Source organism: Tyto alba, unplaced genomic scaffold (genome assembly GCF_018691265.1).
Source record: "Tyto alba isolate M040663 unplaced genomic scaffold, T.alba_DEE_v4.0 Super-Scaffold_2, whole genome shotgun sequence".
NCBI classification, from domain to species: Eukaryota; Metazoa; Chordata; class Aves; order Strigiformes; family Tytonidae; genus Tyto; species Tyto alba.
This window is the reverse complement of record NW_024881282.1, coordinates 87512995-88089710: the sequence shown is the minus strand read 5'-3', so window position 1 is coordinate 88089710 and position 576716 is coordinate 87512995. Positions and strand designations below refer to the sequence as shown.

Sequence of the window (576716 nt, the reverse complement as noted above, 5' to 3'; positions counted from 1 at the left end):
CAAAGGTACTGTGCCCTTCCAGAGTTAGCTCGGCAGCAAAATGGTCAGCGCAATGCAAACTTGTGTTCACCAGCCAAGGAACTAGATCAGCATCTTCCCCTCCCTGAGGAAGAAGGGGACATCCTAAACATGGTGTGAGGAGGACCCGGGTCTTCAAGTCATTGCAAAAAAAGCCAGGCAGGTTCCCAGAGAGCATGGGGCACTGAGCCAGGGCTCCTCTGCAAGAATGTCAGCTCCATGTGAACAAAGACACTCGGTAATTAGAGAGGTAATTAGTTTGGTAATTACTAAAGTAATTAGTTTGATTCTCTCTCAAGCCAGTAACTGCTGGGAAAAGAACACTCAGCCATGGTGCTGGAGGGAGCACCTTGAATTGCAGTGCTGCAGCAACCCCCCTGCCAGGTTAACCCTTCTCCCTCCTGTTTGGGAAGCAGCATCTGACATTGCTAAGAATGGGATGATTTGGAGGAAAAACAACCCTAAAAGGTCTCCTTGGCAGAGGTCTTGTGCCCCAAAACTTTTGAGCCACCTTCCAATGACGTCCAAAAGCACTTGTGCCATAGTCAGGGGAGGACCTAAGGCAGCAGATAGCCCAGCAGTTATGTGGTATTCATTACAAAGATTTTACACACCGTTAAGACTGCTGGGGGCACCGTTTGGGTGAGCATTTAGAAGTGTCCCCATGGCATCGCTGCTTCTGGGAGATGAGGGTTGTTCCACCACTCGAAGATTTAGATTAGAAGTATTAGATGCTGGACATCCCTTCACCCTTGGGCTGCCTTGCTGGTTTAATGGAGGCATTTCTACCAGCTTGGGGTGCAAGTCGGCAACCAGAGGTGAGTTTTTTCTGCTCAGCTGTTATACGAAACCACAGTTATTTTCTGACCACTCTACCAGGAAAACCATCCATTGGAAAGACCCACGGGTGGACGGGGGCAGAGCAGCTGTCCCCGTTATCCCAAAGTGAGGGCTGACACCCAGATCAAACTGCAAGTGCTCGCTTGGGAGGTGACGTTGGAGCTGCAAGAGGCAGATCAAATTCCCAAGCAAACTGCAAGCTATGCAGGTTCTTCTTCATCTGTTCTTTATATAGAAATAGCAGGGATAGAAGGGACTGGGCGAATGTTGGAGTCCACTTCACTATTCCATAGAACCTGATATCAAGAAATTCTCACCTTCCTCCAAACAGGTCATCTCCTTGCAAAGTTGTTGAGAGGTTTATTTGATTGTGGTATAAGGGTTTAGTTCTGCAAAGGGTTTAGTGAGTGAAGTGTAGCGTGGGCAAGGAGATGAGGTACAGAAGACCCATTAATGGACAAGAACTATTTTTGCTAGATTGCCCATGAGAATTTATTGGATCTCTCCCCTGTTTCTTATGTCAGATACTGAGGACTTTTTTCCCCTCTCAATTTTAATACTATTAACATTCGAGCTGTTTTGAAAAGGTCAAAGTCAGCTCGAATGTCTTCTAATCTGACTCTTCTTAAAAACAAGCAAACAAAAAATCTATATTCTACCATAGCTGCCTTTAAATAGCAGAGTCTGATGCTTTATAAAGGAGGTATTTGCAGAGGTGAGTGAGGTCTGACTATAGCAAGCAAGTGCTTATATGTAGGGAAAGGTCTTGCGTTCTCTTTGATTTTGTTTAAGGTTCCTGCTCCTGGAATCAAGTGAACAAATGAAAATCTCTGCTTTTGCCTGAAAAAATTAGCTTTGCAGGGAGAATTCTGTGAACAGGATCCAAATACAGCTCCAGGAGCACAGAAAAGGCAAAGGAACGGAATATGTATGTATTAGTGGTTTTACACCTTAGAAGCTGATCCTGTTGCTGTTATTAGGACTAATGTGAAGTGCTGGAGAAACACTGAGCCTGAGACACACGAGCTGAGACCAGAGCAGATAGATGGTAACACACTGACTTAGTAGGCAAAATCCTTCTTTTTTTAGCGCCAAATAAGAAGGAAATCTCCCAGCTCCTGTTCTTTGGTCCCAATTTACCATCTCGGAGGAGCAGCGAGGGAGTGCCACAGCAAACCTGTGCCTGTGCTATTTGTTCTTGCAGGTTTGGGGGAAAGCTGCGGAAGAGAGGAGGCGGGGGAAGAGGCAGGGTGTCAACAGCAAGAGAATATTAAATAGCCTCCAGTAAAACAAGAGATGGTTGAGAATCCACTTCAAGCTCTCAAGAATGGGTAATGTGCGGCTGCTGCTAATGTTACGGTAAGCGGCGCGCGTTCTGGGATCTGCCTATCGACCCAAGCCCGCTGCCTTTGTGGCACGGAGTCTAGCAAAATCATTCACTCAGTGCACCGTGTTTTCCTTGAATGGAGAGTGCACCCATTAGGGAGCCTGTAAAACAGCGTCATTATGAATCACTATCAAGTCTCGCCTTGTTGGTTTGGTTTTGTTGGTTTTTTGTTTTGTTTTGTTTTGTTTTTTTTTCCTTTAAATGGAAGCTTTTTAATCTGACGTCGTGGCACTTTCGGGTGTTAAGAATGAAGCTGATTGATGCTGCTGCAGCTTGGTCTGCTGTTACCAAGAAACCAAATATCATAATAAACCCATGTGTATCAAACCTTGGTGACTCAGGGTTCCCTGGAGAGACAGTGCTTCATGCTATATTGCACCTCCTGCTACCTGGGGTCAGCCTTTTGGGGCTAATGGTCTTTCATGTCTTTTTCCTTATGCTGTCCAGCTAAGTTTGAGGTTCCTACAGCTCCAAGAAGACCCCATGCACAAGCTGAGATGGTGGGTCTCAATGCAAGGTGTCGTGGTTTGAGCTCAGAGGGAAACAGAGCACCACACAGCCGCTCACTCCTCCCTTCCCTCCTAACAATGAGAAAGGACAAATGAGCCAGGCTTGGGATTTGAGATAGGACCGGGAGGGGCAGATCACCCACTATGGTCACAGGCAAAAGGCAGACTCGTTAGGGGAAGTAAAAAAAGAACATACATTTATTATAGACACTAACAACACGTAACAGAGTAGGACAGTGAGAAGCATTGCCACATCTTGAGAACACCTTCCCCCCACCCCTCCCTTCTTCCCAGGCTCAGCTCTGCTCCCGATATCTCTACCTCCTCCCCCAGTGGCACAGGGGCAGGGAATGGGGGGTGCAGTCAGCGCTGCCACTTCCCTTTATCTTCGGTGGGGGGAGTGTCCGGAACTTGTTCCCCCTGCTCCATCGTGGTCCCCCTCTCACAGGAGACAGTCCTCCACAAACTTTCTCCGACATGAGTCCCTCCCACGGGCCGCAGCGTTCCCCACACTGCTCCGTCATGGGTCACCAACTTCCTCCGACTTGATTCCCTCCCACAGGCTGCAGCCCTTCCTGAGCTGCTCCGGCGTGGGACTCCCCCGCATGCTGCAATCCTCCCAGCACTGAATTACAGCAGCGGGGCTGCCTTTTCCCATGAGACCCCGGCCTTCTTTGGGCACAGAACCTTGATTATGCAGGCAGAAGCCACAGGCCATAAATCAATGTCTGCTCCACCGTAGATCTCCATGGGTGGCAGGGGGGGGCCGCCCTGCTGTCTCCCCACAGGATACAGGGGGGTCTCTGCTCTGGAACACCTCCCCCCTCCTTTCTTCCTCCATTCCTCCACTGACCTTGGTGTTCATGCAGCTGCAGCAACTCCTCCTCACAAGTCCCACTGCTCGTCACCACATCCCTTCTTAAATATGTTATCGCAGAGGCGCAGCTGATTGGCTCAGTTTTGGGGCAGAGGTGGAGCTGACTTGGAGCCGGAGAAGCTTTAAGAAGCTTCTCACAGGGGGCCACCCCTATGGCCCCCTCCCTTGCTACCAAAAAACCCCACCACTCACTCAAACCCAGGACACAAGGAATCCAGAAGATGGTCTCACTCATCTTGCTTCCCCAGGAGACCATGAGTTGAACCAACCAGCTGAACCATTTTGGTCCGTGCAAAGGCTGCCAAGTGCTCCATGAGGGTCACTGAAGCACCAGGCTATGTGGTTTCTATTTTGGGTATTACATTCAGCTTTTTCATGCCCCCATTTCCCCAGGCTGATGGAAACAACTGTGTTAGGCTGGAAAATGCTCTGTAGGCATTGGAGGAGAGAATGGGCATGCAATTTTTAATTTGCCCAAGAATGGGCACTCTATGTGTGTGTAAGTTACTCTTCTGTTTTTTTGAATCTTGCTTTGAGCAAGCTGAACTAAGGAATTGTGTTTGTTCTGCCCGGGTGGCACGAGGTGTGTGGTCACTGTCTCCTCTCTGAGACCCCCGTGGTTCACTGGAAAGCTGAAGTGGCTCAGCAGCTCTGCTCCTGAGCTCGACAGGTGTGAAATAGCAGCACCCCAATAATCACTTTCCCCAGTTTGGTGTAAAAATGTCAAAATATAAAAATTTCTGTTTTCATTGCTGTCCCAGATGCCCTGTGGGATCCTGTGCTACTTGCTTGGATCTCATCCTGTAATAATGCAGTGCAGCTACTCAAGACTACGAGGTGCTGAGGGCAGGCAATGGGGTCTCCCAAAGGGTCCCAAAAGTTGCCTGTGGGAAGTTCATGTCCATCAAACAGAGCCAAGCTTTTATTAGAAGTGATTAACGGGGTTGGGTTGCGGGGTTTGTTTGCCCTCCCCTTTTTTTTTTTTTTTTTTTTTTTTTTAAATTTTTTTGAGAGTGATGTACAATGTGGCAAGCTTTGACATCCAAGTTAAAAACAAGCAGCAGAAACACCAAACTGATATTCTGCCCCTGGAATCATCTTCAGCCCCTCCGTGCTCTTCTCCTGAATTTCACCCCTTGACTCTGCCTCCGGTTCTTAGGCGATCCCTTCCCCCAGACAGAAGTTACTCACCACTTGATTTACGGGATTACAGAGACATTCATTTTGCCGAGGTCCATCTCAGCTGTCCCTGGGGAGGCTCATTTCCTCCCCACCACAGAAGAGGAGGGGGGAGGAGAAGGGGTCTGGACTCCAAGGCAGGCTCTGAGTGGGCTTCTTCATTTTTAAATCGGGTTTCTGCTCAGAGGTTAATCATTTCAGCTCCGATCCTCCTTAAAAGTGGTGATTAATCCCCTGCACATACAGTAGGCGCATGTACAAAAAAAAATACCAACATGGCACTGGGCATTCTTTCCCCCAGTAATGGGAGCTATTCATAACCCAGCATCCTTTAAAGATTCCAGTTACTGTGCAGAAGACAGCATTGTTCATAAAAACAATTTGAAGGTGTTTTGTTCCCTAGTTTCTGGTGGGGAGAAAGTCTTCGGAGAAAAGTAATTGTTGGCTTAAAACTTCAGCCTGTATTCAGCAGCAATCCATCACCTCCATGTGTGTTTTGAAGCTAGGGTTACTCAATATTCAGGCTGGGAATACTCAGTAGAAAAGAACGGACTAGGGGCAGCATGAAATATTGCCGGCGAAATTCTCTCTAATCTGCTTTCATTTCATGCCCTTCTCTTTGCTGAGGAACTCAGTGGAAGGAAAATGAACAATTTATTTATTTTTTTTTTTTAATTTTCCTATTTTAGGAAAAGCAGCAGGAATGTGGTGAGGTGGGGACCAGCAGTCCAGCTCCCCGGTGACCCTCCCCGGGATGCTAAAATGTCCCCCATCCCTGCAGAGTGTTTGTGATTCTGCCACAAGGTCCGAAATGGCCTCAGTGTTACCGCAGGAAGCATCAGAGGAGCAGGGTTTGAGGGGAAAGAGTTCTTCACCCCCAGCCTTCTGGTAAAATATCATTTTTGTGCTCTGCCTGTAGGGCCACTGCTAAGGGCCAACCCTGACACACTTGGGAGATCGAGGCTCATTAGCCAGGTGCATAATTACAAGCTCTGTTGGTCTCAGCTGCCCTGTCCAAGGGCTTTCCCAGCTCTGTGTCCTGGCTGTCCAGGACTCTTCGGTTTGTACAGAGGTTTCTGGAGGCATTTGCAAAATCTGGGTTTGCCACTGCAGCGAACACGTTGCAGAGAACAGTACCTGCATGGGAAGAGGGATGTGGCAGGAAGAGGTGAAGGTCAGATCCTAGAATTGTGTCCCTAATCTTAACTCTTTTTTTTTTTTTTTTTTATCCACAACCTAAAAAAAAAAAAAAAAAAAAAAAAAAAAACCAAACACAAAACACTATAAACCATGATATTTTGCCACCTTGCAATTCGTCACGCTTTTGCTATGTGAAAGAATGAGTGTGCAGGACCAGGGATGAGGGCTCTGCAGCACCTTGCAGGTAGGAGCTGGCACTGGTGCAGGCAGCCCCTGTAGCTCTCCCTTCACCGACCCACAGAACCTTTCCCTTTGTTTCTCTGCTGCTCAAACTGGAGGAGACCTGCAATCCTTCTGGTCTGATCCCTTACTGATGGTCCCTCCTGGGACCCCTTCTGATCCTTGGCTCATCTGGGCAATGTTGGGTATCTAAAATTGTTGCATCTACGAGCTTCTAGCCCAAGGAAGCTCATCTCTCTCTCTTTCTCTTGGTGATGAAAGGGTGTTTTATCCCGAGGGTGCTTCAGCACAGCTATTGGATTTATATGAACTGCTTCCAAATGAACTCCCCTTCCCATTGATCTTGGAGGGAGCATGAACAATCTCTCAGGCAAGGAGCTGAGGTCAAGTGAATCCCACCTAATGGCAAAACCTATTTCAGAAGAAGCAGTAACACAGTCCTAGGAGGTCCAGAAGGGACCTCAGCAATCTTCAAAATCAGTCGTCCTGTGCTGGACCATTCCTGAAAGAATGGAGTCATCATCCTGTTCGCAGATGGTGGAGGTTGAGCAGCAGACCTATTCTCAGTACAGTACTCTGTCCCAGAAACTGATTTTATAACTTTTTTTTTTTTTTTTTTTTTTTATAACTTCCTTTTTTTGTTTGTTTGTTTTAACAATTCCTGATCAACCTCTTTCAACCTCTTTTCTCTTGGCTGTTCCTGCTGCAGGTTGTCAAAGTGAAGATCATTTTCCATCCTGGAGCTAAGCCTCCCAGACCCTAAAACCCATGGATAGCACAGTCATCCCCTTCTTGCAGGAGCAAAGATCCAGACATATCCAGGCCCAGATCCTCAGAAGTGCTTTGGGTACCTCTGTGCCACTGAAATCAATGGGCGTTTGATGCGTCATTACCTTTGTGGATGGGGATCGGACAAATTCCTGATGCAATTAATGGGCATCTTGCTATTTGTGCTTCCACAGCAGCAGCACAAGAAGCAAGAGCACAAGCCAGGCATCCCAATTCATAGCCCTCTGCAGGGGCTGCATGATGTTCTTCCTGCTGGTAATGAAATTAAAAAAAAAAAAAACAACAAAACTCTTTATTTTTCTGACATAAAGTATGTATTTGGTAACAGGTCTGCAGCTCTGGCATTACTCGTTGAAGCTGATCTTTGCCCTTGTGCACGTTTGAATTTTGCTGTAATAGACAGGGCAGAGCTGGGTGGTGGAGAAGAAGAGGTTTGGCAAAGGGTAAAAACCTTGCAGACAGCATTTTTGTTGCTGAAAAACTTCACTGGGGGTTCGGTGCACGGCTGGTGGCCATGGGCTGGAAAATAAAGTGCCTGTGCTGCCCATAGTCTGTCAAGGGTTACCCCCCTGACCTATTCTGTGGGCACCAGGGCCAATTAAGGTCTGGATGTGATGTCTGGCTAATCTTTTACTATGTTTAGACCTGCTTCAAGTCTCTTGTTTGCTGGTGGCTGTCTTCAGCCGCTTCCTCCACTTGACCTTTGCAGGTGTGGGCAAGCAAGACTCATCACGGGGTTCTAGCAGGATGGGGCAAGGCTGGGAAACAGAGGCTGGAGTCCTTGGGCTTCCTCTGTCCCCATGTCATCCTTCTGATGGGTGTGTTGTTTTATCAAGGCCATAAAAAATGACTGTTTAGGGAACAAAAAGCCCATCAGACCCCATCTGAGTCAGGCCACACACTCCCAACAGGAACCACGGTCCCCAACCGAGGAAGTCAGAGCAGAGATATTTCCAGCCTAAACCCTGAGCACACTCACCCCTGCTAAATAGACCTAGTCTGTAGTTTCAGATGACCATCAGCACCCTCAGCAAGCGTAAACAGAAACGTGGCTGACAACAGCTTTGTCCCCACCTCTAGGAAATCTCCCGTTAAAACAGACTTGGAAAGAAGCCAGCTGAAAGTAAAATGCTAAAGAAGGAAACACAAAAGATTGCTGGTACTTAATATAAATTTACGTCATAAAGGCCATTTCAGGCTCCAGCATCTCAGAGACTTGCCTTCATTTGGGACCGACTTCTAGTTTCATGTTAATTTGCTGTAGTTACAGCTACCTAAGTGGATGTGCCATGCCAAGCCTTTCACTTCTTGATGATAATTTTTAAAAGCTATAATTGATCCATTTGGTTTGAAAGCTTGCTGCAGCTCAAGGAAGCTGGGGAGATGTCTGCTCTGCAGCACAGACAGGATATAAGTGTTTTTTAAAACAATTTTGACCTTTCCTAGCCACAGTGTGAGGATAGCACGGGCAAATCTCATGCCATTTTGGCTCTGAAGTTTCACATTATCTGAAAGTTGAGGACCGATGGTTTGTTCCTGGAGTTACAGCTGCTGTTCAGCAAAGGAACACACATGCACGGGCACACACAGGTGTACCTATCTCTCCTTTAATTCTACCTCTTTCTTGTTTGCCATTTTCCATCCCATGGGGGAAAAACAAACTAGTTCCTCACTAAGGGAAAAGGCATATTTATTTTTATGCAAAGAAAGTCTGAAATCTGTTTCTGTGTATCCTTACCTGTTTTTTTGGTTGTTTTGTTGGGGTTTTTTGTTGGTTTTTTTTTTTTTTTGTTTTTTTTTTTTTTTTTTTTGGTTTGGTTTTTTTTTTTTATGAGCTCGGGATCTGGAGAGACATGGAGATAAATGTCTTGCTGGCTGGAAGAGGAGTATTCAAACTCTTTCAAAGTGTGTGTTTGAAGGGATGGAAAGGGAGTTGGAGGAAGAAACAACATTGGCTCAAGGGCTTCCAGCTACAGGTGATAGGGAGGGGTGGTACAACATAAACTAAGTTACCCTGATGTTTTCTTTTCCTGGATTTGTCTCTGTGTCTCCACCATCTCTCAAAATCCTGGTGTGACCACAGCAACTGACAGGTGATGGCACCTTGGAGTTACTGAGCAATCTTCCCTCAAAACAAACAGGTTTATACTGCCTATTGTAAGGATAAACACCAAATAAGAGTGTTTCTCCTGGATAAAGAAGTCCTCTGAGTCTCCTGCCACATTAGCAGAAGGGCCAGGTTCAGTGTGTGTCAAAGCAGGAAGGTTTTCAACTGTGGGATGATGGAGCAGGAATGGTCAGTGGCTGGACAACGGCCTCTGTCACCTTCACCTCACTCACGCTTTATGGTGGAAAAAGAAGTGGGAGAAAGGGAGAATTTGGTGGGCTTATATGTATTTTGCAGTAGCGGCGTTCTATTTCCATCTCCAAAGAAGGTCCTCGCACCATGGCCAGGAAGGGATTGATGAGGACTGTAACCAGCTCTTCACCTCACTGATCTGCCAAGGTGAATGGACCCTCTGTAGCTCCCGGGGTCAGGAGAAGATGCCCGTCGGAGGGAGTTTCCAGGCTCTGCTGTGTGCAGCGCTACCCTCATTTATGCAGCCAGACTTGGCTAAAACCAAATCCCACCTCTCCACCCCGTGCAACAGGGAGATTTCAAAAATCTTCATGTTCAGTGTGACAAGGGAAAGCAGGGGAGGTAAAAGCCATGCAAGCTGAAGGGTTGTATTGCCACAAGATCTGTCCTGGGCTCTTTGCTGATGGGAGGTGTGAGGTCCTGATCCTTTCTCCTGGTGCCATCTGTAGCCATTGGAGCTGTAACCACCTCTGTGAGCATCCCAGGGACCAAATCCACAGCTTCCCCATGAGAACTGCTGATCCACAGCTGCTGGGACAGAGACAGCCCAGCAGAGACACCTGGCCCTGGCAACCCACCCCTTTTCCTCCTTATTTTGTCTCAAATCCAGAAATGAGAAGCTTGACGCATTTGATAAGACTTGAATTTGATAAAATTGGTTTGCCCCCAGTGTCACATTTTGCAGATGACTGATCGAAATGCAGAAGGAGCCATCCCATTGCTCTGCTTTGCTTCTTCCTCTCCTGACAGCTTAGGTACTTCACTCTTTGCTGGTAAATGATGACGATGATGGGACACATCCTTACGGCTGCTGGGAAATACATATGCCCACTTATGGGTCCACATACATCCATGCTGTCCCAGAGGAGACTGCTGGTTCCTCTCTTCTTGCCGGCTGAGCAGGGATTGGCATCATAGGCTGCTGCAATCCGAGCTAGATAATTGATCAATAATCTGTGGCATAAAGCTGGCCTGTAAATCTGAGTTATAGGGTGGATCACAGCGCAGGGTGATTGAATGGGTTGTCACTTGGGGCATTATAACTGTTTATGTCTGGTAGTATCTTGTAGAATAAAAATAAAATCTGACATATCCTGAATTATCATTTGATAGAGAACAGGACTCTTGGCTGGATGCAGTCTGGTATGCAGTGATGTCCACATCGTTACTATTTGCCATAATTAGATCCCTTGTTGGCAGTCTCAAAAAAGAGGCTGAGCATTGAATTCGCTTTTGGATACTTGACTACCCTTTTGCCTTAAGCAACAGAATCAAGACATGCAGCCAAGGATGTTTCCAGTGCAGGCAGAAAATTACCTTTTGGTGATCTTAATTCAAAACCTCTCACCAGGATTAAATAGCAACAACGAAAGTTTTGCTCAGCTCTTTGTAATGAAAAGGAATGAACAAAGCAGCATTTCTTACACCCCCACAAATTGTTTATTGGATTAGATTGATGCTTCTGGGAACAACCTGTTTGCATATGAGCTAAATTCTAGTCTTGCTAAACATCTTCATTAATTAACTCCATCTGGCTTGCCTGCTTTTAGATATAAAAGATATATTGCTTTGATCATTTGCTGTTTACATATTTCTTGCAGTTTGCTAAAACACAGCAGCAAACACACAATAAATACTGTGCAGAACAAAACAAACAAAAAACCTGAAACATGTTGAAAAGACTGCTGAACACCTACAAAATGTGAATCCTATACAAATGTGAGCTCAGTTTCCTTTGGGGACTACTGAGTATCAATCTAAAACCATGTGCACGTTTTAAGGTGGGCTTTACTACCTCCAAGCATTTCTCCAGAATCTCCAAGAGACAACGGTGTTGCCCCAAGACGCCTTTCCCTGCAGACCCTACCTTACAAAAACTTATATCATCTGGTTGAGGTGGTGGAGGAGAGGGAGACTGTGAACATGGGATCTGAATGCTTGGTCCATCCATCCTTCACCACCTTCCTGAGAGGCAGAAGATGGGGATTTGTACTGCTCCCTCTGAACAACCTTTGGGTTTTGGTTTGTTTTGTTTTTTGTTTTTTTGTGCCCAGGCCGGTGTTGGCTCAAGCATGAGGTGGACAGAAGAGACCAGATGTCCTCAGAAGGACATCGTGATAGGCAAATGCAGGAGGACAGCTGATACTAGTATGCATGATGCAATGCTAAGCAGGATATCTTGTCTGGATATTTTGACCGAACTGCTTGCCTCGCCTTCACCCACCTCTGGCTGACCTCAGCCAGCAGGTCTCCCGGTTGTGTGTCTCCAGAAGCAGATACTCCATGATGGGTAACTCCAGAGTAAGTGACCAAAGGGAGTTTTTTCCTGACCTTTTGAGTTGTCAGCATCCCCAGCTGATGCCCTTCCACCTCTTGTCTCCCAGGATGCCCTCGCAGGCTCTTCAGAGGCCTTCCTGCTTAGTTCCAGGGCTGACACAGGGATCAGCCTGCAGTTCCCCATGGCTGAGGGGTGCAGAGACTGATCCCATCCTGCTTGTAGAGCTCTGAGGGCCAGGGCCACCGCTTCTCCACCGCTCCTGCCCCATGCCCTCCCCAAGGACTGGTCCTCTCCTGGGTTTCTGTGGCCACCGAATAACTTGAGCATCCTCGGCCAGCTGGGATGCTGGGGAAGGGGTTTCCATGGTGACAGGCAGCACATTGAAAAATCTCTCAGCACTCTTTTCCCCAGTCTGGCCAGCTTGGATGACAGGAAGAGATACGAGAGCCAGGATATCCCCCTAGCCTCCCCACACACATGCCCCATCATCCATCACAATGTGGGCTGCCAGACAGCTGTCCTCCTCAGACATGTCCCGTGGTCCTATGACATCCTGCTTCCCTGGGAATCCTTGTACCAAAATCCCCTGCTTGCCTGCTTACTGCTTTGCTTTCCAAGCTCCAGCTTGCTCCCCCTGGGCCACTCTCATGCCTGATATGGGCACAACCCCCTGGGCTCATGGTCTCCTCCACCCCACGGCCATGGGCAGCATGCACATGCGGCCGCTTGCTTTCTCTCTGTTCTCCTCTCCCCGTTGAACCTTCTCATCCCTTTGTGTGTTGTGCATGTCCTGCAGGCAAACACAGCTCACAGGAGCTTTTTGAGTCTGGCGGTTGAGAGAGGTGCAGCGAGGCCACTGTCAGATGCAGGTACGAGGCTGCGTGTTGTACCACCCGGTACCTTTGGTCCAGCAGAATGTGTGGTGACATGGAGGATGGTGGCCAACCACAGACATGACATGGCATCACACTGAGCTCTTCCCACTGTGCTTTTCCCTTTCTCCAGCCCCTGTGTGTCCACTTTCCATGAGAACCATCATGCCCTCTGCTATTCCAGCCCATGAAGGGACCTTCTTTTTCCTCCCAACACTACAAAGAGACTACAAATGGTATGTAAAAACACATCAGGCACTGAAGTTTGGTGTGCAGTTGAGGAGGATTTGTTACAGCTCTTCCAAAACTGTCCTGTGGGTGAGCAAGGCTTTGTCCTCAGCCAGGATCTGTGCAACCACCAGCTGATTGCTGCTCAGAGCAGTAGGATGGCACTCAAGGGGCCACGCTCCTGTCAGCTGCTAGAGCTCAGGGTGCAAAGCCTGGGTGTCTGCTTTCCATACAGAAAGCAGCGTTCCTCCTTCAACCCTCTCTGCCCACTTCTCCTTTTGTTATAAATGCAGTTGGATGATTTCCACCCTTGGTGATGCCCTGGTGGGAGGCAAATTCTACAGTGAGGTGGCATTTTCAAAGGAGAGGTTGCAGAAGAGCCCAGGGCTGTTTGGCTGTGTTATTGTCATAAGCAACATGGGACAGAGGTCATTCACCAGCCCTGAGACACAGCATGGCGTAGTTGTGTTCCCATGCTTAACTTTTCTTGTTCTCCAAAACAGGGCGACCAAGCCTACTCTATGTTCTGGGAAGGGTCTTTTGGCCTATGTAGACCTCCAAGGTCTGGCCAGTGTCTGGGAGGCTGCTCATCGTGGTCTGACTATGACAGATAGCCCGCCAGTAGCTTAAAAGTATGCGTAATTGTGTGCTGGAGTTTGATCCCGTGCCCTGACCTTGTCTAGTTTGCTATAATAGATGTAGCTTTGTATGTCTGCTCCTGCCAGGGTGGCGGTGGGTTGCAGTGGTGAATGACAATAGGGGTTGGATTGACCTAAGGACATATCTGTTCACAGCTGCTGGGCTCTCCCCAGCAGTGAATCCTCGTGTGTGTTCTTATTAAAAAGGCAAACATTTATTCTAGTCATTCCCTAAGTATTCTGGAGGGGCGAAAAGGATTTAAGACTTAAAGCTATATATAAAACGTGATATTGGAGTCTCCTACAATGAAGGTGTGGAGCAAGGGAAGTCTGGGGTTATAGAGATCAGGGGATCAGGACTGAGACTTTGAGGTGGGGTGGGCAGCATGGGGTGCTCAGGGAGCGTTTTGAGATAGCAGAACCTGGTAGCTGGCGTGCACTGGTTTTCATCTCCTTCCTAATTGGCTCTGTGTGGGTGGAAAGGGAATATCAGCAGATGAGCCTAGGCATGGTAGGGGGAGATACTGCATGTTTGTGAGAGAATGACATGGAATCAAATCACCATTTTTACATATTTCAATGCTTCCTGCAATTTCAAACAGTCTGGTAACAAAATAGTGTTTTCTTTGCATCCAGAGCTGCTGGGCATTAACTCGGAATGCCTGGGACATGAGTGCATTTTCTGCAGAGGAAGAAGCACTGCCAGTCCAGGCTGGGCATGGAGAACCCTTGGCCTGGGAGCCTGGTAAGGGAGAGGCTTCAGGAGCTGTCGCAGAAAAGGCTTTGGACTTTGGGGATGAAGACCCTGTGTGCTTCCAGATAGGCCCAGAAAGGATGCCTCATCCTTTCCCACCCTGGGGCAGGATAAACTCCACATTACCCTTTCCTGACAGATGTTTGGCCACTGCACAAACTCTCATTTTGCCCATTAAAAAGGCATTACTTGTGATCATTGAAGCATCTCTGGTCATGCCTTTGTGGTTAGCACCACATGGGCTGGCACAAAACATGCTCCCTGTGTCCAAGAGTGTTCTTGATGAGGCCATCTTCCAAACCTTGTTTTCACATCAGCATTAGTTAAAAAATCCTGCACTAACCCCCACATGAATTGGACATAAAGGGCAGTTCCTTGAATTAGACTCAGCACAGATGGATGGCCTCCCATCAGGACATGTGTCTCTGTGGTCTTGGAGAAGAAGTCCAGAAGAAGAGCTGCAACCCCTGATGGAGACTCAGTTTCTGTCCTTGCCCTTTTTTAGGAAAAGGTCATGGTTTATCCCTTCTGTTTGAGGAGGAAAGGAAATGAATGCAACTGCGCCATGGTCGCACAGGCATCATCAGGAAGAGATTCACAACTTGTCACCTTCATCCCAAACCGGCTTACCTCCTTCTCTCCCCTGGTGCCCTGAACACCCCCAGCCCCCATTGCCAACCTGCACTGTGGAGATGACAACTCTCCCTTTCCTCCCTGCCTGGCAAGGGAGTTAATTACTTAATGTTTGCACAGCACTTTGAACTTGTAACCTGTTGTAGAAGTGCTAAGTATTAATTGACGGGTCTCAGGGCACCCTGGGTGGATAGAGAGATGAGTGAGGGACAGACAGCCCCTCCTCCTATTTCTATTTGCAGATGCTCTCCCTGACACCTGCCATCCCGCTAAAAGGAATGGCTGATACTGTCTTTGATACCACTTCGTTGCTCCTGGCCCAGGACCTTGCAGCTGCTTGGACTTGAAGGTGAATCAGTGGTGGGTTCCCTCCCCAACAGCAGAGGAGAAGGGAGAGCTTGCAATAACACAGTCTTGGCTGTGATATGTGTGGTCCACTGCAGAGTAATGTCTTCAAAATTTCTCTGAGCTCTACAAGCTACAGACGGTGACAGCAGGGAGCCAGTGCTCCCCATAACATGTCTCCTGGTCCTTGTGGGGAGCATGGGAGTGCCCGTGGGGATAATTTCAAGTTTTTTCCTTTTGCTGGTTTTCACAGGCATTTGAAAGGCTCCTGCTCCAGCCCCTCTGTGCCCCACGAGCTTGGGAAATGACCTGAAAGTGCTGCAGGATTAGAAATGAGTTTGTGGTTTTAAATCTGAGTTTAACTCTGAGCTCCTCCCAGTCTTCTCATGTGACTCCGGTGAGCCTTGGGGATTCTGGGAGCCTGTTTCTTACTGTTTTCAGTGGATCTCTGCATTAGTTTCTCTGGCCAAGATTCAGAGCAGCTAAACTGGGAGCTGGAGGCTGGTTCGGGTGCCTTTCTCTCCAACATAACCCAAATCCAAATGTGCACTTCTACATTATTCTGGGCAAAGACAGGTTGAAACCATGATGAAGTGTGAGGAATTTAAAAGTACCCACTGGGATCTGCAGGCAGTTTGGAATAAGTGTTCTTTGAGAGGTCAAATGCCTTCTGCAAGGTGGGAGAGTCTCACTAGAGGACTCATGTATTGGTTCATAGGGAGATGTTTTGTAGGGTTTAGTACCTCCTCCTTAAATCTCTTTTTTATAAATTTATTCCTTGTACATAGGCTCTTCAAAATGCTTAGAGTTGTCTGATAGCCATGCTCTTAATAAGCTTAATAAACTGGTGCAACATTTGTTTCTTAGGATGGATTATTTGTGATTTTGCAGTAAGAAAAGGATGGATAAGCCTGGATGAACTAGCAGACTGTAAAACATCCTTGTGCTTCAGACAGCTAGGCTGGGGAGCAGACAGCCACCTCCCTCTACTGACGAAGTGTCCAGTATCAGGTAAAACTGAACAACCAGCCTGCGTCAAATCCAGCTAATGCTTAATTTGTATGCTGAAAAAAAACCCCAAATGATGCTAATCACTGAACAGAACGACTTGGAAAAGAATCAATGTTAATAAACCTAGAACTGTCACCTTAATAGTCACACATGCACTTCAGTGCCTTTCACCTCCTTAATAAAGCAGTGACACAGAGAGATGGACAGAAGGTCCCTGCGAGTCTCTTCTGGACCCCATCAGAGCTAGGAAGAAGGCGAGGATATAAGATTACCTGTGGGCAGGCTTATTACCAGTTCGCCATCCCCATCTATAAGGGAATATTTGGAGGCTGGGGGTGCCTGATTGATCATGGCCGTAGAAATGCCCCATTTCCTTCTCCAGTGTAACGAGCTTTGCCAGAACTAGATCTCAGGGAACATGCTGGGACAAGAGCCCACATAGCAGCTGTGAGCAGAGCTTGTGTCAGTCAGATTTTGGTGTAACCTTTTGCTGTTTCATCTCTTCTGTAGCATAGTTTTCATCCTTTTTTTTTTTTTTTTTTTGATCAAATGCTCAGATGTTTGCTTCAGTAGTCTAACCCCAACTTGCTCTTCCTCCTCAAAGCTCAGCCATGGGGTAGTATTTATCTCTTCAGTGTCCCTTCCTTAAAGTGGGCTAAAATCCTTTCTTTTAAGGTGCGTTGGGAAAGTTTGTGTGTCCCAGTGATGGTGCCAAAGGCAGCTGGGAAGTATTTGCCTCTTAGGGAAGGGAGAGGGACCTTGTGTCCTGTTACATGTACATCCCAGTTTGTATTAATCCAACTACTGCCATTGATAAAAAGCACTGCCAGTGTTTGGACTCAAATGGACGTGTGTCTGAGTGTGATAGATGTGTTGATTTTTTCTTTCTTTCTGGAGTTCAAACACTTTGCATTGATTTGTGTCTTCGTTTGTATATTGTATGAGCAGCTCAGACTGAAGGCAGCCTCTGCCTGTCGTTCATCAAAACCTCCAAGTGCTTTGTCTTCATTTCGACTTGGCTGCTCCTTCGCGGGCTTGTGGCCGGGCTTCTGCCAGACGGCGGTGGGGCTGAATCTGCTGCTGGGAAACTTCACCGCAGGCTCACAAAACCGGGACAAAATAACATTAAAACAAACCCTCTGCTTACTGTGCTGACTGTTGAGCACGGCTCATCGTCTGGGGGTCCGGGAGTGCTCATCTCCCGTGGAGGGTGGTGGGTGAACTCCCTTGGGTTTGGGATGGCCCAATGCATCCGTGTTCAGATGAGTCCTTCGCATCCTAAACGTGGGAGGGATTGATCTCTTCCCTCTTAAGTTCTCTGTGTTGCTGCAGCTTGTGATCCCTGTTTGTCCCCATCTCCATTAAACACAAATAAAGCAGGGTGAGCATCAGTGTTTGCCCTGAAGGCACCTCTAATAACATCCTGAAAGTACCAGCTACTGGGGTGGGAACTTGTCTGGGCAAACAAGCCCATACTCACCTTCATCGCTGACACCTGGTCTTTGAGGAATACAGCAGTTTTCTTCTATAAGACTAGTTTTATTTTGTTCTCTCTTCACAAACAAAATGGATAAGGAGAACCTGGAGCACCTGGCTCTCATTGGATGTGAGTTTTTTTCTGTCCCAGCAACTTTCTGGGTTACGCAGCTATTTCAATCTAACAAAATACCCTGTTGCTCCAGAAACTGCAGATGTTGTCTGTTCTCTCTTCTTAGGTAGAAGGCGCACAGTGTCCATCATGTGTCCCACAACCTCTGAAGACCCTTTTTTCAGCCTAGGAGATCCATACCCAACGCTGCCTGTATGTGAGGTAGGGATTCTGTTGCCTTCTGCATCCATTACACATAAATCAGGCTTCATACTCAGCCCTGACACATTTCTCAACATCCCCCAGCAGTTGCTGTATACAAGAAGAGGTGCCTGGTACAGGAATACAGTAGAACAAAGTCCCCTGAAGAGTCCCTGCAGCCAAGATGGCTCCCAGAGCAGCCTGGCAGGAGCAGGACTCTTGATCCCACCACAGCCCAATGATGCTGCATTGAAAATTCGTACTGGGAACCAAATCTTGATGCAGCCACGTCAGAGAGTGTGTGTGCCTGTGCTTGGACATCTCTCCACCACACAGCACCAGTCCTCATCAAACACAGTAAGTGCTATTCAGATACCGTCACTCATCTGTGGACAAAAGCCTGCAGACCTCTTGCTGGTGCTATTCACTCTGGATCCAGTCAAGAGTGGTTTGTACAGAGGCACTAATTGCTCCCAGAGTTGGTGGCGATGAGAGAAGAGCAGTTAGCCAGGGAGGCTGGTTCTCCTTCCCCCACCGCGATGCACTGAGGCTCTGTGTGATCTGTGCTAATGTAGCAGTGTTGCTCTGGAGACAGAAGACACTTGTTGTAAAAGCCTGTAACATGAAAAAGATCTCCAGTGAGAAATACCTCAAAAATCCCCTGTTTGGAGGCACTAAGATAAGCCTTCCCCAGTCGGGCTAATACGACACCTCGTCCTTGGTCACAAGGCAGTCCAAGCCCTGGTCTTGAAAGCACCTACCCAGAGATGGTGCGGCTTTATATAACATTAACACCACCGGTTTCTAGGAAAACAAATTACATGGGGCACTGGGGTGATGGACAATCCTCTCAGGCTGAAGCTGGCAACATCTTGGGGCTGTCTGCCTTGGTCTGTGCTCTGCTAATGCTTGGAAGTTGTCTGCAGGGTGGGTGATGTGAGCTGGCACGCTGGCAAGGCCATAACCAGCCCAAGCTAAACAAAAGGTCAGATCTGTGACCTGAGGTCTGAGGATCTCAGAGCTGAGTTACTGGAGGGAGAATCAATCCTCCCATTATAATGATAATTTTGAGCTCTTTCCCTCCTACTGCCTAGGAAGCTTTATTATGAGTATTGATTAGGCTTTATTCATTAAGTAGCAGTGGTGGGAGAAGAAAAAGTCAAAAAAACCTCTACTGCAAGAAACTCACAGTCAAAGCACCCAGGGGTCTGCCCTTATGTTGATGGGCTCCAAGCCATGACCTTTGGGGAGACACTGGTGAGGGTGGGAGGTGAAGGACCCCAGCTCAGCTGTATCGCATCCTGCTTCTGCTCAGGGTGTGGTTTTAATTATCCTTGCTTGAAATAATTCTGCTGCTCGCTGGGTTTTGTTGATGTTGGGGGTTTGTTTGGTTTTGCGCTATTTTAAGGTGAAATACTTTGATGGTTGAGGGGTTTTCCAGATTAAAGTATCTCTTTTTTTTTTTTTTTTTTTTTTTTTTTATATATATATAATTTCAAGGGATGTGTTTGAAGCTTTAGAGGGGTTGGGAGTTACATAACAGCATTTGATTTTGTTTTTAGAGCAAGGGGCTAAGCTCTTTAAAGCCTTCATGGTCTTAAAAGACATATCTTCAAGCATCCTTGCCTGCTTTCTCATGCCACCCATCCCCAGGGTAACACCGCCTTTTAAACCCCAGCAGCGTGATGCAGCAGCTGGTGTTTTCAACCTTGACCATGTTGTGAGCAGTGTGTCCTGGGGCTCGCCTGCTCGCAGACACCCCCCTTTCCTCACCCCACAGATTAGGGACCCGAGCTTGCACAGCCCTGCGCTCACCATTGCACCGATCGGCCCTGTGTAGCTTAGCAACAGGAAAATCCTTGTTTTCCAACATTTATGCTCCACGGAGGAGATGGGGATGGCTCAGCATCCCACGGAGTAGTTGGGGGATGGCTCAGCAACCCCCTGACTTCAGTGAAGCTCCATCAAGTGCGTGGGTGCTGAGCTGCCCTGGCTGTGGCTGCTCCCCTGGAAATTTTGGGGTTTGCTGGGTGGATTGCAGCCAGCAAAGCAAATTCCGGTCTTTCCATCCCAAGCAATACTATTCTGGGGACAAAAAGCCCGGGTAAGCCAATAGCCACAGGCAAGTGTGCAGGTAGATGCTCATTATGCAGTACATGCAGGGAAATCCCAGGTTCAGCTTCCTGGGATACCAGGGAGGGTTCTTCCAGCACAAGGAGGAGAAAAAAAAAAAAAAAATAAAAATCCCAGAACCCTGGGGGGAAACAAGATCCGACCTATTTTTATCTCATGAACTGACTACAGATGAGTACTCGATTCCCCAGAGAAAAGCAAATTCTCCAGGCCGAATGCAACACGTCACGTGAGGAAGGATGTGGTTTTCCATTCTGAATTGTAAAACTTGCACATCCCTCTCCGTCTGCATGCAGCTGACTTGGTGGTTGCAAAGATATGTATCTTTGAAATTCAGACCCAGGGCCAAACGGAGTGGACATGGACTGCCTTAGCCTGGCTTTAAATTGTCCTGAATATCTGGGTGGGCAAGCTCAGTGCACAGTGCTTGTATGCGGCATTGGGCAGTGAGCTAATGGCCATAAATGAATATAAAATGAGAATGCTTTCATAATGGAACACAGTGATGGCACAGAATAAGAAAGTAGAAAGTGTCTGTTAAAAGCATGTCGTTCATCTGGAGTAACATCAGGGTAATCAATGCTCATGCATCAGGGTCTCATCTAATTACAGAGGCCAGGAGGAAATTGTCCTTTTGGGCCATGCATTGCAGCCCTGGTTGATTTTTTTTTCTTAAACTTTTGAAGCAGCATCAGCCCCAGCCTTGTCTGGGCGAGTGCTGCAGATGGAGGGGTTGGTGCTCAGCTCCCTAACTTGCCTCAGTGTTGACGCAGATCCACCGAGCCCTTGGTGAGGACCTGATCGGGCCCATCCTCATCAGTTTCTCTGGACCTCTAGGGTCAGAGCAGATCTCTTATTCTGGAAGCAAACTCATCCTCTCACTGGCTAGAAGAAGATCCCGTTATGATAAGCCTTGAACTTGCATCTTCCCAGCCCCACTTTAGCCAGCGTTCCTCCTCCTGGCCCTGAGGACAACCCGGGTGATGGCAGGCATCTCTACTCCCCTGTGTGGGCTACGAGCAAGCGGGTTCTGCTCGGTGATGGGTGAGCAAGCACTCCTGATGCAGTGTTTCCCATTATCACGTCAATACACTGCATTATAAATTGCACTCACAGTGCCGTGACAGCGGCCGCAATCATCTCTCACAGCTCTGCCCACGCTCAAGCCAGGACTTGCTTTTGCCTTGAAAAAGTCTGCCTTTGGCTTTGTGGGAACCTGAGAGGCTGAAATTTTCCCTCGGGTTCCTTTACTCAGGCAGGATCGGGGAAGTAGCAAAAATGGTGCAGAGACCAGTTTTTTTCCACCACTGCCCTGCAGCTCAGCCTCTCCTCCTCTCCCATGTGCCTGTAAGTCCACCCCGATGTCTGCTACACCCCTACATCTACAATACTTCAGTGCTGTTGGGCATTTTCTGCAACAAGGATTTGAGCGAGTGGCTCAATCCGAGTTTTATTTAGCCACAGGCTTAAATTTTTGAGAGCTGTTTTATCCTCACAAGGACTGTACTCTGACCTCTAATGATCCTCCTAATGATATGGGAGAAAAGGAAGGATGACAAGTTGCTGAGGTTTAGTCCATATTTTAGAGGTTTGGGGGATTCCTGAGGCGGAAGAGAGTGAGTGAGAAGGAATGTGGATTTCCTTTGTTTTTTACTTTGTCTATTTATTAAGCTTTTTTTTTTTTTTTTTTTTTTTCATTAAAATCAAACAAACGAGAGGTACCAGCATGCATCTCAAGTACTGAAGTGCTCTATGCCAGGAAATGACAAAGATATTTATTACTTGCCTGAGTACCCAAGTTTTTTAAGCACACAGAGATTTCCTGGGCACATATAAAAGCAAAATAACTCAAAGGAGTTGTAGGAAGGGCAAAGATGAAGAGGAGAGGCAGGGAGGAGGGTATGAATTTCTTTCATGCCTTTCATCTGGGTCTTACAAGGGTTCTTTGGTCAACCAGAAATTACCCTGTGTGGCTTGCCTGAATGTGCACCTTCCTTTAAAAACCAGGTCCCCTAGTCAAGTTGACACCTTTTGGGAGGGTTTTCTGACACAGCAGACCCCTCTTGCAACCCACAGCACTCCAGTTGGCCGTCCACTTTAATGTGCCTCTCACCACTGTTTGATGGGCGCAACAAACTCCAGCCTGCTGCAGACCTCCAGGATCATGCTTTGATACTAGAGCAGGAGTGTGGAATAAAAGGGCACGGCCAAAACATACGTACAAACACAGCTCTCTGGAGGCTGCTTTTGTAACCATCACTTGGGCTGGAGGGACCACAGATTTAATTTAATGTAGATTTTTTGTGGTGGTCGGTGCACCCTAATATTGTTCTTTCTGTTCCTCTGTAAGACATGGCCAAAGGTGCAGGGACATCTCTTTAATCACTTTATTCCACTGTGGGTGAGGCATTTACTGTTAATTCTTTATCCCATCCGTTCTTCATTACACCCAGATTAACTCTGGTGGGTCATTAGGAAATCACAGCAAAACAAGAGATCTGGAATGGGAGGCATTCTGACTGTGAGCATTTCCTGGCTAAACTCTGGAGTCAGGAGATGATGGTTTTGAATGCTCATTTATTGGCAGCACTTCCTAATGTGTGTTGCAGTTTGGCAGGTATAAACACTAGGATTTGTAATCACTGGATATATAAGCACTGTATCTCATACATTATTAACATATCTAATCTTTTTTTTTTCTTTCTTTTTTTTTTTTTTTCCTTTTTCTTCACATGCCACTTTTTCCAAGCCTGAGGATCCCATAAGTGGAGGAGAAGGTTAGTATTGGGGCTGGCAAAATAAAGAGGTCAAGGTGAGACGGCCTAGGTGGTTAATGGAGATTAGATCTTCCGGGAACTACCTGTAGACTACACTTAAAAATGAGTATGGGTGAAAAAATATTACTATTACAGGTGTTTCCTCTGTATTTGCTTTCTGATGTCTTATATCCATCTGGTGGCTTCAGTCACCGTAACACTTTTGTGCTTTTTCCTCAGATTTGAAAATCTAAACTCGAGTAGATCAATTGACAGCTGAAGTTGTTCAAGGAAGATACCTGGTGTTCTTTGTCCACCACCATTTTAATTTAATTAATTAATTTAGAAAACTAGATCTGATTATCTTGGGGCATGTAGCAATTATTTGCAAGTTCTTTTTCATTAAACCAAACTCAAAGTCTTTAATCACTTTTTTTTTTTTTTTCTTTTTTCTTTTTATAAATGGAATATCAGACTGTGACCATGAGCAAGATGAAAAGCAGCACATGGGAAGATGGGACCAGAAATAACTAATTGCCCTCCAGTTAAAGTATTCAGCAGGAATGTGCCTAGCCCTTGATAATTGGCTATTCTTGAGTGAATATAGCTTTGGATGCTGAACGCAAAGATATGAAAGTTCCTGCTGAAAGTTTCATCAAAACCTTCCTGTGAAAACTGTTTATTTTGAAATATTAGCATTTTGCAATGAATAACAATGTCACTGAATAAGTCCTATTGGAATATTTGCAATGAAGTCCCCTGAGCCTGTGCATTAATCCAGGTAGCATGTTCATTTTTATCAGGTTTATTTTTCCCTAGAGGCTGAGCCAAAGAGCTTCCAATTTACCCAGGTCATTAGTGATTTATATGATAATTGGATCTAAGTTGATTTTAACTATTTGCTTTAAATCTCTGGGGGTTTGTATTCTTAGGCATTTTAATGCCATTGGAAATTTCACTGATTAAGCAAAGCCAAGTATATGTACTTAATTAGTCCTGAAACCAATTAGTCCTTTGTCAGTCAAATTAATCTTGTATCTGGACCTTTAAATGAGTTCTAATAATTTGGGCATTGACCTTTGTGGGCTTGAGAGTGGAGTCAAGCCATTGCCTACATCCACCCAGGCTGGCAGTGTGATCAGCTGTGTCCTCCCTGGTTCTTTCTGCCACTAAATGGTCTAAAATACAGTTGTGGGTGGTCATCTCAATGGAAAGGTAGATATGGAGCTGATGATGAAGCCCCAGGCAAGCCTTGGTCTCTTGAAGGCAGGAAGGCAATAATCACAGTAAACCACACCATAGTGTCTCCCGGCCCTAATGTCAATGTCCAAGAGGGTCTTTCTAGTGCTAGGACAGACTGACAGCACCCATGGGTTGCCTGTGGTTGTCTGACTGATGCCTGGATGTAGGAAATGAGATGTTTTTTTCATGCATGATGCAAGTTAATACCTTTTTCCAGTATTCTGCATTAGGTTTTGGATGAATAACCCTCCCATCCCTGCAGGACCTCCTAGGATGGTGATGAATCACAGCAACAGCCCTACCTTCCTGCTGGAGGTGACGGGTGCCTTTAATCACAGGACCCAGAAGGACACTGGCATGGTGAGCATCACACATGCGCTAATAATACACTATTATTTTCCTGAATTTGGTGGGATCCATTTTTGCCCACATCAGGATTTTGAATGCAACACCCTAACTACCAGAAAAGGTGGTCTGTGGACCTAGAGACTGTGTCTCTAGATTGGGTTGAGCAGTCTGAAGCTTGAGAACTGCGAAAATTTTGGATCTTTTCTTTGCACTTTTGCTTTGAGAGGTATTTTTTCCTTCCTAGTTCTCCGTTTCAAATTTCTTTCCTGGCTGTGCCTTTAGTATGTTTTAGCTTGTTGATGGTGACATCTGTACCACTTGAGTTGGAGGTGGGCTTCCTATTGTTTCTTCTGGACCTTTAAGGTATGCTGAGAGCAAACCTAGTAACTCTGACTCTGCTCTGTATCATTTTGATAAAAATGCCAGAAAAGATTCCCAACATTTTTCTTCAATCATTCTTTCCTTCCCTGACAGTAATTTGCAATCCTGTCCTGATATGTGTTTTCACCCTTTCTTACCCTGATGCATTGGGGGGGTTGCTGTCCCTATTCTCATGAAAGGCCTCCAGCTGATCATTGCAGAAAGCTACAGCAGTGGAGCCCCCCAGGAGTTACTTATGACACCCCCATGACAGCAGAGGAATGTCCCCTTCTGGCTGGGACACATTTCGATTGACTTTCTTGCCATTTGAATGAGGCTGCAGGTATTTTACGAGATAATTTGCAAACTCTGTTCATTGATAATATGCTGAAAAAACAATCTCCACCCTTGTGAAGGTGAAAAACATTGTAGGGAGTAGGACTAATAAATCTCTGTAGGTAGTGGGCTTGGAGCTGGTATCTGGAGTGATATTATTTGTGTCTTGCTTGAGGGTCCACACAGACTTTTTGGGTGGAGGTTTCACACCAGTGTATTGCCTGATGCTCACTGTCACAAACCAAGCCCAAAATGGGGTCATTTTTTGTGATTCATGAACTGGAGAGTTCAATGTTGTCATGGCTCTAGGGACCAGAAATGTTCCCATCCAGCCCTGCTCTATCATGAGTAAACTGTATGAGTTTCCCATCATACAGTTATGCCAGATTTTTCTTCTAAAGGTATTGAATCCCTCTTTTCCCCCCCAATTTAATGGACTATTTAACTTGACCCTGTGCCAGGAGACACAATTAGTAGTACTGGAAACAATGACTGCAATGGTAAAGCAGCACCTTGACTTTCTGTAATAGAGGGTTCCTGCAGAAATTGAGACAAAGAGAGGAATCCAGGTCCCTGAGACAGCCAAGACCTGGAGAGTGCAGGAGTTGGAGAGGATGTGGGACTTGATATCTCTTTAGAAATCAACTAAATCTCCTTCTTAATCCTCAAATGAGAGGAAAGGGGACAGGGAAAGAAGGAGACCAGCTGGAGGGTGGGAGGCAGACAGAAGATGGCCAGAGGTGGTGGCAGGATTAAGGTGTGCAGGAGCAATAGGTGGAGGGACATCAGTAAGACCAATGTCCCCAGAGATGAGGAGGAAGGTGCGGATGTGGTGTCTGGATTTAACCTGTGAGGAGGAGGCTGTGCTGTGGAGACCTGTGGTGTGATGATGAAGAAGATATAGCAGTAAAACTGCACAGTTCCTCTCGTTTCCTCCCAATCCCTGGCCACCTGAGATTCTGGAAAGTCCAGAATGGGATTTTATGCTTAAACTCAGCAATACAGGCTCCAGACAAATTGCATCCTCCACCCTTTGATCCTCCTACTGCTCCGAGCACTTCCAGTTGATATCCACAGCAGCTGGGTATGACCCTGCACAACCCAGGAATAGACAAAGTCATTTTGCCAAGGGTCGGGGAGGAAGTCTGTAATGGAGCCAAGAATAGAGCCCTGCTCCGTTCAGCTCCCGGTCGTGTGCCGCCTCCCTTCTCCTATTCTTCCTCCCGGCAAGCAACAAGACAAATAGCCGGACACATCAAATCTGCTGAGATCAGGAGGCGAGTCAAAGGTCAGTACTTGGGCACAAAGATGCTTCTATTTACAAGGCACTCGTCTGGGCTGCCGCTGAGCATAGAAGTTGGTTTCGCCCTACAGATGAGGTCTGGGGTGGGAGGTTGTGGTGGCACGATGATTAGCTGCTTTGGGGAAAAGAAACTTAGAGAGATAGGAACATGCAAAGATGAACGGCGGGAGATGAAGCGAGTTACAGCTCTACTGACGGGGAAGCACATCCCTGCCGTGCTCTCCAGGAGAAGTGGTGGGCGGCTCAAGTCTCCCTTCTAACCCTGACTCTTGGTGTAACCTTGCACCACCTGAGTGACGCGGGTGTCACAGTGGCCGTGCACCTCCACAACCTGAGATTTCACCCCTGTTGATCTCGACACCCATGATTGCCATCATTTTCAGGAGGGGGCTTGCAGGGCTTTGCCATGTTGCAGCCTCATGGAGGAACTCCACAGTCTGGTTGTCCTCTGGTCCAGCGCTACTGTCCACCCTCACCCTTCCTCAGTAACTGGGGGTCTTTCTCTTTGAGGAGAGGCACAGGATTGTCCTTCTGACCAGAGAACATTTTAGAGGGTCCCTTGCATTTAGTATAATCATTTTTAGAAGATAAAGAGGAGAGCAGCCTGGTGTAGATCCACCAGAGAGAAAGGTAGGGAGGGCAGACAGGGGAAGGAAACAGAACTACTCTGTTGGCTTTGACTTTTAACTCAGGTTCTGTCTCTGTAGCATCTCTTTAGTTAGCCCATGCCCTGTTGAAGCACTGCTTACTGGCCTTTACACTGCTTTTTCACCATCTTGGTGAGCTACTTCCATAAAGGGCTGTGTGGGGGTCCTTGGAGGTCAGATTTACAGGCCTTTACCGAGGAACTACCTTTATCAGTGTGGCTTTTTGAGCCCCTCAGCACCATTTACTCACCATCTAGAGAATGACCCAGAGCTCCAAATCATGCCCTGAGACTTTAGCATTTGTTGCCTGCATAGGCTTAGCTTGCTTTTAACCACTGATGGGCTTTAAAACAAATATGTATTAATGAATGGCCCTTCTTATTCCTCCCCTGATCACCATCCCCACTGCACAGGACAGAGGAACATGGACCTTGCTTTCCTTTCGTTCCTGCAGCCTCATGGCCCTCCCAGACCTAATCCCACATCGTTCTGGTCATTGTCTCATCCTGCACAATGCTGTGAACCCTATACTAGAGGACAGATCTGATCGGGATTTTCTGTAACTAAATGATGACACCTTCCCACTTCGGAAAAACCTTTTGGAGGGTTGACACCAGCAGAAAAACATCTCAGTTTGTACCCAGGTGGGGTGATGGAGGAGCGTGGACCAGCTGGCCGAAGAGCCAGCTGCACTATCCACAACAGCTACAGGTGGGAGCGTGTGTTGGATGTACACTCACAGACTGTGCCTGTTGTCAGTCAGCATGCAAGGAGATAAATGATGAAATTCAGCCTGCAAATACGCTACCCAGCACGCAGCCTCTTGTCCTCCATCCAGCTGGAGAGGAGCCGTCTGCGGAGAGCTTGGGTTTAATTCACTCCTGTGTCTGGATGTATCGTCCACTCCCACATGTTGGTTGTCATTACAAGCCTTCTTCTGCGATGTCTGAGAGCTGACGTTTATTATACATAGGAAACTATAAGATGAAATCTATATCTGTAGCTTCAGTGAAGGATAATTCACAAGGGCTTGCCTGGTGGAGCCGGGAGCTAATGCTGTTAAAATGCGACTCTTCCTGCAAAAAGCAACCCTTTAATGTCTCTCAAATGCAGCTTATACAACAACCACACCACTTACATCCTCTCCAAAGATCCGGACTCTGCTAAATGGATTAACTACTTAGTGAACTCTCCCAATGTGGTGTCCAAGCTCCGACCTTATAATGGACCAATTAAAAGGTCATCATTACTTATGGTTGCAGTTTCCTTACGTTAGAGCTTGCACACTGTCATCTGGCACTGCAGGCCACCGAAGGCAAATATTGACATTTTAATGTGTAAATAATAGAGCAATAAATTAATCTTTTGGATTCCTCTCTTTGCTTTCTGGAAGGCACTGAAGGGTTAATATGAGAGATGCTTGCAAAGCTGGGAAGCACAAGCAGCAATAAAACCTTGTTGTCAAGGCTTTATCACTAACGAAACTCTTTCCATGGGGAGAGGTGCCTTATCACCTGGTCTGGCACTGAGCAGAGCCAGGCTGGATTCACACCAGGCAGCTCCTGCACCCACCAAGCTGGTGCCACCCTTTGGCTTGCCAGCTAGAAAAGTTATTTCACGTGGTTCCTGAGTAGCACGAAGCAAACCAGCCACCATCAAGCTTTATTCTCAGAGATTATTACACTCTGGTCCTGACCCATCTCTCAACAGGAAGGTTACCAATTCCTTGCACGTGTGGTACCCCTCAATCCATGGTTAGATCTTGATGTCTACTGGCAGGAGAGCTCAAGGCATTCTGCTGCGTTACAGCTCTTTATACCAAGCCACCCAGATGGCTGATTTCAGGGATGCCTGTTTTCCTCCAGGCTCTTTAAAGAAACTCTGCTGAGGATGAGAGATTAAACCTTTCCTGTCTTTGGAGGACTTTCTTATTCCCTTTTTTCTTTTTTTTTTTTTTTTTTTTTTTTTTTTTAATTATTTCTTTGCCAAGCAGTGGGAGGGGTTAATTCCTAGCAGAAACATTGCAATCCTTCTGCGGTCACCTGCCTGTCTGGTCCCTAACCTTGAATGATGCACCCTGGCATCCCAAGGGGCTGCCTCTGATTGATTGATCCCTATCTAAGTTGGCGGATGAGGGAGAATATTTACTACGCAGCGGAGAGCCCTTCAGAAAGATGTTTTATTAAGGCTGCTCACAAAACAGGAAATGCAATAAAGCACCAGGAGACAAATGAAGAGAGGTAAATATAACATCCTGCCTATCGGGCCAGCCTAACAGCTATAATATACCGGCCTGCACACTCACATAGGTCACTCTTTGGCCATCACCTGACGAAAGGAATAGCTTCTGTTTTCCAGCTGATGTATTGACCCAATAAAAGGTATTATTACATTGCCTATCACTGCTGACTACAGGAGAGTGTTTTGAAGAGAGTGATGGCTCCCTTTGGAGAGTCACAGAGCAGGAATAAGCGTGTATGGATGAGAGCATGTCAGCGAGAGAGAGATTCCTCCGTCTGGAGGGAGCAGGGCTCTCCAACGATGTTCGACTGGGTTGCTTTTATTCTAGTGTAACAGGAGCAGCTCCTCTTTTCTCGGGTGGATTTTGGAGAAAGGGGAATGGAGTTTTTGCCTTTTTAGCTGAGGTGCAGTCTGTTAACAGCAGAGCAAGTTTAGATCCCAAGGATGGACGTTCACCGCTCCTGAGTGTTTGTTTCAGCGAGGCAGCTCTGAGTCTGTTTTTATCAGCAAATTTACTCCTGCAGATGGTGCGGGGCGAGCCACTGGGTCAGAAACGTGCTTGTTGCCAACCACAGGCACGCACGTGTGCACACTCACACACTCACACACACATCCTCCCGCTCACCTTCCCCTCCAGCGTACGCTTCATCCATAGCAATGTGGAAGCAGGGGATTTCAGAGATCCTGGGTTTTGCAGTTTGTTTGATCCCGTGGCTTTGTATGTGAAATGCATGAGCAGCCCAGACCCCTGCACAGCTCCTCTCTTTCCCCTTGGGTACTCTGAGCACAGGGGTACAGCCTCAGCGGCCCCATCATTCCTTTCCCCCTGGTCCTGCAACTCTCAGTGTAGCAGCCTGGTATTTATGGACTGGAAAGCGATTTCACCTCCTACCCGATATATGAAGTGGTGGTTAAGACCTTTTCTCAAGTGATGGGGGAGACAGCAATGTCACAGGTGGGATGTACCACACACGTTGTCCCATCTGCAGGGCACAGGGCTCTGGGGTTTGGGGCAGTGGGTGCTTTCCCACATGGTTTCTGGATTGCTGGTCAACAGGATCACCTCTGTACCATCAATATAGGGACCCAAGCGTCCCAAATGCCTCTCTGCTGCACAGCCTCACTTCTGGAGTTCATTACCTGGAATTATGCATAATGAGGTCCCGGTCGATGTAAAAGCACAGAGGTACTTCTGCTCTTGACAGCATAATCCTTCCCGCCTCCTCTCCTGCCACAGGGCCTGCACGACACGCTTCAAGGCATGACCCAAGGGGATTAGCTGGACGTGGCTTTGTTCCCTCCGCTGGAGGTGTATGGATTACATGGAGGGGCGCGTGGCTGATTAGTCGGTGCTGATTATCTCATTCACAAAAATGTTCCTTTTGAAACTTCAAATGGTGCCTCTGAGCTTTGTGATGCAAGGAAGAGTCACAGGGAGACAGAGAGGGATGCTAAGCAATTCAATTCAGAGCTTTTGTGGCCAAATGCACTGGAAATGCTATGGTAATTATAATGCTTGCTGCACATTTCCAGTGCTTTGTGCCTGCAAGGCTTGAAAACACCCCTCCGCCTCCCCTTTTATTATGTTTTATTTTTTACAAGGATTTATATTATATATATATTTTATATACATGCAGACGCATGCACACTGAAAGGAGCTAATAGCAGTTTTAAATTCCAAATGGATTTTTCCTTCCCATAAATCATGGAGTAAATTTGCTATAACAGCCTGAAACAACCTCCCCCTGCTCACCCCATGACGATGCTGGATGGAGGGAGAAGCGGGCCAGGGTGTATGGCTCACACCGCTCAGCCAGGACTCTACCATCAACCACTGTGCCCCAAAAATATTTGCATCAGAGGTCAGAGCTGGTTCAGCAGCAGCCTGAGGTAGTTCCAGTCAAGATGCTGACTGTAACTCAGGGGTAAATCAAAGAAGAAAAGTAGAGAAGCTGGAAGGGAGGGAGCATTAATGGAAGAGTTTCCACTGTTTGAGTTCTGGATGAAGGCTCCTGGTTGTCTTTAGTTACCTGTAACATGTGTTGCTGGATATAAAAGCAAGTGCCAAGTGCGTGTTACAAATGCATGGCCTGTGCTTGGGGCCCAATGCCCTCTCAACACATGCGATCATGATGAGCTCTCCATTTCCTTCCTTCCCCTCCTTTTTTTTCAGTCTCATCCATTCTCACCTCATGCTGTCTGTCCAGCTCTGTCCCTTCTTTTTCCATGAAAGCTAGGAAGAGGCAGAGCAGCACCCCCTCACTCAGTGCTGGTCTAGGGTATCTTAGTACCAGGGCTGGGGCACAAGACAAGCCAGAGAAGAGCCATCCCCTGCCAACTTCTTTGTCCTGCAGTGAAACCAACCTCTTGCTTCTCACATCTCTGGCCTGCAAGAGCCAAGCTCTGCTTCACCAGTGTCCAACCAGCCTCTTCTTTGCCTGGGAGTCCTCCAGCATTTCCCTCTTAGGATGCAGCTCACAAGGAACTATTAGAGGCTTTTTGGGTTTTACCAAATAAGGTCTCTAACTCTTCCCTCCATGCATCCAATTCGGAAGGATGGAAAGTAGCTGGAGCACCAGGATATTCATCAAGCTTCTTTCTGACCATGTTAGGGTGAGTTATATATCTTAAGGACATGGCTACATACTGGGTGCTGGTATATCTAAGCTAAATTTCTGGAGTCCTTGGAGGCACAGGGACATGCATGTTTGCCAGATGGGGTGAGGACGGCTGAGCAATGCAACCGTCATAGTTTTGATGCTGTGGACCATCAGAAGGGAGTCTCCATTTGTTCAAGTAGTCAGTGACTTTCCACAAGAGCAAAAAGTTCTGAGGTTTGTTTCCATGCCCACACAGCCTCATGAGTATTCATGAGGGCATCTGGGCTCTTCTGGATAGCTACAGATGATTAGCTAGAAATGAAGGATTCATATCCTACACCCAGACCCCTGGAACAGTTCGGGCTTGAAGGTTTTCTTTCTGTTTTGTTTTTCTCCTCATCTCTTTGCTCTGAGTCGGTTCATGTGGTTTTGTTCTTTGCTTGCTGGTCTGACTTTGCAATCAATTAATGACTTTGACCTGGGCCAGCTGGCGCAGAGCCCATGGCCTCAGCAGCAAGCGGTTGGAGTGGCTGGACACCAAGAAGAAAACCTCTGCAGCCAGAGCAGTTTACATGTGTTGGAGAAACGTGGGCAGGGAGAAACCAAGAGGAGCCTTGCACTCTGCTCCACTCATCCTCTGCTGCCTCTCCTCTCTACAAAATCCTCCATTGCCCAAATTCCCCTGCAGGCAGAGAGGACAAAGATGACATGAAAGACAGAGCTGTGAAACAGTAAAACTATGATAACAGGCCGAAGCTAATTCGGCAGTTCAAGGGGTACAACTGGGAAGCTTCCAGGACATCACAGAAGTTGCTGCCAGCAACTCCATGGTTGCTCTGCAGAAAGAGCAAGATATTGATCAGCTCTGGGCTGGCACCAGCAGTGTCTGTAAGAAAGGTTCTGAACCAGGGATCTTTCCTAGTGAGGAAGCACTGTGGAAATGACAGGGAAGAGTTGGGAGGATGCGCTTGGCTGGAAATGAGTCACAAGTCAGTTATGCTTGGGAGGGAGGGTTTGTCAAGTACCCCATCAAACATCCCGGCAAAGGGGATGGTATTGGGTGTCAAGAACTCAGAACTATTTCTGTCCATCTCTGGTTCATGTGGTCAAAATTGAGAGCCATACTCTTGTGTAGACACTGCCCTGCTAAACAGACTATTGGGCTGGGAGGAACAGGAGGGACTTGGGAAACTGGAGTTCAACTTTTGGTTTACTCACAGTTTTCTTATGTCACTTTGAGCAAGGGGTGTAGAGACAGGGGCTAGAATTGACATGGAAAACTCTTATATACTATTTTGATGGCTACATGGGGTAGAAATTGGTAGAAACCAAACTGAAACGCACCACTATGCTGCAGAGCATTGGAGCACTTTCAGGTAGAAATGGGATGGATGACCATGCCATTATTTTCAGCCTGCTTGCTGCTGCTGGGTTTGCTGGAGGGCCACCTGCAACATCTTCTGGCATGGTGTGCAATGAGCAGTGCTGGCTGCAGGTGAGAGAAGCAGTGTGGGAGGGCTTGGTGCTATGGGAAGTCCCCAAGCTTTGCTGTCCTGGCCATCCAGTGACGGCCGCATTGTCAGCTCTCTGCTCTCAGACCACACGGAACCAACACATCATCATGGTGATGCTGGAGCAGGCATCTTTCTAACAGTGAAAGGTCCCAACAGCACGTGGTTATTAAAGATCCCATGCTACCATCAAAAGGTACCTTTAAGCTTTAGTGTTGGCTCCCCCTTTCCTTTCCAGATTTTTTTTTTTTTTTCTTAGAGGAAAACCCCCCATCTCCTCTAAAGTATCACTTAGATCTGGCATTTGCTCTTAAACTTCTGTCACATTATACCTCCAAGGAAGCCATTTCAATAATGACATATCAGTGTCCATAAGTACTCTAAAGTGTTTTAAAACCCAGCCCTAAGTACTTGATTTACCTTAAATCACCCCATGCATGCCCCCAACAGATGATTAGAGATCCTTGTCTTTCCCTTCTAGTTCCCCAACAATTACAATTGTCCCGTACTTTTTGCCCATAACGCCCAGCATGATTAAAAAGCCCTTTTTTTTTTTTTTTTTTTTTTTTTGTAGTGGCTTGATGATTTATAGACAATGAGATTTTATCAGTAGAGCACCACATTAAGAAAGTGCTTGTTAATTATCTGCTGGTTAATATGATAATTTAGCAAAAAAACAACACCTATTAAGAGCTTCTCATTAGGTGAAATGCTTCTCATTTTTAACACACAAAGTGTCCAAGTTAATGAGGTTCACCTTCGATTTGTAGCTTGCTCAGAGATTAAAAGCTGCCTCCATTTATAACTCTTCACATCGCTCCATTTGTAAAAGCTGACACAAGCCAAGCTTGAATACCTGACTGCTGCACTGTCTCTTCAAAGACGAGACGACAAAAACCCATCTCCCTTCATGAAAGCCTTTCCAGCCCAACGCACCTCTCGTCAGTCCCCTGCTGTTTCTATTTTTGTGGAGTTGGAGCTACTGAGGTGGAAGTTACACAGAACCAGAAGCAAACCAGATGCCCACGGTGTTAGGGACAATTTGAGGACTACTCTGCCAGCTCTGTGTCACCGAGACCAACCTCTGATCTCACCGACATCAGTGCAAACCTGACTAAGTCCACTGAAACTGGTTGGAGTACATCACTTCCAGAAAAATCAAACTTTGGCTACGTGTATTGGAATTCCTTCCATTCATTCTCTATTTGAGAAAAAACTATTTTTGGGGCTAAACCTCATATATGCAACAGCTTGGGGCAGTTTTACCTTAGGGACTCTGGTGGGGAGGGGGTTGTTTGGAAGGAGGGGTCTTGCATTCTGAGAAACTGGCAACTTCACAAGATGCCTTGTGTGAGTGTTGTATATTTGCAAATCTCAAGCTTTGCAGAATATGTGGAGGTGCATCTTCATGCTTTTCTTCCCTTTCTGGGCACTTTCTCCTGGATAAGGCCATGTGTCTGTGCTGATGCTTTTTTTTTTTTCCTGCAGGACAACATAGTTTTCATGGAGAGCCTGACCTTTACAGGCTGGGGTAGGAGGCAGCTACTACCCTTCAGAAGTAATTTTGCAATTCAGAGGTACATCTTATTCACTTTGTCCAGCTGGAGAATGATCTAAAACACCAGTAAATACTCTTAAATTCCACCACCATTTCTTCCTTTCTCATTTTGGAGCAGATAGCAAATTCCATCTGCATACTAAAAGCAAGCATCATCCAGTGTTTGCATATGAACAAACATTAGAAATGTTTGGGGACAATATTTGTGATCAAACTTTTCCCCAAATTAAGATTTCCTGTTGCTAAGGATTTTTCCCCTTAGCTTTTCTTCCAAACTTTGGTACCCACAATGACTATTCAGGCTGACTTTGTATAAACCAAGCAATGAAAAGAAATTCCTTCATCTTCCCCATTTACACCCTTCCTTTTCATCCTTCAGTTATTCAACCCTTGCCTCTATCCAAACAGATCAGCCAGTTTAATTTCATAGTGGCCCATGGATTAAAGATTGTATCAAGCCTGTGAAATGACTGTGATAATCAGATTGTGAGGGCCCACGTTTATCTCACTTGGCAAGTAGCAGCTTAGATAAGCTCCATGCTGAAGAGAAGGGCTCTTTTTGTTGTTTGGTTTGTTGTTTTGTTTTGGTTTGGTTTGTTTTTTTTTTTTTTTTCTATCAGTCTTGCAAACTCATCCTGAAATCCGAGACGCGAGTTGGGTTCTCTCTGTCTTACAACACGTCACTAGTAATAAAGGCTCAGCAGCCCAAATGAAGAACTTCTTGACAGCTCTGTAAAATATACTGTCTTCAGATTATGCCTTTGGGGACCCGTCTCCCACCTCACTGCTGTCAAGAGGCTGGTGAATGTGTAGCTGCCTGGAAATGAGTCAACAATTTGAGCGGGCAACTGGAAGGACTAAAACCCAGAGCATGCTGTATTTGATTAATGCCAAGGCGATGAGAAGGAAAAGAAAGAAGAACTTCCTTTTGTCACTGCTGTTAACAAATCTGTCTCTGAATACAGACAGCAGCTGCAGCATGCAGGAAGAGGGCACTTTATGCATTGCCCTTTTTTAGGACAGATCACTTTAAACACTTTAGTCACGCTGCTTTAATCATCTTCTGCAAAGCCTGAGTAATCACAGTCTTCTCACGCAACCCTTGTAAGCAAGACCCTCTAGGCTGCACGGTCATGTAAATAAATAATTACATCAAAAATTCTACATTAAAAGGACATTAAGGCTACAAAGACGAGCTCTCAAAAGTTGGGAAAGGGCAGGATGTTGGTTGCTGGTGCCCACGTGGGTACATGCATTAGAATAAAGGCTCTAATTGCACAACAGTAGGGGACAGGAGGCTATCATCTAGGCTGCCTCTCATGAGATGCTCCCATGGCCTGGCTGATCACCTTTCTCATACATCTGGCTGGTCACACACTTGGTACTTGTTTCTTTGGCATTACATTATATTGAGCATACTAACGAATGCAGTTAAATAGTTATGTTTTAGACAAAGCCTGTGAAGTCCTTCAGAGAGAGCAGAAAATGTGGTTTGCAGTTATCCCACCTGCAAATCAAAGCAGGTTTTGCAACAGTTCGTGAGGCTCTGACATTTTTGAAATAGGGCAATGAATGGAGACATCTATACCTTACAGATGAGATGTGGGCAAGACTATTTATTGCTTTGTTGCAAGAGGACATACTTACAGTCAGGAACCTTCTGAGAAGAGGTGGAAGAGCCCCTAGAGATGAGTTTCTGCCCATGGCTGGTGAGCCTTTCCAAGGGAAACTCCTGGATTACTTCTCTGCTAAAGCCACAGCTCAAGAAGATCACCTTGAGCATCCTCATCTAAATTCAAAGCCAGATCTAACCTTGAAGTCGGCCTTGCTTTGAGTGGGGAACTGGACCAGAGACCTCCATAAGTCCCTTCCAGCCCAAGTTATTCTGTGATTCTGTACAGTTTCCTGTTGACGCTGTTGAATTTTTGGCTAACACTTTAAGCTTTACCAAATCTCCAGTTTCCATGACTTATTAAGGGAAGTAAAACTCTCATAAAGACCCCGTTTTTCTTAAATGGATTCTGTCTCTGCTTCAGAGGTGATGTGAAGGCTGCAGTTTGCAGCAGGGCTCTGCTACACAGCAGTGGCACCAGGTGGAAGCAATGAAATGGGTGAGATACTGAAGGGGAGAAAAGCCAATGCCGAGGTTTAGGCAAGGAAAAGTGGAGCTGGTTTGAAATTTCATCCCAAAGTATTTTCCTGATGGAAAAGCATGATTGAGCAGGAAGGCTTATGATGATTAGGGTAGGGTTTTAAGTGACAGCTGAATCTGGGACTCATTTGAAGATAGGAAAACCCAGAAGTTCAAAGGTGTGTGATTATCCCATTAGTCTGCCTTTTATTTTGTGAATATTTCAGCTGTTTATCTTTTGCTAAAACCTGGAACAACTTCAGGAGAGCTTGATTCTGCTTGATTCAGGGCAGAGACTGAAGCTTGGCCTAAGCTCATTCCAGAAATACAACCTAACCATGACTCTACTTTTTTGTTTTGCCCCCTCATCCATTGCAAAAGATCTCAGATTCATTGAAATATTTTTAAAATGTAAACTTGATTATTCATATCTCCTCATTCAAAAGAGAATTTTTGTTTTGTGGCCAGCCCTGGATCAGCCCTGACTCTACCACAAAAGTCCCTTCGTCATGCACACACAGAAAGTAATTGAGACTAAAATCTTCTTTGTTGACCATTCACTGAAACCAAGCAGCCTACTTTGTAAAACTGTTGAATAGTTAAAATTGAAACTAAAATGAATGGCACCTTAGAGATCTAACAAAGAAAGCTCTAAAAAGGGCTAACCTTTTGAAAAAAATGGGTCACAGCAAGCTCAAATCAAACAGTCATAATGGATATATGTTTTTTATCTCTGTGTCTCAGCTCCTAGCATTTACTGTGAGAATCATACTACAGCTTCATCTCAGGAGAGTATTTTGAAAGTAAATTCATTCATACGAGTGAAACTTCTGGCATGGGGGATCAACAGAGAAAAGAATTTGAAATTTATAATGCTGCCTTTTGAGCAAGGCTCATACACTGTGCAGAAAAATAAGGGATGGAGTTATCTACTGAATGACAGGGAGAAACCTGGTGCCTGACTCAATAAGCACGTTGTATCCTGTGAGCCAAGTTCTAGAGACAAAACCCATGCAACCATGTAATTAAGATTATAATATAATGAGTATATATGAAAGGGGTTGAATTAAAGTATGTACACTGGCAATTTTGGCATTTGCTAGCTTTGATTTTAAAACTCCAGTGTTCTTTTGTCTCAGGGTTATAAATAACTTCCTCTTTTTTTCTTTCCTCATAAAAAATGAGGAAAAAGGCTACATTTCAGTGAATTCTTCCTTCTTGCCCACTCTGTTGTTTGTCACTAGGATTCATCTCAGATTCATCCTGCAGAGCTGCTTTGCTTGTGCTAAACCTGATGGGATGCAGTGTGCTCTGTGTTGATCAGCATGCGAGGAGTATAAAAATCTCATTTATGACTGCTGACAGCAGAGAAAGTGTGATTTGGGAGCATCAGGCTGTGTCTGTGCTGGCAAACTAACATGGGTCAGGACTTGGTCTGGCAGCACCAATGCGTGGCCATCTAAGCTATGATTCCTGGTGTGGTTTTGGTCCAAGTCACTACTACAGTTCAAAAATGATGCCTTGTCATGGTTTGGGTTGCAGCAAATGTCTGTCCTATCACTCCAGATACTCCCAACCAACATCTGCTTGTGTCAAGGACTTCTATCTCCGTCCTTTTTTGTTCTTTTGCTCTTGCTGGTGAAAGGGCTGGAAGGAATGTCCTCTAATGAGCACTAAGGACTTCGGGCTTGTCTAGTTTGGAGAAAAAGAGGCTGAGGAGTTATCTCACGGCTCTGGGCAGCTTCCTGAGAAGGGGAAACGGGGAAGGAGGTGCTGAGCTCTTCTCCTTGGGATCCAGTGATAGGATGTGTGGGAATGGTTCAAAGCTGCACCAGGGGAAGTTTAGACTGGATACTAGGAAGCATTTTTTTACTGAGAGGATGGTCAAGCACTGGAACAGGCTTCTCAGGGGGGTGGTTGATGCCCCAAGTCTGTCAGTGTTTAAAAGGCATTTGGACACTGTCCTTAACATGCTTTAACTTTTGATCAGCCCTGAATTGGTCAGGCAGTTGGACTAGATGTTTATTGTAAGTCCCTTCCAGCTGAAATTCTATTCTATTCTATTCTATTCTATTCTATTCTATTCTATTCTATTCTATTCTATTCTATTCTATTCTATTCTATTCTATTCTATTCTATTCTATTCTATTCTATTCTATTCTATTCTATTCTATTCTATTCTATTCTTCAGTCATTGCCTGGGAAGCCAAAAGAGGCCCTAATGTGTTCATAGAGAAAAGTTTCATTGCTCCAAGTTCTTGTCCTAAATAAGAGGGGATTGGCGCAAGGGAAGTCCCAGGTTGCTCTTGCTGTGGTGGGCTAGCAAATCTTTAATTGTCTCTGGTTTTACACAGCTGCTTTCCCAGCTGGCTGAGGAGAAGCATGGTCAGTGCAAACAATGGCTCAGGGGATGTAGTGACCATGTACTAACAAGCCTTTCCTGAGTAATTGGAAAGCTGAAGTTTTCAGAGGTTTTTTAACTTAACAAATACATGACACCCAAGGGAGTGGGAAAAGCAATTCCCCAGACATCAATATGACTCCATCTCTCTTTTTGCATGTCAAATCCCTATTCCAAAGCAGGGAAGAGGCAGCACTGCTCCTCCTAGAAAGCTGCAAGAATCTTTTTTAATGGTTTGTTCGATGCATTTTGACTTGGAATGCATTGCATTCATTCCTTATTGAAACTTGAGTTTCCTCCCCTCCTCCCAGCTTCCACCTCCTCTGGCAAATAATAACACAAACAACTAACTAACCAGCCTGCAGCAGACACCCGGCTTGGGAAGCATCAGCTGGGCCAATTAAACTTTGGCAAAGTAATAAAGATCAGAAAACGGGGTGTGAGCAGCCCGAGTTGCCTGACAGCTTTAAGTAGCAGCTGAGAATGATGCTTGGCATCAGGAGAAATTGAAGCAAATGAGTCTCCTTCTAACCACCTTATCAGTCATTAGCTGAGACCGCTGTTGCTTTCACCTGCTTCTCCTGTTGACCTCCTGGGAAGGCCTGACCCTGAGACATTATATTACATCACTATACAATGACGATAAATGTTGATTCTGTCAGTTAAGTCTAGATCTTGCTCCTTTGTGTTACTAATTCAGCATCATTTAAAATGCGCTTAGCTTAGAGACTGCTCTTACCCCCATGCATCACTTCACACTTAGGCACATTAAATTTCACATTCTACTTCTGTGTCTATTCACCTTCTCTATTAAGATCATCCTGCAAAATTGTTACATCCTTCTGAGTCCTAACCACTGGCCCTATTTCATTATCTCCAGCAAATTTAATGATCTTCTATGTCTGAATCATTAACAAAAAACATTGCAGGGTATCAGCCCAAATGAAGATCCTTGTGAGATTTGATTCTTTTCTATCTCTGCAGAGCATGCTTGATTCCAAATGACCTTTGTATAAGATCAGATCCAAACAATTATGAAGGAAAAAAAAAAATAGTCATGCCTGTATGACTTTCTATATAGATGGACAGTGCTGCACAAAAGCCTCTTCCCTTGTTGGCCAAAAGGGATGCTCTTATCACAGGATGTTGCAGCCATGAGGGGTTATTTCAACTGTGAGCTTTTATCTAGCAATGACATGCGGTTTTGGCCACAACTGTACATGGTGTTGGGCTGGTATGAGGTGTTATGGTTTCTGTTTATGGGTCCCAAATGAGGTCAGAAGTATTGTTTTAACCCCTATAAATCCAGACTGAGTGATCGTCCCAGGGACATTCCTGATCCCACTTTATTTGATGAGAAAAGTTGTCAGACCAGTGCCTTGCTTTAAATTAACCCAATTTTGCCAAGGCTTGAGCTAAATGTGTGACATGCTGGTGCCTTCTTGTTATGTATCTGCAAGATGTCTGCATTGCAGGTCAGTAACTGGGAAAGTGGTGGCACATATTCTGGGTGGAGAGCACTATTCTCTGCAATGATCTTCAAATAAGAGTAATTTTCTCTTGTGCAACTACTGCCAAAGGACTGCAGTGCCAGTATTGGTAATCTGGCAGAGTATTAACCTGTATGACTTTGACAAACCAGAATGATTCAAGAAAGAGCAGTGAGAGGGTCAAGGAGCAGACGTGCAGTTTCTCTAGGCAATGATATATAGGAGCACATCCTAAGAGACTAAAGATCTCTGAAGTGTGTAAAAACCAGAGAGTGAGTGAAAACTATGGTGTGCAGTAAACTGCATTATGACTAGGACAGAATAGTACTTCAGGCTAAATATCAGAAATATCAGTTCCTCACGATCAGGGTGCAGGACAGTCTGCAAGAAAAATGATAGACACTCCAGCACTTGGAGTATTTAAACTTATTACTAATGGGACAGTCCCAGCATGCTGTAGCCATCCTGCCTCTGGCTGGAGACCATGGTGTTATTCTCAGCCCTGAAACTAATTTCCAGTATGATTTTGAAAAGTCAGCTCACCTCCCTGTGCCCCTTGTTCCCTTCACACATTGTCTTGACTATTTGAATTTTAAGCTCTGCAGAGCAGAGATGATCTGCTTAATCGTGTTGTGTCTAGCATAAGAAGCCCTTGATTTTTGGCACTACTGAAATAAAAACTGTATTTTTAAAGATGCTCTGTGGAGCAGACCTGCCACAGGGAGACAGACTGCCTGAGAGGAGAGCTGATTTTATGAATACAGTATAAAGTTTGCCCTTGGGATCCTTCTGTCTGTTGTTGCTAATGATCAGTGATTTTCCTGTTCATCCGGTATCGAAAGCAACAGGGAAAAGCAGCGAAGGACCCAGCTGCATTATGAATGAGATGAACATGCAGCTGGGATTGAGATGGGTTGCCCCGTGTCACTAAGATGTCACCCTCTCTGCTCGCCCACCCCGGGAAGTCGGATCGGTCACTGCTCCCACGGCAGCTGTCCCTTCTTACTAATTGGCTCTGTAGGTGTTGTAGCTGTTTGCTGGCTTGAATACTGAATGTGCAGACCCTGGGTCCTCCTCCGATGGCAGACCCTCTGGGAGGGGAGGTGAATCAGGGCTGGAAGAAAGGCTGCCCATCATCAGAAGGAGCAAAGGCAGCCTCAAGGCTTGGTCTGACTGCAGGGAAAGGCGTGTTTGTGGAGGTTTGAAGCTTCATTATTGATCAGCGCCTAAAAGGATCTAAGAAACAAAGGCTTCCTCCTCTTTAAAGTTCACTTGCAGAAAATGGTATCACTTGTTCCTTGGGAGTCTGCTTCCTAGGGAAAGGTTGATGTTCTGCATGTTCCCACTTTGCACAGACCATACGAGGGTGGGAACAACACTTTGTAGAGTGGAGGAGGAAGCACTTGAAAAGGAGAAAGATTTCTCTCTTCAGACCCTTTCTCCACCTGAATTGAGAGGGAGGGCCAGGGCTGGTCTGAGAGCGAGAGATTATTTCTGTCTAATCAACTCCACTGAGCATCTGCCACAGAAATCCTCCATGGTGGCGAAGGCTTCCTTCACAGATACTCCCTATTGGTAAGTCACTTGGCCAAGTTGTGTTTAGTTTCTTTGATGGTAAATCATCATTCTTTTGCCAGGTTGCTATCAAATTCTGCATTTGATGTAGAAGTAAAGTTGCAATCGCAAATACTGCAGTGGGAAGAGGACACCTCATTTTCCTCTTTGTTATGATGTGAGTTATTGGAAGCCGGGTTATCTCTCCTCCAAACAGGAGACAGTGTTGGAGGTCTGCAAATCCTGAGTGTGGCTACTCAAAGGGCAAGCAGAGGTGTGGTTAGAGTTTGACGGAGGGTAACCAAACTGCGGAGATATGCACCAAAATCAAGGAGCAGGGAAGGAGAAGTTGGCATCAGGCACCAGTTCAAGGAAGAGTCTGGGAAAGCAGCAGGCAAAGCTGAATCCTTGGTCATGGACAGAGACTAGGGAGCAGAAGAAGGATGGATCAGTAAACAAGGGTTATGGACTGGGGTAAGTTCAGAGCAAGGATTCAAGATACAGGACAGGATTTCAAAGCTGTCCCCTACATCACAGAGATGTTTTTCACATCATGCTTGGTGGCTGGCTGCTGAATATAAATCTGGTGGGGTCTGGTTTGTGTTTAGCAGTCAAGCAGCGGCTGTCTGCCTGTAAAAAGACTTGTCCCCATATTTCAGTTTCTCGTCATATTATCTGAACACCAATCAAGTATCCAGTGTGATGTGGGACCGATCCTGCCCTAGAAAGCTATCACTACAGTTGTTTCTCTGCCGTGCACCATAGCTGCTCACAGCTTGGCAGAGATGAAATTCCAAACCTTTCTACCCCAAAGCTCTGCAGTTTGGGCTATAGGAAGGCTTGTTTGTTGATTGCTATATGGGCTGTGATAAAGTTGCATCATTGCACAGTTTGGATTCCATCTCCTAGTGGGGTTTTAGTGTGTATTTTTCAGAGCTGGTTTGTAACAGTGTTGTGGTCATTTCATTTGTTGATAATTTTTTATAATTCACTGTGCCTCTGCTGAGCCTCTCTAAGATTTCTGTGTGGTTTAAGAGAGGATTTTTCTCCATACCAACCCCTTGTCCCCTTCTGCCACTGATCCTGGGGTTTCCCTCAATGGATTTAATAAAAATGCTCTTCAGGCTTTTTATCAACTGTGAAAAATGAGCCTGCCTGCCTTGCTGCAGCTCTGCAAACTTTCCAGATGATTTTGTGACACTGCAACCAATTCTGTTCTAAAGCCCTGTGATGTTGGAAGAGCAGCTTTGAATTCACTGCATGCTGAGAGCAAACAGAGGACGGAGTGAAAGTTCCCATGTAGATCCTCATAATTGCACCGAGGATGCACAAATAAAATGCAAGCGTGGCATTGCGACAAGCTGGCTGGAGCAGATGGAGTCCCCCTTGGCTTCTGCTGGACTGAACTGAAACTGCTCCAATGTGCTCTGCGTGCCCTATACCAGTGACTTCTGATGGATTTTTCCTTTAGCCCAGATAATAGGTCCATAATTCTGTGTCTGAGCTCCAGCTCGAGGGAACAGTATAGGGTGAGCTGTGGATTTGCTGTTTTTTTTCCCCTAAATGGATCCTGTTCCAGAATTTGCCTTTGCAGTGCACAAGTTTCCTGATAGCTGTAGAAAGGGATTTGACGATGTGGCTCCTCTAACTTGAAGCCTAGTTGAAGGCTTGGTCCCATAAAGAATACTGGAAAAGCCAGTTCCTTTGTAGACTTTGTCCATTGTCTTGCGGAGATGCCCTTTGTGTAGACAGAGGTGCTCAGTTGCACAAGGGCTAGCAGGCATGGCCTTTTGGGTGAGATGGCAGCCTGGAGAAGGGATGGTTGGCATGCCCACCTTACCCCCATCTAGACCTTTACAAGATTTCAGTTCTCTGTCAGTGTCCTGTAACTCAACTAAACTGGTTTTACATCCAGCACGTTGTCTCTGCCATAGTGTGTCAAGCAGGATGGTGATGCTTGGGGTCTCTCTGCCCTATTTGTCATCAAATCTCTGTAGGATCTCAGGAAAGTCAGCAAATCTAACCAACCTGGTGGTCCTTGCATTAGGGTTGGCATGAAGGGAAGGACTCAGGACTGATTCGAGGAACTTTCAGCCCTCGAGACATAACTATAGCTGCAGCAGTCTTGCATGCTCGTAGGCTGGTTGCCAGGGGAGGAACATGAAACACCCACTGAACAGCAGGTTACACCGAGTCGAGGAATGGGAGTGCTGGATTGCAAGACTTGATCGAGAGCCAAACCCGTTTCCTCTTACCAGGTCTCCAGTCCTGTGCAGCTCCGGCTGTGACAGTGATGTGCAGTCATGTCCACTGAATCCTCTCCGCTGATGACAGCCGCTCAGTGGCACGTCTCACCCCGAGCTGAACTGAGTTAACAATCTGTTCCCAGTAAGCCAAGATGTGCCTGCTTATTTACCAGACTTCAAGCCTCTGGCAAGCTGCCTGCTCAACATGTAGATGGGATCTATATTAACTCCATCATCACCATCGGCGGGACGCACAAGTAGTGCTAAGAAATGCCCTTGGTCCTCCTGTCACACTCTATGTCTCTGGTTCCTCCTAAATGCCTGAGATTTGTTCTGGAGGGTTGAAAAGTAATTTGTGGCTGTGGACTGGGGACAGAAAATATTGTTTGTCCAGAGTTTCCTCAAATGAAGGCCAAATCCACGTTATGATGTTCAAGAAAGACTTAGGTACCAGCTGCAGTACACAGCAGGCTTCCCCATAGTGATTGGCAGCTCCGATCACATGCTGCACAGGACCACCACATCTAGATTACCAGTAGTTGAAGAAGGGAAGTAGGCTTCATTCCCAGAGTATGTGCACGAAAGGGGTTGCTCACACAGACCTGCCCACCTCTCTATGTTGACAGTAGGAGATGATGATCTGACAGCCTTGGATAGCAGAAAGTCAGAATCACTCTTCTCTTGAACTAAAACACCATGATACAGCCCTAAGTGAAATCCACACACAAGGGTAGGTGGCTTAAATATAGTCTGACACGTCCATCACCTGGTTCCCTGTTGCAGTGTGGTCCCCACAACTGGGTGGTTGTCTCCAGACCTACCAAGGCAATGAATGGCAGGACCTCTGCACCTCCCGGATTAGAGGAACAAAGTTATTTCACACTTCGGTTGTTCCATCTTCCGAGGTGACTCCATATTCCAATCCCTCCTCATTCATAATTTCCTCTCTCTAAACTCGTTCTTCTACAATGTAAAGAAAATTTATTATTGCATCTGAATTTCAGGCTGTGTCTGTTTGATTCTTTCTCCTTGAATTTGAGATATCTTCTGCCTGTCCTGTGTTTCCATTCATGCAGGCTTTCTCCCTATATCTCCTTCTCCTCCACTCTCTCCAGGTCACCTCTATCCTACCTATGACTGAAGGATTTAGCCTAAGGTCTTCCCCTAAAGATAATGGTGAAGGAGTCATGTTTTTGTTAATACAAACCAAGGACTTTTACAGCAGAGTGCCTTGTTTACTCTCCTTAAATTGAACCCAGCTCCTAAGCAAATCAGTGTGGGCAACATTAGCATGGCAACACTGGCCCCAAGGACCATGGAAATCCCACCCAGTCCGATATGAAATGGCCTAGCAGGAGAATGCAATGGATATATCTCAGTAAACCAGACCAAGGTCTTTGGTCATGAGAACTGATGGCCCAGCACAGATCACATCCACATACCTAAACTGTGTTCTTCTGCAAAACAGGATGGCTTCATCCGAACAGTCTGCTGGAGACATCCTTTGGCATGAACTTTCCTCCAAAATGAGCCTGGGTGTTGTCCTCACACAAAGGACATCTTTCATTCTCTTGTAGCTTGCGTCTAGTATCTAAGCTTGAGGTTTCTGAAAGTACTGGACCAGCTGTGAAGGACAGAGTCTTGAACTTCAGCCCTGTGCTCTTTGGATGGGAAGATTAACCGTGATTTGAATTACCCAGTCGTTCTTTGCTCCTGGGAAAGTCACTCAGGCAAATGGTCGCTTCTCTCCCTTTTTTACAGCAGCAGTGACCTGAACTGCTTGTGAACAGCACTTTTCCTGTCCCTCTGGGCTGGGAACTCAGGAGCAGTGGCAGCAGGGTGTTAAACCGCTTGCAAATAACAATTCCTCCCCAAGAGCCCAAGCCTGGGACAAGCATCGAGTGAAACTGTAATTAATGCAGGTCCACATCTCTTGACTCCATGCTCTGCAACAGCATGTTGCAGACACTTATTCTTCTCCAGAGTAGGCAGTTACTTATTTGAAGATGGATCATATACATTTGTGTATATACATACATATATTTTTTAGATACATAGATTATATATACTTTTAAATATAGAAATATATTTTTACATATATATATATATTTAATCTTTTCTGCTCTTTAAGGCTATGAACCAATGTATGAATGTCTCTCTTTTGGGTTCTGACCATATTAAGGTTTTGGTAGAAGCTTCTAAGAATTTATCTTTCCTTTTTAAGTCTATACAGACAATGTCTTATGTAGATACTTTAGCACTTCCCTGGTCAAAAGTGAATTTAGCAATCCTAATGTAAAAGTAAAGCCAAAAGTGGATCTTCTTTGATGGCTCATCCCTGACAAATCAAATGGAAGTGTACCTGGCATTCCTATTATGTGCAAATATTTCTCGTTTTTCTGTCTGAGAAATAAGTGTATTATTATGTAAAATCCACTTGAGACTAACAGCAGACCCTCCCAATGATCTGGGTGATTACTTTCCAGAGGGGAGCAGTGTTTTGTATGTGTATATCTACCAGATGAAGCTGGTTACAGCCCTCCTTCATTATAGGATCAAACCTGCTCTTCTCTGGCATGAGCTTCTTATTCCTCTGAGCACTCTGAATTTGTCTTTCATCTCATCTGTGCTTTCAAGAACTAAGACTAATGCTGTTCTTAGGCTTATGAAGCTCTGTCCATACAGCAAAGCACTAGCTAAAAGAGTGTGGATTTGCTGTATGACATACAGGTGAAACCTATGCATGTGCCTAAGACAATGACTGTCTGCAGTGCACCCCTGAAGTGTGTTCATCCACAGAGGCAGAGATCTGGGTAGGAAATGAAGAAATATCCCACTAAAAGCTGCAATATGAATTTGGACAGTAGAATACGTAGTGATTGCTTGAATAGGAGTCTGTCCAGCCTGGTACCCATACTTTTGCCATCCCCTTTAGTGTTCATAGAATCATAGAATCGTTTAGGTTGGAAAAGACCTATAAGATCATCGAGTCCAACCATAACACTGCCAAGTCCACCGCTAAACGATGTCCCTAAGCACCATGTCTACATGTCTTTTAAATACCTCCAGGGATGGTGAGTCCACCACTTCCCTGGGCAGCCTGTTCCAGTACTTGATAACCCCTTCAGTGAAGACATTTTTCCTCATACCCAATCTAAACCTCCCCTGGTGCAATTTGAGGCCATTTTCTCTTTCCCTACTGTCTGTTACCTGGGAGAAGAGACCGACCCCCCCTCGCTCCAACCTCCTCTCAGGTAGTTGTAGAGCGATCAGGGCTCCCCTCAGCCTCCTTTTCTCCAGGCTGAACCCCCCCAGTTCCCTCAGCCGCTCCTCACAAGACTTGTGCTCCAGACCCTTCCCCAGCTCCGTTGCCTTCTCTGGACTCGCTCCAGCACCTCAATGTCCTTCTGGTAGTGAGGGGTCCAAAACAGAACCCAGTGCTGTTCAGCTGAAGGATGACCATGTAGCAAATAGATGGGGCAACACCTGATCTCATCTGGATGATGGTCCTAGACTGGCAAGCCTACGGAGTTGAGCATCAGCAGGACTGAACATCTCTGGCTTCACCGTGTGCTAGATGGATACAGGCCAGCTCCCACAAGCTGGTGGCCATTGGGGCATCGCTGTGCTGAGCTGGTGTGACTTACCTTCCTCATACAGCTCTTATGATAGTGGAGCCAGAAAAGGTTTGTTTCTGGCCTTCTAGGGAGAGGGGTGCTGGATCTCAGGCCTGTCTGCCTCCATCTGCGTCCTTGGAGGCTGAGCACTACCTATGGAAAGACAACGCAAAGAAAGGAGAAGGGGATGCTTCTTATAATGGAAGCTCTTCTCCCCTCCCCCTGGAAGAGCAACTATTTCCAGTAAGTGATCAGGAAGACTAACCCCTGTCACCAGAGAGTATTTAGAAGTAATTGAATCACTGGATTAGCTAATGCAGCATCCATTAGGAGTCCATGCCGTTCCCAGAGGACTCTGCAGCCGTAAAGGAGTGCAAGGAAGCCCTGAGTATTTCATGAATGTACATAAACCTCCTGCTTCCAGGCTATAACTTGCTTCCTGGGTGACATCATGAAGGTGCTGTTGGCCCTCCTCCATTTCCCTTCGCACAAGGTCTGAGGTTGTCCAGATGGCCCTGAAAGGTAAAAAGAAGCCAAAGCAGTTGCTCACTCCAGCTACAGCTGATGTGGGGGTAGGGGAAATGACAGCAGAGCTCCCAACTTGGCTCCTTTCTGGGTTGAGAAGAGCAGTTGGAGTCTGCAGAAGCACTTGGGCATATCTGGGCTGGGGAGGCTTGCGCGGGGAGAAGCAGCCGGCACCAGACTTGGCCCGGGGCATGGCGCGCCTGGCAGATGGCAGGAAGGAGTGGGTGTGCAATGTGATGAAAGATTTAAACACAGAAGGCCAAGTCCTCAGCCAGGGGAAATGCAGCTTGCCGAGGATCCACTGACAGCTATTTCCATTCGGTGGCCGAAGCTTGTGCTAGCCACAGTGTTATTTCAGCTGGATTCTGGCACTAAATCCCTGGTGGGGATTTTCTGTGTTTTGAGATGGTTCTCTCCCTTAAGGAGCAGCACCACCCTCCAGATGCTACAAACTTAGTCTGTGCTTTGAGTTCTGGTGGAGAAAAAAGGAGGAGCCGGCTTGGGTGATGGAGCAGATATTTGAGCATTGTAGGTGGGTCTGAGGCTTCACCTTCTTCCAGACAGGTCCACTTGGTTCAGAGTGGGTAAAATTACTTTAAAAAGTATAGATTTCATGCCAAGACCATGCTTTCCAAAAAGAGAAGTGCAAGTCTGGCTACGAGAAGCTTAAATCTCAGCAAAACAATACATGGGACTGCTAATCCTAGTTCACTTACACAAGCTGCTCTATCCTTTCTTCCACTTTGAAGTGTTCTTGTTTAACAAGTGAAGTAGATAAAAGTTTGCATGACCAAGTCTTTTCCAAACTGAGAGCTGGTGAGCTGTTTGTCACTCTCTCTCCCATGGTGACCAGTTCACACATGTAACGATGTGTTGCCCTGTGTTGCTGTGGGTAGAGGAGGCCCTATGGCAATCTAAATATAGATGCACATAAGGAAACAAATGCTACCCTTGTAAATTTTGCCATCAGCAGCTGTAGTGGGACATACTATTGCTTAGCAGGAGATTAGTTTTGTAGGTTCTGTGTGTCTGAAGGGAGAATCATCTATTGTTTGCCACTTAAGATTTATTGCATCTCTGTTTAGACTGAATAATTTATCCTGAATGAGCCCTGAAACCCTTTGCCAGTTAAAGGGAGAAAAACACTCCCCAGAAAAAAGCTTCACCCTAATAGGAAAAAAGCAGCAGGCGACAGACAGAGTGGAGGGGGTAGGTGATGGGTGGCGGCTGGTTGCACTGTTGGAGACCTCAGTGGTTATGTATCTTTTGTCATTACTTTATAATGATGAACTCCATCGTTAGAAGCCATTCATTACCGCTTAGCCTGTGTGATCTGATGCTGATTTGATAGGATCCAATTTAGCATTTTACTTTGGGCTCCATTCCATAGCCATTTGGGTTTGGATGTAAAAGGCAGTTTGATGCCGCCTTGATAGTGTTTTAAACTGCCATAAAAAATACTGGCGCAGCAGTTCAATAGTCATCTGACTAGGGGTGACATCGTGGGCTTGCTCATTGAGGCAGATGCTTTTCTTTGTCCTAAAACTCAGACTCAAAGTGGGTGGGGGATAGCCTGTACCCATGTTTGGATCATTTATATGGTGAAGTTCTTGGGCATGCAGTGCAAAGAAGAGGGTGGCCCTGCATGGGCCCCTGGGGCTCACCCAAAATGGAGGAAACTTCAGAGGCAAAACAGCAGGAGACTGTTCACCACTGAGATGTGTGTATGAGCATAGTTTCTAGTTTCATCTCAGTTTAAGACAAGAGTGGTCTGAAGTTTCCTATGTTTTTTTGAAAACAAAATTACAGGTTCAAACCCCATCTCAATTGTTTCCCGTTCCTTGGTGACTCTTGAGATCAAGCTGTTTCCATAGTTGAATCACTGGGGCTGGGTGTATGTATTTTGAATAGAGCAAGACTTGCCCTAAACCCCATCATCAAACTAATTTCCCCCCCCCCCCCCCCCCTTTTTCCCCCCCCCCTTTGATATCTGACTTTAATGTTGCTTTTGAACTTTCTGATTCTTGAATCAAATTAAGCAAAGTACTCCTGCTTCCATCTAAGTGGAAATGAGAATAGGAAAGATTCTCATATGAACTCAGAGCCATCAGACACATGGACTCAAATATTTGAGGGCAGCTTTTATTTAGATCACCCCTTGAACCTCCTCTGGGTTACCTTAATCCAAAAGTGGTGTCTAGAGATGACTGAGCTTTCTATATGTGTCCTGCCCAAGACACTCACTCAATTTGAACAATTTTAACTTCTTCCAAGAAGGACACTTAATTTCATTAAGCCAATGCCATCAGTCTCTTCCAGATTTTCTAGGCTGATGTGAATCAGAGTTAGAATAAGATATGTCTACCTTGAAGCTACCTACCCACCACATATGTCATCCCACTGAAGAGGTGCAGCCATGATGGAAAGAAGAATGGGTCTTGAATGGACAAGTTGGGGAATGGATCATTCTATAATTGCCTGTTTTTATATACTTTCTAGGTATCTGCAGCTGGCTATTATTGGAAGCAAGTTAGTGGACTGGAAGGGGGACATATAGACTGACCAGCTGCAGCCAGGTTTATTATATGTTATTCTGAGGGATAATATGAGGAGGTGTGGGTGAGGAAAACCAGTTTGGGGCTTTCCATCTCCCTCTCTGTTGTTGTAAGCTGATTTGTGGTCTTATATGGGACCAGACTGGAATCAGACATGCTCTGCATAGAGGTATGGGTAGGGGTATGCTTTCCCATCCCCTTCCAAATGCAGCATGCAGGACCCATGAACAGTATGATGGGTCTACCAGCATCATGTGCAATAGAATACAGATGAAGCTGCTAGTTTGGTCTCTTCTTTCGCAGTAACCATAGTAAGTGTCTGCTATGTAATTAAAGGCATGACCAAGAGGTAAGAATGAAAACTAATGAGTGCATCATTGTTGTACAGATTAGAGGGGTGAGCTCACCTCAGACCTGGAATTAAAGCAATTGCATCAAAGGAAATAGATGGCCCAAGGTACCAAGGGCTTGCAGAGAGAGACAGAAAGACCTATTAGATCACCTCATGGCCAGTACAAGATTGTTTCTGTACTTGCTGGGTCCAACCCAGTCTCAAAGAATTCTAGTGACCAGGATATTTATCCACCCTTTTGTGAGAGTGATTCACAGTTTCTGCCAAGAAATATGTCAGTATGAAGCTCTTATTTTCCTATATTTAGTTCCATCCAAACACAATCTTCAGAGCTATTCTCATTAGACTTTGTGGCTCCTTGGTGTTCAATACTCAAAATATTTGTGAATGTGCTTTGATATCCACTAATATTTTTCCTGTAAGCATGTCCTACAAGTTCCTTTGGCTTGACCATGATTAGTAAGGGAACACCAAAGGTTTTCACCTCCAGGTCACTGGCTCACAAGTTCATCCAGACTAGACCAATGGCCAGCTGAAAGATATTACCATTTGACAGCTATTGGATGTGTTACATGGCAGGGGCTGCTGTCCAGGTCAGACAGTCATTTGTCCAAGGCAGACCAGATCTCATTTAACTGCTTGAGCAGAGATAAACAGAAATGACAGAATAAAAAGAGGAGAAATTGCACCACTGAAATTATCTAGTATCTTTTCTGTCATTCAATGATGGGTTCCCAAGTTTGCTTCATAAGAACTAGCTTTAAAGAGTTAAAGACAGTAATAAAAAGTTTGGTGTTTTTTTATTATTTTCTTTTAGGGGGATACCATTACAATTATAACCAGATGAAGTTTCTATCTCTACCTCTTTAGATGTTTTGGGGAGTTCAATGAAATTATTAATTTGGGGAGAGAAAATCTGGAAAATAAAAAACATTGATTCCACTGTACCATCCTCTTTCTGGTGGCTAAAGAGATTTTCTCCATTTTTTCTAGATGTTCTTGTTAGTTTTCATCTTCCTCTATCATCATAATCTCCCTGAAAAAAGTTGGTGGTACATGGTTAGAGATTTATTCCAGGAAGGAAATCTCATACAGTGGTAGAATGGGGCTTAAAGCAAGTGAGCAATATTCCCATCCAAATATTTCAGGTTTGGGGCACTGAGCTGTTGGTTTTGGTGTTGAAGATACTGTTAGAATAACAATGTAGTTTGGAAAAAAAAAAAAAAAAAAAAAAAAAAGATTTATTTGCGAAATAATTTGTGGTGGAAAACTTTCAATTATTCATAAATTCTCCACTGAAAAAGAAAATGCGTCATGCAACAGTTATATCACCAAGGACCTCATCAGAAGAGGCTGGAAGGGATAGGTAGGGCTCAGAAGATGACAGCACAAGGGCTGAGTATGCCATAGGTACCTGTAGCACTTTGACCAAGTTATGGTACAAAATTTCCAAATAACTCAGTTTTTCAGAAGTGTCTGACCCTTGGGAACTCCCAGATTTTCAGACCAGCTCAGTATCCAGCCTGCTGAGCTGTTCTGAAAATTGGGCTTCCTTTGCAAAGCCTCTTTAGAAAATCTAGTGAGTCTCTTCCCAGATAGTGTGATATGTTCTTATGTCAACAGCTTACTTGGGAAATGTGGTAGCACAAATTTAATACACAGACACAAGAGAGCACGGTGGGAGGAACATGGTCCATGTAGTCCAATGCTCTACAGGCACAAAGGTGATACTCCAGAGATATAAGTTGATTCAGGACTTAAGTTTTTGCTATTTTTTGTTTCTACTTGAGCACAGCTTTTGTATGAAACTGTAAGGATGTGGTTATGACATGTAACACACCAAATGTGGAAGGCCCCTCCATCAAGTACACTGTGGATGAGCTTATGACCAAGAACTGCCAGCCTCCAGACATACCCTATCTTCAGAATGGCACATTATTTTTGTTCTCAAACATTGTCTGCTTTATTTACTTTATGCATGTTTCGGACATGTACAGCAGCATGCACTATAGAGTCTGCATCAAAGCTGAAAGCAATAGGGTCACTTGCAATACAAAGAAAAACCCGTGTGAAGACACAGACTCCAGTTGGGGATAACAAAGCATTGTGCTGGGGATGGAAGGAATGGTTGTGGTCTCTTGAAGGCCAACTCATAGCTATTTTGGTGTCAGAATGGCATCTTGTTGGAGTGCTTCAAAGTTGAGACATCACGGCTGTATCTTGGGGCAACTGAGAGCATTTTGAAGGGCTAAAATGGCTATTTGTGGAGTGAAATGGCTGTCACCAGGGAAGACTATTTTGCAAACAAAGCTGTTAGGGGCCAAAATCAAACCCTGCAGTGTTGAGCGAGAACACTGAAGATTATTTTGAATTTTACTTATCAATTTTACTGAGTGTTTAACCATTTGAGAAGAGGCTTTTTCTTTATCATCCAAACTATCTTCCAGCTTCTGCAGGCTCTGAGTTCCTGGGAATATCAACACAGGTGTTAACTAAAGCAGTGCATCCGCTGCTGGAATTTGCTGAAGAGATTTGTCCAGCAAAACAGTCCTGTTCCAGCCCAGGCATATAACTGAATGGGCAAAAATGGGGAAGAAAAGATTCTTTCTGTTTGTTCAGCAGGGGATTTCTGTTTAATGAGCAGTTGTTTTCAAAACCAAACACTGCTGCCATGAGCCAAGGTCCAGGAACATAAATATCTGGGCCCTCTTCCAGAGCCATGGCTGAGCTCCAAACTGTTCGTGAGGAAGTAGGAGGTGGGAAAATGGTTCCCGATGCTCTGCAGTTGGCAGGACTGGTGTTTGCAGCAGCACGGTGACAGTATTTGTCTTCTCTGGCCCTGGGTGTAGGATTGGAACAGGCTGCCCAGGGAAGAGATGAAATCACCATCCCTGGAGGTGTTTACAAGACGTGCAGACGTGGCACTTAGGGACATGGTTTAGTGATGGACGTGGCAGTGTTAGGTTTATGGTTGGACTCAATGATCTTAAAGGTCTTTTCTAACCCAAATGACTCTGTGATTCTATGACTGGGGTTGCTTTGTAAAAAGCTTCAGTTATTCCTGTGTGATGGAGCTCCTACACTGGCCATCCAAAAGCAGACCAGAGCATCTTACATTCCAAGGAGAGGAACAGGTGCAAAGACTCCAGAGAGTTTTGGTTGAGTTCTTACATAAAGCCAGGAGTAGTTTCTGATGGCTGTAGTTTTCCTGATACAAATGGAGGCTCCTGCAGGCTGCGCAGTTTGGGAAATCTGATCTTCTCACTTGGATGCCTAGTCAGGAATTTTAGAGTTTTTTCCATAGGAGGATCTTGGATTTGTTGCTGTTACTGTTTTTGGGGAAAAAAAAAAAAAAAAACAACAAAAAAAACAAAAAAACAAAAAAAAAAAAAAAAAGGAAAAAAAGAAAAAAATTGTAATGAGAAAAAAAGAAAAAAGAAAAAAAGAAAAAAGGAAAAGAAAAAGAAAAAGAAAAAAGGAAAAAGGAAAAAAAAATAAAAAGAAAAAAAAACAAGGGTGGGGATTCTCTGAAAGTGTACATTTTTCATCAGAAAACAGTTTAATTTTCTTAAAAACTGAGAAATACCCTGTTTCCAAGTGTGTGGTTTCTAAACAGAACCTCAACATGTTTTACAGGAGTGACAGATAAACAAATAAAATTGTTTTGCAGCTAGCTCAGGAGCCGGGTTCTTTGGGAAATCTAGCCGTAAGCAAGTGGTCAGGTTAAAAAAGACTAGAGTGGTGCCACGATTGACATCTATACTTTCTTAGCTGCTGCTGAGTTTTGTAAACAAAAGACTCTCCACTCATAGTTTTTCAGCTTCTGTCATGCTTTACATGCTTGTGTAACAGCAAAAATGAAGTGACTCCGCTGAAGTATTATAAAATCTCTGTATCTGAATATCTTCAGGGTCTTACTCCATTTCACATCAAATCCTCATGCCTTTTCTTTTCTCTGTGCTTATTCCAACAGTCCAGGCATCAACTTTCTCACTTATGCCATTCTGGATTAGCACAACTGACTTGAGCATCCATCACTTTGGGAGGACTGGTATATTGTTTCCTTTTCCAGATCTTTTCATAGGAAAAAATATACTTTTCCCTTACTGTCTATTCTCTGTTGTTGGTTTTGTTGCTGTCTGCTGTCTCGTACAGTATTTTTGTACCTTTGCTCTGGGCAGATGTTGTTGCTTTTCTCTACATTATAATAACAATTTGAGGACCCAGCTGAAATCAAAGTCCAGTTGAGATGGGAACTGCTGGGGACCCCAGTGAGAGACATCTCTACCTGGAAAACATCAGAGCATGTAAAGACTAGAAGAGGTTACAGTGAACAAGTGTGTTAATTTGGATTATGCATAAGAACTGAATGAAGCTGTGAGAGAACTGACCTTCCATAGTACACCTTGTATTGTGTATATGGTGCTCTGCCTTTACCTCTGGAAAACACATCATGACACTGCTGGCGTGGAAGTCCCTGCCCACCTAAACTGGTATCATATTTTTGTCTTTGCAAAATCCAAGCTGCAAAAATTCCATCACAGTCAAGTTGACAAAACAACAGCACAAACACTTGCAGCACATAAAACAGCTAGAATCAGAATGAGAATTACTATCAGCAACAAGAAGATTCATCATCTAGGAAGCGGTTGATTATTTTTTTCTCCTTCTATCCATTGGAAACTTGATATATATGGCTTCAGGAGCTGATGTTCTAAGCGTGTGTGGCTTTGTTGTTTTTTTTTTTTTTTTTTTTTGCTGTTTTTTTTTTTGTTTGTTTGTTTGTTTGTTTGCAATTTCTCTGAAAGGCTTGAAGAATGTCAAGTTTCCATCAATTTACAAAGGAGGAGACTTCCTGTGATGGATTCAGATTTGGATGCCATGGTAGCCATTGTCCCAGGAGACTGGAAAACACGACTATAAGAGATGTAGGTTGACAAGTACTTTTTTAATCTTACTGTATCTTTTCCCTATTAATAAATAAACAAACTGAAATCTTGAGAGTAACACTGATGAGAGAAGGTAGTTTAATAATACAAATATGTAATTTTTTTTCTTTGTAGCATAGAGACAAGTCCAATGGGTAGGGAGTGAGGGCATCTCAAGCCTAACATTTCAGGTGACTTTGGGTGAATCTCTGTCATTTTCTTCCTTTTTCTGTTTAGAATATTCATTATTCAAAGCTGGGGATGCATCCTTCTGTCAGATATGCACCTTGGCTCCAAACCAGCTTCATGTTGGGAGGAAGTTCAGATTTCCTTCATTCCTTCTCCAGCACCTCATCCTGGTCCCAGTGGGAAGAAGGTCTGGCTGTGCTGGCCACAAGACAACAGTGATGAAGCCTGAGAGGTCTTTTGGTATCAATAGTAAAGGTGCAGGACTTGGGGTGTCTTTTTATCCCAGTTGGAAAAAGGCAACTGAAGCATCAGTTGTGTTGGCTGACCTTTTCCAGTCCGGTTACCTGAAGATTTTATCATGGCTAATGGAAGCGCAGCAAGCAAGCGTATTATTTGGGGAAAAAATTTCTAGTGGCTGACCCAAGGTTACTCAGAAAATCAGTAGCAGAGGCAGTGACGAAACCGAAGTTCAGATAAACTCTTTTATGACATGCTCATCTCAACCACACTTCGGAGCTGCATTTGTTCAGCCAGGCTGAGATTTCAAATAGGTGAGGAAGAAGATGAGGAACCACCATAAATAATGCTAACAAGGGGCCAGCCGGGCAAACAGCCATGTTGAAAACTATTTATAGGACAAATGAAGGTGGGAGAAAGAGTAGGGAAGCTGCAATTGTCTACTCTCTGTTTTCCCCAGCTTTATTTTTTTTGAATCTCAGCTAGAAGGAGAGGATTGAAGACAGAGAAATTTGCTTTGGATTGACTGACAGTTTATTTATATTAAAATAAAAAATCTGTTCTGTTTTTTTTTTTTTTGTTTTTGTTTTTTGTTTTTTTTTTTCCTCCAGATGAATATTAAAAGGTGGCATAACTGACAAACCAGCCCACTACAACTTCGCCTCCTGTTTGGAGCTAAAATGGAACAAATTTAAGTAATTTCTTACTGTGGGCATAAAAGGGACTGTGGGCCTGTAATCACTGCCGGTGGGTTTGACTCAGCCATCCATAAACTACAATATCGACTCATTTATTCCTTTTCATTCAGTTGCCTACAAATTGTTTCAAACAAGCTCCATGGCTGCTGGGGAAGGAGAAACTCTTCCTGCTTGTCATTAAAGTGGACAGGAGTGAGGAGGGAACAAGAGGTCCTTTCCTTCCTTCCTTTCCTTCCTTTCCTTCCTTTCCTTCCTTTCCTTCCTTTCCTTCCTTTCCTTCCTTTCCTTCCTTTCCTTCCTTTCCTTCCTTTCCTTCCTTTCCTTCCTTTCCTTCCTTTCCTTCCCTTCCTTCCCTTCCTTCCCTTCCTTCCTTCCTTCCTTCCTTCCTTCCTTCCTTCCTTCCTTCCTTCCTTCCTTCCTTCCTTCCTTCCTTCCTTCCTTCCTTCCTTCCTTCCTTCCTTCCTTCCTTCCTTCCTTCCTTCCTTCCTTCCTTCCTTCCTTCCTTCCTTCCTTCCTTCCTTCCTTCCTTCCTTCCTTCCTTCCTTCCTTCCTTCCTTCCTTCCTTCCTTCCTTCCTTCCTTCCTTCCTTCCTTCCTTCCTTCCTTCCTTCCTTCCTTCCTTCCTTCCTTCCTTCCTTCCTTCCTTCCTTCCTTCCTTCCTTCCTTCCTTCCTTCCTTCCTTCCTTCCTTCCTTCCTTCCTTCCTTCCTTCCTTCCTTCCTTCCTTCCTTCCTTCCTTCCTTCCTTCCTTCCTTCCTTCCTTCCTTCCTTCCTTCCTTCCTTCCTTCCTTCCTTCCTTCCTTCCTTCCTTCCTTCCTTCCTTCCTTCCTTCCTTCCTTCCTTCCTTCCTTCCGTCCTTCCGTCCTTCCGTCCTTCCTTGTTATTAATCCCTCTCCACATAAGCTGACATAAGGATAAACATCTTGAGAAGTTTTCTGAGTTGCAGGCTGGTGCTCTGGACACAAACAGCCCAGAAACTGGGCTCCCCCACTGTACATCTTTGCTGGCCCTCCTTTCCCAGTATTCACTTTGCTAAGAGCAGACAGCAGAACTGGGTTGTAAAACGTCTTCTTCATGCTCCTGCTCGATCACATGGACCCACCGAAGATGGGAATGGTAGTTGCATGCAGGGAGGCTTTGCAAAACAACCCCCTCATTTTCTCCAGCACTTTCAGGGCTCCAGCGAGTGAAGCAGCTAGAGCAGAAAATACTGCATTGCACCAAAGGCACAGAGACAGGGAGAGAGAAATCCCACAGTCTGACAGGCAAAGGCTGTGACTGTCCCACTCCTGACAGGCTGCTGTGCGATGCAGTGGAGGAAGGCGGAAAGGATGCACGATGCTCAGAAAAGCACCGCTCCAGCCCTGTGAGTGTTTATTGTGGTGCGTTTTGTGATGAGCCACCCTGAAAGCTTCTGTCTCGGCTCAGGCAACTTTGGCATCTGCAAACAGGGAAGGAAACATTTCCAGCTTGCTGCCTGGAAATGGAAACTGCGATATTGGCTCAGCAGAGGGAAAGGGTCAGTGGAGACAATGACAGCCCATTTTCTACAAGCAGTTTCCCTGCTGAGCTTTCCTGTTTCTGTCCTCTTGTCTCTGAGGGTTTTGTGTGGCCATGAGACCCCTTTGCTCTCTGCCCTTGGCACCCTGCAATGAGCTGGGCCAGTCACAGCCCCTCCATCCACCACCACAGAAAGTCTCTTTAAATAGGGATGCCAGTATCTAACCCAAAGTCAGGGCACTGAGGTAGTAGCAAGCACAGTCAGCTGAGGCTGATTGCCATCAGCCTTAACCAGCAATCTCAGACTGGGTCTGGTGCTACGTTCACATCATCCTTACTGAAACTGGGGTGAGCTACTTCTGGCACAGTGATAGCTGAATGCTGGAGGAGGAGCAGAGAAGGCTGCTGCCCATCCTAATTGACTTGGTCATGAACTCAGTCTCTAGAACTGACCCTAGGAAACCTGCAAAGCCAGGTCAGGAGTGCTTCCTAGCTGCAAGTACAGGGAAAAAAAAAAAAAAAAAAAAAGTATACAAAAGTGTAATGCTCTTATATTATTAGTGATCAAGCTGATAACTGACAGCTACAGCTTAACTGTTTTTCTGAAGTTTTTTTTGTTTTTTTTTTTTTTTTTGTTTTTTTTTTTTTTTTTTTCAAAATAAGCCATGCAGCCAATGATTCAATCTCCCAGCCTGGTCTCCTGGCACTGTGTCCCTTATGTTGGTGCATGAACATACATGAGCCTCCCCCGTCTCATACCAGTCCCTTCTACAGAGCAAGGTTTCAACAAAACCTAGCAAGCTCTACCTTTTTGCAGGAAAGGCTGCTGTGATCGGGCTCTTTCACAGTTGGCAGAGCATGATGAGAAATCCTGATTTCATTTTATATATGTGGAAAACCAGCAAAGGCACATTGGTGCCCATGGAAGTGAAGGTCATGTATGAAGTCACTGTCGGGTCTTCTGTCTAGGGTCAGCTGGCTGTTCCCTCTCTAATAGAAGACCATCCTGGTCTTATTAAAATCAGCTATCATTGTCACTGGTAGACAAGTCAGGTCTCATATTTGGACTAGTGATTCAAACTGCAGATGGTTAAATCTGGGGGTTGTATTTTTTCCTCCTCTTGACTCCATGGTTTACAGTGGAGGTGAGTCACTGAATAGCCCTTGACTGGTGATGCTCCGTCACTGGTGGTACCAAAGCAAGGCACCTAGGGTAAGCTATCTGAACATGACCCCTTGTCTTACACAGGTGCTTAGTATCCTTTCATACTAAGGGTAGTCAATAAGGTTTGTCTCAAAAGTAGTTTGAATATTCAGTCACTCTCCAGCTAGGAAATGGAGGCAAGAAGGAAGGTTAGAGATAGAAAAAGACAAACTAACAGAAAAAAAAAAAACCTCATGAATTTAAGCTGTGAGAGGCAATAATATCTCCTGCAGAGACAGTAAACAGAGATGAGCTGTTTCCAACGAGTACTCAGTAACAGATCCTTGAATCAGTGAAAGCATGGAGTAAGGAGGAGGGGGGAGGCAGGAGTACAAAATGTGTCTTATTAACAGAGAAAATTAAGTGAACCTTTTTCTTCTTACCTTCTTCATTGTCATTGTTCCTCTGAAAATCAAAATCCCATAATATTGTGTGTCTCAGGACAGACAAATCACAGTGCCAGCGGAAAATAGGTGGGACACACATACATACACACACACACACACACACATTCAAAACCTCCTTGTGTATGGATTCCGGAGGTAAGCAGCAAGGGGTCAATCCTGCATGTGTATGGGAGGGCACCAAATTCATGGTACTCTGGATGAGTGTTGAGTGTGTGCGCAACTGGCAGGCCTTAGCCAAAGTGCTCAGCTCCCCAAGAAAGTGGGAGTAGAGAGGGAGCAGTGTAATAGAGTGGTCACAACATACGAGAAAACCATATCATCTGGTGGCTGCCCACTGACTTTGGAGAAATGCTGGAGGAGCCCAGACAAAAGGCAGGAGATCTTCCCAGTTAAACCTGTAAGGTCATGATTCAGAAGACCATTCTTGCTCTGTGCAAACTTTTTTGAGACACTCTCAGTCATACTTTGAAATTTCCTTCTGATTTCCCTTTGAAAACCAGGGAGCCAATCCTCTCCTTCTTCATGTAGGGATCAGAGGCATTTGTCCTTAATGTGTTGCAAAACCTCCAGTTGAAACACAGTAGACAAACCTTGAAAAGGGTCAGACCTTATAGATGGTGGTACACATGGAAGAATCAAATGTAGACTGGAGTACAGACTGGAAATCAACTTTTGAAGGTATTTGGAGGACTTAATATTTAGGTGGCCTATAGGAAACACTTCAGAAGGATATGAGATCCAGAAGGTTAGTCTTGTGCTTCTTGTAGCTCAATCTCCTTTAACGTACATCAAATTGGTTCTGTGAAAAGGAAATACCCCAAAATCTCCAGTTATTTTTCATAATTGGACAACTCTTCTGTCAAGAAAAGGTCAAAGCCTGAAGATAGGATGTATTATATTGTCCTGCTTAGCAGAGTAATAAATTTCCACTACTCCTCCTCTGAGTGGAGACTTCACATTACAATCAGTAGTGGGCTTCTCTTTTAGTGTTGTTGGTACATTTCTACTTTATCGATCATCATATCATCATCCTGATACCTCTATTCCACATTATTTCTAGAGTGGGATTTTTTGAGATGTCATGGCTTAGGACTCCCTTTTCACAAGACATGACTCTAATGTTAATTTTTGGGGTCTTCTGATGAGATGATGCAGATATTGCATTAGAGCTAATCATCCTCCTTTCTCTTTCTAATCAGTGAAGAAGGACTAGCTTTTCCAGGGTTCATGTTGACTGATCTGATTACCATCTGTATTTTAAGATAAGTTGCATTTACTTGTGGTTATTTGTCTTGAGGGAGCACCAGGTGTACAGTTTGGATGTGGCTGGTGGGATGGAAACTCACCCGTAGCATCTATGGATTGAAACACAGCAACAGACAAGGCCCTGTGTCAATGGTGACATGAAACTTGCTCAGCCATTGAGGAGGTAGATACTGTGTGGGGAAACTCTCAGCTGCTCCTAGGCTTGTCTGAGGGCAGACAATGATAACGGGTTAATATGGAGATACTCTCGCGTGTGCATGTTGTTAATTGTGAATGTCTGGCCAGAGACTCAAAGGTTCAAACCTCACTGTTAGCAGAAGGGATGGGTCAGCAGTGCTGCAATGTCCTTGCTCTTTCTTGCAGACCCCAGAGATTTCTGCTTCCAGCGTAGGAAGCACCAGGTTCAAATCACTCCATCAGCCAGACAAGGGGCAATTATATTTGAAAGGCAAGTGTCAGGTACCAGTAGCTTCCCCACATTTTCTGCTGCCTTCCCTTATGGCCCATTATTATCCATACTGTGTTATCCATCTTCTACAAACTTACCCGGGCTGGGACCTTGTTCGTCTGTGTCAGTGCCTCTGGATAAATCAGCCAGAGGTGTCCAACCTTTCCAGCCTGAGGGCTGAGCACACTTTTTCACAAAGGCCACAGGGTCATCATCGATGCTGTAACTAAGCCAAGGCTCCACCAGCTGAGCTCCAGCCCTTCCTTCCCTGAGGTCTGTGTGCCCCACTGGGAGAGGTGACAGCCAAAGCTGCCCCTCTCCTAGTCACGTCACGGCAGGCTACCTGCAGAGGCATGGCTCAGGATTCCTCCCAGGATACATGAGGACAAGCTCCCCTTTCCCCCTGCCCCAGTGTGGGATGCTGAGGCTCAAGTCTAGGCTCTGACATCTGCAGTGCCCATAAATCAGATCAATGTCATTAAGGGTGTGAGCGGACATGCCTTGTGTAGCTCACTCTCTGCTCTTCCAAGGCCACCCTCTCCTTCCTGAGTTGTTTAGAGCAGCTGAGCTGGAGGAGAGGGAGGTAGAAGTTTGGAGTCAGATGTGAGAAGGAAAACGCCTGCCAGCATCGGCAGTGCTGCTCGCTGAAGCTGAGAGTGTCTGAGCATCCGTCAGCATCTGAGCAACGTATCTGACGCACCGTGCACCGCGCGGGCGGACCCTGCCCTGCATGTTCAGCGGGTTGGACCGTGCATACCCAGGGATCAGTGGTGAGAGGTTTCTAGATGCTGAGAAGTTTTCTCCGTATCTGCTGAGCTGCTCTGGACTTGGCTACCGTGCATTTACAGGCATGGTGTTGCTGTGCTCACTGCTGTTTACAACCGCTCTGTGTGAGTTCACCCTGCTTTCCTGCAGGAATTAGTTGCCTTGGTAGTGAGTAAAGGAAACTCAATTTTTTTTTAAAGAGAGAGGAATGTGAATGTGTGATGCAGTTACCATAAACCAGCCTTTAACTGACTCCCACTCAAATACATTCATTGAACAGGCACTGTTCTCAGCTCCTTTTTTGCACCTTTCTCCCTACCCCCAATTCGCCACCAGCCCTTAAATCCCACGCCTGCAGTTTTCCACACAGCCAGAGGACAGATGTGTTTATTTGCATGGTGCCAGGCTGTGATTCCCGATTCTCTTGCTGACTTTTTGAAGCACTGGGCAAGTTATTCACCCAACACCCTGTATGTCAAGTCCTGCCTCTGTAAAACAAGCAAGGAATGATGCTGGGAAAATAAATATGGCACTGGCTGGCTGTACATAAAAATAGCAGTGATGGTGGGGAAATTTCAGCACCAAGCTGTGTGCTTGTTTTGCTAAAGACTTGCAATGAATTGTGCTTATTTCATTCAGATTCTGTGAAGCTTTGTGGGAAATCATCCCGGGGCTATCGTCATCCATCCTGGACTTTAGAAAGGCATCAAGTTACTCTGCTTTATACCAGCTGAGGAAATACTCCCCTGTTAAAACATATTTTCTCTCTTTCATAAGCTACCCAGAGCTAGGACAACACAGGATATTCCCATCCTATGGACAGAGACTACTATTATCTAGAGTCTTTGTACACCATTCATTTGAGAGCTATAATTGCAATCACTGGTCCCCTCTGCTCTGCAGAGGAAACCTGGCTTTCACGTTTCTCTCCCAGTACAGTGAAAAATGAAAGGACAGGAGGTGGAGGGTGGATGAAGGATTGGCTTTAGGACCTGAAATAGCCTTGAAAACTGGGCAAGAAAAAAATCGGAGCTAAGCCTGCCAGGGGAAGGAGGGGGATGGCTGCGGCTGACTTCTGTCACCCCGATGCCTCTTGACATTATTTAAGAGGCGACCGAGGTAAAGCCTCAGATGCATATGAATGCTCTTGCATATATACATGTTCCCCCTGGCCTTGTTTCTGACCACCACTATAAACAAGATTTTCTCCCCCGTTTCTCCCATTCATCTGAAAAGAGCAGTCTAAGCCAGACCTAAATCAAGTTGCTCTCTGGGTGCTTAGGGGGACATGGGTGCTTTCTCAGCAGGATAGGGATGGAAGGGATTCTCTCCTGAGGGCTTTTCCTGGCCTCATCAGCAATACCACAGGCATTGCTTGCAGGTTTTGGAGGAGGATATTGCATAGTCAGGGCAGAACCCTTTTTCTTGCTGTCACCATTAGTTTTTATAACCTCTCTGGGACTTCAGGAGCTGATCTGGGAGTAAAAGAATAAGGGAGGGCAGCTGTCTCCACCTTAGGAAGGAAGGTAAGATATTGCTCCATCAAAATCTTGATTTTTCAAGTAGGAACAATTTTTAAAATCTGCTAAATAACCTCGGTTGAAAATAAATGTTAAATAGTCAATCCCCCTTCCAAAAAAGCACCCACAACCCCCAGAAGGTTCTCTTTTGCCCAGATATTTCAGTGACATGGTTTTTGATGTGGTCCCACAAGAAACTCTCTTGGCTCACTTTGTGGATGTGAGAAGAAGGAGCTGGACAGTGAGGCAGAGGTTTCCTAAACTGACTTTCTGGCAGGAAAAGAGATTCTGTGAAACTACCCTGTAAGCAAGATACACAAACCAAGAGATGCCATAGGGGTAGGTGAGGAGTCCCGTGGATCTGGGATGCTAAGCTTGAGTACAGGAAAACCCTGGAAAACTGTAATCTTGAAGCCTTTCATTGCAAGGAAACGCTTTGCATGAAATGTAACTTTGCCTTGTGCTTCAAAAGCATCCTCAACATTTGTGCATGTGAAGTGTTTCTTCAAAAGATTAAAAAAAAAAAATGATCTTCATCCCAAAGCAAGGTACTTCTCTAGGGTGCCCACAGACAATATCAGGTCTGCTGGGCACCAAATAGTGAGGAAGAGGTGGCTGGTGCTGCCCAAAAACTGCCCTCATGGGACAGTTCCCCTTGGGGAACTAGGCCCATCTGTGAAGTAGCCATCATTTGGGATGGTGCCATTAGAGATCATAAATAAAATGGGACATGTGGACCTCTAGGGAAATAAGCCCTGGTTCTGAGCACAATGCAAAAAGACAGCCGCTTTCCTTTTATTTATAACAATGCTGTGTGCCCATCTGACCTCTGCTCACACATGCATACACATGCTGATGCATGTACACTCTTTCAGGGCAGGTTTTTCACCTCAAGCAATGGGAAATATACATCAAGTTCAAAGCAGCAAGAACCAAGTCCTTTTTTTTTTGTTTGTTTTTTTTCTTGAGAAATCACCAACCTCAAGACATTTCAGATCTTACATATATATGGAGAGGTGTGGATCCACCCCTTTTCTCCAAAACTGGAAGTGTAAGTAGTATATCCAAGTATCTTTTGTAAGCAAAAGAGAATAACCCTCCTCACTTGGGTATTTCCTCTAAGCAATTCCTTCAGAGAATCCAGGAAATCTGTTTTACAATCTACCAAAATCTGCAGGCAGCACAAGAGCAAATTCATCTCCTTTTATGTTTTCTCACAATGAACTGTAGACTTTCATTCCCAGCACTGCCAAGAGTTGTTGCAGCAACATCACAGTCTGTCTGTCTGTCTTAATCAGCGCAGTTCCATTATTTCACATTCTCTTTCTGCTCTGCTTTTTTTGTGCCTTTAACATTTCAGTATTGATATTTCCTTTCCACTTTTAGGTGGGATGATACTATAGCTGGTAACTGCTACCTTAGCCAAGCTTACGGCCCATAGCAATAGATCCAGCAGGCTCCTGCTGTCACTCTCTCTGCTGTCTTCTCTATTTAATTTTCCATATTTTCCATTCCCTGAGGAAGATTTTATTCCTCCCCTCCTCCTCAGCCCCAGCCCAAGCAGAATGGGCAGCATCTTTTTGCACTTCACTAAAGCAGTTGCTAGATGACCACCAAAATGCTGGTATAAACCGTTCCCTGGTGTCAGTGCCCCATCATTGAAAGAGTGAGATCCAAAGTGAAAGTCATCACACCACCACACTGAGATTATCCCCCTGCACTCCCTCCATGCACCACTGAGAGCCTTTCAGACATGAATTGCCTCATCTGTGCTTGGACAGACGAACTTCATGCTGTGAGTGCCTACTTCTGTCCTTTGGCTGTGAAGGTAGTCAGGAAGGATTTGGTCAGCTAGAAATGCCTCCATGGTTGATCCTTGAGCATAGGTGGGATAGACCTCAGGTTGCTTTCAGTGCCATGTGGGAATGCATCTTTCTGTCGGAAAACTGCCCTGGGTAAGCAACTGCTTAGTGCTGGTGTCTACCTTAGGTATCAGCTCTAGCTCTTTACACTGGCTGTCTGTAGAGCCAAGGTCAGAAGTCTCTGGTGGAGATGCCAGGTTGGTTACATCATCTAAATCAGGCATTTCTACAGATGCTTAAATGCAACCTTGCAACACCTTGTGAGACCATAGCCTGAAGAAAAACAGCAGCATTGATAACCACATCTTCCCTCCCATTGCCAAGGCATTTCCTCCCTGGAAGGACAGTATGGAAACAGAAGAGTTGGAATATGGAGCTGCAAAGACATAGCTGAAGGGTGTCCACCTGGTCACGGCAGGACTTCCTGGTCTCACTTGTCCCTCCTCTTCATTGGAGGCTCTTCATTACCGCATTTCTCATGATCCTGCACAGACTGTTTGTACTGTCATGGGGGTGTAGTGCCCAGGAGTTTGGGGGCTGCATGGACAGGGAGAGCGGCTGATCTTGGAGTCTGTCTGGGACCATGTACAGAATAAGTTCAAGAAGAGACTTGGAAGGATTTGTTTGGTCAAAGGACCCACTTAAGGAGCCAAAGAAATACTTTTATATATAAAAGTGCTGCAGCCCAAAGACTTGGGAGCATAAACTTTGCCTCTATCACTAAATAAATAAGTAAATAGATACGCCTTTCCTTCTGTTTGGACTAGAGCTGTTTGTGAGAAAGTGAAATAAAATAGAGAACATATATGTAACGCTTCTCATCAAATACAGGCCATCTAAAGGTTGGGTGTCCAGGCCGAGCAAACCTTAGGTCTCTCTCCAGAAAAGAAAAGTTTTATTACAGCCTAAGGTTAACATCTGTGATGAAATACTTCCTGGAGATGTCATTTTCTTTCCTTCCTCTAGCTGAGAAATCAAATGGAGTTTTTATTCTTATAAAACTGGGTGTTTCTGAGTATAAAATCCTTTCAGTCTTCTTCTGGGAGCTCCCAGTGAAGGTTGTCTCAAAGCCATGGCTGATTCAGAGTCCTGTGATAACCTCCGGTGTCAGACAATATCAACCAGCTTGGATATCAGCCTGACCCCTGAGGACCTACCCAGAACCCAAAGAGGATTCCCACAACCCATGTGCCTCAGGCTGTTGAGACACTGAGAGCGGTTAGATTAAAACTTGATATTCCTTTCAGCGTAATTATGCTGGTGGGGAAAAGCATCACACAGGCTGAAGAAGCAGACTGCAGAAAAGCTTGATGAAAGAAAGTCTCAGGGCTCCTTGCTGAGCGAGAGCTTGTGCTCAGAGCAAGGGAACCCTCTCCGGTAGTTTGATTACTTTTGTAATCAGCAAAATAAGTTGAAGGAATTGTATTTCTTTAGCCAAGAAAAGAAAAGCCAAATGGAGGTAGAGTAATAGTCTTCCAGGAGACTAAAGATACTTGAAAAAGTGATGAGCAATTCTTCCAGTCCGCTAGGAGAAAAATAAGAAGAAATGAGCTTAATTTTCAGCAAAGAAGATTTAGTTTGGGTACTAAGGGAGACTAAAAGTCATGTTCACAACAAAATGCTAAAATGGCTTAACAAAGGAGGCTATAAAATCTCCTTGATTAGGGATTTTTGCAAATACTTTGGACAAACTTCCGTTGAGCATGATCTAGGTGTTCCTGATTCAGCTTTGGTCCAAAGGACTCAAATGTATTTCACTCATTCTGTGTCTTGATACATTCCTTGCAGAGAAAGATGATTACCTTAAAAAAAGTACTGATTCCACAGTTTACTTCTCTTCTTAGTATGAGTCTTGGTGTTTTTGGCTAGCTGCTCGCAAGATATAACAGTAAAACACTTAATTCTCCCTTAGTGCAATTTATCATCTCTGCACATCCAGACTGCAGGATGGTAAGACTGACTTTAGGCTGAAATCCCCCAGTCTAGTGCTATACTCTGATTCTATCTATATCTCTCTATATGTTATCTTCTATGGGCAAACTCAGGGTTATTCTTTGCACTTGTCTTTACTGGAGTAGTCTGAGTTGCTCTCCAAAGGCACTACCAATTTCTGCTGGGAAAGACTGTCAGATTTAGAAGGAATTCAGTCCACCTTAATGTGCCCTTAAGTGCAAATAGTCTCCAAAGGGTAAAACTGGACTAGTCCTGCATGGGCTGACTTGATGGCAAAAGGTTCTGGAGTCTGCTACCAACCTTGTGCCTCCCACTTCCATAAACATGTGTCTTTTTAATGACTTGGCTAGAGATGCTGCCTGCGAGGCAGCCTTGGGAATTCTTCCCTTTTTGAAAGGCCAGGTTAGGAAGATAAAGATATTCAATGATCAGTACATGCTAATGCTAGGCTATCATGTTACTGACAGTTGTCAGGTTACTTCCCTTTAGACTAGTTGTATCTGGTGTTTCTGTACAGTGCATTATAGGCTAATTAATGCTGTTAATGATAATGGTTCTACTGCAAGAAGCCCGGAGTATTATCTCTATCTATCTTCTTGTCACCTTCCTTTTATCAAACCATTAAAGGAAAGCAGGCTATCTAATGGGCCTATCATCCCCCAGCACACTAATTCACTTACATCCATATGGAAATAGAAAGCACTCTACAGATGTAGGATGGATGCTTGCACTAATTGTGGAGACTACGCGTTGGTCTTCTGACTTTCATTGCATGCCTTTCCCTTGCACTTTGAGCCATGATCCAACTCTTCTCAAAGTTGGAGGGCAATTTATCATCTGCAATGCACATCTTCGGCAGTTCAGATTTCAATCTGTCATCTTTAATATCAGTTGGAGACACATATATTGTACATTCTTCTAAACCACAAATCAGCAAAGCTGCTCCTTCTTTTTTCAATCTACCATGAAGCAATTATAGTGGTTGGAGACCATTCGTATTACTGGCACTGCAAAGAGGGTAAGTGATATTTCATTTGAGGAAACTAATATTCAGTTGAGATGTTCTTTCCAGGTCAGTCACTACCCCCAAGTGAGAGAGCAGGAAATTCTCGACATTGGATTCCTGACAAAAGGAAAAGGGGTCCTTTGTGTTTCTGTGGTGGTGGAAAGAGACACAGACACCTTTCCCAGGGGAGAAATGATCACAGAAACAGAAATCCATTGGACAGATAAAAGAAAACTATCCTTATGCTCAAAAGCAGCATAAATAGAAGCTGGGGAGGTCTGAGGCACATGCTGCAGAAAGAGCCCCTTTCTGATATGTGTCTCTTCTCTGACAAAACAGCTTAATATTTTTCTCAAATGTAGGGTTGAAAGCTGACTTTGTAAAGGAAGTGTTTAAATAGAAAGAGTTTGAAGAAGATGTAGGGATAATCTTCAGGGATCAGACATTATAGCAAGAAACTTTGGAGAACATAGGTACAATCCAGCCATTAATCTTACCATTGCCAAAGCTAAGTGCAAAAAGAAAACAGTTCATGATTTGAAAAGCAGTGACATCTGAGGTCCTTCTACAGCCCTCTAGTTTCACACCCTTGAGGGCTCATGTGTCCTCACTTTGCTTCTTAGTGACAACTGCATGGCGTTTGCTTTTAAACATACAATCCTTCCAGTGGTTCAAGACACCGCTAGACATTGTGAAGCTGGCAGTAAAATCACAAACGCTGGCAGAGGAAGAGACTAGTGTCTTCCACCAGTTCTCTGAAAACTGCAAGCTGTTATTTTTTGTCGTAGGTGGGTATGTTTTTGTTTTTTGTTTTTTGGTTTTTTTTTTTTTTTTCCATACTTTTACACCTGGGGAGCTGTGATTCCTGTGGATTTCCTTCTGTCTCCCATGCAGACGAGAGCCAAGTCTCATCTGTATGCAACATAGAAGACTCACTTTATGCAACAGCAGTGAAAGACAGATGCACAACCCTGGTTCTCATCAGCTGAGGACAGGGAGTCAGGAACAGCAAAGTGCTGTGAGATGTGAATCAACAGTATAAAATAAAATAAAAAAAAAAATCTAATTAAAGTTAGTCATTGGGAAGACATGCAGTGCACTGAGGCATCCTCTTTGGATGTCGTTTTCCCAGTTATATACTGAGGGTAGTTCAAACCCATCTTGTGGAGGAGCTGTAAAAGTCCCAAAGCTTTCCCATGGCACTGTGCAGGGACTGCAGAGTTACAGCAAATTAAGAAGATGCTTCTCCTTTGGCAGCATGACTCCTTGACTTGCCTTTTCCCTGTACCACCAGACTCAGCAGCAAGAAAAACAGCGTATACTTTTTCCCTGAGACACCAACTTCATAGGAAATTCATGGGGTTTTTTGTTTGTTTGTTTGTTTGTTTTTCCCCTTATCCAGCTATCAACTTATGCACCATAGAAAAAAAAAAAAAAAAAAAGGAATTTCCCAAAGAATTGCTTAGACCTGGTCAAACAAATAACATCAAAACTTGTCCAAAGACGAATGGACCAAGAAAAGCTCAAAGAGAGTGTGTTCCTGCTGTCTCTAAAATACCCAGCTTACACGGTGACCCAATCTGAATCCTTCACCTGTCACAGAGATCCCAACCACTGATTATTTTTTGGAAAATTCTGAGTGAGGTGTAACTGTGGTGATACCCATCAGATCCCAAAGTAACACTCCTCTTCAAGTAGCAAATCCCTGTTGAAATGTGTCTTACCTAAAGTCCTGATACCTGCTGTAACTCAGAGACAGAAGGAAAATATGCTAAAAACCTACAGATAGCCTGAAAAACTTGCAGAGATCTCAAGTTTTTCAAAGCTAGGCTATGTTTGAGTATGATTCAAGTCTAGTGCAAACAGCCTGGATGGCAGAGAGGAGGACATGTCTGGTAGGTGACTGCAGACCTGAAGCTGTGGGTCTGATTCAGACTCTGGTTGCTTCCGCAGTTACTTTGGATGTGCACAGATGTAAATGTGCTCCTATCTAGCCCTGTGGTTGAAAAGCTGCGATGCTGGTGTCCTACATACACTGAGGATGTGAGAAATTGTTCTCATTAGTGAGCAGTTGTAAGACTATAGAAATAAAAAATATAAATCTGCACAGAACTTCCTACCCCTGAGGCTTTGAAAGTGCCAGACAAATGGTTCAGCTTCTTTCTAGATCTAGTTTTGGACAGCTGTAAATCGTCTTGAGTAATATTTAATCTTCATTTCAGTCAGAACCCCCCTGATCAGGCCACGAGTTTTGATGCAATCTGATTGAAGTGTGCCCATGAAATGATATGAAACATAAACACTAGGGATGGCAAAAATCATCTGAACATGCCTAGTCATCTATTTACATCTGAAAACATCCCTGGAGATAAAGTCTGATTTTGTTCCACAAATGAGGAATAATGAGAAAGAGAGCACTGGCCAATGGCTGCCATTTTTGCAAACACCATCCACGGTCTTGACATTTGTCCCCATTTACTTCACGGAAGTTGTTTTTGTTTTTTTTTTTTTTTTTCAGACCTCATACAGCAGATCACTCTATTAACTCACGCTTTACTTTTTTTCTTGCTGGCATTCTTGTTACAGGTTTTTCCTGTGGGAGAAATGACCTGGTCCAAAGGCTGTTGAAAACAACAGAAACCTCTGATTGGAGATCTCCAGCAGACTTTGAGGTCATGCTGGTGGGAAAGGGATTGATGTCAGTACTCAACATTTAATTAATTTTAAAAATAATAATAATAATAGTCATCGTGTCTGGTTATGATTACAGCTCCTTGCTTGATTATTGCATATATCCAGATGTGCTCCTAAATAATCCATGCAATCTTCTCTCAATGACTGCTACCTGCTCGTCACCCTCTTCTCCCCTCCAGCTATCTGCTTATTTGTTTTCCCTGCTATGTTGCACATTTTGAGATGTACTTGCATTGCAAGCAAGAGACATTATTGCAACATGTGTGGGAATACCTGAGCTGGCCTTCCACTAGCTTTCTTGGTAGCATCACTGTCCTGGGTGTGGATGCACAGAACAGAAAGGGGTCCAGTGTCCTGTGAACCAGCAGTGCTTGTCACTCCTTTTTTTCATCTTTATAACCATTTTATCCATTAAATAACCTGTGCAATCTTATGTCTCTGCTTTTAATAGCTGTGATGTTTTAAATTAGTCCCAGCTTACTCCTGGACAAGTTAGGAGGTGTCTTGTTATCCAAGCAAGTACCTTGATAAGTGACCTATGGCATATCCCTTGCTCACAATACCATCCAACAACAGGACACTGTACCCCTTGGCTCTCTTGGATAAGGTGGATATGTAGCATATGGTTCAGAAAACTCTAGAACAATGGTGTTGTAAACTTGATGGTGTATCTACCTACAACCCTGAACACAAACTGTAAAAATTAATATTATTTGCGTATTTGTTCAGCGTTCTACAAATCCATAGTAACATGTTTTCTGTATCAAAGTTCTTTAAATGAAAACCTTGAGGCTTCTCAGAAGAACCTTGATAGTCTTTAGGGACTGAAGAAATGGTTGGAGGCATGAGGTAGGACCAGAAGGGAGCAGAAGGCATCACAGGAATTACTCAGTAAAAGAACGAGGGAAAGATTTGAGGAGAGGTGAGCTCAGAGGAAGGACAGAAAGGTGGAAGAATCCTCTTTACTAAAAACACAAAGCTGTGTTGTTAACATATTTTGAAACGTATTTTCACGTGAAACAAAATGAAAAATGTTTCTTTGATGGTCTCATTGCTTTGTCTTTATGAACATGCTGGATCTGATTCTCATTTGTACAAAGGTCTCATTACATCATTCACCCTGAACAAAGTTATTTCATGGTTTATTCACCTTCCCTTGAAGTACTCCCAAGCAGTCTTTCATAGAAAAATCAAGTCAATCTCTCCAGTTTCTCCACATTTTAAATTTCCCCTTTCACTCTCAAAAAACCTCTCCAAGTTAATTCATTGGGGGGAAAAAAAAAAAAAAAAAAAAAAAAAAAAAAAAGGAAAAGAACTATTTTAATGGAAAAAAATAAGAAAAAGAACTATTTTAATGGAACATTAAATTATGATTTAAACCCACAAGAGCCAGAAAATGCAGAGTTAAAGCTCCCAAAGCCTGATGTTATATTCTCAAGTAATGAAAGGCCCTATGTCCTAGCATAATGATTTGGAGAAGGGGTCAAAATTACAGTGGTCCAGGGAGCTTTAACTCTTCAGACTTGAATTACAACCTGATCCTTCTGCTAATGCACTTCTCCCTCACTTTCCAACACATTTTAAGCATTGTAAAGAGAAAATGATCCCAATCTCTAATACTCTAAATATATTTTATGTGCTAAATACTACTCTGTTTAATACCACACTTTGCTAATATCATAAATTAGGTTTGATGGTCCAATTTGTGAAAAAATATCCCAGAAAAACACTTTGAGTGGGCTTTCTCCATTCATCTGAAACTGATATAAACAGGTATATGGAGAAAGGGAGAAGGAGACAGGCTTTAATGAAGGGTGTGGAAGGTCTTAAACCATGTCTGGATGCTTCCAGAAGATTAGAGAAATTAGATTTCAAAAGGAAAAAGAGACTGGGCATAAACTGGGATCAGGAAGAGCAGACCACATGCTTGTGGGTATTTCGGTCTGTATGATGTTAAAGGTGTCTTGTAGGGTGATACGAAGTCCTTTCTCCTATCATCTGATGCACATTTTTTCCTTTCTTTTTCTAAGATGAGCCTCCACCAGATAAAATGCTCTTTAGGCTTTCACTTCTGCCATTTTCCAGGGTCCCATCAAGCCCCAGAAAGCTCCAGTGATTCCCCGCAGATGCTGTGGGATGCTGTGAATTGGTGCAGGAACCTTGTGGGATTAGGTGAGATGCAGAAACCAGCAGCACTGGTTGGTCATCGCGGCTGTACAGTATCTGTGAAGGATGTTCATGTAAGTCATAGAAGAGTTGAGCTGTTGGATGAAATCCTTGCTCTGGAGAAGAGTGGAGGTTCTGGCAGTCACTTTAGTGAGACCTACCCATGTATGCACACACCCCCCACCCTTTTCCTAGGTCTATTCCCAAACCTGCAACTGATGCCATGTAGCCTGAGAAATGTTATGTCTTTTTCTCCATCCATGAAACAGAGCAAAAACTATTCCCCCACCCTCTCTGATGTGCTTCGAGATCCCTCCCAACCCCAAACTACTGGTCCTGCTTGCAGAGAGGTCCTGACTCATGGGGGCTCTGGAGACTGCAGATGATTGAGCTCGTTGAGCTGAGCTCCCAAGGGACACTGAAGTCATGAGGTTTCCCTCTAGCCCCAGTATCACCTGTATCGAGGTCCGTGTTCAAGCGCTTTGTGTTACAAAGAGAAATAAAACATGTAAGCTATGGTTTCCATCCAAGGTTCCTGAACTGGTGACCCCATGTCATTGGTGGCATTGCTGTGTTACTTGGCACATGCTGGTGCATGACTGCAGCGATTGCTGTGATGAGCTGCTTGTGACCCTGATGCTTTAGGTGCTGGACTGACACAAAGGATGTCTAGCTTCTTGGTGGACATAGAGCTTGTCCTCTGTCTTGTACAAGGGGAAGTGTGGGACAAAATGCATGGTCTGGAGCTGGGAGAAACATGTCTCATGTCTGGCCCATGAAGGCTGAAGGCAACAATGACATTGATGGGGACATTGCTGACTGGGGTGGGTCCTCCCACTGCAGGACCATTAGGACAACCCTTTGTGAAGATGGAAAAGCATAGGTTGGACTGATGCTGGGTGTGGGGAAACCTGTATTGCTGCTTAATCACAACTGTGCTGGGCCTCAGTTTTCTCATCAAAGTAAAGGAGGAGGAAAAATATTAATTATCTTCCTGTCTCTGGGAGTGATGCTACCATTAAACAGCTCTTCATGGGGGGAGTGAATTTCTCTGGCTTTCATTTTAATGGAAGGAACCCTGTGAGTGCAAGAATGGTGATTTTCAGGACATGATTTAGTGATGGACTGGGTACCATTAGGTTAACATTTGGACTTGATGATCTTAAAGGTCTTTTTCAACCTAAAAGATTCTATGATTCTATATCTGTTTTGGGAAGGCCCTTCCAGGGGAAGCACTGGTGCTACCTATTCAGGGATAAAGGGCTTTGGAGTGGTGTTGGCCAGAGACACCAGAAAGGCACAGCAACCACCTCCAGCTTTCCTAGGCACTGAGGAAAAAAGCACAGTACAAATGGAAAGAGCAGAACGACATGGGGCAGTATCACAGTGTAAGCAGTGTTACCTCCCAAATACAAGCTTTTCCTCTCCATCTTGACCCACAAAGCAGTTGTGATTTATTGATTTAGGCCAGTATACATTTATCTAGCAAAAAAATCCCAGAATGGACAATACATACGTATAGTCTTTGGAGTCGCTGGAAGCCTTTTGACCTATCAAAAATCTGTGAAATCAGAATTAACCTATCTGGGCTGCTCATTTAAAACCTCTGACCAATCCCATGCAGCACTGTAATAGTTGTATTGACCTTCGGCCAAGCACAATCTTACATGCTGCTTCTGCGTCCCACTGTGACACTTGTTGACTGGCCCCATGATGTGAAAATATCTGTGTGCCTGCCTCTCTCCCCTGTAAGAAAAGAGCTTGAATTACAGTACTGAGAAGGCAATGATCTTCATGAATTAATCCACCAACACATCACACAAATTTAGCCGTGTCCATAAAATTGGATTTCCTGATAGCTGGGGGGATTTGCACTGCGCTCAGCCCTGACTCAGGTATTACAGGCATTCAGCTGTGCAAACAGCAGACATGACGGCATGGAGCTGCCTGCAGAAAAAACTCAAAGAAGCCTTAAGTGCTGTGTACTTAGTACACAGCCCTTAAGTACAGCCCTGGTTAGTGACACTGGCCAGGCTTGCAGCAAGGGAAAGGGCCATAGGCCAAAAGCACAGCAAAATCTGTGCTAGAGAAAAGTTTGCATATTCCTGACTTGTTTTGAGTCACAAAAGGAATTTAAGAAGGTTTACACCCCTTTCCACTTCTTTATCATATTGAAAAATAATCTGAGAGGGTCTTTTTCAGCTTCCCCCTCCCCGCCCCCCACCTGCTTTTTACCTTAGAAATATTGAAAATATGAAGAAGCAGCAATGTGAAGATAGAGGGAGGGGGTCTCAGTTGTGAACTGGAGCATTTCTTGTCCTTCATCCAAGACAGTAGTAAGTCAGTAACAACACTCCTTCTTCTTACCTTGTTCTTGAGAATTCAAGCTGAAGTGAAGATAAAAATAAAACAAATGCCAACTGGAAGCTGAATTATAATTCCTGTCCCCTTCTCAGTTATTTGCTGTCCATCTCTTTTGACATCCTGGCCCTTCTAGCCACAGATTTGTCAGATGGCTTAAAAAAAAAAAAACAAAACAAAGCATAAAAACAGTGGAAGTACTTCCCGAGGACAGTGTTTCTATAGTGCTATCCATCTTACCAGCACTTTGCAGCTATTAACTAATTGAGCTTCTAAATAATGCCATGAGGTGGGGAAGCTGCCTGTGTTTGTACAGATGGGCAAACAGAGGTGTGTGGGGAGGAGGATGAATTTACCAACCCTAACCCTATGGGTGGGATTCAGCCAACTACAATATAGGTTCCTCTGCAAGAGCTGGTGGCTGAAGTCCCGAAAGTCTACAGAAGGATTTGTCTTCCCCTAAAACACGTGTCTAGGTTTGGCTTGTAAAATGTCTCAAATTTAGACAGTCAGAGTTAAGAGAGGTGAATACAACTTCAAGTGGTTTCTACAGGGCTGCAAATCAAGTTGCTGTTGTAGGCAAGGATGGGCTGTAGCAAGCCAGAAGCCTGGGCATTGCAAAGGTAGTTTCTCTTATTTCCTTGCAAATCTTGCTCAGTTTGGGTCTTAGAGACAGAAATGAGATCCTGATAATGCAATGTAACTACTGTAAAGAAAGGATGACTGAGAGTAGATGCAGTAGACATCTATAAAACCATAAGTGACACTGAGGAATGAAAAGACAAAGCTCTTTCACCACCTCTTCTGATACAGTAACACGGAGGCATCAACTCCATCAGTCAGACAGCACTTTACAGAAAGCAAGCTGAAAATAGAACACAAGGACATCCTTCAGGTAGTGAGTTGTTCTGCTGGATGCCTTCTCATGGCAGACGCTTACACAAGTTCAAAAAACTATTGGAGAAATTCCTGAAAGAAAACCAAAAATTCTGAATGCCTTCTAAATATAGAGGTCCCTTTCCCGGGCATCTGCAGTGGGGCCCTTGCTGGACAGGATACGGTCATGGTGATTCTGGGATTTAGGCAATGGCAGATGCTGGTAACATCATCGATCCATCGATCCATCAATCCGTCCGTCCATCCATCCATCCAACCATCCATCCATCCATCCATCTGTTCATCTATCCGTCCATCCATCCAGGACTTCTGGTGCTTTCAGATCCCATCTGCGGCTGGTGACCAATTCTCAAACCCACTATGAGACACTCCAGTGGCACCAGGGACACGTCTGAGCTGCATGTGTCCAACACAAAGACTCTCTGCAGGAGATGCTCTGCTGGCTAGCAGTGGGGGAAAGGGCCGGTCTTCACACTCCTGATCTTGCAGGAATGGGTTAACCTCACAGGCAGGCTGTGGGCATGCATGTGTGAGGGAAGATTGCAAAAACCACTTCCCAAAATGCACCTGTTATATGATTAAAAAAAAAAAAAACCAAAAACAAACTGCAATGGCCTGGCAGCTTTTGCAGCCACTAAACTTGCTTGTTATTTAGGTTTAATAGAAGAGGCAGAGGTGGGTATCAAACCACAGAGAATGGATTTGGGCTCAGTCCCATCCATGAACCACTGAGTGTGACAATCTGCCAGCAAGCCAAGCCCTTAGACTTAAATGTGCTAGCTGGAGAGACCTGTCATGAAAGGAGAACAGAAAGAGCAGTATGTGAGTCACCTCTGCCATTTAAGGCTGAGCACCCCTTAAAATGCCTCATTGATGCAGAGGCAGGAATATACTAGGATTTCTCTCTTTTGTATATACCAGGATTTCTCTCTTTCACTATTGCAGACTATACATTAGCAAACACAAATCACACCCTGCCAAACTTCAACTGAACACTATCTTTATTTCTCAATGCACAGTTTTATGCAGCGTCAGGCACCGATTTGCCAAATGGATTAAGGCCGCTTCAACATCTACTCTGCATTAACAGCTTCTCCTGTGTCCCCGCTCACACTCCCTCATCATGATGTTGGCAGCTCTTGAGTTCCAGTTGCTGCATTTTGCTGTCACGTCCCTGCAGCTCCTGCAAAACCACAGAGCGAAGCAGCAGTGCAGCATGGCCTTCGGGGATGTGTGTTTGCTCTGCTGTATCTCCTTCCCTCTTATCTTTGCAGCCTCTTGCAAGAGGGCAGCCTGCATTGTGTGACTGGGATAGGAGGAGAGAGGAGAAGGATGCGGTCCCCAAGTGCTCCTGGTTTGTTATTTTGGGTTTGCTTTGTTTTGTTTTGTTTATTTTATTTTATTTTTTTTTATTGGAAGTATTTCTAAAGACCCTATTCTTTGGGTAATTACTTTACACGCTGTTAATTCCTACTGCAGATTCCCTTTGTTCCTTCCTGGGTACCTGGGCATCAGAAAGGACTAGAGGAGTCCAACAACCCTCTAAGCAGATGAAAATGTGCTATTTATGCTCCATTTCCATGGGACCAAACCCCCAGATGGTTCATTATATTTTGAGTTCACATCAGATGGTGCCTTTTGTCGAAGGTCTGAGTTGCACCCCTCGGCCCAAGACCCTTCTTTCTGCCATCATTGGACACATCCCGAGACAGGAGATGATAGGAGTGGTGGGCTGTGATTGCAGCTTGTGGTGACATGAGGAACTGGTCTCAGAGCAGAGCAGGGAGCTGGCTCGTTCCAGGCTTTCCTTTGAAATGATACCTGGGGGGGGAACTGCAGCTTCCGCAAAGCTGAAACTGCCAGAGATAATTTTTGCTTTTAATCTTGTCCACATTTCACTTCACACCATCCCATCAAGCATTGCCAGGATGAGGGCTGCCATTGTGCCCCAGAGGAATATCTCCTGGGGCTGTAGGGAGGGAAGGATGCTTCACACCTCCCTTCTTTGAGCTGGGCCCTTGTGTCCGGTGGCACGGTGATCTCCCATCTGCCCAAGCTGCTGGGGACACGGCAGGAGCAGTGTGACTACAGACTGCCTGAGCAGAGGTGAAAATGGAGCTGCAGAATATGCTCTTAGCCATGCATGCCTCCAGCTATTTCAGGTTTTGAAGGAAAAGACCAAGGCTCTGACCCTACTAAAGAGCTAGAGCGTTACATGAAATAAATAATAATAATAGCAGAGTTATTCTGGTGTGACATGTGCCCTTTTGTATCTGATTAATGCTTACCCAGGACACACAGCCTGGGGAAGCTGCGTGTGAGGTTGCACACCCCTCCCTGCACTCCTGGAGCAGACAATCCACTCTAGCATCGCTCTCACGGTTACCATGATACTGTTATTGTTGCCTGCTTCTTCCCTCTCTGTCCCCATTGACTTTAGGCAGATTAGAGCAGAGGGATGATGGATGGCTGGATTAGAATCTGCATACCTACTTCAGGTTTATAAAGCAGTATTTTTCTGTCCTATTTGGATGCATTTCTCCCATTGTGAACACAAAGCAGAGAATAACAGGGAACTATTGTTGCAGAGCAGTGACTCTGGTTTATACGTACATGCAGCATGAATCCATTCATGGCATTCAAAAAAAAAAAAAAAAAAACCAACAAAAAAACCCCACAACAAACCAGTAAGCTGACAAATATAATTACAGCAAGCCAGCTGCAAGGTGAAATGGAATAACCGTGTGCTTCACCATTCAAGGTTCAGTGAAGGTCCCAGGCAGGGAAAAAGGAAAGATTGCTGTTGGCCTTTAAGGAGAGCTACCACTTCTCTGCTCAGAGGCTGAGTCCCCCATAATCCAATTTCACATCCTGCCTTTGAAATGTTATTGGATCTTCCTGGAATTGACAAATGTTGAAACTCCCGGAGGGGGAACAGCATGAACTAGCCAGAAGCCCAGGTCTCCTATTTGTATTTACAAGGCTAGAGTACACAGGTGAGCCCTTGAGCAAAGTTTGCAACTAAAACTGTCCACTCTGGGGCTGGAGTTGCTGTTGGGGTGTTCTATTGTGCTGCTGAGTTTCAAACAGAGCTCTTGGCTTCAGCATGGAGGTCTTCAGGAATCATTTGCTATCTATATGTCCCCCAATGGCTGGAAGAGCTCATATGGACACCATGCAGTGTGACTCTTCTGCCTCCATGGTCTCCTTGTTGCCTGCATACCAGCAGCCTCTGTAGGCAAACCTGGTGGTGACCATTGCACCCACAGGAGTGTGATCAACATTATGGCAGCATTTGGGTTTGTGAGGTTGTGCGTGGGGTAACTGGGACACTTCTGCTGCAGCTGGAACAGCAGCACTGTCTGAAAGCAGGTCTGGTTTGGATGGCCAGGAGGCCTCCATAGATGTAGCAACCATGCTCTTGATCCCTAGCACAGTTTCCTCACTGACCTTCTCCTTTGTCTTCCTCCTGCTTCTCCAGTCACCGCTGGAGAAATCACGTCCCTGGGGCAAAAACCGTGTGGATGCTTAAGGGCACAAAGTGGTGGAGTCCTGACGTGATGCTGATGGTGAGTTCCTAGGCTGGGTGGTTCACTCAAGTATCCAGGGGGTGCTGATGTGGGTCTGGGCCTCCCTTTCTTCCACAGGACTTCACTGCACTTATGTGGAAGCGTTACAACTTAACGTTGGCAACATCAACAGTAAATTGCATTCAGGGATCCTCCTCCCACACCACTAAGGGCCTTCAGGGGGTCTCACATTGCTCTCGGGGACAACGCTATTTCCAGGGCATGGCCTGGGTGATATGCAGAAAGCTGGAAGATCATTTATACAGTGCAAATAATTAAGAGTTATGTTTAACCACAGAGCAGTGATTTCTACCATCCGTGCGTGTGCTGAGGATAGCATTGCCACAGAAGGAGGAGGATGGTTGGGCGACACACCAGAGTCGCTTCTTGCCACTGTCCTGCTGCTCGGTGTGGGAACTGACCTGGTCATCCCAACCCACACTGGAGCTGGATCTATTGTCATTTTGGGACACAGAGCCCAGGGGGAAAACGTGAAGTGGAAAGAAGTCCTCAATTGGCACATATGATTCTATGTTTTGGGGGGTCAGGAGGCATCAGCTGTGCTGGAGCTTTATAAAACTCTTGGTCGGGGCTGAAACTACAGGCAAGCAGCTCCGCCTTGCAGCTCGCTGCACCGCGACGTGCCCACCCTTTGGTCCAGCGTGAGTTACAGCACCTATAAACTGCTTATTTTATTGCTGAGGCTAATGAGCCCTGGGGTCTCTAGGTAGAGCCTTGTAATTACACGGCTTCTTGGGATGCTGATTTAGGGGTTGCACGGAGTCTCTCCTCTTGCCAGCCACTGCCTTAGTGCCTTTGCCGATGAAGGCTGACCAAACCACCCAGGTGGGCTTTCAGTACCAGGAGATCTTACCAATCTCTCCACTCAACCCAAAAATAAAAAATCGCAAGTGACCAGAAAGACCTATCTGAACCATCAGAGACATGCTAGGAACTTGTTGGAGCGGCCGGTCCTTCCAGCACTGTTGTCACAGCAGAGAGGCAAGGGGATGAATATTTCTGAATTCGCAGCTGTTGTAGCAACAGGATTTGGGTGGGGAGAATTGATTTGGAAATACTACAGTGACTTCTTTTACAAATATAGGCCCAGGATTTCCAGGGAAGGGGCTGTATTAGGAAAGATCTGGCACACCCTAAATAATAATCATTATTATTAGTATAATTATATTAATTACTGTAATTACAAGAAGGGCAAGACACTACAGGAATCATAGATGAGTAGGGTGCTATACAGATGCCAAGCGTTACCAGGTTTTCCCTTTCTCTCTGCAGTCTAAAGGCAGCTGCATTGCTTGCAAAGCAGGAGGAAACAGCTCCAGAAATACACACACACCACACGCACATGCTGCTTCTGTACGTGTGTGTCAAGATCAGAGTGTCAGGTAGAAAATGCTGCCAGAGCCTGGTAGGCAAAAATTGACAAGGGAATCCAGTGTTATCTGGAACTGCTCTCTCCAGAGAGGCTGAAAATCTTTGATAGGTTCACTCCAGGGGAAATAACTTCGGAGGATAAGAGGCACTGATGTGCGCTGAGCAAAAGGCAACCCGTGTGCATGCCGGCACAGCAGCGGGTTGGAGCTGACATGCATTCTTTCCCTTCTCTCTTTTTTCCTCTACTCCCTTTCCCTGTATTTTTTCTCCTTTTAAAATTTTGTTATTATTATTATTATTTTTCAAAGCAGACCCAGGTCTCCCAGCGATGGTGAATGTTATAAAGAATCGAGTTGCACGGGTGCCTCCATGGAGTGGGGGAAGTGAAGAGCAGGAGACGGAGGGAAGAAGGGAGGGGGAATGTCAATAGGCAAATCTGAAAAGCAAACCTGGGGAATGACTGTGTATCTAGTGTGTGCGTGTGTGATGGTGGAGCCTCCAACAGAGCAGAGGAAATATTTTCAAAAATGTTCCCATGTTTGGGAAGGAGGAAAAGGTGGACCCTCTTTTGTCAGGAAAATCTGCAGCAATATTCTAGTCCTTTTTGTAATTCAGTGGTCTGTCCTTGTATCTCCGGGAGTCAGATGCTGTTCCTGGCACGGCACAGCCCACACCACCCTGGGAGGGTTTGCAGCCTCTTTTATGCTTTCCAACTTCATCGCTGCTGCATAACCCAAACCCAAGAGGGTTTAACTCCTCTACCATACCACAGCCCCAAATTCTGGTCCCAAATTCTGGCACAATGCATTAAAGCCAGGGTTTGGAGCAGGACTCTTCCCAGGTCAGAGAATTTCACTGTGGTCAGGGGCTTGTGCTGCTTTGAGGTTGGTGGGGAGCACGTTGCTGAGATGCAGTTCTCCCCTGAATGCTTTTATTCTGTTACACCAGCTGTTTAGGGAAGCTGGCAGTTGTTTGTGGGTTATTTTGAGTGGGACTTTTCTCAGCTAACTGCAGCTTGCTGAGAGGTAGGCGGTTATGTCTGAGCTGCTTTATCGCCACGACTTTGCTTTACGGTTGGGAAAGAGAGATGGTTCCTTCTAGAGCACAATTCATCTCTCCCAGCTGGTCTGAATTGCACCCGAGAAGTTCTTCTTTCTCTCCATCGACTATAAAAGGCGTCTAGACAACACGCTTAGATTTATGCATCCGAACTGATGACACATAAAGTTAGATGGATGAAACCCGGCCAGGCATCATTCTCTCCCTTTCACAGTATGAGGGGTTTTTTCATCCTGCTTCAGTTTTTTTACTCCTGTCAGGCAGAAAGGACTAGAGAAAACGATGCCATGGGGATGCAAACACTTGGGGGAATTACAAGCCCTTTGGATGGAGAGGTGGGTAGGTACAGGATGGTCTCTAAATGCTCCTATAGGCATCCAGAGCAGCTGTGAAATGACTGCAAGCCTTTCATTTTGTATGAACCCACACAACCCTGAACCCACAAATGGACAAACAAATAAAATGGGGGAAAAACAAAGCAACACTTGAATGCTACCTTTATTTTCAAATTCTTTTGTAACACCATGACATAAGCAGCTCCAGGAGGGGATTATTAATATTTTTTCATGGTCCTTGGTTAAAAAAGGTGGAGAAAGATCTGTGTAGGGCTCTCTGGCAGCTTGTCATGGGGCAGCAGGTGGAGAGATGCAATTGCTGTATTCACCTCCCTATCAGAGCTGCTGCAAAACGTTGGGAACTGCTCTTTGCCTGTGGACTTTTAGGCAATAACTGATCACCTCATGGGAACGTATCCCTCCCCGGCTGCCTATAGACCAGGGTTGGTGCAGATGGGTGCTGGGCCATGGTGAGCAGCACCAAGCCCCTTTGGGGGTGTTGATACCTCCCTATTTTAATGGAGGGATTACTGCCCGGGGACTCTTCCCCAGGGTGTAGCAAGGTGATGACTGTGCCTTTGTTTTTTCAAGCTGACCAGGGTCACGCTTGCTCTGTGAGCAGGTAGGAGATGCCAAACGCTGTTTGGATAACTTCTTCAGAAAATAACCCTCCTTTCTCCACATACTTTCTGAACCACCACCCCTAATAGAGTGAGCTGAGAAGTGTGAAGGGTGCAGAGCTTTTTGTGGGAATGCAATGAACTCAAAGCAATGTGTGAGCATTACAGCCTCTCCTCATTCTGGCCAACACCCTAATCCCTCTCAGCTGCAGGCATTTCACCCCCTCACCGCCTTATCTACCCTCTCTCAGTAGACCTGCCCTGAAAGACAAGGCGGACTTGTTTAAATCCCTGATTTGAATGCAATTAACATTATCCATGGATGTCCAGATAGAATATTTTTCTAATCAAGGTGAGCAGCCTTACCTAGCTGGGCATGTATGAGTGCAGGAAGAGAGAATGGCCTTTCTTTTTTAAGCTTTCCTTTTCTTAAAAGTATCGATATATATAAAGGTATATAAAGAGATGAAAGAGAAGACATAGTTGTGATCAATGTATACCAGGCTGGTTTTGGTTATTTCTAGTTCTTGGTGAGTCTGAGAAGAATGAGTGTTGGTGAAATCCACCCCTATCAATAGTTCTTTACTTTTTGTTTTATTTATTTCAGCCATGGGGCTTAAAAAAAATAGTTTTTTTCCTGTGATCAGTCCTGACAGTATATCTGCAATTCCATGTGGGGAGTCCTCAGAGCAGGTGGGAATTTCTGCTGTTGAAGTGGACTCTGCAGATGTACATCACTGTTGTGGATAGCATGGCCAGCCTCAGGAGACCCAGCCCCAAAGGACAAAGGTTCAGTCAGAGCAGAAACCTATGACCTGTCTGAAATAATGAATAGGTCATGACTGTCAAAAGTCTGAAATAAGCTGTAGGGGTGGGTGGACATAACAGGAGATAGCATGCAGTAACCTGTACCAAGGCAAAAACTTATCCTTGGAGAGACTGGGAAGAGCACAATCCAAAACAAGGTGGCCTGGGGTTTGGTTCTATCTTTTGTTGTTGGGGTTTTTTTTGCTTGTTTGTTCTATATATGTTTGTTTTGTTTTGTTTTGTTTTGTTTTGTTTTGTTTTTTTTAATTGAATGTGTTTGCATAATGTCATTAATATATTATCTGGCAGTGAGTTATTAGCTTCACTACACCACTAGCTTGGCACAGGCAAGCAGCACATGCAGGGAATGGAAAAGAGCACAAGAGAAAAGGAAGCACAGTCTTCCCTTGGGTCCAGATCCTCTCAAATGAAAGACAGCAGAGATCGACCCTGGTTATCTTCACCTCCCAGGGGGAGCTGAGAGAGATTCACCCAGGGAGGAGAAGACACTATTGTCATGGGGTTTCTGGTGTAGTATAAGGCAGGTATTTTGGTTCACAACAGGCTAAAATACAAGAAAAGACCATTTCCAGACCCAAGGGTCTCTGCTTTTTCAGTTCCCTGTTTTCTTGCAAGTACCAATTCCCAGGCAGAGTAAAAGGGCCGTTAGCTTAATTTCTGTCATGTGTTCCCAAGTCTATGCAGCATACCCAGCCAGAACCTGGCTAAATCAGTTCCCCTGTTCTCTCTGTGTATAAAACTCCAGTTTTGCCAAAGATTTCCTGTTTTTACCAACACCAGAAGGCTAAAGAAGGCAAACCATTGCTATTATTCGTCATATTGCAGTAAATTTTACTTGTGCTGAGCAGAATTGCCACTCCATCCTTCTGGGAGGTGTGCAAACACGACTGTCCTCCCTGCTCTCCAACAGTAATGCACAAAACCTGTAAATTGATCTGCAGAGAGACTGCAATGGAAGATGTGGGAGGATTTGTTCTTCCAGTTGACATAAACCAGTGTTTTAACCACAAGGCCATCTATCTTTTCTGTGCTTCTTCCAGTCTCCTAGGATCTAGAATGATTACTCAGAGTCAGTGGGGTTGATTTATCCCTGTGAAGCTCTCATAAGGATAATGACTGCTGTATTTAAGGCCAGTTGAATGACCACAGAGAAACTCTGCTAAATGTCCCATCAACATTTTCCTGTCCTGGGTAAGTACAATAAACATCTTCACTGGGATCATAAAGGGAATTATGAGCTTTAACAACTGGGATGAGTATCCAAAATAGCTGCCTGTTTTTAGAAATTACCACTGATTTCAGTTATAGCGTAGCTTTGACTTTACTGGAGCAGGATCTCCTGTTCCTCTAAGTCACTCTGTTACTGTTCATGAGATCTCCACAGAGCAAAAACCTTATTGCAAGAATCTGTTAATTTGGCTAATCTATCAGCAGCATCTCTCCAGGAATGGTGCTCTCCTCATGTCAGAGTGGTGGGGCTCCCCAGCAGGAGATAAGGGGCATTTTCTGCTTGGCCAAGAGATAGTACCAGCCCTGTAACATGTGCAGATATATCTCTATTTCCTCAGAACGGATAAATTGCTGGGATGTGAGTTTGTTGCTCTGGGATATGAGGAGCTGGGAAGTAAGTCTGCTGCTCCAGGGTGCGAGATGCTCAGGCAGACCTGTGGGTTGCAGGTAATACAGTTCTTTTTGGCAAAGTGCCTTCAGCCTCAGAATTTGCAGGGAAGTCATCTGAAAGTGCATGAAGTGTGCTTGGTTCAAGAGCCAGCTTGGAAGTCATGTTGCTATCCCGGGAGATGTCTTCCAGATTTAGAAATAAATAAATAAATTATAAAAATCCTGCCTTGGGTTTGGAAAACTATCAAAACCTCAAATATCTTGCTGGATTGACTTCTTAAAATAGTGTGGGTTGGGTTATGTGAACCATTTCCTTCCAGCTATCACAGAAGGAGGCAGGTTGGAGGTGGAAATGTCTTTCCCAATGTCACCCAGCAAACTTGTAGCTTCTGATTTCTTTTGGTACCAAGAACACTGGTGGTCCTGGATTCTACTTTCATGTTCAGGAAGCCACATTTCTTCTCTGGTTGAGGGAAAGCAGACTATATGCAGGCAAGCTTTTAGCCTGATATCAGCTTCCACCTGGAAGATGTGGATTTGCTTCAGAAAAAGAGTCAGGCAACGGTTATTTAGAAGCAAACAATTCCCAGTGAAGGATTGCACTGGCCTTACAAACTGTGCAAGTGAACTTGTGGGCTCCTTCCCTCCCTCAATGGAATTAACTCCATGCAATGCTTTGCAATCTTTTTCTTGTGGTCTGCATTTATACATATTTTAGTACATAAACATACATTAAATGTTGCCTTTGAAATTATTTCCTGCCTGTATTTGAAACTCCACATCATCCCAGGGCAGTGACTGGATGAAAAATAATTGAAACCATTAAGATCAGATTTTCTTTCAAAGAAAAAAAGAAAAAGTCATTGCTGGAATCTGTCTTTTTCGAATTACACAGTCCCTGGGATGCCTTCGCCACTGGTGTGTTTTAATGCTGTAACAAAATTACAATCCATTGAGGTTTTCCAATGAGTTGTAATATTACATTTCTGACCACGCAGGGCCACAGACACCCGGCAACACTTGACTTGCTGGCTTCAGCTCCAAGCAGGGACTTACATCCACAGGCTGCTTTTGGACATCAATTATGCTCCTACATTTCCATTAGAATTGCAATTGGATCTGGGACTCTTTCTCTCTGGTTTCCATCTTCCCCAAGAGTAGCAATTATATCCCCTTGCTGTTCCTGATTTAACATGAAAAAGGTAGCTTCAAGTTGGCACTGGATAGAGTGAGGGTTGCGTACTGATACTGAATAAATTTTGGCTAAGTTAGGTGATTTCTCTTCCCTTTTTAAACAACTTTATGAATCACCTGCCCAAGTCTGCATGAGTTTTAATGTTTGTGTCAATATTTTCTATGGGTGGAACAGGTGTGATTGAAGATGGGACTTTAAAAAATAAATCAATATTCCAGGCTCATCGCAGATGTGCATGTTCCCAAATATCATATTGTAATTACTAATTATCTCTGCTGGGGAGGTGAATTCACCTGTACTAGCTTAGAAAACATTTATACTGAGGTAAATATCACATTTTTAGGAAGAGTTAATTGTGCAAACATGGCTTTTCTTTCCTTACTCATTTTGCCCCTGAAAAATAGTGGTAAAATAGGATTGCAAAACTAAAAATGCTGAACTTAGCACTGGCTAACACTTTGGTTACACCCACGCATGGGATACTACAGCATTGCTAGCAACTCTGGAACCTCCTCTCCAGACCTATCCCTTGGGCAACTCTTCAGAAAGGAGTCCGTGTCCCCATTGACGTGCATTTCTAGGACTCCTACCAGCATTTTGTCCACAGTGGAAGACCTGGTGATCATTTTCTACCAAACCTTTCACCTCCAGCCATGCCAGAAATTCCCCCACTCAGCCATGTAAGTGATCTCTTCCCTACAGCTCATTCCCAATACTGCAGTTCAGTTTAATTACAGATGTTTCTGCTCCTTGTGAGCATGGATCCTAATTAGATGTAAGTGGCAAAGAAAGAAAATGTATGAGCCAGTGTGAGCTGCTGCTCACAGAAATATAGCCTGGAATAAAAGAAATTGGGGTCATCACCTGACTACACTTCTTTAATGCTAGCTGTTGATTAGCTTATGTTTACCTGAGTGGCTACAACTCCTGTCTTCACAGGAGGTTTGCAACTCCTCATCAACAATAGGCAGCAGCAAGTGCCAGGCAGAGGGCATTGCCTGATATATTTATCAATTTACAGGTTTTAATTGTCTGGAGGAGCTTCAAGACTCTTGATATTGGGAGAAATATTGATGATTATAACATGCTCCTGTATTACTACAACCCTATGGGGGGAAACTGAGGCGTGACCGGGGTGAAGCAGTAATAAGAGAAGACCCTTAATCAAGCAAATGTGTGTTTTGGGTATTGTGTATGGTCCCCAGAATGATGGTGAGATGGTTTTGCTGCTCAGCTCAATCTAATTCCTTCATAAGGGTAATGCAGAAATATCTTTTACCTCTTGCAGTCACATAACCTGGTGGACATTTCAGATTTGTATTTTGTCACATTTTTGCAGAATCTGCTCACGATCTTGTTTCCCCCTGAATATTGCTTCTGCTGCTACACTGGAGTAAGACACAGGGCTATGTCTAGGCTCCTTTGGCAGGTCACTTCAGAAGACCATGGTTGCAGAATGACATATGAGTAAAAATCATCCTTGGTGACCTATGAAGGACATCTTTGCTCTCTTCACTTGAATGGACCATGAGCAAAGAGAAGCTCCTTTTCTATGAATGCATAATCTGAGGTATGGCACTGCAGAATATGCTTTGATGATAAACTTTGGTTCCCTCCAGCAAAGCAGAAACCAGCTGTGCTGTTACACTGCTTGAAAGCAAGGGCTGTGGAACCCCTTACTAAGAACAGTGGAAACACAAGAAGTTTGTGATGGCTTAGGGACAAGCTAGAACATTCCAGGCTGGATGAGTAGACAACTGGATGGGTAAATGGCTGGTTGGATGGCTGGACTCTGAGGGCAATGGTCAAAGGGTTGCACTCTGTCTGGAGGATGGTGGCCAGCAGAGTACCAGGGATCCATCCTGTTTAACATCTTTATCAATGAGCTGTCGGAGAGTTCATCAAGTCACGGGGAGACGGGAGCCGTGCCTACACCACAGAGTGAGCCCTGGTGCAGAAAGTCCTCAGGGGGCTCTGTCTAAGCTGGCATGTCTTCCAGCTGGTTCCGAGAAACCTAGGTTAGAAGGGATCTCTGGAGGCTTCTAGTCCAACCCCTGTTCAAAGCAGGGAGAACTCCAAAGTTAGATCAGGTTGCTCAAGATCTTGTCCAGTCAAGTGTTGAAATATTCGAGTGATGGACATTCAATAACCTTTGGGCACCTGCCTCATGCTCAGTCACTCTGTGAAGCATTTTCTTCCTTACACACAACTGGGAATTTCCTTGTTGCATTTGTGATCGTTGCCTCTCGTTCTTTCCATGAAAAGACCGGTTCTGTTTTCCCTGCAACCCCCCTTTGTGTAGGGGGAGTTGGGAATTGGTTGTGTCATTTGTCTTCTCTTCTTACAGCAGAAAAAATGCAGCTCTCCAACTCTCCTGGTACATTGTGTGCTCCAGTCCTCCACAATTTTGGTAGCCCTCCATTAGACTTGCTCCATTTATTTGAGCTTTCTATTGTGTTGGGGGATTCAAAGCTGGGTACAGTGCTCCAGATGTCATGTCAGAGTGCTCAGTAGAGGGAATAACCACTTTTCTTGACCAGCTGGCAATGCTCTTGCTAATGAAGCCCAGAATGTTCTTAGCTCAACAGCTGAAGGGCACACAGCTAATGTAAGTTCAACTTGTTGTCCATAAGAAGCCAGATCTTTTTTCTGCAGAGCCCCAGCCAGCCACTTCCCAGTGTGTCATGGTAGAAAAGGTTGTCCCAGATTCAGAATTTTGCATTTGACTTTGTTGAACTTCATGAGCTTCCTGTAGGCCTATTCCTTCATCCTGTCAAGGTCCCTTTAAATGACAGCCGTGCCCTTCAATTTGTGCCACTAGTTTGATGTCACCTACAAATTTGTGATGTTGTTTTCTGTCCTCTTGTCCAGGCCACTGATGGACACAATATTGGCCCCTGAGGAATGCTGTATGTAACTAGCCACCAATCAGTCTTAATCATTGAGCCCAAAGGCTCAGTGAGTTTTTCAGCCACTTTCAGGTAGATCACTCATCCCTTCCACATCTCCCGCGTTTCTCTATGGAGAGGCTGTAGGAAATCCCCCTAAAGACCTTACTAAAGCAAGGAAAACGACATGCCTTGCTCTCCCCTTGTCCACAGAACCAATCAACCCACCACAGAAAGCGATCGCGTTAGTCAGGCATGGCTTGTCCTTGGTAAATCTGTGCTAAATATTCCCAACCACCTCCTTGTTCTATGCCTGGAGAAAAGGCTTCCTACTGTAGTCATCCTGGAGCTGCTCAAGGTCTAGAACTGATCATTAGCAGTGTATCACCACCAGTAGACATGAGGTTGTGGAAGAAAGAACCAATGCAGCTGTAATGGAGCTACTTCATTCAGGACTTCTGTCAGGTGTGGGTGACACTCAAGAGATAGATATCTCTTAGCAGTGCTGGCATCTGAACCCACTTCTCCAGGCCTTGATTCAATGGGCACCATTGGGCAATGATTATGACTTTCAACAAAGTCAACAAGACTCTAAGGAGATGAGAATCCACCTGAGAAGAACGGTTTGCAAGAGGAAAGCTTTGATGAGAAACAGTGAGCCCAACTAACAAAGAATTAATTGCTACTAGCACACAAAAAAAAACCCAAACAAACTAAAAAAGTCTGATGATTCCTGTAGCTGAGGTTTGTGTACTGTCGCAAGCTCAAGATAAGAATCAATGTTGCATACAGACATGGATGTTGTGTGGGTTTCTATCTATGCAATAATCATAAGTTTAAAAAATTTATTGATTTTATAATTAAGGAACTCTGCAATACATAAAGTTAAAAGCCATGCAAACATATACACAGAGACCACATAAAGATAAACAAACATTTAGATTTAACACAGCATAAGTGCAATAATCACCCATAAATGTAGTAATCACCAACTGTTTAATATAGATCAGTAGCAAACAAAAGAATAGATGGAATGGAAATTATTATTTGTACTAGAGGAGCTGCAGAGGCCACAACCAAGATCACATCTCTCTTATGCCAGGCAGCACCCACATACATAATGAGAGGCAGCCCTTGATGCAAACAGCTCTAAAACTAAGTCCAAACTTGGGAAGAGAAGTAGTAGAAGTAGAGATACGCTCCCATCTCAAGGTCAGCATCCTGTCAGGGAAAAGCTGAGCCTTCCTGGTGTCCAGATCCATCTCTACCACACGTCGTATGAATGAGATTTAGACTGGCAGTTGTTTTTTTTCAGGCATATAATAAAATTGTCAGGAAAAATAATGCAATTTATTCCTGAGCAGTTTTGGCAATTGTAGAAGTACTTTTTCAGCCTGTGACCGTGGGAGGCGTGAGTTCATGGACTGCCCAGGCTCAGGGACATCAACGTGTGTGAGATACTCTCTGTCTTCCCTTCAATGCTTTTCTGCTCTTTAGAAATCACAAAATGTTCACTGAGCAGGAACTGTGAACAAGGTGTCCCAGCAAGAAGCTCACAGAGTCATTTTTCTTCTACTACATCAGTCACAGAGTAGGATCAATCTCATTTAACTGGAGATGTTTATATTTAATATACTCACCTCAGAGCCTCCTTTGATGCTGAGCAGAAAAAGAAATAAAAATAGACATTTTTAGTCTTTTGGGGAATATTCAGACATCATATTCAAGATAAGATAATATCTTATCCAAGGCATGACAGCCCTGAGTGTGGGCTGAGGGGTATCTGGGTGCTGCCTGAACTGGGTGCCAGGGATGACCATCCGTAGGTGTCTCAAACCCTCTCTCTTCCCCAGCCACAGCAGGGGTTTGGAGATCCCTCTCCCACCTGCCAGGGGAGCATCACAGGGGGCTGCAGGAAGGGTGAAGAGTAGGACAGACTTGGCCTTGGCCACCATCCTCTTCATTTGACCTTTCTTTCTGCTGCGTGGTACATTTTCTCTGCAAGATGCTGCCTGTTGCATCTTTAGCATGATCCTCTGATGAGTCTTTCATGGTTTATCAAGCTCCTTGAAAATGATGGAGGATAATTTATCACCTTAAATTACTGCAGGATCTTAAAGCCATAAGAAAAAGCTGTATTTTATTTCTCCTGTTGCCCATCCTCTCTACCACTGCTCTAGAGAGGGTTGTAATCCTAGGACATGCAGAATATGTTGAGTTTCATGTTGTCTAATTCCCCCAACCATAGACAGATTTTTCAGAAATAGAGACAACTCCTGTAGCCTTTTAATTAAATGTTAAAAGCCCTTGATTAAAGAACCATAAATCACCGAGAGGCCTTTAAATTTCTATAATGTCTTATGGCCTGACATATACCATTTGCAATTGCATGCTCATTTGCCTGAAGTGGTAAGAGACAGGTACCTCCAAATATTGGCCGTCAGCCGTTGATCTCCTACGAGGTAAAGGATAATAGGGAAGGAGTGAAAGTAATACTTAAATCAGGCTAATAAAAATGTACTGGCAGTACTGGCTTGTGGCCTGGAGGAAATGGTATTTCTTTTGCTGTCCTGGTACAGCAAGCGTAGTGTGGGGAAAGCGGTACAGATTAATATCTATTTTTAGCTGTATGGCTTTATCCTGATCCATTCTATGACTCCTGTGGTGGGTGAAGGCAGGGCTGTGGTGTCTGCAGGACTGATGATGCTGCCCCCAGCCCTGTATGGTCCAGACCTGCTGCCCTCGAGAAAATCCTCATTGAATTCACCCAGCTGTGATGCAGCAGTGAGCTCCTGTACCAAAGGGTTTCCAGCCTTGGGAAGCACCGCGGACCCTGGGCTGGAGCAGAGCGTGGATGCCGAGCATCCAGGGTAGGTCCACATTCAACGAGGAACACACCTGAGGTTCCCCATGGCCGTGCCTCTTTTAACAAAAGACCATCTGATGCTCTTGAATCTCCTCTGTTGATTTAGCCTGCCATGAGTCTATTCCTGACATTCTGGGATACAGGTGGGAGATGGGCAAACGTACACACATCTTCTCTGGGCATGAAGATGATACATCCAGGATGTGGTCCTACAATGTGCATGCATCATATCTCGCCTGTGCAAGAACACTGGGTCAGGGATGTGCCAGGAGAATGTTTGCAAAATATAACTCTGTTTTGAAAACCCCTCAAACCCCCTCATGCCTGGTCTATCAGAGCGTGCAACGCTGCTCTTTGCACCAGTCGAATGGATGAAGCAGGGCTTACCTCTTTTGCTGATCCTGTGCTGCAGGTGAATTTAATACAATGTCTCAAAATGTGGCAAGGAATTTAATTATTTGGAAATGATGTGAAGGAAGGGAGGGTCAAACCTACTGGATAATTTATTCATTACTAATATTTCCAACGGCTGTAATTGAGGTGCTCTTTTAATTGTCCAAGTCACTCCAAAAAGCAGCTTTTCTAATAATGGCTTCGAAAGCAACTGTCATTCAGCTGTGTAAACCTCTATCAAAGTTGGCTTTTGACTGGCTGATGGTATCACCCACTGCCTTGACTTTATTTTAGCTTATTAAAATTGATCCTAAATAAACCTGATATGCCCCAAATTATTTTCCTTAAATTAATTTGAATGCAATTTGTTCTCAGCTAGATTTGCTGCCATGTTGAATCTCGCAATGCAAACACAAGTTTGTTGGGTCATTCTAATTAATTTGATTTTCTATCTCAGCCCTCCTACCCATCACCAGCACTAAATGGAATTATTTAGAAATAACAGAGATAATGCTGGCAAAATAATATGCTGTGACAAGACCAAGCTTTGCTTCTTTAGGAGAAAAAAAAAAAAAAAAATACACAACATGTTGAGGTGGTTTATCTTTGATTAAATGCTTCTGCATTGCCTTGGCATTTATCTTTCAGAGACAGGTCCAGATCAGACAAAATGCATCACTCCATTAACATTATCTCTCTGTACATTAGAGTGGGGCTCCCCAGATAATAAAGGGTTACAACATGCATGGCCAGCTTACACCTCCATCAGCTTTTATTTCTTCAGTGGGGATTTGCACAAAAGGTGTTAGGAGGCGGGGAGGGAGGGGGGAGGGATGCTGCTGCCAAGTTGTTTGGGTGAGAAGTCAAATGGCTTCAAAGAGACAGAGTGGAGCTATTTAATTCAAAGGCCTGAATGGAGACATAGGTGCCAGGAGCTGTACAAAATGACCCAGGTTTAAAGAGATAATGTTGGGTCATTTTATTCAAAGGCCTTGACTGAAGTGCCGAGCAATTTCACAACGCGAGATAGCCCCTGCATCCAGAGAGCTTTGTCGGGGGGGGGGGAAAGAGAAATAGGAAAGAAGTAGGTGTTGCAGATGATCCAAAATATAAGAGGAATTTGGGATGAACAGACTCCCAAAAGGAACATGTGATGGTTTGGGAGGGTGGTGGAAGGTAACCAAAATAATTGGGGTGAAGGAAAGATCAGTTGTGCCCCTTTTTGCTGTACCTGAATGAAGGAGATATTTCAATGAAGTTGGGAAGTAGAGAAAGCAGAGAGGTGGAGATCTCAGCATGATTCAGAAACAAAATAAATACTGGTGATGGGAACATCCCTAGGAGTAACATGGGAAGTATGAGGGTGTTCCCCTATAGAGGAGAAACCTCTTGTCCCAGATTTTGCTTATGCGAGTGTGGGTGGTGGCTCCGAGCATCCTCACCAGCTAAGGTCAAAGGCTGAATTTCAGTCTTCACAGACCATTATCCTGATCTGCTTGGCGATTTGTATGCAGTCAGAGATGGAAGGAGATCCCAAAATTTCATTTTAGAAGGAAAAAAATTAGGATTTGTATTACTGAAGTGTTACACCATCAGTTTACAGCACTGCAAAGGGGTCACAGCTCCTCAAACCTGCCTTCCAGCACAGTCCATTTGCACCACAGATTAATCCAGTCAGCACAGGAAAACAAGAAAGCAAATCAATGCTGGTTTGTATAGGTCCTACCCGTAAACAAAGTGGAGAAGGCAGTTGACCTGTTTTTGTACATGCATATATATATATTTTTTTTTTTTTTTGAACCTTTTAAGAAGGGCTGGTTGAATAAGTCCCGCTTCAGCGTTACGGAGAGGACGTGCTCTTGTGAATATGGGAGCACTTTAAGCGGTGCTTTATAGAGGGCCTAGCAGCATCATTCTCTCTGTAAACCCAGGGTACTGGACTGACCATGTCCTGACTATTTAACAAGTGATATCATTCATCAGGGAAAAGGCTTTCGTTTCCCCTTCCTGTTTCTCTTTCTTCAGTCACTCTGCTCCACTCCCCCCCGTTTTCTGTCATTTCTCCTTCTGTTCTTCCTTTCTGATACCATGGTGATGAAGCTGACATATAAGAATAGCTATTCTTCACTGGGGTTCCCGCAACATCCCAAGATGAGCTTATGCTTCTCCCCCTCTCTGTCTCCCACGTTCACTAAGTGGGTAACTCTGTGTGCTGCCAACCCTACATGCTAAAAAATATGGGCTAGCCTTCCCCCTTCTCCCTCCCTTCTATTTCCCTGCAATTGGTTTAAGAATCATGAGTTGCAACACAAAAAAAAATCATAAATGTTGGGCTTGGTTTGCTTCTTTTTCTGTGTTTTAGCCTTGTGTTCTAACAAAACAAAACCTTTGTCACTGTGCTACCTACTAGTGCCCACCGCTGATCTGGAACAGTTTCAGCCACGTTTGATGGGCAACGAGATGATCTCGTTCCTAAAAGTTTTGCAGAAGTAGGTGGCTGGGTAAATGTTCTCTGAGTGAGGAAAATGCCAAAGCTACGTAGGAAAGAGGCTTTATAAATACCTCCAATTCAGAAGTAGCCACAATTAACATCCACAATTAGCTGAGAGGTTTGGTAGGCTGTAAAGTATATAAAGTGTGTATATATATATATATATTCCTTTTCCTACTATCTGAGGGAGGCAAAATTCCTGAAACACCCTTCCAGATTTATTGCCAATTGCAAGGGTTGGGCAGTTCTGGGTCTTCCTGGGAAAATCCCTGCAGGTCCAGCCTGGCTCCTATCCTCTCTCCTGCATCTGTGGTACCCACTGGAGCATCACCCAGGAGCTGCATCACGGAAGCAAGTCTGACCCGAACTCTCAGATCCTAAATTAAAACCCTAATCTCTGGATTAGGCCCTTCCCTTTTTCAGGCTGTCCTATTTTCCTCTGGATTCCTTCTGATTTGAGCATTGCTTCTCCTTAGCTGAATCCAGGAGCCTCTTTCAGTGCTGTGTGTGTTCAGTGTTGGCACCCAGCCTTTCCCCCTCTCCTTCCAGACAATCTCTAGCTCCTCCTGCATGTCCCTGGCCTGCTTTCCTCTGACTCTCTACCCATTTCTCCATCTCATCCCTCCACCTCCAAAACATCCCTGCTCCATACCTCCCCCCCCCAACGCTCTACAGCCCTCCTGAGCAGGGACCAATTGTTCTTCCCACTTGCATTGTCCTCTGAAATGAAAAACAAAACAAAACAAAACAAAACAAAACAAAACAAAACAAAACAAAACAAAACAGTGGATTTGTCTGACTTCTTCTGGTTGCATCTTATCGCTCCACCTGCCTGCTTCCATATTATTCCCTTTTGCTCATCTCCTGTGGTTTGAAGTAGCCCCTCTCAGGCGTCCCCTCATTTAATTCGACAGCCCCAGCCTGTGTTTTATACTCTCCTTATCATTATGGCCTGACTGCTCCCCTGGCTCTCATTTCACCCTGCCTCCGTCCATCTGCCCCTCTTCTGCGGCCGTCCCCCTTCTGTTTTGTTTGGACAAATGATAGCCTGGGTGTGACCAGCGGCGATAATGGTTGACAAATATTTGAAGGGAGAAGGAGAAGAATTGTTCATTGGGGAGTTTCAAGGAGGAGGGCAGGGGGTGAGTGGAGGGGTGGCTCCTGGGTTGGCGGGGGGGAGTCTGGGATGGGGAGGGTGGATGGGTTGGGAATATGTGCAAATGATGCTGTCGGCCTGAGTACATCATAAATCCATCCTCTGGGTGGACAGGGGATGTAGAATGAACATCTCTCTCACCTCTGAGTCTGCTTGGAAGGACAGGATCTACTTGGTAAGGCGGAGATGGGGAGGGATGAACTGGAGCAGGGGGACAGAGGAGAGGGAATGGGAAGGAAGCAAGGGTATTGGAATTACAACAAAGGGGAAATTGGGGCTGAATAACTCTGTAAAGCTTCCTGTAACTCAACTGGGGTTGGTGACTTGGTGTTTGAATCTAGATGCTGACTGGAGCATATATCAATGGGAAAGACCCCTGGCAATAAAGCCAGGGGAGGGGACAGTCAGACTCTGCAGGTCTGTGGCTCCTGCCAGCTGCTGGGTTTGTTCCCTGGGACAATGTGAAAAGAGATTTTGCTTCCCTAAAAAAGCATCCAAACAAGTCTTAAAGGAATGAAGGCAAGCCTCACCTCTGGTTGACACTGCATCGTAGCTGCTAAAGGGCTAGGAGAAGGGGGAGATGATAGCTAACTGGTACAAATGTTATTTAATAAATGTCCTACTAAGAAATCTGCCAAAAAAAAAAAAAAAAAAAAAGTAGACCTGCAAGGACTGACAGGGAAGTTAGGGGAGTTGCCAGAAGCTGTGCAGCAAATCAGTGGCAGAGGAGAAGGGGCACCTTGCACAGCTCTGCTCCATGCCAGGATGCCCTGAGGTTCTCAGATAAACCAATGTGCAAACCCTCAAGACTCCAAAGACATGCTGGACAAACTACAAATGGAGGATGGCCTGGACAGATCCTCTCAAGGGCTTTTTCTCCACCCATCATTAGAAATTGTTTGCAAAGTGGCTCCAACCAAAGGGGAAAGGAGTGGCTGGTGACCAAGCGAGACAATCTTGCTCTTCCCTGAAAACTTCTTCTCTTGCAGTTTTTTTCGGTAGCACTTTTGTCTCATTTTCTATCAGCGTGACCCTTCCCTGAAGCTGGTAAACCTGCCAAAAAGCTGATAACACAACAACCCTGGCAGCCAGCACCCAGACCAAAAACTGCCCTTAGGGGCAGAGCCCATCCTGTCCCTCCCCGGGGTGTCGGGAGTGACAACGCAGAGCCCTGGACCAGCTTTAAAACAGATCACAGTGACTTTTTCCACCCTCCAGAAGCCTGATAAAGACATCCTTTGTCAGCTGCGGGACAGTGACAGCTACCCAGGAGAGGCATATTTCCTTTCGGGTGTCAACAGAGCGGGGCAAATTTGGTTAAACCTCCAACACCTGAAAGACGGGAGGGCAAGGTGAAAAAGAAACCCGGAGGAACGAGTTCATAACCTAGCAGCCCCTCTCCCCGGGATATTTTTTTTTTTTTTTTTTTTTTTAAGACTTCACCCAGTTTTAGGGATTTCCAGAGCTGCCACCAAGCGCGGTCGCTGCAGGTGGCGCTGCAATGTAGGTTTTTAGCGATGCTTCTACTTGGCGCAACCCGGGAGCTATAACAAGCAGCTCCGGCTTTTAGCAACTTAAACAATACCTTGTTGGTTTAACAAACTTGTAAAATGGTGAGGGGAAAAGAAAACAAAAAACCCCCACCCAACTTCTTACAGTAACCTTTTTTTTTTTTTTTTTTTTTCCCCTCTTTTTTATTTTTGTTGTTGTTGTTGCTCCCCTGCTTTGTGTAGCTGAGTGGGAACGCGTACAGATGTACATCCTCGGAAAAAACAGGTGTTTTCTCTTCTTCGGGTGTTGTTGGAAGTGATCCCTGCGTGTAGCTCGGGTAACAAGGCACGGAAGGAAAGGATGCGTGTGCTGTTTGTCTCCGTCCCGCTCGCCGGTGGAGGAGGAACCGCAGAGGGCTGCCAGCGGTGCTGTGGGCATCCAGGACTTTATGAGCAATGGGGGTAGAAAGGGGGTGTTTTGGGGCAGCAGCGGGGGGGAAATCAGGCAGGGGAGGTCGTTTGGGTGGAGGCAGCGTGATGATTTTCCCTCTTCCCAGAGGATGTTGAGGGCAGCTTCGGTGATGTTTGGCGCTGAGCCCCGGCGGGTTTTCCCCCGGGAGCGGGACAGTGGGGGTGCCCAGCGCCTCTCTGGAGGGATCCCATGATCTCTGCTGTCGCCGTGGCCGGGGGGCAAAATAGCCACTTGATGACAAAAGGGTGAGCCTGAGCCCTCCTTGTCCTTGGGCCCTTTGACTGCAGCTATTCACAGGTCAGGGGAGGTCATTTGGGTTTTCCAGCCCTAACCCTTATCCGCCCCCGCTGCCTAGTTCATGAAAAGGCCTATAAATAAAATCTCATTTGTCACTCACTCCTTTATGAACCCACACAGCACAGTGATATATTGACTCACGCCATTGTCTTAAGTAGCAGAAAGAATTCATATTAATTTCGTCCTCCCCACTAGACAGTTGAAAGTAATCTCCACGTACTCAGATTATCCCTTTTTAGCAGAACAGCCCGGTTTTAAATGCAAGACCAAATTTCCCAGAGATTTTCATATGTTTTATTAAATGGAGCTGCAAGACAGACTGGACATTAAATAATACTGTACTGCTCACAACAGCAGTGATATTTAGAGGTTACTAACCTGCCATTGTATCTCTCAGATTTCCGTCTCTCCCTTCCGTTGTCATTTTGCTGTGTTATTACTCTTCAGGCTTCACATAGTATTCATTTCTCTGAATGAAAACAAATGACTCCTTGCAAGAGGCAGGAGATAAAGAATAATAAATACATTTTATGCACCACCTTAAAAAAAAAGGGCTCTGAATCCCCATCCATCCATCAGGAAATGTAAACCAGAGCTGAGGCAAAACACACACGCGCACACAGGCACGCATTAGGGAGATAAAACTTGTTTTAAGGAAAACATGATATTGTTTAAAAATAAATATCTTGGAGGATGCAAATAGACAGCCCCCAGCCCCCGTGTTTTGTGGCATAAATTTAAGGTAATTAAAAATACAAAGCTTGGATTAAGCTTGGTTTTCTGTGAATGACAGAGGCTGTGGGGAGGAGGGATGTCCTGCTGGGCTGGGTGCTGTGCAGTGTATATCCCGAGAGGCAATCCCTGCCTCTGATCATGGCTATTGCTCACCGCCAGCGGTGGGACCCCCTTTATCAGCCGCCCCCCCCGCTCCCCGCATCCCTGCCGGATACCTTCATCTTGTATAGTGTGTGTGGGGGGGAAGCTGGAGGATAACTCCCAGGGTTTTCCCCTCCCTGCCCTGATGTGAGCATGGCCAACACCCCTGAAAGCAGAGGAGATCTCCCCAGTTTCTCCCCCTTTTCCCCAGACCTCAGGGAGGTGCCCATCCCCTCTGCGTCGGGGCTCCGCCATCCCTACGGGGAGGCAGCCCTGTTGCTACGTGTCACTATCAGCCCCCCGAGAGCATCGCTTTCCTTCCCGCCCTCGGCCCCCCCCTGCTCCGCGTTCAGCCCGAGCAGAGCCCAGGTATTATCTGCAGAGAGGAGGTCAGGTCTCTGCCCGGGGTGGGGGGAATGAACTTGCAGCGTGGGGTCTGCTCCGTGGGGCAGCTCGGCCGGCCAGGCCGGCAGCCTGCTGCCCACCAAACTCAAGCACTAAGCACTAATAGCTTTTAAAAAAATACTATTATTCCTGCGGCTGCCAGGAATTAAATGAAGAGCCGGAGAGCAGAGCAGCTTGCAGCCGCTCTCTAGGATTACTGCTCACCCAAGCTGAGAGATTGATCTTCCTCTGAGCCTCCCTACGCCCTCTCTGATCCGCTCCCCTCCTCATTTTGTCCTAGCCGGAGGAGAGCGGCGGGACACACGCTGGAAAGGAAAAGGAGAGGAAGATGCCAGCCGTGATGCCGAGAAAGGCTTTTATGGGGAAGTGATGGAGGGAGCTAGCAAAATGAATTTGATTCCTTGAGGGTTGTTGTGGCTTTTTATTTTTTTTTCCCAATTTTTTTTTTTTTTTTTTTTTTTTTGGGGGGGGGGTGGGTAGCGACATTTCCCAATTAGCCCAATCAGGCTGGAGATCCTAGGTGTCAGTAGTGAGTAGGAGCGAGGGAAGGCACCCGGAGGAGAAATCAAGGCAGCCGGAGTTGCAGCCGTGGGAAGCGGCGGCAGCTCCGGGCGCGCTCGGAGGAGGCGGCCCCGGCCCCGTTCCCCTTCCCATCCCCATCTCCCTCCCCTACAAACTTTAGGACGACGAAAAGCGGCTTGGGGATCCCCCTCCAGAGACAACCTTCGCCCCTCCGCCTTCTCCCCTCTCCTAGAGGTGGGTGGGCTGGGAAAGGAGGAGCAACTGGCCACTCTGTCTGAAAAAAAAAAAAAAAAAAAACAAAAAAAAACCCAAAAAACAGAAAGCGAAAAAGAACAGAAAGGGTTTTTTTATTATCGGTTTTATTTTTTTTTAATTACTATTATTATTATTATCATCATCCCTCCCTGGCGTGCTGGGCTCGCGTTGCCACCACACTTCCACACCTCTCCGGCTTATTTTTTTTTTTTATTTTTTTTTTTTTTCTTTTGGGGGGGTGAGCGAGGTTGGCGGGGGAAGAGGGGTGTGCTGCCTGTGCGTGTGTCTCTGTTTGCAGAAGAGCCCCTGGGTGTCAAAGCCCGCTCCGCAGCCACCATTGGAGAGGAGGGTGAGGGAGGAAGGGCTGGCGAGACAGCCGCAGTGCGAGCCCGGCGCGGAGCCGGGCGCGGAGCCGGGCGCGGAGCCGGGCATGGCCCCGTAGCGCATCCCCTGCCTGCACCCCGCCTGCCAGCTCTGCTGCCTGTCTCCCCCCCTCCTTGCTGATTTAGAGGCGGGGGGGGGGAAGGGCTGGGGGAGGGAGGAAGGGAGGGAAGGGGTGATTTGGGGGGGGGGGGGGGGAGTGAAAGCTGGAGCTGCGTTACCCCCCCTCTTTCCCCCCCCCCCCTTCCCCCCCCCCCCCCAGCTCTGGGCGAGCCAGACACGGTTTGCCCAGTGCAGAGAGAGGGGCTCCGTGTTCCGCCTCCGTGGAGTATTTGGGATTGGAGAGAGAGAGACACACACACGCACACACACAGAGACCATCTGCAGTGTCAATGCGGCGCCTGCTCTGAAGACTGAAGTGGGGGGAAAGGAGAGGAAGGAGGAGGAAAAAAATAAAAAATTAAAAAAAAAAAAATCTATAATACCAAAACCCACCCAAAGCAAGCGAGGAACCTTCCCAGGTAAGGAACCCCCCCGCCCCGCCCGGGCTGGCGGGAGGATGCTCCGGAGGATGCCCCGGGAGGGCCGGCGGGGCTGCGGCGGTACCTGCCCTCCACACCTGGCAGGAGTAAGGGGAGCGGGTGGGGGGGTTTTGGGTGGTGCCCCCCCCCCCCCCCCCCCACTTCTCCCCACCGTGGGGAGGGGGTCGGGGGGTGGCGGGCAGGTCCCCCCACGGGCTGAGCTGGGCACGGCCCCTCCGCCCCGCCCGGAACGGCTTGGGAGGGTGCCGGGGGGGGGGGGTGGTGGTGGTGTCGCAGCGGGGACCCCCGGCATCCCCTACTCCTCCCCATCCCCAGCACGGAGGGGACGCGGTGCCCGGTGTGTGTGTGTGTGTCGTGTCCCCCCCCCTCCCCGTGTCCCCCATGGCTTTTTCCCCTTGCACAAGGCTCAACTTTTCTCCGCGGAGGTAGCGGCTCCAGCGTCGCAGCCTGTCCCTCATCACTCTCGACCATCCCCGGTTGCGGATTTTCCTCCCCTCGCGGAGGGGGGTATTTTCCCTCCCTCGGTGCCCCGGAGCTTTTCCCGAGCGAGGGGCTGGAGGCATTTGCAAACTTTTCCTGCTCCCGACGAGGTTGCAGCTGGACGGGGCTGGAGGCAGAGCCCTTTTCCCGGGGCTCCCGGGAGACGGGTGGATGGGGACAGGGGCCACCCCCGGTGGGGAACACCTAGGAGAGAAGGGGGGGACTTCCCCCCACCGTTGTTTCCCTTCCTTCAAGGTGCTGGAGAGTTTGACTGCCTAAATCCCGGCTGCGGAGTCAGCGCTGAATAAACCTCCCTCCCTCCGTGCATGTGTGTGCTGCAACAGAAACCTGCGTATCGATGCTCCTCGTTTATCAGACATATGCCCTTAAATTATGTAGACAGGGAGAAGTGATCTAAACACCGAGCCGCACATGGTTTTGGTGGAAATATAATACTCCGGCAGCAGATGAGTTCCTCCCAGATAAACAAACCCAGTTGCTCAGCCCCAGCAGGGCTAAGTGCTGTTTGGGTTTGTAGTGGCTGCATGTGGCTGCTACATACCCAGCCCAGAGGAAACCCTCCTCCTGGGGCCCCATCTGCTCCCCGTACCGGGAAGGGGATGCAGCGTTTGCCGTGTCGGATTCGGGTGTAGGATCTTCAGGACTCGCCTTCGTGGAAGGGACCAGGTGGAAAACGTGTGGCCGCTCTCTTCTCCCGTAAAACTTCCACCCCGCGTCTGCTCCGCTTTGCTTCCCAGCTCTGCCGCCGGGCAGCCGTGCCAAAGAGCTGGCTGGAAACGCACCTGATTTATTTTTTTTTTTTTTTTCATGGCTTCTCTCCACCGCCGGGATGCGATGCCTGGGATGCGAGGTTTTAGGGAGGGCAAAGGGGGGGGGGGGGGGTGGTGTCTGAAGCTTTCCTGGTCGTGGGGGTGAGCGGTGCAGAGACAGGAGGTTTGGACCAGGACCCCTGGGACTGCCAGGGGATGCTCTTATTCCGGGGGAACAATGACAGTGTCAGGGGATTTTTATAGCCGATGCAACCACTCTCAGCCTTCTAGGGACTTATTTTGAGCGTGCACCAGCCCTGCACAAATATTCTCGAAGACATAAAGCGTGATAACTTATTTTCTTTATTCGTCCTCTGTTTCACCTGCGTCTTGTTTATAGTAGCTTGTTAATTCTGTGAGCGAGTAGGACCAGTGGAGCAGGGGGTTGCTTTGCCTTCTCCATCTCTGTGATTTTAATTACAGCGTGTGCCTCCCAGTGTGAGATTAGGTGCTTCCTTCCCCTGGCTAAGACACTGTTAAGGTCTCAGGGATGCGAGCAGCGTTTTGCTCGTGGTTTAATTGCCTCGGGAAGTGTGTGTTTGCTTGTTTGTGTGCGGGACCCTTCCCTAGAGCTGGGTTTCAAGCAGTGCAACAGATGTGTGTCTGCTTTTCGTGTGCAGCCAGGTTTAAACATGCAGCCCCAGCCCCGTCATGAAAGCCTGGGATTTTCTTCCCTCCTCTGCCCAGACCCATCCTCCATGGGGGTGTCTCCTTTCCGAAAGGACCAGTCCAAGGCTCTTCCTTTCTGTCCCATCTTAAATGCGCGGCGCTTGGCGGTATCAATAAGATGCAAAATAAATGACAGCCACATGATCTAAGTGTTGTTTATGTCCAAGACGGGTGTTTTAAAATACAAGCTGATGATCAATCACGGTGCTGTTGGGAAGCTTTTGCTTGATGATCGTAACTGCCTTGTAGGCGCTGAAGACTGGTGTTAAATCTGTTCAGCGCGCAATCCGGCACCTGGCTGAGCAGAGGGATGGGTGCTATTGCAAATCCTTGGAGAGATGCTGAACTTCTCCACAGGGAGAGGAAATATTCGATCCTTTCCTCATGCATTCACCTGCCAGCAAGCCTCTCTGCACCCACAGCGAGCCTGGTGCTAGACAGCCTGTAGATGTGGCGAAGCAAAGGGCTCAGCACAGGCATGAGAGCGACTGAGATCTGCCGCTGGGGAGGCAGAAACCACCTTTGGTAGCCAGATCCTGGGGGGCAGTGGGTTGCCGGAGCCGGTTTTGTGTTGACTCCTCTGTTCTTGCAGGGTGAGGAGGGGAGAAAGGATGCTGGAGCCCCTTTTGTGTTGCATCTTTTTCCTTTTACTGAATTGCTTTGTCTCTGTCTCCCAATTTCCTCGATGTTGAGTGATTTGCAATAAGACCTACCTCCTTCCCGGAGCACCAGGGTTTGATTTGCGCGCTCACGTGCCCCACGGTGAAAAGCCTTGCAAGGTCTTATGATACTTGAGTATGCTGAGGGTTAGTGCTGTGTAGGAATTAATTTCTTGATTGGAAGGGAACTCTGAAAAGCTTCTGGAAAATCTGAGAATGATGCTGGCACGGTAGGCTCATGCTCCGTGTTGGGACCCTACATGGGGGGGGTGTTAGGGGTAGGGCTTTTGAGTTTTGGAGTTAGCAGTGCCCAAGTTTGTGGCTTGGCATTGCCTGCAGAGGTTTTTGAACAAAATAACATGCTGTCTTGGGAATTATTTGGTTCTTCTTGATTTTTTATTCACAATATCCCTTTAAAGTGAGGTCTCACATAGCTGAGACTGAGACCTAACATCACGCCTTTGCAGCCACGGTGCTGGGACTCAGAAGTTATGTCCTGCCCAAGAACCTCCCTCCCCTGCTAGGGATGCAATTTGGATTATGACTGTTTCCCATAACAAAGCCCTCAAACCACTTGGTACTCAAATAAAAAGCCCTTTCTGGTCCCCACCAGTGTGACGAAAGGCTTCAGAAGGCTCTTTCTTACCCTTTCCTTCTTGCTTGCAAGACTCAGTTAATGGACACCGACCACTCCAGGCGCCCAAGGCAACAAGACTTCCCGTCTGTGCAGAGAGTCTGGGCACCCCACTGACTTACTGCAGGATATCAGCGATGACTGTGCTTCCTTGCATGACTGTCTTGGGGTGAAAAGCACTTTATATCCCTTAGATTTGAGCTCTCAAGGAGCCTGTGATGGAAAATACAGAAATAAATACATAGGGTTCTCCAGATGTTTTTCACTCAGACTCTGAAGTCTTTTCAAACAATGAGAAAGTATTCCCATTCCCCTGGTGCGAATTGGGAAACTGAGGCACGGAGAGGCAAAACACTCAGTCCGCATTTATTGATGGGAATCCTCATGCACTGCCATGAAATACAAACTGAACCCCAGATGGTACTGCGAGATGAGAGCGGTAGGTGGTCCCCTGCCCTTGAACCTGTGCCTCAACAGCCAAGAGCAGAGTTTAGTCAGAGCAAGACACTTTCAAGATTGAATTTTTTCCAGTTAAAATAACAGATGGATGCTTTAAAATGAGAAAATATCCTCTTGGGTTAGTGCGTTGGCCAGGGGCAGCTGTGGTCTCCTGAACATTGGTTCCCGTATCTTTACAGTTGGGTACAAAATGCATTTAATTACCTTTGGGAATGGAGAGATCATTGCAAAAATGAGATGTGTTGAGATGCCAACAGTCTGTGTGGTGATATTCTGGAACTGGCATTCCTCTTTGGGTTTTTTATTTTTCTTGACTCATCCTACTGGAATTGTTTGGTTTTCTTTGTTCTTCATCGGTACATGCGCTTTGCTAGGTTTGCCTCATCCTTGCTTGGTTGCATCTCCTCAGGTGCTGAGCAGGCATCCAGGAAGAAGGTGCCAAGCCTCTTCCCTTCATCCCCTGCATCGGCAGCCAGTAGTGTGGCATCTCTCCTGCAACCCTTTCCTTTGAAAAAAAAAAAAACACTCTCTCTGAGCCCTTAGAGATGCTCTGATGGCTTCGAAGGGGCACCCTTTGGTTTGGAAACCAAATGGTCGTTTCATTTTAGACAATTCTCGTTCCTGCAGCTCAGTTCTCCAGCTAATGTGAACCTTCCCGGAGACATGTGCTCTTCAAAGGTGATTCCTGAAGCCATGGAGGAAGCCAACTCTTTCCTGAAGTGTAATGTTCCCGGTGGTTTTTATCTCAGATACTAATGTTTGTAGAAGACATCAAGTCCTCAGAGGTGGAGGAGAACCTGAAGACACGAGCAGGAGCAGTGTTGGGGTTCAAACCTCCATCCCCACTGTCCTGCCTATCAGCAGGTGACTTCGACCTTACTTGGCGGGGATTTCACTAGGAAGAGAAGGTTCACTTGCAGACTCTGTGACTTGCTTTTATGCCAGGCTTTGCTGCCCAGAAGTCTTTCTAGTGTTTTTTAAACACTGCATGCTGTGAAACAGAAAATCAGACCCGAAAGCCAAGAGGCTGAGATTCACAGGTTTCTTTTGCATAGGAATAAACAAAAAAAGCCATGGAGTGTGGCTGGATGACCACTGATGGTGACCCAGAAGGGAGACCTTGTGTCACTGTCTCTGATGGCTTTCACACCCGATCTCTGAGTTTCCTTCCAGCTGTAATATCCACACATGAGTGGTCTTCTGGGGCTTCCCCACCAAGCCACTGGCAATAAATTTACAGGAGCTGACTGGCACTTGAATTTGCCTTGTCCTTCTGACAGGACGAATGTGTGGATATAATGCAGATAATATGGGATAGGTTTCCATTACAGGCATTTGCATGATATATACTCACACGCTTCCCCCTCCTCTGAGCTCATGCAAGGGCCAGAGGAATAAATCTTGATGCCTGGTGAACCTTCACAGCCAATGCAGCACCAAATGCATGTAAATGTTTGCAAAATGAGCCACCCTGACCTGCTTGTTATTTCTCCTTGAGCATAAAACGCTACAGGGGAGAGGAAAGGTGGAGGATGTTTTAAACCCAGTATACTTTTCCTTTGGAATAGTGGTGATGTTGGACTCAGGGACCACATGTAGATGCTTAATATTTATATACTTCTTTCTTCTGGAGCGAGGAAAGTGCACTTGCCACCAGCAGCCCCCCAGTGCTCTTTCATGAAGAGCCTTGCTGGCGTATGTCTCAGTGTTAAACTGTTTGGTGACTTGAGTTTAGAGTTATAGGAATCGGAGTGACGAATTAGCAGTAAATCAAAGCCCGGATGGCTTCATACTCAACTGTGGCAAGATTTAAATTAAAAATATCTTGCCGAGATGAAGTACTCATAAGTCAAGCACTGGTGTTGTGTCAGTCTGGGCTTCGGCGGCGAGAGCTCAGCCCCTTTGAAACAGAAACCATGAGGAGCCCACATATTGATCCTCAGCTGAACTGGGAAATTGCCACTTCATTTCTTCTATTAAATGTTCTTTCCCTTCTTTCCTTTTTGCCTTTCCCTGCCCAAAGGGAAGATGGTCGTGCTGGGAAGTTGAGAAAAGGTTTGTAGATTCACCACACGTGCGTGTGGCCCTGTTTGACTTGGTTAGAGCATATTTGATTGTGAAAAGGGATTTATTTGTTTTTTGTGACAGGGGATTTGTCTATAATGTAGTGCTGGAAAGAAAACTCATTTAGAGACTAAAGAGGTGTATCCTGTTACAATTGCCTATTGATGGAATAGCAAGTGCTTGGTGTGTAACACAGCTTTATTTTACTTTAGGGAAACTTATTCTGGGCTGCCAAAGAGAGAATTTTATTTGCCAGAATGCTGCCCCATGGTCCTGATCAAATCTGTTGGCTTCTTGTTTCCCCATCTATCAAATGGGGGGTGGTTGTGTAGAAGTGACTGTCCCTTTAGCCATCATCTAATAGTTGTTTTATTCTAATGACCTTTATAGATGACTCACTTTTTGTAAGTGAGATGATAAAACCAGGGAGGTTCTGGTTGGGAACTTGCTTACCTGCCTGAGGAATAGCATCATGTACATTTCTAGTAGTCACTAATGGCCACTGTTCCATCCTTGGGCAGTGTCACCTTCTTCTGCTGGCTGGGAAGAGGCTTTCAGAGGTGGTGAGGGGCAGGAGGCTGTTCTACATTGGAGGAAAAGGCTCTGTCACCACGGCCCTGCCAGAGAGAGGACGTGAGCTGGGAATATGAGCAGCTAATCAAAGGCTTTTGCTTGGATTTTTCTTTAATGGGCAATTTAGGGAAAAAAAAAAACAAAACAAAACCAAACAACAAACCCCACACCCAAATTAGGATGGGCATGTCTGCTTGACTTGTTAGCTTTTAAAAAGTGAGTTTCTGGGCTGTTTTGGGAAACCCCTTTTATCTGTCAGGGATTTGGTGAACGTTTCTAGTTCTGGCTAAAAGCAGAGCAACGTGAGGAGCTTTGTAAGCTGTTACCTTGAGATGTGTATGTGTTTGGGAGGGTCCCCCCCCCGACCTACTTGCATGGCTAATTTGGGGCATTTCCTCTTTTTTGCTTGTCTCTCACCCTTTGTACTCTCCCCTTCGTGGTGTTGTCTTCTTGGCTGGATGGGAGGGTTGTCCCCTCCCACGGTCCCCTTTCCTTCCAGCCACCCTGGAGTCCCAGGACTCATTTGGAGGGTCACAATGACCTTGATGCCTGGCACTTTTGAGGCTGCATACCCCCATTACTCCTTGGACCCCAAGCTCCATCTCTCCAGAGCATCCAGCCCCGTCCCAGACAGCTATCCTGGGGTGAGCAGTGCTCAGGGGCAATCTGGAGGGCGACTTGTTGGTTTAAGTCCCAGCTTTGTCACCACCGAAGCCACCTCCAGGAGGGCAATTGCCTCCTCACCCTGAAGACGGCAGGATGAGCTCTGAGTTTTCCTCCTGTGCTTAGCTGCTATGGTGATGAGTTGCTATAGAAACACATAGTTAGCATTATTATTTATTATTGAAAGGTGCTTCTTTTCATCTCCTAAAGGCAGGGAAGTGCCAAGAAGAGCCCAATGCTGAGTGTGGGACACTGCCCACCCTGTCCACACAGGTGGGTGGGTTACGCTTCCAGCAATCCAGGCTTTAGCCACGCTGGAGGCAAGCAACCGTGCTGTGCCGGCCCAGCGGGCTGATCTGGTTAAACAAATCCCCCCAGTATGTTCCCGTCACAGGTTTCTTCCTTCGTCAGATCCATCCTTTGGAGGGGGATTTGAGTGAAGCGTTTCATTATAATGAGCTTAGTTATTTCCAAACTAGTAATCGCATGTCACCATTTGGTGCAAAGGGTTTGCATTAAGTTCTATAATAATATGTCTATTCATCCATCACAAATACTATATTCACAGGACCTTGTAGTGATTGCCTGGTAAATACCTTCTCTTATCTCTTCGCATACGCTGCTCCTTGTTGTTTGCTGAAGTCCCCCCCTCTCTGCAAACCCATCCCTCCGCGCTGGGAGGCAGGGAAGCTCCTCCGATGCTCCTGTCCCGGGCTCCTGCTCTGCCTGAGCCCCCCCTGGGGCTGGGCACCCGGCCAGGCTGCGCAGGACAGGCCCCTCCAGGGTTGGCTGCAGCCTGCAAGAAGCCAAACAGAGCTGGCAGTGCCAAGGGTATCGCTCTGCCTGCCCTAGCTATCGCTTTCTAGCCGCCGTGGGTGGGACAAAGCCTGCTTTGGGGGCTTTTGCTCCGCAGAAATGAGTGCAGGGAGGGGTAGGAGCTCATCTTCTGTAGGCTGGGTGCTCAGCAATGCTCTGGCTGAGAGTCGTGGCAGGGGGGGTGTCCTGCGAGGAGCCCGTTTATCCAGCTCTCCGGATACATCCATTGCTTTGGGGAATGCGCAGCTGAGCAGCGCAGCAGGGATGCAAAGCCAGATGCCTGGGTCCCCTCCGGGTTCACGGCTGCCCCTCGAATCTGGCAGCACTGCAGAGGTGGCTCTGCAAGGAAAACTCCCCCCCATCCCGCTGTCCTTCACACCCCGGCAGCCCTGAGGATGCTGCAGCTGCTGCGCAGGGGTGGCTCTGTGGGGCCAGGAGGTGAAAGGATGGAGGGATGGAGAGAGAAATGGGGCTGCTTTCCCTCTCTGGCTGGGGCAGTTGCAATTAAGTGTGGGGGTTTGGTTTTGCCTGCAGCAGGGATTAGCTGTGCAATTCTTCCTTTTTTCCCCTCCTGGCTCTAAAGGATTCCCTAGAAAATGCCTGGTGGGAAAAAAAAAAAAAAAAGAGGAAAAAAGAAAACAACACAGCTTTTCTTGATGTAGAATTTAAAGCTTGGAGGTGAAGTTTCAGGGCTGGTTGGTGTAACTGTGGGGGGGGTGGCTCAGCCCTTCCTTGCACACTGTTGCTGCAGGTGCAGGGCTGGGCTCTCCGTGCAGCCGCTGCAGATGCTCCCCTGGGGGGATGAGCCCCTGCAGGGTGTGGAGGGATGCAGGAATGGATGGACCAGTGCAGGATGCTGGATGTGGAAGGATTTGGGTGTGGGGAAATCTCTGCCGTTGCTTGCAGAGTGTGGTCCTTGAAGTTCCATGAATTCCTCCTGGTCTCCACCTTCCACAGCCTGCCAGGCTGAGACTGGGAAACATCATTCCCAGCCTTTGAGGAAACAAAAGGAGGCTCTTTAAAGCAGCCCCTCGAGCTGGAATAAAACACCTTCCTTTGCAGAGCCTGTTTCATTGCTTGAAGTCAATCCCTTTGGGCTTTGTATTTTCCTTCTTGGAAGCTGTGCTCCCTGCGGAGAAGAGAAAAAAGCACCTGAGGTGCAAGAACAGGGCTCGGGAGGGGGGAGCCTTCCTGGGAAGTATAGGTTGGAGGTGGAGAGGAGGATGGGGGGGGTCCACTGTGGGGGTCTAGAGGGCTGAATTCTCGACCTTCACTGTGCCAGAAACCCCTGTAACCCATCCTGCAAGTACGGTGTTTAGTTGTTGCTGTAGGGTTGCATCCAGCCAGTCCCCGTTGTATTGGTGGTTGGGAGCAGCCTGCTGGGGTGGGAGATCTTCCTGCATGTCCTGCGTGTGCCAACCCCTCTCCTGCTCCTGGGGCAGTGAAGCACAGCACTAAATGGGACCTCCCCTAAAAGAAGGAAGCCGGCTGTGGCAAATGAAATCTTGCTGTGTTTTGGTCGGGTCATCCGTGTTGATGTGGGCTTGGAGAGGTCGTGGTTTGTTTCGACCACCCCTTTTTCTCCACTCTGAGCTGCAGCCAGCTGCTTGCATACAGGGTCGGGATGCATTTGGAGAAAAGTCACCCAGATGGCAGCGTGGGCTTGGGACTGGTGTGGGGTGCCCCCTTGGATCCCACTTGCCATGAGACCATCAAGCCTCAGGTTTCTCTCCAAACGTCCTCCAAGGGCAGAGTCATTTTGGCTGCTGGACTCAGAGAATCTTTGCAACCTCTGGCTTTCCCTGCCTTGCCTCCATGGTGTCTCCAAGAGACCAGGAGCTGCTCACCTTGGCCAGGCAAGTGCAGGAGGCATGAGGCATCTTTGGTGCTGCACCCATCTGCCTAGGAAAGGGATGGAGAAACGAGGTGAGAGAGGTGAGCCATGTGCAGCAGGAGCTGGATGCTAAAAGCAACGCCTGTCAGAGCCATTCAGGAGAATTTTTTTTTTTTTTCTCCCTTATAATGGAGTTGCTGCCCTTGCCTGCCTTAGCAAGGCAAACAGCTCAAAGGGATGCCTCTGAATGAAAGTAACAACTTTTAGGACAAATTTCTCTCTGCATAATATCTCAAAGAAAACAGGGAAAGGAAATGGCAAGCGGGCATAATTAGGTAAGTATTACCCATTAGGAAGGGGAAGGAGCTATCAAGTCGATTTCCATTTCCTTCTTATTTTACATGCCTGATTTTTCCGCCTCTCCAGGAGGCGGTGTGTGAAGTAGGTCTCTCCTTAGCTTGGAGAAGTAAATAATCAGAACATGATGCGCTACAAAACTCTTCCCGAAGCTTTCCAAATCTAGACTAAGATGAGGATTTTTAGCATCTTCACAAGTCTGAGTTTTCCAGCATCTGTGAGATCTGATGGGGACTTATTTCCCACATTCACGCTGGGGAACCAAGGCACAGGTGGGCAGCAGGGCTTGTGTATCCTCAGTGTGACCTGCTTGCCTGTACATATTTCTGTCTGGTTTACCTAATCTGCATGGAAGTAGAGATAACTTCTTGTCTCCCAGTTGCTTCCCAGTGTAAACCTGAGTGTTTGCAGTGCAAACCCACGAAGGTACCTTGTGCTGCGCTGGGAAGTGCTGTAGGGCTGAGCCCCCCCAGGCCACCATCTCATCCACCCCTGCCTGACACCAGCATGTCCCTGTGTCCTCCTGGCCATGGGACCCCCTGTGTTGTTCCTGTGTACCCAAGGTTTTTCCCCCCAGCTTCACCCTCTGTTACCCCTTTGGATGACACGTCGGAGCGTGGGCTGCAATTACAGAGCCATCAGCCGGTGGCCATAACACATTTTGGCAAGGATGCGGGATGGCTTGTGCACCAGCCTGAAGAAGGGCTTGCTTCCCCGCCACCCCCCCGCCTGCACCTCTGCTCTGGAGTCTGTAAGTGGTGTTATTAAAGGCTGTCAGGAACTGCTGTCATTGTCACAGTCAATGGCTGACACAAGGCAGCCCTCAGACTTTGACTCATCTGCAGCTTACACACACACACATGCTCTCTGTTACACATGAGACAGAGAAAAGGCAGTTTCTTACATGCATAACTCTTTTTTTTTTTTTTTTCCAGCTGTTTGGGCCATTTTTGGCATTCATTTTAAAGAAGAAGTCTTGATTGTCCTACAGTGTAAGAAAGAATTTTGGGTTGCATCGTAACACCAGCAAGTGCCCAGTGCTCTCATGATTTTGTAGTTGAAGTTGTGGTTGCTATTTCCTTAAATACAAATACGCGCATGCATCCATGTATGTGTATATCTACGTGTGTGTATATATGTTTTATACACATACATATAAATACACATTTATATACACATTTCTACACACAGATGAAAAATGCACATGGTTAGAAAATGACAATCTGTTCACCCTGCACTTTTCACAGATCATTGACAGTTTTGCTCACAGTTCAGAAAAGGTCTTGCAGGTCCAGGATCAGATTTCTGGAGAATGAAGAGCAGCCTTGTTGCACAGAGAGAGTTAGGAGGGATTTAGTACAAATCCAGTTCTCCTTTTTCCTCCAACATCCCTTGATCAGGCACTGGTGGGAGAGGGTTTTTTCTAGCTTGTAGGGAGGAGAAGGAAGGAGGGAAAAAGTCTGAGGGTTTGCTCCACCGCAGGACTGAGAATAAATGGTGTAATCTTGGAAAAACCTTTGTGTCTGGGAATGTGTGCTCCTGTGAGTTCAGTTGCTTTAATGTTTTTCAGGAGGTGCTGGTCCAGGCTCTGCTGATTGCAAAGGGGTCACTGAGGGGCTGGCAGGGGTAGAGGATGAAGGCTGTGCATCACTTCTCCTTCCAAGTGGCTCTGCTGGAGATTGGCCATGAGCACTCAAGTAGGGCAGCACAAGGTGCCACGAGCTTGGAGGAGATCCCAAGCAGATTGCGACTCGGTGACAATCTGCTTTCTCAGTCCTTGGTCGTGCACGGACTCGTGCTCATGCAGACGTGTCTGTGGCTTCTGCTACTCGATGCACAGGGGCTGCATTTCCCCCTGGCAGTAGCCTATGTGTCCATGCAGGTTGCTTTCCTGCTCTGCCTCCCTTCCTCCTGGGCATGTGTAGGATAATTTTGAGGCTTCTCCATACTTGCACAAGGATATGCCAAAGTTACAGTGCGATGCTTGAAGACTGTGTTCCTTAAACATGCAATAGTGAGTTGGAAGAGAAAAACACAGCCTCTTCCATGCAGCAGTTTGACTTGGTGGTTGTCCTCTCTCCTCTCTTGCTTATCCTTCCCCGGTAGTGCAAGCAGAAGAAACAGCTTTATTTTATAAGAAGCAAAAAGGTCTCCAGGTGCAGGTTTGTGCTCGCCTGTCTCTTCTCCACAGCTCTCTGCCAGTGGGTGACTTACATCACCACCATAATTAGCCTCTTCCAAGGTCTTGTTGTTGCTGGGCTGAAGCAGAAGGTTTTACAGCAACTGCTTGTTCTCAAACACAGGAAAAAAATAATCCCTTCCTCAGTTCAGCGTTAAGAAGGAGTGGATTTTAAACTGGCTTATGTTGCTGCTGAGGCAGGGTGATCGGAAGAGACCTAAACCGGCCCGTGGCAGTGCTGTTATGTGGTGGGGAAGGTGGACAGAGAGCGGTGGGGGATGCGTGTGTCAGCCTTCCCACGCAGAGGAAGGAATCAGGTATCTGCCCTGTATCAAATACCACACTTGATTCCTGCGGCACCGAGTTATTGGTGAGGAGGAAGCTGACCTTCTCCTGTATTTATGAACTGAATCTCTAGTTGGAATTGTTTTTGATTTTTTCCCCCCTCCTGTTACAGAGCGCAATACTTCATTGCACAGGAAATAACATTTTCTTCATTTTCTTCTTCTGTGTGTTTTTTTTTTTTTTTTTTTTTTTTAATGCTGCTCAAGATGAACAGACTTTCTTCCCCTTTTATTGCTCTATAGTTGGCTTGGCAGGCTGGGAGTGAATGCTGCTGCCCATGTCTGTGTGGGACCATTAGCTGTGCTGGAGCCCGGTGATATTCCTGTCACAGCTGGTGAGGGTGAACAAATTCTCCTGGAGCTGGACAAACACATTATTATTTTAGTAGTCACACTCCATCAAGTTTGAGAATTAAAAGTAGTCAGCATTACCCTTACTGCCACACAGATCTGTCCTTCTTCCTTCTGCCTGTCTTAACTCCAGCCTTCCCCAATACAGCTTTTTCTGTAAATCCTTTCCTGCAAGAGCTGGTCTTGAGCATCTTCAGAGCAGCAAGTCCTTTGGAGAACCTCCCACCCCCATTTCCTTTTCCTTCCTCTTCGGCCCATGGAGAGCAGATTTTTGGAAGCTCAAGAGCTCTGTGTTTCCTGCGCATACATCCCTTGGAGATATCTGAAGCTACTTTGCTGAAGTTCACAGGTGACTTTTGAAAACCCTGGCCATTGCATTTGTGTGTGTGTGCGTATATATATATATACACACATATACGTGTGTGTGTGTAAAATTTGTTCTCTCTTTCCTCCTGTTTTCTTTCTCCGTCAGGAACCCAGCTGTGCAACATGTGGCACTTGTAGGACTTGGAAGTCAGGGAGATCAAGCAAACACTGAGCTTTCAGCAAAAAGAGATAAATTTCCAGAATAAATTCAAGCCACGTAGGCCCAGTCTGTTTTAGTTTTAAAGCCCCACTGGTAGTGAAGTGTGGAGCTGTAGATATAAAGCCAGGGAGAGAAGAAGAGTTTATTTGTATTATTTCTGGCACCTTGGTAGAAAAACCTCTGTTCTGAGTTCATGGTGCTTGGCACAATGTTAGTCTGCATGGACCGTACCAGAGAAACCACCTGTTGAGCACTATCTTTGTGCATGATTTGAAGGCAAGGGAAAAAAAGGGAATTATCTGCCCTGGTTGAGAGAGAGAGTGCTGTAGCTGGAAGAGGAAAGTGCCGGATTTGTGGGGGTGTATGGGATACAGATGGTCACAGAGGAGAAATATATTGTTATTAATAACCCATTGAATTGCGATAGCATTTTTACACCTGTGTTTGCCACTACAATTTTTATCCCAGCTCTCCAGTGTCTGGCAGAACCACAGCTGTGAGCTGTGGACTCCCTTCTGCAGGCAGCTGATGGGGATTTCCTATTTACTGCAGAGACAGAGGACAATTTGGATTTTGATTCGCCGCACAGTATTGAGCCATATCCACAGACTTGGTCCACGGGGCAAAGCCTATGTTTCCTGAGTGAGTTTGCTGACACTGACCTAGCAAGAGTCAGTCTGGCAAAGGGAGTTGCTAGTTGGGCTCTTTTTGGAGATGTCTGGGTCTCTACTTAGTGCTACGCTTTTGTTTTAGTAAATTAAACAAAATAAATAAGCCCAAAAGTGGCACTTGGATGCGGTCCCCAGGTCTGTCCCAATAAGCTCAGCAGCACCCAGTACAAACCAATGCTGCATTCAGCCAAACATTGCCACCAGCAGCAACCCAAACTTCATTTCCCTTCCTCTCCTCCCCTCCCTGACTTTTTCCTTTACTCAGAGCAAAAGATTTACAGGCTCTAACTTTTGAAGCGAGGGCAAATTTCAGCCCAGCCTCCTGTCTGAGTGGATGCCTCATGTCATTAAAATCCATCTGCAGTCAACCAAGCCTCCCTCCAGCCGGCCCCAGGCTGCGTGTCCCAGCCATGCAGGAGCCAGGACAAGACATTGTGGGTTCCAGCCCCTTACCCAAGGCCCCCGGGGGGCTGGAGCACAGATGATGCTCTCCAGGAGCAGTGGGGGATGCTCCTACCTCCTGTTGAAACAGTTGTGACTGCATCCCCAAAAGGCAGGGTTGCATGTGCAGGGGCTGGCACGTTTTTTACAGTATTTGAGACTTGTGCAGCACCCGAAGCGCAGCTGTGGGATCCTGTGAGGTGAGGGAAGAGAGCAATGAGGCTTGTTTTGGAGAGAGGGATGAGTAGAGAGATGGAGGCAGTGGGAAAATGAGGGCAGGCTTGCCCCCTGCAACGCAGGCTGAGGGGCTGGAGTGCACGTGGAAACCAGTCCTCTGTGGGTCTTACTCTTTCAGCACCTGTGTGTCTGTTTTGTAGCATTTCTTCAGGTCTTACGACCAGTGTTATCAAGGCCTCCATTTCTAATGAGCAGGCTTTTATGAACAGAGATGACCTTCCCACGCCCCCGCATTAAAAATGCCCCTCATCTCAGACACAGGTGCCCATAGACTGCATGAACAGAGATGAACGAAGCAGATGGTGTTTGGATCTGGATGAAATTAGAGTTTAGGGTGACAGTTTGCTTGCAGCTGACTCTAAGCAAACAAGTAACTTTCTTCCGGGTAGTACAACCCAGATCTGAAACCACTGGTTATTGCAAACCCATAAACTATCTGTTGCAGACTGACTAGGCTCATATGCCTGTTTCTGGTGCTGGGTTTTCTCTCTAACACCTATCCTAACACAGCTTTGTGATGATGGGTCTGTGATTATGAGGCTGTGCAAATAGCTAAAACAATTGCATCACCCTCCTTGCGGCTGCACTAGGGTGATTTGTTGATTAGTTGATAGCACTAGGCATGTGTTTGTGCAAATGAAGGGTCAGATCCTGCAGCTTCCACTTGCACCTGAATATCTGGCCAAAGGAAGATATTTATGGAAGGAGAAAGAGAGATTTTGCCTTTTGCAGGTGTGCTTTGCAGCAGCAGGAAGCTGTCTACAACGTGCCATTGCTGATGGCAGCCTGACAGTGTCTCCTCTTGAGGTTTGTCCATGTGGGGAAGCACAAATATAAATTGCAGAAAGCCTTAGCAGCTGAGTAGCTGGGGCAGACGCCTCCTCCCTTCCTCCCCCCATCTCTGCAGGCTGGGTGCCAGCAGCAGGACTCTGCCCTGTATCATTTCAGGACGTCCTGGACGCATCCATGCAGACTCACAGCTGAGCACGGTGACCACTGAACTATTTAAAGTAGGTTCAACAGCGACGCTCGAGTGTGTAACGCACCCATTCTGCTGATGCTGACAAAGTGCTGGTGGTGTGGATGGGTTTAAGACTGATGGGATTTTTACTGCTCAAGGAGCCATTAGGGTGTGTGTGTGTTCCTAAAGCATGCACCAAAGGAGGTGATAAGAGAGAAAAATCAGCTCTAAAGGAGGTTCCCCTGGTGCTGCACGGGTGGCTCTGCAGAATACTTGTCACTATGGCAATTAATTTGGGATTAAACCCATGGGCTGTATCTCTGTCTCAGCCATGCCGACACTGTGTGACCTTGGTCAGGTCTTCACTTCCCTGGACCTCTGTGTCCCTGGAGCTTTTCTAGACTGAAACTTTTGGAGGTGGGGGCCCGCTCTTCATAGGAACGTCTTGATTCGAGCTGCCAGTTGCCCTTGCAAGCAGCAATGTGTTATTTTACTGGGGGGACCTGGAAGGGCCCTTCAGGACAAGATGTGATGTGCTGGTATGAGCTACAGCAGGATGGAAAAGTAACAGCAGCATCATGTCATCAGGGTCTGTGCCACCCCATCCTCCCACATAATTCATGTGGTTTTAACTTACATAAGAATAGTATGTAAATAAGGACTGCTGCTCCTGGTTGTATTAAATCTTGTAATTTGGTAACTCACTGCAAGCTTGACATGAAATATTGGTGTTGAGAAGGAATTGGAAGGGGATAGTGTTGTCCTTTGCTCAGGAAGACCTTGTGCAACCTCTTATTTGCACACATAGAAGGGTTAGAGAAGATGTTGGGTACATCTACAGTCATTCAGCAACTACTTGCTCTTTTTTTTTTTTTTTTTCTTCCTTCTTTTCCTTTCTGTAGTGGCAATTTTTGTTTTGATATGTATTTTCTAAGCTTTTGAGCAAGACAAAAATGGAAATGTCTCCCCAGAACTTTAACCTTATGTAACTGATTTGACCTCCAGATTTGTCAGCAGCTGGAGGAAACCCATTTTAGGGAAATTGAGAGACTCAAGAGCTGTGGAATCAATGCCCCATTCACGAGGAGAAGATGTTTCAGTGGTTACAGAACTTGCAAATCTTCAATCTGCCCACATTTCCTAGTCTCTGCCCAATTTTCTCCCCCTCCTCCACTTTCCAGCCTTCCTTTTCTTCTGTCAGAGCACCCTCCTCTTTTGTTTTCCAATTGGGTTAATTAAGCTGAGCTGCAGCTGAAGTCCATCAGGGAGCACAGAAGAGTTTTCCTCAGCAGCAGTGCTTGGCACCACAACAACCACCAGCTGACAGCGAGTAAGCATGGGGAAAACCTGCTTAGTCCCTTCATCCCTGATGTTGAGCATGTTTTACTCCTCCTGTGGTGATAGCCCAAGCGTTGTCTGATCCACCCTGAGAGTAGTGGAAAAGGAAAAATGTTTACTTGCAATGTAGGTGTTATTAGGTGCTGTAACTTGATCAAATTTAGACAGATTTTCAGGCATGGCCAGAAGATCCCCATGACAGCAGGAGAGGACCCTCCCATTTTTTACTACTGCCTCAAAATCATGGAAACTTTTCAGTAAGACAGTAGAAAGAATATAACCTACGTCAAACGCAAGAAAAAAAAAAAATCAATAACTTGCAAAAACTTTTCTCCTAATTTAGTTCTCAGAATTGCCCAAGCCATTCTGAATGCAACTTTCTACGGTGATGTTAGCCTGAGGCAGTCACCGGGCTGAGGAAATCGTCCCCTGAGCTGTTCAGGTCTGTCAAAGTAATGAGGACCTTAAAACTGAGTCTTAGTACAGAACATGTCAGCCAACCTGAGCTATAGGTGTTGCTGCTAATGCTCGGTGTAATTATGCATGCACACACTGCCCTGCACCGGGAGTACAGGAACTGCATAATTTTGTGCAAAAATAAATGTGTCTGTATGCTGTACAGGATGGATTTGTGTATCTCCTTGCAAATGCAGCCTCTGTGTGTGTATCCAACATCAGCTCTCTTCTAATCTTCCTGTTAACAAACATAGCATGTGATTATCTTTTTACCCATATTAACACAATTCTGTCTCTTGTCTGTATCTGATCCTGGCCATAGGTGTCCTGTCTAGCTCAGCAGTATCTTGAGACTGTCAAGCATGATTTGGAGCTAGTTATCCTGAAGCAACAGCCAGACAAGGCTCTAGGAGTAACATCCCATTGGCCTTTGTGTGTGTTGGCAGCAACTAGGCTTGTCCTCTGCCTTGCAGTGACAAAGTCACTGGAAGGGAAAATTAATAGCGAATTGGTAATAGTTTATCCAAGGTGTTTAGTTTTTCTTTTTTTTTTTTTTTTTTTTTTTTTTGGAAGCAGGGGTTGAGTTTGCTGCTAATTTTCTGCTGTGGTCTTCCTGTGTTGTCTGTAAAATGGGACATCATGGAACTGTGGTGGCATAGATGTCAAACTGTACTTTTTTTTTTTTTTTGTTTACCTCCTTGAAATGCTTGCGAACCTCGTGCTCATCAGGGCTGTGTCCACACTGCCTCATTACATCTATCAGCTCAATGAATAGAGTCAATCTCCCTTGCTTTTGCTGGGCTTGAAATTGTGTCTCAGCTGGGTGTCTCTGCTAGTGCAAGCACAGGGATCTCCATCCGAGTCCTGTCCCTTCATTTACCTTTAGGACTGGGTGGCATCTCAATGGCCCTTTTCTAAAAAAATCCAAGGCAAGCAGGGACAGAAGGTTTTAGCCAAATTACTCTGAGGGGAAGTCTTCTGAAGAGGACATGTCTTGTTTGGTTTGATCTTGGGTATTTTTTGTCAGGGGGAATCTCACTCTGAACACAGCAACTGCACTGAGTCCTGCTTCATTTTTAACTTGACAAAAAGTGTGCCAGTACAGTCAGAAGTAATAAACAATTTTAATGCTGTTTTTATTATATTTGTAAGGGAAAGCCACGTAAAACATGCGGTTGATTAGTATTGTTCAGAAAATGTCTATTTGGTGCAGTATTATTTCATTTGTAAAGAAGAGATCGTGGTCTGTAGCAAATTCATATCTGCAGAAGATGCCTGGGCTGGTGAACTTTGGGTCAGAAGTATGGACTAGTCAGTCTTCTGCCATCTGAAGATCTCTTTTCAAGCCCATAGGGTCAGCAGAAATAGATTACTTCAGCTAACGTGTGCAAGCTATGAACTAATCAGATCAGGACCTAATTGCCCTGGGTGCTATAGAAACATGGAAAAAGACTGTCCCTCATCTGACCTGCTCAAGGGCTGAAAGATAGAGACCAGTTGGTGGAAGAGTGGTCATGTAAAAGGCAAAGTGATAAAATCAGTGGCACGTGTCTGCCCAGGAGATTCATGGGTACATAAAAATCCACCCAGAAGCATTTAGGAATTTGGTCAGAGTTAGTAAGTGCTGAGAAAATGAAAGAAGGAGATGTCTAATATTTTTTTCCCATAATTTTCAGTCCAGATCTCACTATAAAAATATTGTTAATAGTTGCAGTAAACTGAAGCATTCCTTTAGGGTTTGGGAGAGTAAACACTGGTCAGCACTACTCCTTCCCGCTAGTGATGTGTGTGTTGGACTTGAGATCTGGCTAAGATTTGAGATGGTCCAGCCAGCCCTGTTTTATGGGCCTGTACTTGCTCATCTGCTCTCTTTAGCCACTCGCATGGGAAGCTGAAGACGAAGGTTTTGCTGTGTCAGATCTTCCCACTGGCCCCAGTGGTTGCTGCTCCAAAATGGTTGGATACCTGCCATAACTGAAAAGAGGAAATTTTATGCTGAATAAAGCATAAAGGGAGACTCTGTTCTAGCCTCTGCTGCAAACCCTGCTTCACTGAAGAGAAATCATCACACCTCTGTCTGACTCTTTCCTCCCAGTAATATAGTATTGTTAACAACATTTTCTTTATGTTCCTACTCCTGCTGTGTGTTCAGTCTATTTCTGACTGTAAGGTCTGGTGCAGTTGCAGGATTGATGGTCCTTACTCTAGAGGATCCTGGATGTCTGTGGCTATACAGCTGTGCTCTGCTTTAATCACATTGGGCTGGCCGGTGGTACATTCTTAATTTGAGAGAACTTCCCATACTCTGAACCATCAAGTACTGGTAACTGGACCTCATCTGGTTTGCAGATAGCCTTATCCTGTGCAGAAAATCCACCAGTTCTACGTCCCTCTGAAGTTTTATTTCCAAATCTTATTCCCCATCCCAGTATCATCTCTGATTTTCCCAGTCCTGTTGTTTTTACCCCATGTCTTTCAGGCTGCTCTGCTCCAGCTGCCTTTTGAATATGTAGTGAAGTCTCAGACTTTGAAGACTGGGGATTCTCTCCTGGCTTCTTTGCAAGTGGTTTCCCCACCTCCAAATATAGATCTTAGTGCTCCAAAAACCAGTACATCAAAGCCTAAAGGTTTTGTTTCTTCCTTTAAGTAAGTCCCACTTTTTATCCTTGTCGGCATCCTATATAGATCTTGAGAGTAAAATAGCCGATGATCACAAAGTCACTGTGAATACGGAGCTACTCTCTCTGCCAGGATTTTGGGAGACAGCTGAAGTATGGTCTCTGTTTTACGAGATTTTGCTCTTTGTGGATTTATACAGTGCTAATTACAAGACTTCAGCCTGAGACAGAGGACTTGTGTCTCACAGATCTTCCCAAGATTGCAAAGCAGGGGGAAACATCCACCCACTGGCATTCAATGCAACATAAACTGTGTTATAGTGCCTCAGCCAACAAGAAAATAGCTGCCTGCTGAGTCACAGAGAAATCTGGGGTCAGAGCCCCTTCCTTGCCGTTTGAGGTGTTTTAGGGCTCCCATCTGAACCAGGTCTAGAAAATGTAAATACTTCATTTCGGTACTCTTCAGAACCCCCAAAGCCTCGAAGGGAATTTGCAAGCATCATCTTGACTTCTGAGGAAGGAAATGTCGTTTTCCCCAAGGCTGTCCTAAAATGCTGTAATTGATATACAAGGGAAGACCTGCTGGGATGAAACCTAGTTGATTTTCTTTTCAGTATTCATCATTCCTTTAGGGGCAGAGGCCGTGTTTATTCCTCTTCTTGTCTAGAGCTGATCAGGGTCTCCTTACCTGTGAAGTGCCTTTTAATTTCTTGGCTAGCTTGGCACTGCCAACCTCATGAGAGCTGGACTACAGTGAAATATAGTAGGGAAATACTTTGTAGTGGGGAGAACAGAGTCCCAGGAGTGTACGATGGCTTTGCTGGGGACAAGAATGAGACTTTAATACAGAAGTCAACCTGACACTCTGGCTTTTGGCAATTCTTCACTTCTCTCAGTGCTTCGGACCTATATGGTCTCATACACACATTCCTCAAGGTAGGATTGACAAAGCTAGGCACTGTTGTAACATGATTCACTTAAAATCAATGATGTTGTGTGTTCTTGCTACAATAGTTTGTTTGTCTGGGGGTTTATATTTCCCCAGTTACTGTGATAAGGAATAATTGTAAAAGAGATGGGCTCAGAATACTTTCAGGATACTGGGAAATACTGTAACCAGGGTCGTGGAGGTGACGCTCAGCCATGGAAACTCACATCTGAGTCTGCTCCAGAAAAGAGAGTTTAACCCTGATCTCTGGATTTTTTAGGTTATTTCCATGATCTCAAAACTCCATTCTTGTTTCTGTGACACTGAATAGTTGTGTACTTTTATTTGAATCTCTGTGTAGCAAATTTCTGGAGGAGCTGAGAAACAATTACAAACATTTTTGCTCTCCCTTCGAAGCACGAAGGAGCACAGCTCTGAACTGCTTTTGCTGATAGGAAACCAAGTCTAAAATGCAGGCAGAAACACCATCCACATACAATTTTATCTCATGGGGGAGCCTGAAAAAAAAGAAGGAAGTCCCATTCATGGTAAGTGTTAATCCCATCATTTAATACACTTCTGGCAGATGCACAGGTAACAAGGTGATGGGCACCATCTGAGTGCCTGAGTAGAATAATCTGTGTGATGAGGGAAGGCCATGTTGTCCCACCTTAGCTTAAGTGCCTTGCAAACCAATCACTCCTGAAATTAATCTCTTTATTTGGGTAAAGCTGCAGCTTGCTCTGGGATCTGTTCATTGTGGTGATCTCCAAAGAAAAGATGCTTTGGCACGGGATGCCCACAAAAAGAGACTCTCCTTCTGTTTCCGTCAGGGGTTGGACAGGTTGTAAATTCAGGGAGAAAGGATTTAGCTGAAGTTAGAAGCCAGTCTTTGTTGTGGGAGCTATTGACAATGTCTCTGTATGATTTTTCTCGTCATGTAGGCTCCCAAAGAAAAGCTTCTATCCATGGTAATCAGGGTTTATTAAAGGAAGCCAGGAAAAAAATAAAAAAATCTTTAGCTGAGATTAAAGGGATTGTGTAGCTGCACTTGGTGCTGAACTGCTCTGGGCTGTCTCCGTCACAGGGCGTCTGCCTCGTCAGCATCTCTGCACAGCCTCCCGCATCCCGGGAAATGAATAGCTGTGCCTGTGTGGAGCAAAAGTAAACAGAGGAGCATGCCACCTGATTAACGCTGGGCTTCATTAACCACCCAGCCCATGCCATTTGTGTTACCCAGGAATCCTGGGTGCCATTGGCTTCCTCCTAGCCAGGTGCTGCTTGGTGGAGAACTCACCGATCCCATCCCACCAGCCGCAGGGACTCCGGCTTGGTGTCAGACCTACCGTGCAGGAGGAGGTGGTGGGTTTTCTCCCCCTTTCAGTGCTGTTTTTCAGCACATTTTAGTTGTATTCTGGATTCTAATGTGTTTTTTTTTTGTTGTTGTTCTGAAGCTGAAGCTGGACCAAGGGCTGATTTTCTTCAATGGCTTTTTGCATCCGGGCTCTCACACGTGGATCCTCTTGCCTCTGACCTTGCAGTGTCCCTGCTGCCAACGTGCAGCTGTGGCAGGGGACCGGGTGATGTGAATCTGTCTGCCACCTTTGATGGCAGGAGGGTTGTGTGTGTGTGTGAACCAAATGGGGAGATGCTGTCATCTCCCATGTTCACCCAGTGACATGTTCCTTTCAGGAGCAGTGGGGTGGATTTGTGCCAGTCTTTCATACAGAGATGTGACCATGGGTTTTGTGAGATTGTCAATCAAAACCAAATGCCCCAGTTCTCTCTTTCCTCTCTCCCTGTACACTACCTCCCTCGTCCTTCCCTCCCTCTCAGTTGACAGACCAGTCCTTTGTGTTCTGTTTATTCCTGATTTATTTCTACTTCCTCAGCCATAGCACATCCTTCTTGACTTTGTCTCCTTGAAACCTGCTGCATTTTGAGGATGTGTTCAGCATTCCCTAGCTTTCTCATCTAATAACAGCCAACATCCAAATTAAAAGAAGTTAGGAAAGTTTCTTCCTCTCAGGCTTTTTTGCATCCAAACTTTTCTTGTTCAGGGCCCCATCTATTTACTCTAGGGTTGTATGTTGTAGAGTCTTGGGATCGTGTTCTGGAGATCCCTGAGCAGAACCAGGATGTAGCCTCTAACTCAGTGGTCTCTAACCTTTGCTGGAAATGGTCAATAGCAGTAAAAAAATAACCACACTGTAGAGTAGCAACATAATTTGCTGTCTTTCAGGAGGAAACCAGTCCTTAAACTGAACTGTGTGAATTCAAGGGGTCTTATGGGGAATGTGTTATTTGCAAGCCATAGAATTGAGATGCTAGTTCCACAGGCAAGAGAGTGGTGTGAGGCCTTATGTGGGAGCTGACTCTGAGACCTTCCTCTGACCATGGATGGAACCCTGTCTGAAACAACTGGATTTGCTGCCTTCCACTGCTTCGATTTCATGTCCAGACTTGGTTCAAATCTGGTGTAGCTCCACTTTTGAAAAAAATAATGATATCTTGCTTTGGGTTTGCTGCATGTCGTGAAGGTTGTGTAGCACCACAGCCTAACCATGGTCACAGAAGGAGGTAGGCAGTATCTTGGGGTTTTTTATGCTATGGGGTGGCGAAGAGACCCACTCAGGAGATCCACTCTTGATGAAAAGCTTTGTATTATGACATGTGGCATCCTCTCAGTACAACCACTGCATGTGAAGGGTGCAGCAGAGCAGGAAGGGAAGCTGGTTCTGACTGAGGGAGAAAAAGCAGGGCTGCTTTCTACCAAAAGGTCTTTTCCTATAGATCCCTAGGGCTATAGAGACTGTCTGACCTTCCCAGGGACCTTGAACGTGCTGGTGAAGAGGCTGTTGTGGCAGCAGCCACGTAGAGGGATAGTCTGGGCTCACACATGAGTCCCTACAGGGTGGGTCATGGCATCGCTGCTGGCCATGTCTCTCGGGGAAAAGGCGAGTGAACCTGGTTGTTGTGGGGAGGCAGTTTGGGTTTATTTTGGAAATACCCAGCTCAGAGCCTAAGTCCAGACCTCACTGCCTGCTCACTGTGGCCTTTTGTTTATTTGCTTTTTTCTTATAACATAATTACTCTCTTGTAGACTGAGCAGCCTAAGAGACTGCGTATGTCTACAGCACTGTATTATTTGTCTTCTCAGCTGCTATGATTTCTGCTATCCAGACATGGGTAATAAAAAGACATGCATAACCCTCTTCTCCTTGGTGCATCCTCTAAGGGGTAGTACAAAGCCTGCTCTATTCTGCAAGCTAAACAACCAGTCCTCCTTGCCTCTGCCCTCTGCTGTTATTTATTAATTAAGCCAAATTATAAATTATAGCCCTTAGAGGCTCAAGTACTGACTGGGACTTCAGGACAGAGGGTGCAACGCAAGCAACATGAGCAGATGGGAGAGGAGTGAATGCCAGCAGTGTACAGAGAAAAAATCTTGCTCCTGGGGTCACTCAGATGGCTGATGGTAGATGGCAAGGTAGCTCCAGACTCCTGCTCTCCCTGATTTGTCCCAAAAGGCTGCTCCTGTGCTTGCTTGGTGGCTATCGGTGCTGGCAGAGTGTTGATGCTCTTACCTCTGCAGGTGAGCATCTTTCCCCATGACGTTCGCTACATTTGAAGTGCTCTTGTCTGCTGCAAAAAGGACTCCTCACCCAGCCTTCCTGGAGTTCTTCAATGGGATCTCTCTGGTTTCGAGATCAAATTTGCTGTCTTTTCCTGGAGGAAGGTTTCCCTCGCCATCCCCTTCTTTTACAAGTGACAGTCTCACCTCAAAGTCAGTCATAATTCTCACCTGCTTGAGCCTCAAAGATTTCACCTCTGGAGTGTATCTCTTCTTATGTTGTGTTGGCCACTTATTTTAATGGGCAGATTTCCTCCTGTTGTTGCAACTCTCCTCTTGGGTGTTGTGATGACCTTTGAGCAGAGGGCTCCTGTTGCAGAAGAGGGTCTGTTCGTTACCTCTTCAGTCTCTGGGTCACAGCAGTTTGCATTTCCCTGTCCTGCAGCTGTGCTGACTCTGCAGGACTAAGAGGAGCAAAATATAGTAAAATATAGGGGTAAAATAGATATCTTTATAGTACTTGAAAAGAATGATTTCTTCCTAGATCTGTCTAGTGCCCAATCAAACTAGTGTCTGTTAGAAATATGGTTCATAACTCATAAGTGACGGGAGCTGGTGTTCAGGGTCGCCACGTGATGTTTCTGAACACAGGACTCAAACAGGGACAGCTTCCCTCTTCTGCTGCTCTCTCAAGGATGGCCTCTTTTGAAAGAGGAATGGTTGTGCGGCGAGAGCTCATCCCATTGCTGCTCTATCTATCATAATAAAGGTTATTAAAAGCCTACGTGACCAGCCTGCGTATCCCTGCAGAGCGAATCCTCTCCTGCTCACAAGGCAGACTTGCAAACTCTGCAGTATAAGCTTGATTTTATTAAATATTTGCTTGACCAGAAAGGCAAAGCAGAACAGGGTAAACACGCCTAAAGTAAATGTGAAATGACCTTTGTCCGTCATCTATCCAATGCCTGCGGCTGCTGCGGTAGGGAGGGCAGTGGGAGGTGAAGGTGATCATACAACAGCTTTGAAATTCCAGCTACTGTGAGAATTTTGAAACATTTGGGGTGGCATAAAAGTGGTGGATTCTCTACAAGCCCAGACTTACCCTTTCCACTACCACACCTAATCAGTCTACAGGTCAAAAGAAGACAGGATTTATTCTCTTTATTATTTCTTGAAGTAAATTTTTCAGTTCCACTGGCGTTAGCAGAGTTGTACAGATTTGAAAAAGCTGAGAATCCAGACCTGTGCCACTGCTACATTTTCCTCCCTGCTGGGATCTGCAAACAGTGATTTCTTCCTTGCCTCCCACTTGCATGGGGCTGGCTGTCATCACCTTTGCTCAGCTAGTTGCACCCTGATTTCATCAAAGTCACTCTGTAAGAGAGGTGTTAGGACACTGGTCTGCAGGAGCAGAGCTGGGGTTTGGCTTGTGTCCTTTTAAAAATGAAGAACAGCTTTGTGAAATTCTGATCTGGATGTTAAAGAGGGATGGAGGGAGGAAAGACTTGTGTGCCTTAGCCTGGCCACCAGTAACAAGGTTTTTGCAGTCAGCACTTATCAAGGAGGCTCAGGTGAGGCTTGTGAGACCTGAGCTGGTAGGACTCCATCTCCCACATGTTTTGTGGGGCCATAAAGAGCCAAAGAAGTTCTTGGTACAGAAGCAGCCATGAAAAAGTGAAGGAACAGGAAGCAGATGGGTGTGTTGGGTAGGAAGATGCATTTCAGTGGCACGAGGGTGTGGCTTGGTGATATGCTCATAAAATTACAGAAGCTGTTGGAACCCCGTACTGCTCTCACCATCCTGGCTGAAACCTCAGAGATTTTGAGAGACTGAGTGGTGCAAGGAAGCCCTCTTCCCTCTCTGGAAGGTCATGAGGCCAGTCCCTGGGTTGTTAGTTTTCCTATTTTGCAGTCTTTTAGACTTTATTACTGATAATAGTTAGGCAACCCTTTTCTTCTCAGTCATCCGAGAAGCCCAGGGGAACTGTATCTCTCTTTTAGACAACATTTTCTTGGTTGTGCAGTGAGTGGAGATCAGACTTATGGTGAGAGCCCAGAGAAAGGAGGAGACCTGGTGCTCAGTTTTCTCCATTCTTGGCTACATGCCCTTGGTAGACATGGCTGTGAAGTTTGGCACATCACAATCCCCTACATCTGTACTCCAGGCTGGACTGGCATGAGGCAGCTTTGATCTGGAAGCCACAGAGAGCCTGTTCAAACAGGCCCGTTCTGGACCAAGGTCTCCTGGAAAGGATGTTAATGCCAGACCAGAGCTGTCTGCTTCCTGGCAAACTTCAAGGGTTGCAAAAGAACTCATCATCCATCTGGACTTGTCCCTATAGGCAGCTCCCTGACCTTATCTAGGCTTCAATAATCCTTCTCCAGTCCTGTCTTCTTAGATAGGAAACATGTAATTGGGTCAAAGTTGGCAGTGTAAACAGAAATACTGCTTGGTGTTTCTACCACTAGCCTTCTGCACTGTTCTGGCTTCCAGTGAATTTTTGTGCTGCACCATGGGGCACAGTGTGTGTGTAATGGAAAGTAAAAAGGTGCTGATTTGTTATTCTGCTATGTGATTTCTGCTCTTTTTACCAGCATCTTTTCTTTCAGTAGGGCTCCCTTTGTGCTGGTTTTAAGTAGAGAGCTCAGAGACGAGAAAGGGAGGATTAGCAATTAAATACACTCTGATGATGGCATGGTTGTGAGGGGGGGAGGAGGAAGGAATATTCCATAGTAATGCACTTTTGTTTTCTTTTCTCTTTGCTTGTAGGACAAAATCTACCAGGGAATTGGTGTTTTGAAGACTCTTACAGCTTTTAATCCTCGTCCCCTTGGGAATATAAACCTTTCTAATCATGTCACCGGCCATGTGGAAATGGACTTGCCTGGTTTCTCACCTCCTGCTATCCACCACAGTGTCACCTCTTGGTAGGCAGCAGCCACTCCGTCCAAAGAGGCCTTTCATCACTTTCACTGGAGACCAAGCAGAGGGAAACTTCAACCACTTGGTGGTTGATGAAAGAACTGGGCACATTTACCTGGGAGCTGTCAACAGGATCTACAAACTCTCCAGTGACCTGAAGGTCCTGGTGACCCACCAGACTGGTCCTGATGAAGATAATCCCAAATGTTATCCTCCCAGGATAGTCCAAACCTGCAACGAACCCTTGACTCCCACTAACAACATAAACAAAATGCTCCTCATAGACTACAAGGAGAATCGATTGATAGCCTGTGGGAGCCTTTACCAGGGAATCTGCAAGCTTTTGAGGCTGGATGACCTCTTCAAGCTGGGAGAGCCCTTCCACAAGAAGGAGCATTATCTCTCTGGGGTGAATGAGAGTGGCTCTGTTTTTGGAGTCATTGTTTCTTACAGCAACATGGATGACAAGTTGTTCATTGCCACTGCCGTGGACGGAAAACCTGAGTATTTCCCCACTATTTCCAGCAGGAAGCTCACCAAGAACTCCGAGGCAGATGGGATGTTTGCATATGTCTTTCACGATGAGTTTGTGGCCTCTATGATCAAGATCCCTTCAGACACCTTTACCATCATCCCTGACTTTGATATCTACTACATCTATGGCTTCAGCAGTGGTAACTTTGTCTACTTCTTGACTCTGCAGCCTGAGATGATCTCACCACCTGGATCCACCACGAAGGAGCAGGTTTATACCTCCAAGCTGGTCCGGCTTTGTAAGGAGGACACAGCCTTTAACTCTTATGTTGAGGTGCCCATTGGCTGTGAGAAGAACGGGGTGGAGTACCGGTTGCTCCAGGCAGCCTACTTGTCTAAGGCTGGAGCCATCTTAGCAAAGTCTTTGGGCGTTGGCCCTGAGGATGATATCCTCTTCACAGTCTTCTCCAAGGGGCAGAAAAGGAAGATGAAGTCCTTGGATGAGTCTGCTCTTTGCATCTTTGTCCTGAAAAAGATCAATGATCGCATCAAGGACAGACTGCAGTCCTGCTACAGGGGAGAGGGGACGTTAGATCTGGCCTGGCTCAAAGTCAAGGACATTCCCTGTAGCAGTGCAGTAAGTGAAGTCCCTAAGCACCCAACCGTAACCTCCTCATGTGCTCACAGATCTTAGAGCATGGCCCAATAATTAGAGGAGGGACCAAGGAACTGAGACTGCCTCGTTCCAGTCCTGGCTCTGCCTCCAGCTCACCATGCTACCTAATTTAACCAGTTCCTGCTTCAGTTTGCTCATGGATGAGCTGAGGAAGGTGTCACTTCCTGACCTCCCCAAACATGCTATGTTTGCTGATGAACTAAGCCAAGGGGCCTTGAAACCTTTAGGAGGGATTTGCCTGTTGTAGTTACTTCACTGTGCAATTCATTAGGAGTGAAATCACATTTCCTTGGGTAGTCTTGGCTCAAACCTAAACTGAAACAGGACCTAGATAATGTCAATGGCTTGTGCTGGTTTCTGTGTCTGTTGGTGTAATTTTATCTCCCTGGGCTGGAGTAGGAGTAGGATTGTTCAGGCAGTCTTGTGAAGCCAGGGTTTCATTTCTTCTAGGGCTGAGAAGCACTGGTCATTAACCATCAAAGTCCCTTGTCTTCCGGTTTCCAGCCAGCTCTGTGTTGCCTCTGCACTGAAAAATTAAGGCCTGGCTGCAGATCAAGGATTAAATGCTGCAAGATTTAAGGGCAGGAGTGGAGAAGAGGCCGGTCTACCTGACCTACAAATGGTCTTCAGAAATTACCTTAGTTTATTCTGTCGGTTCTCTAAAGTGTCATTGCAGAAATCTACGTCAGTCCTGCCAGCATACGGCTGGCTTTGATACCACGCACAGAAATCAGCATTACAGCCAGCACTGCACCCAGGCTGCTGTAATAGCTGCTTCTCTGGGCTTTGATTTCCTTCCTTAATTAGCTCTTTCAAGTGAGAGGCAAGTTCAAGTCTGAGCAAAGGGAATACGGAGAAACACCAGAGAGCTTTCCTGCCCCGTAATCTCAAGACAGTCAGGGCTCTGGATATGGGACTGCTCCGGCTTTCCTTTGTACTGAAGCCTCCTTTGCTGGGGGATCCCTGCTGTTGTTCCTTTGCAGGACAAGGACGGAACAAGAGGAACTCAGACAGAAATTTCATGGCAGGGAGACTGGTCCTGCTTCACTCTGCCCTAATTCCCCTTTACACCAGTGGCCTCAGCGTTGTTGCTTGACCTTGCACTGCTCTCATACTCCCACACCAAATGTGTGGAGGGACAAGTCCTTCATTTTAGTTGGGATCTCTTCTGCCTTGACCTGCAAAGCTCCCTGTAGAGTATCGCACAGGGAGAAAGGCTGTGCCCAAATCTGGCTTTGATTTTTTTATTTAGCCTCAAGGCCTCTGCACATTCAAAGAGATGCCTTTAGACTGAAGCGGAGAGCTTCCCACTGGAGTTTCTTTCCTGGGCTGTTAAGCCTTTCCATGCATTTGCAAATCTGCTGTGCTTGTGCTCCATACTAAGGTTTGCAGCACTGGACCTCTCAAGTCAGGAGATTTCAAACCTCTCAGTCACCTAGTTTCTGTGGCTCTAGACAGGAGCAAAAAGGTCAACAGATTTCTTGTGTCCCTTGGGGTGAGAAGAATGATATATCAGACTGAATTTGGAGGTCTGCAGAGGTTGGGGAGAGGACAAGGAGTCAGGGACTGGGTGACGCAGTGAGAAAAACTGTTAGAGCATATTTGTGACTGCGTTTCTTCACTGTAGATCAGAGATGCTAAAGCTTCTCAGCTGGAGAAAGAGCCTAGAGATCCTTGAAGAAAAACAGGAATCTGAAAAGTGTAACTAAGTGGGCTATCCTCTCCTTAAATGAATCTACTTGGGGCTGCTGCAAGCCCTGTCTGAGATCAGCTGTGCTGCCCGAGGGAAGAGGTATTAGTGACTTGGCTGCTGTAAGGGTTGCAGAGTCCAGCCGCTAAGCTTGGAAAATATTTGATGGTGAAGTATTTTGGAGACTGGATACATGTCTGTGAGGGCCTCATCTCCTTTGCTGATGTCCTGCTTGCCAGCCATCCACCAGCATGCTGCTCTGCCTCTTAGCACATGTATTTGAAGCAGCTCTAAAACCAATTACAAAGCCATCAGTGAGACTTTTCCTGGTTTTGTGTGGATGTCAAATATTTCTCTGTTGGCGTAAATAGAGGCTTAACCTGCCTGAGATCAAAGCCAGACCTGAACTTCAGCTCTGCTGCCCTGCCGTTAGCAGGCGAAATCCTGCATATGAACAGACACAGTTGCTGTGCCTGGCATTGAGCAGATGGGAAGAGATGAGCTGTGGGAAACCCTCCCTGAGCACTGCAGAGAAGCACTGTTAGAAAACATATTCCAGCCCTTCTTTATGGTATTAACTGTAGGACCATGGATTATGGAGCTGGGCTCACCATACTGTCTTCACATCTCAGTGCGTGGTCAGGTCTGGCTTTTGGTAACAAATATTTTTCTAATAGGGTGATAGCTGATCCAGAGGGGATCCACATGTTAGGATGCTTCTGCTCCTGCCCTGGTGTACTGCTCGCTCAAGGCCACTTCGGGGCAAGAAAAGTGTCTTGGAAACCATTCTCCTAACCTGCAATATGCACACAAATAACTACAGGGATGCGGGGGAACAGTGCACTTGGTCAGAGCAGTATGGTGCAGAGTCTGCAGCTTCTCTGGTCAGGCAGCTTTGTTGGTGCAGCTGGAGCTGGGAAAGTTGAGGTCAGGTAGGACCTGGGAACAAGATGGGCTGGATGCACTGTGTCTCATGGTTAACATGCATCAGGAGACATTGGGTCTCCAGATGTCCTGCAGGGTTGGATGTCCTGGAAACTTGCCCTGGACTGGTTTGCAAACCCAACGTGAAGGCAAAGGATGGAGACACAACAGCGTAATGAGCCTGTGCTTCTCTTGTGCCAGCCGCGTGTGCATGTTGCAGATGCTATCAGTATGACAGAATAGTTTCCAGAATGGGAAATACAGAAGTCCAGAGCTGAATAGAGGATCCTCAGTGTTCATTCCTCTCCTGTCCCTATATTATAGCTGTCCTCCTGCTCATCTTCAGCATAAATCAGGAAAAAATGGTGGATTCTTATGCCTGGGCAGCTGATTTGTGAATTGGTGATGTTCACTCAGGTTCTGAGTAATACCTCTCTGGTTTTCCTTTCTGCAACTACAGGATAATAGCTTATATTTAAACAGTACACTTGACCTTAAATGCTTAGAAATTCATGTAATCAGAGAAAAATGAGTCTGGGAAGAAAAAAAAAATCTTACGAGGTCATCTGATTTGCCCTTCTGCCCTACTTATAACATTTCTGACAGATGTTTGTCTCACCTGTTCTTAACCTCCAGCTATAGAGATTCCTCTCTCTCCCTACATGATCTATTTTTGCTGCTAGGAAGCTTTCCCTCATGTCTAATCTAAATTTCCTTTCCTGATACTGAAGCCATTCCTACTTATATAGCCACAGAGACCATCTTCATCCCCTTTCGCTATCTAGCATGAGAATCGTGTGTCACCAAAACGTGACCATTTCTGTGGTGCAATGTGGCACATCAATATATGGAGCAGAGGGAGCAAGGCCGTATGGACATGCAGAGTGTTGGCAGAAAGAAGGGCTGTTCTAGATGGAAAAAATAGGCTGCTTAAACCAGAAAACCAATCTTCATGTTGTATAAAGAAGGCTGTGGTTTAAATATGCTCCATAAACTTTGTAATTAACTGTTGATACAATTGGGAAATGCTGCATTTAAAAAAACAAACAAACAAAACATTTTGGGAGGAGGATGGAAATGTAAGTAAGTGGGCCATTTCTGTACAGGACTTGATCATTAGGGTATTTGTTGATATTCATTACTATGGAATAGGATTAATGACAGGTGCATTTTGAAACCTGGTGACAATTGCACTACTGGGATGCCTTCCCCTCTGCCTTGGGGAGCAAGAAGGTGAACTGCTTTGTGGGACATACGAGCATGGATGAAGAAGAGGAGGGTATTGGAGACTGACCCCAAAGCAGCATGAGGGTGCCAGGGCCTGCTGAGGAGATGCAAGAGGAACGTCAATCCTTGCTGGAGCTTTGGCTTGCAATGAAGTCCCAAACATGGAGTGTTGCTGGCATGTGATCCCAACTGTCAGCTTAGGAGCTGGTTGCAACCCAGGGCTGTTATCCTGGGAGATCCTGGTCTCTTCATCAGTCTGAGATGCCTCGCAGCATCACCTGCCGCTCTGCAGCCTAACAGACTCTAGTCCCTGAAATGAAAAGGTGTCACCTCCACCGCTATATCTTTTACCGGATACACAGAGCAAATATCTGTCCAAGATAATCAAAGTGTCTGTCCTCAGCTATCACCTGGCTTCTGCCTTTTGCCGGTATTTTCTTTTCCTTTTGCCAGGAAATGGAGTTTGACTGTTTAAATTACTGTATTCAATCTCTTCCTGTTTTTCATGGCAGCGCTGTCACTTGGGAGAGAAAAGAAATGTTTTTGAAGCTGACCAGACGACAAAAGGCCTTGTGTAAAGAGCTGGGCAATATTTTTCCAACACTTTTCTAGCAGGGGGCAGGCAAGGTGGTTGGTTCGGACCCAAGTCATTGTCTGACAAGTGACGGCTATAAAGGCTTCCTGTGCTTCTGATGCTTCAAGGCAAATCAAAGTCATTAACTCCCCAAAACATCTTTGCAGCTATTAGTGCCTAGATCCCTGAGAGTCTTGCATCTCCTCTGTATATCTGTCCCTCAAGTGGACTCTGCTCTCCTGATCATTCCTGCTTTTTCTCTGTCCCCCCTGCCCATCCTAGACACTTGATGCCCACCAAGCACCACCGCTGTACTCATGGGGTTTAACTGAATGCAGGAGCACGTTGTGGAGGGCATATTGCCACTTAGTCCTTCCATGGATGTCTGTCAGGCATGTCTGGATGCCTGTTGGCATTTTGCTTTGGCAGCGTAAGCACCTTACCCCAGGGTGAATGCTTATTGGTCCTTGGACCTGATCCATGGGCTCTCTTCTGCTCTATGCCTGCAGGTTAGGAAAGGTCATTTTTAGCTCAGGTGGTAGAAGGGCTTTGTGTATGGTAAGGGACAATCAATTTGACTCCTGGCAAGGCCACTGTTGGTGATGGGAAGGCCATGATTTTCCTACAAACAGCCTATTTCATGATTTTCTTCTTCATCCCAGGGCTTGCATTTGTCACCACTCATGTTAACAGGACAGAGGTCTCACAGCACCTCTGAGACATTGAGATGGGGAGCAGCATTACCCCTGTTTCATAGCAGGGTTGGCTAAGGCACAATAAAACATAACTTTAATCATGCTTGCAGCTCAGGGACTCATGGATCTTACCGATGTGCCCAATGTTCCCAAAAAGGAATATCATCCTTGCTACTGCATTCCTCTCTAGCATGAGGAAAAGAGGGTCATTTAGGAAGAAGGACACAGGCTGGAGCTGCTGGAAAGAAGGGGCATTTGAAGGAAAAAAAAAAATCACTTTGCAAACTAAAAAGCAGAAATTGTCATCTCTATCTGTTATTTCCCCCATCATTTTCCCTTAAAAGGGAAAAGTTAGGGTGAACGGGAGTGTTAACTTTTGCATTGCCCTTGGGAAGAGGAATGCATGGAAGGAGGTCCATGCGATACTGCTTTGACATTTTGCACACACATTTCTCCTGGCTGGGTTGGCCGGTACGTGAGCCTGCTGCTTTCCCAGGGGAATGACTCAGTCACAGGAATGAGCTATCGGTTTCATTAGAGCTCATAGTGTCACTGCTTGACAGTCGGGCTATCCTAAGTAAATCTCTGCGGGTGTCAATGCCACTCGTGCTTGCACAATAGGTCTTTTTGTTCATCTCTACTGGATAGGCCATGCACGAGAGTTTTGCGTACATGTCTTTACTCCAAATTATACAGGCTCATGTTTCTGATCCAAAGGGCTCATGGTCAGTTGAGGTCAGTTCTTGGTCAACGTTTAACAGTGCTTTCTTCTTCTTCCTCTGAAGATGCAAACAAGAGCAAGAATAAAACAAAAAAAAAAAAAAAAAAGAAAAAAAGAGAAACAGTGCAGTCTGTGCAAAGGCAGTAGCCTCAGAAATATGGTAATGCCTCTCTGGGAATGCTCACTGGAGACTCAGAGATGGAGCAAACAGGCTTATTGCTGCCAGATTTGTATTTGTATAATTGGTCACATCAGTTTGTGTTGGATGGGAGTGTGTGTGCATGTGTGCGGAGCATGTTGTTGGAGGGACTTGCTGAGCCCAGCAACTTTGATAAGAGGCGACAAGCATCCTCTTGCTGATGCTGTGAGCTGGAGTGGATGGAGGACTTAACTGGGGAGGCAATATGGACAAGGTATAGAGAGCTGGTTTAGAGTTTCTGCTGCTGAGCTCTGTGATTATCAGATCTCCCCCATGCATCTTCCCAATCCTCATTTCTCCATCTCCAGCAGGCCTGACCATCATCTCCCCTGCAAATTGGCTGTGCTCTGGGATGAAAGACACTTTGTCAGAGAGAAATGTCATATTATCTTGCTACATGAGGCAGCTCAGGTGAAAGCAGAGCAGGGAGCTCTCTCCAGAAATGTGGTTGGTATTTCTCATGATTATTGTCAGTGGTGGAAGTGACCAGAGATATCTGGGGTGGTGCTCCTCAGGCTAATGGAGAGCAGCTGAGTTCAAATCTCCACCACCCTGAGCAAGGTCCTGGCTACTCTGTAACAGGAATTAGGAAAGTCTCCCCACCTCTTCCTCTGTGAGATGACCAGCAGGCATATTAACTAATTAGCACTAATTCATTGATTAGCATTCCTAGTGTTCATGCTAGGGACATGACAGTTGAGGTCTAGTAGAGTTGCTGGATGAGACCCTCCTGGCTTCTCCATTGACATATGTGTCTATGGCTGATCAGTGGTAGGTGAGAACTATGGGACTTTTCCAGCATCTGCATGAGCTCTTAGTTCAGCCTGGGTATGGTTGCTGGCAACATCCCAGTCCTCTGGACATCCTCAGAAGCCTACTGCTTATTCAGGTGGGCATGCATTTGCTGACCTGGCAAGAGCTCATTTGCAGGGACTTCTCAGGCACCATGATGAACATCTTCACTTTTTCCTCCGTGGTGTTCCTTCCTCCCATGTGCCACCGCTCTGCTTTCAGCCGGGAGGGATAAGGACGTTTCCCTGACTCTGTAAAGTGCTCTGCACTCCAGGCAGAAAAAAAAAGTGGCTTTGAAGACCCTGGGGGAGAGAAAAACAAAAACTCTTAAGCACGTAGAACAACTGAAGCTTGCACTTAAGGGTTGTAAACCAAGGCCTAATTGCACAGAGAGGTTGATTGCGTTTGAGGTATTAAGTATATTCCTCTGTATTAAACACCTGTCCTTGAAAGGATACTTCCAGATGAGTGTGCATGCAGAAATCATGCTGGTGGTAATTAATTATCTTCTTATCACACCCCAACTCTGCAGCCTCTCCTTCCAAAATCCTTATTGTTTGTTCTGGGGAGAAAAAAAAAGACAAACAAAAAAACCCCGCATGCTCTGGAAACAACCTCCTTCTCAAAACTATTTACTTCCTAAGCATAAAGCAAGAGGAAACCCTTTGCCTTTAAGTGGCCGGGTGCCAAACCCGTGCACAGTGCTGTTCTCTGCCGGCTCCTCGCATCTGCTTGATCCTGCTCACACAAAATGTTCATTGAGGACGGAGCAGGGCCCAAGGCTGCTGAGTGGCTGTTGTGTCTGAGATATTTCAGGCGCAGGTCCCTCCTCCACCATCAGTCCCATCTCTGGGCCATGCTGGCTCTGTCTGAGCATCTCTCAGCATCAGCCCCAGGTCCTGCTGTTCCCCCAATAGCTGCTTCTGCAGGTGAGCAAGGTGCCAGCATCTCCATCACTTGCTTGTGCTATTTGCCTGCGCTTTTTGCCACATGGGCAATTAGATTCGTTTCTGGGAACTGATCTTTGCTGCTTTCCCCTGCCAAAGACACAGGCTGTTTTCTTCTGTGGTTAAGCTCTGTGGTCGGCTGTGGCTCAGCTTTGCATTTTTGGAGGGCTGCATATGATCTCCTCGCATTCTCTTCCATCCTGGGAGATCAGCTACTTCGCAAACCTGACCTCATATTGCCTCATCAGGACATTGCCTTGCAGGCCAATGGGAATGCTTGTGCAACAGTGTTTTATTTTGTTTTGTTTTGTTTTGTTTTGTTTTGTTTTTTAAAAAAAGGCAGCAAGCAAAGCTCAGCCATCCTAGAACAGCCAGAAGCAAAGTGACTCCAGCTCCCTTCGTGAGCTTGATGCTATTTAAAGCACCTCCGGACTGGGGGCAGCCGAGTGCGGGACTTTGTACAATAACTGTTTTGTTGAGGAGAGGGTCGAGGGTATGCTGGATTCATCATTGCTTTCTGAGCCAAATCCTGCACAGACCCTTTCTCGCTTGCCTGATGCAAGTGTAGATCTCAGGGTGAAAAACAGTGCAGGGTCTGTCTTAGTACTTGGAGAATAAGCGAAAATGTGTAGCCTCTGGGAAAGATCTGATGCGCATGTCTATTTGTTTTATATTCCTGCACATACATAAGATTTTTTTTATTTTCCCCTGAAGTAAGCATGTTTACTTATTTATCCAAATTGCATGGAAACATGGGTGCCCATTATGCCAGGTAGGATAATACAGATGTTGGAAGTGTCCATCTTGAAGACTAGCTGCTGTGAAGATGGAGACAAGAAAAGCTGTTGTATCTATAGATGTCCAAATCTCATCTGACTGTATTTCTGCCCCAGACACTCCCAGCCTGGCATTCTGCATGAATGTGCTAGTGTGAGAGATGGTTTTGCTGTAAGTTTGCTTGAGAGGTATTTTGTTAACACTGGCCCAGTCTTTGGGTTACATGACAACAGCTTTGGGTCAAAATGTGGTGTTTGCAGAGCCAGCGTGGCCCAAGTTCAGGATGGAGCTGGAGACCTAGGTATCCTGCACACACCTACCTCTGAACCATCCTTCTCTTCAGCTCTGTTTTGTTGCACAGATAAATGTCAGAAAGTGGATGAATGTGTCTTGCTGAAATACAGAGTTTTGTTACATCTTTCTCCTGCAGATAACTACACAATATATAGGACTTAACATCTTCCCTGTGCCACCAGCACTCAGTCACTTAAATTTAGGAGATAGTAGACATTGCAGCCCCAATGTCTTCTGCTTTATGATGCAGATTCTAATAATATTTAAAATATTTAAAGAAGTACTTGAAACACGGGAAAGCCAAAACGCCCAGATAGGCATGCAATGAAATGGTAGCACCGCAGAAAGACAGAGAACCGTGTTTCCTCCATGCAGTATTGGAGCTGGCATAGCTGATAGAGCATGTGGGTGACATTAGATCAGTAGGAACAACATTGCATTTTCCCTGTTTCAATGTCATTACCCTATTGTTGTCAGTGTTCCAAAATATAATAAGATTTGTTCAGCTGATTTATCCTGTAAACAAGTGATATTAGCCAGGCGCATGTTTAGACACACAGAGAGTGGGAGAGGCAGAGTGAGGGACCATGCAGAAGGGAATAATAAAAATGTACTTCTGTTAATGAGAGAATGATCCGACACTTGTCAATGGGTTGGGGCTATTGGTTGGGATCCTGCGCCAAGAAAGAAAGGGCTGTGACTGTAATGGTGTCCCTGCTTCCTAGGGCCAGCTGGAGCTTTCTGCTTGCACAGTCCCACTTTCAGATGCAGGAGGAGTTTTTACTTAATGGCTTGAGTGAATTTATACTCGGCTGACACAAGTGCTCTGAGTTCCTCAAGTACCAAGATCTGCAGAGACAGAGGCAGCAAGTGGGAGATTTTTCTTTGCAGGGCTCGAGTGCTTTAGTTAGTTGTTTAAACTGATAAACGGGCTTCTTTAAATTCATTTTCTATGAGATGGTAGGACACAACTCAGTTCTCCCTGATACAGATGTGCATCCCTGGAACTCAGCATGACTCTCCGTTATTTGATGAGCAAACGAGGGCCTCTCGTACCCAGCCAAGCTCTCTCAATTTCCCCATGCTGAAGAGCATCAGCACATACATGTCGTTCATTACAACACTTAGTTTACCTTCACAGGACCATGGTGAGGCTTAATTAATGTTTTTAAGGAGCTGTGGGATCTCCGGGCAAAGGTGTTGCTTGCATTCAAAGCAGCATTGTTGTTTAATTTATATAGTGCTGTTGGTGCGTGTGGCACTTTACAGCCCAAATGATAATTTTGTCTGTGTAACAAAATAATAATTATAGTAATTGTAATTCAGTGGAGAATCTCTGGTAGTGCCAGTGTAGGGGAGACAGCTGGACTATATCCGGCAAGGTGCTGGTGTGCATCACTGGAATAGGAATCAGGGGTGCCTGGCAGCTGCCAGAAATGCTCCAGAAATGGTGGTTTAATCATTCTGATGCCAGCAAATATCGGGAGATAATGGGCCAGACACATTGTCCATGAAAGGAAGGACAGGTCAGCAAGAGGAGGCTCCTACTCCCTTCAACATTGCATGCAACAAGAAGCAAAGATATTGTTATGGAGACCTGAGAAGAGCCTTGCAGTGTGGCTGTTGTGCCTATCTGGTGAAGATGTAATGTGATTTGGGTAAATTTGTAATTTGGGTAAGTTTGTAATTTGGGGAGGGGATTGTGTCTTTGTTTGGTGTCGCTATTGAATGGACATGCCCGAGAGAAACCCATGTTACGGCAAGGATGCTCAGGATTATGGGGCACAGCTGAGAGAGGATAGAGCTCCAGTCTGTTCTTACACCTCTTTCATTACTGCAGTTGATGTTTCCAGGAATTTGTTAGATAGACAACCTTTGGCCCATCATGGAAATGTAACATCCTTTAGGATAAAATGCAGCAGCTGGCGAGCACTTCCCCTTCACTCAAAGGTGTCTTTCTGCCTATAGAGAAAACCTTTTTCACCTAAGATTTTCTCTCTCTGGAACTCTTACTCCCCATCTCAGCAACAGCATCACCAGGGGAAGTTAGTGCCACTGTGTTTCAGGTGCGTAACACAGTTTTGCTGCTGGAATATGTTCTTACAGAAGAGCTCTAGCAGCTTATTTGATCAATACTTCACTTTTGAAAAATCCCTAAAGGCTTATTTACCCAATAGACCATGGCGGTTTCAAAGGCAGAGTCTCCACACTCAATAATGTCCTTTTTTGGGGGTGTGAAGAATTTTAAGTGATTTTTTTAAAGCTCATGGAAAGCACTGAGCTGAGAGCCATAGAGATCATATTCCTCTGTTTATCCTCCAGTACCTCATCCGTACGATTCTCCAGCCTCTGAGCCAGCAAGGGGAAGTTTATGGGACTGCAGAACAACTAAGCTTCCTTTTACTGTCACACTTGCTGCTCTTCAGGTCCCATCCATCTGATTGTTTGTAGGTGAAATTGCCACCTGTGAGAGGATGAACCTCAGTGACCACACACCTGAGGGATCTGATTTTTCACCCCAGCTGCATGGTTTGGTGGGCTAAAGCTGAGATTTGGAATCATAATGCTGGAAAATTTCTTGAGGGGGTGGAAATGAGGGAAGCAGAAGGCAGATTTGGCTGACACGGAGATGGTGTTTGGGCTGTAGGATGTGAAGACCTCCATAAATGGGAGTGTTTATACTATCTCAGTCTGATATGCTGCATTGTTGCTGGAGATACAGCCCTCTTCTCTGCCTGTATCAGACTCTTGGGGTCTAACCAAAGTGCTTGAAATACCACTTAAATTACAATATCCAAACACAGAGAGTGTAAATATCCCACTGAAAAAAATATTGCCAGGTATCTGAGTCTGTTCTGCACCTTGTCTTGTTTATCTTGACGTTGTGTGACTGTTCTTTCCTGGCAGACACTTGGAGGTGAAGTTGACATAGGAGCTGAGGGATATGGTGAAGCTGGTATCAGGACACCATCTGCCAGTAACACAGATTCATTAATTCATGCTAGTGTTTCAGGATGGAGCCTTAATTGCATCTTCACCTGTAATGGTAGGAGTGTCTTCTATGCAAATGACCAAGAAGCAAGTATGCTGTTTTGCTGAGGATGGTATTGCACACTTGATATCTATGATGTACTTCTCTATTTAGTCTTGGACTTTTCTTCATGGGGGCATGAACTGCTTCCTTCTGACAGCCCAGTGCTTCTTCCAGAGCAGAAATGCTGCTGCTGACCAGTCTCATGCCAGCAATAAGACAACATGCATAGCAGAAGTGGGAACAAGAGTTTGAGAGCAAGCCATGGGCTGAAAAGCATGTGTGGTTGCTGCTCACTAGCTCTGTGTCTGTGACACAGGGTCAGCAGACCCTGAAAGCTGTGCTCTGCATCTCCAGGGTCTGCAGAAGGAAATAAGAAAGGCAAACTTACTGCCAATGTTGCTTAAATTTTGTAATATTGGGGTCTAGAAAACTTTGAGGGGTTCACTAACTGATGTACATTGTACACATCTTTTTCCACACTAATAATTCAGAAAGTCAGGAGTTAGAGGATGCCTAATTTATAGCAGCAATTACTTCTTACCAATAATCACCCAGATCTGATGAGCAAAAGGCCTGAAGACTAAAGAAACCTGTGGGTCTCTGTAAGAAAGTCAGCCTCCTCTTCAGGAAATTGCAAATTTTATGACTTGGAGGTACATGGTATAGACTGCTGGTAAGACTTACACTCACAGCATAACAGGAACATAAATGCAGGCATAAAAAGTCTGTACTACATTAAGATTCTGCAGCACTCTGGAAACTTGACACCAGTCCTTGAACTGATGCTTAAGCTACGGACCTAAAAACCAAGCGCCTGTACCAGTTCTAGTCAATTTGAGTAACTTTCCCCTCTGTTCCTGCATTCCTGAATTACGTTTGAATGAAAACCTCTTAGCATAGTGGGTGCAATTTCTCTGTAATTGGAAAAGTTACTGTAACTACACTGTCATTTGAATATGGTGACATGTAATTGCATGGTAACCATTGCTGTGGTTGTACAAGTGAAAAGCAGTGTGCAATTATAATGTATTTCCAAATGCTGGCTCTTTATCCAGCTTCCATTATATCACAGGGCACCCTGGGGAAACAGTACTGGATATTTTTGTATGTCATTAGACTGCAGGCTAATCACTGAAGAATGGGTTGGTTGGTGATCTGTGCTATCTTTGGTTGGTGGTTCCCATCTTTTTGTCCACAAAATTTCCCTGTGGCTTTGAACTGCAGATGACAAAGGTCTACAGCCATTGATGCTCACTGGGCAAGCCCGCAGCCTTTTCCTGGCCCACTGTCAGGAATGCATGTGATGGGGAGGGCAGTAACAGGCATCAAATTATGTGAATGATGTGGCATGAGGTGAAAGTCAGAGGGGCTGTCTCCATCCTGCACTAGGACCTCATAGTTAGACACAGGCAATAGGCTGAACTTTGAGGGTTCTGCCAAAGTTCACAGCACAGATCATGGGGAGGTCAGATGAACCAAAATCCACCAGTCTCAGAGGAGTCAAAAGAGAGACTCAGAGGCAAAATTACAAGAAGCAGAGATGTTGCAGGTCAGAGGCTGAGACAATTCAGCTTAAGGAAAGCAAGGTACTAATGCCAGGGGTAGGGCAAACCAGCATCTAACCAGAAGTTCACCAAGAAGTGAAGCCCATGCTGATACCACCGAGAGGACATGCACAGGTAAACAGGAGAAGCACAAGCCTTGGGTACCACACTGCTGCTGTTGGAGTTTAAAGGCCTGTGGTTTGCAGGGAGATGGTTTCCATCATTTGTAACTCCTCTGGTTGGGGATTTATGCTTCACCCGTGCACCAGGTGATCTATACCCTAAATTCCCTAGCTTGTATCTCTTCAGGTACCGTGAAGTTCCTGGTGATGGATTTTCCTAGAGCTTCCATCTCTCTAGTTTTTTAAATATCCTACTGAGTAAGATATATGCCTCATCCTCACCCTCACTCAGTCCTTGCAGTCAGGAAGGAAAGATCTTGCAGTCAGGTGATGGAAAAGACCTTGGATATTTCTTTGCAAAGACTCAAATGCATGTGACTTGATTTCTTATTGCTGTTGGCTCCCTGGCCCTGCTGGCAGCACAGCCAGCCGTAATGTATGCACTCCCTTCATCGTCTGGTGTAGCCAAGCCTGAGATAACAAGAATGAGAAGCCAAGTACCTGCCACCATATGAAGACAGGGCTGTTAGGTATTAGCTGTAAATCAAAAGTGAGACTTGGCTGTTGGGACAGCCTTTATCCCCAGTGAGTCTGTGGAATTGCTTTGGAGCCTGCTGAGATATCTGGAAAAAGGCCCCGGTGCTTTGACTGGGAGGAAGATTTTGCCAGAGTGAAAGCAAGGAGGAATGAGGGATGGCTAATCCTTTATCGAACCTTTTCCCAAAATATAGATTAGGCTGTATCTGATTATCAGGGGCTGTTTCAGAGGCAAACAGCTAAAGCAGATATTTAAGGGACAATTGCAGTTTATTATGAGCACTGTTTGCATTGGCCCCCTAATATCTGATGCTTCAGTCAGCCATGCAACACCAAAGTGCTCGCTTCTGCTGGGGAATCAGATGAGGACAGGGAAAGAGGTGTTGTAATCGGAGCTGTAACCCTTCTGCTGAGTTTGGGGGGTTTTGGGGCTCAGTGAATCCCTAGGGGACTGAGCCAGCACCAGTCTTCTAAAAACATCCTTTCCAGGAGGGCTTGGATGTCTTAATTATTTATTTGATAGGTTTAATCCTGGAGAAGGCAAATGCCTGCCAGAACCCTCCTGTAAATCAGGCCCATTCTTTTGTACATCTTTCCTATTTCACTGGTGAATGTGACATTTGACCACAATGTCACATCTGGAGATGAACCCTCTGGTTGCTAATGCAGGGAGTGATGACAGGAGCAGACCACAGCCTCTTCCCAGCTGGCTCACCCCTGCGCATCATCACCCCAAGATGGAGAAGCAGCTGGTGGGACTCTGGGGGGCATTTACGCCCTGGGAGCTGCCAATCATTCTCACATGAAGATATTTCAGATATGTAGAGCACCTTGTAAACCTGTGTTTACCAGCTTTCCTGGGGCAGAAGGGTGGTGAGTAATATTGTCTCTTTTGCAGGTGGGAACCTGGTGTGGGATGATGAACTGATTGACTCCAGTCCCGCATCTCGACTACAAGGCCCCCCCCCTTCCCTTCTGAGTTACCTATGACTGTGCCGTGAATTTCTGGGTTAGATTTTTAACCTCTAAGGATACAAGAATTGCTGATCCTATTCCTGCCTCTTTAGATCTTCTCTTTGCTCCTCCCTGATATCCCAGCTGGTGCAGCAGCAGTGTGGCAAGCAGAGTGAATTCATGTCCTCACCTCTGCTTTCATTCTGGAAAGTCGTTAACGTGAAATTGCCAAGCAGAGAAGCTCCAGAGAGTTTAACGTGGCTACTTTATATTGCTGTTAGGAGTGTCTGGAATTGAAAATAAACCTATGCTTGCAACTCCTGACCCTTTCATCATAAATCCAAACTTCCTTATGCGTTTCTCTTTGCTGAAGAAGATGACTGTATTTCTATCTTTACAAAGACATGTGTGCAGCTGAGAGCCACAGCTGCACAGAAGCCGGGTGATGTTTATTTGTAGGGTTTTGCTCGCTGGCGTTTTTTGTGCAGATGATCCCCAGAGGAAATAACCCAAATATGTTAAATGAAAATAGTTTTCATGTGGTGTGTGGCTTGCTGGCCTTGCTCCTATTCTTGGGGGACTGCTGTCCACATTGCAAATCACAACTCTGCGACTGCTTCTCCGGCACTCATGTAACAACATGAGAGTGAACATCATGGCCTTATCTGCCCTCACACACCACTTTGTGTATCTCAGAGGCTACAGTGTGCTATGATGGTCCTAGATCTCATCTGAACTGTGTCATGCAAGGGAAAGTGCCGATTTCACTCTTCAACCTCACCCTGGTGCTTGGGTCATAGAAGGGTTTGGGTTAGAAGGGACCTTAAAGACCATCTAATCCAACCCCCCTGCAATGAGCAGGGACACCTTCCACCAGACCAGGTTGCTCAGAGCCCCATCCAGCTTGGACTTGAATGTTTCCAGGGATGGGGCATCTACCACCTCTCTGGGCAAACTGTTCCAATGTTTCACCACTCTTAGCATAAAAAAATCTCTTCCTTATATCTAGTCTGAATCTACCTACTTTTAGTTTAAAACCATTACCCTTTGTCCTATTGCTACAGGCCCTACCAAAAAGTCTGTCCCCATCTTATAAGGATGTGTCCTTTTGTAAATAATCTTAGGGAAATAAGATGAAATAAATGGTCTTAAATCTAGTTTTGTGTCTGTATGGGGGGATACCATGATATCAACCCCATTAAGGGTAGGTCTGGGTTCAGCTGGAGCTGGGCTTAGTCTGATGGAGGAGTAACTAACCTGTGGCAATTGGGTTAATTAAGCCTCAACAGGTTGGAGATGTGTTGCAGATCAGCCACAGGTTATTGTGCTTGGTGCTGGGATTTCTGGGTCTATATCCTCTTAGGGTTTTGTGGAAGGATGAGAGTTTACCCTGGCTATGTGAGCTCTGATATACATCGACAGTAATCATGTACTCTAGTTAAGCCATCCTGAGTGTTGATAGAATGTGTTACAGAGGGCTCAGTGTTATACCCTCACAGCCATCCAGATTCAGAACTGCCTGGGGAGCAAACAGAAGTAGCTTGTATCTACCTGTAAAACACCACAGGCAGCTCCTGCCTGAGATGGGGAGTCCTGGGCCATGCAGGAAGGCAGGGCAGGTGATTGCATGGGTCCTTGGTGGTCTCTAAGTGTTTCAGCTGGTGTAGTTGGGTTTGGCTATGCTACAGGGAGAGGAGCGTGTGGGAGGCTGTGCTGCAACAAGGAGGATGCCTATGACTGTGCCGGTTCTGCTTCATTGTTCTTGTTTCACTGCCTGGTGGTGTAATTCCTGGTTGCTTGAGATGGAGCTTCATATACTGCATTCTAGGTAAGATGTCTACTGGCGCTATCAAGCTTTTTATCCTTTCGGTGGTGAAGAAAGTGTTTTCCCATTTCTTGTTTTCCTTTAAAACCGTAACAGAACAGGACTTTCTTCCCTTGCCCCTCTTTCTGCCATTTATAAAAGGCTTGGGAATTTCTTGCTTTCAATCTGAAATGATTCTTCTCTCAGCCTGTTAGGCCATTGGTTTGAGTGAGACACATACACATTTTTATAATAGCATTGAAACACAAATCATGTTATTTTGAGAGCTTAAGAGTTTCTGGTCAAACTGGGACTGACTTCACGACTTGGATTCTCCTCAGATTCTACATCCATAGGATGATTCAGGTTGGAAGGAAAGTCAAGAGATCATAGAGTCCAGCCTTCTGATCAACGTGTGATACATCTTAAAGTTAGATGCTTAGGCTGAGTGAATCATCTGGAGATGTTTTGTAGTCAGCTCGCTCCATCAGAAAATGATCCAGTGCATTATGAGTTTGGTTGGATGGCTTGTTGTCTGGCATACCTCCTTTCCTCTGTTGATTATGGAGGTAGTTTGGATGACCACTGTAGGCTACTTGCTAAGGTTTCATGTGGCTAAAGCTAGGTGAGATGGATCCCACACCAGATGATGTGTCGGGTAGTGACAAAAGTGAACAGAAAGCTTGTCACGCTGTCAGACCCACACACAGCTTTTCTTGTTAGTTCATCTCTGACAGTCAGTGTCTCACATCTCGCAGAAAGATCTGGGTAGCATCTCTGCTTCAAACGCTTTTGTACTTCCTGAGTAATCAAGCTACTTTTTTTTTCCATCCTGACCTGTGTAAGAAAGCCGTGTGTGTTCTCATTACCCACAGAAACGCTCAGCTTTTCCAAGTCATACTGTTAGCAGGGATGTCCTGCCTCTCTGAAGTGTGGTCATCAGCTTGGTGGTACAGGACCTCAGATGAATTTGGCCTTTGGATATGGGATGCAGATTTATCTTAGACTTTTTGTTGGCATTGTAGACTAGTAACGTCCTGTCTGCTGCTCATGGAGGTTGTTGATCTGATCTGTAATTGCTGTTTGAGCTGGTGTTTTAGCTCTGAAAGGGCTGTCCACAAACACTAATGACTCTTGCAGGCCAGAGCTCAGGCTAGCTGTGCCTTACTAATGGCTGTTTGAATCCCTCATAGGTTTTATGTGTTTATAAATACATTTAGGACACATTATTCTTCAATTCAGTAAAACCATCTGTAATTATTCCCTGTAATTGCTGGGTAAGGATAAAATGAATCAACTATCAGGCTTTTACTGCTCGTGAACTCAAGTAAAGAGCAGCACGTATTCTAGCCATGCTTCCAGGAAGATATGAGCTCAGACAAAGAGAATTGTCATGGTCCTTTATTACCGATATATGAAAACTAGGCAACCTTCCTGTACAATTAATTATTGCCTTTCTAGGCCTTAGTCCAGCAAAACATTTTAAGCGGATGCTTAACTTCAAATCTGTGAGTGGTCCCAGTGAAGTTAATAAAGTCTAACTGCTTTGGCAATTGTGTGCTGTGATATTTGGAGCTTCATCTGTATTTGACTTATTCTGTGGAGATTGTCATATTGGCAACGTGGATTAGCCTTACCTACTGTCCAGATGGTGCCTTAAGCTAGAAGAGTTGTCTGTACTGTTCTGCTCCTGCACTTCTGTAAGTCCCTGAAGCCCAACGTAACACCCTCAGAGATAAGTAGACATTAAGTGCATTCATGCACAAGGATCCCAGTGGAGCATCTGTCTGATGACAAGCCTGTTGAGTTCAAATGCAATAGGTGTTAGAGCTTAGGCAGCAGCACTGATGAACAGGACCTTTGGTGGTTAGGAGTTCACGGGTATCTCCAACAAGCTCTGGAAAGCTCCCATTATAGCTGTGAAACCATCCCTCCTCTCCAAAAAAACTTTAGTGAGTTACAGTGCCTCAGATGGATAAATGTGGATGATCTCCATTTCATGAGGATGAAGTGCCAGGCCAAATGGTGTGAGAGAAGGACCCAGGACTACATGATTAAACTAACCCCAGGAACAGGGAGCATGTGCAGTCACCGTCTATAGCTTTTAATCCTTAGCATGATTCCTACTTCAGATTTGGCCTGGGCTGACCAGCTCTCCCCCAGACAGTACCTGGATGTCCCTTGGGGGATTATAATTTCCGAGATGTAGCATGAGTGATGCTACAGGGCTTGGAGGTGGGAGAGGAGTGGTTATTTAGGTTTCATAGAAGTGAACCTTACTATTGGGTCTCAGGGCTAGAGGGCAGGCCAGGGTCTATTTTATTTGCCAGTGTAGTTTTAGCTCAGTGATTCTTATTTTGGATCCCATGGGAATGATGTGCATGCATTTTTTGGACAGAACTAGGTATGTTTAAAACATTTTCAGCAGACTTTGTCTTTGACTGCTAGATCTTGACTGGTAAAGCTGACTAGTAAAGCAGTAGGAAAAAGGCTTAACATAATGTATCCTGCTGGGCTGTCATTCAAGAGAAGCAAGTTTCCAGTTCTCTTTCTGTCTGTAACACATGCAACTTTGGACAAATTTTTTCCACCTCTGTATTTCTCCAGTCCTGACTTTGTCATTGATTTATCAGCCTGCATAAATTATAGGCATGTTATACAATGGTGTCCCTGCTTGCATGGTTACTTCCCAAATGGCTAAAGAATGAATGGCTTCATATTTTTTTTACACTCTCTTTCTTTCTGTTTATAGCTGTTAACAATTGATGACAATTTCTGTGGCCTGGATATGAATGCCCCCTTGGGAGTATCATCCATGGTGCGAGGGCTCCCCATTTTCACTGAGGATGGAGACAGAATGACATCTGTGATTGCCTACGTCTACAAGAACCACTCCCTAGCTTTTGTGGGCACCAAGAGTGGGAAGCTAAAGAAGGTAAGACTTAATGTGGTCCTCTAACTCAGATTTTCATGTTCTTCTGGAGATTTGCAGTGTTGCATTGAGTGTGAGTGCAGTCCTTATCCTAAGGTGCATCGTCAAGTTTGAGGATAAAAAATGTTTCAGTTGGCAAAAAAAAAAAAAATTATTTCACCCTTGAGGAATAGAGCTGATATGAGAAATGGTACAGTCCTTCTTCACATTGTTGTTCATCAGCAAATGAATGTTTCTGAAGTCAAACCACAGGCCCAGCCACAGGCAGACTTGATGCAGTTTGCATCCAACAGATTTTTTTGTGTTTAGACCATCTCTAATTAAGTAGTTGATCACAGGGTGTCTATGCATGCTGGAAAAAATCTGACTGCGGCTAAAGTTTGTTAGGAAATGCTCTGGAGGTATTTCTTCAGATCAGCGTGACTGGACTGTGATTTCACCACGAGCCCAGCATGGGATTAATGGTTGCTCTGTTTAGGTCAGCCTAGGTGCTTGTACTGTAGGAAGCGTGTTTTCATCAAAAGAAAGCTGTGTCTTGAACGATAATGGGCATTATGTTTATGGTTGATGCCACATAAACCCAAATACAATAAAGAGTGTATTTATGTTCCTCACTCTGCATTCTCACTAAAAATATGCCTGTTGCATGTCTGTAGCTCTGTAGTTTGCCACGTAAGGCAATAGCAGAGAGGCTTGAGGTGGAATCTGAGAATCATCTACCTGTGGTTTTCTCAAGGCAAGAAGTAGTATTAGAAGTGACCTTCTCATGTTGGGCGCAGTCTTTGTTTCAACCCCTGTGTGCTCATCTGACAATGTCTGAATGTTCAGCCCAGGAGTGTTACAAAATATTGTATATGCAAAGAGATTGTGGCTTTGTCATAACAATGGAGATGGGTGGGAAGCTGGGAAGGGAGCTTGGGCAGAGCCTTGGCAGTTGGGTTGGGTGTTGGAACCTCTCTGAATTCCTTTTTCAAATAAAAACTTCCAAGTTGGGGAAAGGAAGCTACTACAGCTTGTGTGTAAGAGCAGACACAGGGAAGGGAGTCATTTGTTCATGGATGCTTAAGGAAGGTCTGAAACCTCTAGTTTTGTTCCTCTACATGTTTCTTCAGTTAAAAAGAAAGTCAGGTTGTAAATTCAGGTGGCATTGCCCCCATGTTGAGGGAGGTCTGCAAGGGGAACAGGATCTTGCCCAGTGGCAAATGTGTCTGGCTTTGTTCAACAGACGAAAGGCTGCTGATCATTTTGACAAGAGAATATTTATTTTTTTTTTAACAGTCTTTTCAGGCATGTGGAAAAGGAGCCAAATTGTTTTTTAAGCAGTTGTAATAAAAATAATCTCCTCCCCTGACTAATTAGCTTTTTCTTCCCTGTCATCTGTGATATCATAATAAACTGTTTCGTTCTCCAGTCAGTCTCTTCGGGGGCAAAAACGGGGTAGCTGAGATCTGAATGGTAAATATCCAAAAGACCTAAACAGTTAAGAATGACTGCTGCCTCCCTGCACTCACAAGCTTTTGGTTTTTCTTTTGGCTTCAGGAGAAGAAATCTCAGACATGCCTTTGCAGGTCACATTGCAGAATACAAGATCTGATTCCTTTTAATAGGGGAAAATGAGAGAGAAAGCTTTTAATACTTTATGGAGTGTGGTAGAGAGCGGGGACAGCCTTATAGGGTAAAGAATGAGAAAAGGGGAGCTGAATTGGCTGATGTAATTTGAGAAAGCTTTATTTTCTTTCCTTTTTCCTCATGTGCTGAGTATTGTGCCTGTGGTAGTTACTGTATTGGGTCTGTGTGTTGGAGCAGAGCTGCAGTCTTGGGCCGAGATCTTCCTCGGCTGAATAAGTCTCCACCAGAGAGGCAGAATGCAAAGCAAAACGGGGCTCCCCTGACCACGTGTGGTTGTTTTGGACCAGGTGATCCAGGCTCCTGGAAATCTTCAGTTCCTGCAGGCTCAGCCCCATCCTTGCTATGACTTCTGAGATCATTGACTGTCCTCCATGCCCTGCCCTCCTCCAGGGCTCCTAGCGGTATCTGAACTCAGGACACCATCCTGTTTTCCACTCTGGGTGCTACACAATGCCAGTTTGTCACTTGGGATTTTCACCTGAACGCTCCTTGGCCCCTGCCAAGATTTCATGGGCCTTTTGAAGATTTGTTTCCCAACTTGGCTCATCAATCAGGCGCTTCTGAATAGGAAGCAAGGGAAATAATGCATTGGTGTTGCAACTCCAGCATAATCCATTACATTAACACTAAGTTTGATTTATGTTTTAAAAAAATGCCTATGGGTAAATTGGAATAAGCTTTGTAGGATTAGACGAAACTCCATTTACTAGTGGACAAAGCCCAGGAGCTGTCATTTTTTTTTTTTTTTTTTTTTTCCTGCTTGCTGGTCCCTATCATGCATGGTACGTACTGCTGTTTCTCCTGGTGCAGTGCAGCTACTCGGTCGAGCTAGAGTAGTATATTGGATAGCATGAAGAGAGGAGCTATGAGATTATCTTCAAGATAGCAGGATCTACTCAGTTGTTGGAAGACTCGCTGCAAGTAATTACAATATGGTTTTGGAGAAACTTTCCTCCTTTTTCCTGCAATTTCAGTCTTTTTCTCTGTGTGTGTATTTTTATATGAAAGTGGCAGACGGTATATCAGATTTTGATGTATGCAATCCGTGAATACTCTGCAAAATACCCACAGTCATAAAGCAATATCTGTTAGTTGATATACAAATGTCACATATGTCAAAGGAATTTATCCAGTGGCACACACAATTGAAGTAAAATATTGTGCTTTACAGGAACATATCATTAAAATGAAAACTAGCAGCATATCAGGAATCTGCCCATGTAACCAAGACAACAAAGAGAGAAAGAAAAGGAAAAACCAAGATAGAGATAGGGTAGGAAAAGAGTGAGTGAAACAGAATGACAAGGTTGGCCTCAGCTATTTCACTGCCCCAGGCAAAATACATTTTGCAACCCTCATTCACATAGCTACGTGTGCCGACCAACGAGAAGGCACTGAATAATGGGCTGTAGAAATACGCCTTCCAATTCTGCTGGCTTGTCCACAGAACAGCCTGGCCCTGCAGAATGAAGATATAAATAGGATAAAAATGCAGATCTACAGAAAAGAAAAATTTCCCTTGTCCATATCTCACGTATAGGAACCAGTGCCCTTTGGTCAACACCAGACTGATGGGTGCTGGTGGTGTCTTGGGGATGGAGAAGGGTGTCTTAGGGATGAATGAGTTGGGAGACAGCTGAGTTCAGTTATTTGTTCTACCAGAAACTTCTAGTGTGCCTCTGTACCTCATTTTCTCTCCTGCAAAGGGTAGGAAATATTTTGCTTGCTCGAAGTGCTGGAGAAAATTAATGCACTAGAGGTTGTGAGCTGTGTTATCATATCAAACGGCTAAACCAGACACATCAGATGGGATGGGAAACCAGCTCCTGACCACTTGTGGGCATTAAAGATCCTGTGGTACTTTTTAATGAGAAATATTTAATCTTGCAGTGCTTTGGTCAAATCCCAGTATCTGTAATTACCTCCTGTGCTGGCCGGCCTGTGGTGTTCCCTGTGCTTCCGTACCACGCTGGTTAGCATTGCCTCAGCTTTAGTACACCCCAGGGTGCCTGGTGGGCTTCCTTGGCAGAGTGAGCTCCTCTGTACGATGGGAAGTACTTCGAACAAAACTCATGGCTGAAAGTCAATTGGCACCCCTGTGAATTTTTAGCGATTGTGTTCAGGAGATACGAAAGCCTCACTTGAGTTTAACGAATGTCTGTTTTGCCTCTCTACAAACAGAGCAGTAAACCATTGGGAACAGGAGTTATTCCTGGCTATGCACTTCTACAAACCACTTTGCCTTAAAACAGCCAGATGCTGAAATCCACTGGCTTTTTTTTTTTTTTTTTTCCTTTGCACACTCTCATTACATTCTTAGCTCTTCACTCTGGTAGCAGGAGAAAGCTAGAAATGTACCCATGGAGATGCTTTGCATGGTTTTGTATGCTTGTTTTGGATTTTTTTTTCTAGTGTGTCTAGACAAATTATGTGCCACTAATACCTGTCATCACTAAGGGAATGTAGCAGTATTCAGTATTCCTTCCCTAGGCATTTAATTTATGGGTCATTGCTTTTGTGCAGATAGTTTTCAGTCAAAGAAATACAACTTACCTGCAATTATTCTGTGTGTAGATGCAGGTGTATAGGGCGATTTAAGTTTACAAATGTCAACCTGGGAACAGCCTTAGGAATTACACCTCTAACAAAACAAAGCTCTTTGTCCATTTTGAAATGTTTATTTGAAAATGGAGTAGTAGTAATCTATATTTATTTGAAACTTCCCCATAAGAAATATTTTTTTTATTCCATCAAAATATTTCACTCAAAGCCTTTTCTATGCTAAATTCCTTGCAGAGAGAGAAATATGACTTAAAACCCAATTCTTTCACTTTGTGGCCTGTATTTCATTTTTCATAAAATCCCATCAGTCTGAGGCCTTTGAAGGGCTTTTTAGATTTGGAATGCCATTTGCAGTGAAGTTTTTCATTCAGATCAGACAACTCTGAAATCTGGCCAGCACTTCCTGCCAGGTATCACCTCTATTTAGTAGAAAATTCTTGGTATCAACCAGTTTCATGAACCACCCTCTGGATTACCCTGAACCCTTGAGACCCTGCTTTCTTTGGATCCAGAGACAAAACACCGGAGGGAGATTTTTAGATCTGAGAGGTTGGATTTGCAATTCTCATTTCTCATTTTGATCCATCTCACAGTTGCGTTGGGGAAGGCTGGCTTTCTTGGATAGATAACTGGATTGGAAAGTACATGCAAGCCCAAGCTCCTGACTGTTTCTGGCCGTGTAGCTGTGGCTACCCTGTCCCATCAGTGGCTGACAGCTTTCCTGGTTGGATGCTACAGTGCTCTTTACAGCCCACCTGCCTCAAAGTGGGAGTGGAAACCACTGACAGCTGTTGAAGGAGCTAGACTGTGGCTTGGAGAAGATGCACCTTGGTCTATGGTAGTGTCAGGACTGCTTCAGTAAGGTAACCCTGAAGGACATCCAAACCTGCAGCTCTATTATCATCGCTAATTGCTATGATGGGTCCTTTTGCTACAGTCATTGCCCCCTCACAGGTGGGGCAAGATCCCTTCCCAGCAGTGTTCATCCTGCTTAGCAGGAAAGGACAGTTGAATCCTGGTGGGACTGGCAGCGTGTCAGGTCCTTCCACAAAGCTGGACTGCTCTCAACTGCCATGAGTGATCAACAGAGGAATAAGCTGGAGTTTTTCATGTAAAAAAGTCTGAGCAAGGTAAAAAGATGGAAGTTATGGGCAGAGACCCACAGGTGATAGAGCTCTGGATGGGTTGGTGATACCATGACGTACCCATGGAGAGGAGTATCTTCCTTTTCTCCTCTGATACCTTGCCTCCAATCCAAGGGTCTGGAGCTAATGAGAGAGCCTTGGGTTTGTCATGCACAGGTTTGCAGTCTTGTGATAACTGCAGGCAAAGACAGAGATCCTCACTGTTTCTTCAGGTGAGGGGATTTCTGAATACACACAAGACAAGAAAACCTGCTCAGATTTGATATTCCTTGGAGGATATTCTGCTGTTGACAGCTCCATGTGAGTGTCAGCAGGGAAACTCAGCTTCCTTCTCCTTCCCTCTGCTGCTTTGAAAAATTCGGGATGTTTTTTTAATTTTATTTTATTTTTTTCCCCCCAACTGTTTGGCAAGTGGACTTGACTGCTCTGAAAACATGCTGTAGAGGCTCTAGCTCCTGCTGGGAAGCTGGTTTCTTCAAGAGGGGCTTGTTCGCCCTGGCTTCTCCTCACAGCTTCCTAAATCAGCGGGAGTCCAAGCGCTTCACTCACTCGTGATGATACCACTTCCCATCTGTATTCGACGTCTGTGAAGGCTGCAGTTGTCAGTGTCCCACTGATATACGGTCCCTCTTTGAGAGGTCGGTGCCAGCTCAGATGTCTGAAGAGTAGTTCCATTTTCTAGCTGTGGTTTTGGTAGCTGTGTTGTACTTGTCACTCGATACTTATGTGGGGGTACCAGCAGGCAGCCCTGAAAAGAGTGGTGATGGGGATCTATGTGGACATTGGGCAGTGACATCTGTTTGTACTGAGGGTCATGTAAAAGTCATTGGCAGGTGATACTGGAGTCCAACACAACCTAAAAGTGTTGGGTGATTAGATAATGTCTCCATGGGTGAAATCAAAGATGCAGGACTTGGGCATCCTTGTTACAGGCTGTCTCTCTTCCCCCCACTGCCTTGTGGGTGGGGTGGACATCTTTCTGTTATGCTTCGCATTTCACCAGTTAGAAGTCAAATTAGGTGGGCAGCAGGTTTCCCTGTGAATCTATTCATTGCAGAGCTGCAGTCAGTTGGGAGGACCTGGCTGAACACCAGGGCTGCCATCCAGAGGGACCTAGACATGATGGAGCTATGGCTGTTGACAGGAACTCATTTAAGAAGTGTGAAGTCCTGCACCTGGAAAAAAGTGACCTCTTATAATGATTCAGACTGAGGACTGCCTGGCTGGGAGCAGCTCCCTGAGAAGGACCTGGGGGGATCATGATAGAAAGCAAGTTGTACATGAGCCATCAGTGTGCATGTGCAGCAATGGAGGCAAATAACATCCTAGGCTGTACAAATAGGGGCACTGCTAGTAGATTGAGGGGAAGGTAATCATCTTGAACTCAATTTCTAGAACATATCTAGATAGTGTGCCCATTTTTAGGTCCCTCAGTACAAAAAGGTCATTGACCAACCAGAACAAGTTCAAGAGAGGATGAAGAGATTGGCCAGGAGCTGGAGAACCTGCCCTGACAGGAGAGGATGAGAAAAATGAGCTTATTCCTGCTGGGGAAGAGAAAACACAGAAGGACCTAACAACATCCTACAAGGAGGTAATTGAGAAGGTGGAGGCAGGCTCTTCACATTGACTAATGGGAGGATGTGAGACAGCAGACGTAAGCTGACATTAAAGCACTTCCAGCCGGATATAAGGGAAAGCTTTTTCCCACGAGGACAGGAAAACACTGAAGCAGGTAGCTCATGGAGGTTGTGCAGTTTTCATCCTCTGAGATTTTCAGGGTCTGAATGGACAGAACAACCTGGTCTGATCTCGTACCTGACCCTGCTTTGTTGGACTTGAGCCCTCCTGAGGTACCTTTCAGCCTGGGTTACCCTGTGATCCATCCTCTGCTACAAAACCTCAGGCCCTAAACCCCATCAGAGTGCCTGTATCCAGACGTTACTGCTGAACTGGTTCAGCTGACACTTGTTTGAAATAACCACTAATTTCTCCATCACAGCAGGCTGGTGCTTTGCTTCTCATACCCCTCATTCCCATTGCTTTGCATCTTCCAGTTACAACTTCTCAGTGTAGAACACTGCATTTAGCTCCTTGCAGTATCTAATTGCAGTAAGAAAACTCCCTTTTTTTTTTTTTTTTTTTTTTTTTTTTTTTTTTCCTTCCCTTCCTGTTAGGAAGGTTGCTGTTCCTAGTGAGAGTTAGAGCCTGCTTTTTGGCAGAGAGTAATTAATTTTCCATGTCTTTCCCTCAAGTACCCCTCTCTGCTTTCTGACTACTCAGCAATCTCTATGCTGGTGTGCAGAGTTTGGCTGAGCTGTGCTTTTCCTGGGTGCCTTGCGTATGCATTGAGTGCTGCTCTTTTTTTTTTGGAGGTTCAGGTTTAATAGTGCCTCGGAGTCTTGTCAGAGATGGGATCTTGTGACTGTGCAACGAGATTTGCAAATGATCGTTCAATCCCTCCAGATGCAATCTGTACTTCAAAGTCCAGAGGCGCTTGCAGGCTGCTGCCATGTATTTAGCATTGGTGGTACTGTACCAACTGGTTTTATTTCTGACTCCAGGAGAAATAGCGGGCTCCAGTGGATCCATTGCATCAGGTTGCACCATCATCTCTTCAAATTCTTCCTTTAAGAAACCGAAGCTTGAATTTGAGAGGTTTTCTGCTGCAAAGCAGATGAGCTGGATTTCCCCACAGTGGGCTGAGGATGTGTGCTGTGCAGTCAGGAGGAAGTTAGTGACAAAAGCAGACACAAAGGGACAGATGTCCTGCTGCAAGTTACTTTGCTGAAATCCATGGGTCCTGCAGCCTTCTGGGGGACAGTTTGCAGTGATGCTGATTGTAACTTGTCTTTTCATGGCAGGTGATTTTCCTTATGGTGTCAGTAGCTCTGTGCAAGTTGTGGAGTACTCAAGCTGCAGTACCTGGCATGGTTGTGCTGTTGATGGAGCCCACACAGGATTGGGATACAAGGAAAAGCAGATATGTCCTCATCCCCCCTGGTGTATGCGTTTCTGTTTGTCCCTCTGTTCTCCAAGAAGTGCTCTGAATGGGGTATTAGGTGGTCAGCTTTAGTCTTCACCTGCTACTTCTGCTCTCCAGGGTGACAAAAGAAGCTATTTAACTCCCCATACACTCCAGCTAATGCCTGAGTGGATGCCCAGCCAAAATGGCTCTTGTCATTCCTTCCTCCTCTCTGTTCCCTTCCCTTTTGACTGGGTTAATGACTTTTCAGGGAGCCCTTGAAGTGCCTCTTGCATTGGCCTTTGATTTGAATGCCTCTTGCCTGCTGACCCTTCTTACGGAAAGTCGGCTTAAGTGTGGTTCTCCTAATTAGTTTTGCTTTAAATTAATCTTTTGAAATAATTTTATCAAAAAGAGGAAACCTTCTACCCACTCCCTCATTTTATCGGCTTGTTTTCATGCATGGTCTCTGGGTTTATTTCTCTATTTCCCTTGTCTCTAGATAGGACATCATTTGCATATTTGATTAAGCTCCATATGTTATCAGGGAGCCAGTTGAAAGAACAGCAAGTCCCTGATAAGGCACTGTGCATCCATCTCTTCCTTTCACAATCCTCCACGCTATCCCCCTCACCATCCTGCGGCCATATCTGTGCCCAAAATCACCTCTGCAGCCTGTCTCTCCTCCTCCCTTTGGCCACATGACTGATCTCTGGTTCAGCTGCAGATAGATGATGTAGACATCATAATTTGACAGCTCCTGTCTTTAGGAAGGAAGCAGAAAAGGTGCAGAGGACGGGAACTGAGGGCTGGTGAAGATGTAAACCATGACAATGAGATCCAGATTCAGTTCCCTGCTTTCTCTGAAGCCCGTCACAAGATCCCATTGTTCCCAGGGGGTATGTGTTGCATGAAAGCTGCTTATTCTCACTGTTCACTTATTACGTTGTCCAAGGCTTTATTGGGAGTCTCAGATGGACTATTTGCTGCAGACTGGAATGACATCTTCAGCTCATCTCCCAGGTACTAGAAATGACTGCTGTGCAGGGACAACGGGGTCAGAGGGGCTGAAAACAGAATAAACATGGATGAAGAATTTTGAAATGTATTGTGTTGGGTTTGGATGGTGGGTTTTTTTTTGGTAGCAGGGGAGGGTGCTACAGCGGTGGCCTCCTGTGAGAAGTTCCTCAAGGCTCCCATGGCTCCAAGCTGGACCCACCTCTGGCCAGGGTCGAGCCAATTTGTGGCAGTGGTTGTGCCTCTGCAATAACTTGTTTATGAAAAGGATCTGGGAGGAGGAGTTGTGACGTCTATGTGAATACTGGGGTCAGTGAAGGAAGGAGGAGGAGGATAGATGGGGAAGTGCACTGAATCGGAGCCCCCCTGTATCCTGTGGTGAGATGGCAGGGCTACCCCCTTGCCACCCATGGAGGTCTATGGTGGAGCAGAGACCGACCTGCAGCCTGTGGAGGAGCCCACACTGGTGCAGGTGATTGCACCTGAATAAGGCTGGGACTCTGTGGGGAGAAGAAGACCCCAACGTTGTAGTTCAGCACTGGGAGGACTGCAACATGCTGGGGGGGACCCACAGTGGAGCAGTTATGGAAATGGTGCAAACCTGTGGGGGAGGGAGTCGTGTTGGAGGAAGTTTGTGGAGGACTGTGTCCTGTGAGAGGTGGGACCGCAAGGGAGCAGGGGAGGAATGTGAGGATTTATCCCTACCCTGATGAGGAAGAAGAGGCAGCACTGACTGCCCACCTGCCCTCCGTCCCATGCTCCCTGCACCGAGGTGGGGAGGAGGTAGAGAGATCAGGAGCAGAGCTGAACCTGGGAAGAAGAGAGGGGTGTGAGAGGTGTTTTGGGATGTGGTAATGCTTCTCACTGTCCTACTCTGTCAAGTGTTGTTGTTAGTGTCTGAACTAAATTTATGTTCCTTTTTCTTCCCCTAACAAAGTCCATATTTTGCCTGTGACCATAGTGGGTGAGCCATCCTCCCCCTGTCCTCATCTTGAATCCTGAGCCTTTTGCTTTATTTTCTCCTTCTTAGTGTTGAGGGGAAAGGGGGAGTGAGCACCTGTGTGGTGCTCGGTTGCCCTTTGAGCTCAAACTACAACATGTATGTTAAAATTTCTATACATATATATGTGTGCGTGCAACAAATATTGCTCAAAAGTTTGAACTCATGCCTTTCAGGCTTTGTTCTCTAGCTGTTGCTCTGTGAAAACAATTTGCCTTAAATAGTTTCCCCAGCCTCACCTGTAGGAACCTTTTAATTTGAAAGAAGTTGTGGATACTCCTGAGGAAATGTAGGGGAATGCTTAGTTTAACAGTAACTTTCTCCTCACCACTGCTGATGTTTAAGCTGGGGGAGGTTTTGTTCAGTTTATGACCTATAGATGGGAATTTCTGGGGGGTGATCAGAGGCCCAATTCTTGGCCTGGCACTAAGGCAGGGTGCGTTTGTAACAGCAAACAAAACTAGTGTAATTAGCTGTGCTACTGGAGTTGGAGAAGGGACTGCAGATTGTATAAGGGGACCTTGGTTATTCAAAAAGAGCCTTTCCCTCAACTGACATCCAAAGTGTAGGAATAAGAGGTTTGATTTATGAGCCAGCTCTTAATTAAAAGGCAAAAAGGAATGTGATTCCCTTTGTTAAGATATGCGACTTTGGTCTTGAGGTAATTTGAAGAGCCTCTCTCCACCTCTCCCCTGCACATACCCAGACTCCCTGGTGTGCGGCAGCCCCTCGGCATCAGTGTGGTGGTTGTGAACCCCTGATAGGGGTCTTTAGCATCATCTGCATATCCACCACTTGTGAATGCTGCTGGTGGTGTTTGTGACGCCAAGAGAAGGAAGCAAAAATAAAATCACCCCCTGTTCCTCTCCAACTTGATCTCTTCCCCTCGTGCTTCTTTCATTTTGGTTTAATGACTTTGGCTTGCTATGCTTCATCATCTCTCTCATTTTGCCTTGGTGGCAGCCTGGCTTGAGAGCAATCAAGCTTTGATGGATTGCTGGTTGTTGGCCTCATGTGTGAAACTTGGGGGGGAAACATGAGAGAGTTGTGCTGGTTTTTGTAGACCCCAACCCATATGGTGTCCGCGGGAGTGAAGGCATGTGTTGCTATGCAGGATTAAGGGATCTGTTCCTGCTTGGTCTGACACTTGTCCTTTTTTTTGTTGTTGGTTTGTTTCTTTTTTTTTTTTTTCCCTTCTCCAAAACCCTGTCAGTAGCCTTTCACCTCTCCTAAATGAAACCATACGGAAGAGCTGCAGGTTCTTGGCCCTTTGTGAAATTAGAAAAGCTATCATTGCTGGGTGAGGGGTAGAAATACAGACTGAAAACTAGACCAGGATAGTTAATCAAAGCTGTGACTCTAGTAAAGTCCCCCTGGGATGTTGTGTCCAAGGTGACCAGAAAGCATCGTGCTAGCTGTGATGGCAGCAACTAACCCTATAGATGTGACTGTAACCTGATGGTGTCAAATCTAGGTTAATGTCAATAATGCCTTTTTCATGTACTTGACTGTCATTGTTCGGTTTTCTTCATACTGGCCAGCGTTACTCCAGCTATGACCCCAAGGATGATCATTCATCTCCTAAATTAAAAGGGGTTGAGTTGGAGTGGTATTTCAATGCAAGACCCCAAAAGGAAACGTGACAATATGCTAACTGGGTTGGTATCCGTGCTTGATTAGAGACATCAGGACTGTGTTAACAGAGGTAATCCCTTCCATAGGACATGAAATATTACTCCTGGTAAGAGTTGTTCGTACATGTCAGCAACACTGCATCAAGTATGTGCCAATGCCTCCGAGCTGGGATCCCCCTTGGTGCAGTGAGCCTGGAAGTGTGTGTTAGAAACATGTTGAGCACTTCTAGGCTCTCATGGGAGACAGGTTGGGACCCTGGGGGTGCCAAGAGGAGCAAAGTCTAGAAAGGAAAGTTGGGAGCCAGTCATCTGTAGGTTTCAGCTCTGGTTACACTCTGTCGTGGTGAACATGTTCTGCTGATGATTCACAGGGCTGGGTCACTTTGGATAACAAAACACAAACTCCTAAGGGACTTCAGTGGGTTTTGGAAGCTTTGCTGATGGTTGTTTTTCTAGCTGATGTGGTACATTGGCAAAGGAGCCCAACACACTGTTGTGTCTATGGCATCACGAAAATGCAAACCGCTGTTTCTACTGCCAGCCGTGCTGATATCCCGCCCTGCTGGGATGTTCATGGCTGTGGTCTGGAGTCATCTTTCCTTTTGACTTCTTGTAACTTTTTTTTTTTTTTAACTGAGGCTGGTAATAAATTCCAGTGATGTCAGGGAAAAGGTTATCACTGAGACTGGCAGAGACCTTGTCATAATAATTTTTCAGAACCGTTCTGATGAAATCTAATTAAACGTAGTGACTGGCACTGTGCAAATCTCCCTGTGTTTGCCTCATTTGTCATATCGTTGATTAAGGCTGGGATATTGGGGGGAGTTTATGACTTGTGATATCTGCTGGGGTGGATGTGATTTTGCACACTACAGGCACTTTGATCTGTTCCCCACTGCTTACAAGTTTCTGTGGGTTACTCTTGGATTTCATACGTAATCGATTTATCTCCTTGGGGTCTAAGGGAACCTATTGATGATAGAGCTAACTTGAGAGATAAGAACACGTCATGCATGCTAATGCACTTCTGCCCTTCAGACAGCATCTCTGTGTTGGTAAGCGATAGGACCTTGGCAACCTGTTAGGTTCGAGTATTTGTCTGTCTCTTACAATGAAAACAACTCATTTTGTTGATTTCTTACTGAATGGAGAAAATTTTACATAAATAAAAAGTAAAAAAAACCCCAGACCTGTGCCAAATCAAAACTGATTGCTTCTCCCTTCTTTTCAACAAAACAAACAAACCTCCAACATTCTAAAAGTTTTATGGTCTATGAAATAATCACTTGTGGTTATTTGACATCCTTACCTTCCCTTTTCTTCTTTTTTTTTTTTTTTTTTTTTTTTAGCTCTTTTACAGGTATTTCTACTGTGAGATGGAAAAGTCAGAATCTTTTGGTGCTTTCAAGCCCTTTCTCCCCCTCGTGACAATGTAAATTGATTCCCCTAATCCCACCTAAATTCTGATTATTTTTTTTTAACTAATTTACTATTTGTGGAGAAAAAGAAAATGTTTCCAAATTTGTATCTCATTGTTTTGCTTGCATGTCTATCTTAGCATGCAATATATGGAGAGGTGCAAGGTCTTATGAGACTGCCGCATTTAGTCTCTTTGTTAAACTTCTTCTGCCAGGTTAGCATTTTTGTCTGCTTGGAATCTGGAGAACTGAACTCACCTGGGAGCCCCTGTAGTGAACTAAATTATCATAATATAGTAGGAAAAGAAAAGATCTTAGGATGGAGAGTAGTGTGGGGCTACCCTGGTGTATTACATCTGTACACTTAGAGATGTAATATGGCTCTGGACTGTAGGACTGAGAGATTCTTATTTTGAGGGAAGAAGGATACTTGGGCTGGGGGAATGCAGGCAAATGTAACACCTAAATGCTGAAAGTCTCAAATGCATCCTGATGTTAATTGTTAGTAACTATAACAGCAAGCTAAAGCTGAGCATTGATTGTTAATTCATGAGTTTTAATCCAGTCTCTTATTTTTAGGGGAATCTGATTTTTTTTAGAGGACTGGTGGTGCTGTGAAGGGGGAACAAGACCTGTTGCAATTAGTATTCTAACACTGTGTTTTAAAAAAATTGTTGGCATAATGCACCTATTTGCAGATGTAGGACCATTCACCAAGGTGTTATATTCCCTACTGTGCTAAAAAGGATTTGTCTTTAAGGGGAATCTGAGTTCTACCTGTCCTGCAAAGCTGTAGAGCAGGCCCAGGTTATGATGGGGCAACAGTCAACAGGACCTGAATAACCACAAACTCGTTATGCTGTCATCTTCAGTGCATAAAATATCATCATAGATGTTATGTTTGTTTGGTTTGGTTTTTAACCCCCCCTGTATTTTTGCCTCGATCGTGCCTTCAGCCAGTGTCTGTCTCCTGCTCTCTGATGTAGCCCAGGCTGCTGCTGTGCTGTGTTCTTCCCCGTTAAGGAAATCTCAGGCGCTCCACTCTTAAAGCTCACAGTAGCATTGTCATGGAAGTGCTGCCCTCCTCCCTGCTGCAGAAGGCAAGCCCTGCTAGGAAAGACGATATCACTGGCACTAAATATACACCAGCCATCAGGACCCTCGTCCATGCCAGGGATGCTCTGGCAGACTCTAACGTGACTTATTTTCTATGTTTTGTCAATTCTGTTGGTGGCAGGTGATTTCATTAACCGCTCTTTAGTTGCTTGTGAAGAGCTTAGCTATTATTTGTTTGTTTTCACTCCCTGACAGAAACACGTGCTGGTGGCCTCCTTGCAGTTCCTTCATCCAAGGTGCACAAATCAGCCTTGTCGCTCTGTTTCCAAACCTACTTCTGTACAATTTTTTTTTTTTTTTTTTTTTTTTTTTTTTTTGTATAGAACTGCAAAATTTGGAGCTGGGATTGAATTCCCAGAAACTTCAGTTTCAGGGTTTCAGTCTAGTGTACTGTGGTGGGATCTGGGGACTCTCAATTCTGCTTCCTGTGTGGCACCGGCTCTCTGGGTGATCTTGGACCTCTCTGTCCAATCTCCCTATTTCTCTTACTGTAAAAGAAAGAGAGGAGAGTGAGAAGAGGGTGTTTAGGCAAGGATTGAGTACCTCTTTGGACACTGTCTGGAGTGTGGGGATGGGGTCTTGGCCAGGTTTGCCCCATATGTGTTCACTGGGATAGTCAGTGTATGTTGCTCCTGGGTCTTCCTCACATCTGCTGCATCTGGTGGACATTGTATGACCATATTTCTTCTGCTGTCTTGTCATTGGTTCCCTTCTTCCAATAGCTACCTTGCCTGACTATCCTTAAACCTCATCCTTTAGGGCATTTCAGGTTTCCCTCTTCCATCTCCTTCATTTCTTACCTATAAATAGCTTCCTTCAAACCTTGAGTTTTGTGACTGCTGTCTGGCCCTTTGGCCTTGTTCATTGTGGACATCCATCAATGGTTTGATCTGAGCATCAAACTAAAACATAAGAAACCTGAGTTTCCTGCTCTGCTACTAACTTTTATGGACCCACCTTTTGGATGATGGGGTTTCATCTCAGTAATTGTAGATATCTCCATCCACAGGATGTATTGTCAACTCCCTTTCCAGCCCAGCAAGAGAAATCAGACATTTTAGGAGACATCTCACCTTGCAGGAGGCTGAAATTGTCTATTTTAGGTCAGATGAATTGTGTCCTAAAAATGTCTCTTTCTCTCCATTAAAAATAAAGGGAGCTGAGGGCAACTTGTTCAAACACCCCTTATATCTCTGTTCGCTGTCTGTAAGTGACAGTAATGGTGTTTTCCTGCTTTGTCACAGGTCTTGTGAACAGTTAGTGGTTGTGAGGTGCTCCAACTTTATTATAATAAAAAAAGCTCAGTGCAGGGTTGTCTTATACATCTTATTTCATACTGGAGTTTGATTAACTTGCTCAGATGAGGCCATTTATAGGCCCTTGATACTGTCCTGTATTTTCTTCATTCTACTGCGAGTGACTTATCCAACCTCTTCTGTGAAGCTCAGATGCTCTTACCTGGCCAGGCAGTGGGCTGTACACCTAAAGGTCACAAAGAATGTACATAATATGGCTTGGGAGTGGGGACATTGGGCTGCAACATCAGCTCGTATGGTTTAAGAGGCAAGAGGGGCTGCCAACAGACCCAGCACCCCTAAGTGATTGATTCTTTTCGATGTTGCTAGAAATTCTTCCTAAACTGCTAAAAGCATAGGAAAAAAACTTTAGGCTCATTTAAAAGGGGAAGGGAGCCTGCAGAATTTATGGCATCTGCAGTGACCGGGGGCACTGCTGGGAAATTCAGAGAGTTACGAGTGGATAAGCAGGCTGGTCTCTTGTTGGGATCACGCATCTGACAGTCGCAGCGATCCTGGGGCTGGATCTGATGTTATTCAGGTGAATTCTGCTGCTGCATGTGGGCAGGGCATCACATCGCCATGCGCCAGCACTGTGTGATGCTCTGGGTGGTGGGGCACGCTTCGGCAACATATTTTGGAATGCATACCATAGTTCCATGTGATTTGGAGACTCTGGTTAGTAGGATGGGGTGGATTAGAGAAGAGAGGATGCAGTTAGGCATGGAAAGATGCAGTCAAGATACTTTCAAAAGTACTTAAGTATATGATTCCAGTTACAGGAGGTCCTTATACCCAGGTACACGCAATCGGGAGGGCACAAGTAACAGAAGCAGTAACTGAAAGGGGTGAGAGTGGAGAGGAGTTCCTTAGGAGGATCTGAATGGAGCAGGTGGTTGATGAGAAAGGCCAGATCAGTTTGGGGGTGATAAAGAGAACACGAGGGCATGAAGAGTAGTCAGAAAAAACTTGGTATGACATAATGGCAGAGCAGGAACCCTTGATCTATTCCTGGCTCTGTGGCGGATTGCAGCATGACCTCAGGCAAAACGCTTTCCTCTCTACATGCCTCCTACGCTCGTCTCTACATAGCCTGCGAGTTCTTCAGGGAATGGACTGTCACTTGCAATGAGCATGTCCTGCACCGAGCACAGTGGCACTTTGATTTTTTTTTTTTTTTTTTTTTTTTTTTTTTTTTTTTGTCTTGAGGCCTCGCAGGCAACTGAACCGTTAGTTCAAAGCTGGGTGTTGTTGGGGTTCAGCTGCTTTCAGCTGCAAAATTTCCACTTGCAAGACTTTGCTGCTGAGGCGAGTGCTGGCTGCTTCCACGTGACACGTGCTTGTGTGTTTGTGCAAGGGCTTTGGCTGAGCTCTTTCAACACATGACTTTTCTTAGACCCCCGTGCATCTCTGATTTCCCCGCTGAACGGGATGCAGGAATGTCGTGCTTTGGCCTCCCTGCCCCCTCCCAACAGGTTGATCATAAATTAGGTTCTGATGTGGGTATTGAATTTCACTCCAGCTGCTGGAGCTGTGGCACATCTGTGGTCCTCCTGCGGTTAATGGCTTCACAAAAATGAAGCAATAAAGGTTATGATGGCTGTGTTTTAACCTCATGGCCCTCATTCTGTTCGACAGGAGTCTTTCTCGGGAATAGTTAAAAACCCACTGACTGCATTTTAAGTATCTCCCAGTGATGTGGCATCTTTGAGCAGCTTTTATGAAGTGATTTTATTTTTGAATTTTAACAAAGTTGAATCATCTTTTTTTTTTCCTCTTTTTTTGTTTTCTTTTCTTCGAGAAAGATGAATTGACTTTAAGATAAACAAACCTGTCTCTAAATTATGCCGTGGTTTAACATTTACATACGACAGAGAAGTCAGTGCAAAGCAAAAAAGAAAAAGAAAAAAAAAAAAAAAACAAAAAAAAAACCCACTTAGCTTGAAATCTTCCAGTGTAAGTCTGTAATGCTTTTCTAAGGGATGGAGGCACGTACATAGTGGGGATGATTTGTCTGTAAAGAACAGTTCACATCTCCGGTCATTAATAAGCTCTTCAAGGGAGAGTGCTTCTACCCTCTCACAAACCTCCTGTCTGTTGTGAAAAACTATGACTGTGAAAACAGAGATGTGAGTTTGAACACTGAACTTTTACTACATCGGAAATGCTGAAATTTTAGCACGTGTGCATCTTTAGAAATAAAGCCCTTTTCAGGTGTCTTCTCCCAGTCCTCCTTTCAAAAAAAAATCTTGGCTTTTTTTAAAGGGAAATAAAGTCTTAGTACTCCAACCAAGTCTGTGGTCGTCTCTGCTGAGTGTTGTGGATGTTACTTTATGTGCCACTCAGAATTTCTCCAGACTCAGGATTTGGCTGTCCAGCAGATCAAATCAATAATGTATTTATCCTCCCAGCTCTGCTGACAGGTATGGAAGTGGTACTGTCCCTGAGTTGCAGAGAGAGCAAAACTATTCAGGCTATGTACTTGGATGCCTAAAGTGGATTTACCTGGAAAAGAGGTAGATATTTAATTTGAAGAAAGCGGTCCGGATTACCTCCTAACCAGGATGTCCTGGTGTACACAGGCAGTGAAGTTCAAAGCACTACTATACCACTTCCTGGAGATAGCTACCCACCTATTTTCTATACAAATAGTTCAAATGCTTAAGGGGAGAGTCATGAAATGTCCTGCCAGTGCAGACATGTTGCAGGGGTACGTGACTCCACGTGAGACATCGCAGCAGAAAGTATGAACTTGCAGAAGCTACACGAGTTGTGGCACAGGACAGGGGTGAACCTCAAGGACCCTAGGATGACAGGGAAAATATTCCCTTGATGACTTATCCTGCTGCACTTGGGAAAGAAGGGCTTTTCTCTGACCCTGTTTCCACCCTGAATTGTGTTTTACCCTTGCTATGGCTGTACACAGATCCCACTGTCCTGAAAATCTGCTGATAGTGCTTGACATGCCAGATTCTTGCAGAAAGGCAAGTAAGGCATGCTAGCCACCCACTCAGAGAAGATAAACAGTCTCTCATTTATTTATTTAACTCGCTTGCTATTAATTGCAAAGGATGACCCTTTGCTCATCTGTTATAAAGCATATTGACTTACTCTCTACAGGTCTTCCAAGAGACTTGCTGCTTAAGCATGCTGGGCATAAATCCTGAGAGGGGCCCTGGGACAGTTTTTGAGGAACATGGGGTCTGATGTTAGAGCTAATGAGCTTGTTATGAGACATATATTGGTATCTCTAGTGGCTCTATCCTTTGCCACTGTGTCCAGCCTGTATGCAATTAGGAACAAGGTCTGTGACATTGTGCTTTATACTAAATCTGCAACGAGACAAAAATGTCTGATTTTCACTGAACGTAGCAGAAACTTATGATCCGCAGAGTAAGAACAAATTTTTCTTCTTTGACTTGAATTTTTTAGAAGTACCCAAGGACTTACTTTTTAAAATTAGAGGGTTTCTCTTTTTTTTTTTTTTTTTTTTTTTTTTTTTTTTTTTTTTTTAAATAGAGTTACTGACCATTTTTCTAGGGATTTAGGAATCAGAACAGTGTTAGCCCGGGTAAGTTGAAGCTATAACACTGGACAAGGGTGCTTACAAGGGTGTGTTAGGTAATTTGTATTGATATATTGACAGGGTAGAAGGCAAAAAAAGGGTATTTGGATGACTCTGATAGATGGGGACACACAGATCTGGACCCATGTTGCCTACTTGTCCAAGATAACTCCTGCACTCTATCTGTAAGAGGTTAGTCATGATGCAGAGTACAAATCCAAGATGCAAGGTCACCCCCCTGCAAATGATTCCCTCTTCTTTGCTCACGATCAATTAAATCAAAGAATACAGGTATGAAAGTGACCTTAAGAAGTCTTTGGATCTCATCTGCCCCAAAGAAAATCCATTGTACTGGGATGTTCAGGTTAACTTAGGCATCCTAGCATCTCAATGAAGAGACCTGGAGCCCAGTAGTCTCTGCCTGACTTGGATCATTTCTGACCATTGGGTTTGCAGGTTTTGCCCATATTTAATTTTAATGAATGTTGCAGCAGTCATGCTCTATCCTGTATCTAGGGAGATGCTCTTCTCAGGGATTGTCCAGCCATTGTCAGATAATTCATTTGAATCACTCAGTTCAGTCCTGTTCACTCCCTGCAATCCATTATCGACACCTTTCTTCCCCACCATTAATATCACCCAAGATGCTCTTTCTTTTTGCATTGGAAACTTTAAATGGATAGATATGTTAATTGGTATCATTACAACAAACGGTCCTAGTCACACTGCAATTCAGGCGAACGTTTCATGTTGCCATTTAAATGATGAGGTTTTTCATTTTTTTTTTTTTTTTTTTAATGCCACTGACAGCTACTTGTGTTTAATTCATTTTGATTTCATTAGGAGGGGGAAGTTATCGGGATTGCATCATTAAAAATGTATGCTTGGGTTATTCATGCATGTTTCATATATCCCTGTGTATGATCCATCATAATTCAACATTAGCCAATGGGGATACCAAGTGGAAAGGGTCTGCTGAGCATACATATAATTCAATTACACCCATGACGTCACATTGATTGGATTCTTAATGACACCTCTAAGCTGTGCCGTGAACAGGGCTGGGCAAAATGAAGCTTTCCACTGAGACTGCCTGTGCCTGGGAATGCAAGGTTTGTGTTACCACTCCTGATTTGTGGAAGTTTGGATCAGACAGGAATTGGGCAGCTGCTTTGGAGCTGCTCAGCAGCTGGAGCTGAAGGCCAGATGTGAGCCAACTCAGGCAGTGTGACATGAACCTTGACTGCTATAGGAGTTGTGCTGCTTGGGATGTAATAAAGAAATAAGATGTTCTCCCTGGTGTTCACTGGTTTTATTAAAGTGCTTTTACCAGTACCAGTACAGCAGTTCCCATGGCAGAGGCACAACATGTCATGCTGCAATAAATCCTCCTAATCTGGTGTAACTCTGCTCACATTGGAGCACTGGTTTGATTAAAACCCCCTTCCTGTTGATCCCAATCTTGATGATTGTGGAGCAGTGCAGGAGCTATTTCCTATAGCTGAAAATGGAGGTGGGAGATTCAACAGGTGGCACCTTTTATTCTTTCCTCATCGTAGATCCTGCCTTAGGATAAATTGGTAATTCCACCCTCCTCCCCAATGACCTTCACTAGGGTGTTTCACCCCTTTAGTGAAATGAATCTCTTTTCCAGACCTTGCCCACTGTATACATAAGGAGAAAGTGCCATCCCTGAGGGCCCAGGTGGCACAGGGCAGATGTCAGATAATGTAGCAAGGTCCGTTATTTTGACAGAAGAGGTGGGCTCCCTCCAAATGGGTGTTCCTGATGCCCTGAGCACTGTGGGATGTGCCTCTGACAGCCATCCATGCTGTCTCTCTGGACCTTAAAGGTCATGCAACAAAGAGAACTGAGCAGGAAAAGGGTGGAGGGAGCAAGTTAAGAGTTTGCAATGTGCATGTTATGGGGTGAGAAGACCTGTGTTGGTTGGTGGAGCTGGAGAGGCTGGGATACATGTTGGAGAAAGGAGTGTGCACAGCCCCTTCTACCCAGCATGTTGTCAGCAGCATCTCCTTGAGAGACAGCCTTATCCCCACAGGAATGATAAAGTCTTTGTCAGCTGCTTGGACTGTCTGTCTCGCACAGCACCTTGAACACTTGAATGCTGATCTCAGTTTGGGTGCCCTGGCACTGCTGCTTCTTGGTGTTAGTCAAGTGGAGCAAGGATTGCTGATGCAGAGGTTTCCTTGGCTTTCCTTAAAAAAAAAAAAAAACCAAAACTTGGCGTCCCTTACTGCCTCGCACTTCAATATATTTAATAATAACTTGCTCTCCGTGAGTGCATCTCATGCACCCATGTGCCTCAGCACTTTTTAAGGTCTAGTGAATTACAATCCAAGTGGATTATCTGCATTTTATTGGTGCTGGATCATAAACCCAGAGAAACTCAAAAGATCTCTGTTTCAGATCAGGGCCAAGAGAAGAAATCACTCCTGCTTCTGACTCCTAGACCTCTGCTTTAAGCACATGAGCATTCCAACTACCAATTCTATCGATTTTCAATTACGTCTCAAATGGAAGTGGTTGTAGCTTTTTGTTAACCCTCGGGAGACTTTGCCCTGTCATCTCTAGTGAGAAGCGAGAAGAGAAATCCTGCATTGCCTGTGCTGACGTGGATCTGTGGTTGTGTGGCTGCAACTCACTTCTGGGTAGAAATGAGTTGTACCGCAGATTGTTAAAATAACAAAATCTCTTTTTATGGGGATAGGCGTTCTTGGATCTGCTGCTGGGGACAATATGCGAGTGTGTGGCATGAAGAAATCATAGCTATAAACACAGAGTTATTGTGGCATGGTAGAAAGTTATTGTTGGCATAAGTATGGGGGTATTTTTAAATTGTGTGAGGAGACTTATTTTAAAAGGTAGCTGTGCTGAGCTTTGCTGGCATGCTAGGGTTAGTCCCGGCAGAGCTGGTTTAGCAGGAAGAAGGCAGATATGATGTTTAAAGCTGCAAAATTCAGATCCTTCCCTCCCTGATTTTTAGGTTGGTCAGTGTTTGCCAACTGTTATTGTGGGCAGGTGGTTGTGAGGGTGCACTTATATGCACACACATATTCTGCATTGTGAGGGTGCACTTATATGCACACACATATTCTGCATTTCGAGGGTGCTTTCCTCGTTGGATCTCAGCTCTTCACCAAAGCCAGGAAATAATGTGTCCATTCTTCTGGCTGGAGATACAAAGGAGATAAATTACTTACAGAGCTAGGTTAAGCTCATGGCACATTCCTTTTAAATAAATAAAAAAAAAAAAAAAAAAAAAATCAAGGGCTGTAATTCCCAGCAGCCTGGCCAAGAGCTAGGAAGAGTTTAATGAGATTTGGATTCATCTTGGACTTGATCAGAACCATGTCTCAGTCCATGCATCCATCCATCCCCTGCTTCCAGACCAATGGTTGTGTTTGTTGCACGGGCTTTACGTGAGAGCCACTGATGATGTTATTTATAACAGCCTGCTGATCTCTGCCTGCAGCTGGAGCCAGTGTTGGGTTACCATCACCTGCTCCCTTCCCGGTTCCCCTCTGCTGCATCAGAGGGTGCAGCAGGGCTAGATTTCAGACTGGCATGGGATGGTGACCCTGAACCGTTGCTGCCTTTGGCCATGGGACACTGTCTTCATCTTTCCACAGGGAATGAAATGCAGAAAGACCCTGAAATATATCCTGTAGGATGCTCTTTGTAAGGACTAAAGGAAATACTCTCCAAGGCAATTTTGTACCTCTATTCCTTTTGTGTTTACCTTAAGCTAAAAAATTTTATTGTTAATAATATTAAAAATATGCATCACGTCTGGGCAGCAGTAGGGCCTCTTTGGGGTGGGCACTGTGTTACCCTCTTGAAGATCTTTTTGGGGTGCTGTAAACAGTGCTAAGGATCCCTGAATTGTAGGAGGGGAGAATCTCAGATAAATGGAAACAGGGTCCTCATGGTGAAGGTAGCAGGCTGCTCTGAGCTGGCAATTTTATCTCTTATTCTCCCTGGGGGGGAGCAAGCAGTCCTACCTGCTTATTTTCCATCCCTTATCAGCAGCATCTGGCATTATCACATTTGTTATATCTCCTCCTTACAGTGCTGACATGAGAGGACATCTCTCAGGGTTGTCGACAGAGTACAAAGTAGGAAATTAGAAGAGCCCCAGCACATGAGTCTCTGACTCTTTCCAGTCTGAGCACCAACTACACTGTGTCCTGAAGCAGTAAGAATGGTGAAGGTGACCACACTCCTCCTCCTTGCATGAATATCTGCTCATCTGGAGGATGCAAACTCTGATCACATGCATTAGCACTGCTGGCAACAACCGGAGGCCAATGGCCAGACTAATACGGAAAAATAGACAAACTTTTTTTTGCAAGGGGGGCTGCTGAGAGCACATTTATTCCTTTTCAGCCTGAGTGCACATGCGAGGTGGGATGTGCAGGGGTAACGGAGGTAGAAGGGCTGCAGCTTGTTTACATGATTCCTTTCTGTGCTTATTGAGTATCAATTGGAAACAGCTCCCCGCCGTGGCTCTGCTTCAAACCCTTCTTCTTGTAGCTGACTCTGCATCCTGGTGGGAGGCCCTGACTTCCCAGAAGAGGCAGCTATGAGCTGGCCTGAGTTCATAACCTTCCCTCCCTGCCCCTTGAAGCTCCTGGAGCTGTATTGCTCTCTGGAAGAGCAGTGTTACTGCTGTGAACTCCCTCCTCCCTCTACCATGCTGGTGAAATACCCTTTGTAACGCTCCAAGCTTTTGTTTTTTGCCTGGGCTGAGTTGGTGTGAACTTGGCGAGACTGCCAGAACATCATGAATAAGTTAGGAAGAGGAAAACTGTACTCAGTGCTCAAAACATATGCAGGCAGAGAAAGCAGGCTTGGTGCTCAGCCATTCAGGTGCCTGTGGAGTGGCATTTTATACCCTCTTTACATGCCATATTGTTTGAGAATTGGACCTTTCACATCTTTATGAGTCTTCGCTGGTCCTGTGTTTCTATAGTCCTGGCTAACTTCAGACTAGTGGTCTGCATCTCTCTGGCATCACCTATGATCATTTTGGTCGACCATCCTGCCAGTCCAATGTCTAAGAAATCTCTTGCCTCAAACACAACATCCTCAACCCGGACAGTTCGTGATGCAGTTTTGAGTCTCAACACTTCTGCTGTCATGACATCCCACTGCCTAAGGCTCCTCCCAGAGTCCCTGGTTCTCCCACTAGAAGACAGATGAATCTTTAAAGGCAGAGTGGACAGTGCAGTCACCTCATCTCCCTGACTGAACCACTGAACATGCATGGCCCTGTGACTATTTCTGTTTAAGAGTAGAGTTTTTCCCAGGAGATGCAAAATCTGGGACGTTGAGAGGAAATTTCCCTCTTTGCTCTTCCTAAAATCATCTTTGCAAAATAATTGCTCAAATGAGGAGCTACCTTTCTGGAAACATCTCTTCTCTCCTCCTACTCATGTGCTTGTGCTTTTTGATTTATGAAGACCAAGGTTTCTTGGTCTCAGGGCTGCATCCATGCTGATGAACAGCCACACTTTGCTCCTCAGCCTCTGGTGTGTCAGTGAAATCTTCTTCATCCCTTTTACAGTTTATCACTTCTCACGTCTCCCCCATCCCATTCTTCCTGTATGGCTTTCAAAGTCCCTGATCACCATGATTTCATTCATGCTATATCCCCGGAGGGTCATTGCCAGTCACCTCTCTGCAGTTATTTCTGCACAGTTGAGGCTTTGTAACGAAAAACAAAACTCACTCTGTGCTTCGTTTCCAGAACTTCTGGATTAGCTCCTGATTTCTTCTTTGGCTTCATTTCAAATTGGAGCAGGTAAGGGAAGAAGGTGCATGGGTGTCCTCTTCAAGATGTGCCCTGCTACACATCAGAATGACTTTTCTGACCCCACGCTGATACATCCCAACTTCTTGAAGGGCTGGAAAGCAGAGCTCTGCCATGCTGAAAGGAGGTGTAGGACTGGAAGGGACGTCTTGGGTCAAATCCAGGCCTCTGCCATTGCTGGCATTGCATTGTGTGATTCTGTTTGCAAATTTTGCAAGCTCCATCCTCACTTTCATTTGCTGCTTCTACTTGCCCATCCCAAGGGTTTCTCACTGCTGGTGTGTTGGGCAGGGTGGTGGTCCCATAGGGCTGGTGCATGGGAGAGACTGAGGCTGAGCTGGATGCTAAACGGCGGACAGGGTTATCCCAGCAACATCCCAGCTGAGCTAAGGACTGGCCTGAGGTGAACCCAGAAACATACCTCCTCCAGCAGCTTGCATTGTCTCTGGAGCACAGAAGTGATGTCCTAGAAGTTGGGTCAAAGGGACTTTTCTACTCTGTGCAGGGAGAGCAGGTCATCCCAAGCAAGCGAGCAGACCACATTGCATCTGTCTGCGCAAAGCTGGGGAGCCTGGGCTTACCAAAGGTTGCTTTTTTGCAAGGTGTCTGGGTGATGCAGCTACATGTTCAACAGTGATACAGCCTCAGAGGGGGCTGCAAACAACAGCCCCAAAGCCCACAGGGTTGCTGCAATGGGAGGTGACTCCAGCCTTAGAGTGAGGTGTGACGACCAGCGGTCATGAAGCAGCATGTCGCTAATGGCACTTAAATATTGCCTTTCCTGTGACCACTTCATAAAGAGCAGCAAAAACTGGGCATTAGGCATGTCTCGCCTATAAGTGCCTCCGCCAGAAATACTTGATAGAGACATATACTCACCTCACACACATGCACCAACTAGACAAATTTGATGAAATGATTTGTTAGCAGAGATGCTACGATACATGCTCCTGCTGCTGCCTCTTCTGACTTCATTCTGAAGGCGAGGGTTATTTATTTGTTTGGGTTTTTTATTTTATTTTGTTTTGTTTTGTTTTGTTTTTTTAAGTGCTTTCCTGATGGCTGCTTTACATTTTGCTCTGCGTTATGGAGGAGCTGATTCAGCAGTTTAGAGCCCAGCCGCTGCTCAGAGGAATTTGCACTGGTTTTGTTTATTATTTTGAGCACAGCCAGTTCTGCTTCGCTATTAATTGACAAGCAGGAAATGTTTCTTGGACTTTTAAATAGCTGAGTCCATTGTTGGGACCTTGCTGTCAAGGAGGGGGAGCTCATAGGAAACTTGCTTTTGAGCGATTAGCAAACAAAATATGATTTCAGTGCAAATGTATCTCTTGATACTTGAGGTGTCAAATACTCTGAGTAATGATCATGTTTTAAATATAGTTTATAACTTTCTTCTCATGCATATACCGCCTACTGTATCTGCATTGTGGAATATGCGTACAGTGTGGCTGTGTATAAATGATATAGCTGTATAATTACACCTACAGAGGAGGAGAGATCTGTCTGTATTTATTTTTATACTTTATGTATATGTGTATTTAAAGAAAGAATACTACACAGATGGAATCTCTTTTAGGTCACATTTCATTAATAATAATTACAGTATAATTATGCTGTGGCTATTTTATTTTTATTTTTATTTTAGTTTATTTTAGTTTAATTTTAATCTTGGTTACCTCTAATAACTGCTAATTTTCCAACCAGAAAGGTCATAGCGCAGATGTGAATAAACACATCGTAAACTGGATGTAATAAATAAATCCACTCTCTATTAGCAGTGGTATTAAGCACAGTAAAGGTGCAAGGACTGGAAAAATAATCTTGTCACTAATGTTTTGATTATATGAATTAATGACAGTTGTGTAATGTGAGATCAGACCACAGTAGTTGTATCGAAGTGTCTTTGATGTGGGGTTAAATTCCTAGTAAGTGCAGTATAACTACAGGACCCTTTTTATAAGGCACGACCCACAGTTATTCACTGATACCACCTCGACCAGCTCTGCCAGTGCCTTTAGCTTTGATTTGTAAGGCTATATCATCTGTTCCCATCCTCGTTACTATTGTGTTTGGGTGTTATGTGTCTGCTGAGATTTTCCTGAGCTTATTGCCTGGACCCTGGGCTGCACTGGAAGAAAAATCAATCTGCACTTACCCCACTTCTTGAGCCATAAAACCTCATCTCTGATTGCTTTTGGAGACAGGAGACAAGCTTTGGGTGGACGTAATAAGACCAAAATCTTACCCGAAAACTTGTGACTGAGACAATTGCTTCAATTTTATTTATTTAGACTCTTGTTTGAAGAAAATTTGATAGGCCACAGAGGGCTGGAGTTGAGCGGCTGCTTGGTGTAAGGAAATTCAGGAAAAGTCTTTGACAAATAATGCCAGGGATAGAGCTTGTGTGTGGGGAGGGTGATGAACCCACGAAGGAGCTGATGGTTGTGCCAAGGATTAACTGGAAAGGGAAGGTAATCCCAAGCCAACAGGTGGGATAGCCTGAATTTGCAGAATGGAGAGCCTGTCTCAAAGTGAGGGATTTAGCTGCTGAGGTGCCAATACCTTCACAGCAGAGAAGTTTATTTTGGCTGTGTGTTTGAGCTGCATGTAGCAGTTGTGTTTGTTTTAACTGAGTGGGTAAAATCCTGGCCCCGTTAAAATTGGTGTCAGAGTGAACAGCACTGGGGATGTCTGCCCGTGCTGGGAGAGAGATGGTTTGTGGCTTCTGGTGGAAGAGTAAAGCATCTTTTTGGGGGAGAATGTTTGTGGGAGGAGGGGTATGGATCTTTCTTTCTCACCTGCTTCTATTATGCTTTCTGCACCACTGCTCACATCTCAGTTATCTCCACTACTGTGTTGTTGGGTTTTTTTGTTTGTTTGTGTTTTGTTGTTGTTTTTCTTTTTTTTTTTTTTTTTTTTTCCGTTTGAACTCCTCCCCACCAACTGTGCCGGCTCCTAAGGAAATAAAGCATGGCCTAACACATTTCTGTCTGCAGCTCTCTTCCTGCATGGTTGGGTTTCTTGCACCTACCTGCTGGGAAGAGCAGACGTGGGAACAGCTTTGTTTGCTGCTTGGCTTTCTGTTCTCATACAACATGATCCCACTCCGAGCCCTCCGAGGTGGCATATTGATGCAAGACAGGGAAGATCCTTTGAGTCGTGACAGGGTGAGCGGACAGGAGGAGCCTTGACTTAGTGTTTCAGGGGCTGCTGGTTGAACTGGCCGCTTGAGCACCATTTTCAGATGCTGGTTCATTGAGGGCAAGTGTTTCTGCAGGTCAGATATAGGACTGATCCAGAGAAGCTCTGAGCTTGTCCTGCCCCACATGTCTGTGATCAAACTCTTGGACATGCTTGGTCTTTCATTATCTCATCACCTGGATGGGATGGGTTATGGTGCTTGGGAGTCTCTTTGGACAAGAACAGCATAGAACAGAATCATAGAATGGTTTGGATTGGAAGAGAACTTAAAGATCATCTTGTTCCAACCCCCTGCCATGGGCAGGGACACCTTAGGTTGCTCAAAGCTCTGTCCAACCTGGCCTTCAACCCTTCCAGGGAGAGGGCAGGCACAGCTTCTCTGGGCACCCTGTGCCAGCGTCTCATCATCCTCAGATTAAAGAATTTCTTCTTTATATCTAATCTAAATCTACTCTCTTTCAGTTTAAAACCATTACCCCTCATCCTATCACTATGCTACATCGACTGCAGCATCTTTCAGACTTGCATGCGGCTGGTCTTATTTCAACCTTATACAAACAATACCTTAACACACAGTCTTAAGAGACTTTTTACATCCAAAGAACCTCCCAGATCTGTTCCGGGTGGTGCTGGGGGCTTTGAACAGGTGAGGCAGCATGGCAGGAGATCCTGAGGATCCCATCAGGGAAGCCTTTGGGTCCAAGCCCTTCCCTCCCTCTCTTCACATACCATTGTTTGAAAACATTTGTGAGCAGCAAGTGAGCCGCTGTGGCTGGCAGCGCTGTGCAAATGCCTTGTGCTTGCACTGCTGTTTTACATTGATAATTCATCCCAAGATCAGCATTTCGAATTAATTCAATTAAAGGGGCCTCATCATTCATTTATGAGGAAGGGAGGCTTATAAAGAGCTGTACACAAGAAACATGTCTCTGTGAGTTGTGCTAGGGATGAAGTTTTTTTCTAGATGGGTATTGTGCTTGTGCTGTCTCCTGGCCTGTGGTGGGAACCTCGACATCTCCTGGGATGGGGAGGGCACCAGATTAGGGTGCTTGCTTAGTGGCAATGTCAGCAGAGGAGCCTGACCAAACACTGCTGTAGCATGATATGTGCTGTTTCTGGATCAAAGCTAAATCCCATTGTTAAGGAAGGGCAGTGCAGTACAGGGGTCCTTCATGGGTATGTGTGCACAGCCATATCCATCTCTGGAATCACTGGTTCAGCCCTTCTCTCGTGTATGCATTTGAGTGATAGCCCCATATTTCCTTTGTCTTTCCATCTAGCTATGTGACCAAATAAATGTTTTTTTTTCTTGGTTTTACATGACCATATTCTGTCCCTTATGGATTTTAACTTTCTGTCCCTGTCCCCACTTCTGTCTTTCAGTCCCCCAGTTCTTGGAGGGAAGTTCCTTGGTTGGGTGCTGGTCACAGCTTTGGGCGTTCCCACTCTTGCTGGGCGAAGATATCCCTAATTGCTCTGTTTGTTTAGCTGGAATGGGCATGCTTAGGACACACAACAAGTGAAGGAAGGGATTTGGTCATAGTCTCCATCCAAAGAAGAGAAACACAGTGATTATCAGAGGGAGAGCTCTTCTGCCTCTTCTTTGTATTTTATGTCCATGCTGAGTCTGTAGCAGTCCTGTCTGTTCTTATCATTAGGAAGAACTTTTTCCATATTAAGGTTTGGGCTCATACTATTTAACCAGCTGGAACATGGATGGATCTTTAGCTTTCCAGACATATAGTGAGAATTCTGGCTCACAGTCTTTGTCTTGGGGTGAGCTGGATAGGGAAGGAACTGCTTTGTTTTTGTACTTGTGTGAGGTTGAATTTTCTGGGCCTTGAGAAACTGGCCTGGCCATGCAAGGGTAAGCCATCACTCCTGGTGCATTCAGGAGCTGGGTAAATGTACTTAGTAAGTCAAAGTCCACCAAATGTCAACAGAGGGAGCATATTACCTCATGGGCAAAGCTACTGATTAAAATTATTTCTGGATGATTTTGCCTTAAAATTCCCTTCCCCCACTTCTTTTGTGGCTGATTGGGGTTCTTCATTAACCTTCCTAGCTCTGTGCCATATCCTGGATAAACGATATGAAGCCCAGCTCATGGTGGCAACATCTGGCATTCCACGTTTCCTAGAGTTGACTTGATAGGGAGCTGTTCCCGGGCTCTGTCCTTTTCCTTCCTTATATCTGAGTAGAAACGTATTTTGACAGGCCAGTGATGCAGAAAATAACTTGCTGCTCTCCAACTGTTGCATCTCTTGACCCCAATTAGAATGTGGTGCATGTAGAAGTGTCAGCTTCTTGCTTTCTCTCCGCTCTCCATCCCCCTGACCAAAATTCCCATTATAGAGATGACAACTGAGTGCTTCACGGGGTGGAAATCTTTGCTGATCAAATAGAGAATCAGAGCAGATCTGAAGTCCAGTTCATCTAGTGCTTTTCTGGCCTTTGTTTCAGAAGAAGGTGCATGAAAGCTGTCAGAAAAGAGTTTTGAGATATTCCAATCTGTGGGAATATTTCCCCTTGACCTTTCTACATAGGGTTGGACCTGTCTATGTAGGGTTGGCTTATGCTTTGAAACGTGAAGCTATATGTCCCTTGCAAACCTCCAGCTTGTTACTAGAATATTTATTTTCAACAGTTAATGTCCTCATAGCTGTAACTATGGAGGATGAGTTCATGGTCTGGGAGTGAAGCAACCCATGGAATGCTTCCGTGGGATTCAAGACCATCCAAGACTGTACACATTTTTCCATTACCCATGTCCCTGCCCTTCATGTAGAGGACCCATTGGTAGTTCCCCTCCATGGGAATGGCTGGATGTCAATGTCCTCCTGTTATCTTACAAGTGTGACATAACAACTCATGAACTCTCTTAGGACGAGACAGCAGAAAACGGGGCTAGACTTGTACCTGAGATGTGTCTGAATTTTCCTCCCACTGCTTTGAATGTTGAGTTGTTGGTGCTGGACATCAGGCGCATTTCAAACCACAGCTGCCTTGTGCTCTGTGATGTAGAATCTCTCATTGGGTTGTCTGTGTGTGATTCAGCAGGATGAGAGGAGGACAGAGCTCCAGACTGTGACTAATTCAGTCTTTTCCCACTGCTGCTGTAATTCAAGTGGAAATCTCAGAAGATGGTAAAACCTTCAGGCATGTTAAAGATGCCAGGCTTTAAGTGCATATGAATGAATCCAGAACTCATTTTGAACTTGGAAAAACAGGATAGACCTGATGTGATCTTATTGCCTCTGCCTGTTGCAGAGTATCAATCTCCTTAGAAAAAAGTAACTGCACAGTGGTATCCATGTGCATTTCTAAATCCCTAGTGTTGAGGGGGCTATTGCATAGAGAGCAATGAGAAAACCATCAGGCCTTCTCCTAAAGGTAACCTTGCATCTATCAATTAATTAGCCTGAGGAAGAGTGTTTGAGGAATTTGGCAGGGTGCTTCTATCTTCATTTGTTGCCCTGGTGCTCTGTCACCTGAATTATTTTCTCATGGTTAAGCTCAGGACCAACACAGGGAAACAGAACTGAGCATACAGAGCGCAGCAGTTTGTAAGTGCATCTGCCTTCGATGTGGGGTTTCCCTCCCTGCCGGGTGCCCAGGGACCTCATGTAATCACTGAGGATGACTCTGGCCATGACTTTCCCTCCCTATCAGGCCACTGAGATTCATTAGCATGCTCTGCACTCTCTGGACACTAATGCTGGATTCCTTCGTGCTCCCTCTGACAGTCCCTCTGGTCTTTAGGCAGATGTTGGGTTGAAGGTGGAATATCCTTTTGCCATCGGGCAATGGAGTTCACTGCAAGGGCCATTGCATCCAGCCCCACAGTGAGTTTCCTTGATCCTGTTGAAGTTGAATTCCTAAGAAGGCTGGTCATCTTGACCTTCTCAGCAGTGTAGGGCACAACGATGGCCCTTCACGCAAGCCTGGGTGTTGGCTATCCTACACAGGCACTTGCTTGGAGTTTCAAAAACCCTCCCATTCTGCAAGAGAGAAGATCCTGCTGGGAACTCAGTGAAGGAAATCCAAGCTGTGATCAGAAAGCTGTTACTTCAGTATTTGGATTTTAAATAACTGGAGGTATAACTCATGCAAAGAAAAATCCATCTTTTTCTTTTGTCCTGTAGCAGTGACAAATCTTTTGTCCACTAAGCACCAGAAACCACCACCACTGTCATACACAGCTTCCAAAACAGCCAAATGAAACACAGGCCTCTTTCTTTTGTTATTTCTGTGTGAGAAGTGTGTGATGCTGAGGTGTTGTACAGGCTTAGATCTGAATAGGTCTTTAATATGAACGAATTGGGTAATATGTGAGTGACAGACGTCAGCGTGACACTGATTGAGCTGTGGTGGCTTTACATAGAAGAGACTTTTGTCTCTGCAGTTGAAATGAGTGACAGCTAAAGATCTGCTTAATAATTTGTGCCATGAGAGAGGGAAAAATAATATGGTAGAACGGAGTGGAGCCCACTAAACAGATCAGTCTCTTCCTTTGTTTTCTTCTGCACTCTATATTGGGATGCTAAAGATTATCCTGCTTGGAGGGACCATGCATGTCCAGCTGAGGAAGGATGCTGGTATGAAGAAGGTTGAGAAACTCCCCCTTCTTACCATCATTCCCAGAAATCATAACCTGAAACAGAGAAAGGAGGACTGTTCTTGCAAATAGTGTTGTCAACAAAACCCCGCCTATGCTCTCTGGCTGGAGGGCCTGGAACAGGGTGAAAAATTGTAGCAATGTTTGTTTTACAGACGATAAGCTTTAAGCGAAATATTTTTTATTTTTTCATTTTTTTTTCAGCTGACAGTTATCAGGGATTTTTTTTTTTCCTTAAATAAGAAAATAACTGCCCAATCTCCAGCTTCATTTTAACCTGAAAAATGTGGCTTGCTTGACAATTGTATGAAAAAGGATTTCTGGATAAAAACCTAATGAATGGCTGAAAAGTTGATTAAGAAGGAGGGGAAATGCTAAGTCAAAGTTTTCCAGCTGGAAATAGTGATTTATTATCCAGTTATCTTTGCAAATGACAAAATAACTAATTAGATACAATTCATCATCAGAACTTGAAGCTGCCACTGGAATAAGTTAGAAGACTTTATGAACAATTCGTAGTCTCAAATTCTGATCTAAATGTAGCATAACGTGTATTGAGAGTTAGTGAAACGCAATGAGATGCTGGGAAAAGCTTAATAAGATTCTGAAATTCTGCCCCCCTGTAGATTTTTTTTTTTTTCTAATGAAGGATTTGAAAAGGGCATTTTAGAATGATGTTTTATACACTAGCAGTCTTTTCCCATAAAACATCAGCTATAATAATTATTTTTATGCAGATCCTGAGGCACAGAGAGATTAAATGACTTTCTCAAGGTCAGACAGTGAGTCAGAGGCATAACCAATGAATGAATGTGAGTCTTGATACAGGGGCTATGGCATACACAAGTAGCTTTCACTTCTTTAATCTCCAAGGCTAAATGCACTCAGTCTTTCTGGGTCTGGTGTCCCAGCATCTCCTAACCCAATTGTTTCTGCAGGAGGGGTACAACCCAGGGAGTGGGTAACCCAACCATGTCTGGTTTATTCTTGGAATCAGCATGACCTGAATGAGGGTACTGATGAGTACATTGTCCTTGATGGGTCAACTCTCAGGGGATAGTTGTAGTGATGAATGGCTTCTAATTGGCTGTGTTGTCACTCCATATCCTAGGTGAAAGTTGTGGGAAAGGGTCAGGCAGAGGATTTCTTGCATGGTTTTCTACTGATAAAGACTGGTGCTTAGTTTTAAATGCCCACTGGATGATACTCCCTGCCTTCCTGGGGTCACCTAGATATTAGAAGTTGTGATAGGATGAGGGATAATGGTTTTTAAACTGGCAGAGGGCAGATTTAGATGAGATCTAAGGCAGAAATTCTTCCCAGTGCGGGCGGTGAGGCGCTGGCCCAGGTTGCCCAGAGAAGCTGTGGCTGCCCCCTCCCTGGAAGGGTTCAAGGCCAGGTTGGAGGGATCTTGGAGCAACCTGGTCTAGTGGAAGGTGTCCCTGACCGTGGCAGGGGGGTTAGAACTAGACGGTCTTTAAGGTCTTTTCCAACCCAAACCATTCTATGTTTTTATGATTCTATGATTTCTACTTGTAAGAACTTTTGTATGGTGGTGAGTCTTGCATTGCTGATTCTTCTGACCAGTACTGGATAGGTATTTGTATTCTAGCCATTTTGCAAATCATTCTGATCAGCATAGTTCAGCTGCATGATGTCCCAGGGGACACATAAACTGTAGCAGCTGTATGCTCGTTCAGTGAAGTCGGGTAAGTCAACTACATTCCTCTTTGGACGTTGTTTGTGCCTCCCGATATCTCCTCATGAGTTATTAGCTATGGAAAAGGCTCACTGCTAAGAGGTTGTAGCTAGTTTACTCTCCTGGTCATTGTAGGTTTGCTTCCAAACATGTTTTGTTCTGTTTTAAGCGGCTCAAGTGCTGGTCCTCCTGACATTTCCCTTGGGCCTCTATCCTACAGTCTGATAGATCTTGCTGTCAGGAAGTTATTCCTCATACTCAGGTTACTTCTTATCAGTCTGTCACTTTTTCAACTCATTGGGCTAAGTTTTCCCATTACAAGAGCTGTCTGTCTCTATCTTTTTGCCCCGGTCTCCCCTAGGGAACCTCTTTCTTCTTGCTCTAAAAGAGGGTCAGACTGTATGACTTTAAAGGTCTTTTTCTCCCCCCTGCCCTAACTTTTTGGAGTTTGACAGATTCTGGATCTGACCTACAATGAGCTCTGACATAGTATAAAAGAATAGATTTGATAAAATAAGCAATGGAGACAGCAGTGTTCATAAATCCCACAGGTTTAGACATTCTCATAAATTTGAGAATTGTATCCAAGAAGGGGTGAAACAGGGTCTTTTCTGTCCTGGATATACATGATTTTGGGGGGCATAGGGAAAGGATGAGTTATTCTGGTTCTGAGAAATAGTTTCCTGGATTTGTAACAGGGTTTTCTAAGGATGAGAAGGGACAGGAAAGAGAAGTCAAGAAAAATAAAACAAGAAAGGTCACTTCAGATGCTCATCTGAGGAACCAAGGAAAGGCTGGAGGCCCTTTCGTCATGTAGATTCAGTTCGAGACTGGGACACCACTGAAATCTTCCAGACACCCTATCCATTTAAGGCTTATAAAGGCAGCTATTCTATCTATGCTCCAGATGTGCACAGATGCTGTGTGGAGTTGTGCCTCACCGTGCACCAGCATTTGGCATCATCAGCACTGTCCTGCATTCCCAGTCTCCTCTCTGGAGGACACCTCACCAGCCAAGCAGCAGGGCTGGAGAGGAGAACAGTAGTGCTCACTGCTGATTAAGCAATAATGAAATTAATAACCTCAACATTCTTACATGAACAACATCATCAGCGTGTCAGTAAGTATTCACAATGTAAGTTACACAAATGTCATTTTGGTACACTGAGCACTTCATATTTGCAATTCTCTGCCACCGCAATAAAATCAGTCAGCCAGTTGGAAGGGAAATACACCCAGGAGATATCATTATTAATGGCACTGGGCCAGGCTTTCCAAGATCTTCGTGGGAGGCAGATGAGCAGAGAGGGGTTTGCATTCCTGCACTGAGATGCCCTCAGGTCTCTGCACGAGACCGCTTTGAGTCCAGCTGAATGAAGGCTCAGTTACCCAGTCAGCAAAGGGAAGACATTCAGAAGGGTTTGAAAACAAGTCAATCATCAAGACTTCATAGTAAGCAGCAAATCAGTGTGTTTTCCAGGGCTTTGTAGAATTTGGTTTTAAAGGTCTGAAATAATTTCACTTGTCTTGAAGAGAATGCTTCCTGCAGTAAAAGGTCTTTCCCTGTGCTTGCTGCCCAACATCCTGGATTCTGGGCCCTTTTCCCCACCAGATGTCTTGATTCTGCACTGGTGCAGATGGCCTTGATGCTCCGGTACTTTGTTTTAAAGTCTTGGATTAGTAGCTCGATTTGATCTTGGCATCCATAATGGGTCATTTGCAAGGAGAGTGGGTCTCTGACATTATGGTCCAAGTTCATAGGGGTGTGAAGGCACTTAACTACTGAAGGTGCCAAAATCTCATTTTTTATAAGGCAGAATACACTGAAACGTCCTGAGAACCATACAGTGGGATGCAGCTCCCACTGAAGGCCATGTAAAAATTCCTGCTGATTTCTGTGGAAGCTGTACTGATCCCGAATGGGCTTTTTATCCTGTTTTCTTCTTTAATGAGAAAATAGTTGGACTTTTGAAAGCGCCATGTTTACATGGATCATTTTATTGGCATTGATTTCTGCAATCAGAGAGATCCTGCTATGCAACAGTATGGGCAAATTATTTTCTGCTGATGTCCCTCTGTTTTCCACTGCAAGATCCTAAGCCTCGTTATGCAAGACAGATATGTCAGGATCCATGAATATTTGTCAAGGTGTGTGACATCCATTAACATGTATCTCTACATAAGAAAATAATATGACAGCATTTGAAAGTATTTTGTTGTGGTTTCAGATATAACAGCAACCGTGGCAAATCCACATTTGTCTATTAAAAAGACAAAAACACACAGAAAGAAGAAAGAATCCCAGCACTTGAAGGATTAAATAGTGCATTGACTGCCTACAGCATAGCAGGCCCTTTGAAGGTCTGGATGTGATAAAAATGCACATGCCCATCTGACACATGGCAAACATTGAAGTCAATAGAATTACATGAGGGATAGTTTTGAATTTGGCCCCTTGCTCCTCACTTTCTGCTGTCAAATTACGATTTCAAGGCAAAGCATTATAAATCATATACAGAATAGGGAAATGTGGGGACTGTGTAAACTAATACAGGTGCCTGAGCTCCTGCAAGCTCTTGAATCCTAGCAGAAGAACTGATGAGCAGGAGTGGTTTCAGTGAGAAATCTTAAAGGGTTCAAATCAACTAGAAGTGTCAGTCAAGTAGCCCGACAATGCTGGGAAATCAATGCTGAATTCTCAAAGAAGAGTGTGCAGGGAAAATGATACCATTTGTTTGCAATTCTAATACAATGAATCAACAGATCGCTTGCAAAATGCTCCTAATGAAAATGCGCATAATAGATGTGCAGAAGCAAGAGGGAGAGAGACAAGGTATTTGTGCTAGTGAGGAGAGGGGGGATCTGAATCTAGGTTTTGCTGTTGAAATTTGAAGGTGTTCTGGTATAGCTGGGATGGATCTGTCATCCATAAAGTCCTGGGAGGGTCTGGCAGTGAAAGATGTAAATTTTTGCCAGGGGAGAAGAGGTTTTGATAAAGAAGCAGTTGTTATAGAGGGGTCAACTGCTTTATAAAAATAAAAAAAAAAAATAAATAATGGAAGCATGGTATAAAGCCTGAATGGATTAAAGATGATCTAAAAACTGAGACAGGTCTCCTAATAGAGTGCTCCAGCATTATTCCTCTACTTTCTTTTACTGGTGAGCTGGTGAGAAATCCATCTTCTAGCACTGATTTTTTTTCTTTTTTCTTTTTTTTTTTTTTTTGGTTGACTTTCAGTGGGCTTTTTTTGGGGCTGGGGGGATTCATTTCCGTGGAAAGTGGATAGAGATCAATTGTTCTTTGTCTTTTCCAATGTAAGAACTAAAGACTTTCTCACTAACAGATGTCAGGTTCAAAACAAATGGAAACTTGTTCTGGTGGGGGAAAAAGCTATCTCGCTGGTCACAAAAACTAATTGACTGGTAGAACTTCCTGCTGCAGGACATATTCTGGGTTCAAAAAAGCATCCAGACAAATCTGTAGCCAAGTAATCATTGGAGGTCCATTAACTGAAAAGTTTCTACATTTGGCTTGGGACATCCTTCATCCTAGCACATATTGCTGTATGTTTACCTCTTTCCTCTGCTCTTCCCTTGGCATCTGCTGTTGGCCATTGCCAGAAGCAGCTATTTGCTTACTGGATCTTTGTCTAGGCCCAGTAAGGCCATTCTTACCATCTAACAATCCAGGCTTGTCTTCTCCCTCCTCAGTAAAGGTTGTATAAATAGACAGCTTGCAACTTCTACTCAAAAGTAACAGGACTCTCCAGGCTGTATGACTGTAAGGTGTCTTTTTCAGGTTCAGGATATATCTGAGTATGCTCTCAAGAGTGATGAGAAAAGGGATGCTGCATTCCTACAAAATTAGTCAACATTTTTTCTATAAAGTTAAGATCTGAGCCAAAGTTGACAAAAGTTGCTGTATTTGTCAGTTATTGGATAGGGCTGAATCTCAGTTTTTCAATCCCAAAAGATGGGTGTGGGCAGCTTGCCTCAGACTGTTGGCTGGAAAGGAGACAGACTGTCACCTATGGATGAAGAAAGAAGAATGACAGGTTTTAATTATTTTCAAACTATTGATTTGTCATTAATACTAAGGAGAAGTAAAACCTATATCCTCTTCGAAGTCAGAACAAAGCAATTAGGGTGCCACTGGAGAATAGGTGATGTAGGGTGACTTATTTGGGATCTGAATAAAACTTATGAGCCAGGTGATCTCAAGGATTACCTGTGATCCATGCTCATTCTGGGAAAAGTGCTGTGGACGAGAAACAAGTTGGTTCTGAGCACTAAGGTTGTTGGTAATCTGGCTTCTGCCTCTTCTGGAATCTCATCTATCTAGGCCATGATGGAAGTTGCTCAAAAATGGCTACGATATGATATACATCCTCAAGGAAAGGTACAATTAAGGCATTCCCTATGAATGGAAAGGTGCTAACATCCACAGCGATAGACAGACGGGAAGTAACAGTGTAATAGGAGAGAAGTTCTGCTGTGCAGTCTATTCATCCTACACCTGGCATGTAAAAAGTACTAGAATATTGGTCTGAAGCACTGGAATGATATATAATCACATGTCTACTCATCCAGGTCCGTAAGGATATCCATTGTTTTCTTCCTGAAAGGACCATTGGGTAGCAGAGTAACAAACTCCTTGTAGAATTGGCCCAGCATATCTGAGGTCTTCTCTTTCCTCTAACACGCAAATATGTGTATTCTGTCATTAGATATAGGTTGGGATGAGGGGAAAACTTTGTGGATGACTTATTCAGTGTCAGAGAGGGTGGCTCGCTCCCCTCTTCATATGAGAGCCAGCTACATTCTCTCTCAAAGCAAGTTTCATGGATTCCTGAATTTCTACCAAGACTTTCATGCCTGGGTCAGAAAAAGAGAAGAAAAGAGCAGTGGCAGTTGCACTAAGCAGCTTTTTCCCAAGTCTCTCTTCAGCTTTCCCAGGCAATGATGAACATGGAAGGCAGAATTCAGTGTTTAGGGGTATGTGGGCATTGTGACTTTCCACAACTGAACTTACACTCTGCTCCCTTGGCACTGGAAAGCTCCATTGAAGGAGGGCAGGAAATTGGGTTTTCTGACCCTTATCTCCCTAGGAAGCTGCCTAGAAGAGCAGGACTAATTTTGTGTCAGGGTAGGTTTCTGCTAATTATATAGCTTTCCCCGCCCCCAACTGTCATTTTCCACTTGTTCCTCTTTATTCATCTCCCCTCCCCACCTCCTCGCTCCTCTATCTCCTTTCCCAGTGCTGTCACCTTCTTCCATTTTATCTTTTCCCTGTTGCTTCCCTAAAAATATAAAATAAAATGTGGATTTCTAGCCTAGATGTATTGAATATTAGGTTCAAGAGAATAACAGACACAGACTCCATGACAAAGAGCATGTATGGAGAATATACAGAGAAAAAAAAAAAGACAAGTCAGGAAGACAGACTCTTGTGTATCGTGGGAGTCTCCATCTTCCCTTTAACCAGACAGCTCAGCTACACATGTTGTCCTGGGGATTTCCTTTGCTTCTGCTCACTGGAACCAAAAAGCTTGTGGAACAAGCTTTGATTTCAGGCTAAAGCAAGCTGAACTTATAGTAAAGCACAGCTTTTCTTGTCTACACTTCAAGTTGTACTATTCCAGGTGCTCGGTGATCCTCATCATCTGGACTGAGACATTTAATAACAGCTAGCATTTCATTTTATCTCCACACAGTTGCTTTAAATTCTGATCACCGGGGTTAAATGTAAGACCAGTCTAACCCACTGTGCTACCCAAACAATGAGCAGAGGCCTGGGGAAGAGTATGAATATGGGTCAGCTTAATTTTCCAAGCTTCCAGTAGCCTGTGTTGTAAGGAAAAGTTCTGAGGGAATTTTAAAGTTTGTTCTTCAGGATGGAGACTGGTCTTAGATCATTAATTTCCACAGTGAATTTTTTATGTGGTCTACAATGAAGGTTTTGTTCCCTCTTCTGAAATGCTTCATATGGTTTGGGGTGAATATATCATGGGACTTGTCTGGTGTGTTATCATTACTTTAGTGCAGTGTGGATGAACCACTTCCTTCTGCAAAGTGCAGTGTTAGCTCTGATTTTGCCAAGGCATCTTCTAAGACCCAGTATCTTAATTATGGTTCTCATTCAACGCATTCTTTGGGTTTTGCCTCAATTTTTTGTGAGGTAGCTGTGGTCTCTTAGCATCTTTTGGTGAAAGGAGGTAGCTGTTAGCTTCTGGGAAGATGAAAGAGGAGAACTGCCCTCTTTCTTTCTTTTTTTTCCCATGCTTTCTTGTATCAACCCTGGGACCAGAAAGGAGACCTGCTAGCCTAGAGGGGAGGAAAGAAGGGCAAAATGAATGACTGGAGTAGGGCTGTCTGGAGGGAAAATGGGAAGGCAGAAATCTGCTGATGGCAATGAATTGTTTTCATCACTCATGTTTTGGAGACCACCAGCAAAATAGATGGTCTGAAGCTGGATTCATTGTTGATTCTTTCCAATATAAAAAAGCCCTTGACTATCATAGGTTTATATGAAGGATAAATGCTACACTAAGCTATCTGACAGCAGGACATGGATGTTGTTATTACCTCTTGTCCACCTTCTACTTTAAATTTCCATTTTGATTTAAAGCTATTATCTCTCCTCCCAGTAGATGAAAAACCTAGAGTTATCCCTAAGGTTATCACCGACTGCCTCTTTCCAAGGTCTGTAACACAGGTAACTGGGAGGAAGTCAGGTAGCAGGGACAATGTGAAGAAAGCTCAGAGCAGGCAACAAATAGCCTCAGATCTAAGTGGGAGGAGAGTTACGGGGCCTCCAATAACCGTGAGATGGAGCCTTGGCTTTGGAGAGTTACATGCACAAGCAAAATAAACAAGGCTCCCTCTAAAGTCAAATCTCTCTTGTGCTCTTTCAGAAAAAGCAAAAACATATCAGCCATAGGAGAAAGGGACAGTGCAGGCTGTAGTTAATACTCAAGATGTGAGGAGGACAAGAAGAGAGGGAAGAGTTGAAGATACCTTATTTTCTATCAGCACTTGGTGAAAATTCATTACTGATGTCTGCTTGCATCTAGACTTGGAGGAGTAAAGGCTGGCCTATCACAAACCCACTGAGAGCTGTCTGCTCCCTCCTGTCTAGGTTAGATGGCAGGTGAATAATCTCTTTCGAACAGTTACTTTTATTCATGGGGATTGAAGCTTCCTTTTGAAACATCAAATCTGACGATGAAATTATGGGTGGTGTGCACAGGAGAAATCATCCTTTCTGTTGCTGCTGAATTGCTCAGAAGGGAAAAAAAAAACAGCTCCCAAGAGCAGTTCAACTTTTGTGGAGGTTTGATAAAACCATTGCTGCTTCTTGTTGGTTTTCATTTTTTTTTTTTTTTTTCAATGTTATTTAGCTGCATCTGTAATAAAGGGAAAGGGTTTCCACAGGCTGTTGCTTAGCTAGAGTTCTGCTGGGGATGGCTTTGTGCTCTGTATGCCATTTCCCTCTTTCCTCTAGCATGCCACATGGCTCTTGCCTTTGAGCTGTTGTTTTTTTTTTTCTTTCCTTTCTTTTCTTTTTTTTTTTTTTTTTTTTTTTTAAGAGGAGGGTTTTTTTCTTCTATAGAGATAAACATGAAGACTTTTTCATGAGTGTGGAAAAGCCAATAACTCAGAAGTACTTCCAAGGCCCAGCTCTAATTTGATAGTCCTTTCCACAAACATGGAACAGTTAATAACTGTCCATGTGGGAGGTGTTTGATTGATTCCATGCAGTCGCATTGCAGGGAGTTTCATTTTTTTGTTTGGTTGTTTTTTTTTGAAGGAGAAGTATATAAGCGAGAATTACTTATTTCATTCTCCTAGAACTGTTATATTAAACTTGTGTTCCACAGGTGTAACTATTTTCTGATTCAGTTGAGGATCTCTCCTCTTTAAGTGAAATTATTTTCCTCTACCATAGTATAAATTATATGTCAGACTCTTTTTAGGCAGTTTCAGGCTGGTTAGTTCAGAGACAGCACTGTAAAAAGAAGGCCAAATGGGTTTTATTGGGGGACAACTTTCTTTCCAGAGCCAGCTGTTGTGTATCATAATGTAATTTCCTATTCAGAGTCAAGCTTATGTGGTTTTATAGGCCTAGACAAATGTAATATCCCACCAGGATCCAAGGCAGCTTTTCTGTAATGGTACTCACTCTTATTTACTTGTTTATTCTATTTTGAAGTGAAGGTGGCTCTTACTTAATAAAAAACCATACTGGGATCCCAGTGCTCTGTGATAGTGAAGGATTTATTCCTGGTGGGTATAGAAGCACCAGTCAATAGCACCATACCAGTCATTCATGTGCTACAAAATGCATTTTCAGAAATCCTTCCCCCTTTCACTCTTTTCAATTATTTTTCCCTTGCATGGGATTGGAAATAAGCCTGGGTAAAGAATTTACTCTGGATCTGACTGTGCTTCTGACTTGCACAAGAGAAAAGCTGCTTGCTCCTAGTAGCAGATGAGATAACATGAGGATCCTGTGAGATCTCGGACCTCCACATGGGTAACACAGAGCTAAGATCAGGACCTAGGTCTTGACCACCATGAGCTGGGAAGGGCAGAAGACGGTGGGAGACGATGGGAGGTAGCAGAGCTGCACTCATTAATCCTTTGCCAGTAGAGATTCAAGGCTGAGAGAGCAGAAAGGGGCTCATGTTTGTCATGAATGAATCACGCTGTAACAGCACATGGAAACAAAGGAGCTTGTGTATGGACTGGTCTGTAAGAGGTGGGTCTTAAAAAGGTAAATTGAATGAAGAAATCCAGAGCATGTCCTCTTGAGATTTTGGACTAGTTCTGGGTGGAGTGCTTGGTCTCTGCTACTGTGCAGGGCTTTTGGAGAAAGGCTGTGAGCTGCCTCCAGGGTGGATTCATGGATTCCAAGGGAGAACATTCCTCTGTCCGATTTCACCAGGTGGTTTCCTTGAAGGGGAAATCAGGACCAATCTTGAAACTAATCTGCCACACCCTCAGATACCCAGGTCTTTTTCTGCCCAGTTTGAGTCCAGCTAAAAGGGTGTCTCGCTGGTAGCCTGGTTTTGTGTCCCGTTTTAACATTTCCCAATGCTGTCAACACAGCTGTCCATGATGACTTGAAAAGTCCATCAATTCTGCAACAGTGTTGAATAGTGGATATAGACGAATATCAGGGTTTGGATATTTAGCCCATGGGCACAAACCTGAACAAAGCCTGCAAATCAAATACTTTGGGGTGACGAGGAGCTTACATCTTACAAGGAACTGCATCTTTTAAATAATAATTTATAACTGTGTTTCCGCTCCTGTATTTTTCACTCTTAATTGTTGTTTCTCTACCTCTAAACAACAGTGTCTTACTGGGGGTAGACTCATACCTGAGTTCAAAGACAAGTAAACAGCTGGAGATAGTATATTACCCAGCCCTGTTATGCAACTGAATGAATTTGGGAATTCATTTACATGGTTGTTGGCCACATAATATTTCCTTTATTCTAACTGAGCATCTGAATCTCCATTTCTCTCCAGCTGACAAAAGTCAAGCAGGAGCTGTAGCCTCCACCTTGGAGGCTAGCAGACTTCCAGTGAGGCCCATGGTACAGGGAGCTGTGGGATGTTACATCTTCCAGAGCTGGATGTGGGATCCAGGTGACAACACACTGGACAAGCTTTTATGTCTTCAGGATTTTATTTGTGCCCTTGTCACCAAATTATGCTGAAACTTTGGTCAAATCACTTGACCTGGTATTTAGGTTCATATTTTTTAGAAAATAAGGCAGTTTGTCCTATTAATATGCATGTCACAAAGAGGAAGGGTTGAGCTCTCCAGAATGGAATAGTCTATATTGAAGTCATGGCTTTCTAACACTAACAAAATTTTGGGCTTTTTTGCTTATTTTTGGAGGTAGGTTTTTTTGTTTGTTTTCTCATGGATGTGCTAGTCTAAACTTGCAGGTGCAATCTAACCCACTGACCAAAAACCTTGTACCTTGTGCAACGATAGAATGATTATGCATGAAAATTAATCCCCAGGTGGTGATCAGCATGGTTTAGCATGTTGGGTGTCAGGGTGTTGGGGGGCAGTTGTTACCTTCTACTGCTTAACTAGTGCATGATACTGTAGAAAAAACCCACAGCACTTAGAATTTTGTACTTTTTTTTTTTTTTTTTTTTTTTTTTTCCCCCCTACATTTCCAGAAATGCCTACTTAGATAAAAGTTTTCTCAGTCAGGGACCACTTCCAACAGTGTACAGTGCCTGGCACAATGGGACCCTGCTCTTGGTTATGACCTCTAAATGTTGCCATAATAATAATAATTGTATGTGGCTTTTGGCACATCACCTATTAATCACAGCAGCTGTCAGGCAAAACATTAAATGGGAATAGCTCCCTGCAAGAAAAAACAAATACAACAACACCCTGTGGCTTGTGGAGCATGAATCTACACTCTGGAGGGTGCCAGAGAAGGAAGGAAGGGCTAAGCCATGACATTTCACTCAAATTTGTTAACCTTGGCTGGCGTTCAGATGCACAGTGTTCAGCTGAGCTGGCGTTGAGGAGGGGGTCTCCAGAGAGAGCAAGCTTTGTTAAATATTTACAGTGAGCAGAAGTTGAAGTGAAGGTGGACAGAAGCATCAGGGACAGAGTCTGCCAGTGGGGAAGAGACATTTGTGAGGAGCGGCTAGGATGGTTTATATGCTGCTAACTGTATTGAATGCCCACAGTGGATTTTTCTTCCCCAAATCTGCCTGTGTGCTTTTTGAAAGAAGCCGTGCAGAGCTTGAGTGTCCAGGATGCACTGAGGCGGGGAGCTTCATGGTTTTGACAGCACGTTGTGCAAAGAAATAGCTCCCCATCGTTTTTAAGCCCCCCACCCATCAGCTCCGTGGGGTGATCCCTATTGGAAAAAGCAGTGAGCTCTGTCAGGCGTTTCACTGCAAGCCTGTGAAATTTGGGCTGTGGTGGTCTGATGTGACAGACCACTTGTTTATGCGGTGTGTTGTAGATACTTCCTAGAAGCAGGATGGGTAAATGTGCTCAAAATTTACTCTCCAGAGACAGTCCTTGAAAACTGCTGCCTGTTTATGCTTGCAAAATTCCCTGGTGTTAAACTGGTCCATCTGCAGAAAACAAACTGGTCCGTTAGAACATCTGCAGAACAAAAACCCAAACAGAGTGAGATTGCTGTCAGCTTGTGTTTATTTGAATTACTGGTGAAGACCTAGTCATGAATCAGGGCTAAACATGTACAAATAATTGATTTTAGGTTCACTGACTGACAGGAAAAACACATTGAAAAATCATTCATTGATCTAAAACATTTTCTTCCAGTTTTCTGTTAAAATAAAGCCATTTTTAAAAAGGAACAAAAGAGTGTACTGCTTTAGCACAGGTCCCACTTAAATGGAGCTTAGTGAAATATTTTTTTCCTCACTTTGTTATTTTCCAATTTTTGTATTTTTAAAAATAATTTAAAAATTTTTCAACAAAAAAAATCAACATTTTTAATTATAAAATTTTGCAATGAATCTTCTCAAACTTTTAAAAACTGTTGAGAAGTTTTTTTGCTTTGGGTAATGCTTACCCTGTGTTGATTGATGACGACTGTATACCAGACAAAATCTGTCCAATTTTAATCCAAACTCCAATGTGACAGATGCTGCATAAATAGTGAGCATGAAGATTTTTAACAAAGATTTGTGACATTTTCTGCTCAAGGAATTTTTTTCAGAGCTGCATCAGATCTGAGGCCAAGGGCCTTAGGCAATTTTGATTGCTTGTGTTACACTATTTAAATTTTCACTGGAAATCTCATGGGCGTTGAAGTGAACTTGAATAGGAAGCTGATTTAAGCCATCAGAACCAGACCTGCTGTTCTGGAGTTGAACCAAAACTGAATTTAAACATTTTCTTCTGGAATTCCTTAGAAATAACAACATTACAAACAACATGAAAACTGATATGAGGTATCATCTTGCAATCTGGCACCTTGCAGGTAGCAAAGACCTTAAGTGCACTTCAACTAGATCAGTGAAAATAACCTTTTTTTTTTTTAAAGAAAAAAACAAGGTCCCCTGTGTCCACTGCTGAGGATTTAGCTGTTCACCTCCTCTGTGTGTCAATTCTGTGCAGACCTGCTGATGCATTGTATGGTACCAACCACAGCAGCTGCCTCTGGACCTTTCCCACCGCTCTGACCTCCACCATGCTTTGATGTCTGCAGGCAGCACTGGCAGCTCATGGGTTTTTGGGGCAGCTTTGAAAACCACCAAGGGCTAAGCTTGCTGACAGCAGGTGAAGGATGCTGTGAAGCTGCTTGGATTGAGATTTTCTAGAAGGAGAAACAAGTGTAAGGATGGCTGCAGAGGTGTGTGTGCCCAGAGCACTGCCCTGCGCCCCCTCCGTGGCATGGGGGTAAAGATCACGGCAGATTGGTTCCAGCTACCAAAGTCCCATGGAGAAAATAATCACCATCATTTCCCAAAGGTGTCTCCTGCCTCTGGGGATGCATGGCCTCATCCATCCCGGTGCAGATATGCAGGAAGGAAGTGCGGACCCCAGCAGACTTTATTGGCAAATGCTGCCACTGATTAAAACAGGCTTGAGCTGCTGTAGGAACGAGAGGTTGCCATGGAAACAGTCTCTTGATGTGTCCAGGTTTTCAAACCATTTTTCCCTCCTCTCCCCCCTCTTAATGCTGCTTTTTTTTTTTTTTCCTTGCTTTTTTTTTTTTTTTTTTTTTTTTTGCTGTTGTTTTGTTGGAGATTTACTCTCCTGGGGTGATGCGGTGCAGATGAGACCCTGGGACCAGGAAGGCACCAAGAGGAACTGCTCAGCTTGGGAAGAGCTGTTCAAGTGGGAGCCCCTCCTCGATGGTCCAGCAATAGGGCAGAGCTTGTAGGGATCCCAGCAGAGTGGGGTCTGGATGGACCCTGGAGGGTCACAATGGTGGCAGGGTGCTGCTCACCCAAGGCAGTGGTGGAGAATATTCCAGGAAAATCCTTCTCCCAAAGGCACCCGACTGGGATGCTCTCAAATCTGATGGCCTCTGCACCAGAGGGGTTCCCTCCCTGGGGTATTCATCTAATCTTATGACTCTGTCTTCATCACCTTGCTACGCTTGGGAACAGTGGTGATGATGGGAAGCTCTGTTTTGGACAGTGGGAAATCAAGCGAGTGCCATAAGAAGTGCTTCTGAGACACAAAAATGGACCCCCTTCTCTTTCCCCCCTCCCCATCCCTGGTCTCCCTACCTCGGGAGGGGGGCTTTCATTTTGCTGAAGTGCATGCAAAAAAACCTGTTCCTGTGATAGTTGTTAGCATGCAGCTGTGTTGAAGAGCCATTGATGACTGGTGCAAAGCTTTGAGGATTATTTTTCTTATAGATCATACAGCCCACATTTCAGACACTAGGGTTTTTTTATATTAGCTTTACTATTCTCCTGGTTTTGCTTTGTTTTTTCTTTTCACTCACAGAGGCATATTCATAAACACAGACTCCTCCCTGTGTAGGTGTTCCATCCATTTTTGCATTTGTCCTCTGCCTGGGAAGTTTTCTGGCTCTTTCCCAGACCCATCCCAAGCACTTCAAATTCTGTGTGTGAAACCACTCCCTGCAAGATTTCGAGTATGTTACTGCATCTGGAGTGGGCCTGGGGAACCCTAAACACGGAATCTCCATTCAGTCCTGTTCTAAAGATGTCCTGTCAGCATCTCCAAAATTGTTTGACTACTCATGCTTTGTTTCTGGATGGGAACGTAGCAAAACAAGCTGGTTAATGTCACCATTTCAAAGTGGAGTGTCCAGACTGAGTTGTTGTTTAGGCCCTCTCTGAAATCCAAGCTAACCTTCCACCAACTGTCTAAAAGACATGGAGACACTGATATTTTTACTTACTGAGTACTGCATCTTGTGGCCCAGTCCAAACTTCCTCAGCAGGGCTGGTCCCCTCCCAGTTAAGCATGCTACAATCCATTTATATTAATCATTGCCACAGTTGAGAACCGCATCCTTGAGAAACATAGTCCCACCTACTCTAGATACTGAAGTGAGCTGCCCAGCCACCCCTGGACATTCACTGGCAAAGCAGAACCATTAGTATGTCCAGAGGTGGTCTGTCTCTATCTTAGCTCTGAATTACTCTCCAAAGGTGCCTTCTTCACCTCGTTGCCTGATGCAGCAGCGTTGGGTGACTAATTTCCTAAGTTACCTTAAATTTATGTGATGTGAATCCAGGTCTGAATACTCACTGTGATGATGAATCTCAGATGAGCTAATTTGGAAATATCTATGTCACTTATCTGTGTAATTCCCCAGGCTTGGGCTGCACTGTCTGATTTTTTTTTTAAATGACAGAATGGGTATTTTTGTACAAGGATCTCTTAATGCTTTACTTGCCCAGCAAGACCTGATAAGCAGGGAGCACAGGAGTCCATCAGCCAAACTGGAGAAGGAACCTCCAAGAAGCCTCTGCTCCAGCCCTTTCTATCCTGTTCCAAGATCATATGAATGCCTGTACATCCGTGAGTTTTGTGTAATTTCTCATGCCTGATTTTCAAACTTCAAGCCCTTCTGCAAAGCTTGGACAGTTTCTCACTTTCGTTGAATCTTAAAAGGGAACAGAGAAGCCCTAGAGTCCTTCTGCAGGAACGTCTCAATCAAAGGTGTCATGAAAGGAGTTTAATTTCAAAAGCTCTGAATTATACCTAGATCAGGAAGGATGTGGTAATGGTGGATTTGCTGAGCTCAGGAGGTTAAAGAATGAAGAGGAATTCACAGTTAACATCTGTGACACACTGAGTCAGGATGAGAGAGCGTTCGTAGTCAGAGCAAATATCAAAGGCATTTCCCAGATCTCATGCTTTTGGGAGATTTTTAATTACTCTGATGTTTGTTAAGAGTCGCTTACGGCCAAATGAGTGGATTCTTAAATTTGAAGATACTTCTCTGCTCCCAGAAAAAACGGCTGAGCAGCAAATCAACCCCAGCATGTATGGCAAGGAAGATGCAGTGAGCTTAGAGCTCCTCTGAAGCCAGATCAAATATCAGTTCACATAGTGGTCCCTGCCTCTATCCACACAAGGGTGATGATAGGAGAATTGCTTTGAAATCCTCTGAAGAAAAGCATTCAAGACAGTGTTCTCCTGGGTAAATGTCTCCTTTCCTGGCATTATATTCTCTGGTAGCTCTAATGGAAGAGGTGGCAGGTGGTGAACCTATTGTTTGGGGAAGGGATGGGGGAATCGGATAGGTGAAATTAGGCAGGTGTTTAGCAATGCAAACAGCAGCCATTCAGTGCTGGGTTTCCTGGCTTCACCTCCGAGCCGCCTGAAGAAACCCGAACTCCGGTGTCACAGCAGCGTTGCGCAGGTAATTTGGAAAAATACAGAAATAATGGCTGGCCTGGGCCACAGCAGGTGAAATATCAATCAAGACTTTGATGGGAAGGGTAGAAGAGAACGGAGGTATATGGCCTGTGTTAGCTACAGAGCCGTGCACACACCCAGAACTTCAGCTCCTTGCAGCAAGGAGGTCTGGTTGGAGGGACAGGGGGTTTTTGGTAGGGCTGTGGGCACAGATTCGTTCCAGCATGCAGAGCTGCTCTCGGTGTCTTCGCTTGCTTGCAGTTTCATGATATCTTTCTGCCAGCACATCGGAGCCTCGCTTAGCCGGGGACTATTGCATAAGCCTCACTGGGGACCTTGAGAGCAGATTAATTCCTTGAGCATCTTCCTTCTGGCTGGCTGTGAAGTCTGCTGCTCAGATGTGATCCAGGGAGACAGCTGGGCAGGGCTGAGTGTGAAACCTCCCCCAGATAGATGAGACATGGGAGAAGGAAATATATTCCTCTCTTCCCAGCCCAGGACAACTGTCTTTTGGGGTGAAACCATTTCTTGTGGCAGCTTTCAGCGTCCAGCTGCAGAACTGACCTCTCTCCAGGTGTCTCACAATGATGATGGTAAGACAATCAAGTTAAGGCAAAGACAGAGTGTGATTAAGTCCCTCTCCCTCCCTCAGGCAGAGAGCTCAGCCTGCGAAAATGCTTTGGATGCGGTGGCCTGTAATTATGTAATTCTTCCTCGTTATCTTTTCTAATTGTTCTCAGTGCTGTTTCCTAAACTGATTGGAAACAATGGCAGACGGGGATGAAGTGGGAGGCAGACGTGAGCATGGCAGGCTGCCAGCGTACTACAACGCTTTCCAGAAATGGGGAGAGAGAAGGAAAGGAAAAAGGATTTAAAAAAAAAAAAAAAAAAAAAATCCACGGTGGAGACTTGGATGCCAGGACCTGAATTGAGGGGACACCTGAACCACTGCCAGGCTGGGAGGCACTGGCAGGGGATGTCTCATTCAGGCTCATGCATATGTGAACTATGTTACATTCAAGAAATTTCAAGCCTTCCACCATCCCCACCACACCTCTACTCCCTGAGAGCTTTGCTGTTTTCCTCTTTTTCAGTACTCGAATGACGCAGGTTGAACCCTCACGGGGGGGCTTCTCTCATCACCAGGAGACACTGTGGTCTTCTCCCCCTGGCATTGAGTTGTTTGTTTGCTTGCAGTGGGGAGAAATAAAAGAAAAAGGAGGGAAGGACGCTTGCTGCATTTGGGGGTGATTGCGTAGGGCAGGAGGAGGGGACTGGGGGTGAGATATTGCAATGAGATTTCTTCATATTTGGCAGCTAGTTTCAGGGGAACTGCAGGGTGCAGCTCCCCAGAAGCCAGTTGTTGTTATGTTGACTCTCATTTTCTCTGCAAATGTCTGTTGCTCTTCACCCACTGTGCTCTCTCCATGTGTGGACGAGGGTTTTTTGCAATGATGTGCATCACAGAGGTATTTGGGGATCCAGCAGAGACCTGATCTAATAAAACCTCTGCTCTTTTTTCCCTGACAGTCCTCTTTTGCCAGCACAGTGTGAAGGGGGGGAGCGTAGGACTTCGGCTGTTATTTTTGTCTAGAGAAGACCAAAACAAGCCCTGTTCTTCCAGGCATAAAGTCTGAACACTAGTTTCTCATGGCAAGGGGAGAGAACAGATGTCTGTGGGGTGACGTGGCATCTCACAGAGCGGGATCCCCAGGCAGCAACATCACAACCCCTGTGATGTGCAGGACTAGCTTAAAGAATGGGAGGCATCCCTACAGAAAGCAGACCCTGTTCATCCATGTGGGATCAGTGCCAGGCACTGGAGGAGGCTTTGGGTCACTGCTGGGTGTTGATGTTGACTTGCCCTCCTTCATCCTAGTCTCCAGGTGCTTAATATCCATCTGGGGCCCCATGTCCTGACTGTGCTGTCAGCTGGGAGCTCGACGAGTCACTGACCGAGCAGGGGCAGTCAAAGGAGGAGAGGGAATTTATCAGAGCTGTCCTCTCCTCCTCCAAATCCAGTGCTGTTCTGCTGTTTTTCTGTCACTACTGACTTCTCTGCATGCCTGCAGGCTGCTGCTGCCAGAGCCGTCCCAGCTGGCCAGCCTCTCTGGCTTCTGTATGTGGCTCTCTGGGATGGAGAGGAGAAATTCTGCCTGAAGCTTGCCCTCGGTGTTGGATTGGAGGTTTCCTTACTGCTGAGGACTGAGCAGGGTTCAGGAGATGCGGTTGTAAGGTCCAAGAGTTACAGGCTGAAGGCAGGGGGGTTCATCGCTGGCTTGTGTAGGAATTTAAGGGTTTTGAGCTGTGGCAATCTTCAGCCACTTCTGTGCAGGAGTGGATGAGAAATAAGCAGAAGGAGCAGCTGGAAAGCAGTGGCAGTTTAGAGATGAAAGACAGAAGGGTGGCAATCTACCTCTGTCTTTGGTTCCTCCTGGTTTCTGGGAGAAATCATCCAGTCTCCCCGTTTTGATAAACAGGGACTGAGGGCTGAGGCAAAGCATAAACTCCCGTGGTGACACGTTACAGGAGGGGCAGGTTACTGCAGTGATCTCTTTCTAAATGGCAAAAGCAGTTTGCATGGCTAAAGCTAGAAGAGAACATCTTGGAGTGGTGGTTTTGTAGCCCAGAAGTTTTGGACCTGTCAGTGCTGTTATCTCCTCCAGGCCTGACTGCCACCATCCTTTTCTACCAGAGGAGGCTGTACCCAGGATAACTAAGGAGGGGGAAAAAGAAAAATAGAAAACCAGCCGAAGGATAGGCATTAATGACAGCTGACTCTTCCCTTGAGTGTACACTGATCTCCACCCAAGGTTGCAGACCTTCCCCTGTTGCTGCCTTGCTTCCTTTGCAGCACTGTACAACTCATTTCATGCTTCCTGGCATGTAAGGCCATCATTCTCTGTCCCCACTGGCTTGCAGAGGGAGATGAGTTCTTTTCCAAGAGGTAGGAGAAAGTTTGGGAAAAGCTGCATCACATACAGATTATGATTTGGGTCCGTCTGAGAGTTATACCATGCGTTAAGGAATGGTTTGTTGGGTGATATGCAGGCTTGATGTGGTCCCTGGCACAGCCCTCTCTAGCTTTATCTTCTATAATCTCTGCAGCTCTGGTGGTACCAGAGGTGAGGGAATGGCAAACAGATGAATCGAAGCTCCTGGAAAATGCCTCCCTCTGTGCCAGATGTGCACCACCACGAGCTGCTGCTGTGGGTCTGGGCAAAGGATTCGCATTTGTTTGAGCCTGAAGAGTGTAACTCACTTTGTCAAAAGCTGAAGTACCCCCCCACCCCCCGCCTTGCTATCTTCTGAATGTGTCCTGGATTTGCTCAATGTTGACAGGCACACAACTCAATGGCTGGCATATATTTTCATGTAGGGTGGTCTACTGGCTCTTGGCATAGCAGTGGCTGTTGTTGTAGGCTGCATAAATGCATCAGCTTCTTCCTTTGCCTTAGTAGGTTCTTTGTCCTAAAAGTTCCCACGATGATACAGCACAGGAGAAAAGCAGTTCCTTGTATCAGCTCTATATTTCCCCATTTTTAATTGCATTTTTCTTGTGGAATTGTCCTTTTTCTTGTGTTATGAGGTAGAAAGAACAGAAGATCCCTCTATCATTTTCTAATATACCTTTATCATCCTTTCACATTCATCTCTCTGAAATGTACAGCCTCGGAGCCCTTGCTAATCCCTCTTCATGAGAAAATTTTTACCACGACCTTGATCAGCCTTGTCACAGTTCTCTGGACTACCTTTATGCAGACCACTGCATTTGGGGTGTGTGGAAATTCTTTAAAAAGTGTCTTGTCTGTGATATTTCAGACACTGTCAGGAGGTCCCGTCTCTCAGACAAACAGGAAAGATTGCCTAACACTGTGTTGGAGGAGACCATCCTCAGAGAAGTCATTGGTGGATGTTCTACTAGAAAATGGGATGTTAAGGGAGATGTTTTCCCCTACACCAGCCACTAAACCAGGGCCTCACCAACACACAGCACTGGGATGCAGAAGCTGGAGTCAACATGAGGACGTTGAAAAAACCCTTACCTGCCACAGCAGTGGAGGGAGCTGGTGTGAACAGGGAGGAAATCTCACCACCTTCCCAGCTGCAAACACTATCTCCAGGCACATGTACCTCACGAAGAGACAAATTATTCTCCCTCCATTTCCATGATTTCTTTCTTTATTTATAGATATATATGGGGGACTGGATGTGTGAGAGGTGTATTTGCTTTGCTTTCATTACATATTTGCATTGTGTTCTTCTCTCTTCTGGAGAACACAATCCAAGGACTAGCTGCTGGGAAATACAGTCAGAGCAACTCATGTTATTTTGGTGTGTTTCACACAGTTATTTTTCTTCTGTTATTAGGCTTTTTTTTTTTTTTTTTCCTTTCTCCTCCTTTCTTTCTTAGACTAGAACAAATACAGTATGACTGGCAGAAAATTGGCAGCCTTCAACAATCCAGAGGCAGTGATTTTTCTTCCAAGTAGCTTAATGGAGTCTATATTTTTTTATTGTTTTCTCAGCCTGCGGGTTGATCGAGTATTTAAAAAAAGAGAGAGTATTCAACAAGCTCTCTTCCTTCTTCTTCTTACCAGACCATTTCAGAAAGCCCATGGACCTATGAGAACACTTCTGGGTCATCCACATTTCAGAAGTGTGCTGAACTGGTCACAGACATTAATGAAGGAGGTAGGATTACACTCCAGTCTCAGCCTTAAATAAAAAGATTTAAACAGAAATCAGCTTGGCCTGTATCAGCACCTGTGTTGAGGCACCCTTGCACCACTCTACTGCTCTTGTGTCCTTCCATCCCTCTCCCTGTTTTTTGGCTGGGATCTTCTTTCACAGTTAAAGCTCCAGAGCCCTGTCCCCCTGAGCTCCTGCTCCCTGCAGACCTTGTTTCCTTCTGCAGAAGACAGCAACAGCAAAGCTGATTTCTCCTCTGGTCTGCCCTGAGGACCATTCATTGTATGTTGACTGCAAACAAACGGACAATTTAAAGCCCAGATCTGGAGCACTCTAAATGTAGTTCCTGAATACCTGTTTGGAGATGATGGCAGGGCTGTTGGTCAGACTGTTAGGGGGACAGCCTGAACCCCCTCCTGAAGCTTCCCTGGTTTTTCTGGGGAGCTTGAAGGAAAGAAGGCAAGGTGAACAACTGTGGTCTTATGAAGCATTAACCTGTTCTCTCTTCTGTCCCAGGTGATCCGTATGATGGCTGCTCAAAGCCTTTTCGTGCTTTGCTTTGGAAGTCTTCACTGGGGCTGTCTCTGGGATTGCTCTGATGCTCCCAGAGATACCCTCACTCCTCATTTTGTCTCGATTCATTGTGTGTGAGGGAGTACCATTCTTGCTCTGCTGCTCAGGTGATGAAGCAGTCTCTGGCCTACAGCCATACCCCTCTTTTGTGTCATGATCTCCTCAGGTTTCCTGAGCTGAGCAGTCAAATAGGAAATCCCCAGGAACTCATGGGTGTTGCAAAAGGAGCTGTTAATGAACTGATACTTGTTCCTTCTCTGCTCCAGAGCAGCAAACAGAAGTTATGGAGGATATGGGGAGAATCAGTTCTCGGTTGTGAGAAAGATCAGTGTCTCGACTTCTGCTCATAAAAAAAATACAGAGTGATTTTCTTCAGAGTTGGGAAATTCCAGCTCCTCTCTTCCAGCCAGGTTCCTAAGCAAGACCTTGCTTTTGTTCTGTTTACCTGAATTCCCCAGCTGTCTGGGGATTTGCAACTCATTTAACACCGTATAAATCCTAAATTTTTTTCAGGAGCAATGTTTTTATTTGTTTGCTCGTTTTAATGCCTTTCTCTTTGGGGAGTCTAAGTCAATAAGCTATTTTTTTTGTGATGAATAAGCTTTGCTGGCTCAGTTTGTCCTTGTGAAAGACTCTAACAACCTGCAAAATACTCTGTGCTTTGCCTCTGTGGCTCTATCCTGATTGTTAGTGGCCCTGCAACCCTCATAGGTAACTCATAGGGAGATTCTTTAGCCAGTAGTGATCCCCTTCTTCTGTCTCTCTTTACCACATCACTAAAACAGCTGTCAAACAGGCTGCAACCTTTGAAATGAGCATTCAGACCTGTCTGTAGGTGTAATCTAATGAGGCAATACATTCACCAGTTCATTATCTAGTCCCAGTCCTCATTCAGCTGGGGCAGAGTTAATTTTTGCATGTGCTGATAAGGAGACTTGAGCCAACCCCATGCCAGCTCAGTGATACCATCCTCTGTGTATGAAGGATATCCAAGAGCTTTGAGCAGGGCTCTTAACTCTGGGGGTGCCCAGATGGGGATGTTCCTTTTTTTTCCAGAGCCAAAAAGGATTTCAGCTGATATCATATAATCCTTGGGGTTCACAACCTTTTGGCTCCTGATGATCCAAAATCCAGGACAGTGAATGAGGCTCTTCTGCAAATTCTGGCCTGAAATTCCTGATGCTCAGCTGTTGTCTGGTCTAACAGAAATGCTTTAAGAAGTAAGGTATGGACTTTTATAAACAACACAGAGCTCAAAAGGGAAATCCCTCATGTGATAAAGATATACTGAATGACTAATCTGATTTAAAGTGAAGACTCAGAACCATCTTCCAAGAGGCTCTGCGCCAATATTTTCAAGTAGCCTGAATTTTACTGGCTTTAACTAGTCTGCACAAGTCAATACTACCACTAGCACTACATGAGAGGGGCTGAGCTGTATCCGTGCTCTCAGATGCCAAGTGCTAGCACAAAATGATAGATTATTCAAGACTGTTGTTGAGCTGTCTGTGGTGAAGTGCTGCCTGCCAGAGCAGGGGTACAGGGTATCCATCTTCTTGGATCTTGTTGTGACAACATTGACCCCTAAATCAAACCACTCAGTTGAGCATCTCCTGTATTGCAGAAACACAGCTCAAATGGGTGGAGCTCATAGTCACATCTCCAGAAGACACTGCTGGTGCTAGTACAAGCACTGCCAAGGTCCACCACGATGCCCATTCTTTCATCTGCTCTTCCGAACCCATGTTAAACCCTGACACAAAGACCAGTAACCCTTATATCCTTCATCATTTTGCCATTTAAGGACATCTGTTTCAAGTGTGGCTCTTTACTACACTCAAAGCTAACTCACCTCTGATCACTTAGGAACTATTTGCAAGGCAGAAATGATGCAAAGAATCCCAATGCGAGGTTAATTCCTGGAGTTTATTTTCAAAGTTTGAAAGTGGTGAAAGTGGCAACATGTTGGCCTTGAAGATTTTTCACTAGTGCTGGAAGGAGGAGAGATTTTCTTCTTACTGAGACCATAGGATAATTAGCAGATTTTAATGACCACTCAAGAAAGCTATCTAATACACTATTAAAAACAACCCTCCTCCCCTCCCTCTTACCCAGTTCCTAAATGAAAGCCACAAAAGAGCCAGTCATCTCTCTGACCAAATATGTCTTAGAGATATTTTTCTTTTTAAGCTAATTGTGACTGTTTGGCATTTGCTGGGGAAAACTCTGATTGGGAATGCATTAGAATGAAAAATGGTCTATTCTTCTTCTGCCTATGTGTTAAGCAGAGCCACAGCCCATCACATGAATCATAGAATCATTTAGGTTGGAAAAGACCCTTAAAATCATTGAGTCCAACTGTTAACCTAACACTACTACTGACTCACTCATGAGCAATCCGTGGCTCTCTGCTGGCTGATGTCACAGGAAGCCACCCTGGTTGAAGCCCCAAGGTGCCCTCTGAGCCTGGTCCCTACTACATGGATGCTGGTATGATGTGGTTGCACCTTTGAGCCAGGAGTGTTTGCTGCTATGACCTCTGGTTTTTAGAGCCATATCCACTCTTGGTTTAGCATCACCTTGTCAGCCAGGCTGTTCTTCCCAACCGACCTGTCCTTGGGGTGTCCTCTTTCTGTCCATGTTTGGTATTAAGGTGAAGTGGGGACATAGCCAACACGGTCTGTGCTTCCTACATGTGTCTGTCCTGCGTGACTGTGGATGAGCCAGGAAATAGCTCTTGGTGCCTCCCATCTCTGTTTGTGGAGCCAGTGACAACTGTTTCTTCTCACTCCAGCAGAGTTGGACAGCTTTTCAGAACAAAATAACCCCCTCCCTCTGGCTGCGAACTCTGATGTTTCTTAGTTCAGCTCTTGGCGAGTTCTCCTCTGTTCATTAGTGCTCCTTGCCTCGTCTAGGGGCTGGTTATTGCTCTTGCCAATAATTATTCCCCCCTCTTTATTTCTCCCCCAGTGGCAATGCAAAGCAGTTTCAAAGCCTTGCATAGAAAGGGACAGAATGATAGCGGGAGAAGACTGAGGCCGCGTTCACTTTGCAGGGTGACATCCTCTCCTGTCACTTGCCATTCCCTTAAAGAGCTTTGATGCTCTGCAACCCATTGAGCTGGGGTGGACGTTCTTCCCACCTGTGTGCACCACAAAGCCAGCCTGCCACTCCAGAGAAAAAGAATCTTTGCTGCTTTCTGGGGAGATGGTGACCTGCTCCACCTTTTATGTAAAGAAAATAGACTTCACAGTGACACAAATCAAAGGGTGTGCTTAATGTTTGGTACATGCAAAAAGGGCTTGATAAACAACAGCCTTTGTATGTGGCAGAGTCCATCTCCTCACTGAGCCCTATCATCAGCTGCAGAAAGGCTGCATATTGTCCCACTCCTTCCTTAGGTGTTTCTAAGCATGAGCTGGGGTCTTGATTGGAGTATATGCTATACATTATATATATATATATATAATGTAGCTCCAGTGACAGTTCATGGGGTAGTTTAGGTGTTGCTTCTTCTGAGAAGTCCCACCCATCATACAATAATGAGGAGAGGTTAAGATCATCTACCTGGCTGATTTCCTTTTCCAACCCATCATCTGCAGCTCTCTGATCTCATGGTCTGCAGTTACTGAAATAATACAATCATAGTCATTGTGAATGAAGAGGAAGTGCAGTCTGCCAGAAGGAAGGAAAGGAGACCAGTTTTCCGAGGTTTTCTTAAGTATTTGGTGAGAAGAAGAGGGGGAGAGAGAGACAGACATACAGACAGGTGCCATAGGGAAGAACTATGTTGGCTTCAAGCTATATCCCCCTTTTCCCAAAGCGTTCATATCAGTTTTTGTTCTTCCATAGACATCAGCCAAACCTTGGTCAGTATATTCATGAGTGCTTTTCACTTGGCTAATTAATACTCCTTAATCAAGCCAGTGGAGGTGGACAGCTTTTCAAAACAAAATTGGTTCCCAGCCTACAGCTGTGGGCTCTGAAGTTTTTTTACTTTGGCTCTTGACAAATTTATTCTCTTCATTAGTACTCCCTTGATCTTCAGGGAGCTGCTGATATCTCCTGCCAGTGTCCTTCCTTTTCACACCACTGCTTCCATGAGCTGTTCTCATGGAGACCTGTTCCTAAATTGGATCATATCGTGAAGTTTCCAACTATCTACTCTTGCAAACCTCTGAAGTTTCTTCTCTTTCAGAGCAGGAGACCAAACATGGTCATGTGATGAGACTATGTCTGAGCTCCTGTGGTGGAGGATTGATGGAGAGACCCTACAGAGCCTAAACACTGCTTTATCTTAGGAGGGTAGCATGACCTGTTGTTCATACTGGGGCCTCATGTACTGGTCTAATCTGGGCAGCAGGTCAAAGATCTGTCCAGCCAGATGGATCCATCTGGTTGGCCAGATGGGATCCACGGGATCCCAGAGTAAAGGGAGTCTGCAGTTAGTGATGCAAGTGCAGGACATGAGTACCATGGCAGAGTAACAATTCCTGTTTGTATAGGCAGGGCATGGCTGCAGCACTCCACAGATAGGTGAAGAAGACAAAGGCATGCGGGTTGTTACTGGTCACTGTGCTGAATGTAAGGTTTGCATCCTTCTTTTTATCTGAGTTTCTCGCCTTTCCTCTTTAAGGACAAGTGTAAAGAACACGCGAGACATGATATTTGTAGCCATTGACCTTGCTAGTGTCAACATAACAAACGTTTAGCGTGATGGCGCCTTTATAAAGACAGAGTAAAAAGAGACATGTGGAACAATGAAGGATGAGCCAGAAAGTAGGAGATGGGGTTTATATTTGAGTGTTGGTTACCAGGTCTGTGGGATTTAGGGGAAAATCTTTTTATTTTCCGTGCCTTGGTTCAAACAGTCTTTAAACAACGAAGATTAAGCTTTTTGTTTTAACTGTCCTAGGGAAAAGGAGTATTGCTGTATCTGGAAGCATCTGACTTGGAGTTATCACTGATTTCTCTGAAGATGAAAGTGTTATTTTCTTTAAGCTATTTGTTGTCAAGTGAAGACTTGAATGCCTCTGGTCACTCAGGCCTCAGGCAGTGACCCATTCCTGAGGCCATTTTGCAAATGACTATGTACTGTTCAGTCCAACAACATTCGCTCCTCTCTCCTCCTTCCACTCAAAAGATGCTTTGGGGAGAGAAATATGGGGGGAGAGTGCTCTGAAAGGCTTGTCTCAGTTCCCAGCAGTCACATTACACTCCTCAAAGCCAGCCAAGTGGAACTGGTGACACTCACCAGAAGAGCCTGCTCTAAATTAAGCAGAACTGCAGAATCTTTGTAAACAAGCACTGGCTGCTCCAGATCACAGGAGGGAGAGGTGGCAAGTCTCTTTTGTCCTGTGGAGGAAACCAGGGTGGAGCACAGCCTTCTAAAATGGCTTTCCTTAGACCTGCTTTCATGTAGGCACACCATCAGTCTCCCAGTCCATCTACCTGTCTTGGAGAGGCAGATGCTCTCTGGTCCAGTGTGAGGGCCAGCGGCCTCGCTGTGAGTTAGTTGAATGAGAAGCTGACAAGATGCATAGGTACAAAACAAGTAGAGAAAGAGAAGATGAGAGTTTTGCTCAGGGAATTATTCTTAGTTTTGAGTGTTAACCCATCCTTCATTGAGCTGAGTCCACCTTACCCTGTTCTGGATAACAGGACAGAGATTGTCTGGGATGGCTGCTCTTCATATTTACATCTTTTTATATATCTGTTTTAGAGCACTGGGCAGGGTAAGGAGGCTTTAATGTGAACTGGAGTCACTGTTTTCCTTGTCTGGTCTCATAGCTGACCAAAGTCGAGTGTGTTTGATATCTGTCTGGCTGCCTTCCTAAAAAATCCTCTAGAGGTAGCAAGAGGTTAAATTTGCCAGGCAGGTTACATTGCCCTGTGGACAGAGTACATTTTGTCTACTTGTGATGATTTCTCTTTGGCTTTCATACATTTCCTTGAGACTCTGGTGGTTTGATCTGAGGCACGGAGAGTAGGGAAGGATAAGCCTGTGTGTCCTAGCAAAATTGCAGTCTCTTTCTGCTTGTTCTGCTTCCTACTTCCTCTGTTTCCAGCTAGAAAATAATCTGATTAATGCGCAAAGTTTATCATGCATTCACTGCGTCCCATCCTGGAGAAAGCCACATGCCACTTGTGACTTAGGGATCTTTCGAGATAAAAGAGCCCTGTAAGAAAATGATTTTATTGTACAGCATTTCATTATAATTACAGGGTTTTTTTGAGTCAGGTCCTACACCAAGAATTTAATCTAATTTTGATTAGCCAGAGGATTTAAACCTCTTCAGCTCCTGTTTCAGCTTGCATAAATAATACTCCTATCTCCATTCCTATTCCCCAGCAAATCCTTCTGGCAGAAAACAGGTTCTTCACTGTATCCCATTTCTAGAGCTATTGGCAGGAGGGTGTTATGCAGTGTATAACAGACCAAACATGGAAGTATGGATGACTTTTTCTGCAAAGAAAAAGTCCCCTATGGATTTTATTTTTTGCTGGGAGAAGCACTGCCATCTTGCTGATGTATTCAAAGTGTCACCTTTAATCCCTACAGATTGCTTAAAGGATGATCCTAAACAACGTCTATTGCTCCCTTAAGGGGTTTTTGCCAAGTTCAGTATAGTCCTAAATATTCAGAAGTAGGATGGGAAAAGAGAGTCAGGAAGGACTTCAGCCAGTTGCTGGTTTCCTTATTAACAATTAAAATTTGAGGCAGCATCAAAGAGGGATGTGGTTGTGTCTGAGTCAAAAGGTAGCTTTTAGCTTCTGATGGGTCCTGCCAGGCTTTTCCAAGGATAGGGCTGATGTGGTTTACCTAGAAAAACTGCTGCAGTTTTCTGCCAACATGACTCTAAGCTGTATAAATGTCTGAGATACATACTGCATCCAGGCACTGAACGTGGAGGGGAGGGGTGAAGCTATTTGAAATTGTCTGCTCAGGTATGTGACTGTCTTGACCTTCAGGGTTTGACTGTTTCACCAATAACCCTTCTGCCACAAGTGGTTTTGTTCAATTTTTTGGAAAATAAACCTGAATTCACTGATATTGCTAAAGAAATTGCTAAAGTGTCCATCATTGACAAGTACTGTAAAATACCGATTGCAATAATGATAACTATGTGTCTAATTTATTATCTAGTTGTGTCCACTTCCAGTGTATATAAAACAACTCAAAGACAGAAGCGGTGGGTACAATAACAATATATGTGATCTTCTAAATGACTAATGTGGATTTAGCCATGGTGATGTTGTATCCAGACTGATGGAGGTATACTAGTGTGTCAGGTCTGCAAGAAGAGGTAAAATATCTTCTATTGAATCAACAAAACTGAAGAAAAATGGGCACCTAGTGTTGTATAGAAATCTCTTCATGAGATCTCAAAAGAAACAGGAAAATCCCAGTTAAATCCTAGTTAGACACAATTATTGTTCTTCATTTAATCTAATTAAGTCTTCAATTTAGTGAGAAAGTCAATTAGCATCTGAAAAGCTGAGAAGGGTGGTAGAAATAGTGGAGGAGGCAGGTCCATAGCCATAGTGGGAGAGAGAGAAAAAAATGTTTTTAGTATCAGTGCAGAAGAGAGATGCCATCTGCATAGCTGTAGATGGCCATAAAAATAAAGGCTCTGTATAGTCCATGGTCTTTAATTTCAGTGGAACCAGGGATTTTAGTTCCCCAAATAAGTTTTGAAGATATATCATAGATTTATGGTAAGGGTCAGGAATGAAAAATCAGAGAAGAATTATTTTCTGTGAAAAATGTTCCTCCCATCAGTTCAGTTTGTGATCTGTTTTAGTTCATTTTGTGGTAGAGTTGTGGTTTTCTGCTAGTGGTGTTTTTTCCATGAGGACATTTGGTTCTTTGGATGAAATGCACTATATTTTGGAATGATCATGCATAGGATCCGGGCGTTTGTTTGGATATCTTGCAGAGCAGTTACAGCAGATTTTGAGTTTCTTCCCAGAGAAACAAGGTAAAAAGGAAAGTGCCAAAGTCTGGTTTCATTTGTCATTTCTTGGTGTGCAGAAAGTTTGATGGAAGAATTGATCACTTTGGCTAGACTACTGGGCTGCTTGGAAACTGGGGACACAGATTGTGGGAACACTGCTTTCAAGGCAAGGCCTTCATTCAACACAGCTTTTAATTATTTAATATTCTCTGCATAAATTCCATCATGGGGTAACATTTAATAGCGAGAAGTGTAGAGATGTTAAGATTTCTGTTAGTACTGTAGTGTGGTTGTGGAAAGAAAATAAAATTGCAGTCTCGGAAACTAGTAAAAAGAATAAACAGTAAAGGCTGGGAAAGAAAAAAATATTGGAGGGAGGGGTTAAGAGGCAGAATAACCGCACTTGAGAATATTATTGGAAGAGTCCTAATTCAAGGCCATGAATATGGTGATTCCAAAGACGTTTAGAGAAAATGTCACTGCATAGGGATGCTTTTGGATTATCTGGTCCAAATCTATATTAGTTGCATCTGCAGAGAGATCTGGAGTTATTCTAGCAGTGAGCACGTCCACGGGATGGCACTAAGGGACGTGTTGACCAAGCAGGGAAGAGCTGCTGTGCAAACTGCAGAGATGTGAGCCCAGCTCAGCAATAAGAGGATACCAGCCTGGAAAGTGCTGGGATGGGATTATATCAAGTGCTTTCCACATACATATGTATTTCAAAAAGTGTCACAGAAATAATTGAAAAACATCAATAACCGTTGATAAAAACACATAACTGGACATGCCTGGCAGGACCCCTGTCTGCAGGAAGCAGTGAATGAAGATCCATAAAGAATTGAAATGAATTGTTAATCTCTTGCTACTTAAATGAGATTCACAAGAAAGTTGCTGATTTTTGCATGAAGTTGACCTTGTCCTGAAACCAGATAAATCTCTGAAGTCTTTCTGCCCATTGGAATTGCTTTAGTGGAGTTGTGCAAGGGATTTATTTGGTCCTCATCAAGCAGTTTTGCTGGAAGCGGTGTACTTAGCTGAAGTTAGGTATCCCAAAGCATTAATTTGGCTGTAACCTTTAAGCTAAGAGTGTTTGGACTAGGTTAGTATTTTGAGAGGAGCCTTAAGACCTCAAAGTAGAAGAAGTTGAAGCTGTGCAAGAATTGGGTGGGTGGCATTTGCCTCTCAGAGTGAGGTACTCTGGATTGCACTAGTGTTTTGGCATGATGTTAAGCTGGAGTTGTTGAAATATTAGTCCTGACCTCCTTATGGTTGTTTTAAATCAATAGTGCCCCACAGCCCAAGCCAGCAGACTGAGGTTATGAACCTCAGCATCCTGGTCAAATCCAGCTTAGGCTTTCAAAACAACTTGAGTGGTATTAGCTTTTCTATAGACATTTTTGAAGTTCTTGGATTTATGGACATTGATTACCTTCTCATTAGGAATGGCTTACCTATAGTACCTATGCATTAATTTACTTTGTCACCATTTTGTGTGGCTATAGAAGTTGCCCATGGATCAGAGACTAAAAAAACAATGAGTCATAATATTCTCCAGTGCTTTAGCTGTTGCGTATGGAGGAGTATTAAGTGGAGCATGTAGAGTTTTAAGACCAGATGTGGAAACCTCTTTGGGAGAATTTGGATTTGTCTTTATGTGAACCAGGGCTAAGATTCAAAATACTTTTAGGAGATTTAGACTAAGATCTTCACTAAATGAACCCTATTCTCTGTTCCTGCACTTAAATATCCATGCCTGAGAAGGGAAGAGTTAGGACAAAGTTGTGGGAAGGGAAAGAAGAGGTGGAAAGAGTGGAGGCAAAAGCACAGTTGAATATAGTCTAAGTGTTCAGTAATGTTCAGTGTTTCCCAGTAATGTTAAATCTCCTGTAAGTCTTACTCCATGAAGACTTGCATAGGCTTCCAGAAGTTCTAGGTCATTATAGTGAGGAAGCTTTTGGTAATAGTCACACACAGTGATGGGTGGACCTTGCCATGTGTGGAGAGCAGTTGGCAGGTGGATTACTGGCACTTTTAGAGCCGACATTTGCAATGGCTACACACAAAAAGCAAAAAATCTGCGCGTAAAACTTGCCATGACATGATAAATGCTCTCAGAGTCACCTGGCTATTTTGGGGTAGGATTACATGAATGGCTTTTGGTTTTTCGTTTCTTGAGTGTCTAGCTCAGTGGTTATCATCTGGTGTCATAACTGTGATTGACATATTAATGCCAGTGGCTCAATTTTGATTTTTAATAATTTAAGAGAAGACACAGAATGATCTTTGTTTCCCAGTTGGTATTGGAGGTTGCACGGGCAGGCTGAAGGTTGGGAAGGTGGTAACGGTTAAGGAATGTTGGATAACCACTGCAGCTTTAGGGAGAAAAAAGTTTTGCATGAGCATCAGGATGGGGAATGAGGATATGGTTGTTACACACTGGAATATGGAGCAAGGAATTGTCATAACAGTGGTTTATTGTGGGGGGTAGAGGGATGGAAATTGGGCATTAAATTTAGGAGGAGTCAGGACCTCTGGTAGGACTGGGCTCCATTTTCTTCCCGTGTGTAACTTCTTTGACGTGATACTGCTGATTTCTGCCTGTCTGAAATCCCTTTCTGATCACTGAACAACATTTTAAACTCATGTTCCTGCCCTCAAGCTTCTCCTCGTAGGTTTTGGATTGATTTATTCAGCCTCTGTCTCATCATGTCCAGACAGCCTTGGTGCCTGTGTGTTGTCTGGTGGTGGCTCCTGGTCCCTCCCAGGGCTCTGATCTGTTTGTCTTGACTGTTTCTATCCCTCACCCCAGGAAAGGGTCAGTTGGGAGAGACAGGAGAAACCATGACATGTCGTGGGTAACCCAGGTCAAGTCTGTGCTCCCCAGCTCCTTGTGAGCAGTCTAACACAGTGACTGCATGGTCACCAATTTAAGATGATCTAAAATTGAAGAACAAGCTCCCTCTGTCTTTCAGTGTCTTAGGTCAAGTCCCTATGGGAGGATTTCTTGTAGGAGTCAGCCTATCTGTGCCTGTGAGATAGGAACTGTGTTTTCACTCATATTCCTGTGGATTGATCAATGGGACAGTTGACTGTTGTTTGAACATGGTGTTTCCCAAAACAGCTATTTTTAAATAGTTCTGCTTAGTCCACACTAGTCTCCCCAAATGTTTCCATTTTCTCTCAGCTGTATTTGATTAGAGCCTGTTATGTAACTCCTAGGAAAGTCTTCCCTCACCAAATGCCTCTGTTCTCAAAAGTCTTTTTTGGAGGATTTGATACAGAAAATCCCTCCATTGTGGCTTGGTCCTAGGAGGGACCCTGCTTCTGCTGAGCAGTCTGCTCCCGTTTTCACCTTGTAATGTCACTGTTGTGCTTGAGAAGCCCAAGGTAAAGCTCTAGCTTCATTTAAGACAAGGTCTGCAGCTCAGGTCTGTGTCTTTTGCCATGAAGCCAAGAAGCTACTCAACAGTGTCCCGTGGTGCACCTTTGGGAGGAGGTTGCAAGCTGGCGAAGCAGCAACTCTTTTAAAAGGATCTCCAGTTCCTGGTTTATTATAAAGCAGCTGCTTGCATGGGTGCTAGCAGTGAGAATCTAAGCCCCAGTGTGCTAGGGAGTTTGGAGGGCCTTCCTCTGACCTTTACATACCTCAGAGCTCCCTCCAGGGACTGAGTTGCAGGCTAGCTGAAGTCCGCTATCTTCTGCTGGTGACAGAATGCAATCGCTTCCCTGAGGATGAATTTCATGGCTGGCACTTCCAAATCCAGCAGAAAATCCCAGACTCTGTAAGCAAGGATAGCTAGACATGGGCCTGAAGAGGAAAAAGCCAGGTCTCTATTCATCCCACTTTAGGGAAATCTGGATGTAGCCAAGGATGTGACTGCAAATTCCCCACTTAGCCCAGTTTGGGTTGTGGGTGATAGTCCTGCAGTGTCTCAGTACTCAGAGAATGAGAACTGCAAGTGGAATGGGAACTAGATCCTTATGGTTTGCAGAAGTAATAGCTTTGAGATGAGAGGTAGCACAGACATGTAAATCCTCAGTAACACTGATGTGGGTATTGCCAAAGACAACCTGTCTATCCCTGACCGCTGTACTGTGAGCTAGACCCAGCGAGGTATAATGAGGTGAGACTTTACCATGACCTGATGCTTGGGACAAACCCAGTTTATTTCGAGTCTGCCAACGCTGTTGCATCTCTGCTTCAGCTCCCTGATGGCAGATTCCTGCCGTTTCCATACGGAGGAGTCTTGCAGAATTAAACATCAAACTTTTCATTTTAACCATCTTCTGGCCTGAGGAGTTTCATACCTACAGTAGAGGTCTCAGGGGATGGTAAAAAATAACTAAATATAGCAAGTCTGTGCAGAGGGGCTCATCCTCAGCTATGTCATCTTAGTGACACTTGGATGCATACTTATAACCACCTGGTTTTGTCTCTGCCGAAGTCCATAGGATATTTCTGTACTGAGCACTCTTATTGCTGCTTCAAAATCTGCTTTTTATCCTCCGAAGTTCCAGTTTGTCAAGTTGCATTTTTTTCTTTTTTTTTTTTTTTTTTTTCATCTACATTGCGAAGCAATTCCAGAGAGCTAGAGGGATAAGGGGTCTAAAGCTGGTGTCTTGAGACTTGATAAATATTTTTCCTCTGGAAGATTTAGTGTTTGCAGAAGGTATGTGATTGATTTCGCTGGTCACTTAATTGAAGTAAAATGAAAAGCGAATTTCCAATAAACTAAACCATTATTCATCCGAGATCACAAATCTGTACCCAGGGAGCCCTCAGCAAATCTCTCTCCCCATGTGCATTGTTAGCGTAAGGGACCAGAGAATCTCTCTTTTTCATTCGTATGCACCGGAGGTGACTGTGAGTGCCGGTGGTGCATCACAGCACGTAAACACCATTAAGGATTTTCATTCAGCTTTGGCGTGAATGGTGCTGTGCTGTAAACACTTGGATATTGTAGTGACAGAAGATCAAATAAATATCTAGGTAGATGGATAGCTGGAGGTGAAAGTGGATTTGGAGCCTACTCATTCTTCCCTCTGTTCCTTGACATCTTGGGGGAAATTTTGCTTTAACCTGGCCAGACTTTCACCATTAACTTCACCAGGGCTGGGGTTTAACTGCTGGGTTTCCAGCTTAGTGAAATGAGTTGAAAAAGAAGAGAAGCATGCCACTTAATTGCAGCTCCTACTGGGACCAAATGTGTCAACCTTTAAGCAGCGACATGAAACTGTACAACACAATGCTCTATGCAGATGCAGCCGTGACGGGTGTTACGTGCAGGCAGAAGCTGGATTGCTTTTTATTTCCATTTGTGGTGAGGCTGGAGTCGGGGAAGGCAACAGGCAGCGCAGCCCACATCTCTGCCAGGCACCGAGTGCCAAGTCTACCTGGCCGGGACCCAACACTGCTTCTCCTGAATTATATCATCAGAGAGGAGCTGATGATGAGAGAGGGTGACAAGGGCTTGCCAGAAATGTGGCAGGAGGTTTATGCAGCCAGGTAAAATGCCACATAAGGGTTAGTGTTAATAGAGAGGTATTGTCTCTGTGGGGAAATTTTGGATGGTGAAGGATGGGCTGTCTGCCCTCTTGCACTGCTGTGGTTTCATGTTAAAGCCCAGTATATTCCTTTCAGAAGTCCTGCTTCATTGCATGAGTACAGGGTGGTAACTTGTTAGGAAAATAATAGGAGTTTGGGGACTAAACTTTAATACATAACTCCCATAAAATATAATTAATGTTGCCTCCACATGTGCAAGCCAACCCCCATACATGGTTTGAATTAGTGCTGTGGGTGGGTGTAATGACCATCTTGGAGGAGCAGATCACCTTCTGCACTGAAGTCACGTCTCCTGAGCTAAAGATGTGACCCCGGCAGCCTTAAAAAATGGGATATTCTTGATGCAAAGCCAAGCTCAAGTAAGAGATGTAATCCTAAATCCCGATGCAGAGATCACTGGTGCAAAAGGAAAGCTTTGCACTGAATCAGGATCCCACTGTTAAAATACAACCCGATTGCAGTGTATTAGTGATGGTCTCACATTGCAGCAAATGGATTGTGTAAAGAAATCAAAGAAAATGTAGAGCCTGAGTTACTTGCTTACAGAATTAAGGTTAGTCTTCAACATGGGACCAGATTTCGGAGACTGGCTTTTGTCATGCTGATTTTGGCAACAATCCCTGTTCCCCTGTCACTCTTTCCCTGTAGCATTTCAGGACAGACTGCCAGGACATCCCACCCCAGACAAGCAGACTACCCTTCCCAGACCTGCATCTTGCCAAGACCTTCTGACCAGAAGTCAGAGGAGCCCAAGAAGCCAAGGTGTTGCAGCTGGAGGATGAGTTCTCTGCAGCTAGAAGTCATCTGTAACTAGGGGCTGTGTGGCAACAGCAATGAACAATTCTGGCTAGTCCAATTAACTTAACTCTTCAGTCATCATGCTCATCAACTCCCCTCTATCATTAATATAAAAACACACAATGGCAGAGGAACTTTTTTTTGAGGGAGTATGGGGGCTGTGTTTCATTAAAATAAGTAGGCTCTGCAGTGAAAACATTGTTGCTTTGAGCTAGTTCTGGTTCCAGAAGTTCATCCTGGAGGTTCTTGAGACAGGTGACATGCTCGAATTCTTTGCCATCCTTAACAACGGGCACTCTGTTTAGGGAACAGCACAACTTTTTCACCTTGCTTCAAAGAGACGCTCTTTTTATGGGGTTAGAAACTACAGGAAAGAGCATGCTCCCCATGTGAGGATAGGTGCAGGTGCATGAACAGGTAGACCATGTCTGCCCTGTGCAACCAGAGGGTACAGGCTGCACTGTGTTGGTGTATTTATGTGAGCATATGTTTTGTGGCAACTATAATGTTTATGTGGTGACTCGCAGGTGGTTGTTTGAAACGAGCTAGGCTTGGAAGGGTTACATCCTTGCTGATGTGTGTTATGGCATGGAGTATCAGTGTCTTTGGCAGCAACTTGATGGGTATACCCTTGGCTGAAGAGGAGCCCCAGTCCTCCAGCCCAAACCTAGTCTGCCCCCACAGCCCTGTATCTCAGAGCCTGTCCATTCGTCCGGCTCTGCTCAGCTTTCTCCAGCAAGCTCACAGCCTGCTGAGGAAAGAGGTGAGTGATGGGAAAGTTAGTTATATTTTCCAGTGGCTTTCCCTTGGTGCCGCTACCATCGACCTTGGCTGAACCCGCTGCACTCACAAAAATGAGAACAATTTCTCATTGCAAGTCTGGGCCCCGGGGCCTGTCATTTTTTTCAAAAGCAATGTTTAAACACCTACCAGCCTCCGTGTGCCAAGAGGGAATGGAGAGCAGATCCAGCTGAGCTCCTGGGAGCTTTCAGCTGAAGCAGGAAAGGTGCTGCTGTATGGAGAGTTGCTACCCTCAGCAAGGCCAAACACTTTGTCCTTGCCTCCAAAGTTTGCTTTACTAACTTGCTGGATTTTTCTGCCTTGCCCCAGCCAGATCTAGGTTATACATAAGGAAATAAAAAGCATGTGTATTTTTTTAACTAGAACCGCCCGAGTGCCAGCTACATGCTACACCACGTAGCGATGCTGATGCTCAGCTGCTGTGGCTGGGAAGGATCCAGGATGGCAGCCAGGGTCTCCTGAAGCACCGTCAGCTGCAAACCCAGCATCTTTCCTTCTTCCAGTCATGTTGGGTCCGACAGAGTGACCCGTGTCCTCCAAAATGCATCCAAACAAGTGGGGAATACCCCTACTCGAAACTGCCCCGTTCTGCCCCTGATGTGGCTTGTCTCATGTTTGTATAGAGAGGTTATAAAACCTGTCAGCATTAAAGAAGCCTCGGGTTGTTGTGTTAGAGGAGGCTGGGATTAAGAGGGCATAAAATCATATCAAAGCCAACTTTGCCTCTCCCTCATGACCCTTGTACCAGCCTCTCAGGGTGGCATCTATCTCTGAATTCCACTTAGTTCCCTGGAGTCCCATCACAGCGAGGCAAGGCTTGTAAGGAAAGGTAATGTAAGTCAATGCCAGGTTATTTCTTCACTGAAAGGTTATTTTGTCCAACCTGACTGTTCCTGCTGAGGGTAATGGAGTTTCCCCTCTTTCCCCTCCTTGGAGAATTTCAGAGTGTAATAGATACTATTCTCAGTATATTTTCTGTAGATACCACTCAAGTTTATTCCAGACATCTCACATGATAATCAGTCAATATCCTTCTTTAGAGTCATTTCACTCTTCCGTTTTCCACCTTTGCTGCTTAACTGAGCTGAGCTCGGTAGCTGAGCCCTATTGAACTCCACACACTCTTTTTCCATCTGTAGAAAGCTGGATTAGCTTTTCAGTAGCCTGGGTCATCCTGGGAGAAAAAAGGTATGTTAGAGGGCAACCAATTTATTTGCTTAATATTCTGAGAGCAGAAGCCTTTTGGTTCCCTAGTTGCATGTGCCTGTGTATAATAACTCTTCTGGGAAGCAGGGGTGGATAGATCGGGAAGTATCTTTAAAACAAGTGAGCACTCTACGTGGTGGATAGAGTCATTTGATTTGCTGTATGTACAGACTGCAGCAGAGTGCACGGAAAATTGCTCTTGCAGATCAAGAGGTCTGAGTTGTTTGGCAGCGAGTGGTGCAGAGGGCAGAAAGTTGCCCTGCTTCCAGTGCTGCAGGTGGGAGGAAGCCTTCAAGGACATTGCATCTCATCATATTCAGCTGGTATCACAGTGGCATCTATGTCTGCTGCACAGTTTGGTATCACATCTAGGTATCTTGAGGCTCAGGCTGGGACCTGGACACTTGGGGCATCCTTCATCTTCAGGTAACAGGCTGGGTTTGGCCTTTCCCTGTGATTGGCATGCCAGGATATGATCCAGTGTTCTATAGACATTTTTTCTTTAAAAGCCAATGGAAGCTTGTTTTTAGCCCAGCAATTTCCACTGGTTGTAAAGTATACTACAAGCTCTTTAGCTTAATACCCAAAAGGATGCAGCCACACACCCCTCCAGTGGCACTAATAACATAATGTAAAATGAAATTAATCCATCTGCTAAACCTCAACATGTCATCAGATAATTATCAGCAACATACAGTCTCCTCCAAGGAAGATCTTATTCTATTAAAGAGAAATTGGCCTACACTTTAGCTTCAAGAATGACAATATGCTCTTTATATGAGATTTCAGGTCTTGGAGTTAAAGCATACAGTGATTTCTAATTAGCAGGTTTTTGGCTAGAAAACTCTGCTGTTTATTTTTAAATAATATGATTATAATTATTTTCAGTAATGATTGTTTAGCAAACCTGCATCTAGGTTTTAGATGTTGTTTAGTCTTGCATTGTTAAGTCCTTTAGAGGCCTTTCTACTCAGCACAGCTATCAGAGCTCATGGTCTAAGCACAGGGATGAGTATCTGGACTAAGTCTGTAATACCCCTACAAGAGTTAATTTGTTGATCCTACCGGGTGTGAGTAGAGAAGGGATCCATACCATACTCTCAGGGTGTATGAATCCAGAGGTTGTAGTGGCTTGGTAAGAAGGACGTCATCTCCTAATGAATACTGTCCTGGGATAATAGCTTGGCTTATTTGGTGATGTTGGAAGGATCCTCCTTGTTTCACTTTGCCCAGTGCTGGCAGTGAGCACCATTTTACCTTCTCTCTTTCCCAAACACCCCAAGGGCCTTCATTTGGTGAGATTAAGTAAATGGTATCAAGTTTAGTGTATGTATTGGTGTGATAATCACCACCCCACTGCACTCCTGACAGCCAGTACTATCCCGTACTGTTTGCCATGTGGGTCAACTTCAACTGGGTTGCATTAAGAACCTTCAAATGAAATAAGTAGTCATCTTCCCTTTTTAACATACTCTGTAGTGTTGTCATGTGAGATCCAGCAGAGAAATGAAGCTTTCCACATTTCTCCTCCAGCCCTGACCTGCCTCTGAAATACTGTTTGTGTCCTTTGTGATTTTATGCTGTGGGAACCAGTTCTGGATCCTTGTGTTACAATGACTGGGGTTGGAGCTGTAAAAGGCACAAGAGACCTTTCTGGAGTTATCACGCAGGTTGTTTCTACCAAACTGAGAATCTGATCCCACCTGATTTAGTTTCTGCTCTGGTGCAATCAATGTAAGCTTGTTCCATGTAGATAGCTAATGTTGCAGGTGTCCCTTTTCCCAGTGCTGTTGAGGGTGAGCCAGTTCCGCCACCAGCAGAAGCTGCTTTTCATGCATCACACTAAAACCTGACTCAGGACCTTCATGGTCTGTCTTCTCCTTGGATGGCAGGGCTTACCAACCTCAGCTTATTGTCTGAAAGGCAGCTGAAATCTCACCCTCTCCTGCTTCCCTGCAAAGCACAAGACCAGTTGGCTAGCTGTGGTATGTTTTGGTTGAGCTGCTTTTTGCTAAAGCATTAACATGAATCCCTGCCAGAGGTTTGATGCCTGGTTGGAGGCGTCTTGGTCCACCCTAGCTCCCAGCATCTTCCACCCTTCTGACAGCAAAGTTTCCAGCGACTGCAGTTAATGGACCAGTGGCTGCTCTCTGCATGAAGAGGGACTAGAAAGTCATCTCTATTTCAACCAAGTCTGACAGGAGGGAAGGGGCTCCAAGAGTTTCAGTTCACATGATTTTAATGGAAGCAGGAGGCAGAGTACAGGAGAGAGTGTCAAATCGGTGCTGCCACTTAGGGCAACACTCAGCCTGAACGCAACTGCGTTACAAGACACCAGAGAGACTGCATGATGTGGGGCTGGCATGGAAATGTTTGCAGAGTGAATGGCCCAAGGAAGCAGGCTTTATAAGATAGGCTGCACACTACAGTATTTGTTTAATATATGTGTGGCCAGCTGTTCGTGCTTGGGAAGGCAGGGACTGAGAAATTCCCCTTGCATGTGCAGCAGGAGAAGATGAGATCTTCAGAGCCCTTGAAATACTGTGAGAGTTTGAGTCCTTCTCCAGAGACTTGGGACAACTGATTTTAAATAGGTTTGCTTGGGTTTTTTTTTTTTTTTTTTTTTTTGTTTTTTTTTTTTTTTTTTTAATAAAAGTCTTGAGTATGGGGACCCTGGCTCTGTCCCAGTCTATGGGGTCTAGCCAGCTAGGGGAGCAATGCACGGACATCAACAGCAGCTGAATTTCTCTCTCCAAGGATGGGATGGGATTGGATGTTGCTTTTTCTTTTATCCTGGATGGTAGGGCTGATTCCTTCAGGATACCTACAGCTGTCTTGTCCTGCTGGGAACATGGCAATGCCCCTTCCTGTTGGGGCTGGTTTTACAGGCAGAAAGCAGGGTAACTTGGAGGATGGTGTTAGGGGGACGCAGTTTAATGGGATGTACCAGGTGATGATAAGGGCAACAGAGTGTGAGCTGCAGTACAAAGCTCTAGAGCTGTGCCTCAGTTTCCCTATGCTGCATTTGGCAGTTATGCTGTCTGTGATTCATGATGGGGCTCCATCCACTCATGATTTTGCTCCACTTTGGGAGCATTTGAGCCGAGCAATACAAGGGGTTGATTTCCATTCTCTGCAGACAGCATAAGCAGAGTCTTTACTTTGAAACTGTAGCTGATAGGCATAGCAGCTCTTCAGTCCTGGAAGGGATCTCTCCCTGAGCTTTCCTTTCCACCCCTGCAACGTGCATCTCTTCCTGTGTCTGCCATGCTCCCAGCATCCCAGTGCAGCCTTGCAAAAGCTTTCAGGATGCGAAGGCTGAGGCCAGTTCTGATTGCCTGGGAGGGACGGTTGGAAAGGGACACATGGTGGGTGGGATGTTCCTGGAGAATGGCTGTACTCATCCCATATTCCCCCTGCCCAGCTTCTATCACTTTCCATTTGGCTTCCACAAAACACCCACGAGAACCCACCAAATCACTGAAAACCCCTTGAAATCTCTGGGCCTTGTGATTCTGTTCCTGAAGGGCTTGATGTCCATGACAAATGCATTGCTGAGCATTAAGTTTGCACCTACAGCTCGTCACCGATAGGAAGCTCCCCCTGCTCTCCTCCTGAAAAGGGGGGATCCCTTATGGCTGTCTGAGATGACATGGGACTGGGGGTGCAGGCAGGGTGGGCAGAGGAGGAAGCACACCCTTTTCTCTTCAAGGCAGGCAGAGCATAAGAACCAAATTCATTTGCAAAGGTCACAGCACGGCGGAACAGGCTCCAGCAAGCTTTTTGCCTGTTAGCCCCTTTCTGAGGCACAGCTCAGCTCTTCACTCTCCTCCTCCCCTCTGCCTTTCTGTTTGGCAACTGCTTTTCCCTCTCTCCTCTCCTTTACCCTCTACAAATTTCACAACTTTTAAGTTTGCCTGGTAATTTCTTCTGCAATAGTAAATCTGTCCTTTAATTCTTCAGATTTGCAGGTGATCTGTTGGGGGCGGGGGGAACAAATACTGCTTGGCTGCTTGTGTTATACGACTGTGCATTTCACAAACGATGATCAGTAACCAAGAGCTCCCGGATGGCAGTGTGGATGGGGACAGACACCCCTTTGCCAGACCCTGCAGCGTGCTGATGAGCACTGTGAACTCTTTGGAGGAGAGAGTTTGATATTCACATACCGGAACCTATACAAATAAGAGAAAAAATAAAGTTTGAGGGGTCTGTGGTGGATCTCCAGATCCAATCTCACAGAGTTTCTAATCTGAGTGGTTTTTTTCAGTGTAAGGAAAGCAACAACAGCCAACAGAAAGAAGCATCCTACTTTCTCCTTCTCCGAATAAAAACATCATCTAAGGGGAGGGAGACACAACAAGGTTTCCAACAGGACACAGAGTCAGGAGCAGAGTGGCTGCTCTGTAACATTTTCAAAACCTTCTTTTAACCTTGGGCACATGCTGGCACTGTGGTTTTGAGCAGATCCATAATTTTCCAGTGGATTCTTTTTAAACAAGGCAACATGTTTCCGTGTCAAAACTTTCCATGAGGGCTTATTGATTTTGATGCAGGGCTTTTGTGCTGTAGAAAAGAAAGATAGTGACTTCTTTGTCTTCGATCAGGATTGTGTAGTTTGACTTTTTAAAGTAATTTTTGTCTTGCAAGGAATGTTTTTTCTGCTATGCTTATTTAAAAGAAAATCAGAGAGAAGCCTCCCCACTGACACTAAACAAGCCTGCCAGTCTTACTTGCAGGAAACTTCCAAATGTGACATTTTATCCGGTTGAGCAAACACAAGCAAAAGCCCAAATTTGTGGGATTTGCTGTGAATCAGAAGTTGAGATCCCACATAATTCTGCTTTCCAGCTGCAGAATGCAGCAACTCAGGGCTTCAGACCGAAACTTTCCTGTGAGTCAGGTAGGAGCTGGGATTTTAGATCAGGTCCATCCTAGATAGGAGGATCCTGAGTTCTCAGGCAACAGTAAATCCAGTTCTGCTGAAGACAATTTTCCTTGAAATCTCAACACTTGTCAGTGATGGTTTTTCTCTTGGATTTTCCAGCCTGTCAGCTCCTTTTAGGCTGCAAAAATCTAGAGTCTAGACTTGAAGGCATACTGCAGGGAGGGATGTAGGTGTCTAAAACTCACCAATACATGAACATGTCTTTTGGTGTCTGATCCAGAATGTCTCCTCGTGTTGATAGAAATCTTCACATCACCTTCAGTGTGTTTCTGCTCACGCATCTGATCAGGGCTCTGTTAATTATTCTCCATTATGAACTACTTGCTAACACTGCTGTATGTCATTATGTGTGTATATTTGTTAGTCCAATGATGCAGCCAACTGCTATGTCCTCCTGCCCTCGGTGTTTCTCGCTGGCCCTGCTCTCCCAGGCGAAGCACAGGCTATAAACGGACACGGTGATCTGCTAAATAGAAGTGACACCACTGGCCACAGGCCCTCTGGTCACCTCTGCAATTAAATCATAATGGAGGCCAGTCCTGGCTGTGCAGAAGATCAAAGCAGGTGCAGCAGCCAGAGTCATTTTAAGTGGGTGCTTAAGTGCACCGACCTCCAAATTTGAGGTTGCTGATGGTTTGCTGAGGTCTCCCACCCATGCTGATGGCTGGGTAGATGTTCTGGTCACCAGCTTGGCTCGGCTTTCCAGGCTGCCTCAGGGACGGAAAGTCCACCAGGCATAAGTTCTGGCCCATGGGTGTTCCCAGAGTTTCATTCCCAGCTCTCAGTTGATGAGCAGACAAGGTTTGGGGTAGCTTGGGCTGGAGTTCTTCCCCAGTCAGAGGTTTAGATACAGCCCACGTGTTGGTAGGAGTGTGGTTATGAACTGGTACAGGGGGCAAGGGAATAAGCTCTGATGTGGTTTATTTGCTTACATACAGACGTAGCCACCCAGTCCTCATGAAAACACAGTGGCCTAGACCCTGTCAGAAACTGCTATTCCAAAACCTGCTGGGATCAGATGTAAAAAGACACAAGATTGGGCCATTCTTGTGCAGTTTCTTCATCATCTGGACGTCCCTCTCACTAGTAAATCCAGTGCCTTCTCCCTACATTGTTGTCTGAGGCTTAACTCAGACTTGGCCAGAGGTTTTCTGCATGAACATTTAAACTAAATCTTGCTCTACTGAGCCTTCCATTAAAACATCTGTAATTACTTAAAAGAGCAATAAAAGAGGCCTCAGAAGTCTTATGAAGCCTGGGAAGTCATTGAACTATCCAGAAAATAGTAGATGTCTTCTATGGAAAATTTTGTCCTTTTTTCCTAAGATTTAAGGTGTTGGGTTTTTTTGTTGTTGTTTTTGTTTTGTTTTGGTTTTGTTTTTTTGCATGTTTTACTGTCAAAAATCAGATATATGGGGGAAATTGGGCTTTTTGAAAATGGTTCATTCAAAATCCCTGTTCCCCATCCTAATAATGCTTGATGGGAAATTTTCAATTAGCCCTGATCATTATCAACATTTCGCAAATTAGGGAAAATCAGGCACAAAAGTGTAATCATTTGTTTATGGGCTTTCTGCATGTCAGAAAGCAAATTATGGCTGTCCCCTGGGAAATTCCTGATAGCCTGGACGGTTGCACTGGGGCCTCTGGGTTTGCTGGAGCTACTGAGCTCCATGCAGACTTATTCTGAATGTGAAGAAGCTGTTTGCTCGAGACTAGTTTTATTTTTTTGTGTGTGTCTTTAAAGTGGCAACCCTAAAATAGAACTGGGAATCCAAGCTGTCCTTGTGTGAGGATCCTCTGGACATTGAAGGTCTAGATGTTCCTCCAGGCCTGGCTCAACTGGTCTCAAATCCAGGCAAGGTGGGAAGTGTAGGGTGCTTGTCTTCACCTTCCAAATCAGACCTTCCTATTGTTGTCTAGGACCTGAATATAGTTTGGTCTCCTAAATTAGGTTTTGAAATTAGAAGAAAATGTGTAGTTAGCCCTGCCAGCTCACTTGGTCGGACTGAGCACAGCATGTCTCTGGCCACGTTGCTCTGTGTGGTCCTCTCTGGTTTGGGGAGGCACCGGCATTTTAGCCACATCCTCCCAACTAACTACCTGCTGTCCCCAAATCGCCCTCTCTCGCAGTTGATGTCCGTACATCCATAAAGCTGTGTTTTCCTTTGTGTTTTGGGATTGAAAGGCAGCACCCTTATTGCTGTTAATATGGTTTTGGTGGTATGTGGGTGGAAGGGGAGGTTGCCGTTCTTATGGATGAAATGGTCCTTCCTTGGGATTACGAGGCTGCTGTTGTTCCCTCTCTCTTTTTTGGGGGGATCCCTTTGCCACAGATGCCTCTCTTGGCCCTGCAGTACTGTAGTTTGGTTGATAAGGAAGATGTCCCATCACTGTTTCCTTGAAGTTCAGTTGTTGTCCCAGCTGTTGTGTGTGAAGCAATGACAGGACTCATCCCATTTACACATCCACAACCAGCAGCTGATGCTGGCAAACACCTCTGCACATTTCTGTTTGATTCACATCATTGATATGTATAAATAAGTGCTGATTGCTTTGCATGTGCTGGTCACCATGGATCTCCAAGTCTGCTGGGGGAACTCCCTCCAGCCAAAGATTTGAGCCCCTCATTCTGTTTGATCCTCTCTCATTTTTTCATCTCACCATCACTTCCTTGTCCACTGCTTTCCTGACCATTCACACCTCAATGTCTGAGTCACTGACAGTTTCCAAAGCAGAGAAAAAAAAAAACAAATCCTGTATCTTCTTTATGGTTTATTCAGAACTCTGGAGCAGCTTTGATTTAAACCATAACATTTGGCAAGTGATCAGTCCATAAAATATCCTAATCACTGATAGAGTTTTAAATAAAACATGTAATGAGATCTTTTTTTCCTTCTGTATCCTTTTATTTTTTTTTTTTTTTTTTTTTATTTGTGTACAGTTGCAGAAGGGATTTTTTTAGTGAATCAGGTGGGAAAGGGAAAATAAAGTATAAAACTCTGTTGCAGTTATGGAGCTGGTTTTGGCATTATTTAGTCCTTGCACACACTTTATTAATTGTGATAGCACTGCTACCCCTCATAGGTGTCAAGTTGGCTCCAAGTCCCTGGGGAACCTCATCTGTTTGTGTTTTCAAGGAGAGGCATGGCAGAGTTGTTTGGACAGATCCTGAGATGCACTAATTAGAAGTTAAAGATCTACTTTCTGGCACGAGACGAGAATGCATTAGGGTGGGGAGCACTTTCTAATGCTTTGACTTTTTAAAAACACATGCTGCATTAAAGGCGGTGGTGTTTCTTTGATCCATGCCACCAAAAATATTCCAGGGACAAACACAAATGAGAGATAATAACTAATTTAACTGGAATTATTGGAGAGCGACACTGCAGAAGATTAGGATTTCCAGAGCTTGGTAATTGCTTGGAGATTGGGGTCTGATGCCTGTTTATCTATTCTATTCATCTCTCCCTGCATCTGTCCTTCTACTCAATCAGCTGCCCATTAGCCATCATTTAGCTACTGTTCCTGTCTTTTCTGCCTTCAGTGTCTCACCCTTTCTATCTGCTTGTTAGCTAGAACAGATGTAAGAAAATCACATTCTACTCAGAAAGTAAATGTGAGCTCTAATGGTCCAAATTTTAATTTGTATGTTCTGGTGTAGCTTTGCAGAAATAAGAGAACCTCTTCTGGGTTTATAGTAGTACATGGCAGCAAAGTTGGGCCTTCTGTTCACTACCTGTTTAAACCTCCTCTGCAAGACATTGGTAGATGAGTGAGATCCCAGGGCTAGGTTTTAAGACATCAGGATTGTGATCGGGAATAGGCGTTCATTTCTGGGGAAGCACCTTCACTCTGTTTCTTTCCTTTTTTTTCAAGCTTCTTGTGAGCCTGATCTGGTGTTCAAGTGCCCTTTGTAGGGGAGTGTCAAGGGATTAAGAGCCAGAACAAGTCTAGGTTGCACATAGTGCAATTGCTGTCAAGGTCTATTTTCCATCTGATGACCCATCCATCAGTCATCCGCCTGTTGTGCCAACCTACTCTATGCCTCTTTCTACTACTACGTCTCCAAGGGATCTCTTGTCCCTCTACCTCGTATCTGTCTGCTCTTCTCTTCTACCCTTGACTGTTCATTTAGATTCCATTTACCTATTCACTGTTGATTTTGCATATTAAAATCTCGGCCCTTCTTTACTTAGCTAATGAGGATATTCCTCAGATCTCATTTTGTAATAGGACATTAATTAGACTTTTATAATAGTATCCCTTTGGAATCACGTCTTGCATCCACAAGAGGCCTTAATACTTGCATATTATTCCTGTAGAAAGCAAAGGAATTAGACATGTTTTCACTCTGGTCTTGAAGACTGACTGTCAAGCTCACAAAACACAAGCTACACCTAATGAGTAGGGCAGTGTATCTTTCTATCTGTCATGAAAAAGCTGCCTCAAGTCAATCTAGGGGGAACACACATACTATACAGGAGGAATAATGAAATGAAATTAAGGAGATATATTGATGTGTCTGTGTAAACTGAAGAAAACATGGGCCCTGGGGACCTCTGGGAATCTTGCACTTGAGTATTCTTTAAGCTTCCATGGATTTTTGTCTGCGTGTTGAAAGTATTGTTAACCCCTGAGGAAATTTAGTGCCTAGGATCAATGAACATAACACACAGATGCCTAATAATAGAAAATGGGATTGACATGTTGCTCTGGTAAAATCACGCCAGGAGTTATTTCTGCTGCCACAACAAGCATGTCGATAAGATTCCCTGCTGATTCATGGAAAGATATGGGATACAGGATGGCATCTGGGAAGACAGAAGAGTTGGGTTTGCCTCAGCTGTGCAGTGCCAGGACTCTTGGAAGAAGGTGGAAATCTAACTCCAGCAAGAAGTATGTGTTCTTCAAAATAAGTTTGGGCACTGAATCAGGAATAACACATGGCAGCACATTGGCATCCCACTTCCAGATGGCTGCAAGATATTCCCCGAAGGCCCCACAGCCCCAACCCCTCGTCTCCCTCCTAGCTGTTGCTGGTTGATTTGAGGCACATTGATGGACTTTCTGATCATTTCTAGGTTGGAAGACAGAAAGAAAGTTTTCACTGGATTTCAATTCACTCTGGATCTGATGTTGCGTTGATTCTGAAGTATTAGCAAAGCAATCCAGGATTTCTTGCCTCTCAGGAATGACAGGATCTGAGAAGGAATAAAAGGTTGCTTTCTTTGCCTGGACCTTGTTTTGTGGCATTGGGAACATGTGTTGAGAGGAAGACAGATTAATTTTCTGGGAGGCAACATTTGAAAGGATCTCTGTTCTGCAGTAAAATATCCCAAATGATGGGACATTTGGAAGGTGAGCTGGTGCCCCATCCAGTCTCAGCATATCATGGCCATCCCACTCCTGCTTAGAGCTGATCAAGTTGCCTGGGGTTTGTTTTCAGGTGATGAAGCATCTCATACAAGTACATGCTACAGCACTGCAGATCTCTCCTGTTTCCTTACCAGGCCCCAGCTGGTTGCTCTGAGATGGGTCTCGCTTCCTGGATGTGTCTAGTACATTGAGTCATAAAATGGGAGAGAGAGAAGGATTTCATTGTGTTGGTGTAGCCCATCTTTGGGTCCTATGCCCAAGGGTTCCTTCTTGTCCATGTCACATGAGCAGGCAGTGGAGTGGGGTTTGTGTTTGAAGAGAAAATGTTTGGCAATCTTGACTTAAAAATGCTGGTCTTGATTTATTTCTGTGATCACTCCATCAGTGACATGTCCTTCCAGTTGCCTTGACTGAATTCCATCCCGTTGGGCAGCGTCGTGTTTGATGATATTCTGGGAAGTGGCACCGGCAATTCTGTTGCCCACATGCTTGTGTAAAACCACATCATTACCTTCCTGCCATTCGCTAGGAAGCTTCTCTGAATGCTGAACACTTGCAATGATTTCCCTTGCTCTAGACTGTGCTATGTATTTACTCGAAGAGAAAAGCTGGGCCCGTGATTTGGATCCAGAGCAGGAAGCTTTACTTTTATTTCTGAGTTACCAACCCATGCAGGAGCCTCAGGGTTGGTAACTCAAATCCAGAGAAAGGAGATCTGGTGGAGTTTTCCAGGCACTGCTCCTCTGACCAGGGACACTTTGTGCTGCTACATTTTGCAGAATCATAGAATGGTTTGGGTTGGAAGGGACCTTTAAAGGTCATCTAGCCCACACCCTCTGCAATGAGCAGGGACATTTTCAACTAGATCAGGTTGCTCAAAGTCCTGTCCAACCTGACCATGAATGTTTCTAGGGATGGGGCATCTACATCCTCTGTGGGCAATCTGTTCCACTGCCTCACCACCCTCATCGTAAGAAATTATATCCTTATATCTAGGTTTTATGTGTCTGCACTCATCAGTGTTTGTTCAGTGGTTGTCCTTGTTTTGAAGTTGATCCTCTTTTTTCTTCCTTAAGCTTCACACTCATCGAGGCAGTCAGCTATTAGTTGCTAGGTTGCAGCAAGCCCATTGTAGGGGCACGCAACGTGCTGATGGAGCCGGGCTGTATCCGAGAAATTTAGGTTTTGATCCAAATTTCAGATGCTCACAGATTTCAGGGCAGTCTGGATCTGACTCTTCAGTTCTTTCCCTTCATGGGAGGTGAATCTCTAATCTCCTCCCTTCCTCAGCCCTTTCCAGACATGGGGATTTTGGAGTTGTGGATCAGACCCATCTCTGTGTCTCTAAATAACAATAAGGGGATTATCCTGCTTGGGGGGGGTGGTGAGTGGAGGGAGGAGTGGGCTCTGCAGGAGACTCTCTGGGACCCATATGTTGGGTAGATGGTTAATTTTTGCAATCGGGCAAAGACCAGCAATCTGCCTCATGCCAAGGCTGCTAGGATGCTGGCTCACTGGGTGTCCCAGATCCCGTCCTGCCCTTAGTTTATTAAGAATCGGGAAAGAAATTGCTGATTGTGCCTACTGCACTGAGGAGAGGGGGGTGGGGGGGTGTCTGAGCTAGTCTATTACATCTGGGCTTCTTTCCAGCATGAATAAAATTGTTCTGTATGTCCGGAGTTATCAACATATTCTTTTTTATTCCTGTCAATTAATCTAATCTGAATGAGATGCTGCTGTTCCCAGAATAATAGCCTTGAGTATAAAGCCTTATTTCTCATCTGCTTTGTGGACTAAACTCTAATGTTGTTGGCCCGGGAATCATGTTGATTTACTCCGAGATGAATCAAGCCCTCTTTGACTAAAGCACTGACAGCCTGGATGAAGTAGCTCACTCATGAGAGCAGGCAGTGTTGATACGGGACTAGGAGAGCATCGTAGCCCCATCCTGGTTCAGACGCTGGCTCTCCAGCCCATGCCTCTTCCTCTAACCCCATCCTGGCTCTTGGCACCTCTTGCCCTTCTCCCCGTACTGTTTATTTTTCAATTCCCACCGATGAAAGGCAGAGAAGCAAACCGCACGAACGCTGTATTGTTCATGGCTTATTGAACAATTAGTTTCAGCTCAGGGTCTAATCTTCCGGCACTTCTTTTCTTTCCTTTGTATGCCATGCGTGTCTTGGAAACTCGTTGGCTGCAGAACTTGTGTGGCACTGATGGACGGGCTCAGGACTTGGCTCAGAGGGATGCTGTGCCCAGAGCAAAGCAGGTGTGAACTGCTCTGACTGCTCAGAGACCAGGATAAATGGGGACTGTAAATAAAACTAAAGAAAAAAAGCTACAATAAACGATTGCACGGTAACGCCTCCTGCTCAGGGTTGGATATGCCCCTCTGGCATTCCCGTCCCCAAGGTCTGTCCATCAGCTGGCTGAGGTTTGAAACCTTTTAAACCCTTTTCAAGGCTTTTTGTGGCTCCTTCGGCTGGTGGGCTGTGTCAGAAGGGCAGGCGATCCACTGGTGCGTGGCTCCCTGCAAAACCAGGATGGTGCGGGGAGCCCAGTGGGCACTGGGATGTGTCTTTGGGGAGCAGGATGGTGCCAGCACTCCTGGCACCAACGCAGGGCTGCACGTGCTCTTTGCTACCTCCTGAATGAGGTTTGTTGCTGCGTGCCAGGACCTGGTGTGTTTGTGGGTCTGGGAGGAGGAAGCGGCTGCGTGTTGTCTCTGCAGCATCGCAGGGGTTTGGGGCTGGTGGAGCAGCCTGGTTTTGCGTGGGGTGACCCACAGCCATAAGCCCTTCCTCCCAGGGGCAGGAGAGGAGAACTGTGCCTCTTCTTTTTCCCACCAGCTTGCTCATGTGGGCTCTGCTCCTGTTTAACGCCAACCTGCCACTTTTCCCATCCCCAGAGCTTGTGACACTGATGTTTCTTTGTGATTTTTCCAAAGGTTATAGTAATTCCTGACCTCTCCCTCTGCAGGCTTGCACATGGATATATCAGACCTTCTCACACCCATTTTTCCAGAGGTTTCACACCCTTGCACATTCACAGCAGAGCATTTTGCATGTATTTTTTCTCCCACATTTGGGCTGCTTCTGCCCTCCCTACTTGAGTTCAGCTATCTTGATACTGTTCACTACTCCATACGGAGGGTTCGGTTCACGTGACCACCCCATTAGCTGCTCTAACTAAAGCCTCAGGCAAATAGTCATTGAGGATTTATTTTTATTAAAAAAAAAAAAAAAAAAAAAGTCGGATTAAGTATTCTGATGAACAAGAATAACATTAGCAGCTGTGCCTGCTCAGCCGACATGATCCCATCCCTCCTATCATAAGCTGATTGCTTGTGTGGGTCAGTAAGTTGTCCCAGCAGCCTCTATCTGTTAATGCTTTGCACATTGTTTTCATGGTGCGTGAGGTGTCTGGGGAGGGCTGCAATACCCGGAAAGGCTTCACGGGTGTAGAAATCCCTTCTTCAGGTGCCTTTGAGTGTCAGGTTGAACACACCTTAGGGCTGTGATTGCAAGAGACCACCTTGCAAAGGTCCCACGCGTGGCCTGTTTCTTGTCCCCGCAGCACAGAGGCATCCCCATCCCTTCTGGTTGAAGTCCCTGGAGGGAGTGACAGAGAGACTGGGGAACCTCATCTCAGGCTTCACTTGGGGGGAAGAGCTGACCTGGTCCTTTCTGCTTGTAAAATGTAAAGCTGTCACCTGGATGAGAGCTGGGTGTACTCTCTGATGGCTGAAAGGGAGGAATGGGGGGGTCAGTAGAGGAGGATGGAGGGGTCAGCAAAGCTGCTGTCACAGGTTGGGGAGCAGGAGAGAGGCAATGCTCTGCCACTGTCCAATATGAAGCCAAGCAGTTTCCTTGAGTCATTCTTGTGGCAAGGTGATCAGTTATTACTCGTAGTGGTGCCAGCCTGGGGAGCTCATCCCTCCCTCTGGCTCCAAAGCACCCAGAATCAGGGCTGTTTTCTTTCCCCTGGTGAGCAGTCCCTGGGCCCACGCTCTCCCTGACGGCTGGCAGCCGGCATTTGTGTTCTAACGTTTGTATTAATGATATCAACAGTCACCTTAAATCCTGCTAATGCTAAACCCTGAGCTGGCATCAGGCTGGTGACTAGCTTCTGCTTCACAGGGGCTTGCCAAAAGCTGTGGGATGCCCTTTGAAGATGGGGAAGCAAGAGCCATAAAATTATGCCGCCTTATTAGCGGCATTATTATTTGTTCCCTGCAAACATCTGAGACTCTTCTTCAACCTCCCCCTCCCAACTCCCATCAGAGGCACCATTCAGCATCCCCAAACCACAGGTGAGCATCCCAGGGGATGCATTCTTGTCCCTTTCCAAGATGCATCTCTCCAGAAGGGCGATGTGTTCGTCAGAAGCTGCTGTTCTGCATAGCTCTGCTGCCAAGGGATAAATCACAGCGTGGGTATGCAGGCTGTCAGAGGGGAGCATCCTCCTGGGATGCCAACCCTTGGGAGCTGGTCACTAGAGACAGAGGGGAAAGCCCAGTTTTTCAGACCAACTGGAAAGCAGTCCAAACACTACAAGTCCTCCCCTGGAGTGTGGGAAGGTGGATGAAGTCTTGCTGGCTTGCTGTGGTCCTTCAGTCTCTTATTTCTACTATTTAAGAACTGGGTTTGCCAAGGAGGACGCTTACCTGCTGGATGCAGGGATTGTGCCGCAAAGCCCGGTGCAGTGTAACGATGGCCTTGCTGAGCCGCACTTTCCTGCAAGGGGCTGGTGTAACTTCTCTGTTCTCTGGCCAAAAGACAGCTCCCACATCAGCATCCATAGCTTCTAGCTGAAAATCTGAGAGTTCTGGCTTTGGGAGGATTTTGTTAGTAATCTTCTATAGTGTATAAAGACATGACTGTGACTTCTGTCCATCTGTCTGTCTGGGCTTTTCTCTCCGGCTTACCCCCAAGGATATCTTGCATTATTTTAGGACCTCTGTTTCAGTGCTACAGACTAGAAAAAATGTGTATTTTTCTCCTTGAAATGTAACTATTTCTAGAGGATGCAGGATCTTCAGCTGTTTTCTATCCATGGGAAGGACACTGTCACAGGGATGAAAAAAAGAGTGTGTGTGTCTTCAGATGGTGATGGATGCAGTAGAAAGTGCTGCGTAAAGACGTTGCTCCTCCTACTCTGCAGGGAGAATCCCCTTTCTCTTGAATGGAGAGGAGCAGCTGCTCTGTCCTGAGAAAGCAACACTTCTCTGGTGCTTCACGGAGATGTTCCACAAGCATTTCTTAGTTCCCTTGGTCACTTGTGAACAGGGTCCATATAAGCATCATGACTTGTGAGCCCAAAGTTGACTAGACTTTAGTAGGCAAACAGGGTAAAGAGAGGCTCTCCCAACTTGGGGCAAGTATCCCAATATACACCATGGTCAGCAGGCGATGCTTATGGACGTGGGATAAGAACAGATGGTGGACCTGGTGCCTAGACCCTCAGCTTCCATCAAGAAGATGAAGAATTCATGCAAGAAGTTGCATTGGGACTGTCATGTTTAATTGCAGTGGATGATCTCCCACCCATGCATGTGTTTAACCCCTTTGTGAATCCCTCCCTCTCCTTTGCCCCTCCAGGTCTGTGTCATCTGCGCCCAAGCTGCACCAGGGCAATACCTGTGCAATATTCTAGTGCGGGAGAAAATTGGAAGGAAAAAAATGGGCAGAAAAAGGAGCAAAAGTCCCGCTTTTGACATAGGAGATTAAATAATTAACAAATGTGGCAGGAAAGATGATGAAAAACAAGTGCAATGATTCATGTTTTATGTCTCCTACTGTACAGAACACTTTAAAGTGTCAGACAGCACGACAGTCACACTTTAAAGCCAATTAAAGTTTTATAATAAATAGAAGCTTTTTTTTTTTTTTTTTTTTTTAATCTCTCTCTCCATGTGGTGGTGATGTAGTTCACTGTAGAGAGCCCGGTGATACATTTGCTAGAAATCCACAAACAAATGGGTACAGGGGCCTGCTTTTCAAAAGCCTCTTTTATGCCAAGTATTTACCTTTCTTAAATTCAGTTCTGGTGGGGAAAGTAGCCATAATAATGTATTTTTTCATTCTGCTTTTCATTCAAGGAGATTACAGCCAATAACCCAGGGAGGGTAGAAGGTGTTCTCTTTTAATGAGTGGGCAAGGTGATTCGGGAGCTTAGAGTTTTGCAGAGCAAGACGTGAGCTGGGAGCAGATTTTGGGACCCCCCATTGCCAGGGAATTCATTTGGAGAGCTCAGGTTGCTGTAAGCTCTGCAGGTGAAGGTGGGCTTGGAGGTTGGTTGGGGGTCCAATTAAATGAAACAGGGTCATTTTGGGGGTCAAGAGAGAAAAGGCTGCAGGATGCAAGAGAGAATGAACTGGAATCTGTTTTCTTTGTGCACCATGTACCAGGTTTTATTGACCTCTTGGACTGGCAATATTGGAAGATGTTGTAAATTGGGAGCAACTCTGGTGGAGAGTGTGCTGAGGGGGCAATGGGGACTATGGTTATTGTAGCCCTTTTTCCTTCTCCTCGAAGTTTCTCCCATGGGCATGAGAAATGGAGCTGCTTGCTCAGGACTCATTTCCACCAAACTCTTCTTTGGCTGCTTCACAGCTCATTGATGTTTTGTCTTTGTATTAATGGTGCTTCTTGACAAAGAAAAGGGATTTTCCACCACTCCAGACCCTAGGGTAAGATCAGGTTCACAACTGTGAATGAAGAGATCTTGCTTTCCCCAAGACCAGGGAGGAAGCCATGGATGTGACTGCTCTTTCAGCCACCACGACCTCTTCGTCCTCCTCTTTTTCCATTTACTCTCCCATCAGCAGCGCTCGTATTTATGCATCTTTATCTCACACACACAAAAATACACCTCCAACCAATTGAAATTTGAATCCAATTAACATTAAAAGAAAATGAAAGGACACTGAAATTGGAGGTTCCCTTTGCTGTAGCCACCAGTCCCCTTTGGCTGAAATATCTCTATGAACCTCATCAGACTGTAGCCCATTATTCCTTGAGCGGCATCACTTTTATGTTTTGGAGTGGGCATCTCAGATGCAGAAAAACAGCTTCTTTGTCAGATATCTCTTCGGCTTTATTCGAGAGGGTGATAAAATTATTCCATGGCCTTCCTGCCAGAGGGGAGTTGGAGAAGCGGTGTTCCTGCTATTAGACAGAGATCCCTTTAATTGGACAGGGTGAATATGCACACTTTAATAGCGACGGGGCTCTAATCCTTCCTTATGTGGCTGCAGGCCCCCTCCCCAATGGTTTTTAATGACCCATTGTCTAGATCATTAATATCACAAGTGCTGACACTGGTAGGAAATACAACAATCAAAGGGAGACCCTGAGAGGTCTGGGAGCAACAACAGCTTCCGTCCCCCCTTTGTTGTGAAAAATACGGGCATGGGTGCCCCGAAAAACCAAATTGGCAGCAAGGTTTTGGCCTCCTGAAGCGGGCAAGGGGAGGGTTAATTCTGGCAAATTGCAGAAGCTCAATTAGTTCAATTAGGAGCTTGAAAACTAAAGCAGCTCTTCCTGAACATCCCTCTAGGAACTGAAGGCTCTGCCTGCAGGCTCAGAAGCACTCCCACACTGCCCTGTTCCCTGGGGCTTGCAGCTTTTGAGGGCAGCCTACGTTAAAAAGGGAAGGTCAGATCCCCACGGTCTTTACTCCATCCTGGGCTGGAGGCACTCTGTAGAAATCCATGCCATTTCTCCAGCCTATTCTTAGAGGAAGAATCTGGCCCAGAGAGTCCCAACTGGGAGAGATTTCATAAATGGATCAGAAGGAAAATGGTGAAATCCTTTTTTTTTTCTTAATTTCTCAGTGTTCGAGTGCCTTCCCAATAGTGGAGGAGCAATAAGCACCAGTCACATCCATCCATCCATCCCCAACTGTAATGTTTTTCCTGTGTGACAGCACCTGCAAAAGATAATCTCAGAAGGAGTCGGGGGTATAAACATAATAAATCTAGAGAGTACCATGTTGCTAGCATGTCATAGAATTAATTGAGTTCTACTAAGTTCCCATTGCTCTAAAACCGCCCTATGTATTAAGACCTAATGAATTAGTACCCGACAAATTAACCAGCTGTTGCAAGGGGCCGGTGCTGGCAATGCCCTTCTCTCCCTCCTCCTGTGGCACATTGTATTTTGCAGCTTTTAGCCTCATACTGTAGATCTTGAGAAATGCTTTGCAGTGACTATGTGTCATGGTGTGTGTAGTAGACGTTCTGCAGATCCCCTGAATTTAAGATTCCTGTGGTGACAGGGAGCTGGATGGGACTAACATGGTCTTTTCTGATGTTTTTATGTTTGAAATGGGAGATTCTGTTCAGGGGTGGGGTGGTCCCTGGCTCTGCTGAGTCTATACCTTCAGCATCCCTGCACTGTTGTGCTCTGATTTTGTGTGTGGTCCAAGCAACATGAACCATCACAGGAAAAGTGATTCCAACATCCTGGCCACTTGTTCTCATATCATGTCATCCCCCTTGTATTGCTTGTACAACCAGGTCACCAATGGGTGTGAAAAAAATGCAGGGACTGAAATAATATGCATATTTTTTGCTAATTCAGTTTCTATCTGGATCAAGTTTTCTGCATGGCACTGTGGGCGCAGATTTGTGCTGACACAAGGGAAAGGTGACAAGGGAATGGGAACAAACAAGCAAGGCTGGGAAAGGACACAGGAGAGGGCTCTGGTCTGTCATATGTTACTACACCCAGGAGTGAAAAGCTGCTTTCCCTGCAATGGGGTAACAGCCCAGAAGTGCTCCTGGCAGCTGTGGATGCAAAGAAGAGGCTCATCTCTCTGGGTTACATTAGATGAGTGAAAAGTGTTTGCCTAAGCTATAAATTAATGAGAAAATAGGGGTTAATGACCTCCAAGTCCTGGCTATTCTGGGAATATTAGCTTAATTTTTTCCATCGCTTCCCATCTAATTTATACCAGGGTGGGTACCACTCACTGAGGTGCCCCGGCTGCAGTCTCTCCCTGATGCAGTGCAGGATTGGGCTCAGAGCCGTCATCTTCTTCCAGCAAGATACAGGATGCCACTCTGGGGAGAAAATCCGTTTAGTCCCAAGCTTTCTTTTTCTTTCTAAGCTTCCTCCCTGCCAAATGATTACCTTCCAGGTCCTCTTGTGCGGCAGACAGAGTTTGTGCAGTTTTTATTACCTGAGCTGCTCTGGGAGAGGAAGTTTCGTACCATTGGTGAACCACATGTCTCTCCAGAACATCTCAAGCAGCCGTCTGTCTCTCCTTTCGCTCTCATGCAGGCTGCCTCCTCAAGCCGCTGCAGGAAGAGAGGCAGACTCCTCTTGCAAGCCACAGAAAGATGCCTTTCTCTCTCACCCCTATCAGTCCTTTTCAGATTCACACGGCTGGCACCACCGTGGTGCATGTTGACGCAACCCCTTTTGTTGGCCTGGCGTCCCGCACTGCTGGATTAGATGCCATCTGGAGGCAGCCTGACAGTGTGATGGATGGTGTCAGAGGTGATACGATGTTGACACCTGCTTATCTTTCTATGCCCGGTTGCCCCAACCTCCACACATTCATTAGATCAGCATCTGTTTGCAATAGCTTCTCAGCATCTGCTCTTGGTTACCATGGCATGCACTGAGGTGTGTGGACTGGCAGGAGAAGCTGAGATGTTGGAGGAGTTTAGGCTTATGAGGTCTAAGCGTGATGCTGGATTGATTTATAATTACACCAGCCTCCTCCCACAGGCCCTCTAGCCTTGGAGGAGCTACTCATATTAATGCATTCATTTTCCTGGAAGGTGTGAACCTTGAGGCTGGAGTTTTGTTTTGTAAAATCAGGGATGCTTCAAGGTGGAATATGGTCCAGATAGTTGGGCTGTGACACTGCCCAGGGCAGTGCTCAGGCATATCTGCTTTCTAAGCTGCAGAAAACAGGGTATGGTGCTTGGGTTATCATCTGTTTTCAGGGTGCATTTTGTCCTTGCACACTTTGTATGAATATCGTATTCTTGAAAACAAACACATGGGAATTCACATATACTTTATTGTGAAGCCCAAAATAACCCAAGGGACCTTCACTATGCAGAGTTCAATGAGCTGTCGAGCTGCAGCCTCTAATGACCAACCCTTTCTCAGGGCAGATATATGTTAAGACACCTGCCTATAAGTTTCATATACAGGGAGCATATGAAGGCATGCTCTTTCCTACATAGAGCTGGAGGCAGTCCTGCATTTATCTGTGGCTCCTGGATTCTGGCAGGCTTCTCCATGATGAAAGGCTCTGACTGTGTCACCTTTGCAGGTGCCATACACTAACCATCTGCAAGCACAGACTTCCCATCAAGGGCTGTTTTATGGCCAAGAAACCCAGATGTCCACAGTGTATGCACAGGGTGGCTGCCCATGGCAAGCACAGGACGTTAGACCTGTGTGTGTGCACAGGTTGTATGAATAACTCAAAGCCACTCCAAGCGCTGAAGGATGCTAAGGAGTGACCTAGATCAGCCTAGAAAACATATATGCACCTTTGGGTCAAAATGGGAATCTAGAAATCTCACTGGTTTGACATGTTAATGCTGGCATGAGATTTGGAAATCCTAAGAAATGCCACTATGGCTTGCTATAATGTCACCAACCCTTTTTGACCCTTGCTATTCAGAAGAGCTCCTGCCTGTGCAGCTGTGCCTAAATACTCCTTCCCCAGCCTGCACCCATACAATGGAGAACACACGCAAGTCCATAAACTCACCATCATGGTCTGTCTGGGACCCCGCTCCTCCAACCACAAGTAGTGGGCTCTCCTTGGTAAAGGTGTGTCTCACAAATGGTGCCTCTCTGGAAATAAGATGAAAGAACAGGCCATGCCCTCTAAGAGCCCCTAGCAGAAAATCTGATCTTTGGGAACAGTTATCATACCTTTTTACAATATGTCAAGACTAATAAAAGACCCAATCCCATGAACAGGAGCAGCTTTATGAGCCAGCAGAGACTATTTCTTGATTTATTTGCTTGATCTCCTGCAAGCCATCCCCTCTTTTCTCTCTTTGATCCTCTCACTTTTTTTTTTTTTGTCAGGTCACGTTTAATCACAAATCATCAGTGACAGCATTTGAAAAGGTTGTCCTCAGTGATTCAGTGCTGAGCATTGTGGATATTGTCATCAGTGTTCAAATATGCTGGGTGAAAGGGGTTCTGGGTGATACCTGCTGGGCAAGGGCTAAATTGTACTGATGAGAGGGTGTTAACAGACCATCAAGGGCATGTCCAGTATCTGGAGCTAAGCACCTGGCCTGAAACATCTCCTTTGAGGTACCAGTGCTGATGCTGTATAGATGAGTCTGATGAAGCCCTGAGCACTGGCCCTATTAACTACTATGAACTAAGGCCAGCTTCCCAATTTTGATGTACTGACTTTCCCCCTTGCAACATATATGCTTTCTCCCAGCTCCCCCTGTTCAATCCATTTGATTACTTTTTCCATGTCCTTCCCCTCCTCTATGTACCATGTGCCATCTTCCCCCATCCCCACCGTCCTTCTCGTTTCCTTCACTTCCCTTTACACTCTGACCCTGTAACATGTGGCCATCCCTTCTCTGATGTTGATCCCTCTTTGTCTTCATTCATTCTTGTCTATTCTATGATTTTTCCCTCCCTCCCACATCCTTCCCCCAATCTGTTTAAGGCTCCATTCCTTTTGCAGACACTATCTCAGTTCTGGAACAGCACATGACACTCCTGGCAGTCATTTTGAGCTTGGCTGCTGTCCCCAAGTTGTCTAAGGCTCTTCTGAGAATGATGAGAAGCTGCTGTGTGCCTTCAAAGTCACAGCTAATTACATTAGCTCCAGATCACGTAACTCCCGTAGATGACAGCTGCCAAATTTAGGAGCACTAGTGAGGTCTTACAGAAGATGATAGGGATGGTGTGCTGGATTCAGCATAAAGAAAATCCTGGATGCTGTCAAAGGCATTCGTGGTTGGTTCTTCTATTTTTTCAGTATGGTTATTCCCTCTTACTCTGTCTCTGGAGGCGGGTTGTTTATATTAGCAGCCCATTCTTGAGCTCAGCATTGCCCACCATGCCCACTGAAAATGCAGGATATGTAGGAGTATCAATCTAAACAAAGTTTGTCAAAGCAGTGCACACTTCATTACCTTCACGTGGACCCAGAAGAAACCAACTCTTCTGTGGCTGGATAAAGCATGTGCCTCCATATGGTCTCAGCATGCCACAGTGCGCGTGGCTTGTGATCACTCCTAGAAGGGCTTCCCGATGGCTGTCACAAGGGTTTCTGGAGTACCCGGTGTACCTGTGCATAAATACAGCATCCTTGAGCTAAAAACACCAGGACAGCAAGCTGCATAGCTTACATTGATTAATGGCATTCTCAAACCTGCTTCACCTCAGAGTGCAGACGTAACTCATAGCTTGGAAACTGCAGGTTGTTTTCAAAGACCCAAAAACAAGGAGAAGAAGAACAGAAACTATCCCAAAACACAAAACACTTGCATCAGATGCAACTTGTTAAATACTGATTCTGAGAGACTGCTTCACTCATCTCTGTCCCAGTGCTTTGATATTCCTGAATTTGCAGAATTTAGGAGAAACAGGATGAAAGTAATTCACCTCCACCAAAAACTCGAGGTGCTTTGGACTAATAGAATTTCCCTCCCTAAAATTTCCCTCACTGTAATGTTTCCTTGACACTGAAGCCATAGCTGGGAGCTTTTTTTCTGTAGTTAGTCTCACAAGATCAGCTGCTGTGTTTTACTCCACTGATGGAGGATATTGACAATATCTGAATTTGAGAACAGAGCATTCTCTGGGGAGGTCACACAGTAAGGTTCATGTAAAGTGGTATCCTTTTTCTTCAAGATCATTGATGATTCTTTTGTTTGGAGAATTCCTCTAACATGAGAGCAAAATAGGTATCCACAATGCAACAGGAGATCTAAACTCAGTTCTTGCAGTGCTGAAATAAAGTCTATGATCACCCAGTCCCTGCAGCTAGAAGGCAAAAATGTCACAGCTGGAGTGATCAGGAATAAGACAGGATTTTATCTTACGAGATCTCGTACAGCTCTGTTTCAGTTTATCTCTCTATCAGATATGAATTCGCACCCAAGTATCGCAAAATCCTGTGGTTTAATTTGGGCACAGAAGAGATGTGAATATTAAGAGACAAGAATTAAATATAGCTCTTGGCCATCTGATAGCATGGCTTCTATTCTTCCCTGCACTCATATTGCTCCCTTTGGAGGAGCCCAGAAGAGATTTTGTAGCTAATTTAGCTCTGGCCCCATGGGAAGACCAGGAAGAACTGGTAAGTCTTGTCCACTTCCAGGTCATCTGAGGTCTGGTCCTGCAGAGCAGGATGATTGGTGTAAATGCATGTGAAGGGACAAGCTGCTTGGGTGTTCACACCCCAGTTCTATTTACCCTGTTTGGAAATAATTGCGAAAGATTTTTTTCCATATGATGCAGCACTCCTACACATGATTTTTTTCAGATACCACAGTTCGTGTGCATTTTTACCATGAGACTGGATTCTGAAAGGTCAGTTAATATGGTCAGACAGAGAAATTATAAGATGGGGACCATGCATTCAATCAAAAGAGCTTGGAGTTCATTAATTATTGCTGCAGGGAGGGCATCTGCTGAATGCTTGCATCTGCAACCTAGGGAGATTATGGTTAGAGATATTCGAAGCCACCTAACAGATTTAAGAGAAATTTGAAAAAAAAAAAAAAAAAAAAAAACAAAACAACCAACCAACCAACCAAAAAAAACCCTGTAAGCAAACCCTTCCTGCTAGTTTTAAGGAAAATTATTTTAAATCCCCTAATCGGCTCTGAGATGAACCTCTAAGCAACATGTTCAAGGTCACACGGGGAGCCTGTCACAAGGGGGCTGCTAACCTAGATCTGTGGGCGTCCAACCATACAGCATCCTCTATTCACCTGGCTTAGGGAACAGGTAATCCCTCTGCATAATTCTCTCCCCAGCTGGGGATGGACCATAACCACCCTTCTCCCAGCAGTCTACAGGGCCAGCCCCTCCGTGGAAATCATCATCCACTTGTGGTCCAGCTGAGAATAAGAAAAAATGAAAAAAAAATGACCCGAAAAGACTAAAACTGAAGAAGGTACATGTGAAAAATTCGCTTAGCTCTCAATCTAGATGGTGGGAAGAAAGGCAGTGACTGTCCTGTCTGGACTGAACTGTTTGTTGCTGTGAATACCACTATCATGCCTCCCACGCTTTCCAGTCAGATGGCTCAAGTCCGTGTTAATCTCCCTTCCATGCATAAGCCTTTCCAAATCCCTCAATTCACAATCCCCAGGTGGTGAGCGATCACCCTTGTTAGAGAAATAAAAACTAAGGTGCAGACCTTTCAGCGTACAAATGTGGACACTTGACGGTATTTCCCTGGTTTTGCCGCTGAGAAGACACATGCAATTAATAATCATAGGCATAGTTGCTACTGCAAGGTCTAAGTTACTGATTTTTTTTATGCAGCAAGGACCCAGGGATAGAAATAGCCCAGTGGATACAGTTATGGAAAACAAGCTCTGGCTATGGACTGTGTTTACATTCAGGGCAGGGGACGGGGATGCTTGGAGGGAGGCATTTCGAAGGTGACTCCCAGTTCTCCTGGTGACTATTAGCTGCAAACTGATACAGCAGATTCTTTCCAGCATGAAGCAGACTGAGGGATGTCAGTGGTTCTCGGAGGTGATGTGAGGGCATTTCACGCCAGGGGGTTTTCAGTCAGTGCCTACTGTACTGTCACATGGAGACAGAGCTGTTTAGCATCTGTATCAGGTGCTGGGAGGTGAAGCTTCTGAGCTAGATGCTGCCACGGTCTCTTGGTATGTGGGGAAGGTCAGTTAGTGTAGTTTACCCTGCATTAATTCTCCAGAGATATAAGGGAATCTGTTTACAGTATTCCTTTTTCTCAACGATGCTCATGAATGTTTGAAAAGTGCCATGAGATCCTTTTGTATGGATTGAATCCTCCCAAGCTGGCACTGCCAGATGAATTGTAAACAGGGAGAACAGAAAGCGTAGTTTATAAGGGAGAGATTTTTAACACAGATTTAAGGAGGGGATCTGTGATGTGGTTTTGAGCCACGATGGGCAAATCTCAGAGGGTTCATTAAGTGTTCAAGACTCAGCTCTTCTTTGACAGCACACAAGCCTTTGAGATATTTGCTGGTGAACCAAATGTGCCCGGTTTGCCTCTGAAATTTTTAGGTCTCCCACTGAGCCAGATTTCACATCTGAAGTCTTTCTCATATGCTCAGATGGCTTAACTTCTGGCTGAGATGGAGCTGTGAAGAAACTGTGAAAGGAAACCCAAGGTAATGGATCAGTTTAGAAACAGTCTTGTGAAGCAGAGGCAACGTCGTGGGGAGGGAAATCTCAGTTTGCTGTTTGCGTCAGCTCTGATTTTGCTTGTCATCATCTGGGTTTGGGCAACCTCTGTAAAGACATCACTGTCTTAGCCTGGTTGTGACTTCTTGTCTTGTGTCTTCCACTGCCATCTGGACCACGTTTAGCTGAATACCTCCAGGGGTTTACAGCAAGCTAGAGATTGGTTGGGCAAAGCTTCAGAGAAATCACATTTTGGTCTTTGACGAGCTGTGCTCAGAAAGGAAATCCCACAGCCTGCAAAACCACAATACCTTTTGAGAGTGCCACAGTCGTGTCATGTGAGCAAGCTGGCAGAGTTGACTAGTATTCCTTGAATTTTCCCAGCCACCCTTTCTAGGTATGTGAAGCATCTCACATTGATGGAGGAGGAGGGACATTTAAAAAAGGATAGACCAAACAAATCTGAATGCTGCTGAGTGGGAGGTATGAAGCCTGGACCAGGAATGGATCGGGATTATGTGTCTTCTGTTATGAGCTGAACTTGGATATAGACTTACATGAACTTTGAAGAAGTCATAAGCAAAATGTAGAGCCTTGACTAAGCTCAAAGCCTGATCTTTCTGTCTGTAGGAAGCTGCATCCAGGCTGGAGTAGATCTAATATTTACCTGACAGCCCTAAAGTTTAGGATTGACTCAATCATTAAATCAGGACTATACCTAAAGATGTTATATAGATATAGGTTTATGCTTCCCATCTCTAACTTCTCAGTGCAGGAAAGACAAGCTTTGGAGAGACAACAGGCTCTGAATCCTGAATTTTACCATTCACCCTGTCCTTTTTTTTAATCTTTGCTTCTTTTTCAATATGGCATCTCCTCTCTTGCTTCACCACTATTGCAGAATTAAAGCTCAGGAGAGGATGGGTCATACTGTGCTCACATCTGAAATAGGAGCCAGGCTGGAGGGAATATCATCCTTTTCTTGGTCCTACATGCTTCGTTGCTGACCTGGACCTGACTCTTACCTCCTTCCTGGTGTTTTTCTAATTATCCTCTTCTCTCTTCCTAAGAGACATTTAAGGACAGATCTTTAACACACGGCATCACTGACCGTTGGCTTCCATTTGATCTGGGAAGGTGGTTAGAACAGTGAATCTTTCCTAATTTCTTGTGTGTATCCCTTGCACAGACTGGCTGTCTATTCCTGCAGGACCTGCCATGTCTGTGGTCCTGTCTTTGGCTTGCAGTCCTCACTGGCTGCTGTCCAAAGACTCGTACCAGGTCCAGCATCACTGGGACAAACTGCCAGAAACAATCCTCAGATCTCTCTGGTCTTAAGTTAATTCAGTGCTCTCAGTGGATTAATTTCAGAGCTAAAGACAGATATGGAGAATAGTAATTACCTCTCTCCCACACGTATCTTTTCCCCAAGACTGCACATTATTTTTGCATTGCAGAAAGTTTCTCAGTGGCTAAACTCCTGCTGTGCTGCTTAATGAATTAAAAATAAAAACCAAAACAAAGAAAACCCCACAAAATCCAAAACCCCTCAAAAAAAAAAAAAAAGCACCAAAACAAACAAACAAACAAACAAACAAACAAAAAAAAAAACAAAACAGAAGAAGAAAAAAACAAAAAAAAAAAAAAAAGGAAAAAAAGAAAAAAAAAAGAAGAAAAAAAGGAAAGGAAAAGCTCCTATGGTGGAGAGGACAAGGCAACAGCCAGCTCAGATGCTTCCCCTTCACCTTGTCCTTGGGAAAAACACCCTGCTTTGCTTTGCTGAATGCCCCAGGGTCTCAATTCCTCTGCGCTTGGGTTGGATTGGGGTACCAACCTCCCTTCTTGATATAAAATCGTGGCACATCCCCTGGTTTGTGGCCAGGTGGCCCCGCCGGCCTGACTCCAGGCTGCTTGGAGAGCGAGGTGCTGTTGTAAGTGACTCTCCTTCCAGGAACACATGCAGGCGGCTGTTTTTAGAAGCAAGCAGATGATGTGCTAATTAGAAACAGGGCACGAGCCATCCGGGCTGGTTTCAAATGTCGTTCTTTTTATCAGGACTCAGACCGTAAGGGAGCTCCCTGGCTGGGGAACAGAGGGTCTCCCTTTGTTGGGAGGAACAAAAGTCCTGCAAACAGAGCTGGGAAAAGAGCACTGGGTCTTGAGGCAAATAAAGGTCACATCAGTTTTATCAACTCTGAAGGAGGAGGAGGAGAAAGCTGGAATTAAGACTTTGGGGTTGGTAATGTAACCCCGTGGGTAGTGAGAGTACCAGGTTGCACTGTTGGACTTGGTTCTTTACATCAGGGCAGGAAACCTTCTGCCCTTGGACCAGACACTTGGATGTTTTCGTTTCATAGGACATGGTTTAGTGGTGGACTTGATAGCACTGGGTTAACCATGAGACTCAATGATCTGAAGGGCCTTTTTCAACCTAAATGATTCTATGTTTCTGTTTTATGATTCTGTGATTCATAAGACCCATCACAGCTCACATCAGTATCTAGCATTAGTGGATGGTTCTGGGGTATACGTGAAAGTGAGGTTTGCCAAAGTTGTTATTCCATCCTCAGGAGGGGAAAGGCTTCCTGTATCTGTTTTACATCTCAGTTTTGGCTGTTGAGTTTGACTTTCTCCTCCTGAATTGCTGATGCTACCCAAAGGCAAGCCCAGAATAAGTCAGGGGAGGGAGGGGGTCCAGACTTGCCCAAATTCTTAAGCCTGGATCCTGTTAATGGCTTCAGACTCACCTCTACTTTGCTTTACGTGCTCTGTGGATAAACTGCAAGTATCTCTTCAAACTCATTATCCTGGTGCCTCTGCTAAGGACTAAATCATATCATGTAGGAATGGCCCATCTGGAGAATCCCTGAATATCACAAAAGGAGGAGAAAAGATTTGCTTCAATACCTGCAATTTTCAGTTGTCTGTCAGCACAGGGAAGTGGAAAAGTCTTTGTGGGCTTTGTCTACAGCTCTTTGAACTCAGTGGGAAACTCCTGTTACTTTGGGTGGATCCAGGCAATATGTGGAGCAATTTTCTTGCAGCAACATTGGGTGAGTTTTATTTCAATCCTGGAAAGCATCCCCTCCTCCTGCGAAGGCCAGCATCCAGCTATCAATCCCTCCTTTTCCCGCAGTGCCTTTCACTCTCTCTTTCATATTGGTCATGTGAGTCCTATTAAAGTCTCAGATTTCCCCCAGTGGTACCTGCAGGGGGGTGTTTCCAAACACAATTTTAAGCCTTGTGGTTGATAAGAAATTTGTTGGCAGACCCCACAGAGGAAAAGGGTGAGAAAGACATTCAGCCCTTATACCCAAGTCTTCTCAGTGAAGGGCTCAGCATCAGGATGAGGAAAGGATGATGGTTCCCAGGTGCAGCTCTGGCAAGAAGGGACGAGGAATAGAAAGTCTCTGGGTGCTGAACAGGGGTTGTGCCCCTTCACAGTGTGAATTCATGCAGAGGCCCTTGATTCATCATGTTCGTGATTAAAAAGACAATTACACTTCCATGATGGCCAAAGGTAGATGAGCGATGAGCAGGTAAAGCAGCTTTCCCTTTGCAGTCCAGACTATCAGACTGGTACCTTTCACAAGCCCTTGGTTCACTTTGCCCTGAACTATGGAGAGGCACAAAATCCATCTGGTCCCGTTCAGACAGATCACTTGCTCCATCCCCTGCCCTCCCGTCAGTGAGCTGCACAAACCCCCTTGCCTCCTTGCTTTAAATAGGTTCCTGTTGTTCTTTGGGGTAATTGCTTTTCCCTCACTCTTGCAGTTGTGAGGTTTCTTAATGGAGAGGATAAGAAGTATGTCTGCACTTAAAAAAAAAAAAAAAAACAAAAAAAAACAAAAAACAACCGAAAAAGAAAACACCCAAATGAGATAAGAAGAGAAAACTACATTGGAGAAAAGTCAGCTAAAGTTTCCCATGCAGAACATCAAGCAGCTCTGCAGACCTCTCTCTGCCTGCCACTGTAATCAGAAAGGCATTTCTTTTTTTTTTTTTTTTTTTGTAAGAGAGTGCATATCAACACTTAAAAAGGGAAAATAAATTATGAGGAGTGGAGCTGGAGGCAGGAATCTTCTCCTAGCAAAGGGGAATGAAACCTGCAGCTCCATTTAGTTAATATGTTTTCAGGAAGCGAGTGTGCTTAAGCATTTTATATGAGCTCCTAAGCTGGCTGACATTGTTTGCAGGGAGTTTCTAGAGGAGGTTCCACAAAGAGTAAGTTGCTTGGAGAGCAGGTGTTATTTCTAAAACAAAGATTATGGTTTATGGAGTTGCAATTACAGAGTTCTCTCCAGCAATGTTATTGCTACTGCTGTTGGCTTCTGCATTCAGGCGATGTTTGGGTTTCATTTCGGAGGAGAAATTGATGATGCAGTTATTATCCCTTTGATGAAATCCCATTCTCATATAAAGGATGCATAAAGTTCTGTTCCCTGAACATATCTGGCAATGAAACAATGGGAGTAAACTTGCTTGTGGTTCCTTTTTCTAGTTAGCACTCTGCCTAAAAACTTTCCTTCCACCCTTCCAGCTGTCTATGGGGACCCCAGCCTGATATTTTTATGTTTGTCTCTGGCACTTCATCAAATCCCCAGTGTTTGAATCCATGTGCCTTGCAATAGGGCCGTGTCCCTGGGGCTCCTATTCCTGATTGACTCTGCACGTGGACTTAGTTTTGGGCATTGCCTTCTACTGTATCTTCTCTTTTCCTCCCCTGCCTGGGTCCCAAGAAAGGAGCAGTCTTCAGGCTTGCCAAATTTAATGAGATTTCACTCAACCCTCAATGTGTTGTTATTTGTAGAGGCTTCCAGGAGGAGAATTCATAGCTGATGTTCACCAGAGCAGATGTTCTTTAGATGTTCATTGTATGCAGAGAGTATCTAAAATATCTGTTACTTTGAGGGAGATTTTAGGGCAGATGATGTGTTTTATGGGCCCAATCCTGCTGTCTACACTTCTATCAGAGTAGCTCCATGCTTGCCAGTCAGCTTGTGGTCTGGGGAGGGGAGGAAAACACAGTCGGGCTTTGGTGTTTCCAGACTGTAGTCTTCCAGGGAAAACAGATCTGATCCTTGAGTTTTTAGCCTACATCTGAGCAATTACATCCCACTGGGTTTTGGTAATGCATGGCCTGGGAAGAACAGGAGTGGAAGGCTGGGAGAGGTAGGTAATGGCCCCGGCACTGCTGCTTGCTGAGAAGTTTGATGAAAGTGTCTTTAGTTGCGTCCCCATTTAGTTTGCCTGGAAATTCAGTTTATTAGAACTGGAGGTCAAAGCATACTATAAATACTCAGGGAAGGTTTGCTCTTGCTTGGCTGTGCCAGCACTGCAGGAGCTCCCTTGCCAACAGATAAATACCCAAAGCTTCCAGGAGTTTTGCCAGTTGTAGTCTGCTCTTGCTTAATAGACACCTGAAGGTTCCTGAGAAACCATAGGCAAAACCCAGTTCCTAATGGTCAATCATACTGGAAACACACTTCCAGTCCACCAGCACCAAAACTTTTATGACTGATGATGAAGCTTCTTGATGCATTCAACTGGAAAAGTAGAAACCAGGTTGAAATAAAGATGCTACCTGCCTCTTCCAGGCTTGTTGAGTTGGGTCGTTGCATTATGCACAGGGGCACATGGTCCATCTCAAATGCATCTGAACTCTGCTGCTGCTGTTACTTCATCAGAACATATCTGGCCAGAGATTAAAAAGTTGGATATTGGGCTAATGCATGATTCTGTCTTCTGATTCCTGTAGCTGCCAGTCTTTCTGAGTGTTAAGCAAGTCAAAAGAAAAGTTCCTTTTTTGTGTGTGTTCTTAACACTTGGGTGAAGTTTATCCACATCATACAGCCAACTTGACTACTTGATTTGACCTCAGTGGGACCAAGTTTGTAAGAAAAAGCCAAGACTGTCCATGTATGTGAACATAGAATCAGACTCTGGGTCCTTCCTCTAGGTTTTTATTAGAGCCAGTCAGGCACTATCTGTCCAAAATAGCTTATTTCCCTATTATTACTATTGTTTTTATCATAAGGCCAGTATTTTTACTGAACATTTTTTATTTTCAAAAGAATATGGACTACACAGAGATTTCTGGTGTTTCTAACAAAAGTAAAAAAAAAAAAAAAAAAAAGAAAGGAAGAAGAAAAGGAGGAGAAAAATACTGAAAAAGAAAAGATACCAGCTGAGAATGGTGATTGTTGTGGTTTGGTTGTGTGTTGTCCTTTACTCCAGGAACAACCACCCCCAGAAGATCCTTCTCCATTTGCTAGAGAATGACATGATGCAATATTTCCTACCACTCACTGTGATGTATCATGAGGGACAACGTTCACCTTGAGGCTTTAGGCTGCACAGGAGCATGGAAACTCAGGATTTCTAAAGTTACATTTTTAAATGAACCACTTTAGTAACATGCCTGGGTAATAGAGAAACATTTTGTTTGGGGGATTTCTCTGAACATTCCTTAGCACCTTTCAGCTTGTCATAGATGAAATCTGTTCTTGCTGTGTGTTTTTCAGCAAATCCTTTTTGCCTTCCTCTGTTTTCTATAACCCCCTTGTAAAAATTGCAACGCCCTGGGAGAGGTCCCATGAAGCCTAGATTGTCTCTAAAAGCCTTATGATGGCTCCACAGGGCACAGTCATTTCACACCTTTGCAGTCCATGGAGCGGAATGGGAATTTCTGAACAGCAAACCATCTCATCCCAGTGTTGGCACCTAAAAGAGCTCAGGTGGATGGTGTCCAGAAATTTCCCATTTCTCTGTTGCCTGATGAGGGATCTGATTTACTGGTTCAGATGAAGAAATTTACAACAAAGTTTTCATTTCATGTTGCTAGACATACCTAAGGGGTCTGATGGGGTCACTGAGGGCTCTGGGACCACCATACTTACTTCAACGTCCACATGCTCATAAGTGAACGACCATCAAGAACAGAGAACAAACCAGCCTCGCACTTTCCTGCTGGTGACCCAAGGACAGGGGACCATTTCCATTGACCCAGCTGGTGCACAGCTCCACTCTTATTTCCCTTTCTGGCTTCATGGTCCCAAGCTGAGCTGCTATCCTAAGCTTCAGAGCCCCTGAGATATGCACAAACAAGGCAGACCCTGACGTTGTCAAGGCTCTAGTGCTGGGTTGAGACTTTTTTCTCTGATTGCCTGCAGTCTGCTTTCTGCCCTTTGCCCACCTAAAAAGACTTTTATCCTCCATGCCCCGGTGACCTGGCCTCAGCACCTTTGCTGCAAAAAGCATCCCAAGTATTGATCAGGAACATGATGAGGACATTTTCATGCCTGTCTGTTCATGCACATAACACATACACACACACACATTGACATGCAAGATTTCCATTTCTGGTATTAACCTAGGCACTTACAATTCCTCTCGTGCTCCTTGTGCTTTCTTCTTAAAGAAGGCAAATAAAAGTGTGAATAATCAATTTCCTAACTGGAATTAAAAACAGCTCCAGTTAAAATAAGGGAAAGCGTGAACCAGCATGTAAAGTAGGATAGAGAGGTTATCTGAGCTCCGATTAGTATCCTGCTCATGTAGGAGAACAATTAACGTGTGCATGAGAACGATTAAGCAGAAGGTAAATTACATGAAACGCACCCATTCACCAAAGCAGGCCAGCTCGTGGACAGGGCTGCTGCAATAGTTTTTATGGCTCAGTTGAAACAAGGCAATGGCCACCAGAAAGGATGTGGTTTCTCAGTTTGCTCAAAGCTGCAGGCCAAAATAAGGCGATAAAGATCCAGTCTCGTCTTGGGCTTTTATCAGAGATCAAGCTGTTCAGTCCGAAAGAAGGAAGGATTGGGAATGGGTTTAGTGAGCTCTTTAAAGGGAGGTTTTAAGCCCTCTTGCTTCACATGAGCTCATGTGGAGCATGAGGTGGCTGCTAGATCAGGAGCTGGGAATGGTGTTTTGTGGCTTGTGTGACTCACTGATGCATGTTTCCCAGGGCAAACCTTTCCCTTTGATTCCTCTCCTGGGTAGAGCAATGAGGATAATGGCTCCTTGTCAGCTTTCGATGCTCTTTGAAATATTCCTGTAGAAACTGCTAGACAAATGGGAAGCATTATGGCAGCTGTGGCCAAGCTGCTTTTCTTGGGAACCTGAGGGATGCAGGAGGCTGGGTGTCCCCAAACCCTATGCATAGGTGCTGCTGTGATGGGGAGCAAGCCCTGGGCTGGTAAGACAGCTCATGAGAGCTGTGGGCTGCAAAGTGCCCGATTTGAGGAAGGATAAGTGCAATGATAAAAGAGAAAACAGTGAAACAGGAGGTGTTTGGCTGCTTCTCCATGTGGAAGATTTCCAAGAGCTCTCTAGTGAGACTAGGTAATGGATTTTGAAGGTGATCTCAAATATAAGAATGACTCTGCTCATTAAAGTCTCCATAGCCACTATAGCAAATCACAGCAGACACCTTCCAGGAGTTTTGACAACAGACATCAACCATCAACAAGGATAAAATAAGGACAAGTCAAAGGCTACTATTGATTCTAGGAGCCTTTGAATTAAATCCTTGTTGGCCCACTCAGCATGTGGAGCTCAGGCCAGTTTCAAAATGCCTGTTCTTTGTGGCTGTAAGGCTCAGTGATATATATCCATTAAAAAAAAAAAAGGAAAAAAAAAAAAAAAGGAAAAAAAAAATAGATTGACTTTTGCTGTAATCAATAAACAGAGAAAGGGCAATAGAAACAAAGGGGTAATAGGAGAAGTGTGTGTGTAGGGGGAGCCACTCCACTGATATTTGTCATAAAAGAAGGTTATAAATGAAGAATAAAGAAGAGATCATTTATAGTAAAGAAACATTAAGAAGCAATAATAAGCAAGAATCTAATTCTTAAGTGTAAAAATTCTCCTAATGAGGGCTTTGTGTGTAGTAAAAATATTATTGCAGTGCTGTCAGATAGTTTTAAGGTAAAAACCTACTTGGGCATGATTTAAAGAAAAGTCATGATTTTATAAAGTTTCCCAAGTTTTCCTCACCTTTTTTTTTTTTTTCTTATTTGAAGTTAAAATGTTCTTCTGCATGTCTGGAAATCTCTCACAATAGTACAGCTCAGATCTATCAGAAAAAGACCCTGCAAATAGTTGAAATCAGACAGCCTCATCTTACCACCCCGGCAGACAAAGTGCAGAAAGTAATTCAATTCCAACACTGCAGACAGGATAAATTCAGATGCAAAAACTTGCAATTTCACAGCCTGATTGTTTGCAAATTTCTTGTCCTTTATGGCTCGTTAAAATGTAATTCAGAGAGTCCCTTGTTCAGGTGATGTCCTCATCCATGGGTTTAACATGATCTGTGTGTTCCCAGTCTCTGGAAGTGAAATGTGTCCTTTTCTTCTTCCCAGGAATTGTTATATCTCATTTTCTTTGCTGCATTTGAAGTCCATGCAGACTCTGCTCATATTCTGTCATGGGGGGTTGCTATAGGATTGGTCTCACATGGAAGGCTTTAATAATAATTTTATATGGGGTCAAATGGCAACAAGGAAGGCTGTGGACCATCAAACTCACAGGTCTTAGGTAGTGACCTCTGCAATAAAACTTTACCATTCCCCTTCTGAGAATCCTGGGGGGATAGGAGGAAGAAATGAAGAAAGAAATAAAGAGAGAAAAAAAAAATAGAAAGCAGAAAGAGTTCTTTCAAAATTCATGAAAGAGGAAAGTGAGGTTTTGTTGACATTCATGTTTGATGAAGAGCAAGCATGCAGGCAGGACCAGTTACTCTGTAAGCAAACACTGCTCTAGGCTGTATTCCACTTTTCCTCCTCAAATCAAGTGATATAATTAGCTCCTGGAAATCTCAAAGCGTGGGGTGCAATAGCGGGGCTATGAGGTGAAATTCCTGTTTACCAGGTGGGCAGCACTAGGCTTTGGGGAGAAATCTTCACTTCACTTTGTGGGTGGGAGAAGGGGATAACGTAAGGTCTGCACAACCTGCTGCAGAATCAGAGAGCAGAAAGGAGTTGATTTCATCCTTTGCTATTCCTGTATGAAGAATGAAAGGGCAGGGGATGTTAAGTAGAATCCGTTGAATTAGATTAAGGGAGATTAGCCCTTACACTGTTGCTAGACTGGGAGATCAGTTGACCAGTTTTTACTAATTTTCCCTCTTGGGGTTCAGCGTTATCTGAGATTGATCAAAACCCTTGGAGCATTGTATCTGGAAGGCAACAGCTTCCTGAGCCTCAGATCTAACCAGTGCAATTCTGAGTCTTGATGAGTTGCATCTTGCTCAACGCCCCTTCAGTTATAAAGCCTGTGTTCACTTGACACGGCTTGAAAGGTACCCATTCAAAAAGACTTTCTTCCTTCCAGAGGTATTTTGAAACCAGAGGAAAGTCTGAATGAGTTGTTTCATCAGGTTGATGGGTGATGCTGTGGTCTTGGGATACCCCATTGTGTCTATTGATCTAGGAAATGGAAAAAGGGATTTTAAGGTTGTCTTTGTCTGATAAGATTTATTTTTTTTTTTTAATCAGGTGAATAGAAAAGAGTTATCTTTAATCATTTTGCTTAGCTGTTGACACATGAAAGTTCTTCCAGAGTATAACAGAATGTGAATTTAAAGGGAGTGAGTTTTTCCAGAAGACAAGTCCTTAGGGAGGCAATGTTTCCACTGTTTTAATATAAGAGGATGAGCCCCTGGTTAATGCTTTGGGCTGCAATTTAAGAGATCAAGGTTCAATTCCCAGCTCGGATGTAAAATATCCATAGCTTTTGATATGTCCCCAAAGGACCTATCTGTTGTTAACCAGGACCATTTAGAGAAGCACAACATGGGTGTAAACTAGCACAAACCAGAGGGTTTCTGTTTTGCAGTAATTTTTGCAGCTCTACAAGGAGCAGGATGAGTGCATTGGGCTTTCACTCTTGAGACCATTGTCCCCTTTTCACCTTTTCCCACTCGGTATCTTCAAAACACTAAGAGATATATGGCAGCTGCACTTGCTTATTAAGGCTGTGGTTCTTCTTTTGGAAATTACTGAAGAAGAGTGTTTAAGGCTGTTATTTTTTTCTGCACCATCTGGGCTCCCCTTCTTACAGTTGCATGGAGCAGCGCCCTGAGGGAGGTGGTGGTTTTCTCCAGGACAGGAGGGAGGCTCAGGAGCAAGCAACTGGAGGTAGAGAACTTTCAAGTTGGCCTTGCTACTAAAGGAGGCACTGAGGAAAACGCACCTTGTATTTCCAGTGGAGACCTGCTTCCTCCACGAGCCTCTGTATCTATTGCAACATAACACTGAAAGCAGGAAAGCAAGACCTTTTGAGTCCTCTGCCAAAGACCCTGATACTTCTCTGCCTTGACTTCCTCACCTTCATATGCAAGACAGGGTCTTGCTGGCTTTATAGAGAAGGTTGAAGTTTCATCAGGTTTGTTAGATGCTTTGTGGTCAGAGTAAATGGAGCACAGCTGAGTGTTAAGGATTTCTTCCCTTCCTTTACAGTCTAAACCAACCTGCTCAGGAGTTTTCTTTGTGCCCATATTCATCAACCTGATCTAAATGATTGCACACTGACCTCCTCCAACACACAGTCTGGCCTCTGCCTGGGCTGCTTTTCCATAGAGTAACCTGTCCTGGTCTGTAAGGAGTGAAGAGGGTTGTTTTGACATTGACTGGGATGACCGGTCAATGCTGATCCAGGAGGTCCTACCAGTTAATCCGGATCACCTCTGACTGTGAGATCCTATATTTGGAAGCCTGCAGCCATGGACAGAAATTGCTAAATTGATGCTTAGCAGGGCACCACAGATCCATTATGACTTGTTTAACCACCCCCTATGTTGTCCCTTCTGCAGCAGCAACCCGACTATGCCTTCTGGAAATGCATGGAGAAATAGCACAGGACAGGAAATGTTGCAAATAAAATAAGAAGTTGGCTGGACTAAGCTTTACAATCAGAACACAGAATTTGCTTCAGTGCTGCATTAGCTCTGGAAATGCCTCTTGACAAGCTGCTCTTAGGAACATGCAATTTAATGGTGTGCCTCTCTAATTAAAAAACAAGGAAACCAAAAAGGCAAAAAGCCCCAATGCTCTAGAGCAGAGATGTTCCAGAGAATGTTTCTCTATACTGAAATGCATCCCATTTCAGGAATACTTCTTTCTTAAAGATCTGGTGACTGATGCTGTGTGACAGAGGATCACCCTTGGAACTATAAGTGAAGTCCACTTACAGAATCGCATCTGACAACAAAAATGAATTCATCAGAACCAGTGATCCTAATGAATGTGATATCCTTATCCGAATGAAAACCTTAAGGATTTCTGCAGAGAATAGAGCTGGAGTGGTTTCCAAGATCAGATACCTTTGCAAAATAAAAAAAAACTTAAAAAACACAACCAAAACACACAAATCAATCATTTGCATAACCTTGAAACATTTTTTTTTTTGTTTTAATTTGAATTTCTTTATTAATTCCAACAAAGAAAAACGAGTGTTGATTGTATTCCGTCCCTCACCCCCCGCAACCCTTCACTGCTGCATGCATGTCTCTCTGATTTGGGCTGTCTGGTTGGATCATTATTTGAATATAGTGAGGTCTTTTCAGATCTTGGAAAAGGCAAAAAATAAAAAGGAAATGTTTTCTATTGATGTTTATATTCCCCCATACAGGGCTTGACAATCCACCCCGTCTGTTCCAGAGGGCCCAGACCACCTGAGTCTAAGTTTAGATCATATCCTGCTACATTAAACTCCACACATAATACGTTGGCCACATGGGAAAATTTAAGGAAAATGAGATTTTATTAAAACCAGGAGACCGCCTGACTGCAGAGGGATATAATAACAGTGTTATGAGGTTCTTATCTCACATGAAAGTTTCACATTTCCCTGGTTTCCTTTCCTTTATGCTACCGTGGCTTCCCCCTCCCCCAATTCCATATGGGTGTCTAGTTATTTAATGCAATGGCTAAAAAAGCAACACAATAACAAAATCATCCAAACGATTTAATTGTTTAATGAAGGCCCCATAGACTTTTTAAGTTATCGTAATGACATCAAAGCTTCCTGTTGGCATCCCAAGCCCTGATGGGTCATGCAATCCACCTTCTAAGAGGGAAGAAGATGCCATGTGGGGGAACAAAGTGGGTTGTATGTCAGGAAGAATGGCTGATCTTGTGTGTTGTGCTTGAATTTCTTCTGCTTTCATGTTTTCAAATCTTTGAAAATGTTTCTCAGTAAGATTTCTTCAGATTTTGACGGAGCCAGTGGACACCCAGGCTTCATGGTTAACCAGGCACGCCATGCCCCTCAGCTGGTTTGCTCTGAAAACACAACAGGTATCTTGCTGGAAGGCTGAGCAAGCTTCATTGTACAAGCCTGCTGGAGCTGAAGGGAGCATCCTCTTCATGATGAGAGCTTTAGAGTTCCACCCTTTCATGCATCCATACAGTCAGATGTCCATGTTCACATCTAGTGTCTTGTTCTGCCCTGGCCAAACTACCTGTGCACATCTTGAGACATTTCTTGCGGGAAGTTTTTGGGAGGTCGAAGGACCTCCTGCATCCTTAGCTCTTCTCATAATGTTGCTTTTATTGGACTCCAGCATATTTTCTTTAGCTGATAGTGTGGTAAAACCTACCGGAAAGGGGGACAAATCCAGTCTGACACTGACCCTATCAAAAGTTACAGATGGAAGTAAAAAAACTCCATAATTCATCTTCCCAACAGCATGATGCAAAATTCCCTGGTAAACATCCTTTGTGAAGCCTGAGGGTTTTTCTCTTTCTTTTTTTTCCCCTACTTTTATCTCCTTCACTCAAAGAATTACAGAAGTCACCAAAATTCACTGAAAAACACGTACTTGATCACCCCAGTCTTTGGAGACCCTCCTCACCCTTCCCTAGAGAACTTCCCTCCAGCACTTTCCATAGGTTCTCTGATCCAGGCGTCATTCTGCCCTGAGTCTGTTGCTTTAAATATACTCATGAGATTTGTGTCTTATCAAGGAGCTGTGCGGAGGCTCTCTGGAGACAGACACAGGGATACCCCTGGCATTCCCAGACAGTATTCCAGATAGGTGAAGACTACAAGAGGATTTGCTAATAAATATTGTTCTTTATTTCTTCTAGTGAGGAAGGTGTTTGTAGCGTTACTGGACTACATCTGTGCTGCTTCTTAGACCATTCCCAGGGCTTTGTCATGAACAGATTATATATTAGATTTGGCATTCTGAAGAAATTGTATGAAAACTAAATGCTTTTGATGAGTTTTATGTTCAAAGCAATGCATTCAGGGCAGGGAACGTGCATTGGCTGTACACTTTGCACAGTTATTACTTTTTATCAGTCCAAGTCACTTATCGCTTAAACAATTTCTTTTATCCTTCTCTGGGTTACTCCACTACTGGCATTTTGAACGGCCTGTTGAGATAATGTCTCAGAGACAGAAATGCAACTGTTACAGCTTTGCTAGTCTCACCTTGAAGTTAGGGATACTTTTTCTGGGTAGACCATTGGGGAGTCATGGGTTGCATTCTCAGGATAGCCTGTTCACAGAGTAAGCAAGGTATTTAATTATGTTCCTTGCACCCTGGTGCTTTGTGGGGAATTGTAATCAAAGAGGAGGCTTAGTGAAAGCCTTAATATGGCCTGTGCAACTGATTTTTGCCTGAGGGGAAGATGAGAGTTGAAAGGAGCAGAAGTGGTCAGAAAAACAAACATACAACTGAAACTAATGAGACAGTTGCCTCTTCCTATGCTAGAGATCACGTGGAGACCTCAGTGCTCCCTTGCAAGGTCCTTAAGACCTTATTTGGTTGTAAGGTCATTTCCTTTTCCTTTCTAATGACCTTCCTAACAAACCAGAGATGAAAAGATGGGGAGAACATATTGCCATGCCTTTGAGAGATCTATGCTGTTCTGAACACGCCTCCGATGCCCTGGTCCTATATCAGTATCCTGGGCTGTTATCACCTGGTCCTTCTGTCCTTAAGAAACCACAAGTGGATGGTGATGAATTCTTGGTTAAAGATGGATGCTGTGTTCTGTTGTGTTTTCTTGTTTGCATCCCTTTTCTTGTGGAGCTTGGCTGGGTCTTCTTCAAGATGTGATCATCTTGAGGACAGGTCAGAAAAACCTGGGTTGCTCAGAGATGTCCAGTGATGAGACATCAGATCATCCCTGTGCCCATCAGCAGGATCTGGATGGAGGATGGGGGTTATCTCATGCTCATGGCTTAGAGGGGTGCACTGTTCACTGGGTAAAAAACTGGCTGGATGACTGGGAGTGAAGGGTGGTGATGAATGGAGTTAAATCAAGTTGGTGACTGATCACAAGTGGTGCTCTCCAGGGTTTGGTATTGGGGCCAGTTCTGTTTATAATCTTTATCAATGATCTGAATGAGGGGATTGAATGCACCCTCAGTAAGGTTGCAGATGGCACCAGGTTGGGCAGGAGTGCTGATCTGCTTGAGGGCAGCCAGGCTCTACGGAGGGATCTGGACAGGCCGGGTCGAGGGGCCAAGGCCAGTTGTGTGAGGTTCAACGAGGCTCAGTGCTGGGTCCTGCACTTGGGGCACAACAACCCCACGCAGCGCTACAGGCTCGGGGCAGAGCGGCTGGAAAGCTGCCCGGTGGAGAAGGGCCTGGGGGTGTTTGTGGACAGGCGGCTGAATGTGAGCCGGCAGTGTGCCCAGGTGGCCAAGAAGGCCAGTGGCATCCCGGCTGGTGTCAGCACTAGTGTGGCCAGCAGGACCAGGGAAGGGACCGTCCCCCTGTACTCGGCACTGGGGAGGCCGCAGCTCGAATACGGGGTTCAGGTTTGGGCCCCTCACTACCAGAAGGACATTGAGGTGCTGGAGCGTGTCCAGAGGAGGCAACGGAGCTGGGGAAGGGTCTGGAGCACAAGTCTTGTGAGGAGCGGCTGAGGGAACTGGGGGGGTTCAGCCTGGAGAGAAGGAGGCTGAGGGGAGCCCTGATGGCTCTGTACAGCTACCTGAGAGGAGGTTGGAGCGAGGGGGGGGTCGGTCTCTTCTCCCAGGGAACAAGCGATAGGACGAGAGGAAACAGCCTCAAGTTGTGCCAGGGGAGCCTTAGATTGAATATTAGGAACAATTTCTTCCCCAAAATGGTTATCAAGCAGTGGAATAATCTGCCTAAAGAAGTGGTTGGGTCACTGTCCTTGGAGGTATTTAAAAGACATGTAGATGTGGTGTTTAGGGACATGGTTCAGCGGTGGTCCTGACAGTGTCAGGTTAATGTTTGCATCTGATGATTTTAACAGTATTTTCTATCCTAAATGATTCTATGATCTACTCTCTCTGCCCACTTTGGGTGCAATGAGAAATCAGAGAATCAAATTGTAGCAAAATGTATTTGAAGCAGTGGGAAAAACACCTGGGGTGACAGCAGCGTATGGGTGATGAACTGCAGAGACTTATAGAAAGGCAGGTGAAGAGTTTCTAATTATTTGGCCTGGTATGTCCTAAGCAATTGGAGTTTGGCTCCTTTTGGCCACCAGCATACTGAACAGCTGTGAATGTCAGAGGGCTTTTTGCAAAGCAGGGCTCCCCGATGTGTCTTCTCTTTGTTCCACGTTTTTCGGAGCATAAATATGTAACAACCAAAATGCTAATGAATTCCTCCCACTGACGTCCCTCCCTCCACATACGCATGTAAAAACAATTCACAACCCACACACAGACGTATTGCCCAGGCGTTATGTGAAACCAGTGCTGTCTAGGAGGGAAAAATTGCTGTATCGTAATCCAACTTTTAATCACTCCTGTCCTTCCAGTTCCAAGGCTGACAAGTACACAGGCCCTGGTGACATGCAGTATTGCCATGTGCAAGCTGTGGATCTGCTGTGATCACTGTGGGGTAGGTTTTCGGTAGGATAATCCTTGTGCTGGGTCACAAGCAAAAGTAAAAACCCAAGGACATCCCCTCACCTTTTATGTGGAACTGGTGGTTGCTATTTCAGACCTTGAATGACATGAAGACAAACATGTCATAAGCTTGTGGTTCCGCTGCTGAGCATTGATGGATCATGGAGGGGTTGTATCACTGAAGGATATGTGACTGAGTAGGTGGTATGAAGGGCTGTGAATGGTCTTCTGCACTGGGACACTCTTTGTTCACTTTGTGGCCTGCAAATGCACTCATCGTTGATGGAAGATGTGCATGTTTGGGGAAATACAGACTATTGTTCTGTATTTTAGACAAGTTTAGACAGTAGTTTAGGCAAGAGGTGGATGTACTTATGGGCCATGTATCTATAGAATTAGGATGGCTGGGTGACACCTTGGGAGGGGAGCTCTGGAAACAAGAGAGAGGAAAGATGACAGCAGCCATGGGAGGATGGGGCTGGCAGGAAGGATCACCTTCATCCTCCTGTGCCACTCATCAGTGACTCTTGTCCCAGCACAGCCTTGCTACCAGGTCAGGGAACCCTACTCAAATGGCAGATCAGTTGTAATGAGTTAGTGTTATTGGATGGACACATTGGCTTTGAGAAGCCAATCTCATTTGGGGACCTAGTGTGCCACCCATTACTAGGCACTACATTGAGTAAAGAGAAGGGTTTTGAAAGCAGAAGTCTTTTTTTTTTTTTTTTTTTTTTTTTTTTTTTTTTTAGGGCTAGGGCTAGACACTTTCAGAATTCCCGCTGTTAAGCAGCATGCACATTGGTTTCTGAAGGTTTAATAAAGGAGTGTGGGTGTCACGGTCCCTACTTTGCAAATATAGATGGATGTGGAGAAAGGTGCTGTGGCTTGTCCAACACATGTGGCAGCAGAGCAGAGAATGCAGGTGGACTCATGCACCCATACTTCTCCCATACATACCATGTAGTCTGTGATTGCAACTTTATATTTTGCATAAACTGCTTCAGTCTCTGACAGCAGATGCTGTTCTCTCACCAATAAATGAAGCTTCAGGGCTGCTTAGAGGCCGAGTATCCCTGTACCCTCTGTAAGCAGGAAAAGCTTGCACTGGTCACCACAGCAGCCTGGCTGTGATGTGCTGGGGGAAGGGCGGAAAGTCAACCCAGTAATTTCATGTTATTGGAAATATTGCTTTTGCAATCCAGCATTTGGTTTTCATTTGGTGGCTGTGCTCAGTTCATTTCTGCTGGCGCTTCACTTCTGATCCAATTGAGTTATCGATGCAGGCGAGGAGAAGGAAGCAAACAAGATTGGTGTCAAATTTTTTTGTGGCTTTTTTTTCCTACCTCCCTCTTGCTTCTTTACTTTCAAAGATCAAAAGAGGACAAAATAAAACTTTATATATAATGAAACACAGGCAGAGGGAAAAATGGCAGCACACAAAATTGTTTTCAGTCTTCTTTTAAGGTTGCTGTTGGTATCTTTGATTTAAGCACCACAGCTTTAATCAGGGTGTTGGAGACGACAGAAAAATTATTCATCTAACCAAGTTCTCCTCTCACTCTTTTTCTCTCTGTTTTTCTCTCTCTTTTTTTTATTAATGTGGGTTTAGAAAAGATTCTCAAAATACAGTGCTGGCTCAATTCTGTTTTCCCAGCTAATAACCCAAAGCAGGATCAGCTATTCTGCAGATGACAGATCTGTCTCTAAACTAGATTGTCTTTCTTGCTGAATTCATCTATCATGCATAGGAAAAAAAAAAAAAAAAAAAAAAAAAAAAAAAAAAAACGAAACATAAAAATAAATGAATAAAAATAAAATATAATTACTTTCCATGGGCTCATCACTCCCTACTGTAGTGGTGACCTGATGTCATCCATGCCATGAAAATCCCACTCCCAGAAAGACATAACCAGGACAGCACTGAAGTAGTACACACTTTTTGGGGTTGCTTTCATGTTTGGCTGCTGCATCCAGGGCAGAGCAGGGGCTCAGTGAAGCAGTCTGTTTTCAGGATATTTTCTAAGACATCTCCATGGAGCAACTGGTCTTGCTTATGCCTCTGAGTGAGAACTGCATCAACCATGGGCAGCAGCTCAGTGTACTCCTCGAGCGCCTTGTGCTATCACTCTGCACCTTTCTCAACAATTGCATCTTGTTCTAAAGAGGTCAAAACACGTTGTTGAACAGCTGATGTGCATAAACTGCACTACATACTGTGGTTCCTGGAGCTGTGTGCTGGCTGGACGTGGAGATACATGTAGAAAACAGCATGTGCCAAGTAATTCTTGTCCTGAATATCCTCTGACCTTCCAGCAGATAGTGGTGTGGTGACTTCCCGAGGTGAAGGTTATATCCTGAATAGTGTTTAATAGCCCTTAATGAACCCATTCCCCTTCAAGTCATCTGATTTCTGAATTTTTTTGACTTCATTCATGTTTTTTGGCCTGCCTGACATCCTGCCCCGACCAGTTCTCAAATTTAATTATACATTGCACGAAAAAGTGCTTCCCTTCTTTTGTCTTCAACCCGCTGCCTGCTAATGCTGTTGCCCGTTTGCTCGCTCCTGCGTGCTGGGAAGGGAACAGCCATGCTCTCCCTTTTCTCCAATCTGTAATTTTATAGATACCTCATCAGTTGTCTTCTCCAGCCTAAAAGCTACTGGTCCATTTAGTATCTCCTTTTCTGAAGCTGTTTTGTACTTCTGCTTATTTTATGCCCCATTTCTGCATAAATATAAGATATATACCTGTTTGTGTTACACCTTCCCTCGTGCTGAGTGTAGCACATCAATTATGCATGGAAACAACCTGGAGCTATCTGATGCATGTTTTCTCCTATAAGGGACAGGCATTATTCAGTTGGATATAAGTAGAAGGAAGGGGAGAAAATTAGCAAAAAGGATTTTGAGGAGTCATATCAAGTATCCAGGCAGCAGGGTCTGTTAGAGTGAAGAATATTCTTCCTCACAGGGTGGTAGGGTGTTTAGTCACAGTCTTTAACCCAAGTTTCTCAGATATCTCTGGCACTTGCTGTGCAGGTTGATGCCAAGCAAACAGGGAGTTGAGTTGATTTCCTTCTCTCTTAGGATCTACTTTTTCCCTTGGTTTCTTTCTTACACAACTGTTTTTTTTCTTTTCCTCTTATCTCTGACTCTTGCTTTCCTAAAAGCCAGTCTGGACAAGGTAAGAGAAAACCATCTTTGGAAAATCAATGAGAAATTGCATAAGGGAGAGAAAACCCTCATAATTTGGTAGTAGACGTGCATCATGAGGGGAAACCGGGACATGATATGTTTAACTGCAGGCCCCCAAAGGGAATATATTTGTTAAACATTATAATTACCCTTCAGTGCTGAACTCTATAGCAATTGAATCCACGGTGATGCACATTATCATTTCTGAAATGATGCTTTCATTTAGATAAGGCATGCAATTATACATCCTGATTAGGTCACTGTTCCCAGGAGCTTTGGGTTATTTATGATGAGTTGCCCCTTCTTGTAAATTATGTGGTGAGGCTGTGGATAGAGACATATTCCCTCCTTCTCCTCCCTTACTCATTCCTCCTCCTCCACAGACCCTTTTGCTCCTCTTGTTCCCCCCTCATTGAACACCTTTATGCAGGCAATATCAAAAATCCATTAATCAGAGAGAGAAAAATGTCAGGTATATAGTGGAGACATTGCCATGAGAAGTCAGACCTGTGAGGTCTGCTTATCCCTTAGTTTCTTTGCAGGACCTCATGGCTTTCACAGTGGTAGTATTAAGGCTAGGATTCCTATCTCTGTATTTTAGACCTAAAAATTGTCATCTCTTGCACAGCAGTAACCTCAGCTTTCTTTGTGATCAATGTGGCACATCCTGAGGGTGATGTACAATACCTCATCTTAAACAATGACCTGAAGACATGGTTTCCTGCTAGGCCATAAGACGTTGGTTCCCCAGTGCTCTAATAACTACATTGGCAACAGACCTCACAAAGGACTCCCCCTCCCTCCCCACTCCTCCTGTGGGACGGTTTCATTGAACTACTGTTGAAATACTCCCAGACAAGTGGAAGTGAGGTCTGTTCCTCTTGCTTAATGGGGTACCATGTGAAGTCTTCATTGAGGCAAGAACCATGGATGTAAAAGCTCCGGGGGAAGGAAGGGATGGGAAAAGGAACAAAATGACACAAAGAAGACAATAGTCTGTACTGCTTCTGGAGAGAGATTGAAAAGTACCTCCATGCTGGAAACTGAAGTTGCATATTGCTTTTATAGGTAGTTCTAGTAAATACAAGTTTAGGAAGAGAGGATTCAGGAAGCAGCAAATCTGCTTCTATTATATCATTTTGTAGAATAAGGATCTTATCATAGAATCAAAGAATCATTTAGGATGGAAAAGACTTTTAAGACCATCAAGTCCAACTATAAAACTAACACTGCGAAGACCACTACTAAACTATGTCCCTAAGTGCCATGTCTACGTATCTTATAAATACTTCCAGGAATGGTGACTCCGTCACTTCCCTGGGCAGATTATTCCACTGCTTGATAACCCTTTCGGGGAAGAAATTGTTCCTAATATTCAATCTAAGGCTCCCCTGGCGCAACTTGAGGCTGTTTCCTCTCGTCCTATCGCTTGTTCCCTGGGAGAAGAGACCGACCCCCCCCTCGCTCCAACCTCCTCTCAGGTAGCTGTACAGAGCCATCAGGGCTCCCCTCAGCCTCCTTCTCTCCAGGCTGAACCCCCCCAGTTCCCTCAGCCGCTCCTCACAAGACTTGTGCTCCAGACCCTTCCCCAGCTCCGTTGCCTCCTCTGGACACGCTCCAGCACCTCAATGTCCTTCTGGTAGTGAGGGGCCCAAACCTGAACCCCGTATTCGAGCTGCGGCCTCCCCAGTGCCGAGTACAGGGGGACGGTCCCTTCCCTGGTCCTGCTGGCCACACTAGTGCTGACACCAGCCGGGATGCCACTGGCCTTCTTGGCCACCTGGGCACACTGCCGGCTCACATTCAGCCGCCTGTCCACCAACACCCCCAGGCCCTTCTCCACCGGGCAGCTTTCCAGCCGCTCTGCCCCGAGCCTGTAGCGCTGCGTGGGGTTGTTGTGCCCCAAGTGCAGGACCCGGCACTGAGCCTCGTTGAACCTCACACAACTGGCCTTGGCCCCTCGACCCGGCCTGTCCAGATCCCTCCGTAGAGCCTGGCTGCCCTCAAGCAGACCAGCACTCCTGCCCAACCTGGTGCCATCTGGAACCTTTCTGAGGGTGCATTCAATCCCCTCATTCAGATCATTGATAAAATTATTAAGATATTAAACAGAACTCTTATCCCAGAGATATTATTTTTGATCACTTAAAGTATCCAAACAAAGGCAATACAGAGTGTATTGATCAGCTCGGCATAGGAATGAGAAGTGTGACCAATTCACCAGCCTTGGAAAATACTGAACAGTCCTGCGAGACAAGAGACTGCCAAGGATAATCCTACATGGTAGGGGGGGAAATGGGGCTGTGTTAGTGATAGGATTTTAAACAGCTCTCAGTTGTCTTAACTGTTTCCATCTGCCACCTTCAAGAGATGCCTCGGGGCCAAAATGAAATTCTTATGAAAGATCGGTCCCAGATGACCCAAAGGGTCTTTCCTAACTCTGTCTCCTCTGCATCTAGAGTTCCTCAAAGAATACAGCACATCATAAACAGTTTAATGTAACCTTGACTTTCCTCTCTTGAAAATGCCTGACCCTTTATCTTCTTCTTTGCATCACAGCAGCTTGTAATCACCTGTCTGTGGCCTCAAAAAAGTGTTTTTCACTTGGTGCAATTGGGCAACTCACTCTACCATCTCAATGTGTAGAAGCAAAAGCAGGGAGAAGAGAGGTGCTGATACGTCAAATGGGACAGTGTTTCCCATCTGCAAATATTTATATGCAATAATTATCCCTTTTTGAGATTAAAAGAGCTATCCACATGTGAAAAGCAAACTGTCTTATCTCTCTTTTTAAATAATATGTTTAGAAAGTTTGACCGAGCATGAAAGTTCATCTTTCAATATTGCTACTTGTAATCCAATAAGAAATATTTACTGTGTTATAATTGGTATCATTAAGCTTAGGTGACGTTATTAATATTGCTAATTAAACTGCTATAAACCTAGTTTACAGTTACATAAATGCATCATCTCCTGAATTGCCTGCCTACACGTTTTGGCATTGGGGGGTGGATAAAAGCAAATTCAAATGCAAATGATATGAACATACTTTAATCAGAGGATCAGAGAAATCAGACACAGAGAAGGCTTATTAGGTCTGTTCAGTTCTCCAGAGGCAGGGGTGAGATTGTCTCCCCACAGAGACTCCCAGGAGCTTTGCCCAGTCTAACTCTAAATGCCTCAAGCAATGGGACTTCTCCTATGTCCCAGGAGAGATCTGCCCACAGACTAACAGAAATGTGTCTGGATATTATTTTCCTGCTAAGTCAGAAGTCAGCTGCTGCAAAATAATCTTGAGAAAGGTCTCAAGATCATGTCCAAGGACAGAGGAGGAGGGAACTGCATTTGTAAGGCATCTCTAAAGCTGTCTGTTAATGCAGCAGGACTGGAAGGTCATCTCCCTCCCTTTGGTTTAGTTTTCTGGCAGGACTGGACCAGTCCTGGCACAGCTGGCAATAACTAGTTGTACACAACAGCAGAGCACTGGAGGAAGTTTAGTGCAGCTAAGCATCCAAAAGTTCAAATGTTTGACCTAGTTTCTCTACAGCTGGAAAATCCATCTTCTGTCTAGAATTTCCCTGACTTCGGCTACTTCAGAAATATCATGAGGACAGCATTTTCCCTGATCCATTGGTATTTGGGTCCCATCTGGAGCAAGAAAGTGCAGAATCACATGGAACATTTAAAATAGGAATGCCCCGAGGAACCGGGTCCTTCTTGCTTTAAGTTTTGTGCTCTCTCTTCCTGTTTTGATCAGCTGTTTCTCGCTGGGTTGAATGGACGTGGAACCATCCAGGGCTGAGACCAGAAGCAGGGCAGCCCTTTCATGATGGTGCTTCTGAAAGGGCCCATGTCAGGACGCACTTTTTGCAGAAACTGCCTTAAAGCATTTCAGATCTATTTGTTGGCCCATCTGTGGCTCATTTGCAGAGCTACACTTGTTACCGAAAACTCCTAAACCTCCCAAACAGGCTTTTCTCAGACCAAACTGAAGGAAAAAGAGATTCCTACTGATCAATAACTCCCCAAAGCAAGGTCACAGTTTACATGATATCTATATTACAAAGATTGCTTTATTGGTTGCAGGCAAGATAAACAAATATGGGAGATTTGTTCAGAGAGAGCTTTAAGCCTCAGTTCGCATTTGTGACTCTCATCGAGCAAAGCCATCTTTACTCCTGACATTCAGCAGCACTTTAGGGTTCCCAGCTTTTTTTTCCTTTCTCCTGACTATGCTCACTCAGGGGCTGTACAATGAAGTCATCTGAGCTTTTCTAATGGCTACGGTTAAAGCCAACCATGAAGACTGAAGGCTCAGTATAATCAAAGTTTTTTGTCCAGCTCCAGCTACTCTGATGTAGCTTTTACTGGTCACTGAGTCATCCCTGCATGGCAAGTAGGTCCCACACACTTCAAATTGGGCTGGATGACTGTCAGAGAGACAGGACTGCATAGATACACCATGCTCACTGAGGTCACCTGCAAAAGGCATGGCCGCAGAGCAGCAGCAAAAGGTTTGTGGCTGCTTGGAAGCCACGGAGCATTGCTGGGGTACGTTGCCACCCTGAATCCATCAATCCCATTTGGCCTGTCTGAGCTTCCTAGATACATCTTGAAGTAATCCCAAAACTATCAGGAAAGGAATAAAGTTTGTTTCATCAGTTGAAAAATATCACCATCTTGGACAGATAAATGTTTGTGCTAATGGGTTGCAGCTGCAGAGCTGTGACTTATCAGATCTCACCACACACACTCAGATAATACACACATCCCATGCATGGACAAATGCACCCACATGTGGAAAGTGCTGTACCAAAATTTCTGCTAAAATTTACTCTTCAAAAACATTGATCTCCACCTGGGAGCATCCTTTGAAATTTCTTCAGAGTAGCACCAAGCTGCTTTCTTTTCTTAATATTCCACTAATGATGACCATGTGTATCTGGTGACTATGGGACTGGCCAAGTGCAGAAAGGAAGGTTTGATAACATACTCCAAAATTTAAGAAGTTCTGGGTTGGGAGAGAAAAGACTCTGAAGCTTATCTAGGAGTTCTGTGACCTTGGAAGAATGGACCTTGAGACATCTTCTCAGGAAAACCATAAACTTGGCTCAACTTAGACTTAAACTGCTTTCCACTTGCAGGAGTTAGATTATAAGACCCCCATCCCTGCCACAGCCAGATGTGAAGTTGTTGGTGTAAGAAAAGGGTTGTATTTGTACGATGAAGTTTTCTTAAGATATTACAGGATGCAGACAAACTCATAACATCAAGTATCAATATACAAAGTAATCTTTTGCACAGTGGAAGGTTTCTGTGTGTCTCTGGGGCTTCAGAAGAGCTCTGATGCCTTTTGGTAGAGTCTTATTACTGGAAGCCAGTCATGGCCCATTAAGTACTAAATAAGGGACATCTCTTGAGGTGCAGGATGAATGATCACTCAATTTCTGCCTTTATTAAGCCCAAGGTGTAACATGTCCCACTCAATATTTAAGTGGGTTTTATTTTCTCCTTCTCAAGCTTCTGTCTCTCACATGTGGTGGGCAGTATTGGAGAAACACATGCACACAAAATAGAAATTACTAGTCCCTGGAATACCTTTGATTCTTCAGTGGAGGGTGACCTGGGGACTGATGTGCATAAAATCCACCATGTTTCACAGCATCTCATGACATGGATGCAAGAGCTGTCTGTGTGCATCTCAGGACTGGTCTCGGTATCCTGGGGGAAGGAGGGGTTGCACATGGCTATGCCATGGAGACTGCTGAGAGAGCCCCTGACCTCTAAGCTCCTGAGAGCATCCCGTGTCTAATCAGTGGATGCGTGAAAAAAAAAATCAGGTCATAAGAGTGCCTCCTGACTCACATTTCCAGCATGTGAGGACCAGCGGGGTTATGTTTTCATTATTGCCTGTGGCTCTGATGCTCTCAGCTCTTTGGAGGTTAAGTCAAGGTCTTGGCTTTGAGATTTTGTTATTGTAACCTTTCATGGGCAAATACTTCATATGAAGTCTAGCAGTCAGACCGTGTCCAAGAAAATGCCATTTTTGCCCAGGCTGCAAGTGAACCAGAGCTCTGGCCATGGCAGTGAGGCTTTGTCTAACAAGCGGCAGCGAGTGTGTTATGTTTTGGCAGCCGGCTTGCTTATCAAATTGATATAGGAGGCCATAAGCAATTGCGTCTGGATTTGAATGGGTTACCCAGCCTGCTTGACTGCTTGGGATTCACGCCAAGGGAAAGCAGAGGAGCTGTGAGGAGAATACCCAATTTCCCTCTGTGAGGACTGATTTTAGTTTAATGCAGCCTCCTCGCCCTTAAATCCAATTAAAGGCCTATATTATGTCAGTGGAAATTTATGCCAATCCTAATATAGTCTAATAAGCCTTAAAATAGCACTTTGCTAGTGAAAAGCCCTGTGGTTTAATTTGATTCTGAGCCTAATAACAGGCTTAATATGAGGGAATTGGCCCCTTTTTATTTTCTAACGGGGCTCCACATGCTTGCTCCCTTTTTAGGAACGAAAAGGTTTTCTCCAAAGCATGGACAGAAGACGGCTCACCTCAGCAGGTTGCCTCTTTTCCAGTTGCTTCATTTGCTGGCTGTGGGAAGTCTCTCTAAAGGCATCCCAAGTTGGGATTTATAATGCAATGCAGTGAACACCAGCCTGCAAAGGGTCTGGTTCTTCTTTCAGGTTTTCTGTGCCTGTCATTCAGTAGTCACTGTGGACAAAAGCATTGCCTTGACCATCACTCAGTCCCAGTGATGGGTCTGACCTTCTCCTACGGTCACAGATACCAGCCAGATTTTTGCAGTTGCCTTCCATTGACAGACTTAGCCCTTCCTATCTATCCACACACTTAAAACTTAATTTCTCTGCTCTCATTCCCAGTGTCTCAATTACTCCACCATCCTCTTCATGGTCCCTGAAAGCTGCAGCTTCATGTTGCTCACGCATGACTGCTCCACAGCTGTCTCCTCTCTCTGTCTGTGGCTTTAGCTTTGTGCTTCCCCCGGCTCCATCCTCTTTCAGAGTTTCCATCACTAAATCTCACTGTGCCCTCCTATTCCAGCTCTGCAATGCCAGTGAGCAGCCCATGGTGCCCTGTTTTATTGCTTGCTTGGAAGATTTTCATTCTTTTCCATGTATATAGGATGTTTCACAAAATGTCTCTCAAACAATTGCATTATTGTCCTACAAATTGTTCTCTGAACTTCCACTCCTGGGATAATTATATAAATCCCTAAGTCATTCAGGCTTTCTAGACCACAGTATCCTGTTTGTCCAATATTAACGCTTCATAGAATTTGTAGAATATCTCAAGTTGGAAGGGACCATAAAGATCATCAAGTGCAACTTCCTGCTTCTTGCAGAACAACTTGAAACTAGACCATATGACTTAGAGGATCACCCAGGCATTCCCTGAACTATGACAGCGTGGTGAGACTTCCTTCCCTTGCATGGTGTTTTCAGGATATAAAGACCACAAAGCTAAGGCAATGGTCAGCCTGGGGATGCTCTGAAGGGGCTTGTTTTGGGGAGGGATCTGATCTTCTCCAAGACATGGGTCGTGCAGACAGCACATGGCCATGTGTGTAGGATGTCCTGCTGCCTGTGCCTATGAGTAAGGCTCATGGTGGGCAGCAGCCAGGGTCTTCAAGACCAGCTGAGCAGGGGCATCCTCTCAAAGCCCAGGAGAAGAGCACGAGCTCATCCTGTAATAGCAGGAACATTATTCCAAGGTGCTAAATGCTTGGGCATGCTTCTTGCTGCTAAACTATTTGCTCAACCCATCTGCTATGAGGTAGCATCCTGATTTGAAGGGGGGCTGTCAGCTTCAGCCGCGTACGCTGCTCTTCTTCACTCACTGTCCTGAACCGCTGCTCAGCTTTATGACACGCTGTTAAAGAGCTGCTGCTCTGCAGCCCAGAGATGACTGAATTTCGGCGGTGGGCAGAGTGATTTTGATATAGCACTTACTAAAATGCATTGAGATAAAAGCCCCAGCAGAAACATAAAAGGCCCTTTGTACTTGCAAGTTGTTACTGTTATTTTCTGATTATGAACAATAGTAAACAGAAGTCCTCAAAGCTGCCTTCAGAAGACAAAAATAAAAAGACTGATTAGACCTTAAAATCAGAGGGAGAACAATTTTTTGGAGTACCTAATAGATTTAGGTGCCTAAGTCCTTTTGAATCACGCAGTCTGACACCCCAGCTGGCACAGCTCCGCTCTTTTGCCTGAACTGAAGGCAGTAAGCCCTCCCCACCAGGTCCGATTCATCCTTGGGTTACTCTCTTGGCATCGAGTGGATTTATGCTGGCAAGAAATTTGGCCCAGAGCCCTGACGAGTAGCACCGCAGCTCTATGGTCCCAGGTGGCAGTTTGTGTCTCCAGGACTTCTTATTCTTGCTGCTTTTTTGTAAGCGGGAGCTGGGGGGAAGGCGACATTGCACTGCCACATCTTTATCCCCCCTCGCTCCCCAGCCCAGCCCAGTCCCCCATCCACCTAGGGGCAGGCTGATCGGTTAAGGGAGCTTTGTTAATGCCGTAATCCTCACGTGTGCTCAGCTTCACAAAGCTGCCACTTTCTCACCCCGGCTGCGCTCGCAGATCCGTAATGTCCCGTGTCCAATTGATTGCTGTGCTTGCTCCGGCTGCCGGCTTTGAGCAGTTTCTTCAGCAAGGGCCAGATTGCTCTGGCAAGCTCATCCATCCTTCAGGGACGGGGGCAGAAGGCGAAGGGGTGGGGGATGGATGCCTGAGGTTGGGAATTTGGGACTGGGGGAAGGAGAGGGTGCTGGCAGGCAGCAAGAAAAGAAAAGGCTGGGGTAGTGCAAGAGTGCTTTGGAGCTGGTGAAGGGCACACAGTTGGCATCTTCACCCCAATGCCAAACGTTCTTCCCTGTTGATGGTAAACCTAAGGTAGGTCTCAAGGAGCACACAGTATGTAATTGCACTGTTCATCTGACCCTTTCTTACTCATCCATCCCCCTGAATTCAATCTGACACCCCAAATTCTTGTGCAATCTCAGTGGACAAGTACACGAAAAAAGGAAATTAATCTGTCAAAGGTAGTACTTTCCCTCCCTGCCCCCAAGTCTGAAATTTCAGTTCTCATGCTAATCCTTCTCATAGCTCAGAACAAGCAGGTTTACAAATTTTCTTGGACCTAAAAATGTCTTTAGATCTAGGGACATGAGGAGATGGGGAAGTAGAAGTTCTATGATCCAAGGGACTGGATCTGCATGAGGATGTATCGTATTTATTTCTAATCCTGGAAGCACCTAAATACTAGATATAAAATTACGATTTTTTTTTTTTTTTTTTTGATGCATGGTGAAGCTGTTCAGGTTTCTCTTCAAGGTTTTTATCGTTCCTTCTGTGCTTTGCGCATTTAAGTCCAGGGTGACTCAGTCATCTGGTTTCATAGAGGACAAGAATACTAGTCCCAGTAAATTGCTTTACAAACTCCCTGAAAGGTTTCTAAGGTTTCTTAAATGTCTTTGGCTTATAAAGGCAAGATAGAGGTATGGGAGAAGCAAGGGGGAAATTACTTTATTTCCAAAGCAGTGCACTGAGAGCCTCACAGCTAGGAAAGTGCAGTCTCATCCTCATGCCAGTAAAGCTTTGTGTAGCACTAAAACTCACATATATATATATGTGTGTGTGCATCTATGCGCTTCCCCTGCACTGCTGTGTTCCAGATATGGGCTTTAGGGTACTTTTTTTTAAGAAAAGGTTATATGTACCCATTCATGATTTGGGGTCTTTCCCTTCTACTTTACCTTGCTTTTCCCCAGTCCTGATGCTGGATATCTCCTCCATCCCTTATTTACCTGTCTTCCCCCAAGGCTTGTGAATACAGATCAGCAGCAAAAGGATGACCTGCCCATGAAACACACAGCAGTGTGAACACCGTGATCACACTGTTAAACAGAGTATTGCCGGGTACAGCGAAATCTTTAGCTGATATAAATCAGAAAAAAAACACACTGCAATCAATTAATTGACTTATGCCAGCAAAGGGTCATGGTCTTACGGTTTGGGGAGACTAACCTCATGAGGAAACATCTCAATTGCTGCCCATGGGTAGCAATGCTTTCCAGGAATGGGTGTTTGAGTTGCATCCACCCTGGTGGGTTGCACTCTAAGCCTTGTCTCAACTGCTGTATGTGTCGTGGTTTAACCCCAGCTGGCAACTCAGCCCCGCAGAGCCGCTTGCTCACTCCCCACCAGTGGGATGGAGGAAAGAAGCAGAAGGGTAAAAGTGGGAAAACTTGTGGGTTGAGATAAAGACAGTTTAATAGGTAAAGCAAAAGCCACACACACACAAGCAAGTAAAATAAGTAATTCATTCACCCCTTTCCATCGCAGGCAGGGGCTCAGCCATCCCCGGGCCAGCTGGGCTCTGTCCCTGGAACAGTGACTTGGGCAGACAAACTCCATCACTCCCAACGTCCCCCCCTTCCTCCTCCTCCTTCCCCCAGCTCCCTGTGCTGAGCAGGACACCGTACGGTCTGGGATGTCCCTGGGGGCACTTGGGGGCAGCTCTCCTGGCTGTGTCCCCCCCCCCCCCCCCCCCAGCTCCTCGTGCACCCCCAGCCCCTCGCTGGTGGGGTGGGGTGAGGAGCTGGAAAGGCCTTGGCTCTGTATAAGCGCTGCTCAGCAGTGACTAAAACATCCCTTAATTATCAACACTGTTTCCAGCACAAACCCAAAACATGGCCCCATACTAGCTGCTATGAAGAAAATTAACTCTATCCCAGCTAAAAACAAGCACAATGTGGCAGCATCAAATTCCCCCCAAAACACCTCTGTTCCTACAGCACTCTTTGCATACCACTGCTCTCATTCAAAGCCAGTCCTTCTCTTTGAGGATTTTGAAGTAGAAAACATTTTCCCTCATTTCCCCCCCGCCTTGTGGAGCCAGGGCAACTCTTCCTAGCCTGAGGGAAGCCTGTCAGGAAGGCTTCCCAGGCAGAGCCCATGGCCAACAGACACCTGAGGGGTTACTTATTGGCCTCTGGAAATTACCTTCAAAACCAAACACTGCTTCATCGTCTCCTCCTGGGGTATTTTATAACAGACACTGGCTGGTAAGGCAGAGCTTGGGCTAAGGCTGAGATCTGGTAGGGATCTGATCACCTTAAGCAGCCTGGAAACCTTGCCTGGACCACCTGTTTTTATGCACTTTTGTCATCTGGGGCTGTGAATATTTAGTCATAATCTAAATATAGAAATACTCATGCATTTGGGGGGAACTTTGGATCTAATTGGCATTTGGATTTAATTAGGCAAATAACAAGTTCCTAAATTCATATGTATGGTGTGCCTCTTTAACCCCAACACAATTCTAAGTGTAACACTGATAAAAATGGGCTTCCCTATAGACTTTGTATTTAACTGACTTACTGCATTTATAAAACAAGGGGAATAAGGTACTTAGCAAATAGCATTTGCTGATGGAGTTATCTCACAGATAGAACATGATTTCTTTTAAAGAAAAGATGCTTTTGTCATGAGCAGAGAGACAAGAAGTTCTTGTGTTTTTTTGGTGACCTAGAGAGAATTTTCTGGTTCATAGGAGGGAAGATACACGAAGTGATGGTTGACTCTATAAACCTTTCATGGAATGATAAAGCAGCCAGTGGCTATTTGAGGTCATCTGCTGTGAAACCCATCAGATTCTGAAATCATGAATCAGGCATCAGAAATCAGCAGAACTAACAATTATTAGGAAGTTGAACTTTTTTGGTTGTCTTAAGGTTTCTCTGTGTTTGTGCCTGGTTTTCGGCCTCTCTCTTTTATCTTGCTTTCTCCTTACATTCTGAAACCTCCAAGCCAGTGTTTTCTATGTTTGGTAGCATATATCGAATGGGTGGCAGTTTAAAGACTGGCCCTCCTCATTTTGAAGTATGTGAGGTCATATTTTCAGGCTTTCCCTCACTCACCTGAGGACTCAGAACTTCCTTTTGCACATATAAACAAATATTGGGATTCCAAGCTAATCACTTGAATCCAGAAGCTAGAGATTTCTGAATAAATGCTAAGCTACCATGAAAATCTCCCTGAAATCAGGAGAGTGGAGAGGCAATAGTTCACACCACACAGTGCCTTGGACAAAGCCAAGCTTGCTTGAAGACTCGAGGTCAATCCTTGCTCTAGTGATGGTTTAGTTACCATAGAGACAACCAGGTTGCGCTTCATCCTCCAGCACTTGTGCTATTCACCAGCAACCCCTCTGGATTAAAGTTTGAGGCTTTTGGATCATTCTCTTTATTTTTATCAGTGGTGTAGCGCACCATCTAATCCTAGTTGTACCTCTCAGGAAGGAAAAAAAAGACAAAAAAGCCAACCTCCTTCCCCTATGTTTGTTGTGCAGGCTAATTATCCGAAGTGGTGACAACTAGAAAAATTAATTAACCATAACTTTGTAATGTCAGCAATATTTATCTCATATAAGTTTTGCCCAGCTCAGCTGTGGATCAGTGAAAGAGTGCTTTTATTCTTCCCTCCTCTCTTTGACGCTGTTTTGTTTTGTTTTGTTTTGTTTTGTTTTGTTTTGTTTTGTTTTGTTTTTTTCTTTTTTTTCCTTCATTCCTTCTCTTGATATAGGTCCTTTGCCATCGTTACAAGATCTATTTCTTCTGCTCTAAACCAGGAGGGTTTTCCAGATCAGAGGAGGGGCCAGTGAGGAGATGCCCTGCAGGAGGTGAAGGCGGGGGTCTCCCAGCTCTCATCTTCCCAATCCTTACCTTCTACCCCTGTGATAAAAAAAACACTCTGTTGGTTTTATTTTCTCTGATCTCTAACACAAAAAGTAGATGCTGAGACTGGAAACAGCCTCTGTTACATTTTTTTTTCCCCTGCCTTTTCCCATGCGTAGTTTGCTGAGTCTATACCCTCTTTCACCTGCTGCAGTAGAGACTTTCAAAAGAAAAAAATGGCACTTACTGGCAGGAGGCAGGAAAGCAAGGGACATTAAACTAGGAACCAGTCTGAAAGCAACGTGCTGGCAAGAAGCCCACAAACACTTCAGATTTGAAGCACCAAGTCACAGAGCAAAGAGGCAAAAAATGCATCCTTGTAAAGCAATGGTGAAGCTGCACCTGCTCAAAACTACTGTAGCCAGTACTGTGACACTTCAAAGCTGCCAGGGAATCAGATACTGGAATAATATACCCCTCTCAGGGCGTAAAACTAGCCAAATCTTGCACTGAGGTGGCTGGAGCACTGACTGATGTGGGGAGCAAGCCTGAAGGATAATATGTGTATGTCCCAATGACAGATGATGGGAAAAGAATTAAATTATCTTGCAGTGTGTTTGTCTCTGTAAGAGTGATGCTGACTTCCCTGGCTGGATTTATAGACTATCTTCACTGTGTGAATTTCTCCTTCCAATGACCCCAGCCTATGGAGATATGAGGCCCTACAAGTGCATTAATAAATTAATAAACTAAGCTCTTGGTTCCAGGGGTGGCAGTTGGGTTTGATGGCTCAGCTGGGCCAGTTTTCTCTGCTGTAAATACAGTTATTTTACCTCTCTGAAGGCACCTCGGTGGTGTGGGCTAACCCAGCTCTGCCAGCATGTCAGGAATTCTCCTGGAAAAGTGGGGAGCTGTACCAGTGTAGCTTGCAGACTGTCAGCTGAGAGTAAATCTGTTTCAAGCTCTTTTGTTGTTCCAAGTGACTGCTGAATAAATTCTCCGAACTACTTCCAGTCAATATCCTTTATATGAAAAGCTCACAGAAAGCTTATTATTTCAAAAGTCAGAAGATATGGATTATCACATGCTAAATATCCATTAGCAACTGGAAAAAGGCAGCTCTCAAGATCAAATTTCTATAAGGATAGCTTTTTGCAGACATGCAGGTGAAGTGAATCATCTCTGATGCATCCTTGAAACAAGTGAAAAAAAATTCTTGTTAATAAGATCTAGTAGTCGACACCAGACATGAGATGGGCATGACTGCAGACAAAGCCAAAACACTATCCCTGTTGCTAAATAGTTTTGAAGAGGAGGGAAAAATTAATTGTTTGTAGGTGATTATTAGTTCCACATTTCTAGGTTTAGTTTTGGAGAGATCAGATCTTTGAATGGTGAGAAGAATAGCTGTATCCTCTCAGCCTTGGCATGCTCTCAGTGCGCTCCTTGACATGAGACTGCTGAGTGGGTATTTCAGTAGATTTTTGTTTTAAATGTGACGCTATTGTTAATATGCTAGGTAAAATGTTGCAGCATCATTTTCAGTGGTGACTAGCACAGGGCTGCCACTATATAGTGATACTGGGGAAGGATGTGTAGATGACCTCTCTAAGTCTAATTACCACATAAGCCATTCAAAAGCAGCATTGAACATCTGCCCATAAACAGTTTCTCACTTTAGAAGGAACAAGAGACTGTACAGCTGGATCCCGTAAAGGTGAAATTATTTACCTTTGCCCAGCTGCTACAAAGGCTTTAAAAGTAACGAGTTAACTCAATGCACCAATTACTCCATGGTTACAACCTTCAGAAGGTAATTCGGATCTGAATTGCTCTGTGAAGGTGCCTGTCTTTCTTCTGTTGACTGGATAGGAAGCCTAAGATGACTTAATTCCCAACTCAGCACCACAGTAACTGTCTGAATATCAGTGAGGTGAAAGCCAACCAATAACAACTCTGTTTTTTCCCACAAGATAAAAATGTTTTTTCTATGCTAGGATCATTTCTTAAAGTGATGGTCAAACCTCAGAAAGAGAAAAAAGTGGATTGTAGAAAAGTAAAAAATCGTAACTTATGCAGCCTTTCAGGATCTCCTATCAGAACCAGCTTGTATTTGAACCAAAGGTCTGTGTTGGTTTTGATATTAACTATGATGGATTCCAAACCAGAGCCCCAAAATCTCCAGTCCTTCAGTTTTGAGGAGCTTTCAACCATCAACTAGACTATTTCGCTAGGCACTGCAGACATGATGTGCTGCACCAAAATCCATCACGCAAACTGCCACCAATCTGATTTGAACTTCCAAGGTTTAGTTCCTACTATTATTATTTTCTTTTGAGTAGCCAGCCCTTGAGATGGCTTCAGGCGTATTTACATTTGAAGGTGTGATTGTTGCCGTGAAAAGTTGAATTTAGCTATACTGAAGGAGTGGTGGCTAACATACGTGTGGAGGGACTCCACAGGGTCTGTGTTCTGGAGGTCCACCCAGCCTGGTTGACCCATTTCTTTGACCTGCTTTACCTAGATGAAGGTTGCATCTTTGCTGTCTTTTGCAGAAACCTCTGGTCTCGAGGCGTTTGTGCTCCAGGCCAACTGGACATCGACTTGCTACAAATTGGAAGCCACAGAGTAGTGGTGACTTTTCCATTTTCATCCCATGGCCATCTGTGCCACTGCGAGTGCAGAGCGTGGACGGCAGTGTCAGACACAAAGTGCTCAGCTGGGGCTGGGAGGGGATTTCACCCTTCCCTTTGAGGAGGCTCTTGTGATATCTTAAATCAATTGACAGGCCTCTGTGTATGTTTATATGCCCGTGTGTTAATTCATCTGGGGCGACAAGATTAACTGAGCTTACATTAACCCCTTGACCAGCTGTCATAGATAACATCTGGGTAGGATGCACCTGTGTTATGGCTGGCCATAACCTCACGTGCTATCGATTTGGCTGCATTGGCAGAGACATGGCAGTGGGAAGAGGCAGTGAAAGAACCAGCGGGGGAAGAGATGAGTGGTGATTCAGGCCAGTAGCATTTGGTATCATCCAGGCTCTTTGCCAGTGGGGATTTACCCAGGGCTGATCTTACCTCTGCATTCAGCAGCTCAAATGATTCAGCCAGCTAAGCATCCAAAGTCTCAGCATCACCCGATGGCCGTGGTTTTTATCCATCTCACTTCCTACATCTTCCCAGTCTCCTGTCCTTTCATCCTCCTCAGTGCTGGCAGGAGCGGGTGTGCAGACTGCCATGTAGGCAGCAATTTCATGTCCAGGGGAATAAAAGGGATCTCTGAATACAGGATGCTCCCTGGCGCTTGGAGCCTTGACTCCCCACTGTTTTGAGCCGGACGGTACCATACCTTGCAGGCAAAGGATCAAAAAACATTGTTGCCCTTGTCAGCGAGCTGTCACCAGGGTCCTGGGTACAGCTGGGCATATGGGCAGGATGCTATTTATTTACTCATTGCTGAGGGTTCATTATCTCCAGACCCCATTCAGATGGTAGTTTCCAGGTCCCAGGGGAAACCAGTTCAGCACAGCAGATGACACGATGCCCTGGGCGGGAGGTGGATGGCAGCATCCCTGACTGCGCATCGCACACAGCAGTGAGGGAAAGCAAAGGGACAGGGGCCAGGCGTATGCATGGATGAAGAAGCCAAAAACATCAGCAGCGGTAGGACTGGGAAAGCAAATCCCTCCAGTTTTCACAGCAAATGTACCAGTGAAGGTTGGAGTTCCTCGCCCAAAGTAAATGCCTGCATTTATCACTGTTGGGATGATTTATTGTCCAGCCGGGCTCTTTTGAGAGAGGGAGGCTGTCCCATCCCTGCTTTTCAATTACCACCACCTCCAGAGAGCAGGGCTGCCCAAGCCCCGTAGGGAGGGCCATGCTCCAGTGCTTATCAAATAACATCTCCCCCAGTTCATCTGCTGCATGTGCGTGCCTCTGATGTCCCTAAAAATGCCCTCTCCTCAGCCTTGCCTCTTTGCATCCTCAGGCTGGAGAAGGACCAAGCATTTGGGACCTGCTCTAGTTCAGGAGAAAGAGACCTCACATCCATTATTTAGATCTCCCCCTCGCTGGGCATGCAGGAGTGTGTTTAACACATGCTATTTCCTTGATGCACGTTTAAATGCACCCATTCTTCTTGACCCGGGCGTGTCTTTGATGGTGTTTCTGTGGTTGTAGTAGACTTGGTATGAAGTGGCAGCCTTGTTTGCATACTTACTTTTCGTGTGTTCACTGCTCGTTTAGGCACCCTGGGAACATCCGTGAGAATTTCAGATACTGAATAAACTTACAATCGCTGTCACGTCTCACCCCAGAATTAGGTGCATTATTTCAGTGATTTTCTATAATTTTTAATTTATAGAAATCTTGATATTCTCAGATATGTGCTTGCTTTTCCCCTCACTTAACTCTGATATAAATTGGGTGTGAATTTGTTACACAAGAGGAATTGTCCCTGTAACCACTGAACTTCCCTGTCTACCTATCTCTGTACAGTGCTCTAACAGGAGGACACCGGTCTGATTATATTGTTTAAAATTGTAATGTACCCTTGTGAAGTATAAACCTGGCATACTGGTCTGTACTGGTTGATTTCTAGCATTGTACGTGTGTTGGCTGTAAATCCCCTGGAGGCACTACAGATGAAAGTTACTTTTAAAACCAAAATATGTGCTATGTTAAGTTTTGGGTGTAAAGAGGTGCAAAATGATTAGCTTTCTAGAAATAAACTCGTAGAGATGGCAATTTTGAGTGTGCTGTATATTAGGGCAGCACGGTGCAAAGGAAATGTAAGACTAGAGCCTCAAGGAGTTAAACGAATACTTTGGAGCTTAAGAACCTCCTGATGCTTCATGGGAAAATGGGAAAATATTCTATTTAGAGATTGTACTGCTCACACATCAGATGTTTTCTCCAGTTCTCTCTCTCTGTATTTTTTTTTTTTTTTAAATTATCATCAGGGGCAATTTGCATGAAAAGGATCTTTGTATCTGAAGTGCCCATCTGCTGTGCAGCTTACCTCCCCCCTGACGACATAGCCATCTGCTTTTGACATCACAACCGTCTTCGCTGCAACGCCACGCGGGGCTGCAGACGAAGGAGCCAGTGACACTTTATTAACACCTTGCCTTGATGTCGTCCCGCTATTTGAAAGGATTCCCAGGCACTTTCCCGCTGCGAGCGATTAGCTTGCACACTCTAGATGGGGATGAGTTGGCTCGGGACAGCAGCGTGGCCGTGTCTGGGGTGCTGTGTGGGAGGTGGTGGTGACACTACGTGGCATGAAGCAGACTACCAGAGCTGTAAGCAGTTTTGCACAGGGACTGTGATTTTTGATTTGCCTTTGTATGACACCTCATGTGAAGGAGGTGCCCCGTTGTTTCTGCCGCCTGGGAATTGAATAATAATAATTACGAGGCTGATGATAACACTTACGAAGCAGTGTTTGATTAGCTTCACTTGCATCTGCTCAAGATGCTTCTAATTACGTAGCCGTGTCCTGGTATCATTCATTCTCCAAACTAAACATGGTTTGCCCTTCATAGCTCAACCCACCCCAAGCCGTTAACAATGCTCAAAACAAAACTCAGGAAGGAGAATGTCCACTAGAGACCTTGCTCTTTGAATCTCATTGATTTACCTGGTCAGGGCTTAGATACTACACGGGTAAGCACAACAGACCCAAAAAAAAGTGTTTCCAACAGCCCAGATGGTGATGGCTCAGTGAAAATAGTGCCACCTTCCGAAATGCCAGCTCTCCTCTCGCCGTGTGTCAGACGGTGGGTAACAGCACGAGCTGTCACAATTGCTGCACACATGAATTTGCTGTCATGAATTAAGAGAGATGCCTTCAGGTTAAGGCTGCGATGCATCTGTGTTTCTGGGCGTTTATTTTAATTTTCCTACCTGGAAACGTTGTCCAGGTGGTATTTGAGGTTTGGGGTTTTCATACATGGTTTCTTCTATTTTTTTAATCCATATAAATCTGCTGTGGGTTTTTCTCCTTTGGGAGTGAGCAGAACCACCGCAGGGCATCTTTGGTCTGGCTGTCATCCACTCAGAAAGCTTGGGCACCTCCCAGGTGCGTGTTCTGATCAGCTGTGCAGCAATACACTGTAAATCCAACTTCTCTGGGAAGGGCTGTGCTCTGCATAACACCTTGCGGAACAGGTCAGGAGATCCTGCTTCATTTCACAGAGTGTGGAAACGCTGCTGCAAGCTCTTTTGCCTTGTTATTTTAGTCACCAAAAAAATGCAGGGTGATCCTAGCTGAAAAACTTGTATTAAATTCAGGACAATTTTTTTTCAATGAAAGCAGTCTGCAAGCAAGAATTTGGAAAATGTTTTGGGTTTAGGGTTTTGAAATGAAACTTCTGAACTATTCCTCTTGAAATCAAGCCTATCTACAAAAATTCACTGAAATAAAGCAACCAACTGTAATATTATTGAAGAGTATCAGCGTGGTAGTGACATTTTTTTGGATGACAATAAAAAGAAGACTAATGCAAAGGGGGAGTAAAAAAAAAAAAAAAGATGCTTTGTTTCAGGTCAAGCAAATTGATTTGTTTTACCTGACCCATTTCCCTTCACAAACCTTTCATTTCAGTAAGAAAAGTACAGAAAACAAGTGTTGTGGATTAACCCCAGCTGAAATTAAGAGCAACAAGAGATGTTTTGCTTGGCTTGCAACCAGGATGTTTGAGCCTGGGAACAACCATGGCATTTGCACACATCCATGTGCACAGATGCACTCCTCACTGGACTCAATCAAGGGAAGGGTGTTAAATACTGGAGTGAAGTGCTTCTGAGCAGGTTCTCAGCATTTCAAGCTTCTCCTGCTTTGTATGGGAAATTCCGATGCACAGCCTTAAATTCCTCTTGAATTAAGACCTATTCTTTCCCCCCCCACACCATAGCAGGGGGAATTGAAAGAAACAGCAGAGCAAATTGTTCCCCAAAATTTTCCTTCCCAGTCAGCAGGTTCATTAATCTCATTGCAGAGCTGCTGCTGCACCAGGTGGACAGATTATTATAATATTGCCTACCATCCCTGCCAGGAGAGATGGTAGAGGGAGGCTCATGTTGGATGATAACACTCATATAATCCACTTACTGGAGGTAGTTTTTCGGTTTAGTTTGAATACAGTTTCTCCCTCTGATCGTGTCTCCGTCAGTGCAGGCACCACTGTGAGCGACTGGAAACTCTTAATCCTTTGCAAGCATCTGTCAGATTGTTTTCCCATCTGGGACCCCTCTTCTCATGAGCCGGGAAGCCTGCACTGAATTCCGTGGGAGATGAAAGCAAGCAGCACCTTGAGGGATCAAACATGTATTTATGAATTGGATAGGAGGTATGCGGATGCTTTGAAGGGTGAGGTGCTCGCTCCCCTTCTTGGTCCAGGGAGGGGAGTGGAAAGCAAATCTTTTTCTTCCAAAATCTGGCTTGGAGAGCATCACGATGATGGAACAAATCCATGAGCAGTCAAATGCTGAGGCATCCCCCTCCTCGCCCTCTTCAGGCAAGCAGGACCCCAGCAGTGACACGGTAAACTGGAGAGGCGGGCATGCCAATACTGGTGGGAGCTGGCAGGATGCCGGGGGCTGTGCACAAAACTGGGCGGGGGGGGCTGGTGACATGTGGGAGCTGGGCAGACTGGGAGCAGCTGTTGGAAAGTCAGAGGGGGAGGGTTTGTTTGCAAAGGGGGGTGGGAGGCCGGGGAGACGAGGTTGGGGGAGCAGACAGCCTCCCATCTCGCCCTCCCCCCCCCCCCCCCCCCCCCCGGCAGGATGATGTTGTGTGGGGCTTTTCTTTTTAGTCTAAGTTGTTTTTTTTTTCTCTGTCCCGTGAAATAGGCAAATGATGGAGTTATTCAAGTCTATTGAAAGCAGCGCACAAAAGCTGCTCCAGGCTACCAACAAGCAACACTGCTTCGCTTAGTGGTGCAGGACACTACCCAACAGGCTGGGAGGTTTGGGGACATTTCTAGCTTCATGCTGGGATTTTTTCTGTGACCAGTCCTTTTCCATACAGGGGTGACTCTAGCATCATTTCTTTAGTTGACCACATTAACTTGACTCTGTTTTACAGCTCTAAAGTGGTTACTGAAGGCTTTCGGTTAGCCTTAATGCCTTGATCTATTATTGGGCTTGTAATGTTTAAAACAGAAAACATTTCAGTTATCCCTTTTTTCTTCTTGGGAAGTCCAAAGAAGTGAAGCTTCCCAGATTGTGGATGTCACAAAACATCATACATTTGTTTTCCCCTTTTCTAGCAATTTAACACATTTTGCTTTCGCAGAGGTTCAAAAGTTCGCTCAGCAACAGTTGGTTCTCTGAGCTTCTTGCAAAGGCCTGTGGGTAAACTAAAAAAAAACCAACCCAACTGACACCATTACATGGCTTCAGGACATAACGGTTAACAAGCCACATTTAATGCCCTTAATATTACTAAAATTTTGCAAGCATGCAAACACAAAACTCCAGCATATACATGTTTTCTGTTTCTTTACCATATGTCAGTATTTTCTGTGAGTAGCTAGAAGTAAAGCCTGACCTTTATGTCGGCTGCTTTCTGGATTTCTTTTAATTTGACCCAGCAGCTGGGATCAAAGCACTGGTACATTCAGACAGGCTAAAAATGTAAAAAATCCTGTTCGTCCTTCAACACACGTTATTATGCAGTTGGAAGAGTGCTTTGGAGAACGGCTGGGTGAAGGTCTGGATTAGCAGATGTTGCCCACATCATGTTGACAGCCCCGCGTTTATGATCAGTGCCACTTTCAGATCTGAAAGCCAAGTGTTGCGCACCACTCTCTTAAACGCTTGCAGACGTTTTAAGCAGTGGCCTGACATATGGAAAGTAAAATTGTATGGAACGCACTCAAACAGCAAAGGCACTGAGCAGAGACCACTGCTGAGGACAGACACGGTCTGATGGATCGTGTGGGTAGTTCACAAGTCAGCTGGAGGCTGTGGAGAAAGGAGGGGGCACCTCCTGGCAAAAGAGGTGAACAGTGTCATAAGATCACCTCTGCTGCTATGGGAGGCTTAACTCATTGCAAAACCTTGTCTGTTTAGTGGCTGTGGAAGTTGTGAAGGATGGCAAGCCAAGAGCATCAAGAGATGTTCATTCAAGGAAATCATGAATATTTGGTTTCAATTCATTCTGAGATAAGTCAGGAGTGTGCAGCTGTGCTGAGCTGGGTGCTCCCATGGAGAGATTCTGCCTTCCAGCTTGGTGTTGGGACAGCCCCCAGCACGGTGGGGCCCAGGCTCTTCTTGGGGCTCTTATGGCTAAGTACAATGCCCCTAAAACATAACAATTTTGACGGATCTGATGAACAGCCCTGAGTTCATTGACATTGCCAAGCACAAGGTTCAACCCAGCTACTAGCATGGCCATGCATTTATCATGCAGCAGTCCCTGGGTGCAGTATTCTATCATCTCCTGCCGTGGTGCTGGTGAATTTTTTCCCCTGGGTCCCCTCTGCAGCTGCAGAGGTGGTCTCCAGAGCATCCCACTCAGGTTGCTGACACAGGGGCCGAGCTGCTTGCTCGACACAGAGTTCATGCTGTGTTTCACCAGACCTGTCAGCGACCCGCAGGAGCATTTTGCGCATAATGAAGAGAGGTGGCAGACTGTCAAAGTTTCATCTGTGCTTTACTGACTCCTCAGCCAGCTTCCAGAGAGGGTCTGAAGCATCATCTGGGCTGTCGGCCATACGAGAGAGCTGGAAGGCTGGAGTATGTTCCTTGGCATTGCCTCTGGCTGCTGTGTCTCCTCCATCTCTGTCTCTGGAGCCAGGATGCTCTGTGCTGCTGCAGGCAGTTTGCAGGTTATCTCTATGGTAGGATGTTAAATATCATCTCTGGCCCTTGAGTGACCACGTTGATTAATTTCCAACATGTTTGCCAGTGTGGTTTCAACCTGAGCCAATTTGTGGTGTCTCAAGATTAAGCCCAGACCTGCTTCAAGAGTTAACATCTACCAAGAACCATCCTCGGCAGGCAGAGTTGAGGCAGTCACCCTGGTTTGGTAACATGAGAGTATATAGGCATAAAAACAAGTTATGCCATGTCACTCAGAGACAGCAGAAGTGCCCGTGGCGCATTTTATACTCTAGTTGAGAGGTAACTGAGAAGCCAGGATTTGCAGGTCCCAGTTTGACTTATTGCTCAACAGCGTAGCAGTGCTCCTGTGCCTCCGTAGGGCACAGATCCTACCGAGCGTCTGCCCTCAAACAAGAAAACCAGCAACAGCCCCACCCCCCCACCCCCCCGGAGGAGATTTATGAGGCAGGAGGGCTGACAACACAGTGCTCAGTCCCGCAAGGCACCAGCGTGGCCCCAGCCCTTATTTCTTTCCCTGTGGAGGGTCCCCTTAATGGTGATAAATGCGGTGGCGGCATCGAACTTCAAAGACCGTCGGAGCAGACTTCTCCAGTCTGGGGCCACATGGCGAGGAGGGACGGGCTCTCGTGTGACAGATGCACGCACAGATGCGCAGTCACGGGGCAGGCATCCCCCTCGGCAAGGGGCAGAGTGGCAGGAGAGGAGATGCAGACCCCGACTGTTGCTTTTCTCCCACCCTTGCCTATAGGTTCACCCTATATTTTGCACGAATTTTACCGTGGCGGCAATTTAGTGGTGCTGAGTGCAGGGTGACCAATGCCTGCTGTTGGTTGGAGCCTAACTGGTGTGTTCCCATCTTCTCCTTGGGTTTTGCCTAATAGGGATTTAGCGTGTGTGCGCTGCAGTGACCTGATGTACAGCGCATGGGGACAAGTGGGGGGATGTTGGTGTAGGTACATCTTCAGGCCCCCAGCTTCAGCCCTCAGGATGGCATGGAAACAAAAAGATTAAGGCGGTGTGAAATAAATGCAATTAATTTCCTCTTAAATGGAAATTTCTCTTGCTGCCTGAGCCCTCTTGCAGCACTTTCTCTGCAGGGAGGGCCATGCTTATGTGCCCACACACACTGTTCCCTCCCGGGGTGTACTGTGACCTGCTAATACCACCTTGAAGGTGTTAAACTGCATCTGCACTAGGTGCTAAAAGGTGTTTTATCATGCTAACTGCACAGAATAAAAGAAAACATCCACACAAAAAGCACTTATTTCTCCTGTCTTACCAAGGTCTGTACACTCTGTGTGGCTGGGCCATCTCCCTTGCTGCTCTTGGTGTTTTCTAGTCTTGTCACGCTGGAAAACATTGGAGCAGTTTAACAATGTTCACTATAAACTTATATGGAGTATGTATTTGTAACATTCATAACTCCCCAACTGTAGCCGTATTTGGGTTTAACTGTCATTTCAGTCAGTGCTGTCTCAATTGGGAACTTACCAGTGCATTTACATTTGGTCAATTGGTCTGGCTCCTCTTGCTTAGATCTGTACATCAATCATCACCTTGGCTCACCCCATCTGACCCCTGTGTCTGGGCCTCATAGCAGTGAAAAAACTTCCTTACTGTAACAATTCTTTACTCTCAGGGAGACTGAACACTGTAACAGGTTGGCCAGAGCATTTGTGAATTCTCTGTGGTTTGAGATATTCAGACCTGACTGCACAATGTCCTGAGCAACCTGCTCTAGTTGATCCTGCTGTGGGCAAGGGGTTGGACTAGGTGATCTCCAGACGTGACTCCGACTTCAACTACTCTGATTCTGTGGTACGGGGAGATTTCTACCCAGAAAGCATGCAGGCTCAGGATGGTGACTTCCAGGGAATGAATACTCACTAGCTTGTTTTAACTGTGTTGTGATCCCCATCAGATCCCATATCTGGATCCGATGAGGACGGCTTAAAAAAAAAAAAAAACAGGTGTGAAAGGCTCTTTTGCGCTGGTGCACACCCACAACTAAGAGGTTGCAATTAGGATATGCTACTGTAGCATCAAAGGGAAAAGCATATTGCCTTAGAGAAGCAGCTGATTTCACGTTGTACCACCAAGGTGATTTACTGCATAGCTCACCATGGCAGAGGGGAAACCACTGCGGGTGCAAAGGCCTGGAGACTCACATGTGAAATCAAACCCCTTTGGATGTATTTTGGTCTCTTTCTGTGCATCTGTTCACTTGCAGACAGGTCAAAGTAGACATGGTCTGTGCTTTACCTATGCGGGTAGTTCTGCCTTGGGTTTCACTGGGCAAGGCAAGTAATACACTTATGTGCTATGGTGGGCAGGAGTGGCTGGAGGGAGATAAAACTTGAGGTGTTTATATACCTGCATATCTGTGCATCAAATTGGATGTAATTACGCATGTTAGTGTCTGTAGGGAGTCCATGAAAACACATTATATGTGTGTGAATATGTGTGGAGTGTACACTAGGGCCACCTTTGCATACTAGAGGTTAGAAGAAGCCAGATGCGAAGTGCAGTTATGTGTGCATGTGTAGTATGTGCTATTGCCATTCTTAATGTCTGAGCGTGCATGGACATGAGGTGTAAATCTGTACCCTAGAGTTTGCAGAGGGCTGCATTAAGTCTTGTGCATTTGTAAGCAGGAGTTTGTAGGTATGTATCAGCACAAGCTCTCCTGTGCCCGGGCCTGTGGCTGCACACAGCAGTGAGTTTCTTGGTCCAGGTTGGGAAAAAGCTTTATTCTCCCTGTGCAGTCCCTTGTGTGTTTTCTTTATTTTGTCATTTAACCGAAAACCCCGGTGGAGCTGTGGGACCTGATAGGAACGCTAATGCCATGTGCCCTGCAGGCACGCTGCTGCAGCTTTTCTGTTGCATATCATCCAGCATTGCAATGCTGCAACTGCTGTGAGCTCTTATTAAGGTATAAAAACAGAGGGCGAGAGGCAGCTTTTCTTGCTGTATTCTCTGTGGTTATAGCCCAGGTGGGGGTAAGCCAGTCACCACAGCCACGAGCAGAGATATTCACCACCTTCCCTGGCTGAAGATTGACTCACTACCTTCCTGGTTTGTCCTTGGACTGGGGGAATCTGTTGCTTTTGCTCCTCACCCAGAGATCAGGCTGCCCAGGGCAAATCCTTGGAGTGCTCCTAGGCAGAGCTGTTTCTTTCTGGGCAAGTTTGAACAGGTCCAGGAGCAGCACTTGCTGCTATACCCCAACCTGCAAACACCCAGGGAGTCAAATAACTATCATTCACAACAAAACAAAGCCATTAGCATTCTTCTTTGTGCTGCTAATGAAGCTAATTAAGCTGCATGCAAAGAAACAGAAGTTGAACTGGTAGGAAGGCATGGAGAGTAGAAGATGATTTCACCAGAACATGATTTTCATTAGCCAGGGCCTTTGATCCTTAAACAGGCTTCGGGGAAGGGGCTGACAGGGGAGAGCAGAGCTTCTCCTGGGTCCTGTGGGATGTACTACAGCTGCAATGGGTTGGAGTTTTTAGAGAAGGATACACACAGTGCTGTTCCTCCTCTCTGGAAGGAGTTTTGTCCAGTATCAGTGGAGCTGTTTTTCTTTACTGTTGGGGGTCTCCTCCTGTCCTGACCCTGCTGGTAGGCAAATCCTACCTGTCCTTCTGCTGGGACAGCAGCTTGCAGTTCTCTTCACCACTGGCTCTTCGTCTGGAAGCCCAGGGAGAACAGGGTGTCCTGTCTGGGTTCCATCCTGACCACCGCTCTCCTGTCCCACTCAGGATTTCCTCAAGCCTGGGATGGTGCTGGAGCCCTGTGAGGAAAGACTGGAATCTCCAAGCCCAGTTTTACTGGAATTTCAACCACAGGACATCATGAACCAGTCTTTCCTCCACCAGCCCCTCCATTACCTCCCTGGTGCCCAGGGATGACACAGGATCCTGTATCTCAAGGAGGTGTTTTGGGCTATGTTATGGTCTGAGGCTTAAGGTGTATTCAGCCACAGGAAAGGTGGAGATACTTTTGCAACATGGCACTGTTGTGAGCCAAAAGCCCAGCCCCTCTGTCCATCCCCACCCTTGAAAGGTGTGTTGCACCCTCGGAAGAGGGTCCTTGCATGTCTGTCAAGTGCGATGGCTGGACGACACTTTGACTGGCCTCCAGGTTTGCTCTGACTGAAGGATAGTTGCAATCCTCCTGTCTCTTTGCAACTGCAAAGGAAAAGGGAGAGGTGTCTTATTTACCACAATGCAATCTCTCCTCCTCTCTGAAAAAAAAAAAAAAAAACAAAAACAAAAAACCCCAAACCAAACCCAAACCACCAGCCAACTAGCCAATAAATAAATCAGCCTCCTTTTGAGATGCTGGCTGAGGGCGATGACTTGCACGCTGTGCCTCTCCCTCTGGGCAGGCAGAGGATGCTCAGAGATTCCCTGCTTGAGAGGTACTTTCCCTCCCACAGGGTCCTCAAAAGTTCCCCCAGCAGTTTTGGGAGGAGGAGGCAATTATTTTCAAGGCAAGATGTTCCAGTAGTTCCTAGTTAACAGAGGTGTCTGGCGCCTGAGAGCGATGTCTATGAATGAACGGAATTGGTAAAGCTGCTGTCACATGCTACAGATGAGGGGACTGCACTTGTATTAATGCACATCTTACCCAAACTTGAGGATTTTTGTCCCGAATACACAAGGCTGTGAAAGCGGAGCTGCGGCACAATGCGGCTGCTGCGGTCTCACCTCATTGTGGATTCCCGTGGAGTGCAGGATGGGGAGGGGGAGCAGGTGCACACTTTGGAGGAGGTGGGACCCGCCATTATCAGCCTGAGCATTAATTGTCGAATTAACATCACACTGTGTAACACAAGTAAATAAGAGTCGGCAGTTTGGGTTTCTTGCAGAAGCCTTCTATTCCAAGGGCTTCGTGTCTGTGCTGATCTCTCTTCCACCTCACATTGCAGAGCCTGGCAGGAGTGGCTGGTGTCATCTAAAATAGTATGGATGGTTTTTCCCTCTCTTGCACGGCTCCCGCCAGGCAAAGCAGGAAGCAATGTGGGACAAACCTGCAGAGCTGGCCCGGACATAGTTTCTGTAAAAGTGCTTATATGAATGCAGTGCATTATCCTGGCCACAGGTTGGGTGGGGGTGGCTTTCCATCCTTTTGGTTTCTGTGGGTTTTCTGCCGGTCAAAGTTACCAGAAGCTGTTAAGAATCTGATTTACATTCCACACTAAGAGGCAACTGCATTTCAGGAGTGAAGTGATACTTACAGCCAAACCACCTTTTTCTCCAGGCGTTTTCATCTACGAAGTAATACAGGTCCTTTGGGATTATTATAAGGTCTTTGTAGTTGAGGAGATGGATGACTTAGTCCTAACCATATGAATGATATCACAGCCGTGGTAGCCTTAAACACAAGCAGCTATAGGTCACATTTGATTACATAAAGACTGGATTTCAGATGAAGCAGCTGGGAGAGATGTTCCTCCTTCCTTGAGAAATGACAAGTGCAAAAACATCCTTCCTGACATGGGTTCCTGAGGCAGCCAAGAGCAGAGTGCCTCTGTGTCTGAAACGGGGTAGGGTGCCAGTGGCTGTTATCTTTGGCAGGGGGAAGCAACTTGTTAGTGGTGGCAGCACATCCCAGCTGGCAGGGTTGAGAGGCTGCCGCAAACAGAGTGTCCCCAGAATTTGTCTTCCTGTTCCCTTCCAGCAAGTGCATTGGGATGTATCTCATTCTGCACTGATTGCTCTCCTGCACTATTAATTTGTGGCCCTATAAACTCCTGCTGCTATTATATAGTTAGGTGATGCAGAACAAAGCTGCTTATTAACATGTGGAGGAGCACTGGATGCTCGTGGAGCAGCTTCTATTGCCACATATGGGAGTGGACTCAGCTCCCACCACTGCCAGCTGGACAAGGGCTTGGCCAGCTGCTCCAGAAGAAAGCCTCAAGTCTCAGTCATTGCCCATGCCTGAGGGTGGTTGGGGTAAGTTATGGAGTTAGCATTTTGCTCCCCACACCCCAGAATAAAAATAATGTCGGTCGGGTCTCCTGCCCTAAATGAACATGTTGGCATCTTCACCATTGTTAACCATTCTCACAACCTGCCAAAAGGCACAGCATCTGTATGGCTGGAACAAGTTGGGGAAGATATGCTTATGTGTCCTTCTCATGGTGGTGAAGGGCAGGAATTAAACTGGAAAAGGGACAGGAGGGTGGTAAGTGGGAAGAGAGACCCAGAAATTAAAGACCAAAAAGCTCTGCTAATCAGGAGCAAGGCATGTAGAGGCGTGAGGGGAACAGAGCATAGTAGGTGAGAGTAAGGTATGAAGTCCACCTCTGGGACTGGCTCTGAGGTTTGCTAGCTTGGCTCCCTTATTGCAGAGACAAGACAGAGCTGAGCAGATGCATCACCAGTCTTTTAGCCTGATGCTGCTCAGATGCACAGCCATCAGAACTGGCTGACAAATCAGTGACCATCCCCTAGCCAAGAAGAAGCCAAGACTGGAGCTGGGATGGACAAGCCCCTGCTGGGACGTGAGACCAAGAGCCACAGGGATTTCAGTTACTGTGGTCCTCTGGCTTTGCTATATGGTTGGAGACAGATGAAGGGCAACAAATTAACAAAACCCAAAGGAAGTGAGGCTGCATCCAGGTGGAGAGAAGGGCTGGAGATGTTTCCAGCCAGGAGAGCAAAGGCAGGTGTAATGGTGTCTTGCTTATCATCTTCTGATTTCATTCCCCATCAGAGTCTTTCTCATTCTCACTACCTTAACTCCTGCAGCTCCGGCCACATCTTAACTTCTCTCTGTCTGCAATCCTCTGCCATCAGTGCGATGCTCAGCCAGGATTGGCTTTTCAAAGCAATGTGATGAAACTGCCTTTCCAGACCCCTTCCAGGTGAGCTGCAGCAGGATTTCCCTCAGGTTTGGTGTCTGCGAGCGAGCCTGAGATAAAAAGGGAGGGCTGTAAGTCCTGCTCTCATGCCAGACCCGAAAAATGGTGGGAAAGACGTCAGACCTGGCTGTGACGGCAGAGCAAAGGCACTGCTGTCTGCTGCCTGGTCAGCAGGCAGGAGGGAACATGTCAGCAGCAGATTTTTTGTCTTATTACCTTTGAGCTGGAGGGGCAATAGCAGGCATGAAATTTCATTGCCACTCCTGTCACCTTGCTGAACAGAGTAGCCCCTTGCCCCCTCCTGAGGGTGTGGGGAAGCCAAGCAGAATGGAAACGAGTTGTGCCCAGAGGGGAGAAGCAGCTTCGTGTCTGGAGTCCCTTCTGCAGCTGGTCCTGGGTTTATCTTACAAAGTTATACCACTGGTGTTGGACACAACCTCAGTTCTTTGGATTACAAGGTTCAACAAATATTAGTGCTTGCATTTCATATATGCCCTATGGATAAGAAACCTAGAGGGCAGTTACTCCAGGTTCATCACTGCCTTTCTAACAGTCACCACTGGTCTGTGAGTGCTGTACCTCTTTTTCTACATCACCAGCAAATCTGTCTGAGTTCCTGTCATGAGCACAACCAAAGTCTCTGAGGTTTGGGAGAAACAAGTAAAACCCATTTAGAGTGAGACCAGATGTGGTATGGTGGTCATATGCTGCACATTTATGCAAATCTTGCTGTCACCTGTAATAATATTTGATACTGTGAAGCATGAGGTTTTAATCACAGTGATGTAAGTGACCTGAGCCTCACCATCTGCACAATTATCCAGCCCTCCAGCAGCAGTATTTGACCCATGAGAGACAGGGAGACAAGTAGATATTGTAGTTGGGGTGCAACGCATTTATTATTTCCAAGCTATCATTCAGTTTAGTATTATATCTCAGAGTTGGTCCTCCACGTGTGGAAAAGTATGTATCATGTATCTTGCTGGATGTCCAGGTGATCTTGAGATGATTGCCTCCCACTTTATGTCTTACACCAGGAACCCTGGTGCATGAATGCAGGAGCTACTGCATTCACAAGCTGACAGTCTCCAACCTGACCACTTGACAGTACTGAGAGTTACCAGCTTGGAGAGGTTGATGTCAAACAAAGAAATGGCCCAGAGATAAAGTTCCGTGTTGACTGATAACCAGATGGGCAGCAATGTCCCAAGGTAGGACCCCAGAAATGGAGCCCAGGGTCTGGTAATTCTTTGGTGTGCATTTTGACTGCCAATGGTGCTGGATAACCAATGGTGCTGGATAAGTGCTGCTGGCCTACACCTCTGGCTGATATTTATGTTTGCTTCCTGTGCACCTTTTGTCCAGTCAAGCTCCTGGCATTCGATCGCTTATCTGAAGTGCTGACTCTTGAGCTCACTGGTTTTCTTGCTTTGGGAAGCCATTTCCAACACAGGACTTCCTCATATTGATCCTGCCATGATGCTCTGACTTTCCTTGTTAATCAGCAGAAGAGCTCAGGCTTTGTTTCAGAATACTGTGCGTAAGGCATAGAGTCAGAACAAAGGTGGAAGATCCTAAAACATGCATGGAAGCGTTCTACTGTTCCTATCTATGTTCTTGAGACATTTTAGTACCTTCCAGGAAAAGAAGTATCAGGTGACAAATGCTGGCTACAGTCCTCTTCTCTCCTAGGTGCCTTTTGTCATGAGATTTAGGCTGTTATCTGACTGGGAGAAGAACAGGGGTTATTCAAGGCTACTTTCTGTGGGATGTTGGGGTGCTGTTGGGTCGGAGTGTGGCACTGGAGCCTCAGGACAGACCCTCATGGGGTCAACGCCAAACTTTTTCTGTAGGTAGTCCATAGGCTCTCATATCTGTGCATTGACATGAGCACTGACCAAGAGGGTGCAAGGTCCTTGTAGTCTACCCAAGTGCACTGCAGGCCCCTCATGTCTCAGAGCCCACAAAAATCCCTCTGTACCAGCAGTGGCAGGGATCTCTGCTTTTGAAGGTGAGCCACTGCATCCTTGGAACACTGGCTCCAAGACCATTTGGGGAGTGAAGTTGAGTGACAACCGCAGATCTTTGGGTTGTCCTCACATCAGCTTTTTCTTCCTTTGACTTTCTTCCCGTTCTTTTACTGCTTTTATTATATGTAGGACCTTTTGAAGCAGGGAGGTACAGACATGAGGCTATTATATAGCAACTGTCCCATGGCTGATCCATTCCAAGGAAGACCAAGCGTTTTCTCCAGTAACCCCTGGGGTCCCTCTTAGTTGCACAGTCTTTAGGAAATGCAGTTCCTTTAGCTGTGGCAGAAGTCCTGAGACAGGCTTATCTATCTACAAGGTACCTTCCAGTGGGTAAACAGGAAACTGGTACAGATGTCTCTGAAAAGCACTAATTCTGGAAATATCATCAGGAGGAGTAAGACCTTTCCTTCTTGGCCAGCAAGCTCCAAATAGTGTAGTCCTTTATATTCTAAAAAAAATATTTGTTCTAAGAAACCTGGGAGCAGGTTGACAATATGTGATGTTAGTTAGCATTGGCAAGAGCTTTTTTCTGTTGCATGTGATGCAGTCAGACTGAAATATGGGGAGTTCCTGCTGGGACACATCATGCCAGAGTAACTAGCTTTCTGTCCCTACGAGTATGGCACCCAGGATGTACTGTGCACATCTCCTTGACAAGATAGCTCATGCCCAATTGTTCTTATACTGCTGATCTTGTGCTAGATCATTACTTAACCTCTTTTCTTCTGTGTTCAAGAGCTGGTTAAAGGCAGACCTTGGTAAGAAAGCTCCCGCAAAGCCTAGGCTACCAAGCCTGCCAACTGGTAGCATTTCCCTGGGGTGAGTTTAGTGCTCCTTTCAGCCCATCTTCTGCTCCTTCCCTGTTATCACTCAGAGGAGGATCTTATGAAGAGGTATGGACATCAGCCCAAACATTTTCCAGACCATCATGACATCAGACAGTGACAAAGGAATGAGCAGAATTGCTTCTCTGGAGAATGTCCCAAGGGGAAGAGATTTGGCTCTCCATCATGCTCCCATGATCCAAGCCAGCGGCAGGGGTCTGTGGTTGCTGGGAGCCACAAGTTAAGAGAGACTGATGTAATTAGTGGCACCATGTTGTGCTCAAACCACTGCAGCTTAAGCCTAAATTTTCAGCACTGTGGCAGCCAGGGCTGTGTCCCACTGGCACTGCTTTGCTGGGTGGATCTGTATTCCCCCTCTGCTGATGGGGCCAGTACAAGACATGGAGCAACTGAGCCAAAAGGTTCTTCCAGCAGTGTTCTTCCTTGGGGCCGTAGGAGTTTAACACTCAAGCCTAGCAATTCTCCAGGCTTAGGCTGTAACTACACTGAGCAAGCAGCCAGTCAAGATGTTTTTTAGACTACTTATAGATATAAGCACAAAGTATCATAGTAATTGGTGTCTTGTCACTGGTCGAGGCTCTTTGGATGCTGAAAGCATCCCAGACAGGCTGAGTCACTGGGATGCTAGACATAGATTTAAGCCATATATCAGCCCAGTGATCCATATGGGAGACCACCATGTACTAGCTAATATCTGCACCAGAGAGCCCATTTCAGTCCAGCTTATTCCCCTAGCCCCTTGGTGACACACTCTTGTGTCTTTGGAGGGTGTTTTGGATTCTGCAGTAGGGATCATCTTCTGGGATCAGATAAGGGACAGTCACTATCCTTCATCCCCTGCGCAGGGGTACTGGGGAGGGAAATGGTGCCTCCCTGCTCTCAGGGTTTCCAGCAGCCTGTTGTTCTGGTCTGATGTCAGGGAGGCAGCTTTGCCAGGGAAATCACAAAGGCAGCCACAAGTGGGACTTAAAATAGCTCTTCATGCAAGGCGGAGGGAGGGGGAACAGTTCAGGGAGGGCTCCACTTGCCACATTGACAACTTTCTGAGGGAGGCTGAACTCTTGCCTGCCAGTATTCTGCCTCTTCCCCAGCTGAAAATCCTGGAGGGGAAGAGGGATCTGGTGCCCCTTGGATGCTGCAAATCTTCCTGTCTAGCAGGAGACTTCCAGCTGGGTGGGAGAAGGGAACGAAGTGGCATCTTGGGCTAGGAATGGGGGACAGCCCCTTCCTGGCTGGTGACTGGGTTCATGATGGAGCCAAGTCCCCTTTCACATGTTCCCCCTCCTCCTGTAGCATCCTGTGACATTGCCAGAGATGTCAAAGTTACTGGCTCCGCAGAGATTGGCCGGCTCAGCCAAGTTCCTGCAGATACCAAGTTTGGAGGCTACGAGGGACATACGAAGTGGCTGTTCAAACAGGGAAAGTGGCCACCACGGGGAGGGCCCTGTGGCTGTGCAGTTGGGAGGCTTCATGCTTCCATGTGCTAGAAATGACCTGGAGGTGGCATGGGATGTTCATACACTAGCTTTCTTGTGAGAAGCTGGGCAAAGGGGTGAACTCATCATAACTTTGCAAGCCACATACCCCTCCCAGACAAGTTGGAGATAGGCTTTGAAGCCCTCTTCTGCCCCAGAGGATGTCCCTGGTCACCTGAAAATCAGAGTGGTTCACAGTTGGCTTCCTAGTAGAATGCAGCACTAAGGAGCTCTGTGGGGCAATTTTCTAACCCAACAGGTCACACCAAGACTCTCCCATCCGGTCACCTCTCCCGGGGTGCTTCAAATCCAGTCCATTTGTCCCTCAGGGGTGATGGAACGCTCTGGATTGAGGCTGAGTTGGTTGGCTGGACCCCTTTTTGAGCCAGCAGGTGGTTCATCCAATTCAAAAGTAGGTGCATAGATCTGATGGGACAAAACACCTTCAAGAGCTGCCCATCTCCATGGCACTGTACAAGAGTGTAGAGAAGGCACTTTGTTAACACTAATTTTGAGATGCGTGAAGTTAAGCGCCAACACATCTCCCTTGTGTCTGAGTTGAGGAGACATCCTTTGGAGGGTCGCCAGCCTGGGGCCCCTCCTAACATGCACAGCTGTGGTAGCAGGAGCATTTTATGGCTCATACATGTGCCACTAACAGCAGGCCTTTTCTGGAACAGCCAGCAGATAAATGGCCTTGCAGCTCCCTGGCTCTGATTGTCTCCTGCTCTCTGCAGGCTGGCAAATCCAGAACTGATATTCCACCCCTGCCCCCAACCATTTTATTTTTTTTTCTTTTTCTTTTGCCAAGTTGCAACCCGTGCCTTGTAGGTGTGCTGATCCTTGTCTTACACTCATAAATATTCGGTATCTGCTGTAGGAGCCTTTGGGCTGAAGCATGTCACATAGCAAGAATCCTGACTTTGCTGTGCACAGAGCATTACAGGAGCTTCCTTGACCCACCTCCCAGGGGGATAAAGCTCCAATACTACACTCATTTGTGCTTAAAATTGAATGCTTCAACCAGACAAACCTTTGATAGATCAGGGCTGAAGTGTTTTGCATTGGTGGCTGGCTGCATGGGGAGGGCAGGCTTTGGAAAAAAACTTCTAGTACAGAGATATGATGAAGCACCTTACATTTATCTGCTCTGACATATGGCATCTACCCTCTACATGACTCCATGGATACACCTTCTCCTTCCCTGCCCCACCGCTGTCCCAGACCCAAAGATGTCCTCAGTCTGCACCATCTGGTTCATGTCTCTTGCGCTCCCAGCGATGCCAAACTTGCCCCAGCTCTGCTAACCTGTTCCAGCCTTGCTGCTGGATGCTTCTCTTCGGTAAAGTGGTTGAACACATGACTGAACATTACTCATTGGGGACATGTGTGCACGCTTAACTCAAACATGCTGTTCCAGTCTTTCGCTTATTTGGGGCCCTAATTTGGAGATTCTGCACGCATCTGTTATTATCCCACAACTCTAAGATCATACTATGCTGCAGCCAACTTTCTGCTTTGGATTAAATTTACCAGGGGTTAAATAAGATCACTACTTGTCTCCATCCCATGGTCCAACCTGGGATTTGGACATACAAAATAGCATAACTCTTAGGCTGCCTTGTCCTACCTCTTCAGTCTCCTTGACTAGGGACTATCTTGCCTGAATCATCCTCAGTGAAAGTTCCCATAAAATAGGGCACTTTTACAGAAGGAGTTGGGAAGGAGCTTTTATAATGTGCCTATACACGTGTGTGTTCAGATCTCACCCTAAGAGGGTGGCAGGTATTACTACAAATGCCTCTTGGCTCTTGTTCCACCTCTGGGTAGCTACAGCCTCTTGCAATTTCTTATGAATTAAGTATCCCCACCCCTGTGCTCTCCTTCACCCTCCACTTGCCTTTCAGAGGAATGCACTGGCCTTATGCCTCCAGGCTTCAATTTAACTGCAACTCATGGTGCATCTATAGATAGATGCTCAGCACTGTGAAGTACAGCATTGTTTTTACTTCTCTGAATGGTCCTGGGCAGAGCAGCTGTAGTGTAACTCACTGCCTCCATGCAAGGTGCATGTCCTCCAGCTCTGTGCTGGAGCAAAGGATGGGGCTGACCCCTTGACATCTGGGCTTGCATGATATGGAAGAGCGCAGAGTTGTTGCTGCTGCAAAGGCCAGTCATCGATAGGACATAGCTTGTGGGGTGGGTTTCATGGAGAATAATGGGTTCAGCATTCAGGAGCTGTTTTGCTCCTGACACTGCCACAGGCTGTTGTGGTTTAGCCTGGGCAAGAGCCTATTAAATGCTTAAGCATCCCTTGCAAAGTGCCAAGTGCCCTCAACCACTGGCAGGATCGGCCTGTGTCCATATTCGTGCTGTTAATATTCAAGGTTATTAATATAATCTTCTCAATTTCTCAGTCAGCATTGCCAATGACCAAGGAAGATTGGTCCTAATTTCCTAGCATGCCCTCATTGTTTTTCCCTTGCCTATGCCAGGAGCGTGTTGGAACAGCAGTTCTACTGCCAGCCTGCAGAACCAAGCCATTTCCCACTGCCTTAATAACAAATCCCCTTGCAGACAGGAACTCGGGAATGGCCACAGCAGTTAAAGATAAGGTCCCTCATCTACCTTTGTGTCCTGTCTCTAGGAGTGGCCATCAGCAGCTGTGGATAGAGTGTATAAACAGAGCAAGCACAAAGACATCCTCACTTGCACCACTCATCCAGCTACAGGAATTTGTGTCTTCCTGAAACAGTGAAACCAGCTGAAACTCCAGCATGCCCTGGATGGATTTATTTGCACTTATTGAAATAATTTATTTTCCATGTGATGTCTTTGTTTTCTAGAAAGAGGATGCATATCAGGCGAGACACATGATGCACTAAATACATTGATTTTGTACATACTCAGGTGCATGGCTCATTCATCTGAACATGTTGTCTTTTCTGTGCTAAGGAAGAGAAACTGCACAGGGATGGGCATTGCTGTAGTTCTTGTACAACGACCAGGAGGAAATACCCATAAGGAGGAAGATAACTATCAAAGATAACCACTGCAAATGATGTAGAGATAGTGGATTGCAGGACTGGTCTGTTCAGGGTGGGTGGAGACAAACGCAAGCTTGGCCATTCAGCATGACTTGTATCACAGGAAGAATAGCTTATTTGTTGCTTGTTTTGCACAAAACCATGGTGATTTGTTACATGCCAGCTACTCCTCATACCCACCTAGAGTTAGGTCAGCTGGGTCCTACAAAACTCATTTTCCTTGTGTTGCTCCTTCGTTCTTCCATCTACAGAAGATGCTGAGATTCCTTCAAATGAGCAAAGAAGCTGCCACCAGATGCAAAAGTTCCCTCCCTTCACCCGGTTGAGGGAAAAGGGCCTGTGGAGGAAGATACTGTGAGGATCAGGGCACTTGTCCCTTTCTTCTTGGTCTCATGTCCCCCTTGGGTTGTCATTGAGGTGTTTGGTCACCACATGATATGTGGAGCAGCCTGTGTCTTCCAAGTCCCTGAAGGACTTGTGACTAGTTCCTAGAGAGGTCGGACGTTCTTTGACATGGACTTGTTGCACAGCAGGGTAACATCCACGACATGCTTTGGAGTCTGATCTTTACTCATTTGAAGTCTTGGAGCTCAGGCCTGCTTCCTCCAGGATGGGACTTCAGGGTAAACCAGTCTTGTATCTGTTTTTATGACTATCCAAAGAAGATGGGCTGAGGTGGCCTGTTCATTTCTGACACGTATCATCCGTGTCTGTAGTATTTAAAATGGTTATTGTTCATGCCCTCTTAGCTCACCTGGGAGAGAGATTTATTCTGGCTGGTTTATCATCTGTAAATCTCCTTGGATGACTACTTTTTACGTTTTAACAAGAAAAAAGCACTTTATAGTAACTGCAGACTCCGACAGACTCTCAAACCATTAACCTGAAGCAAATATAACAATAAATTAAACATATTAATGAAGCTGTACTACAAGCTCTGAATTTGTTAGGTAAATTTTACAGTTATTAAGAACGAACCTGACAACATAATCTATCACCAGGGAGGTTTGGGAGGTGCAGGGTGGGGATGGATACCAGCAGTCCTTCTCTGTCCTTGTGTCAGGATGGAGGTCTGTCGAGGTTCTTGTATGGCTAACCAGGACAGTTATCCTTAGATCAAGCATCTAAAGTGAAATTTCACCCGGACAGTTTCACCCTGCTTTCAACCTGACTTAAGAGGACTTCTGTGTAGCTGCCACGTGTTATTTGGGGAACAGATGTTGAGCTGCTTGCAGAGTGTTGTTGCACAGTGCCTGTAAAAGAAGCATGTCGTGACAGGGCAGACATCTCAAAAGGGTGTTTTTGTAGGCGGTGTTACCTTTTCCACTGCTTGTGCTGTCCTAGTCCTTGCTTGGAAAAGGGTCTGGTGGTGGTTTTTGTGATACACCCTATCTGGTCTCCACTGCCTCACATCCTTTACCTAATTCACATCCCCTGTCACATACGATGACCCTTTGGTGTGCTGGTGCTGTTTAACCATGCCACGTAGGCTGCAGACAGATAAGGCTGAAGCAGAAACTTGTGACACCCACCCCAAACCTGTGACAACACCACATCACATTAGCCCTCCAAAACTTTGCTGCGTTTTGCTCCCATGTGCACAGGAAAGCACAGCCATCATGTCCCATGGTGTCTGAGGAAAGGAACAGTTAGAACATGCTTCGTTTTGCCTGAGAACAACAGGGTGCATGCCTGGAGCAAGAAGAAGTAGCATCGTGTATGAGGGAGTGCAGCACGTGGGTAAACACACTCATGAGTGCAGCAGCAGTGCAGGTGGCTGATAATTTGAACAGTATCCACTATTTGAATGAATCCAGCAGGGGTGAGGAACAGGGATTTGTCATTGCTGGGAGGTGGCTTTGGGTCCCTGCCAGCTCAGCGGGGTTGGGAGCTGCTTCTCTCGTCCAAAGCAGCAGCTGCAGAGCCAGTCCCAGCCAGAACCTTCCCTGTGCATGGGGGTGCTCACAATAAACAGTGAAAAATAGGGTTGGGAGAAACCTGAGAGCTTGCCTAGCCCATTCTGCTGAAGGCAGGATCAACTCTACCTGTGTCTCCCCTGACTGAAGCTTCTCAAGTTTGTTCATCAAACTGCCAGGCTCCCCAGGCAAGATGTCCCATGGCCTAAAAAGCTTCTTCAGCATCTAAATCCAGCCTCTCTACTGTTACACACAGACTACCCACACCAGAAAGAGAGAAAGGGGTTTTATTCCTTTTTTCTCCTCCATATTTGACTCTTATCCTGCTTCCCTCCCATCTTCTCTAAACAGCCCCAGTTCCTCCCACCTTGCCTGTGAGTCTTATCCTCTTCATCTGGACTCCTGAAGTGCCCACTCGGGGCCTCCGTTGTGTCAGCAGGGCAGTCAGATGGTGCTGAGTGTTCACAAACACGCGTGCCTGTTGACCCTGGCAGCAGGGGGGTTGTAGCTCCTGCAGCAGCCCAGCACTGTTGACTGAAGCACATGTTGCATGCTTCCCTCTCCTCGCCTCAGTCCTGCAATGCTGCTGCATCCGTGCTCCCCTTGTCTGCCTCTGCTCAATTATTGTTGCCCGAGAGTATTTGCCCTCCTTGAGCTCAATCTTGTTTCTTTTCCTGAACCATTTCTTCAACTCATCCAGATCATTTTGTGTTCCAAGCTCTGCTCTCCAGCATGCTCACAGCCTTTCCTGATTTAACGAGCTTATTCCTTTATCCCAATCATTCAGTGAAATATCAACTAATGCTAGCCAAAGGACTTGCATATGTCTTCCCCCAGCTCCCAGTAGCTTGATGCACCCTACAAAATCTCTGGCTGCTTAGGTTGCTCTGGAGCAACTCTGGACCTAGTCCTCTGAAAATTAGGCATTGAATTCCCAGAGGTAGCAGATGGGTGATAATCTCTTGGAGATTGTTCACCTACATATGCTTTCCCCTGCATCTCTTTATGGGAAGGACTCCTTCTCTCACCACCAGCATCCTATAGCATCCAGGACTCTGTCCTGAGCGGAGTGAATCCCTCATGCCCAGCATCTGCTAGGCAGTGGACAAACGTGGCAGGATGGTTTTGAAGCAGGCAAGTGGATCTGGGTCAGGGAATTTTCCTCTACACTTTGTCCTGCAAAGCAATGGACACTTTTCCTTGGAAAGGTGCCAAACACCCTTTGAAGTGTCAATCACATCATTTAAGCATTGATTTTTCTTTTAAGGTCTCTCTGCTGCTCCCCTCTCAAGAGCCAGCCTTTCCGCTGACAGGCAGCCTTGCGTGGGAATTTTGAGGCTGTGCAATGCAAAATGCTGCAGAGACCTGCACTGGACTTGTGTTTCTGCAAATGGGGTGATCCCTGTGTCCCATATAAGCGTGTTGCCATATGCTGCTGCTGCACTGACTAATAACTCTGCACCGTTCAGCACAGGCTTAGGTGCATGGTCTTGGGGGCATTTCTTGGCAGGGGATGGAGTTTCACGGATGATTTTGCCACCAGTGCTGTGGGATGAGCTGAGCAAGGCTTTCACATGGCGCAACAGTGGGATTTTCCCCATGTCCTTGGATGATTTTGGTTTCAATATTTTTAATTTTTCTGTTGAAGGTTTTGCTGGACTTGCCAGCAAGTGCTTATATCACTCTCCTTCCTGAGATATATTTAAACTGCTCTCTTCATGAATTGTAGCAGGGATTCTACTTTTACTTAATTGGTAGATGTCTCTGCATTTATTTTTTTTTTTTTTTTTCCTGGGACTGACAGCTGGAAAGTGCTAGGTAGCTTCAGCTTTATAATTACCTCTGTCTGTCTTGTTTGTGTGTTCATGCACACACACACGTGCAGTTGTGCGCCAAGCTGAAGAGGAAACAGTGAATGCAAGCAACAGCTGGATACAGTATGTGACAAGTCAGGAGGAACTGTTTTTCTTTAAATATCTTTTTATGTACATCTCAGTGCTGCTCTTCCTGGCTGCATCATCATAAGAATGAACAACCCCAGAAATCCTTGGCCTATTTGGAAAAAATTGAGGTTTGCTAAATATTGATTCTGCCTGTACAAACTTGCCTTCTGCCTGGGGATCATGTATCATGGCAGGATTTCCCAGGGATTGGGCTGATGGGACCCTTATGAGGAGGATGCCTTCAAGTTAAACTTTATAGCAGGCAAAGCAGAAAGCACTGGAGATGGTTGGGACTTGGGGTTGAACTAGAAATGTGTTTGTTGTAGTAATTCTCTGCTTGCCCCTCTCCCTTGCACTACTGTATCCTTTGCACTCCCTGCTCCACCCCACCTGTATTTCCTGATTTTTAAACAAAAATGTCCAAGGAACCTTCTGTCACAGACACTTCAATTTTCCATCTTCAGGCACGTGTCCAGCATAGAGATATCTGCTCGTCAGAGGGACTCGTTCCCTGTGGCTCTCTGGGCAGGCACCAGCTGGGGAGAGGAGGGGTGAGATGTTGGAAATGAGGGGTTTTGATGGCCTGAGATCAACCTGAGATCCCAGGAAAGACCTGCGGTGGTGCGAGGTTTGGAGAGGCCTCAGCTTGTAGTCTGTTTCCTTTTCCTTTTAATGTGTTTGCTCTCTAATGTGTGTTGACACAGTAAATACACATGTTTGTACAAACATCCCAGCAGAGGGTTGCTTTGAAAGCCCTTTGCAGGGGATGGGAAATGTGCACGGCAGATGCTGGGAGGTGACCCACTGCCTGGTACACGCTGCTTCTGCCAGTGATGTTGGAAATGGTCCCCATCAGGAGGAACATAATGGGACAGCATGAGGCAAAGGATGCTTTGCTTGGATTTTTTGGACTGCTACAGAAAGACATGAGTCCGGTGTTGGTCAGGTGCAGAAAGGTGTCCCTTACCCATTGCTAAGTGTTGTATTGGAGATCCAAACTGTTACTGAGTACATGCTGGCAGTGAGCAAAACATTCACAAACGTAGGGAGAGAGGTCCTCAAGAGAAACTGTACAGAGCTCGCCCGAGTAAGGCACTTGCTTGTAGATGAAGCAGAGCTTTGTGGGAAATGATGGGCAGACCCAATGCTTTTTAAGAGGTGCTGGAAAAGCTCCCTTCTAACCAAGCACAGTACAGCACTTGGTGTTGAACAGGGCAGCAAGAAGCTTGGCCCTAACCAGGTTCTTCCAGGTTCCTTCATAGCTGATCAATGTGCTTTTGCACCCAAAGCTACGCTTACAGTTGTCTATGGCATCTTATTTCCAACCATCAAGTGCAGGAACCAGGGTCACGAGGGCCTGAAATGGGTTTAAGTATGTGAAAACTGACCCCATCGTGATTCAAATCCCCATGAGCTATAGATGAGCCTGTATGATGTCACAGGCCAAATTCCAACCCTGTGGCCACAAGCTGCTCATGGCTGAAGCTTAACACAAACCAGGTGGAGGTGATTTTAGAAAGTACAGAGTACATGACACAAGTTTTCTGGTTAAAGGTATGCACGCAATGTAGATTTTTCTGAGCAGTTTATGAGCACTCTTACCACTCTCAATTGATTAACAGACTCTTTTTACTCTTGATATACTGTGAATTGGCCACCTTGCTACACTGCAGCAGTGCGATATAGCTGGGAAACCATTAATTAATGGGAAGCTTCAGCTCGGACAAGGCATGCATGCATGTAACGAGAATGGTGGTTGCAAATCCTTTGTTTCCTACTGTCAGCTCTGTACTGATGTCAAGCTCTGTTAGCTCTTACCTGCAAGCTGCCCAGTGGCCCGTTTTCTGCTCATGTTAAAGAAGTGTCAGCTCTACGTCTGCAGCTCTTCTAGATCTGCCGGTGTTGGTTCATAATTGTGTGATAACATAGCATCCCAAGATAGAGATCAAAGTACAGTTCTCCATCCCTCCTTTTGTAGTATGACATGTTGAGCAAACAAACACTTCCCTCAAAATTAAGCATTTCTGTAATAAACGATCCACACACCTTTTCGCACATGGACAGCAAGGAAAGGGTGAATGGTCCATCTATGAGGGATGCCACAGAGTCACTTAAGCTGAAATTTGTCTCACCTAATGCTGGTCATCAGTATTGGATCAAAATGAGTTGCTGTTTATAGATAATGGAGAGAGACTGGTATCTCCAGAAAGCAATTCACTCCATCTGCCTGAGACACATATTTAGGATGGCATGAATCGCCCTGTGGTGAAACCTGTCTCATTCCATTGACTAGAGGGGAAATCTGCCTGACTCATTAGGCAAGATGTCTAATTTTCGGGAAGACCATGTTAAACAAGATGAATCCCACATTTAGTGCATGCCTGGAAGGCACACAGGTAACTTGTGACAGCAAGATGTCTCTGGAGTCAGACAGAGCTGGGCTGCTCAGTCCTCATCCACTTGTTTCCAGGTTGGTTCAGTTTGCCCCTCACCAGTCTTTGAATCCTAAATATCCTGCTTTGAGCTGGGTTACTAGAAGTGACACCTTGTTTTGTCGTGGTCTGGGGAGTAAATGGGAACACTGCTGTAAGAAACACAGGATCTGAAGGGTTTCTGCTACGTTGCTCCATCCTCAATCCATCTCCTTCCCTGTGTTGCTCAGACTTTGCAAGGAAGGGAGTTTTCACATTTGTCATTTTACAGATGGGACACTCGAGGCACAAAATGGGATAAGCAACTGCAAAGGGCACTCGTGGGACTAGCACAGGACTTGACCCCCTGCACCTCCTGATGCTTCTCTTAGGCACCAGGGATCGTGGCTGTCTGTGTGCATGGACCTGGGGCTTCTCTCTGCCTCTTCCCTCCCCAGGTGAAGCTGGAAAGCCAAAGGGCAGTTTTTAACTCATGGGTGGGACATGACAAAGCTCTTTGTTGCTGGTCAGGAACACCCAACTAATATACTAATGAGGCCATAAGGGTGGTGTTTGGGGTCTGAATTGGCTGTCTCCTATCCCACTGAAGTCCTCTTGCTAATATTTCTTAGGACGTGGTTTCAGACCTTCAGAGACACAAGAATTTGGAAATTTAGCCCATTTCTTTGTCACCCCTGTCACCTTTAGGGTTTTTTCATTGCCTAGACCCCCAAGTGCCCCTCAAAGCTCTCCTGTGCCAGGACATGCTGACCAGGTCATGGATCGTTTAGAATCATTTCTCCACTGGGGAAGAACTGACATCGCCTGCCCTAAAATCCCTAAAGTCCTGTGCCAGTGTGCTGGGGGCCTGGAGCAAACCCTGGACAGCAGCTTGTGGGACAAGGCTCTCCTTTACTCATTGGAAACTCTGATGGGGGGGACAGGGCAGGATAAGACCCACTCCAAAGCATTGCTCCAGCGCTGGGACCTGTCGGGGAATTGGGATTCCTATATGGGGCCCCATTCCATATAGCTGCTGACACCCTGTGGCTGTCGGGAAGAAATGCAGTGACTTTTGCAGAAGAGTTGGGCAAATTCGGGTTTGAAAAATGTGCTTCCAGGAAAAGAAAAAAAAAAAAACAACTGTTCTCGGAAGAAAAGAGAAAAAAAAAAAAAAAAAAAAAAAAAAAAGAAAGAAAGAAATCCCCCCAGACGCTTCCCAGCTGTGTTTTTTAGAGCTACTGCAGGGACAGAGGTGGCAGCTGGCTGGCTGGCAGCCTGTTTGTGGCGGTCTCCACTCCACTCCCAAGGCCATGGGGCGAGGGCAAGAGCTTTGAAGAGCTCCCAGCTTGGGGGATGGGTTGGGGAAGGCAATTGCCAACAAATATATAGGACATAGCCGCCTCCTCACAAAAAAAAAAACTTCTTCAAATTATTCTCCTTCCTACTCTGTGTCCCTCCTCTGAGTTTTTTCGTCACCAACTGCCAACATGCTTCCACACAGAAAAATAATTTTCCCTCTGTATTTTCTTTCCCAACTGCCAAGAGATCTGTGTACAAACACAAGTTTGTCCCTTTTATAAGCAACCATCTAGTCCTCCCCCAAGAGAGCATAAAACCAAGAAAAAGGAGAGGCATGATCATGCTCTACTCCTCAACACAAAAGGGCGGGGGAGAGTTGTTGGCCCAGGACAAAATTGGCAGTATAATAAGTTTTAGCATTAGCCTTTGAAGATGAGAGAAGAAGCACTTGATTGTCATAAAGGGAGCAAGCACGTCCCTTTAAGCCACAAAGCCTGCAAAGATAGCCTGGAGTCCCAAAAATAAAGGTTTCACACTGCCTTCCTCTGTCACTGCCGGACAGAAATAGTAGTCCAGTGGGAACCATTTCAGCCATGATGAGAAGCTCCAGTCTTTTCCAAAGAACGCAGCAGAGCCCAGAAGGGTGCAGGCAGTGGGAGGAGGTTGGCTCCTGGCTCCTGGGGCAGCTGGGCGGGCTCTGGTCTCCATCACCCAGACTGGCAACATCTGCGGGGGCGAGCCCCGCACCAGGGACATTGCTCCTCCATCCTGGTATGGAAATGAAGCACCTGAGCCAGTGCAGGATGGCTCCCCGTGGCCTGTTTTTTAGCCTGTCCTTTGTCTTGCCCTGTTTTAAATGTCCCGAGGAGGGCTGGAGGGCTCAGGCTGAGTTCAGGGCTATGAATGATGCCAATGTCCCAGGAGGCACTGATGTGGGTTTTTACAGCACATCCGTCCCTGCGTGATGGAGCTGTGCCTCCTGCATCCTTTGCAGACGTGTCTCCCCTCTTTGGGACAGCTGGTGGCCCGCTTTCATCAGTGTAAACTCCTCTGAGAGTGCTAAAATCCAGTGCTGGGGGCTGCACAGTGCAGGAGCCAGCCAGAAAAGGGCAGGATGAGACCACCAACTAGTGAGACATGCCCTTTCAGATGGCGCTGGGGCTGGCGTGGGGACAGTGGGGTAGCAGTGGGACAGCTACTGCAGCTGCGCCATCTGCTGCACACGTGAAGAAGCTTCGGCCAAGAAGGAGCATTTTGGACTAGTAGTGACCAAAAATAAATTACAACCCATCCCCAACCCCTTCTTCTTCCCCTCCTTTTACACTGGATGTGCAGGCATAGCTGCTCACCTCCTCTAATTTTTTCACCATCTCCCTTGGACCAAGAAAACTTTAGATACAACTTGATAAGAGCTGGTTAAGTAACTATTAAAAAGCTATTTTTTTGTCCCCTTCTGTCTTATGAGGGAGATCTGTAGATAGAGAAGAAAACAAGTGAGCTCCAGGCACTTGTAAATCTGTTTTCCTGAGGGCTCTGTGAATCATCCTCAAGGGAGTGTGAAGATCTTTAAACCTGAGGTTACTGTGTTTTGTTTCAGTTTCATGAAACTGATCTAATTTCACCACAACAGAACTTCAGAAGCATGGGAAGGTTTCCTTCAGAGGGAGATCAGGCTTAGGGAAAGAGGGAGAAAATGGTAATTCCAGTAAAGAGTCTGTTTTCAAGCAAATCCTCCATATTGCAGATGTTTCAAACTGTTGTTTGGATGAAGATCGGTGTGTAACTCAAAATGCATAGGGGGGTTGCATATTATATCTCCCTGACTTGGAATTTCACTAAATAACACCCCAAACTTTGGGAATATGAAACACCAGCACTAATGCACTCTGGCAGGACTTCAAGGAAAATTAGTTACTCCTACTTTGGAGGTTTGAGGTCCTGTTTCTTTTCTTGCAGTCACCAGTCCACATTAGTTCCTCTGGAGTCCCTGCTGCTACTGGTGTGTAAATCTGGGGTCACTTTGTTGATTTACTCCGGCACAGAGCTGGAGGTGATCACAGAAATAACTGGTCGCTCTTATGAGTGATTCTGCTGAAGCTTGAACTATTGTTTCAGTGAAAGGGCGGGTTCAAGCTCTTACAGCCCCCCAGAATTCAATTACTGTGCCCCCTCTTGTACTGTGTGTCTATGAGGGGGTGTCTCGGCTAGGACCCTGCTCGGAGGCAACCTGTGCAAGGACAAAGCCAGGAGAGCCGTGTGAACCGAGGGGAAGAGCAGCACAGATGAAAGGGGGAGTAATTATTCATCTCAATACGCTCCCTCCCAAGCAGTGCTTGACAGGTATATCTGATCCCCGAGTCTTTTGTGTCCTGACTGGCACTTGCTGTATTGACACTGAACTCCTGACCTTGCTTTGTCTCGCACCACGACCTTATGTCAAAATGGTTTTGGGTAGAGTTTCATTAGCCGGGTTACCTTGAGGTCCCCGCGGAAAGTGATCTGTTGTCTCCCAGGAGTGACACGCTCTTGCTGTCTCTCCCCAGCCCATGGGGGATAGGTGAGGGCTATAGAGACACGAGAAGATCATGTCCAGGCTACTCTTCCATCACCTTCCCATCATCAAAGGTTCACCTGTGTTTGCTGCATGCTCGACATGTTCAAGATATCAGGAAAAGATCCTGTTTGGGCACCCTGGGGATGTGAAACACAGCAGTGTCATGAGCATCTCTGGGAAGCAGTCCTGTTTTGTTTTTTTTTTTTTTTTTTCCAAATTCTGCTATCCAAGCATGCAACTGTAGTAGTAGTTCTGGGGTACAGTTCCTACTTTGTTAGCGGCCACTCCACAAACACTCGCATTTTGCTTCCTGAAGTTTTCAAGCAGGACCTGTTTATTGATCTCCACTGATACATGGGCAGGTATGAGCTACTTGTACAGAGGTGATGAGCTGTGTAGGTAAACAGCGAGCCGCAGGATGGAGGGCTCCTGCGACTCCTCATGGGATGCTACTTTTCGAGCTCAAACATCTCAACCTCTAAATTAGAAGAAAAGTAACTAGCTGTCTTGCTTCAGCCAGGACATTGCTCTGGTACTTACAAAAGTAAATATAGGGTTTGGGGGAAGATGTGGGGCACCAAGTGAGTTGCAGACCTGCAAGTTGGTTCTGTTGGAAGGGCAGTGCCTCTTCTTAGTTCTGCTCTGACTTCTCTGCTGGGTTGTGGTCCTTGTGCATCACTTGACTGAGCCAAAGCATCCCTAGACATGGTCCATTAGGGCCCCCTTTGTGCTCAGATTTTCCAGGTTCCCTACTTTCTGAATGTTCCTACATTTCACTTGCAGTTCCATTGGGTGAGAGGTTTTGGGGACAGCTCAATGTTACAGGATCGTGTTAGACTCATGAAAGCCATTCTAACTCCTTCGATGGGGCAACTTAAACTCTCTGACAGCTTGATCTAGGATCTGATTCCCAGCTCAGCAGCCAAGCCCCAACCTGAATGTCTCAGGCAGCATTTCTCCTCTCCCAGGAGTTCCCTGCCTCTGTCTAAGTGGAATAATATGTCAGTACTCGCCTGCTAAATCCCTCTGGCTCTCTTAATTCTCTCTTGATCGTGTCCTGTGCCTTGCCCTCTGTGCCATACAGCTCCTTTAGGACAGTTCTCAGCAGACCTTCTAATCCTTTTAAGTGCACACGGAGGGCTCTGTTTCCTCATTGGGTTGGTCTGATTCACTCCTGCAGACCTGGGTTGATGCTCTGCAGATGCTGGCGTGTGCTTGGCTGGGAAGAAATCACTCCTGCCATCCTCAACCAGTGCATTTCTACCTTTTGTCTGTTTGTACATTGAGACTTTACACTGATGGTCCTGGGTGGTGATTTGTCAGAATTAAAAATGTGACTACTACATCGTTATTTTTAAATTAATTTGAATTACTTTTAGATAATTCAATCAAGGGCTTTGAATACACATTTAGCTAATGTTGATTGATGTACAAAGAACCCCTGTGATTAAGGGTCTGAAGATACGTGCTATTCTTATGCTATTGGAGGTAATAATTACTTCACTTCCACAATACGTTTCATTTGAAGATTTCCAATACCGATCAATTTTGACTCTTCCCAGCCCTCTCTGGAGGTGCCCCTAATAATGATCTAAGAGCCATGGGTATGTGATCATACAATACGTTGTTTTCCCCGTGTCACTCTGAGCTGAGGGATACACAATGATGCGCGCTACTTTGGTAATATTTTTTGAGTCTGTACTTCATACTTCAAGAACCTTCATTTAACCTTTCCTGTAGCCACAGAAGCTCTCCCCTAAAAATCATCCAATCCACAAATGTTTCAATGAAGAATGTGGAGACTGAAGCACTGGGAGAGTAGGTGAGATCTCTAAAGTCATATGGCCAGTTCATAGCTCAGCTAAGGTTTAAGATTCTGATTTTTCTAAGTCCCCTGCTTTAACCCTAGAGCCAAATAAGAGGGTAAAGGAGAATGGAGAGCATTCAGTGTTACCAGCTCGAGGGTGCTGGGAAGGAGTGTTGATAATCACTGCTACACTGCTCCCTATCCAGTGATCTCTGATGTAATTCATTATGTTGCACTTGGGCCCATGTTTCCACCATGGGGGAGCAGAGCTTTTCTCCCTGAGCTTAGGACCATTTTTCTTCTCTTTCGCTGGATGTCTGCTCTATGTCCTAGTGCCCTTCATGCTCCTACCCTAGAGCTGAGAACCTCATGCACACCCCTCTTTACTCTCTTAGCTGAGGCGGACTGAAGGCCATGACTGCTAAAGATATCCTTCTGCCATTCACATTTTCTCATGCGGCATCCTCAAAAGTGGCTGCATTCCTGTGAAGGCACAGCAGTAGCTCTTAGCACAGGTGGTTTGATGTTTTAGGGATCCTAGGGGGACAGATGTCATGAAACCAAGTGACCACATAGAGTGCATTTGGAAGCTGCTTGCGAGCTGAGGTTGTTGGTGGTCCTTTCAGGAAGGACTGAGGAGATGGAGACGCAGGAACTGAGCAGGGATGTGTTTGGTGTGGTCTTTTCTGCAGGAGTTTGGAGGGGTGGCTGTCTCTCCATTCTGTGGTGACTAGGAACCTCTTGCAGCTCATTGCTGGAGAGTGCAAGTGAATCCAGCCAACTAATGTTGGAGAGGACCAACAAATTTTCTGGTGGCCTTAGAAGACAAGAGATGGCTTTGGGTCACTAATGAAGAATGGACTGATGGGAGTTGAGAGGAAGGCTTGGGAGGGCGAAGGCCTCAGTGAGACACGGCTGAGTAGAGGTGGCTGCTGAGGGATTTGGTCTTGACGGAATTTGGCTGATGGAAGAGGTGGCGCTTTCTGGCACCACGGCAACTCTTTTGGGACCAGCTGGTAAGAAAGGTGGTCTGTGCTGAGGCTGGTCTACAGAGAGACATGTCCCTTGATCAGACACCAGAGACAAAAGAAGAGGAATCATTGGTAGATCAGCAGGTGAGAGCAGTGTTCAGTGGAGGATCAGTCTAAGGGAGGTGAATGAAAGAGGCGTCATCCACTGTTTCAGCATTGGATCAGTTTTCTGGCTGCTTGAATGAAAGGGGAGAAAGGGCAAACGTGGAGCTTTGTCCCCAGATTGTACTTCCTTTTTATCTGAGGCAATATTGGAAGATAAGCAATCACTCTTTTTTTTTCTTTTTTTTTTGTTTGTTTGTTAGACTTTTTTTTTTTATTTTTTTTTTCTGTGGATAAACACAGATTATGAAGGTTAGAAAGGCTTCAAGGGATGTTTTTTATCTGATATTAAGTTCTTAATAGGTCACCTTGGCATTGAGGAACCCAGGAGTTGAAAGAGTCAGCAACTGAATTACAATAACCTTTGCAGAGCACAATGCTGTCAGTGGGGCTGGGGTCCAGAGATATGTGGGACCTCATTATCTCAACCTTAGCCTCAGGGATGTCAACTGACAAAAAGGACTGGACAGAGTGTCTGGGCTGACTGATTTCCTTGGAGAGCTTCTCTTTCAGGTTCTCCTTTTCCCTGGCATTGGAGATAACATGTCCCCACATTGCCGACAGGAATTGTTCCCAAGCCACCGCTCCATCCACGCACCCGAGGGAGTGAGCAAAGAGCTGTGGCTCTCAGATTTCTCTGTTTTCAGTTATGCACTCATGGCCCATCACTCTCTGCATCTCTCTGTAGTCATTTAGCACCAACACCTGGCACAAATATCTGTGCAGGAACAGAGAATCTTATTTGACCAGCGATACAATCTCTGGGATATGATTTTTGATTTGTTTTTTAGAGAAAGTGGTGAAAGTACCCAAATCCTCAGCAAAGCAGAGGCTTTGGTCTGCCTCTGATACGGTGTAAAGGGAAATTGCAAATGTATCTGTATATCTCCAAGATTGAATGTGACAGGCTATGATTGATCTTGTTACCCTTGCCGATGCCTGGAGCCGCACGGGGCACTTCGCCACCCGAGGTGTGTGTAAATGCCCGTATTCAGATCAGATTCCCTGTGTTGTCTGCTACAGGGAGCAGGTCCTTTTGCAGGGATGCCTGTACTGACCATCTCTGCTCCCAGCCCAGACCCTGCTGGGTGTGAAAACACCTTTGGTGCATGCCTCTGCTCATCTTTACATCACCCCACTGCTCCTTGCTCATGACCAAGACCCTGTGGCACGTTGGTGAGCCCATCCTCAGTCCCGGCAGATGAGTTTTGGTGGACAGGCTGTGTGCACACACACGCTCACGTGTTGCTGGGTGCCTCCACACCCTTGTCTGCTTGAATATTTCCACCCTCTCGCACGCTGCTGCGTTGTGGTGAGCTCTGCTGCCCGTGCCCACCTGTGTGCTGCTGCGTGCTCTCCTGCCCATGCGTCCGTGCGAGTGTCCTGGTCCCCGCACGCGTGCGTGCCGCCCCTTGCCAAAGGGCAGATGGCTTCCTCTCAAGTGACACTGTGTCATGAGGATCCGTGGGTGTCTCAAAGCTCACCCCGTCTGGCCGCAGTCAAAGGGCCCTTTGTAGTGCTGCTCTGCACCCCCCGCCGCGGGGCTCCCGGCCCTCCGGGTCACCGCGTTCCCGGCATGGCAGGATGAGCTCATCCCTAGGAGGAATCTGGTCCCTCAGCCCCTTGAACAGACATTTATAAAGGACTTGTATTCACAGTCCAGCCCATGATATGATCCATCTGTCTTCGTACCATCCCATATTACTATCATCTGCCTCAATTTCTGAGAAATTCCATGTAAGGATTTCTAAACCAGGCCAACTATGTTGATATATTTGTCTCTGGTCAGTCCCATTCACACACACGCTGCACTTCTGGGTATTTCTGAACCAACACCATGCAGGGCTTTGAGCGGTTTTGGTAGTGCTACTTGTCTGAATTGCTTTGATCTACAGTTTGACCTCTGCTTAAGAACTGACCAGAGTTAAGAAAGCGTTTTGGATTGTGCACCTCATAAGATGCCACCCATGTTCTTGTATGTATAAATTTAATTTTCATACTTTTTTTTTTTTTTTTTCATTGTTCATTTAATCTCAATCAAAACCTGCTCTGACTGAAAGCATCTATTTGCATCCTCTTTATGAAGAACCAGGACTGGTGGAAGCAACAGGGTAAATGTTTAAAAAAATGACTGTCCCACCCCCAAAATGTTTGCCATGTAAATTAAATTCCACCAGTTTGGGAGGAATTAAAACATTCGGAGATTTGTACTGTTCCTGCCATGTCCAGCGGCTTTATGCACATCTAAACTCCTGCACCTTGGGAAATTGGAAAAATTCCATGATGTATCAGAAGACTTACAGTGCTAACAGGTCCAGACACTTCCATTTCAGTTCATGCAATAGGGAGATGCGAGGAGCAGGAGATGACTTTATTGCTGTAGCGTAGCCATAGATGTGCTGTTGAGAGGCAGCTGCAGGATCCAAAAGCTCCATCGTATTGGATATGAATGGAGGGCACTAGGATGACCTTTGAGATTATCCACTGTGATAATAAACATGAGCATCGAGCAACGGGACCCTCTCTGTGAGAACTGAACTTTACCTCTGGGAATATCAAATGCAGAACCCTTATTCTCCATGGAGGACCTGGAGGTGTTCTGTAGAGCACCTGTGGTAGGATATGTGCTTGACAAAGCAACCCATGGATGAAGAGGCTGATCTGTTGCCAGCTGGACTGAAAACCTGCAGAGCTTGTGATGCAGACACAAAGGCTGTATGGGCTCCTTTGGGGAAGGAGCAGACTCATCCCATGCTCCCTTTGCTCTGTCAGAAAGGTCAACGATGGCAGGTCTTTTCCTAATGTTTTATCTCCCAAAGTACTCACTCAGCTAGGCAGTGCTTCTAAGATCCTGAAGCCAAGTTTGGGTGTAAAATAGCTAATATGTTCAAATGGCCTCTTGGTTTTGCCAAACACATGCTTGATGCAGACATTAACTCTTAGAGGTGCCTCTGGTGTCAGTGTGAAGTTTCCTAGGACATATCTGCAGGTCAATGCTTTGAGTGCCTTCCTTCATTTTCCACTGATAGAGGGCACAGCACAGATTTTCAATCTCAAATTACTTTTATTTCAGGTTACAGGGTTGAGGTAAGTGGAGAACAAGTGTTCAGGGACTATGAGAGCACATGCACTCCAGATGTCTGGGACCAAGGCGGCCACTGTCAGCAGAGCCTGGGCAAAGGCCAGGAGCTTTATTGCCTCATGGAGAGAAAGGAAGAGAAATAACTGGCTTAGGCCTCTGGCTCTCGCACTGAGCAGCACAACCCCATCCTTGGTGGGAACTGGACAACAAAGTCCTCAGGCTCGTGCCATAGGTGAGTGCCAGCAGCCTGTTAATAGATCTCCTGGCAGAGCTTGTTGCTGAACACTGATCACTTGGCAGACCATTACCTTGAAAAATGAGCTCTGCTGAGCTTGCCTTGTGTTGTTACAAACTAATGATTTACATTGATTAGCACGTGGCTCATGAGTGTCTAATTTATCAATCAGGGAGTGCCAGGGGATCATGTGTAAACCATGCTTTCAAAAATTATGTCATCTGTCAACTGGCTCATGAATGTGAAAGCTGCATACACCTGACATGCTGTCCCTGGTGAGGGAGAGAAAGGACCTGGTCTTCTCCTTCCCTTTATCCCTCTGCCCAACTCTATAGCTGTTTCAGTTTGGGATGAACCCTGCAGTCCATGTACAGCCTGGCTGGTCACACTTCAAGCTGTAATTATTATTTTTATGGTGCTGGGAATAGCGGTCATAAACCCACTGTGTTATGTGCTGTCCAAGCCCAGAATGAAAGGATGGTCTTTTATTTAAGTCTAATTTAGGTCATAAATCCATTGCAGTATTTCTTGCTATAAATGTTGGTGGGGAACCACAATGGTACAGCACAGCAGTCACGTGCCACGGACTATGAAAGAAAAGGGACCTCTGTCAGAGAGGAGTTCATCTCCTGGCTTGCAGGACCCTCTGGCCCAAAGCAGAAGGTTCATTGCAGCACATCCCAGATGCTTGATCCGTAGTGAGACACTGACCCACCATGAAATCAAAGCACCGATGTCATGAACCCAAAAGAGATGGCCATCAACATCTTGCCTTTTCTTTCTCCAAGCCTAGCTGAAGTAAGAGGAATCCTCCTCTGCCCTGGTGTGCTGCACTTGCCCTGCAAAGGAGTTCTCTTATAGAGCAGTTAGACACGTCTCTGTTTGACCTAATTTTGCAGCCTGGCTGTATTACACAAGAGGTCAGTGGGTGACTCCTCTTCAGGGATTAGACCCAGTGCTCCCAGCCAGTGCAGCCACCCGTGCTTCCTTCCAGAGCCCAGACGAGGGCATGCAGAGGGAGGATTACAGTGCAACACCTGGAGATGATAGGGATTAGCCAGCAGTACTCTAGGAAAGCTGTTTTCTTGAAAACCCTATGTTTGTGGTTCAGAAAAAAAAGGCCTGGGAACTGTGTGGATGAAGAAGGGGGGAAGGGTCATTCTCCTTGGCTGTTGAAATTCTTTAACAAATAAATCTTGCTTCATTGCTAATCACAAATTTTAAATCTCCTGGACAAAATAAATGTAAACCAGGAACCTGAAGGAATTGCAAGACCAGCCGGCTTTGAGGTCCCTCCTTTTGTGTGGAGCAGATGCACGCACTCAGGTGTACACACAGATTTTATGGAGAGAGCAAACTGTGCCCATAGGTGCTTTCTGCAGGGGTATTTTTGTGTGTACAACTTTGGGTCTGTGCATATAATTAGACAAGTGATCACACAGACACTGATGATCTTGGGACAGAGTTTTAGAGGTGAGCATTCCCAGGGTAAAAACTGGGGGGCACTTGCAAGTTTAGGATGTGGGTCTCCCTTGGAAACAAATGGTTGAGGCTGACTTTTCTCTCCAGATCAGATAGAATCACTCTGGTTACAGTGGCTGCTGTCATGACACACTGGGGTCTGGATAGCATTGAAAGCATGAGTGTTGAGAAGATTAAACACCTGGTTTTCCAGATTATCCTCCTCTCCATATGGCTGAAGGTGCTCTGAGATCTGTATTTGGATGGTCAGGCATCGCCCATGAAAGCAGCACCTTAAAACATCTGTACAAGAGGAGAGAGAGGGCTGCTGGCTGCTGCCTATTAGGCATAAGAAAGAGATACCTCACTCCTTGCTTTTTCAATTAGTGTCTCTAAAGGCCTTTTGGATCAGTAGATAGACAGGACTATTGAAATGCCATGTTTTATTAGAAATTGATCTCCTGTTAATAGGCTTTAGGCAAATTAGAGCAGATTATTCAACTGGAAAACACATGCCAAAACGAAGGGAAATAGGAGGAGCATGGAATGTCACCAGCCCATTCCCTGTCTTTGCTGAGATCAATAGAGCTACATCATGCAACCCAAATCAATGGAAAAGCAGAAATAGATGATCATCATAACAGCCTGACATTAGATCATACACTGTCTGCTGTGTGTTTTCCCCCTCGCCCTGACAGGAACAGCAGCCAGCAGCCCCAGCATCCACTGGGGAACATTAGGTTCATAAAACAGGGAGGAACTGATATTGGAAAAGCAATGAAGTATTAGAGGCCCCTGTGCAGTCATAAGGCTATGGCTGGGCACTGCTCAGAGCAGCCTGGATTGATGTGCTGGGCTCCAGGGCTGCTTGGATCTCCTAGAAATGAAGTTAGCAGATCCTTAATCCAATAGTGAGAAATAATGATGGTGATTTCAGTGAGAAGCCCTGGGAGAAGGAGAGGCAAGGAGGACAAAGGAAGGATGCCTTGGGGTACAGGGAGGACAGAGATTGTTCTGCCATATCTGGCTTTCCTGACCCAAAATTATTTCTCCTTCTTTCAGTGGCAGTGTCACAGCCATGTTTGCTCCCTTACACCCGGGAGGAGGCAGCAGGGATGGATTCGGAGACCTATGGGGTTTTGCCTTTGAAATCGACCCTTGTAATCTTCCTGGCAGTCACTTAATTATCTCCCCTGGGAATTGGGGCAATTTCATGACCAAAATAATCCACCAGCATGACCTGAGCAAGAGCTGCTGGAGCACTGGCCGGAAGTGTTGGATCCAGAGATGATGAATTCCCTTTAACTTCCTCAGCCCACGGGCTGCTGAAACTGCACAAAAGCAGAGTGTCGGGGAGGGATGGGTTGGCTGAGTGAGCATGGTTCACCAGTTCCTCTTCCACTTAGTTATTCATTTAATTATTCGTAATGACTATTATCCAACCAGCGTCTGCTCCTGCTGTCTGCCTGGCTGGCCATCATGATCCTGCTCCTGACCACACTCTCAGGAGTCCTGGATGGGTTTCAAATGCTTTAAACAAAGGAATTAATGGAGAGGGTCTTGTTTTGACTTTGGTGGGCCAGAAATTATGCTCTGGGAAGGAGGTGATGGTTTTAGAAGAGTATGAAACAGCTGAGCTCAATTGGCACAGTGGAAATCATCCATTCTTTTGCTGCCAGTGACCAGTCCAAACTGCAGGGAGAATAAAATAGAGGTGAGGTGGTAACAGGAGTCCTCACTCAGGAATGTGCTTCTGAAGTGTGTCCAAAGACAATTTTTGAAGACAATCAGCTGACTGTGCTTAATTTGCTGTGATTCTTACAGCAAAGCATTCTTAAAGTGTACGAATTGGATTTTTCTTGGATAAATGAAAACTGGATAATGTTAATGTGCTTCAGGCACTGATTCACTCTATAGGATCAGGCTTTGGTGGGTCTGAAGTAAAGATTCTGAAGCATATTTAGTACGCATGCTAGATTTTAGCAGAAAGTGTCCCTTTATAGATAACTCCTTTTACACTATGCTATTTTCTAATGTAGAAGTACAGTTTGAGAGAGGGTTTCTCAGCTCTGCTGCTGGCATGCTTGGTCTCTTCACCTCTTTCTCACCTCGCCTCCCCATCTGCATGTTGAGACTTTCTGAAAGAGACCATCCCCAACCTGCTTAACATGATAACAGAGGGATACGGTCCTCTTAGACCACAGGACAGGATTGATGCTCCAGTCTGGAAGGCAAGTGTTTCTGTTGCTGCGGTGATCTTAAAGACATGTGCTTTTTGTCATGATTATGGTTTATCTTTCAGCAATGAGACTCAGTTAGCACCAATTCCTTCTTTGTTCTTCAACCCCACTGTTTTTTCTTTTACCTTTTTGAGTCCATACCCATAATTTAGAGAGGTTTATTGTGTCCCTCTCTTCGACAACCATATGATCCTAATCTCTAAAATCCATCTCCCTCTTAGAAGTGTGATTGAGGCATCTGCCACCAGCTTGACTGGGAGACTATGCTCAAGCATCACCCTCTTGTGGACCCCAGAGCAGCTGGGGAGACCCTGATAACACTGAAAAGCACCAGTCAAGTGATGGAAGGTATCTTTTACCTTCTTTCATCTACCAGACCATTGGGCTGCTTGCCAGGATGCCTGTAGGGCTAGCCATGGCCGGGGTAGGAACTCAGGGAAGACCAGAGCCTGTGTTTTTAAAGATTAATAGTGTTGTTTGCTCATTAAGGAGATCGTTTTGAAGTCAGCGCTAGCCAGAACATTCGAGTGCAAGCATCTGTTTGCTACTGGGAGAGGATATTTATTGTCTGATACTTCAATGGTTGTAAATAAACAGCCAGACCTAGATAATGTTCAGACAAACAAACAAACAGCTGCCAGAATAGGTCCTCTGGTAGTTGACCTTCGGGAAGCATCACGCTGATGTTTTAATAGCAGCCAGATTTGCAGAACGAAGCTCAGTGAGTGCAGCCTTCCAGGAAGCAGGATTAATGTTCAGCCAGACTGAGTTGGTCCCCAGGAGCTCTGCACATGTGTGTTGGGTTAAAAGAAAGCAGGGGAGCTTGGGGTGCTGAGTAGAGCATCTTGTGGTCCCAGAAGCGTGTGCCTGTCCAGGACAGACATGTAGGCAGTGGGAGCAGATATTCCTGTGCTGGAGGTGATGAGCGTGTTTGTGGAGGAGTGTGTACACGTCTGGTAGCAGTGGTTGTGGTGGACTGAGCATTCTGAGTCTCGTGTGTGGTCCTGGAGACCCCTCCCTCACTTTTTCTTCCCCTCCCTCTTGCCTTGCAGAGGTGCTCGTTGTTCACAGGGAGTTTCAAGGAGAAATCCCCACTGGACTGTCAGTCAGGCTCTAATCTCACAGCCTAGTCAGAACATCTTGAATATAAGTGCTGTGGTTTGAGCCCAGAGGGCAACTGAGCACCATGCAGCCTTTCACTCCCCCTTTCCCCCTCAGGAATGAGAAGGAGAAAATAAAGTAAAAGGCTTGGGAATAGAGATAAGGACAGGGAGAGGTGGCTCACTGATTACAGTCACAAGCAAAAACTAACAAACCCCACCATCACTCAAACCCAGCACAATAAAAATGTCTATATCTATACTTCAGTCAGAAGAAAACTCTATCCCAACACCTCAGCTCCACATTGGGCTCATGGCTGATGCCTACAAAGAGCAGGAACAGAGTAAACTGTTGATTCATGCTTCAAATTCTCTGCAATCGGCAACTCGGGGAGCTTTCTGAACAGAGATTGTATCTCTGTCTTGCACTTTAGTGGTGATCTCTTGCAGGTTTTGATGAAAATCTTCTCATTTCCCCTTTACAGACTCTTCTTTTGATTTTTTTCTAACCCGAACTCCCTGGTTCTTGTGGGTGCCTTGGAGCCAGGAATAAATCTCTCTCTAAGAGAAATGGCTGTTGTGTTGTTTGATGCTCAGTACTGTGAAGAATGTGCAGGAAAGGGTGGAGATCCTCTGGGCTCCATGACTGAGGCTGAACATAAGAAAGACAGAGTTTAAGACAGGTAAAGGTATAGCTTAAGGGCTAGACTTCTGCGCTGCAAGCTACGATAATCACCTCTTTGCTGGCACAAGGCTTGCACCATCCGTGCAGTGTGGGTCTACCAGACTTTCTGGCCTTCTGAATTTTCTTTTTCCTTAGCTACTAGCTTTAACTAGAAAGGTGTCTGCACTTATAGCTGTGTGTGCATGACTGCATGTGCATGTGTTTGCACATGTACAGTGGAATGAGCCCTGCTCCTCCCTCCCTCCCTCCCTCCCTCCCTCCCTCCCTCCCTCCCTCCCTCCCTCCCTCCCTCCCTCCCTCCCTCCCTCCCTCCCTCCCTCCCTCCCTCCCTCCCTCCCTCCCTCCCTCCCTCCCTCCCTCCCTCCCTCCCTCCCTCCCTCCCTCCCTCCCTCCCTCCCTCCCTCCCTCCCTCCCTCCCTCCCTCCCTCCCTCCCTCCCTCCCTCCCTCCCTCCCTCCCTCCCTCCCTCCCTCCCTCCCTCCCTCCCTCCCTCCCTCCCTCCCTCCCTCCCTCCCTCCCTCCCTCCCTCCCTCCCTCCCTCCCTCCCTCCCCCTCTGCAAAATAATGACTTTGCAGGCAATTAGGCTAGCAATAGCTGTTAAATCACTTCTGAGTATCTCTGTTTTCCTGGTGTGATACCTCTGCAATCTTTTACTTGCACCAAATGCATAGGGGAGATCCCTGGGGGCTGTGCCTCCTGTCTGCACGGTTTGTTAACTCCAGCCGGCTATTTCTCCTGCCTGCCTCTTCCATCTCTGAGCTCTTTCTCCTCTAATAGGGCCTGGAAAAGGCTGAGGACAGTGACTGAGCCCTGGGGTGATAACTGGCTGCTTACATATCTAGTGGCTTACAGATCTGACCCTGATGATGCTGAAAAATCAAGGTCAAAGCAGCAAAGACATAAGGTTTGTTTATCACAGTGATCAGCAGAGAGCGCAAAGATCTTCTGCAGCTCTCTGATGGGGATTATCAGCCACAGGGGACTGGGGGCAGAGGCAGAGCTGAAACAACAGTCAAAGCTCAGCGACCACTCCCTGGGAGCGAGGACTTGGTGCAGGAAAGTCTCCGTGGGAAATAGGAAAGGTTCCTGCTGTGGGGACATTCAAGATGCCCTATGTAGAGCCCCAACAGGGAGACTTCTGTGTTTCTCAACCTGTATCCCTTTATGTGTTTCCTACCTTTCTCCTGACTGTCCTAAGGGGAATGATTCATCCTGACCTTGTTGGTCTCTTTGCCCTTGACCTTATGGGTGAATCACATCAGCGTCCACTTTCACGAAGAGAGACTCTGAGGGGCTGAATTGACCCATTAAGGACCATGGACATGAGCAAGCCCTTTCCCCTGAGGCAGTTGGAGTCAATGAGAGGCATGGATGCTCGGTGTTGGGCTTCAGGCCTTGACCTCTTTGTCTGTTGATGTTGTGACATGTGTTGCTTTCATCATCAGATCCATCAAGAGGACAAACTAACTGCAAAACCTCAGGTGTCATTTGACCAGCCTGACAGCCAATGCCTCCATGTGCACCCGCTTTTGTGGAAGTTGACAGATAGTACATAGAATCTGAGCATCCTTGAGCATCCTCCACATCTTTTGCTGTCATGGGGAGCACCTCTCACTCCTCTCTGTCTTATTCCCTTATTGTTCCTGGAGGAATAAGTTTTCTTTGTTGTCATACAGCTGGTGGGAAGATCAAGGAAGGACAAAGATAAGAATCTGTATACCATTCCTGCCCTTTGCTCATACAGGCTTTCCAGACCATTTGTCATTCCTTCTCTTCCTTCCTTTTTGCCTTTCTAATATAGAAGATGATCCAGGCTCAGTTTCTTGGCTGAAAGGTTGATACAGAAGGAACAAACTCATGGATTGTGCCAAGGAACAGTGGGAATGGGTCTTGATACCATAAGTTCTCCATGGCTTGTTATTTCCTTTGGGTGGGAAGGGTGTATTTTGCTCAGCTATCAAACTACACCAGTACAAACCAGGTACTAGAAGCTTTGGGTGAGGAAGGTATGGAGAACATGATGTGAAGCATGAAGCAGATCTACTACAACTTTATTTCTTCTAGGGAAGGGTACTGTGATGTTTGTGTTGATGCAGGGTAGAAGATTTTCTGAAAGTGAAAGGCGACACATAGAAAACATAGCAAGGGAAATGAGGAATGTGGATGCATCTCTGAAGCATATGGCCATGGGGTTTGATGAAGTACAAAGCCTCACAGGATCCACAAAGACCCAACACTCTTGTGGGTAACTAGATTATCCTGAATTGTGATTATAGAATTGAAAGGGATTACAAACCATCTCTAGCCGATTTTGAGCCCAATCTCTGGAAATTGGTTTTAGACAGGTAAAGAAAACTCTGGTGTTTTGTACATTTTCTTCTGTATCGCTGGGTCACCATCAGGGATAGACTGGGACTGTGCGTCTAGTTCCTTCTCATCATTCCAGTTATTGATGGTCCTAAGTGACACTCTGTTATGAGATGTGTCTGGAATCATAAGGTACCATATTTGTGCAGGACTGATTTCAATATCTGATATATGTAATCAACAAAAGAAATAGTCTGTGTTGTATTGGGCACCTCAATAATATATTGCCCCATGGAATATTAGCAATAAGAACAATAATATTGTGACTGGCATTTGAGTGAGTCAGTCCTGCAGATTCTTGTGTGTTTTTTTTATCTTTTGCTCATCATCACCACAAATTCTGCCCTTTGTGCCATCATTTTCAGCTTAGTAGATTTGTCCAGGCAATGACAGTAACACAGTGATAGTGACAGATAAAAGTGAGCAGGCTCTGGATTGTTCTTCTACAGTGTCATAAGAAGCAGTTAAACATGCTTTATCCTTTAAGTGAAGAGGCAGAGAAAAAGTTCACTTGGTAATGACAGTAGTTGTTGTCCAAAAGACTTGGACCACAATACATTTCTCCAACAATTATTCTACAGTCTCCATGGAAGGAGGAAAAATACTCATGTTCTCTCCCTGCTTTTGTTTTTGTTCTGCAGATCCGTGTGGATGGCACCACCAAGAACACACTGGAGTATGAGATTGTGCAAGTGGTGGATACCGGCCCCATATTACGGGATATGGCTTTCTCAGTGGATCATGAACACCTTTACATCATGTCTGAGAAGCAGGTAAGAAACTGTCAATCCATGGTGCTTTGAAAACTTTTAGCTTGATCATGCTATGGACATGAGAGTTGCACATGAAGTTCTGATAGTGATCACAGTTTCTACAAAGATGTGCTCTGTTGTTGACGTCATGATTTTTCGTGCTTAGAAACCATGGCGTTTATACGCTGATGCAATGTTTGAGGGGCCAGGGGCAGGGAACTAAGCGGGCAGAAACCACCCCCAAAGTTGTTTTATTCAGTTCACATCCTACTGGCTACATGACAAGGAGTTGTTACTACATCTGCTGCATACCACATTGCTCTCCACCCCCATTCAAACTGTGGCTACATCTGCCGCAGATACAGATAAGTGTAACGCTGAATCATTTGGCTCCAACTGGAGTATCTGGAGAAGCTGGGATCCTCTTTGAGACCTGGTGATCAAGAGTGTAGGACGCTGACTGCTGGGGTGCAGGCCAAGGTTAGCATGATGTGCCTGTTGTGTTACTAGTGTTATTATTGAAAATACTAACAGACAGATTCCAGGGAAGGACCAATCTGGGTGTTGGAAGCATGGAAGCACAGAAACATGGAAGTCTGGCTGATTTCAGCAGAGTGCTTGGCCTTAGGGTGTTTGCTGCTTGGGTTGGGGGGAGGGGGAACTAGTTTTGCATAAAGAAATTCATTGTATATAATTAGTCTTGTGGACATGCAGGTTTACTAGTTATTTTAACTGGTTGACTCCTGCATGATCATGAGAATCCATGGAAAAAAGGGGTCAATAAGAGATTTTGGTAGGGTGATGGCAGCTGTCCTACAGTGCAACTTCAGTGGAGGCTACCAGTTCAAGTGTGACATGTTCACCCATACATTAGAGCTCAATAATTCATTGAGCAAGTATTACCCACCTGATTGTGGATCATGTAAGTGGCACCAAACATAAAACAACCAGTTGATATGCTTCTCACTGCCATTATGAATTGCCTGGAGGATGTTTACATGTTTCAGTAGCACTTTCAGAGCAGTGTGATTTTCTCCCGGTATTGCCCAGCTCTGTAACACCAAGATCCCTTCTAGATGTCGTGTGGCCTGCTCCAGCCCTCTGACAGCACTGCACTGCAATGGTCAGCAGTCTTGAGGATGGAGATGGGCCACAATGTCCCCTCCTCTTATTCACCCTTGTGGCAGTTTTACCACCCACAAAATCTTGCCTTAAAAATACAACAGTGAATAAATGTTTCATCTTCACCTGCCATGATTTTATAGACCGTTTTCACATACTCTTTAGGAGACTGTTTTCCAGGCTATGGCTAACACTGAAATTATTAGCCTTTACCTAACTAAGAGGAGTTTTCTCCTGACCTGTAAGTCAGGTATACATGTGGTTTTAGAAGGAGGTGTCTAACAGGGTTGCTGTGGTCCAGGAGCTCAGATGTGGCAGGCTGACTATCCTTTTCCCCATGCAAAGTAGGGGGGTTGTATTTTCCAATATATGACTGTCATTTCCTCTGCTTGAACCATTTTAAGAGTTTTGTGCCTCTGCAATGTCTTTGAGCCTCTCTGTAAGCTATGGATATTTACACTTAAATTTGGAGTGGGGAAAGCAGCAACTCTGTGTATTCATCTTTATTAAAGAGGTTGTGAGATAACAATAACTCAGGAGAAAGGGCATGATGACAGAGCTGGGATTGCTTTCTCATCTGCTCCATACTGGGCAAGGATGGGATGTCACATCCAGTGCTGAAGTAAAAGCAGTCGCCGTCAACTGCTGAGATGGAGTGGGAAGCTGGAAGCAGATGATGCTTGAGTTCCTGTAAGACTTTGGTAAAGACATTGTTCCTTTTTCTAATCCTTTTACTCTGTGTCCTTCCTTTTTATTTTGAGTAGAATGGGGTTCCATGCATGGTCAGAGCCCTTGAGCATGATGATGCACCAGTACTCAACCCACTGATTTCAGATTTGCTCAGTGTCCTTTTTGTGCAGGCCCATTTGACAACAGGTCACCTCAGATACCACCACTGACTTTGTACAGCCCTTCAGATTTACAGAGATGAGGGGGTTGGCTCCCTTGGGGTGGTTGGTCTCATAACACCCAGGAGCTGTCTTGATTCTCTCTGGGAAAAGGCAATGGGACAGCACTGGTCATTCACTTACTTTCTTAAAAAATGAAATCTGGAACAAGAGGAGCAATTTGGTTTTCCTCCAGAAACTTGCAAGAACATATTCTTGCTAGTATGCTGACTATCTGCACTTCCCTGACCATTACAACAGGAGCAGATTCATTTTGTGGTTGGCTATTCTGAAGCACAAGTTTAAGCAGTTTTTTTTAGGACCACAAGTTATTGTTGGAGCCCTATAAAGAACTCAGGAGCCCTGAGTCCCCTGTAATTTAGTCAACCATCTTTCCCACTCATCTTTGAAGCCCAAGGGTGTCTGTATGAGAGAGGTTAGTGAAAAGGGCATGGACTGTTATTATTTAAAATCTGATCCAATTTTGTGAAACACTCAACACTAGAGAAGCTTTTACTCATCTCTGATTTTATCTGTGACATAGCAAGCAATGTGAATGACAGCGCTGCCGTCACGGCAATATAGTTGCTATCTGTGAGCTCATGATATAATGCACTTCAAGTGCTCGAATGAATTAACATTTGTAGGGCCTCGGTGGCTGAGAGTGGGTGCAGGGTTGTGCCTTTGCTGGAGGCAGGTTTATGAACAGCGTGGAGGAGTGCAGGCTGGCCTTGGGGAGCATATATCCCACCCACTGTACAAGCCGTGTCGTACAGTTCTTTTCACAAATGGGTGAAGATCTGACTTATCAGAGGTTTTCACTGCCCACAGAAATCCCCTGATATTGTGAAGTCTGTGGAGATGAGGGAGAGGAAGGTGATGGCTTGACCCGACCTTTTCAAAGGCAGGCAGGCACCAGAGCAGGTCTTATCCCTGGGGAAGGAGGAGGTTTCTCCTCCCTCCATCTGCTGGACTGAACCCTGGCTGTACCCCAGAGATAAGAGTGATTGTTGGGCGTGTAGTTGCTCCATTAAAAGCAGTTTTCCAATCTTGGTTCCATTGTTGACCAGTCCTCAAGAGCAATGGAAGCCTCAATGATAAAGTAAATTTCTCCAGCTTGTCCCAGTCCTATCGTGGCTCTGGCAGTCCCAGCAAGTATTGCTCTTGCATGCCCCAAACTATTCTATAAGGAAACACTTGGACTCAGCTAGGCACCCTTTAACTTGAAACACCTTCCAAGAGCTGTCACTATAAATTTGTCTACAAAAAGAGGCTTTCTCGTGCTGCCAAAAAAATATATCCCCTGGCCTTTTTAAGGTTAGCAACTTGGGAGAAGGGTGTAACAGCTTTTCACTGTCAGAGGGGTTCCATTATATATAAATACATGTTTTACAGAGATATCTGTTGAATGAGGGAGAATGGAAGATTTGTCACCAAAACCTAGAGACATAGTATACAAAAGTCCCATCATTTCACAAAGGAGAGGGCATATGTGTTTCAAGTGTAAACATGTGTTTCAAGTTTCTGTTGACAGAGTGGGGAAGGGTTGGTACATGCATGGGATCTGACATAATTTATCAGGAGATCTGCCATTTAGCCTCAGCCTTCACAAAGGCTCTGAGTGAGGTACAATCTGGACGGTGGTTCCCACTGAACAGGGGTCTTGGGTGGCAGGGGCAGGGAGAGGGCTACTCCAGAGTGTCATTTCCTCACTTATCTCTCTGAATGGCATTTGTCCCTGTACTGAGATATTCCCTGGGGAACATGGGGGTATCAGTATACTGGAGGCTTGGGCTGTTTCTTTTGCCTTCTTTGTTTCTAGTGTGCACACTGCAGAGTCCTCTGCCTCACATGCTGATCTAAGGGGGTGAGGATCAGATGGGAAATGTTACTGGAGGAGCAGAGTAAAGAGGCCTGCAATGCCCCTGCATCTCCTCTGCTCCTCATCACACACACACATGCCTCCTCAGGTCTCCCTTCCTCCTCTAACCCTCACTCTGTATCTCCTCCCAAATGAGAAGCTTGAGCCTACAAGCTCCGTGGAGCTCTCTGCAGGGGTTAAGATGCTTCTTTTCTCCTTCCTCACTATCCTTGACCCTCTCTCTGATACCATCCCTCTTTCTGGCCTTGTCCTCTCATTTACAGACTTGCAATTGCTTTTCCGTCACTCCTCCAGTCCTGGCCCTCCTGTTCCCTCGCTCTCTCCTCTTCCAGCTGTCCCCACACTGCTGGCTGACCATGCCTCCTTGCCTTCTTGATGCTTAACTGTTGATGTGCAAGTGCATTCCAGCTCTATATGTCAGGAGATGCAGGACGTTCACTTTTCTGTTGTGGCTTTGGACTAGTATTTGGAAGGTCGCCTCCATCACCCCCTAAATATCTCTATTTCAGCATGTTGGACTCCTGGGTCTTTCCCAGTGTTAGGTGTGTATAGAAAAGCTGATGCAGCACCTGGAAGCAACTCTAAGACACAAGAATCTGAGCTCTTTCCTTTGATATAGAGGGATCAAAGGGAAGAGTTAGAGAAAATGAACTTAAAGTCTCAAAAACCAGAAGGCAAACAGCAAGATGCCCCAACTTCATGTTATTAAAATCCCAAGGCTTTGAGCTGTCTCCTACTTTTGGTTTACTAATGGCTAGGGAAGACTCTGTTCTGCAAACAGTTTATGAGTAATCTTACGTTTGTCTCAAGGAATGAGATTTGCTGTCCCTCTCTGTGCAGGCAGGTTTGTTTCGTGCAGGTGAGTCAGCTTCTCGCTCCAGTGGAAAATTGTGCTTCTTCCCTGTAAACTAGCAGAAAGTCATCCATGCTCTGAGAATAAATCACATCTGTGCAGTGTTATCATTCCCTAAAACCATTACAGTATGTCGAAGGTGAGACTGATAGGGTCATACGTAGCAGAAGCAGATAGGTATTTTGGGGGCTCTCTTAAACTTTGCCAATGAAATATCAAATAAATATGTACTTCAACTAAAGCATGGCAGAAACCACATTTGGTAAAAATTAAGTAACAGTATTGCAAATCATGTTGACATGGTCTTTTTGGCCTTTCTGTGTCTGTTTCTCATTAAAATGGGGAAGGCTTATACCTATTTGTCTCCTGAGATTTATTCTTCTTCCATTTGCCGCTGAGTCACTTTCTGCAACAGAATTATTGTGTGCACATTAGCTGCAAAAGAAGAGGTGGTGACTGGCTAGTTTACTTCTGATTTCATGACCACTGATTAAAATCTTGTCTGCTGCTTATGTTATCATATCAATTAGTTAAAGCAATCATTAATAACTTTACTTAATTATAGCTTAATTTCTTCAAATGTGGTCTTTGCACAAGATTTCAATTAACATTAAATCCTAGGCTTAGAGTGACTGTTTCCAGGGGATTGTCAGTTTGAGGCTGTCCCCAGAAACACTGGCTCAAGATCACAAGATTTAAAAATAACTCAAGAGTTTTTCCTTTTAATTTGCATTTCTTTGTTTGTGAGCCATCAGGTTGTGTTCAGACCATGTTTTTCATCATTGGTCCGGAACCAGAAAAGACAGAAATGATCTTGTTTGAAAATGGGAAGCTGAGATTGTCTAATAGGTGTGACTTTTTGACCTGGGGATTTAAGAGCAGCAGAGACACCCACAAACTGTAAATTTTGGCACTGCTGTTACAGATTTCTATCATTCAACTCTGCTGTCTTGTAGGCTCTTGGAGCATTGACTGTCAACCTATAGAAGGGGCTACTGTGCATAGAGTGAAAGATGACCACTGTGTACATCTACTCTTTGGAGATGGTCAGGTCTTCTACAGGACTCCACTGTTCAACTTGTGAAAGCCAGGAAGGAAAAGTGCTGGTAGCACAGTCTCTTCCTTGTAATAATTGGCTGCTCCTAAACCAGTCTGACATCCTAGGTAAAATCAGGGCCATCAGAGGTTCTAAGAGACCCAAGTCAAGAGTCAAAATGCACTCTCTCTTTACAAAGACGTGTCATGTTAGTCTTTCTCTAAATCCTCAAAAGAAGAGGACGCTGAACTGCCCATTTCATTGCCCAGCTGCCCTGATCTTGGGCAGTCCTGGACACCACAAATAGGGAAGAACAGTTCCTAAAGTTCAGTCAAGCAATGAATGTAATCCCAGTTGGCATCAAAAGCAACTTTTGTTCTTTTTGACTATTCTTTCATGCCCCTAAAATACCACTCATTACCCTCAGCAATATCAGAGGCTGAACTTCGCTCTCTTTTGCATTTGCTTTCACCTAATTAAGAGCCTGTTAAATAAGGTCAGAAGCTCTCTGAGAAATTACTGTATAGATAGAAAATCCTGCCTGGATGCTCAGCTAAGGATGGGAAAGACACTGTGTGAGTGCCTGTGTTTCTCAGCCAAGAATGATAAAAGTGATTTGGCCCACCGGCAGAACTGCAGCACCTTGTGCTGCTGACTCTTTTGAAATTCTTTATCAGCAAGAGGCGTATTGTTGCACAAAGTCATAATTCAGCTTGATTTTAACTTGTTTGCTGCTACCACATGGGTATCCTAGGAGTAAGCAGCTGTGGGATAATTAAGGGAGTAAGGAGTCCCTTAACCTCCTGATGGGTTGGTTGTGTGTTCCAGCGGGATGTAAATAACTCAGAAATCTGGGGTGAGCAGGTGAGGAACCAATTCAAGGTCTTGGAGGTGTACCAAATGAGCCGTTTATAGCAAGGGAAGAAATTCCGCCAGGGGCTGTGTCCATCCCATGAGGTACATGGGCATCTGGAATTTCATCTCCCACTGTCCCTCAGCCTTGGGCTTTTCACACTTAAATTAAGCTCTTTTTATGCTTTGGAAATGGTTTTGTAAGCCAGTTTGATGCTGTATTTAAGTTCTTCACTTTGCCCTAAAACAAGTACTATGCTAAGTGCACTAGAAAGGAGAAAAGCTTTGCAGTTGAGAGGCAGTCCAGATTTGAGAGACCTAGACTCATACCCTGCCTTGCTTTCAGAGTCTTTGTACAGCTGAGGACAGACCACTGTAACTCTATGTGTCCTGAAGCTACAGAAGATATTTCCAAGATCAGGACCTCTTTCGGAGCTCTCTGCAATTCCTGCCACTGGCTATTGAAAATCTAAGTGTCGCCCTGAAACCTGAGGCTTGTGTGAACACCCTGATGAGAGCTGGAAAGCTTTGCTCGATCCTAAAGTTCAGAGGGGCTTTCGCTATGTTACTCTCAGGGATCTAGTCTGAGCTCTGCTATGCGTATTGCAGAGGTAGATGCTTCTTGAGGGAATAATTGTTGTCATCTTTCTAGCCATCCTCTAGATGACACTAAGTTATAGCTTTCTTGATCCCATCTAGAGGAACATTGACAAGCCCAAGCTGTGTGAAGGGGACTAGGTGGGAGCGATTTGACAGTCTTTCACTGGAGGGAAAGATTTAATACAAAATGCAGGTCTGTACCCCTTTGCTTCATACCAGGCCTTGCTTATCTTTGCCAGAACCCTGCCCCATCCCAGAGAAATGACTTCTCTGCAAGCACATTGCATTAATCACTGGGATCCAGCTGGGGGGGAGTGTATCCATGGAACTGCTCAAGTATTTTGAATACATGTGTCTTAGCTATGGTCAGAGTCTGAACTCTGCTTGCTGGCAAGGCATGAATTCATAAAACTGCCCTCTGGGTTGGAGCTCCTGAAAATTTTGACCTTCAGCAATGACTAGTGTCAACATTCATCTCTTAGCTTGCCAAAAAGTCATCCTCATGCCAGGATGTTTCCTCCACAGGCTGCTCAAAGAAACAGCGAGGGAGCTGGAGGATGCACGGAGGCTTTAAAAGGTGCTGTGTTCCCGTAGAGGATGGTTTAATTCATCTTTGGGTCTCCTTGTCTTGAAGTACCCATGTGGTGGACACAGTTGTAGGGGGGTTCTTGGAGTCATGAGCTGAAGAATGAGATGGGACATTCAGTCTAATCAAATTTCCCTCCTCCTGTCCCCTGTGTTCATAAGTGGGAACATTGTTCTTTGTAATTCATGGAGCTCTGCTTTCACAAAGTAATATCTACCCCCTGCCTTGCACAGAGGACAAAAAAAATGAGTAAGCCTGGAAGAAACAGTGAGCAATGCCCATAAATGCAAAAAGCATTTGTAGAGTCATTCCCCGGGTGAGAAGCAGCAGGGACTATCGATCCTCAGGAGCGGGGGACGGGTGGGAAGCCATGCAGACGCGTCCCCCGGGGCACAGTGCTGCCCGGCGGGTCATCTGGCACTATCGATTGCAGTGCCGTTCCTCTGCAGTGTGGCCTCTCTGAGTCAAACGCAGACTGCTCAGCAGAGCTACCGTGCTGTTTGGGGAAAAGGAGGTGGATCTGTGGAGTTAAATGCATCGCTCCTCTTGTTTTAAATGGAAAACCCGCTCCTGTCTCTCTGAGTCCCGCCAGACTGGTAGGTTGTGGTTTCAGCTGGGAATAAATCAGAGTATTAAGGGCAGCTCAAGGAAGTTAGCTGGAAATCTGAAAATCTCCATCTTCCCCAACCCCCAGCCCCTGACCCTGTAATAGACCCAGAAGAAGGGAAGAAGAAAGAGGAAACCTAAGAAGCTGGTGATTACATGTGAAGCCTGGCAGATCTGTAATCCCGGACTCCATTAAACATCTGTCTCCTCCAATCTCACTGACAGCCAGGTCTCCTCTCTGCTGCCTCACACAGATCTTACATGAGCAGGTCACTTGGAAGCACCAGTTGTTAATCATCCCCCTGCTTTGGTATTCCACTCCAGCCCAGCCTGGGCACCAGCACTCCCAGGGAGGGAGGATTCGGGCAAGTCAGAGACTCTGGTTCAGAGGTACAAGCACTTCCATACCTCTTGGGTTTAAGCTTTTAAATCTAACAAATGCTTGAGTGCTTTCCCGGATCAGTGCCCGGTGGCTGTCAGAGACCATTCTCTTAATTATTACATTTTAAATATGTTTCAAAAGTTTTTTCCATTGCAGACTCATGTATCTTATTACTTTCTTTGAAGCAAGTATTTGCTCTCTTGGGGCTTTTCCTTACACTGTAAGTGCACAGAGTTATCACTTTCTAAGGCCAATTCTATTTTTCATGTGATACCTCTGAACTCCTAAGCGTGCTCCTTGTTAGTGGGGATTAATAGGTATTCTGTCATCAGTCTGCGGGAGAACTTCTTTAAGTGCTCCAGAATTTGCTGTGTCTTCTGCACTCATGGCTTTGAGTCTTTCTTGCTTTAGGCTCCTGCTAAATATCTTTCATCACTTTAAACTACTTGATATAGTCATTATCATCATAGAGGTGTGTTGTAGGAACAGGAAAATGAAATCCATTCCAGAACTTGCCCTTGAAAGGCAAACTGGCTTTTTTGTTCTTTTATATTAAAAAAAAAAAAAAGAACTTTAAAGTCATATTGTGACATTAAAGATTTTTTCCATTTTTTTTCAGAGTTTGTTCGGGTTTTTTTCCAGTTTATGTGATTTTCCAGTTTGTGATTGGAGACAAGGTACTCAACTACACTGAAGAGTATTTTATTGTTTTATTTCCTAACTAGATGAAGAAATAATGAGAATTCTTGAGACCTAATTTATTTTGTCTTGCTCTGTATTATTTTAGAAAGATATTTTGAACCAGAAAACTGAGAACTTAATCAATAGTCTGTTGCATAAGGTATATCTGTATTTCTGGTTGTAGTGTAGGCTTGGTGTGCTTAGCCCCTTGTGTAGATGGACAGTGCAGCCCAGGAAGACACCCATGTCTTCCCAATAATGACACTCCCTCAAGTCTGGGCACATACCTGTGTTTGAGTCTATATGGTCAATGTAGCAAGGCTGGGGTTTTGAGGTGGTTGGGAAGATTTGAGGGGACAGAAAAATCGATGCAGAAATTTGCATAGATAGATCAGTGGGTGTTTGCTTGCCCATTCAGTGGCTGTTGTACATGGGCGGGACAATTTCTCTGTCAAATGCCTATGTGTCATTGTCTGAATGAGAATTAGGTTAAGGTTTTTGAAATAATGGTCGTTAAATTCTCAGTTCTGCTGTCTCATCCTAATCCCAACACTTTTCACATCATTCTGATGCCACAGAAATCCTTTCTTTTAATTCACCTGATGAATTCATTTCTTTTCCTCTAGTCCTGAACTCCTACCTAAGTACCTGCTCTCGTGTCCCTCCTCTGAGAGTTTGGATCTATGGATGCCTTTGTGATGTATTTATGAACTTGTAAATCCCTTTGGATTTCTTGAGGATGAAAGACAGTGTTTGTACAAGATCCCTGCTCCCATGACATCATTTGGGAAGCTTTCTCTGGAAGGAACCTTCCGAACACTTTTGAAATTCATGTGTCAGTAGTTTCTGCCCCAAAAAGCAAAGGTAACCCTTATGTTTCCTCCAGGCATCACATCAGGAATGTGTTTTGATGGAGTATCAACTCCAGGATGATTCATATAATTAATGCGGGATTCACAGAGCACTGGCACAAAGAAGACAGGCAGGTGTTTGCACTGACCTAGGCTCCATCAGAATAAAGTATCTTTTCCCATCAGCTATACTAATAAATGCAAAAAACTGAGGGAGTGGTCTTTGGCACTGAGACCAAGTGCTGCAGTGTCTTGTGTCTGTAGATCTTAGTTCTCTTACTCTCCCAAAAGAGGATATCTCCATTCAGACCGTGTAGGGAATAAACCCAAGCCATTCCTGGATATTGTTTGAGAGACTGCAATTTGGACAGACAAGCCCATGCAAGAATCCACAAAGAATTTAACAGTGTGGACTGTCAGGGCTCTGCAGCACCTCTCCAGCTGTAGGAGAACCCATGGGAGTTTGTTTTTCCTCTGCACCACCGGTCACCCCTGAAGACTTTAACCCTGAAAAAGGAAGCCTGTGTAGTGTTATCTTTTATAAAGAGTTTTCAGGGCCAGCAGTTAGAGGGATCTTCTTTTGGCTTCCTCATGATATAAACTCATCTGCCAGCCGTTGGATGAAGAAGAGGTACGTAACTCCCTGATTGCTATTTTTGCATTCCCTATAATTGTTTCTGAAAACAGTGTTGACATTTAGGCAAGGCTCTTCAGGCAGCTGCTACTGCAAACACTGAGCACTTTGAGCCTCCCCGTGTGCTCTGTCTGGGCTGAAGTGTTTCATGCTCTGCTACAGCCAGCTCTGAGAAAAATGCTGGTAAGGGACAGGATGTCTTTCACCCACAGGATGCAGCATCAAAATGAGCCAAGAGAGATTTGAAATCCCTTTCGCCTCCAAAACAGATGGGGAGATGTTTTTCTTTCCCTTCTGAAGGGAGCTGTGTGCTCTGTTTTTCAAGAACAACTCTCCCAGGCTCTTCTTGGTTTGCAACCCTCTTACAACCACTGCATCTATTGCTAGGCAAGGAGGAGTGAAGAAGCAGGTAGCAGAGTTCATGGCATGCTTTTGAGAAGCTAATGAATTATGGCCTGTCAATCCTTACGCCTGAGAGCCTCTGCTTTCATTGTGGCTTCAGATAACACCATTGAATCCAAAGGGCATTTAGCAACCAGGTCAGACCCAGAAACCATTGCAAAGGAAGGCTCTTCTTGCTCTCTGTGAGCTGCTTGGTGTGTAAAGGAAACCCTTCTCCTACACTAAGACACCAAGAAAGGATTATGGGTTCACATGTCTGTGCTATAATCACCTCCAAAGTGGCCTTTTCCATTGCTGTTTCACTTTTTTTTTTTTTCCTTTCTCTCTCCAAGAACATTACCTATCCCCAAGACTTTCACCTCAGGCCATTAACTGTCAGGCTGGTCATTACAAACCACTTGGAAGTGACTGATCGTGGGGGTCTCTTTTGCTGTGGAAAATGTGGAACTGATTGTCTGGGTGACCCCATTTGACCTTGGGAATTCTGCATTTAACCTGGCTTTAGACATAATAAACTCCAGTAATTAGCATAGAAATTCAGTGGTGACATGTCTAATTGATTGGAAACGCCAGTCCCCAATGAGATGTGAAGCTGTGCTGGGGGGAGCCCCTTTACAGGCAGCAGCGTGGGATGCGAGGTGGTTGTTGGGATGCTTTCAAGAGGCTGGAAAATTCGGGGAAGGAATGTGAAGCATGTTGTAGGTTTGCTTTTCTTTCCAGCTGAGAATGGTGCAGGTTTGCTTTTCTTTCCAGCTAATGGACTTGGTGAACGAGCTATCCATCACTAATTACTTATCCCTACACTCAGCACTTTCCCAAGGTTGAGCTTGCACCTTTGGGAAAATCCACCTAATCTCTGCACAGTCCACCTTAACTATGTGCTTGCAAAGACAATAACATCTTCTGTGATCCTTGTCTAAAAATCCAGCAGTTTTGGCCCCACCAGGGAGGCAAGTAGGAGCCCTGTTTGGGACAACATTGTCTATTTTAGGTCATAGGTTGATGATACCTTAACGCCCGTGTCAATAGGGATTGGTGATGCCCTTTCTCAGGTCTTGCATTTGTGCTTCTAGACTGATGACAGTTGAAAAAAAAGAAAACATTTAGAATTAATTTATTGTTTTAAATTGTGCTTGAAGCTGTCCAATTTACTGCCCTGACAGGACATCAGGACCACTTGTGTGTACACCTTGGAGTAAGTAAGTGACATGGGACCAGGAATGGCATGGAAGTGGAGGGATTACCTTCATATTCTGTTGCTGGTTTTTTGTTTTGTTTTGTTTTGTTGTTTTTTTTTTTTTTTTTTTTTTAAATCATGGCTTTCCTCACTCTTACAAGCAGTGAACTGGTAGCCACGTGGGCTTCAGGTTACATCTGTATCAGTACGAGGAAGCATGACCAGGCACTGGAGGTGGATTGTTTTGTCCATTAAATTGGTGTGATGGTACTTGGCACATCCTCACCGTAGGGCTGGCAAACTGTCTCCGAGACAGTCTTGGACATGGTTCAGGAATGACCACGGCCAGTGACTGTTCCTGAGAGGCAGTTTGGTTGCAGCTGCTCCATTTGCAGGCTAAGAGAGTTTAATGATGTGTACATCTGTTATTCTATACTTACTGTCTTTAGGACCAGAGAGTAATGCAGGGCATATTAAATTTACCAGTGCAGATACAACTTTACAGAGTAGTCCAAACACAGTGTTGTGTGATTTGTGTAGGTAGGTTCAAAGTCTCTGTACTACTCCACATGACAGGAGCTATTGCAAGCTGTTAGCTTGAGCATTTAGTGGTTTTAGATTGTATTCTTAATTAAACATTTCAAATATGATTAAGAGCTGATGTCTATCTTATAAATAAGGGGAGCAGAGGAGAAGAGTGGTTACATGTTTGGAGAAAGCCCACACAGCCCACTGGGGCAGAATTTCTGTGTGCAGTGGGGTCTCTGAGCTGGCAGCATCCTCTGGTGAAGGTTGCCCATGGATGCATGGGCTTCCCTGGAGGTGTTTGTCGGTGCTTCAGGGATAGCTGCTTTTTAGCCCCCCTCGAGCACATGCCTCACCACATCACCTCATGTGTGCATGATGCAAGACAAGTATCTGTGCGATGAGAGGTCTAGGAAGAACCGGGAAGGTCAGATGCGATCTTCTCCCAACCTGTCAGTAGTGCTGCCCAAATAGAGGTTGGAGGAGGTGGAGGAGGCTGTCTTTTGCTCACCTCCATGTGCTGATCTCCTGGACTATGCTGAAATCAGCAGATGAACAGGGCCAGCTCAGGTTCAAGCACTGAACACCACCGAAGCACCATGTAATTGTTAGCACGGTGGGTTTACCCCATGCCACTCCTCCAGGCGGTGCCGAGGCATGGCTCAGCAGAGTACCAGGGGCAGGACTGGTCCCTGGGTCAGTAGGGACACATCAACTACATCTTCAGGAAAAAGGGGAAGAAAAAAAAAAAATAGGGGTGTAGACACTCTGCCATTTGTTAGCACGGCTTTAGAAGCGTCCTTGGCCTGTTTTGTTTGATAATATGGACAGCCTCGGAGGTTAGCAACCCGTTGTAGCTATCACGCCATGATGGCTCTCCATTTGCTAACGGAGAGGAAATCAACGTGTCAATGGAAAGTCCCTGGGTTTGACAACCCACTGGTGTCTTCTGCTGCTCTTTAGGTACCAGAATTTCACCTGCCTCTGTTCATCCAAGCTCCTTCAGGACTGGTTTTCTTGAGGTGTACCACCTCCTCCCAGCAAAGGGAACCTCCCAAAATCAACACAGGGCTTCAGGGACACTTTTATATCCTGGATCAATAAATTACAAAGGCAGAAGAAATACAGTGACAATACCATATGCACTGAAGCATCCTTCCGAGATTGTGGAGTCTCAAAACAAACATTAGATGTGTAAACAGTGTATCAGCATTCCTTTGTGAGGGTAGCTGCAGATCCATTTACTGCTTTCTGATAATTTATTTTCATTAATTTTCATAGCTAAACAGATAAAAGTGCTTGTGGCAAATATCGTAGGCTCTCTCTGCTCCCACACAAGCCCAACTGCCCCCTTTTCTCTTTTCTAGACTTTCTTTTTGAACTAACAATGAATCCACCTACTACAAATTGTGGCACAAAGTTTACACAATCAACAATTTGCTCTGACTCCTTGTCCCTGTCTTCAGTGCTCAGACAGCTTTGAGATGTTATTTTTTCTTCTTAGAGGAACAGCAGTAATGGTTGTGGTGCTTAAATCTTTTAAATACTGAAGTATTTGTATTTGATGTATGTGAGTTTGTGTATCTTTTCTTCCTCACACAACTGCTTAGGTGAAGGAAGGAGAATTCACACATGATAAAGAACTGTGGTTTTGAATCATTTTTTCTAAAAGCAGAGGGACTATTTGTAGGTTTTAGTATTGACAGTTTTGCCCCAGGGTCCTAGAAAAACAGCAAGCTTCTTTACAGGGTGGATGAAATGTTCTTGTTCAGCTGGGTCAGGTTCTGTGCATTTCAATGGGACAATTTTATTCTTTTTTTTGCTTGCTTTTGTTATTTTTTTTCTGCCATCCTGCCTTGCCAAGATATTAGCTTTATTTTTTTTTTTTTTTTGCTAAGTGAAAATTCACCCTGAATTTAGTGCTCTATTTGTGGGAAAAAAAAAAAATATTTGTTCTGTCTCTGTGATTTGCTTTTAACCTGGGATGCTGCTCTTTCTCCTGTCGTCTGTGAGAATAGTCATGTGCAACACAGACCTGATGTAGTGATTTATTGGCTCCTTAATGATTTCTGAAAAGATTTCATAAAAGGCTACAGCATTTTCCTAACTAACTGCCTTCTCTTTTGGATTGGACTGGGAGCAGGCTGTGGGTGAATGAGTTACTCTGGTGGCAGAAGTCCCGTTGCATCTTTCCCCCATCATGTAACAGATTTGTTGTGAGACGATCTGGGTGACTGGGAGGATGATGCATGAGTTCATCATATATAGCACAGCAAGTCTGGATCTACTGCACATATGTGGATCTGCTGTAATGTTCATGCCAGGACGCAGGGCAAGAGGAAAGCCATGTCACACAGACCTTACCTGGCACTCCTCTGAGTTACAGCCCTCCTCCTTCAGCTTAAAAGAAAAGTTAGCATTGTGCTAGCATAAGAAAGTCCCCACCTACATGGGTTAGACAGACTTCTGCAAACCTCAAAGTACAGAAGACAGAAAGCAGGGAATGAGGCTTATTTTTGTCTTGCTGTAAACATTCACAAATGATAAAGCCTATAACCTGTCATACGATGAACCAACATACAGCATTTTGTAAATATATATCCATGCTTATGTAGGACCTCAAAGGGTGTCACAAAACATGAGCCTAGTTCTGTACCCCTCTGTGTGCTCAAAAATCTTCTGAAGTTGCTGAGATGTTTGGATGCTCCAGTATATACTTTTATACACATATATATTTGTATACAAAAGCATAAGAATCACCTTATCTTCCTGGGAAGCACATCTGGGATGGAAGGCAGCATGTGTTTGGCAGTGCACAGCACCATTACACTAATGCATCTGCAAATGCACCAGGAGGCTGGCGAGGGGCTATTTGGATAATGGAGTGGCTGGGCTAATAAAATTAGCCTCACATTCAAAGCCTGAATGGAGAGGAGGAGAACTGTCCCTTTCAGTCTTCCCAAACATCTCCTGACATCTTATTCCCCCATGACAGCCCAGGAAGGGAAGCGGGAAAGGGGGTGTCTTGAAGCAGAGTGAGAATGTGCTTACTGCACTAACATCGTGCTGGTGCTTTCTGTCCCAGTGAATGAGAGGGAGGAAACAAAGTCACTGGACCATGATGCCTTCACCTGGGTGAGACGTGCGAGAGCAGGCTCCAGGAGTCCTGAGCCACCGTCATGCTTCACAAACCACCCTTCCCTCAAAAGAGGCGAGGTTGGAAATGCATTTGTCACTTGAGCTCCAGACAGCAAATGATGCTGATTTAATTAACCCAGTGAGCCCTGCTGGCCTTGTCTATGAGAGCTCAGGACATCACAATATATGGATGAGTGGAGGCAGGGTGCAGAGTGAGAGAGGAATAGGGCAAAGACACGTGGCCACTGGACTGTCAGAAGCTACCTCAAAGCACTTTGCTTCTCACAACCAAAAGCCCTTTACAATTAGTCTTGATGTGATTTACATTTAGTTTAAGGCCTCTGCATAATGGGCTATAATGCACAGAAAATGCAGTCATAAGATTCTGAAAGCTCTTGGGGACTGACAATTCCCACAGAGGATGACATCTCCCTTTTACTGTGGCTGGAAGTGAGTCCAGGCTTTACAGGGCGTGTGTTTATGGGCTAAAATGCCAGAAATCTATCTACCAATCTCTGTGACCTGTCAGCTGTATTTATGAAGTGCCCATCATCACGGTGCCTGGACTTGCCTTTTCTTTCCCACCTTTGCTATGGATTTATTGGGACCTTGGACTTGTTACTTAGGCACCTCCCCCAGGCAGGAAGATTTTCATCTCTAGCAGAGCAAAAGACAGATGAATGTTCATTTGCTGTCAGTCAGGGGAAGACCAGAGGCTGATGAAATCTGGATCACCTCTGCCCACATGTGGCAGGCTTTGTGGGCAGGTTTACTGGGAGAGAGATCAGTCCTACTTGTAGAGAGTCACCTTGGCCAAGGGCCTGTGAAATTTTAATGCTCCCCACCAAATATTGATGCTCTGAGGGCGTCTGAGTAAGCCTTTTGTGAAGAAGTCGATATCTGCCTGACGTTTCAGTGGATAATGTTGCTTTTCTCTGAATTTCCATTGGACTCTGCTGGCCTCTACCAAACTCATTACACAGTATCAGAAGCAAGATAAAAACATGCGATTAGAAGGAAGTCTTCTCTTTGGAGGGTCATTAAGTGTTGTCTACTTCTCCCTGCGTTAACAAGACTTTCTGCTGGGTGCACCCCTCTCAACTCAGCAGCACATTTGAGCCCCATACCTGAGGCTGGATGTAATCACTTTCAGCATGGAGCAATCCTTTTCCATTTGGCTTTCCATGACTCTGCTAAGGAATATGTCCAGCCGAAACTTAGGTGCTCAGATGCCATCAGTGACAAATGCAGCAGAAACATTGCAATCAATGCAAACCTATCAGCAATTTTGCATGACGAGTGTTATTCCTCTTCCCACCAGAGATTATGGCAGAATATTGTCACTCCATTATGAGCTGACTTGCGTGGTTCTGGTCTCTCCTGCTAGGTAAAGAAGCTCCAGGTTAGATTTTAGGTGGTTCTGTAGCCATATATTGTTAATAGAAGACACCCATGTAGACGCCTTGCTGTACTCAAGCTAACCAGTTAAATCCCGCATCAGAGACTCCGTTCTGCCCCTGTGGTATGATAATTCTGCTGTCTTGGGCAATTTAGTATCTGTCCTGTACAGGTCTGAGATACAGAAGAATCCCAGTGGGGTGAAAGTAAATATATTACCTTTCAAGTAGCAAAAACACTGCTGCAGGTTAGATTTTGCCAGTTTACCATCCATTTGGGACTCAGCCTAAGTTGACTGTGCCTCCTAAAAAAGAATAATCCTGTAAACAATGTAGCACTAATAAACAGAATAATTGAAACACGTTTCTGACTGAAGTTGAAATTCATTATATTTCCATTTGTAAGGGAAGCTCGGCAGATTTCAAAATAAGTGCTAATTTATATTTCTGATTGTGCTTGTAGGAATTAGAAAATAAATCCAGGTGCACAAGAAGAGGTAGAAGCCTTTAATTTCAAAGGTAGTTTGGGCATCTGATAACTGCATGAGTCTGGTCTTAAAATAAATGCAAGGGAATTGTTTTCAGGAGTAAAAGGAACAGGACCTGTGGGTACACCTGCGTTGCTGTTTTAAATTTATTTGGATCAGGAGTGAAGTTCTGTAACCAATCTCCCAGTTGTCCCTACTTACTGGCTTTTCTCTTCATCTCACAATGGCCCAGACTGTATGACCCAAACTTTTTCTAAACAGATTAAACCAGCAAATATGCTCCAGCACCACAACCAATGCTAATACGTGTTAACTCCAGGGGACGAAGCTGAGTATAGCTTGAAGTAACCCTCCTGAAACATGTGCAGTTTGTGCATTGGAAACATATGCAGTGTGCATACTGTAGTGGGTCCCCAGCTCCTTTATCCACAGATCTGCTCCTGCTCCACTTTGCTACTTGCATATGTGCACGTGCTCTTACAGCCCTCACCTTCTGTTCTTAGTCTAGTGCTACCAGACATTTGATACCATGAGCTGTTTTTTTGAGATGGGCTCTTTGGACACATCTTATGGGTCTTCGTTCCCCAGTGCTGATCGTGTCCCACCCAAATGCTTAAATTGTTCGTTGATGCCTTCACAGATCTCTGGCATGCCTGAAAGACATTTGTATCTGGGATTGAGGTTTTTTTTGTGGTGGTCATCTCAGCAGTGGATACACCACCCAAGCAGGAGAGAATAGGACAGCCTGGTCTGGCAGCAGGTCTGTTCAATATTTATCTGGCCAAGAAAGAGAGTGAGTGATGCTCATATGAGCAGTGTCATGTTTAAAAGGTGTCTCAATTTAACTGGAGGTCATAGTGTATACTCCCTTTGAGTGGTGGCATCATTTCATAAAAAAGCTTTTTCATTAATTAAATTCCCTTAACCTTGCGTCGTGCTCAGGGTTTGGTATAGAAGCTTCATTTTTCTGATCAATATATATTACCATATTTCCTAGAAAGAAGCTTTCACCCCCTCAATTAGCCGATAAAAATAATTGTGTGCATTTGAAAGCATTTTGTGCCTCTAATATCCATTAACTAGATCAGAGTTGCAATTTTCCTGTTCTTATGGACTTTTGTTCATATCAGTTACCCAAAGGAACATAAAGCATTGTTTGGTCTCATTCAAATGACATTTCAATAAATGCCAGGGGGAAATGGTGATTCTGTACTGCCTTTCTCTTTTTTTAAGGTTGAGAGAAAAGACATAAACTAATGAAAATGCCCTAGCCCATGAATCTGGACTTTCAGTGTTGAGATTTCTCCACAGTGTCTGTGTGATTCTGCACAAGTCACTAAAGGCACATTCAGCTTCTTGCAGCAGGGTCTAGCATTTATTTTTATGTAGCACCCTGGGCCACTGATTTTGATGAGGTTTCCAGGCAGGAACATGGTTATTAATTTATCCACAGTATTAATGGAATTGGGAAGGAGGCAGCAACTGTTTTGTTTCAAAAACCTTCCCTCCCTTCCAACTTTCAACACTCTGGGAGGCCTTTAGGCATTGTGGGCGCTCCGCGTCCAGGGGCAGAGCCCTGCAGGTGGACTCACACACCAGCAAAACTTCCTTCTTTCCTCCCACTGGGCTGGAATTAATATTCTTGTTTCAATCCCTTTGTACTGACAACCTAAAAATTAATTGCCTGTGCACATGAGAGGTGAATGACCAGATGCCCAGGAAAGCACAACAGAATTATTGAGCGATTCTGCTTTAATTAAGTGCATCAGAGGGTTTGGTTGGGGTCCTGTGCTTGATGCCAGTAACATCATTGAGAGGACAGGAAGGGATGACTGCTACCAAGGGATGATGGAAGGTACTCAAGGAATATAGAAAGCTATTTTAATGCTGTCTTCCTTTGAGAAATCAGGAGCAATAACCAGTAACCATAAAACTACTGGGTCAAAGCTGCAAACACACCAGGGGCATCCCTCAAGCACTTAGCTCTCTGCGAAGGTCTCTGAGAAGGGAAACCCTTATCAGTGAGAAGGAAGCACAACAGACCAGCAGCTGTGAATTCCCTGCCAAAAGGGAAGCAGGCAGCATTTTCAACCTCTGCCTAAAGTTGTCACCATCCAAACCACCCAAAAAGGAGGAAGCTGGGGGGGTCCATTCTTCTGCCCCCCTGCTGAACCGCTCATGTTCTAAGACAAGTTGGGTAGAAAGGTTACCCCTGCATGCCTTGGCTCCCACGATGTGAAAGGTGGGCAGAACTAACCTCTCACAGCAGCAAACAGTGTTAAACAACATCTCTTAGTTCATGGACTGCAGTAGTGGCCACTGAAGTTTTCTTGCACAACCTTCTGCAAACTATGTCATGGTGGTTCCTGTCCTCACTCAGCAGAGCACAAGCCACCAGGGTCAAGATCACTAAATTAATTTCTGTGTGTTATATGTATATTACAAGGGACCTGTTCACTGTAAAATGCCCACGCAACAGCCAGATTGCTAAGGCCCTCTTTGGTTCTTTATCTCCCTTGGAAGAATGGAAACTCCATGGCCCAAGAAATCTAGGAGCCCAGAGCTTTTGTTTGTAAAGAGCTTCAAGCCACATTAATAGAAGATACTGTCCAAGAATAAAGGTCTCATCTTTCTCCTGGCTTGTCCTTCCCACCACTGGCTGGAAAGAAATTGATTACAGTGCAGCCATCACTGCTGGTACCCAGCTGACAGAGGATCTGGGTCACCGTGGCTTCCTGGTAATGAATCCATCCTTCTGGAGTAGGGGACTCATCTGCTAATGGCCTGTGGGTAGAGCAGACTCATTTAGGCAGAAGTGGTGGTATTCATTTTAACTTACTGTAGCATGTTTGTTTGCATCTAGGTAGAGCATCCAGATATCTGCTGGTGGTGGGAGAGAGAAATTGGCCCTTTTGGGGTGAAATACACTTGGCTTCCTGAAGGTTCAACTTTAGGATAGCACAAATTCCCCTCAGCAGTAGCTACATCACTGCAGTGATTAGAAAGGGAGTACAAGCAGCCCATTTGTAGGGAGCTATTTGCATTGTCTGTGAACAAAAATGATTCTTACTTTAGGTGTTCCCTATACCACAGATAAGGAGTCTTGGATTGTGTCTAATGTTCATACATGTTTTTCGCTCAGGATGTCCCTGTGATCCTTACAATGATGCTTTGGACTCTGGCTGCTCTGCCACTAAGCAACATCCTCAGATATTTGTCCAAGACTCCCACCCAAAGCAGAGACCAGGCTGTTGTCAATTGTTCCAGTCATCATGGCCCAGTGTCAGCATGTGGCTCACCTCTGCTGGACAATAAATAAACTTTCCCCCAAAGAAGCAGTTCCCATCTCCTTGGGAAGAGGCAGCAGTTTCCACTGCCCTTTGTTTCTCTCTGTCCCCAGCCTTTTTGCATAGGTCATTGCTCTGTGTATCTGAGGTGGGCTGAAAAGACATCGCTTTGCAGACTGCTACCCAAAGAATGACCAGAAATGGATTCTAAGAAGTCACGTAATAATATCACTTCTTCAGCTTTAAGTATTAGGGCTTGGACTGAATCCTGTAGCAAACGCATGCTGTACTTTGCTTACAGCCATTGAGATTTTCTTGTCACCCTGTTCTATTCTGGCTACACAAGAGCTCCCAACCACTCCGATACACCACACAACTTCCAAGAACACAGATCCAAGACTATGAGATGACCCACCTGGAGTTAGTAGCATGGCTCAGACATCAAGGAGTGTCAGGATGACTACTACTAATCCTCCAGTAACTAAATCTAGCTACAGTGTTTTAGCCCTCACTTCATAGTCTCCAAAAAACCAAACATCACTGCTGTAAAAAATGTGGCTGGGGATCCCAGAAGCAAAAGAGTTGATGAAGAACTCCAGAGGAATTAGAAAAATCAGTGATCCATGACAAAGTTCTTTAAGGACATTTGTGGGGCTATTTTTCAGAGTGCATCAAACACATAGAGATACAATGAATTTGTGGAAATGAGCTGAGCTGTGGAAGCTCCTTGGTTTGGATCTTATGGGAAAATTACAGAAGAGATCAGGACACTCCTCCAAAAGTTTCATTCATCTCCTCAGCTATTTGCATTCTATTCCAACCTTCTGGGCGGTGTGACTGCACATGATTCAGCAGCTGTTGTTCACTCGGGACAAGTCTGTGCTCTCCACTATAGATATGTCTGTGTTATCATGATAGAAAAGGCATGGTGTAATATATCTAAAAGCCCAGTGACTATTTTTGTGCTGAATTTCAGGACAGCCAGAAAAATGCCTGATAATAGGAAAGGGTTTGCAAAGAACTGGCTGTGCTACCACTGCTGATTCTTAGATGTTGGAGGATGATCTGTTGAACTTGCTGGAGTTGTACTTGAATGTATAATTCTACGTATCATGAAGATAAACTTGATACACAGTCTCAGATCAAGTTCTAAGGATTTAGAAACAGTGGAGGAGGGATTTCAAGTTTGATTATTGGATGAAGAAAAAGAAAATTCATATTATTTATCGACAAGTATCATCATGACTGAAACCTCAAGTCTTGGTAGAGGTACAATGGAAAGGTTGGGCATAGCCTGCATAGAATGGAATAACAATGAACTGAAAGAGAGCAGTAAAACATGAAAAATAACTTCTAGCATGGTGTTACTCCCAATCAGCACGGGACCACTGGAAGCCTTTGGACAATATTAGGATTGTGGCCAGACACAGGGGTCTTCACTGAAGCTGAGTTCATAGACACCTCACAGGACAGCCCCAATCACAACATATATGCATTTGCTGTGGCAGTCCAGGACAGTAGCCCAAGTCTGGCACAGTATCTCGGTGCCTGAAGGTATAGAAGTGATCATCTGGCAAAGATCAGCTCCAGCCTAGTTAAGCAGAAAGTGAACAGCCATCTATACTATCTAAAGCAAACTATACCTCTTTCTTTTTATGTGCCCACAAAGATACTGGATTTCTGCACTGCTCCTTTAATTTTTACAACGTTCTTCTTATTTCTGTGGTGCACATAAACTTGCAGTCTGTTCGTAAAAATATAAGATCACAGCATGGTCTGCTTTATATCTGTATATATACACAGACACACAGTGTTTCTCCCAGCATGCAGAAAGAATAAATTCTGGAGTAATTTTTTATTGTTGCCTTTATGAGCTTCACAGAAAAAACTCTCAAAACCTAATAAATAATTTATTCCAATGAAATTGCTGTTTACTATACTGCATGCTGGACTTTAGCTAGCCCAGTCAGCACATGGAATCCTGGACATCTTCTCTCTACTTTTTTTTGCATTATTTCTGTATTTTTTTTTCATGGAATCCATGAAGTCTTTGTGTATGCATACACGTGAAAGCATATGTATTTGAAGGGAAGAAACAGGATTAAAGAGATATGGCTTCTTTTTATCTGTACATGATTTCTACATGTGTGTAAAAAAGAAATCGCCCTCTGTTTTAGATGTGTAGGCTCCCTTTGTGATGCAACACAAATGATGGATTCATGACACCTCTCTTCAGAACAGGACTGGTGATCAGTAGAATTCCTGGGGAGCTTTTCTTTTAATCCTAAAAAGGCATTTAAAATACGCCAGATGAACTGTGTCTTCTTTGTATATACATATGCATACAGTGAAAACGTGTGGTTTCTATGTAGTTAACTGTAATAATATGGCTTTGTGTGCTTGTATAATTAGCATATTGAAGTTTTGCTTACTGTGCACATACAGGTGAGTATATGGGATGGGGGGTGCTGTACGTGTGGGTGTATGTATGTGTCTAACCACAAGACTATAATGGTAGTGTGGTTTAACCCCAGCAGGCAACTCAGCCCCACACAGCCCCTTTCTCACTCCCAACTGGTGGAATGGGGGAGAGAAGCAGAAGGGTAAAAGTGAGAAAACTCGTGGGTTGAGATAAAGACAGTTTAAACGGCAAAGCAAAAGCCATACACCCAAGCAAAGCAAATGAAGGAATTCATTCACCCCTTTCCATCGCAGGCAGGGGCTCAGCCATCTCCAGGACAGCCGGGCTCTGTCCCTGGAACGGTGACATGGGCAGACAAACTCCATCACTCCCAACGTGTCCCCCCTCTCCTTTCTCCTTCCCCCAGCTCCCTGTGCTGAGCAGGACACCATACGATCTGGGATGTCCCTGGGGGGACTTGGGGGCAGCTGTTGTGGCTGTGTCCCTCCCCAGCTCCTCGTGCGCCCCCAGCCCCTCGCTGGTGGGGTGGGGTGAGGAGCTGGAAAGGCCTTGGTGCTGTATAAGCACTGCTCAGCAGTGACTGAAACATCCCTTAATTATCAACACTGTTTCCAGCACAAACCCAAAACTTGGCCCCATAGTAGCTGCTATGAAGAAAATTAACTCTCCCCAGCCAAAACCAGCACAAGTGACATTATGTTACACTGCATAATAAGGCACTAGAAAAAAAAAAAAAAAAAAAAAAAAAAAGGGAAGAAGAATTAATCTGTGTATATCTCTTGAGGGTGTGTATTCTAAGTGCCAAAAAAGTGACACTCGGTGTTATCTTCCGAGCTTGTTTTAACTGCAGAGGAGCTAAAGTTACCTATGTCCTAACTTCTTGCTCCATGTTACATGGTTCAAGCTGTAAGGCTCTGATCCACATGGCCATAGCTAAAGGTGCTTTTTTTCTTTCTTCATGAGGCCCTACCCACATCAGTGGTGATAAGGCTGTTGCAATACCAATGTTTGCATCCTGGTGAAGTTCCTGCCTGAGGTTGAGATGTGGTCATGGAAATGGTTCCAAGGTCCTCAGTGGGGTGACTTACAGGTGCATGATTTACACACAGAGGCAGGAGATGCAGTATAAGTACAAATACATTATCAAGTAGGCTTTAAGAAACCGGGCTTTGTTGCTGACTCCCAAGGTAAATAATTTCTACTTTTTCTCTTTGTTATTCTGATCTCTAGGAGATCAATGAATTTCATCTCCAATGCCTCGAAGCTCCTTTCTCCCTGCATTTTCTGCCATTCTTGCCCATTTAGACTTGGACCAAAATGTCTTTTACTACTTGTCTGCAGCAGGGCACAACACAGTGGGATTCTTCTCTCAGCAGGGGACTCCTGCCATATAAATAAAATAGTACAGATAAATTATTACTTTGCCACTGGGCTTGTTCAATGGCTGATGCTTAAATGAAGCAACCCACAAATTCACACAGAGGCACATGTAAAACAGCGACTTGGGAAGAGCGGTGCCTGAGCTCTTCCCTTGATAATTCCAGCAGCTGTTTTGCATTGGTAAAGACCGACTAAAACCTGAAAAAGGAGCCTGGGATGTTACATCCCTGCAAAATCAGGTCTTAGGGAGATGAGACTACAGCTATGGGAAACAAAAAAGAGGGGAACAAACAGGGCTCTGGGTCACTGTTGCTCTGGATTATTGCTGCCAGTTGCTCAGGCACGCTCTATATGATTACCATTTCCAAGTGAGCCTGGATCTGTATTTCCCTTAATGTGCCACGGCTGCTTCTCCTGACCTCTTTCATGCTGCCTATTACCTCAGCTCTGCTTCCCCTCCTTTCTGATCGAATTACTAAAGCACACAGTGGAGTCTCTTGGCTCAACAAAATTTAATGACAGTGACAACAGAGGAGGATAATAAAGATAAATCAGCTGCTCCCAGGAAGGAAAGATGAAGTAACAACGGAGTGAGTTAGAAGGCTACACCATGAAGTGACCCTGGCAAGTGCCTGGTCCTCATCATCCCTTTCATCTCAACGTCTGCATTTCTTCTTATTTTCAGAGAATTTGACAGGGAAGAGTAAAGAGAAGGGGGGACCAAAGCACTAGAGACTTAAGCTACTTTTCTGCCTCAGGCACATGCTTGCTTGGGATATTGGGCACATTACCCCACCTCTTCTGTATCTCCTCCTGAGGCTGTAGGTTGAGAACAGACCAGGAGAAGTGTTTCGTTAGTCAGACTGTGAAGAACATGTCACCTGTGGGGTTTTCTTCTCATCTGTAGCCCTGTATACTAATGTGATCCACTCAGTTAGCAAAGGGAAATGGTGTTTGTAAAGGAGCTCCAGCAAGAGCAACTTCTTTCTCAATGCCTATAAATCCATGGGTATGTTAAATCGTGTTAATCCATTTTTTTCTGATAAGCTGTTCTCATGGAAGCCAATGGAAACAGGTTCATGTCTTTGTTTAGCAAGGAAACCATGCTTGGCAGGAGCTGTGTGAGAAGCTGGGGCCCATGTCTAGCCTTGCCCACCAGCTAAGGTCAGATGAGGAATCCAGGACTTCAGTGAATGATATGCAGAGTATGAAGGGCACAGAGGTCATCTCATCTCCCAGGTACAGCGAGAGAGAAGAGGTCATAATCAAACTGGATCAGAGGTTTGCACCTCACCCAGACCTCCTCAAATGGGAAACCAGATCCTGGGACTGCAATAACTGTACCTTCCACCTCTATGTCCCTCCTAAAAACAATCAGAGACAGAGCCTGGAATGACTGCAACTATTGCAAATGCTTTACTGACAGTCACCATGTTTCCAGTTGCAGAGCATTTGCTGTTCAATGATAACTCCTGAAGAAAAAAGCGCCCTTCTAATTGCAATCACATTCCTCTCCTCTCCCCTCCCACCAGGTTGTTAAATGTTTGCTGCATTGATCTAAACAGCTGAGCATGAAACAGTGAGCTGTAGTTGAGACCTCCTGCAAGCTCAATAAACTTAATGGACATCTTCAAGAACTTTAACTGGGAAGATTTAGTTCCTGAAGAAGAAGGAAACAACACCCAGAGCAGCTTTATCTGCCTGTTGTCCCTCATTTTGCCAGAAACAGCTGTTCATGCTGGGATTAGCTCAGAGGTTTGTACTGAGCAGAGGCTGATTCACAAGAACAAAATCAGGAGATCATTACATCTCAGTGCAGGCTCCAACTGCTTCAGGCTGCACAGGGAGAGAGAAAATTAACTGGAGTAGGAGCCCAATCTGCAGAAGCACTGCACAACTTTTGTGCGTGACAGATGAGCAGGAGAAGGGAGCACCTCTGCTCTGTGGGATGAGTGCTGCAGGTCTTGGGATGGAGCTCCAACCTGGGGGGTAGAGGAGACGGCTGCTGAGAAGACAGAGGTGACTGATAGTCTTTCTCTTTTGCCTTCCCTTAATGGATCCCGTTTGTTCAGGATTTATGTCAGACAAATGCTCAGAACAGGAGGAACAAAACTGATTATTTTACAAAGACCCTGGTTACTCAGAAATTCTACATCCCTCCAGACACTGAGTGCAGAATTGCTGGTGTGGGGAACAAACTCTCCCTATCTTATCAAGGGAGGTGTCAGAGTCTTCATCCTCACATGCAATTCTCTTCTAAGGGTAATCTCTGGGTTAGTTTAGGGGCATTGTCTTGGTTGGTAAAATGGATGCTCTGGGTTGGGAAGTCATGTTGGACTAATAAAAGCTGGTGAAACTCACAGGTGGAGAGCATGTGCAGAAACACAGGACAGCACTGAATGAATGTTCTCCATCCTCATCTGATTGTTGTCAAAAATAAAGAAGGAGCACCCCTCTAACCAACAGGACAATTTAATATGATATGGATTATCAGAGACGTTACAGCAAGAGAGCAGCTACTGGTTTTGCAACAGTATGTGGCTTTATAACAATGGGTTTTCTAACAATGAGGAAAGCTCTGGAGGGAAGGAGAGGAAAGAAGGAGGTTAAAAGGTTTCTTGGACAGTCTTTCACAGTAAAGCTGTGTTTGTAACTCAGGGGCTCCTCTTTGCTCATCCTGGTCAGAGGATAGCTTGTGGTTGGAAACAGCTCTGTAGGCTGTTCTTCTAAGTCCTGAGTAGCCCACAGGGCTTCACTAGACAGACTCTCACCCCCAGTTTAATGCTGATGGGAACTCAGGGTCACCTTCTTCTGTCTTTCTGTCTTTCAGGTTAGGATTTCCCCTCACCGTTCAGCCATGTAGCATAATAAACAATGACTCCAAATGATCAGTAAGCCCATTCTTCCACGGGTAAGCCATTATTGCCCAAAAGAGATGAAACTGCACTTTCATCATCTACTGATGGCTGCTGCTAAGACTTTTTTTTTTTCTTTTTTTTTTTTTTTCTCCTTTCTTCCTCTTTTTTTTTTTTTTTTTTTTTTTTTTTTTTTGCATTGCTCATAAAATAACTCACTAGTGTCCTGGACTAATAACTAAACCATAGAGAACCAAAGACCATAGGAAATCCCCACTGACAACAAGACCTAGACTTGCTGCATCAGGGTTAGGTAACCCTGTGTGAAGATGGTATTTATAAGCCATCTGAACTGACCTTGTGCCTTTTGCTGAAGTGTGACCACAGTGCACGCAATTGAGATTGCAGACTGGTTAAAATGCAGCTACCTCCACGGAGGCTTGTTCACAGCAGCAACAAACTTGTGTGGGACGGCCAGCTGAAGGACACAGAGCCCAACTGAAATGGCAGGAGCGGGTTCATCAGAGTGCAAAGACACTGCACCTTAGTTTACAATAATTAAAGTTCCTGAAGTCTGGTATACTCATCCATATTGTCCAATGACCTGGAGCTGCTTTACTACTCAGCCTCACCAGTTCTGCCTTGCAGGAATGGTATACACATACTGTTATAAACATGCTGGCACCATCTCTTCCTTCTCCAGTGGGGAAACAGATGAAAGTTCATGTTTCCCCTGTGATAGGTCACAATGTGTTATTTTGGGCACCTTCCAGAACTAATTCATTACTTGTCATCTTGTGGAGTGAGGACAATGTAAGGCTCTGCCACATGCCGTATTGATCCCTTGACTTGATTAGTCAGTGTATCGAATACCCCTGCTTTTCTAATCTAATTAATGCAAGATAAATACTCTGTGTTGGGGCCTGGAGTCACGTTCTAAGAGTAATCAGGGAGTGGGACTGATTAAAACCAGAAGGTTTCAGAAATAATTTATGGACTACTTGACACTACTGGCAGGTTGGGCTATTTTGGAAGGCTCCGTGTGGTCTCTGGCTTGAAATTGCCTCTTTGGCTGGCTCCATATCCAAATTCCTCCTCATCTTTCAGTATGATAGCGTTAGGTTCAGAGGGGTCTAATCTCTGGGGTGAGACACAATTGTGGGGGTCAGGACATCTGGTTTCACATCCCACCCGCAGTGGAACACTGTGCCAGAAAAGCAGACAAGAAACTTCATTTATGACCTGAAGAAAATCACCAAATGGCATGGTTTGATAAAACCACACAGCACCAGACACATGAAGACTTTGCTCTTGTTTAGAAATCTGTAAGCAAATAGAAATAAATGATTGGGATGTAGTTTAATTCCAGTTTGTCCCTGTTTCAGTCCAGATCTTGGTGTTTCAAGACAAGTGAAAGGATTAGGGAAGGTGATATTTATTCTTGTCACATGCATGAATTATTTAACTCAACCTCACTATGAGGTAAGTACCACAATTTCCATCATGATGAAGAGGGAAAAGAGGCAATGGGAGTTTTCATGGCCAAGTAAGGGGAGCGTGTGTTGTAGACATGGAGAGCTCCTGGGGATGAGCTTAGTCCCAGTCACCTCCTATGGCAGATACTTTCTCTTATGGGAGGAAGCCTGCCTGGGTGAATTTTCATAAGGAATTCATCTTCCCCCTGCTTTGTGTTGTTCTCCATCAGTGGGGGCTCTTACGACACCCTAACCAGATGATGTTCATCTCCCCACACCTTGATGAGAATCTGTGTGTGGGATCACCTCCTGTAGTCCCTCTCTGAGCCTGGGAACACACTACAACAGAGAACAGACAGGATGTAGAGGAGAAGTGAGGAGTGGAAGGGTGGAAATCCAGTGCAGTCTATGGAGAAACCTGTCTTGAATGTCTCTGGGGTCCAACAAAGAGTGAGACAAGAGTCTTCTGTGAGATGAGAAAAGATGTGGTGGGCAGTGAGGGTTAGGCCAAGGTCCATCTCCCCTGATTGCAATCACACTGTGCTTGGGATGGCGTGAAAATTTTTCCAGGGTCTGGGGAGCAGGGGCGCGGGGTCACTGATGGCAGTGGCAGGGCCATTTATTCCAATTTCTTTCTTTTGCATATGAGTTTTCCCAGGCGAGAGCACAGCATATACAGCCAGGAGAAGGCAAGAGCAAGTTCAGCAACCAGATGTAATTGCATTTTCCTCCACAATTGCCCCCAGGGCTGAGCCAAGACCCTTCTGCTCCTGTCTCGCTCCTCACAATGCATCATAGAGAATTGGTGTAAAATCCAGTTAAAAGGCCACTCTTGGGTCTCAGCTGCCGTGGTATAAATTGCGGATGATTTTTTTCCCCTCCTGTATACGCCTGACGGGTTTTGTCATCCAGCCCCATATGGCTGGGTTGCATTTCTTCTGTTGGCTTGGTCATTGGTCTCTCATCACAGCCCTGTTAGCTGCTCGTGAGCTCTTTCCGAACGAGGTTGTACTTCAGGCTCCGTGTTTTACAGCAGTGTCATTACAGAAAGATATCTCTTCCTACATGTGTAAAAGGGAGCCCAAGATTGATGGGGTGTTGGAGTGGGTAATCACAAATCCAGCTGCCCCGAGGTAGCTGAGAACAGAGATGGTGCAGGGCAGGGGGGAAAGGGTAGTGGGGCCTGAGGGAGCTTTGTAGGGTACATTTATCACACTCCTGGCCGAGAGATGCAATTTATATGGACGGAGCATAAATCCTGTTCCAGTTGCACAAGGCTCCATAAGGGGCAGCTGAACACCTGGGTCTGTTGTGATGCTGGAAGCTGGGGCCTGAGACGATGCTGCTGTGATCATCTTGCCAGCTCTCTCTCTCTTCCCCTTGTCTTTTTTGCACTGCCTCTTCCCTTTCACTTTTTGTTACCCCCCGTCTTCTGCCCACCTAAGATCCAGTCCCTCTCCCAGGCTTGTGCTTCACTGCTGGCTCTGTCAAGGGGTTGCAGGTGATCAGGGAAGGCATTTCCATGTGCTGTGATAACCATAAGACATCTGTACCAGAGTTATTGAAGCCACTGGAAAACTCTTCTTTCTCCTCATCAGGCTATTCACCTGGAGCAGGTTCTGCTCTAAGGATTGCCTTCAAAAGACTTCATGGTTGCCAAGATATCACAGTGGGCAGTGTCGATAGCATGCTCCAGCAGAGACCTTGGAAATTATCTCATTTTGCTTATCCTCAGACCATGGAGGACATCTCTTATCTCCTTGGCTGCCTCAGCAACAACCCCTCCGTGCCATGCACCATGGCGGTGGGTGCACAGGCTCACCCTCCTTCTGCTTCATCAGTGCTGGTCTCAGGTCCACCTGCACTCATTCTTTGATGCAGGGAGGATATAATGGCATTTTCCATGCCCGGGAGTTGATCACTGTGCTTGTGTCATGAGCACGTGGGGTGCCGTGGGCCGGTGATTGCACACACACCTGCACGGGTCTCTACCCTGCCCTACCTCACATAACCCAAAGGCATTTGTCTCTCTGTGTCACTGTCATCATGTTGGTGGGTTTGGGGCACAACAGTTGTTTTCAGGAATGCTTGGGCCCTTTTGGATTTAGGTTATGGCTGTTGTAAAGCATTGTACTGCCTGCCCAGAGATCGTGTCCTGGGTTGAGTGAGTGGTGGATTTTTTTGGTGGCAGGGGAGGGGGCTATCGGGGCGGCCCCCTGGGAGAAGCTTCTCGAAGCTCCCCCAGCTCCAAGTCAGCTCCACTTCTGTTTGGAAAATTGAGCCAATCAGCTACGCCTCTGTGATAACGTATTTAAGAAGGGACGTGGTGATGGGCAGTCGAACTTGTGAGGAGGAGTTGCTGCAGCTGCATGAACACCAAGGTCAGTGGAGGAACGGAGGAAGAAAGGAGGGGGGAGGTGTGCCGGAGCAGAGACCCCCCTGTATCCTGTGGTGAGACGGCAGGGCGGCCCCCCCTGCCACCCGTGGAGATCTACGGTGGAGCAGATATTGATTTACGGTCTGTGGCTTCTGCTTGCATGATCAAGGTTCTGTGCCCGAAGAAGGCCGGGGTCTCATGGGAAAAGGCAGCCCCGCTGCTGTAATTCAGTGCTGGGAGGATTGCAGCATGCGGGGGTGTCCCACGCCGGAGCAGCTCGGGAAGGGCTGCAGCCGTGGGAGGGAATCCAGTCGGAGGAAGTTAGTGACCCATGATGGAGCAGTGTGGGGAACGCTGCGGCCCATGGGAGGGACTCATGTCGGAGAAAGTTTGTGGAGGACTGTCTCCTGTGAGAGGGGGACCACGATGGAGCAGGAGGAACAAGTTCCGGACACTCCCCTCACTGAAGATGAAGAAAGTGGCAGTGCTGACTGCACCCCCCATTCCCTGCCCCTGCGCCACTGGGGGAGGAGGTGGAGATATCGGGAGCAGAGCTGAGCCCGGGAAGAAGGGAGGGGTGAGGGGAAGGTGTTCTCAAGATGTGGCAATGCTTCTCACCATTCACAAAAGAATGTGTGTTCTTTTTTTCTTCCCCTAACAAGTCTGCCTTTTGCTCGTGACCATAAAGGGGAATTTTTCCCCATCCCAGTCCTATCTCAAACCCCAAGCCTGGCTCTCTGTCCCTTCTCATTGCAGGAGGAGAAGGGAGAGAGAGCTGCTGCATTGTGATTGGCTGCCAACCAGGCCTAAACCACGACAGATAGATTTACCAGGGGTAAGGGTGCTGTCATACTAGGTCTTGCTGGGTTACATGCTGTACCTCCACGCCCTTCCTGACACTGTACAGTGCTTATCCCCACTATATTTATTATTTTTCTTCTTACATCTGATAGGAAAGCTTGTCTGTTTTTTCATAATCTTGAAAAACACTTTCCCTTCTTGTTTTATGTTTTGGAACACGGAGTAATTTCTCCATTATTTTGTCCCTGTCATCGCTCAATCACTCTTCTCTGTATTTAGGACATCCTTAGTGCACCTCAGTTTCCACTTCCAATTTACAACTACAGATTTGCTATTTGGTGAGAGTCTGCAGACACACACATGGTGGGGTCCTAGAAACTTGGAGTAAGCCTTGAAAATTCAATAACAAATACACTCCTCCCTTACCCACACATACTACGTGTTGCTTCAGCAAATGTTGAATAAATCACCGAGCTATGCAGTAATAAATCTTTCATGAGATTAGGACCATCTGAACTTCAGCGACTGTGTGGGGAATGTATAAATTTCACATGCAGATATAGTGTAAAAAAAAAAAAAAATCTTTAGTTATTAACTTTGGAAACACTTGATGAGTTTTGATTCATTAAGTGTTTCACAGTCTTGTTAATTTAATAAGTACCGATGAGGCTGTAATGTAAGACAACAATCAGTAATTTGGAGGGGGGAAATAATAAAGTAGTCATTACACAGCAGAATGTTTAATCAAAGAATGTGGAAACTTACAGTTTCACATTAATTTGAAAATGTTGGAGATTTAAAATTAGTATTAGCTCTGACACAGGGAGGCTTTCTCTACAAGCAGATAGGGCTTATATAATTGTTTAGAACAGAATTAAAATGCCTGTAATTTTAATGGCTTCACATCCTTAACTGGATCCCCAGGCTCCATAGGTAGAATAGAAGTAGAACTAAACCACTCATGGTTCTTCAAATCCCTGAGTAAAACTCACCTGTGGAATTTTGGCAGCGCTCAGCAAACCTCAGACTTTGTATATTTATACTCCCAGTATCCTGAGCTTGAATGGAAAGAGCTCCCAGGAAAGTGAGACAAACCAAGCAAGACTCAACTAACCTATGTCTATCATGGAGACATCTCCACCTGACTTGTTACCTGAGACTCCATTGACAGTCTATGGAGAGATACAGTTATCTTTATGCTGTAACCCACTTAGCTGTCTATACTAGGATCAGACTAATCCTTCCCCAGAAGTTCATGTGTGTCTCTGCTGTCCAAGCAAGGAACCTAGACAACTTTCTTACTTGTAGCTATTGGCATTTTATTTGTTCAGTTTATCGACAACTGCATGGCTGTGTTTGTGTCTGTCCGTACCTGTGTATGTTTGTAGCATGGAGAAGAAAAGGGGCAGGTGGACATTGCTGCTGAGTGTCCAGCTCCAAGACAACAAAATGAAGTCATTGCACAAGTATTTCTGAAGCAAGGGCAGCTGGATGTGTTCTCCTTAGAGCTGCTGATGCTTCACGTTTTCCTGGGCAAGCCCTGTAATTCTATGACTCATTATTTTCACATTTCTCCTTATCACAATGGGGTACCCATGACTCTTCTTTTGGTATTGTTATATGGAGAACAGAGTAACACTCTCCAGCTAAAGTGAGTGAGAATGATGGTCTGACAGGCAGCAGGAACAGATACATGTGATCCAATTTGTCCTCTGTCTGGACTCAACTCAGGTAACCAGGACAAATCTGTCCAGCAACAGGTTGTCACTTCTTTAAGTGGGCTGACCAGACTTTCTCCCAACCAGGGACAGAGCAGAGAGCAACTGCCTCAGAAAATCTAGTTGCTGGGAAAGCCAGCTTGTAATTCAGCTTGGAGAGCACCATTAGCAGGCTGAAAAGATGGACTAATTAGATGGATTTCAGGCATGCGTGGGCTCAGCGTTTGTTTTGCTGCTGCTGCATGTGTCCCTTGGGACTCCCGAATATGGAAAAGAGCTAACTTTGACAAATCAAGAGCAGAAACCCTATCCGGTTTGCAATACTCTTTCATTCTGCTTCCAGCATGCAAATCATCAGCTCAAGTCTTTGGGTGAAAAGGGATTTTTCCCGCTGTGGAATCTCTACCTTTATCTGCTCTCCCTGGGAAGCAGTGAAGAAAAAAATGTATTCTGGAAAGAGAAAATCCTGGACAAAACAAAGTTGGTCTATTTTAAGGGGTCTGTTAGTTGGTTTGGAAGGGAAGAGTTTATGTTTTTGTGGATTTTAACCACTTTGGAGAACAACCACCCTCCAAAGACATTGTCCTGCATCTTGGATGCATATTTTAATGTATGAACTATTGGTTAAAGGAATGTTGTCTTTCCCTTCTCTAATACATAGCTGTTCATTTCTTTCCCTTCCTTGCAGGAGACTAAAATGAAATGATTTTTTCTTTACAGATCACTTGAACTTTGTTCATTGTTTGTTTTAATATCATTTTGGTAAGGAGAGGGAAAAAACAACAGGAATAGATGAATTTCAACTTGATCCCAGTCAACAGATTTATTCCTTTATTGAGGACTGGCAGACATAACAAGGGAAAAATTGTTTACTGTCAGCTTTTCTCCTAACTTCTACTCTTGAACATCTACAACCTTATTCCAGTTTTCTGAATTATTTCCTGTGCCCACTGAACACTTCTGCTCTGTATTTTTGGGTTGGTTTTCATTTGTTGCACCCTTGGATTGGCAGGTCATACTTTTAAATGATCCACATTCTTCCAAATAAAGTTCTCACTAAGGTTTTTTTATGGTTATTTTTATGATGTACTTTCATGGCACTGGGAGATGAATAATGATAAGGAAGAAAAGATGCCTCATATTTATAAGAGTATTGCAAACTACCACGTATCCTCAGGTGGTTTTATGCTCAGCAGAGACTTCTTTGGGGGGGAATAGTAGTTTCCTAATATATCTATGTGGACAGATGGATCATTTGTAAGTTCTACTGGTTTTCCCACAAAAAAAGAAAAGTAGATTTTCCAACAAGAACTGAATGTCTGCTTTTTACAATGTTCCTCTGATGTAGTGATGCACTTTGTTCTTCCTGTGACAACTCTATTAATTTCATGCAAAGTTCAGGTAAACTGGAGGGCAGGCAATGTTCAGTGCTGACCTGCAGCATCACATACTGCTCTGGTCCTGCCAACTCCGCCTGATGATGTACCAGTGGATAGGGAGGAAAAAGGAGGTCATCTTGGAGAGGGATGAGATGAATTGCAATAAAATTTGTCTTTTTTCTTTGTCAAACGTCATGAGATCTTCTGTGACAATGGAGTGGGAATAAAAGGACTGGCTTTGAAGAGGAAACTAGAGGTAGCAAAAAGGTACAAAAGCCTGTAATGATCCTGTAATGATCATGGAAACAGGGAAGAAGGTTGATGTAGATGAGTAAAGATGAAAATGATGATGGCTGAAGTTTATTTGATCAGAAGACTGGCGCAGAGAGACCTGGAAGAAATAGGAGTTTGGATGTCTGTGTGCATGCACATGTTTGGGTGTTGGCAACTGTTCTGCAAACACCTGGTTAAGCAGCAAATTGTTACAATGGTTATTTTGAGGTAGGAATGTATAATTTAATTTCTTGTTCTTTTTTATTTTATTTTGAAACAAATAAAAAAGAAGCATATCCTGCAACTGAAACTCTAACCACAGAGCTTTTTCTGATCTGAAAATGAGTTATTAGAGCCTTGTCTGTATAGCCAAGTCTGGGAAAGCCCCAGATTTGAGAAACTGAGTCAAATTAAAGAAAGAAAGAAGGGTTTCGTACTATTAAGCAATTCTACATTGGCCACCTGCAAGCTTGGAGCACTATTTTATTTTTTCTTTGAACCCCTTTAAAAATTATGAAATTTCCTATTTAGACAGAACAGATAAGAATAGCTTTAAAAAATACTACAGTAGTGCAAAATGGTTTTCCCATTTGCCTTTCTCCATAAATTCATCAGTGTAAATCCATTAGTAAAAAAGAATGATGGTGTGCATGGGCAGATTTTTCCAGTAGCAGATATCAGATTATATCAGAGGGTGCAGTTAACACTTCCTGGTTGTTTTGGAAAGCTATAGTGCTCAGTTCAGAGCTTACTTTAACCTAACCTCTTCGGCTGTGCTGTGTGATACGGGGGTGAGTACTGTCCTCGCTTTGAGACTATTTCAGGATGAAATCTCATTCCTCTAGCCAAACCATTTGGGGCCCTGACTAATTTTTGTCATCAGAGTGATAGCCCAATTTCCAGCTAACAGACTGCCTTATGCTGATCAAGAAGGGATGGGCAGTGATGAAATTATATAGAGCTGTATCTTATACCTCTAGAAAACACTTCAGAAAGGAGGAGAAGCTCTGATATTCTCAGTGAAGAGGTAGAGGACAAAGTGCTCAGGTAAGGGATGATAACTTCCAGTGATGGAGAGTTTCCCATGGAATGTCTTCATTGACTGTCATGGTTGCTTAGTCCATGTCATGGTTGAGAGAGTCCTCACATCGTGGTGAAAGTAGGTGGTACAAGGGTGGAAGGAGAGGTCTGGAAGCACTTGTAGGTTTCCAGGTGATAGGTCTACAGGGAAGTTTTTCACCTTGTCTAGAGGAAGGATTCTCCAACCTCAGAGTGTTGAGGGTTTCACGCAGCACACAAAGTACTGGGCACAGCCAACAGCTATAAACAGCCAGGAGCTTTCAAACCCAACATTTCCCTACCACCTTCCCAGGAGTGGTGGCCCAGACCATTTTTGGTCTCAGGCAGTCTAAGTGCAGGAGCAGAGCTGCATTTATGTCACACACCACCAGACTCGGCTCTTTGACCCTTAAGGAAGCAGCCATGAGCTGATGGGGACGGGGGACAAGGACGTTCTCCGTGCATTGTGCTCAGCCATGCCATGGAGTAATCAGATGCTACAATGAGTCAGTGCATAGCAACAGTGCTACTGATCGGGGCGGCTGTTCCTCAGAGTATTTGCAAAGCAGACGCTGGCCCGGAATTAACTCCATCTGTTTCAGAAGCAGGGAGTGTGCCGCCCGTATTGTATAATGCCAGAGATTTCACACTGAGCTGAGCAGTCCTGGTTCACTTTCCAACAAACTCTGCCTTCCACAAGTCATTGCAGGACAGATGTCCCCTAGAGAGCAGTCTGCTGTGTGCTGGACAGACACACGGACCTGTCCAGGCTGGCAGATGGTTTTCTTGAACAAACCCTGCAGGAATTTCTCAAATTCTTCTGTAGCTCCAAACCATATTCAACATACCAACTGTAATAACTTTAAGGGAACAGTAAACAATCCAGCCTGATGTTCAGCACTGTCAGACCCTGGCTGTCTCTACCACCAGCAGAGAAATGTAAGAATTATCTTCAAACCACCTACTATATACATATGCTGAATACATGTTTTGTGACTGTTTCTCTCCATTTGCTGTACAGGGATCCAAAGTCTGGTTTTCCTGGGTAACAGGCCAACTAAATGGGTCATCACCCTCATTGAGCTGGAAGTTAGGTGTCTAACTGTGGATATCCTACAGTTGCTCCACCTAAGCATGATAGTGCAGAGACACCCTAGACCATAATATGGATTTATATCATGGACCATAAGATGACATAAACCCCTATGTTTATCTTAACTTGGTGAATAAAGTACCATCCATGGCATACCTGCTGATAGCCGTGATTTAACTTCCCTAGCTGCATTGTCATCTTTTACCAAAGTGTATGAAACAACCCTCAGTTCTCAGTCATCATATTCCACTTTTCTCTGGTTTTTTCCTCTCCCGCGAATCCTCATGAAAGACAGGGTTGTGCAGTGACAGACCCTAGAGAAGAGACCCTTGTTCTTGCCCAGTAACTTTTAAATAGTCTAGACATCATCTGCTAGCAAGCTTCACCATTTTCCTATGGGTTACCACAGTCCTCCATGATGTGACTTTCAGGTGGAGAGGTGCTATACTGTTGTGGGACAGCTGTGGGTCATCTTGCGTAGGTTCAGAGCCATATCTCTATACTAGCCCAAAGTGCATAATTCACAAACATAATAACCAATGTGTTCCCACACAGGCTACTTCATTTCTTATTTGTCTTCATCTTGGTACCAGTATGTTGCCTGGAGGCACAGCCTTTACCTCGAATACCACCATGGTGGGCTTCAGAAAGAGGTATGGCAGGTTTCTGTAAGGCACAAAGCTGAAGTGTTGGTAGTTGGTGGTATCAGCAGAGGAAATGTTGCACATGCCCTGTCCAGATCTTGTCAGACTTAAAGAGTGACAGTGAAACTGCTCAATCTGCCACAACACAGTGATCTTAAGTCTATTGATGGTGCACCTATGGAAGGGTTTTAATTCTGCTATCATTGGACAAGTCGACCTTAGCAGCACATGCTAAAATGCGATGCAGCGTGTGTTTACAGTTAATAATAATTAAGCAAAACAGAAAAATTAGCCTGTGTACCACAGGAAAGTGTGTGGGAATTTTTCTATATCTTCAAGTCAGCTAATGTGTTTAAAGAAAATGAGTTAAATAGAAGTGTCACCCTATAGTAGATCTAATATTCAGCTAATATGTCTGGGAAAGACAGGCATGCATTTAGAAATAGAATTATTTTGGATATTCAAGTCTGACCCAAAACTCTTCCTTATTTATTCAATTTTGGGTTGATCTAATAGAAGGTGGCAATTTATATAGATCCATACTGTTCTATTAACACTTTGTACACAAAGACACATATATAGAGGAACAAGAAATGGGTTGAAACTGCTTGGTGAGCTCATCATTGAGATGGGAGCTGGACCTACATAGTCTGAGTAGCCATGAGAGCTCCTGTAGTCTGTGGTAAAAGAGTTAGTGCTTGTTTCTAACAGTAGAGCATCAATCCTTCATTCACACTAGGAAAAGAGACACTCAGTAGATGAGAGATGAAATGGAAGTATAGCAATCTTCATTGACAGGGTAGGCAGGACACCCAACTTTTCTGATCATATTCACAGCCATATAATTTGTTAAAAGGGGACTCATAGTTTATTTTTTTTTTTTTTGCTATTTTTCTTTTATTCACATTCACAACTTCCTCTTTTATCCATTTCTTCCCTTTCCTTGCTCTCCTCCCTACCACATTGCTCATAACATTTTTTGGAAGGAGTGAGGCAGTGATTGAAGGCTCAGTGCCTTTGATGTGTGCAGAGCTTTCCAGACTGCTGCTTTTGCCATCCACATCCTGGAGATTAGATGCAAGATGGATCTTCTTTTCTCTGATTTGTTTGACAAACTTAATGTGCAGCTACATAAATTATTTTCCCTCCAGGCAGTGGAAGTGTCACGCTGTGTCTCTGCCAGTGACATGGGCATATTTACATCAAGTATTTTTTACCAGACAACATTTTAGGGGACTCTCTCCTATTGGGTACCCCTGTATCCTTTCACATTGGACACTGCATGGGATCTGAAGCCTACTGCACACACATGTATAGCACAATGTGTGATACACAGCACTGTTTGTAATGTGCATATTGAACAGTATTATTATTAGAAAATTAATGTGATTGGAGCACATACCTTGATCTGGATTACAAATAGAGGATAAGTGCATGACACAGGGCACACGCTGACGAAATACATAGCACATAAGCTCCACAAAACGTGCAGCACACCAGGATTGCATAATATAGTAGGTGCAAGACCAGCATAGTGTTGGTAGAGCTATGTCTCACCACGCATCTCAAGGACAGCGTGCACCTTGTTTCTGCATCTCGTGACCGGCGTGTGAACGCCTGCGTGCATGGTCCACAGATGCACGCCAACATCCTGTCTTCAAACACATCCATGCACAAGTGACTGAGCAGAAACGCGCCTTGTCATAAATATGACACTTGTTTGTATACACATAAATGTACCATGTGCTTCATTACGTGATGGGAGAGACACATCACACGTGTACATCAAACGCCCATAATGCGTGTCTCACGCGCTCGTACGGCATGTACATTTAGAAAGCTATACCCATAACATATTTTTTACAGCAGGCGCACGAACAGATGCCCATTACATATGGATATCTATCACAAGCACAACACACATACAGAATGGGCACGTTAGGCCGGGCATAAGGAAAGCACTGGCTCTTTTCCCCTATCTGCAGAGGAAGTGCCTTCTCAGAGTCAGATTGGTTCTCTTTTATTAGTTTTCTGGGAAAGGCCATGCATTACAGATGCCGGCTCATGATGTGTGGCATGTTCTTGGTCTTTTCTCAAACAACTGCCCCTAAAAAAATAATTTTTCTTGGGGGTGTTTTTACGCAGAACTGGAGATTATAAGCCTGAATGGGAACACATGAAAATAAATCATAGGGAAAATGGTGAATCAAGCACTAAAATATGCTGGAAGTTGGGGCTTTCATTTTAATCGCATGGGACAACATGCACATGCCAGTGCTGCTGGTATGGCCAGAAATGTCTGACTTGTCCAAAGAATCATGTTTCTTTGCTTGTCTTTTTTGATACCCAGTCCTTTCCTTTAAGCATAAAAGCATAAGAGAACTGGCTTCCTCTGTTGATGTCCAATATCCACTTGAAAACAATCTAATCACATGCTGTAGTGATGAACTGGGGCTCCCAGCCCCTTCTCTCCATTGATTGCATAGGGAACCAGTGTCCGGCAGCTCTGACTAAGAGTTGACATGACTTTTGCAACGTTTTCTCAAGAGAAAGTAAAATAAGAGATATTTAAATCACTCCTAGGTGCCACACTGAAATCTAGATACCCCAGACACTTATAGTGATTTATTCTAGGGGACATTTTTAAAGTGATGTGTTTAGATCTGCCCAGAATTTGATGTGGATGCTGTTATATCTATTGAATCGTAGCTTCTATATCTGCTTAGTTGCTGTTGGACGATTCAAAGTATTAGTTCAGCTGAAAAAACATATAAAAGATTTAAACTGAAATAAAAGTCAACAAAAAAAAAATGCTCTGGTTTAACTATGCTAGTTTAATCCAAATTCATAACTCTTGTGTGTAGACAAATGCAAAGTATTACAGCTTAGATTCTTCTGTGAAGATGGATTCATCAGTGTATTTTTTCATGAGCATTACATCACTGAACTCAAATAACTTCTAATGTTAAAGTTTTGTCTCATATTATGTAAACTCTAGTGAGGAAAGCCACATTTCTACCATGTTGTAAGAAGACAAACCAATGAAAACTGAGATTTGAGATTTAGTGCACAGAAGAACAGTTTTCCTTTGTCTTTACTGGTTTATTATATTTTTACTAAACAGAATGAATAAGTGGAAACTAAAGGAAAGAACTGTAAAGTTTGTCCTAGGATAAGTGTTGAGATCACTTATGCAAACAACATTTGCAAAAACAGTCCTTCATGCTTTATATCTTGTCACCAACACCTAGAGTATATCAGCATTTTGGAGTTAGCTGTAACACATGCCTTGGGGAATAAACACAAGGATAGAGCTAAACCAGGGTTCTATATATAACTCCAACGAAGGCACGCATGAGCTGTAACTTGTCAGGTATTTTCCCTAATGAAGGCTGATCTCTGAGAAGTTAGCACCAGGGAGGTCTGCGGACCAGATGCTCTGGGACACAGCCCAGAGCTGGAAGTTTTAACTCTGTAGTCCATCCATTACCAGCTCTGTGTGTCCCTCTGTGGCACAGACGTGTGGGGAGAAGTTCTCTTCAGTATTTCACCACTGTGGATCTGCAGTTGTCCCAGTCCAGGACTTGACTACACTTGACTAATGATTTGCTGACGTAGGTCTGGCCACTTCTCTGTATCTGATCTCCATTCTAGCTTTGTGGTCAGCTTAGCTTCAGGTCAAATCAATAGTATTGGAAACTGGCTCCCATGAGCAAGATCAGATTTGTTTCTCCTAGAGATCGTTAAGGGATAGCTTTTTTGTGGGGGAAGGGCTGTTTAATAATCAGTGAGCTCTGGAAATCAGCAATAGGTAGAAGACAGCTAAAAACTCTCTCTTTTTCCCATGGGAGAAGGAAATCTTCAGCTTTACTTAGCACAGAAAAAACACACCACAAAATCAAAAATACAAAACCCCACTACTGTCAGTGAAACAGACATGGCCCAATTTCCCAATGTGCTGAGTGGCCATGGTAGAAATGCAGAAAATCAGGTCAGTAGATAATTTGCATCCTTGTACCTCACTACCTGTGACCTCCACATTGACCTCCTGGTCTTCAGGCCTTGCTATTACTGTCTCGAGCTGTTTACCCTCACCTGATGCTCATCTTTCCTCTTTCCCCTCTGCTTGCAGTGTCCCTTTTTTCCCTTCCTCATTGTGCCACTCTTCCTGGCTCTGTTACCTAAAGGTTACTGTATAACCCATGTATGGCTCAGCACAAGCAAGTCAGTAAGCTTGGTCCTCTTGTGTTCTGGGATGGGATCAGCTGCACAGAAATAGATCCAGGAGAAGCTGTTTTCCAGATGTCTTCTCTAAGTAGCATGTCATAAGAGCCCATTTCCTTGTCTCTCCAGCTGGTTTTGAGCAGTTCCTTTATTTTGTTCACTCATTTCTCTAAGTTAAACTCTTTCTTGCTGGCCTGATGGCAGAGAAGTTCCTCTTGATCTTTGTGACTTCTTATTTTTTCTTTTTCAAGCAGACAAAGCATTTTCTGGCTAAATGCTGAAGCACTTGTTTCTTGGTATTTAGTATAACTGCCTTTATAACCTAGGAAGTTACCCATTACAGTATTAGCAAACTGTAAAAATAATCAATGATGAATAACTGATATGCAGCTAACAGGGAATCAGTTAATCATGTAATAAATTGACTAATGTCTAGGACTCTTGGAGTTCTTGCTGAGTTTGCCTCTGTGTTGAGACAGACCAATTCATGCCACCAACAGAATCCCTACCTGTCATGAAACTTTATAATTATAGCAGGATCAGGATTATGAACTATTAGGTGCTCTCCAATTCATCAACTTTCTCTGCTGCCTTAGGATTCATTCTGCAGTGCACTCATATTTCTCTTTGTCTTTGTTATTTAACCAGCAGATATGGATCAGGTGGACAGTGGGTTAAGGTCTAGGTATCAAAATGAACAAATCCATATCAATTAATTAAAAGAAGACCGAGGGTTTTCTTTAGCAAGCAGTTCTCCTTCACTTAACTGAATTTGAACGGAAATCTCTGCCAGCTTATTTATGCAAAATTGTGTGAATATTTGGGCAGCAGTTGCCCTCCTTGGAAAATTACATTTGTTCTCATTTGCTATGCTTTTCCAGAAGTCCTCCAAAGGTTGGTTTGGGAATATGAGTTGGGTCCAGATGAACATGCTCAGTAGATAGGGTTATACCAGGCAGCTGGGGTCCAGGAGTTGTACTCATTGTCCTCTGCCAGTGACCCCGCTGTCACCACCTAGTACACGGAAATTGTGGTTATTTTCCATTCAAAGACAACTGGGAGAGTGTTCAGGAGGATATTCATCTACAAAACATGCAGGCTCCTGTGTTATGTTGCCTGCCTACAGTCTCCATTCTCCATCTGCTGCACAGCCTCCCATTATGCAAATGAAGGAAGCTTGCTTAAACTTTATTTCTTAATTTAATAAATGTAATTTAATAAATCTTAATGTAATACATTTCTAGTGAATGAAAGGATAGCTCGCTGCATAAAATAGCATCAGCTGTCAGACAGCCTGTTTGTTCATGAGGATCTCAGACTGCTTGAGGGATTGTCTTTTAAGAAGACAGGCATTGCTTTGCCAAATCAGATATTTAGCCCAGCTATGCCAGTGTCTTGCTTTTGATCATGGCCAAAAGAAAAAATTAACTGACCTGCCACTAAAATGGAGCCGGGATAAGGGCAAAATAGCCATCGTGCCGTGCAAGCAAGAGGGAGTTGTGCAATGAGACACTAGATGTGGTTTTTTTGGTTGGGACCGCAGTGTCACGTCTTGTTGATCTCCTTCCCCTGTCCCTACACAACAGATTTCATTTCAGTTATTTTTCCCCTGCTTGTCAGTGAAAGCAGAAGTGAGTGGGCATTACACTTATCCACTTCTGCAGAATTAATTTCCCTAGTGCATCCCACCAAGATTTGAATGAGCAATACACCAGAGAAAGGTGTTTGAAAGGACCTTGGTTTTGGACATGAATTGAAACAGCTTAGCCTGGTGATCCTTCCTTCCCAAGAAGATCCACAGTATTTGATGAGATTTCAGTACTGTAAGGTGAGAGCGGACTGCTGCAATCACCTAATCACATTGTCTGATCTCCTGAAAAAAAAAAAAAAAAAGCACAAATTAAAGCAGGGGCTTCCCTGGATTAACCCCTCTTTGAAACAGAGCAAAGGGTAAGACACCCTCAGATCTTTTTAATGACAGCAAAGTGTGTCTCGACTGAGGTGGCACATTAAGCTGTCCATTCTGGGCTAGAATACACCCACCTGAGCACTGGAGGCCAGCAGAGCAAGGTTTAAACTCTGAATTCAAAGGCGTCCTGGAGAGGATGGTCAGCATTTAAGGGACCGTGATACCTTGCATCAAGGAACCCTAAAGGAGTTTTAAGGTTTCTGCAGAGGGGGCTTTACTGACACCACCGTACATTGTGGTTGTTCAGACATGGGTTTGGCCTGTGGATAGTAAAATATAGTCCACATGCTAATGATTATAAAAAAAGGTATAAAAATGGTAAAATATACCATCCATAAGGAAAGTTTCTGTAGCAAATAACTAGGATATATCCTTCAACTGAATCAGGAAATCAAATGGAAAATGAAACTATGCTTTGGCAAAAGCAAAGAGGAAAGAAGCAATTAATTTGACTGTCATTATCTGGACTTCATTCCTGCAAGGATGACTTGACCCGCCTGCAGCAGCAATGATGATAACCTCACTCAGAAGGATGGAAGAGCTGGCTTTTGAGTCAAATGTTTTTTCCCATCTTTTGTTTCTTTTTCTTTTTTCTTTTTGCATCATTATCACTAAAAAAACCCCAACAACTAACCACCCTACCCTCATAATGAATCTTGGGGTCAAATGTTCAGCCACTTAAAAAATATGTACAGGAAAGCACATGTATGTGCTGAGAAGGCAGTTGCTGATTGATGAGTTACATGTGCAAGGAACCAGCATACATATGCAAAAGGAGACTGCAAAGGCAGTCTGAGGCAACAACAAAGGCACATATTTTTGGTCACAGACACAACTGTACATTTTTTACATCATTCCAACTTTTTCATGAATACATTTATCTTCCTATTAATATCAACATTTTATTTATACATAAAAAATTAACTGTCATTGTTTGGGGAAGACAATGAGACAAACTTTATGTCAGTTTTTTTCTATGTTTTTCCAGTCAGAAAAAATTATGTGTCTCTGTAGATTTGTTGAAGTAAAAAAAGAAAAAAAAAAAAAAGGAAATGAGATTTTTTTCTATCTACCAAAAGAAGCAAAACCCAAAAGCCAAACAAACATGCTTTTTTTTTTTTTTTTTTTTTTTTTTTTTTTTTTTTAAATAAAACCCACCTTCTGCATGGAAAAAACACTTAAAAACATAGAAAAAAGTGGCACCATTTGTCACTGGCACTTACATATGAGCATCATTATTCATCCTGCTGGAGCAAAAGGTTTGTCTCTGAGAGGCAAGAGTAGAAGTCAACTGTTGTTGCCAGTGGATGTAACCACAGGTAGGATGTATGAAGCACAAGAGTTGTCCTATGCCCCAGGGAGACGTATCTTGAGTCCTTACACTGAAGAAGATGTTGAAGATATCACCTTGCTACACCACCACTACCTTGTGTCTGCCACAAAGGAAAGTCTTTTGTCAAACCAATATGCATAAACGTGTACCATTTAACACCAAGTGTGGGCACATGTTTGCACCCACTCCTGCTTATGCTGTGGGCATGTATCGTATCACTAATTCCACTGCAACCCCACTCTAACTGTAAGTGGGCGTTTCTGCACATATTTTATCAGTGCAATGATAGTTAGATGTGCCTTCCTCGGCCATATCTGAAAGATAATTTTATTTCCCCCCCATATGATCCAGTGGTGTGAGAGAAGGTCATTCAAAGCAACCAGGGGAAATGATTTTACATCTCACTTGCCCACCCAGGTGAGCACCTGCTCTTCCTTTCCTCAAACAGAGCAAAAGACCCATTATTCTGCCTGCTGTTCCCCTTCCAGGTATTAGGGATATTAGAAAGATAAAAGAGAAAATTGATCTCATTCCCAAGTTTGAGTGTGTGGGAGGAGTGTTTGAGAGCTCAAATTTCTGGTCCAAAACTCTTTTCAGCAATCTAGCAAACCTTTTACCTATTTCCTGCAGATACCTACAATAAAACTTTCAAGGTAAGCATGGGAAAGAAGTGCCCAGCTAATATTAGCATCTTGGAAGGGCATTGAGCACAGAAATCCACTCTGCTCCTCTGGAAACCAGACTATGGCAATAGGGACCATCTGTGAAAGAGCAATGTTATCTTCCCTTGCAATCACTTGAACGCTTCAAATTCTTGGAAGAATCCTCCTTGTGTATCAGGCTAAAGTGCTGTAAGAGGACACAGCAATGATGTGGGTGGATATAAAGCACAGAGACTTCCAACAGCTGGCAGTCCTGCTCCCACCCACAACAGGAAAAGGGCAGAATATTTGTGTTTGAAAAAACATTGGTCCCACCAGAGATTCCATCACACAGAGGTGGCACCTTGGTTTTGCAATCAGGTTTGTCTCCAGTGGAGTCTTATTGACACAGGATTGGGTCTTCCCTGTCCTCCTGCATCCTGATTCACTCGGGGACTGTATGCACAGGTTTCTGCTCCAGAGGGAGACACTGCTGGCCAAACGTCTTGAGCCTTACAGCAGCATAGAACTAAGCTGCCCTTCTGAAGTTACAGTACAAATTATACAGGTTCTGGAAACTGCATCTACCAAGGGGTCATCTGTGTGTTGTAGATGCAGAATGAATAAGGGAAGGCACAGCGTGAATAGATGGACTGTGAGGGGGAAGTTATCACCTCTAATAACTCCTGAGGATTTAGCACTAGAAGAAACTGCCAGATCTCCAGCAAGGAGCTGTTATCACCTCCAGCGGGAAGGTCTGGTTCATCCCTTGCTGACCCTGTGTCTCTGGCAGCATCTCCTTGTATTCATCTGGGTGCTCATAATGTATCAGGGAGATAAAAGAAGTATCTTTGCAAGAAATATCTCTGTTGACTGCCAAGGAAGCTCTTTATCTTTACTGTCAATGGTCAGGGCTTTGTTTTCTCCATCTGAGTCTGATTTTGGCTGACTCCCTCAGGTTTGGATGCAGTTACTGGGTCCAGGATAGAGGAGGATGGATGGAGGAAGATTCCGGGCTGTATCCTTTTCCCAAAGTCACTATCTCTCACCTCTCTCTTTTTGGAACTGTTCTATACGTTGCTTCTGAATCTTTCCCCTGATGGGGAGTCAAAGGTGGGGGTTACCATTTGATTGCAAAGGCTGCTTATTGGTACCCTGCCTGACATATTAACCAGAGAGGAATGAGAGCAAGGGAGAACAGCTTTGATGTATAAGACTGTGTGTGTCTGTTCCTAGGTGCTTTTAGACAGCTCACTGAAGACAATTTTTTATTTGTTCCTCACGTTTGTCCTTGCCAGACTTGGTCTAGGTTTGCACGGGAAGATGTAGAAAGTCCCAGCTGGGGGACGGATCTCTGAAAGTTTAAGCTTCTTCTTCCCTCTGATGTCAGTGGTAGCAGCCCTCTATGTCCTTTTGTGGATCTGGCCATGAAGGTGCCTAAATACCTGTCAGATTGGGCTTGATTTTACTATGATGGGCTCTCCAAAAGTGCCAGAAGTCTGGCATTTGGCAGGGTTTGGATTCCTCCTGAAAAAAGCTTTATCTATCACGGCACAGAAGTCAACAGTACCTTTTGGACCTGGCACATCTGTTCAGTGGTGACCATCAGTATCCAGCAGTACTTGAGGATATGTCTTGGTGTTGGCATCTTGTCCCTAAACTGGGATATCCACATATCTCTGCCCCACCATCTATCAGGGAGTGAGTTACTATTCTGGAGTGAATAGCATTGGGCACGGTGGAGCTGCTTGGCTGTTTTGCAGTCTAAAACACCAATTTAGACCTGCCACGACTTCTCCCCTGCTTTTGACTCAGTCAGATCCCTCTGGCCAGTGTGGCAGAGCTGGGGAAAGCAGAGGATGGAAGGATTTACCCATACCAGCAGCAATTTTGATGGTGTGAAACCTAAGAAATCCTATTTCTTGGCATGAGTGTTGGCTACAGCAGAAGGGTGTCTTGTCTCTACCTTTGAGAGCTTGAAGATGCCATCCCTACTCTCTGTACCTCCAGCACGCAGAGCAGAGACCTGCTCAAACTTCATCTTGAATACCATCAACTATCTGAGTTGCAGCCTCTTCCCTCTTCTGACTCTGGGCCTGTCTTGAAAAATGTTGTTCATGGCAAGCCCCCTGATCCAAGGGTGGAAAGAAGAAACAGGGACCTGTGTTATTACTGTCACTCTTCCCAGACTCAAACCCTTGAGCTCTCTGAAGTAACAGACATTCAGGTAAAAGTGTATCTAGTAATAATGGTGATGAATAATCATATATTTAGGTACACTTGTTACAACAGGAAGAATGATGCTCTATGTAGTCTCCTTTCATTCCAGTTGCAAAGGTTTTGTTAACTTTCCAGGGTGCAGTTTGATCAGTCATTTATCCTGATGAAGCAGACATCATGAAAGGTTTTCCAGCCAGCCACTTTCCTCAGCACTATCCTAAATATAAAAAATAAGAGCTCTTGTCAAGACATCACTGGGAAATCAAGTTTCAGCCAGTACTGCTTGTTTAAAACTGACTCCAGTTCCATTCATCTCCCTTTTATGCCCTCAATAATACAGAAGATAATGATGTTGATTAATATTGTCCAGTGAATGCAGGGAGGGGCCCAATGGGAAAATGAGTCATTATCTCTCCCTCCCTCCCCTTCCAGGTGCAACCTTCTGTCTGTGTCTCCGAGAGGTCCCCAGAGATTTATTGATACGGCAATCTGATTTTGGTAATTAAAATTGATTTTCAGCTTAAGCTTTATAAATACACTGATCCATAACAAACTTGGGTCATGTTCTGGGGGGGGTTGAAAATGGGGAATAAGGGAATGGGGATGTCAGGAGGAGTGGTATGGATGACAGCCCCAGTGCTGACGGAGTGAAGAGGCAGGATGAGATTACAGGGGCGGGCGGCTAGCAGTCTGTGTGCCGGAGCGGGGTCTGCAGGGCATCCAAGAAAAGCCTTGCACGGTGCCTGGGAACACTGCTGATCCCCGACCCAGCCACCGTTGTTGTTGGACGGCAGCGAGGCTGCGTTGCACCCGGATTCCAGCATTATCGGGTCTGGTGGCTCTGAGGGCAGCCAAAAAAAGCAGCTGGAGTCCGGGGCAAAGTGTTGCTTGCTACTGAGACATGGTGTGGAAAAGAAACAGAAGGAGCAACTGACTTCTTGGGAGTGATTTGGAGACTGTGACATGAAGCCAGTCACTCTGGTCTTCTCCTTAGCCTGCTTTTGGTGTAAATCCACAGAAATTAATCTGCTGGCTGCAGATGGGAAGAGGAAAGCACAGCATCTACCTGCTGGAGGGTTCTGTGCCCACTGCCAGCACCCCATCTGCCCACTCCTCCACGCACCCATCTCTCCAAAAATCTCTCCCCTTTCCCTGTGAGGGTGGTCTCTCTCCACAAATTTAGGTGTCGTGGTGCTGAGGCTGGCTGTGCTCACATTGCACATGCACAAGAAGTCCTTTGCTTTGCATGTGCTCCGTGGCAGCATGAGCCAGAGGCTGAAGCCCTGTCCTGGGGGATCTGTGCTCCTTTTGGCACTGATTTGGGTGAGATCAAGCACACTTTACTTCCTGCTCATGCTTCAGTGTCCTCACTTGTCCAGTGGAAGGAAAGTTTGGTTCTCCTTCTGCGAGCAGCCTTGAGGATGGCAGATCACAGAGCCTGTGCAGATGGGATGCCTTTGATTTGCACCTCTTTCTGGAGGAGGAATGATCTCCCTGGGCTGTTCTTATCCTCGGGGCTAATAAACTGAGCTCTTGTGGGAGATTTGCACATTGCAAAAGGCTGGAAGCTCTCTGAAATCTGAGTAGAAGAGATCTCCAAGCCTGAACCCCTCCACTTCCTTCTTCCCCAGGCCAAGCACTTAAATAACTCACTTTTGAGCTTGAGAATGAACATTGCAAACCAGCCCACGCACTGGCTGTTTTCTGCTTCTGATCCATTTTTCTAAGCCAGCTCGCTTTTGTAGCACGGCTTCTTCTATTAGCCGATAATCTCACTGTACAACCTCACCAATTGCTTTTGGGAAATCTAAGTGCATAACATCTATTACATTTCCCTTGCCTACCTTGGAAGTAATACTGTAGCTTCAAAGAACTCCAACAAGTTAGTTAAGCAAAAGACCTCCTGCTTGTAAATCCACGCTGGCTGTCTCCTCTAATCCAATTATACTTTACAAGGTGCTCCCTCACTAAATCCTGAAAAAATGTTTCTGATATTTTTACCCAGAATTTATGTTAAGCTACTCGGTGTATAATTGCTTGTCTAATCACATGCTCCCATTTTTGAATAATGGTCTTAGGTTTGACATTTTTGCAGTTGCTCCTGTGTCATCTGAGAATTGCTAAAATATTATTACTTAAGACTTCACTCAGTTGCATGGTCTTTGCCTCCAAAGCTGGTAGAGTTCAGTTAACTGCAACAAGTCTGCATTGATGCCATGGAAAACTTTTGTTGCCATTAATGTCCGCTTGTCCGCTGAACCCTCTTTTTGATTAAGAATGGGCAAGAAATGGAGATGAAGTAATACAAGTCCTACTCACGGTAGTAGTCATGCTTATAGTATGAGTATGAGCACCGGGAGAGATGGAACTTAATTAAGGTACGGGGAGCCTTGAGCAAAGGATATGGGGCTTTGTGCTAAGGATGCTACTGTCAGCAGGGAGGTGTAAAGAACAAAGCAGTGAGTGCCACACCCCAGAATGTGAGGGTCTTGCCATCAAGGTCTGGGATTTTTTCAGATTCAGCAGATTCAAGATATAATACACCTGACCTGTGAAGGTGGGTGCGAATTTAGAGGACACTAGAAGGTAAGAGGCAATATCAGAGGAAAAAGCAGTGTTAGCAGAGGTTTATTTGCTTGCCCTTTTTCTGTTTTCAAAGACAGTAGCAATTTCACATGCAAATGACTCTGTCTCTGACGGTGGGATCATTTGAGAATATTTTCACACAGTACTGGCAGGGAGTTCTGTTGAGATGTCACATCATCACATAACCAAGATTTAGTGAATAATCCGTGATGTACAATCTAGCAACACGATGGTTTCGAGCCAGATGAAGAAAAGTGGCATCCTCTTGCTTGCAGCCAGGCAACAAAAGGGATGGAATATAAGCGGGGAGCAACATATGCTTTTGAACCTTAAATAGACTGGTCTTTTAAAATGAAGAGGAAGAGTGGTGATTCCTCATGCTGGAATCCTTCCTAGCCAAATATCACATTTGCAATCTTCAGCCTTTCCTTAAAGTTTAACTAAAAAGAAAAAAAGAAAAAGAAAAATATCAGAACACCTTCTCTAGTAAATACCTCCTCTTGAGGCCTAGGTTTTTAACCTCTAAAAAGGATTAAACAACATCTCCACAAAACAGCCTTCTTGTTGGAGAAACAAGTTTAGGATATCTGGAGCCATCATTGTGAGATTATTGTTTTGTTTTTTCTTTTTGTAGTGAGGGTTTTTTTGGAGGGGGTTGAGCAGGGTGGATTTTTGGGGGTTTGAGTTTTTTTAGTGGCTTTCTCAGCTACATGCAGTGTAAAATATGTGAATTATGGCCTCCTGAAAATGAGGTTAATAATAGAAACGAAGTGACCCTTACCTATAACACAGAGAAGCTCATCTGTAGTGTTACTAGGGAAAAGACAAGTGCTGGTGACAGAAGCCTGCTCTTGCTGGGTCCCTAAGCACACATCTTCCACAAATTTCTCCATGCCACCACCCTCTAGTACATAACAGAGGATCTTCCCACTGAGATGGGACCGTCCCTGATGGAGGTGTCTGAGTCTACCTTAATTTCCTGATCAAGACAATTCTACAATGCAAAGCTGCCTGGCAAATTAACAGTATGCTCTAACTAGTTCACCTTCAGTGATGACTTTGTCTTCCCTCTCCTCATCTCCCACCCCTCCTTGTATCATTCTCCAGATTTACATCTCCAGGAAGGGGTGCTGCTGCTGGTCTGTTCCTTCTTCAGTGGCACAGGGGTGGACTGGGTACAGCTTGCCTGGCCCAACTGCACTGGTCACACCGAGATGTGGAACAGATCCAGAGGAGCCCACAAAAATGGTCAGAGGGATGAAGCATCTCTCCTATAAGGAAAGACTGAAAGAGTTGGGGTTGTTCAGCCTTGAGAAGAGAAGGCTCTGGGGAGACCTTATACTGGCCTTCCAGTACTTAAAGGGGGTTTGTATGAAAGATGGGGACAGACTTTTTAGTAGGGCTTGTAGGATAGGACAAGGGGTAATGGTTTTAAACTGAAAGGTAGATTCACATTAGATATAAGGAAGAAATTTTTTACGATGAGGATGGTGAAGCACTGGAACGGGTTTCCCAGGGAGATTGTAGATGCCCCCTCCCTGGAAACATTCAAGGCCAGGTTGGACAGGGTTTTGAACAACCCATTCTAGCTGAAGATCTCCGTGCTCATTGCTGGGGAGTTGGTTTAGATGATCTTTAAAGGTCCCTTCCAACCCAAACCATTCTGTGATTCTATGTCTCCAACCCAGAAAACTTTCTAATAAGGGTCAGTGATGAACATGTATCAGATAGCTACAAAAGAGAGAAAACAGTGATATACTCAATTTCCAGTAACTTGTGGCTCAGGATTCCGGGAGGCAGAGATGGACTCCTTGCATTTCATATAAGCTACCTACCACTGCCTCTTCATTTTCCTTGCCCATCTGTTTATTCCCTTGACCAACCACCCATGCAGAAATTGTTTTGTTCTCTTCTTGATATGCCTGTACACTTGGAAACCCCCAGGGGAACTGGGGAGAGATGAACATAGAGATTTTCTTTAGCGTCTCAAAGTTGTCAGTAGATAAAATCAGAGCTATTAGGCTGCACAACGCTTTCAGAGCATCGTTTGATAGACCCACCTCTTTCATATAATCAAATCTCCTGTCCTTCCCAACTCCTTCCTGCAGATGAGCTATTAAATCCTACCCCTGAAACAGCCAGATATTTTTAATGGAAATGAATAGGTCATTTGCCCCAGTGGCAACTGTGCCTTATTAGCTTAATGTTTTCTGTTTCACTCTGTCACTGGAAGAGGACATTGTCCTCACTTTACAGCAACTGGATATGCCATAGTGGTGCTTTCCAAACAGGGCTGGTTTGTAGGGTGAATGTGGCTGGTGTTTCCCCCAGCCTGAGCTCCCGCAGACGAAGTGAGCTCCTGGAACACAACCACTGCCATGGAGATTAGAGTTTCCAATCCTGCCAGACAAAGAAATAATGATTAAAGGGACCTGGGGAAAACAAAGTGGAAAATGTAAAAATTAAAACCAGTTTGTTAAAGGTGGAATTGCACTCTGACCCTGTTCCTTTCCCAGTAAATTGTCTGTGGGTTTTGTCCTGAGCTTATCAACAGCCAGCAGCTAGAGGAGCTAAAGGATGCTCTGGGAATTCAGCTTTGTTTACCAAGCTTGGGACTGTTTGTCTAAGTACCAGTAGATGTTGTTTTAATTTCCTTCCCTTTGGTGGATGGTTTGAAGAGCATCTCTTAATCTCACCTTTTCTTCTCCTTACCTCCTGAATTCACGAAGGGTGAAAATTAATTGTCTTCACTCACCCTTTTTGCCACTGAAAACGTGAAGCTGTCTTGGCTTTCAGTGATCTGTTATAATAGAGGCAATGATTTCCCAAGCAGGAACAGAATAGCTGGTGGTCCAGATAGAACTCCCAGACTTCTGCTTGATAATGGGTTAATAATCTTTGTCAACAGCATATGTTTATCCAAATGATGATCTGTTGAAGATTGTTCTCTCTCAGAACCTTCATCTTGAATGCTTTGGGTCTGAGTTCCTGCTCACCTCTTACCCCCTCAACTCGCCAGGCTAAACTACCACCACAGGTATTTTGAGCATAACATCTGATCCTTTAATTCCTTTCTGAGGAAAGGTTTATCTGGAAAAGATTACTGTTTTTGCTCCAAAACCAGTTTAGCATTTCTAAATTCAGGTGCATGACTTGCAGATTACTGGAAGTTTTCTACTCCCTTTCTGATGTGATGATCCTAATAACAGCTCATTGCAATCTGTCAGTGGTCAATGAATTTAATTCAGTGAACCAGCATCTCCCTGTGGAAGTTTCTTCTGCTGGCATTTTCACAGTCAGCCCTGGACACAACCTCTCTTGCGGTTCACCCCTTGCAGTGGGCACTGACAGTGACTCTGCACGTTCATTGGGGGAGAGAATTTCCCCAGGACAATGATAAAGGTGTTCATGTTTTTTTTTTTCCCCTTAAGTTTTCATTCTAGGCATCATTCATGGAGATGCATTTGCAAGTAAAGGTAGAAAAGAAAAAAAAAAAAAAATTAGAACTCAGTGCTTTAATGTGATTTTTAATTAAAAAAAATAAATTAACCTAGAAGTTTAGAAGAAGTCTTAACTGCAGTTCTTCAGATTATAAAGCAGTCTCTAGGTATTAGAGAATACAGATACCTAACACAAGGCTCTGCCTTTTGTAGGATGCTTACACCTCTTATGAAACATCCGGCTCAACTTGACAACAGAAATAGGAGACAGAGAGGGATGGATATTAGGTTTTATTAAGTCTGTCAATTCCTAAGTAATTAGGGAAGGATTTTATACAAACCAAACTTTAAACTCGTGCTTTGATCTCAGTTATTTTGCCAAAATGGTTTCTTAATGAGTCTTTATACTAGAAGGCACCTCTGTGCATAGCTACCCATCTGTGTGATGATGGGGGAAGCTGGTGGCATTTTGCTCTGTTTTTTGCAGTATCCATCTCGTCATTCAAATAAACTTTCAGATAAATGACAGTGTTGACAGAAAGGTTAATATTTTTCAAAGTTAGATAGATCTTTATTTAGCTGCCATTTTGTAGGAGTCATGCAGTCATATTAGGAGGAGTTTGCCAGTTTCTAGGTTGACTAATTGGTCTCCATGTTATCTTTTTCAAGAAGAACCATGCATCAACTTCATCTTGACAAATTGTACAAAAAATAAAAAAAATCACAAACAAAGACGAGGAAATGGAAAAAATAATACTAAACTATGACTAAATACTCTGTTGAAATGGAATTTTACTGAGATTAGACCAGTAAATCAGACCCATTACAAATCATAGGAAAATTAATTCTTTTGATTCTTTTATAAAAGAATTAAGATTTCTGCAGAAAACAGACATGGTTTTGAGGGGAACTGTTGAGTGAATCTAATTTTTCATTCAAAAAAAACCAATTTTGATTAATTTTAATAAGATATTCTGAATTAAAAGTTAGGAATTCAGAAGAAGTCAAGTAGTAGGAACTACCAGTGATAGCCTCACTGATATCACAGGGCACTTAAATTGTAAAATCACAGAATTCCAAAACAGCTTGTGTTGGAAGGGACCTTAAAGACCATTGAGTCCCAACCCCACTGCCCTGGGCAGGGCCCCCTTCCCCCAGCCCAGGGGGCTCCCAGCCCCGTCCAACCTGGCCTTGAACCCTTCCAGGGAGGGGGCAGCCACAGCTGCTCTGGGCACCCTGGGCCAGCGCCTCACCCCACACACAGGGAAGAATTCCTTTCTCATATCTAATCTAGATTTATCCTCTTTATTTTTAAAACGATTGCCCCTCATTCTATCAGTTCACCCCCTGACCCAGAGTCCCTCCCCCCCTCTCCTGTCCCCCCTTTAAGCCCTGGGAGGCCGCTCGAGGGTCAACCCGGAGCCTTCTCTTCTCCAGGCTGAACCCCCCCAACTCTCTCAGCCCGGCCTCCCAGGGGAGCTGCTCCAGCCCCCCCAGCATCTCCGTGGCCTCCTCTGGCCCCGCTCGAGCAGCTCCGTGTCCTTCTGCTGTTGGGGGCCCCCGAGCTGGCCCCAGCACTGCAGGGGGGTCTCCCCAGAGCGGAGCAGAGGGGGAGAATCCCCTCCCTGGCCCTGCTGCCCCCCCTGCTCTGGCTGCAGCCCAGGGCACGGGTGGGTTCTGGGCTGCGAGCGCATGGGGCTGGCTCACGGGCAGTATTCCAGCCACCAACACCCTCAAGTCCTTCTCCGCAGGGCTGCTCTCCAGCCACTCTTTTATTATTTTTCAGACCTCTTAGTGTAGTAACTGGAAGTGCAGGTGAGAATCCCTCTTGTGCTGTTCTCATTAATACACTGCGCTTGGGGCAGGGCAGGCAGTGGAGGGTGTGGGTTGGGTTGGATTCCACGGACTTCTGTGGATGGCAATCAGAACTGGGGTTTTGGAATATCAGTCCTCTGTTTGAAGCCTTTGTTGATGTGTTCCTTTTTGCATTCCCCTAGGTTTCTTTAGTTAGAAATATCACTGTTTTCCAGGACATCTCTCCAATATCTTGGAGCAAATCAGTAGGAGAGGACCAGGGGCTTTTTTGAAGCCCTGATACCTGGTCTAATCAGATGGGAATTCAATTAGTTAATCTCAACTTGGTAAATACATCTTACACCACTAATCAACATCCTTCTCTTTCTCAGCTATCCTAGTTTCAGCTGGGATAAAGTTATTTTATTTCCTAGTAGCTGATACAGTGCTGTATTTTGGATCTAGTATGAGGATAATGTTGATAATACACTGGTATTTCAGTTGCTGCTGAATAGTGCTTATCTTATGTTAAGGATTTTTCAGTTTCCCATGTTGTGCCAGCGAGGAGGTGCACAAGAAGCCGGGAGGGAGCACGGCCAGGAGAGCTGACCCAAACTAACCAAAGGGGTATTGCGTACCATAGGACATCATGCTCAGTATATAAACCCAGGGGGAGGTGTGTGGGGGGGTGGATTGCTGCTCAGACATCGGTAGTGGGTGGTGAGCAAGTCTGTCTTGGGTTTTGTTTCTGTCTCTTTTTATTATCTACTTTTTCATTACTATTACTATTATTATTGCTATTACTATTATTATTATTGTTGTTGTTATTGATATTATTATTAATTAATATTTATTATTATTATTATTATTATTATTATTATTATTATTATTATTATTATTATTATTATTATTCAATTGTTAAACTGTTCTTATCTCAACCCATGAGTTTTACTTTTTTTCTGATTCTCCTCCCCATCCTACTGGGGAAGTGGGGAAGAGTGAGTGGCTGTGTAGTGCTTATCTGCTGGCTGGGGTTAAACCATGACATCAGCATTGCCAGTATCACAGATGATCTAAATCTGTAATGCACTGCAAAACAGCAGAAAATTCAGACTCAGGCACTAATACTTGAGGGTGCTGGAATGGTCATTTCACTGTTAATTGTCTTAAAAGCCTATACCGTCAACAATTCACAAAAGCTGCAATAGAAAACCTCAGGAAAAATACTTGGAAAAGTGGACCCTAACACAGCAAACTAATTGCTAGAACATCCATGCATCAGCAGAAAACAAAACACATTTAGGGCAATGATAAACTTCATCTCCACTGCCTGTGTGGCTAATCCAGAAGTAACAATTCGTACTTGTCTTGCGAATATGGCAATTACTGTAGCAGTCCCATTATAGGCCTGGTTGCTGGGTCAGGCAACTTGTCTTCTGAAATCTATATCCTGATAGAGAAAATGTAGTTTAAAGCTGAGCAAGACGAAACCCATCTGCAATAACAATAATAATAATAATAATAAAAACTTTTCACTTCACATAAGGTCTGTATGCCGAGCTAAGCTTTTTTCAGCACAGGCTGACAATTATCACTGAAACTATTTGGCGAGTACTTATAAATTCATAGAATTGAAAGCTAAAAGAGACCAGTATGATTGTCTAATACGATCTGCATAACTCAGGTCACAGAACTCCTCAGGGAGATATCTGCTCTGAGCCCCAGCTCAGCAATACTGCATATCTTTTAGGAAAACAAACTGCCTGAGCCAAATGTTTCCAGGGATTCAGTACATGCCTTTCTAAACATCCACTACTAGCATGAGGCAGTCCCCCTAGTACTGGAGCTTCGTAACATCCTTGTGAGCTGCAGATATGCTCTAACCCTTGCTGTGCATGTGGGAAAAAAAGCATCCTTCAGATTCATCCCACCTCCTGTATAGGCTCCCTCCGTAAGCAACAGAGATAAATAGCCCAGGATGGCATTTATGTGCCTTTTCAGAGACACATTGGCTAGATGAAGTGAATTGGAGGGTAAATAACTTTTATAGATATGGGTCTCTGGCCAGGGAGGGACTTAAGTTGTGCTCCTGCCTGACTGGGCTTCTGTCTCCAAAGATGTAAATAAGATCTCCAAACAAGGAAGGATGTTTGGAAATGCTGATTCAGGAGCAATGGCTGAAACAAGAAATAAAATAAGTACAGATCATCACTTTTCCTTCACTCCTTTTGGGACAGATAACTATCAAATCTGTGTGTCTTTTGGAGAAGATAAAGGAACAGGGGCATGAGATCTTGCGATTTTCTAAAACATGAGCCAAAAAGGTGATATTTTAAGTCATGAAGATAAAGCAGGAGATATACAGCTCTCCTCAGGTAAAATCCCAGGCAACTGGAAGGAAACTCCTCTCCTCACATATTATTTTAGTGAGATTTGAACCTGATCCTCAGCTGTCCTCCGGCTTTATATTATATGTTCCTAATTTCCTGCTCTCCATAAATGCTGAGAAAACCACTCTCCTGATTGTGCAGGTGAGGGTTTTTCTCAACGCCTGCTGTTCAGTTAATAAACCAGGGGCAGTGATTGCTGTTTCTGGAAGAGGCAGGCTGTAATCCTTGGGAAGCAGAGGTGATATTGTTCCTTCAGGACATACATTACTGCCACCACACTGCCTGCGTGCGGGTAGGTAAGAGACAGACAGACAGATATCATAGATTGGTAAAAGACTGAGAAAAGCTGTAGTTATAATTTTACGGTTCACCGGTGTGAAATGGAATCCAGTAAATAAAAAAAATGTTCCCCACAGCCCTTTTCTGTACAGTATAAATCTGCCAGTGCTTGCAAATGCCGTTAGCTGGCTGCCAGGTTTGCATGTGTTCATGCATGGGAACGTGCCCGCACGTGTGTGCACGCCTGAGAAGGAGTGTGATGCCGGGTGATCCATACCTCCCGTCCTCTCTGCTGATCCTATGGGTGCTACGAGCCCGTTGTGGCTGAAAGGAGGCCAGATCCACTGCACAGACCTCAGGATAGGGGATTTCAGCTACCTCAGCTTCCCTTCACTTTGGCCAGCCTATGCATCAGAGGGTATCTTAAATCAAGATATGTGTGGCCACAGCAGTGTTTAGACCATGGCTAGATTGCTTTAATAAAGCTGGTGTCAATTCCCATGCCAATAAAAGCATAAGTGTGTCTGACCTTTGGATAGCCACTGCAGTGCTATGCCTGACTTTCTTCTAATCCCTGATGCTTTTTGATCCCTTTCCCCTTCCTGAATGACTCCGAGAACTGCAGGTGAAGAGTGCTGGCCCTTTTGTGCACATGTTTACATTAGATGGAGAAAAGGAAGAGTAAAGAGGAGCAATGAAGAGGTCACTGCTACTTCTACTGAGAAAGGGAAGTCAGATGCCCTCAGCTCTGCAAGGAGACTCCAAACTCTTTGAAGCCATAGGCTTCTTTTGTGGATGCAAGTGAGACCTGGATAAAAGGGTCCAGGATGGTCATCAGAGTCCTGCCAAGAGACAGGAGCGTCACTTGTAATCAATGTGAGCCAGCCCTGCTGGGATGTGCTGGGGCTTCCCTGGGAGTGAGGAAGCTTCACTGTCCTGGCTGCTGGAGGTGGGCAGGAGCGAGTCCTTCGCGTTGCACAACATGGTTTGTGTTTCAGAGGGGCTCTCCAAGGGCTTGCTCTTTGCTCTCATTTCTTTCCACTTGCATTATGGGCCAAACAGGGCTCCCTTCTTCTTTGTGGCCAGGGACAAAAGGGTATTTATTTCTGAGTTGGTATTCTTTTTTTCTTTTTTTTTTTTTTTTTTTTTTTGGCATGGAGTGGTGTGCACTGTGAAACGCACCTGAGCAAATCCTCAAGTCCAAATCAGATTGTGGGCTTTTGTAAGGGATGCCCACAGGGGAGGCAGGTGTAATAAGAGACATGGAGCTAGCGTGCCTTTGATCTTCGAGGTGGAGGACTCCTTTAAGATGCCTCAGTGGGTTAATCCCTCTCTCTTTCAAGATGCCAGTTTGGGAACCACCTGAATGGAGTTGGCAAAGGCTTTGTGGGGTCTCTTGGGTATTTATGCTTTATGCACAGGCCAGCTGGCAGTGTTCATCTTTCCAACACTGTTAGCCCCCCGTCCCGGTACTTGGCCCCTGTGGGCAGCTCCTGCCCAGCAGCAGCTTTTGTGAGTTCAATGCCTGGCAGCAAGGAGCTGAAATGAGATCTTATTGTTTCATACAGTACCAAATCAGTAGCAAGGAGTGTTGAAGGCCTTAAATCAGGTTTGAATCAGTTATCTATAGGGACAAAAATCCTCTTGTTCTACAGATCCTCATGCCAGATGTTTTTCCCCAAGAAATTTGGGTGTCATGTATGTCTTTCCATAAAAAGAAAGGTGCAGTGGGAGTTTCGGCTTTCTGCTTTGGCTGGAGAAAAATGTGAAAAAATTACAGGAATGCAAGAGAAAAAGAAACTGACTGTAAAAATGAAGAACCTTGTGTGCTCCTGCACAAGCTTAAGAATCCATTCAAAGACCTGAATTCAGAGTTATCACCAGGAGTCAGGAGAAAGAATGACCCATGTATGCTTTTGGATGTCAGCAAAAACAGCTGTATCAATGCTGCTGTGTCTCTGAGATGCCTGTAGCCACAGGGAAACCACAATTTTGGGGGTCATCTCAGCCTCAAGAACCATATCTCTTAACAGCCCCACAGGTTTTCAGTACCCAGATTGATCCTATCTAACTTTGGGCTATTCACCAAGGCATTTTAGCCAGGTGAAAAGCTACAATATACAGGCACTGGATAGTGCAGTGCCCCTCTGAGGGTAACTTTGCACACCTGAGTCCTGAAATGCTCTACACCAAATATCCGAGGGACTATATCCATAATTCAGGTGCATCAGTGAGACCCCTGCTTTAGTGATTCAAGGTGGCTAGAAGGGGTAATATTAAATAGTAAAGTCCCTGGATAATTCTGAAGCTCCTGATGCTCACTCCTGATTTGGGCCAAATGGCAGCTGAGTAGCATATTTTTATGAAAAATAGGACATTTTTCATTCTTTGAGGAAATAGGTGATTCATTCTTTAAGGAAATAATGAAGTTTTATTTCCTTAAAACAGGATGCCCTATCTTTACCTTTCCATAGAGCTGTTGAGTCAACGCCACATCCTGTTCCCATTAAAATAATAATAATAATAATAAAAAAAGCTAAAAATAGCAAGAAGACATCTCTGAAATGGCTTAATACTTGGCAGCTCTCAAAAAGCCTGAGGGTTTTCCTAGTAGTATTCTCCAGGGATCAATACTGGGCCCAAAGCTATTGAAAATTTTCATGAATGAGCGGGAAGTTGATATTAAATCCCACAGATAAAATATTCAGTGGTACAACGATTAGCTCAGCATTAACAATGATGAGGACATAGTGGTTGGGTGACTTTGGCTCCCTCAAACAAAACAAATGAAAACTTCTCTGTCTCGTAAGAAGGAATGTAGGTCAGTCTGGAAAGTGGGAGACATGTCCTAGAAAGCAGTGACTGAAATGGATGAGCAGGTAATTGCTTTACAACTTGTAAAGGGTTTCTCCTAGTCTAGCCTGTAGCAGAAACAGGCTGACACCATCCTGCGTCCTTGAAGGAGTAGAAGAAAGTGGGAGAGTAGTAGTCATGTTCTGTGAACAGCTCTGCAGTCTTATTTTGTAAAAAAGCACTGAGATATAGGAAAAGGAGCACTAAAGACCCCCAAAATTTACTTCTAGGGAGCAGGAACGTATGATTTCCTCAAAGAGACTGAAAGAATCTCAGTCTGTTAATTTATCCAAAGGAAGATTGAGGAATGAGTTGATTTGCATGTCTAAGCATCTTCATGGGGTGAAAGTAGCAGCCTTAAAGGGCTCTTCAATCTAGAGAACAAAAATAGAATAAGAATTAGTAGTTGGAAACCAAAGCCCAATGAAATTGCATGAAAAGTAAGGCATGTGCAAGCTTTTTATGGTGTGAGTCGTTAACCACTGGAACAAACTGCCTGTGAAATGGAGGATTCCCCATTTCTTAGTATCTTCACATCAAAATGGGAAGTCTTTTTAGATAACATGCTTTAGCTAAAAACAGATTATTTGGTTCAGTATAATGGTAAATGGGAGAAATTTAGTGGCCTGTGATGTACAGGAGATGAGAATGGATGATCTAATGGTCCCTTCTGACCTTAAATGCTATGCATTTATATGATCCCTGAATTAAATGTCCTTGAACTTTCATTTTATGGCAAGATGAATGTCTGAGAAAGCTAGGGAAACATGTGTAGTGTTTGCTGCACTAAGTTATGAGCTTAATCCACTGAAATATGGGCACTGGGGGCTGGGATGGAGCAACCCTCATTCTGTTCAGTAGGATTCTGCATTTCAAGCCCTCTGCAAATTAAAGTGTTGCGGAGAGGGAGCTGGGCTTTGCTAGGAACTTCTCACTTATTTCACAGTGAAACAAACAGCATAGATATCTAAAAGCAAATAGATATGCCCCAAAATAGTTGCCTGTATCTCTGCCTAGTCGTTGTCTTTTTGGCAGCACTAATTACCACCCAAACCTTGAGAGCGCACTGAGCTCTCACAGGCGTCATCTGAGCAGTAAGCTCTGTCTGGTTTTCTCTCATTTAATAAACTGAGACATATATTTAAGGGCTTGGGAAGAGCCTGCTTCACATTTTCTCGCTGGATCTTGGTTAACCCTTAACTGAAATACTCTGGAGAGGCAGAGGTATAGTAACAGCCCCTGCAAAGTCCCAGTTTTGTGTCTGTAAGTTGGTTAGTGTATGTTTTCTGCAGCTCAGGGTCAACTGCAAGCAAAGATTATCATGGCTCTCCCTGCCTCAGATCTTAAGTTTTTGGTTTGCAGATTAACTGGCATGACCTCATAACTCTCCAGCTGATGTTATCACTCCAACTGATGCTGCCTGTGGCAGGCTGCAGGGCGCATGTCAGCTGGGATTTGACGGCACTGCATGGAGAATGACTTACAAAAGGAGAGGAGGCAGTGACGAGAGGAAAGAAGTTGGAGTGGGCGTATGTGTGAGGGTATCTGGGAACAAAACAAATGCCCCTTTTGGTGGCAAGGAGAAGCATGTCCTCTGAGGAACTGTGTGAAGCTCAGTACCACTGTACGCTCACACTGCTGAAAGCAATCAAGTGCACGCAGCTTTACGAGTTACCTGCCGTTCACTGAGCCTGTGATAAAGCAGTCTTAATCACAGCTTAAGATGATGTGTTTTCTTTCTCAGCTGGGATGAGCCTGAAGGATATGCATGGTCATGTGCCTCAAGCTGAGAGGAGGCACCCTGTTCAAGGCAGAAGCTTAATAGTTTTTGATGATGTGGTCAGTGCCTGAGAGTCCAGGGAGGAAACAAGGTGGAGAAGGCTATAAAGAGATGACCGAGGCCACCAGGTAGCCTTTCCTTTTGCCCAACATTTGTCTAACAATGGAAAAAAATGGTCAAAATAGAAAGGGAGCCAGGATGATCAGAGATATGGAGTGGTTTCCATGTAAGAGGTGACTGAAGAAGCAGGAATTCCTCAGTCAGGGAAGAGGTGAGCTGGGGTGTATGTTAGAGATTGGTGAAATCATGAATTGCAGAAGGGGATGGATAGGAAGTGACTGTTCACCACCTCTGCAAATACAAGAATTACAGGGCATGAAATTAAACTGTTGAAAATCAAGCCCTGAACAAATGAAAGGAGGTGATTCCTTCAAGCAGTCAGCTCTGGACCTATGAAACTCCCTGCCAAAGCATGCTGTGGATGCAAAAAGTCAATGTGATTTCAAGGATAAACTGGAAAATTAAAGATCTGTTCAGGTTACTACATAGCCTCATAAGACTCAGAAGTTTGCCTGAATTAAAATAGCCAAAGGCTGGGCAGCTACTGGGGATATATCACATATGTTTACTCCGTTATTATGCTTTCTTTAGTGCCATGGCTGAAGACCAGGAACTGGAGTATGTAGAGAGTTGATCCCAGCTAGTATGGCTGTTTTTATGTGGTATTAGGGGGGATTTCAAGTCTGATTACAACTGAAGAAAAGGGCATTTTTCAAACTGTCTGCTACAGTTTATGTAGCTTGATAGTGCTTGTAGGGGTCATATCCTCCACAAGGGAATTAGATTAACATGATCAATCCTTCATCAGCTGCATGGGTCATCAAGTGGTAGAGCTAGAAACCCGGGAGAGAGCGAGTGTGGCTGGGGAGAGAGATGAGGCAAAGATCATCCAGGCAATGGGATGAAGGTGTGTCAGTCCGAGGAGATGATAAGGGTGTGAAGATGGGATTTGGCATGGTGATAGGATTGCATCGATGGGAATGGAAAAGGAGACACAATAGGGTACCTGAGAGTGCTACTGAGGAGAACAAATCTGCAGCAGGATGCTCCTTGATAACTGAGGGGAAAGATGGGAACATCTGGAGAGATGGTGGAACAATATGACCTGGGAAGTACCCATCACCAGTAGAAATGACTATTAACTTCTCCCTGTGTATTTTAACTCTTCACACCTCTACCAGGGGCCTTCAAGTTCTGCTGGACTTTGAGAAAGCCCATTGCAGAGACATAAATTCCATTACAGGCCCCAATTAAATCTATATATAGTCTTTATAGAGTCTGGGTAATGATCTATCCCCTGCTCAGCAGGCATGCTTCAGTAACAACACAGGCACCGGCTCCCATTAAGCCTGGGCTGGCCCTGCATTGTGACATGAGGCTCTCTATTTTGAAAGTTTTTGAGCACAGACTTTTAGCCACACCTCATTTGTTTTACAGTTTACAGACTGAAACACTTGATCATGGGACAAAGATTTAGCAGTAAACAAGGCAGGGGGGATCTGAAGCTACCAGAACCTGTCACGGAGAAACAGATTGAATACTACAGGCAGGGTAAGTTTGCAGGGTTGGTAAGATGGTGGCTGGTTTCATTGAGCTTGAGTAAAATCACTTGATACTCTCTTCACACCTCTGAGCTGGTGAGCTGTGATTTTTCCTAATTTCCTGCCTTATGCAGAGAGCACATCATGTCGATGGGATGCACTGTTGCGATCCCAACTGAGGAACAGTTTTACATCTTTAGTAAGGAAATACAAGAGTAAATTCAGAGGAAAGCTGAAAGAAATTCAACACTGAAACCTCTGGACACACACTCTTCAATCTCCAGGTTGCCAGCCATATTCGTAGCAGGATGGTGTGTCCCTGGCTTTTCTCTGACTACTGATGGTTTTGGAAAAAGAGTCATTACAGCGTGGTAGACTTCTTTGAAGAAGGGACAGCACAGGGCGTAGGCTGAGCAGTTGTGAAGGGAGAACCTGGGAAGCCACCAAGACTTCAAGAAAAGGACTGAGAGAATCTTTGAGTGTCTGTTCCTTTGTAAATAAATCCAGAACAGACTGCAGGAATGAGCTTGGATGCAGCAAAGCATGAGGGCTATATTTACAGAGCAGATGGTGAAAGGCACTTGTTCAAACACAGTCCGTGTTACCACACGAGGTCTTCTGAGTTCCTGGAACAGTTTTCTAGCTACATAACACAGGGGATTTCCTCTACCACTGTCCCAGTGATAACAGAAAATGCACTTTGTGTTGTGACTGGTTATTCTGGAGCTACGACTGGGAAGAGGAGAGACCTTAGCATATTTGGGGATTGTTTGCAGTGGCAAGATTAGAGGAATAGTAGAAAATTAAGTATGGCATTGATGTGAGATTCACCTCACCCAGCATTCAACATGTACGTTGTAAATGTCTCCATTTGACCTGGATGTCTAGACTCTTTTATATTCAGTGGATAGACATAGGAACATCCAGGTCATGATTTATCTCATCCCTGGGTAGATATGTAAAACAGAGAGCAGACAAATCCTGCCCTGCCAAAGGTCTCTCCTTCAGCAGAGCCTGGATTTCTAGCTTAGACTTAGACTCTGATTTTGCAGACAGACTGTTGTGAGAGGTCAAAACCTTTGCTTTGTATACCTCCTATGCCAGAGCTGTGTCCCCACAACCTGCAAGATTTACAGACTCGATGAATCAGAAATGGAGCCTTACCAAAGTCCCCAAATTGACTTTTCCGAGCCTGCTGTAAATCAGGGTCCTGCCAAAGGAGGCATGGAGAAGAGAATTGCACGGCAAGGGGTCCAAAGAAAATTGCACTGCTGTTGGAGCACCAATAGCAATCTCACTGTGAGAGCATCTGATGGGAAAGGACAACCTCAGCCTTACCCCAGAGGATGCTGGGGATATTTTCACAGAGGTTGTGGGCCTCAAATCTTTCTCTATCTCATTATTTTGCCTCTGTTTGTGTGAGTGGTGCGAGACTGAGGCTGGGTATTTACTCTGACAATGTCAGAGCAAAGATGTCTCTCACTAAAGACGTGCAGGACGGATCAGGGCAGTGCAGAGGAGAGGAGGAAAAGCAGCCCACATACAGTTGTAGATAGGAAGCCCTTTGTGAACAAGTATATTTGGACAGGTAATTTACCCTGCCACGCAGCAGGACATTGACCCCTAGTTTAATTATTGTGTCGTTTGTCCTTGACAGCTACTGCTGCTTCCAATTAACTCTCCTTAATTAAAGCCTCCAGTTTCCCAAGTATGTAAGCATGGATTTACTGGGAAGAGTGCTACAATGAAGAGGAAGAGCTTGGGGGTGTCTGATGAGAAATGACATTCCTTGTCCCAGTAGGACTGGCAAGTTATTTACTTACCATGCTGGAGTGACAGGCTGGAATCTAACCCAGATCCTCGTCTCTATCCCCACAGGACCCTCTCCTCTCCCACTAGTTTTATAGCCATCTACATGTGTGAGTCCCATTTCTTACCGGCATAACTAAGACATGTTTCAGCTGCCTGGCCTTTGCTTTTCTGTGTTCCTGCTTTTTGCCGAGTTTGTAGGTCAGGTGGATGAGGCACGGGATCTCAAACATTCAAGGTCCCTTTGTCCATAATTCAGGCCAAATTAAAACTGGTGTCCTGGGACGCTGTGCAGGTCACCAAACATCCTCACTGACTCTGTTAAGGATGCAGAATCTGGTTCCACCAGTGGTCTCTTAGGTGTCTTTTGCCTTGCTCTATTTAATAAACTATATTATCATGAACACTCTATTCAAGGCTTTGAAATCAAATAAGCTCGTCTCTTAATCTTTCTGCAGTTTTTCGGGGCTGGCTGAGTCTTGAAAGATATCAGCATTCACAGAACCCACGTGGCTTGACAAAGTCACTGTTCAATGTTTTGGAAATGTATCTTTTGACTGTTGGGAAGGAAATTGGCTACTTAAGATGCCTTTTTGTACATTTAAATTAACTTAGTCCATCAGACTGAATAAATCCCACCGCTGTATTAACATCCAATTATAACAGCAGAGATTGAGCAATGATTCAGGTTTTGACCAGAATGTTGGCAGTTTAAGGGGAAAAAAAGTAATGTATATTGAAATAAAAAAGTCAAAAATGGGAGCCAGAAAATTATGACTGAGCACATAGCAGGAGCTTTTGTGAATATGTAATGACAGAAGCGGGAGCCAAATTTCTAACGGGATTAGCTGTTACTGTCTATCAGATCCAAAAACCTCAATCATTTTGTTTTAAATTACTTTCTGTAACTCATTCATACTAGAAACAGAGGGTGGAAGTGAGGCTGGGAGCTGGAGAAGCTGCAGTTTGAATTTAGGCTGGATCAGAGGTGAGGACAGTCCCAATGTTGTGTGAAAAGCCCTGAAGTCATATGGAGCAGGTGAGCTCTGAACCATACAGCAGTTTGCAGATTTTGCCATATTTTTCAACACGTCCTTGTGAGCCAGAAACTCGTGAATGATTTCTTTGGGGACCAGTGAATGAATGTGTTGATGAAGTGAAATATCTTTTCAAATCCTACTGCAACTACGGCAGCTGGACCTGCTCATTGTTGTCTTGCTGCCCTTGAGGAGGACATCAAATTTCCTTATCACTTGTCTGACCCTGGCTCTGGGATTGCATCTCACTTTGGATAAGTGTGAATAGGGGACAGACTAGATGGTGAAGCTGCCTGAGGGGTGCAGGTCTTGACCCTTTGGTCTCCTCTGTTCAAGCAAGGTGCTAGTGGTGAGGATCCTGGGTCTTTCACACCCTCCAATGAGCAGGAATGATTTTGGAAATCCCGTGGTGGGATGGCTGCTCTGGAAATGCTGCCAACCTCAGAGCTGGTCAGAGAACATATATCCCTCTGGTCAAGACTCTCTGGTCAAGGACAGAGCCTTGGAAGCCCAGCAGCTCCTAGATATCCATCAGGTGTGTGGAAAGGGATCTATTGGAAACTTACCTTAATTTCTTCGATATTTTAATGAACCCAAAGTCTAAATATGGTGTACTTAATAATGTAGTGTCCAATAATCAGGTCTTTCCTGGACTTCTTGCACGAACTTGCTCAGATGCCTTAGGCCCGCATCTTCAAAGACATTAAGATAGCACCTACTTCGGCTGCATGAGACCTCACTTTCGGCTTCTACTGAAAATTGATAAAATTATATTTCATAAATGAAATTGATAAAAATGGGAACATGTGTTTCACCACATATGAGATATAAGCCCTTAAGACAAAAGCAGTCTCTTCTTACACCCATATATTGCTCTAGCACAGTGAGGCCAAAATATCAGTTAAGCTGTGACCACTGCATGAATATAAATGATTCTAATCTGACTCACAGTGCCCCAAAATGAAGGACACCTTGCTTTTGTTAATCCTCTGTCTGCTGAAACCCTGGTGATATTTGCTGCAAAAAATGTTGAATCCAAGTTCCACCCCGATGAAGGACCAGCAGTAGGGAGCCTCATCAAGTTTGGGAAATAACCTTGAAAAGTTTCTTAGGCTTTCCAAGGATGGAGAAGGGATGGAAGGAGTAATCACAGTCTGGTTTACAATGGAGATTTCAACCTTCAGCACTGTCTAGTCCCTTCATCTTAGTGAATAATGGCAAAGCACTGTAATTAGGAGGCTGCATGGACTTTTCTTTTTCAGATATTTTAGGGGCAGCATAAAGAGCTGACTGCTCCCCGGGGGCATGGTCAGTTCTCAAAACTTTCAACTTGGAAAGCTGAGCTGAATTAATTACAGTTTATGCTCCAAAGAAAAATAAGACCTCTGATGTGCCTTATTTGCTTGATGTTCTTTTTCTTTTCAGCTGACGACCCCTAGGTGGCTTTCCTTTCAGTCACAGCTCCTTTGTTTTTTGTAGTTTCTTTCTTTATTAATTAGAAGGTCTGACACTTACAGCCCAAGACATTTATCAGCGTGGTACAATTTTAATTAATCTCGCAATAAAGCTACTTGAGGTGAACTCGTAAAAGGGCTCATATGGCAGGAATAACACATAGCAATGCAAATGGTGACATGGGACACCTACTACTCTGGTGAGCTTGACAGGATGTGGGATGTAGCTTGATGCAAGCACATACTGCATAACTGTTCCCTCTGGGACAGCCACACAAGCAAGGTGTGCTCCTACACAACATACAAACTATATCCTATAGAGACCAAGTACCTGAAGTGCACTGAAGATGAAGCATTTCTGCAAAGATGAAGATCTGGATTCCCAGTAGGTTCCTCCTGCCTCTGAAAGGAGCTTAGATATCCTTTGACAGCTAATTTAATAATAATAATAATAATAATAATAATAATAATAATAATAATAATAATAATGACAACAACAACAACAGAGACTGCTTTTTATCTCCTCTTTTTGTAGCGATTTGTGAAGAAATAACAAATTTCAGTTCTCTAGGACTTCTTGTACATATATTATAGTCACAAGTGGATTTTGAATTAGAACGTTCAAACCCAACATCACTAGATGTTGGAAAAGTACATGTTATGATTTAAGCTTCTTAACCAAGCCTCACTTCTATAAGACAGATGTAAACTTGTTCAGAAGCTGAGGTTCAGAAAAACTACAGCTAATGAGGATAAATGAGGAGCACTATATGTTAAACTGAGGGTAGTTTGGATAGAAACTTCATAACCAATTCCAACTGTGTTACAAGGTGGAGTTTACACAATCAATTGCATCTGAATTGAGGAATGGCAGATTTGCAGTCTTTCAAAACTGAATTATCTGCCTCTTCTGCAAGTACACTAATGTTCATGATGTAGACCTGATCAAGCTAGATGTGATCAAGGAAAAATAATTCACAATATATTTTCCTCTGGTAGAAATAACAGGTGGAAATGGCCAATGTAAGAAATTACAAGGTCTCCACCCCTTGTTGTCTTCTTGTAAAAAAATGTATGTCTTTTTGGAAGTTGGATACAACACAGACTACTGGGTTCAACATAAGTCTAATTGGGTGAAATCCTGGAGCATATAGTTTATATTTGATGAACAGTTGATGCCTTCTTGACCTGAAGCTTAAGGAAGCTGGAACAATTGCTTTCGTGGCCAAGCCATCTTACCTTTGGAACTTCTTGATAGTTATAGAAGTTTGAATGACTGGCTCCCTGTTTTGGTCTTCCCATTTTCATTGCTCTGTTATCTGTTCTGATTATGTTCTTATGCTCATGGTAACAGGTTCATTTTGAAAGGTGTTTTTGTGTTGTCTGTTTTGTTGGGGTGGTGTTTTTTTTTTTGTTGTTGTTGTTTTTTTTTTTTTTTTTTTTTTTCACATTCTACTTTTTTCTTTAAAAGCTTTCGGTAGCCACGGTTGATTTCTTTGGGTGACTTGACACAGGCAATGGTGCAATGGTAGATAAGTTCCATCATATTTCTATCTGAAGTTTTCTAAAGCTACTTCCACCTGCCAGAGGTAAAAATACAGATTTTTAGCTTTTTCTCATAGACTATCAACTACCATGCAGGGTGTATGTATAGGAGTTAGGAAGACAATTTCTGATACAAACAGAAAATGTCTTCATAAATAGCTGCAATATTGCCTGATATATATTTATATATTAAAACCAGTTCTTGGTTCTTTTACAGATACAATCAGAATGAATTTTAATCTGTCACTTCTCATATCAAACTCTCTTGAATGTTGCACCAAGTAAAAAATTGTCACTAGGATGCAGGTGCATTCCCTTGTCATTTGTCACAAGTAACTGTTCTGCAGTTTACAGTTGGCAGTTCTCAGTGGTGTTTCATCAGGATAATACCACACTATGTCATCTGAAGGAATAAACTCTCCCTGCTGACATGAGCTGTGGTAAAGGCGCTGGCAATTGATTGTCTATTATAGAAAATCTCTGAAGCTTATTCAATGGAAAAGAGACTATGAGGTCATTGGGCCCAAATTGTATGTTTGGCTTCAAAAGAAGTAAGGGGCTTATAAAAACTAATAGGAATCAAAAGAATCTGGTCCGTTAGACAGGAGGTCAGGCTCAGCAGTCCCTTCTGTCTTTGAAATCTCTGACTGAAATACTTTAATTAAAAATGAGCTAAAAAAGATAATAAAATGTAGTTTTTTGGCAGTAGATGGGTGTTTCAGGTCCACTTCTAATGCCTTCTGAGCTGTAAAGTCAGGGTGATGGGAAGCTCATTCAATACCTGGGATGGTAGGATTTGTCCTTTTCCTGCTGGGAGCAACCTCCCCAGGGATGGGACAACTGATGGTTGGAAAGATGCACAGGCAATGGGGAGCAGAGCTAATGCTCTCTTGGGACTGGAGGTGGTGCAGAAGATCATGGGAGGGAAGCAAAAACATTATGAGACCTCCGTTTTTACAGGAAGCCAGAAATCAACAGGGTCCACAACCAGCATGTAGGAGATCACTGAGGTCCAGTGAGTTTAACTTGCTGCAAAAGATCACATGTTTTTTAATTGTCTCAGGGTACCAGGTCATCACAGTCTGCATACAGCCTACCTGATTTGCTGATTCTCTTTGAAACTGTGCAAGTGAGGTCCTCTGGCAGTGAAGTGTGAAGGGTTATGTGGAAGAGGGGAAGGTCACAGGGGAGGTGCTGATCTCAACAGGGGTTGCACTAAATTGAGTGCTGATCTGGACAGGGGTTACACCAAGTTGAAGTCTTGAGTAATCTGCAGCCACATCCCTCTCTCTGCCCCAGGCATGCTGAGCTCTTCAGGGATGTCCCTCTGGGAGGACAGGCACCAGGGGAAGAGGACAGGAAGGGTGGTACTTCCGTCAAGTCATTATGGGCATTGCAGAGCCCTGTGAAAAGTCTGACAGGTTGTCCCCTTTCCTCCTGCAGCTCACTCGGGTGCCTGTGGAGTCGTGTAGCCAGTACGAGACCTGCAGCGAGTGCTTGGGCTCAGGCGACCCTCACTGTGGATGGTGTGTTCTTCACAACATGTAAGTACTTGCTGGTGTTTTCCACAGTCCGAGCTCTGCTTTCCCCTCAGCCATTTTCCCTCAACAACAGTGATAACACATGGCAGAGATGCAAAATGCCATTTCAGTCCCTGGCTGAGCCAGGTGAGTCAAGGAGTCACCCAGGTACCTCCAGCGAGGTCTCTGGGACTTGCAGGGGGAGGTTTTACTTAGCTGAGAAGCAATTTCTTGGAAGACAAGGCAAGAGAAGGGCGGTAGAGACTGATCAGATCTCCTCAACCGCCTGATCCACAGTCTGCTGACTGCACCAGGAAAGCACCTGTCTACCCTGATGAGCTTTGAATCAAATTCTCCAGCAACTCTTCTCTGGGTGACAATTACCTTCTTGCTTCCATTGCTTAAGGCAGTTTGACTCGGACAAGAAGCCTGGCTCAGACACTTGTCTCAGGATGTACAACTTTCTGCTGCTGACCTGAACCTCTCCTCTTTCAGACTTGTCATGATCTCCATTGCCCTTAGAGGGGAATCAGGTCACTGTAAGCATCATGGGGTCCACTCCAAGTTAGATTTGAAGGGGACCTTATAGTCTGTATGCTCACTGTGGGAAAATGTTGACCCTGAAGTTGAGCATTTGTCTTGTATGGGTCAACTCAACTGTGCCAAATGAGAATAAATGAGCCAAACTGCTCATTTGGCTTATCTGGCAGGGATGCTGAACAAACTTGTCTATATCCACTTTCTTGGGCTTCTGTATGACAGGCCAAGAAGGGACCTTATTTCGTCATTTCATATTCTACAGTATTGGCTTATCCAGTGTCTCTCAAGGAACACTGGATCTAGGTGTCCTCAAGACTGGGATATTAGTTAATTGGCTTTGTTTTCTGTAGGCTTTTTAACGATGCTATTGATCTTGAAGTTTCCACTTTGCAGCCTTCATTGCCAGTGATCTCCTGCAGAGAGCCCTCAGCCAAAGCTGTGGAGAAGGAGGTGTCAGTCTGGCTGAGCTCCTGGCGATGAGTGGCAGGGTGGTCTCATTTGCCAAGAACCTCTCAGCAGAGGTAGTGGCTGGAAAGTGCATTGGATCTGTCTAACCAAACATCTCCAGCTGAGCGTGGCTCTGCAGGGTCCTGTCACTCCAAGTCTCACAGTGTCCTTGGCAGCAATGGAGGGTTTTTCTGATGGATGCTGTTATTGCAGTGTGTCCATCTTCTCCTGATGAGTTCACCTCTCAATTCTGCCTGTTGCATTGCAAACTCTCCTGGTGGAGATGGTGATCCAGTTGAAGCAACACAGAAACACTGTTTGCTACTTCTCCTTTCTGAAACAGAAGAAAAGGGAACAAACCTGTACCATATGCCAACCTTCTGTGGATGCTCTTTATCTTGTGTGACCCTCATCCAAAGCCACGACAGTCTGTTTAATTTCAGATCAGATCTATGTGAACCATCCCAAAACTTGTCCAAAAACTTGACTCAGAATCTGGAATTGTTCAAGGGATCCTTGGCAAAACAGTCCTGAGTTGTGGTCTAGTAGGTATGAACTCATGAAACTTTCACCCTGCTGGATTGAGGATATTTTCAATTGTTATACAGCTCTATAGTATGTTTCCATCTCATCTTATCCTTCATCCATCCTACAATGCACTGTGTGTTTTGCTCTCAGTGGAGGGACAGCACAGGCTATGTGCAAGCAGTATAGGAAAGCATGATTTTGGGTGTTGATTGTATCACAGCAATGCTAGATATTTCGTCTCCTGACATCCAGGGTCAGTTGCAACAAACAATCAATACATCCAGCAATAAATCCCCAGAAGGAGAGGAAAGGAGCAGAGACAACTGCAGATTGACCAATAGCTCATTATGAAGGAGTGTCAGAAATGTGATGGCTGGTGATGAGTGAGGGTGGCAGCATTGACTCAGTTAGAACAAGAAACCCCTGTACAGACTTAGTCCTTCAAGGAGAAGTTTGGCCTCACAGTCTGGACCTGGTTGATGGCAGCATCACCACACCCTTCTCCCACTGGTCACTTAACTCCTGATTCCATATCTGGAAAAGAGAAACACCTCTTATTTATGTACCTTGCAGCAGGGTCACTGAGATTAATTGCTTGTAGATTTTTTTGAAGCAGTTAGAAGGCAAACGTTACCAAATCCCACTCCAGTCTGTTCCTTTCCCGTAGTTTCCATTGCAATCAAGAAATCTGATTTCCAGTCCTAGTTTGGAAGGGCTTTTCAGTGCAGCCTCAGGTTCCTCTCTGGGTCTCAGTTTCTTCATCTTTTTAGGTAACCCTGAGAGCAGAGAAACCAATTATATCCCATTCACCAAGGTCTGGCTGTGCCGTATATTCAGGATAAGAGTTCCATGATACTAAGTCTCTTATTAGAACATTTTGCACATCAGAACCCCTTAAGATTCATTAACAGACTTTTCCTCAAGTGGGATTCATCGTCACTGACTCCTGCACAAGGATCTCTGGGGAAATGTGCCATTAGTATTTCTCCTCATGAGCGCTAACCCTCCCCTCTTCCCTCCCAACCAGAAATCCCAGCGGCTTTCCAGTACATGGCTGAATCGAGCCATGCTGGTGTGGGAGTTTTTTTTGTGGAAGGGATGGAGGAGGCAGTCAGGCTGTGCAAGGCCTGGAGTACAGTTGTAGTGGAAACCAGATTGGCTGTGGGCAAAGCCATGTCTTTCACTCATCTTTCTCCTCCAGTATAAACCATCAAGAGGAACAGTGGTAGGCTGGGAGACAGGTGAAAACTGCCAGATGGGGTACAACTTCTATCTTTTTGTCTCTCCCATGCATATCTCTCTTATTTTGGGATTTACACTTCAAGGGCTGACACAGACCCTTTTTCCCAGACCCCAATTTCAAAGCTACCCTCAGCTCCTGCCACGTGAGAGGTCTGGGGACGCCTGGGGACAGCTCTCCATCCATTGTCTCACGGCGGAGCTGGGCTGTCTGCGCGTAGGGCGGCGTGCCAGGGCTCAGGAATCGATTTCCATGGCTCTGCTGTCCTAACCTTACACCGAGAAACTCGAGTCTGCTGAGAGAGAAAGAGAGACAGACCCACAGACGGCTGCAGGAGAAAGAAGAGGGGGGAGGATTGATTGGCTTCTGCCCGGAGAAGAGGAGAGCCGATATAGAGCAGGTCACTGGAGCTTTTCGTCTCTGTATCTTTAGCCCAGATCTTGTCCCCCGCCTCCTTTTCCCTGCTATAGCTCTGCTCCCCTCCTGGGCTCTGTTCAGGCCTCTTTAGGCAGCAATGAATCATTTAGTTGGTGTAAATTGAAAATGTGGCACTCAGTTGCTGCACGGGTCTCCAGGGGAGGGCGAGGGGCCGAGGTGGGAGTGGAGAGGTGGGGGAAGGAACCAGGCTGAAAAGCTAATAGCTGGCACAGAGGCAGTCTGTGCCTGGCTGCAAGGTTGCAGCAATGTCATCAGCCCGAACGGGGGGTTGCAGAGAGGGATAAGAGCCGAGCAAAGTTTTCTACAAGCCTGAAATGAATTGCAGCTTCCTCCTAAGTCAGATGCAGCAGTTCCCAAGGATGCCATCCAATATCTGACCCCCACTCTAAACCCCCTGGCAAGTTTCTTCTGTCTTCACCTATACCCAAACTATTACCTTCCTCTACCTCCTTTCCCCTTCACATGCAGAGGGGCAGAGATAGCTGAGGCTTTTTGCCCCCAGAGGAGGGATGAACTCTTCTGAAGATGAATGAGTCCTCAATCTCCCTTCATGGCCCAGCACCAGCTCCGGAGCAGACATACATAAACACTGACCCATGTGCACGTGGTGACCACGCAAGTTTTCAGCCCTGCACAGTGTTTCTGGGTTGTGCTTAACACCCCAGCTGCCAGCAGAATGAATATCTGGGGCAGAAAACAGCAGCATCCCTACAGGGAGAGGCAACACTTTATAAAGGGGAAATATGCTGACCTTGCTGGGTGCAGAAGGGACCCGCTCCAGACTCTGTTATGTTAGCTGACAATCCTAGATTTTAACTGTGTTGCCTCATTTAGTTCTCATGTAGCTTCTGTCTAATTGTGGGATGAATAGTTGAACAAGCACCAGCTGTCCTTAAGGGAGGATGCAGCCCCAGTCACCAGTCTCCTTCTGGTCCTGGGATCTGCCCTTGCTGTTATGGGGACTCCTTGGCCGGCAGATCATAAGTAGCAATCACAGAGGCAAATAGTCCCATTTTCTGGGAGGACCCACGATATTTCAAAACTTTTTTCCAGCTTGTAGTGGGCCAATTATATTTTATTAATAAGAAGTGTTATTGAAAGCCATTTTAGAAGGGGCTAATACCATTTAGTAGTTGGAGAATAATCCATTTAAATCTCAGAAGATCTTATTTTGGGATTTTATTTCAGGTTTTAATAATTTGCTTAAAATTTCAAAGTAAAAAGTCATTCTGAAGTGAAACTTTTTTTTTTTTTTTTTTCTTCATTAAAATGAAACATTTAAGCATCTGTGATTTCTTTCTCCCCCAGAAGTCTGTACCAGCTCTAGTGACTGAGCAAAACAGGCCATCAACAGACATGGTTGGTTTGGAGGAATTGGTATTTGCTGTGAAGGGAAGAGGGTTTGCTTAAGCATCACTAGTCTGTCCTACTGTGGAGGTAGCAGAGCTGCCTCTGCTCTCTACATTCCTCTGCTCCTCTGTGAGGAGCTACACATGTCCTTTGTGTGTCCTTCTGGCACCCAAGGACCTCCCCTAGGGACCCAAGCTGGCTCTGTTGGCTTTGTACCCCAATTGCAGAGCACGTGCCAGGGGAGGCCCTGAACCATGGGAATAGGATGCAGTGACCTCCTGTAGACATCCTCACACCATGAATGAAGCAATGACAGAAGTGTCTTAGATATGGGCCTTACCAGCCCCCTTCCTGGATCCCATTGGCTCTGGGTTAGTCAAGGGATAACCAAAATCTGGTAAATACAATTGCTCAGACTGAGATAACCATGGATTAACTGGATAGCTGCAGCAGCAGAGATGGTGTTTATGAGACACTTGAGAAGCCATATGAGAGATTTTTGATTTCCCCACAAAAGGAAAGGCCAGTTCAGAAGAGTTCTATGCTGTCCTCTGGAAACAGACACCTACCCCAGTGTCTGAGAAGTTGCCCGCCACGTCCGTCTGCTCTCTAGATCTTCCCATTTGCCTTGTACTTGTGTACCCAGAAATTACAATTTTAATTTCCAAATTAGGCACTTAGAAAAAAGGTACTTAAACAAGTTGTTTTCTAGGGAATGAGGCGTTAGTGTGCAGGGGAAGGGAGTTTTGTTATCCATGCTTAGATTCATTGACAGACCAGGAACAAAAAAAAAAAAAGTTGCAAAGTGCAGCTCCTGCTGTCTCGTCTCAGCAGGTAACTTGATGCGATGCTGCTTGCAGAGGTTCATTGATCGTCCCTGGCTTTAACTTTCTTGGTCAAAGTCTTCTGAATCATTAGAGAGTCTCAAGTAACCTAAGCTACCTACAGTTGCTGCAATAAGACCTTTTCTGAAGGGCCTTTTACTTGCTTGACTTTCTGTCATCTGAAAGACTGTGACTGTATTTCAGGCTGAGTTTTTTTCTTTCTTTTACCCTTCACCTCCTCTCTTTTCCTTCACAGCCTTTTCCTCTTCTTGTGCAAGAGAGGGAGGATATCTCGAGTGCTATGTGGGGAAGGGGTACTGGGAAAGGTTGTATGGGTCAGGCTTCAGGGACCCAGCAGGGCAGGAGCATGGAATATCACACCCAGTCCTGTGCCACTCTCATCTCTAACAGATAGTGAGAAAACAGTGATTTACTGATTCTTGCAGGGGCTTGTGATCCTATAGACCCTCAGCTTCCACTACAAGAAAACAGGTTCCCAGCTGTCCCTGCTTTGTACTCCCCATGTTAGTATGACCCAAGATATACACCGGAGTCACTTCAGTAAGGTGAAAATTTGCAAGTGTTCTGCATTTACTTGGCATGATTATTCAGTCTTCCCAATCATGGTTGGGACGTTTGTTTTTATAGGAAAAGCTTTCTGTATCCTTTCCTGCCTTAGCAATGTCTTGCCATGGGTCAGCTCTTGGTGCCTTCAAATACCTGGGAGACCCTCTACATGTCAAAGATACATGACAATTGTCCTAATCTTCCTAAAAGTGGATCAGTCACACAAAGAACAAATGGCTTCCAGCTCAAATCCTGCATTGCCTTGGAAACTTATAGCTGTCTGGACTGACCTTCCCCATCAGAGGGGAAGCTCAGAACTACTCCAAGTTCTGTGTTCAATACCTCTGTGTGTCTGAGGTATCTGGGGCACTTCTCATTGCAACAGATTTCCAGATACATGTTATTGGGATGCAATGGGGAGAAAAACATAAATGCTGTGAGGGAAAGTAATTGCAGGAAATCTGAAATCTTTCATTTGGTTTGAAAGTCTCCAAACAGTTATTTGGCAGTGTTAACACTGCCAGTCAATGGTGGCAAAGGTAGGAGTGAACCGACTGTCAAGATTTCTTCTCTCCAAATAGCGCTTGGTTTGACTCCTCCCCAGTCACAGCTGGGGATCAGACAGCCCTGCACATGTCCTGTGAACCTCTTCCATCTGATAGCAAGGGAAAGTGGAGTCATCTTCCCACAATTGGCCTTGGCACAGAGTGATTCCCACTTCTTCTCAGGTAGTTATCGAAACTGGAGACAGCATTTCAGCCTTTGCACAGAGGGAAGCGCACAGCAGGGGGGCTCCGTAGAGTGACATTGGCCCATTAAGCATTCTGCAATGAGTCTAGATAATCTTTAATCTGTCTGCTGAGGTGTAGCTAAAGTACCCATCATTTCACACCTAGGCATTGCCTCTCCTTTGGAGCAGAGGAAATAGCCCCAAATGTGACAGCTCTCCAATGGCCTTTTTGAAATGAGATCGGGCTCTTAGTCCAGAGAGCAGGAGGAAATTCTTGGGACAGGGGGCATGCCTATTGATGGTGATAAAGCCCCAAGTGAAACGGAGGCTCCTGGGAGTCCCATTTCACTACAGATGGGTGATGACATTGAACAAACCACTCTGAACCAGCCCTGTAACTTTGAGCAGAATAACCGATCGCTAGTCCTAGAGAGCTGACCCACTGCTGTACCTGCATGTTGTGCATCCGGCACCACTGATATCCTTCCATTCCCTACTTGACATCGTGTCCTTTTGGGGTGCACTTTTGCTGCTCCAATCCACCTACCAGTATAGGGCAGAGCTGTGCCCTTCACAGGTTGATTATCTCAGTGGCCGTGCCTGCCCGAGGCAATTTGGGGACAGCACTGGGCACTGTGGACCATAAAACGCAGACATGTGGTAAATGCGTTTTGATAACAACCTTCTTCCTTGATTAGCTTATTTTGCTAGAGGGCAGTGGGGAGGGGCAGGAAGATAATTACTTTGTGCAGTGGGTTCCAGCAGAATCTTTCTTCTGATGCAGCCCTGTAAGTTAGGTGTCCTACTTGGGATTTGTCTCCATCACAGAAACATTAGAAGCTCAGATTTAGCATTGCAGAAAGTTCAGCCTTTGTAGAGAAAAATTGCTGGGGTTTCTTTTTTTGCTGATGTGAAACACAGCACACAGTCTGTCATGGGCTAGGAGGTGTGTCTCCTGAGCTAGAACATGCAATGAGAAAGGGATAATAGTGCTCGGTGGTACCCGGGGACCTTCTATAGAGGACCTCCTGTATGGTGGCTCCCTGACAGGGGACACACCTTTGTCATCTCAGCATCATCCTTGATCTGGGACACTACACACTGGTGTGTGGCATATCTAGATAACCCACAGTACATATCTAGAATAGCAGCTAGGGAAGGACTAGGGGCAGGGGACAGCTGTATGACCACCCTCATCAGCTTAGAAAGCTTGTCAGATGTGCACTGGAGCTGAGATGCAAAATTACAGGGGCTGCCAAAGGGAAGGAGTGTACCCTGGCTTAGGTTATAAAGTGGAGGTTGACAGAGCCAGCAAGGAGGCCTAGATACAGAGTAGCAACATAAAGACTTAAGTCAGGTGCCTAAACACAAATGTATGGAGAACATAAGGAAATTTTGAAATGTAGGTGTTTTTATTTACACCAGGAATTCAAATCAGATGCCCATCTATGCTGTCTGTTACAACTGGAGTGCCTGGGGTATCTGAGATGATCACCTGGGGCTGGTAAATATGACACAGAGTTTACAGGACACCTGTTTCTTCTGAAGGATAAGATGGAGACCAGCTGGTGTCCTGAGGACATCTCAAGTGACTTTAGATCCCTGTATGTGGGCAACAAAATACAGCCCAACCCGAGCCTGAGATGTTCTCTCCCCACATATTCTTGGGGTGGCCAAAACTCAGGTCTGTGCTTTGCAACTTGACCAGTCTCACTCCTCTCATGAATTTTAAAGTCATCCAAGGTCCTAATTTGCAATAAAGCAGGGCTAGGGTTTCCTGCAAGGTTGTGCCACTCAGTGAGTGTTATGATATATGGATGGTTTGGGAAACTCTGTCTCAGTTGCTGGGCTGTTTGTACAGAACTGCTCTCTGTCTTGCTGTCAGATGCTCCTGGGTGCCTCTGCAGACAATGATCTGCCAACGAGGGAAAATGGCAGGCCAAATGAGATCTCCCCAGGGCAGGGGTATAGTACTTTACGTCTGCTTTCCTCTTCCACTGTTTCTTATGTGACATTTCATCATCTTCAACTTATGACAGGTCTCAGAAGGGAATGGGAGGGTGGGGACAGAATCAGGAAGCTCTGCCTCCTAAAGAAAAGCACAGCAAACCTTTAAGGTATGTCTTTATCCAGACTCACCCTCTCCATGGATATGCACACACACACTCCTACCCATAAATCCATGCCATCATCTTCTGTTGCACACTCCCACATTCAGAGACCTGCCACCAAATATCCTCATGTGCCACCAGCTCGTTCTCCTTATTGCTCCCACACACACTGCACTCATTCCCCCAAGCAGAAGTGCGGAGGTAGATACTTTCCCAGTTGGTTTCTGCACCAGTGAGATTTTATCTCCCTTCCCTGTAGTACTGTGGTCCTGGAGGCAGGTTGTTCAAGTTCACAGGAGTTTCTGAGGTTGAAGCTAATTATCTCATCCTGCTGTGGGGCGCTTTTTTTTTTTTTTTTTTTTTTTTTTTTTTTTGTGGGATTCTCCTTGCTTTGCTAGGAACAATCTCTTCTTCCTATCATCAGCAATATACATGTTTCTTTTGTTTGGTGAGTGGATCCGAGCAGCTCATTGTTCTGTTTTCTTGAACATCTTGCCTTCCATCATTTTCCAGTTCAGATATGTCTTTCAGCAGCTTTTGAATAGCATACCATCAATAGCAGGAGCCATCTACCAAGGAAAACACAGATGTTTTAGCTCCATGAATTACCAAAGCCAGAAAAAACTTGATCTCTGGACCTGTGGGGAGATATAGAAGTCCCTCCCTCATGTGCAACACAATATTCAAGTAAAACATCTTGCAAATGAACCCCATCAATTGCCCCAGTGCTGAAAAGTAAAACCTGGGTACCAGTAGGCTTCAGGTCTCCACAGGGCTCATGAGTTCAGATCAGCCACAAAGGAGACCAGGGAAAAACAGGGCATTGGCAAGGCTGCGGTTATATGGGAGATGAGTGGCAGATCAAGACATGGAACATTTCTTGTCTCCTGTTCCATTGCCAAATAGATTGGGCAAAATTAATTTCAGCCAGGGGTAACGGGTGCATTTTTAATAGAGTCTCATCCCCGGAGCTAGATCTAGACTGGAGTGGCTGGATGCAAGAAACTACAATATTCAAAGAAAAAATGTTTTCTTGCCATCCTTCTGTAAGGGAGGCCAAATTCGCAGTGAAGAACAGATGTGTTGGCTGTGAACTTCTTCTGCCGCTGGCTGTGGGCTGCTTTATGTGCTGTAGGGACATGGGGCAGCCCCACTGCAAACAGGCATGGCAGTATCTTGTAATACAGCATGCACCAGCCCCTGCTAATGGAAAGAAGGGCAGGGTTCCCTTCCCTGACTAAGAAGTTGCACCAGCAATTAGCATGAATTTTTGTTGGTTATCTTGTAGAAAAGACTAAGGAGAAAGTTGGGGGAAGAGGAATACATTGAGGAGGAGTAGAAATGCTGAAAGGTCTGCTGGATCAGAGTGGATGAGCTGGAGAATGATTCTGCCTAATCTGGCTAAACAATTTTGAAGGGTTATGAATAACATGAGAAAGTAGGAATTGATGTGGGTCGAAGGTCTGAGACACTGTTGTAAGAAAAGGTCTAGGACAGTTTCTGACCAGGAAAAGCAAGTTCATCTTTAGAAAAGTATGGCAGCATGGTCCACTGGTTACAGAGTTTTCCTTAGGCAAAAGAGAACAGTATTAATTTCCTTGCTCTTCTATAGACACCTTGCACGATTTTGGACAAGTTACTTAGGATGAGATTTATCTCATCTACTACTAGATTTCTTGTTTCAGCAGCCAGTGAAGAGAGGAACTTTTTCTGAACACATGCATTATAACCCTGAGGTGTTTAAAGGCAGTGGGGTGAATTGCCCTCTGGAAAGCCCAGTTTCCTTTATTAGCTATTGAGGGAACCTTAATGACTGTATCAAACAATGCCCAATTTACAATGATTCTGATCCTTAATTTCTGTGTGTTACAGCCCCTTGTATGTAGGAGAGGAGTAACAGTTCCTCACATCAGAGGCGGCTGTGAGATCCAAAGCCTTAAAGCACTTTGGACAATGAGTGGCTTGTAGAAATCCTGCAAGGAGCTGAACTTGATGATTATAGGCTCCCAGACAGTACAGGATATAAAATATGATGATAATACTTTCTTCTCACCAGTGGCTAAGTTTTGAGTGTGTTTAATTAAAGCAGAAGGAGCCTTAGCAGACATGGCAAGGTGCAAACACACATGTAGTTCCTTGTTTAACCCAATGAACATATCCTAATCACTCTGTGCCTTCATTTGGCTGTTAGAAAAGTGGTGGCACCAGAAGGGTTAAGGCAGGCAGGATAGTGAGGAAAGAAGCAAACACCCCACTGTCTTGTTTCTCCCTCCCATTATCTCATTCCCAATGCCTCCTGCCCCTCTGGCCCCAGGCAGTAAAGGAGATCTACATTTTAATTGAGACATGTTAAGAAAATAATCTCAATCTAGCTCACCCATGCCTGGAAGGCTTCTTCCTTGCTATCTTGGTGCAGATGCTAAATGTACCTTTTGGGGGTGGGGGTGTTTGTTATATGTCTGTTTCTCTTCTTTTTCCATCCCTGTTCGATTTCTAGGTCTGGGGAGGAGGGCAGAAGGCTGGAGCTATCAGGAAAAATATAGAGCAGAAAATGGCAGGACCTCATTTAGATCTTCTCCCTCTTGCAAATAGGCATGGCATGCAAAACCCAACCACTATATGTATCAAGGCATGCAGAGGTATTGCAGTACCAACAGTGCTGGGCACTCACCCTTGAGGGCCTTGGGAAGTCAATCTTTGCAAGAGGCTGTCCTCTGGTTGGAGTTGCATCCTTTCTCCCCCCGCCTCTGACCCTGGGTAGCAGGAGTAGAAAGGAGGCCAAGATTCTTCAGATGTTTGAAACACAGCCTTACCTGCAGTTGGATAGTGAAAGAAAGGGGGTGAATCGAGGCCTCTTTAGTCTCTCAACTGTATTAATGGGGCACCACTCTCATGGCTCAGGGCTGAGGTGGAGAGATCATTACAAGAAAACTGGACTCCTTTGTTTTGTTGCAGACCCAGACCTTCACCACAAAGAGGTGCAAGTTTTGTCTGCAGACTTTCTCAGCTGCACAGAGGGACAGGATCCCCCATGAGCTGTCCTTTCCCTTGGCACCCCAGGAACTGGGAACAGGCAGCCAGACTCGTTTGGAAGGGACACGTTTACCAGCCAGCCCTGCCAAATGAGCACTGGATTATTTTGTGCAGAGCAAGGGGACAGGATTTCAATTCAGATAAAACTTTCCTATTTTGTCTGTTCCTTGTCTCTCAGAGCTTGCCTGGCCTGATAAGGTGTTATCAGAGTAAGGCATCTCTATTGGAGCCACCACTGAGATGTGGCTGGGCTAGAGGTGTCTTTTTAACTCCTTGCAGGCTTTCCTGGTCCTCTTCCATGCAGAGCCTCTAAAGAGCCAGCAGGTTATAATGGTAGGAGGATGACGTTGGGATGCTTTCCAAGAGCTTTAGCTGTGTGCTTTTCTCAGGGAGAAGAGAAACTGCAAACATGGATGAGAGAAAATCAATCTGATCCCTTCCTCATTTTCACCCAGTCCCAATCCAGCAAACAAGTTTGCAAGTAACTTTGAGTGTATGAGTAACCCAGAAAGTAGAATGATTTTTCCATCTGGAGCCTATTGTCTCATAAAATTTATTTTCAGGTATGAAACTGAATTCTAGTCTATCTGGGTAGGGTCTCTGTATACCTAGGTATGAACATGATTTTCTGCTTGGTAGGGACTTAATTCTTACTAGTACTGTCAGGGCAACTGTGGGTCTCTGGTCTCTGTTCCCCTCTCTGCTCTCAAGGACTGAAAGCAAAATCTGACTTTGAGGATTCCCTCCAAGCTTTAATTGATGGAGGATCTGGAGGGGTTGGCGAGAAGGGAAGGAGAGCAGACCCATAGCATAAACTCATCTGGCCAATTGACAAAATATCATTCGGCTGCCTCTTGAGCTGTTCAGGAACACATCAGGCCAGTTATTGAGTGTTATACTTAATCTCCTATCGATTGGGGTGAGTTGAAGAAGACAGCCTTCTCCACTATCCCCTTTCTCAAATTAAAAACTAAGAGGCGAAGTAAATGCTTTGATTTTTCACTCTGGTTGGATGTTTAGGGAATTTGCCATTAATAAAAAAAAAAAAACCCACACCACCCTTAAGAGTGAAAACATGCATAGAATGAGTTATAGCAAAATCAATTAATACTAACAGTATCTATTAAACATTGTACTCTGGAGCTTTACGGGAGTACACTGCCACTCTGATATGATCATGACATCATTAACATAATATAAAGAATCAAAAAATCAATAGCTTGCTGAAGCCCAAAATTAAGGCCAAGCAGTGTTATAACATATCTTTAAATATCTGAAATAGCAACTTGTCTCTGTCATGTCAGAGCTATTTGAAGATGAAACATCTCTCAAAAAGTAGATGGGAATTTGCTGGCCTGCCTGTCACTCTTGCAGCTATCCCCTTGGGATACTTGGCATGCAGGGTAGATCACATTTTCCAACAGTGTGGACACAAACAGAGCAGAAAAAGTGATCAGGTTTATAATGGCATAACCCTGGAGGGACTCCAGAACAGGCACAGGGTCACCACATTGGTAGGCAGACAGACGTATCTCTGTGGGACAGAAATGTGGATGAGGTGTCTTCCCCCGTTGACTTGATTTACATTTTACGGTGTTAATGTTATGAAGTTTCTTTCGCCTAAGGTAGCAGGCTAGGACACTGTGACTCTTCTGCCTGTACTAGAAATAACAGAAATGGGGCTAGGAAACGCTTTCAGAAGGTCTAGAAGAGCTGTTTTGTCAAGAAGAGACTGGCATGTGTCTCAGTGAGTGTAGAAAACAAAAGTGGCCAGCAGTAGGACCACTGTTTCTGTGGATTTAGGGATTAAATGTCTATGAAAGAGAAAGGGTGTTTAAGAAGTGAATAGTGTTGGCCCAGGATGGAATGAATATAAACTAGGCATTTAATGTGTAAGGTAGAAGAAGGTTCCTGTCTAGGAGGAGAATGAGTACCTGAAGTAACCTTCCACCGGAATTAGTGGGTGATAAAAATATAGCTGGTTTTGTGATAAAGCTTGATAACAATTCTGTATAAGCTGCTATGCTGGAGTTGCCTAGAGAAGCACTGAGTGAATCAGGCAGTCCTTTACACCTCTGTGCTTTGTGTGTGGGAAAGTGAGTCCCTTTTCAGCTCTGCTTAGGACTCTTGACTGTGACCTCCCAAGCCTGTGTATGCACGTCTCCATATGAGCTGGGTGCTGAGACCCCATTGCAGCCCAAGGAGATGCTGTATGCCATCAGTACAGTCCATAGTGTCTAAAGAAAGACACAGCTCACCCTGAAATAGATACAAAGCTCCATTCCGTTACCAAAACATTGGCATTTAGTGGCTTTTTTTGCTCTGCCCAAGTCCTCCATAGGTCCTGTGCACAGTTCTAACACAGGTGGATGTCTTGGATACCCTATGTGTGGTCAACAGAACAGAGCCCTTGTGTTAGAGTAGGTGAATCTGTTCTCTGGGCTCTGATGACTGTATTGAATAAACCCCTTCTCTAGGGAGCTCAGATATCAGCTCATACACCTAAAGATTGACACATACATTTAAGAGACTTAATCTACCATCTTAATCCCATCCCTCCTACCTCTGGACCTCATATTTTCCAGCTGATATCACAACCTTAATGCTCCTTTGGCTTGCCAAGTCTCCAGGAAGAGAGAGGCTTTGGGTCATGACACAGAACATCAGCTTTTGTCCCATGGGCAGATGTTATGTAGGTGCAAATTGTATTGGCAGCTCATGGTCTTTAGGGAGAAATGTTGGGTTTGAGGATCAAGATGGTCAGATTAGAAGGACTTGAGGTGACCGGGAAATTCGCTGATGAAACTTAGAGCAACATGATAGAGCAAACCCTCACTCAGGTTAGAGGGAGGGGTGCTCCCTTATGGCAAATTTAAGAGGAAGGAATGCCTTGTAATGTGGTTAACAGTTGGAGAAAGGAAGAGGAACCACATAAATAAGATCTCCCACGAGATGATATCCATGTGGCCGCTCACACCAAGGACGTCTTCAGGGGCAGAGATCACAGGTGACAGAGAGAAACAAGCTGAATAGTAGGAGTTTTGATCAGCAGGTAAACATGCATCTGTGTTTCTGAGAATGATGAGGAATGATCAGAGATTTGCCTGCAAGGTAGATATAACAGATCTCACGGGGCATCCAGGCAGACTCCAACAGGAGGAGTCAGGATTCTGGTCCATATAATGTATACTTGCTGTAGTGATTAACTAAAACAACTCCAGGGGTTGTTATTAGGCACTGGAAGACAACTACTTATGATGTAAAGTTATTAGAATATAGTTTGGCTTGGGTCATCTGTGGCTTCTTCAGACAATTCCTGGATATGATTGGGAATTAAATCTGTCAGGGAGGATTTTCACTAGGTGTTTTGGAAGTTAATAGTTTCACATCATGAGTGTGATCAGACCATGTGATTTTGTCCCAGGATCAAAGAAAGTTTCCTAGTATTGTTTAATATCCTAATAGGATGTTGCCACAGCTCCCAATTGCAAGGAGACAGTTAGGAGGAAAATCCGGGAGGAAAGACACGAGCTGTTATGATAACAGTCTAAAAATCAAGCCTTTATAAAAATATTTTCTCAAATGCAAAACCAGGCACAGAGACAGTGTTTGAATGATAGTTAAAAAAAAAAAAAAAAAAAAAAAAAAAAAAAGAGGAAAAATTTATAAGGAATTATGAAACCTTTTCAAAGAACAGGAGCCAACACAGGAAGGAAGCTGGCTGTTGCCAGTTAAATCAAAATTACGTGAGAAAGAGGTTTTGAAGGTTGAAACTCATTGTCTAGAGGTGAAGTCATAATATGCCTTTATCCTTCAAAAGTGGTTGGATTAGGACTTGATAAAATGCAGGTAAGAAACAGCAAAAATCAGTCCCAACAAATCCGCCTTTTAATCAGGGCACATGAAAATAGGCAATCAGACAAAATTAAATGTATACTTGCTCTTGTGCACATGCTAGTAGTCTGCTCTACATGCAGCTGCTAAAAGGATACACAGCCCAAAACCTTGATAGAAGAAAGATCATCTGTAGCATAAATCACACAGGAACAGTAGAGGAGGCCAAAACGGTAAAGAAAGAGCTTTTATGTTAAAGAAAATATAAAATCAAAGAAAGAAAAGAGGGTCAATCTGTGCACAAGTGACAAGGTATCCCTGGGGAAGGGAACGGTGTTAAGGCTGGTTTATTGACCACTTGAAGATGGTGAAAGTGACTGTGGCATGCTGAGAGAAATCCAAAGGGTTGGGAGGGCAGAAAATGTGATGCTGAGAGACTTCAAGTGGCCTCGTATGTCACAACACTTGGAGCTCATACACGTAAACCCACTAAAAGAGAAACAAGTCTGGTTTTACTTTCAGAATTTACTTGCAGAACATGTTGCAGGGCACAGATATCAGTGCATTGCTCTGTAAGAGTGATCGCATGGTACTCAAATTCAGTGTCCCATAGAAGCAAAATAAAATAAATAAATAAAAATTACAGTGAAGTTCAACTTCAAAGTGGAAATAACATAAAAATGAGGAAACTTGTTAAAAGGAGCATCCACGAGGGTAAAGGGCTTCATGGTATTGTGGAGAATGCATAAAGACATCATATAAGAGGCTTATTGTGGTGTTATATGACCTACAAAAAAAGATCTGAAAGACAGTAAAAGTGAGTGAAAAAATAATATTAAAATGATAGTTTAGACATCAAGGTAAAGAGACTCTGTTCAAAACTGGAAGTTGTACTTAAAGGAAAAAATAATAAAAAGATCACTATTGTGTGGATTACAAAACAGTCATGAGGCAGCCCACACAGGAAACATTGCCAACCTCATAAAAATTAATGATTAAAATTTAACAAGGTTCCCCCAGAAGTTTACTTTCTAAAGGGCACAAGGTGTCTGTAGTATCAGATACTAAAGTTTTAGTAAAAAGTGCTTTCAGAGCATACAAGTGATACTGAAATATCTTAAGAAACTCTGATTTCCACGCTATTAAATCTGTTGTACATCTCATTACTTATACTAGCCTTGATACTGGAGGAATTAAAGGTGTAAAGCGTATCTAGTTTGTGTTTTGTTTTTTTTTTTGTGTTTTTTTTTTTTTGTTTTGTTTTGTTTTGGTTTGGTTTTTTGTTGTTGTTTTTTTTTTTTTTTGTTTGTTTGTTTGTTTTGTTTTGTTTTGTTTTTAAGTTGAACTTATGAAGGGTCCAAGAACTAGCATCCAGAAACCTGACTTTTTTTAGCTGTTAATTTGGTTGAACCATGATAAAGAATAGACTGAAAAAAAAAGCATATGACATGATGGGGGAGGGGGGTGGGTGTCACAAGTCTATTATTGTTCTTTAAATAAATTCCATGTGATATGGATGATGTGGTTAATACAGAGGAATTAACACTTTTCCCATAGCAAAGAATTTGAACTATGCTGTCATGCAACAGAAAGAAGAGTCTTCTGATAGATTAGTAACCAAGTTCAAAGATGAGAAATAAAGATCAGAAATAAATGGTTATGATGGAGGGAGGGAATACCCAGGGTGGTCCCATGGGAATCTCTGCTGAGGGTTTTTGGTGTGTTTATAAATGAGCTAAAAATAAGTGAAGAGTGAAACAGAAAAAGTAACTGGTAATAGAGAGATTTTAAGGGTTCTCAAAAAATAAAAAAGTCTGCAAGGAGCTGCAGAAGGAAAATACAAAACTCAGTGTCAGGGCAAGTGTAGTTTAGGGCTGATGCCTGCAAGGTTAACCAACAGAGGTAGCAGATGGCTGTACCTTGAGGTGTTCAGTGGCCAGCTGTAGCAAAAGAGGTGGTTAAGTCAGCCTGGGTAATTCTCTGCAAACCTCGAACAATACCTACAATGCGAGGCGAGTTTTGGAAGTGAATGGAGAGCACAACAGAGAGTATCATTACGTGGTGATCAGTGGTGCTCTCCCATGCTGCGCACACTGAGCACTTTTGATCACAGAGAGTTAAAATGAATATAGTCTACCCAGGAAAGTGGTGGGAAGTGTGGGAAGCAGGAACACGGGTTTCTAATGATCTTTATACAAGGAGAGATTGTATGACTTGGCAATTTTCATCTTAAAAGAGAGATGACTGAGAGGGCTATAATACATCCAGACAATCATGAGTGTAATGAAGAAGTGAATAGGGGATGATTACTCACCATTTCTCATAACACAAGATCTAGGGAACTTTATATGAGATTATCAAGTGGAATATTAAAACAAACAGAAGAAAGGATATTTTCATATAATGTATCATTCATCTGTGCAACATTGTGAAGCACATTATGAAGGCCAGAAATACAACTGTCTGGAAAGCAATTAGACAAATTAATGAAAGAAAGATCTGTTGAGAGCTGTTCAGTACAATGACATCACTACAGGCTCCAGGTCAGGCCCATGTCATTGTTTACTGAAAACTGGGAGTTTAAACTAGGAGAAATTTCACTCTATAACCTCTGTTCTATTATTTTTTTCAACCCAAGTATCTGCTACTGGAGTCAGAGACAGGATGAATGGCTACACGGATATCTTGGCTGAGTTGTTGCAGCCATTTCTGTTTCTGCCTTTTCAAGGGCCTCTCAAGCATCAGTTTGCACATCTCTTCCCTGATCTGTGGCCTTACTAACACGGCCTTACTAGCATGACACAGTGCATCTGATGAAGAGTATCTTAGTATCTTTGCCATGCCCATCCAGCCAGGATTTCTGAAAGCCCTTTGCAGCCATCTAGTTGCTGAACTGCTCTTCACCCTGCCCAGTGTGACTTGCAGTTGGCTCTGGCTCTGATGTTGGCATGGTTGGCTGATTTGGCTCTTTGGCATGGTGTTGAGCAAGACAATGTTTGGCAATTGCCCCATGCCGCTTGGAGCGGGGTCTTCTCTTCCGTTCAGCCACCCCGTGGTCCTGCTCAGAAATTCCATCTCCCTCTCACCAGATGTGGCTTTTGTTGGACAGCAGTCCAGTGCCAGGCTGAATTGTGTTTGATTAGCTCAGTAACTGCATGAAGGGGAAGCCAAGATCATTGCAGAAGCCTTTCAGCAGCATCAGCGGGGAGTCCAAATATCCATTAAAATGTGTGCTCAGCTCATCTCGAATCAGTCATTTTTGCTGTCTCCCTTTGTCTCGTCCTTTGTTTTCTTGCCTTTGATTGCAGTTGATGAAGTTTGTATCAGTGTTGTCATGGTAAGCCTATTATGAAGTGATCTTTTCCCTGGGGACCAGGCATCAGGATTCCTGTTTTCCATTTAAAACTCTGCCACAGGCGCATGATGGGCAAGTGATGTTTCTCCTGTAGATCTCAGGTTCTACATTCTGAAAAATAGTGACTCAAAAGTTTTACTTCCTCCAGGCATACAGGGAGGACATATGCTAGATTTATGGATTTTCTCTGGATGTCTAATGGATGATGCTTTACAGATGGATTTTGAATGACAACTTTATCCGCTCACCTAAATGATTCTAGCGTGAGGTGTGTCAATGTCACAGTCACAAGCTGGTCAAAAATCCCACCTGCCAGTCATTGTGACAAGGTTGTGAGAGATAGGAGGGTGGAGAAATCCCTGAGCTACACACAGTCTTCAGGGAACTATCCTTCTGGAAATATACAGGGAATGGATCCTTCTGGATCTGAGACTTATTTCCTCCTAGATTTGAGAAATACCTGAACAGGGATGTTTGATAGTGCATTTCACTTTGTCACTTGAGATCTGGGCCCATTGTGAGCTCTGGGATGGATAGACTAGTTGAGTTGGTGGATATCCATTCTGGTCAGATTGAGAATAGAGAAAGAGTTATTTTAACAAGATGTTTCCTTTGCCACAGAGGGATCTGACTTGCTGCTTCTGTTGCTGCTGGCTCCTCTTTCACAGCTACCTCCAGACATCGACTTCATGGTACTGAGGATCCCCTTTCTTTGCATGTGATAATTGCTAATGATTTGAGTGTGAAAGTAAGGAAAGAAATCTATAAAGTAAACACAAACTGAGATTGAGCTGTGTCTGAAGGGATGAAGGCAGAAAAAAAAAAAAAAAAGCTGGCAGAAAAAAACGCCAACAACCTCATAGCAGGATGGAAATAAGCACTGTCTGCATCACCCAGCACCCTACAGTCCCTGTAACTGGTAGCACAGACTTTCATCCCATGTTACAAGAAACACTCCCTACCTGGAGTGTGTTTCTCAAGATGCACCACAATTATTGCTCCAAAGAAGTGAGGTTTTTAAATATTTTTGAAGCTCTCTGACTTTCTCTCCCCTGCCTCCAACCAGGTCCATATATGTGTCGTTGCAAACTGGCACTATCACTCATATAATGTACTAATTTCTACTCTGAATTTGCAGCATATGCATCTGTGCCTAGGGAAGGAATTAGGGCTCCCTGTGTCTGGCTGATCTTCCAAATTCATCCACTTCCTCCTTTGCAAGGCCATGGGCAGAAATCCCTAATTCTTTCCTTTGAACAGCAGTGCACCTGTGAAATTGGAAGGAAGAGTTCAAGGTTACTACAGAACACAAAAAGTAAAATTTGTATTTCAGGGGCTGTTTGTAGACCAGGGAGTAGGAATAGAGATTTGCTTTCTCACAAAGTGCTGGTCCAACCGATGCTTCTTTAGAGTTACAACAACAAATCACTACATGGGTGCTGCACAAACTTTAATTAGATATTGAATCATTGACAAGAAATGAGGCCTCCACATATATCTGAGGTCAGCATCCCCCACCCGGTGTGCCTGAGCTGGCTCCTTCAGTGAAGGCAGAAGGTCTGTACCTGCCCATGACCTTCCTCTAATTATTTGGAATCCATATTATGGAACTTGCTGCACAAGACAGCCAATGCCAGGTGTTCAAGTTAATAAGCTGAACCAGGTTTTCTGATCAGTGCTCTGGGCTGTTTGCCATTCCTTTTTCTTCTCGACATCTGATACAATAACCCAGGACTTTGGTCAAAAGTATTTCTCATGCATGCTATTGATAGCACTTATAGAAGTGTGGGGTTTTTTCCTACTGGGAAAGAAAGAAAAATACGGGGAAAACTGATCAAGTTGGGGAATAAAGTAATCAGAAAGTTGATGTTGGGGGAAGACAGTGTCTAAATGTGATCACAAGCATCCACTAGCAATCGAGGTCTAGTTTACAGTAGTGCTGGTAATTTGTAGTTCTGGTGAATTGAAAATACAAGAAGATATAGAGCTAGCAAGATTTTGATCCATACTGACATCCATTCATACATGTGATGATCAAGAACAACTCCCCAGCTTCTAGACATTTGCCCATGAATCTGAATAAAGTTCTATTTAATAGCAGTCTGTATATGCAGGACCATGTCATCATTATGGCCAAACTAGCTAAATCCACCTACTGCAGGTAAAGCAATTAACAGTCTTTTGGAGGGAGGATCAGTGTGAGACGGGGATTCTGCAGTGTGGCTCATTGGAAGTGAACTGGCAATAACCTGTCACCTGAAACTGCTATCAGGGAAATCCCTGACCTGGAGATTAATTTGTTTGTGGAGTACTCTTCCTAATAGAAGAGGCAGAAACACATCAATAAGGCATGTAAGAGAGGACTGGAAAACAGCCTTTAGAAGATGCTTGAAAAACATACACAGAACAGAGAAAGTGATTTGGGTCATATTTTGCAATTTCAGATTTTCTGGTTGAATAAGTAAGAGGTGCTCATGTTGGAGCTGCCATTTTACAGCCAAAACTTTTGGGCTGGACGTATTGTGTCACTAATTTGCTGGTTTCACAGGGAGAGCTAGTGACTGTGTCTGCTGGGGTTGGAAGGACTCTAGTGTCTTCAGCAGTGGTGGTTGGAACATCTCGGCCATCTCCTCCCTCTGGAGGAAGGTCCCAGTTGCTCCCACCCTGAAGAGTCCCCCATGGGGACTTTTCCTTTCTCACCTTCTTCTCTGGAGGCTTGTTTCAGTTCTGGGGGTTCAGGGTTTATTCTCTTCTCTCTAGATAGCTAGTTACCTTTGTATACATTATGTGTGCGTATATACACATACCTCACACATTAACTATATCCAAGTGCCTTGTAAACCCATATCCACACGCTTTGACACAAACAGGAGCTATGTGGATGATTTCTTCTCCATCCTGATCTCCTTTTCCTTCACGCACCCATGATGTATCTGGGGCCGCAGCCACTTTATGACTGTTCCTAGTTCAGTTGTTCTTGCTGCTTCTGCCTCACAGCATCCTCCTAATGCACCCTTATTCTCTGCTGCACAGTGACATTTTTCCATCAGAGCAGGGGACAGAGGCAAAAATAAATTTCATCCCCATCTTCAGAAAGTAATATTTGTTTAATGACTCTAAATTTCATGTAGACATCTGCTTCTTACAGTCAACATACTCCTTTTTTGATCACTGTGCCTACTGCAAACATGTTGAAAAGAACAACCACAAAGATGACAGCCTTTCTGCTCGAGTTGAGAGGCAGGGAAAGTTCCCAGACCCAGCTAAAAGACAGGCAGAGAATGAACCAGAACTTCTGTCTGTCTGTCCATCTGTCCATCCATCCATCCATCCATCCATCCATCCATCCATCCATCCATCCATCCATCCATCCATCCATCCATCCATCCATCCATCCATCCATCCATCCATCCATCCATCCATCCATCCATCCATCCATCCATCCATCCATCCATCCATCCATCCCATTAGTATCATGCACACGTAATAATCCTGGTTGTAGAAGACATATATCTCAAGGTATCTCTTCAGTCTTTTCCATCAGATTAGAAATTTATTCAGAGCACAGGGAGAGTTATTGGTGAGCTTGCTGTTGTGTGGATGCTCTAATAGATTTTTTATTGCGCTTTCCATACAGAGATTGCAAAACCCGAGCCATCCTAATGCTGCATTTACTTCATCAATTCTTGTGACTGCTAATGCTGACGCTATACTGTTTGGCAGCCTCCATTAAGAATGGTTTGCCCCATGATATTAACAGGCAGTGAAGCTTTGTGCTGATGGATAAAGCGCGGTGTAAAACCTGATTGGAATCAATCAGAGTAATTGTCTGGATGTGTGGTGGTTAATAGGAAATGTCCTGCATATTATTGGCTGTTTTATATAGCAAACAGATTAGCTTTCTGCTGCCTTTTGTGGCTCACATCCTCTCCTGAGCTGCTGGGGGAGGTGATGGATCGGCTGGGAGGCTCAGGAGACTCCATGCTGGCACTGAATCCTGCATCAGTCTATAAGACACGGAGCTTAGAGAAGAGCCCTGTATTTTATATTTGTCTCAGTGACTATTCTGTATTTATGTACATCGCTGACAACTGGGCAAAAGGCAACCATCAGCCTCGTTCATGACTGATGCTAAGCCCAGGCCAGGTCTTTGGGAGGCAGAGTGCAGCAGAGACCAGGAACAAGACTGAAGCAGAAGGCCTCTGAGCCTTATGTCTGCTGCAGACTCACAAATTGACAATTAAACACAATCTCAAATCCGTTCAGGTTAGTCTGATGTCCCCACAGCTGACCTGCCAGTCTGTGTTTGGAAGAAAATTTGAAGAGAGACCCACCAAGAGCCTATCATTCCTCACCATCCGAGTGTTGGCCCCAGTTCCCATGCAGAGGCAGCCTGGGAGCACTGAATGTGAGCAAACACCATCTGATTCAGCCAGGGACCAGAACAACCCATCCTGAAATAGGCTTCACAGACAACAGCAAGGCACTGTGAGATGCCCCTCACATCCCAGAAGGACCTAGACAGTGTCTGTTTGATCAGAAACTCCCTGGTCAGGCAGCCTACAGCCTAGCTAAAACCACTGTGGTTGCAGAAAACAAGTGGATTATGGCACCTGGCAAATTTACACATAAACTAGGGAGCAGCCTTGTTTTCCAGCATCCTCTCTTTCTGGGAGAGGCTTAAAGCACGTAAAGGCCACAGCTTCCTCATCAGAACATCTCCCCAGTCATCAGCTGCCTGGCAGCTGTGGGTGCATCCTCTGCTCTGCAAGAGGAGGGCACTGTACCCCCAGATGTTACTGAGGGTGTGCCTGGGGAAGGTCAAGGACTCTGCGAGGAGTGGGCTGGATCATGGCAGCTCCTCCTGGGCAGCCACTAGTTGCTGAGGTCTCTCAGCTTTCTTCCTGCCACAAGGATTGGGCATTTTCTCCTCTGTTTTGGTGCATTTATTGTTACTGAGGATTATAAATCCCCCGCAAAGCACAGGGAAATATCACTGGCATTTCATGAGTAAGGCACTCAGTCTTGCCCAAGGTCATGGGTATTGCCTTTAATTTAAATTCAGTGCTAGGAACTTCTGAATCCCTGGAAAGAGATCCTTCTTGCAAACAGAGCTGCTGATTCTGGCTGTGCAGGCGGGAGGAGAGGGCGAGCAGGTTTTGGCTGGGAGAGGCCAGCTCCCCTTGGTGGTCAGAGCCCTGTGTACCATCTGAAGTGCAGCAGGCTGGGTTCCTAATGAAAGAGCTTTTCAAGCATTCGTTTCTTTCCTCAGTGAGTAGAATACTATTAACCTTTAAGGCAAAATTATATTTTGTGCCTCTGGGAAGCGGTAACATTTTACCCAGCTGCACTGAGGAATCGGGTAAACAATTGTTAACTCTCTCCACCCCCATTTCAAGGCCATTTTGGGGCAGCTGTGTGTGCAAACCCTGCCAAGCAGCTGAGCAGAGCTCTGTGCTCAGGAACCCCTCACTGCTGGTGACCCACTGTGCCCCTGCTGCCAATCAGCCTGCATGTCCCAAACTCTTTGTTCATTAACTGGTATTCAGTTGAACCCATGGTCCTGGCGTCTTGGGGCCAAAAGCTCTGCATTGTTATTTTGCCATTTCCCAGGTCCACACAGTTTTTGGGCAACAGGTTTGTCTTCTGATGATTGAGGAAATGGCTTGTTGAAATTCAAGCCATGAGACACCATTTATGAGCCTGTACTGTGATATCTCTCACAAGTGGGGAAAAAGCTGCTATATGTAGCACTGCTATTAAATAATGCCATGGAGGTGAGCCCTGCTGCTTCTGAACTGAATATCCAACTGTGTTTGGAAGACGCTTCACTTAACAAACTGCTTGTTGCAGCTTTGACAGTCTACGGGCTTTCACCAACTCCTGTCTTACCCTTGGACAATGTGTTGGATCACAATATACTGAAGACACAAGCATGTTTTGCTGTCAGGGTGAAATAGGCTGGTGTTGGCTGTGAACTCCAGCAAGCATGAATGTGTGCTTTTCACAAGAGCTTCTAAACTTGTTGAGAACTAAGATCCATTTCTGTGAAAAAAAAAAAAAAAAAAAAAAAAAAAAAAAAAAGAGATAAAGAGGACTAAAAAGTGAAGTCGGTCCTTCTCTTTCCTTCCTTTCCTTCCTTTTTTCCTTTTCATTCTGTCTCTTCTTCAGTGCATTACTCCAGCTCTACCCTCACTTCCAAGTCTCCACTGGACCTGCCCAACACTGGGCGCTGCAGGTTGGGTGGCCAGGGGTAGCGAGAGGGCTCTGAACTGCTCGAGTCTTGTCAGGGAGAAAGCAGGAGCCACAATCCAAGGACAAAGTCAACACCTTGGGTGGAAAATTAAATCAATGAAGCAGCATAAGCCAGAAAGCAAATGATGCAATGGCAGTAAAGCTGGCTTCCAAATTGAAATGTGTTTGCTGGGGATTGTCCATCGGCTTGGGGAGTTATTATTTCCATTTCTCTAGTTATGAATTAATTTCTAGAGAACTTAATCATCCCCTCCCTTTTCCCCTCCACAACCCCCTCTTCCCTGCTCCTTCTAATTTTCCACTTGACTGGGGATTCTCTGACAGTAAAAATTCAGGCTTAGAGGAGGTCCATGCAAGCTGCTCCATTAGACTGGATAATCTCATTGGAACCAGTGGCTTGAATAATAACACCTTCACCTCATGCGCTGCACTGGATTCAAATGACTCTTAACACCCGGGGCTGCAGAAACAGTTGCGGCAGGGGAAGGGGTGGGTTAGAGCCTGCACCAAGCACCCTTTGTCTCCTGGCTCTGCCAATCTACCCACAGTCCCGAGGATGCATCAGCAATATGAGATAAATGCTGGTCCAAACCTCCTCTGATGCTGAGACATTCGCACCATCAGAGGCATCCTGAGCTTGTCAGCTCTCTGCACCAGGAGATCCCGGATCTACCCTGTGTCTGAGTGCTGAAGGTTTTTGCTGTCTCAGAGGGTCAGGGATGAGTGAGGATGAGCATGTTACAGCCTGTCCCACCAGCTGATGTCCCGACTTCTGCTTTCCCTCAGCAAGTTGTGCAGGTTGGAGCAGAATCGTTTAAGTGGGGCTTAATGCACTTCAGCTTATTGCCGAATCTGCCCTTTACCTTCACAACATAAGCACATAACCTAGACCTTTCTATGCCACCATCTCCCTACATGCAGAGCATCAATCTCACTCTAGCTCCAACCAGGCTGACTGAAAGAATTCTCCCCCTATTTTATAACCCACCTGAGAGCACAAATGCACCATGGGCTCTATTTCTGCAGCCTGGTCTTTCCCTCAGTGTGCAGTGCCAGACTATTGTCTCCCTTCCAGGAGTAAATTAAAACCTGAGTTCTGTCACCAAGCAGATGGATGGTTTGAATCCAGAAGTCTGGATTGGACATTATAGGATTGATCCTGAAGGACTTCAAGCCTAGCAGAGTTCTCTTGCTCTTTGAGGACATAGTTGGACTCTTGTCTATCACAGATTATCATGCTGGGAGATGTCTCATATGGGTGGATTGTATGTGAGAGACAACATAACAAAACTGCACTTGAATTCCCACTTACTTCAGGATCCCCAACCCTTTCCCACCACCTACTCACACTGGATCCACACTGTCATGTCATAGTGTTGTAGCATTACTGTGTACTGTCACAGCCAGAAGAAATAACATCTTCCCATAGTGACTCCCATCACATCCACCAGTTCAACCCGGCTATCCTGCTCACTCAGTAGTCTGAGAATTGCCCAGAGAGGAGCACCATGCAAGTTTTCTCCAGAAACTATGCGCTTTTAAAGGGAACTAGGAAAATATGTGTAGGAGATGGACACCTGGAATGTATAATAAATGGCTCTATTGCAGTGCATCTGACAACCCATCCTGCCGGAGGTCATTCACAGCACCAGAGGAATTTTTCAGTGTTTAACCCACTCCTTCCAGCCATGCATGGGTGAGGGGAAATTCATACATCATATGCCGACAGCCCTTTCCTTGCAGCTGGAATATTAGTTGAGATCCCTAGCAAAGTCTTGGGTCAGGGAGTGTTTTCCTGTGCCTCACGGTGAGAGGGGCAGGATCAGTGGGGTATGCCAGACCCAATTAGGAGCTCCTTGTGTTTTAGGAGAATAATACCTGAGGAACTCCTTTTGGCAGCAGAGGGATGAAGCAGGGATCATTTCTAGGGTGGTTTGACGTCCTGGTCTTTTTGTTTCTTGTGGGTTGCTTCTGGGTGGACCCTTGCTCAACTTCAAATCTCGCTGAAGAGCCAGCTTGTTCTTTTTGATATGTAGACAACCACTGTAGAGGAAGCTGAGGCTGCCTCGTTTATCCTTCAGTGTTTAACAGAAAGAAGGGGCTTAGGAAGGGGGGAACTGAGCTTGTTCTCTGACTTTTTGGTTGGAGCAGGCTTGTTCAAAGAAGGGCAATGAACTAACATTAAAATGTTTCCTGCTCTATTTTTCCTCTTGTTCCTCTGACTCCCAAATTCCCTTTCTTAGTTCACAGAGTGAAGGAGCTGAGCTGTGAAAGTCAGGATGAAGCATACTTTGAGTAGAGGTTTGATTGTTATTTGTGTCAGAGTTAGGGTGAAATCCTGACTTAGGTAGCTGGATCTGACCAAAAGCCTGAAAGTCATGTGAGAGCTGAAAACTACCACGTAAGCACATTTTATCCTTTACTTACAACCTGTGAGACAGTTCACCTGTTGCAGGCTGTGCATCCAGCCTAGTCCATGCTTTTTCCTACCTCCAAAGTGACAAATGCCTTAGAGATGGATGATTTGGAGCTTCAGACACAGTCTGGGCAGTGTTGGTGAAACTGCATGGGTACCTGTCTTATTCAGGCAGCAAATCCCATCACAGTGATATCACATCCCATAGAGAAAACCAAGTCTGGGCTAAGAGGTTCCTTGGCTTATTTTTCCCCAGTGAGGCTTAACTCTCTGCACAGAGTGCCTCTCCTCTTCAACTGGAACCATGGGGCAGGAAGAGACCTCCCTTTCCAGTTCTGCATGGTAATGTGGACTTGATGTATTTGTCTTTGTGCTGTCCCATGGTTTTCCAGTTTTGTAATTTTACTGCTGCAGAACATGGGGAAAGTAGGGACCCAGAGGAAAGAATTGTCTCTGCCAGCAGCAAATATTGGAGCTACAGCACACGTCACTGTCTGTTGGCTCTGCTGCCGGGGGACATGGGCAGATGGATGGATGCATGAGGACAGGAGGAGGAGGAAAGGGAAGGAGCTGAAGAGTGGTGTGAAAAGGAGATATTGATGAAGGTCAAAAGCAGCAGTGGGGAGGGAAAGACTGGTTTGAGAAACTCTGTGGGTTCCCTCTGCCCTGTACATTTCTCCGTAAAACTGCTTGGGACAAGAGATTTCTAGAGGTGGGTGATTTTGATAAATGGTGTTCAAGCCCAATCAGTCTATTCCATGGAAATATTTTCTCTTCTTACCATGCTTCCCCAAGTCAGGACAGCAGATGCAAACAGCAAAATAGCAATTAAATTACATGCTGGATGAGTCTGGCAGAGATTCAGTAACTGTCTAAGTGGGGAACCCCTTACATCGTACTTCCTATGGCTCTCCAACCCTCCCTGCAAACCTCCTTGAACACAGATTCTGTGCTCCTTGTTTGCAGTTTTCCTGTCCTGCTTGTCCTTTAAGGGGTGAGACTAAAGTGGCACCAAACCCTCCCACCTGTTTCGTAGGACTTCGTAGGTCTCACTGCAGTCTTGGTAGTGATTCATGAGGAAGCCTCAGGACCACTGATTTGGATTAGCCCCCATTTCTGAGCAGCACATTCCAAATTCTACTTTCTGAAGGTCTAGGCACCTCCCATCATCTTCACCAACAGATATTTGGCATTTGGGCCACTATGATAGAGAAAAGATCAAATACATTTCTCTGGAGTTACTCGAGAGAAGCTCCCACAGAGAATTAAAGGATGATGTTCTGCGGCATCCAAATCAGGCCATGAACAAAGAACTTCAGCCTCTTTGAACAAATTATACACATCAGCCCTTGCAGAGGAGAACATGTAGGAGCATGGGAGAGCGTAGGTGTTATCTACCCAGGTTCTGGGGAAGACACTCACAAATATTATTAGCATGAATAGGAAGCGCCATGATAGGATGCTCTCTGGGAAAAGTAATTTTGTTCATTAATTACTTGCCTTATCTAGCAACCTTGTTCCCTTTCTCTCGCTTTCTTCTTTTTTAATTTTCTTTAAAATGACTGTAAGTGAATTCAGTGCTAGGAAAGTTATTTTACTGCCTCCTCAGAGACAGAAGCTTGTATTACTCAGGTAGCCTTCAGCTGAATCTTCAGGGGTTTTTCCATCTTCATTTGAAGCCCAGTCTTTTATGGGCAGATGGCAAAACATGGTTCCAGGCAACCTCCTGTGATTCCTTTCTTGTGGACCACCTCAGTGCCCTGGACTGTCTGCAGTTCACATGCGTGCCTTTGGCTTGAGTTCTGCCTGCTGCTTGTGATTTTGTGCTCTGAGATTCTCTTCCTGCCTTTAGCTTCCAGGCTTGTGTTGTGCCCGGTTAGTTCAGCAACAAAAGGAGTCAGAGGGATGTGATTTAAGGGACATTTATGCTACTTCAGAGATGTTATTTCCTTATGTCTTTGACCCTTGCAAGAGGTTGTAAAGGGTCAGTGGATGAAGGCAGGTGATACTCATCCTCCCAGATGTCAAACACGCCTCTTGGCTTTTTTCAGACTGCTTCTACAGCAGGGAATAGGTTTCTTCCAGAGACCTGAGCATTTCCAGCATGGTTATTGCTAGTCACTGCTTTGAGTGAGTTTGCAGTGTTAGGTGGGAATCAACAAATGCCAGGGTTCATCAGGGCAGCCTGGCGTCATGGCATGGGTCTTACTGGAAACTGAAGACAGTGAAAGTAAAGTTGTCCAGGCTGAAAGGCCACCATCACCTGCAGCCTGAGGCTGGTGCCCACCTGAAGCCAAGTCCCCACCACAAAGTTGTTCAATCCCTGCTGGTGACTGATGCTGCAGAGCTCACAGGGTCTTTTGGAGGTCTCTCTGAGCACTGTGGCTGCCATGGAGGACTTTCTGTAAAGCTGAGCAATACCAGCTGAGCAGTGCATTTCAACATCACCTTCTGCAGACCCCCTCCCTCATTTCCACATTTGTCTCCCCCTGTACCAGCAAACAATTTCCAATTCTTCATTGGACAAAGGCTCCAAGTTTCCAGGGATTTGCATGTGAAATGCTCCTGTTCATCTCAGGCTTGAATGAGCCATCAAAATGCTCATCAGGGATCTACCTACAAAGGCACATGCATGTGTACACACAAATCATGTGTACACACAAATCGCTTGTCCGTGGCTGCACCCCAGGGGTGCATGAGCTGGTGTGGTCCTTGGGCCACCACTGAACCTTTGTTCACAGGCTGGGGCTGAGGAGCAGGTTGTCTTTGATGGACCAACCCAGGCCCTCCCCCCCCCGGCAAGATTAGCAGGACAAGACAATATGCAACTCTGGAAACTTGTGGAGGGGGTTTGAGGCGAAGGAGAAGGGGCATGAAAATCCCTCAAAGCAGGGGGGAGGGATGCTGTTGATGGAGTGCCTGGCTTTGCAGGGCAGGAGATTGAGGAGTAAATCCCTTGCACCCACACCCCGCGGGCCTCCGGGGGTGGGCTTATTCAATTGCTGTGATAGAGGGAGGAGCCCACCTGGGGACAGAGATAACGGGCGGGCGGTGGGATTGCCGTTCTGCAGCATAAACCGGGAGAGTTATCAGGGCAGAAACTCGGCTTCTATTACCATGCATTAGAATAGATTAGCAGGCAGAGCAATTAGCATCCTCACTCTGTTTGGCGAAATGACAGGGACGGTGGCGGCGGGCAGGAGGCATGAGGGGAAAAGGTAGCTTTGGCAGGGTGGCGTTTCCCTCCCTGTATTTAAACCCAAGGACAGAGGGGACTTTGGGTCTTTCACCCCAAGGCTGTCCCCACTAGGACATTGAAAAGAGCAGGGGTGGGAGCGACCTTTGGTCTGAAACTTTTTGTGCTTCATGGTCACTGAAAAATTGTCCTGGGGAGATTCAAAGCTCCAAAGTATGAATTTCAGCTTTCTTGAGTTACCTTTTCCACATGTCTTTGAAAGAATTCACAGACCTATGGGTCCCCAAATACCACCAGTTAAAAAAAAAAAAAAACCACTGCTTTGACTTCCCCAGGCCAACCCAATGGCCTTTTCCCCCTTTTTGTCCAAGCTCATCTTTGATGATCAAAGAGCAGGTTTTTCGGGGAGGCAAGCCAGATCATGTTTAGAGCCAAAGATGAAAACAAGGGTCCGACTCCTTCTACAAATGCATATGAATTTTCTGGGAAAGCTTCTCCTCCTCTCACTGCCTTGACAGGTTTCCCATGAATGATCCTGTGCATGATCTTAACTCAGGTTTGTCCTTCTGTCTCTGTAGCATATCCTGCCTTTCTGTCTTGAATGGTGTATCCCAGGCAGTGGATAAAATTTAACTTCTGGATGCCAGGGAGAGCTAAATTTCAGCTATTCTCTGGCAGGGATGGAGGGCAACCTGAAGGCCAGAAAGAGTAGTCAGGGAGGGATGGCTATTTGCCACTTCACCACATAAAGTTTAAGGTCAATTATGTCTACATCTCAACATTTATGGCATTGCTATTCTTAGGACCCCAGGGGAACCTGGAAATGTCAAAACACTGCTAAAACTGACCTTAAACTTTACATGCGAGTGGGACTGAATCTCCTTCCTTTTCCTGACTCCAGTCAGAAAATAGCTTTGGCTCCAGGAGAGGGAAAGGCAAATTTCAGCTGCTCCCTCCTTCCCCAGCCTTGCTCTCCCCTTGTGATAAAGCCATCTCAGGAGACACGTTGGTCAGACTCTGCCTGAAACAAACCTCTTCTTACATCCCCAGATTCCTTTAATTGCTCTGTTCCTGTCTCATCCTTCTTTTCAACTGGGAAGTCAAAAATTTTTCCCCAATAGAAAATGAAGCTCTCATATTGCATCTCATCCTGAAAGAGGGAACAGACTAATGAGCCTGATTCAGACCGTCACAGACACATAGCTTGAATCTCCAGATCCTCTCAGATCCAGGCATCCCTGTGTCCTGCAGTCCCTTTCCCCTACTCCTGTCCCCAGCCCTCGCTGAAAATACCATTAGGAGGGTTTGCACTTGGCTACCACTGAGCTCCCTCTGCTGACAACCTTGTAAAAGGCATCGCCCACCTACTTGGCTGGTCTTGGAGTAGATGTTCCCTCCAGTCTCTGAGCAAGGACTTAGGGCAAATCAGGGACTGGGGCTCTTGGGTGATGCTGGGAAGGTGATCTGGGGACACTGGTAGGACATCAGCCCGTGCTCATTTGGGGAATATGACCCCCTCTGCCAGAAGCTGCCTGGCTTTGCATAGACAGAGGAAAACCCAAGTGATGTGATGATACCAGAAGTCTCCCTGACACCTCTCAGGTTCTGTAGCTTGCTCCAGCTTTATCTGGGACATAAATGATGGTACGGTACAAGACCAAAGGTGTAAGGAAAGGGTGGTTGTGATTATTCTTTCAAAGGGTGAGTGAATTTGTCCCCTGTGGGAAATGTCACCGTTTGGAATCAGAAAGGAAAGCTGAAATGTCAAAACCTTTTACAAAACAGCAATGTCCACAAATCACCTGTTTGGAGGTGGTGGAAGGGCATAATTCCGGTTTGCTGAGTTGACCCAAACCATTGAGATGTCTCTCACACTGCTCCCCCCCCTCCTTTGGCATCAAATGCAGATGCTTCATGTCCCTTTTCTTCCCTACAAGCCCACCTCACTGGCCAGATTGAGTCTTGCTATGCAAAAGCAGTCAAATGAAAACTGCTCTGTATCAAATGGTGAGGCTTCTCCAAAAAGGATTAGTTTGTTTGGCTTTTATTTCTGGGAATTAATGTTTTTTAATGGTAAGATTTTTTTTTTTTTTTTCCTGAATAAAAGAATTGTATAATGTGCTAATTGCCATTTGTAAAAAACACACCCCTCTGTTCTGAGTAACAATTTCTGATCAGATCCAATCACCACTCTTTTGTCTTGAAAATTGTTTTTAATTGACAAAATTGCAGATAAGACCTTTTCCATTGCCAGAAAACTGACATTTTTTTTTTGTTTGTCTTGTATTAGAAAAGTTGGATATTTCAGTCTGCTTGTGGGAAAATGAAGGAAAAAAAAACCTACCCAGAGAATCAAAATTTTTTTTTTTTCTTTTCAACAGCTATGGATATAAACAAGAAAGACTCGGTCAGGTCTAGAAAACATGCTGTTTTTCTGACTGCATCATTTCCACCTCCCCATAAAAAAAAAAAAAAAAAAAAAAAAAATATTTACAGAAACTTTCTCCTCCCACAACTAATTGTCTCTGTCTATTTGGTCCACTCAGGCTATCAGTTAGTTTGGTCTCCATCAGAGGCCACCGAATCTGGCTAATGGTGTGAATTAGCAGAACAACTTCCCACAGCTCTTGGAAGCCGTGTGGTCCCAAGCCACCGAAATGGGTCTGTGGAACAGCTGAGCACCTAGGTCCCTGCAAGCCCAAATGATAAAAACAATTCACTTCATGATCTTCTCAGGGTTTTGCATGTCTTAGGAAATAATTACCAGTAGAAAGGCCAGGAACAAGGGCCACCTTGTCTTTTAAATACATTTATTTTGGTACAGCTCAGGAGAGTGTGGAGTAGTTTATCCCTAATGAAAGGCTAGAGAAAAAGCTAGAGATCTTGGTCTGTAGAGCTCTCTATGCAACATGTGTCTCCATCCTAGTGCAAGAAAAAGGAACTACGGAGCTGTAGGGATGCTCTGGCTCAGGTCCTAAGAGCATCTGCAGCTCTGCCAACATCTGAGCACCCTGCTCGGGAGGGCGGAGCACACCAGCACCTTCCTCTCATTTCCCTCTGCTAAGAAATCAAGAGTTGCCCAAAGCAAACTCAGGGCAGTGATGGGATGGAGAGGTGGACAAGAAGTGGGAGGGACAGATAAATATCCCCCTTGGAGGCACTTGCCCCATCCCACTGCTCTCGTGAGGGATGGCCTCATTTATCACTTTCTTCTTGGCATCACAGCTCCTCTCCTCCCTTCCTTCTGCAAACAACATCTTTCCCCTCATTTTCTCCCCATCCCTAGCCTCTACATGGTCAGAAAAAAATAGTCCTTCTACCTTCAGCCTCCCGAACTAAGCTCCATCCCCTGCAAATGCTGTGATCACAGCTACTTTATCACCACTACTCTAGATCCCATGAGGTCTGGATGGCAAATACAAAACCCCAAGGTGGGAAGAAGGGGAGTTGCAATGCTCCAGAGAATTATGACAGTCACTTTTCAGGGCAAACTGATAGGATGGGGATGGGGATCTGCAGGACTGTATGGTGAGGGTGCAGCAAGGGTCAGGACCTCACTATGTTGGGCATGGAGAAAACAAAGATACATCGAAAAAGAGTCCAGGATGAAAAATAAAGGTAATGTTTCTTGGTTTGGGGGTTTTGTGTGCATGTAGGGAGTTGTTTTTGTGCTTTTTTTCCTACATCAGGATAGTGGAGATGTGCTTTCACTAAGAGGAAAAGGCAGGTGAAACCATGCACATGGTACAGATGTCTTCTGCCAGGCTGACAACGCTGCAGTAACATGATCTATTTTCCATACTGTGCATAAGGAAAACAAAGAACTTGCAGGTGGAGGGGTACCCCCCATTGACCCTTCTTGTACCTGGTCTATCCAGGTGCATGGAGCTCTTGGGTCTGTTCTCAGCCTCTCCAAAGATTTCTGGGCTTCAGATTAACACTCCTAACCTTGGACATTTAAGGAAAAACTCTAAAGGTGGTGGAGTGAGTCTGGGCTTGGTTTGATCAAGCCCTAGCAAGGCACAAGAGCCCTTAGCATCTCATTGCAGAAGTGGAATAGCATCTTACCCCCTCTGCAGCTGGTGTTTGCAGAATGTGGCCCCAGCAGGTTGCTTTAGGTCCCAGATGGTAGACTTGGGATTTAATCATGATCTCTTGGCTCCCAAACTAGGGCCTTCACCTCATGCTCAGGAGACCTGGGCTTTGCTCTGCTCTCTGATATGGATGCGTCTATGCCTCACTTTCCTGTCTCTGAGTGATAATGTTTCAACCTTACAGAGATATCGTGAAGTTTAATTAGCTCCAGGCAAAGCCCTTTGAGATCCTCAGATGAGAGATGCTATAGAAGCACAAAGTATTAATTTAACATTATGAAAATAATTGGTTAGTGGATGGTGAACAGAGGGTTAGCGTTAACGGTACTTATTCTTAATGGGAGATGAGGAGGAAATAACATTCCTCATGGTTCAGCGGTAGGACCAGTTTCTTAGTGTTTGTACTAATGCTTTGGACAGAAGCAGGACACTTGCAGTTGTTAAAGATGCAGCTGAAAATGAAATAGCAGGTGTTATTAAGACGTACAGAGAAGTGCCATGTCTACACCATAATCTTATGCAAATAAATTCAGGAGTGGAATATGCTCTTTTAGGTGTCTTAAGTGTAATGTGATGCCACTGGGTGGGAGTTACACACCAGCTAATTATAGCGTGAATAGCACTGAATTAGGTTATATGGCAGTGGAAAGTGATCTCAGCATATTGACAGACCCAGCATGTTAGAGTTACTGATATTTTACTAAAGCAAAACAGTTATTGGCAGTACAAGGTATTTTTTCTACATAAGCCATAATAGACACACCAGATGAAAGCGCAGCAGAGTCACAGCAATCTTCCAGGGCCCAAAGTACATGCTGACTCTCAACAGAGACAACAGAAATTATTAGTTGGGATTGGGATATTTCATTATCCCTTTCACAGTCCTGCTGCCTTGTGCAGGCAGCTGCCTTCCAGGTGACCACTATTCTAAGGCAGGCAGTTGTGTCTGGAAGTGCTTATTTATTAACAGTTCCATTTGCCTTTATTTACAATTCACTGAACTTACTTTTTGGGCTTCAATGTCCCCTCTGGGCAGCTGCCTTCAGTGGCTGGGTGCTTTGCCACATTTGTTTCTGCATTTCAGCCAATATCGTTCAGGGATTGCAGAGACTGATGCTGGAGGGCAACACTTTGCTCTGCACATACTGAAACAATTTTCTCTGTTGTTTCCCCCTGCTCTTGGGGGAGGGCAGAACATTTTTGGCAGGGAGGAGGTTTCTTTATGACAGGTATGTACCTTTTTTTGCTCCCCTGAAAATGCACCACATTTTGCCTCTGAAGAACCCCAGCTGCAGGTGCTGGGTAGACACTTGGGAGAGCGTGGTGTGTAAACCCACAGGATGCTCCACATGCTCCAGCTTGGAATAGATAAGGTGGTCAAAGAAGAAGAGATGGGGGAAATCATGGGCAAAAGGCTCTGGAGAAGAGCCCACATCACTCCTTTCTGTATGGACAAACCTGCAAAACCTACTGGCAGGCAGCTCCGTGCCTTTAGTCTTGATTTATGCAGCAGCTGGGATGACCTACCTGGGATGAATTATGCTGCTAGCTCAAGGAAGGGGTCTGTGATGTTGACTCAAGAGACAGAACCCTGCCAGTGACCCAGAGCACAGCTCAGTTTGGTTCAGCTTGGCAGAGCTCCCCTCCATCATCATACTCAAACACCAGGCACATTTGGGTGCTTTGGGTTTTTTTCCCTCCTTTGTGTTGAGAAACTGCATTGAAAAAGTCAGACAGTCAAAGTCAAAAGTTAGGAAGTGGCAGAATCGAGGTCACCCATGAAAAAAGGCATAATAACGTGTGATCCTGTAATTAAAGTCTGGTTTGCAGTGTGTGAGTGCAGGGAGCAGATTTAAGTGTGCAGAAGGTACTTGCAATCTGGCAGTACCTAATTCCTGACAGCCTGACACTGTAACCTTAACATTATATTAAAACCAGGCTTAGTTTGGTATTTAATCATTTCATTATTGGATGGCAACACACTTTACAACAGAAATCAAGGCTGCGAGGCATATTGGTCTAATATAGAGTGAGTTTTCGGTCTGAAGAGTTACATGTCTTAAATGTGTATGAATAATAAACAGCAAGATAAGATGCTGATTTTTATATTCCTGCTCAGTAGTGGGACTGGGAACACAAACCACATTCCCAGAGGCTTAACCTATACCCATGTGTTGTCCTGTGCAAATGTGCTGCATGAGTTTGCAACCCACTGTGCTATTGCACTTAAACTGAGCCTGGGCATATGCCTGTTTAATTTTAGAAAATCCAGACATTTCTGTTGTGCTGCAGCTGGAGGAAATAAATGGGAGGTAGCAGGAGATCTTGAAGAATTTGGGCACTTGTGTTTTGACACAGAGCCCAAAAGGGTTTCCTTCCAAACTATTCTCAGGAGAGGAGTTCCCATGCCCTGCAGAGCCTTGATGGGATTGCTGCGTCTATTTGTTTTATAAAAGTGCTTACAGAAATCTCAGGTCAGCATTTTGCCATGGCTTTCATTCCACGATAGGGGACTTACAGTTTTGGGAGTAGTTAATCGGCTATCCGTCCAACCGTCTAGAGACTTCACGTTTAAAATTCCTGATCCAGCATTGGGCAGCGCTAAAGGAGACTTAAGGGGATGAAGGCTCCTAGGGAACAGAGAGTGGGAGCTGCAATGCTGCTCTTGCTCTCTTGAATCTGCAAAGCAAACTGAGAGTGTGCTGAGAATGGCAGAGATCTGCCTTTATGATTCCTGCCACTGGAAATACAAAACTTTCCTCTGCCAGAAAAATGAAGCAATTTGAGTTTGAAATTGGGGTGTTCATTTTATCTAGCATCATCCACTAGACACAAACCAAGCCCGAATGTTTTCAGCCAGCCTCCAAGCTTTGTAACATTCAGGCTCAGCCATATATTGGGTTGCTTTTGCATGTGTTGCCATCGATCCCCATCTGCAAGTCCTCATGCATATAGGGGCGATCTCTGCTCCAGGGAGCAAGGACATTGAGGGGTGATCTTGGAGCTGACCCTCCAGCAGCCCCCATGTGCTCTCACAACTATGACTCTGAAGTCTGGGAGTGGGTGAATAATTTAACATCTGCACTTAGTCTTTATAGCTGATTTTAATGGGGGGTAATAGCACTGCTAATAACAAAATCCATTGAAGACACCCTGTGCAAGTCCATAACATTAGCTTAATGGCAAAAGGTAATTGGCATGCAGTTGAAGATGTCCTTTGTATTAACTCTGTGGATTTCTAGGCAGACATCTTCCTTGAAGCAATAGCCTTGGCAGCACATGTGGGGTAAAATACAGATGTGTTTTATGCTAAGCAAATGCAAAACTGGATTGAAACAGGACGCACTGCTACCAATTCAAATTACTGGCTTGTGTTTACACCGGACAGATAAGACGACAGACAGTGACAGTGCTGAAAGCACAGACAACAATTAGTGTGTGGTGTAAGCTTTGTGGGCTTGTGCAGCCCAGGTGCCATGCACCCACCACTTTCACTGAACTGTCACTAATTGGGAACACTGGAATTTTTAAGATTCAACCCTGGGCACCGCTAGTAAGGTACTTTCAAGCCAGATGCCAAAATCCCCTTAATCTGTGAGAGACTACTTAGAAGCTGCTGAACAATGGATTGGAGAGCTGCCCTTTCCCCCTTCCCAGCAGACACATACCAGCAGCCCAGAAATATCGCAGATTTGCAGTCTTCTCTTCAAGGCCAAAGAACGTGGGCTATGCACAGCTACTCTGAAGGGACATCCCTGCCTAAGATGACCCACTGCTCTTAGACAGGACAATTTTTAGGGCTGTGGGTTTGTCCAAGGGAAGGTTACACTGTGCCTTCCACATGGGTAGAGAGACAGAACAACTTTACAGCTGTGCATTCTACCCAAAGGACGGGGCTTTCACTTATCACCCTTCCTCCTTTCATGGTGTTCTTGCAACTCACCAGCCTGCTGATTGATCCCACAACTTCCAGCACTGGAATCAGAGTGCTCCAGGGCATGAGTGTGGTTTTCTGGCTAGTGCAGTGCCAGAGGATACAGTGTTGACTTTCCATCCAAAATGATTGCTCCTCCCATGTCCCAGGGTTATCCTCATCCTCCCAGACTGACTTTGCGTTAACTCTGTCCCTCTCTATTCCTGTTTGCTCAGGTGCACGAGGAAAGAGCGGTGTGAGCGCTCCAGCGAGCCTCGGAGATTCGCCTCAGAGATGAAGCAGTGCGTCCGGCTTACCGTGCATCCCAACAACATCTCCGTCTCCCAGTACAACGTATTGGTGAGGAATGTTAATCTTTGCCCCCCCTCAGGTTTAATTTGCCCATGCACTCTGGCAGACCCAGGTATGTGCAACCTGGATTCAGCATGAGTGGGAAGGACTGGCAGCTTGGTGCAAGAGTTTCTCCAGATTCCATTGATTTTCTCATCCACTTTCCTGGCACAGAGAAAGATTTGTCATGGGAGGACATTTTAGCCTTGGCTACTCCTTGTCTAGAAGTTTGGAAAGAGGCTTCCCTGCTTGATGTGAGAAGCTGAGGGCAGGTCTGAAGGGACTCTATGCCCTGAAAATGTTGTGTGTTCCCAGTATAGCTGCTTGCTTCCCTGGGAGAGCTATTTGTTTATGGCTGGACACAGATTTTAGGGACACTATTGTGGTCAGAAATTACCTACTAGAAGAAGGACAAGTAAGGGAAACCATGAGTTATTTCAATAAGCTCCAAATTCCCATTGTCTTGGGTGGAAATGCCTCCTTAAGCCACCAAGAAATCCATCCTGCTCCAGATCTAGCACTAAGTATTGAGAGTAGAGAGGCAGGATGCTATGCAGATGAACCCGAGGCTGGCAAAGTTCATGCTATCTCTTGTGACCTTCCTCAGCACAAGGTTTAACATTTATGGCCTCGAGCTTCTCAAGTCAGCAGCTAGCAAAGCTACACGATGAATGCTGGCAGAGTGGTAGATGATCCTGATCATTTCCTGGGCTTGAGGCAAGATATGTCTATTGAAGATCTAACCATCTTGTGGTTTCTCTCCTGAATCATAACACCAGTACCTTGTGTGGTGAGATCCTAACGTGCTCCAAGAAGGAGGCCGAGAACCATTTCATTCAGGCTACTAAGGCTCTGTCATTTTGGCTGTACTATTTTGGGCTGGAATTAAATTGATAACCCAGACTCCAAAAGTTCCATCTCTAGACGAGTTGATCACTAGCCACACATCCTGAAAGGTCTAAATGGAATTGCTCAAGGTGCAGCTGCCAGACATCTTCCAGGTGACAGATTTTGAAGTGCTAGGGTTTCTTCAGTGACAATGAAAGCAGCCTTTCAAAGCCTGTATGTCCAATCATTGCTGCTTTGTTTCAGCCTCTTAACTTTGCTGTGACTTTACTTTCCTAGGCTTCAAACAAAACTGATCTGAGACATCTTAAACCCTTTGTTCTTCTGGGAGTTCAAGGTTTCTTTTTCTTATTCTCTCAGTAGTCAGTGAATTCTTTCATGTTGGAATAAATCCTGTGGGACTAGCTGGCTCAGGGCGATTGAAAATTATAACAGAATAAAAAACATTTACCTCTAGGATACTCCCAGGGCAAGTCAACCCAGAGGTGTTGGGATCAGAAGGTGATATAACCTGACTGTTGCCCAATAATCTGCACAAACATTTTGATGGGGGTCTCAGCCCAGTCCCAGGTAGACTGGTAACCCAGTTCTTCCAGAGTCACCACACTCTTGGCAAACCAGGAGGGGAGCACCAACAAACAAATGGCTGGTGGTGTCCTTACTGAGCCTCACTCGGGTTCTAGCAAAAGGTCAATGATACCAAGTTCTTGTTCACAGATGCAGAGGAGGTATATATGTGGCCAGCTAATCTTTTAAATTTGGGGCACTAACAGGGACTTGGAAAATTGTATCTGAGTCTGTTTCAGACCAGGGCTGCTGCTCTGGGATCTCTGAGAAGAGATACTTGCTGGGGGAAGGCTCCATTCTTTCCTTACGGAAACAGGCTAGAGACAGTCCAGAGTAGGGCCACGAAGATGATCAAGGGACTGGGCAGCCTGCCATGTGAGGAAAGGCTGAGAGAATGAGGTTTGTTCAGCCTTGAGAGAAGAAGGCTTAGGGGAGACCTTATCACCATATTCCAGTATTTACAAGGTGTCTACAAAGAAGATAGAAACTCCCTTTTTACAAGGAGTCGCATGGAAAAGACAAGGGGTTATGGGTACAAGTTACTAATGGGGAGATTCCAACTGGACACAAAAGGAAGATTTTTCACAATGAGAACCATCAGCCATTGGAATAATCTCCCCAGCGAAGTGGTGGATTCACTAACATTGGACACTTTTAAGATTCAGCTGGGCAGAGTGCTGGGCCATCTTGTCTGGGCTGTGTTTTTGCCAAGAAAGGTTGGACCAGATGATCTTTGAGGTCCCTTCCAACCCGGGATTCTATGATTGATTCTATGATTCTCATTGCAGCAGCTTCAGAGCAGGCATGTGGGATGTAGGACTTTTTGTCTGTTCAGAGTGTGCACTGGCTCATGACATCTGTGGCCAAGCACTACTGGTCTATCCATCAGTGTCATCTTCTGCATGGCACACCTTCATTCTGCATCATCCATACTCAGAGAAAGATTTGTTAAACAGAATAATTTCCCCTTCTCCATTACTAGCAGTGGTATTAATGAGCAGGGAGAATGGATTTAACCTGAGTGCTAAATTCAGATGAATAAGCCAAGCTTTTTCTATTCCCCATCCAAGAACAAAAAGTCACCTTTCCCATTGCCATTCCCATTGCCCAAAAATGAATGTACTCTCACAAAGGCTTTATGTCAGCCAGAACTAAGGCCTATCTGCTCAGCCTTTCATCCTAATGGTGCTTAGTGTGTAGAAATAGCTCCAAACCTTCTCTAAGTGAGGAAAACACAGTGTGGGGGATCAGTAAACATTATGTTATGCTATCAACCCCTCCCTGCTTTGTCACTTAGACTGACGTCCTCTGTTCTTTGCGCTGGTTGAAACAACATTTGAGCATGATTTTGTGTCTCCTTTCAGTGGCTGTCACCTCATATGGGGCCTCAGCTAGCTCATGGAGGAGGCAAGTGTGGAGAGCATCTACACTTGTGCCCATGTCAAGTGGTTGGCTCTAGTGCTTGGTCACAAAACTGCTAAATTTATACTAACGACTAGGTCATTAGCAGGTGCTAGAAGTACCCTGGGATGCCTCTCTGTGTTCAGACATGATTTGGTGGTTTGGGCAGGACCCTCAGTGACGGATACTCATGGTGCAGGACCTGAGCTGGTTTGGGAAGTCAGCAGCATGAGGGTTCTTCTCCAGAGAATTAATATGGTGGAAACCAGCTCCAAGATTTTGTTTTTCATGACCATGAGCAATGACATAGCAATGCCAGTGGGTATTGTGAAGTCTAAACACATGGACAATTCCTCTTTCACTGCATTTTTTATGTGTGGAGCCCCAATATAGCATGTCTACAGAGCCAATTGCTTCTTCGGTGGGATGGGCAAGAGAGGTTTGCTGTTCCTCTAGAGACAGCTTTTTTTTTTTTTTTTTTTTTTGTGGTGGACTGAAGGCTGTAACTAGACTCTCCTTACACAGGAACTTGGTGACAGAGCGCTCCCCCATCTGCTGATGCTAGGAGAGCAGGCCGTAGAGAGTTAGACTGGAGCGCTACAGTTTCTCTGTAGTCTGCAGAGTGCCTCTTGTGAGTAGTAGTCACCTTCCTCAGAAACCGCGTGCCTTGGGGCCACCAAAGCCCTGGTCTTCACGGCTGGCTCCAAAGATTCCCTTCCTAACCTTACACTTGCATGACAGATAGTGAGCACTCCCTCCCCTCCACTGACCCAGCCAGCACTGGGATGCAGTGCAGTTGTCCCTGCATAGCCACGTACCACTTGTGTTGGCATCAGCATCTCATCCCCTTCCCCCTCCGCACACACATCCCTCTCCTGAATCGCTGCTTTCTGTTGAAGGAGGATGCTCTCTCTAGCAAGAGGCTCTTTGTCCAACCTCTCCAGTGTAATTCTCTCCTGCTGACCCAGCTCTGCTGGTTGGCTTAGTATTCTCTTTTCTTTTTTTCTATCTCTTCTTCTCTCCCTCTGTCTTTGCTTGCAGCTGGTCTTGGAGACTTACAATGTCCCGGAGCTGTCAGCAGGAGTCAATTGTACCTTTGAGGACCTTTCAGAGATGGATGGCTTGGTGGTGGGCAGTCAGATCCAATGCATCTCGCCAGCTGCCAAAGAAGTGCCCCAGATCATCACAGAGAATGGTGGGTATCCCACAGCTCCTCCATCTGCACCACTTCTCCCTCCCTTCCTCACCCCACACCCCTGTGTGTCTCCTCCTGCCCTCTCCCAAAGCAGAGTTTGGTTCATGAGAGCCTGAGGATAGGGTTTGCAAAGCACAGGGAGTAGTGGAATGTTGTGCCGGTGCTCGCTGGTGGAGTTTCACAGCAGCCCATCATAGCATGAGTTGTCTGAATGTGTGAGTGTTTATGTGTGCACACATGTGCAAGCACTGAGCTGCAATACCAGCACCTGTATTAAGGTGCTTATATGTGTAAAACTATGTGTTTTCACACTGCCACCGAGTGGCAGTTGCATATACCTAGCAAAGACAAGAGGTGGATGTGGGATATTTGCTCACCTTTTGCCGAGGCTGATGTTGTACAATCCAGGGAATGAGGCTGTATGTGCTCTCAACACTTCCCATCCCATTCAGCAACCAGAAAGTCCTGCAGACCTGAAGGATGCTGTCCGTAATTTCGTCCTGTTCCTCCCAGATTCAGATCTGTGTGCTCAGTTCCTTGTCTCTGTTCCCAGCCTTTACTGCCATGTTTGTTACTGGCTCCCTCTCCCAAAGTGGTCCAACACAGAAAAACACCTTGTCTCCAAGGGTGGTGTCCCCACCCACAATTCCCTGCCCTTTTTTGTTTCACTTTTCTAACAGCTTTTCTAGGCAGTTTCAAGAGCACCTGTGGCTCTTTATAGGGACTCACTATAAAAACCTTAACGCTGTTGATCACCCCCAAGATGCAGAGAAGATGCTGCCTTTTTTGTCCTTGGCTTCTTGTGAAAATTTACTGTAAAGTTTGTCTCTGAGGATCCTCAGGCCACAGAAAACGAAGTGACATGAACTGTCACCATCATCTCTGCTCTCCCCAAACTGCACACAGCTGCATGTGCTCTCCATTGCGCTCCCAAAACAAGCGCCCAGAGGGCTGTTACCCTTTTCAGGTCCCACTGAGTTACCAGTTGTGTTTGCCTACCAAGATAGATGCCAGAAACTATTTCCTTGTTATGGACATCTGTCCCAGGCCAGGCTATAATCAACCAGCAAGCAAAAATAGCAGTGGAAGCTGGAGGCAGGACAAGAGAGAGAGATTTATGTGAAGCATCTTTTTCAGAGAAGCTGGGCACCTGCGGCTTGTATCAACTTCAGCAGCTGGTGCTCCGCACCTCTGCAAAGACCAAGTCCTCCATGCATAGTGCCAGAAGCTGGATTTCAACAAAAGGATGTGTGGCTTTGTAGCACGTCTGATCCCTGGGGCCATCCAATCCTCACATCCTGCTTTAAAATATATGCAAGATGCTGGCAAATTTGTTAAATACGAAGCGGTTAACAGAGCTGTCAAAGCTGGCGGCAGCAGATGGGCAGCAGAGTCGAGTACTGACAGAAAAATGTGTTTAGTGAAGTGTGCGCGTCTGTGTGCGCGTCTGTGTGTGCGTGTGTGTGCGCCTGTAGGTGGGTGAGTGTGCATGTGGGCGCACGCTGCGAAGAATTGTCAAGTTTGCTTTGGCCTGATTGATTAATGGATCTTTCAGGTGAGGAGGAAAATAATAGAGGTGAAAGGGCCCGCCAGGTTGAAGTCTTGAATTAAATATGGGTCCCTTCCCCACAAAATTACTGCAATTACTGCACGCGCTCACTACCCGCAGCGGATGGGGTCTGAACAGGGCTTTTGGCACTGTGGGAAGAGGCAGCAGTTGGCTGCAATGGGAAAGGGAATGAGGAGATGGTGTGTTGTAGCTGAGGTGCAGGCTTCGCTGTAGATGGGTCTGCTATGGAAATGGATGGGTCCTTCCGGAAGCGCAATGGCTTGTGGTTGTCTCTTATACTGTTTGAAGCTGAAGGCTGCCGTGAATAGACCTTGGGGTGAATGGGGTGAATGAACCTGGAGGAGCTGGTCACCTGGGGATCTTCCTGTTCATTTCCCACGCTGCAGATTAGGGAGCCCCTACCCTCTTATGGTATCTATCCTTGCTCATTCCTTCATTCTGCTTTCTCAAGGTATAACCTCTTTTTAGGGTCAGGATCTGGAGGTGGTGTTTTTCAGGCATGGTTGTCCTGGGTATTTGACCCTATTCAAAGATGTTAAATAATGAGAGTGAAGAGAAAGTAGAACTTTCTTTATCCCTTTAGGAAAGCAGGTATATCTATCCTTCAGACAGTGTATGCTCAGGCCACCAATATCTGGGGCCAGCAGACAGATTTTTCACAGGCCCCTTCCTTCTGGGGACATCAAATGAACCAGCAGCAAGGAAGAACTTTAAGGACAGTAGTCCATTATAGCAAACACCTAATTCCAGACAACTGCATCCTTTCTTTGAGGTTAGCTTTCCCCCATGATGACTTCAGTCACCATATTTTTTAAATAAGTAAGGTATGGTCTAGATCTGTTATCCAGCCCAGACTCTGCTCCCAGGTATGGTAATTTCCAGTGCTGAAGGCATAGTCCATCACTGCAGTACCGTAAGAGGGGGAGATATACCTGCTGAAGAACTAAGCTCTAGAAGGATTTTATTGTACTTTCTACATCTATTGAGGATAGACTAGCCAAGATACTGTGGGACAGCTCCAGGTTCAGACTGGTGGCTTGGTCAACAGGGCTTAGCTAGGCTAACAGAAGTCACACGCTGATAATGTATCTATTTTTTCCCCAGGAGACCACCACATTGTCCAGCTTCAGCTCAAATCCAAGGAAACGGGTATGACCTTTGCCAGCACCAGCTTCGTCTTTTACAACTGCAGTGTCCACAACTCGTATGTTCATTTCTTTTGATACCTGATTTCCATTCCACCCCTAGATCTGCCACAGAACCCACTGTTGACTGGGGCATGTGTCTGTCAGGAAACTGGTTAGGTGTGGAGGTGACCAGGGGTCAGGGTCACTTGTGTGATAGTCATCATAGCAGGATCCCTTCTGAGAAGGCCAAGAGTATTATAGTGACCCTTTGTTCTGTTGGTGAGCCTCCTTAGTAGGAAAGCATTGTCTCAAGGAGTGGTACGTCCCCATGTGTCCCTCAGGCAGAGCAGCACCACATTAGTGAGAGTTTGCCACAGAATTGCGTCAAAAGTAAGTCATGAGCTCAGCAAATGGCCCCCTCATCTTCCTACTAAGCAGTTTTTTTAGTGGATGGCTGGATCTTGTCCATACATACACACCTCCAACCTCCCTCCATGCTGTCAGTCCCACCAGCTGGAACCTGCCCCATATAGTTGTTATGGACCATCAGATCTGGAAATGCAAGAGTTTCTGGTACCTGCATGATGTGAACTGAGCAGGGAACACTCAGCTGGTTCCCTCAAGACCATATTTTCCATCTTGTGAGCTCCTTTCCTGCCCTGCACCCCATTCTTCTGGGGCTTAGCTGGTATCCAGGGCTGATCAGGATCTGCCCCACCAGAGTAGATCTGCAGCTTTCCTGCAGAAAGATGTTTTTCCAACAGGCTGATCCACCTCTGAGCAAGGCTGAGCGCCTCTGTCCCCGCCACTGAGCCATCAGAAGTGCCAAAAGCAGATAATTACCGCAGCTCAGCAATTCACAAGGAAAGGCAATTCCTATTTCCATGTTCCTGCTGCTTTGACAAACAGTGTCAGAAAGCGAGTGTTGGGGGGAGAGCAGGAGAGATGGTGGTGTTAAATATTTATGGCATGTTTTGGTTTCTTACTTGACAAACTATAATACTCTATCCATTTTTAATTTGATGTATCAGAGCAAGCACTTGTTACCAATTTGAAGAATAGCTTGCTGTACCAGAGCTGAAAGTGGATTGGAGTTTAGCGAGACTTCACAGAGACAGGGGGAGAGGGTGTGAGTCTTCCTGTTGGGCTCAGCCAAGCTCTACTGCAGGCAATCTTTTCAGTCCTACCCATTAAAAACCCAGTGGCACATAAGAGCCAGGAAAATTCCCCCCACCAGGTTCCCTCCAGGTACTCAGAGCCTGCAGCTGCATAAAGATTTCCAACACTGTGAGTGACCAGGAATTGCTACCATCCAGTACTTCTTTTCTGCAGAGAGCTTGTTAGGGCTCTGTTTGTTTGCTTGTGAGCAGATATCATATTAAATTTATTAAAAAAAAAAAAAAAAAAAGTGTGATGTAGGTATAAGTCAGTGCTGTAACACATCCAGGAGAGGTGTTTGCAGCTCTTACTCTATAGGGTCTATGAAGCATAGGATAAAAAATCCTTGTAAGATGGAGGGAATGGCTCTTTCCTACATCCTGAGTAGGTGACATCCTAAATATGCTTCCTGGACAGCTGTTACAATAGTCTTTTCTTCTCTGCTGAGATGAAGAAAAGAAGAACACAGTTAATATATTTGCAGAAGTCCCATCACCCTGGGCAGAACTCACATTAATAAGCCCGTGGGACACAGGGGGAGAAAATTTCTAGCTTCATCCTTGGATTTCTGACTTTGGTGCATCCATATTTGTGTCTGACCTCTGTATCATGTGTGAGAGGGGGAGGATTAACCAGACGGGTCTGCTGGTGGTCAGGGACTGCCCTCCATGGGCATCACTCCTCCTTCCAGACCCTCCTTTAGCCACTGTCAAGGTTTGAGTTTCTCACAATGCATTCACAGCTCCCAGGGCACTTATGCAGTTCAACGGGGAGGCAGCAAGGCTATAGCAGTTTCCTCAATTTTGTATTTTTTGTTACACTTAGGATTTAGTTAAGGACAAAAAGGGGAATGCTGCTTATGTATGAGGCTGAGAACTTGTTGATACTCTGATTAAAAGTTTTAACAGCGCAACCAAAATGCAACAAAGATTTATTATTACTCTAGTTACAATTATATGAATGCAATCCAAATTATCTAATTAATGTGAGACACTTATGATCACAATGACAACCAGCTCAAGCCATGTCAAGTCCAGCACTATCTTGCGACTTGATGGTGTAAGGTCAGTTCAAGGTCTGTGGCCTTCTGCTAGAGATGGCAAGAGCAGTGTTCACTGGGCTGTATTTCCCTCTGAGAAACACTATCAGCCTCAAGGTCTGTCCTGTTGGCTGATGGGACTCGGTTGGCCAAGTGACTAACCTTTCTCTCTATTTCCAGGTGTCTGTCATGCGTGGAGAGCCCTTACCGGTGTCACTGGTGCAAGTACCGCCATGTCTGCACTCATGACCCCAGCTCCTGCTCCTTTCAGGAGGGACGAGTCAAACTGCCCGAGGTAGGAAGGGGCACAGGGCACGTGTCGTGTATGTGGGCTGCTCAGGGTTGATGTTGACTTTTTGCCTGGGTCAGACCAACAGTCCAGGAAGCCTTCTCCACCTCCAGTCCCACCTTCTTCCTCTTCTGCTCACATATCCCTCTGCAGACAGCTCCCCCCTGCTCTGCCAGACCCCCAGGGAGCTGCCCTCTCCCTCCTATACACTACAGGGAGTGTATTACCTTGGAAATCCATCTCAAGATCCCAGCACCAAGGTACTGGGAGGGATGGGAAACACTGTGTATGAATCACCTCCAGGAGAGAAAGAGGTTGCCTCTAAGCAGATACACCAGGCTGATGAGACCTGGGGAGGATTTAGGGCTATGTCCACAGTATCAGTAGGTTTCAGCTGTGCTTTGGGCACCTCTGTGGCTTTGTGGGTTTGGTACCTAATGGCCAGTGTATCAAACTGACTCAGATAAGACTGGGGAATGTCTCATTGCCAGTTGTTGAACTGAACTGGACCTTGGGGCTTAATACAGAGCTGACTGCTGTGCTGCAAATGCTGTCTGGCTTGTATTATAACTAACGAGCACTTGCAGACAAGTGGAGCTTAGGAGAATACAAATAGGAAGTTACTTAATTGCTTCCTGGTCAGGAACGGTCTGAAAGCATCCTGGCCTGTCTGGTAAATGACCTGAGATGACTCGCTGTTTGTCTGGCCCAAGGGACCAGTACCCATTAAGAGATCTGATATTTGCTGAACCACTGGGCACAGAGGCGGCTGATGAAGACTCCAGCAACGTGTGTTGCATTAGGAGGATGAAATCCTCACTGCTCCCTATGATGCCTGCTGGGTCTGGTGTTTCTAACATGGTCCCTCACCCACCCTCAGTCCCTGTTCTGGCTAAGTCATTTTGCTGGAACAAGAGACTCACATGTAGTGTCTTCACACTCCTATGGCATCTCCTGTTCCCTCCTACCCCTTCTTTATGTGCTAGTTGAGATGTCAACATGCTGGTTGAAGTGTCCTGGAGCAGCCATCCTGATCTGCTGTGGCATTGGGACAGGCCATAAATATCCATGAGCAGGGAGGTTGTGCCAGTTCTTCACCTATAGGATTCAGAATTTGCTGTAAACCTCCTGGAAAAATTACTGAGGAGCTGGAGAGCTTGACACCCTCTACTCAGTGGTGAAGTAGTGAAGGGTTCAACCCTTCGGGTAGTCTACTCCAGCCAGACAGGCCCTATTTCCTCACATGGAGCCCTGGCAGTGTTTGGCCAGTCCTGCTGGACACAGTTCTCTGTGCCTTCCACTTCAGGAGCTGGAGGGATCTCAACCTTAGCTTAGGTGGCATTCCCTGGGACACTTTGTCTCAGCTTCCTGCAGTGCAATGCCAGCACCATTTTTCTCCTTTAGCAGACTCCTCTGGTGTGTCTCATATACCAAGCAGACGACTCACCTTCCCAGTTCCCACCTCTTCTCTCCTCCAAGCCCCTGACCAAAGTGAAATGCCTATAATTCTCAGTTCACCTCCTCCTCTCTCGTCCCCTATCACAACCCTGGTATTTCTGAGACTTGCTCCCAACAGAAAGGAGATCATGAGAACGTTGGTATCATCTCAGTTCCTTAGGGAACTCATTGTCCGCTGTAGACCTGCCTGTTTTAGCACAAGTTTTCCAATGTAGTTTTATCACCTCTCACTAGTTTTGTTTCTGAAAGGTATCCTCTTCAGACTAGGAGACAGCTCCAGTCTGAGGGTCTTTGTCTGTCAGTAGAGATCCCTCTGTTTCTCTTCTACCCCTTTAACAGAAGATTGCCTGCTGATTTTCAAATAGTCCCTCTCTGATTTTCAAATAGTACTTCTCTGATCTTGCAAAACTGCTCTGTGTGATTTGCATGGCAGCAGGGAGATGCACAAACCTGACCTTAGAAGACGACTGTTGATCTACAAGGCAATGATAGTGTCATGAGACACATGTATGTTACCTTGGTCATTGATAATAAGGGCTGGAGCGTTGTTGGCTTTACTGCAGCAAAACCATCTCTGGGCACAGACCTTTTTTCCCACAGGAGACAACATTTTGCAGTCAGCTGCTCAGCTTAGGAGCTGGTTTTACTGTCTGCTGTGCAGAAGAAACACTTCTCAACACTGGAATGACTGGACAATATCTGCAAGGGTAATGGCCTTGCAAACCCCAAAACTTTCAGAGATAGCTTTCTGCCTGGCAATATGAGAAATGCCCTGTAGCTTTAGGGTCCTTCTCATTGCCGTCTGTGTGTTGGTGGCCTTCAATGACAGTAGGGCTGGGGAAGGATGGCATCACAAGTGCATTCTGACAAACATAGATTTACGTTTGCTATGTGGCCAGAAAGGTTTCATCAAATGTAATTTTAAAAAATGCTGCATATATCTCCCACATTTCTCTTGAGAAGCCATCTTCTCACTGACTCATCTCTCTCAATGAAATTTCCACTGTCTATTTTTTTAATTCTTTTATTTTCTGTCCTGTACCCATGTCTATTCATTGAGTGCGTTCTTTGAACAATAGAAACCATTTGTTATCTTTAAGCCAAGTCAGGGTCCCAGTGACATAACATGACTCACAAGGTTGACAGGACTGAGGTCCATTTTCAGACTTCCTAATGCCATCTTCGGTAGTGCTCAAAAAGTACCATCACCTTGAGTGGGCCTATTTTTATTGGCCTTTCATCTTCATCTGCAGTGCTCCTTTTGATCCTTTCTAGTACAAACACTTGGACACCCAGAGGATGATGATAAGGAAACTTTTGCCACCATCCAGGCATGAGTACCTGCTAAATCAGTAAGTCTTGAGGAGATACCAATGGGAAAGTGTACTACCAGTGTCGGATGGTTGAACCATCCCATTTGCAGTCTTTCCATGAGTATGCTGATTAGCATGGCCGGCTTCCAGGATCATATGATCTGATTGTCCCAAGAGACTCCTTGCCAAGCAAACAAATATTGGTGTTACTCTGTCATGTGGACCAGTGCCAGAAACTTCTTCCCTCTGTAATCATCATGGCTGTCAGGCCAAGCCTGCTCCCCTCACATCACTATGGCCTTCACCTTCTCTTGCTGATACACCCACATCCAGGTGACTTTTTTTTCTCTCTGTGCCTGTACAGCATCTTGCCATCATGTGGGAAGAGGCTTGCCACTCTCCAGACAGCCTGAGCTCCAAGTGGTACTGGGCTGGTACCAATTACCCCTGTACCACCCTGAACCACTTTGAAGGGAGGCTTGTGCCCTTGTGTACTTCTAATTCCATCATTTCCTTAGCACATCTCAGAAGTTTCTGGACTCCCATAGGCTTAGCATGCCTTTCTTGCAGGTCTTCTTCATGTTTTTGTTTTGTTTTGTTTTGTTTTGTTTTGTTTTTTCCTTATAGTATGAGTTGCTGATTGATGCAGAGTGCAGGATGAATTTGAGACTGATCCAGTGGGACAGCAGAAAGGTTTTGGCCGTGACCCATGCTGTCCAGAAGGCAAAATGTTGTTTCTATCTGTATAGCCTGTGATCTACCATCCAAGGGGGGGTGCTTTGAGTTGCATGGTGAAAAGCTGTGACCAGCCAGCCCCAGGCTGGGACAGGGCAGCTGTCCTACCACCGCCTGGCAAAAATAAACCAGAGATGGAGAAAGGACAGAAAAAGCATGTCCCTTTCTATCAACAAGGAGCCATGACTTTCTTACCTGCCACTTGTCAGGTGGTTGGTGAATCAGCTCTGCCCATAATAGAGCTGAATCAACTAGTCTGGGAGCCTTGGGAAAGCCCATGTTTGTTCCTGGTGAAGAACTCCAGCCTAGTCATAAATCAAGAGTATTTATGATTACAGCACTGAACTCAATCAAATAGGGTTGATGATGTCTCTGGATGATTTGTGTCAGAGATACTTCATCTTGGCGTATAATTTCCCTTTACAGCAGGTTTTTTAAAGCCAAGTCCACTAGCTTGAAATATACTGAGTGACTTCTTGCTATATTAAAGGGAGGTGATGTTATTGCTTTTGAGGACAGGAAGGGAAAGAATGAGAAAAAAAAATACATTTTAATATTGAAGTGGGTTGTTGTTGTTGTTTTTTCCCAAAGAGAGCTGGTTGCAAAAATGGAGAGAATTAGTTTCAAAGATAGAAGAGAGCTAGCCAAGTTACTTTTTTTTTTTTTGGTTTTGTTTTGTTGTTTTTGTTTTGGTTTTGTTTTTGTTTTTTTTCATGGCCATCCTGTCTCTGTTTTTGACATTTGTTGCTGACTGTAGCTAAAGCCATAGCGCAGGCTTCGCATTGCATCACAAACCATGGAGTTGCAGACTAACACGCTGTGAAATCAATCCTTACTTACTTGGCAAAATCACCAAATAAGACAGCTCAGTCATTTTCTTCTGTAAGTGGGCAAGACAGTCAGCAAGTAACAGAGGGAAACTGAGGCACAGAGGAGTGAAACAATTGATCTGAAGGTCTCCAGTATGATAGAAGCTGCAGAAACAGCACCTATCTCTCCTGACACCTATTACCTAGCACACCTGATTGCATCGTCTGTCTTGGCTTCGTACAGACCTGATCTGATCCAGTGAGGTGTTTTTCATGTCAGTGTTTCATAGATATATGTACAAGGATGGGTAAGCTGGGGTTGAGTTGATGGGATAAAGGATTAAGTCTTCTTTTGTGCCTTCTTCTCTAAGATGAACACTATCTTGTTCCGGGCCTTGCAAGGATTTTAGCTTTGTGTGGGGGAAAGAGAGGAAAAAAAAATGGCAAAAGCCAAAAGCAAGCCTAGATAACAAATCTATTATCCATTGGGTTTAAAAGATACATAATCATTTAATTACCTTGAAGGAGGTTTTCATCTTTCCCTGCTCAGCCGATTTGCGTGTGCGTGTGTTTTTCTTCCTCCCCCAAACAAGCTTTTTATTAAAAGGATTTTCATCTGCTGCCTAAAAAGAGAACAGAAGAAAAGATCTCACACCAAAGTGTTTTATGTCGAGTTGTACGTGCTAACGACAGTAAAGCCCACATAAAAGAAACAACTGCTTCAAATATTAATTTGTCAAAAGCGATAAAAAGCTGTGTGAGCCGCATGCTGGTGAGCAGCTGCTGAGGAGCCGAGTGTTGCTTTGCCCAGCGCTTGCTCGTGCCTCGTGCTGAACGAAGAGCTGTACCGACGGCCTCTGCAATGGAATGCAGGGATCTAACCGACTGCTTCTCTTTGTTGGGGATGGGGTTTTTGGGAGACAGGGAAGAAGGGATGGTAAAAAAGAACTCAGGAAGTGATAATGACAGCTCAAGTGGAACTGGCAGACATTTAAGAGACATTTGGACAATACCCTTAATAACATGCTTTAACTTTTGGTCAGCCCTGAAGTGGTCAGGCAGTTGGACTAGATGATCGCTGTAGGTCCCTTCCAACTCAACATTATTCTATTCTATTCTATTCTATTCTATTCTATTCTATTCTATTCTATTCTATTCTATTCTATTCTATTCTATTCTATTCTATTCTATTCTATTCTATTCTATTCTATTCTATTCTATTCTATTCTATTCTATTCTATTCTATTCTATTCTATTCTATTCTATTCTATTCTATGCATTTCCATTTCTATTTCTATTTCTATTCTATTCTATTCTATTCTATTGATAACGCCTACCTCTCCTCATCATAGACTTTGTAGTAAATTTAGCAATGCCCTTCCCCACCTTGTTGGTGCCTCTCAATCTGGCTCAGGGAGGGCTTTTCCCCAAGCTCTCAGAAAGCAGACAGATTTTCAGGGCCCCAAGTGTCTTGCTTTTTCCTCTCTACAAAGACCAGAGGGAAGACCTGGTGCCCACCTCCTCCCAGAAAGCACCCCATTGGAAATGCCTGGGTGGTTGCACTGGGGAAGGGGTAGAGGACCTGCTGGGCCATCAGGTGAACATGGTCAACTCCTTGCTGCTTTGCATCGACAAACCTTCTGGTGATGCATCTTCAGCCGTTGCTGTGGCAACTGCTCAGTTTCCCTCCCGCTCCTGTTTTCCAGCCTCCCTTAACCCGGCCAGAGAGGCGGCTGCTGGAAGCATCAGCACGGGGAGGAGAGAAAACCCATCTCTGCTCAAATTAATGTATCTCTCATTTCTCAGGAACTCTAATGACAGTTGCAGCGAGGTCAATACCAGAGCACGGAATCCTTCTCCACTTGTCGATTATCCGCTCACTTATCCTGGCACCTGTCTATCATTAAGGGGGGGGTACAAGGTGTAGTTTCTATGGCAACTTGCAGGCAACCTGCTGTCTTCAAGTGCTGTGAGCAGGCAGGGGATGGGCAGGAGAGGCAAGGGGATCAGGAGCAGCTCTAGACAGGCAGCTGCTGTGGGCAGCAGCAGCCACCCCATGCAGATGAGATCTGGCATAGTGATGCATGCCTTTCATGGCACCTGCTTTTAAAGCAGCATGGGGGTTTGGTGTTTGTCATCTATTTAGCTCGTAGAAATGTTTCCAAGCATGTGTGATGGAGTTCAGCCTTGTCGACATCCTGCCCAGGGGGACACAGGGATAATCTGGGAGGAGGCTATAGCTGATGGTTTGGATCCAGCCATGCACTGGGGCTCCTGGTGGTTTGGCATTTCAGGCTGTGGCATTTCAGCCCTCATCCACCGCTACAGCCTTTTCCCAGAAATAGAGAAGTATCATGTAGTGGGTACATCCTCTTCAGAGGGGATGCTTCAGATAGTAATAAGAGGAAATTAAACACAGAAATTGAAGGCCATGCAGAAAGCTTTCCCCTTGTTCATGGAGTCCTGTTAGAGCACGAAAATACTGCTCAGAGGCAGTATCAGGTGGTGTATGAGGCTATGGGGTTTATTTCAACAGGTCAGATTTTTATTCCTGGTTCTGGGTTGTCTTGGACATGTTCACCTTTCTGTGCCCCCGTTTCTCCCACACGGTCTTCTGACTTGGGTAAACACTTTCTGTGAATAGGTGTTTGTGCAGTACTTAGTACCTGGAGCTGTGACCTCGCAGTGAGGGCTGTCCTTAAGAAGTCTTTGAGCATGTACAAACAAATTAGACAATTTGCTGTCACTACAAGTCATCCTGACTAGCACTAGGGTGAAGAAAAAGATGGAAAGCTTATGTGTGAAGTGGCTTTTATTTTTTTTTTATTTTTGGGTACCTTTTGCCATCTCTGAGCCTTTCTGCCCTGCAGTCATTCAGCTGGCAGGGGAAAAGGCTGGTATCTTGTTCAATTTCTGCAGTAACTTTTAGCAGGATTTCTGATCATTATGGTGGTGGATCTGCAGGAAATCTGTCCTGGTGCAGGGCGGCTCCATCATGTCTCTCCTTGTTGAAACCTCCAACCAAAATAGGAGCTGAGAACTGATGGAAAAAGGGTGCCTGTGACTGGTTCATCCTACTTTTATATACATCTTGCTTTCTTAGAGGTTAGCTTCTCCAGCCACCATGTGAGTGACTAATCAAGGACTTGATCATGAAATTTCTAGGAGCAACTCAGGGAGATTAGTTTGAATGGAGATGTAAGAAGTGTCTGACACGCAATGCTGTGACCCTGCTAAATGTTACTCATAACAGCTGGGCTGCTCATCTTAGTAATACGAGATTACTTATCCCCCAGGACAGAGTGATCTCAGAATGCAACAGGGTAATACTCATCTGCCCCTGCCAACACAGCATCCTTGAAATAACATCAGGAAGAACTTACTTTGTTTCGATAGCCTAGCTCAGTGCAATGTCAGTGTAATTCCTCAAGTGCCTACAGGGTTTTCTGGTTATCTAGACATCTGTTAGGATACTAGAATCTATATGGAACCCTGCACTTTGAGGAAGGAAAGACAATTCCCCATTCAGACTTCATCCAAGGTGATGGCCTGGCTCTGAAGCAGGAAGATTTTGCTTTTCTCCATTGTAGCATTAGCTGCATTCACTGCTTTGGGACATGTAAGCTTTTGGGACCTGGCCAAGGAGAAACATTCACAGGATGTTGAAGCTGCAGATAAGAGGTGAGGCTGGAATGTGTCCCCTGCCCTACTTGGGGCATCTCCAGGAGGCTGAGCCCAGACCCTCCTTCCCCGCCTTGTCTTTGAGCATGAGTTCATTTGCTTTGGCTTGGATGTTATCTCATGCTGTCATGGATCTCAGTGAGAGGGAGGGTGAGAAGAGCCATGATATCACGGTCCTGACCTTCCCACTGTAGAAGCCAAAGTATTATGACTCGCTGGGATTCTGTCCTGGTTTCCAAAGGAAGTGGGTTTGCATCAGTGTGGCCTGTGTGTGCAACCTCTAGTTCATCTGTTACTCTCTCTTTTACTGACTTCTGAACTCACTGGCCGTTCTTGGCCTAGTTGAGCCAAAGTCTGGAGCTCTCAAAGATACCAAGTTCCTACTAACTTTGTAAAAACAGGTAGCTTTACAGAAGAAATAGACTTTCACTCCTTTCCTAGGAAGAAAATGCTACAGCTTGGGCTCAACCCCTGTTAGACACCAGAAATCCCCATGTGAGAGTGTTGCCATGAGTGTCCCTGTCACTTCTGAAGGATTCTTGGCTGGAGCATGTCCCTTACACATGCAAACCCCATTTCTTGGCACAGATGTATAGGAAATGTAGCTTTATTGAGGAGTGACATGTCAATGCCATTGCTACCTATATGGATGAGCAGTAAGAGTTATAATTGCAATGCTCATAATTTGCAGCCCCATTGGACTTCTGGGGTGCCATTCATAGATGTACAGTGCTTTAGTATACACGAAAGGTCTTCTGAAGTTCAGATGGAAGTCCTTACAGAAGGACAGAAGTCTGGCTAGGCAGAAGGATACAGATGTATATAGTAATAATTAGAGAAGAAATTCATTATTGTTTTATAAGTCGTCTGTGTTCTTCCCCATGCTTTGCACAATCCAGTTTTACTATGTGTGTTATTCTGGAGGGCTGTCTTACATAATCAGGATTTTTCTTTAACAGATGACAGACTTTGTTCAAGTAAATACACAGTTATTGTGTCTTGCACGTACACTGCCTTCCTCAATGCACACATTAATTTTTCTTATGTTTTCAAAAGCAAGCTGTTACTCAGGAAACACCAGAACTGAGACTGCTTGCATGTCCCTGGTAGCCCCTCTCCTTTGAGCAGATGTACCTAATGACACAATCATCTACTATTTTTGTCACTAGTCCACTCCCTTCATCTAGTGACCAGAAGGCTCCTGCTCTCTGGATCATTACTTTTCCTTCTGAGAGTGTGTCAAAGCAGCAAAGGGCTGAAAGAAAGCTAACGTTGTGTCTCTATTTAAAAAGGATAAATGTGGTGCTTAGATAATTATGGCAGCCTGACCTTGATCTTTGTGAAATAATGGACCAGCTGAGAAAGACTCTATTAATAAAGAATTAAAGGAGAGCAAAATCATTAATGTTGATCAGCAGAGATGTGCGGACTAACTTCAGAGGCAGAATAGTCCTAGGCTGGGATCAAGTTCTCAACAGACCTGGGTCATTTCCCAGCGCTGCCTGCATGGCCTTGGGGGAGTCACTTTGCTCCCGATCAACGGGATTCAGCAGTGAGCCATGTGAGAAGAGGTTAGTTATTGTCATTTAGTTTCTGCTTTTTGAGTATCCACTCTCACACAATCAGCATCGCTCAACGCTCTTTAGCCTTCACAACACTGAAGCCAGGGGCCCAAGAGGCAGCTGAGCTAATGATCTCTTATTGATCTGTTGGTCTCCTTTCCTCCAGCAGTGATATCTCTACACTCATTTGTGCAAGCCACCATTGAAGTATGTAGCTACTAGAGCTCACAGAGCTTAAACAGGGCCAAATCTCTTTCAGGCCAACCACCTTTTCCCAGGCGCCAGAATCACTTGCAATATCTGACAAAAGAGAGCTGGTATTTGCTCTTAAGTACATGGAAGACTCTTAACTAGAAAGGAGACACCAGAAGTGACAGCGATGCAAGGACTCAATTATTCCTTTGTTGTCTCTGCAGATGTTTACACTTCCCATAAATCCTGTTGCTTTCTCTTCATCAGCTGCCTTTAAAGTTCTGAGTGTTTTCTTCACGTATTATTACTTTTGCTGTGCCAATAAATAAGCACACCATCAATCAAACTAACAACATTGTAAACTTAGGAAGTGCAGATAAAATATATGGTGCATTAAAAAATTCTTTGACCGGGTGAGCTTTTTTGTAGCTGATTTGATTGCTGCTGGTGCCGATGTAAATTTGGGGGAAGTATATCCAGAAATTTATGGAGCTTGGAATCCTGCCTACAAAGCATTGACCTGATTCCACTTTATAACCTAATAACGTTCCCCAGCACTGTTCGTGTAAATTTTAAATATAATTTTTATGATGCTAAGAATTAGTGGTGTAATAATGTAAACACAACATGGACTGTAACTCACACCTTACCCTCCCACACTGGGAATGCTGAGCTCCTTGCTGCTTCGTTCTCCAGATTATCCTGGGGCTGGGAAGTTGTGCAAGAGTTTAAAAATGATTCATGGAGAGAACCAGCTTGTCAGACCTGGAGCCCAAAGCCCTCTCTTTGCAGCAGTACAGGGCAGCTGCTAAACAAGCATCTGATTTTGCTCGGGTGGTGTCACAGCCCTGACCTAGGGTGACTGCACTGAGGTGTGAGAGAGAAGTTCAGGCAACATATTCCAGGCAGCCCCTGCTGCCTCTCATCTACCAACTTGCTGTTTTCCTGCTTTTTATCCAGGTGAAATTTGATTCCTAAAGGGCCTTAGTGAACAAGTTATGGTCCCCTTTAGGTTCACTTTGTGGTCACGTTCTTTCCAGGCAAGATGTGTTGGATAAAACACAAAGATGGTTGTTGAATGAGGGATATTGAAAAGAAAGCCTTAAAAAAAAAAAAAAAAAAACAAAACAAAACCAAAAAAAAAAAAAAACCCACAGCAACAAAAAATGAAGTTGAGGATAAAGAAATTAATTTTGATGGCAGAAGAAAGGGGGAACTGTATGTTTTGAGATGAGTAGTGGAGGAATTGGTGGTGGTAGCTATGTCTGGTCCTGAATGGAGATGATTCCTACTCTTCTGGGAAAGAAAGGGTGAAAATTCACTGTCAAGAGTTGAGTTTATCTTGCCAAAGATGCCTACAATGGAGTCAGCAATAGGTAAGCTCTAGTTTTCTTCTGTAGAAAGTGGAGATCCAGTCAAAAATATCAGGGAACAGTATGAAAGAAAAGTAGGAAAGATTCCCTCACGTGAATGCTCTGGATGGCAAGAGACACACAGAAGACAAGTGAACTGGGACACCAATATAAGGTGGAGACTGTTGACAGGTGGATGGGTCACTGTATTAAACCTTCATGGATGTTTTACCCTTTCCCATATAAGACCTACCATTCAAAGTAGATCAGACACTTTTTCTTTTGGAAATTAGAGAACACTTTGATGAGACTTGAGTTCATGATCTTGGCCATAAACAGTAACAGAGTGTGAAACTGTACAAAATAAGGTTAGGAGAAAACCAATGCAATATTACAAGACTGTGAAAGTTCCCTATATACTTCATTCCTAGGAGAGGACGATAACTCAAAGTATCTGGTCAGTCTCCAGTTTATATTGGAAAACAACATGGTAAAATCTCCACGAAATCATAACTATATATGTATGAAGCACCATAAAGGAAGCAAACTAATTAGTTCAGGGCTAGGACCACATAGCCTCAGAGAGGTTTCATCACCCTCTTTAACAGAATTCTCATGATGGCTCTCACTGGGGACTCACTCAAGTATAGCTGTGATGAGGGCCATAACACATATGTGAGAGAAGAGGAGAGAAAGGGTTCTCATATTTCTGAGACATCATTATTTCTGCAAGCTACAGCAAAACACATCTGCAGGCATTCTATGAGGAGTTATAAATAAAGAAAATTAAACTACCATTGACCCAATGAGTACAGCCCATTTCATGCAGCGTTTTCAATGCAAAAACTCTCTGACTTGATAACTGGAAAAATTTGGTGTTTTAAGGTGTGCATCACTGCTGATACAAGTAATTGGCAAGGGTGGAGGAAATTATTTTAAAGAGACCAATTGATTTGAAAGCATATAAAGAATAGAATGAAGCTACACGCACAAAATGAATCAACAACAGTCTGCTTTCAGAAGTGTAAACCTGGTACAGATTAAATTGGATTTTAGCTCCTCTGGAATCTCAACCAGCTCCCCTTAGAGTCAGGGGAAAGGCTTAATTTATTATACAGAAAAGACAAAAGAATGAGATTGTGCCCTTCTTTGGTACAGTGGTTGGCAGTGGATGTTTTTGTTTCCCCTACATTATGTCAAAACCATGTTTTTCCAACCTAGGTTATGCCCATTGTAGAAAAAGGGTGAAAAGAAACTGCCTCTGCTGGAAAATGCCCAAGATGACTTTTTTAAGGACCCTTCAGCTGGCATCCTGCTGCAGGGTCTGTTCTGACCAGGTTGATGTTTTACTCTCAAGAATATAAACCTGACCAGGCACCCAAAGCTTGACACAGGCTGCAAAATGAGTACCACATTTAAATTTGAACCCAGATCTTAGTCTGAGTTCTGAGGTTTAATGCAGGACATCACCCAATGAAATTGCCTTTTTCCCCCCGTTTCAATTAGAAAGAACACTAGGTCAATCAGATAAAGCCACATTGGGAGGATTTCCTCTTTATGGCGCTTGCCTCTTCAATTATCTATAATGAACTTCCTCACAGTGCTGCAAAGCTTTTTATATGCAAACGAATCCTGTTTTGGGGCTGCCACAATCACTGCTTGTTAATGAACTTGAAACAAGTGTTATCGGAAAGGTTACAGCACCAGTGGTGGAGGGGGACAGGATAAAGCTAGACAAGAAAGACCAGCCTGAAGAGCTGGGATTGGCCTGCAGGTAACATAGTGGACTATCTACAACCTCCATCCTCTGGCCCCCTTCAGAGGCTTTTCTATTTGACAGACATCAAGCAAAATGCCCACTCTTGGGAAATGGCTGCTCAGAGGCAGATAGGGCTTCCCCATCCTCCTGTCCCACTGACTCACTCTGCCAATGCATCTCTCTGACTTCCTATAGCTGGGGAGAAAAAAAATAATTGAGATGATGTTGCCAAGGTTTTATTCTCATGCCAGGAGAAAAGGTGGGAGCTGATTCACAGGCCCCAGGACATGCTGAGTAGGTGAAGGGGAAGGGTCAGGAGGTGCTAAAGCCATATAGTCCTAAATGGCATTTACAGATGGTATCTTCTAGTGTGATCAGAACTGGAAACTCTCACTCTTGTTTTAAAATTGCCTAAACCACCTCCTTCTTCTGCCCTCTGAGTTTTTGTAGCTCTAAGTCACCCTCACTTTCTCATGCTGAATAGCTGCTTAAACCTGCAGCTAGCCTTAGTGTTAGTGTGGCTTGATAGGGTAGGATCATTGGACTCAAGTATGGAAAGTCTTTCTAGACTGCCAAGCCTTGACCTTTTGTCAGGACAAACACTTCTGTGACACTTTAACCACTGTGTTTCAGCATTAGTAGTTTGCTGGGGATATTTCATCATGGGGCAGGACAATAGCAAGAGCAGAGACTGTTGAAACAAGGTGTAGCTCTTAAAGCACTTCTGGGGATCAGACACAGCCTCTTTCCACACTGGCTGTCTTGTGCATGATAGGATATAAGGCAACTTCCACTGCTCATATGCTCAGCTTCCTGGAGCCTTCTCACACATGTCTGCTTGCTGAAATGCTGCTCAGCACCAGGATCCCCAAGACAGCTTTCTCCAATCCCTACATCATCCAGCCAGGTTAACGTGATGACCTATTGAACCTCACTCCTTGGTAGCACTTATTAAGCTAAGCCTTGTGCCAGATTAGCCCAGACCCAGGATGGTTTATCTCCATCCAGCTCCAGTGACTGTGTGTTTGTCTGTCCTGGTTTTGGTGTTAGCCTGGGCAAAGCCAATTGAAGTCCATCAGCAACTGTCAAGTACTTACACCTTTAACATTAGCCTATAAGTGCAGATGAGAAATCAAGTTTCCCCAAAGGTCTCTGCAGCCTGGCATCCCCACTAGGACAGAAAGACCCTCTTTGGGGACTGAGGGAGACTTCTGGACTTCACTGCAGCGATGAACTGGATGGTTATTGGATTTTCTTCCTGGCCCTGGCCATGGATCGGCTCACACCCACAGTATGATGATTGATGGCTCTTGTAATTCTATTCCTAGTTGGTGTAGCTGCAGATGTTATACATCTAATCCATTTCTTTATCTTCCTAAGCTATGTGCTTCAGTAAGATGCTTCCACCATCTGCTCTAACAAGCTCCCAGCCATAAATTCCACTTTTGAGCCATTCAGTCCCTTTCCCTTCTTTCCAGCCCCAGATCACTCATTTTCCTCCTGACGTCCCTTGTGTACACCTGCAGACTAAGCTTGTACCTCTTTATGTAAGTTCCCTGTCTCTGCTTGCACCAACTTAACCTGATTTTAGCATTGGGCAAGACAGTCTGAAATGGTGAAGTTTTCCGGACTGGACAGGGTGGCTGCACCATCACAATACTACGGTTCTCTATAGAGTGCAGGCAGTATGCCAAATACAGGACACAGAAGAAAAAGAAAAGACAGACTTTCAGACTTTCTCTTGGTATCTGGGAGTTGAAAAGACTTAAAGGAGGGGACAGCCAGGCACTCTCAAGTGATTAAGACAGTGTGGTCTGTGTATATGGCATGCTTATGTTTTGTAGCCTGTTGTGTTTTTTTAAGGGATCCCATTTTATATCAAACTGCCTTGGATTAGCCAGATGAACGCTGCAGTGATTTCCTAAAGAGTTGATAGCTTCCTAGAGTACATGAATTTGACAGCTTGCAGTTGTCTGTACTATAAAGAAGTGCATTGCTACTCTAACTAAAGCCGTGCAAATTAATGAGCCTTTCAGTACAGCCTTCTTCATTGCAACTTTGGGTGTCCAGACATGTACCTGTGCGAAGGATCCACCAAGAGGAGCTGCATTAGCAATATCCCTTTAGCATTGCTCCTTTTGTTAAATGGTGGCAAGTCTTTCTAAAGGATCTCCACACATTGTGTAACAGTTGTTTCTTGGAAGCTGGATCCATCTGTAATACATATCCTTTCGCCTTCTAAGCCAAAACAAACTCTCTTTATAACAGCCCAGACTCTGTAGCTTACAACATGTCTTGCTGGAGCTAGCTGGAGCTGTGCCTTTTGTACAATGGTGCGTTGGCTGTTGGGGAGGCAAGGAATTATGCTCAGATTTTTGTTTTATTCACTTCTCATGTCATAGAACTGTGACTGAGCTAAGTCCCTAGAGGGAACACAATTGCTTTCCCGCTACCTGATTAATGGAGCAGGAATTAAAAAATCATTGGAGGTAGCTTCCTTGGGTCCTGAAGGTTGAAATTCTGTAGTGCAAACAAGAGAGATAGGAAAGGATGGTGTGTAAAAGAAATCCTTCTTCACCTGTTTATCTGAGCCTTCCTAGTAATGCTTCTTGAATATCCTTGTAATAGGCTGAGGCCGAGGGAGATGTGAAGGCTTTTTAACCAGTTGAAGTGAAGCGTGAAGTGAGAAGGTTGAGAAGCATCAGAGAACTCCACTCGGGGCTGGGAAACCTAGGTGCTGACTTGGTGCGTTGTCTTCTCTCTACTTAGGACTGTCCCCAGCTGTTGCAGGCAGAGAAGATCCTGGTCCCGGTGGAAGTGATCAAGCCGATCACACTGAAGGCCAAGAACCTGCCCCAGCCACAGTCGGGCCAGCGAGGCTACGAGTGCATCTTGAACATCCAGGGCAATGAGCAACGAGTGCCCGCCTTGAGGTTCAACAGCTCCAGCGTGCAGTGCCAGAACACTTCGGTGAGCAAACCCTGCATTCTCGGGAGAGATGTAAGGGCTGCGGAGGACCAGGAGTGCCTACAGCACTGTCTCAGTGGGGTCTGGGTTTGTGTTGCAGCCCTTTTTGTCTTATTGTCTACCTGATTCCAGTCAAGGAAAGGTTGGTCACTGGCATGCAAACTTCCTTTTATGCTCTTTAGGTTGGCTGGTGTTGCCACGCAGTAGTTGTTTCTGCCCTTGGATCCCAGCATCTGGCCATGCTGGAGCACCTTAGCCATGACCCACAGGCATTATTATTAGCTTAACTTGCCCATAGCTTCACTGTGTCACATCCTTGTGTGCATTCAGAAGGGTTTCCAAAAGGACACTTGTTCATGTCAACACTGAGAGTTAAGGTTATTATGTGGGGTTTTGGTGGTGGCACATATAAAACCCAGTATAAACACTCTGACGGATGCCAGCATGTAATGGGTCAAAAGAAGGGTGAGATGCTGAAGGCTTGAGTCAAACTTTCCTCCAGCCTCTGGCTCACCACATAACCTTTGGTTAGTCTCTTTGCCTCTGCCCACCTCTGCTTCCCCATCTGCAGTGCAGGACCAATAACCCCCCCCTCCCAGGGAGCCTGTGTGAGTCACGATGGTGTTGTCATCGCAGCAATACTGGTTTTGGGGGAAAACACTAGCATCTACCAGGAGCTGTGCGTATGTGCTATGGTGGTCTCTGCTTCTCTGGAGGTTTCTCCATGAGATTCTTGTCTCCAAGACATGCATTTGAGTCATTCTCATTGCTGCTACCACAAGATGATTTATTAGTCAAAGAGCTAATTACAGGTTTTAGCCACTTCACTGCAGCTCTACCACTCTATGCCGGGCAGTGCTTGTTAAAATCTGTCACAACATATTCTGCTGCATTAAGAACCAATGAAGATTAGAGGCAGTTCACACATTTTATGATTTGTTGCAAACAAGCAACTTCGCAGTGACACTTGTGTTTGTTTCTTTGTCCCCCTCCTTCCCTCCCTTCCCCTGATCTTCATTGCTGGTTAGTGGCCTGCGAGCGTCCAGGTTTGAAGTTTCACAGAAATGGATGGCTTGAGAAATTAAGAAGGCATTACACATTTGAAAAAAAAAAAAAAATTCTTTTACAATGGTGAAAGCCTGTGGCTAAAGGGATATTATATTGACCTGGGCAGAGCCTACATATCTTTCCAAAGAGTCTCAGCAGGGAAGAGAGCAGCCACCCTTTAGAGTCACGAATTCTCTGGCACACGTAGGCATCAGCATGAATTATCTCAGGATGATTTTAGACATAGTTGGGCTGAGTGGGCGACTGACTGCTTCAGTAGTCCTGGAGGGTCCTTCTCAGCATCCAAGTTTGTGGTATCCAGAAAATGTGCCTAGAGTTTGAGAGGTAATGGTTACTATTCCCATACTACCTGCATGCTCCAAGAAGTTGCTAGTGCCTAGGGCCAGAGAAGTGGGCTTTGATGAGTCCCCAGATGCAATTGTTCATGGGATGCCTGAGTTCTACAACAGCACCATGTTGATTTTAATGTTTGTTTTCATGACAGAACACTCAAGGCTACTCCTGAGCTGCTCAGGGTGGCAGAGCTGAGTCTCATGCCAATGCCAAGAACTTGCTGCTCTGTGGTGTTAGTAGGATGCCTGACCCATGTTTGGTGGTGACTCAGGTGGACCTCTCTCTTCTCCAGGGAGAGAGGCTTATTTCGGAATAAACTCAACTTTTTTTCATTCTGTTTTCTGCCTCCTCTCCCCCTGTTCCTGTCCCTCTCCCCTCCTTTCTTCCTCCCTCTCTCTTTCCTTCCTTTCTTTCTCTTTTCTTCCTTTTTCTTTTGAAGGCACTTTGACTCTCTGATTTGAGTTATTTTTTATTTTTTATTTTTTTTCTGGGAAATGTTATTTCATTGTTGCTCTGAATTTGCCAGACACTGAGAGAAAGAGATGTGGAAGGGAGAGCCAGACAAAAGAAAGAAACATTCACACAGATACAAAAAGGGAACAGAGAAGCCCCGTCTCTATTTGAGCAGGTGGCAGAAAACACAGACAATAGGGAAGGAGTGCTGTAGCTATGTCTCCATCATGATTATTTCCTTCCCTGCCAGAATTAGCATTCAGTCTGGAGCCACTGCAGCACAATGAGCCTCTGCTCCAAGGGTCACCTGGCTTTAGAAACAGCCGTATGAGCTTGTTTGCAAATTGAATCAGCCCCCTTCGACAGAGCTTTTTACTCAGCAGAGTTGCTGGATGAGACACTGAATGTAGCACCTGCATTGCAGGCTTGGAGAGGGTCCAAAGGAGGGTGGGAGGATGTGTTGTGATGGTGTGTCCCTGAAGGGATGCTATCCTGCCAGCAGATCTCTGTTGGTGATGCATGCTAGACTAAGCAATCATTCTTGGCTTGTTTTCCTTCATAAGCCTCAAGTTCTGCTCCCTCCCATCATACACTAGGCACCAACAAACTCAAATTCAGCTCTTGCACAATAACATCTGCAAAACGCAAGATTTTTCCTGCTTTCATACAGGATAGGATCAGGAAAAAGCCTTAACTCTTTCTCTCCACTGCCTGGTCCCTCAAGATTTACAGCAGGGATAAGAACCATCTTAAGCAGGTGCTTTTCTAAGTGGCTCCAACTTCAGTTAAAGGATGCTATAAGGACACCCAGGTGGGACCAGCCTATCTGATGGTGTGTCAATAATGTCATATCCAGCACTGCTGGTGCCTAGGTGCTTTGTCCAGTCAGTAGCCATCTCTGTCTCTCCCTCTTGTCTTTCCTGGAGATATTTCATTTGATAACAGCAATAAGTCACTTCAGGCATCAAGCTTTGGGACAATTATTGGTCTTGTCAAGTGGTTTGAGACTCTCAGCTCTGGGCTTTGTCCTCTATCACACCACCCAAGGCATGCAATTATCACTCTGAGAGACCTTGCCTGTCGTTCCTTATTGCACTTATGATAGTTCTGTCGACAGTCTGGACACAGAGTGATGGGAGGAAATGAAAAGGGGGAGAGCTAAGGAGGCATATAAATAAGTAAGTGAAAACGTCAGCAGGAATTGCTGAAATTGCTAGATCTATTAGGGCAGAGAGCAATCTCCCAGGTGGGAAACAGTGGGAGCCCCAGCACTTGCAATCAGCCCAATATCAGCAGCATTTGGCATGAGGAACAAGGAGATGGGTGAGAGACGACCCACCTGACCATGCCATGATCATTGCCATTACCTGCTTCAATGACTAAGTCCACATTCTTTCCTGGTGCTAGCCTGTCCATTGACTGGCCTTGGCACAGGCAGGCAGCACACACTGATTTATAGCAGCAAAATCCCTGCTGATAATTTGCCTCAAGACTTTCACAGGTCTGTGTGCTGCGAGACCTGAGATGGTACAGCTGAAAGTGATGTGTAACTTAGGGATAGGAAAAGCAAATATGTTATATTTGTCACACCATTGCACTTGAGCAAAAATCTCAGGGGCATTTGACTCTGTGGTGTGGCTCACACAGTGGAGTGGGTGATAAAAAAAAAGAAAAAAAAAAAAAAAAAAAAAAAAAAAACAGAAAACAGAGCTGGGAAAAAATGAGGAGGTATTCACAGAAATCATGGGAAAATATACTTCCGGATGGCCAAAGGAAGACAAGCACAGGGCTATGGGTTGTACATCCACTTCTCAATTATTATTAAGCATTATTATTGTTTATCTACATTAAAATATCACAGAAAAACCCCAATCATGATGTGACCTCTATTTGTCTGTGTGATATCCAGACAAAATAATTCAGTCTCAGCTCTGGGAAGCAAAGAGAGACCGGATGACCATGGGCAAGAAGTTTTCTGCCTACAGTTTATGGCTGGAAAATTGATGCAAAGAGTCATTAAACAATTTGCACAGGATCACGCAAGGAGCTGGTGTCAGAGCCAGGTACAGGCCTGAGATCTAACCCCAAAAGTGGTGTCAGGGAAAACAAACACTAAAATACTGCTAAAATGTTGTTTGCCTGCAGATGTTTCCTCACTATTGGACATGCTTGAGGTTCAAAGGGGAAATATCATGTAACTGCTCTTGGTTTGCTGTCCTACGTGTGCCCAAGCCAGACTATCAAAAGCCTTTACCCGGTGATACAGCATCCCAGCAAATGCAGCAAGAGGCCAAGCATGACTGTTGATTTGCACAAACTGCCTGGCTCAGAGATCTGTGAAGCTGAGTTCCTTTAATGTAGGGTGCCTGTAGTAACAGGATGCACAAAAAAAGCCAGAAATTTGCAGATTTCTGAAATACAGAGTATCTTTCCACTCAGGCAGATAATTTTTGCATAGTTGTTTTAGAACTGATAGCTGTGATTTTGCAGCCACCCTCTTGGTCTGAGGAAAGTGAACTTCCATGAGACTGTGTTTACAGCGGCTTGTGTACAATGTTAAACAGCTAGCAGCATGGCAAAATGGCCAAGTGATGTGATGGGCCTAGCCTGTGTTACAGGAGTGTCTGATAATAGTGAAGAGTTTGAGAGACAAAGAACTGGTACTTGAGAGTTCAAAACACGCTGTGTTGTTACACTGAATTACAACAGCTCCTTCTAGCAGCTTTTTGGCATTTCCTGATGAGAGCTAGTGTGCCTTTCTGGAAGGTCAGCCTCTCTTTCTCAGTTTAGGCCTCTAAATTGCCCATAATTTTCTGCTTTGATTTGATTTGCATGGTAAGAATCCAGATTTGGCAGATTTAGGGGTCAGATTTACATCTTTTGAACATTTTTGCCTGTGCTGGAGAAAGCTATGCAAGGCGATGTATACATACAAGACCTAATGGTATGAATGCTCTTAGTGGGAGTATCCGGGAAGCTCTGCTGTCTTGGAGATCAATACACCATCCCTTTTTTCTTCTCTGAAACATATTTCCACCTTATTGTTACAGCTGAGCAAATCCTTTTCAAAGACTCCTATTGAGTTCAGTGGGCTTTGAAGAGGGGTCACAATGAGTTAGCAGCTCCTGTGGTCTGAAGAGGACAGAGCATTTGTTCGCGGTTACTTTGCAAATTGCTCTGTTTTGCTGCTGTGCAGCCTACGAGCTGTCTGAGCAGGCCGGGCACGGCAGTGGGAGCATCTTCATTCCAGCCCCCAGCTGGCTTCACCCTTGGAGCTCTTCCATGGGGATCCTGCTGTTTATTCCCTATCATTCGTTTCGAATTCTGGATCAAGTCTGCTGAGTTAACAAGTCTAATATGTGTTTGCCCCCCGTGCCGCACACAGATAAGATCTGAAATCCCAGTTTGGCTCCTGCTTCTGGCACTCGGATCCTCAGTGGGATGAAAGGCTCTAGGGGACTCCAGCTGCCTGTCCCTTGGCGGCCCTGTCTAGGCTCTGCTAACAGCTAAATCCCAACACACACACGCATGAGGATCAGCTAAAGCGGACAGTAGTGCTTTCTCAGGCACCTACAGACTCAACTTCTGACTTAAGGGTGACCAGTGCTTCTTTAGATATGCTCTTTCCCATTCCCAATCAGCATTTGCAAAGTGCTGTGCAAAGCAGACATTTGCAAAGCTCCTGAGTAGCAGATTAATTATTCTCTACTTTTCAGGCTCTGTCCTTCCCGCTCCTGTCTCCCCATCCCTGCGCCTAGCTCCAAAAAGCTGTGAAAAGCCAGTGTTGTGAGTCTAAGCAGCTCTGCATCATCTTGCATCTTGCTGGCAGTGACACCGAGTAGTGTCATAAAAATGCTAATACCAAATGAGACTGGCGGGTACAGCCCTATTGCAAAGGACTCTGCTAACCTGCGGCTGCTCTTTACTTCCATGGTAACCACAAAGCTTATACCCATAAATACCCTACAACTAGACTGTAATCACAGAGTCTTGCAGATTAGTGGCTAATTGTGTTTAGTTTGTCCAAAGAGAAATTATTGTGCAACTAGCACTCTGCCGTAATGGACAGAAATCACCATATACAATTTACTCTGTAATTATATGGCAATTAACAGATACAGAAAAACCTGCCTCTAAAGGCTCAGAGCTTTGGGATCTCTGTGGAAAACCATGCTGAGACTTTACGTGATAAGGAACTCTTTAGTGGTCTCTCTAAGACATACCCAACCAAACCAGACAGATTACTCAATTATATTTAACCTCGTAGTAGGGAAAGCATAATTTTCTTTAGAAGCATGAGTTTGTCCCACTACAGATCCCAGTGCAGTGGGAGATTCCTGATCTCAGAAGGGTAAATCTTGATGTGTGCTGTGGTCAGTAATAGTAGCAGACATGAAATGTCTCTCCTCTTCTTGCCTTGTTCCCATTCTGTCCTGTAAGCAACCATCTTCTCTCTCATTATGAGGTTTTTTCCTTTTTGGTGAAGTGTTGGATGGAAGCTGTTGATGGAGGTGGGTAGTGGGATCTGGCAGGTAACTGGGTAAACATTGTGTCAACTGGCTTATGATAAACCAAAATTTAGTTTAAAAACCCACTAAAGCACCATGTGTCAGATATATCTCCAAGTGGAGAGGACTTCTAGCAGTCAGCTTCTATTTCCTTCACTAAGGCCGGGTCTGTGTACCTTGACTGTGCCTGACAAGTATTTCTTTAAGTCTTCTCAACTCTCTCAGAAGATTTTTGTGGCTTTCTTTATACATATTTTCTGGAAACTGGATACTCCCTACTTCAGCTGAAGTCTTTCTGGTTCCAAGTAGGGAAAAATAATTGCCTCCTGGGGCTTGTGTATGAAACAAACTCTATCTAGTACATACCCAAATGAGATTTGCTTGGTTTTTGGCAGCAATATGGCACTGTTGATTCACAATCTGTTTGTGATCTTCAGTAGTCCCCAGACCCTTTCCTGCAGCACTGGCCAGTCATTCCAATTTCATATTTGTTTGCATCGATTTCTTCTACTGAACAATACTTGGTACTTGCCTGTATTGAATTTCACTTTGTTGATTTTGGCCCAGTTCTACAATTTGTCATGTTTGTTTTGAATTCTTAACCCTGCTTTTGGATGTTCTTGCACCCCCTCCCAGAACAGTGTCATTCATGAAATCTGTAGTCTGTCATCCAAGTTAGTAGTGAAAATACTGAATAGTGTCAGACCCAGGACAGTACTCCATTTGAAATGCCCTCCCAGCCTGACATTGAATTATTTGATTTCTTTTTTTTTTTTTTTTTTTTTTTTTGACAGATTTTGCATATACCTTATGGTGGCTTCTTTTAGATCATATTTCCCTAGTTTGTTTATGTGATTCTCCTGTAGGACAGTAGCAAATACTCTACTGAAATCAAGATAAATCACATCTGCCACCTCCCCTTTATCCACAAAGCCATTAAGCCTGTCAAAAAAGGAAATTAGATTGGGTTGACACAATTTGTTCTTGACAAATCTATGCTGGCTGATTTTTATCACCTTATCATCTTGCAGGTGCTTATAAATTGATTGTTTAATAATTTGATGTGCTTTCTTTCTGGGAAGCCAAGTTAGGCTGACAGGTCTATAATTGCACAGAGTCTCCACTTTCCCCCTTTTTAAGGTATTTCCATGACGTGCCTGCTCTAAGCTTTCCGAGACCTCACTCAGCTTCCACAAGTTTTTCAAAATATCACTTGTGTAGGTAAGCTTACATATATGCTCATCATCTATGGAGTACATAGCAGAGCTATACTTAGATGGTCGACCCACAATGCATAATGTACACCTCAGAGATACACCCAGGAGCTGGCAAAATATTCTTCAGAGTTGTGCTCAACACCTAGAAGATAGATTTCCAAGATAAGCCCCATCACATGCAAATATGTTTAAATTATGGAATATTCACTTAAACAGCTAAGTAGGCTATTGAGAGAGCAGGGCATGCTCTGCTGAGAACCACAACTTTGAGAACATCCCATGGCTTTCTGGCAGGGAATGGTGATTAGGGGAGGTAGCGGACAGCTACATTTCTCTTGTTTACAACTTGTAGCACCACCTCTTGCCTTGTCCCATCCCCTCCCCACCTCTGAGCATCATGTAAATCTGGATTTGTTTTTTTTTTTTTTGTTTTTTTTTTTGTTTTTTTTTTTTTCTCTCCCACTTCTAGTATTCGTATGAAGGAATGGAGATTAACAGCCTGCCGGTGGAGCTGACAGTCGTGTGGAACGGGAATTTCAACATTGACAACCCAGCACAGAACAAAGGTAAAGAGTTATTTCAACTTGTCCTTGGAAGTGGTAACCTTAGCAACGGGCCGCATCGCTCCCTACACTTAACAAAGCCTCCACCATCTCCCTGTGCTGTCTGGTGCATACTTGTTCTCTGCACTCTGCAAATTACCAATTTTTTGTGCGCTTTGTGTTTCCCCCCCACACCCAAACTTCTCTCTTTGTACCTGAGAAATATGACTCTCCCTCCCACTTGTGTTGCTTTCCCTCTTCCTTCATCATCTTTGCCTCCCACTTCTCCCCACATTTTTGTGTCTTGTTTTTGTGCCCCTCCTTCTCCAGCTTTCTCCCCCTCTTTATTTCTTCTGCAGTGATGCTCTTCAAGTTAACATGCCAGAAGATCGGGTGCTCTCTGCTCAGAGGCAATGTAGTAATGAACAGGGGAAGGGAGAGGGGGAGGAGAAAGTCTGCAGCTCATCAGCGGGAAAAATCTGAACAAAATAAAATGATAATGGCAAAGGACCAAAACCCACCTTTTGCCTAGAGTCTGCCTCCGTTTAACTACCACCAATGGCAGAGGATTGATGTGCCCCTCACAGAGGGTCATTGCATGTCCAGCCATGACCCCAAGGCAGGCATTTCTACTGGAGGTGGACAGTTCACTCACATCATCTTCTTCCTTCTTGTCGATCACCCTCAGACACCCTTTTCCCCAGGCAGCTTCTCTTCTCGGCTGCTCTACACTTACAGCTCAGACCTTCACACTCTCCTTCTCACATCACAACCTCTCAGAAGTTTCTCCCTCCCTCCCTCACTTTACCTTCTCTTTTCTTGGACACTTTACACATCTTCCCCTACTCCATCTCTCCCCATCACGTACTCCCATTTTTCCCCATCAGGTACTCTCACACCATTTCACACCCACCCTCATGCTGAGGGGTGGTGGGTGAGTTTTCCACCAACACTACATTGAAGCCCGAGAGCAATACAGAAGGAAACTTCTCCCCACATCACGACCCCTTCCTGTCCTCCCCCTGCCCAGATCTTTGTGACATACGGGCTGGAGTTCAGGGTTTGGATGCTTGTCCCAGTCCTTAGTTCTCTGCTATCGTTATAGCCTGAGTGTTCCTGATGCAACATGATCCACACCAAGAGTGTGAACCCTTTTCTGGGCAGTACTGATCTGCCCTCGGTCACGTAGGAGTAAAATCAATCTCATAATCATGATGATTGTGTCTTTAGGAATGTCTGTGCTTGTAATGTAAACCATACCATGGAATGAACTCAAGAAATATCTGTGGTGCTTAGTCTTTAGTGCAGTCCTTTACAAGTCCTTGGGTTATTCAAACCCCAAAGGCTGTAAGTAATGACTAGAAAAATTTGGGAAGTGGTACTGGCTGGTCTATCCAAAATGAGTAGTTTGGATGTTACTGTCATGTTTTGGGTCAGGAGGAGAGGTTAGGCATGTTCACATGGATATACTACATGGAGGCAGGACACATGCTCTTGACGACACAGAGGACTTTCTTTAATAGCATAAATGTAGTGGCTGTAAGCAAAGACAAAATTCTGGTGGGGCTTTGGATAGTGTTGCAAACAAGCATACCTTCTCTGTAAAATTGAGAGGCAGAGGCAGGATGTGTACCCAGTGCCTTTCTAAGTGCATTTGCACTGGGGTACACTGCCTTCAAGCAACCAAGATGCCACTGCTTTCATAGCCAGCATCGCATGGGCTGGGCTGGTGGGCTGAAAGGCTAAACTAAACCCAGGTGGATGAAATCCCTGCAGAGGTACTCATGGATAACATTGCAAGCAGAGCAACTCAGCAAATTTGAGGAAATATAACAGAAAATTAAGGAAAGGGATGTATCCCAGGGGCCCTGTAGCACACTTTGACTAACAGCTGTTCTGCAAGCTTTTCTTGCACCTAACCTGGAGAAATAAAAAGTTTCTGAGCTTTTCTTTGCATTGGTCAATACTTGCTGACTTCTGGGGTGCAGGTATGAAGAGCCAAAGCTTTTCAGTACACATATCCAAGGCCTTTGATATTTGGGATTGTGTACAGTAATAAGCACAGAGAAGACTTTAGTCACCTACTGACACAGCAGAACAGAAGCACAAAGGGAAAATGTCCCACCTTATAAAAAAAAAAACCACCAACACCCACACAAATAGAGAAAAAAAAACAAGTTTGAAATCCTTGATTCTGCCATCTTCATCTTCAGGTGAGACTTTTGTTATCAGTCCCCCTGTGCAACCCAGGTCTCAGTTTACACATCTGTAAAATAAGGATAAATAACATGATTTATTTTGTAAGAGGATTGCAATGTTTTTAGGCTTTATTTGGAAAAAGTTTTGACTGCTTTTGATCACTTAGCAGCCCAAGATGGAGCTAAGCATTAATCATTACTGTTTGTATTAGAGGAGGATCAACTTAGTACTTCAAAGTGTAAAGCAGACTGAATTTCTGAAGCAGAAGAAGGGAGGAAGATTGATTGTGAATCCCTGGATTCAGTGTCATAGTGAACCACTGTGGATTTACTATTACCTCAGTATTTCTCTTAAGGGGAAAACCTGAGTGACATTACCTCAGCATCCAGTTCTGTGTAGTTCACACCAGACAAATCCCCAAGTTTAAGTTATGGGTAGACCAATTCTACAAAATCATTTTAGGATGAAGAGCTGAGGCTGAGACTGATCATAGATGGCTCTGTGTGACATTCAGTCTCTGGAAAAAGAAGGAACTGAGGCCAAGTCACTGTCCAAATACTTTCCCCCCTAACCTCCTGCTTACACCCCTCACCCTAGTGAGGACAAGACTTCTTTCTGCTCTCAGCTTCCAAAAATATCTTGCATGAGTGATTAACTCTGACAAATTCAGTTTATTTCAAGAAGGATGTGAACATTTTTTTCTCATTGTTTACCCCTCTGGAGAGGTCCTATCCTGCCTCTGGGATGAGCAGCCCATAACACCTTCCCCTCTCTTGCTCCTCATTCTGCTCTCTGACATCCCACCCCTCTCCCATGCAATCTGCATCTCTCAGGTTGTCTCTGTTTTCCCGTCCCTCTAGTTCACCTGTACAAGTGTGGGGCCATGCGGGACAGCTGTGGACTCTGCCTGAAAGCCGACCCGGACTTCGAGTGTGGCTGGTGTGAGGGGCAGAACCAGTGCACGCTGAAACAACACTGCCCGGCCCAGGACAGCCAGTGGCTGGAGTTGTCCAGCACCAAGGGCAAATGCACCAACCCCAAGATCACGGATGTAAGTCTTGGACCTTCAAGAAGCTGGGGTATACCCTCTCATAACATTTCCTTGGTTTATTTTCCTGATTTGTCTTTGGGTTGGTGAGGAGAAGGTCAGGGCTGATCTCTGTTGGGTCAGTCAAAGCCTCAGGCAACCTTGGGGATGGGACACTAAGATGGCTTTCAAAACTGGGCATACAACTTCAGATGTCTACAACAAAGGGGTGAACAGTGTCAGAGTTCCCACCACAGTCAGCATGGATGTGAATCAATTGCACAAACACAGTCTCCTAGTGTAATCTGAGGAACACTGGAGCATCCAACCTGCTCACACAGATCTGTCAGATGTGACATGAAGCCTTTAGGAGCAGCTGAAGGTGAGGCAAGATGCTCTGGGGCATCTCAAATGGACGGTGGGAAGGTAATCAAATAAGCCCAACTGTCTCTTGAAAGAGCCTCTCTGGCCAGCCTAGTTGAGAAGGAGATGTTGAGTGATCTCAGAGTGTTTTGAGCTTTGCTGACAGAAGGTCAAGGGAGAGGGAAGGTTGTACTTCATGCTTCCTGGCAGCATGACATGGACAAAGTTAATGCCCAGAAAAAAACTAGACTCCACTGAGTCCAGCAGAGTAATGCTCTTCTGTTTGCCTGGCTGACTTTTCATGGTGAAAGAAATCTCCATAGAGCAAACAAAGCTCTGTTCAGTTGTCAACTTTCCCCCTTTCAAGGCTGAAGGGGGAGGCAGGATCAAGCCTGTACTAAATGAAGCTTGGAATTGTCTTATTAAGTGATAAAGAGAAAATTAGGGCAAGGCTGGGGGCGAAGGTGACTGGGCCAAAGGAAGAGCTGAGACAAAGGTACAAAAGGAAGATAAGAGAATAGGAAAACCATAAAGAGAGGGAGCAGAAAAAGGAAAAGACAAGGGAGGGAAATCAGGCCTCCAGACGAAAGTGGGGTTTGTCTTCTGTCTTAGGATGCCTTTGCCATAACGATGGGCACCGTTTTCAGGGTCACAGGGCAGGCAGCAGGACAGATCTGAGCCTTGATGATGAGGGCTACATCCTTACCAACTGCATCTTGCGTTAAGCATTTCTCACTCACCATGGCTTTGTTTACATGAGTACCCTTTCAGGATGGCTAGGGCCTTATTCTGCAAATGAGAAAAATAAGAAAGAAAGTGAGGCAGGGAAGAGAAAGGGAAATGCAAAGATGGAAAATCCCGCTTCCATGGTTGTGGTTTAATATGAAACATTAGGTGGATTATTTTCCTAGAAAGCAAGAAAGGCTTTTTCAATTGTATCCAGTTAAGGGTCAAAAAATGTGGGTGCTATGAACGATACCTAAATCAATGTCCATGTGTGAAGGGTTTGTGAAAGTAAAGGCTGGATAGAATCTGTTTTTCCCAGGTGCCATTGAAAGGTGCCCCTCTTACTGTGTTTCAATCCATCTTCCTGCTATCCATCAGTCCACAAAGTACAGACTCAGTTGGACTGCTGGACTGCCAGACTTATCCTGATGTTTCCAAGGTAGAGGACTCCACTGCTCCTGGATTTATCTGGGGCTGGTAATTTTGAGACCACCTGACCCACCTGAGTCTGTTGAAACCAAACCCAGAGACAGATAGAATGAGCAGCTACTTTTTAAAGTTCAGCTTTGAGATCTTGAAAATTATTGGGAGCTCGGGAAAACCTTTTTTCAATTGTTTCGGATTCTCAAACCTTGGGAAAGATTCATAAATTTTACACAGAATTTGGTATTGGTAAAGTGATGGATGACCAGCTAAAGCAGAAGTCTAAAACACAAGGCCCTGAGCATGGGGTGATATGATGTTCTGAAGGTCCATCTGCACTTCTTTGCCATACTTTGACCCCAACCCTGCATCTATAGTCTCTTTATGAAGTGCAAAGCACTCACTCTCCACCCTACAGCTCCAGAAGGGACATACTTCTAATTCTGCTGGCATTTCCTCCAACAGCTCCCAAAGCTCAAACAGATCATTGCAATATTCGCTCATGAAATATTCCAACTGTCTGGTGCAATCATAAGTAGCTCTTGGAAAGTCTTTTTCTGAGCCATTAGCATGGAAGTAATCTCAAGTGACTGGATATATATTGCAGCTAATGGTAGGTCTGGAGCGGTTGGTAAGAGTATGCGTATTCTGGCGAGGATCCAGGGCAGTATCTGCAGGCAAAGGAGGAGAAGCAATGCGTGTACTCACACTAGCACAGGCACACACACATACCCAGCACAGAGCTGCCCATATCCTGTACTTATTTACCAGCTCTTGCATTTATATAGCCACTCGGTGAAATGAAAGGACTTACAGACTTACTGAGCCACAAAACCTCCTTTAAGAACGACAAGCTGCAGCATCAGGCTGATATGAGCAGAGGGCATAAATTGTAAGACAGTGTTGCAGCTCTGAGTCTTCAAGAAAAAACTGAGGCTTCCTGGCAGCTTTTGTTTCCCTGTCTTTATTTTCCTCTCCAACATTGACAAGTCTTGTTCCACATTTTTGCACCTGTGATAGAAACAGGCTCCTTCTCTCTCATTGTGAAAACAGCCCAGTATCACCTCCTTCTTGTATGTATCTGTGGGAGTGTTATGAGTTGGGGTTAAAAAGTCTCCCGTGTGCTCCTGGAAGAATCCCAGGCCCTCCTGTTTCAAGAAAATAAGTGGGTTTTGAAGCTGGCTTTTACAAATTAAAAACTGCACAGGGTAGGGGTTCAGAGGTGCTCTGCTGGCTTCACTGTGGGAAGTTTCCTGTTGATACTTTTTAAGTTTGTCATGATTTAACCCCAGCTGGTAACTCAGCCCCACACAGCCTCTTGCTCACTCCCACCTGGTGAGATGGGGGAGACAATCGTAGGGCTAAAAGCGAGAAAACTCATGTGTTGAGATAAAGACAGTTTAACAGGCAAAGCAAAAGCCGTGCACCCAAGCAAAACAACAGAAGGAATTGATTCACCCCTTCCCATGGTCAGGTAAGGGCTCAGCCATCCCCGGGCTAGCCGGGCTTCATCACTGGAACAGTGACTTGGGCAGACAAATGCCATCACTCCAAATGTCATCCCCCTTCCTCCTCCTTCCCCCAGCTCCCTGTGCTGAGCAGGATGCCTTACGGTCTGGGATGTCCCTTGGGGGCAGTTGGGGGCAGCTCTCCTGGCTGTGTCCCCCCCACCCCCAGCTCCTCGTGCACCCCCAGCCCCTCGCGGGTGGGGTGAGGATCTGGAAAGGCCTCGGCTCTGTGTGAGCGCTGCTCAGCAATGACTAGTGTGTTATCACATCATCAGTACGTTACCAACATTATTCTCATCCTAAATCCAAAACACTAGCAGCATACCACCAAGAAAATTAACTCCATCCTAGCTGAATCCAGGACAGAGTCATAGCAAGAGAAATAAATCTCATGCTTTAAACAGAGATGGAAGGAGGATGATAATGTTTTCACTGAGTTTTTGGTGACTTTTGCAGTGAAATTTTTGTCTCAAACTCACACCTAGTTTGAAAGAAAAGGACTTTTCTAGCAGTATTTTCCTTTTCACCACTACATCTTCTTTTACTCAGGGTAACGACATTAGTCATAGAAGAAAAAAATCCTCTTTTGACCTGCTGAGATGTACTGCCCATGCTAGCAAGCTATTTCAAGGATAGGTGAGCTCTAATTAACCACAGACCTAGCTCATTAGACACCTACCTTACTAGAACAACTAAAAAATATTTGATAGCAAGTTTAATACCACAAAACAGAACTAAAATATTACATGGGAAACTCAGTTCTCTTACAAAGTGTGTCTAATGTATAAGGAAATAAAATAAAATAAAATATGTGAATTTTAGTTTATCTTTCTTTTTTCATTTTGAGTACATATTAGATTGCACTTGGTATGATGGTATGTTCTAGCCTTCCAGCATCACTCATATGGTGTTTTGTTGGAAGAGGGTTAACTGATGTCAGCAAAATAAGTATTTCAAACAGAAAACTTTGCATTAATAGGTATTTATTAATGATTCAGAATAAAAATATTTTGGAATTGCCATTTTTGGAAAATAGTCCAAGTTTTCAATGTTGAGTCCCCAACTGAGACAATCAGTATTAATTTCTCCTGGAATAGAAATTTCATTTTGATTCTTATTTTTTAAAATACTTCCCTCATTTCCTGGAAAATAATCACAACTGCCCCTCTCTTTCTTTTTTTCATCCATTTTCTACTTGCTTATCAATCTCATCACCACAGACCATCCAAAGGTCAAACCTCCAGCCAACACAAATAATCATTTCACCTGTCAGATTTATGAATGTTGTGCTATTTTCTTTTTAGGACTTAAGTATCTTTTTGACTTTTGGAATAGAAATAAGCCTGCCATAGTTCTGATTTTGTTGGTTCAAATGGTATTTGTCTGTTTTCTGGACCTGAGACCAGGCTGCTGCAGGGATCTTGTGCTGAAAATGTTGTGTCTACGCTACACAACCTTACAGGTCCAAGCACTTGTCTGTCATCATCTGTGCGATTAATTTGTTAACCTCTGTTGGTTCCCTGTATAGTCAGAGTGAAGACACGCTCATTCAGGTGGTTGTTCACAACACCTAAAATTAAATATCCTAAAATATCCCCTAAAGGTGCCAGGGTCTCTCTACTTTAATAAAAGATCAACCTTCTGAAAATTGGCCTCTGGGTGGAAATTAAGCTAACCCTGGCGCCAGACTCAGCACTGGGAAGAGGTCAAGAGCATCTCTGCTTGTGCCAGTACCTCGACTTTCCCTGCCAGTCCAACTGCTACGCAAGGGTCTATCTGCCAGCCCTAGATTCCCAGTTGGCAGACCCATTGGCCACTGGGTATGGACCTCAGACAGGGAATTCCCCCTTCCTCACTGCAGAGAAATCCTTGCCAAAGCTGGCAGATGGCAGCCATGGCATCCTGAATGGGCAGCAGGGAATACCCTTTGAAAGCAATGTTTGAAGCCCCTTTCAACTAGCCAGTTATATGGCAAAGCATTTGGGCACGGTGAATAATTGGAAGAGCAGAACTGAGATAATTAAGGGCCGGCCCCATGATTTCTGTGTTGTTTCAATGTTGAGGAGAAAACTCCAACGCTAATTTCCACCTGGCTCTGAACAAGGGTGATGGATGTGAAGCAGAATGCTTTCCTATGTAAACATTCCATTTGAATAGGCCAGAAATATTGCACAGAGGTAGGCAGCTCTGAGTGTGGGGTGAGGCTCTGCAATGGAAGGGAGAGGTGATCTTTGGAGTTTGGTTGGTGCTTTGACTCTACTGCTCAACACAGCCACTGCTGAGCAAGACACGGTGATCCTACCTCTGCTAGGGTCTGGTGAAGGTCCAGACTGGGATGCAAACATCATGCCACCAGCCACCAGGATGGTTGGGATAACCACTCATCTCACGCTGTGTCTCAGGGGACTCCCATCCCACAAATAAGTTGTCCACGCTCCCATGCCTGCCCTTCCCCTGGCCCCAGCTCTCCCGTGAGGGCAACTGCAGCTCTTCCAGAAGCACTTGTTGGCACACAGCAACTTATGTTACTGTCTCAGTTACCATCCACCTACTCCATACCTAATCGGACATGCTGTTTCTGTTGTGTCTTGGCCGCTTTTTCAGGTGGACATTTTCAGCTGAGTTTGTGATGCTTTACCAATACCTACCTCCAAAACTGATCAAAAACTCCGTGTGTTTTGTGCTGGGAATTTAGGATTTAAAGTGACTGACTGAAGACATTTGTGTCCTGTTTTTGCTCTTTCTCCCATTTCTTTCCACCGTGCCCCTCTCATGCCTTTCCATGGCTCATGTCTGTAAAGTGCAGACCTCATTTGCTCCACCAGAAGCCCCTGCTCCTACCTAGAAAACATCTCCTACTGTTCTGTGGATGTTTTGCAAGGAGTTAAAAGAGACTAAATGCGATCTGGGGCAGAATTTTTATACTCTCAGGTTAGGGTGGAGCTGGACAGTGATGTATCTGGATTAGGTTTGTTCCCTTAGTTGTTCAGCATTCATAATGATGCGTGTCTTTAGTGGTCACAAACAGTCCTGAAAGTGCCTCTTCTTTGACCTGAGAGGATGCTGATATCTTTACATAGGTGGTTTGATTATTTTCCTTTTTCTTGCCTTGCTTCTCCAGATCAATCCAGTGACGGGCCCTCGCGAAGGAGGGACCAAAGTGACCATCCGTGGGGAGAATCTGGGGCTGGAGTTCAGAGATATTGCGTCTCACGTCAAAGTGGCCGGAGTGGAGTGCAAGCCGCTGGTGGAAGGGTACATCCCAGCCGAGCAGTAAGTTGGGTGTGTGGCAGACAACACACCTGGTAACAGTCATTGCTACCTGTAGGGTCTTCTGAGGAGTCCATTCCATCCAACCTTGAAAGTGAGGAATGGAAGATGCTATTTCTCACTTAGAGCTCAGAAGCTAATTATTTATTACTATACTTGGATTGTATATTTAGATAATCATCACAGCATAAACCCGGAAGTTATCCCCTTTTTTTTCACATAACAGCCACCAAAAGGGTGTTCAATTACAGTTTGGGGGGCAGCAGTATCGAGAAGCAGCTTACAACATCCAGGAGTGATCATTAAACCTTACAGCTGCAAAGGTCTCCACCATGCAAGGTTGGAGGACAGAAGGATCCCCGAGGTCAGACCTCAGCCAAGCTTTTTTTTTGTATATTTAAGTGAAGCTATGTTGATTTACACCAGCTAAACATTTGTCCCACCAAGCCAAAAGCCACCACTCTTTAAACAATAACTTAGTCCACAGTCTGGATCCTGGATTGGAAAGAAGAGGATGGGTTAAGTCTACAGTCCATTTGTCAGCAATGTGGGATGTTTATTCCAATTCCATCTTACCCAAACCACCAAACCATCCCTCAAACCTTGCTTCTGGTTCATATTTTCTCCATAGGATAGTATGTGAGATGGGGGAGGCCAAGCCCAGCCAGCATGCTGGATTTGTGGAAATCTGTGTGGCCGAGTGCAAACCAGAGTTCATGGCCAGGTCTTCGCAGCTCTACTACTTTATGGTAAGATCCTGTGAGAATTTCTCCTTCTCCCTGAAGGTGCTCAGGCCCTGGTCCCCTTTTCTGCATCTATCCTTTGTCCTTGACCATATTCAGCCTCTGAGCTCTTCACTGACACTCTGAGCGTACCAAGTTGTTCCTTCCATTTCCTTTCAAAATCTTGTTATGAACAAAAATAGCCTGCCTAATTAAAGTTTGAACAATCTAATAATAGTCCAAATCATTAGTCCAGTTACAGTTACATACAGCCATGGTCCAAATTAGTACAGAAAATCCTCATTAATAGTTAAAAATGCTATAGAGAAAAGTAAAAAAAAAAAAAAAAAAGATAAAATAAGAAAAAGAAAAAAATCTGTCATACTCTCTTGCTTTTCCTGGGTGTAAAGCTCATCCTATCAGCATCCCTCCAGGCCCTACAGCTGAAGGCATCAGTGTCCTCCAGGAGAAACATGAGGGTTGCCACCAGTCATTACCATCCAGAGCTCTTCCCTGGCAGGAGTGTGATGTCCGCGGTGGGGTTTGTTCCTCCTCACTCTGGGGTCCCCCCCCCAGGGGTATGTTCATCCCCGCTGTCCCCACCGCCTGCTCCCTTCTCCCTGGCCCCCAGCACCAGGGGCAGAGCTGCCCAGCGCCCAGCCCGGGCACACAAAGGGCTGGTGTTTGCTGGGCAGGGCCTGCCCGGGGCGGCAGCCCTTGGCCATGCGGGGTGTCCCCAGCGCTGAGCTCAGGCGGGTCGGGCACGAGGCCCTTGGCCACGGGCCCTTGTGATCACAGGGACACCCAGCTCAGGGCACGGCAAGCCCGGGGACGTCCTGGGACCCTGCGGTGTTGGGTCAGTGCAGTACCCATGGTCTTCTGCTAGCAAGGACAAAAGTTCCCATTTACTAGGACACAGGCAGTCACCATAGCAGTGGCAGGTGTTTTCTGCAAGATATATCATTCAAGGGGTGTTTGATTTAAGTGGTCTTCTGGGTGTCCAGGAAAAGCAGTACTGCACCCCAGCAGCACTAGATCAGGAGGGACCAGTTCACCAGGCAGGCTGTAGGTGAGCTGTAGAGTATGACTGGGTCTCAGTGCAAGTGAGAACTCTTTTGGATGCTCCATGGTGAAATGATAGACACCAGCAAGCTTAAACTTCAGTTAGCTTTTTAAGAGTGGGTGGTTTGCAGAGAAGACTTAGCCATGAGGAGTTTGGAGATGAAGTCAAAAGTCCCTAGGGATGGTGAGTGGTGGGACCACATGTGCTACTTCCACTCAACGTGTGCTGACAGCACTCAGAGAGCAGCCACACTCCTCTTTTTAGAGACTGTTTGGGCTGGAAAATTGTCTTGCTAACACCAACTGTCTGAGACATCAGCTTGCAAAGCAGTCAGAGGGGCTCTGGGTCTGATTCCACACTATTATTGGTGTGGTGAAAGTCTCACGGAAGAGAGGAGCAGAGCCAAACACATGTAGTACACTTGACTTGGTTCTTTTGCTCCTTTCTGATGATGTTCCTTGTTCAAAAGACCTGCTTATTCCTCTAAGGCCCCTTGCTGGGGACATGCAAGCATTGCCTGGACTTTATCAGTGCAGATCTGTGCAGATTTGAGATGAGAGGATCTCTCTGTTCCCATCAAAAGCTCTTGACTCTTGCAAGGGAATGGGTCTTTTCTGAAATTATTCACATACCTGAGCATTTTTTTATGGTAAAGGGAACTGATCATGAATGCAAATATCCTAGATTTCCCTCTCGAGCTATAGAAATTTCTCTATTCTCTGTATTTTCTGATGCCACTCAATTGCTATGGTGGTGGGGGCAGAGAAACACCTTGAGAGATAGCCCCCACTAGGCAGACAGAAGGGCTTTTTCCAGGACATTACACTTCAGTGTGTCACCTTTGCTACTCTTGGAATTACTGGCCGATTTTGATCATCCGTGTCCATCTGTGACAGCTTTTCCCTCTGCTTGCTGGCTTTCCAGCTGCCAGCTATTCCAGCCATGCATGAGCATGAAGTCAACAGGGTATTCTCTGCTGAATACCTCAATACCTTTGTGCTAGACAGAAAAAAAAATACAGATGCTCTCCAGCCTGCCCATCATATGCCCTCTCCCGTGTCCATTGCTTTCATAGCAGGAGTTGTGTTTGTTGGCATGGCTTGGCTTCCTCTGATACTTCTGAGGGGAGAGTAGAGACGTTATTGCAGGCATCACAATATGCCTTGGCATTCTGCAACTGTGGGTGGCAGCTTCAAGGGAAGGAAGATGTCTGAAAACTAAGGAAGGGCATCGCATGGGAGATAAATGTCATTTTCTGACACACAGTAAATCATTTGGAAAATTGCTTTTCAAAAGGTTTGAAGCAAACCAGGGTCAGATTTGGCCAATAAGTTCAGCCTTCCCTTCTCCTGCAAGATTTGGAAGACATATTTTGAACTCAACAGAGTATTTCATTTCAATATTTTTTTAAAAAAGGTATTTTAGTTTAGAGGTGTTAGAACAGTTCTTCTCCACATTTCTAAACAGAACTTTTACATTCAAAATACCGTTAGTTTGTTTTAAACTCATCTGTGATCAAAAATGCAAATTGCATTAGAGAGTACAATAAGCCAAAAAGGAAACAAAGCATTTGGTTTCAGGCTGAAATGATATTTATGACGATCTAAATGAAAATATATATTTTTTTAAAGTTATTCATTTTGTTGCTGTGATTATTTCCATGGTCTTTCAACACAAAATAGATTTCCTTTCACTTTTCAATTCAGATGCTGAAAAAAGTTTACCTGTATTCTGGCTTTGGATTAGAATATTATGGCTCAGTGCAGGCGATGTGGGTTGTTCTGTTTACATCTCTTCTGGGTCTGCTCTTAAAATCTTTGTCCTAGGAGAGCATTTGCAACAGGTCTCCCTTCCATCTTTCCCCTCCTGCTGCTAACTGTTGAACCTATAGGAAGGAAACGCAGGTGCACAAGCTGCGTGTGAGTCGCATCTTGCTCTGCCCCGGAGGAATGAAGTGGGAACCAAGGTCTTGGCATGTACCATGAGGTCAGTTTAGACTCAGCTCTGATGGCAGCTTCTCTGAGGACAGCCTGTGTGGAGCAGGTTCTGCAGGAAAGTAAAGGGTTGGGGAGCAGAGGAAACTAGGAAAGCTCCTAGAAAGGTACAGAAGATTTCCGGTCCTCTTTCCTTCATTGTCACTGTCCACTTCAGCCTATTACAGATCTACTAGACCTCCTTGCATTTTCCATCAACTTTCATCAGCAAGGAAATGGTAAATAGTCTGGCGTCTGAGTTTTGCTGCAAACATGCTGTGCAATATTTACGAATTCCGCTGTGAATAATTAATGGTTTATCACAACTTCGAAAGCTTAGCCACAAACCCTTTTGTAAGATCGGCACAAGACAGCAACCCTTTGCCAAGGAGCATTGCTGACATAGTTCTGGTCTGTGAGGACCCTCAGAAGGGCATGGCTAGTTTATCTACCACTGAGGAGAGGGTAGGAAATCCATCCAGGAGTGGGACAAAACCTTTCGGTCTTTAACTCAAATGTTCCTCTGTGGTTTGTAAAACAGATACTATTGCAGTGCTGTTGTATAGGCTGTGTGCACCAAGTTGGCCATTCTCAACCCATTTTCTCCTTCCAGCAGCAGCCATTGTGGTCAGCAGTAATTTGCACTGGTGGGGGTGGCCATCAATAAAGGATTAAAGAGGAGTTGCTGTCAGAGACTGAGGTGGTACCATAAAAATAGAGGAGCCCTACATACTGAAGTGCATCTTTTGCATCTACATATTCTTCCTGCATTTTTTATTCCAATAATAACTGTTAGGGAATATTCCTAGAAAAGTATAAAAACAGTTTCCAAACCATCATGTCAGAAGCAGTCAAGTTTAAACACAAGAAGTGTCCAGCTCTGACAGTAGCTTTTTCTATAGAGCTGCATGTTTGATTTTCACGTTTGCCCTTTCTCCAAGCGGTAGCTGCATTTTGAACAAAAGCAAAGTAGAAACCTTGCCATTCTTTTTCAAGAAGATTAGCCAGAGGGGGACAGGGACAGAGAGGGCTCTGTGTGTGTGAAAGAGGGAGCTGTAGTGTATGTCAGGTGGTTTTATAAACGTGAATTAATAGTCTCCAAAGCTCAATAAGGTGACTGCGTGATGTACCTGCTTGTTTGGAGGAACTGAGGGGAGCTTCAAGCATTTGTGTCATCATTCTTAAAGAGAGGGGAAAAAAAATAATCTTCATTTAAATGCATATAGTGGCTTTTCACTTGGGACTGAATGGAAAGTTTTTCTATTAAAATGCAAATGAAAGAATAAACTGTAACTCCAAATTTCTCCCTGAAAATGGATGTCTCCTCTCTGCATTGTGGTAACAGGGTGATCTGTGCCTTCAGAGTACAAGTATTTTATCTTGATTTCGGGAAGAAGGGAGAGTAGGAGAATAAGAAAAAGAGGTTTGAGACTTCGAGCCCCTAAAGAAATTGTGCCCCTTTTTGATATATTAACACAGCACCATGGTATGTTTTGAAAAGAGGCTGAGAAAATCAGCAGAAAAGGGGAAAAGTTGTTCGTTTGGACAACGTTCCTTTCGTGGCTGTAGTATTTCAGAGTATATCCCAACATGAGCACCGCTGTGCTGTATCGATGCAGGACATTCACACAGTACTAGACTGTCTCAGCATCAAAATCTGACAAGAAAAAGATAAATATTTGGGGTCATGCAGTGGGCATGAGGGAGAGGCAGGATACAAGCTCAGATGCTCTGCTGAACCACAGCTGTCCTCCTTCCTAGGGAAAAAGCCTGTGAGCATTGAGAGGGTTTTTAGGCATCTCTGGAGCTATACAGCAGGGTCTGGTTCCTTCTCAGATCAGTAGGGTTTAGCGTAATCTTTTCAAGGCCTGATCATTTTCATCACTTGTGAGATCCATTGTTTGGAGGTGGAGATTCCTTCCCCTTAAGATCCAATCAGCCAGTTCGAGGCCAGCTTTATCTTGCAGAGGTGGTGTTGCATGATGGTGAAAAGATCTCAGCTGTGTCAAACAAGCAGCAGAGGTGGGAAATCATGGCTCCAGCTGCTTCTAGGCCTGGAACTGACTTTGCAAGCACCGAGTTTTTACAGGGGTGAGGAGAAAAAGATTGGGATTAGGTCTGAGCTCACCCTACTAAAGTTGGCATTTAAACAGGGTGTCTATGATTGTACTACATCCTAGGCTCCTCTATTGGCTGGAAGATCTGGTCCTCTTCTGAAGTCCAGCTAACATGTGATTAAGCCCTGGGGGTGCCTACCTCTCTCCTTCACTAACACGAGAGAAGGAAGGTACCTGTGCTCCTCAGCTGTGTTTTCAACACGACCCTTTGTCTTTCCAGACTCTGACGCTCTCTGATCTCAAACCGAAGCGGGGACCAGTGTCGGGTGGCACCCAGGTGACAATTACAGGCAATAACCTCAATGCGGGCAGCAATGTCATCGTGACTTTTGGGAGACAACCCTGCCTCTTCTACAGGTACAGATAAGTCCTTCCTACTATACATGCTCGTGTCTGAAAGATGTGAACAATTATAGTCAAGAGACTTCTGCAGCCCCTCAAGTGTTTATTTTGCCCATGGCCATGTCTACGCAGCAATAGGACTTTTGCATTCTGCACTGTGTGCAACAGTGCTGTGTATGTTTTGGGGTGGGAGAATAGTATTTATTTCATTCTTTTGATTGGTATTTGATGTGCTTTTTTCCATGGCCTCTTGTCAAATTTCACTACAATTCTCCACGGTCCTGTGCTTTGCTACTTGCTCTGGGAGTACATAGTTGAAAAGATTCATTTTCTTGTCCCTGCTTTCGCAGAGGTGACAAAGAAAATCTGACAACATTGGCTCTAAGTATTAAAACATCTCCCTTTTATCCCAGAATAGTTGTGTAATGCTAAGAAATGGATGATTTGCAACATTTTAGCTCTGGGTTGGCTCCTGTTCAATTGCAGTTTAGAGAAGCTTAATGTCAGTGTTACCTGCTGGATGTTCCCTGATCCCTGTGAGAATTAGCCTGAATCCCATTCCCAGGGGCTCCCGCAGCTCAAACCTATCAAGTGCAACACATTTTGCTGCCAATATCTATGGAGTCTGAAGGTGAAGTTGGCACATTTGTCCCAGCAAGTCCTTGGCAGAAGAGGGGCTCATTCACAGGAGACCTGGGACCACTGTCTCGGGGCAATGCCCTTCCCTCTCCTGACTGTGGGGATCCTGTTTAGCTGCCTGTCATGACTGTGGTGTGATTCAGCATTTATAATTCAGGAGGGTGAAGTCACAGCTTGTGATTTAAAAGGCCAAGTGGGAAGCAGAGCTGCTTGGAGATGCTTTCTGAAAAGACCGAGAAGTTATAGGAATGATTGACTGTGGTCTTTCAGGGGAATTTAGAGAGCACCTGGAGGGTGCAGTCAGTGAAGGTGAGTGCCATGCTACAAGGGAAGGATGCACGCTGCTTTACCCTTTCTAGGGGTATAAGATGAGGCTGCTTCACAAATCACAGGACTGGGGAGATTGAGGGTGTTTGGAGCCTGGGTTTTTGGTTCTTTATGGAAGGTAAGGGCCACTTCAAAATTCAGACCGGGATCTGTTTTGAGCCCTGCCCGAAAGGAAACGTTTACACAGAATCCTCTTTGAGTAGAATCATAAAATGTTTCCCACTATATTAACACCTTCCATGCAAAGGTCCCAGGCACACTGCAGACTGCACTTAAACAAGGCTTACAGTCCTAATGCAAAGTAAACTTTATTATCCCAGACTAGAAAGCTGAAGTGCAAACACACTTTTTATGAGCTGCTTCTGCATGTGACTGCAGGCAAGAAGGAAATATCCATCAAGTATTTAATCACTCAGAAATATTTCTGGGGAGAGGTCTGGTTTAGACTTCTCTTAGGATTCAGTTTTCACTCCAAGACCTGAGAAATGATGGCTTTTGTGGTTTTACTTAAACTAGTGAAACTTCTTCAGATAAATGCATCACACTGTTCACAACATATTCCTGTAGCAGTGAGTTTCACCACTTCACAGTACATAGGTTAAGGTCACAAGATACAAGACTAAGTAGCTGGGCTCTTTTTGGCACCAATTGCTCTGCTGCTGGTAGTACCTGGTTTATATTTACTTGCTTCTGCTCACAGGAGATCTACCAAGCACATTGTCTGTAACACCACTGCCTCAGATGAAGGCTTTGAGAAGGTGAAGGTGTCCGTGAGAGTGGACAAGGCCAAGATACATCAGGAGTTGCAATATGAATATGTAGAGGATCCAACCATCCTGAGGATTGAGCCTGAATGGAGTATCTTCAGGTAAGCATTCCATGGACACACCCTACCACCTCCCATGGTTTTCTAATGCAGCACTGGTGTGTTCGTATTGGTCCTTGATACAGAAAAATGTTTTCCAAGCATTGAGTTCACTAAGAAATAGATTCGTGCAGAACTACTTCCCAGAGCCCAAGACCACGGAGGGCTGGTGGACTTGCCTCTTGGGAAGACTGGAAGGCCAGCAGTGCATTTTGCATTCATTTTAACACCTTGGAAGCGTGTTTGTGCTCATGTGTGCCCCAGGACAAAATTTCTACAGTCTAGTAAGGGATGGGCAGGAGCAGGGTCCTTTCTCCAAATAAACTCTGAGTAGTCCAAACTGAAATAATCTTGCACCCAGCCTTCATTAGCAGAACAAAGCTTCCTGGCTTAATGCAGAAAAATCCAGTTGCCAATGCTCACCAGAAGCTTGCCTTGGCAACTTCGTGCTTTAATTAAAAAGGTAGGTGCAGCAAGCCTCCAACCTAATGTTGAAGCTTCCTCCCTCTTTACTGAGGCCCGGGGTTTACCTCCAACACCAAGATGCTCCCTGTCCAAGTAATATTACAGACCAGTGGGGCTGGTTAGATTACATGTTTGTATCCCTAGAAACTGCAATTCCTCATGCTTCTGGTCATGACTGTGTTTCAGGCCCCACTGGGCTGGGTCCACAGCTATGTGTAGCAGCAGGACCGGTCACCAACCTCTTAAACCCAGGCATAAATGTCATAACTGTGCTTAGAGAAGTGAATCTCCTCTGGGTTTGAAAGCAGTAATTCCTACCTTTCCCACAGCTTTCATGGACTTGCTGGCTTAGGACTAAGCATTGCTTTTTTTGGCTGTCATGATTGAAAGCCCCCAAGTTGTCTCCCAAGATGAAACACAGAGATACCTGGTCCCTGCCCTATCAAACAACCTTCCTCCTTGTTAGCCATCCATTTTTCTCTTCACCACATTGATGCCACTTTAGTGAATTCAGAGGGTTCACATGAAGGTGTCTGAGAGGAGCATTTGCCCTGTTTGTGGAAGGCATCAAAGCGATACCCAAATGCTCTCAGAAGCCTGCAGAAATGGCCTCAGGAGGAGAGAAATTGGTCATTAAATGTGCTGATTTTTCCTTGAAAAGATACAAAATAAGAAATCTTAGTCTCTCCTCATTCATCCACAGCAGCTCCCTGCTTCCCTGTCAAACCAGACTGATTGGAGTATCTACAGATTAGGAGCAGGGCTTGTAAATCCCCCCAGTTCAGCTCCCATCCAGAAGATGTTTTCACAAATCAATTAGTGCCTTTAATTACCATGAGGGAATTTACCGATTTAGCCAGATTGGATCTTTGCACACTGGGCTTGAAGCTTTAGTGTCTGGATTTTCCGTTTTGGGGCTTCATTTTCAGTCAGAGTTCAGGTTATCAGTGAAATGAGAAATCACTTTACTCCCTTCTTTATTAAGCTGAGGTCAGTGCCGGTTGAAAGGTGCAAGATTGACAGCCTAGGGGAATGAATTCTCCTATTATCCCCAGGAAAGTTGCATCACAGGGACCTTCCTCCACCTGGCCTCAGGTCTGACTGGGAGGTGAGAGGAGAAGCTCACCAGAGCCCATTTGTTCCTTGGTTTCTCTACTGAAGCTGCCAGCAAGAGATGAAGAAGCAGCCAAGGAGATGCTTCAGGTGTACTGGCAAAGCTTTGTCCAGCTTGGGGGTGCAGAGACTCTGCATCCCATCTCTTTCTGCCTTAGATCTCCCATCCCACCTCCTAGCATAAAGGAAATTAAGAAGAGGTGCGTGTTTAGTGGTTGCCAGCTTACTTGCAGGGTGGGTAGCTGCTAGGTGGATGACTGGGACACTACCTGTCTCATCATTCAGGTACAACCTCTCTACCCTTTGCTCTCTTCAGTGTCCTTGAAATCACAATGCATCCACTTAGGCATTAACAGGTGCCTAATTTTAACCAGATCTACCTACTTTCATCCTCTTTCTTGTTCACTTTTCAATCACTCCAAAGGTGCATAACCTTGGAGGAGAGTGCAGAGAGAGCAAATGCAATATCCAGGATTACCACTGTGGTTCAGGGTGTCAGGGACAGTTTCAAGCACTGTAACTGTTAACCGTGGAGCTCTCTCCAAGTCATGACGGAGAAAAGCATTAGGGTAAAGCCTCCACACAGAGCTGGATGAAAGTGTAGCCAACTCCATTCCTGAGAATCAAGCAAGAAATAAGTTAGTCAAGGCACGTGGATCTGGAGATAAACTGAGGAGGCTGTTCCTCAGTATATTTGTTATGCGGTATGATTCATAACAGCAAATCCACTGTGCTTCTCTGATTCATCACTCCTGGCTGTAGGGCTAAGCTGTTCTGAGGGATAGATGATTGCTACTAAACCAGCTTTGCAAAATTAGTGAATGAATGTACTGAGCCTGGCTTAAAACCTTCTCAAGTGTCATTTTCCAGGACAATAAAGAAAAGATTACTGCTAATTTACTCCCATAACCAAATAAAGAGTCACACTGGGCTGGCAGGTGACTAGAATTTTATGAGGCTCCATTAATACTTTTGATCTGGGTTTGATTGGAGTAACTTAAAACAATTGTCTGAGTCTGCAGACAGAAATTATTCTCAGAGCTTTTGGGACAATAAGGAGTTAAATTAAGAAAGCCCCGTAGTCTTGGCACCTCTGTCATTTTGCTGGGCAGCAGCACGTCTCCTGTCTCTGATCCAAACTGGTGGAGAGGTGGCCATGACCGGGCATTCACCTGCAGCAACAAAAGGCATTGGCTGGTGGTTTTCATGCAAAGGCAAGCATCAGTTTTATTTGCTTGATTTCCAAGCCAGAGAAGGTTTGAGGCTGATTTTGTGTCTTCAGCAAATACAACTGCTTTGACTTTTTTTTTGAGAGAAAAGGCCCGTCTCTGATCCAGTCCTGTGTCTGTGCTTAATAACTGTGGTCTGAGCCTGCAAGCTCAGTTTCCAAACCAAATACAGGATTTTTAACACACGGGTTTAAAACTCTGTGCACAGACTTGGTTGATTAAATAAAAGGATCTATGTATATATACACACACTCATATATCTGTAGATATACACACACATTTGATACATCTCAAATACGTAAAACTTTCAGTTGAGTAAAGATACAAAATCCATTCTAGTTTGAGTCAGCAGAGATTCATAATAATAATGATAAAAATTATAACATCTCAGCCAAAAATCAAGAAGAATCTGGACAGTGGAGAAAGAGCAACTAGGTTTATACACTTCTCTTCTAGTTTCTGGTGAGTGAGCTCTCCCCAGGTGATATGAGGAATATTTAGTGTGAAGATTGTTTTTTTATGAGGGTATTTTTTTCTGTAAGGCAGGGAGAGGGAGCTCTCTTGTAAGTGGATGTACAACTTCAGAAGATATTCCCTGTGTTTTCAGGAGAACTCAACCATCCAATCAGATCTTATGGAAATGGTAAAATGTGGTTTTGCCCCATAAAATTTCCTATTAGAAATTTCCCATCACATCTGATCATTTTACAGAGAAAGAACTTGAGATGCTCTGCAAATATCAAGGTCAAATCTTGCCCTAACTGTGGATCAGTCCTTACATGAAAGACCATAAGGAACCTCTCAGAGAAGTGTCACAGGAGGACCTGCTGGAAGATATGGTTGTGACAGTGCTCTTTGACAGAACTCATAGCTCATGACTTCAAATTTATAGGCTTCAAATTTATAGGGTTACATAAGCTATGCTTAAACTAGTAAGTACTTAATCCAGATCTATTCTTTGGTCCTGAAGCCAGCAAACATGCACAGACCTCATCTGTACCACCAACAATCTTTCCTCCTTCAAAAGAAGTTTAACTTCATCTATCCTGCTTGTTGGGAATGTTTCCTGGCCCTTGCTACCCCTTGAACCATGACCAGGCATTGCCTGGGGTACTGTTAACAGCTTATCAGCATCTAGGGCCACCAGCCAGTGTTTGAGCTGGTGTCCTGGCCACTTCTTTTATCAGTGTGGGTGTCACTAGAGGGGCTGAAGCACAGTCCCAGCTAGCTGTGGCCAGCTCACTGAAACCTGATAGCTACACTGCTGAGCAGAGATGTGTATTTGCATTCATTCCTACCTACCCCATCTGATTAATAATGGAAGATAAATGAGGAACATGGAAAACAAGATTGAGAACTGGAGGAGATCTTTTGGCCAACACAGGCTTCTTCCTTACAGTGTGTTTATTCTCTGGTGTTTTCTCATTTGTAATGCACTTGTTTCACCTTCCATCTATGCATAGGTTTACCTGGAGGCAGGAAAGGGATTCTGAGCTTTCTTTTCCCAATCCCTCTGGTTTCCACAAGGTCTCCCCTCCCATTCTCAGCAGAGCACTCCAAGAAATAAATTGCAGCCTGGACAGTTTCCAAGGGGAAGTGTGGAGGCAGGTGTCGAAAACGATGAAAGCACTCCTTCACGCTGGGAAACCCTCAGAGATGAGACTGTCTGTTGATGACATTTCCTCATCCTGCCATGGCTGTGTGAGCCCTGACAGCTGAAGGTTTTGCTTTCTCCAAACTCTTCCCCCTTCAGCCCTCACATCACGTTGCCTCCACCACAGTGCTGCAAAGGAAGAGGTCACCCTGGTAGCGTAATGCTGTTTCGATTTGGGATGGCTAAACCTGCCTATGGTGAAACCTTACCCTTAATGTGGTGTTCAGGGCCAACTCATGTATGATCTCCTACTGAAGCATGAGAATGATCCTTTGCAGTTTCCTTCCTCCCTCTCCTCTGCTCCCCCAAAGTCCTACAAGCACTGCTGGCTGCAGCTGGAAGGGGCAAGGGAAAGGAAAGAAGGGTGTTTCCAAAAGCTGTTTCCTTCTGGCAACGGTGATTGCAGGGAATGACAGGGGCTCTGTCTACATCTCCCCATCTTAAGCTAGGCTGAGACACATGTTACAAAAGTGAGAAAATCTACCAGATGCAGGACTGTGGCTTGTATGAATAGGCTTTCTCAAGAAATCACTCCTTGTTCTGAGCAAAGTGACGCAGTGACTGGAAATCTCTATTCTGTCATGTTGGATCTAACACGCATGGCAGAGCTTATCTGCCTGGGTCACCAAATGGAAACCAGGCAAATGACTTATGCACACCATGTCTGAAGACTTTGGCTCTGTTTCTTCTAGATGTTGCAGGGTCTGGCTCACCAACAGCACTGAGATTGATTCACTGAGGTGATGTTAACTTACTTGGGGCGATGTTTTTTCAGGAGGTTTAATATGCAAAATGGGACTACAGCTGCCAACCAAGGTATCACTGAATCCTCAAGAGTTTCTTGTACAGGATAGTATCTATGAGGGATTTTTTAGTCTCCCTTCCTTATGCGATATAGGCGATATAGTCTGTGGACCACTCTGAAAAGCTCCTGTTAGATTTTCCACTCTTCTTGTCATTACTGAAGCTTGTGACTTCTGAGCCCTAACAATGAAAACCACCCAGATGCTGCATGATGTGACAGTTTTAGCAAATATGTGGTTTTACTTCTTTCTCCCCATATGAATGCATGAAAAATTATTTGCTTTGTTTTGTTTTTCCTTTTCTTCCTGTGGGACTGTGAGATGTGGTCAGACACTTTGCAATCAACTTTATAGGAGTACAGACCACCCATTGCTGGTGCAATCAGTCCTGATATCTGTTACCTGGGTTCATGCACTTCTTTCATTTCTTCTTTTTTAGTGGCAACACACCCATTGCAGTGTGGGGAACTCATCTAGACCTGATCCAGAACCCCCAGATCCGTGCAAAGCATGGTGGAAAGGAACACGTCAATGTAAGTATGGCTGCTGAGCTGGGGATCACAGGAGGGGACATGTCCAAGGTGGCGATAGGGCTGGCTAACAGCTGTGGAGGTTGAAATCTCCTGTTGCATCCAGAAATGAGGGAATTACTTGATTTCAGAATGATCACCCCATCCTCTCTCCATGAAGGAACACTGGACTAAAGAGGGACAGAGAGGTATCATGAAAGGTCATTCAGCTCCTGAGCCCGTTTCTTCTCTTGGCTCAAGGATACCTGTCCTCTCTCTTGGCCCATGTACAACCTACATTATTTATCAACCATGCCTGTGCAATTCAGGTTATTAGCTGGGCGTGCTGAGATCGGAAGGGACTGTGAGGAATACTCTTTGGTATTACTGTGTCCACTCTCTGGACTATTTGGGTTCCTGCGAGAGTGTATCCGGGTTTAACCAGCTACATTTACAGTCCAACTCAACTCTCAGTGACCACTTAGGAATCAGAAGCAGCTCTATGGAGACCAGCAGAGTTTTACCAAGGTTTGGGAGGACAATTCACTTGGAAGGAGCTGATTAGTAGTATCTGCTGAGCAGCTCCTGATAAAGCTGTAAATGATGTGAGATTAGCACCTTCAATTAGGAGACTCTGGAGCAGGAAGCACCTGCTGGTACCTACAGTAGGTTGGAGGATGGGGTCATGGAACAGCATCTGAAAAGATGCTGGATGTGTATGGGCATTTCCTGGGACAAAGTGTGAGAGAGCATCCCAGAAGAAGAGTCTCCAAAAATAAAAAATACAGAGGGACTAATTGCAGGGGGGCAGGAAGTTGAGAGCCTCTGCACTCCTCAGGTTTTAAGATTAATCCATGGGATTTCCACCCAAAGTTCTCAAAGCAATTTGTGGACATTAAAATAATCTACTACCACATGAGCAATGGTGAAAATGTAGTAGATCCAAAAAGAAAATGCAGGAATATGGGGTATATTAATTCACATTTGCAGTTTGCAGATTGAGACACCTAAATTTTAGTATTATCCCAGCTCTGCCAGGAACTAGTATCTCCCTTCATGAAGCCAAATCCAAAGCAATTTTGTCACCTCTCACACCTCACCATATTCAGGAAATATCTGTTGAGATTGGTTTCTGGGTCTGATGTGGATCTTGACTGCCAACCTTCCAGTCCCTCATGAACTCTGTGAATCCCTGGTCTGACTGATTATGCATATTCATAAGTATATTTTGGTAATATGTCATATTTCCTGGTACAACACAGCCAAACACTTAACTAAATTTTCTGTAGATTAGAAGTCTGCATGACTTCATCTTATTCTTCCAGCAGCCCCCAGATCTTGCCTGACACAATGGTCTCAATCATGCCATTGTGCAGATGATGAAGGTGATTCATCATCTCTAACACGCTCATGTAGAACTGCCCATCAGTTTTGTGATGGGAAAAAGCTCTGGTGCCTTTTCTTCCTTGTAAGAGCTGTTACAGCAAAGAACATCTGACACTACAATATGAAACTGGCTGGTCCAGGTCACTTACCTCTCTATTGATTTGAGCCAAAGCAATATTAACACTTGAGCTATGCTATCAGTGATGATGAGTGTGCTCTCAGTGCTGGAGGTATCAGAGTAGTTTGGAGAAGATTCTCATATCAAGCACAGCTGGGAACCCATGAGCTAGTGCTGTTTCCCCACAGAGCCTGTTGGTTCCTGGGGAGACCAGGATGCATTGTGCTAACAACCACGATGTAGAAAGATGAAGGCTCAGATCCAGAAGGACAGCCGGACATCTAATTCCTAGCTATTTAAAATAGGATTCAGGATAAAACACCTTTCACAATCTATTACACGTTTGTCAAATACACGAAAGAAGCAGCTCTTTGGCAAGGCTGGAAGCCAACTTTAGGGTCTTCTGAGACCTACCCCACTGTCTTCACGACTCCTGCTTCCTGAGCTTCATTTCAGGTAACCTGATGTTCAAACAGGAATCTTGGCCACAGCTGAGCATGCACTGCACATACACTTTTGGAGTGATCCCCAGAATGTGAGAGCTAATTACAGAGTGGTACTGAGGCTTTGGCTAGTCTCTGCTGTACAAAAAGGAGGAACTTTCTATTTCCAGAAGGAAATTAGGTTAGGAGAAGATGCTGACACTGACATCCCTAGTGGCTGAGCTCCCTCAAGGAAGAGGCACGGGATGACTAATTGCAGTGCAAACTGCTCCACACACCTGCCCCAGAAAAGCTTTCCTAATCCCTTCCCAGACTTGATTGTGTGATGGGTATGGGGTGTGTTTTAAAGCAGTGGAGTTATCTGCCGACCAGGAGGACTGGGGACATTTTCCATAAACTCTCCTTGTGTTGGGTTCCTTTCTCCAGAACTGTGAGGTACAGAACAGCACGGAGATGACCTGCCAGGCTCCAGCATTGGCTGTTGACCCCAATCACCAGTCTGAGCTTGCTGAGCGTCCAGAGGAGTTTGGCTTCATTCTTGACAATGTGCAGTCGCTGCTGATTCTCAACAAAACCAACTTCACTTACTACCCAAACCCAATCTTTGAAGTTTTCAATCCTTCAGGGATCCTGGAGCTGAAGCCAGGAAGTCCCATCATCCTGAAGGTGAGATGGGTACCGAGGACAAACACATGTTGCCTATTGCTTCTCTGTGTCTACCAGCACTCCATGAATCACAGTGGTATCACAATTGCATCCCAGAATTTTCCTTCATCCATTGCACCTACCATATCTTATCATACCAGAGTCACCACCTGCAAACACGAATCACTGCTCAGCATCTGCCAATACCCATAACTAAAAATTATAAACTCCTGCTGCAGCTACCTGTGTGCAACCTAAATTTGTACCCACTGCTGTTCACCAGACAAGAACATTTTCTACCACTGCAACAGGGCTGGCAATTAAATGCCCATGTCTATTTCTTTCTTGGTTTTTCAAGATCTTCCTCTCACCCCTGGTTAAATCCTACACCAGGCCTTTGTAATTTCTGCAATCTGGACTGTAATACAGAGAAAGAATTTTACAATCATTTCCATATCAGCACTTGTAAGTGAAATATGTGCAAAGAAATGATTGTGCCTGCAGAATACATTTTGGTACATTTGAAAAGGGACCTGGTTTACTGGCCCAAGTGTGTTTTGTGAGGGTCGGTTTGTGCAAGACTTATATACAACATTTCTCATCTAGTTCCAGATAAAGAGGAGCAGAACAGGCTGTTTTGACTGATGACAGTCGATAGCCATCCATGCTGTCCTTCACATGACTTTCTAAATTGGCTTTTCCTTTCTATGTTAGCAAATGGTGAACTACAAATGTCAAGTGCAATGTTATCACTTGTGTCACAGGAAGAAACTAGAGGTGGAAGGCAAATTCTTTCCTGATGGATTTTTTTTTTTTTTTTTTTTTTTTTTTTGGGGGGGGGGGGAATGATATTCCTTTCTATCCAGGGCAAGAATCTGATCCCACCAGTGGCTGGAGGGAATGCCAAGCTGAACTACACCGTTTTGGTTGGTGAGAAGCCCTGTGCAGTGACTGTATCAGATGTGCAGCTTCTGTGTGAGTCCCCAAACCTCATTGGACGGCACAAGGTGATGGTAAGTGGTGCTTGAACCTCAGCCTTTCCTCCCTGGGAACCCTGGCTGGGTTGGGAGGGCACACCAGTGATGAAGAGCTGTCAGACATCTCCCAGGAGTTTGCATCACCATTTGCCTTCTGTAGATTCCATAAGCATCAGGGCCCCTTCTTGATATAATATCGCTATCAAGAGTAATTTGGAGAAGTAGAAGAGTAACCTGGAGATCTTTACGGGCTGTGAGAAACCTTTCATAATCAAGACCCTTTAGGAAAGTTTGCCTCTCTTCTGTTTTTGTACTGACTGTATGAACCCTAGATACTCATGTGAGTTCTTATATGTAACATGTTCCTTACGTGACATACTTTGTTAAAATCAGCACATTCCCCAGCAATTACTAACATGCTGGTGGCTAAAAATTGCCTTTATGTAGGAGAAGAAAAAATACAGCATATAGACAATAGTGTGACTGAATTTTGAGGTTGTGACATCTATACAACTTAGTATACTACTGCATATCCTTCCTGGAACCTGTGAAAAATGGACCTAGTGACTACATCAGAGGGAGCTTCTCCTCCTCTAACCAATGATTTGTTTACTCCTCCTCTACTTCCCCTTCAGTAATTTGCATTTCTCAGTGCTGTTGCTTGATAAACAGCACATCAGCAAACTCATCTGAGTTGTACCAAACTGTGAGTGGAAACAAAATAATAGGTACAACTGACATCAGACATACAGATGATCAATGTTCCTTATTCCTTTCTTACCACCTCCCTATTGCCAACCCAAAGCTGTATCTGTCACATATATATTTATTTCAGTGCAGTGAGACTCACAGAGGTTGATGAAGACACACTGCAAAGTTCTTTTTAAAGAGTTTTCTGGAGACTTTTAGAAAATTGAGCATTTATAGTGACCATTTGGGGCCTCATTTGTGACTGCTGCTGGGAGACCTCATACTGGCTACTTAACTTCTCTGTGCCAAAGTTTGTCATCTGGAAAATAGAGGTAATAATCCTTTTCAGCCATTCAGATATACTATGGCTCTTAATTCATTGTAAAGCACATTAAGACACTCCAAGAGGAGCAATAATGAAGTGAGAGATTTTCTCTGTGTGAATGCCAAAGCTTTTGAACAAGGCAATATAAGTTCCCTGTCATTTTCATGAATATAATTAAACATACAGTTAGTCAGAGATGGACAAAGCTGATCCTAGAGAGAGAAAACTCAAAGTCAGGTGAGCAATAATCAACCCCTGGAGATCAGGGAGGATGAACATCTAGTCAGGTTTTTCTAATTGGGAAGACTCCCCTGCTCCTGCAGCTCGGGACAGCGTAAGCGAAGCCATAGAGAAAGAAATAATCCCTTTTTGAGGCCACTGATCAAACGAGATGCTGCTGGAAACATGGGAAGATGATCATATTGAAACCTGTTAATAAGCATCAGTATTAGGGGAAAGTTACAGATTTCTCGTTCAACTGCCAACACCGAGGCAATGCTTTGACAGCGTCTGGGCTGGGAACCAAAAACAGAAGGTCACCTGCGATGGAGTCCAGAGCTCGAGGATGGACTTTACATCTGGAACTTAAAAGGGAGACAGCTGGGCTGGGAAATGCCTCCTCCAGTATGGCACAGAATCTCTGTTGCTCGGGGTGGTACAAAATGTATCCCCATGTTTCACATGAATGTCATTTTGATGGTCAAGATAATTGACAGGTAGCTCTCCCAGGTCCTCCTCCTGTTTCTGCCAACAATTTACTGTGTGACCTTGAGTAAATTGCTGAACAAACCCTTTCTTGCAAAGTGAGGTGGCCTAGATCTGAGAGGGGACCATGAGAGTGAATCAACCATTGCAACACTGAGATTATTTCTAAGGGAAGGAACGGTGACAATGACACACATTAATGTCAACATGTTTTTGATCTAGCTCAGCTATCTTTTATACAATGAGAGTTAAATATTTGAAAAAGTAGAAAATAATTAAAAGGCCTGATCAATGGTTAAAAAAAATTGACTAAAACCCAGAGGCAAGCTCTTTTCCAAGGAAAATAGAGAGACATGAAGAAGATCCATGAGTTTCTATGTTGGAGAAGGTCTGCAATGAAGAAATGGAGTACATTTGAAGGGTTATTGGTATCTAATGTAGTCACTTACTTTATTTTTTCCCACTGGACTCTTTGTATAGTGAATGGAGAAACAGTCAAATATAGCAACGGAAGTTCAGGGCACAATTCTCATCCGAAGGTATGCACTTAACGTTTAGCCAGGGCAAACTTGCACTAGGGAAAACACTGCCAGAGTCAAGTTTTGTACAACAGGAAATACTGAACTGCTACAGGTGGCCCCTAAGACTTTGCTGGAGAAAACTGGGCTCTGCCATAGTGCCATTTAGAACAAATTCATTTTTAAGAGACTTAACAGATGGCCAAACTGTAGTTTGGTAGTATGGTGGGCTCATGTTCAATCTTCCAAAAGGTATAAATGACTTCCTTCAGAAACACTCAGTGGCCCAAGAAATAAAGTAGGTCTATATTTGCTTGTTTTTCTTTTAAATGCTATCAATAATATTTCAGCCTTACAGGCTTTCTTCTTCAAGATACAGATGCCCTCGGATCATGGCAGTTTGATTTGCAGACTGTGAGACCTTCCCAATTTTGAAACCATCTTTAGAGAGGAATACACTAGGGCTACCTTTGTTAGATGCCTACCTCGAGGAGTCTAGATCCACTTATAGTTAATGGAGAGAAATGGGAACTTCCACTGAACAAAACATCTCATCCTAATGTCAAAGCAGGTGTCAAAAGCAGATCACATAAATCACATTCTAAAAGTGCTTTTTCTCTGTATTGACTCTGAAAGCACACTGTAATGTCTAACTCAGATATGGATGTCAAATATTCGGTAAGAGGAATCCCACCCATGAAGACAGGTTGTTCTGTGAGCTTTGAGGACAGACCTGCACTGGGGATTGGGATGGGGTTGTTTGATTCTAGTTTGAAACTTCTTGAATGGACTTATCTGGCTGCAGGGCTTGGAGGAGAAAGGCCACTGTCAGAAACAGAAAATGAAATATAACGAATCTATTTATTGATCCACTGTGACAGAAGGAAACTGTACAAGCGGGTGAGCAAATTTGCTAGGAGGGTTTGAGACAATGGTCTAGGGCAAAATGCATCAGATTTCAGTTCATAGATTAACATATGAGTTTGGCAGTTTGTCTTCTCAGTTGAGCATGCCCCATACCAATACCAAACCTCTGCCCTATGCAAGCTTTATAAGTGAGTTGGGCCTTGTATCTTGAAATAGATGGGAAAACTAGTTACTGCCGCATCCTCAACTTACATGGGTGCTAAGTTGTTCCTTGGCCACTGAAGGTGCTCTACAAGTCATCAATGTCATGGTACAGGAATGGTCATCTTGAAACTCTATTACCTGGTCAGGTGATCTTAGGTTTGGTTTCATTTGTCATTGTGGACATTGTTATCTTTCTAGACCCCATCCCCAAATGGCATGAGATGGCCTTGTGGATGGAAATTAGATATTTCCAGACATCTACTTTTGTCCTGTCCAAGATGTAAGGGTTACAGTTAGGTGGCTTTGGCCAGGACCCACTGAGGAACACCCTACAGCTGGTGCTAGAGCAAAACAGACATCTTCTCAGAGGTTGCAACTGAGGCCAGAATAATTTCTAGGAGATGGTGGGGTCACAGAGATTCATGTCCCCAGCAAGCGTTGTGGTGGTGAGGAGTGAGAGACTCTGGCAAACTTTTAATTAATACACGACTCTGCTCCGTAGTCTCTTCTGCTGGCTCTAACCCTTCCTCCTTGGGCCAGTTTCTTCCTTCTGCAACCTGAAGAGTAAATCTGAGTAGGTGCCTGAGCTGAGACATGGGAGGTCTGGGATTAATACATATGCAGGCAGGCTAGAGACAGACTGACTGACTGAGAGCCAGTGGGATGAAGGACAAGGCTAGTCAGCAGTCTGGGATGTGGGGAATGTTTTCACTAGCTTCTGTGGGAGCTGGAAAAGTGAGGGAGAGCTCCTCATAAAGGAGGAAGAAAAAGGTTCAGTTACATGCTGCAATGGTCCCAATTACAGTTGGAGGGGGAAGCACGTAGTCCTGGGGTCTTGACTGCATTTCTGACCGGCAGCAAGATTTTTCACTTTGTGCAGGACCTGCTGTGCCTCTCCATGACAAAGCTCAGCTAGGGTGAAGGGATGGGGCTCATCACCCTGTCATGATCCTTCAAGCTCTTTGAAAGTCATATTCCTAGCTTTATGTTGATCTTTAACCAGTGTTCACCTACAACAGCACAGTCCTAGAAGCATTCTTTTTATACCTCAGGCTAGTCAGCAGTGCTTTTCCCCCTGCCACTCAAACATATCCTACTCTACAAATAGTCTTGAGCAACCTTGTAGTAGCCTTAAGCAAGTGGTACTCTGTGGGATTACTGTTGGGAGCAGTGTTCACGTTATAAAAATGGGCTCCTAACAGACTTGCTTCATCATAGCATTTTGTTGGGCTTGCAGGGTTTCTTTCTGGCTGTTAAAAACAAGGTCTTCGCACAGCACATTGTTCCAGGGACTGGCAGCAGCCCTGGGAACGTCTGGGAACGTCTGGGAGTGCACAGAAAGCAGAAAGCTGTGTTCATCTCCCTGTCCCACTGGTGAGCATCTGCAGTCACCCTGCCATCATGTGACTAGGAGAGGGGCTGCAAATGCATGGGCCAGGATATGTGTTTTCTCTGCTGTTTTTTTTTTTGTTTTTTTTTTTTTTTTTTTAAAAAAACTATCTCAGTGGCTTTCAGATATGTTTTTCTCTGGTTGAAATGTCAAAAGCAAATTGTGACTCTGATTTTTGCATTCCCACTATACAAATTGCTGCTGTGCTAGCTGTCTGGGTCAGATGTCCCCTGTCCCATTGTGAGGTTAGGACCCATCAGACCATAACCATGAGCTGTGTGTCCTGTGTGCATTTTGGGACTAAGAGTTGCCAAGACAGTCCAGCACAGGATAGCTGTTTGGGATAGGGAATGGAAAACCCAGAATGAAGCCCAAACTGACACTTAGGCAGGACGTTGGGACTGCTGAGATTTGTCTCGCCACAAGTCCTTTGTTGGTTGGGTTCATTGTCACTCTGTCAACAGAGGTGCTTCTATATGACAATTCAGGTGTTTTCAAGCTGGTTACTATCCAAGTACTTCATGATCCATTTAGCTTGGGAGACAAGAGGAGGTCATCATTCAGCCTTACTCAAGGAGCTGATGGAGTTCCTCTGTGTTCCTGTTTGGCAGTTTCAATGACACTCTTTCCTGTCTTCCTTCTAGGCTCGTGTAGGAGGGATGGAGTTCTCCCCAGGGATGGTCTACATCTCTCCAGACAGCCCTCTCAGCTTACCAGCTATTGTCAGCATTGCAGTGGCCGGTGGCCTGCTCATCATCTTCATTGTGGCTGTGCTGATTGCCTACAAACGCAAATCCAGAGAAAGCGACCTCACCCTCAAGCGTCTGCAGATGCAGATGGACAACCTGGAGTCCAGGGTGGCACTGGAGTGCAAAGAAGGTAGGATGAGGAAGGAAGGATGTCATTATGTCAGTGTTAGTAGAAGAGAGGTATCCAGGCACAAAGTTTGGAGTCAAAATATCACAAGCAAAAGGAGTGTTGAACCCCATGAGTATGGCTCAAGCCAGGATCTAATCTGACTTTGCCTATTTTCCCTGAGTCCAGCCTTTCTCCACCCTGTCCTAACTGCACTTTCTAATTCACAGTCCAGACAGATCCTTGTCATGTGTCCCTGGGGAAAGGCTGTGGTATAGGAAAGGTGAGATGGCTCTTGTCCATCTTCTTCTTCCTCTCCGCATGTTGCTTCTCCACTTATACCTTAGTCTCATGCACATGGGTCTGAGGACCTTTCTCATCATGGTGAGGGAGATCTGGACTGTCATTGCTACATGAGCGGTTCCTTTTTTCTGGCAGCCTTTGCAGAGCTGCAGACAGATATTCACGAGTTGACAAGTGATCTGGATGGAGCTGGGATCCCTTTCCTCGATTACCGAACTTACACCATGAGGGTGCTTTTCCCTGGCATAGAAGATCATCCAGTCCTGAGGGATCTGGAGGTAAGAAAACATTTCCTGCTTCTGGCTCTTCTCATGCCTCCCTGTTCTGTCCTGAATGCAAGTGAAGTTGTGTCAGTACTGGGGATGTGATGGTTTGCAATGCTCTGTCCTACCAGGGATGAAATATAACCTCATTAAAAGTCCAGGTTGAAAGGGGAAGATGATTGTTGCTATATTAGATGTCAAATCTTGTTTGATTACTCATCAGTTTGGAAGAGTCTGATAGATCTGTGTGCATTAGGTCCACTGTATTATGTTTCTCCTTGGACTTCATCTTGCTGGGCTTTGGTTTTTACACTGGATTTATTATTTACTGCTGTTCAAAGTCCAGGAAAAAAAGGTTGCATGGCAGAGTGTCATACTTTACATGACATTCACACTACCTAGAGGCCTTTTTTGTGGCAACACCTCTAGAAATAACCTGCAGTCACTGAAGGAGGTTCACCTTTGCTGCACTTTGTGGTTTGCAGTGAGGTCAAAAAACCACAACATTGGTCTTCCCATACCCTGGCACATCTGCCTCCTCCACCCCAACTCTCCTTACCACAGCAGTGGGAGGACAGCAAGATGTTGCCTAGCACTGTTGGGGTCTACACGCAGCCTGCATCATCTCGCTGGCAACAAGGAGTTTGATGTGATCCCAGGTGAAGTCTGCCCATGCTGCAAAACTGCTTCAGGCTTGGCAGATGGACAAGCTCTGCTCTAGGGATACGTGGGCCAGAGAACCAAGAGATACACCATGGTCATGGCCAGGAAGGTTGTTGGCTGGGCTCTCTTCAAAGTCTTTGGCAAGCTCTGAGCTTCAGAAAGTCTCTTGCATGGGCTGGTGAGATTGCTGGAGGCCACAACTGGGGTTCGTTGGCAGAAGGGAGGAACAGGAGCTGGTTCAGGCAATACCATGCTTGGCTGGCTGAGTAATCAGAGGTGCCTGCTTGTCTTTGCTCCTTCCCTTCAGTAGGGACAAAATTCATCAAACTGTATGGAGAGAACCATTAAAAAACCTGATCTGTCAGAAAGGAGGACTTGTGGGATTGGGTAGCAGTCTGAGTTGCACACTGACTACTGTATATATTTGCCTTTGGGGTGCAAGTAGACTGGACTTGAGCTGCTTTCCCTCAGGAGGAGCTGCTCAGCAGCTTCAACAAATGAGCACAAGAGATGAGAGGTGATGAATCTCTCTCTCACATATATATATACACACACAAACACTTTCATTACACCCGCAGCCAGTTTCAATCCCTGTATTCATTAACCTCAGCCAACTGACCCCAGAACAACATCTGACCCCTATAGAGGTTTTAGCATGGATGCTCCCATGTGTAGATACATACAGACAGACACAGAACTTATGTTTCGATCTGAGAGTTTTGATCTGTTCTTCCTTTCTTTTCATTCCTTTTTTTTTTTTTTTTTTTCCCCTTTAATCCTCTGTAAAGCTTAAAGAGCTTTTTCAGTGTCAATGTCTATGGCTACCAACATATCAAGAAAGTCAGTTCCCATTCTGTTCCCTTCTCTGTAGCACCTAGAAGGAGTTGTTATTTATTACAAAATGCCCCAGCACAGATCCCGCAGTGAGCTGGTCTTACTTATTTCCAGTTCATTTGCTAATTAACTGCTTCCAGATGCATTACAAAATACTTTTCTTGTTATTTTCTTTCATTCTCCATAGTAACCGGGGGATAGACAATATTAAATGTTCAAGCAAGTGAGTTAAAAATAATTATTGGCGGGATGGGTGGTAGTGGTTTGTTGGTTGGTTGGTTGGTCTCAAGCTATTTACTAGGTAATTTATTTGCTGTATGTAGAAAGAGTTAAGAGTTCTAATTTCCAGAATGAAAAAGTAATGACTCTTTAAGGGACCTTGCATTACTTGGCTGTTTAAGCATGCCAACTTGTTTTGGAATAAAGTGCCAAATCTGGCTGGTTATTGATAATACCTCGGTGACATGTTTTGCTCCATGTTGAGACTGTTCAACTTCCAGGGAAGCTTTCCCAGGGCTGGAACAGCTTCAACAACATGGAGGAATTAGTTTGGGGTTCTCTATTTAGGCTCCATTTTTGTCTAGAGCCAGAAGGACCGGAAAGGGTAAAGCCCGCTATAGACTGTGGAGTTCAGAGTCCAGTGTTGAGGTCCTAAATTATTCTGTATAAAAACTAGTTCGCCAGCTTCTCACAGCTGAGAGATGTATTAGAGACTTATCAACCTCTCTGTCTCCAAACCACCTCACGTCCCAAGCCCAGGGGTCCTACTGCAGTGGCACCTCCAAGACAGGTCCCAGTTCAGGGTATCTTTTCACACCTACACTTATCTAGTTCTTCAAACAGAGGCCCAGCTGTATTATCACCATTGCAGCCACTGCCTCACTGCATCTCTTCATCTCCTCAAAACCTGACCCTGGGCTCTCTTCTCCATTTAGTTTCTTGCTGCCTCTCCTAGCTTCTTAAAGCTTAATGCCAAATCTCTGTAAGCAGGTTTCTTGCAGGGATGAAAAAGAGGTTTTAGGTAAAGATAGAGTGAGACTTCAGTTTGACTACAATAAAAATATAACGTGGTATGGTGTCACATCTAGGAACTAACAACCACTTTTTGATGTACTGTTCAGAGAAGGAAACACAGGATTGGAAAAATAATTATGTCTGTGGCTAGGAGTTCTCTCAGACTTCCTAATCACTAGATAATGTATGGACTGTCTTCCTTTTTACAGGACTATTCTGTGATGCAGGTGGAAAGATTCACCTGACTGCTAGATGCAAAATTATTTTTTTTAATTGTCTCTGCTGTTTGAAGTAGCTTTTCCTTTTTCCCTGTCTCAGAGCTGACTTCTGCTTGATGTCAGTGTATAGTTGGAGAAACTGGGGCAATAAGGGCAGAGAGCTAGCAAAGGGTGTGTGACCCATTTGGGGAACTCTGGCAGTGGGTAGCGAGGGAAAAGTATAAACTCCCTTTCTTCTTGTACAGGTCCCTGGCTATAGGCAGGAGCGGGTAGAGAAAGGCCTGAAGCTCTTTGCCCAGCTCATCAACAACAAGGTTTTCCTGCTGTCCTTCATCCGCACACTGGAGTCCCAGCGCAGCTTCTCCATGCGGGACCGTGGTAATGTGGCCTCGTTGATCATGACGGTGCTGCAAAGCAAGCTGGAGTATGCTACTGATGTCCTCAAACAGCTCTTGGCCGACCTCATAGACAAAAATCTGGAGAGCAAGAACCACCCCAAGCTGCTTCTCCGGAGGTAAGGATGCCTGGGGATAGAGAGAGCTGGGCTGGGCAGCCTGTGCCCCGCTGTGGAACATAAGCGTGCTAGTCATCTTTGGAGGAAAGGGGCAAATTTGCTTGAGTTTTGTTTGTGCAGCAGGGTGTGAAATCATGATGGTATACAGACACAGTTCACATGACCCCATAGGGCTGTCATGAAGCTGTTTGCAGAGAGGGTTGAATAAGGCAATTAGGGTTGAATAAGGATTGAATCACTCCCCTTTTCTGGTTTCCTGCACATTTAAGACTTCCTGAAAGAGTATGCCTTCTCCTAGTGGACTCTCCTCTTCCTTCCAGCATCCCCTCTGTATTTCCTTCCCTTTTAGCAAGAGTGTCTGTAGATCTTGCTCCATCTCCTCCCTAACCAAAAAGGAGTCAATGATTAAAAGTTACATCACTAAACTACCTCTAGATTTTAATGTGGATCTTCCAGAAAGCTTCATAAGGGCAGCAAGATCCCATGATTCCTAATCCTCATTTTGGACTGCAGGTGTGCTCAAGATGTTCATTTATGCTTATGTTTCCATTTAACCTGAAAACCTCATTTGTGTTGTGAAGGACCTACTGGTATATTACATAGAACAGGCTGTATTATATACCTGGTAAGTCAGCAGCTTCCATCTCCTGCCTGGGACATGAACTGCCCTGCTTTGTTTCTTGTTCATGAGTTAACTATGGACACATGGAGAGTCTTCTTCATCTGCTTTGTGGGATCTCCTGTCACTCCCTGAGCAATAGTGCTGGGAGCTTGTTGAAACCAATCGAAGAGCTGAGCAGGACAACAGAACTGGTTTCATACAAGGCACGAGGTTAGATTGGTGCTTCTTGGCCAGGTCTAAGGTGTAAACTTCACAGTTCCGTGGGAACCTTCAGATTAGAAATCTACTGCTCTGTAATTAATGTACTTTCCCTGCCCATGGAAATGTCACGTCTTCTCCCTTTAGGATCACATTAATCTCCTTTTCACTGTCTGAACAAACCCTCCTGATTCAAGGACCCTAAGTAAAATCAGGGGGAGTCTTCTGGATATGAATGGCCTTTGACACTGCTCAGAGCCAACTTTGAGGAGCCTTCAGCTGATTTCAATGGACGGCTTGGTCAGGGAAGAAACCTGTAGTGCTTGCTGGGAGGCTTTTCATCTGGCACACAGCCCACTGTGGAGAACTAGCAAAAAGGGAAACAGAAGGCACTTCCTTCATTCAGAGCAGTAGTGCCGGGGAAGAATCTGGTCTTTGCTTTGATGTCAGTTGACACCCTGATGTTATTCAAGTCCTACAGCATGGCTAGTGACCTCCCTCCAGCTGTCCCCAGGCTTCCTCTCTGTGCTTCTCCTCTGATGCTGGATGGCACTTCCTCCTTCCAACTGTCTTCTCCCTTTATTTTTGCCTTTTTCTTCCCCTCTCTCCATCTCTTTATCTTCTCTAGTTGTTCATTCCTGTCTTGTCCTGAGCATCCTATCTTTCCTCTTTATCCTTCTTCCAGCTCTTTTCTAACTCTAGTCCTCTTTGCTGGAAATGAAATATGGCCTTTGGAAGGAGATCCAGTGAACAAAGAAGCACCTCCACTGTTCCAAACTCTGAGAACACAAGAAGTCAGATATATGGTTTGTGCTCTGAGATGGAGGTCCTGTACTGAACAGCACCAGACCAGAGTCTACTGCTAAACGTGTGAATAACTTGGTGCCTTGAGTCAGATGTTGGTGTGAGGTTCTCAGACAATTATTTGGAGCAGCTGGATTCAACTTGATGCTTCCCCTCCCTCCCCATGAGTTTGTGAATGGAAGGGAATCTTCCAACACCTTTCTATAGTGTTGGTTTTGGGGGTATTTGACAGGAGGAAGGAGGTGGCTGGAATGATTTTCCCACCTCACCTGTGTCCAGTGTTCATCTCACATGACATCTACAGACTCAAAGAGATCAAAATTCTCAGGGTAGAGAGAAACAACACGGTGGGATTTCAGTTCTTTTTCTCATGGTAATGTTAAGTTTGCATCATGTGATGGGTCCCAGGTGTCGCACCAGGGAGTGTCAGAAAGAACACTCTTGTAGGTGACATTCCCTGCAAGGAGCTCAGAGCATGATAAGCATGGGGATTGCTGGAATTGAATATTATACCAAAACCCACAGAGTACTGCCGCTAGGTGACGTTGACCAAGGGGAATACAGGGCAAAAAGGATGGCTTGGACAGGCAGTCTCTAGGCAGAGACACAGCACTGATCACTGTAGACAAAGGAAACACAGCATTAATCTGCTAGCAAAGTGGGACCGTACCACCTCTTTCTCTGGTTGCAGGCAAGAAAAGAGGAGCAACAGAAAATGCTTCTATTATTCCTCTCCCTCCCCATCCCCATCATCTAAGCGAGATTTGCCCACAAGAACAGAGAAATCCCTGTGGAAACCAGGATAAAGATCAACTTCATTTATCTAGCAAAGGGACCATCACTGGCTCTGTGTTGAAGTAACTTCTTCCAGGCAAGGTTGTTGACTGGTTCCATGCATATAGTGCCAGTGATGCAAACCCTTCCCCTTGCATGTCTCATGCTCCGGATGAAGCAAGATCAACTGTATGCTGAGGGATTAGAGAACCTAAAAAGTGAGACCCCCTGTGTGGTTTTGGTGATAGACAGGACAAGGAAGACCCACTTTAATTCATCCAGGCAGGGACTTTTGTTTTCTTCTTGATCAATACCAGTGCATGTACTGGAGCCAACACAGGTTTATCCTGTGGTCCTGGTGCCCACACCACATTTATAGGTCTGAGTTTGTCCTCCTGTAGGAAAATTTCACCTTGAAGGCTTGAGATGAATTTTTGTTCGGTTGAGGACAGACTGTTCAAGGGCAAAAGGATGATCTCTGTGAATGAGCCACATTGACACAATGAGAAGTATAATCACTACCAAATGCTAGGGAGATGGTCAGTGCCAGATAACTATTCTCTGGTCATTTAGATCTGTCTGTCTTAAGTATTTATATAGACTACTTGTTATACGGCCTAACTCTGAGCTCCTCATATTTGATGGATTTATCTTCCCTGAGCTCCTCTGAGAAGGTTCTCTCAAAGGTTGTCATCTCATTGATGGAGAAATTGAGAAACAGACATACAGGGACTTTCCTAGCCACAGGAGAATCAACAGGACGGTAAGGATTTGCCTGCAGGTTTCCTAAATCCATAGCTAAAACAGAGAACCTAAGATGTTCTTAATCCTGATGGTGTCATGCCAGACTTTCATGGGGCTCAGAGATCTGGGCAGTAAGATGGACAAAGCCAATATTTTGACTAGCCTTTTGATATGACCAGCATGACTAACTGACTTCCAAATTGCTTTTTCTCCCTGGCTGATTTTAGGACAGAGTCTGTGGCTGAGAAAATGCTCACCAACTGGTTCACTTTCCTTCTGTACAAGTTCCTCAAGGTAAGTGGAGCAGCATGCCTGGATGAACAGCTGCTTTAATACGTTTCTTCTTGGTGAGGTTTAGCTGGGGTAAAAACTTCCAGATACAAAGGAAAAGGCTTTTTTCTCTGGAGGGGGCTTACTACCTAATGGGAGAGGGGCTGTTTTCTGATCTGGAGAGAACAAAGAGGGATGCTTTGTCAGAGAGGCAGACTGTTGGCCTTACTCCTGTACAGAGGTGAGATCTAAGTGTCAGTGCTGAAATGTGAAGGATTTCAGAGCCTGATGGAGACCTATATTGAAAATGCTCTCCTTTTACTATCAGACTCAGCTCTCCATCACACAGTGACCCATTTTTCGATGCATAGTGGCTAGACATCTCTTCCCACCCCAGTTCAGAAGCAGTGTCTAGGCCCAGTGCCTCTGTCATACTTACCTGCTTTACACACACCGTAGCCAGAACCCTGCTTAGGTTAATTTAGGCCCAAGCCCAGGCTCTTCTTGACATTAGGCTGTCTCAAGCCTGCCCAGGGCATGGCCATGCACCCTCTGAGTACAGATGGCTGGATGCAATGCACCATCTAAACCTGACTGCTGCATCCAGAACTCACACGGGCTGAGGCTGTTGCTGCTTTGCATCCCAGTGGGAGGTAGCATTGGCTTTGCAAGACACTCATCAGAAGAAGAGTGAAAGGACTTATGATACCCCCCGAACCCTCTTGTTCCTCATGGAGGGTGTCCTTGGGATGGCGTGTAGTAAAAAAATATCTTTCAGCCTTTGAGACCTGCCACTGGCTGCTGGGCGAAGGCAGTTTCCTCTTGGGGACCCACATTGAATCTCAAGCATGCTAATTGCCAAGGCATCAAATTCAGAGGTTTTTAGAAGGAGTTGGGCTCTGCACCTCTATCCCACTCCCAGTGCAGTTGCTAGATATCCTTACAGCTTACAGCCCCTTTTGGACAGAATAGCCACACTCTGCCTGGCAATTCAAGGCTTTACAAATCAATCCCATTTCCCTGAGCCTTCCCCATGCACAACCATCCCAAGGATGAATGCATGAGAAAGTTTTGAAGGTCCCTGGAAGGTAATTTCAGTGACTTCAGTATCAGATTCCTGCTTTCAGCTGAAAGGAAAGGATATAAGGAGGTGACTCTCTTAAGAGCTGCTTTTATAATAGGCTTTTTTCACCCCACTCAGCTGCTTGTCTTTTTGCCTTAGCCTGAACAGAGGCCTGATAAGGGCAAGAGACAGGCACACAGAAGCAATATGCTGCTGGCAGATAAGCTAATTAAGTGGGAGACAGGTGTAGGAACTGAGAAAGGGGCCACTTTGCTTCAGATTAGTAACTTGTTTTTGCTGGGATTTACACCAGAAGAAAATGACCTCGCTCATTGAGTTGGGACACACTGCAAGAGGAGAGGGCAAGGTGGGGAGGAGGGGAGGAAGGATGGAGAGATGAAGGGGAAGAGAGTCAATAGAAGAAAGCATGAGGAGGGGCACGTGGCAGCGAATGTGCAGAGGGAGGGCAGCAAGGGAGGAGAGGCTAGGAAAAGTGTGGGAAGAGGATTGCAGTGAGTATGAATGATGGGAAGGCGAATTTAGGGAGAAGTGTGCTTTCCTGGACCTGCCTGTGGGCTGCTTGTTGCTATCCTGTGCTGGGCCCCACACGTCTGACATCCCCGATGTAGCCATACAGCTCTGGGGGCACATCTCCCCTTGGTCATGGAGCTGCTCCTGCCTGAGCATCCTTATTTGCCTCCAGCATGAGAGTGCTCAGGGAGACTGTGGACTCTGCCCAGACACCCAGGATGGGGCGCCAGCCGTTCATCTCCATTTCAGACCTGTCTCCAGGTCCTCTGCTCCAGTGTGAAGCTCTGGCCTTATGGAAATCACTTGAGCAGTTCCTACAAAGCTCTGTTAGCCCCAAAACTACCAGGGAGCACTGATACCCTTGTCCCATGACAGGACACTCAAGAGGGCTGGTTGCACTCTGTGGAATTGGAGTGTCATCTCTATTCCCAGGCTGTACAGAATAGACCGATTCCCACTGATACATCTGCCTCAAGTTTTGGGGGATGGCAAGCTATGGCAATCACTGAGATGCTACATAGATTGGGTTCTCACCTCTGCTCCTCCTGTTTCATCTCATGGTTGTCTTTCACCCCTACAGGAGTGTGCTGGTGAACCTCTGTTCTCCCTTTTTTGTGCCATCAAGCAGCAGATGGAAAAGGGTCCCATTGACTCGATCACTGGGGAGGCCCGGTACTCACTGAGTGAGGACAAGCTTATCCGACAGCAGATTGATTACAAGACACTGGTGAGTGCTCTGAGCCTACCTTCTTACGGGCTTCTCCAGCCTCTAGGCAAAGGAGATTTGGAGAAAAGAAGCCAGTCATGGGCATGCTGACCCTCTGGAACAATTTATTGTTGCAACCCAGCAGAGTAACCCTGATGAAGACTGACTTGTCACATCCCTTAACACAGCAAGGTTTGTGTCTGAAGCATCTGCTTGTAAAGTATGCTTGCAAAGACAGCTGCTTCCAAGTTATTTCCATTGTGCCCTGCCCCATGCCCAGAGCATTTCCAGCTCCCCAAAGGCATTGCCTGTTCCCTGAAAGAACCTGCACTCATTGCAGGGTAGGCTGACTGTGCTGATCCTTTACCATTGCTTGGATTAGGTGAGGTCTGGGAGCATTGGAAGACACATGTGAACCTTATGTCATGAATATGCCTGTGAATGTGGAGACAATAGATATGGGAAATTTGTTATGTTAGACAAAACACTTCCTACTATCTACCCCTTTCCCCTGGAGTGATGCCCACCCTTCCTACATCCCTCTGAGTTGTAGGTCAAAGTTAACAGTCTTCCTACAGCAGAAAAGTGGAGTTGTCACTACAAGTTGTCACCACCCCGAGCTCTTCCCTGGCAGGAGTGTGATGTCCGCGGTGGGGTTTGTTCCTCCTCACTCTGGGGTCCCCCCCCCAGGGGTATGTTCATCCCCGCTGTCCCCACCGCCTGCTCCCTTCTCCCTGGCCCCCAGCACCAGGGGCAGAGCTGCCCAGCGCCCAGCCCGGGCACACAAAGGGCTGGTGTTTGCTGGGCAGGGCCTGCCCGGGGCGGCAGCCCTTGGCCATGCGGGGTGTCCCCAGCGCTGAGCTCAGGCGGGTCGGGCACGAGGCCCTTGGCCACGGGCCCTTGTGATCACAGGGACACCCAGCTCAGGGCACGGCAAGCCCGGGGACGTCCCGGGACCCTGCGGTGTTGTGTCAGTGCAGTGCCCGTGGTCCTCTGTTAGTGATGACAAAAAGTTTTTATGAGCCTGTATTACAAGGACCTTCTCTAGAGTAATCCTTAGCAGAAAAAAAAAAAAAAAAAAAAAAAAAAAAAAATTGTTTCTTCAATGAAGATTTCAGCAACAAGTTTAGAGGTACACAGTGGAGGGACCTATTAGGTCTTCTCAAGCTAGTGCAGCCATTCCTCTTGAGCAAACACAAATCAAAGAAAAATGAACTTGATTTAAAGATTACAAGGGAAAGAAAATCCCTGTCACTGAGTCATTTGCTTTAAAATGTAATTGTCTACATGGTGAAAGATATATATTGCATATATCCAGCTTTAGCTTCTACTCTGAGATTAGACCCTTTATCCACTGGAATAAAAATCATCAATTAAAGAGCATTAGGTGTCTCTTCTTAGTGTAAGTGTTTGTGGGACTTTACTTTTTCCTGGATACTCTAAATCCACTGATATTCTAGGTCTCTGCAGGATGAAGAACACTTTTAAAGTCTTCAATGATCCTTGTAATTTCTTTATTTCCTATGTCTTTGTTCTCAGAAAACCCCAACCCCAAATTTTAGGGTGGTCAGAAGTTGCTCTGAATTTATCAGATTATTTTATTTGCACCATCAATTGAGGGACATTCATCTCACTTAACTTTATCTAGCTTTGAGAGCTGTGTCCAGTCAATGTCAATTCCTTGACCTGCCTTAGATCTTAGCTCAGGTGGGCTGACTCTATAAATGCCTGTTCTTCTTCAGTAGCTACAGACAGTCTAGAGCTGAGATTTAATTGAATCCAAGTCCGATGAGGAGGTAGACTTCATTCTTTAATAAGACCACAATTTTATTTTGCACATTAAATATGTGACTTGCCTATTAAATCGGCAGCATAGTGGGTTTTTTTTCTGTTACGTGTGGTTGTCCAGCAATTTGGAGCCCTGATCTCACATAGAGAGAATAAGAAAAAGGAAGAAAAATGCAAACACAGAGTGATCACTTTCACCAAAGGAAATCCATCCGATCCATTTAGGCTTGATATAAAGCAGCCAGCAAAGGGTAGTAATTATACATCAGCCTGAACAAAGCTCTCCTCCATTCACTTTGTGTCATTTGATGTTAATCAGCTCTCCCTCTTACATCTCAAGAGCAGACAAATATATCCCGATAGGAATCTCAGCAGATTTGCAGAGATCAGCTTCGCTGAAGGAGATTAAGAAGAAGCAGAATATGAATAGGATTGTTCTTCCTTTCTGTTTCTCTTTATTTCATCCTTCCTCTACCTTAAGCAGCCTGTCATCTTCTAGTAAAAATATATAGTAATGAAATAAGGCAAGAACTGATTCAGTATTTACAATATAGGAATTCCTTCAATGTTTGCTGTTCTCTACCAAATGGTCACCACTGTGAATTTGAAGAGTGTATGGCTAAAATTCATTGGGTTGTTCACATTTCATGAGTGTTAGATGACTGCTTGACTGAGTAAAATCACAATTCCAACAACATGGCACAATGAAAAAGGTTGTTTATTGTCATTACTCCGGGAAGACAAAGCCATGGCTTCTTTTAGAATGTATTTATTCTTTAGCCTTCATTAATCATGATCAAATATTTTAAGTCACGGTTTTGAATATGGTTTGAGTGAAAAGCAGATGCAAAGAAATTGACTTATCCAGGGAGAAAAAAGGTGACAGAGCACTTTCAGACTTCTGGAATTACTGATTTCACAATGCGCACCTCATTCACTAAATTTAGATTGTTTCAGTCTGATTTCTTTCCAAACCATATAGCTATGATTTGCTGTCTGCCAGGTCCTACAGCTCTCCAAGGAAGCAGCCTCAATGTCCTAGGGTCTTTGCAGTCTATAACAATTCCTGTGCTCACAAGGGATTTTTCAGTACAGTAGAAACTGACCTAGTTACAGATGTGATTTGCTAGAATAAATGTGTTGCAACTAAACAGTGGGTCTCCTCCCTAGTTGTATACCTCAGAGAAACACCCTCTTGTGTTAATGTCTTCGCTAGCAGTCAGTGCTCATCATCTCTGGTCTGCAGTGTTATTAAAAACCCAGCTAGATTATTCCATCTATGAGAGACAGGAAGATCTCATCCCTGCTGACTGCCATCTGCCTTTGCCAGAATCCATGATTTTTTAACCATTCACCAAAACAGAGTCCAGATGCAAAAACCTCACTCCCTACTGCCAGTGCTCCACTGTCACTGGGAGATGAAAGACCATCCATCTCCTGTGTCAGCTACATTTCTGATGATACAAAAAATGCAGGGGAGCAAAGACCTCGATGTGTGTCAGAAGCTGTCAAGAGTATTGGCTAATTAGTGCTTGGAGGTGGTAGACAGTAGCTGTCCACTACATCTTGAGCAGTGCATGCTCTGCGTGGTCCCTACACACTTCGGTGGCTCCAGTGCTGAGAGCCTAATCAGATCATCAATTCCAACATATTCCAGATGGATAAAGATACTTTCAGCTGCCTTTCACTAAGGCTTTTCAGGAAATTTTTTTGTCAGGGAGGAAGCTGCTACCAAGATATCAGAAGACTCTCCTGTGCTTGGCTTTTTTTGGGGGGTCTTTCTCCTCCTTGTTCACTCCCAAGCCTCACCGTATGCTACCTGCCTCGAGCCTTCCTTAGCCCAATCTAGAAGGGAGAGAAAGATGTCTGTCTCGGTCTCAGGGCAGATCACTCAAACACTGCAGAGAACTCAGAGCCAGGGATGCCATATGAGTAATCACAAGCTGTGCTTTTATTGTTTAAGTGCCAGTAATCTGTGGTGGAGATCAGGGCTTAGCTGTGCTAAGCATTACATGTATATGTACACTTATATGTACAGATCATGGCTGGAACGGCTGGCAGACAAAAAAAAAGCCCAAGGATGTAGAAAAAGGACAATAAACACAAATCCAGTGAGATGACATGCCCCAAGGTCATACACAGTCAGTGGGAGAGCAGGGCTTAGAGATTACTACCCCAGTTGCCCCCAGTCCCACACTTTTTTATGTTGACCCTATAACTGGTACTACCCTTACACTACACTGACACAGAGCTTAATGCATGACAGAACAGCAGTGTCAAATGCTGGTGTCCTCTCGGTGGTAAAATACTCAGCATCTTCTTGAGTGACTCTGAAGTTTTCTCTCCCCTTCGTCCATCTTCTGAGCTCTGCCCCACAGGGCTCAAAGGCAAGTGGTGGGTGATGGAACTGTAGCAGTGAATATATTCAGTAGAACAGCAAAACTTCCCTCAGAGTGACTGATCATGTAGGAATACAACACAGGACATCTCAGGGGTCTCTTCCCCACCAGCTGACATCAAAGGTTGTGTTGACATATCTGAGCAGCACTGCAGGAGCAATGGGATTAGTTCACTGTTTTACACTGGTTGGTATAAGGACAGCTCTGGGTGGAAGCACAGGGCAAACCTTACTCTTCCAGTGAGACTGGAGCATCTGAACTCTGCTAAATCAAGCAATGAAACCAATGTTTAGATTTCTTTTTCCTGGTCATCCCCTACCAGGGACAATCTGTAGAAGCGTGGGGGTGACAACAGAGGAAGTCCTTGGGAGCATTTCCACAGAAGCAGTAGAAATCTCTCCATTGCAAACACCTCATTATGATTAGGAGCTTCTGTCTGTTGGAAGGGGAGCAGAGTTTTTCAATCTGTAGCACAAGGATGACTTCTATAGGGCCCATGACAATATCCAAAGAACAGCCATTTTATCTGTGCAATTCTCAGATGCACCCTGCAAAATTCCTGAAATCTTTGTACTGAGAAAAGTTTACTGCTCCACAAAAGAACAGTTGGAAAACACTGAGAGTTGATGTGAAGCCTGGGACATACATATCAAACCCACTGTGCTCTGGGAAGGCTGTTGGTTCCTATAAGCAATGCTTGAATTCCCTAAAATGTTGAAAAGAGCTTCTTGACTGTCATTGAAATGAACACACTTGAGTTCGGGGATTTACAGGTGCTACCTGAATCCCCCATCTATGCTCAAAACCACTAAGAGCAAACTTCCTTCTGTGCAGCCCTTTGAAATATTGCCTTCCCTGCTCCTTCTTCCAACTGAGCTGGAAAATAGGAAAGCAAGGACTACTGTAGTCAGGAATGATCATGGCTCTCAGGCAGAGTTTTCCTACCACCTTCCAAAGTTGGCACCCAGTGAAATTCAAGAACGACCAAGCTATAAGAGCAAATCACTATTGTCAGCTTCCAGCTGGATGATGGTCTGCATTGCTTGGTGGGTACTGGTGTGTTGGACACTAGTCAGCACCTGCAGGAGATGTTGGGTCTCCTGGACCAGATGTTGGCCTGTCAGGGTAGCACAAATTATTTTAAAGGGCACTGAGTGCCTTCTTGTGGGGAGCAGAACTGAACACCAGGTGTTTACATTAGAGATGAATCGCACCACAGAGCTTGCTCTGACTGGTTTCAGCTCATTTCACCTCAGCTAAGCGCTCAACGAGAGAGACTTGTAGAGTAGCTTGGACTCCAGAACCATGTGTGATCCCCATAGCACTCTCAAAAGAGCTGTCCTAGCCTGCCATCACTGCTTCGTTTCCCTACAGATGTGTAATGGGAGGGGGGCAACTAAGAACCTCAGCACTGGATGCACTTCAGCAGTGCTTTTTATGTGTAGTTCTGTGATCCTTTGAGATGAAAGATGCCACAGAACTGTAAATCTGTGCCATTGTTATTATTATCTGAATTGATGCTTCTTCAATACTCCTGGAAGTGACATATAAATAATAGCATTATGATCTAATCAATATCTCGTATTTACATCTCCCCTTTCATCCAGAAAGATCACAGAGCTCTTTGTAAGCAATATCTTCACAAGTCCCTCTTAGATGAGCGTAACAACACCAAAGGGAGCCTGGTGAGCCAATATATATAATTATACTGACATGATTTCACCCAGTTTCAAGCCACTTTGGGATCCCACTGCATCTTAGTAGGTTAAGATGAAAAGTGATGGAGAGTCCAGTACCTATTGCTTATTACAGAAGAGAGTTTACAGTCAAGGTAAAATTTGTCTAAGGCCTCAAAACTAACATGTCTACACTTGTAAAAGTGGCACAGGAACATTTAATGACCATACACAGCCAGGAGCATCACTGAGCGCTCCTTCCAAGTGCAAAGGTATGCTAAGTATATAAAAGTTTATAGACTTCATATTCCTGTAACCAGAAGAGAGCAGAATCCCTGATATAGACATGGCCAAGGGTTAGCAGGCACATTGCTGTTAAACACTGTGTGTATGTGTTTAAGGTATCCCTCCCTCCCTCACTAACCCATATGCTTTGCATTTACTTTTGGACAGAGTCTTTGGAGAAAATGACATTCTCCTGAGAAATGAGAGGCGTCTCTAGTTGGGTCAATTTTCTTATTCTATATGTGAAAGCAGAAGTTGTTGTTTTGTGTTTTATTTTTAAGAAGCTCTGCATTTCAAATTAATAACATTCTTCTGAGAAGGGTCTGGGTCAGTTCAGTGGTGCAGAAGATGGACAAACTTAAGGCTGACAGACTGAAGAGCACTTTTACCTGAGTTGCCAAAGTCATGGTGGCAACGCAAGGAGGCCACTACTGACTTAGGTCACTTTTCCAGCTTTCTAAGAACATGGAATGAGTCAGAGGCCAAGGAAAGCTCTGGAAACACCTTTGGATATTAGTTCAGCTCCAACCAGAGTCAGGCCTGATTGCATTTGTAATGGTTTTTATGAAGAGATTGTGTCAATGACCATTGTCTGGTACCCTTTGGATAAACTTTGCTTTTACTGAAAGCACCAGAACCTGATCTGCTATTCGTGGTCTTTCTGTTATTAAGTATAGTGATGACGTTAAGGAGATGACGCTCAAATCTAAGAGGCTGTTCCCACAGGTATAGTAGTTTCACCTCACAGAGATAAGTGTCCTGAGCCACAAGTTCAGAAAATCCTTCACATCAGCCCTAAGTCGCTCACTGCAACATCTGGGAGCCCACCACACTTATCTGAGAGCCAAATGCTGATTTGCCTTTAATTCAGTGGGCACAGAGGTAAGGGTTTAAGAGCAGCACAGGCGTGGATGCATGGAATCCCCCTGTGCAAAACCAGATCACTCTGCCCTCTTGAATCAGGGAATACTCTTGGTATACATTTTTTCCCTTATTGCACCCTAGATCCCTCTGGCTTGTAGGACACAGGAACCTGCAAGAAGGGCAGCCACAGGGTACCTGTGCTGCTGTGAAATGTGTGGTGTGTCTCACTGCCTCTCTCCCAGGTCCTGAGCTGCGTGAACCCCGACAACGTGAACAGCCCTGAGATCCCAGTGAAGATCCTCAACTGTGACACCATCACGCAAGTCAAGGAGAAGATCCTCGATGCCATCTTCAAGAATGTGCCCTGCTCCCACCGGCCCAAAGCTGCTGATATGGACTTGGGTATGTGACTGCATAATGGGTCCTGCTTTCCCCTGGGCAGGGGGGAAAGGGGAGATGGGAGATAGCCAAATTCAATCCAGACACTTTTTTGGGACAGAAGCCACATCTCCAGACTGAGTGGGGCCTTGGTGCTTGTGCAAGGCAGAGCAGCAGCAGTGGTGAGACGGTAGAAGAGACTGATTAAGTTGATGTATATGCTTCTTGCTTATAAAATCTTTGGCCCTGAGGACTTAAAAAGACCAGTAGTCATTCTGCTTTATTTGCCCACAGAATTCAGCTTGGAGAAGGATATGGAAAAGGCACAAGTGGGGCTATTCTCACTGTCAAAGACCCCTGGGAAAGGAATACCAAACACCCAGGGTGCTGTTGTCATCAGTGTTCAGGCTGCAGAGATTTATTCCTAGCTCTTCTCTGAATAGTGAGGGTTTGTAATATATATTTATTCTTGCTGAGATAGTCACAGCCCAAGCAGTATTAATTACTCATTGTGAAGGCACAGGAAAGGAGATGAAGCATTCTTTGTTCAGCAGGCTGCATCCATCTCACCCCAACTGCTTCCCTTTCCTGCCAGAACCCCACCACCACCAGCAGCACTGAGAGCTGATGTTCTGAGGTTTCCTTTATGCAGAAGACTAGGGTGTCTTAAGGAAAGTTTAGTCGTTCTCTTTATGAATCCATGCTTTTTTTTTTTTTTTTTTTTTTCTTTTCAGTGGTTTCCTCCTTGGTGCATTGCTCTGCTTGAGGGTGGAAAGAGCAGCACCAGCTTCACTTATATTTCTAGGCAGTTGTGCTGTCAAGCTCTGGGGCACATTGAGAGCTGTACAGACCAGTGCATGGGTGCATGGGTGCCTCTGAGGCCAAAATCCATTTCTGTCCAAAAATGGAGTAAGGATTCTGGGAGGAGTGAGATGTCTGAAGTTGGGGCCCAGGGGCAGATGTAATACTACATCTGGAGGCTACTATGAAAGGCTGTAGAAAAATCTGCTCAGGGCATTGCTGAAGTGTCTAGTAGGGAGCTGGGGACTGCATCGTGGCTGTATCTGCCAGAATTTGCCCTCAGTGACCTTCAGTGAAAGACACTTGAGTGGAAAATGATGGAGTCTATAAAACCCAGCAAAGTAGAAGAGAAACCAAAAGGAGGAGGAGTGGACTGACGCCAAGAAACAATTCACAGCAATAATGGAGGCAGGAATGAGAGGTTGGGGATTAAAGTTAAGTGTCTATACGTGTGTGTGTATGTGTAGGGAAGGAGGGGATTCCTGACAGATATTGCAGCAAGATTCCTGCTCATGAAAGACAGAACAATGAAACAAACTGTCAAAACCAGCAGCAGTAAAGAATAGATCATATACACCATCAATAAAGGACCTAAGATGGTTCTGGAGCTGCTGTGAGTCAGCAGGGGAATGGTGAGTGCTAGGGTGAGCATGAGGGCAGATAGCACAGGGTGCCAGGGCACAGGAGACTGGAGGAATTGGGTGTGCAGCCAGATCTCTTGTCCTGTCTGGTGCTGGATGGTGGCCACAGAGCTCATTACGTTCGGATCTCAGACTGGGTGTGGGTGGAAAGTAGTTTGTACTGCTGCGGGCATGAATGATGCATCCATAATGGGAGGCAGGAATTCTACCGGCATGTTGCAAATACCAGGGTTAAATTGGAGTCCACAGGTTTGACTGTAGCTCTGACATCTGACAGATACAGAAGCGTGTGTGTGCAGGGTCCCAGCTGGAGCCTGACAATTTTACATTCAGGACTGTTGATGTTTTAAGAAATGCTGAGTGCTGCTGAGGACCAGCAAGTTCCAGAAAGTATATATGAGTGCGTACACCCCTCTGAGGACAGGCTTGTCCATACTGACAGGAGACTGTTTAATGAGCAGCTGTTTGGCCAATAATGTTGATAATGGAGTTGGGAAAAAACCAAACCAAACCAAACCAAACCAAACCAAACCAAACCAAAACAAAACACAAAAACCTCCTCTTCTAGTAAAAGAGTCTTGCCAGCAGCGATATAGTTGCAGGCTCCTTTAGCACAGCGACTAACAAGGTGGGAGGAGCAGGGCTGGCATGGGTGAAGCAGGAACAAGGGGATATGCACATCCAGCCACAGCTCCAGCCTAGCATCTTTGCAGGAAAAGATATTTGTTGGCCCCTGGCATCCTTCTGTGACAGCAAAAGCAGGAACGGGAGAGCAGAAAGCACTGCTGGCCATTAAGAAGCAGTTTTTGGGACCAACCTGCCCCAGGCTGAATGCTCAGAGCTGCGCAGGTGGATGGATCAGCCCTGCCAGTCCACGCTAACCAGTAGGTTAGAGCAGATGACTAATCTGGCCTTGAAATCTATGGTTTTCCAAACAGCAACACCGTTCACTATTACCCTTATGATTTTCTGTGCTTTTTGTCCATAGTAAGGCCAGATTGTTCACATGGAAGAAAGCAAACAAGCTAATGAGTTATTTTGAGTTGTTAAATGCAGGGTAGCTGCAGGGAGAGTGACTTGTATGTGTCTCAAATGTCATAATGTTTTGTAGTTATCCAGACAACTCATGGAGGAGGTTGTCAGCTGAAATCACTTATTCTGGACACCCTGAGGTTACATTTTAGTCCAAAACCCAAATTACAGCCCTCTGAGTAAAGACTTCTTTCTACAGTGGCTATTATTTTTTGTTCTTTTTTAAAGCCCTTACCATAAATAAAATAGCCAATTTTGGGGAAAGCATTTGGGTGTGAGGATCACAAAATAGGAATTTGGCTTCATGCTGAGGCATTCACTCTTCCCTCTGTTTCGGTTGTTTTATGAAAGGGACTGCTGAGGTGATAGGAGCTACTAGGTTGACTGCCTTGCACTCAGTGATGCTGCCTCAGGCTCATTTTGGACCATGTCAGGCAAGTGTTCACTGCCTCACCAACAATGTAATACTGGGATGTGGGTTTCATCGATTAGGGGCCATTTAAACTGGGTCTAACTCTAGTAGACATACAGTAAGACAGACAACTTACATATACAGAATGAAATATTTCCCAGGCACCTTCCATTTATGTGTTCTGATATTAACTTTTTTCCCCCAGCCATGGTGGTGCTTTCTCCACTCCAGAAGCAGAGCTCAGTTTCTCCTCTCTTCCTAGAGGTTATGACATAATAGACATTTACTCATTTTGTTTTCCTACCCAACTGGTTGTACTGATGCCTGCAGCATACAGACAAAGGGCTTATTCTCCTGCTTCTTGTTCCAATCTGCCTCTCACGTGGAAATTACTGGGAACTGAAAAATTACTCATAAGACTAAAAGCAGCCCCCCAGCCCTCCAGACTAATCCTTCATGAGCACAATTAATCATGAAATAGGCATCAAGCCTGGGTAAGCCACGTGCATTTGTTCCACATGCCATTGCTGTGCACAGTCAGCCACAAACCATTTCACAGCCCTTCATGAGAGATTTAGAATCTTTAGGAAAAGGGTGGGAAGCACCATATATGGCATGAACAGTTGACTGAAATGGACTGTGTGCATCATGACCTAAAAGTACATGTTAGGGATGGTGTAACTGATGCTGATGATGACTAGCTCAAATAAAGTCACTTGGAGTGAGCTGGTAGGTCTTGCCATCTACCTGGATATTTCATATGCCCCTGAAAAATGCTCTCTCTGCTACATTTTCTCCCTTATTGGGAGATGGGCATCTACAGAGTGACCCAGATCAGAGAGAAGACACAAGGGAGATGTAACATTTTGTATAGGATTTGAGGTTCAGGAGGACATCTTCCCATCTCCCCATAAAGTCATTCCTTAGCCAGTCATTGTTACAGTTCAAATAAACACCTCTTTGTCAAAGACCCCTGGAATTTCCTTTTTCCCAGTCAAGTTGAACAGAAAGGTTGTTTCTTAAAAAAAAAAAAAAAAAAAAAAAAAAAAAAAAAGTAATTCCTGTGTGCAATAAAAAGATACACTATCTGCTGAATGAAATATAAAGGCTTCACAGCAGCTGTCTCTTGAGTTTGCATTTACCGCTGCTCCTGATTGGAAGGCTTGATAAAGATAATGGGATTTTTTACCTCCCCCCCTCCCTCTCTCCGGAAAGTGGAAGTGTAACAAATTGGATTGGAGTATGTCTCTCCTTTGTGCTGGCTTGTAGAGGAGTGTTCAGATCTGATGAGAGAGGGGACAGGGTGCTGCCAGCGAGGACAAAGCTAACAGTTTTCACTTAGTGATGTGAATATGGATGTCGGGGTCACCTTTTCCTCCTTTGTGTCCTCCCTTCCCATTGCCTCGCATTTTCTTGCAGATTGATGTCCGACCACCTCAGCTGGTGTTCATGTAGAAGGGGAGCATGCAGTGCTCCTGTGAGACTGAGAAGAATTGGGGAACCACAACTGGGGGTCCTTTCCGTGTTATCGCTCAGCTGCATGTTCAAGTGATTTGTATTTTGTCAGTGCAAACAGGCTGCAAAACTGAATCTAGGTGCTCCGAACCTGCTATGCAGGGTGTTTTCCTCCTTGTCTTGCTCAGGTGTAGGTCTTGTGCGGAGTTAGACTGGCCTTTCCTCTTCCTCGCATGGCCCCTTTTTGCAGAAAGGCCAAGGAGAAGGGCTTGGAAATCCCGTGTCTGTGCAGGAGCACAAAGGGCTCAAGGGGACTTCCCACGATGACCCCAGCTCCCCTGGAACAGAGGGAAACCTTCTGCTGCTCTGAGGACCTTGTCCAGCCCTTGAACACAAATAAAGCACAGAATGCAGAAAGCTGTGCCTACCCTTCGTATTAGAGCCAAGTGCAACACTGAGAACCTGTGGATCCCTCTAAAAACACTACGTGACTGTGTGTGTTTCTCCCCAAAGATGGGTCAGGAGAGAGGAGGACCACAGGAACATGCAGAGGCCTGAAGGAGAGAGGTCATAGAGACACCATCCCCAAGAGACCATGAGGAAGGAACATAAGAGACAGACTCTGTGGCAGTAAAATTGGCTTTGGCACTCTGTGGGGCACTTTGTAAAAAGCACTGTTTCCCAGCCCAGACCAAACTTCAGCATTTTGTGCTCTTCCAAGCAACGTCTGGGACTAGTTAGCTTCCAGGAATACAGTCCAGGTGGGAATCACAGAGAGACATCACAATGATAATGTAAGTGAAGACCTAAGGATCTGGAGTAAATGGAGGGCAGTTCAGGATTGGTGCTTAGCCAACATAACCTCTGCTTACTCTCTGAATATCTCCAGCCAAAGTATCACCCATCAATAAACACAGGACCTGGCCTCCCCCTGCTAATTTAAATGAATAATAAAGGCAAGGGCAGCTTTCCCAACAGATTTTAATTATGTGATAAGGAAACTGCTGAAACCAAAAGAAATTTGCAATGTCCCTTGCATTTTTATATTAGGAGAAATAAGCAGGGATGGCAGGTGATGTCTCCATATCCAAGAGTTCATTTTAATTAACTCCTGTAAAGGAATAGGCTTTCTGTTTTGGCTCTGGCTGAACTGTATGTGACTGGGTCACTGTGACTGAGACATGACAACAAAAATGGAAGGTTTCGATGGTGCAGTGTTGCCTGTGGTTAAGCCACAGCTTTCCCTGGTGTCACCAGGTGATACTACATTTCTCTCTTTTCAGCCGTGTTTATGTTTTCCTTGCTTACAGGCAAGTCTGTGAGCCCTCTGTGAGGAAAACTCTGGCAATCCTCCACATGGAGCATTCGTCAAGATTTGAGCAAAAGGTGACGCCCTGAGAAGTGATGGGGTGCTCCAGTCCTGCAGAAGCAGAGAAAAATTGAGCATTTTTGGGTGGAGACTGGAGAACTGGATGTGGGCAGAAACTGGAGCCCTTCTGTCCACAGACATGCTGCTGAAGGCTGGTAGAGGTTATGTGTTGCACAGAGTGAGGTGTTGGTTCTGTGTCTGGCTCTTCTCCTTGTTGTGCCTCTACTGTGCCCAAAGCTAAGAGCTTCCAGCTCTCCACCCCTTTTGGATTTGAGTAGCAGGAAGTATTGTGCAAGCGCTAATGGGGAAGAACTGAGCCCAGTACAGGGTGTAGTGCTGTGCTGAACACGATACTGCTCTGCCCAAGGGATCCCTCTCTGTGGCTAGGTCTTGGCAGTTAGACATATATCAGGGATCAATAAAGGCTTTGTCAATGCTGCTAAAGAAAAGAGGACCAGGGATGAAGTTCTATCCCTGACACATTTATTTGATCCGGTCCCATGATGAAGGGTAACATAAGCAAGGACAGGTTGAAAAAAGCTACATTGGAGCAAGAACAGAGCCAGGGTGTCAGCCAAGAGTTAAGCAATGTGAATATCGGGGTGCTAAAGCACCAGACATTGTTCTGTTCAGCACTGCCAATGGATCAACAGCTCTCTGGTCATAGTTTTATTTATCTGCATAGACCTCACCACTGTACGTTGCTGTGCCCTAACCTTGGACCTCTCATCTCTGTGGGTGACTACTCTATGTTCTGATCTCTATATGATGTCACTCTTTAAAGGGGTGGGTGTTTCCTGCTCAAAAGTTGTTTTGTAATAGCAATACCATGTTATCAAGGGTAAAAAAAAAAAACAACAGTCTGGATAACCTAGGACTTGACTCTAAACTTTGCCATATGGCTATGGTTTTTGCATACGTTCCTGAACCATCTCCCCTAATCTTTCATGGTTCATCTGTCTTTTCTTTCCCTCTGGAAAGAAGACTCCAGAAGTTTGTGCATTTGTACGTTGTGAGTGGTTGGAGGGATCTGCCACAGTGTAAAGGCAATGCCTGACATGTTGCTACATGCATGCAGCCTTCATGTGTGTGACCATATGGGTTATGGACATGGGATTTCCAAGGCTCTATCCATTAAGTCAGAGGCTCTGCACGCCAGGGTTCAAGGTCCCTGTTTTCCTTGCAGAGTGGCGGCAAGCGAGTGGGGCCAGGATGATCCTTCAGGATGAAGACATCACAACCAAGATAGAGAATGACTGGAAGCGTCTCAACACACTGGCACACTATCAGGTAACTGTGTGAGAGGATGGGTGGAAGGTAGATCAGATAAGAAAGTGAAAAGGAGAAGGGCAAAGTGTTATTCTTTAAGATGCAGAGATAAACAACTGTTGAGTGGTCAATAACTGGGCAGAGCCCTGTGTTGAGTACATCCATCCTGTTGACATCCATCCCTGCATGACTTTGAGATCTGTAAGAAAGGACTAAAGATGCCTAAAAATGTCTTACATAAGTGATAGATTCAATGAGAAATAGAGTTTTGGTCAAAAGCTCCCCCTACTCTTTCCATTCCTTGCCAAAAAAAAAAAAAAAAGCACCTCGTTAAATTTAATCCAATGCTGACAATTTTATCATTTCCTCAATCACACCTTAGCAATCTATGTTTCATAACAAGATTTTTTTTTTTTTTTTTTTTTTTTTTTCATTTAAGAGCTGACCTGAGGAGGTAGCAAGCAATAATTTGAAAAGAAAACAAAACTTTTCACTTCAGATTGACTGAATCTTTGCTGGCTGACTCCAGAAACATTTTTTTCAGGGGGACATGGATGTTTTATATTTTATTTCACCAACAAACCAGGCACAATTTTCTTTCCCTTTTGTGCTTTTTCCAGTTGTTTGCTTCAGGCAATGAGATCCTGGCTATATGGATGAGCTGGGGCAGAGCAGGTCTCAGCTACCAGGGTGATGAGCTCTACAACATTTACCCTGGCCATCCTGAGGGCAGACATGGAGCATGCTGGGGCAGACACTTGATATTCTTGTTGCCTCAGTTTCCCCATGTGTAGTGTGGGGATAACACTACAAAGAGCCAATAATTGCCTTTGATGATTGATGAGGGGATATTTAATTAGCCTCTACAGTGCTTTGAAGATGAAAAACTCGATGCAAGTGCTAATTATTATTATTACACAGACAAGAGTTAGACGTTGTTAGCAGGGTGGTTTTTTTTTTTTTTTTTCCCATCTCCTTTTTATGATGTCTTATTTATCACAGATATTCCTGATATGACTCCTCTGAGCCACTAGCTTGTTAACATTTCTGATACGGGACCCAAATGAATCACCTAGCTGTAGAGATGGAAAGACTGGCTCATTTCAGAAAGCTGTGTTGTCTGCTGAAACACTATCCTAAAACATCCTGGAGCACAGCCACTCCAAATCTGTTTCTTTGCCCTGTCTAAGACCCCCTGACACAGCAATCCTTGTGGGACATCCCATCCTTAATGTTTGAAACAGCTCAGATGATTTTATTCTTCCCATGCTCCTGATCTGCATATGAACTTCCTCGTGAAGAATCTACTGTCAGCTTTACTGAGGTTAATGCAAAGACTCACATTGTCATTACTGTGCTTTAAATTGGAATCTGAATGGAGCAGAGTCTGCTTTGTCATCAGTTGTCTCATTGCCCAAGTACAGGCTTCTATCAGTGTAACAGAAGATTTTGTCCCTTTTTTGTTAATAGACCCACTGAAGAAAGCATTTGAAGCTTCGAGCCAAAGCTACTGTCCTGCCTATGATGACACTAGTTTATGGCTCAGTTTCTGCTGCTTGAATTTCTGCTGTCCTTGGCATGCTCCTCAGCCAGTTTTCAGAAGCTTATTAACAAAGTCCCTTTTTCTCTACAGGTGCCAGATGGATCTGTGGTAGCTTTAGTCTCCAAACAAGTCACTGCCTACAATGCAGTCAACAACTCCACAGTCTCCCGGACATCAGCCAGCAAATATGGTAAGGATCTGTGTGCTGATATGGATTGAGAGAGCACTGGAGAAGAGATTCTCAATGTCATGGTGGTTACAAGACACTGAGCACTAGCAGAGAGAATGAGGCGCAGATGACAAGTTGGTAAGATTGCTTGAGGGATGTGAGGAGGAGAGAATTTAGCCATCTAAAACTTAAGCATCTGGTCCAAACTGTTGATCCAAGTGGTTGTATTGCTCTCAGGAAGTACTTCTCCCTCATTAATGAAAAGAGGAGCCTATATAATTACTTGCTTATGGTTTAGATCACTGAATCTCACTCTTAGAGTTTGCACAGGGAGATGCAAGGGAGAAGCACCACACACTGTATGGACTCAGTTGTTCTGGTGGGCAAAGTCCTTAGAGCATGGTCTGTTGTGAAGACGAATCTGTGGCACAGATGAGCAAGCACAATCTACACAGGGCATAGCCTGTCAACAGTTATACCGCAGTGTGGGTGTTGTGTGTCCCACCCAGCTATCTTATTATCCCAAAAGAATTTGCACCTGGAATAATAAAGATGGTTTACTGAGGTCTTATATCAACATAGCTCAAGGCAGAGGTTTGTTGTTCCCACTTTACCCATGAGAAAACTGAGAACGAGGCATTTGCAAAATAGAGGTCAGGTGGAAATTCTTCTGTAGAGCCAAACGGAGAGCTCCTGAGCCTCACTCATACCACCACACACCTTTCTCCCTTGCACTAGAATTGCAACCCAGCATGTGTCTCATTATGGTGATGCTGGATGGCAATGCAAAACATACCTAATGTGCAATCAGAATGCTGCAAAACCAGCCTCCAATCTGGATGTAGCTGTCATATTAGTTTATTATTATTTTTTAATTTAAGAAAACATCTCCAATCCTTCTTACTCCCTTTAGCTTCAGGAAAACTACTGTTACTCAGTGTCCAGAGGAGCCCTCTTCCTCTTTCTCCAAGGACATAAGCATTCCACCAGACCTTATTAATATTCATCCACTTTGCCATGTTGTTGCAATTACAGAAAGACACAGTGACCTTTGAAAAGGAAGACTAGAGGGGAGGTAATTTCTCTTGGATTTCTTTAATTCTTTTGTCATTTGATTTTTCAGAAGAAGGGAGTGGGGAAGAATGCAGGGGGAGGTGAAAATGTGGTGGGTCAGAAGTGATTGATAATTGCAATTAAGAAAACAATATCCAGAGTGAAAAAGTATATTCCATCTGATAATTAATATGTAGAGGTTGGTAATGTATTAATGAGGCTGATTCAGATCTTGCTACAGAGAGGTGCAATACTCTTCTGTTAATTATGGTTGGAAAAGACTAACTGCAGCATTGCTGGAAGGTCAAGGAGAGGGTAATGCTTCATGCCATCACTCAGAGGCAAAGGGAGGTAAAATTTAGAGGCTAAAGGTGTGTTTGGAGAGGAAATTTGAGTGGGACCACCTGGGGTTCTGGTTTACTTTCTGTCAAAACAAGATTTTGGATCAGGTAGTAAAGAGGATGGCTGGGCAGGAGTTATTGGATTGCTTTGATGGCAGTGGAGGGAGGAGAGCCAGCTCTTCCAAAGTCTGGGGACAGGGAACTAGACAAGAAGTCGCATTAGCTACATCAATATTACTATGCAAAAAGGCTGTGGCATGTTCTCTGGCCACAACATTAATCATTGTGGAATGGTATGGCTAACATCCACACACATAAAACAAGTTGTACTTAGCCATATTGGTTACCACGAGTAGCTGGTGCTAACTCCTGAACCAGTCCTGGGCACCATCTAACACTGACAGTGCTAGTTGTCCCAGGCCAAAATTTTGCCAGGGAACGTGATAAGAGGTAAAGAGTATGGGCAACTGAAAGTCAGTGTTTGAGCCACGTTTAATTTAATAGCATAGACAGTGACATCATGTCTGGCTTGGCTGACATCCCTTGTCTTTGCTGAGCAAATTTCTCAGTCATAAGATAATGTTTTAATAATAAGGCCTGGTCCATACAGCTGCTGTGGGGGCTTCTTCGTCTTGCATTGTAATTCCACCAGGAAATATACCTGTGTTGACTAATGTTATGAATTGATTGATGGAAATTTAATTGCTAATATGGATATGTGGAGCTTGTGAAAGCAGGGACAATGCAGTGCTGCTACAGCTTTCCCACTTCGGAGACCCAAACTAATGTCTCTCCAGGGTGGACTCACTAGCTGTGATTGTCTCAGCTCCACCAGAATCTGTATGAGCATCCACTTCATATACTGAATGGGAGAGGTACCTGCTACTGAACCCAGACAGAAGAGGTCATTTTCATGCCTCTCTGATAAAAAACTTGTATTAGGTTTCAAATCATTAGCATATTTCCCCACTGAAACCTGTTAATCCCAATACAAGTGCTACTAGGGCTGAGACACATGCACCTCTCTTTGCAGAAAACATGATCCGTTACACAGGCAGCCCGGACAGCCTCCGCTCCCGCACACCCATGATCACCCCTGACCTTGAGAGTGGAGTCAAGATGTGGCATTTGGTGAAGAACCATGAACATGGTGACCAAAAAGAGGGTGACCGGGGCAGCAAGATGGTTTCTGAGATCTACTTGACAAGACTACTTGCCACCAAGGTATATGGTGGGGGCAGGGAAGCGGGTGAGAGATGTTTTTTTAAAGGCTGCAGTGGAGCTTCTTGCTGACAAGGAATGAGAGACTGCTCAAAGGATGACAGAGGGGGATAAAGAGAGAAGAACAGAAGGAAAATGGAGCAAGAGGAGTGCTCCAAGCATGTAGGGAAGGAGCTTGAATTAAGAAAACAGAGTCAGAAAAGAGGCATTGGAGAGCAATGAGGAGTAAAGAACCCAGGGCCATGAAACTGGTGGGGAGTCAGCACAGGGGTAGGTGCTGGGGTTGTCAATTATACTGGCTTATTGTTTGTACCAAAATTGAGCAAATTAAAAGCCAGAGAGTAAATGTGCTCAGATTAGGTTTCAAGGATGTGTCATGACTTACAGTGTGAAATGCCACAAACCCCTGAGTTTTGTAGTACAAGTCCTTCTTCTCCACCTTTCCCCATGGCCCATAAAGACTTGTGACAATGACTTGGCAGAGGCTTAAGTTGACTGTGATGTAGCTAATAGATGGCCAGCTCCAAGGAAAGCAAGCAGGGTTAGATGTCCCTCTGCACTGACACATGGGAAGCTCAGGATCTTCAAAGAGAAAATCCAGATTAAGTCATGGGGAGGTAGAGCAGGGACATCCTGAACTGACTCTCCAGACACATCTCACACATCACAGCTGACCCATGGTAAGACTCTGCAGAGAGGGAAAAGACTGTGTTGGGAAGTTGGTAAGATCCAATCTTCTCAACCCATATTCCCCAAAGTTCTGTAAAACAGCCTCCTACATGAGTGCCTGCCAGAGCCTGCAAAACTTCTGTAGTAGGGCAGTATGTGTGTTTAACGTAATTGGGGATGCGGCACCATGAGGAAAACACTTGCACAAGTGGAGATCACTCAAGCTGACATGTCTAAAGCTTACTGCAGTGGGCTTTGGCTCTGGGACAGCCACAGAAAGTGGTTTAGTTGCCACTGTCTGCACAGAAAGAACTCACTGCCACTCACCACCACGCCGTCCATTCTCTGTGAAGGGGATGGCTGGTTCTTGCTGCAGCTGGCTTGCGCTGGGGTTCACAAAAGATCTTGGGCCTTTTACCTTCTTTTATCTCTGGCCAAGACTAGCCTCCACCTGACTCACCTCTAAAGGCTCTACAGAAGTCTGAGCAAAAGAAGTTGTCTGAATTTACGTTTATTTGCTCTGCCACCCTGTGGATGGTGGTCTCCTTGGAGAAGCCTGCATTAATGAAGAGGCTACAATGATCTTCTTTTGCACTCCAGCAGGGACTAGGGTGGATGGAGGGGAAGGCAGTATAATCAGAGAAAATCTCCCTGTGCAGTTCTGCTTTCCTCTTGCAGCATAGAGCATCTCTGTGCCCAAAGCTCTCTAACATGAGAGTTAGCTCAATGCATCCCAGAAGTGGAAACTGCAGGATAGCTGTGGCTCAGGTGTGGTTGATCACAGTGTTATCTCAACCTGTTCTGAGCAGGGTTAAACCAAGCAGCGATCAGACAGTCCAATCTTCCTCCTTTCTCTGAAGTTTTGACTATTAACGTTTCTTGTCAGAGTGTTAACAGGCACAAACATAATTTCATGTGTTCATGCAAATGCCACCTGAGTTTGCCCATCAGACAGGTCTCCATCACATGCTTAAGTCCTCTCATACAGTTTTACTTGCACATTTGTTCCTCAACTCATTATGCCTCTGATGTCTGACTCTCCCTGCAGCCTCGCTCAGGCTGTCTACATTGCAGTGGGATTTGGAGATAAAGTGGCTTTGTCTTTAGCCCCTGATACATGCCCAGCTCTCTGGCATCAAGATGCTTTTACGGATCACACAATGTAAAAAGCAAATGATGCTCCCCAGGGCTCAGGCCCCAGATGGTGTAAACCAGCAAGCATTGGACCGGTGCTGATTTATACTGTCTGGGGTTACGTCCCCTACCCCACCACTGAATCGCTTTTGCTTTCTGTTCCGGATCACAAACTCAACACTTGTTTTGTTTTGTTTTGCTTTCTTTTGTTTTGTTTTTGTGGAGGCAGCAGGAAAGCATCTGTGTAACTTGCACAGCAACAGAGAGAGTAGAATGGACGGGGGTTTATTGTTTCCCCTCTTGGGCTGAGCAATTTTCTTGTCTCACCATGACCATCTGAGGGAGGGAGAGGAAAGAGAGCAATTGCTGGTAATCCAATCCCAGGGAATACTTAGTTAAACTGACAATGATTTTTATTCTGGTAAATCCCTGACCTCCGAGACATAGAGTCTCTTTCCTAAAAGCCTCAGAGGTTTTCTTTGTTTGTGTGGGTGAGCATGTAGAGAACTAATTCCCTCCAGAAACTGAACCTGAGGACAACTCTTCCATGTCAGACCAACAAGATTTCCCCTCGGGGGTCCTTTCTGAGTCAGACATGTGCTGCAGGGCTTTATTCACCCAGTAGGAGTTCACACAAGCAAAAGGTGCCTTTGTTTCCCAAAGAATAAATCAAGTGGTGAATCAACAAGGGACAGCAGCTTTCTAATTAAGCATTTGTTAGTGCTATGTAAACTTGAGCCACTCTGGTGGAACCTTGTGCTTTGTTTCTAGTAAGGAGAAATTCTTTCCTGGGTCTGCAGAGAAAGTGGAGGGGTTTATTTTTCAGAAGAGGAAATTTTGCTTATTGGGAAGTGTTTGCTGGAGATCTGATTGCTTTTTGGTTATTTTAGCAGCCATATAGTTTGCTCACATATAAGTTCCTGTGAAGCTCTGGTGGCAGAGCAGAGGTTCAAATATGGGCTAGAGCTCCCCATTCAGCAGGAAAATACTGCCTTGCCTAGTTCCCCTCCAAACCCAGCCTGCAGCTCATCTGGTTCTCACAGCTCCTCAAGTGTCCCCTTCTCTGATCCTGGTCGCCCTCTGATATTTGAGCTATTCACCTTCTCGATAAAGGTCAACTGTCCTCACCAACTTGTCCAGGGTGGTTCTCCAAACACAGGATATGGGATTCTCCTCCAAGAGGAGCATAAGAAAACCTCTCTTGTCTCTGCAGTGGACATTACTGAGATCTGCAGAGCAATACCTGACACATCCATGCATTGCTCCCAGGGTTTGCTTCAGTCCCATGCCAATGGGTAGTAAAACATGAGGAGGCTTCTTAGGGATTAAGGCGAAGTTTGTGTTATTTATTATACTACTTACACATATAAAACAGCCATCTCTCTCCAAGTACTCTTGTTCCATTTGTCTCAGTGACACCTTCTTCTCTGTCCTACAGTCATCTGACTTCTATTCCCATCTTAAGAATCAGCCCTGGATGAAAACCAGAATAAAAAATGGTTAGTTTTTGTCTCATGCATGCGCTAAAGCAGTTAAGGATAGTCTGCAGAGGAGAGGAATCTTGGTGGAAACAGATCAAGGACTGTCCATAATCATATACCTGAGATGGGGCAAGGAATCCCACCACAGCTCAGCCACCCTCCCTGACAGGGAGTGCTAGTAGCAGAGAGGACAGGTAGCATCCTGACCTACTACATCTGGCTGCTAACCGGATGAGGCAGATACTCTGAAGATGCACATGCCTGCTTAAAGACATTTTTAAAATTTCCAACTGATGTCACATTTAGCAGATATTAGATGTCTCCTACTTTTCAATCACACTTTCTGGGCCTGATCCGCAGACATACTGTTTTCAGTGGGGTACCAAAATTCAACGTTCTCTTCCCACTTGGTATTACACATTCTTCTTTCCTTCCTTCCTTCTCCCAACAGGGCACCCTCCAGAAATTTGTAGACGACCTCTTTGAGACCATCTTCAGCACTGCTCACCGTGGCAGTGCGCTTCCCCTGGCTATCAAATATATGTTTGATTTCCTGGATGAGCAGGCTGACAAACACAACATCCATGACCCCCATGTGCGGCACACCTGGAAGAGCAATTGGTGAGTGAGACACCCTAATACAGTCTAACACCAGGTCTTGGACTGGAAGGAGAGTAGAGGGACATGTAGTTTGGGATCTGGCTTCTGGGCAAGCTGAGGAGCTTGGTGAGGGGTTCAGAGCATCAGGCTCAGTCTCCCCAAACCAATGGGGAAGTCAGAAGATCTCAGAATCTAAAGAAGGCTCTCAAGGATGGAGTGCTTTGGCTAAACAGGTCTCCATTTGCCCTGTATTACATGGGGATGGTAATATTTCTGAGGGATCTCATGAGATAAAATAGTGAAGTGTTTAACTACGGCAGTGTCCAGGCCCATAGGAATATCTAGGGAGGCATAGGAGAGGATTCAACACCACTGTCTTCATCTAGACTGGGTGTTTGACTTCCCACTGTAGTCAGAGACGGGGCTAGAGCTCCGTTTGTTTGCCCACAGATAGGCATCTAGTACCATCTGAGATATTTTCAAGTATCCCAGGCATCCGCAGGGGATGTGCAGCACCCACAGGAGACTTGTATCCTCCTGGGCTGGCAGCTGGAGGCCAGGAGAGCATCTCAAATGGTACTAAGCACTTGAAAGGGTCTGAAGTTGTTATGTGAGTCTCCTTCGGAGCGAGTGACAAAGTCTGACGTCAGCCCCTTGTTCTAACTGGCAGGCAGCAGCCCCTCATTGTACATGTAATGGAACAGCAGGGAAAAGCCAGGACCAGTGGAGAGAAAAGATCTCTGTGTCTCCTCTCCGCTGAGTCTCCCTGTTGGAAAGAGTCCCCTGGGGAATTGCTCCCTCCTCTTCTCCTGTACAAATACAGGGACTATAAAAGGAACAGCAGAGGAGAGCCATGGGGCTCCCAGCTCATGCATTTTTTCCTTTTACCAGCCATGCTGATGGCAGATCGTCACAGCGCAATGACATAAAAAAAGAAACCCCATGCACCAAAGAGGCTTTCAACTAATGAAACATTAGCATATTATTAACATTATCTGCGGCACTAATCTAAGGCTGATTGCAGCCACTCAGACTAAATGAGCAGGAGGTTTATTTAAGGGGGGAGGGGGGAAGGTAGAGTGTGTGTGTATGTGGGAAAAGGGGCAGTATGAAGAAATCTGTTCAATCAGATTAAATTAACTCATAGTCACGTCATGGGCTTCATTATTCCCAGCTAGGGATATCGTCCCCCCAGCCCCTCCCCGCACCCGTACACACACTCAAGCACACACACATGTGCTCTCTGCTCATCATCACTGTGGCTGTGTTTGCCATCCAAACACCTGCAGAAGAAGTTCCGCACGGTTCACTCATCCACCTCATCCCCCAGCAGATGAACCTCCATCCCCAGCCTAAAATGTTTCCCCCCACCAACTCCATCAGGTCTCATTGCCAGCATCTCCCACTTATCCTGAACTTGGCTGATAGGATTACCTGTGTGGGGCTTTCCTTACATTTGTTCTGTGATTTTGATGGCTCAGGAGAACACACAGTGGTTTAGGAATACATGGTGTTGTCCTTCTGTCAGGACATGCTAAACTTCCTGCTGTTACCTGAAATGTATGGAACTTGGAGATTAATTTTTTATGGCACTGTGAACACAAGGGGTAACGAGCAAATGGAAGGAACTGAGGATCTGGGGAGTTTAGCCTGAATATCGGGTGAATTTGTTAAGCTGAAGAATAACCTCCTCTTGGGAAGGTGCAGACACTGAAGGTAGACTGTTAAGTTTACCTTCATGACAGAGAGACAAGAGTTTGACGCTGTGATCAGTAAGACATCTCAGCTCCTAGGCCATGATCTTATGAATGCATTTGCCCTGAGAAAAAGGCTTGAGGCAAAGACTGGAGGTAGATACCTCAGGCCATCTCATATAAATGAACTACTCTTTTGAGAAAAAGAGGGGTGAAAAGGGCTTTCAGTTGCAATTGGAATAACATTTCCTTGGTTAGGGCAGATATATTTTAATTTCAAAGGTTGCAACACTTGTTCCCCAGTTCCTTTTTTTTTCCTTGAGGCAACAGGGTTTTCCCTGTCATGTAATGACAGAATCATGCCCCATGTGCTGGGATCATACGCAGGCTTGGGCTTGAGCTGTGTACACAGCATCCACAGCACACAGTGCATGTGATCAACACTCCTAGTCTCAACCTGGGAGCTCTACCTACCTCTCTTCCCCTGGTGTTGCTATGAGGGCTAATAGCCAAGTCCTCTGATGACAAATGTTCACCAGATTTTTGTAGACAAAATGTCTATCCTCGTCTGAAGAAGCAGCCAACTGTTGTGATTTTACATTGGAACATAATGTAGAGAAGCTAGGAGTCATTTTCATCACCTTGATTATGCTCCCATTAATTTATGTGAAACTTCAATAAGATGACATTGACTTTAAGACTGACAAAATCTGGCTTGCAAGGATAACAGGGACAAAAGGCACTCCTGGGGTGACTCCACTGTCATCCCTAGAGTCCTGTAGGGGAAGAATTTATTGTATACCAAAGTTTGTCCCAGAATCCTTATGTCCACACCATGATCTTAGATTCCAATCCACCGTTTACCATTGTAACCTCACACAACAAAACCTGTGAACTGTGCACTGACTGATTCACTTCTTCCACCCCTTCCACCCCTCTTGTAGTCTGCCATTACGGTTCTGGGTTAACATGATCAAGAACCCACAGTTCGTCTTCGACATCCACAAGAACAGCATCACAGATGCCTGCCTCTCCGTAGTGGCTCAGACTTTCATGGACTCCTGTTCAACCTCAGAGCACCGTCTGGGCAAAGACTCACCCTCCAACAAGCTTCTCTACGCCAAGGACATCCCCAGCTACAAGAACTGGGTGGAAAGGTGAGTTTTAACTCTAGAAATGGGAATGACATGAGCAAGTGATACAACGAGGCCCTGCTTTATGAAAGGAGGTAGGTGGCATCATCAGTATTGGTTTTGGTAGTTGCTTCTGGGCTTTCTTTTTTTTGTTATTGCCTAAGTAGAAAGCTCCACATTAGCCTTTTATTCCCACATGCCTTGCAGCAGAGGTGGAAATTTAATTAGAGGTGTGAACTGAAGGTGTTTGCCATTATTGTTTCTCTTGAGGAGAAACTGTTGAGAAGTGATAGAGGGAGGAAGGAAGGGGAGGTGATGTCTTTGAGGCCTGTGAAGTACATTGGCTTCTAAGTCTTTCCACACAGACCAAAAGTGGTTTGCCGTTCTCAGATTTGTTGTGACAGTCCCCATACTGCCTAGATCCCAAGGATCATACTATCATCTCCCCTTATTCGAAGTCCAGTAGCTTTTCTTGGAGGCTTTTCTGTGCTTTGAATGAGATGTCATAAGATTAACAGGCTGGTCACTGAAGCTCTGCCGGTATTTTCTGAAAGGTGAGAGGTCTTTTCAAGCATTTTATCCACATCTACAAGACCTATAGCTGTACCATTCAATCTACTGCACTGAAGGTCAGTGTCTGGCAAAGCTATTCTTCAGGGAATACAACGAAGACAACTATTCCTACAATATGTAGAGAATTCAATTTCTCTAAGATTTTCCACAGGACAAACAAATAGCAAATCTTGCACTCCATTCAGCAGGAGCCTGTCTGCTGGAGAAAGCCTTGCAGAAGTTTATCTGTGCTTTGTTTTCCAATATGCTACACTTGCTTGGTGTTACTGACAGGTTTGGTAACTGCACAGATGGAGAATGATTACTACTCTTTAAATATAAAGATGGGTTTATCTTACAGTTCATTCCTGTGCAATGCCATCCAGTTTTAAACAATGGTTTGTCTGGATGACCTCATAGGCACTATCTAAAATTGATACCATGTCATACAGGTTATATGAGACCACTGCTACTGTAGGCACACTGTGCTGTAAACCACTGTGTTTCCTTTGGTGGGGATGGTTTTCTCTCGTGAGAGTACGGGTGATCAAAGAGCTCTGTCCCCTAGTTCAGCATGAGGTGACATTTTTTACAATAATGCTCCCATTAGTCTATGATTTGTCTGGACAATTATTTTTAGATGTGGTTAAACACTTCTGCAAATGTCGTTTCTAGGCAACCTGTAAGGCTTTTACAAGCTACCTTGCTTAATTATGACCTACTTCTGGTACTGCGTCCAAGTTTCTTAGTATGTATTGAGGTTGATTGCTGGATTGATCTGGATAGGGGGAAAGAGGTGTTTGAGATTCATTAAGAAATCAAGTTTACACCAACAGTGACCCTCAGGTGTCATACTCTAGTGCTGTTCTTAGTCTCCAGCTTTGGAGATGGTACATTTGAGCGACCAACTGAGGTACATAGGTGGAGAACAAGGTATTTCCTCATGTAACACCTTTTTTCCTGGATAAACAGAAGTCTGCAGTTTCCATTTTGTTTTTCCAATATTGATTTCACTTTGCAACTTTTTGAAGCTAAATCCTGTTTCCCACTGATCTTCAGCAATCGGTGCTGCATTTCCCTGGAAGTTTTCCCAAACAACTGGGTTTGCAAACAAGGTACATAACACCTCCTGCTGCTAGTAAACAGCACTGGATTTCTGTGCCCAGCATGTGCTGGGTTGTTATCTGCACTGATGTCTGACAACTTGAACTGAAGCCCAAGGGGAGGCTGTGAGTTTTGGAATATGGTTAGAGTTTCTGCCCTGCTTATATTTTTGTGTGTCAATTCCACTGACTCAAGGCAGTGGCACCTGGATGCTGTGGTAGATCAAAGAAAAAACATATCAAAGATGAAAAAAATATAATTTCAATTCTACCGCGAGTTAATGAATTCCTTTTCTTCATTCTGCAACTGTACTTTGAGGGAGTTATTCCAAATCCAAAGGCTTCCAGTGCTGGTTGGAGTTACTTCTTTAGTCAGCATCAGCTGGAGATGGCATCCTTCAAGACCACTAGGCTTCTTCAAAGAGCAAATCATAAGATAAAAAGATTTTCAGTCGGGGAACTTAAGAAGCAGTTGAGTAAATCAGAAGAACCTGAAATCAAATGAACTTCTTTGATGAAGAAGAAACTATAAGAGGGCAATTAAGCAGTGGTAGATTGTAACCCAACTTGAAGGCACTCTGGAGTAAAGACAATCTCCTCACTTTCAACAGGTCTGTTGAAAGGGTAGATGAGCTGGGTTACTCCAAGACATGCCTTTGCAAGTGCTGGTTTTTCAGTGTGGAGTGTGTCTCTAGGACTCACAAAACTCAAAACAGGGAATGACCTTAGCATAAGAAGCAGGCATGGGTGAAAGTGCATTCCTCCAACCCTTCAAAGATTAGCTTTTCACCTTTTTAGATTGTAAATGTAAGTTGGGAAGGGAATAGCTACAGGTTCTGGCTTAATCAATGGTCTACCTTCACATAGTGGTCAACTGGGAGTTTGATTTCAACAGTCCTTTTTTAACGCTATTGGAAGCAGAGGTGGACTCTGCCTGCTGAAACAATCCTGCTGAAAAATTCTGACTTTTGGAGAAAACCAATTTCAGCATTCTAATTACACATCCAGTGCTCTTTCACTGTGAAAACACATGGTTAAAAGGGATCTAGGTGCAGCCACAACTTAGGTTTTGTATGGCAGAAGATGAGGCCTGACTGAGGCAGAAGAATTAACCCAGGAAATGGGGAGAGACTATGCATCTTTTGTTGAAGCCATGAAGAGTCAGACTGTAGTTCTAAAACAAGGTGGAGGCTTTTCAATTATCATTATATGAGTCTATTGAAAAAAGAGGGAAAGAATGGGAACAATAGACCAGATTCTCATCTGACTTCTATTAGTAAAACTCCATAGGCTTTGCTGAATTTACATTAGAGCAGCTTCAGATCTGCATCTTTTCAAGTTTACTTCAAATGTCCCCTTTGAGTCTAGAAATCTGGAGAACTTGGGAGCATTTGATGCAATCCCCAAGCAATACAAAGGGGAGCCTGTTCTAATTGGGACTGTCTCATTAGCATTCATCACCACACTGAAAAGATGACAAAGGGCTGTGGCTGACCTTTCATTTCTCTCCATGCTGCCAAGCTTATGATAACACTTGTTTGAACTTCATTAACACCATTTAATTGCCTGCATCACAATCAATACGATGTTTCCTTACTAAAGCCTGGCATGGAAGCAGGGATGTGGGAGACTCAAAAGGGGCAGAGCACAAAAAGCAGAAGCCAAAGAGTTTTTTCCATTGCACACTGGTGCCCAAAATACCTACAGTGCTGCAAGGAGAGGAACTGGTGTTTTTTTCTCATCCCCGCAGGGACTTGATTTCCTTTGGCTGCTTATTGTGCAATAAAAATAACCCCTCAAAGAAAAGCTGAAAGTCAATGAAGATGTCGCGAGTGTTCTTAACACCTTGAGAATCTTCCAGTGAAGACCATTCAAAATAGGCTTATCAGACTTCTGACTAAAAGATGTTTAAAATTACTTGATTCTTGGGATTCAGAATGATAACATCTGCAGTTTATGATGTTAACCTGCGTACAAACACTACCTGACCTAGCTGTTGACATCCAGATCATGGGTCCATGTTCTCATCTATTTCCTTTTCCTGAAGAAACTATGATTTGTGTGGCATTAGCCTTTGGATGTCAAGGTCTGAAGCTTGTTAGAAAATGCTGTGGGAGTGTGTTTGGAGTATGCAAAATGGATAGTCTGTACCCATGCAGGATCTAACCTACATAACTTGTCAGCCTGTGGTTTCAGGGCTCTCTAGTCAATAGATGGTGTCCTCCAGTGCAGTGCTTGTGATGTCTGTTGGCCACTTTGCAGCTAGCTTTAGAAAGAAAGACAAATCGGACTAGTTTTGTACAATAAAGATTATAAACTGCATGCACCTAACATTGTACGTTATTGAGGTTTTAGAAAGAAACACTGGGGTGACTACAAGGGCTTTAAAAGAGAGCATTAAATGACAGGTGCAAATCCTGGCTCTACTTTAAAAAATGCAGCTTTGTGTGTCTCCTTTCCCTGCCAGAAAGAAGGCTCAAGATATACCATACCAAAGGTCAAGTTAGGGGGGTGTTGTCAGCAGAGATAATAAAAACCCTGCTGGAAAGGGCCTTAGGAGGTCAACCCAACCATCTCCTCCCTCAGGGCAGGATCAGCTCTGTCTAAAGACTTCCTGACAGATGCTTGTCTACCCCTTTCTTAAAGGCCTCCAGTGACAGAGCCTCTGCTCTCCTTAGGCAATCCATCCGTGTGCTTCCCTGTCTTTCCCATCAGTGTTTTCCCTGATGGCCAGCCAAAATCTCCCTGGCTGTAATTAGAACCCATGCCATCTCATTGCATCCCCAGGGGCAGGGAGTACAGCTCATTCCCTGCCTCTCTGCTGCATCTTTTGGTGCATCTGAAGACTGTTCACTTGTCTTTCTTCTATTTTAGTCTCAAAAAAACTCCCGATGTTTTCCCATCACAGTAACATGCTGTTCTTACACAGTGCAGTTTTCAGCAGGGAAGATGGAAATGTATCTATACGCAGAGGGTACAGCTTCAGACCCACACATCCTCTGCACTGAGGTGATGCTGGAGGGTTTCTTTTCCTGGAGAAACTACTTGTGCACCAATTCACTCTTCAGCCATTGACTCAGTGCTGCCCACATATTCTCTACCATTTATTCTAAGATGAAAAGCCGCAGGAAAAGCCATGCACATGCAAAATAAAATCATTGTCCTAGCTGGGGGATGCATGCACAGACAGAACTGTTCCCTCAAGCTCTTCAAGGCAAATCACTGGAAGAACTGACAGGTTTTCAGCTAACGTTGGGGCCCGTACCTTTTCCTTCGCTGTCACGCTATTACAGCCAAAGTCCAATCAGTGTCCAGCAGCCTGGTTTTGAACCTCTCTCCGATATAGTATCAGTCTGGGCTAACAGTTTTGCAGCTGCCTGTAGCTGAATCAGCACAGACGCAATCTTTGCAGCTCAGATGCCTCCCAGGAAACTAAAACTGCCATGCCGTGTCAACAGAAGAACTGACAGCATGTCCTTGAATTACTTCACTTCATCCAATAAAAGAGATGGTCACTAGGTTGTTCCCAAGCTTTCCTTCATCCCTTCTCTGCTATAGGAGTTCCCCATATCCTTTTCACGCAACTCTTCCTCCTTCAGTGGTCTGGATACAGCCGGCTATTGCATAACCCTAATTATGTTATTGCTGTAATTGCGTCTGCCGTCTGCAGCACATGGATTCGTTACAAGCTTTTCATATGCTAAAATGATTATTAATGAGTGCAGTCCCAACCCAGCGACGGCACAACAACAGCCATGACAAAAAGATCTTTTGGAAGGCAATTAGCTCCATGCTAAGCTGCCTAAACCACGGCCCCCGTGCTGGAAAATTTCAGACTGGAGAGGAAGCACTGGCAACACAGCTTTTCTCTTCTCTTTTGATGAGTTAATGAGTTACTGAGTGGCAGCAGGCACAGTCACTCTTGTGAAACAGCTCTATGAGGGAACCTTTCCTGGTTGGTACCAAAGGCAAGAGCATTTACCCCTGACTAAACAGAGCAAGATGTGTTCCCAGGTCACTGTTGTATTGCTTTCCTTAGGAAAAGAAAAACAAAAACAAAACAAAACAAGCAAAACAAAACGAAGACAACCCAGGGAAAGAGGAGGATGTGAAAGGAACAAGAACAATTATTCTTTGAGAATAAGAGGGAGCACTACTATATACTGCTGCATCCAAATTCCTTCCCCATACAACAGTGGCAGTGGGTGATCTCACGGGCTCTCCTGTTCAAGCCAGGCTGGGGTTAACTGCTGTGCTAATGATACATATGAAGTCACCTCCTATTGTCTAGTAATCCTCACATCCTCCATCTGAGTTACTGATGTGCCTGAGTGATGGATTTACCCAAACTTCTCAGGGGGTTTTATTGCTTCTGAAATCTAATGAACACGTCTCATGCCACGTCAGAGAATGAACAGCCTTGAAGTAAGAGCTCAGGCTCCTCCTGTGATTCAGGGCAAACTCAAGCACGTAAGGCAGGATCTTTTGATATTTATGTAATGATCTTCTGGAAACAGCTGGGAAAGTGTCCACTGGAGATAATCAAAACTGGAATACAGAAGAACTAACAAACCTACAGCACCAGGCCAGTAACTGATGCACATCTGACCAAGTAGTCACCATCTTCTACTCTGGATTATCAGTCTTGAACCTTTGGAGGCAAGCCAAGATAGATTTGCTGTTTTGCTTCCTTCCTGTCTCATTCAGATTGAACCTTGCTTAGTCTTGTGTTCCAAACCTCCTGCTGGCTAACGCAGCCTCTGGGGCTGTGGAATTGTAAGTCAATGATCTGACCATGTCTCAAGTGAGCTCTGGTTGCCCTCAGCTTAGGGGTGCTCACAGGAGCAGCATAGTAACAGAGCATCTCACTCCCCCTGCATTGCCTCACAGCTCATCTCTGGTGTAAGTGAGAGATGTCAGCTGCAGGGACGAAGGGAAGCGGCACACAGGCAGCCTGGCAAATGCCAGCAGTGAAAATGTAAGGACATCTGGGGTTTGGTGACAGCCTCACAGTGGGTTTGAAGACATTAGGGGTATGCAAATAAAAGAGAGGCCCTAAGTACCTCTGAGGATCTGGGCTCAAATAGAAGGTAAATAAAGACTCAGCGGGGATGTTGTCATCTCCCTGCTAGGATGCTTTAATATACACATTCATCATTTCTTTAGATAGTGCAATGATGGCTTCATTAGAAACACTTCTGTATAAATAAATCATTCGGCCATAGCAGAGTTCTGATGGAAGGATATTATATGTCTTCTCCCTGTACTAACAGCTAGGTTTGAATATTGGTACATGCTTTTTTTTTTTTCCCACCCCCCCCCCCCCCCCCCCCCCCCTTGCTTTTTCTATTATTTTTCCTGAAAAACACACTTCCACAATATCTTGGTTTGCAATCTTAATGGGAAATGACGACTCAGGCACTCAGGTGTGTGATGGTCGGGGAACTGAGTCTGAGTGAGAGCAGGATATGGTGATGGGTAATGACTTGTGAGCCCATAACACTGAGATCAAAGCTTGAGAGTTTGTCGTGGCTGGAGAGGCCTCTATGCCCTGAAACTCAGATTCTTGCATCCTGTCCTTCGATCCAGGGAGCACTGAGTGTTGCTTTTTGTTGTTCAGATGAGTCATGGGGGTGTTATGTAGCTGGGAAAACATTTCTGCAGGGTTGGAAAAGGATTGGGGAGCTTTCAGACCCTTGTGAGTCACTGAGTCAGGAGAGCATTGCTGCCAGGTGAAAAGGAGACAGGACAAACTTGGAGAGGCAGATGGTACGTGTGTCTGTGTTTCACTTTTTGGAAGCATCCCATCCCTACATCCACTAGCCTGCTACCATTTGATGGCTAGCTGAACCAGATAGGAAAAGGACCATTTCAACTGGTTGTTAGAGCCAGACTGGCAAATACAACACAGTTACCTCTTCTTTCCTCCGCCAGCCTCATTTAGTTTTGCTGTGAGGTAATCCCCTTCCCTTTTCATTTCACTCAGCAGGAGGGTGCCTATACAATATTCATGAGGAGCTGGGCTCTTCTCCATGGGTTCTTTTTATGCACCATAAATCAATGCATTTCACTGCATTGCAGGTTGTTTTTCTCCACAAGTCTGTGAACTGTGCTGGTTGCACATGGATGTAGTTTTATCCGGGCACCAAGGTACACCTTGTTTTTTTAGCCATAAGACTGCTTGTTTCTCAGCAATGTGCTTTGGCTCTGAGGAGCCTGCAACAGCATTGTTGTGGGTGCCACCAGTTCCTGACCCTTTCTCTTGTCAGAAGTCCATGTAGCACAGGTCTGATTTTGTCCAGTTGCTGATGCTGAGACCTGTTTGAGTTTTTATGGGAGTGGCAAAGATCTAGAAATATTTATTCATCCCGTTCACCATCTTCTCCTGGAAGTAGGTCTGCAGGACTGGTCCTCACAGGATTTCTAGGTGCCTGTTTTACTCATAGGCAATTGTTCATGTCCACTTGGGGACTGAGAGTGAGGCAGAGTGTAAAGTAAAATCAAGCCCAGACCTCTTATCACTGAAGTACTGGGAGTGGGAAATATTTAGACCATGGGACTGAGTCAGACTAGGATTTTTGACTGTTCCTGAGCCCAGAAGACAAGATTCTAGGAATCCAGGAAGAGTAATGTTGTTGTGTTTACTAGAAGTTGCAGTGAAGTTAATGAGGTTTGCATGAGTTTTTATGATGGGTCAGGGTCAAGCTCTGGAAGCAGCCAGGCTAATAAACTATGCACAGAACTGGGAGAAGGACCTCTACCTATGCCTTTCTCTCCCATGGGTTACATTAACCCCACTGTGTAAAACCATGATAGCAACTGAGACCAACCCATTGCAATAAGGACAGGAGTGCAGGGCACAAAACCAGACTGGGCAAAACTAGAGCCTTCTGGTTTGGAGGGGTTTCTTCCCTGAGCTCTTGCACTGTGCTATCTTCCATAGGAGACTTCAGCAGCTGCTTGTCCCGCTCTGTCATAGGGAGTATTTTCCCACTTGTCTGTCTGAAGGATCCTTATCATACAGCACTTCAGTAGCCAATTTCTCTGCAGTAGAAAACAGCCTCCATCTCAGCAGGTGTCTCAACGCTGTTTACAGGACACCTGTCAGCTCTTTTGGCTCCCTGTCCCCTCTGCCTCCTAATTATAAAATTGTGGATTGCTGCAGCTATGGGCTTTTTTTCTTATTTTTTTTCTTTTTTTTTTTTTTTTTTTTTTTGCCTTGTGCACAAAATGTCAAATTGCAGAAATTACAAATGTAAATGATGGCGTCTAATTAACCAGTTGACAGCAGAGCACAGCTGCGAGTGACAGTGACTGATTACCTTCCGCAAACCTTGTCCTCCAAGACCTGCCTTACCCAGGGGACGAAGGACATAAAAAATAGCAGCTTCCTTAAAGAGACATTGTTCTGCTGATGAAGCCTGATGGGCAATGGTTCTGGGGGGTCCATACCCTATGGATAAAGCCCCGGTGCTCTTGAGCTTAAGGGGAATGGTGTTGGCTCCTAAGGAAAGCAGATTTTCCCTAGTCAGAGTGGGGATGGGAGTGTTGAAGCCTGTTGTCACAAACTGACATCAGGCCAGCTTAAAATCTGGGGCAAAAGGGATATGATCAGCAGCCCAGGAGTTTATGGGATAGACTGGATTCAGTGAGGGAGGTGGATCTTATAAGCAATGGATGCAGATGTACTAGTGTGAATGGCACAAGCAACCATGCAAGGGTTTTTTTGTCTATGGAAGCAAAATCCTGAGCTCTCAGTGGGCAGCAAGATCAGTGGGACTTCTCCATGGGACTAAAGGCAGGGCTCAAATCCCTTGAAGGCCTGACAAAGGAATTCAGCATCAATAGGTGCTGCTTACTTTTTGATGACATGGATAAAATTTACAGGATGCTTTTTGGGACTTCAATCTCAGAATAGGATTGAGTGAATACAACACATGGCTGGTATTCAGGAATAGTGTTTCAGTAATTTCCACTTTAGCTAGGTCATTTCCCTTGCTGTAAAAGAAGAGCATGACCAGGTATATCATTGATGTACCTGAAGAGCCTGAGAGTGCTAGGTGTGTTCTTTCTCCTTATTGTTGGTGGCTTTCATCTCTTGACTCCCTACTCTCTCCCCTCAAGAAACACATGTGTTTCTCTCTCTCAGGTACTACTCAGACATCGCCAAAATGCCAGCAATCAGTGACCAGGACATGAACGCATACTTGGCTGAGCAGTCTCGCATGCATATGAACGAGTTCAACACTATGAGTGCGCTCTCAGAGATATACTCCTACGTTGGCAAGTACAGCGAGGAGGTAAGAGCCTTGGATTTGGAAGAGCAGTTCTGCAGGACCATGGGACATCCCACCCATTCCTGGGGTCCAACATGTGTCACAGATAGCTATCTTAATCCTGGCTAGGGGAATGGTGGATTTAAGGAACAAAAATCAAGGCCTGAAGTCTGGAAAGGGAAAATATGGGATTATTGGTCTCCCCAATATTCTTCTATATAGATCTCCATTATTTTTGTCTCCTTTTATTGGTCAATAGGATTTAGATGGCTTACCGTAGTTGATGGTCAGTTTTTGGCTTGCAATAGTTGATGGTCAGATGTTGGCTTGCTACAGAGGAACCCTACATGAGCTCTGCATCACATGTGGTCAAAAGTTGTTTAAGCATATGTGCCCAGTGCCATTACAGATATGCTAAAGCACCCAAAAGTGTTTCAGTAATCATGACACAGGACTTAAAAGTGACTAACATGGTTCTATGTGTTGAAGACCAGGTGAGACCCTTAGGGCATATCAAGTGGTATGTCAAGGTGATGAATGAAGCTACCAAATAACTGATCTCCAAGATAAGAATACATTTGATTGGTTGCAGTCTAGAGGTCTGAATTTAGTCAAATTAACCCCAAACTGCCTGTCTAGTTCCCTGCTGCCTGACTGACCTGCTTTGCATGATCTAAGCTAAGCCTGGGACCTGCCTTAGGGAAACCTAACCCTCATCTACTCCTATAAGAGGCTGGACACAGTCCTTTTGGGGAAAAAAAAAAAAAAAAAAAAAAAAAAAAAAAATTAAAAAAGCCTTATCACTTCTTTCTCTCTCCTTTTCCAGATTCTTGGAGCCCTTGATCAAGATGACCAGGCTGGGAAACAAAAACTTGCCTACAAACTTGAACAAGTCATAACCCTCATGAGCATAGACAGCTGAGAACTGTCCTGCCAGGGACACCCTGGGAGGGATAAACCAAGTCGTGCCTCACTCAAGATCATCATCTTTACCAAGTGCAAGTTTTGATCGGCTGTAAGCAGAGTCACCTGAACAGCACTCCTCTCTCTCTCTCTCTCTCTCTCTTCTTTCTCTTTCAAAATCTATGGACGAAGTGACAAAGCCCCGGGGGTTAAAAGAAAAGACTGCAGAGGAATCTTGTCTCTGGGGACATCAAGACTTTGGTGTGGAGCTCTCCTTTTCACAGCTTCCCCTCTGCCTTTGCCCTAGAGAAAAACTATTACACAAAAAACAAACCCCACATACCCTCCCCCAACATCACATCATCACTCTGCAGATGGGAAATTGGGAGGTAACTTCTGTCATGCTGCTTTAACTGCCCTCCAAGGGCTGTAGCCTCTGGAGCGGACATGGAAATGAACTCAGTATTACTAAAAGTCTCCCCAAAGGGAAGGCAACCCGCCTGTAGGGATCCTGGAGGGCAGGAGCAAATCGAGATCCTCTCCTGCAGAGCCATTGCAACTCTATCTCTTGAAAGTGACCTACTGGGAGAGGAACCCCAAGGCTCCCCCAAAAATGCCACAGCTCCGTTCAGAGTGGGACCACTGTGGCTCTTACCTGCCTGGGCAAACAGCGCTGTAGCTGCTCTTTTGGGGCAGGGGAAGTGTCAAGAGGGGAGGAGGAGACCAATTCTCCCCTGCCCATGTGTTTCATATGGTTATTCTTATTTTTCAAAGAGACCTGTGTCCCCCTTGGTCTTTCCCATTGTGTCCTGTTGGTTGTAGCACTGCGGCAAAAATGCTCTCTCTGCTCAATGGCATCCCGTTGGTGGTGGTTTTATTCCTTCTGGCAATGGACAGCACAGCATCTCCCTCATTTCCACCTCAGCTTGGAAAGCAAGAACCACAAGTCTTGTTTTGTTCCAGGCAAGGAGCTCAGCCTCAAAAGCCAACCAGAGGGATTTTTTTTTCAAAGCTGTTAGTTCTTTCTGTGTTGTTTCCTCAACTGGAACAAAGCTATTGTTTTTTCTCATGGTGGAATAGCAGAAGGATACTGAAAGGCTTGCCATGAAGCAAGGTGGTGTATAAGACTGATGGTAAAACCTTCCTTCGAAGCCACTCCTAAGAGGAAACATCACCACACATTTTGGAAGGAAGTCTTGGAGGAAATCCAAATGAAACACTGCAACATATTCTTCTACCTAGATACCCCCAACTGAACTGCATGTCTTCTGGAAGTCTCTGAACCGCTGTAAGCTCATCTGCCTTTTCATGCCAACTCCTGGCCTTTCCTCTCCTCCATTTCTGGAATAAACAGGCCATGCTGAAGGCATAGTTGCTGCCTGGGAAGGATTTGCTCTCTCTTTGCACTTCCTATCCCTTCAGAGATCACTGTCCTAACAGGACAACTGTGGGTGATTACCCTCTCCTAGCCTCTGCTCAGCTCCTCCAGAACAATATCTCAACCCGTTTCATGGTCAACCAGAGAGGAATGAGCTCCTGCGTCTCTTCTGCGTTTGGCTATTTTGTTCATACAGCTGCCAGACTGGATAACACCATGATTCAGCATAGTGGGAGAACTTTGGGGTCTGAAGGACCTTGCATCTTGTACATCATGGAGGCAAGAGATGGGTCTACATTCGTCTCACCAGGAATGAATAGATCTCACTAGCAGATGGAGGAGTGGCTTGATGCCATCGAGAATCAGCCCACATCCATCTCACACCATCTTCAGAGATACAGCCTGGATCTACTTTGCACCTGGAGCGAGGAAGGAGTAAAGACAGGGTGTGTAAATTGATTATAGAATGAGTGCATTTGGGTTTATTCATGCCTCTTGATAGCAAACCAGAACCTCTTCAGAGTGACGGATCGTAAGTGCGTCTAATGGGGGATGTGGTGCAGACAGAGTTAGTCAGCAAGCGGGTTTCGTTCAGCCAAGCAGATACACATGTAGGCAAGTCTTTCTAAAACCATTTAAAGAACAGCAGTCCAAAACTGGATTTGTCTGTGGGGAGAAAAATCACAAGATTCATATTGAAACAGCAAACTTAGGGACACGTCTTGGTTTTAAAACCCCAGACATTTCTCTCTTGATTATAATTATTATTATTTTGTGCGTGCGTGTGTGTGTGTGTGTGTGTGCGCGTATCTGTGTGTGTGTGTGCGTTACTTCCTTTTTAATTTTGCTTGCTTTCTGTTTGATTGCTGAGCTGATGGACTCATCATGCACCTTATGGACATCTCAGCATTTTTAAGAGGCCTGCGCATTGGGGATGATTTGGGTTTGGTTGGTTCTGCCATGGTTTTGTTGATCCATTTAGTAATGTTGGCACATGTTCCAGATTCATTGATTATGGCTGTGAAAGTGGGGTGGAAGTCCCACCAGAGCCAGTGGTAAGAAAATTACAACAACAACACAAACACAATATTTTTTATAAGTACATAAAAAAGGAAAATTAAAAAAAAAAAAAAAAAAAAAAAAAAAAAAAAAGGAAGAAACCAAAGGTTTTGACAAACAAAGTGCCACAAAAGATAGATATGGACCCTATTGTCATGCCTTGTACTCACAGCTGGATGGTAGGAGTCTAAGGATAAATAACTAGCTTGGAGGGAAGTGATTATGAGTGATGGGCTATACTGCCTGGACATGCGCACATGAAGAAGAAGCTGTTTTTTAAAAAAATAAATGTATCAAAGTGAACCGGTGTAATCCTGCACTGTTACTGAAGTCAGAGGAACACCACAGGGGAAATTTGAGACTCGCCCTGTTTCTTTTGATGTTTTCAGGGCTGTGTTTTTGTTTTGTTATTATTGTTTTCCATTGTTATTTTATTTCTTCTTGTTGGTACGGAGTTTTTCATCTGTAATATATATATATATATATTTCAAGAAAAACTTGAACACCTCAGAGGCACTGAGAATGAAACACTTAGGGGAAATGGGAAGCAACCATGAGATTTATGTCTTAACCCTTCCCAAGTTCCCATTTCGGCATTTCTGTTTTCTCTCCACCCTCTTCTTTACCCCATCCCCAGGATTTGAAAGAAAATCTGCTTTCTGTTTATCTTTCATCTCCTCCTTAATTTTCTTTTTATTTTTCTTTTTGTTTTTCTTTATTTGATGTTTTATCTGGTTTTGGTTTTCACTTGGAAAACGTGCCAGAATCGTGATGTAAATGCGTGGGATTCCTCCCCTGTGCCCTTCAGAGCCGTCCCCATTTCCAACCACTGTCCCAGCATCCCCCCATCTATGAGAGGTATTGGCAACTTTCTTCTCAGTTGAGCTAACTATTTTTTAAGTGCATGTAAAAATACATCTAAAAACAAAGACACAAGCAGAAGAATGAGCCCTACTACAACTTGGATGAGTTATTTTCTTCGTCCTTTGATTTGTTTCCCCCCACCTCCCTTTCCACACTTGACCAAAAATTCCCAATAGGTGCTATTCCACAATTTCAAGCCACATGGAGAGAAATGGAGCCAAAGTCACTAGAAGTCAATGGACAGGCTCCTAATATCCAGAATATACAACATGATAGGCTGATCTTCATGAGTATTTCTCAAACACTGCAATCAAGACAATGAATGCAGACATTTTCAGCACCATCAGAAATGGGGAAAGTCATGAAGACTCTCTGTGGTCCTATCGAGAGAGCTAAGATTATTTCTTCACTGCAGAGTTTGCTCTGGGAATTTGCTCCTGGGTTATAGGAACAAAATCTAAACAGTCCCTCTACAAACATATTGTGTCCTCTCTGTGAGTGTGCCCACCCATCAATGACACAGTGGTCTGAGGCATATCCATCATGTCACGTGCTTTTGCAGACTGAGTTTTCCATTAACCACTGTTGTGGGAAAAGTTGTGTGTTATCCTGAAGAAGGTTATAGAGATTGTTATCACTTAAACAGACAACACAGGAGAGCTATCAAAAAGGAGAAATGCAGCCACCCAAGGGCACCTTCCTCTCCTAACATGCCCCAGTTCTTGTCTTCCCACTCTTCATTCTGTCCTGAACATATATGAAGGTTTGGTCCAATCTAGCATACACCAGCCTCGCTCTGTTAGTTAAGAGGGATAAACCATTTTTCTCATTTGTAGTTTTATCACTGCTGTTGTCTTACCACACCTCTTTGACACTGGAGACCATAAAAAATTGTTATGACATGAAGAATATTTACCAGCATAATTTTGGTTGGTAGTTGCTTCAATTGAAAAGTAATTATCAAAGTTTCCAGATCTGGTGCATTAGCCCACAGAGGTGTATATCAGGGAGGGAAGGAGACCAAGTAAATCACATAATTGTCATTACTATTTTTAATAATGCTATTGAAAACTGCTAGATAGAGTTTTAAGAGTCCAATGGCCAGTCTCACTGTTGAGTCTGACAACACAAACACTACACATCCCTTCCACATTTCCTAAAGTCCAAGATTCCTATGATTTAACAACCCAAGCACAAAACAGCTAATATAAAGAGGAAAATATTTTAAAGTAAGCCAAACTACAATATGTAAATCTGTCCTTCCCTAAGGCTTTAGTGAAGTGCTTTGGAAGCAGACACTATTATGTGGAAGACTCTTCCGAAAGAAGTTTGGAAACCTGAAAGGACTGAGTCCTAGGGCTTCTTTTAGTGGGACACACATTTGTGTCTCCACAAAGGACTCTTAAGTCCAAGAACCATCTTACACCAAAAAGAAAAGACTGGGCTGCTGGAGTTGACCATCACTACTCTCTCACATCACTGAGGCACCAATAAAACAAGTCATGTTTCACCCTTCCCAGCAGCCTGTAGAACAATTACTCATGAAGCAGATTAATCTGATAGTGTGGAGGTATTGCTTGGCATTGTAAAAAGAATGAGAGAGGGCAAGAAAACTGGTCCTGTTTTCCAAACTCCTGAGGCAAGCTCTAGTGTGTAAAGAAATTTGCTCATCCACAGAGACCTGATATTTTCTAGGATGGCCTTTGCTGATGTGGGAAGATGCCGTGACCAGATAAGTACTTGGTCAGAACCCCATCAGTCCCAACAAGGTGTTTTTCATCCCTTTCTTATCCCTGCTTCAGCATGTAGCTACAAAAGCCAGACAGTGGGGTCTGTATAGAAATATGCATTGTGGTCCCACCAGGATTGTGTTGGTTTTGGATAGCTCACCAAAAATTGCATCCAGGAACCCAGTTTTCATATCCCCCACCCTTGAATGAGGAAATCAGTATAAAAATGCAGCTCTTGAATCAGTGTTGTTTAAACTCCTCTGAGTCTCTGATAACCTCCTCTCCTGAGATGACCAGGGGAGTCCAGGAATGGATCTTTCTTCAAACTAGGGAGCTATGATCATTTACACCATCACAGTACATAGTGTTTCTATGTTGACAGATGTCTCACCATGACAGCTGGTGGGTAGAGAGGTATTGGCATAACCTCAGTGATGCCAGGATGATTTACTCAGTGCATCGGATGACTAGTAGAAGAGTTGTTCCCCAGGGCAGGTGGATGGTCTAGCTCTTGCCATCCAAACTTGGTATGGAGCGGGCAACTGATGAAGCAAGTGAACCTCATCACAATGTGAATCTCAGCCTCCTGGCCATTCACAGCCTGAATTTTCCTGCTTTGCACCCAGTGCTGTTCCCATTTCAGAGTATTGTTTGGTCCATGGAGTCCCACAGTTTTCCCTCATCTCTGCCACTGTGCAATGCCCCTTGCTCCAAAAAAGTTGTGTTGTCTTACAGGTGATAACTGTTTTGTGGAGAATGCTTTGAAAATTGAGCTTGTCAACCATGTTTTATTTGGGATGGATCAGTTCATTGCACTGTTAGAGAAGCACCCAAGGGAACACAGGTTTATAGCAACAAATTAATTTGTAGAAAGGTGTCAAAAAAAGAAGAAGAAGAAAAAAAAGATTTACACTTGGAGAAAATAAAACCACCAAAAAACCCCAGTGTGGATATAAAGCTGCTTAGTCTAATCAACCTGTCACGTGTGTGATTTTTGTTGTTGTCGTTGTTGTTCTTCGTTCATTGGCTTTATTTAATTATTATTATTAATCTTCTGTTCTAAAAATGGAGAGTTTACCTCAAGAAATTCTTTCTGCTTGGAAACCTCAAAGATACTCGCAACAGAGAGCAGTGTGAAGGGAAGTTCAGTAAAGTGAACCCGGGTGTGTAAAACGGGGGAAAAAAAAAAAAAAAAAAAAAGATTTAGTCTCTTTCAGCATTTCCTTTTCTTGCTGGTGTGGTTTGGCATGGCTCCTTGACTCAGAAGGCAGCATTTCCCAGTAAGAGAGGTTGCTGTTCACTTTCAGATAGACTGAGGCACAAGAGCAAATTTGAGAAATGAAGGCACATGTCCAATCCTGCAGTCCTTTCTGAAGTATATTAAGAGAAACTTGGTGTTATTTAAAAATTCTATGCTGCTCTTTCTCCAGTCCCTGGAGAACATCCACTTTCCAGCCCAGAGTGGGGTAAGGAAGCAGAGAGATTAGGTGCTAACTAAATGCTCCCAGTGTTTTCCCCAAGGAATCAAGATGAGAGGCAACTGGATTATTTAACGTCACAAGACAGACCCTTCCTAGTGTCTGACCCTGTGTCTTGGACATACATATGCGCCCAGAAGTCTCATTCTCTGTTTTGCTAAAGGTTCCACCTTAAATACAAAATCAATGTAAAGACATATCCTTTCACTACAGTGTTACTAACAGCCTCAAAGAGATGTCAAGACAACATTAGAAAGGAGGTTGGGATCCTTTTTCTTAGGTTGTTGTTGTTGTTGGTTTGATTTTCTTTTGAATTGATCCTAGTTCAAAAATAAATAAAATCTATACTATTTAAATTGGAATCCCGTTGTTACTTGGTAAAGGCAAAGCTTCTGTACCTTTGTTATAATTAATTGTATACCTGTGTATGTAAATATAAGGCATTCCTATTTTGCAGTCCAGAACAAAAAAAGAAAAAAAAAAAACTATTTGTAATATAGAATAAAGTTTATTAAAAAAAAAAATAAAGAAATAAAAATGCCCCAGGCTGTGATTGCTCCTTCCTGTGACCAAATGGAGCCAGAGAGGGAATTCAAGTGAAGGGGAGCCATGAGACTGGAGACCATGTAAGTGCTCAAAGCAAGTGCATTTCACATCTGCACCAGGAACCCTGTGCCAAGTTCAGGCTCTCCCACCACCCATAGTGCATGCTCTAGAGCTTCCTTAGTGCTCCAGAGACTCAGCACACGTTGACATTTTGGGCCTAGCTTTGTACTCATGACCATGGGCTGGGCTGGTGAAGTGTAGTGGGAAGTGGATCTCAGCTGAGCAGATCCCAGCTACTTGTACAGAGGGCAAAGTCTTGGGGATCAACATGCTTATGTCAACAAATGACTGTGAAAACCCTTCTTCTACCTCCCTCCCTCCCTCCCTCCCTCCCTCCCTCCCTCCCTCCCTCCCTCCCTCCCTCCCTCCCTCCCTCCCTCCCTCCCTCCCTCCCTCCCTCCCTCCCTCCCTCCCTCCCTCCCTCCCTCCCTCCCTCCCTCCCTCCCTCCTCTCTCTTTTTTGTCCTCTCTCTTTTTTCTTCATTTCACTCACACTCAAACCCACATTTATTGGATTGCTTCAAATTTTTTTTGAGAGGTGGGATCCAGGCAGTTTATTTCTTTCCATCTGACTTTGGGGTGTCATTAGCCATGCATTTTGAGGATGATTGACAAGCTTATGAATTCAGGGATGCTATTAAAGGAACCATATCCTATGGCTCTTTAAAGGAAAGTCCTCAGTGGGACCTAGCCTCTGACTCCTTTGCTATTACATTACAGTAGCAATCATTACACTGGGTTTCAAACCTGGAAGAGTCATAAGAGTCTCAGGTGGACAAGCAAAAACCCCAGCCCACTTGCTTCTCTGTCCCCAGGATTTCATGCCAGGCCTGAGGCTGGGACAACCCTTGCTTGTAGCATTCATGGTTGGCCACACAAACAGGGAGAAATCATCTGTCCTCAGCATCTGTATCTTTGGTTGGAGGCAGAAGATGGTTGTCTCTCCAAAGCAGAGGGAAGGATCAGCTGCCTGTGGGAAGATCTGCAGCCCTCTTGCTGCCAGGCTCTCTTCTCAGCTTGTATGTTCAAAGCTGAAGATGTACCCCAGGCAGCCTACCTCTTTCCCCTGTCTCCTACCCCTGCTCTCCTCTCGCACATGGCAAGAAGGAGAAGCTGATGGACACTCCTATTTATACATAGCTTAAAGCAAGAGGGGAAAATCCATTTTCCCTTTCCCATGTCTGCTCCCCAACTACTGTGTTCCCCTTATCTTACTATTATCTTATGATATTGTCTTTTGAACAACTGTTGCAAAGAATAAATCTTTAATGAAGGAGGTCAGATTCCCCGGGACTGATGACGGGCTTGGCCAAGTCCAGGCAGAATTTGCCTTGCGTTGACACAGGTCTGCATGGTTTAACATGTCAGCCTCATCAGGTACCCCAAAGGACAGGAAACTTGACCTGTGACACCTCAGCTGAAGGCAAACTGGAGATAAAAGATTCATAGGTGCTTTTCACTGACCCTGCTCTTGAAAAAACAAACTGATATAAGCAGAGCCAGGTCCCTTTGGAGGTGGAAAGGGGACATGGTGGTGGGGACTACGAAACCTTTCATAATTCACTGCTCTCACAGCGATGAGACATGGCAGAGGAGGTCAGAGCCCTGTACCTGCCTTCTCCCTGTGTCTTGCATCCCCAAGCAGAACTACAGCCAGTGCTGCACATATAGACACCAGCCCCACTCTCCCCACAAAACAGGGACAAAACTCTTATCCTCACCCAAGAACAGGACACATGGCATCAGCATCCTTACCAGCCTCTTCTGCCTGTGTATGCCCCCAGCATTTCCCACTGCTTCCCTTCTCCCAGCCAGCCCTGTGCCACCGCCCTCCATTTCGCTCAGCAGAGAGGATGACAGAGTTGGGGTTGTGTGCTCAGAGATGGTGCAACTCCTGCCATATTCCGAAGGGCTAAGCCTCTGTCACCCACTAAAGAATGGGACAGCTGGCAGGTTTTATGGGATTTGCAGATCACGGTGCCAATATAAGGCTTGTAGGAAGCAAACATATTTTTGCTAAACTTATTTCTGCAAGTCTCAGCTCAATGGAGAGCATGGAAAGGAAGAAAGAAAGTTGATTTCAAAAGGGAAGTCAAATGAAGCTCTGACGGCTTTTGCAAAAGTCTTCAGACTGACACCACTTAGGAAGTGTCTGTGTACCTACAGATGAGCAGCATGCATACTCTGACAGACTGACCACATCCAGCCATGCAAATGAGACATCTCTGTCCAGCTGCTCCTTGGGACACAGAAAGGTCATTGTCACCCAAAAGGGCTCTCATCATTCTGCTAGCAGGTCCTCACAGCAGGTCAGTCAATCACAACAGCGTGTTGCCTGTATAGGTATCACCCATCAGGCTCCTCCAGACAGCAGGGTGAATTGCAGGAATCGGTGCTTGAAAATTTTGTGAGCAAAGAAATATTTTAGATTTCAGTAATTTAGAACTATTAGTGTATTTAGAGAAAAAAACAAACAAACAAACAAACAAACAAAAAAAACCCAGAACAGAAACCAAAACAAAAATACATCTAAAGAAAAGATTTATGAAAGCTTGGTTTTTTGGGAAAGGATTTTTTAAACACCAACTAAAATATCTCACAAAATCTTCCTTCCATACTAAGTGGTTGTACTTAACATTTGCACAAGAGTAGTTTTAGGCTGAGTCTCTGTCAGACATTGCATAAACAGAGAGTGAATGTCCCCATAGAAATAACAGCTTCTATGTCAGTGAGACCGTCCAGGAAAAGGAAGAGGTGGGGAGGAAACTGAGGCACAAAGAGGTAAAATGATTTGCCTGCAATCACATAGTGGCTCAGAGATAAAGCTAGAGTCTCTGCAGACTGTTTTTACCCAGTACTGATCAACCCACTCACTATTTTTGCAATTGGATACAGCAATGTATTGCATGTTTGTGAGAATCCATAGAGTAGGGCATGGTTGGGACCCACACTGTGATCCTGGAGCTAAACCTCATATGTGATACATACTGGACGGCAGTTCTCTCTTATCTTTTATGCCAAGACAGGGAAACAACATAACATCAACTGTTCCTAAAAAAACAGCCTTTCAAGCATTAAATAAGGCTGCAATTACTTAGCACAGCCAAACAAACAGATTCCAGGCTTGTGGTAACTCCCTGTTGTCAGCTGTAAGCTCAAAATGTTTGCTTTCAAGGGGATTACATGTGTGGGCTTGATACTACTTAGTGGAGAATTTACCTATTGACTCAATGAGAGCTGCAAGATTAGGAGCGAGGAGGAAAACCTCGGACATGGCTATGTCTGCAACAAGACAGGGCATTAGTCTCGTGCCTGCTGTGGCACTCTGGAGATCTTGGAAGACCTTGACTCAGGTCTTGTTGGCCGTGTTTGCAAGTTCATGACAGAGACAGCTCAGCTGTGCTGGAGGCACCAGCCACTTCCAGTTTCAGCCTCTGAAATGTGTCTGTTCAGCTCCCAAATGCGTTAAATTGGATATTCAAGACCAATCAATGATTTATAAAGCAGGCAGGAGCCATCTTCCCATCTCTTCAGTAAGATCATTGGTGTTTCTCTGTCCATGATGGATTCTCCCATCCCCAAGCTACAGAAAAGAGGTGTTTCAAAGCTTTCCTGCTTTTACTGTCCATGAGAGGAGATGTCCATTTCCCTCATCTAAATCCAGCCTTCCTTCAAGAGCCTCCACTGAGAAAATGGTGACCATTTACCTCAGCTCTGTTACATCCCCCATGTAGATAATATCACCCAAGTGCCTCTTGAAAACCGGGCAGGGCAAAGCTAGGAGCTGGTCTTCAGCTCTTAGGGGAAAGCTAGGACCAGTCTACAGCTCAGCTTCCCAAAGCAATCCCAGATGTCAGCTGAGAAGGACTATTTCCAGCAACCTGGAGAGCATTTAATTTGCCTTTATTATTTCTCAGTTTCCTCACCCGCTTTCTGACACTTCACAGGTTCAGCTGCCTGCATTATATTAAGCTGTTCCCCTCACCAGCCCCCTTCCTGGAGGTTTTTCTGGTTCAGCAGAGTAAAACTCCAGCATTAGCTCTCTCGTGCCCTCTGGATATCACTTGTACAAATGAATCCCTTCCTTGTGTTCAGCCTCAGGTTTGTTATCTTCACCAAGGTGGTGAGAGTGATGGGGACCATAACTCTCGAGTCACTTGCCCTGCAAAGACCTACTTGCCTCAGTATCAAGGTGTGCCAGCACACTACATGGGAAGAAAATGATTCTGGGGTCAGTGAGGTTTTATTCAGAGCCATCCTAGCAGGATCTCTGCAAAATCACCTCTTGTGCTGGGGAGTTATCTGAGTGGCTGTTTTCCTCTGTGCTCATCCTGTCTCCCTGCACAGTCACCAGTGAAAAATGGGTCCTTTCAGGATACAATTCATCTCATTGCAACCTCGATGCCTAAAATAGATCAGTGAATGACAAAGGTAAATGAGTGAATGACAAACGTAAGGCTTGTTTCCTCTTGCTGATCTCAGGGAGAAGGGGGGACCTAGACCAGCTGCTGATGGTTGCACTATGACTTTCTAAAGCCAGGTGGGATGAATCCCACCAGTGGGTCTGCTTTGACCTTTCTTGCTGTAATTGTTTTAGGAAAGGCAATGTCTCTTGATGTACATTTAGCGGAGCCCTGACCTCCTCTGTGGTGTGCTGTATGTTCCCATAACCCAGCAACCATTTGGGAGGAAAGCAGGAATCAATTTGGTCTTTTGCCTTCAGCTAAGATGTTCAAAGAAAAAAAAAATAATTGGAAGAAGAATAACAGTTTTATTTTTATTATTATTATTTGCTTCTTTGAATTTCCTGCCTTCTCATAAATTCTAATGGGAAATGTACTCACTGACCTTATAACTCCCAAAACCAAACATGATGCCAAGACATCTCTGCAGGCCAGCTTTCTTTCAATACGCCATATGGGATGCAGCCCTTGTTCCTACAACACAGGCAAGAGGATCACCAGTTAGTCACAATTCATGACACACAAACGTTTTATGGGTAGGAACATGACAAGCAGATAACACCACCAGGCATTATGTTTTTTCTGGCTACATCTGTGCTAGTAAATAAAAGAAGGCCAAGGTGGAGTATCAACACTATGTCAAAATAGTTTGTGATGCTTAGCTGTTAGCATGATCCCCAGCACAATTTTGGACAGTGCCAGCTAAACCTCTCCCAGAAAATGCCCAGGCAGTTTGAGAAGAACGTGTACCAGGGATTATTTAGTTCATGAGTAAAACTGCATCCAGTCTGGCTCCCTCTGCCCTATATGCTCTTAGACACAGTTGATTCACTGGGCCAAATATTCAGAACTAGACCAAAGAAAGGCATATTGGGAAAAGGGTCTACTGGGTCAGGAGGTGTTTGTAATAAAATGCTGGAAAAGAAGCTGCTTTAAAGGTTGTCTGACAGTGAGAGTCCTGTTCAGCACTTTTAAAATGGGGATAGAATAATCAGCCCTATAAGGTGCTTGTGGTTGGTTATGAAGTTAGATTTGAACTTTGAAACATGACCTTTGGGGGGCAGAGAAATGATCCCAGAGATAAATCTATCCACTGGAGTAAGTGGCACATCCTAGGACATCCCACCTTTGTCCCTCAGACACTACTGACTAGTGTCAAGTTGGTCCTATAAGTGCTGTCCTGTCCAGTTTTATCAACTCTTTGCTGGAGGAGCACCAGAGTGCCAGAGTACAGACCCTGAGGTACTGTCAAGTCCTGTTTTTCTTTGTAATGTTATGGGACAGGTCTACAGACATGGACATGAGCTAGATCTCATGGCCCTGAGTTAGGTCTCACCCACCAGCTGCAGTACAGGGCAGGCCCACAGGCAGCTTACAGATCCTTGGTGTCACCAGGCAGAGCCAAATGGAAAACCTCCAGGGTTCAAGGCACTAGGGTCACCTCAACGATCATGCCATGGCTCTGATCCTGTACCCTTCTTTCCTTCTGATGGATGACTATGAAAGAAAGACGGCTGCAGACACTGATCTAATTACATTAACAGTACCTAAGTCTGCTCTCTGCTTTCACAGTACCCAAGCCAAACCAGAATGCACTTGCCAGGGAAACTGTCTCATAAAACTGCCCTGCTTTGGATTAGCAAAAGCAATCTGATTAACTCCCCAGCAGGAGCAAGACACAACACCGAACTCGATCTCAACCACCACATCAGAGAACTCCGGTGAATTAGATCCAGAAGAGGCAGCTGTGAGTTATGGGGCTGGAATTCCATCAAGGGCTTCTGGGGAGGTCATAAACCACTAAACAGCTCTCACAACCTCCCCCCCTCTTCCAGTCCACCATCCACAAGTAGAATTATAGCCCCATAATTCAAGTGGGGTCTGTTTGTCTGCAAAAGGACAAATGCAAGGAGCCATCTGTGGGGGTGTCAGGCTGTAAATCTATTCCTTTTCCTGCAGTTTTTTCACCTCCTATTTCACAGGATGATGTTTCCAGGATGCACACAGGTCTCCTCACTTTCTCCACCCATCCTATCTTCTTCCTTTCATCTCCTTCCTCTTTCTTTCCCTGCTTAATAGAGACATAAAAGCAGTCGCTGTCTTACAGACCAATCCACTAGTCAACCACTCACATAGAATCCCCTTCCCTTCATCCTGGAGAGTAAGAGCAACACGCAATCCCCTTCTCACTTTTTATCTGCAAGTCATTCCCTAGCACAAGCCATATTGCAAACATCTAGCCCACGTTAAACTTTCTGAATGAATGGGCTATGCTGGTTCTTTTCAAGTTGGGCCAAACAAGGTAGTTTCCCTTAATTGCATTCTTTGATGGTTTAAGGGATAAGGGGGAGGCCCACTCTTTTATATTTTTGCTGGCATTTACGTGCAGATATTCAGCTTTCAAAACAGAAAGCCAGTCTGGAACATTTCAGCATTACAAGTTAGACAAGTCTAAGTGATTCCCACCTTGGCCTGTTTGTGGGACATTTTGGGCAGCCTGAACTTCAGAGGTGGTCCATGCTTCCCCAAGCTTGCCTTCAGTGGTTGATAAACAACCAGACTGCAAATCCTTTGTAAGGTAAAACTGGCAGGCACCATAAAGTACCATCAGCAGAAGTTCAGAAAGAGGAGAGTAAACCTGAATTAAAGGTTGGCTCTTCCAGAAAGGAAGTGATTTGTCAGGGTCAGACACAAACTTGGGACTAGAACCTGCTGGTCCAAAGTTCAGGTGATGTGTTAGATCACACCACCTCTTCTAGCAGACCACATGGTCAGTGTGTATAGATAAGAAAAAAAACGGGTTTAAGCACTCTGCATTATATCAGTACCCCTTCTTCTCTTCCTATGAGAACCTTTACAGCTTACTGATTTTAGAATTTTGATGTGATAGATCAAGAGGCACAAACTGGAAGTGCTGGGCATCCGTACATGAGAAACAGCAGTGCACTGTTCCTCACTGGCTCAGAGACTTCTGTGCCTTCTCTGTCATTTTCATTACCCTTCATATATTTTAAGATATAAGAGATCACAAACTCCCTCTAAGTCAGGAGGGAGTTGTACCGATGTCAAACCACAGTGAAATCAGTAGCGTACTTGTCATGTTTATTTAAGCTGAGATGGCTTAAATGCTTATGTAAGTTTAGAGCTGAAAGGCTAAAGGGTTCATGCTGCTCTGACCTAGGCAGCAGCTCCAGAACCTTCAGAAAGGTTGTTCCTGACAACTGGTGTAAATTTGGAGGGTATCTTGTGCTACTGACTCTGAAAGCACAGTCTCAGCACTCTGAGAAGGTGGTTTCACCAGGCAAAAATACTCCAGTGAAAATACATTTTCATTTCCAGTGAAAATGACACACAGGGTCAGATGTGGGCTTTAAGTCAGTGACATAGTTCTGAGGTTCAGAGATTTCTCATGGAAAACCAGGTTATTAGTCAGTGCACATGGGAATGTTGCCTCTCCTGGGCTTCATGAGAAGGGAGATTTTCAATGACAGGTAAAGATGTGTTCTGGTTGTTTGTTTTAAAATACTCTGATATAGACTTTTACTCCTAGTTTGGCTAACCAGGATGGCAAGGTTTTTCATCTCAAATTCTCCTTTCTTAGTCAGATGTGTCCTGGGTTGAGAGAGTGGTGGGGTTTTTTGGTGGCAGGGGAGGGGGATATAGGGGCAGCCCCCTGTGAGAAGTTTCTCGAAGCTCCCCCAGCTCCAAGTCATCTCCACCTCTGCTTGAAAACAGCCAATCAGCTGCACCTCTGCAATAACGTATTTAAGAAGGGATGTGGTGATGAGCAGTCGGACTTGTGAGGAGGAGTTGCTGCAGCTGCGTGAACACCAAGGTCAGTGGAGGAACGGAGGGAGAAAGGAAGGGGGAGGTGTGCCGGAGCAGAGACCCTTCTGTAACTTGTGGTGAGACGGCAGGGCGGCCCCCCCTGCCACCCATGGAGATCTATGGTGGAGCAGACACTGATTTATGGCCTGTGATTTTCGCCTGGTTGATCAAGGTTCTGTGCCCGAAGAAGGCCGGGGTCTCGTGGGAAAAGGCAGCCCCGCTGCTGTAATTCAGCGCTGGGAGGATTGCAGCATGCGGGGGAGTCCCACGCCGGAGCAGCTCGGGAAGGGCTGCAGCTGTGGGAGGGAATCCAGTCGGAGGAAGTTAGTGACCCACGACGGAGCAGTGTGGGGAACGCTGCGGCCCATGGGAGGAATTCAAGTCGGAGAAAGTTTGTGGAGAACTGTCTCCTGTGAGAGAGGGACCATGATAGAACAGGGGGCACAAGTTCCAGAAGCTCCCCCCACTGAAAGATAGAGAAATCGGCAGCACTGACTACAACCCCCCACTCCCTGCCCCTGCGCCACTGAGAGGAGGAGGTAGAGATATCGGGAGCAGAACTGAGCCCGGGAAGAAGGGAGGGGTGGGGGGAAGGTGTTCTCAAGATGTGGCAATGCTTCTCAATGTCCTACTCTGTTACGTGTTGTTAGTGTCTGTAATAAATGTGTGTTCTTTTTTTCTTCCCCTAACGAGTCTGCCTTTTGCTCGTGACCATAAAGGGGGATTTTTTCCCCATCCCAGTCCTATCTTGAACCACAAGCCTGGCTCTCTGTCCCTTCTTATTGCTGGAAGAGAAGGGAGAGAGAGTGGCTCTGTGGTGGTTGGCTGCTGACTAGGCTCAAACCACAACAAGATGGAATCCTTGAGGGTTGGGTTTTGTTGAGTTTTTTGGTTGGTTACTTGGTTTGGGTTTTGTTTTCTGTCCATCTCTGAAAGTTTCCTCATGTGACTAACTCCAATGTCTTCCTGCTCCTCACTTGAGGCTTCTTCAATGTTCTTCCAAGCTGCCTCCCGGAGGTAACTGTAGGGTTACTGTGGGTAATGGTCTACTGTGCAGGGGTCTGCTACAATCACGTTCCAAAAATCACATACTAAAATTTAAGGAGGAAGAAGGGGGAAAAGAGAGAGATAGAGAAAGAAATTGATTGGGCAAACAAATGAGAGCCATATCATAAAACCTGAAATGCTATGAGGCAAAATATCTGGAGAAAATAGATTAAAAACACTCCGATCTTTTAAAAAAGCCAACTCATAATAAAACATCAAGTCTCTTGGCCAATCCCAGCAGAAAAATACTTTGCAAACTGGATTGTGCCCTATGATCACCGTTATGCTGTTCTACATACATGTATAAATTCTTTAATTACTAAGATTACCCCATGTAATATTTGATAATTCTGCCCCTTTGGGAAGCTGATTGTAAGGCAAAGGCACAAAATATCATCCCAGATTTCTAGCCCAGGGAATTGCCTCGGAGGTTTGCTTAGGTTTATTTTTTTGTCTTGTTATTTCTTACCCCTTTTTGGAAATCTTTCATTTTTCTTCCTTAGGACAGAATTTCAATTAGCAGAAGGATAATGCTATCAGGAGGCACTGAATATCCTTGGAGATAAATCTAGCTGGGAGTTGTCAATGGAATATCTGAAATAGCCTGACAGTAGAGGTCCTGTAAAGCTCAGATTACTCCTAAAAAAAAAAAAAAAAAAAAAAAAAAAAAATCAGTTTGCCTTTCAGAGAGGGAATGAAAGGGGTGGGAAGGAGGTTGCTTATTGAATTGCTATGTTCAACTGCAAAAGAGGATGATAAAAGAAAAGAGGCAGTATATTAAGGACACCCAAACTGCTGGATCTGACTGAGAAAATGTCTAGCTAATCTTCTAGGTGCAGTCTATAGCCACTTTTAAGCCTGGTGGATGTTTTCATAGGATGACTGAAAGAGTTTCTTGTTGAACCTTCACTCATGTGAGAGATTAAAGGGTTGAAAGAGATCTGTGAAAGCTACAGGAACCCGTGTGAAGTAGATGACATTGAGATATGATCTAGAGCAGCCATGCCCTGACCATACAGGAGTGTTCATTTGGTCTTTTCTGGTTCAGAAAAAACAAGAGTTTCAAGGTAAGACAGCCTTCCCCCTTATTGCATCTCACTCTACTGATGGTTCACTTATGAAGGATGTTAGAAGCACCAACACATACATGCTGGCAGAATATATCTAGATATAGGAGGACAGTTTTCAAAATCCATATGGGATTGTAGATTCCACCTGATGCTTCTAAACTTTCTAATGTATTGGACAGCTTTTCTTTCTAGTCTTCAATGAAATTCCCTTCCACTGGAAGGCTAGGCTTTGTCTTGTTTTTTAATCAGAAGTGTGTTTCATCACCGCTACTACTGTTGATATTAGATGTATGGGAGATCGGGGAAAAGGCCACCATGTCCTTGAAATTGCTGTGTCTGTAGTATATGGAGTTTAAGATGTGTTTGTGGTCTTGAGCATGGAGATTTCCTAGGGAAGTGTGTCAAGAATAATAAAATATTGGGGAAACTGACGTTGTGGGGCCAGTTCTCAAGAGCTATAGTTCTCCTCTTTCACACTGAAGGGACAATGTGTTTAGTCCCAACCCACCTGAGCAAGGAGCATCTGTCCTGAGTGTTGGCCTTGTCCCTCAGCAGCGAGGAATGAAAACATGGATGAGAGAAGGTCTATCTGAGCCTACTCAGCACTATCTTGCAGGGCCATATCTATCCCCAGCCCCTATTCTTGATGAAACCAGAGCCAGATGAATATGCAACCATTGAACACAATGGCTGCTGTCATCCTCATCAAAGGCCCTGGCAGTCCTGTGTCATGAGAGCTTTGATACCTTCAGAGGATTGAGCAGGAGCAGATGTGCTGTGATAAGAAGAATTTGACAGTACGCCACTCTACCTTCACTTTCAGACTGCTGACCTTTCTCATTCACCTGGCAAGTTCAGATGGTTTAGATCACCAGAAATGCTGCCTAATAAACATCCTGCCATGAGACACTGCAGGCCGGTGACTGCTGGTTGAACTCGGGGATGGAGAAGCTATTGAAGGCTTTCAGAGATAAGACACACATGGCCCAAATTCCACCCACCCCTTTATCTGCTCACATCTGGTTATCTTCAATGCAATCTGTTTGCCTCGGCACAATTGCTGGCTAATTGCATAATGGCCTCAGCAGTGTTGGGGTTAGGGACATGATGAGAAGGCCCCTGCTGATCTATTCCAGAGGCTCAAAGGAGCCCTGAATGCTCCTTGGTGATGGTTTCAGATTAGTTTAGGCCATGCAAAATAAAAGATGCCTTCACCCACCCAAAATGGCCTGCCAGCAGGAAGTAAATATTCTAGGACAAAGGGCTGGTACCACTGATGAAAATGCTGCAGACCCTGACTCCAGTGAAAAAAGGTATATATGGGCATGTTTTGTGACATACTGTTAGAACTCATCGGGACTTGAGGGCTGAACTTCAGCTCTTCAGAACACTATGCATAGTCTATTCTCCACCAAATGTTTTCCTTTCAGCTTTTGCAATCTAGATCTAGATAGAAGTGACAAAGAAAATAAAATACCTATTTTTAAGCATGGGCTGATAGTAAGATATCTTATGTGTCCAGTTTATGACAGATTCGTACTTTAAAATCGTATTTCCTCAATCACTGTTGCAAATGAATGGGCATTCTCACACTGAAAATGTTCTGGTATTCAAAATCCCCCCCCCCCTTTTTTTTTTTTTTTTTTTTTTTTATATAGTAGTCAGCTTACTTGAGTGTGGGTCTGCATTAACTTGAATGTTTGTACTATTGCCAATATCTCCTTTGTTAAATATCTTCAGAATAGACATCTGTAACAGAAAAGGATGCACAGATCATGCCACCTGGCCAGTATCTTTCAGTATTCATAACCAGCAAAGAGAAAAGAGAAAAAAAAGTCTGTCCAGTTGGGAGGCAGAAAAAAACAATCATAATTAAAACATACAGAACAAACAGTCATCACTTTTCCCAGCAATTCAGAGCCTAAAACTCTTGTTCACAGAAGATCTAAAAAGTGTGTGACTAACAAATAGTTGGTTAGGAATACAACATAATTCACAGAAAGAATGACAAATGCTCAGTCTGTGGGATGAATTAAACTTCCAAAGTAATCTGCCTAGTCACAGAATTCAAGCCTATATGGGGCTGGTGGCGGTTTTTGGAGGATGAACTCTTTCCTGAGATTTTTCTCAGGGTTAGATTCTGGGTTCTTTAAGAACAGCAAGTATTTCCTGGTGATGGGGTGGGAATCCCTCTGCATTTTCATCGCAAAAGAGTGAGGACAAAGTGTAACTAAAAATAGTGGCATCAAAGGAAAGGAAACCACTGTCTTCTAGCACACAGAGAGCATATACTAATCTGGAGGGATGCTGTCAGCAGGAAAAGATTGAAGACAAGGAAGATTCTGGAGTTACCCATAGGCCTGCTGAGAAGGTTACTGGGATCCATGGCTTTAGTCCAGCATTAACCCTTCAGGCACTGCAAAGAGAGCTCAGTTCAACTATCATTGTTCCCTGCTACTGCTGGCAACTCACTCTTGCTGAGAAAAAAAGTCACATTCTGCCCTTTATCAGTGACATGAGAGGAGGTGAAAAATACCCAAGCTCTTTCTAAAACTGGGAGTTTTAGAAATAAGTGTTAGTGGAGAAGTATTTTCTTTTCCAATCACAGCCAGATCCCAGGAAAGAATTCCTGTTGTCTGCCTTTATCCATCTGTACTTATACTTCCTACAGATCACTTTAGAAACGTCTTATGGAGATTGTTGTGGGTCATCTGCAGTATGAGCCTTACACAACTGAAATACCTCTGCTCTACTCCTTTCCTTGTTGCCATGAGCTCAGCAATGCATGGAAACACCTTTCAAACTCAATTCATTTCAAGCCCAAGTAACCTTGATGGATTACTTTGCTCTAAGACATCAGCAGATATTTTTGGGTATATGAGAAAAGAGGTGAGACAGGATCTTAAACCTCAGACATAATAGCTACACTGACTTGACCATAGAGTCCAAACTTGCCAACCACCAATATCATAAAGACACTGTGTACAGTGGCCTCTGAAGTAAAGAAGATGCTTACCTTTCAGTAGGTACTTAGGACCACACCAGTTATGGGGTGGACCCACTGTACTTGTCATGGCCAGTCCTCTGAGGACAACTTCACTGAAGGCAGTTTCCCTGGTCCACCCTAGAAAAACCCAGAGCAGAGGTGACCTGATGATGGAAGGCAGATCTAATCCACAGGCACCTAAAGCAGCAAACTGTCTGCAGGTTGTGTCTTAAGGAAGGAAAGAGAAGGTTTGCATCTGTTCCAATTGCCCAAGGGTGAAATTATGCAAGTCTAAGAAGCAGCAAATCAAGATCAAAGGGAAGAAAATTAGGAGAAGAGAGAAGAATGGAGAAGTGGGAATAGTTTATGCTAGTGTAGTGCTCCAGGGTTTACTGTTCCTTGTGCTAAAGCTTTCAACTCCACAACATGCTGAGGATTGCCACTTTTCTCCTCTTCCCTGTCTTATAACCAGATCCCTTCTCTCTCCCCTGACCCTTATACATAAGGTGCTGGAAGAAAATTTAAAATATCCCTCCAGTGGTCCAGAGAAAGGGGTGTTCCCTTGGCTGGGCTAGTCCTAGCTTTACCCATCACCTTGAAGTCAGGCAGGGCAGATGACCTGCCTTCTCCTTGTTTCCAGATGTACTTGAGCCACATCAGTTTCAAATCATGGTCAGCAAGAGAGTAAAGGGAAAGTCTTTCTTCTTGTTGCACATCCTATTACTCCACTGCTTTTTTTTATCCTTTGTTGGGCTCAGAGGAACCTGCACACCTTATTACACAGTCTCCATCTGCAGCTAATTTCAATGATTCTCCAAAATGTCCCCAGATCACAGGCAAACCTGTCTTGGCTGCGAGGTCTCTCTGCGTGCCTGCACTCCCCCAGCTGCCAGTAACACACAAGTAGAAGCTATTTATCCTGGAATGGTGGAAACTTGTCCTTTCTCCACCCAATAACATCTACTGCAGGCTGTTTTCACCTTCCCAGAGCCCATCT

General features: G+C 45.0%; 1 protein-coding gene across 1 annotated transcript; it reads left to right on the top strand.

The window, feature by feature from the left end:
• The first annotated feature begins 103288 nt into the window (after positions 1-103288).
• PLXNA4 (plexin A4) lies at positions 103289-561421 on the top strand. Its single transcript, XM_042792117.1, has 32 exons — positions 103289-103522; positions 130976-132239; positions 151866-152048; positions 331179-331310; positions 404550-404650; positions 443734-443857; positions 447704-447857; positions 450532-450631; positions 452932-453046; positions 468671-468871; positions 476917-477013; positions 480049-480239; positions 486357-486508; positions 487137-487254; positions 492601-492737; positions 494389-494556; positions 500257-500350; positions 502700-502939; positions 503785-503931; positions 509239-509473; positions 509888-510030; positions 512990-513258; positions 516628-516694; positions 518845-518991; positions 526225-526384; positions 533257-533360; positions 534973-535072; positions 537479-537669; positions 541402-541571; positions 544189-544401; positions 554182-554332; positions 555135-561421. The coding sequence occupies exons 2-32, from the start codon at positions 131061-131063 to the stop codon at positions 555228-555230; spliced, it is 5679 nt and encodes a 1892-aa protein (XP_042648051.1). The 5' UTR covers positions 103289-103522; positions 130976-131060; the 3' UTR covers positions 555231-561421.
• Positions 561422-576716: the final 15295 nt, after the last annotated feature.

Coding starts and splice junctions, on each gene's coding strand:
- PLXNA4 (XM_042792117.1), top strand. CDS start 131,061: ATGTCACCGGCCATGTGGAAATGGACTTGCCTGGTTTCTCACCTCCTG. Junction 494,557..500,256: donor CCTGAATGGAGTATCTTCAG/GTAAGCATTCCA, acceptor CTTCTTTTTTAG/TGGCAACACACCCATTGCAG. Junction 503,932..509,238: donor TTGGACGGCACAAGGTGATG/GTAAGTGGTGCT, acceptor TCTTCCTTCTAG/GCTCGTGTAGGAGGGATGGA.